The following is a 539,089-nucleotide window of genomic DNA, read 5'->3' as shown; positions in this document are numbered from 1 at the left end:
TTTAAAATTTTCTTTATATAAAGGTAGTCTCCTAATTACTAATTTACCGGCATTACTTGTGACCCTATTAGAAAACAACAGTGCTTTGTTTTACTTATTCAAGCACGTACCCCCTGTTGGGTTTTGTAGTCTTATGAGGTTAAACCCAATGGTAAGATAATGACTGGCTAAAAGTAATAATATAAAAAAAAAAAGATTCCAAGGCAATCAGCCCATTCTGCTGCCTATAATTTAGAACACATGAACCTTCTGTAAGGTTGAGGTATCGATGAGCATAGTAATTTATCTAATTCTTTTGCTGTGTGACTTCTCTAAGCATATCTTATTTGATACTACACAGGCAAGAAGGGAATTTATAGTGTAGTTAACCTATCCATATGCTTCCTGTGCAGTATCAAATTAACTCTCTATTAATATCTGCTTGACTCTACCCTGAAACACACACTCCATTATCTATTTTCAAATATTTCTGAATTAAGCTTGTATACAACCTTATCTGGTTAATTCCTTAAGCCACTTGACATTGGAAGGAAGAAAGGTAGTAGAGGGAATAAAAGTCAGATTGTGCACAATTCCTCTCTACAGCCCTTAATAGCTGTAGACTTCCTAGCTGTATCCTTGCGGAAGTTGCTTAGGCTCTTTGTTCCTCTCTAAAATGGGAATTAAAATAAGAGTTGCTGTTATTTCCCATTGAGTCAAGGTATAACAGAATGATACGTAAACATGAACGATTGAAGCAGTTCCGGGTTTTATGCCATCTTCTTGATCATTGATATATCTGAGCTCATTGATTAGCAATTGTGTCAATTCTTTCTGTGTTGGTTTCCCTTGTTTCAGTGACCCTCTGTTTACCACACATGACTTCCTTTGGCAGAAACTAGTCTTTTGATATTGTTATGTCGGCAGTGAGCTAGCTATGTGCTATGTGGCCATTAGTCATTAGAGAGCTGAGAATCAAAATAATGAGATCTATCTCCCACAAGCAATTATAGCAAAGTTCAAAACGAAAAGCAACAAGTACTGGTCAGAGTACGGGGAGATTGGAGCTCCTCACAGCCTGGTGGTGAGACTATACAATGGTGCGAGCACTGTGGAAAAGGTCTGAATTTTCCTTCAAAAGAAGTAGAAATATCAGATGATCTAGCAATCTTGCCACTAGATTTATATACCGGAGACATGAATTGATATATGCATGCTAATACTCACTGTGTTATTCACAGTAGCAAAGATGGAAACAACCTAAGTGCCCCTTAATGGATGAATGGATAAACAATTGTGATACGTACACACAACTCTAAGATTGATGAATCCATGAAACACCTCATAACACACATCAACCTGGAGGACATCATTCACCAAAGGACACATATTGTATAAGACCACTATTATAAAATTTCAGGAAAAAGTTTCTACACAGAAAGAAACGTTCTTTAATAATTACCAGGGATGGAAAAAGGAAGGAGGGAAATCACTAGAAAGTAGACATGTATTAACTTTGGTTAAGTAATAGGTGATAAATTTTGTATTGTTATACTTTGCAATTCTCAACAGAACTGGGTTTGTTTTCTATAATTAGAGTTATGAGAGTTAAACAAGTTAATATGAGTCAGTCACTCACTTAAAATACTGTCTAATGGAAAATAAGCACTCCATAATTATTATTGTGCCTTGTAGACTTATTCTTATGTCACATCAAAGTAGACGCTTCCCTGTTCATTTGTCACCCATTTCTCCATTGTGTCTCTCGTGGTAATTCAACTTTATTCATCATGGACAGTTTCAGGCTGTTGAAAGAGGTCTGTAATTCTACCCCTATTCTCCTACCCTCCGGACTCTCCAGGTTTATCCAGTCATACGACTTGTCATGTAAGTGTTTCACATTATAGATTGTTGGAAAGAACTCCTTAGAAATCAGAATCCATCAAGCTTTCAACTATGATTGTCACTTTTAGATCATTATGTGGTTTCAAAATTTGTATGGACTAACGGGATGTTGGGCATCTCCACAGCTTAAATCCTAATGGATCCTTACATGCGTACTTCACAGCCTACCTCTTCTGGTTGCTTTTGGCCTTGCCACCCCTGCCTTGGATGGTACTGTATTCACTTTTCACATACATGTTTTTGAGAGTAAGCTGATATCTGACATGACTTGACTTTTTTTGTAACATTTTTTTTCCCTTTTAGAGGGGCCAGAAATACATTTACCTCTCTACAGTCATGTTAATACTGCCAACTAAGCTGTATGGAGCATCCATTATATGCTATCACATGTATCGACTTAATCTTCATAACCACTCTACAACATACATATAATGTACATATATATAAAGATAATTTTAATATATATATACTATACATATACAACATAGCTACTAAATATGGGAACTAAGACATAGAGAGAGAAAGTAGCAGCAATAAGAGGTGGATTCAGTTTCCGTTCTGGGAGGCCTGACTCTAGGATCCAGAGATGCAGCTTTGTCTATTTACTTGGCACAGCTACTGGGTGCCGTTGTACCATTAGGAGGCGGTCTCATGCAGGGTTAAGTGTATCTCAGATTGTTGCTTCATGTTTGTAAGTGGGAGCAAGCAGGACATGTTACTGGCACTCCGATGTTATGCCTTCACGGTGTCTGTAAAGCACAGACGTGTACATATGACACAGATTTAATCAAGGAACTAATAGAAATTATTTAAACCAGTAAATTATATACACTTAGTGATTGTGAAGGGGTGAGGATATTCATGGCTGTTACTAATCTCTGAAATGAGAAAAATTCAAAATGAATAAAGAAGCATCAAAATGCTATGTTATTGTTAGATATTTATACTTTACGAGAGGGCTCTGAACTTAGTAAAAAAAAATAAATGATGGCCAAATTATATCTATTGAACAAGGGCTGTGTTATGCTGGGCTTCTTTCTCCTTGACTTTCGCGGCTATTTTGTTTAGTTTCTCAATTGGTACTGCTCCTTTCCCCAAATAACTGGCTTTACTTCTATGTAACTGAAGTTACGGCATGTCGTCATTTTGGTGGAAAGAGATAATTTGTTGTTTGGATGAAGGAGGAATAAAGCCGCTTGATAATAGCTTTTCAGATTACCTGGGAAAGGCAGTCCTCAGAATACGAACACCAACTTACTGTGCAACCTGCAGTCACTAACAGACAGACTATAAAGCCAGTGGATTTAAATTTTTGACTTACATACAATAGTTCTTGGTGACAAATGGCCACTGCTTTGTGATGCTCATCAGAGCATTCTTTGTTTTATTAATTTACTAATATGTTCAAGATGTTGTAGTGTATCTGGAAAGTTTCTTTTGTGTTTCTATATAAGAATACAATCATTTAAAGTACTAATGTTTGATGATAAATGAACATAACTTTTATATAACTTAGACTTAAAGAGATTTAGGAGCAGAACTTGGTTCAAACAGTACATTTTTGCTCGCCTCACCCCTACTCCCATAATGACTGATTTTCACTTTCCAGCAAAACCTCTTCTAATGAGTATCTCTGCATAAGACACTCCATCATTGCTGCACGCAAGGTGGTGACATCCAGCTGGACAGCTAGGATGGGGGAAATGGCAGAAGGTGTTGGAAAAGTTTGATGAAAAGTACAGCTTCCTGTTAATCCTCCTGGAGGAGAATGTCTTAAAACTCTTAAAGTGGTTTCCTGTTGCAGGTAAACTCGTAAAATGTAAGTAGCACTGGGTTTTGATTGAATGAAGACAGATGTTACAGATGCAGTCTCATTTCCAGACAACCCGCAGCTATTTCGTTCCTCTGGCTGTCAGTGGGGCAAACACAGGACATGAGTGTTAGTTAAACATCAGCCCTAACATGTAGGTATAAGCAAGATAGTAAAGCCAATGCGTGTGACCAATAGAAAGGAAAGTTATTTTCGAGGCAATGCTTGAAATTTAAAAAAAGAAGTGGGTTTGGATGAGAATCCTCCCCATGTCTTCTATTTCATTTGTGGTTTTTTTAATACACATGGGTTAAATATAGTGTTAGACATACCTAACACATTCTTGTAAATACTAATGATGTGATGGGGTGGCCCAAATAAAGCTTTAGGTCGTTTTACACTCGTGTCTTTTTACTCTTTGACATATGTGTAGGATAGCATTCCATCCCCACAAAGATCTTGTCATTTCTGAAGTGATTGTTGGTTGCCGTTCAGCCAGTTTGGGTTCAGGGGTCTTTACATGTGGGGTAGCCCTGCTCTACGGGGTTTACCGGCTTGTCTGTGGAGGGGCCTCTAACTGGGTTTAAAGCAGGGACTAAGACTAATTTCAAATGGCCTGTTCATGACCCATGAAAATAAGGACAGTATACAGATCGCAGAGCAACCAAATCTCTCAAGGTGTCAGATTTTGACCAGAGTGGAAATGGAACGCAATGGCCCACTCAGACCTCACAACTTTGAATGTCTGGGCTGGCTCCTGTCTGAGCTGGGCAAAGCCACCTTTCTTCAGTTCAGGTCAAAGCATTGGGCACAGAGGTATTTGGCTGTTAAACAGTATGTATGCAACCCTTGTGTCTGTGAGCCTTGACCAAACTTTTCAAACTGGTTCAAAATCCTGGTTTGAGCTGCCAACCTTTGGTTAGTAGTTGAGCGCTTAATGATCGCACCACTCAGGCATGTGTCCCAAGCACATTCATTTAGGAGACCTATGGAGGTACTTCTCATCCATAATGCCTTTTTTACTGTGATTGAAGTTCTATACTCAGGCTGAGGAAGATGACTCTATCTTTGAGCCATTTTGATAAAGATCGTCAGTGATATGTGCTAAAAGCATAAAGGCTATTTCTGCTCCATAAAAATAGGACAATTAGATTAGGGCAAATCTACCCCATCCACGTGGGTTTGCAGCCTCAGGAGGATGTGCTGCTTGTTCTTCTCTACTGCGTCATTCTTCAGGCTAGTGTTTGTCTGGCTCTCACCCCCAGTAGTCTATTCAAACTGCCTGGGAAAGGCAAAATGACCAAAGACAATAATTGCTTTCTCAGTCCTATCTAACTGCATCTCTGTGCTGCATTTGGATTATTGATCCTTTCTTTATTCTTGGGATTTTATTTCCTCTGACTGCACTATCTGTCGATTCTCCCTCTACCTTTTTGATGAATGCCTGTTGGCTGGCCACTCATGGATTGTGACTCATGTTTTTGCAACAGCAAACAAAACATTGCTTTCCGTTGTTTGCCTCTTCTTATTCATTCAGTATCAGTTGTTTGCGCGCCCACGTAAAAACTTGTCTGCGGACAATAAACACAGGAGGAGCCTTTTACATTCTTCCATGTTGCAGCTCTTCATAACGCTCCTTCAGGTTCACATATTTTAAAACACTTCTTCATCTAGTCACTGATTTTATTCCTCCTGCCACTTTCATCAGAGATTTGTTTCAAACCTCAAAGCTACAAAGCTGGTCATGTTGATCTTCTGCATCATTTCTTTGCTTCCCATTGCCCCTGAAATCAAATCCAAGCTCTTTCCGTGGAAGACACTGACCCCTGTGATGAACCATGGACATTCATTCCTTCAGCCTTGGACTCTCATGCTCCTGGCTTCCAAGTCCAGACTAAGATAGCAATCGATAGCTTGTTTCCCACAAAGACTGTGCCATTTCACCCACCGTGTCCTGGTTTGCCGCATTCCATCTGCTTAGCTTAACCCATTCCAACGTTCTCCAGTGGCTCTTACTCCTGCTTCATCTGTAGAGAAACTTCCTCAAGTGCTTCTGAAAAAATCCGCCATTGAAACCCATTAAACAAGGTTCTCCAACACATGGAGTTAGTTGTCTACTCAAGGCCTGATGCTAGCTTACTCAAGCATCATCTACTACAAGAAGCCTTTGTTCCACTCTCTTACGGGGCAGAGCTCAAACTTTATGTTTTCTTATCATGCTGGACATTTTTCACTTATGTACTTCAGCTATTTGATAATCATTTGAATAACAAGCAAGGGTTTGAATAGAATATTTGCTATTTCTTTATGTTGCTTAATTCTTCAATATTTATTTGCTTTTTAGGAAGCCTTTGCTCCCTCAAACCACCTGCCCCCAAGGTTAAAAATGCAATTTCAGTTCCATAGAAAATTATCCTAGTGAAAAATAGAAAATAATGAACAAGATGATGTGATATGGTAAGTGTGATGATAGAGCTATTAAGAGGGCAATATGGAGCTGTGAGATGCATCTGTTTCACCCTTTTTGATTTTGTCTTGGCAAATCATGCTTGGGGTTTCTGGGATGGTGCCATCCCAGCATACCACCCTACCCCAGCATAGGGGTGTGGGGGGGGGAACCACTCGGTGTTTCTTGTTCTCCTCTTGGAGCATAATCTTCTGATGGCGATGGCAAAGAGATATCAGGAAAGCCTGGATGCTCAATCATATTTTTTCTTGCCTTCGGAAATTCACTGGCCAAGGCAAGTTCCAAATGAAGAGACAGCCACATATGGAGACGTCTGGGAGGTTGCTAACAAGAACCTTCTACATCTCCACAAGGGGCAAGCTGCACTCTCATGCATATTAATGCCTTTCACAAACCAGAAAGCCCTGCATTTTATTTCTTCCCATATAACTAGATATGTAGCATGGTAGCTGGGTATGAACACAACAGTGGCTAATAACTGAACTATTAAAATAATATTTTTGAATTTGTGATAAAAAAATGAAGAATATGTGAAGTGAAACATTTTGCATTAAGCTCTGTGTATGAACATAAAATACTATTTTCCTCCTCTGTTTCTCTCCTCTCTTAGGTTCTATTTTTATCATGTACTATGTCAACATAGTCAGGATGAGACAATTGTTGTTTTTCTACTGCATATCCTTTCTGTAGTTTTAGATTTAAGATTAACCCATAGGTAAAGGAGTTTCTTTTTGTAGAATAATAAGGCTATAATTGACAGGCAATTAATTCTAAGTCACAATTAATTCTGTGACTTACTGTGGTTAGGATTTACATATCAAATTGCTCAAATATTCCACAGAAAAGAGAGAGTTTTAATTAAAGAGACCATAAAGCTTGTCTCCTTCAACATCCCATCAGACTGGTGATTTTGTTAAGCACAGGGCCTGAGAGATTTTAGGCCATGATTAAATGTTACTGTCTTTCTTCTTCTTGCTTATAAAGAAACATAAGAGTTGAGTGCATTTTCATCTAGAGCAGCCGTTCTCAACCTGTGGGTCATGGCCCTTATGGGGATCGAATGACCCTTTCACAGGGGTCTGCCCGAATCATAACAGTAGCAAAATTACACGTACGAAGTAGCAAGGAAAATAATTTTATGGTTGGGGGGGTCATCACCACACGAGGAACTGTGTGAAAGGGTCACAACATGAGGAAGTTTGAGAACCACTGACATAGAATAACTGAAAAAGTGAAGGCATTTTAATATAGAGTGTCTTTAATGTGTTGTATTGTGTATTGTGGCTTCTCACAGGCACAGGCAAACACAATGGACTTCGGATTTTCAGAACAATAATCTACACATCATGCACTCAATTTGGCCCTTAATAAAAAGACTCCCAAAGTGAATGCTTATCTTAGAATCCGTATTTTCCACAGTGGGAAGACTGCCCCGGGGGCACTGAAAGTGTCCAGAGGGCGGTGTGGGCTATAAAAGTAGATGGCTATACTTTGTTCTGGGTAAGGGCACTGATAGCTAGATCTGGATCTATACCTAAGATTTCATTTTCAGGGGAGGCGTTAAGGAAGGGTTTTTCCTGAGAGTGGGGCAGTAGGACAAATAAGTGTTGGAACCTGTGAGGTTGTAGGATCATTTACACTTGAAGCCGCTAATCATGGCAGCATCAAGTGAAACTCCCTTTATGTTTGTAGAACTGTCAAAGCCTATCTGTCTTCTCCTATTTACTATTCTATATGATGTGCGTCTTCCTTGCTAAAGGAAATAATGTCATCTAGTATATGTTTGCCTCATGCGTGTGTCTTGAATATTCAACTTGAAAAATAATGAAAACATATTGGTGTTAGAATCAACTATGAGATAATAGTAGTTCTTCAAATGTTGACCCCAAATCATCCTGCTAAACTTTAAGGTTTACTTCATTACTCCAATGGCAGACACTTGCCCGTTTTAAAGATATGTCTGTAGCGTGCAGACAAGGACCTATTGTCTTAATTGCTGGGCTAATTGGAGGGCTTTGGAAAGAGATGAGTTAATGCTTTCTGATTTAAGAGGATTAGAGCTAAACTGTCCTTGTATCGTGAACACCTTTTATGACAGACTAAGAAATGGGCTTGTGATCCGGGAGTGTCATTTGAGATTATGGAGTAAAGGGTTACTTCTTTAAAAAAAACAAAACAAAACATTTTTAGGGTCATTTCTTAAAGGAGATATAGTCACAAGCAGAGCCTACTGAGAGGTGACTGGAAAGTTTCCTGAGCCTTTTCTGTTTCATTCCATGTGTTTAGGAAACTTTGCTTGTTTACTCCTGTTCCAGGGAAGTAATAAGCAGTTCTCATCACTTTCCTGTTCGCCTTTCTCCTTCTCAGACACATCATTTGACTTTCATGGTTCTTTTCGGCGGCTTAGCTGCCTGCTGTGCACTTTCTAGTCCTAACTGACCTTGCTGAAAGATCCCTTCTTGTTATTTTCTAGATGGTTTACAAGTTTCTAAGGTATCTTTAAAAAGGGATGGCATGATGACGGCCCAAGATCCTCACAATATAGTGCTTTGAGCCTATTTGTATATCTCGATTGTAGTTTTTCCACCCCCTAAACTACTTTTTCTTAAAAGGAAATGATAAAATTCAATAATTTTATATAAAGATGGAGAGATACTATGGAACTGATATTACTTTGGAACTGATATACTTACTTAATAAGTGAGTATAAATTCTACATCCATAAGGCGGCTGTTCTTTCATTCCTAAAGGCTTGTGACTAAAATATTTTCCATGCCCATGGTTGTATTTATTAGTAAACATAATCAAATGCCTCAAACCTTCCCATTTGAGATGGATTGCTCTCACATCTCCTGTTCTCAAAGGCCCTCCCGAGGCATTGGGCAGCCTCTCTTGCTTCCTGCCTTAAAGCTGCATAAATTTTCTCCCATAACTTATATTTCAAAGCTGCCCTGTCTAACATTCATTTCTGCTGCTTTGCTGAGTTCTTGTCAGACAAACTATGCCCAATGGAAAATAATTATGTTACCAAAGATACCATTTATCTAAAGCTTTTAAAGAGAGTGTTCTAAAGGCATCTCCAACATTTTCCCCCAAACTAACTTAAGTTACGATCGACTTTTTTTAGGTTAGGGGTTACATTAAGGCGGTGGGCGAACTATGGCCCACGGGCATATTTTATTTAGCCTAGAAGACGTTATGAGACCTTTGAATTAATTGCCAATATTTTACAGTTGGGAAATTTCACATAAGCATCCAGATTCACATTTTTTGAGATATTGGAATACCTGGCAACACGAGGCTTGAATTTCTGCACGACACTGTTAGTGCTGAAGGGTTTCGAAGGTTAGCGCTCAAGTTACCGGCAGTTCCAGATCCTGTTCCATCCCATTCCTAGTCCTCTTGGCCAAAGTAGGGGTATAATTTACACCACGCTTTCTGAAATGTTAATTTCTCTACGAATCACCAGAGGGTTTTGTGAAAATTCAGATTCTGATCCAATTGTTCTGTGCTGTGGCTTGAGATTCTGCTGCGTTCCTTCAAAGCTCTGTGGGAGGTCAGTGTGGCTGTCCCCGACATTTGAGTAACTGGTTGCTCAAGAGTCGGGCTCAGACCAGCAGCCTCAGCATCTACAGACTCATGCATTTGGGAGGAGGCCCAGGAAGTACAGTTTTATTGTACCCTCCTAGTGTTTCTTATGATCAAGGATTGCAGCCTTTAGTATGGATGGCAAGTTGATGGAAAGAAGGTCAGAATCCTCCTCACAATTGGATCACTAGGTGGTGTCATGATACGTGGAGAAAAGTTTGAAGTTGCCAAAGATTTCTTCTTGCTCATAAGCACAGTCCATCAGTGCTCATGGAAGCAGCCATCAAGAGATAAAAAGACACATTTGTTTGGGTAAATCTGCTGGACAAGATCTTTTTAGAGAAATGAAAATCAAGAACATTACTCTGAGTACTGAGGTGCGCCAGACCCAAGCCATGGTATTTTCAGTGGCCTCATATGCATGTGAAAGTCGGACATTGAATAAGGGAGACTGAAAAAGAGTACATACATTTGAATTGTGATGCTAAAGAAGAATATTGAAAGTACCATGGACTGCCAAAAGGTCGACCAAGCCTGTTTGGGTCAGAGACCAGCTTGGCGAGACTTCCTTATGTGTGTTGTATATATTGTCGGAAGAGACCAGTCCCTGGAGAAGGATATCGGACTAGGTAAAGGAGAGGGCCTCAAAATAGAGGAGGGCCCTCAATGAGATGGAGTGACACGGTGGCTACAACAATGGGCTCAAGCATAGGAGCAATTGTGAGGCTGGTGCAGGACCAGGCAGGTAGTGTCCCTGTTGTGCATGGGGTCACTCTGGGACAGAACCAATTAGATGCCACGTAACAACAAGGCATTCTGATGACACTAAAATGTAAAGACCAATCTTCTGGGCTCTTTCAGGATAGAGTATTAAACCTAAAACCATCTATTGAAGAGTTTCTAATCTCTGAGTTGGTATCAGGAACCATTTGGGGAAGTTTCAAAACCACTGATGCTTAGATTCAGAGATTCTGATTAAACTGGCCTGGGGTAAGGCATCAATATATTTTTTAAATGCTGTAATTGATCCTACTACTCAGCAAAGCTAAGAACCATGGCTAAATAACAAGGCTGTCTTGACACATTACCTGACATTCAATAGCTCTCGTCAGAAATTTATATTTATAGCTTATGTCCATTTGTGTTTTGTTATATTTGTTCTCAAGTAAAATGTAACTAGTTTCCAATTATGTGCTTGATGATTATCATGTTGTTTGATCAAAATAGGATAGTTCCCAAGTTAACGTGTGTACGTATGTGTGTGTGCTTTATTGACTTGAAAACCTATCTCAAAACCTCTGGGTTGTCATTGTTGTTAAGTGCCAGCGAATTAGCTTCCACCCATAGCAAACTCACAAACAATGGAAGGAAATGCCGCCTAGTCCTGTGCCGTGGTCACATGTGTTCCTTTGCTTGGGCACACTGTTGGATCCATTGTGTCAATCCATCTTGTTGAGGGCCTTCCTCATTTTCATTGCCACCTAACTTCCCAAACATGATGGTCTCCTCCAGGGACTGATCTCTTCTGACAACATGTTCTAAGTATGTGAAGGCAATGTTTTGGCATCCTTGCCTCTGTGGAGCACTCTGGTCATACATTTTCCAAGGCAGATCAGTTTGTTCTTTAGACAGTTACTGATACTTTCAATATTCTTTTCACAATTCAGATGAATCAATTCATCTGTAGTCTTCCATATCTAATGTCCAACTTTCAAGTGCATGTCAGGGTATTGAAAATACCCTGACTTGAGTCAGGTCCACTTTATTGTTTACTCAGTTCTCTCTAAAGAGGTTTAGTACAGGTGCATCTTTGTTGCAGGTTCAGGTGCATCTTTGTTTCAGGTTCAGGTGCATCTTTGTTGCAGGTTCAGGTGAATCTTTGTTTATTCAGTTCTTTAAAGAGGTTGAGTACAGCAGATTTACCCAAGGCAACACATCATTTGAGCTCGATATTGGGGCTTCCATAAGCATTGATTGTGCTTCCAAGCAGGATGAAATGCTAGACAATTTTAAACTTTTCTCCACTTATCATGTTACCTGTTGGTCCAAACATGAGGATTTTCATCTTCTTTACTTTGAGTGATCTATACTAAAGGCTGCAGTCCTTAATCTTCATTAGCAAGTGCTTCATCCCAAGGGTTCATGGGGGAGGTGGGTGTGGGGAGGGAGGGGAAAATTGAGCAGCTGATACCAAGGGCTCAAGTAGAGAGCAAATGTTTTGAGCATGATGATGGCAACATATGTACAAATGTGCTTGACACAATGGATGGATGTATGGATTATGATAAGAGTTGTACGAGCCCCCCAATAAAATGATTTAAAAAACAGCAACCAAAAAACCAGGCTACTACTAAGCCATCCTCAAATTCTGCTTCTGCTGCTTTTTTTCCTACAATCCAGCTTCTTTGAGTGTTACCTCAACTATTTGTGGAGAGTGCATTAAACATTTGATCTGAATGGATTGGAAAATTTATCTTCTACAAAGTTTTGGCATAATCTAATAGGTTAAGTTATACATTGTGCAACACTAGAAATCATGTTCATAAGCATAGATTTTTTGTGTGTGTGTACTGATACTGGTTTCAGATAACAAGCAGAACAGTGCTCGGAGGGAGAGGTGATGTTTTCTAAATTGTACAATGATGCTATTTGGGCTAGCAATAGGGTATATATAATTGCACTGATAACACCATTATAAATTCACGATAAAAATATTTTCCTTACATGAAGATGCATGCTAAGAAATCAATTTCTTTGAAAATAAGAATTGGTTCAATAGAATTTTAAGGCTAAGAAGTTAAGTGTTTTCATTTTCTAATGGCCCATTAAATTTAGGGTAGTAGTATCCCAGTACAATTTATTTAAAGTTCAGGTAATGATTTCTAATTGGTTTAACTACTTTAGAATGTCTAAAAAAGCCTTTGTGTTGCGCATGGGCCAAATGTTTATAGAGTTAATCAATGTTCCATTTAATAATTTTATACACATTTTGTTTCATCCCATTGGTTGCGATCCCGACAGTGTAACATCACTCATCTCACTTTCTCCCTGTGCTCTCTGTTATCCTTCCTCCTCCTTTCTCAACGTGTGTGAGCTTTGTTTTTGGCTCAATGGTGCCCTTTGGACATCAACTGCTTGATTCCTCTAAGGAGTGTGTGCCTCCATGGCGTTCCTATTTTCCTTAGAGATCGATTTAGCTAAAAAATGGAGTCTGCGCTGAGTTCATTTCTAGACTTGAAGGGAACTGAAGACCATAGTCTGGAGGCAGGTGGGGGCAGTAGTTTCCACCAGTCTCTAGTCAGCTACTAAGCTTCTTTATGATTTTTAATTTTCCTCCCCATCTATGTGGAACCCACTAATGTGACCCTTTTAGCAGCAGGTGGCTGTGGAGGCAGAGCACAGTCTAGTTCTCCTTGTGTCATGATTGTAGAGATTGATGTTGTCATGACCTTTAGTCTAATGGAATAACTGATTTCAATTTCTTCAAGCTTTTTCCTCTGGGGAAACCAATATTTGCACCTTACATGGCTGCATACCAACTTTTTAAATCATTGTCAGCAATCGCCGAAGTATGCCACAAGGACTGTGTCATGCCAGTTGATCTTGATGCCCCTTGAGATGATGGGCCTAAGATACTAGACCTGTGACTCAAGGTGTTCGGTGTGTGATTATGTCTAAGACATTTCAGAACCCTGTCCACTTTACTGCATTTCTAAATATATTTACAGCAAAGATATATAATCAAACACGCAGCTTCCAAGTCCATGAGACTGATAGTAATTGAAGACTGTAAACCGTTGCCAGGGCAGGCAGCTTCCTCTATATCCTATGGAGCAGCTGGGAGGTTGAGCCTCCAACCTTGTGATGAGCGGTCCAACATTTAGCCAGAGGACTATTAGGTCTCCTTGTGAGAGACAGTATCCTGTGTCAAGCCCGTATAAAGTTGTGGCTATACTTCCACTTTCCCTCCCATATCCATCAGCCCATGTGCCCATCTATAGATCTCTTTAATATCATTATTGCAGGAAGTGGACATAATAGCACTACCTCTCCTTCCTTTAACTCTGAAGATTCCCCAATGTCTTCCCTGAACTCCAATAGTTTTGAAAACTCCCCTCTTAGTGTAAATTGCCTTTCTTTGCACCCAAGTGAATACCTGTATAACTTCCCACCAGTAATTTACCCTCCTTTTCCCTTCTATCCAGGGTAATCATCAAAGATTTTCAATTTGAGTGTGAAAAAATTTTCATGGCACTTAATAGTAGGGGTCTCAGAATATTTCACCTTTTATGATTGACTTATTTCACTCATCAGCATAGACTCCAGGTCTTTCTATGTTACGAAGACTTCTGCAGATTCATCCTTGTTCCTTCGTGTTGTCCAGTACTCATTGTGTATATGTTCCATAATTTGCTTATCCAGTTTTGATTGATGGCCATTTACATTGTTTCTATCTTTTTGCTATTATAACGTGAAAATGAGTGTACAAAAATCTGTTAATCTTACATATCTTGTTTTTTGATTTTAGGACATCCCAGCTGTAGAGATTGTTGGATCATATGGTATTTCTCTTCCTATCTTTCAAGGAAGCATACAATTTTCTACACCTTGCCTATTATAGATGATATTCTTAAATATGGGATTATAAGAAAACAATATCTATTCTCTTAAAAATATTTTAGAGAATGCAGTGTGCTATCATGGGTTAGTCCAATTATAAGAAAGCAGTTTTGGAAGAAAATTCAAAGAAAGATAAAGAAAAGAAAAACAATATGAGCATTGTTATATCTCATATGTGTTTGCCTTTGGAGATAAGCAAACTTTAAAATTTTTACTATTGTCTTTTAATATATGTAGACAAGTGTAACACAATGATTTAAGCTAACTCTAAAAGTAAAATGGATCCTTTGCCTTTGTGCTTGAAGTGTAAGTGACTGGCTTATAATGCCACTTTACCACCTGCTGTTATGCACAGAGTGGAAGCGTCACTTTGTTAGAGTGGAGCCACCAGAGCTGTGTCCTATGTATTTTCTTAATTTAAGAGTGCCAACAGAGCATGGTTTGCATCTAATCTCAAATTTTCCCTTTTACTTGAAGGTTTGAAATTTCCTACTTCTTAATATAGAGTATTTATGTATGAGAGAAGACTGAATACAAGCTCTCACTTAGTAAGGAGCAACGACATTTATAAAATAGTAATCTAGCTGAACATGTGCATGAACTCATTGGAACATGGGCAAATGAATTTATAGGAAGTCTACTGAGAGCCCTGGTACAATACAATTCTACAAGGACGGCTTGTGCAGAACTCATCGCCAGCATCCCATATAATAAACCTGGAGATTTTTGTTTGTTTATTTTTTTCTATATAGTAACAGAAGATGTCTATGTGATCAGCATTTTCAATTCTTTTGTCCATGTTACGAACTGCCTTTATTATTTTTCTTTTTTATCATTTTATTGGAGGCTCATACAACTCTTATCACAAGCCATACATCCATCCATTGTGTCAGGCACATTTGTACATTCATTGCCATTACCATTCTTAAAACATTTGCTCTCCATCTAAGCCCCTGGCATCTGATCATTTTTCCCTTCCCTTTCTGCTCCCCCTCCCTCATAAACCCTTGATAATTTATAAATTATTATTTTGTCATATTTTGCACTGTGCAATGTCTCCCATCACCCACTTTTCTGTTGTTCATCCCCCAGGGAGGAAGTCATATGTAGATCCCTGTAATCACTTCCCTCTTTTCACCCCACCCTCCCTCCACCTTCCTGGTATCGCCACTCTCACCCCTGGTCCTGAAGGGATCATCTGTCCTGGATTCCCTGTTCCTATATGTGCCAGTGTACATCCTCTGGTCCAGCCGAATTTGTAAAGTAGAATTGGGATCATGATAGTGGAGGGGGTAGGTAGATTTTTTTTTTGAAAAAGATTTTTTAAATAATAAGTTTCACTTCAGGCTATGTAGTATAGTAAAGAATAAAAAGATAGATTGAGGTTAACCACAGTTTTTTCACATTTAAATGCTAATCCCACCTATTTTTGACATATTTGACCTTTAAATGAATATCTTTTTCATAAACATTAGCTAAAGAACAGATGCATCGAGATTAATGACATAGCTTCTCAAGCAAAGTAGCCTAGATTTTAAGTACCTGAAAAAAAATTTAAGGTATATATGGTAATAGTCCCTCGGTGGTGCCAATGGTTAACACTCTTAGCTACTTATGGAAAGGTTGAAGGTTTGGTTCCATCCAGCAATGTCTCAGAATAAATGTTTGGTACCTCTCTTTCAAAAAAGTAAAAACCAGCTATCAGGCACCCTGTGATGCTCACCTTTCTGACATGATCGCCGAAGACAAGGCAGGTGATTAAGCAAATGTGGTGAAGAAAGCTGATGGTGTCTGGCTATCAAAAGATATAGCATCTGGGGTCTTAAAGGCTTGAAGATAAACAAGTGGCCATCTAGCCCAGAAGCAACAAAACCCACATGGAAGAAGCACACCAGCCTGTGAGCAGGAGGTGTCAATAGGATCAGGTATCAGGCATCTAAGACCCAGAATAAAACCATACCCAAGGTGAATGGGAGGGGTGCCATGGAGTGGAGGCCCAATGCCCATCTGTAGACAGTTGGACATCCCCTCACAAAGAGGTCTCAGGGAATAGCACTGATGAAACACACAACTTTCTTGTTCTTGATGCTTCCTTCACCCCACTTTCATGACCTCAATTCTACCTTACAAATTGGGTTAGACTAGAGCATGCACACTGCTACAGATAAGAGCCCCCAACACAGGGAATCCAGGAAAGATAACTCCCCCAGGGCAACAATGAGAGTTGAGATACCTGTAGGATTAGGGGGGAGAAAGGAAGACTCGATCATAGGCATCTATTGGAATCCCCTCCCAGGGGGATGAATAATGGAAAAGTGGGTGAGGGGCAACAGAGGATGGAGTAAGTTATGGGAATAATAATCTATAACTTATAAAGGGTTTGTGAGGGAGGGAAAGTGGGAGAGGAAGGGGAAGAAATGGGGAACTGATATCAGGTCTCAGGTTTCAAGAGCATACTTTGAAAATGATGATGGTACCCTCCAGATTCCTGTCCCTCTATGTATTGGTCTATGTATTAGTCTGAGTGGCGATAAAAGGAGGAAAAGTAAAGCTGAAGTGGACTTGGAGTCTTGAATGACCTGCAAGCTCATTTCAAACATAAAAAAAAAATGATGATGGAGGCATGTGTGCAAATATGGTTGACACACTGGATGAATGTATGGATTGTGATAAGAGACATAAGAGCACCCAGTAAAAGTATTAAAAAACAAAACAAAACCAAAAAGACCTATGGAGAACCATTCCATTTGGACAGTCATGGAGTTGCCATTCATCAGAATGTACTCCCCTCAACTGGTTTCGTTCATAATGTTTGTTGGAAGGAACTTCGGATGTCTCCCAGGATCAACATATTCAGTCTGCAGAGACAAGTGAATCAAGGTAAGCAGGCTTGGCAGGCAAGCAACACACCAAATGAAGACCAGACGAGTGGAAGTTGGAGGTGTTCAAATGCAGCCTCATCTTCTTACAACTGCTTGATACCTCATAGCGGATCTCATGGAGGGGCTTTGGCATCTTGGGATCCCATGCTACCTGCTGAAATGTTTGACAGTTGCCCGTTCTTTTTGCTATCCTGACTCTGCATAACTATCTTCTTTGGATACTTCCAGAGTCTTTGAATCTTTTCATATTGCAAAATAGGCTTGGGTTTCTTCTTTAGTTAATCAGATGATTCTTCATTAGTTTTAGAAATGATGGCTTTGTTCACCTCATTTAGTTTTAGGGTTTTGCACATTTCATTACAACGCTTTACTTTGTTTCTGAAAGCCACCCTTGGCATCTTCTGTTCAACTTTTTATTTAAGCACATCTTCTGCTTGCTTTCCCCACTTGTCAGTCAGCCTGTCTTACTGTGGCGGCTTGTGTCTTGCTATGATTTCAGAAGCTATGCCACTGTTTCAAACGTCAGCACAATGACCCAAAGGGAACAGGTTTCAGCAGAGCTTCCAGACTAAGAACAACGAAGAAAGAATTGGCTGCCCACTTCAGGGAAGTAGCTGCTGAAAACCTTATGCTTAGCTTCAAAACATTGCCAGCTTTTGATGGCTTGATGAATGGGAGGAAGGCTGCGTGGGAGATAGTGCTGGAGATGAGCCCTTCGGGTCAGGGGCACTCAACTGTGACTGAGGAGGAGCTACTTTCTTGGAGGAGAGTCAACCATGCTGGCATGAATGGTGTGTAGGCTTTGGAGTCTTCCTTTGTTGATGGGCTATGGGGGAAGAAAGAGCTGAAAAATCTGATACTGTTTGGAACTCGGAATGTGCAAAGTATGAATTTGGGAAAATTGGAACTAATCAAAAATAAAGGGGAATATATAAAGATTAATATCTTAGGCATTAGTAAGCAGAAATGAACTGTCATTAGCTTTTTTGAATCAGAAAAGCCTGTGATTTACTATGCCGGGAATGAAATAGTCAAGAGGAATGGCATGCCTTCATGGTCCAAAGGCACATTTCACGATCTACTCTGATGTATAGTGCTGTCTGTGATATGGTTATCTCTGTCCACCTTTGAGGAAATCCAACCAATACTATTATTCAAATGTATGCACCTGCCACAAAAACCAGTGCTGAAAAACTGGCTAGTTCTACGAATGTCTTCGGTCTGAATTTGATCAAACATTAAGTTGCATTTGTACTTATTGAAAGTTGAAATGTACAAGTAGGAAGCCAAGAGGGAACAGTAGCTGGGGAAAGGGGGACATGAGGCTAGAAACAAAGCTGAAAAGTCCATGATTGAATTTGAAAGACCAACGACTTAGTCATAGCAAATACAGTTTTTCAACAACACAAAAGTCTGCTATACACACTGACTTCGGATGGAATACATAGAAATCAAATCGACTACATCCCTGGGAAGAAACGATAGAGAAGCACTAAAACGAAGCCAGGAAACGACAGTGGGATGAACCACCAATTGTTCATATGTAAGTTAAGTTTGAAGTTGATGGAAAATAAAACAAGTCCCCCAGAGTGGAAATATGGCCATGCGTCTACCCCACCAGCATTTGAGCACATCTGGACTGATTTGATGAACACTTAAGTCACCGAAGTCCAGATGATCTGTTGGAGGACTCGAGAACATCATTCATGAAAAAGCAAAAGGTATTAAAAAAGACAGGAAAGAAGACAAGATTACAACCTACTCAATGGCCCCTAACAACAATTATCTCTTTGCTTTGTATACTCTATGGTCAGTGCAGTTTTGCAGTTATTTGTGACTCCATTTTGGTTTGTTCTTTATTTCCTGATTTTTATTTAATCTTCTTTGTTTTCTTCACGTGCGCTCCCTTAGCTATCTTTCCACAACTCCTGTTGTTTTATGTAATTAGTCCACAATGTGTCAAACCTGTTCTTGAAATGATCTCTGAATTCAGGTACACTATTCTCAAGGTCTATTGTGGCTTTTATGGACTTGTTTTAATTTATTAGCTTCATTTTGAACTTACATATGAGAACCTGTTGGTCTATTCTCTATTTGGCCCCTGGCTTTGTTCTGACTGATTATCCTGATGCAGATATGAAGTCTGTAGATAGTGATGCTTCAGAGATATAACATATTTGGGGATAGACTACCACAATAATAGATGAGGAGGTGCCCCCCCCCCTAAGAAAAACTGTAAAAAGCTCTGCTGATGTGAGGGAGATAGTGCATTTGGAGTCCATTCCACCAGGTCAGACTGTTAATCAAGCTTTCTATTTAGAGGTTCTAAAAAGATTGTGTAACATAGTATAACAAAAAAAAGACCTGATTTGTGGCAGACAGGGGGCTGGTTTTGTCACCATAAAAAAAATGTGCCTGCTTACAGTCATCTCAGTGTACCAGTTTGGGGCAAAAAAACCAGAATACTTTTCTTGCCCCATGCACCTTACTCACCTGACCTCGTTTTGTGGGGTTTTTTTTGTTTACACAAATGAAGAGGGACAGAAAGGCCAGCGTTTTGACAACATAGGACTGAAGAAAAAATGAAGGAGTTACTGTCAGATGTCCATACAGATGAGTTTGAGAAACGTTTTCAAGAATGAAATTGCATATTTATCAAAGGTATTAAAGTGTAATGAAGTATACCTTGAAGGTGATAAGGTTGTTTTGAAAAAAAATTTAAATACATAGCTTTGAAAACAAAACTTCTGGGTTGGGGGGGAGGATATGCCCTCATAGATATTGCCGTATAGTAAGCCATACTTTTTTTATTTCTTAGTCCATATAAAATTATGTTTACATTAAATACTATTGGAAGCTTGGTCATGTAGTGAGTTCTGTACTGGGCGGAAAACCACAAGGTCAGCAATTTGAAAAAAACCACCTGATCGCAGGGAGAAAGATGAGGATCCAGTGAAGATTTGTAGTCGCAAAACCCCACAAGGCTGTTCTACTGTGCCCTGTAGCTTTGCTATGAGTTGGAACTAGTGCATGGACAATGTGTCTGACTCTCCGTCTGGTAGTCTATCAATGCAGTAGCATTGTGAAGGAGTTTGAAATATTTTAAGGATTAGATGTTACATAGTCACAACATGTTCACATGCTCCTAGAAAAATGGCTTCCATGGATATTCCCCTGAGCTCATAAAGTGAAGTGCAGTAAAACAAGGCATGCCGGCATTCGCTCTGGAGGGATCCATGTGCACAGTTGCCCTTTATGCTATTTAAAATGGTATTTATGATTAAATTATTCTTCTTGTAAAAATCTATCATGCAATCTCTGCATTATTTCTATCACTAAAGCCATGTTTTACAACCATTAATTCTTCTTAGTTTCCAAATATTGCATTACAGTCACTTAGTTAATCAATTTTAGAAGGCAGAGTTGATGAAAGTCCTCAATTTCTTCATTTTTGGCATCGCGACTCCTATGTAAGTATGAGCGTAATCGTCATATCAACTGGCCTTCCTTTTGGGTGTCTGGGTGTTATTCTATCATTGACTGCATTATATTTCAGGTCATATCTGCACTGTTCTTTTTGATGTTGGCTGTGACTCCGTTCTTCTTCAATTTGTCATTCTTGGGATATTAGACCATATGATGGTCCGGTTCAAATGTCCAGGACCAGTTCGTGTCGGTTCACCAATGCCGTGGATTAGTAAACAATCCATCATGTTTTACAACTTCCAGTTTTCTTTTATCCATATTTTATATATTTCAGTTTCTGATTTTTAGTTAATGTCGCACTTGTTCCTATTTGAATCGTGTTACAGTAGTAAATGAAGGTCTTCAAAGCTTTGCTCCATTCATGTCATCAAAGCTGACAGTACCTTTAAGAAGCAGCTCTTCCCAGTTGTATTTTTATTGCTTCCCAGACCGAGGGGCTTATCTGCCGCCACTATCTCCTGCAATGTCAAGCCACAATCTATAAGGTTCCCCTGGCCTTTTTTCCACCCAGAAACAGCTAGTCGGGTCTTAACTTTCAAGTTTGCTTTAATCTGAAAGCTCCATTGAAAATTTTCCACTGTGGGTGACTGCTTATATTTGATACACTTGCGATATAGCTTCAGTTTTTATCGCAACATGCAAGCCAGTACACAACATAATCTGACAAAGGAGTGGCTGGTATAACATGCTAATTATCTAATTAGATAATATAACTCATAAACCCATTAATTGGGCATTCATATCCTCCACGTATCCTAACTCCTTCAGGGTGAACTAATGAGAAGGGCAGTGCTGCCAAGGTATGGCATCTTGGTAAGGATCTACTCTCCAGAGTATTGTTAATCCCCACCAAATGATTGGATAGGAGAATGCAAATAGGGTCTATAGGACTGTATGTTTAGAGAATTTTGCCATTCCAGTGGGAATCTGAGAAGCAGGAATGGCGAATTCCATGACCATTAAGAAAGAAGAGCCACAAACAAAGTGAACTTTGTTATCTGGACTAATATCTTGGCATTGAGAAGTGGTGGTGGTGGCAGCATGAGACAGCATGGTGGAATTCTTGACCCAGCAGACAAGTAAAGCTGAGTGACTCTGAGAAGAAGCCTGGCTGGTAGAGTACCGTGGTCTTTGGGAATTTATCAGCATCAAGGAAGCTATGAAACACTAACCCAACTGCTTCAGAGGACAATGAGCCAAAGGCTAAAGTCAAGAGGTAGAGAGCTTTCTACTACATGGCTAAAAAGAAATACTGGTCAATTGAACTGTATCCTTAGCATTTTTAATTCTGACTATTAGACTGTTAACTTTCCTGATAAGCCCCATAATTGTATTATTTACGAGTTTTGTGTGGGTAATAATTATTAAACCAAGCCAAGATGTAGAGTATGGTGGGATGGACAGTAGTGTAATGGTAGGATAAAGAAGATTGGAGGATGGCTATGAATCATACTTGGCCAGATGTGGAATGAGACCCTTCTCCCCTCAAGTAAAGTTGGAGGAGCCCCGAGGGAGGGGGCCCATGCCATTGCTGCAGTATGGAGTGCCTGTTCTCGCTTTGGGTTCTTTGATAAACAAACCAAGGAGGGACATCAGCTCATCTGTTGAATGATAGAAACGATTAGTCTATTTACGTTTACATTAAGCAGAAATAAATATAAATAGAACAACTTCTAATTTACTCTCACACCTTAGTGGATGGCCTTATGAAAGTTGTGAAAGACACCCCCACGTTGGGACGGTTTGCTTCTGAAGCTTAAATGTACATATGATTCTGCTGAGTATATTGTTAAAATGCAGATTCAAATTCTGTAGGTCTGAAGCTCCGTGGGAGATTCTACTTTTTAAAAAATTCCCAGGTGATGCTCATGACTCGAGAAAAGAGTTATCTCTTAAACACATACTTTTCTAGGTTCTCCCAAACTTGAATCAGGGCATATAAAGTTATACATATTCTTCCCATTTTATTTGTTTGCCTTCTAACTTTCCACTTGCCATTTCCATTCATACACTTGGTATTCTCAATGCTGAGCACTCTGACCCATCTAGTGGATACATTGTTTTTTCGCACGTCACTTTGAAGAGCTCTTTAAGAGAGTGTGGAGTTAAGAATAGGGAAAGGAGGCTACTTAATTAGGATCTGAAAGTTAATGGCTATCTCATATTTAGAAATTTAATGCCTTACACCATTCACAGAATTGGAAAATGCCAAAATTTTCTAATTAATCACTGTAATAGTTTCTTTTAACTACTCAGAGTTATTTTCCTTAATAGAGGCAATAAATAAATGATGTATCTTTGTGATATAATGATAACCACAACACATGTGGTATGACTCAAAATCTTGAGAATTTTCAAGTGTTTTATAATAACATTTAAAAACATTTTTATGAATAAAATATTTTGAAATATTGACAAATACTTTTGCAAAGGTCAATTTTCAGCTTTTGATTATTTAATATGATTTTTGTATTATCCTGTATAGATTCAAACACCTTTCTGAAATACTTCTATACTCTACTTCTGAATTGCATACCACATCATTAATTTTTTCATAGTTTATTTGTTTTGAGTAACACATGGCAGTGTTAGATCCAGCAATTACATTAATATATGAGGACACACTGAGTGCTCAGCAATTGATGGGAATTTAGGGGTGGTAGTGTTCAGGAGGGCAGGAACCAAACACGCTGAGTTTTTAGAAGTGTCAAAAGCAAAACTTCTAAGTATTTCTGTAGCCACCTCGGAGACCTTGGAAATTATTTTTGAAGAATATTAGTACCTGCTGTTATCTCTTGTCCTGAAAACCGGTCTTTAATGCTTAGATCTGTTGTAAGTTACACAGCGCTAGACTGATAGAAAAGAGCCCAGCGGCACAATGACAAAGCCCCGACCTGCTAACCAAATGGTTAGTGGTTTGAACTCACCCAGTGTCTCCACAGCAGTGACAGCTTGATGCTCTGACCCTGGAAGATCACAGTCTAAGAAAGCAAGCCCCAGAGGATCTCTGTGGGTTGGAATTGATTTGAGGGCATACAACACACACAACACAACACACACACACACACACACACACACACTCATACAGAGATACAGCTATGCCCAGTGTGAATTAGAATCATGGATTCATAGAATTTTATATGCTTAAATTCAGTTAACTTTAGTGTATATATGCCTCTATGTGTCTCTGTGTGTACATACTGGTTTTTGGTTTATTTATATGGAAGCCCATCTGGCATAGTGGTTTAAAGTTCAACTTTCAACAGAAAGGGTGGTATTTCAAACTTTCTAGCTCTACACTTACTAGCTGCTCTGGGAGAGAGGGATGTGTCAGTCAGCTTGCATAGATTTACAGCACTGAGAACCCTGTGGGGGCAGTTTTCCTGCATCCTTCAGGTCTCTCTGAGTTGGAATCAATTCAGAAACAATGGTTTACTCACACACACACACATCCATATGCAAACATACATTTGATCTGGAAATGATTTGTATGAGTGTTATATATATAACACATAAAATTTAAATATACACAATATGTAATAAGTAAAATTTATTATTTGTGTACTAATAGATACATATTGTGAAACTTAATGGGAAGTAATCTATTATTTACTGAAGAAACCTTGGTGGCACAGTGGTTGAAGTGTTAGGCTGTTAACTGAAAGGCTGGTGTGAATTGACCAGTTGCTCCGAGGGAAGAAAATACAGCAGTCAGCTTCTGTAAAGTTCTAGCTTGGGGTGGGTGGAGAGTGGGCATGTGGGCTACAGTCTTGGAACCTATGTTGGTATTGCTAGGAGCCCTCCAGTCACCTCTGACTCATAAGGACCCTGTGAACAACAGAAACACTGCATGGTCCAGAGCCATATTGGCAATTGTTCCTATTCCTGAGCCCCTTGAGGCAGTCACTATGTGAGTACCTCTCACTGAGGGCCTTCCCCCTTTTCTCCACCCATCCCCTTTACCAATCCTGATGTCCTTCTCCAGTGACTGGTCTCTACGATACGTCCAAAGTATGTAAGACGAAGTTTTAAGATGTTTGTCTCTAAGGAACACTTTGGCCTTACTATTTCTAATACAGATTGGTTAGTCCTTTTAACATTCCATGGTACTTTTAATATTCTTCTCCAGCACCACAATGCAGATTCATCAATTCTTCTATGGTTTTCCTTATTCATTGTCTAAATTTAGTTCAATTAACACCTTATGCATAAAACTCTGTGGAGCAGTTCTACGCAATCATATAGGATCATTATGAATCAGAATCTATTCAAGGCAAGTGGGTGGGTTATGTGTTGAGACCCAGAGATGTAGACACACAAAAATCTCTAGGAGGCAGTATAGCATTGATGAAACACGTAACTATCCAATATTTCCTCCCCTTACTCTTATGGTCTTAGTTTTACCTCATTAATCATGTTGCACCTGCATATGTTCATTTGCATAACTAAAATCATTTGATACATTAAATCCAAGATAGCTAAACACTTCAGAAATAGTAATTGGAGTAAGAATTCCCCGAGGGTACTAGAAGAGGGCGGGGGGAGGGGAGGGAGGCAGGGACAGGGGAACTGGTACAATGATGACCGGATAGCCCCACTTACGGGGAATGAATAGCAGAAGTGTAGGTGAAATGGCAACATTGGGTGGTGTAAGATATGGCAAGATAATCATCATCATCATAATAATAAAATAGTTAGGGTTCCTGGCTAGGGGAGGGCAGGGGGGATAAAGAAGAGTTGATATCAAAGAGTTCAAGAAGAAATAAAATGTTTTTAAAATGATGGTGGCAGCAGTTGTATAACTATGCTTAATCTAATTGGAGTATGGGTTGTTATACTATCTGATATAATGATCTAATTGAATGATGGGTTGTTTAATTGGAAGAGCTCCCAATAACAATAATAATTCTCCTTGAGGTAAAACGTGACAAATATTTTCAAATGCTTCCTTCCCAGGCCATAAGGATGGCTAAACTATATGGGTGCCATCCCCCATGTATGGCCTGGCTATACCAACTGCTATAGTCAAACATGAGCAGATGTTCTATTGTTCTTGGACCTAAGCATTTTAGTGCAGCAGTTCATGTTGTTTATATTAGAATACTGGTTCCCATTTTAATTACTATTCAAACAGACTTCAGGTATAACAGTAGAAAATTTGCGTAGTATATTAGGATGTGAAGGAAAAATAAACAAATAGTGATCTGTTAGTCTGGGTACATTAGAGAAACAAATCCACAGAAACTCATATGTATAAGACAGTTTCATGTAAAGGTTAAATTCACATCAAGAAAACATCCCAACCCACTGCTGCCCAAGCCCACAGTCCAACATTAGCCCATAGGTCCAAAACCAATCCACAAAGTCCTCCTCCATCTCACAAAACACACACTATGATGCCGACTGCAGGAGGAAAGCCAAATCAGTGAATGTGTAAGCATCTCAGCACTGGCAGGGGTCTCCACATGGGTGCTCCAGCACCCAGGGCTGCACCAGGGTAAGTCCATGTGGCTTTTCCTCATGGGACGTCTTGCAGGAAGTGAGCCTTGCAAGCTGAAGCAGGAAATTGGCTAAGGCAGCTGCACCCTGGTCTGACCATCACAAAGCAAGAGACTCCAGAACTAGAAAGGCAAGGCTCACTGAGCTATTTATCTCTCTGCCCTTCAATTAACCCCACCTGTGTTTATTGACCAGGTTGACACAATAAACTTTATCTCAAGTGAGCTGGCCAATACTATTTTGTTCTTCGTAGTCTCCCTGCCATAGGATCAGTTACCTGTGGCTTTGACCTATGGTGTGCTCATGCTCAATTAACCGCGGTGCTAGGAAAATGGCTGCTGGCAAATTTCCATCTTGTCAATTCCATTAGGAAGCTACATTTTTATGATAGGTACAAAAATTTTCTCTTCTTTGCATTTTCCCATTAGGCATATAAAATGTTGTCCTTTTTATATAATATACTTTAGAACTATAACTTAGTGATGCACATTAGATACTGGAGATTGGAGAGGTAAAAGGTTCAGTTCAGTCTCTGGCTCATTATTAGTTCTTTCTGTTTTTCATTTCTTGATCTAATGTAAATTGAACTGGGAAATATTTGGAACACTAGTAATGGGTTTTGAGGGGAGAAAATCATTGAATAAAAGCCTTTAGAAACTGTTCTGTGAAGAAAAGTGGAAAAGGTGGATTCTTTATATTCTCAAGAAGATATTTATAACAAAGCATCGGGTACCTTCAGTAATGAAAAACATCGTTCATATTTTGATCAATACCTCCCAACTGATACATAGTTCAGACTGAATGGGACATGACATTCATTTTTCTTCACTACATTGAGTGACTTGATACTACATCGAAATGGTAAATTTATCGGCTTGGATTATAGAAAGAAAAACGTTTTGCATGTCACGGACTAATTGAGAAGAGTTATTCTTTTCCTTTAAAGGAAAATTGGCTGTATGATAAGGTTAGAATATCTTAAAGTAACATAAAGTTACCACATTTTATTTTCTTATAATTGTACTTTAAAAATTTGATTTCCTTTATATTTCTTGTCTCTCTGCTTTCATTACCCCAAATACCCTCAGAGGTTTCCCTAGAAACCTCTAAATTCACAGTGAATTCCAGTATCCCTGTTTATACTACTAGCACTCTGATTGCCTAGATGCCAGTTAGAATTAGGTAATACTTTATACTGCAATGTGAAGTGATGAAAAAGCCACTGGCTGTTAGTAATTTTGTTATTTTGACATCAACAAATATTTTATTTTATTTGAAATTAATGCTACATAGTTTTAAGATAAGAACCTAACATTGGTTCCTTTATTTCCACTTGCTGCATTTATATAAATAATTCCTTTTTGAGATAACTTCTGTTTAAAGTGCATATGAATTTGGGAATCCATTTTGCTGAGAACTCTAATTTCAAAACTTAAGGGTGCTCATTTTTCATACTTTTATACGGCATGCAGATGTGTATCTGTCAATTTAATAGTGTATGAAGCTACCCCAAATCTCAAAAATGACTGCGGCTGTATCAGAATTTTAAAATAACCAACTCTTGAATTCTAGATTGTGGGGCAGCCCTAATCTGCTGTTATTGTCGGGTGAAATGAGTCAGTTCTGATGTACAGAAGAATGACAAATACCCGGTCCTGCACCTTCCTCACCATGGTTTTTATTTTTGAACCCATTATTGCAGCCACGGCGGCAATCCATCTAGTCAAAGGTCTTCCTCTTTTTCACTGCCACCGCCACTTTACCAAGTAAATGTCCATTTCCAGGGACTGTTCCTTCTTAAGAATGTGTCCAAAGTACGTGAGATGAAGTCTCACCATCCTGGCCTGTGAGATGCATTCTGGCCTCCTCACTTCTTCTAAGACAAATGTGTGTTATCTTGACAGTCCATGATACTTTCAATCATTTTCACAGCCCAATAGCTCAAGTGTATTCATTCTTCTTCGGCCTTCCTTATTCGATGTCTAACTTTCCCATGAATCTGAGGCGAATGAAAATACCATGGTTTGGGTTGGAGAAAACTGAGGGCTTAGAAGAGTGGATGTGGCCTTATTTCTACCCTCACAACCAGGGGCTGGGAAATCCAATTCTACTTAGATGAACAATCTCCACCGTGCAGAAAGTGTGCCCGTCTGCCCCTGGCACAGTGGGGTGAAACACATAGGGAGAGCAGCAGGGCAGCAAGGGGAACAAAATAACCCAGTCCCTGAGGTTTCCGGACTTCTGATGTGGGGGACAGTGTTAGAAACCTCATCAGACTTGGTCAGAAAACCTACATAGGGGTCAGCAGACAGACCTGCAACTACCTACTTATTTTTATTATTTTTGTTTCTTTTTCTTTCACCCTATGTCTATCTAGATAAGATTGGCAGGTCAGACAATCCTGAGGAGAGAAGAAAAGGACTGGCTGTTCCAGGGGAGACTGGGAGAGGAGGGGGTATGGAAAGCCTATACACTCAGGGATAAGATAACAACAGAGATCTAAAATTGATGGTGAGGGAGGGGTATAAAGCCTGGTGGGGTTTAATGTATCCTAAAGGAATTATGGAGAGCTGAATGGAGAGTGAACAAGATAGTGGGTTGGGAGGAAGGGGAAAGTAAATAGAGGAAAGAAATAGGAGGCAAAGCTATTTATAGAGGAAAGAGATAGAGGCCAATGTAAATATATTTATATTTTATGTTTTAAGATAGTAGATGGGCTTTGTACCTCTTCTCAAGGCCCCCTTAACACAAGGACACTTGTCTAATAACCTGACATTCTTTGATACTCACCTTTCCAACACCTTTCCAACATGGTTGCCGAAGAAAAAATGGCTGCATATGCAAATGTGGTGAAGACAGTGGGTGGTGCCTGGCTATCAAAAGATACAGCATCTGGGGTCCTAAAGGCTTGAAGTTAAACAAGCAGCCATCTAGCAGGCAAGCAAATAAGCCCACATGGACAAGCACACCAGCCTGTGTGATCACGAGGTGTCGACTGGACCAGGTATCAGGTATCAAAAGATCCAAAACAAACAGCTATATCGATGTGAACAAGGGGGTTGGAGTGGAGAAACAAAGCCCATCTGTAGACCATTGGATATCCCCCCCCACAGAAGGGTTATAAGGAAGGGATGATTAAGCCAAGGTTCAGTACAGCAGTGACGAAACACACATCATTCCTCTAGTTCCTGACTGCTTCCTCCCCAACACTACCATGACCCAGTTCAACCTTACAGATCTGTCTAGACCGGAGAACATACATAGGTACATATAAGAGCTCATGGTTTTCATGACAGATAAACGCCTCAGGAACAGTAGTAGGAATAGCGATATCATGGTAGGGGGATGGTTGGGGAAGGGGCATGGGGAGAAAGGGGGAACACATCACAAGGTTGGATATATAGGCCCTTCCAAAGGCAATGAATTACAGAGATGTAGGTCAAGGGAAACAATAGACAGCTTAAGATACAAAATAATAATAACAATATAAAATATATCAAGGATTCATGAAGGTGGGAGGGGAAAATAAGGATTTATACAAAGGGCTCCAGTAGAAAATGTTTTGGAAATGATGGCAATATATGTGTAAATATGCTTGATACAATCAATGTATAGAATTTTATAGGAGCTGTAAGAGCCCCCAAAAGCAAAGTCACTCCTAAGGACCCCAGTTGCTTCCTCTGTACCCCAACCTTGAGTCATGCACATCTTAATCATCCAAATAACATACTTGCTTTTCAATACTTTACATTGAGATTTACCCAATGTAACATGCCATTGGAGCTCTTCACTGCTGCTTCCATGAGCATTGGTTGTGGTTCCAAGCGTGGTGAAGCCCTGACAGCTTTCACTGCTTCTCTGTGTACCATGATGCTTTATTTTTGTGAGGATGTTTGCTTTCTTTGAATTAGGTTTAATCCTTAATCTTCGCAAGATTTTTGCTTCAAGCCCTCCTCACTTTCAGAAAGCAAGATTGTGTCCTCTGCCTCCAGAAGATTGTCAGTCAGCCTTCCTCCAATCCTGATCCTCCATCCTTCTTCATAAAGTCCATCTTCTTTGATTGTTTATTCAGCCTAAAGGTTAAATAAATATAATGCGACTATGTCACCATTTCTGGGTCTTGAACGATGCAATATTCCCTTCTGTTCTTACAACTGGCAACTCTATCAACCGTCATCCGTAATTATTGACTGCCCGTAACACAGTGTTGTTTTTCCTTTGACATGATGATACCAGTGTATATGATTAGACTTTGTGTTATGTGTTAAAATATTTTATAACTCATTTGAAATTCTGTTAGTAATGAAGTTGGAAGGATGATCATGGAAAATTAGTATTCTCTAAAAAGTATTAATAAAATTTAGCTGCTTAAGTTTATATTATATGTATTTTATAAATTTACTGAAGCTATTCACTGACACTGTCACCTCACCTCTCCTTCTTTCTGGATAGCTCACTATTCTTGACTAACGTGATGTCACGTGCTCTTAGTTTTCTTCCTGTCTTTATGACAGCACAATCTCAATATCCTTTTTGTACTTTGTACCTATTTTTCCACTTCTATGTCTCCTAAATCTTTATTCTCCTCAGATATATAAATGTCCTCCTATAAAGAGGAACAACAGTCTCAGAAACATACAGAACCAGTTCTGCCTTGTCCTGCAGGGTTGCTCTGAATCAGCATTCCCTCAATGGCAATGAGGTTGAGTCTTCTAGTAAGTGCTTTTCACAGTCTCCTACAACTTAATCTGTTAACCATATCTTCAATTACTTCCCCATCCCAAATTTCCTCAGTCTATTGGACTTCCGCAGTCAGTCTCTTAGTAGACTAAAGCCTATAGCTAATGAGTTGATACTGACTCAGCGTGACCTTATGGGACAGAGGAGAGCTGTCCCTTTGGTTTTCCAAGCTGGGAAATCACTATAGGAGAAGGTAGCTTCATCGTTCTCTTTTGGATCAGCTACTGGGTCTGAATGGCTAGCCTGGTAGCTAGCACCTCAGCTCTTAGCCCGCAGCACCACCAAGCTTCTTGCTTACTAGACTAGACAGCTCTAAGGTGATGTTGCAGATGCAGCTCAAACTCAGCATGTAAGAAACAGGGCTGCAGCTTCATGCTACAACCATGTTGAATGATCAATCGTTCCTAAAGATATCACGCACTCTTTGCATTCTTTTCTATTTCTAACATACATCTCTTTCAATTTATTTATTTTTCTTGTAATTTGGATACAAATTTACAGAGAAAACTAGTTTTCCATTCACCTCTGTTGTGGCATTGACTATAATTCCAACAATGTAACTCCTTTGCAATGTAAGGGTAAGTCAGAAAGGTTTGGCAACTGGGCTTCTTGTTCATACAAATGTGCATTTATTTCAAACAAAGTATGTTAATTAACTTTGTGGTGAAGTGAAGTTACTTGATATGGTTCTTCTATCCATGCCCTTGTAACTCTTACCCAATGATTGGTTGGAGCCATGCAAAAAGGGTGTCTAAAACACTAATAGAAGGGATTGATTGGCTTTAAAATTCCTTTGGATATGTAAATGAGCAGAAAGAGAGATAATCAAGACCCAATTTAGAAAGACAAGCCACGTAGGGAACTTGCGCAAGATCCCTACCTCTGAGGCGATGGAGGCAACAGAGGTCCTGCCACCCAGACCATGAGACAGAGAACAGGAGCAGCATTGAGACCACTATGTAGTGCAGAGGAGCAGCACTGAGCCTGTGAGGCAGGCCACTGGGTACACTGGTTCCCAGAGCACCGCAGAGGTCAATGGATCACATGTTGAGATAATGAGAACCAGTGAGAGGAAGGGCTGGGAGCTTGGCTAAGAAGAAGAATTGTAAAACAAAACAAAAACCCTTAGCATTTTATAACCTGTTGTTGTTAGGTGCTATCAGTTGGTTAGGACTCACAGTGACCTATGTACAACATCATAAAACCCAGCCCAGTCCTGCCCCATCCTGACAACTGCGCCCATGGATGAGACTAAGCATACTATTCTTTTCTAAGGACAGATCTCACCTGATAACACGCCCAAATGATGTGAGATGAAGTCATATTTCTAAGTAGCAGTCTAGCTGTACCTCTTCCATGACAGATTGGTTTGTGCTTTTAGAAGTCCTTGGTACTTTCAATATTCTTCTCCAACACTATAATTCAAACGTTTAATGCTTGAGGTATCAGTGGTAGATACAGATACAGTTGGGGTCTTTGACAGACGCAGACCCTTATTGGTGAGTAACAGAGAAAACCCCTACCCTGGAATATTCAAGGTAAGCTCTGCTATGCTCTGCAGAAAAACAGCCTTTAACCTACTGGGCTACTGGGCCTCAGTGGAGAGTGGAGAGTGAACACCTCAACATACACCAACAATCACCATGTAGCCTGAGAGTTTTTCAGCATGCCCTGAGCGCTGCCTGGTCCAGAATAACGAAGTTGGACATGCACGGCAGCACTCTGTCATTAAATGGAAGTGGTATATACAAGACCAGGCTAGAGCAGGATCTGACGGTACAAACAAACAGCATGAAGAAGTAGGCTAAAGTCCTATGGTCTCCACTCCTGCCAGCATACTATCTTTTTCCCCAATCTTAACTTATGATTTCATGTGGAGTGCCTTATGATCAGCTGACTGAGAAACAGGAAATGCAGGCTTGATTTACTGATGGTTCTGCATGGCGTGCATGCATCCTTCAAAAGTGCACAGCAGCAACACTGTGTAGCCCCTCTCTGGGACCTTGCTGAAGGAACTGGTGAAGGGAGTTCCTCCTAGTGGGCAGAATTTTGAGCAGTGCATCTTGGAGCTTGCTTAGAAGGAAACATGGGCAAATGCACAACTTTATATTGATTCATGACTATTGCTAATGGTTTAGCTGGAGAGTCAGGGACTTGAAAGGAGTATGATTGGAAAATTGATGACAAAGATGTTGTGGGGAAGGAGTATGTGAAAAGGCCTATCTGAATGTCTCATTTGAATGCTCAAAAGAGGGTTACCTTCCCATGCAGAGGAGGATGTTAAGAATCAAGTGGATAGGATGTCATGTTCTGTAGAAATCAGTCATTCTCTTTCCTCAACAATTCCTGTCATTGCCCAAAGTGACAAAATATCCATGGTGGCAAGGATGAAGGTTAAGTGTGTGCTCAGCAACACAGACTCCCACTCATCAAGGCTGATTTGGCTACTGCCACTGCCGAGTGTCTGATGTGCTGACAGCAGAGAACAACACTGAGCCCAAGATATGGGACCATTCCTTGGAGAGATCAACTTGAAACCTGGTGACAGGTTGATTACAGATCTTCCTTCATAGAAATGACAGTATTTTATTCCAACTGAAATAGATACTTACTCTGGATTTAGCTTTGCTTTCCCTGCACACAATCCTTCTGTCAATACTACCACTCATAAACTTACAGAATGTCTTATCCATGAGAAGCTTACACAGACCATTTCACAGCAAAGAACTGTGGCAATGGGCCCATGACGATAGATTCCACTGGTCTCCCCATGTTCCACTGTCCTGGAGCTGTTGAGTTGATGGGAGGATGGACTAGATTTCTAAAGACACAATTACGGTGCCAGCTAAGTGGTGAGTTGTTGCTTGGCTGGGGAATGTACTCCAGGAGGCTGTATATGTCCTAAATCAGCACCCAGTATGTGGTTCTTTTTCTCCAATAGCCAGGGTCCATGGAGTCCAGGAACCAAAAGTTTAAATGTGAGTGACATTACTCACTATTATTTCCAATGACCTATTCATAATACTTGTGCTTCCTTTTCCTGTAGCCATATGCTCTTATGGTCTGGAAATCTTAGGGAGGAATACTCCACTGGAGATAAAGCATTGATTCCATTGAACCGTGAGTTATGAATGCCTCCTGGCCATTTTGGATACCTCATGGATCAACAGCCAAAGGAGAGTGTTAATGTTCTGAGTGGGATGATTGATCCTGATTGCCAAGGGAGAATTGGGTTGGCATTGCATAATGGAGGTATAGCAGGGTATGTGTAGAACCAGGATATCCCTTAGACTGTCTCCTTAATATTACTCTGTCCTGTGATTTAAGTCAAGAGTAGACTGTAGTAACCTGATTCTGACATTAGGATTGGGTCACCCCATCAGGCGAACGAACAACATGATCAGCTGAGAGTAAAGGGAATTTACTAGCCAAGAGTAAAGGAAATAAAGAATGAGTAGTGGAAGATGGTAGTTCTTAATACCACCGACAGCCATGTGATCAGTTACAGAAATAGCGATTTGTTGGAAATGTTTTCTTTGTATATGTGTATTAAATAGTTTTATTTTGTTTAGTTATAAAATATAAAATTTAAATGGGGTGAGTGCATTTTTTGGTTCTGTGCATATTAGTTATATAATATTAGCTGCAAGTATGACTTTATTACTGTCTTTGTTTGTAGACTATATAGCAGTGGTTCTCAGCTTTCCTAATGCTGCGACCATTTGATACAGTTCCTCATGTTGTGGTGACCCTCCAACCACAAAATTATTTTCGTTGCTACTTCATAACTATAATTTTGCTACTGTTATGAATTGGGGGGCCCCTGTGAACAGGTCATTAGACCCCCCAAAAGCGGTTGCAACCCACAGGTTGAAAAATGCTGATGTATTATTTAAGGAGATACTAAGCTGACAAAGGGGTGAACTGTGATAGGTTTGTGTTAAGTTTGCCAGGACTCTCTTATGATACTATCTAACATAGTGTAATCAACTCTGTGAGAGGATCTTCTGTGAAGCATCAAACCAGTTTGTGGAGAAAAGACTCCTTAATTTGATCATAATCTTGATACAATTAAGGGAGTTTTCATTCAGAGTTTGGCCTGTCTTATAAATTGACAGTGTGTGGGAACTAGCTCACGTCTATTGCTGAATTTGGATCCTGCAACTGGTATGTCAGCCTCCTATTTTATTGTCTGTCCATTCCAGGAGTCATCAGCAGACTGACGACTTTGAATCCATTCAGCCTATCTCAGATTCATCAGCATGGCATGCATCAATCTTTGCTCTTCCTACTTCATTTCCTAGCTTCCTGTTAATCAACCTATCTAGTTAAAGAGTCAAGAGAAGTCTTCTGCTTGCATCTGATACACATACTTGAGCCAGAATTGACTTGCTCACTTTTACGATTATGTGAGCCATTTCTTGTTATAAATCTGTATCAATACACACTGAACTGCTAATGCCAAGGTCAGCAGTTTAAAACCACCAGCCAGAGGGAGAAAGATGAGGCTTTCTTTCCCCCATAAGGAGTTATAGTTTCAAAAACTCCAAAAGGCAGTTCTATGAAACACCGTGTGTTTGTTTGAAACACCTTGTTCTGTGGTGTTTCTGTGAGTTGGAATTGACTCAGTAGAATGACTTTTGACTTTATATATGTACACCTACAAGTGCCAATGATTTTGCGTCTCCAGAGCACCCTGTTGAACATATCCATCCACTCTACAGTCTATGCTCCTTTAGACTCCCGTTCCCTCTGTAGAATGTCCTAAAACTCCAAGAACATTTAAAAGGAACATGGTTTGAGTCCCCTGAGGATGCTAAAACTACAATTTTATACAAATTGTGTAAGTCAACGTGTGCAATCCTGTTTGATGGCATTGACCTATGGAATAATATATTTCTATTTTCCCCGAATAAACTGGCTTTGTAAAACAAATAAATAGCTTTGCAGTTGGTAAATTACAAATTTAATTTTAATACAATTTTATGGAATGTAAATTTGAAAAATATTAAAATGGTATCGAAATTGAAAACAAACAAAGAGCACCCAAGCCTATGGGAAGGTTTAGAAAGAGAAACATCATCGTCAGAAATGTATAGACCTAGATGGAAAATATGTGGAGAAACAACAGTTTCATATTTTTATCTTCTCGTTATCTGATGCTAAAACAGTGTTTTTAAAAATGTATCCTGGTTTATGGTATGTATTTAAATGATTTGCCTTGCACATGCGTAGGCACTGGAAAACCTCAAGTTTGTAGGATAAGTAAGCAGGCTATAATCTGAAGCAGAAATTGGTGCTGCAGTTTGGGGACTGAATTTTTTCTTTTGGGATCCTCAGCTTTACTCAAGGTGTTTTACTTTACTGAACAAGGCTCTCTACATTTTCAAGGCTAGTCTCCTTTTTTTAAAGCAGTGTTTCCAAAATCAGGCAACATCACTCCATGGGGGACACTGGAATGATCCAAGGAAGCTGCAAAAACAGATACCTACACTTTATCGTGGATTATGGGCTACAGTACAAAAGTTTTTAATAGTCAAGGGAGTGCTGAGTATTTTATTTTCTGAAACAAGGTGACAGGCCAGATAAGGTTGGGAATCTAAAATGATATAAAGTCAATGGATTATTGTATTAACCACAGCTACAAAATACTTTTGTACAAAATAAGATTATTGGTTGACTCAGGCGCTATAGACTAGTTAAACTGACATACAAAAATAACCATCACATTAGTCTAAAATAAACGTTCCCTATCAGCTTCTGATAATTAAGTTTTTGGTATTAGATTACTATGCAGACAATCCAGAATTTTCTTAGAATTCCCAAGTAAATTAGCTTCCAAAATATTTGAATATTTTTCTGTTTTCAAGGCATTGAAAAATTGTGCTTGCATATTTTAATTGATGCAGCCTCATTAAAATTCAATTGTTAAATTAAATTAATTTCAGATATTGTGAATTAATATTTTCTTCTTGAGAATGGAGCAAAGGAATATTTGTTACTGAAATATTTAAAATGTAGAATTTGATGTTTTAACATTGTATAAAGTCATGTGCATATCATAACTAAGAAAATGAATCGATTATCTTCAAAAAATTTCTATTGCTTCATTGTAATTTCCTCCCACCCTATTATTTTTAATTCTATTCATCGCTATATATTAGTTTTCATTATCTACACTTGTATATAAATGAAATCATGCAGCATACATTCTTTTATTTTAAGTACAACTGTCTAGATTTACATATACTTTTGTACATATTGATTGTTAATTCCATTTATTGTTGTATAGTATTTAGTTGTATGGAAGTATCATCCTGTTAATTCCATTTATTGTTATGTAGTATTTAGTTGGATGGAAATATCACCCTGTTATTATTTATTCATCTGTTAGTGAGTACTTGGGTTGTTTCCAGTACAAAGCAATATAAATAAAGTTCTTATGAGCATTGTTTTAAAAGTTTTTATATACTTATATTCTTTTATATAGGCAATTATATTGGTCATTAATACAGATATCATATCATTCCATAGTTCAGTTACATCAAGCAATATTGTACAAATGCTACCACAGTTTCAAAGCATCCTTTTTTTTCTTGAACTCCTTGTATCCTCCCACCCCCATTACCACTCTACCCCCATAAACCCTTATTATACTTTCTGTCCCTGTAAGTTCCGTGTCAGATATCCGTGCCTTTAAGCATATCTTTATTACAGTGGATTATGCTGTTCTCCTGGTCACCATCTCTGATAGCAGTGTACATCTCCCTATAATAATTGTTCAGCATCAGATATCATTTAGCATGTTTCCATGTTAGTTAAAAATAATTTGTCTTACAAAACCTATAATGACACACAACCAACAATGAACACTGGGGATTAAAAAGATACCTAAAAAATAATGAATTTGTAATTATCACTCATATTTAGCCAGGCAGCTATGTGATCTAAAAACCCTTACAACACAATGCCATGTCTAAACTAGTGAAACTGGGCTTGTTTTGCTTTTAATTTTCATAAGATTACTTTACCACTGCGCAGATGACACCAGAGAAAGGTCATCAGTCAAAATAAAGAAGAGCTCTACGTTAATATGTTATGCAGGGCTTTCTACAGAAACCAAACCAGGGCGCTTATGATTACAGATGATAGGTCGATACAGAGATAGTAATTTATAGAGTGAAACAAATTAGCAGCAAAGTAGTCTGCACAGCAACACAGAGATCTCAGGCCAACTCACTTTCATGGGACATTTAATACAAAAGATACTCCAATTTACATGGTCACTAGCCCAAGGCCAATGAAGCAGACAGTAGGATGAGGAAGTAGTGAGGTGGAGCAGAGGCAGGTAGCTCAGGGAAGCAAAGCAGGTCTCGGTGGAGCCTGGAGGTGTAGTGATACGATGTAGCTGGCAGTTGTTGCAGTGTATGCAGTGATGGCAAGACAAGCGGAGTCAGCCCGCAGGTTGCAGACAGAGCAAGGTGGAGCAGCACAGTGACAAGGTCCACCAGGTGGAGCAGAGCTTTGCACATCCCACAGCTAAGCTACCACAGCACACCTGTTGAGATGGGGCAGGCAGCTCAGGCAGCTCACTGGCTGGTTCAAGCACCTGGGAGAGAGGGAGAGAGGCCTGCCTCCAGAGAGCCATTGATCTTGGTCTCACCTCCTAAGGAGGTCATCAAGCTGAAACCTGATTGACAGGCTATCCTCCACCCACATCTTCCTACAGGTTCCTTTTTGGCACACAAAGAAACTATCACAAGATCTTTGTGAAGAGAAAGGGGGGAAAAAGAGATGTATTTGTCATCCATTAATAATGAAAGAATTTTACCATTAAAGAATAGGAAACATTTACTATATAACACAAAACACATGGCATGTATTCACTTATCCCAAAGAAAGATAATTTACTAAACCGATCCTTTGAGAGTACACGTCTTCTCTATTGTTGCTTTTCTCAAGAGTGTGAAGTGTATTATATGATTCCAAACCACCATGCTTTACACCCTTTAGGTATCTCTCTGCATCCATGAAGGATCCCTGGTGGCAGAGTTGGTTACACACTGGACTGCGCCTCAAAAGAAAGATGAGGCGCTCTGCTCCCATAAAGATTTCAATTCCTGGAAACACTAAAGGTCAGGTCGACATCCTAGGTCAGGTAGTCACTATAAGTCAGAATCAACTCGATGGGAGTGGGTTTGGGGTCTGCATCCATGAACCCTGAGGTAGTTAGTTTACTGTGCCAACCTGGCTGACAAACACATGTGGGCTCCATTAAAGGACAGAAAGATAAATGGCTCAGTGAGCCTCGCCTTTCTAATTCTCAGGTCTCTTGTTTTCTGATGGTCAGATCAGGGTGCAGTTACCTTAGCCAGTTCCCTACTTCAGCTGGCAAGGCTCACTTCCTGCAAGACATTCTTGAGGAGAAGCCACATGGGCCTACCCCGATGCAGCCCTGGGTGCTGGAGCAGCTGTGTGGAGACCCCTGCCAGCGCTGAGATGTTTACACGTTCACTGATTCGACTTTCCTCCTGCAGTCGGCATCATAGTGTGTGTTTTGTGAGATGGAGGACTTTGTGGATTGGTGTCAGACATATGGGCTAATGTTGGATTTGTGGGCTTGGGCAGCACTGGGTTGGGAGGTTTTCTTGATGTTCACTTCCCCTTTATATAAAACTCTCTTATACATGCATTTCTGTGCATTTGTTTCTCTAAAGTACCCAGACTAACACAAACCCCAAAAGGTGATTTATATTTTATCAATTTAGTTTCATTATTTTCTAAATAAATCAGCAAATGGAGTTAATATAATCTTAAAATCAATACAAGGAGTACAACCTGACACATGTTTACAATGAAGTTCGATGAATCTTTCGGCTACCCTACCATTTATAAAGGAGCCCCGATGACATCGTGGAAGTTGGACTTGCTACTCCAGTAAACAGTTACAGCCTCAGAAACGTGAAGGGGGAAGTTCCGAACCTACAGGATGAGTTAGCATTGACTGGCCTATGTTATGAATCAGCATCAACTCTCTGGCAAAGAATTTTCCATTTTGGTTTTTTTGGGAACTGACTCAATAGCATCCAACAATCACCAACACTGGCCCATAGATTCAAATTTTGGTTCTCTTTCACATACTAACAATGTAATCTTATTTATCCATCTCCAAAATGTTCTTTATATATTTAAAATCCCTGTACTGCTTCAGTCATATGGTAATTTTAAAGATAAACATTAAGAGTGTTTCCCTATCATTATTACCAATACCATTGTTACTGTGAGAAGCAGACGTACAGTTTTACTGCACATAGAGCCCAAGAATGTTTTGTGATGGAGAATTTTATGAATCATTTATTAAAATTTATGAGACGAGCAGAAAAAAGAGGATCTTCACATATATTTTGAATATGTCTCTTCTATTCCTGAATAATTCTGAAATGTTGATAATTTAATATTTCTATACAATACAAATGGATTGATAATTCAGAGTTTATATTCCATATAGGGAATTGTCCTCAACTAATTCAATAATCAGTTTATGGATATGATAGCTTGCTTTATAAATAAGGTAATATTTATTTGGTGGGGAAATAAAAATGAAAACTATTTCTGAATTGGGTAATTTTCTGGGCCTGAGATTCTCTGTTCTGTATGCTCCTCGGGGCTGGAGTAGTTGTTGTACATTACTAAACCTTCAAATCAGAAAAAGAAATAATTTTTAATTTCACTGAGATGATAAAGTCTTCTGTGATCTGATAGCATGTGATCAGGGCAGGTATTTGATGAACTGCCCAGTTATATCACTAAATATTGAAATTAAAGTGTAAAAATGAGAGTATTTCATGAAACTACTCATCAAGTCAATAAGAATTTGTTACAGAATTCAAGTTACTTGAATTGCTATTTATTTCATAAATTAAAATAATACAGAATAAATTAGCAATTTGGTTCATATTCTAAAAAAGTTAGTGTTGCCTCCCTCAATGCATGAATACCTTCTTTTATTAAATTGGAACTCTATGATGCTCACTCTCCCGACACAACGGCTGGAGCCAAAGTGGTGAACAAGTAAATGTGGTGAAGAAAGCTGATGGTGCCCGGCTATCAAAAGAGATAGTGACTGGGGTCTTAAAGGCTTGAAGATAAACAAGCAGCCATCTAGCTCAGAAGCAACAAAGTCTTCATGGAAGAACACACCAGCCTGTGTGATCGAGTGATCCCGAAGGGATCAGTTACCAGGTATCAAAGAACAAAAAATCATATCATTGACTGCACACCTCCATGATAGGATCGCTGAACACAAATGGGTGCATAAGCAAATGTGGTGAAGAAAGCTGATGGTGCCCGGTTATCAAAAGAGATAGTGTCTGGGGTCTTAAAGGCTTAAAGGTGAACAAGCGGCCAACTAGCTCAGAAGCAAAAAAGCCCACATGGAAGAAGCACACCGGCCAATGCGATCACGAGGTGCCAAGGAACCAGGTATAAGGCATCATGCAAAAAAAAAAAGATATGTGTGTGTATGTATGTGTATATGTGTGTATATGTATATATGTATATGTATATATGTATATATATACCATATTAAATGAAGGGGGAAGTGCAGAGTGGAGACCCAAGGCCCAAGTGTCAGCCAATGGAGATCCCCTCATAGAGGGGTTTAGGAGAGGAGATGGGTTAATTAGGGTGCAAGGTGGTACCGATGAAGAACACAGCTTTCCCCCAGATCCTGGATGCTTCCTCCCCCCAACTACCATGATCCGAATTCTACCTTGCAGGGCTGGATAGGGCAGAGGTTGTACACGGGTACATATGAGGGCTGGAGGCACAGGGAATCCAGGGTGGATGATACCTTCAGGACCAAGGGTGTGAGGGGCGATGCTGGGAGAGTGTAGGGTGAGTGGGTTGGAAAGGGGGAACTGATTACAAGGATCCACATGTGACCTCCTCCCTGGGAGAGGGACAGCAGAGAAGGGGGGGAAGGGAGACTCCGGATAGGGCAAGATATGACAAAATAACGATGTATAAATTACCAAGGGCACATGAGGGAGGGGGGAAAGGGGAGGGAGGGAAAAAAAAAAGAGGACCTGAAGCAAGGGGCTTAAGTGGAGAGCAAATTCATTGAGAATGATTGGGGCAGGGAATGTATGGATGTGCTTTATACAATTGATGTATATATATGTATGGATTGTGATAAGAGTTGTATGAGTCCCTAATAAAATGTAAAAAAAGAAAAAAAAAGTTAGTGTTGCTTAGCTTATCCTTGTAAATTTTCAGACTGAATGATTTTAAGATTGAAACAGTGTTGAAATATGTTTAAGAAAATTAGTAGGCATTAACCAATACTATGAATTTCATTTTACTAATCAATATTAGAGTACCTTGATTAGCTTAGTATGTGTGTCTGAAAAATGACACAGATTTCTTGTGATGATGTGAGGAATACATGTGCCAGGACTTAAAAGGATTGCCAAATTTTATTTGATTTTAATGTCTTATCGGCTGTCAGAAAATTGAGTATAGAGATAGAGTATAATATTCTCAGTGTCAAAGTAGAGATAGGATTATTGAAAGATGAGAATCTTGTCAGAGGTAATATCTCTCAGAAGCTTAAAAAATCTGGGCAGGATCCTGAAATGACACACTGAAATGAAGAGTCAGCAGGCTTGAGTCTGTGTGAAAAGATGGGGCATTGGTGTCTCAGTGGTAGAATCTTCAAACCAACAGACCCAGAGTTAGCTCCCAGCCCACCCACCGCAGTCCTGCCACCATCAGTCTGTCTGTGGAGGCTTACATGCTGCTATACTGCTTCTATAGAAATTGCAGATGAAGATGAACTAGGAAGAAAGACCTATAATACAACTTCAGGGGATCACAACAATACAGTCCAACATCCATCGAAAGACTGATGCCTTGACCGGGGCCTCCAAGACCTGTGAGCTGACTCATTAGCAGTTAATGATAACAAGTATTACAGGAGAGGAAAACAGACTCCCCTGGGAGATTACACCATATCAGGGACAGTCTTGTTTACCATCACGTCTCAACGTTTCACCCGAACTACAGCACATAGGAAGGGCTTCATCATAAAATCGGACAAAATAACAATAATTATGAAATGAAATAATCAGATAAATTATGAAAAACATTAGTTCCCGTGTCTATATCAGGACTGCATTTATTTGACTAAAAATAATATAGAGATTAAAAATACATGAAACAATATTGGACATGTATTTGGAGCAAAACAGAGGAAGAAGTTATAAAATCCTCAAAAAATAAGGGGAAATTAAATTACTTGTGTTAATTAAGAGGGTTGTAGGAAAACACTTAGCATATGGTGATTGTTCACAGTAATTTTTTGGGCCACTAGAATCAGAATGAGCTATGTAATTAGACAACCTGTTCATAATTATTACTATGATTGACAGTGTTTGGAGCATCTTCATGATTATTGTAAAAGACCTAAGATTATCGTAATTAATGAAAACTTGAGTGATGGATTGATGATAACATCTGCCATGCCAATTTTGCACTGTAGCTTTAAGAGGATTGAGTAAGTCTGTGGGAATTCCAGGATTTGATTGCTTATAATCCAATGCAGTGAATGTTCAACCTTAGCATTTTCTCTGAGGTGCTTCAGGTCTTGGCTATTAGGAAGTATGGCACAGGGATCTTGAAAATTACAAAGGATACACAACAGCTGCAGGATGTGGTTGCTGAAGGGACCCACCATGTGACCCACTTTCTCTTGTTTGAGAGCGTGCTGCTGTTCATTGCTGTCAAGCCAGCAGCTCCTAAAGTCGTGAGCCAGGAGTCACTTAAGTCGCTGATAAAGTTGCTCAGGACATTCTTATAGAAATAGAGTTGCTTTCTCAGTTCATACGTTGATTCAGACACATTAGCAAACTGATGGCTTTGCAGTAGATGAAAAGTGATCGACAGTTAAAAGAACCCCATACTTATTTCAGATAGTTACTATACAACAGAAAAACACAAACCCATTTCTTGTCCACAAGTCAAATTTGACTCCTGGTGCTCTTATAGGACGTAGATGAACTGCCCCATCCTATGTCCAAGGCCTTAAGTGACCCTGGGTGGCAGAGGGGATAATAGGTGATAGCATGGTTCCTTGAGTTCCGAAGGAGCTTATTACTGAGATCCTGGCATAGTGTAGTGTCATAAGAGAGCTTCCTGAAGTTTCTGTTCATGTACTATTTTCTCTGAAAACTTTTGTCTACAAATACAGAAGCAAACCTTGTGTTTATTGCATTGAACACATTAAAAATGATTGCTTCAAAATTTATTTTTAATGCCCAGTGTATATGTATTTGCTTATACAAGTTTGACTTCAATATAAATATTGTGTTTCTATAACCTATACATGAAAATAATGTATTTCATTTTCTCAGGTGTCTTATTTTAACTGAATTTTGAAATGTTAATTTTTATATACATTGTTATATAGAATCAGAAATTATTTTCAATAGCTATTTTTTAGTCTTACTTTATCTACAAGTATGTTTAAGTTATCTATAAAATATAAATTAGTTAGGTTCTTTTAATATCATAGCACACTTGGGATCCAAATAATTTCTAAATTTCAGAAATATGCATTTATATTATGTGTTTACTTATGGTAATTGAAAAGTTAACTAGATACCATGTCACTGTGAAGCATGAATGAAACCTAGTAGATTTTATTCTTCAATACATTTTCCTCTAGTTTGAATTCTTGATCATATTCTTCTACTTTCACCTTTGTCATGACATGAATAAATCATGAAGAATAAGAGTGGAAAGCTCAGCTGTGTGTGTGTACCTGTCTGTTTTATTTTAACCTTGTATAGTTCTGGGGTTCATGTTAGTAATGATACATGCGGCGAACTTTTGAACTGAGAAACCTTTTTAATCTTGTTCTTATGATAAGATAGATTTTCATAGAAATGAAACATAGATGGCATATTACATCTTATTTCTTTATGGTGTATTCACTTAGTGCCATCGAGTCATAGTGGGCCTATAGGACAGGGTGAAGCTGCTCCTGTGAGTTTCTGAGACTGAGTAGTCGGTACAGGAGTAGAAAGCCTCATCTTTTTTCCCAAATAGATGAATTAACTGATGTGAAATTAACAAGAGCATAAGTCCAGAAAAAACATTTTACCCTTAAATTTCTCTCTAATTGCTACATCATTATAGTTTCTTTATGCTAATAACCTTGCATGTGTCACATGATATTAACTGATTGTACACCGGTCCACTGTTCTTTACCTACAGGGAGTTTCTTAGAGGCAAGAAAAAGATTGTAGTTATATTTGTTTCTGTAGCCTTTTAGTACTAATACAGCCCCTCTTGTACAGTAAACAGTCAGTAAACAATTAGGTTTAGATTACATTGTTGAATAATTTAATCCAATGTTTTTATTGATCAGAAACCATGGATTAGAAAAGTACCTATATTACGTAAGAGAACATTATGGGCTTTAAAAACATTCAGTGTTTCATAGTGATTAGATTTAATTTACATTTAGAAAATATATTTTGGGATAAGGTATTATTTCAAATATCTAAGAAGGAGTACATTTCATTTATTTGGTTATTTTTATACATACATGAATATATATGTATATATATATGTCTATCTACGGGCAAGTCAAGAGAATCGATAGTAGGGTTTCAGTTTACATGAGTTTATTCCAAATAAAACACTTGTAAGCATGTCTCTGTGATGAGTGGGTGACTGCAGAAACATTATTGCAGTGATATACTCTTATTACTCATTAATCATCACTTATCTGTCAAATACTATTGATTGCCAAAGGACAAACAAATATTTCCTAGAAGAAGTATAGTGAGAATGCTTCTTAGAGGCAAGGGTGGTGAGACTTGATCTCAGATACTTTGGATGTGTTGTCAGGAGAGACCATTCTCTGGAAAAGGACATGAGAAAAGATGAAAGGCATCAACAAGACAGACTGACAGCGGATTCAAGCGCAAGAGCAGTGAGAAGGTGGCGCAGGAGCGGGCCATGCTGACTTCGCTTGTATGTAAGGTCCATAGGCGTTGGAACTGATTCGATGGCAGCCACAGTCTGTCGTTGGGGTACCGTCAAAAGGGAGGTCCAACCAAGCAGCGACTTCAGAGACGATCTGCTGGGCCCATTAAATTCAGTCACAAAGGTCAACTCAGAAGGTCATGGTGGTTGTTTGGGGAGATTCTAAAGGAATGATCCTGATTGGTTTCTCACAAAGGAAACAGGGCGATTACACGGATGCATTATGAAGACGTTTTTAAAATACTGAAAACTGCATTCACAATGCAAGACTGTGAATTCTGGTTCTTTAATTTTGGTTCTTCCAGACAACTCTTGCTTCCTCCAACGAAATGAAATTTATTTTCTCGATCAGTCTGGATAATAAGGTTGGGGGAAATACTGATTGGATTATGATTCAGCTGTAAGTAATTGCTAATAAAGTTAATCGTGATTACCATACCAATGGGTATAAAACAAGCCATCTCAGAAACCATTGGGGAGAATCACTACTAGGAAGAAAGAAAAGCCAGGAGAGGGGTGTGTCCTTTGGACCCTAAGGTCCCTGCACATGCACTTGATCCAAGAGACCGCCGTGACACCAGAGGAGTGGCAGAGGATCCGCAGCCAGACCAGGGGCTGGATGATGAGACAGACTAGTGGGCTTCCCATACTGCAGAGCAGGGAAGGTTGAATGTTTGGGGGCAGGACGCTGGCTTATGAAGTGGGGTTCTTCTGTGCACCTAATTTAGGGAGCTTGGCTTGTTGACCCGTGGCGCTAGAGCTGAGTCACTTCTGGGAGAGGCTTAGAGTGGGTGACAGATTCTTCGGGCATTTATTGGCAGCCTAAAAGAGCTTTGTATCATTGCCAGAGCAGGGCCGGGGTCCACCAAGAGGCTGAGGGCCAGAGAGGGGCTGAGTATGGGCACTGCAGAGAGGAAACGGTCCTGAATGAACCCAGTATCCTGAGCATTTCTCACATGAATTTAACTTCGTAAAGCCCCTAATAAACCTCATAATTGTGAATTTAGTTTTATGTGGCAATTTCAGTTAGCTTGAAAGTCAGCAGGAAAGCCGAGTCCTGTGGGAGAGAGAGCAATGAATGTAGAGAGTGCTGTGGGGACAGCCAGGACAGGGGTACTAGTTCTCCTGGGGTAGCAAAGTGTGCTCTATTTTATTGGGAATTTTGTTTGGCAACTTTCCCACATCCACCTTACCACCCTGATCTTGCCACTTCAGGCTTCTTTTTATTAAGGAGCCCCTTCAGAACAACAGAACTTCTGCTTTGAAGGTATAAATCGAAGAAGGATGAGTTATTTGGGTAAAGGTGAGATAGAAAGACTGCCACCAGCAGTGGATAGACTTAGGAGGTTTATTGAAAAGCAGTAGCTTCACATTTTAGTAATTTTGCTTATATGATTTTATAGTAATACTTTTTGACTTATCCTTACATCTCTATTTAATTCAGACATGAAGTATATTATTTTGTTTGATCTCCATTGGTTACCCCCAAATTGAATTAAATTTGAAAGAAACAATTGCTAACAATATTTTGTGATCACAAAGCTCCAGTCCATATTGTAAACCTTGTGTGGAGTTAAGAAATGTTGTTTGCCTCTTGTTTTCTTTTTATTCCTCACTCTTAATTCACAGTTAAGTCTCTACCCATGAATATGATAAAGTCACTCCTCTAGATTCCTAGACTTCCATGAGAAATGCTTGAAAACTTTTCTCTCTCTCTCTCTCTCTCTCTGTTCATCCCCAACCATTTATCCCATTTTGTTTCTGATTTTCATTACTCTGCCCACCCAGCCCTGTGTGCCGAAAATATCCCTTTCTTTCATTCTCTTAAAAAAGACAACTCAAACTATCACCCCAGGCACCTTCCTGGCCCTTCACCAGGCCAAAGAATATAAAACCACTGCTTTCTCTGTGTAGTCAAAATATATCTGGAACCCACTTTTATTTTGTATGTAGAAGAAATGGTTTTTCACTGTTTGTTTTCACCCCTTTTCCCTTCTATAACGATAGTCTTTGAAGGTAGGGCCCATGCTTTGCACCTCGATGCTCATGACCACCCACACCATCTGAAATGCAGCAGGAGTTCAATAAATAGTTGTAGAACAACACATGTTCTTCTTCTCTGTTCATAACCCCATATACTTACAGTTGAGAGACACTGAGGTCTGAAAAGGCTCAGCATCTTGCTCAAGACCATACAGTGAATGAGAGGTGTTTTTCTTTTAATCAGGGCTATTTTATCAAACTTTGAGCACTGTTAATGTATTTTATTTTAGGAATGCTAAAAGATCCTTTTATGGTTACATCCCTCCTTCTAGATAATTGAATCTTTTAAGCTACTCTGATGTAACCTACATCTGCTGTAGGCATTTCTTTCCTGATCTCTCCGTGCCTGTGCATACCGCACCGTGTCTTAAATTGGGTCACGTTTCACTCAGATCCTCCTAAACTTGGCTTCATGTATCTACCTTTTTTTGATAGTCGTTCAGATTTTTCTCTGCTCTTCCACTCTGACCCTACCCCTTGTCCCTCTCATGATACCCTTTACTTTCCCCCTACCCCCAAGACAGAGTCAAAACCACTGTCTGGTCTTACCCTTTATTAAAATGATTCCATCTCATAATCGATTTAAATGATACTGACCTCTTCCTATCAGTTCTCCTTATCTTCAACCTATCACTAGTGACAGATGCTGACTCGTAGTGACCCTATGAGTCAGAATCAGTAGAACTGTCCCATGGGGTTTCCAAGGCCGTAAACCTTGATGGGAGCAGAAAGCCTGTGGTTAATGGTCCAGTGGCTAATCTGCACTGCCTGGGCTCTTTGTGACGGTTGTTAGACGGGGCCTATGCGGTTTAGCTTATCACGCTTTGACATGTTCGGGTGGAGCTCATGTTGAGATATCAAAGAATAGAATAAATGACTCAGGCATATTTAAGAATGTGATAATAATTCTAATTCTTTCCACATATAATGGTAAATGCTAACGAATGAAATGCTAATGTAAGAAATAAAAAATAGATTCTGACATTACATTGATTTTTCTATACAAACTACAATTTATTGGCAACATTTTGACCATTTCCCTTTGCTCCGGGACTCTGGCTTTCCCTGTAGTTGCCTGTTGTGCATCTCCTTTTGAGTCATGGTCCCTTTCATCAGAGGATATTATAGCTGACCTTGTAGCTTGCCCTCCAAACCAAACTTTCTCTCTGATTCCTGTTAATGACTTCATGGTTTTTAATTTGTTTTTATTATTCTTTCATTTTGTAAGCCATGTGAATCTCTGAGAATTCCGTCCCCATCATTTACAAGTGGACTAAGACATCAATGTCAACTTAATTATCATTAAAGATTATCTCTGAGCTCCACCCATCTTTCATTAACACCTGTTCTAATACTCCACCAAAAGCTCTCTCAGGTACTGTGGCCACTTCCTGTCTCCTGTCTACATACCTCCAACCTCCATGAATACTGCAGTTAAGTTAATTTTACAAAGACATAACTTTTACTGTACATTATTTCTGCTACTGTCTAAAAACCAAACTCTTTAAGTTGGTATTTGAGGATTCAAACAGTGTGGAGTTTGGTGGGTTTTTTTTATTAAATACTTCTACTGGGGGCTCTTACATCTCTTATCATAATCCATTGTATCAAGCACATTTGCATATGTTGCCATCATCATTTTCAAAGCATTTTCTTTCTACTTGAGCGTTTGATATCAGCTTCTCATTTCTCCCTCCCTCCATCCCTCCTGAACCCTTAATACATTATAGATTATTATTTTCATATCTTACATCATCCTCTGTCTCCCATCATCCACTTTTCTGTTGTTTGTCCCTGTGGGAGGCGGTTGTATGTCAATCCTTGTGCTAGATTGTTTTCTCTGATTATAGTTTACCATTTTGAGCTGCTTCCCCTATCCATCTGAGCAACTCATCCTTCAACATGCATTTTCCTATAAAAGAATATGTATCAAAGAGATTACGGAAACTATTTAGATATGCAGATATTAAAAAACTTAATACAGTGCTTGTATTGTAATAATAGGAATCATTGCACCTATTAACATTAAGTCCCCTTTAAACATAACTCAGGTTCTTCAATTTGGCTTGTTTTGCTGATTCGGTGACCATGGTAGACTGGCCACCCCTTTGACATTAAACTATGAAATAAAATTAGCTTTTGACTAAACACCACAGATAGATTTTTTTCCCTACAAAACACAGACATCCATCCATCTTTTCTTGTACTAAAAAGTTACTTTCAGTGTGTCAGTGTGGGCTCCGGATGCCATGCCGGGTCATAGTATAGAAGCTCATTAAGTTTGACTTTGTTTTTAGTTCCCAACCCCTGGTAAACAACAGACAATGAATCAATACTTAGTGATTCCTTTGTTCTTGTTGTTGTTCTTCCTGTTGCTGCTGAGGAGGGTCACTGAAAATTAGGATGCTGTATATAATTTTAAATTTTGTAGTGACATAGGCATAAGTCTTTGTAGAATATTAGTATGTTTTCCCCTTGAGACTCTGAGGTTATCTGAAATTGGACTTGCCTCTGGCTAGGATCTTTCTCGCTTTCTCCTCAGTTGAGGGTACTCCTTCTTCAGGATTCTGTGAGGGTTTTCCTGCCAGGATTTTTCCCTTGCTTTTCATCTCTTTATGCACATAAGCCTTTTTTCTCAATTACACAGTATCCTTTTTTCCAACCATGTAGATGAATTGTTTTGCTAATAACCTGACTGTACTATATTTACACATGGCTTATGGACATTCTACTTACCGAAAAGAAAATGTTTGTTTTTTTATTGGTATAAAAATATTCACTGTACATATATAACATAACAAAATTGATATATGACAAAATTTCCTACAATTTGATTGTTTTTATTTTTAAGATTACCATTTTTAATATCATTTAAATATTACAAATTTTTAAAAGGGGGTTACTACTTTTAATATTGATAATAATTTTTAATATTGATAAATGTGTGTATTATGTATTGCTAAATATTAGGAACTTGAATTCAAATAAAGCATCATTTTACACTCGGTTTATATACTATAGTTTTAGATTATTTGTGTGAGGAATAGGTATTACAGGAGGTGACCACTATTTGAAGATGTATCTTTTTATCTTCAGAATGGAGATAGCTCACCTTCAGCTAGTACTTCTTAAAAATGTTCACTAGTCAAGTTGAAGTAAAATGATATATTTTATAATTTCCTCCATCAATTCTAAATCAAGTAACTTTTAACGCACATTTTGAAATTACATGAATGACAGGTATGAACATTTGCTTAGAAGTAAATCAATTGTAAAATTGTTTTGAATTGGTGCATGATTTTCCATTATTATATCAATCCAGGTCATTTGTCTAAAGCCTGAGTATGTCTTTTTTAGTAGACTCAAGATGAGATATGTATGTATTATTTTATTTATTATTAACCATTTAAACTATCATATCTATTTGCATTTTATTTAATTTGCCTTGAAGTAGGACGTTTATTTGAGAAGAAATATAGCCTATTTATGCCATATTCTCATATAATTCAGTCAAGTGTAAACTTCTTATATATGGCCTCCCGGGATCTGGAGCACTCCTCTGTAATTGAGAATGTGGTTTGGTTCAATTGTTTCAGCATTGCTCTCTTTGAGAGAATACAGCTGATTTCTGTAGAACTCTTAATGTAAAAGAGGAATATTTAAGCCCAATATATAGCCACTGAACTGTACAAAGTAAACAATGATGAACAAAATATTTTTTAAAGCATGAGAAAAAGGAATGTACACTTACATGTGCTAGTTAACTATTCTTTTCATGGTATATTTATTCTCCATTTCTATTTTATTTAACTCCAGGACTAGTCTTCTCTCAGCTTGAAATTACAACTTGCTCAGAAATAACATACTGTTTATCTGCTGGCTCAAACCTGGGACGCTCCAGGACTGAGCTCAGAATGATTTGAGCAATTTAACTCTGCAGCCTTTAATCTCCATAATGATACTCTTTAGCTCCTAACTGTCTGGGGGCTAGTTAGCCCTTGTTATCCCTTGCACCTTCTTTTTGATTTCACTCCTCCCCCCTTGGAGGCAGGAGGCCAGGAGGACTAAGAGCTGCCAGCATCCTTGGTGTGCTGGCGACAAAACCCAAGCCACTTCCTTAAAGGAGGATATATTAAAATCCAAAACAACAGAAAAGTACTTTTTACTTTGTTTTATTTCTACCATAATAAATTTACTTTTAATAGAGTAGAGACTGATATCTCAATGATACACAGAAGAGAAGTCTTGTAATTTTGACTTTTTATAATTTCATGGTAAATTATTATTCTTATGCATTGTTATCTGCTTTGTGTTTGTTATTTGGAATTCTCATATGCATCACATATGTTATATCTTTCATTACTTGTGTTCTCTTCACATTCTTAAGGGGGGAGAGAGAGAGAGAGAGAATGTGTGTGTGTGTGTGTGTGTGTGTGTGTGTGTGTGTGTGCGCGCTCACTCACAGGGGGCATGGAAAGGGGAGGGAGGATGACCTGTTCACATGGTATTAGAGATTAGTGATACTAAATAGTGAGACAGTACTGTAAGCCTGAAATCTAGTTAGTATTCTTATACTGAATGCACTTACAAAGGCACTGTGAAACCTGGATTGTCGTCTTTATGTTGTAGCACACCCCACGAAGCCTGTATCCTAGCCACTTTCATTATGTGTCCACTGTCCAAATTTTGCTTTCCCCACTGTTAAACAGAGTCAATTAAAAAAAAAAAATCTCTTTAGAGCCCAGAGTAGTTCATTGATTTTGTTTCATGCCGTGCTCAAAGCAGCCGCCTACATTTTCAAGTAACTTAGGAGGCATTTAATTTACTGGGTTTCACTTGAGTCTCACCATCTAAGACTAATGAGCTTCATCAATTAAGTGACACATATTCTGTAGCAGTTGTCACACACATTCTGTCATAACCCTGAATCACCTATGATATTGACTCATCTGTATTGCAGGAAAAGCAGAGGTTCCTGACAGATGTTCTGCATGAAGTGATGCTGCTTGATGGCTTGGCCAGTTCCCATCCGGTCTCACAGGAAGTGCTACAGGCAACTGATATTGACAGGGTGTTTGACTGGATCGCATACAAAAAGGTGGGAATAAATAAGACCCAAATGCCGCTTGGCTGTTTCACAATGCAGGGAAGTCAAATTGCCTCATGCTGCGTGGATTCTATGTATTGCCTCCTCCTAGCAGATAGAAATGGACTGTGAGCTGGAAAATATGAAGTTAGTAGGCTCATGCCACTTTAAGAGTTAGGGCTTTGTTTTATAAAGTAGAAGACCAGATATGATTATTTGCCAAACCATGCATAGAAATATTGGAAGTACTAATAAATAAATGTTTGGAGACACAATATGAGATTGCTGTACAAACGGTGTTATATAAACGTCAGATATTATTAACAATAAGAAAACAGACTAGTATAGTGACAATTATTTTTCAGTGGTAGCTCTTAAATATTTGTTTATTTTGGTTGGCTAATGTAGAAGGATATAGGCAATGACCTGCTATGTATATTTTATAAACAATATGGGAACATTTTGGGAATTAAGCATTTTATTGGAAATAAGAGTAATAAACAAAAACTAGAGATGAGACTTAAGATGATATAGTGTGGGGGTGATAGTTGAATGGTAGTTGTTCAATGGTTAAGTGCTCAGCCAGTAACCAAAAAGCCACTGGATGGATCTCACCAGCCCACTCCGAGGGAGACGGGCGTGGCTCCTTAAAGATACACAGCCTGAGGAAGAGAAGGGCAGTTCCCCTCTGTCCAAGGAGTCGGGATTGGTTCAATGGTAGTGGATAGATTTCTTTGTTTGGGACAATAATTAGACTTAGAGCTAGGATCTCTTGCATGAACTTTTTTTCTGTAGTTAGCTGGGCCAGGATAATGATGTTTCTTTGTACCTCTCTCCCCCGGTTCTGTTTTTAACACTAGCATGTGTCTCATTATTTCTTACTTATATGGCAATGAATTTTGTTTTACTGGAGCTGAAATAATTGTTAAAGTAGGTTTAATGTCTCCAGTCATCAATTTTAGGATGTTATGAATTGTACCCATTAGGATTGGTTTGTACTTTATAGGTTGAATATTGTTTCTGTTTTATTAAAATTATGAATACGGTTTTCTAGAAAACATATCCCTTTTTAATAAAAATGATTTTACTTTTGCATTCTAGTAGTGACTGTCTCATTGCCAATGAGTTTATGTTGACGTATAATATATAAAAATATGAACTGTTTTAATAGAAACCCCCATGTACAATTACCCATCAGTGCAATGATTAAAAAGTGTGTTTTGGTGTTTTATTAAAATAGGCGACATTAAGTTCTGTGTCATTAGAAGTCTTTGCGTGAAGACCTATCTGTGCACAACAGAACAGAGCACCAAAGTCGTTATGTTTGAGTCCACTGTTGCAGCCATTTTGTCAGTCCATCCTGTTAAGTGTCTTATTCATTTACAATGACCGTGTCTTTTACCTCCCATGATGTCTTCTTCTGAAGACTGGACGCTCCTGACTCAGTCTCACCAGGCGAGCTTCGAAGAAGCATTTTGGCTGTATCTTCTAAAAGACTTTTGCTTGTGATGGCATCATTCTTTCAGTATCCTTTTCCAACCCTCTAATTGTAAACGCATAAATCCTCTCTGATCTTCCTTTATTATGAACTAACTGAAGACACCATGGCATGGGTCTGCACGTCTGATTCCTCAAAGTGACGCATTTGCTCTTTCACTCTTTAAAGAAACTTATACAATAGATGTGCCCACTGCAGTATGTGACTGTCATTTGATTTCTTGGCTGCTGCCTTTATGAGCATTGAGTGTAGATCCAATTATATCTCTGATCAATGAAATCTTTCTACCGTTTATCCTGATTGGCTTAGTTGTGAGGATTCATGTTTTTTTAAATTGAGTTGTGGCTCATATTGAAGGCAGTAGTAGGTCTTCAACAGTAAGTGCTTCAAGCCCTCTTTTCTTTCAGCAAGCATATTTCTTAACTTGTATGTTGCCAGTTGTTAATGAGGCTTTTACAGATTCTGATGCCACATTATTTTCCATCTCATCCAGGCTGAGGATTATTTGTTTCACATACATGTTGAACGAGTATGGTGAGAAGGTCCAGCCCTGATGCTTACCTTTCCTGATTGCCTGCATACTGTTCCCTTGTGCTGTTTGAATGAGTTAAGTGTTCCTGAATTCCCATTATTTGCAGTGTAATACATAGTTTGTAATGGCCCACACTGTTCAACATCTTTTCATAGTTGTGATACACAAGTAAACATCTTTCTGGTATTCTTTGCTTTCAGCCAAGACTAATTAGACATCAGTAAAGATGTCCCACGTGCAGCTCCCTGACGATGTTGAATTATCTTCAGCAAAATTTTACTTGCCAGTAAGAATGGGCTCAAACACGGATATCTTTCAGTTGGTTGGGTAGGTTATGCCAGTTTCTTGAGGTACACTAGTGAGGGCTTCTACTGCTACATGAGAGTTTTAAAGTGTTTACTTTGATATTTTTCCAATTTCTGAAAACTTGTTTTTAACTTCCACCTTCAGTGAAACTTAGGCTTCTTTCAGTATCACCTGTTCTTGATACAATGCTACCTACTGAGTGATTAAATACAGACCAATCTTTGTGATATGGGTGCTTTGTGTATTCCTTCCATCTTCTTTTGATGTATATATAATTTAATATTTTGTCTGTAGAATCCTTCAATTTTAACTGGAGGCTTACTGTTTTTCTTCAGTTCGTTCAGCTTGACATCTGCTCATCCTCTTCTGCCCTTGGGGCTTTCCAACTGTAGGACTTTCCACATGTTGTTAAACTGTTTTCCGCTGTCTTCTCAAGCTGCCGTGTTTGGTTAAGATCTTTTATTATCTCTTCTTTTGAAATGCACTTGTTTGTCATGAAAGATGTCAGGTCCATTTCAATTTTACTTTTCTTAAGCCACTCACACCAATATGGAGAAATTTTTCTGGTGCTGTTTTGCTTTTAGAAGAAACATAATATATAAAAATTTCTCACACTTATTTTTTCATTTCTACCAGTTACTTTAGCTACTGTATGCTCAAAAGCAAGCTTCTGAGTCTTTTATGACATTGATTTTGCTATTCTCTATTTTCCTGTCTTTTTAATAGTCCTTTGATGTTATCCTATATTCATCTTTTCTTTGGTTCTTCGTGTTCAAGGCAGAACATCTAGAGATGATCTTTAAATTCAAGTACAATATACCAAAAAATTGAATTCTGATGCTAATGAACCTGTATTTAGTTTTCTCAGCTTCATCCTGAAATTGCCTATGAGGTTTTTGGTTTGTTTCACAGTCAGCCCCTGGTCTTGGTTTGACTGATGCTATTGCATTATTTCATTGTCATTTCACGCAGATGAGGTCATTTTCATTCTTCCATATTCTTCATGGTGAAGTCTATATGGACTGAGGCTTTTTATATTTTGAACAAGGATATTTGCAATAATGAAGTTATTGCTTTTAAACATATTTTATTATATGATTTCTAGCATTCTTTATCACTAAGGCCATATTTTCCAATTATTGATTTTTCCTTTTCATTTCCAACTTTGGAGTTTTAATCATGAATCACTATCAGTGCATCTTTATTTTATATTTGTTGAAGTTCAAGCTGAAGAGTTATGTGGTTGGTGTATGAATTTGAATAATAATTTTGCTGGCTTCATTGTCCTTGGTAGATATCATCCTATCACAGACAGCGTTATACTTCAAGATAGATCTTGAAATACTCCTTTTGATATTATCTACTAATCAATTCTCTTGAATTTGTCATACTAGAAATAATAATCCCTATGACTATCTGACAAAAAATATTGGTCAATATTAGCCTGTTTTGGCTGTTACATATCTAGGATATTGAACTTTATGTGTTTCATTTCTTTTGTTTACAACTTCTAATTTTTCAGAGTTTAATTCACATATGCCATGGTCTTTTGAAGCTGTTCCTTCTCATTGTGAGTTGAGCCCCACCAGTAAATGAAGGTGCAGAAAGATGTTCTCCATCCGTGTCATTAGGTTAACTCTAACTTGAGGAGGAAACTCATTAAGACTTAAAACATAACTTTTTTAATAGAAAAAAATCCAACCTCCTTGCTTTTGGGTTGATTTTCAATTCAATTGAGCTTCCTCATAGGGTCTTCCAGGCTGTGATGCTTATGGCAGCTGACTGACACATCTTTTGTCTGAGGAACAGCTTGGGGTTTTAAACCTCCAACATTTTGATCAGCAAGCAAGCACTTTAAACAACAATATGCGGGTTGGTAGTCAACGTCTATATAGAAGTCATCTTACGGTTCCATGTTGAGCTGGGATCTGCATGGTTTGCAGTTTGGAACCACCAGGAGCTCTAGGAGGTCAAGATGGCACTCGACCCCCCTAAGCAGTTCCCATCTTGGAAACCCACAGGGGTCGCTGTGAGTCATCATCACCTCCATAGCAGTGAGTTTTTGTTTTGTAATATTATGTACACATCAAAGGAGCTTAACAATAGTGTAATTCTCTTTCTTTCTTCTTGTCAGTTTTGTTATTTTTCATATATTTCCTTTATACAGATATATTTAAAAGCTAATAATATATTGTTATTATTCAATTATTTAAAATATATTTTAATAATAGGAAATATCCTATATGTCTATCTATATAGTTTCTATTTGTTATATTCTTCATGAATTTGTTTTTTATTTCTTCTGTATAGCTTCACAGCCTTGTAACTTTATGGAGTAGCTGTATTCTATCCTTTAGGGCCACTCTGAGTTAAAATTGATTTGATGGCAGTGGGTTTTTTGTTAAAGGATTTCTTTAACATTTCTTGTAGTGAGAATCTGATAATAATAAATTCTTTCAAATGCTATGTGCCTGAAGAAATATTTAATTTTTGTTTTGTTTTTGAAAAATCATGAGGAACCAATGGAGAGTTTAAAAAGGAGGACTAAGAATTACATTTGTATTTCAAGAAAAATATTTATAAAGGTGTTATAGATATTGGAATTAATAAAACAAGTATGGATATCATTAGAGTACCCAGCATTTATTTTATTTTATTGTAATGTATTATGTTGTTACATTCAATTAAATTTTACTTCTGTGCCTCTGCACTCGTCTTCCTTTGTGTCTCAGTTGCTAGTCAATTTTAACTTCTGCCAACGATCAAGCCTCTCATTACATAGATGTTATGCTAGATTATCATCTCTGTAGTTATTTACTTAATAATTAATCTAATTATTCCCACTTCTGTTTCATTGATCTTCCGGAATTGTAACGTCACCCTGATTTAAATATTTTCATAATCTTAGGATAGAAAGAGGAAGAATGAGAACTGTTCTGTGAAAACAGTTTAGTTAGCTCAGTAATCTTTCATAATAGCTTTAAAAAGAGAATAAATGATAAAAGTGCAATGAAAACAGGAAAGCACTGTCCATAAACCGGAAAGACTGGAAAGGATGGATTGAGACAGTCTCTTTGCTCTAAAAGCACAAAGAGAAATAAGAATCAATGACCCAATGACCTGGATGATGAGAGTGAGAAAATGCTCATTAAATTTACATAAGATGCTAAGTTGGAAAGGTTTAGTGTAAGCTTAGAAGTGAGAAACAGATTTCTAAATGACAAGCAAATTTAAAGACGATCCTTTAAATGTGAACGTATTTCATCACTTATATGAAGATTACAACATTTTAGAGACCAGCTACAATGACAAAAACCAGAGCTGAACAATATTCACAAGGAACAAATTTTAAAAAATAGACATTTTAACTTGCAATGTTCTGGTGGTATAACTAAAGTTTTTAAATATTCATGTACCTATTAGATTAAACATATCTAACTTATATGTCTTCTACACAAATGGACATGAAAAGCCAGCCTGTCCTTTAGAACTGCTGGTTCTATTGATACCAGGCTCCCCATCTATAGCATTACGTCATCCAGACCCTGGTTAATAATCGGGAAAGTGCACAGATTAATTCTATGCACAGAATGTATTGGTTCTATAGAACAGAAATGAAATTAGAGAGTGCTTTCTCAAGAATGTTGTAACCTAGTGAACAAAAACCCAAAACCAAACAGTGCTGTGAAATCAAGTCTGACTCAGAGCCACAGTACCTTCAACAATAAATTGTTTCTCAAGCCAGTGATTACTTAAATTATATCAGTTTATGGTAATTCCTGGATACTTCACAATACTCTTCAGCCCCCCTTTCTCTCATTCTGTTTGCCAGGACATTCTGTCAGCTCTCCCCTCAAAATAATTCCAGAGTTTGAACCCTTTTCCTCACCAACAATATTGCTATCTTGTTCGAATGACCAACCCCTTGCCTTAGTCGTAAGAAGCTCTGGTGGGGCTCGAGGTCAGCAGCAGTTCGAGCCCATTGCTTGCTCCATGGGAAAAAGACGAGGCTACCTGCTCTCAGAGGTTTTCAGTCTCAGAAACCTGTAAAGAGTCACTGCGAGTCAGGACAGACAGCATGTCAGTGGTCTTTGTTTTCTTTCTTCAGCATTTTCCCAAATAGTCTTTCTGGAACTAATCCTGCTCCTGTACAGTTGAATTTTAACCAGTCAGCTTGATATATTTTTTTACCCTTAAGTCAGATGCCATCTTTAACTGTTAAGGCATTATCTAATGTCAAAACTTTTACAATGACTCCCTACCAAAGTGGGGATAAAAGCCAATCTTTACAGTGAACTCATAAGACCCAACCTCTGATCTCCACTCATCCAAATCTCCCCAACTTGCCAGTGACCTTAACTTCCCTCTTCCCTCTGTGGTTTTGCCTCTTATGACTCCCTTCTCAGGTCTCCTTTCTCACCACGCCCTGATTTCTGATGACTACATCCAGTTCGCTCCCAGGGTCAGGCCTTTGTGACGGGCTGTCTTCTCTACGTAGAGTTCTATTTAAACCATTGTCCTGATTCTGTTAGCTGTACCGCATCTTCTGTGTAAAAGCCACCTTTTCAAAGACGACTTCCATGTAAAAAATGACAGCGAACACGTTCATTCTTCATTTCCCTTATTTTGATTCATACATCAATTTGTCCCTTAGCATTTGTCACTTTATAACATATATATATTTTATTCTATATTATATTTACTATGTCTACTGCTCTACCCCTGCTTACTAACATCCCACATCTCCACTGTAAATGTTCTAGAGAGATATTAGCCCGTACTATTCACTCATGTGTATCCAGTATTCATTAAATGGTATACAGTATATATTTAATAAATACTGATTGACTTTAATTAAAGTGGCTATCAGAAAAAGCAATATAAGCAAAATGCCATGATATTTATGAGAGAAATATCGCATCTTTTTATAAGAATTAGAAAAATGAGTTGGTATTTGAACTAGGATGAAGACGTTAAGGACATAATGTCATGTCAATTCAGGAGGGGAAATGAAGATTGTTTTGCCCAAGTATTTTGTTCTCTAATGGGGTCTCCTGGGTCCTGTCACATTTAAGCTGACCCCTCAGCTTTGACCCCTGGGGACCTCTTTTCGTTCACTTAGCTCTCCTCCTGTTCTTTGAACTCTCCGCCTCGGGCACAATCAACTTCCGAGTTCTGCAACTTCTTCCTATTCTGTTTTTTTAATCACTTTATTGGGGGCTCATACAACTCATCACAATCCATCCATCCATCCATTGTGTCAAGCACATTTGCACATGTGTTGCCATCATCATTCTCAAAACATTTGCTTTCCACTTGAGCCCTTGATATCAGCTCCTCATTCCCCTCGTCCCCCCACCACTTTTCTGTCCCTCATGAACCCCTGATAATTTATAAATTATTATAATTTTGTCATATCTTACATGTCTCCCTTCACCCACTTTTCTGTTGTCCACCCCCCAGAGAGGAAGTTATATGTAGATCCTTATAATTGGTTCCCCCTTTCTACCCCACTTTCCCTTCACCCTCCCAGTATTGCCATTCACACCACTGGTCCTGAAGGGATCATCTTCCTGGATTCCCTGTGTTTCCATTTCCTATCTGTACAAGTGTACATCCTCTGGTTCAGCTAGATTTGTAAGGTGGAATTGGGATCTTGATGAGGGGAGGGGAGCATTTAGGAAGTAGAGGAAAGTTGTGTTTCATTGTTGCTATTCTGAACCCTCATCTAAACAATCCTTCTTCGCCTTTGCTGTCTCTATCCATAGTCTCAACTACATTTATACTATCAAATGTAGTTAATGACTGTTTTGTTCTCTTCATGTTCCCATACATGGCGTATATATGAGGGGGTAGCCCCCCAAAGTGGAATTTTTTCAAAGCTATGTATTTATTAATTATTATTATGTTACAAAACAACCTTATGATCTTTAATGTACTCTCCATTAAACTTAATACATTTGTCAAATCTGTGATTCCATTATTGGAAACATTTTCCAAACTCATCTGTTTGGATGGCTGACTGCACCTCCCTCATGTTTTTCTTCACCTCTTCTGTGCCTTGAAGTTGCTGCCCTTTCATGTCCTTCTTCATTCATAGAAACAAAAAGAAGTCACATGGAGGTAGGTCAGGTGAGTAAGGTGCGAGCGACAAGAGAGGCATGCTGTTTTTTGCCAAAAACGGGTGCACTGAGATAGCTGCCTGAGCAGGTGCGTTGTTGTGGTGGAAATCCCAGTCCCTCGTCTGCCACAAATCAGGTCTTCTTTGTCATACACTGTTACATGATCTTGTCAGACCCTCTCAGTAGAAAGCTTGATTGACCTGGTGGGTAAACTCCAAATGCACTATGCCCCTCACCTAAAAAACAAACAAATGAGCATCATCTTGATCTTTTAGTTTCATTTGATAAGTGTTTTTTTGTTTGTTTTGGGGGTACAATTAAAGATGGCATCTTCATTGGCTTGATTGATGTTTGCTTTCAGGCTCCTAAGAATCGCACCATGTCTCCTCACTAGTAATTACCTTAGAAAAAAAGAAAAGTCTGGTCGTTTCCTACCTGTTCTTTTAAAGCCATGGCATGCTTCTACTGGCTGCTCCTTTTCCTGGCCAATGATTACCCGAGGCACCAATTTCCTAGCAACCTTTCCCATTCCCAAATCTTCAGTTAAAATTCACTGAACTGAGTTGCAATATAATCCAGCTAGTCCTCCATCTCATCCGTGGTCTCTTGCTGGTCCTCAAGCACAAGTGCATGAATTTTGTCAACATTTTCTTCTGTGCAGGAAGCTGATGGACTTTCCATAACAAGGGTTGTCATCAGTTGACATTGTACCTTTTCAGAAATGAGAAACACACCCATGCACCTGTTTTTTCCATACCACTGTCCTAAGCTGTGTTCAACATCTGCCAGGTTCTGCAGCGTTTTTCCCAAGCAGGAAACAAAATTTCTGACCTTCACACTGTTCTCTTAAATTGGCCATCACAAAAAAATGAGCTTTAAGCAAAACCGCCTTTATGAAGATATTCACTGTGGCCAGACAGAGCCCTATGTAACACCAGAGGTGCACTAATTTACAGCAAGTTGCTCTCTGTAGGGGGCAAATGCACACTACAAATGCTCTGCCTCAGGAGCTTTTTCCCTTTATTGGGCGGAGGAGTGCCCCTGATGTTGGTTAACATATTCTCTGTGGTCACTCTCAGAAACAAAGTTGGAGAACAGACTTTTGGTCAGATTTATGAAGGTATTAATATTAATATACATAATAGTAGCAATTTTTGTTAGCACCTTTTGTTTTAAAGAATTTACACTATTATCTTTACCACTCCTGTAAAATAGATATTATTATATTCAATTTATCAATCAGGAGAGATGCAAATAACTTAATGATTTAAATAATTAATGATTTAAAGCTGTGCTCATGCTTCTAGGCAGCAGAGATATCTATCCATATATTCTTTTACTTCTCTAGTATATCATTCTTTAAATAGAAATATGATTTGAGATGTAATCTTTTGCTATAGATGTAAGTAAAGCATATGTGCTTTTTATTAATATTCTGTATGAATAAGTAAATACAGTGTATTAATGTATAGTTTACATTAAATGAAGGCTTAAGAAATGGAGGTTATGTGATCTGGGAGGTCACTATCAATATTCAGAGAGTACATTGGAACTGACTCAATGATAATGGTTTGATTTTTTTATTTTCAATCATCTCAGTTCAAAAATGTGAATAATATTAAGAGACTGAAAAAATTAGGTGAAGAGGAGAAGGGGCAGAAAGAGGATCCGAGGTGGCGGGGGGAAGCGAGAGCAGTTACATATATTCCCTCTGCAGGCTAGAATTCTAAGAGTTAGTAATTGGCTCCAATGCATGAATGGTCACCATAGGAAAACCAGTCACCACAGTTCTGTCAACATCAGGGTCAGAATAAGATAAATGGCCCGAAATTCCAGTAGCAAATTTCAGATGATGTAAGAAAGAACTTTTTGGTATAAAAAGCAATTCAGTATTTGCATGTGAAATACTAAAGATAATAAGAATTGATTTTTAAATGTATTTAAAAATTAAATTACCAAAATAGATTAGAAGACCATTGGAAAAATATTTCTCAATGTTGGTTTCATAGTACATGGTAGTTGACACATGTAATGCACAGCCTTTAATTTATTAAAATTAGTTTTACTTGAATACATTTCTGCTTGCATCATCCCTTCTCTACTTTGGTTATAAATTTACATTTAATGGTAGGAGAAGCTAATTACTTGCTTCTAAGGTAAAAGAAATTAATATTGAAGTAATTTCTGTCTATCTGGCTTGTCTGCTGGTATCTCTAAAAAATCTTGAAAAGAATTTTCCAGATGAAATATACTTTTGACTCTTATTCTTTATTACTTGAGTGTCTTGGCTTAGCTTTTGGCCTTGAACGACCATTAGAATAGGCCAGAGGTGATTTTAAGACATAGTGTAAAGGAAAAGCTTCTTTGTTCTTGTAAAGAAAATGTACATAGTGAAAGGACATGATTTTATTGGCATCTCTATGATAAATGCCTTTACCACTTACTGGTAAATTATTAATTTGTGCTTTTTGCTGAACGAAGTAAGTTTTCTCTTGTCCATATTTAGTTCATCACTGTTTGAATGCTTTTTTTTTCTATTTTCTTGGGCAAAATTTAATACCAAGAACAGCTTCTTTTTTCTTCTTTTTATACTTGGTTGAGCTTGTAGTTCTCCTACCTAGATGTTCTGGACTTATTTAGCATTTATTTGATAAAACTGTCTTTTATTAAGTGAAAATAGGTAAAAGGCTCCTTACTTGTATTCATCTCATTACTAGATTAATACAGGCAGAGATTATAATGCTTTCTCTGCTCCTCTTGGGTCAAATTATTTTGTTGTTACCTAGTGTTTTAGCTATATTAATTTTAAAATTCCTTTGTTGCATCATGTTCAATCATTTTTATTTCACTAAAATGTTTAAATAAGTGCAATACTTGTTTTGAAATTATTTACCTAGTCTTTCGTATGATCCTTTCTGGTAGTTGGAATTGTGATAACATGATACACACACGCACACACCGCTATCCTAGTTTTATCTTATATAAATTGACTGTAGTAAAATTCTACTTTGCAGTGTTCTCAACTATTTCTTTGGCTACTCTTGTTATTCTTAGTATTTGCATATGTAATGAAAAGCCTAATTCTAATGACTTTTGCACTTATTTATGTATTTAATAGCTTTAATTAAGAATAAAATTTGCCTTGTAAATTAGTACACATGGCGATGTACAAAGATTATGCTATTCCCACAACTTACTATCCTGCTATCTATGGGACTTACTATCATCTATGGGACTCTAATTCACTTAGGCTAGGAGGTACCTTCACTGCATTTCCAGTGGAGCTTCAAGGTCAATCCAATCCTGAATCTGTCTGAATCTCAGATTGTTTTATAAATGATATACAGAGAAGAAATGGATATTGAAGACAAACAGTGAAAAGAAGTGGAAATAAACCAATGCATATTCCCACAGCACATACTTAGTAAAGGGTGTTTCGAGAATGGAGAGATTCTATAATATTTAGAAAAAGGACAAATAACAAAGTTAGAAATGAATTGAGGCTTAAAAGACAAACGAGCAAGTCAACTGGAATTAAACGTGGACATATTTCTACAAACAAGAAGTATAGAAAAAGCAAATGAACAGTGATATAACATCTTTTATAAAAATTAGTTTTGGGAGAAAACGCTAAATAAGTATATTCACAATATACATAATCTGATAGTAGTGGAATATGAGACATTTAACTTAATCAAATTATCCTGTAGAATAATAATGTGTTGTTTTAGCATCTTATAGGCTTTTTAGTCATCATAAACATTAGTCCATTTAAAATCAGCCTGATATACCAATGTATACTATAAAAATTTTGAAAGCTATATCTGATTACCAGATACATATAGAATTCAAAAGTTTCATCATCAGGCCCACTTTAATTATCTCTTTTTATGTAGATCCAAAGCTATGCAGTACTTATCAGGTATCAAACAGTTCACCTATGTTAATTGAACAAATTAAAATCTCAGTCAGAATTTCTGCTTCAATTAGGTCTAATACTGAGGTATCACACAAAAAAGACACAATTCTGTTCCGAGCTAACAAACAAGCAGCCATTATTGGCTCAGGTTACATTTTTGAAAGCAAATACACTATTTCTTTTGAAATAATGAAAAAAAATGGCCACAGTTTTACAGGTTTTGCCAGGATTTATTTTAGGAAGGCTGTTGGCTATTTGATAACCTACTGAGAACATTATCTGGAGACTACCTCTTCACTTCATCAGTCATTCTATTGCATATTGCCTGGTAACACTGATAGCAAGTTGCTGCTTTTTCTGTTTCTTAAAAATAGAATGTCTTTCTGGTTTCTTTAGTGAGTTTTTTTTATATAAGTATTAGAACACTTGGCCCTGGTTTCATACAGCATAATCTTAACTTTTAAAAAAAGAGAGAGAGAGAGGTTAAAAGAAATACTGAAGTGAGCTTTTGTCTTGAGGACATTTTTTCCAACGAAGAGAATTTGCACATATATTTTCAAGGTTTCATGTAGTGACAGAAAGGGAGCAAAGCCAATGGTGAGAAATTTAATGAGATAGTTTACAGAAAGAAAAATGAAAAAGTGCCCCTTTAGCGCAAAGGGACTACAAAGAATTTTTCTGTTCTAAATCTAGGTGGTGAGTGAAGAAGAAAAGAACCTTTCCCCTAAAATTTGGAATTGCATTACAAACCTTAAGTCTTTATTTTAAAATGCTTGGTTCACTAATCAAAATGCTCCAAGATTCCAGGCTTAATGTAAACAAAATACATTCTAGATCAACCCAAATGTATACTTCATTACAAATTATTTCTACAGATTATAAAGAGTACTTTATAGTAAAAAAATCACCATTTACACAAAGAAATATGGTTCCATGTGTGGGTATATGCTAATAGAGGAAGTAGACATAAAATAGTCATGTATACAATTAAGATAATGAATATGTCAAGTATGAGGTATAAATATTATATTAATAAATTGAGGAAATAAGATATTTGAACATATGACCAAAATGCAAGCAGTTTTGGAGAACAACTGAGGGGGAAATGAAAATGGAATTATGTTTTGAAACAGTAAATAAGTTTAATGTAGATTAGAGGAAACTGAAGAGAGACTTGTGAACTGAATCACAGGAGTATGGAAAATCCAGAGTAAAACATAAAGGGAAAGAGAGAAGAGATATCAAAGAGAGACAATGGGGGATAAAGAGAAAGTCTAAGGTATGGACCTTCCATTGGCCCAAAGCTTTGTTTCATTTACATTATGTTTCTACTCTTTGTTTTTTTTATTTGAATTATTGCTTTTTAACATCAAGACCTATAGTTTTTGCCTTAAAGACTGATCTCATTCTCAGAAACAGAACTTTGCTTAATCTATGTTTTTCTTACAGTGATGAATTCTACACATGAGAACCACTTAAAATAATTATCTTTATTGCTCTTTAATGGCATCTTTAGCAAGACAAAGGTACTGTGTTTGTTTTAAAAAATAAACACTACATATGTTTTTACATTGTTGCTGGTACATTGAGTCAGTTCTAACAACAGAATGAAACACCGCTCGGTCCTGTGCTATACTTGCAGTCACTGTCATGGCGAGCTCAGCATTGAAGCCACCATGGAAATCCATCTACTCCAGGGTCTTTCTTGCTGTTTTGTAAGTACTTACGTCACTTATTTGAGCTTTCAACGAGCTGAACCATGGGTTAGTACATTGTCTGCCTGGGGTCATACTGTCCATCAATAGCAGAGCAAAGATTTCAACCTGGTTTACCTGACTCCAAATTCTGCCTTCTCATATATATTGACCTTTTAGCAGAGCATTTGTTTGATCTCTGTTTTGGAGAGGCCTTTAGGTATAATTTCCTGCCTGTCCAAGGGAATTGCTCTCCTACATATATGGCTTCTAAAATCGCTTTTGATCAGAGGTTTTCTTTCTCCCACTCTTACATAATTTGCCCTAGTTAACTTTTCCTGGTGTGTACTCCCATTTTTGTTTAGACAAGGAGTCTAAGGGATGCAGACAACGGCTGTCTTGAAGTTGGAAGTCTCCGAATAGCTATCTGGAAGAGAGAGGATGGAACAGTGTAGGCTAGAGGATGCTACAGGCATGGTTAGGCTTTCTTAAAGGGCAGAGCAGACCCCAAACCAATAGACTGGTTTATCTCAGTAGCCTGATTGTAATACTTTTCTAATGAGAAGCAATTAATTTAGCAATATAAAAAGATCCAATTTACGGTAGAGAATTTTTGGTGTACATGCCCTTGGTAAGCACTTAAAGCTAGCGTGAAAAAAAAGATCTTCCAGTTGAATGTTTGGGCTTTGTCATATAGTCCCCAAGTTGATTTTCAGCTCCATCCTGATGAAGTGGAAACCTTTTGTTGCCACACCATTTTCCTTCCTGAAAGATATCAGCCATATCAGTAACTTCATGACTCAGTTGCTTCCTGCTCTTCCTGAAGCAATTAAAACAATTTCAGTGTTAATTAAAATGTCCAAGAAATTTTTTTTCAAATTTGAAATAAAGCATGGATGTAAGACTGGGGGAAAGTTACCATGTTCACAGATGCCTGAAATGGCAACGCTTGTCATTATTATAACAACCTGTAAACAATGTGTGCCAGTTGATTTTGTGTAATTTTCCTATATTCATTAAGTTATTTAATACTCATGACAACTAAATACTTTAGACACGGTTTCCATCCACATTGTATAGATGAAAAACTAAGACAATAATTTAAATAACATAACAAAATTAACAACTTCCGAACTCAGGATTAAAACACTGGCAGTTGTATCTGTACCTTTTAATAGATATGTGTGTGTGTGTGTGTGTGTGTGTGTGTGTGTGTGTGAAATGTTTTCAATTGTGAATTAGGTCAGGGAATTATATTTCATACCTTCAACCAGGGAATTATAATTCATACCATCAACTGCATTCAACAGTTCAAACTACTCCTTAGCACAGCCCCCCAATTTCTCTTTCCTTCTTATGGACGCCCATCCTCCCTTTCACAGAATCCATTACCTGTCATTATTGAAATTCCAAGCTTTCTCTTCCCACCCTCTCTCCCTAGGGAACCTCCAAGGTCTGATCCCTTTGATATACAAATCTTGCCCTTGACTTTTATCTTTATAGAAGTGGTCTGCTATGTTATTTGTCCTTATTTGATTGATGAACTTTGCTCAGCATAATGTTCTCCAGGTCCATCTGTCTTATGTTTCATGTTTTCATCATGGTTTTTAGTGATGAATAGTATTCCACTGCACAAATGTTTCTTTATCTGTTTCCTCTCATGGGAATTTGAGTAGTTTCCAACTTCTTGTTATTTTGAACAGTATTGAGATAACCACGAAAGTGCATATGTTTGTTTATATTATGGCTCTTATCTCCCCAGCAGACACTTTTCTGTATTATATGGAATTTATATTCCCAGTTCTTTGAGGTGGTGCCGTTTGCTTTCCATGGTGGTTATGAATAGACCGGCCGGCAGCGTGTGAGATTGCAGTCTCACTGCACCTTCTGCAGCATTTGCTGTTTTCTGTTTCGTTTTTAATTGCACTGTGTTGTCAATCTTTATTTTGACTTGCTTCTCTTGGATGGGTAATTATTGTTAACATTTGTCTCATGTTTTGTAGCCATTTGGATATCATTTTTGGTTAACTGTTTATTCATATCCTTAGCCTACTGTTAGCAGTTTCACTGATGTGTAAGTTATATATTATTCAATTCAAAGTTCAGTCATATTAAAAACAGCTGTGACATCATTGCCACAGTCCATTTTGAAACCTTTCCTTCTTCCTTGTGCTCATTGTTGTTAGCTCCTTGTTTCCCCTCCAAGTTTCCCAGCGTGTCCTTACGAAACTCCTGAGGCAGTTTGTGTCTGTATAGATTTGCTTACCCTGGATTTAATTTACAGAAAACAACAAAAAAGTAAACAAAAATAACAACAAAATAAACCAGAGAAAAACTTCAATTAGAAAATATTAAAATTTGGAACAACTTTAAATGGGTCTACAAAGAGATGACATGATAGCCATATCCGTCATAAGCTACAATGTACTCTGTCTTGAAGAGCAAGACTATTTCTCTCCCTAGTATGTGGTCAGAGAGGATTCTCCAGAGGTTTAATCCACATGCAAATGCATTTTAGGCTTTCACTGTCATCCGTAACCTCAGCAAAGTATGTAGATGCTCAAAGTGTACGCTCTCATACTGTTCCACCTCTGGATTTGGATTTGATTATTTACAAGCCTCTCTCAGATGGCTGCTTATTTTAAGATTAAAAGACCCCAGAAACAGTTCTTTTAGATAGCTGTGTACTATCTGAATTCTTCACCACACTTTGTAATGGATTGTCCCCATATTTTCAGTGAACTCTCCCTGAGGACAATAATCAAGTAGAACCATGATAGAAGAAAGAATTGTTCTCATGAGGGAGGGTGGGGAGAGGAGAGAGCTGATACCAAGGCCTCAAGTAGAAATTGTTTTGGAAATATTGATGTAAATATATGTACAAGTGTACTTAATATTAATGAATAATGGATTGTTAAAGATTTGGAAGAGCCCCCCCAATAAAATGATTAATTTAATTTAAAAATAAATACATAATTTTTAAAGAATTAATTATTCTTAGGGTAGGGCTATAATTAAGTGTAAACTCAGAACTCATTCATATATCTGTGGTTTATATATGTCTCTGGTTCACTTTAGAAACATCAGTATCATTTTATTGGAGAGCATTATAAATCATCCCCATGAGACATATGATCAATCTATTGATATTATCATTAATTTATCCAGTGGGATAACATTCAAACCCCTATTGAAAAAAGGAAATTATGCATGTGAAGGTTAGCTTTTTAGACCAAAATACATGAGTTATTCCCTGGACAGATTAAAAACGTCAATGACTGGACATTGTTTGCACAAACAGCGAGGATTGGAGATCATGGAAAACTGTAACCCTGATTGACAAAGGCAGAGTCATGCCTGCTAGATTTACACATGCCGTAAAAGAGCAAAGAGAGCATGAACATTATAAACACATGTAGTCTTGAGCCATCATCCATCGGGCACCCTTAAAGTAAGAGATCTGAACCGAAGTCCAATGGCCGTCACATCCCAAACCTGGACACGTAGCAATCATCTGCTTTTTCTCACGCTGAGTCTTTCCAGCCTAAGTCCATGGGAGTGTTTTAGTTCCTTTAATCTGCTACAGATGAGTGCAAGGTAACAGCAAGTTCCTTTAGTGTGTTTTCTAAATCAGATCCTTCTAGACTCTATAGAGTGATCTGTGAAGGATGTTGTGCACCTTTATTTACTTATTTTTTGATGTTTTCTTCCTTTTTAAAAATCATTTGTAAGGCAGAATTGGGATCATGATAGTCGGGGGAGGAGGGAGCATTTAAGAACTAGAGGAAAGTTGTATGGTTCAGCAGTGCTATACTGCACCCTGACTGGCTCGTCTCTTCCTGTGATCCTTCTGTAAGGGATGTTCAATTGTCTACAGATGGGTTTTGGGTCTCCACTTTGCATTCTCCCTCATTCACATTGATGAGATTTTTTGTTCTGAGTCTTTGATGTCCAATACCTAATTCCATCAACACCTCATGATCACACAGGCTGCAGGCTGGTGTGTGTCTTCTCTGTGGACTTTGTTGCTTCTCAGTTAGATGGTTGCTTGTTTGTCTTCAAGTTTTTAAGGCCCCAGGAGTTTTATCTTTTGATAGCTGGGCACCATCAGCTTGCTTTGCCTCATTTGCTACGCACCCATTTTGTCTTCAGAGATTGTGTCGGGAAAGTAAGCATCATGGAATGCCAGGTTATTAGAACAAAACATTCTTGCGTTGAGGGAGTACTTGAGTAGAGACCCAATGTCTGTCTGCTACCTTGATACTTAACATATAAATATATGTGCATAGATCTATTTCCCTATTGTTATATATAAATATATTTACATATGTACACGCCTGTATTTATACCTCTATTAATGCCCTTTGCCTCCTAGTTCTTTCATCTATATCCTTTTACTTTCCTCTTGTCCCACTATCATGTTCGGCCCTCATTCAGGTTTCAGTAATTCCCCTCAGTCACATTGTCCTTGATCAAGCCCTACAGGCATCCTACACCCTCCTTGTCATCGATTTTAGATCACTTGTTGTTCCCTTTTTCCTGGGTTTATTAACCCCCACTTCCTTCTTTCCTCGAGTCTGAAGGCACAGTTCTATGTAGAACAGTTGTCTGTGGCCTGAGTCACCAGGGGCTAGATAAAACACAGTTCCAAAGTATCCAGTTAGGAACATATTATTTTGCCACTTTTAATTGGATCATTTTTTTTCTTGTTGAAGTACTGCAGTTTTCTATAGATATTAGAGTTTAGTTCCTTGTTTATTGTCTTGTTTCCAAAGCTTTTTATCCCTGTTGATTGCTTCTCTTTTTAATCTTTTGATAAACCCCTTTGATGCACATAACTTACTTTTAGTTGGTCCCACTCATTTATTTTGTTTTTACCATGTGCTTCCCTTATTATATTTCATAGTAAGTCTGTACACTGAAAGAGGGCCCTTACATTTGTGCTTAAATTTTCATTTATGACTTTTATAATGATTGGATTTTATGTGGGTGTTTCATCCCTCTTATATTCAATTTTGTACATGAGGAGCAATATAGATCCTTTTTTCATTCTTCTACAAATATAGATCAATTTTGGCAGCACCTGTTGTTAAAGAGACGATCTCTTTCCCCTCTGAAGGTCTTTGGATCTTGTCAAAGATTGGTTATTTGTAGGTGGGTGAATATATTACGGGGTTTTATATTCTGTTCCATTGGTCTATGTATTTATCACTGTACCAGTGACAGGCTGTTTTGAATACTGTGTTAAATTTCCATGCATTTGACTTTTTGCCCATGTTCTTTCTATTGTTGATTTCTAGTTTTATAGTGTTGAGTTCTGAGAAAATGGAATGTATAATCTTAATATTTTTAAATGTATTAAGTCCTGATTTGTGGCCTATCATATGGTCTCTTCTAGTGAAAGTTCTTTGTGCACTTGAAAAGAATGTATAGATACTGTGATAATCCTTGTTGGAGTGCACTGTATATGTCTAGGAAGCCAAGTTGGTTAGTTGTTTTATTTATTTCTCTATTGCATTTCTTTACTGATGGTCTGTCTCTCTTTGATTGTGCTGCATTGAGATCTCCCATTATTATTGTTTTATTTTCTATTACTTTCTTTAACTCTGAAAGATTTTGGTAAATATATTTTAGGGGTCTTTTCCTGTGTGCATAATATGTTTATTAGAGTTATGTCTTCCTGTTCTACTGTTCCTATAATTACTAAATGTCATTTTTTGTCTTTAATAATTTTATTTTTTTAACATGAAGATTTGTTTTATCAAAAATTAATATTTCCACTCATTCTTTTGCCATAACCAGGTAAAATTTTCTCTGCATTATACTGTCTAGTCTATTTTATCTTTGTTTCTAAGATATGTTTCTTATAGGAAGCATATTGATGGAACAACTGCTACTTAATCCATTGACATTCAGTGGTATTGTGTGACTGTGTAGTTTACTGATTTCTTTGTTCTTCCTATACTTTTATGGTGTTTTGAAAAATTATTTTAGTTTGTTGGTCTTGAGGTTTTATTTTTATATTCTCTCAGTTTCATTGAATGTCGTTAATTCTCTCTCCATCATGTTTCCTTTAATGTTTTTTTTGTAATGCTGGTCTTATTTTAACATATTCCTTAAATATTTTCTTGTCTGAGAATACCCTTATTTCTCCCTCATATTTGAGGGTTAGTTTTACTCGATATAATAATCTTGCATGGCAGTTTTCTCCTTTCAGGATTTTCTAGTGGTAAATCCATAGACTTCTTGCCTCTATAGTTTTTGCTGAGACATCTTATCTTATAATTATAGGTCCTCTGCTCTTTTTGTTAATTGTTTCTCCTGTTAGTTGTACTTGGGAGAATATCTGCAAACATACTAATTTGGTTTCCATGTATTTGATTCTATTTCTCTGTCCTTTTGCAATTATGTCTAATTCTGTTATCTTATAACTTATCTTCTGGAATTATCTCTGGTGTAGAATTTCTAGTTCTGCTATTCATTGCAGTGTTCTCTTGAGCATTTTCCCATCCTTTGAAAGTACCTGATCATTCTTCAGAATTTTATTGCTGGTAGTTTCAGGGCTCTTTATTCCAAATATTCCTTTATCTCTGTGTGCTTTTCATTTGTTTCTTCCTGTTTTTCTTCTTCTTCTAATTGTTCAGTTTTGTGTGTGTGTGTGTGTGTCCCATGATTGATACTATTTTGACAGCACCATGGTGCAGCTGTAATTTTGCGTTGCCGCTGCGTCGTGTTAGAATATTTGGTTTGTCTTGCAGGCCATGGGGACAGTGGGGGCTTCTTTGACAGAGCTGCGATAAGCCAGGGCCTCTCTTACCTGGGTGTGGGGATGCACATAGCCTTCCTTGTCATGTCACAAGGACAATCAAGGCCATTCTTCCGAGGGACAAAGGATGTCCAGGCCTTTGTGGACAATGTTGGGAAGTCTAAGTCCTACCTTGCCTAGTGATAGGGCTGGGATTTATTGCCTGGCCACAGGAGTTACAGGGACATACTTTGCCAGCTCGTAAGGATGGCCAGTGACTTTCTTGCTGGGCAGCTGAGCCTGCAGGTGCTCTTTTGTGTGGGCATTGGGTTGGCCGGGTCTTACTTTCTGCAGTAGACTTCTTAACTTTTGTTTCTTTTCTCTATTTATAGACCATATTACAGATATCGTAAAGCAGATGCATTAATTTATTTTATAATAGAGCTTTTGTAATCATAAATACATGCATGGATCTGTTTACTTAGACTTTTTATAACAGACCATAGATCTTTAGCACTAAATTATCACTTGGGTCAGTCAGTTCCTTATAGAGGTAAGTGGAGCTTAGTTGAATTCTAATAATTGTACCCATGAAATCCCCAGAGGTATAAATGTTGTAATGCAAATTTAATTTCTGTTTCAGTTAGAGTTGCCCTCACAGCAGTGAATTGTGATATACATTTTTTAAAGGTGCCATATAAAAAAAATAAAATAAAAGGTGCCATATATACTTGAGTATTAGCCAACCCAAATATCAGCTGAGGCACCTGATTCTACCATAAAAACTGCATAAAAAATGTGCTGAAAAGCTCAGCTTATTAAAAAAAGTTTATACAGTATTTACCATGAAAAAGAAAGTCAGTATATCTCTATGATATTTCATATGAAGCAAATCATACTTTCTTCAATACCCATATTCATTTAAAAAATAGTTCTTTCTTTTTTCCCACAACCCTGAGACCAGAAATGGATGGTGTATAATTACCAATACCACTTATTCTGAAAGGATAGCTTTAGAAGATCTTAGCAAGGGGAACTAAAGCACTTTATTTTGACCTCTTCCCACTTTTCCTGAAATGTAATTAAGATTAAAATTTGCCTGGCTTATCTCTATTCCTTCCCTCAATTACACAGTGGCTCTCCCTATCTGATGATCTCTGACAACCACTATCAGCTTCTCATAACACGGTGGTGGCGGGAGTGTGAGGGCCGACTGGTATTTCAGAAACCAGAATGGGTGCTCAGGGTGAACAGATTTCAGAGGAGCTTCTCAACTCAGAGCCTACCATGACAAAGGAAGAGGAATTAGCCGCTGAAAACTTGATGAATAGCACCGCCTACTGACAGATACAGTGCCAGAGATGAGCTCCTCAGGTCAAAAGCACTCAACCTGTGACTGAGCAAGAGCTGCTTACTCACACTGGAATTCACCATAACGATGGGATTTGCTGATGTGCATAATTCAAAATGAGAATAAACATCTGTAAAACCTACTTTTATGGGAATATTAAACATACAAAGTATAACTCTTGGAAGTCATCAAAAATAAAATGAAAGAAATAAAGGTTGGTATCCTAGGCATTAGTGAGTGGCATTGGACTGGCGTTGGCCATTTTGAATCAGGAAATCGTACAGCTTACTATGCTAAAAATGACAGATTCAAGAGAAATTGTGCCACATTCATCATCAAAGACAACATTTCGAGATTTATCTTGAAAGTGAAACACCAACCACTAAAGCTCAGCTCAACCCAAATTACTGCCATTAGGTTGCATAGCATCGCCCCCTGTAGGTTGCTGAGACGATTGCTATCACTCTTTCCAGCAGTAGCACGCAAGGGCTTTCTCCCAGGTAGTGGCTGGTGCTTGTGAATGGCTGATCTCATGGTCCGCAGTCCGATGTGTAAACACTTTGTCACCAGGGTTCCTATCCACTAAAGCAAGTGATAAGGAAACTCAAGGATTCTCCCAACCGACCAGTCTCAGATTTATCAAACATGCAATCAAGATGCATTGATCATGATTGATTGTGAGATTTTGAAAGTTGGAAACAAAGAGGAGGAGGAAATACAGCACTTGTGGTAGAAACGAAGCTGGAGATGATATGATCAGATTATGGACGTTTAAGGATTTCTCTATGGAAAAGACCGCCTTTGCAGCAAAATAGACAAGTGTGAACAGGGTCCTCCACATGCACATGGAAGATACAGGAATCAAATTGCTTAAATCAATTGTAAGAGATAACGGAGAAGCCCAAGATTACCAGACAAAGTTAGGCCAAGAGCTGGGTGTGAAAGAGATCATCATTTATTCACAGATTAAATACAGCGTTAAATGGAGGAAATTTAAAATAATTCCACAAGAGTCAAAGTACAGTCTTCGGTAGGTCCCACCTGAAATTTGAGAAGGCCTCGAGAATAGACTTGACTCACTCGGATCCTTATCACTGAGGATTTGATGCGCTGTACAGAGGGGCCTCCAGAGCGTCACACACAAAGAAAGCACAAAGTCATAAAAAAAAAAACACAAGGAAGAAAAGTTCAAAGTGAATGTCAGAAGGGACTCTGACACTTTCTCTTTAGCATAGAAGAGTGAAAACAAAAGGGTTAAGTGATGAAAAGCTGAACAGAAAAGTCAAAGGGCAGCTCAAGAAGAAATAGTGAAGTTTTATAATGAAATGCGCACCTAAAGTAAGAGAGTCAAAAAAGAACACATTTAGTTTATCTAAATCTGAAATAACTAAGGGAAACCCCAAGCCTCTGGTTATTTTATTGAAGGATTTCATGGGCAAAGTATTGAAATATAAAAAGGATCAAAAGATGGTGAAAGAGATACAGGAGTCACGATACCAAAGATTATTGAATGATGTTCAATCATTTCCAGAGTTAGAATATGAGGAAAAACCAAAGGCACTTACAAAAAAGGTCCTGACTGTTATGAATGCATTAGTGAAAAATAAGGCTTAGGCATTAATGAAATGTCTGTTGAATTGTTCCGATAAGCAAATGAAGCACTTAAAGCAGCCCCTCTTGTATACCAAGAAATCTGGAACACAGTGTTTTAGCTAACTGACTAGAAGAAATCCATATCCAAAAAAAGTAATACTCAAAATATATGTGGTGATACCCCACAAAAAACAGAACTTTTTTCCAATATAAGTAATTAATTTTTTTAAAACCAGCTTAACACCTTCAAAATACACTCCATTCCACTTAATACATTTATCAAATCTTTAATTCTTTCTTTGGAAACATTTTTCACACTCATCTGTTTGGAGGGCTGATAGCACTTCCCTCATTTTTTTCTTCACCTTTTCTCAGTCATCAAATCGCTGCCTTTTCTTTTTGTTTGTTTGTTTATAGTATAATTTAAAATCATTTTACCGGGGACTCTTATAGCATCTTGATCCATCAAGTGTATCAAGCATATTTGTGCACATGTTTCCATCATCATTTTCTAACCATTTACTTCCTATTTGAGCCCTTGGTATCAGGGGTTCAGAGGAGAAGACTCAAACCCATATGTAGAGAAGAGGACAAACCCTCACACAAGCAGAACAAGGAAGGGACGAGCCAACCAGGGCAGGGCGCAGCATAGCATTGATGAAACACACAGCATTCCTCTGGTTCTTTGATGCTTCCTCACCTCCCACTAAATTATTACCCCAGTCCTACCTTTCAGCTCTGGCTGGACCGGAGCATGTACACCGGTACAGATAAGAGTTTTCAACACACAAAATCCAGGTCAGATAAACCCCTCAGGAACAGAATTGGAAGTACAGGAGGGTAAAGAGAAGGTGGGGGGTGCTTGCTGAAGACAAAGCAGGTGCATAAGCAAATGAGGTAAAGAAATCTGATGGTGCTCAGCTATCAAAAGATATAGCACCTGGGGTCTCAAAGGCTTGAAGATAAACAAGTGGCCATCTATCTGAGCAGCAACAAAGCCCATCTGGAAAAAACACACCAGACTGTGTGATCATGAGATGTTGATGGGATCAGGCATCAGGCATGAAAAAACCAGAACAAAAAAGTCATAAGATTGTGAATGTGAGGTAGTGCAGATTGGGGACTCAAGGCCCATCTGTAGGCAATCAGACATCCCCTTACAGAAGGGTTGTGGGGAGGATATGAGACTGTCAGGGTGCAGTATAGCACCAATGAAACACACAACTTTCCTCTAGTTTTGTAATGCTTCCTCCCCTCTCCCTACTATCATGACTCCAATTCTACCTTACAAATCCGGCTAGATGGGAGCATGTACATGCATACAGATAAGAGCTGGAAACACAGGGAATCCTGGACAGATAAACCTATCAGAACCAATATTGAGAGTAAGGGTAAGGTTCAGGTTGGGAGGAGGGGGAATGAGAAAGGAGGAACTGATCACAATGATCTACATAAAGACCCTCCCAGGGGGATGGACAACAGAAAAGTGGGTGAAGGCGGACATCGGTTAGTGTAAGACATGAAAACATAATAATAATTTATAAAACATAATAATTTATAAAATTATAAATTATAAATATAATAATTTATAAATTATCAATATTTCATAAGGGAGAGAATGTGGGGGACAGAGGAGAAAATAAGAAGCTGATACCAAAGACTCAAATAGAAAGAAAATGTTTTGAAAACGATGGCAACAATTGTACAAGTGTGCTTCATACAATGGATGGGTATATGGATTGTGATAACAGTTGTATGAGCCCCTAATAAAATGATTATAAATAAATAAGTAAAGAAATAAATAAAGTTAAAAAAAGAATGTCAGGGAGGAGGGAAGGAAGGGGGAACCAATCTCGCAGTGATTGACACATAACACCCCTATCCCCTAGGAGGATGAACAACAGAAACGAGGGTGAAGGAGATAGCAATGGGTGGAAGATATGAAGACAAGAATAATTTCTAATTTATGAAGGGTCATAGGGAGGGAGAGGCAGGGAAAAATACTGCAGTCCTTTCACATCCTTTTGCATTCACAGAAACAAAAAGTAATCGAAAAGAAGAGCAATCGGGTGAGTCAGGTGCATGGGGGGGGGGGGGGCAGCAAGAGATGCAGGCTGTTTTTGGCCAAAACCTGGCTCCCTGAGATGGCTGCGTGAGCAGATGCATTGTCATGGTGGCAAAATAGTCCCTCATTTGCTAAAAATCAGGCCATTTTTATCACACACTGTTATGAAATCTTTTCAGAACCTCTAAATAGGAAGCTTGATTAACAATTTTACCTGGTGGAGCAAACTCCTAAGTCACTAGGAGTCTACATTTTTGTCCATTCAGGAGGTTGACAGATGTCCGCAAAGAGGTTTGTCATCAGTCAATATGTCTCCTTTTCTGAAATGAGAAAACTGTCAGCACACTTGAGTTTTTCCCATAGTGCTGCCCTTATAAGCTGTGTTCAACATCATGACAGTTTCTGCAGCCTTTTTCCCAAGCAGGAAATAAAATTTCACAGCTGCATGCTGTTCTTTTAAATAGGCCATTACAAAAAATAAGGTTCAAGCAAAACTTTTTAAAGAAAAAATTCACTGTGACCAGAGAGACCTTACCAGGGGATGATGCTACTGGGTCCACTAACTCAGAGCGAGTTGCTGGATGCTCACCTAGCGGGAAGAATGCATGCTACCAGTTCCATTGTACTCAGCACAGTTCCCGGTTTCTATGGATACCCCCTCGTAGGATCGTATTATTGATATAACTTGGAAGTAAAATTTTGCTGAAGATGATTAACTAATAATTACAGCAATATATTGACAGATTGTTGTCAGAAATTGGAGCTAGATTCAGAAGATTATGTGGAATGGGGAATATTATTGCTCACGTGAGACGGATCTTGGCTAGAAGCCGGGAATACTAGAAGGACGATGCAAAGACGTCAGCAATGTGAATCATAACAGACTAAGGATAACTTTGAGAAGACTTGGAATTTCATTGTTCTCTGTACTACCTGAACATCGATCAAGAGGAAGCTGTTCTTATAGAACAAGGGTTTAAAGCATAATTTAAATCAGGAAAGATCTTGTTTTTTGATACATAAGACAAAGTCTTGCCAACCTCTCTTCTAAGAAGCATTCTAGGTATACTTCTAACATGACAGATTAGTTTGTTCTTCTGGTGGTCTGTGATGACTTCAATATTCTTCACTAATACTATAATCCAGTGCATTAGTTTTTCTTACATCTGTTTATTCCTTGTCCAACTTTCACCTGCATATGAAACTATCATGGCTTGTGTCAGTTCAACTTTAATCTTCCAAGTGGCATCTTTGCTCTGTAACACTATAAATAGGTCTGTGATGCAAATTTGCATAATGAAATGGATCATGTTATTTTTGACTGCTACTTCTATTAGCATTGACTTTGGATCCAAGCAAAAATGAAATCCCCGACACCTTAGATCTTTCTCTTACTGAGTTGTGCCTGACCTCAGCCATAGTATTTTCGATCATGTCATAAGCATGTGAAAGTTGGACAATGAATAAGGGAAACCAAAGAAGAATTGATGCATATCAATTGTGGTGTTAGCAAAAAATATGGAAAGTACCATGAACTGCCAAATTTGTTTTTGGAAAAGTACAGTCTACATGCTCCTTAGAAGTGATGCTTTGGATGTGCTCTTAGGAGAAACTCGTGTATGAAAAAGTACATTATAATTGGCCAAAAAAGAGGAAGCTCCTGGCTTTACCCAGCGACTGCAATAATGGACTCAAACATGAAATAAATTATGAGCATGGTGCAGGACTACACTGTGTTTCATTGTGCTCTACGTTAGGTCTCTGTGAGTCAGAGCTTACTCGATGGCACCTAAATACACCAATCCTTCGCCAAGCCAGACAGGCAGTTTAGAACTACAGAGAGCATTAACCCACATACCTGACATGACGGTCTTGGAAACAACAGCAAACTGCCACTAAATGTCCAGATATTATTATTACAGAGATCCAAAACGTTATCAAATATAAGGGTGGCAAAACCAGAAAGGCCCTCAATGAGCTGGATTCACCCAGTGGCTGAAACAAAGAGCTCAATTTTAAAAACAGTTTTGCGGATGGCACTGGAGCAGGCAATGTTGAGTCGCTTGTATATAGAGTCTTCATGAGTGGGAACCAACTTTACGGCACCTAGCAACAACATGCTGAATCTGATGGGCCCATATTTTTCTCCCTTATGACATTTTTATTCCTAATTCTAATCTTATTTACTTTAAGACATAAATCTTCCAAAGTTATCCACTTCTGCAAGGACAAATATTTTTTGTTGTCTCAGGACCAAATATATTCATTAAAAAATCATTTTATTGGGGTCTCTTATGGCTCTTATCTCCATCCATTGTATCCAGCATATTTGGACATATGTTGTCATCATCATTTTCAAAACTTTTTCTTTCTACTTCAGCCTTGGTATCAGCTTTTTCTCCTCCACCCAAAGCCCCATGAAGCCTTGATAATTTATAATGTTTTTTTTTTCAGTCTTACACTGACCACTTTCTCCCTTCACCCACTTTTAAGTTGTTTGTCCCCTTAGGAGGGGCTATATGTCCATTATTGTGATCAGTTTCCTTTTTCTCCCCCCATCTTCTCCTAACCCTCCTGATATTGCTACTCTCATTATTGATCCTGAGGGATTTATCTGTCCTGGATTCCCTGTATTGCAAGCTCTTATATGTACCAGTGTACATGTTCTGGTCTAGCTGGATTTGTAAGGTAGAATTGGGGTCATGATAGTGGGGAGGGGGAAAAAGCATTAAAGAACTAGAGGAAAGTTGTATGTTTCATCAGTGCTATTCTGAACCCTGACTGGCTCATCTCTTCCTTGTGACCCTTCTGTGAGGGTTGGCCAATTGTCTACAGATCGATTTTGGGTCTCTACTCTGCCCTCCCCTTCATTCACATTGATAAAATTTTTTGTTGATGCTTGATGCCTGATCCCATAAACACCTCATGATCACACAGGCTGATGTGATTCTTCAATATAGGCTTTGTTGCTTCTCAGCTAATTGTCATTTGTTTATCTTCAGTCCTTTAAGACCCCAGATGCTATATCTTTTGATAGCTGGGCACCATCAGCTTTCTTCACCACATTTGCTTATGTACCCATTTTGTCTTCAGCAATCCTGTCAGGAAAGGTGAGCATTACAGAATGCTGGGCTATTAGAACAAAGTGTTCTTGGGTTGAGGAAGTGGAGTACTTGAGTAGAGGTCCAATGTCTGTCTGCTCCCTTTATACTTAACATACGTGTATATGTACATAGGTCTATTTCCATGTCATTATATAAAATATATTTACATATGTAAATGCCTGTATTTAGACCTCTATAAATGCCCTTTGCCTCCTAGTTATTTCTTCTCTTTTCTTTTACTTTCCTCTTATCCCACTCTCATGTTTGGTCATCATTTGGTTTTCAGTAATTCCTCTTGATACGTTGCCTTGGATCAAGCCCCACCAGGCAACCTAGGCCCTACTCACCATAGGTTTTAGATCACTTGCTGTTCCCTTGTCCCTGGGTTTGTTGACACCCTCCTTCCTTTCCCTGGCCTCCCCTTCTCCCATATCCCCTGGGAGTGTTAGTTCCATTGTGTTCTCCTTCAGAGCATTTATCCCGCCTATCTTATTTAGCTAGACATGGAAAAACAGTGATAAGCGTAAAACCAAACCAAAAAGATAACAAAACTCAAAGCAACAACAACAAAAAAGAAAAGGCTATAAATAGTTCCAGGTCTGTTTGTTGACCTCAAGAGGATTTCGGTTGAGTCTGATGGGGTGCCACGCCCTGGCCCCAAAGTCTAGTTTTGGTATTCCTCACGGCCTTCATTGCTTTGCTCCCTTTGCTGCTCCATTGCTCACCCTTAGTGTTTTGACCATGTGGTGGCGTCAGATCGGGTACAGTTCCCACCTGTGTCTCCAGTGTTGTCCCCTGTAGCTCTATGGGTCAGTGAGAGACGCCATGTCTCATGGTGGGATGGCCCTGATATTTTCATCAAATATTTTCATCAGCTCATTTTAATGCCTCTCTTCATTGACATTGCTGATAGCTAAAGTCATGATGTTGCTGGTATATAAATAATTTTCTATGAGTAAAAAACATCATCTTATCCCCCCCCTCAAAAATAGAACCTAATAATAATTTAATTTTTCATGTTTGAATTTATATTGATCTATTTTAAAGCACACCAAAGTCAAATTGCCTCTAGTTTTCTAAAATAGAAAGTTTCTACTTCATGTCTAATGGTGGTTTATTTCTTCTAGACATAGAAATAAGTAATTTTTCTTGTTTTGGTTGATATAAGAAGAATCCAGGGAAATTAGGCAAATTTTGCTGTTGCAAACAAGCTAAAGTTAAAATGTAAAAACAGAACTAATTAAAAACCTAACCAACTGTCATCTAGTCCATTCCAGTGCATGGTGACAGTGACATGGTTTCTGAGGCGCTATGGTTGTAGGAGGGCAGAGAGCCTCGGCCGTTCCCTCGGGGCAGCCTATGGTTCATAGTCCACTGCTTACCCTGTAGAACCACCGGGGCTCCTCGGTGTTGCCTGTGGAGTGCCAAGTACTTACTCATCGCCACTGTGCATTTTTACTCATCAATCTTAGGTGTTGGCAGGGGAGATACTGTGATCAGGAAGGTGCTTTTCCAGGGGAAAGCTTATACATTGCATGCCGGATGCGCTGACCCCTGTGATTTCCCCAAATGTGGGAAACCTGACTGCATAATTTGTGGTGGTGGGGGACGCATCCGCGCTCTCCCGCTGTGAATATATATATAAATCTTAGGCATATCTTTTTCCTGTGAAGGTTGGCTTTCTTCACCTTTACCCATATATTGGAACTTCAGATTTAATCCAATTTAGCTTATTCTCCATATAGAAAAACTTACGGAATTTAAATAGTGAAAATCCCACATTGTCTTGCTGTGGTAGTTCTGCCAAGATTATGCCTGCTTGTTTTGATATAAAAGTGTCGACTGTTTCTTTCTGTTTATAACCTGCCATTGTTATGAGTTTGCGTCATGTTAAATGACTTGTTACTTGTTACTTTGTTTCCCTGGATGATACTTTTGAACTTGAAACTCTCCAGAGACAAACATTGAAAACACTGAGAAACCTGAGATGAAAGCTGTCTATATGTTTTCTGACAGGTGATTGTGAGGAATGTTTACTTTACTGACTGACTTCCAGATGTTGCCAAGCCCAGAGTTGTTACCGGCTCCCCATTACACTTTGGCAGATACAAGAGTCCAAGTTGAGGTTATGATTGCCATCTCTCTGGAGAAGCAAGTAAACAAGTCATCTATTTTTCAACGAAATTAGTGAAGAAGCTAATTTATTTCCTTGAGAAGAACTGAAGGTAGTTTCATGAAATTTTAATCTGAGTGTTTGATTCTTTGTGAACTCTGCGAAGTTAGAGTAAACGAAAGAAACTTAGAGAAAACCGTATCTGTGCAATCATTTCCAGTAACCTGCGAATACAAGGGGAAAGTAAAAGGCATTTCTACTTGAGTCCCGGTTCATATACACATGGATTTACTCTAAATAAAACATGTTTGAACATGTCTTTGTGATCAGTGAATGAACACAGACAAATCCTCTTAGTATATACTTGCCATAGTTTCATGAAGGTACTATTGAAAAAATAAAAATTTTAAAGGCCCAATCACAAGGTAACTTCTGAGGGGATCTGCTGGAGCAGGTAAGGGCAAGGCACAGAGCTCAGCTCAGATGATTCTGGTGCACGGTTGTTGGATTTAAAGAGATCTGCAATGGAGAGTTTCTCAGAAAGAACAGGATGATCACAGGAATGCAAGACGAAGACGTCTGAAGAAAACTCAAAACTACATTGAAGTGAAAACGACCCAAAAAGTTGCTCTGGGGAATTTCGGGAACAACTCTGCTCACCTACCCTCCGTGTTCTGGTCATTTCACTGGGAACCTTCCATGCCCGATCTGGCCTCTTCAGATTTCTTGGTATTACCCAAACTCAGCATGAAAAGGAAAACACAGTTGGAATCCCTTGGGGACACCAAAACTACATTTTTGATAGGGCGTGCATCGCAGTGTGCAGGAATCTTCAGAAGTGCTGAGCAGGAAGGAAACACGGCCTTAAGAAGCACATGGACCTAGAAAGTGGAAGGTTTGGTTGGTTTGTTTGTTTCATAAGGGTTTCTATGATTTTTGTAGACTTATTTGGCCCTCATGTAGTGAAATAATCCTCTTAGCTTCTAGAAAATCAGGTATGTCATGTGTGAAATCAGGTATGTCATGTGTGAGTGATTCCAACAATGACAGTTAAAAAGTTTATTCAATATCAAGTGCGTGCCCTGGGCAAGTTGTTTTACTTCTTCCTTGCCTGTTATGTACACGAGTAATAAAATGATGTGCGGTTCTCAGTTGGTCCATTTCTTTTGTGGCTTAATTGCAGTGATTGGGGCATTAGTTATGCTGGCGTTCCCTTTCATTACATATTGTACTTATCCGGGATATCCTAGGGTGGCAAATTTAGTTTGATAGCACAGTGAAGTTTGAGGTGCATGCCTGTGTTCAGTATTGTTCTTGAACTCTGCGATGTCCTATCGGTGTAAATAATCCCATCCACCTCCTGTGTGAGCCCATCCTTGAAGATCTCCTCATATGGATGCTTAATGAAAAATATACGACGCCTTTGTCCTTGTCAGCGGTGTCAGCACATGTGAGATATTCAGCACAAGTGCGAAATAAAGCTTCTGCTCTAAGAGGGGCCTGGGGACATTTTGTTTGGATGAGTAAACAATGTGTGCATCCTGGTGTCATGGAAAAAAGGACTCTCCTGAGTTCATAGGAAGGACATTGCTATTGATGGGTGACCCTGTGTAAGACAGCCGATCTTCAGAGAGTGTTCTGGGCTATTCTGTCTCCAGGCCTTTCTGATTTGGAATTATTTTTTCAGGTTCGAACTGCCGGCTAATCACAAACCACCTGTGTCATGCAGGCTCCTGTGCACGGGGAAAGAGTGCTTAAAAGACTGTTTAAATCTCCCTGCCTTGAATTTATTTGTTTTTCCGCAAATTTATCACCCACCTTCCAATAGATGTACTAAATTCAACCTATTTGTTACAATCAAGAGGTTTTTATCATTAGACCAGCAAGCCATCGACTTTTACAAATTACCTTATGAATCTGGTAGTACTATAATGTACTAATTTTAATGTTGGAATAGAAAAAATGTCACAGGAGCACATACTTGGTTTTGAAAAATATATTTTGATAATTTTGAATTTTCTTCAAAAATTGAGATAAAATATTTTTGGATACTTAATTCTGTACATATGAACTCTTTTGAATCTAAAGGCTGATATAATAGAGTAAAATAATTTAAAAGGTAATCAGATAATGAACTAAATAAGAAAATGATTCAGTTTAGTATACGTTGGGATAACTATTAAAATTTAGAGATGTATTTTTTTACCTTTATACAATGGAATCTTGACATGCCACACTAGTTTTTGTCTATTATCTAAGTATGTACGCATTTGTATAAGTAATTGGTGATTTTTAGGGAGTGAGTACCTTTGCACCAAGTTTTTGGATCATAGGCAACCAGAGATAGGATTGATAAGAATGAAGATTGCAGAATACTTCATTGTGCTCATGCGGAACCTAGTCATGGCTCAAAAGGAAGGGAGAGGGATGGTGCTGGGGTGAAAGGGGGATGATGTCAAGGAGTCTATGTAGGAGAAGAATGTTGAGAAACTGATCGTGGTAGCAAATGTACAATTCTACTTGAAGTGATTGAGCTGTAGAATAATATGCTGTATGTATTTAATCCCAAGTCATAAAAAAGGCAGCTGCTTGAATAGAACAATGGAATATTTCATGGTTCAAAGCCCCGAAAGGGCCACGTCCTTTCACAGTACTTATTTAATCTGTGTGCTGGGTAAGTGATCAGAGAAGAGAGACTACATGAAGAAGAATGTTGCATCAGGAATGGTGGAAGGTTTATTAACCATCTTTGATAAGTGAGTGATATAACCTTGCTTGCTGAAAGTGAGGAAGACTGAAGCGCTCACTGATGAAGATCAAGGATTACAGCCTTGTTCAGAAAAAGGAGTCTGACTTAATGTCAAGAAAACAAAAATCCTCACAACTGGGCCCATAGGTAACATCAGGATAAATAGAGAAAAGATGGAAGTTGTTAAGAATTTTATCTTGCTTAGATCTAAAATCAATGTTTATTGAAGCAGCAGTCAAGAAATCAAAGAACCGATTGCATCGGGAACATCTGTTACATGAGAGTTCTTAAAAGTGTTGTGCCTGACCTAAGCCATGATTTTTCAGTTGCTTCATATACCTGAGAAGGCTGGACTTTGAATAAGGAATGCACTTGAATTCTGGAGCTGGCGAAGAATATTGAAAGTACAATGGATTGCCAAGTGAGTAACGCATCTGTCTCATAAGAAGTACAGCCAGAATTCTCATAGAAGCAAGGATGGTGAGACCTCGTCTTCGGTGCTTTAGACATGTTATCAGGAAAGAAAAGTCCCTGGAAGAGGACAACATTCCTGATATGCTAGAGGGACAGCAAAAAAAAAAAAAGAAAGAAAGAAAGAAAAAGACTCGACGAGACTGGTTGACCCGGTGACTGTAACAATGGGTTGAAACCTAACAATCGTGATGATCATGCTGGTTGAGCGACGAGTCTTTCTGTTGTACCAATGTGCCCATTAGTCCGACCGGCTTGATGGGACCTCACAGCAACCTTTTGTTCCTAAAACAAATCTTTATCAGTTATGATGAAAAAGGATTTCAGGACAACAACTATATTGGTAGGAAATTGGGTGTTTGGTTGAATGAAGAATTGGGGGAAAATCTGTTAGTTTGGAAATGGGTACAGCAAGAATTTACATAAAGCAATTTGATGTTTGCAGGTTTAGTGGTGAACATACTCTTACATCCAGGCAGATTAAAGTTGAGATCTTGGATGCAAAAGGAGAATATAGTTTTATTCAATTTACCTTTTGAAGAACAGTATATATTTGGTGAAAATCTCCAACTCATAATGTTGTCATGGTGAAGGGATATTTTCTCATTTTCAAGAATCAGTGTTTTAGCCATGTTATTTTTTTGCCCATTCAAGGCAGTTTCTCTTTAATTCTCAATAGACTCTGAGTTCCACCAACCACATATTCATTATATCCCACTTTCCTTAAGTTTAAGACTATCACAGTTTTCTGGCTTCTTGTTATGTAAGGGAAAATGTTCACATAAAAACAAACAAACAAACTTACCTCCCTGTTTGGATTGTCTATGATGCTTCTTCAACATATTTATGTGTATAATTTTCCTTTCAATATTCAAAAACATAGTATTTCTAGTCATTTCAATGTGGCTTGCACACTTGAATCTCAGTATATTCTTGAGCAAAAATGTCATGCATATTATTACTTTTTAACTTCTGAATTTATTTATATATATTCAAATAAATTATTCTAAAATCCTATTGAATAATAATAACAATTGCTTACTGCTTTTCAAATGTTGGTAGAAGTTTAGAAATATGAGAGCAAGACTCTAGCTATTTTAAAACTATTTCAAGGCTTCTTTTGTCCTGGTTACTAAGCTTGAAACGGACATGTTTTTGGTTGGGATGACTGTACTTTCTACATTTCCTGTTGATAACAGTATAAACAGTTCAAACAGAAATTCAAGACTGGGGTTGGAAAACACAGGAGCCTGGCCTTACACAGAAATAGAACACACGACATTCAAACGATCAGATTCAACTTTGTCATAACTTTGAGAAACAAAGGTTTACAGCAATTAAGACAACACGGAATTAACAAAAAATAGCAACTTAAAAATGAAAGGGATGTTTTGTGACATTTTGTTTGACCTTGACACACCCTTCTCCAACACTCCCTGGTTCAACTATTGTTGAATTCAGTAGCTCACATTCCCTGCGTGGTACTCTGATCCCTCTTTTTGTAGAAATAGACCTTATTTTCATGGAATTCTAGTTTTCAATGAATAGTATTCAAAATGCCGTGCTTTAAGCAAGAATACTCTGAAGCATGCAAAAAGACAAGGAAATGTGAGTTATCTCTTAGTGTCATTGTGTGAATTCCAACTCATAGAGACCCTATCCTACAGAGTAGACTTGGCCCTTTGAGTTCTGAGGCTATAAGTTTTATTTTTTTAATTTTTTTTTATTTTAACAATTTATTGGGGCTCATACAATTCTTTTCACAGTTCATACATATACATACATCAATTGTATAAAGCACATCTGTACAGTCTTTGCCCTAATCATTTTTTTCTCTTTTCTTCTTTTACATATTATTAGGGACTCATACAACTCTTACCACAATCCATACATATACATACATCAATTGTATAAAGCACATCCATACATTCCCTGCCCCAATCATTCTCAAGGCATTTGCTCTCCACTTAAGCCCCTTGCATCAGGTCCTTTTTTTCCCCCCCTCCCTCCCTAGTCCCCCCTCCCTCATATGCCCTTGGTAATTTATACATCGTTATTTTGTCATATCTTGCCCTATCCGGAGTCTCCCTTCCCCCCTTCTCTGCTGTCCCTCTCCCAGGGAAGAGGTCACATGTGGATCCTTGTAATCAGTTCCCCCTTTCCAACCCACTCACCCTCCACTCTCCCAGCATCGTCCCTCACACCCTTGGTCCTGAAGGTATCATCCACCCTGGATTCCCTGTACCTTCAACCCTCATATGCACCAGTGTACAGCCTCTGTCCTATCCAGCCCTGCAAGGTAGAATTCGGATCATGGTAGTTGGGGGGAGGAAGCATCCAGGATCTGGGGGAAAGCTGTGTTCTTCATCGATACTACCTCACACCCTAATTAACCCATCTCCTCTCCTAAACCCCTCTATGAGGGGATCTCCATTGGTCGACACTTGGGCCTTGGGTCTCCACTCTGCACTTCCCCCTTCATTTAATATGATATATATATATATATACATATATACATATACACATACATACACACACTTATATCTTTTTTTTGGTTTGTTTTTGCATGATGCCTTATACCTGGTCCCTTTGGCACCTCGTGATCGCACTGGCCGGTGTGCTTCTTCCATGTGGGCTTATTTGCTTCTGAGCTAGATGGCCGCTTGTTCACCTTCAAGCCTTTAAGACCCCAGACTGGAGGCTATAAGTTTTTATAGAGGAGAAAACCTCATCGTGTGAAATGGCTGGTAGTTTCAGACTGCTGACCTGAGGTGAGCAGCCCAGTGCCACTGTAACTCATTACGTCACCAGGACTTCTTTTGTGGTAGTCATACATAGAATAAATTAATAGTATTTGTTCCTAAGGAGCTTATACATTAGAATTACCAAAGACTTTAATTCACTGTTATAAATCAAAAGCTAAAGGACCACATGAGCAAATGAAACCATTAGTTTGGTGTGTTAACAAATAAATAAAAATTCAATTAAAAGAAACTATAAATAGGAACAAAACAAATTTTGGAGCAGCAAAGCATAACAGAAATGAAAAATTCACAAGAGGATTTTAATAGCAAATTTAAGCAGGCAAATGGGGAAAACCCACCAGCTTAAAGATCAGTCCATTTGAAATATCTATTCTGAAGAGCAGGGAAAAAATGATGATATAAAATGAATGAACCTAAAAGACATATCGCAAATCATCAAGCATAGCGGTATATGCATATTGGGAAAGCTTAGGAGAAAACAGAGAGAAGGAGAAAGATTATTTGGAAAAATTTAATGAAAGAACTATTCCAAAATCAATAAAGACATGCTTTTCCCCTATAAGGAGTTCAAGGAACTTCAAGAAAGATAAATACATAAGGCTCCTCTCTGAGATACATTGATTGATACAGTTTAAAGAAAAATGAGGTAACACTGAGAGCAGTAACGAAGAAGTGACACTTTACATACAAGTGACCTTGAAACCACTGAGGACAGAAAGTAGTGAGATGACATTTTTAAATTGTTGTGAGTAAGTGAGAATTTTTCAGTCACGAATTCTGTATCTCAGAAATGAAAAGAGGAGAGAAAGAGAGAGAGAAAGAGAGAGAGAGAGAGAGAGAGAGAGATAGATTGATTCACAAAGAAAAATAGCCCGGTTGTTGTTGTTTGTTGTTACCATTAAACCTGCCCCCAAATGAAAGAAAAGGCATCACAACTGGGAAGGTTCACATAATCCCTGCCCATCACACTTGGATTTATGAATACATTTCCGAGAACAAGATTCAATAAAGTAATGTCTCTGCAAGAGGTCTTTCAGGCAAGGTAAGTTCAGGGCGGTGATGTCAGCTCCGAAGATGGTGGCAGCTACCTAGAATCCTTGGGTTCTCCAACGAGTGCTATTTACAGAGGATCCATTAGAACATGCAGTGATCACAGATGCTTCTTGGGAGAAGGTGTCAGAAAACAGAACACTACACGGATGGCGAACGGTCAGGGAGCTGCGCCGAGTATTTATTTCGTCATAGACAGCATACTTGTTCCTTCCTCAAGGGCATCGGCGTTGTCCGGAGAGAAAGTCATTGGTAAACCTTACCCCATCTACCCTGCCGCCCTGGTGTTTTCCTTTCAGAAGCCCAGAACCTTAACCCCCTGGAGCAGTTCCGTTCTGCACGTGTGGGTTGCCACAGTCAGAATTGACTCAACAGCCACTGGTTAGGGTTTTTTCATTTTTATTTCAGCTTACAAGGATTTTTATTTTCATCTTGGGTCCAAAAGCAGCAGTCCTAAGAAGCGGCAGTCAAGAAAGTAAGCAACATATTTTTCCGGGCAAATCGGGTGCGTGAAAGCTTTTCATATTGTTAAAGAGCAAAAATTGTCATCATGAGGATTAGGAGGCGTCTGACTCAAGACAGGACATGTTCAGTTGCCCCACATGCGTATGAAAATTGGAGCACGAATGAGAAAGATGACGGTGTAATTGCTGCATGTGGATTAAGGGGTGGAAAGAGTGTCTGAAGGACCTTGCATGAGGGCCCAAAGAACACACAGAAAGTTCTGGGAGAAGTCCAGCCGGCTTACTGGGTAGAAGAAGTTAGGGTGACAAAATGCTGTCTCATCTATTTTTGACTATTATCAGGAGGACAATCCCTAATAAAGGACATCTCACTTGGTAAGTTAGAGGGTCAGCAAAAAGAGTGGAAGGGCCTAAGTGAGATGGCTTGACAGGGGTCGCAGCACTGGGCTCAACATGATCATTGTGACGGTGACACAGGCCTGGGGAGTGTTTCCTTTGTGCGTAAGGTCGCTGTGGGTTGGAACTGACTCATAGGCACCTAACAACAACAACAACCATGATAGAGAAATGCTGGGTTTTCAGAACCTGATTCATATTCTAGTAGGGCACCCGATGTGGTTCTTTATAAATTCTTAAAATTAGACAGACTGTGCTATTTACTGAACCACATTTTAAAACAAGTGCTATTGGAGAAAGGAGAGAATAATTTAATTTGGACTTAACTCAGGAAAGATTTCTTAGAAATGTTATACAAGTGTCTTCCCCTATAACGTTAACACTTTGATGTGTGGAAATTGGACAATTTCAGGCACGGAGAAGTTGTCTCGCGATAAAGATAAGGGAAGAAGTAGAATCTGTTTCCGGAAGAGCTTTCAGAGGAAGAAGGACCTCTCAGCAGGCTGGGGATGGCTCTCTTAGATGCTCTCAGAAAATAATGAGAATGGAATCTCAGAGAAGAAGCAGATGCAATCATTCTTTTTCATGTCAAACAGCCATCATCTTTCTTCTTTCAATAAGTCAAATTTAACCAAAGAAGGAACTAATGTGTTACAGATGTCATTTATATACATCTTGATATACATGGTAAAATAAAATACAAGTTGTATTTTAAAAGAAAACAAATGACTATAAAGGAACCATGGCAGCATGAGTTTAACCGTGTAACTAAATCTTGAATTTTAAACTAGTTTATAAATAATTGTACAGATATTTGGTTAATTTGGATTTTGATAGCTAGGTGAAAAGGTAACTATTTCAATTATCAAAAGAAATTGCAACTCAATAAAATTGGTACTTTATTTAGGATTAGTTCTGTACTCTATATTTTAGGAAAAATATCCATCTGACACTAAAATTGCATGATATTCACAATATTCTGTTTTTTGAAAAATAAACCATATAAGTTATTACTTTTCAACTAAATCCAGTAATGAATCTTAAAAAAACACAAACCTTGCGCCAGCTTTGAGATAAGGGAGAAATTAGGGAATTGTTTTACATTCAAAATGTACTTAAAATCTAATTTGTAATGATTCTGTTCATTACAAATGTGTATAATTTGTAACGATCCTGTTAATTTGTGACATTTGCTAGCACAATATTGTGCAAGTGTCATTTAAAAGCCTTGTTTATATAGCATGTTCGACAGGCCTTGTTCACTAGCATTAATTCATGCCGCGCTTTTTCTTAATACGCTAAATTTCGTATGGAATTCCAGCTGTGAACATCTAGTCCTAGTGCTGACAAGGAGCAATCGTCCAACAGTGAGTGACCAGGATGCCGATGGTGGGCTGATCTTCCAAAACACAACTGGTGCCGGCATCTTTATGCGGTTATTTTATATCCTGTCTGACTTGAAATATAAAACGAATTTAGGATGAAATAATATATACTTTTTAAGAAAACTTGTGTATTGAATCTTTAAGACAAAGTAGTTTCACTTATTTAAAATTGTAATTGAGATTTCTCCATTTGGTTTAGAAATTTAGATATATGTATATATAGTATTCATTTTCATAAACATATATAATACTTTTTTGTGAATTAATGCTTTGCTAATATCCTTTATACCTTGGGGAATATGTCCCGGATGCTCATTAGACGCAAAGGCAGGAAAAGTATGTCCACAGGCTTCAGATATGTGGTCAGGAGGAACCAGGCCCTATGAAAGGACATCACGTTTGGCAAAGTGGGAGGTTAGCGGGAGAGGAAGATCCTCAAGGATCTTGCGGACACGGTGGCGGGCCCAGTGGAGCCTGCCTGGGAACTGTGAGGGCACTACAGACCCGGGAGTGTTTCACTTTGTTTTCTGTAGGTTGTTACGAGTCAGAGTCAACTCAGTGCCAACTAACAACATTTATTAATTTTAAAATAAAATTTTTAATTGTAAGATTTTAATGTTTTAAAGGATTACTGCAAATATCTGGCAAATGCAATTTAACCCATCTTTCTATTGATTCTCTACTATATCTACTAAATCCGTTTATTTTAAAGAATAAAAAAACTCAGAAAAATCCCATAACAAAAATAAAAACTCAGAAAGCTCTCCATGTATGTTATGAAACAGGGATATTCCACCGGAAAAAATTGAGATAAAACATAGAAGACTAAACTGAAATTAATCTCAGATGTTCTAGTTTAGCAGGACACATATTACTTTTAAAATAAAGCATTAATTAATAAATATTTTAATCCTAAAGGGAATATCAGGCATAATCTCAAGCTCTAGACTCAAAAAAATATCAGCCTTTTGTTAAAAATATAGTAAAACATGCAAACACTGGAACTTGTGCATAAAAGAAGTCTGTGAGGGAAGGAAACCTGTACTGTTCCCACGAACAGAGCAATCGGGTCGTAGGAAGACTGCTCTCTGTCAAAAGTGGAAAACATGCTGGGTTGTAAAACACAAAGCAGGTCTGTTGAGTTCCAGCTTTTAAAGATTCCACTATAGCTTCTTAGACTTTTATTGAAAGAAATAAAACAGAAACGAATATATATAGAACTGAGTAAATGAAAGAGAATTGAAGAAATGTAGAACTGAGTAAATAAAACAATTGAAGCACCTAATCCTCTCCCTGATCCCACCCCCATCCCTGAGATAACCCTTCTAATGTGGTTGTTTTGTGCTCTAGAGTAGAACCCCTCCCATAGCGACCCTGCAGGACCCTACACTCACCCAATTGGGTTTTCTTGGCTGTGATCTTAACAAAGCTGATTGCTAGATCTTTCACCCAAGAGACTGTGTGAGTTTGAATTTACGACCTTTGGTATAGCAGCCAAATGCTTAAACATCGCAATACTAGGGCTTCTTAAACATTAAGCCTACTGTCATCTAAGAGATTCCAATGCATAGTGATCCTATGGATGGTTTTGAAGGCTATAATTTTTTTTAAATATCATTTTATTGGGGTCTTGGACAACTCATCACAATCCATCGACCTATCCATCCATGTGTCAAGCACATTTGTACATTTGTTATCATCATCCTCCTCTAAACATGTGCTTTCTACTTGAACCCTTGTCCTTATTTTTTTTCTCTCCCTCTCCCGCCTTCCCTCCCTCAAGAACCTTTGCTAATTTATAAATTTTTTTCATGTCTTACACTGTCTGATGTCTTCCTTCACCCACTTTTCTGTTTTCCGTCCCCCAGGGAGGGGTTTTATTTAGATCCTGTTAACGGTTCCCCCTTTCTCCCCGACCTTCCCTCTTACCCCACTGGTATGGCTACTCTCATCATCTGTCCTGGGGGGTTTTACTGTCCTGGATTCCCTGTGCTTCCAGTCTTATCTGTACCAAGGGCTATAAATCTTTATGAGAGAGGATAGCCTCATCTTTGTTGAGTATAGTGACTGGTGGATTTGAATCACCACCTTTTAGTTAGCATCTCAATGCTTACCCAACGCTCCACCAGAGCTCCTTCCTTAACCAGTGAGGAGACTGCAAATTTATCTCATCCATATTTTCTGTCATTCATGTTTACTAGTTTATAATATTGGTCTAAATTTGTTTGAAACTTTCATCTTTTATGAGGTACTGAAATTAGAAACTGGAAATTAGAAACAGTATTGCAATTATATCTTTTTATATGTGTCCTTTTACTTGCATTTTTCTCATGATGGAATTGCTGGATTATAAGGTATATATACACATATTCCAAGTCAATTTACATTTTCTCAAGACCTATTTTTTCTGTTCTTTAAAGTATCGCATCTTACAAGTCTCTATGAATTATTGATATTCTTCTTATTTAACTAAATTATATAAACAACAAATATGTCGAAATTCTTTCATATCAAACCTATAATTCCACCTGCACATTCCATAAACTCTGCTTTCTTTTCTTTTTTTATGAAAATGAAGAATATCTTCTTCTATCTAGGCCAAACACTCCAGTGGATGCTGTAACTTTCTTTCTTGTACATTCAAGGATATTTCTCATGCAAAGCCATACTCTATTAAATCATCAGATTTCCTGCTTGACACATTAAGTCTTACAAACATGCATTAATATTTAAATATTAATATTCCCTTGACTCCTTTAATCTCAACTCTTTTATATCTTTGCATCATTATTAAAAATTCCAATTCTTTTACCATTCTCTTAACCAAAATACTAAATCAACTGCCATTGAGTTGCTTCAGACCAGCAACTGTATAGTACAAAGTAAATTTCCTCCCTAGGATTTCTGAGACTGTAAATCTTTCCTGGAGGTTACAGCCTCATCTTTATTCTGCAAAGCATATGGTAGATTTGAACTTGTGACCTTGAAGTTAGCAGCCAAATAGGTTAATGAGGGAAACCTCTGTATGTCTGAAAGCCCATCCCTTTAAGACTTCTTAATATTAAGGCTTTACTAATATGATCGAACTATTGAAATATAGAGTGTGTTAATTATAGCTAGATAAAAAATTTTTAAAAGAAAAAATTTGTAAGGGAAGCCAAAAACATTTTTTACTTGAAAATTATTTTTTAATGTATATAGATGTCAATTTTCCCCAAAAATCTATCTATGGAGCTAATATAATCCTAATAAAAAATTTAGAAGTTTTATGACAAAAATCAATACTCTGGTTCTGTCTTCAGTCTTACTGTTTTGTCATATCGCTCTTGTTATATCAAAATATAGCTTCAGTTCACCTTGGTTGACTTTCTTTCCCAGTACATTCTAGAGTCAGGATCCATCTCCTCTTGAAACAAACTTGATTTCAACTGTTGTTGTTAACAATTTCACTGTCCATTTCTCCTTCATTTCTTTTGGTGGCTTCTCCCAGGGAGCCCTGGTGGTGCAGTGGGCTACACACTAGTCCACAAACCACAAGGACAGCCATTGGAGACCAGCAGCTACTTCCTTTGAGAAAGCTGCAGTTTCTACTCTCACATACATTTAGAGATAGAAAACCACGGGGCAGTTATGCTCCATCCTACAGGGTCACTCTGAGTAAAAATCGACTTGATAACAAGTGTTTGTGTTTTAATTCCCTGACTTTACTCAGTAAATCTTGAAATGTCCCAGACTTGCTCTTCCTACTTTGTGTGTTTGTGTGAATCTTTTCCATTTATACTTGCTCCTTCTGGCTGTTAGCTCCTATCTCTCTTCTAAATTCTAACTTTCCAAATGCATCGATATTCTACTATTTGTCTGGAATGCTCTTTCCCTAAGTACAACAGAACAAAACACTATCCATTTCTGCACCCTCTTCACAATTGTTACTGTGTCGAGCCCATTGTTATAGCCACTGTATCAATCAAGCTGGTTGCAGGTCCCCCTCTTGTACACTGACTTTCTGCTTTACCAATCCTGATGTTCATTTCCAGGGACTCACATCTCCTGATAACACACCTAAAGTATATGAGCCAGTCTTTCCATCATCGCTTCTAAGTAGCATTCTGACCACGCTTTGTCCAAGACAGAGTTTTCTATTCTTTTGGCAATAAGTGGTATTTTCAGTACTGTTCACCAGCACTCTAATTCAAATACTGTATTTACTCAAGTATAAGCCAACCCAAATAATAGCCATGGCACCTGATTTTACCTAATTATATGGTGTATCAATTCTTCTTTTATCTTCCTTATACTTGGATTACTTTTAAATACATAATGCGGAGATTATATTGTATTGCATATTGTTTACATATTGTTTACATTGATGAGTTAGAAGATATATGGAGGAATATGTATGTATGTATATATATATATAGAGAGAGAGTTTATATTTATATATAAGGAAGATTCAACAATTCCATGGGCAACTATAGCTTTTAATTCTATTTTACCATGAATTTCTGATGCTCTCTTGGATAAGAGGGCAATATCCCAGATGTTTATATTAAAATTTTATAATGTAAATTATCAGTAACCCTGTGGGAATAGTGGTTATGAGTTGGGCTGTGATCTAAAAGGTCAGCAGTTCAAAACCACCAGCTTCTCTAATCTTAGAAAGAGTTAAGGTCTCAGAAGCTCACAGGCATTTCTAACCTGTCCTATAGGGTTGCTGAGTGGGAATCCACTCAATGGCAGTGAGTGAATGAATATACATGATAAAAGAGCTCTGCTGACATAGTAGTTACATGTTGAAGTGCATACCACAAGGTCAGCAGCTTGAAACTCCCAGCTGCTGCACGGGGGAAAGATGAGGCCTCTTATCCCATAAACAGTTACAGTATTGAACCCCACAGAAGCAGTTCTCCTCTGTCCTGGAGAGCCATTAAGAATCAGTGAGTGAGACTGGTACAAACCATTTGTAATCAGCTGCTAACTTAAAGGTTGGGGCTTTGATCCCACTCAATGAACACAGGAAGAAAGATCTGGCAATACAGCATTGTAAAGATTAACAGGGGAAAAAAAAAAACCTAAACGTGAAATTTCTATGAGCCAGGGGTCAACTAAATGGTATCTATCAATGACAAAATACATTATATACATTTTCTATATATTTATAAAGGTGACTGTAGTATGAAACTTCACATAATGATGTTAAGATAGATCCATGAAGGAGGAGAGCTTCTTGTGGGATTTTCACTGAGACACTTGGAATAAAAGCTGTGTGGAGATCGAGGCATGACTTCTGGAATTTATAATCCAGAGATCACCCCAAGGCTAAAGACTGGGACCCTGGGGCATGCATTCTGTTTTCTTATGCCAAATTAATTCCTTTCCATTTTTTCTTCTTCATCTACTTTGTCTCTCATCCTTCCTTTATGGTAACGAATTTGTGAGTGGGATATATTCAGGATTAGGTATTTCTTTCTATTATTCCTTTTTTTAACCTTAGAGAAATATAAAACCAAATAAATCTATTCTATTCTTTAAAAAGAAAACATGTCTAAAAGGGAGAATTATTTAAGATATGCTTTATTCCAGAACAAAAGTCATTCTTAAATAGAAAAACTACACTTGAACTTCAACTTATCTTCACACGTATCTAGGTTTAGTGCCATGACATCTTTCAGAAATTTGCATTTTAAAATCTACTTTGCTTTTAGAGTCAATAGCCTGATTGTTCAGCAACTTAAATGATAAGAAATCTCAACTCATAAGTCTCTGTGTCTAATTGAAGGACTCACCCAAGTGGAAGAAAGCTGGTCTGGAGGAGCGTTTAAGGAAGTACTGTGTTTATTAGACTATACTTCTGAAAATGTGAAGAAATTACCTGACACCTTTGCCTCAGTCTGTCCCACAGGCTAACTGAACTAATGATTCATGTTTTCCCCAACCTCATTAAAAGGAGGTTCAGGCCATAGGCAAACACCTTTGTAGGATGCAATGTTTACCCATTAACAGACTGGCTGAGAAGAGTAGAAGAATAAAGCTGGGCTTTGCATGTGGTTTCCCTGTTCTAGAACATATTCATTACTAACTTACTACAGTTACCTGCCATCCAACAGTCTACACTTGCTTAAACTCAGCATTTAAAATTGCTTTTCTAGGTTACTTCAGATCTACCAAGAAGTAGATCTATGATTGTAAAGAAGCAGGGAAAGGCAGGGAGAACTTTGTGTTCACATTATATGGTAGGTTGGTCGCCTGGGCAAGGAGATGGTTGGAAGGAGTATCAGTTCATAAGGCTTTCAGATTGTGCTCCAATTGCAAACACATTCGAAGAAGCCACTGAGGAGTCCTTAAGCGAGGGTTGGACGAGTCACTCGAACGAACCCCTGGAATTAACTTGCGTTAGTTGCATTATGGAGCCCTGGTTGTACAGTGGTTGCATGTGGGGCTGATCGTTGCCAAGTCAGTAGTTTGAAACCACCAGCTGCTCTAGGGAGAAAGACGAGCAGTTCTCCTCTGTCCTACAGGGCTACTGTTCGATGAGTCAGAATTGACTCAATGGCAGTGAGTTAGAAATGTGTTTAGTTCCCCGATTGTGCTCAGCCATTGACTGGTGGGACCTAGTGGAAAGTTTAGCTGGCTTAAATATGATAGGGATGGCAGTGGGACGTCAAAGAGGAATGATTTCATCAGCTCTACATGCACATATAGCATCTGATCAGTCAAAATTTTCACTTTTGTTAGCCCAATACTTTTCTTTTCATCTATTTTATTTTTTCATCTATTTTATTAATAGATTCCCTTCCATTACAGATCTTAGGCATCTTGTTCAATTACATCAATTCTGATCCCATTGAATTAGATTCCCCTTCACAATCCTCTATCAAAACCTTACTGATTCCAAACAGTGTTTCTGGAGAGAATCCTGTAGCTATTTTGATTTGTGAGGATAAATTGCTCTGAAGTGCTCAAGATTACCAATTTTGGAGATGCATATAACTGAGGCCTTCTAATCCTAGCTCCATTACTTACTGTGCATCAATTTGGGTAAGTAATACAACTTTCTAAACTTTAATGTTCTGATCCAGAAAATAAAGTTTATAGTACTTATAATATTATATCATAATATTGCACTGGTGATATAATAAGTGCTTAATAAATACTGAATATATTATTAATAATGTCAACTAGGATTTATGACTTTTTAACTTATATGACTTTTGTACTTCTTTTGAATCTCTATTAACTTCTCACTGGAGTTAGTTCAAACTTATTGTTACTCTTTAATTTTCTTAAACCTGTGTCCACATAGTCTACATTGTTAAGAAGTGAGAGACTTTCAATCAGTTAGCCAACTGGTAATTTATTGCGAATCTTTTGCATCTGGGACTGTTTATGACAGTGATTCCATGGTGGTGACCTGGGCAAATGAAGAGTCTATCTTGATTGAGCAAACAGTTTAGCCTGTGTAGTATATTATCATAAGTTATGAATTTACATATCAAAGTCCCCCATATATTTTACTTCCTTTTTATTATGCCTTTGTGCTATCTTTTCTAAGACTAACCTTGATCTTGTTCTTACTTGGCTTTTCTGGAGACTGGTTCCAACACTTGGCTTTTGCCATGCCGCATTTTCAGTCTTTATCACAATCAGTTCTTTTCACAAGATTTTCTCCCATAATTTTAAAAGAAAGAAATATAATTTACTTGAATGTATTTCTGGCTCTTTTTCCTTCCTTCTCTTTTCTCATTTTAGTTTCAATTTGTTTTTCATATTCATGAGCTTATACAAGGATCTCTCACAAAAGTGATCCGCTGTGATCATTGAAATTCCAAATATTTATTCTTATATGATATCTTTTATGATGCCACTTCTGTTTTTAACACAATATGCCATTCTTTGCACTTCATTCCATTTCTTTATTGATTCCCTTGAGTCATGAGTATAGTTCATTCATCTCTTGAGAGGCTATCATTGGTCCTCAAGTGCTAGTAATACAGAAGCTGTGGATTGGCTAAAAGACTCTCGTTTCTTTGTCTGTATTTGGACTCCAGCACTTTTTTTGTTGCTAGTCTTAGCCACTTCAAAACCCAATTTGTATCTTCAGTCAATCTCATTCTCATGTTCACATTTTCTTCTGTTTCGAAAGTTCCTTACCCGTTCTTCAAGCCGCATGTGTTTCAAACTGCGCTGTAGGCACCTGAATAGCACTGCTTTTTCCATTCTTTATATTTCCTAATGTCACCTTCCAATCACTCAGATTTTAAAATTCAAAAATATCTTGGTTTTTTTTTCCCTTAAACGTACCTCTTCTTTTTATTTTCATTGAAGCCATTTTGCTTGGGTTAGTTTACTTTCTGGAGTAGCCTCATCACACTAATCATGCTGAGTGCGTGTGCTTTATTCTTCCACATATGTATGATAATACAAAGGCCACTTCTGCCATCTTCATGCCATTGTGTGTTTATTTATACTTTATTTGTGTTCATAGAATTCCCCCCATCCTGAAACGTCCAATACAATTACTACTACTTAAAACCTTTTAATCCTTCATTAACCAGAAATAACAATCTTTCCCCATTGTGAATATTTTATTTTTTCATTCCTCTATGTAAAACGGTGGGGAGGTTACTGTGTCTGGCCTCCCTGGCTTCCCTTTGCCATGAGGCCTGGTTCAGACATGCTACTACCTCCTTCCCTCCCCATCCTTTACCTTATTCTGACACTACTGTACCTCTCAGGGTACTCCACTTCTAGGCGAGGTGTGAGGATTTATTGAAATGATTACACAGAACTCCAGACAGAACTATGGGAATTCATTAGGGAAGTCCCAGGAGCCATCCCAGATTACTAGAATCGTGTTTTTGCACTGGGCTACTCACTTCTGGGTCAGAAGTTTGGAATCACCAGCCACTCCTTGGGAGTAAGATAAGGCTTTGTCCTCCTTTAAAGCATTAGAGTTTCAGAAGTTCTGCCTTGTCCAGAAGATCACACTATGAGTCAGAATTGACTGGATGGCAATGAGGTGTGTTGTTGTTGTTGGTTGGGATTAGGGTAGTTTTTGTTGTCAGGGGCTGTTGAGTCAGTTCTGACCCATAGCACTCCTGTATAGAACAGAGCCAAACACTGCCCACCCTGAGCTCTCCTATGCTTTAGCCCATTGTATCCATGGTGTCAATAGGCTAATGGGAAGTTAATAGGTTAGCACAAATCAGGATATCTGTAAGGATACAGTCATCATCCAGAGCAACAGCTCTCAACAAACAACCAAGTCTCTCCCTGGTCTTTGGCTTCTGCTTCCATGGCCCAGAAGCACAGCTCTGCCTCACAGCTTCATAGTCCTGATGCCGCTCCTCTGTTCAGACTCGTGATCCCTTGCCTTGGCCTCAGATCATGGACTGGGTCTTTCTGTCTAGTCCATATTTCCATGCCATGCCCTCCGGTGCCTCTGGTTCAGGCCCCACCTGCTCAGGCAGAGATCTATGATGCTCTCATCCATTGGTCCTGGGATTCTCTCTGTACAGAGATGGCTCTTATGTCCAGAGGAACAGCCGTGATGGATAGGGTGGGCTTTTGTTTTTGTGTCTTTTAGCAGAGTGTAACCCCAGGAAACGAAGGGCTTGATTTGGTTCATACCCTCTACTAAATTTCGGACTTAACTCTAGCTCAATCCTGTCCATTAGATTAGCATAGAAGTCCTTCTAAAGTAGGGTTACAGTCACAGGAATAGAGTCTAGAATTCTAATACACCACATAAGAAATTGTGGCTAGGAGGGCTGTCTTAACTGACTGCATCTCATTATCTCATACTGTTTTGCAGCTTCTCTTTTTTTGACATAGGCTCCTGAGAACCATGAGGACAGAGACTTGTGACATCTTCATTTATATTCTACAGGATAATAGGCATACTACCTTGCTTAATAAGCATCACTAAAAGAATAAATGAGAAGCTCTCTCTTAACACCGAAGTATACCAGTGAAGAAATAAACTCTGTAGCCCAGCTGAGTATCCAGTTTGCAAGAGCTCAGAGTAGTGGCGATGTCCATAGGTACTGGTTCTTTCTCTCTCCCCTAATTAATACCCTAAGGGAGCGCAGCCTTACTGAGTAGGCGCTGGGGATGGGGGCAATGGGGGCACGAGGACACAGCGCCTTCCCTGGAATTATTGAATGCCTGCAAGACTGACATGCATGCAATTTTGTATAATGTGGAATAAAATTAATTTTATGAAGACATCTGAAAAGGAATACTCAAGGTATAAAAATTACTACATGATCAATATTTCATAAGCAAAGTGTTGTATATTATTCTTTTTGAAACCTGGAAAAAAAAGAACCCATAAAAGTAATTTCCCGCCCCCCACTATTTCCCTGAACCTGTGTTTAGCTAACACAGTGGTGAATGTGCACGAATTAATTGGAAGCTTTCAAGAATCTTACAGAAACAAGTACATTATCCCCCTGAGCTTCTTAGGCTTCCTAAAGGTTCACTTTCTAATGTTGGGGCAGGAACTTGGCTTCTGAATATAAAGTACAGTGTGTAAACACTACTTCCTTGGTGAACACACGCTTTATGGAATCGTGACAAAGACTGTGGTGGTTAATAAACGCTCCCAGTAGCTCCTCATAGCGGGTGCTGATCACGTGCTGGCCTCCTGAGACAGTTGGCGAGCTATCGGGGTATAAAACTCTATGAAATAGGGATGTTTACATTTTTGCGTTGGAAAGAAAAGGTTACATTAAATATAGAAGAGTGCATGCTACTCTGGAGACGTTAAAATGCCCAAGTGCGCAATGTAGACATGTGGTCTAGAAGTTAATTAAGCCACAATTAACGGAGTGGTGATAGTATGTAACTTTTAAAATATTGATATTTCTAGTCTCTATTTCCTGTTAGAACAGGGCTCCAACAACCCAGACAGAAAAGGAGCACATTCCTTATGATTAGAAAGGATTTTCTTCATCATTAGATGATGGGAAATTGATCGTTTTTATAGCCTGTCAAGAGACCAAGTCGTCATTACCTGGAGGGAAACACTTAAATCATCTGAAGACGGGGATTCTGCTCTGAAGGGAAGTTTGAGTTGACTGCTGGATATTTTAAGTCCCGCTCCCCAGATGGCCTGGTGAGATGTGCCGCAAAGCTGACAGTTTACAGCCTTGGGGTGGGCCGATTAGATTGGAAATGTATAGGAGGGAAGCTTGTCAAGGAAATTCAAGGAGCAGAAATGATAGGTCCTAAAGGGAATTCTAACCTGGTCCCAAGATTGAATCATAAATGCTTACATTTCATGAGCTTACACAAGTGTGCAGAAATAAGGAGGAGGGCACAAAAGAAAGGGAAAAAATGGTCAAACTTGTGGGAGGAAAAATATATCAGAAGACTCATAAAATTTCTGACTTGTCCGGCTCATCATTTATTGATTTGTGAATAAAATTTTGAAGAATTTTGGTGGTAAAAGAAACTTTTCCCAGACACATCTTCAGTGGATATCCTGGGAGCTGAGTGTGGCATGGCTTTAAAATTCTCGTTGTATGGGAAACAATCTGCATCACAAGGAATAGAAATACTTTCTTGCTTCTCGTGATCGGCTACAGCAGTCTGTCCCGGGCAGGCTGAGGATGTAGGCAGTTCTTACAGTTCTCTTGTCAAAATCGCAACTGGTAGGAGACGACTTATAGAGGGGATGCCTTCCTCGGAGGACCGGGCTACCATTGTATTTAAGCTTGTGTTGCGGTGAATAGACCGAGTCCAGGGCAATATGTGTGGCTGGGGGGTAACTGTTCACAATCCAGAGCGCCACAGGCCGAGAATTTTGCATGGATATAGATGCCTTCTTGAAGGCTTATTTATATTTGTTCAAGTCACTGGTTGTTGTTAGCTTCTATTGAGTCCCTTCCTAGTCACAGCAACTCCGGAACAACAGAATGAAAGACTCAGGAGCCCTGCGCCAGCCTCCCCGCTGTTCTGTTTGAGCTCCCTCTTGCAGCCACAGGTCAATCCATCCTTTACAACTGTCCCTCCCCTTTACCAGCATCGTGTCCTTTTCCAGACACTTCTGTCTCCTGACAACAGGTCCAAAGTGTAGCAGATTTCGCTTGCCGCTCTCAATTCTAAAGAGCATCTGGCTGTACTTGATCTAAGAGAGTCTTTTCTTCTGGAATTTCATGATACCGTCAACATTTTTCATCATCATAACCCCAATCCAGCCATTGTTCTTCTGCTTTCTCTATTCATTGTCCACCTTCCACAGGCACACGAGCCGACTGAAACACCGTGGCTTAAGGGAGGTTTGTCTCAGTCCTCTAACTGACATCTTGGCTCTTTCTCATTTTAATGCAAACTTTGAATCAGATTTGCCTCATTTGGTTTATTATTTAATTTCTTGGCTTCCCTTTCTATGAGCTTTGATTTGGTATCCCAGGAAAATAAGATCATTGATAACACTGATCGTCTTTTCATTTATTGTGATGTGGTTTATTGGTACTACTGTAAGGGTTCTTGTTTCTTTTGCATTCAGTTGCAGTCTGTACTACTGAAGGTCGCAGTGGTTAATATTCATTAGCAAGTGACTCAAGTCCCCATCACTTCCTGAAGCTAGACTGTGTGCATACCGTGGGTGGTTAATCTGCCTTTCTCTAATCCTGATGCTGAAATTTTCTTCCATCTAGTCCATCTTCTCAGATTATTTGCGCAACATACAGATTGAATAAATCCAGTAAAAGGTTGCGCACCCAACATATGCCGCTCCTGTTGAAATCAACCCATACTCCCTTGTTCTTTATGAATGCTGCCTTTTGGTCCTTGTACTGGTTCTGCATGAGCACCAATAAATGTTTTCAGGCTCCTTCTTCACAATGTCATCTGTAGTTTTCTATGATCCACCTAGCCATCTTTGCTACATGTAAACATCTTTCTGGTCTTCTGTTTCCAGCCCAAGATCCATATAATATCAGCAACAATAGGCCTGGTTCCCCATCGTCTTCTGAAGCTGGCTTGAATTTCTGCTAGCCCCCTGTCAATGTAAACCTCTATTTTCAAATGATCTTTGGCAACCATTTTCTTGAAAGTGATATTAATTATATTTTTTGTTAATTTCTACATTCTACATTCAATTTTACATTCTTTAGAATTGTTTACTCTTATGGCAGATACATATTTCTTCCTGTACTTTGGCTAGTTAGCTCACTACCAGATTCTTGGCACAGACTGGAACCGTATATACTCAAGTATAAGCTGACCTGAATATCCAGCAAGGTACCTAATTTTACCACAAAAACGGCATTAAAAATGTGCTGAGAAGCTCGGCTTCTACACGAGTATATGCAGTAAGGACTTCCAGAGTTAGGTGATTTGCAAACATATTTTGATCGGTGTCTTTTCAGCTCCCAGGAGCCTGGGTTTCACCCGTGTCTTCAGTGCTTCTGCCTTCAGTACAATCAGTTCTTGGTCATACTCTACCTCTAAATGATTGAAACCAAACCATTATTTCTCTTATGTTGAGTCTGTGTACCTTCTATCTTCTTTTTATGCTTCCTGTATCATTTGATATTCTGCCCAGAAAAAATAAATCCATGTTATTAAGTTAATTGCAACAGGGGCACCCTCTATTGAGTTTCCCAGGCTATGAATTTTTACAGGAGCAGGTAATCTCATCTGTCTCCTGGGGAATGGCTGCTGGGTTTGAACTGCCAACCTTGTACTCTGAAAGCCAATGATTGCAAATCAAGCCTTGAATTTATCTCACTTAGAAGATAATCTATTATACGTATACAATCAAATCTCTATATAGGCTCACTCCCATTGAGTTGGTTCAGACTCACAGCAACTGTGTAGGACAGGGTGGAACTGCTCATGTGGCTTCTGAAGCTGTAACACTTTATTGCAGCAGAAAGCCTCATTTTGACCCTGAGCAGTAATTAGTGGTTTTGAACTGTTAACTATGCAGTTAACAGCCAAACACAAAACCTCTATGCCACCAGGGTTTCATATATAACAGTAGATATTACATATTCAACTATAGGATATTAGTGGATATTTTACTTTCAAAACTATCTTTTTATCAGTGACTTTTAATGGGCAAAATATTTATAGAGGCACATATTTACATTTATTGGAGTTAGTTTACACAGACTAATTCAAGCAGATGAACCATCAAGCATTTGTAACAAAGTTAAAAAGACAAACAGGATAGTTCCTGGCAACTGACAACCTTCAATGATTTGAAGGGTGTTGATATTATTTTGGTGAAACCCAAGGCCTTGGATTAAAAAAAGGAAAATAACTCCTTTCTTCCCAGTCGTACCTATCTCTGTACAGTAGAACCCCGGACCTCGACGCTAATCAGTTATAGGAGGAGCATCAAGATGCGATGCAGTCGAGCTCTGATTCAGTTTTTCCCACAAGAGACAACTGAGCATGGATTAATGTGTTCTTGACCACCAAGTGTTTACCTTAACCTTACCTTTTTATATCAAACATTACACAGAAATTTCAAAGTGAATGCGTTCAGAGTTAAATTATATAATTTAAACAAGAAACACAACATTTAAAAGTTTCTAACAACTACAGTCTGACCCACACCTTGAGATTGATGAGGATCTGGATCTGTGGACACGGATGTGGAGAGAGAGTCACTGTTTGGGCAAATCAACTGGGAGCTGCTTTTGAGGTGTTTTCCCTTCTTTGCCTTTTTTTTTACTAGGACCTGGCTGGCTTTCTTAAAAAAAGAAAAACATATTCTGTTTAATATGGTCTGTGGTTGGCATTTCCTTATCTGTTTTCTACAAGGGTTTACTAAATTATCATCAACAATATCAATAACAAGGTTAACCAGTTCCTTATCATGATAATACTTTTCAAAATACTCTTTTTTTTGAACCCATGTTTTTTTATTATCTAAAAACAGTACAGAAAGCCACGAAAACTAAGAAAAGAATAGCAAAAACGCTTGGAACGCAGCCGCAAAAGGTTTAAACAAGGCCTAGACTGACAATGCCAGCTAACGCACGTGACCGAACCACGAACTGCTTCCTTTACAAAAATCACGTGCGTCGGGTCAGGTTCTGATGTTTTGTTTGAGCTCTGATGCAAAATGCTCTCTACATTTCGCATCAAAATCCAATTATGTCGCTCACTGATGCAGTCGAGTACCGGGTTCTACTGTAGATAGATTTTAACCTTTTCCCCGGTGAAGCATGTTGATGGCAGCAGTTTCTGTTTTGGGTGCTATTTGTAAAGCATCAGGTAGGCGGTTATTACTGTTATTGTCCGTGTTAGGCGCCATGGAATAGAGTCTATCGTACTTACCCCCAGCCTGGACGTCGCCCAGCCACCATTCGGAGGTTGGAGCCCATGGTTGCAGGCAGTCTGCATCCTGATTGGCAAGGGTCTTTCCGTCTGTTTGGTTTTGCCTTTCTACCATGCATACGGTGACCTCTTCCAGGACTTAGCTCTTGATAGCAAGATCAAAGTCCATTAGAAATGTCTTGCCAACCTCACTTCTTTGGAACATTTTCAATGCACTTCTTCTAAGCGATCCCTCCTCCTTTTTCTGGTACTGCGGGCTACCTTCCACAGCCTCTCTCAAGTGCCCCCGTGCTTTGGCTTTCCTTACTCAGCGCCGAACTTCCCCTGCCTATGAGGCCACTGGAAATACCAGGACTGGAGTCAGGTGCCCTTGATTTTCAAAGTGATGTTCTTACTCATCCCCATTTGAAGAGGTTTCTGCCGCAAGTTTGTCCTGTGCAGTATGTCTCTTCACTTCTTGACAGCAGTTCCATGAACATTGATCTAAGGAAGATGAAATCCTTGACCACTTCCATCTTTTCTTCATTTATCATGGTTTTATCTACTTGAAAGATCCAGGATTCAGTGTCCCGTGCACCTCAGGCCTTGGCCAGGGTCCCCAGATGCATTCAGAACCCTGGTCAATGTGGTCCATCCAGTGCATACTGGCAAAGGCACTTCCCCCCTCCCCCCCCCACCCTGCCGACTGTCCCCCAAAGCATTTCCACTCATTCTTTCCCACACCGGGAAGTCAGGCCTCTCGCTTTCCCTACCGACAGGTATGGCTTGTGTTCCCGGGTTATGTTTGCTCCCTTTCCCTTGCGTTGTTTGTTCCCTTACGTTGTTTTCCCATGTGTATGTCTGCTCTCTCTGATAGGGCTGTCTACCCGGCCCTGGGGGGGAGGGGGACCTCATCAAAGATGAACATGTCAGCCTCTTATTAGACACCTCTACCCTCTTGACCCGTTGATCCCAGCTGAGGTGAGGCACCCTCAAGCCTGGTGACCTTAGGAAATCTAGAACAGAGGGTGTACGGTTCGTTGGCACCGGTCAGCCTCTCTACCAGACTGTATGGCCCTCAGCCAATAGATGAGAGTCCCACAAGTGTGACCTTTGATGCTTTTTCCTCCAGCCGCGGTCTCATAAAGGGCTCGTCCATGCGTGCAGACTAATTTCACTCAGCAGACTGACTTCCAGCTCCTTCCACATCTGAAGGTGTGTCATGGATTCACAGCTGTTTTTTGGGATGTGTATGGTTCCATTGTTTGTATATACCCGTGTTTCTTTATCCAATCATCTACTGGTAGGAATTTAGCTGTTTCCAGATTCTTGCTATAGTGAACTATGCTGCCATGGAAACGGGGGCCCAAACGTCTGTTGTAATCTGCTTCTTGTTTGCGTTGGGTATATGCCCAGTAATGGTATTGCTGGATCATATCATTTTTCACTTGTTTGGTTTTTTCACAATTGGTTTTTATTCATTATGGTTTATCATATCACATAATTATGATGCAGAAGTAATAGCAGGTATGAATATGGTAAGTTACTTCAAAGAAACAATTCAGACACTTTTATGATGAGTTACATTGTCTACACCTTACCACAATGACATATTACTAGAATGTATTTGCTATTGCTATGTGTTGTCTGTTAATCATCTGTGTTAGGTGTCATCATATCACCTTGACAGTGGCTGTACTTATCTACAAGCCCACCAGCAGTGGATCAGAGTTCCAATCTCACCACACCCTCTCCAGCATTTGTTGTTCTCAGTCTTTTTGTTCTTTTTTTTTTTAATTGGTCAGTAGTTTTGGGTGTTAGGTGGTATCTTATGATTGTTTTGGCTTTGTTTTATTTGTTTGTTTGTTTTTACTTACTTTATTGGGCGATCTGATGGCTAGTGACCCGAGAGCATTCCTCAGGTGTTTATTAGCCTTTTGAATGTCATCCTTGGTTCTTGCTCACCTTCTCAGGGGATCATTAGTTGTTGTTTTTTTATTGTTGTAGATTTTTACATACTGTAGATTTTAGTAATTAGTCATTTGTTTGTTGCATCATTACTAAATATCTTTTCCCAGTATGTGGGCTCTCTCTTTACTCTTTTAAGGAAGTTTTTTTTTTACATTTTATTAGGGGCTCATAGAACTCTTATCACAATCCATACATATACATACATCAATTGTATAAAGCACATCCATACATTCCCTGCCCCAATCATTCTCAAAGCATTTGCTCTCCACTTAAGCCCTTTGCATCAGGTCCTCTTTTTTTCCCCCTCCCTCCCCGCTCTCCCCTCCCTCATGAGCCCTTGATAATTTATAGATTGTTATTTTGTCATATCTTGCCCTATCTGGAGTCTCCCTTCCCCCTTCTCTTAAGGAAGTCTTTTGATGTACATAAGTGTTTAATTGTTAATAGGTCCCACTCATCTATTTTGTCTTCCATGGATTGTGATTGGTTTGTTATCTCTGATAGCCCATATATTCCCTGCCCTAGGGCACTTTACAATTGCCCCCAATTGTCTCCTGAATGACCCTGATAGCTTTGGGATTTACATTCAGGTCTTTTATCAACCTTGAGCTTATCCTTGTGCATGTGGTGAGATATGGGCCTTGTTTCATTCTCTGCAGGTGCATAGCCAATGTTTCAGCACTGTTTATTCAAGAGGGTATCAGCTTCCCAATTAAAGCCTTTTGGACCATTGTCAAAAATCAGTTTCCTGTATGCAAATGTTTTTACTTCTGTGTTTTCTGTCCTGATCTTTGGTGGGTGTTTCTGTCATTATACCAGTACCAGACTGCTTTGACAGCTGGTACTGGTTTTGAGGTCAGGGAATTCAAGACCACCTAATTTCTTTTTTTTGGACTTCTTAGCTTATCCTGGGCTGTTTTCCTCTCCAAATGAAGTTGGTAATAATTTTTTCCATTTCTTTGAAGAATGATGCTGGGATTTGGATCGGGATTGCACTGAATCTGTAGATTGCTTTAGGTAATACTGATATTTTCACAATATTGAGTCTTCCAATCCATGAATATGGGTATCCTTCCATTTTTGTAGATCCCCTTTAGTCCTTTGGAGTAATCTGTAGTTTTCTTCATACAGATCTTTTATTTTTTTATTAGATTTATTGCTAGGTAACCAGCTTCTGTGCGGCTACTGTGAATGATATTGTTGCCCTGAAATCTTTCTTGGTGTTGCCCCCACTGGAATATAGGAATCCCATTGATTTCTGCTTGTTAATCTTGTATCCTGCTATACCACTGAACTGCTCTGTTGTTTTCAATATCCTCTTGTGGACTCTTGTGATTCTCAATATATAAAATCACATTATCTATAAATAGCGACAGTTTCACTTCTAGTTTAGCCACGTGCACTCCCTTATTTCTCGCTGTTGTCTTAGGGTATTAATAGGCTAGGATGTCTAGCACAGTGTTGAATAAAAGTGACGATAAAGGACATCCTTGTCAGGTTCCCATATTCAGAGGAAATATTTTCAGCTTTTCTCTATTGAGTGTAGTATTGGCTATAGGATTTTTGTATATGGCTTTTACTATATTGAGACTTTTCCCTTCTGTCTTCTTGAAAGTTTTTATTAGGAATGGGTGTTGGATATTATATTATCAAATGCTTTTTCTGAATCAGCTGATTTAATCACATGCTTCTTATCCTTTTTCTTGTTAACATGGTGCTTTACATGCATTATTTTTCAAATATTGAACCATCCCATCATCCCTGGTATGAATCCCACTTGGTCATGATGTAAAAATCCTCTTTTTACAATATACATGTCATTGCCTTTGAATTTGACATCTTAACGTGGTAAATTGTAGGATTGATTCAGAATGGTCAATGCTAAACCATTTCTGGTGACTAATGGCTAGGATATCCATCCTTTTGCTTTCCATTTGATTTCTGAGAACTCACAATTTTCCTAGATTCAAACAACATCACACATCTCATATTAGGGTTATTAATACATATTTGCAGCTTCTGCTCCTCATTGTGAGTCACGCTTCAGCAGCTACTAGTCTTGCAGGCTGCACTCCATCTCCATTATTATGCTCAGCTGTACTTTTGAGAAGGCAGCTCTTCAAGGCATATTTTGAGTGACTTCTAACTTGAGTGGCTCATCATCTTGTGCTATATCTGTGAATATCCCCCTACTAATCATAAGGTTTTCAGTGTATCTCACAATGCTCTGCTACTATTTATAAGGTATTCCACAGCGAATCCCTTAGAAGTTGAGAGCTGATTTCTTCTTTATAGCCTATTCCTAGTCTGGAAACTGTTGAAAACTTCTCACCTCAGGTGATCCTACTGGTATTTGACCCATCTTCTAGCAGTACAGCAACCTGCAATCTACCACAGTACAAGAAACTGACAGCTAGCAGTATTGACAAAGTGATTACTTAATTTTAAACCTAATGCTTGAATGAATGGTCTCTAAAAGAGGTAGACAAGCCTACAGTGATATCGCAGGTGTACCTTAATTTGAAGCCCTGTATGTGGGTGGTTCTTTTCATGTATTTTATCAATTTATCATTTTATCTACTAAAATAATATAATATGCCTCCCATTTCTTATCAAAGTGTAAAACATACGGTAAAGTAACGTAATATCAGGACTCGCATGGCTCTGTACCTCCCTGCTTCACAATCTTTCTCAAATGATGTGTGTTAAATCGCTGAATGTAACCATTCGTTGCTGGGGTAGAAAAATGTTCAGTATAAGATACATTTTGAGGAAACTAGGAGGTTTTCTATGAATTTATTTGCTGTTTCCAAAATCTACAGTAAGAATGTTGTCTTCAATTCTAGCCCTGTTAACCATTTGTACATTCTTTGTTACCTCTGTGTGAGCTGAAGGCCTATTCAGTACGAAATGACTCTTTAACAGAGGGAAGGAAAGGCCAGGGGGGGATAAAAGATATGTAAACTAATTTTCTTATATATTACCTGTGACCTGAGCAGCATTTTATATATATATATATATATATATATATATATATATATATATATATATATATATATATATATATATATATATATATATATATATTTCATTTCAAAATAACTGAAATAATTTGTTGTTTTATGAAATTATTGTAAACAATGATCTTGTGCTTTCTGATAGCAGAAAGCTTTACAAGTAACGCATGAATTAATATCCACTTATCTAGTCTCTGCTTTTTTGTGTGAAAGTTATGGTGAATAATTTTTTTGCTATTTACTAGATGACTCCATATAGGTAATGTTAGCTGTCAATAGCCGGGTCTTTAGTGTTTTCCTATGTAGATATTTAGACTAGATCAGACTTCCTGGGTCCCTAGCTCTATCACTTACTAGCTTTGAAAACTTGGATAGCTATACAGGCATGTATATATATAATTACATTTATATGCAATGACAGGGTACTAGAGCTCTACACGTATATTTATTTATAAAGTATTACAGTAGCAGATGAACATTGGGCCTCCACTCAAGTACTCCCTCACCCCAAGAACAATGTTTTACTAACATGGCACTCTGTGATGTTCACCTGCTCTGACATGATTGCTGAAGACAAAATGGGTGCATAAGCAAATGTGGTGAAGAAAGCTGATGGTGCTTGACTATCAACAGATATAATGTTATTGGATTGGGGAAAGGAACGCGAGCTCACCTTGGGCGCACGGAAGAATTACAGCCAGTTGAGATGCAAATGCGGCAAACGGAGTTTTATTTTTCTAGCTCGAGCTAGGGCTTTCTTCCCTACACTGCCCAGCGCAGCGGGACCCAGCGTCCAAAAGGGAATCAGCCCCGAGTTCTTTGTTCCCTGGGCTTTTATGGGGCTAGGGACCGGGGGCAGTCCAGTGTTGCTGTTCTTTAAACTTATTGGAGAAAACTTCTGGCATCAGCGTTGTCCAGTGGTGGTTGGTGAGTAGTTCTGCACGTATTTTCTTGACTGGTCAATTGGGGGTGGTGGTCGCTGCTCCCTACTGGTCCGTCTGGGACAGGTGATGCCGTCTCTGATAGAATTACCTCAGTGTCCAGGAATCTGAAATTAGAGCTTAAGCCTGCCCCAGACTTTGGTTTTATACGGCCTGTCATGGTGCTAGTGCTGGCAGTTGTAAACCAGGACCCCACAGTGTCAGGGGTCTTAAAGGCTTGAAGAAAAACAAGTGGCCATCTGGCTGAGAAACAACAAAGCCCACATGGAAGAAGCACATCAGCCTGCGTGATTGCGATGTGTTGATGGGATTAGGTATCAGGCATCAAAGACCTCAAATAAAACAAACAAATTAAAGCATATCAATGGGAATGAGGGGGAGGGCAGAGTGGAGACTCAAAATCCTTCAATAGTAAATTGGACAACACGTGTCAGAATGGTCACAAGGAAGAGAAGATCCAGTCAGGGTACAATATAGCACCGATTAAACCCACAACCTTCCTCTGGTTCTTTACTTCTTCCTCCTCCCCCACTATCATGACCCAATTCTATCTTAAAAATCTGGGTAGACCAGAATTTGCATACTGGTACAGTATACACATTGAATCCAGAACAGATAACCCCCTCAGGACCAATAAGGGGTGAAAGCGATACTAGGAGGGTAAAGTGGGGGGGTGAGTAAGGGAAATACCATCACAATGACAGACATCTGGTCCCCAATCCCAGGGGGATGGATAGCAGAAAAGTGGGTGAAATGAGACAGCAGAAATTTAGACATGAAAAAAAGAGAGACAATAATTTACAAACTATCAAAGGGGCATAGGGGAGCAAAAGTGGGGGATGGAGGAGGAAAAAAATGAGGAACTGATGCCACAGGCTCAAGTAGAAAGAAAATGTTTTGAAAAAGATGATGACAAGATATGTACAGATGTGTTTGACACAATGGACATTTGTATAGGTTATGATAAGAGCTGTATGAGCCCTCAATACAATAAAATTAAAATGAAAATATATATCTTATTTATTGGGTCCTTATAAATTAAAATGTATAAAACTTTTTGATAACTATTTAACACTGTATGTGTTCTGTCAGCATTATCATCATAGTTATCTTCATCATTACCACATCACAAACATCTTTCTAGTCTGCCTAGTGTTGGGAAGATAATGAATCCTGTCTAGCCTTAATGAAGCAAGATCATAATTTTAAATGACAGGTTGTCCTTATTCACATGAACTCATTCATGAAACAAATACTTAACTGAAAATTTGCTGGCCAAGTTTCTATGCCCGAGGGATAGTGCGAGCAACAAGATAGATACATTTCTGCTACCGTGGAGCACATGTTCTGTGACGAGACAACAGAAAACAGACAAATACGTAAAATAATAAATGGGTAATATAAACAATAAAATATGTGACACAATAAAATTGGGATATTTTAATTTTAAAGAATTCTGTTTTGATGAAATATATGCAATAACATGTATAATAAAACATTTCATTTTCCCTGTGTTATCAAATGACATTAATTACATTTAATTATTGTATAAAATGATCATTATCTATGTCCAATTGTTTTCATTCCCCTTAGCAAAATCTCTGTATCCCTCAAGAAATACCCATTTGCATTCCCCTTCAACACAATGAAAGTTGGTTTCCAAACATTTGCTTATTCTTGATATTTTTTTAAATGACCTTGTTCTTTATTTTTTTTTAATTTTAACAATTTATTGGGGCTCATACAATTCTTTTCACAGTTCATACATATACATACGTCAATTGTATAAAGCACATCTGTACAGTCTTTGCCCTGATCATTTTTTCTCTTTTCTTCTTTTAAATTTTATTAGGGACTCATACAACTCTTACCAGAATCCATACATATACATACATCAATTGTATAAAGCACATCCATACATTCCCTGCCCCAATCATTCTCAAGCCATTTGCTCTCCACTTAAGCCCCTTGCATCAGGTCCTCTTTTTTCCCCCCCCTCCCTCGCCATTCCCCCCTCCCTCATATGCCCTTGGTAATTTACACATCGTTATTTTTTCATATCTTGCCCTATCCGGAGTCTCCCTTCCCCCCTTCTCTGCTGTCCCTCTCCCAAGGAGAAGGTCACATGTGGATCCTTATAATCAGTTCCCCCTTTCCAACTCACTCACCCTCCACTCTCCCAGCATCGCCCCTCACACCCTTGGTCCTGAAGGTATCATTCACCCTGGATTCCCTGTACCTCCAACCCTCATATGCACCAGTGTACAGCCTCTGCCCTATCCAGCCCTGCAAGGTAGAATTCGGATCATGGTAGTTGGGGGGAGGAAGCATCCAGGATCTGGGGGAAAGCTGTGTTCTTCATCGATACTACCTCACACCCTAATTAACCCATCTCCTTGATATTTTATATAACTTGTTTATACATATTCTTTTTATTCATGTAATCCATATAGCAAGTCTTTTCATGTTTCATACATATCATAGCACACATCAGGACTTTTTCTTTATGAGTTACAACTCAATGAATGTCTGTATCACATGGTATTTGTCTATTTCTCTGTTGATGGACATATCCGTTTTCCTTGTTTCTATCTTTTGGTTATTGTGGATAACACTGCAATGGACATTGGTGGACAAGTATTTCTTTGATTTACAAAGATTGTTAGCTCAAAGCAATTTGAATGCTGTAGCTAATTTACTATTTTCCCTTTCTACTTTTGTTTCTGTTGTTGGTTTCTGTTCATCTGGCTTTAGCCATCCATCATTACTTGGAACATCACGTTGACTACGTGCCTACCTTTTTGTCCAGATTTTGTTCTGTTATAGTAACGATACTTAATGTGAGTAGGCAGACGCCCGTAGTATTTTCCCTGACTTGCTAAGTATTCATATTAACCACATTAGTTATACTTACATTGTTTTATCTGTATTTGAGTAAACATTGCTTCTCAAAGATCTAGCACAAAACTTATGTAGTGAGGTGATATAATATTAATAACTAACACCCATATCGTTGTTTATACGTGTCATGCAGTGGATTCTTACTCATAGCGACTCTGAGAACAACGCAGACTTGTCCCATTGGGTTTCTTAGGCTGCTTGAATGTTAACTGAAAAATCAGCAGTGTGAACTCACCAGCTGCTTAATGCAGCAAAGAGGCATCAATCTACTTCCGTGAAATTCTTACCATTGGAAACCCTGTGCGGCAGCTCTGCCCCAGCCTGCAGAGTTGCTCTGAATTGGTTTGAATTGACAGCCATGGGCAATACTGATGTGAGCAGAGCGCAGGGCTGTGCTCTATGGAGCAGCCAGTAGGTTTGAACTACTGACCTTTTGATCACTAGCTGAACTCTTAACCATGGAGTTATCGGGGTTCCTAACACATGGTGCTTAGTATTTTTAAGATTCTGTTCAAACAATTTGCATTTGTTAATTAATTTAATCTTGGGAGCAGCCATATGAAATATGCACACAAGGAATGTGAGATGAGAGGAGCACTGAGATCGTTGTCCCAGGGATACCTGGACAGTAATTGGCAGACACACTGTTTGAGGCCAGCAGTCTGGTGCAGAGTTTGAACTGTTAGCCAGTATTCCAAAGTCTCCAGTCCCACAACAATTCTATTCCGCATGGAGCCAGGGGTGCATTCAGTAGCTATGTCACTCTACATTTATACTTTATTATGCTTATTAATGTCATATCTTCCTTATTAGTTTATAAACTTATAGTGGAACTAATTTTTATTTACTTTGTAGATGGCTCAGTATGATTTTTATTTCACCCAAATTATAGCTTATTATTGTTCTGAGATATTCTTTCCAAGAATTTTCTATTCTGCAACGATCAGTATTGCATCCATAAAACTTTCAGATCTACAAAACAAATAAAGTTCTTCCAAGTGGTATACGTGTTCTTGCTTTTGTTTAAGGCATATTTTAAAATAAATTACAAGAATACACTGTGTTTTATTGGTGTCAGAAAATTTTGGAATCATATCACTAGGTTCAAATTCTTTTATTTTTTAAATATGTTTTCTACAGGGTGCTGCTTTAATTCGAATGCTGGCTAATGTTATGGGCCATTCAGTGTTTCAAAGGGGTTTGCAAGTAAGTAAATTGCTTTGTTTTCTCTTAAAATTTTTCTTATTTTATGCTATGCAGATGTTTTACAGTTTAAGAAATTACTGATATAAGATTACTAAATGGTATGGAAAAGTTTAAGATGTATAAGGTTAGCATCATCTTTCAATATGAGAAATGAAACTTATAAATACCATGTTCTCAATAGCACCAGAATAAGCTTGAAGTATTGTGTGATTGAGAATATGTTTAATTTTCATTTTAAATTAAAATTGTAAGAGCCCAAATAATTGATATAAAATATTTAGAATGCCTACTTCTCTCTTTTTTCTCCACTGATAAGTTTATGTAAGGTAAAAAGTGATAATAACCTTAGGAAAATTATATTGTGAAGAAAAATCTTAATAGTATTTTCAGCTACGTGTATTTTGTGTTTCTGTTGCTCCGCTGTTGATATATATATATATATATATATATATATATATATATATATATATATAGAGAGAGAGAGAGAGAGAGAGAGAGAGAGAGATTGTTATTTATCTGATGATCATTTAAATTTTTCTTTTTAATTAGAAAATACAGTGCTGTACAAATTAAAGGAAAATAAACAATTTTATCAAAATGTATTTGCAGTAGGAAGTATAAGATTTAGGAGTAAATTTCTTAGAAAAAGAGGCTTCTTAATGGCTTTTAAAGTAAATACAAATACAGAAAAATAAAACTTTTACTCCATTGAAATCTGCTAGAGCAAATCATGTTCCTAGCAGCTGTGATTGATGAATTATTTATGATGCATTCTGCTACTTAGAAGTGTCCTTTAAAGTAAATTGATGTTCACCTGAAATACAATTATGCTAAGACAGAGAGAGCTATCAATCTTATCTGTTCTTAGTAAGCTTTCATTTTAAAATTTTAATAAACTACATCTGAGATCAGGTCATATTTTAGTAGTATAATTCTATGTTTACCCCCCACAATTTTTAAAGGTAAAATACAAAGCAAGAGTTAACTATGTTTTGACAAGGCTAGTTATACGTAGCACAACAAAGCAAAACTATAAATTTCCTGAAGAATAATTTCCCTTAGAAAATATTTTCACAGATTTGTTCCAGCAGTGGTTGGAAGTTACTTTACTCAGCTCCTTCCATTAGGGAAACCTTCAGAATAGCTGAATCCATGGAACCTATTTTGTTGGGGAGAAAGGGTCTGTTCTGATCACATAGTTGGATTTCTCCCTCCTCTCGAGGAGCGCCCTCCAAGAATATCAGAGGAATGTCCTTCTCTACCGCCATTTCTTTGTTTTCCCCATTGATGTTGTAGCATGACAGTTCTTGAAAAAATCTAAACTTGTATAAGAGCAATACAAATTGAATTTGATTTCTTGGTAGCTAGTTGATGTGAAATCATTTTCTGAGTACAGTTTTTGTTCTTTTTCTCATCTGTCTGTATAGATTTGCTCAGCAGATTGAATAATCATAGTTATTTTATTTGGAAAGGATTATTATTTTGCAACCTTTTTTGCTTTATTTTGTCATATTTTCCTTAGTATGCAAAATGTGTACATTTTAAACATATCCTTTTATATTGAAGTATATTTAATAGACTTCAGATCAAGTATATCTGAAAAAACTATTCATCTGATTCTCATTACATTAAACTTGGATATAAAACTTGTTTTAATGTGTTACTTATCCTCTGAAACTTGATTTGGCTTTAATTTTCAAGTAAGGGGCTCTATGTTTGTCCACATTGCATTTTATTTGCATTGTGACATCTCATTGGTCAGATAGATCTGTATCCTTCAGTACTTCACTTTCAGCTTTATTTATACTCATCACTCAAACTGATTTAGTGTATCACCAGCAGTTTGGATTAGTGTACAGTAGATCTCTATGTCGGGGTGATAAATTATCATCTCCTGAGCATGAAGATGTATGGGATGCATTTTGAAGATGACCTCCTGAACAGACACTTCATGTCATGATGCTGACGGGTCAGAGTTGATATTAATATGCTTCCTTTCCAAAGGGGCTCAGGGGAGTATTGGTTTGCATGTTGTTGAGACAGCTAAGCCTGGCTGTCAGGGTTTACCTCGCTGGACAAACGATGAATTCTTTTCATAATAACTATGACTATTTTCTGTTGACAAATAGAATTTTTTCATTTGCAAATAGACACTAGATTATGTTAACAGTTATAGGCAATATAAAATTTAAAATTGTATGTTTTTTCCTTTTTTTATTTTCGTTCCACCTCCCTACTCTTCTGGTCTCACTCGAGCATGCTCAAGCTTGTTCTGCCATCTGTCTGCCTGCCGGTCTATCTGTCTATCTCTTCTATTTATTCTCTGTTGTTTTATTTTTTGTATTTGCAGCTTTGTCTTCATGGTCCACACATGAAAAACATTACAATGATATTTTCTGTTAATTTTCTATATACCTAAATTTTTCTTTTCTGGAAGTTTCGTGTAATATTTGACAGTAAAATTTTGAGAGAAGAAACATTGAATCCTTTTGTTGTTGAGTTAATATACCACTTATAAACAACATACATATATTTAAAGTAGGTTGCTTATATTTTTCCAAATGTGCACTCTCTATATTGTTCTTAAGATTGCATTTCCCAAAATAATAGCAAACATATTTCAGAAAGCATGACACAGTGAAATGAATACAGAGCAAAAATGATAGTCTTATTTATTTAAAAAATATTGGTGGGATTTCTGCAAAACACTAAATCTCCCTTATCCTCTGGTTCCAAAGTTTACAATTCAAAAGTTGAACTAGATAATCTCTAAGAGCCTTTCCATGTTTCATCATCTCTGAATCCAAATTTTATTTAATTTGATTTGCTAGTTAGACAACTTGACTTTCATGTGAAACTAGTGTTCATAATTTGATGTGGAGAAATGTGAATAGATGGGCAAAAATATGCCACTGCTCTTCTTGAAGCTTGATTTAGATTCTGAATATTAACTCCATTTGACTTCTAGGGCATATAATACCTTAATTTTAGTCCATCAGACCAGCATTTATTGTTATGGAGAGTTTTGATAGTGACTTATTTCTTTTTGTCAATATTTGACATACATATTTGTTTGATTTTAGTTACCTAAAATCATTTCATGATTTGCTATGGATAATTTACATTTTCATAGTTAAGACTTTATCTGTCTTAAATTATGTTTTCGAAAAACTAAACAGTGCTTGGTGAATTTTACTGGATATTCTATCTCAATGATATTCCTTTTTAACCTGACAGGACACCTTCTTAAGTACCCATCTTTGAAGGTTTGCTTCAGGAAACCATAGCTGGTATATAATGCAGTAGCAAAGCATAGCAATATCATTCTAATATTTCAAGCACAAAGGGATTTAGCATAGAGAATATGGGTTTTATAAAACAGTTGGGAGGGATAAAAGAGTAAAAATGGGGAAGACTTCATAAAATCAAAACATTCAGGAAACACTATAAAATGACACTCATTTGCTTAGTTGCCAGCCGTACACCTGGAAGCCACCAGCAGTACCTTCTTCTGCACTTGACTAAGGGAAGTGTTTCTTTCTTAGTGCCTTCCCGATAGCTTGTGCCTGCTTCTCACCTGACAGACATTTGCCTTGGAGCCAATTAGCAAGGGATTCTGAGAAATGTGGCACCCAGGCCTCCAGCCTGCACAGTGCTCAACGGGGTATAGAAGGTAGCAAGGGGACAGGTGAGCTGACAACAGACAATTGAACAAACGTAATCGATCCATTTTGTTGTTGTTTTACTTTAGTGATTTTATTATTATTTGTACTATATATGTAGCTTTTTGTATTACGATACAGAGCTTTTTTATTTTCTTTTGTTACTTTAGTGATAGCTCCATTATTTTTGTTCCTTCCCTAATCATTGTATTACTTACTGCAGAAACATGTTCCCGTTTCCACCGGGTTTGTAATCTCCAGGCCCCTCTGGGAGGGACTGGACTGGCTTGGTGGTGTCAGGGTGAATCAGTACTGGTATGATATGTCTGAAATTTCCAACTATCTAATTATGACACTTCTAAAATAAGCGCTGATGAAAAAAGACAGGGGAATTGACTATTATAAAAGTTTTCTGTTTTTAATTAACTTAATATTTTAAACTTCTGGTTTACGTGATCGAAACTGTTGGCTCTTCAGTCTACTCCCTTCACCCCCCTCCTACTAGGATATGATAAATATATGGAGAAGAAATTGAGCAGCAGTTTTTCTAAATTACATTTAATTTAAAATCAAATATGCACGGGACAAAAAGCCCATCTGGAAAGTGAGCCAGTATGGCGTCCCAACCTGTATGTCTTCCTCACTGTAAGTGTCTGTCCAGTGAGAACTGTTGTTAAAAAAAATTACTGCAGGCTGTGTTCCCAATGGAGACTTAAATAGAGTTAGTGAAAACGCAGTAAAGAATTAGCAATAACTAGAAAGTCTCCTTGCACGTCGGGAACAAGTTATGCATCATATAATGCTACCTTTGAGGCCTCATTTTTGACTGTGTTATGCATATATCAAACAGCTTCCTAGACCAGTCTGTGAAGAGAAACTCGAAGCATCACTTTGGGAGGTCTGTATTCGTTCTCTACCGATCACAACACCCCAAACTCGTGCCGTAACCTCATTACTACCCTTTCCGCGCGTGGACAAGTTTCCGTGCTCAGTGCTGTTTTCCTTTCTTTCCCCGGGGTAACTGGAACTATAAATGTAATGTAAGTGTGCTCCTCTTTCGCCTCTCTATAAATTCTTGGTGATTGGACATGTCCCTCTGCAATATCTCTTGCAACTCAAACCTTCAAATCCATTACAGATATTATCAAACAACATCCTTTGGTAATAGTTACATCTCTAATTTGCCAGAGTCTGTGCGGTTTCCATGCACACGCCTTCATCGTTACGCAGAGGAAGCAGTGTATGAGGTTAACGTGGGGGTGGGATGGGGGACGATCAACAAAGCAGGACAAACGAACTGGGATCTACTGCCTTTGTGCCATTCTTTCTTACTAATTTGAGTCCGTTTAGTTCAGATCCTAGTTCTAGAAGAACTCGCAGGATTACTTTTAAAGTAACCAATTCAGGTGCTGATTCTTTGGACTTTTAAAATTACACGAGTCCTTTTAACTTCATTTATATTTGTTTTAATCTCCCTAATTACATTTTCTCTTGTTTTTCGCCCAGTAATAAAATAGTAAAGCTATAATTATAGGATCCTTAGATAACATTGATTGGCCCAGTAGCTATTACAAAAATAATTAGTATGTAATACTATTGCTTTTTCCTTTCAAACAAAACAATAATGTTTTAATGATTTGGGCCTGGTTGTACCATTCTTCATGTTGTTATGAGTCCACATGAGGGAATTAAAATTGTGAAGAAAGATCATTGTTAAGCTTGATATAAACCCAAGCCCTAAAATCTATGTCAGAAAGTGGGTCACCTTCCTGCTGAACCAGAGAGAGTAATTTAATATCATCTAAAATATGGTTGAATAGAGAAAGATTTCTCTTGATTAGTATTTAACTGCTCTTTTCCATAAGGTAACCTACAACACAGTGTTTGGGTCCAATTATCAAGGTGAAAATTGCTTATGCAAATCAATGTAAGGCAATGAGGTGTGGATAAAAAGCAAAAAGGAAATATCATTATTATTGGTTTGTGCTCATAAAATTCTGATGGCTTGAAGTAATGACAGGCACGATGCTACAGGGAGTATTAGCAGCAAAGCATGCTCAGTAACTTGTGTTCCAGGGAGATGCTGCTGTCTGTTAGCATGTGTATGCAGGACTTTTGTTTGAGACCTGCAGGCTTACAGTTGTGAAAGACTGCTCCCTGCATGTGGGTTTTCACGAAAATGAAAACTCAGATAGTAATAGAAGAACAGACACAGTGTGTCAAAGTTAAGGTCCTTTCTGTGGAGATGGTTTGTGTTTCCGTCCAGATGGTGACTCAGTCACACTTAATCTAAAATGAATGGCCATGGACAGTTTCTGCTCAAATGTCTCTCTGTTTCATTTAAAATACGGCACAGTTTTATATATGTGATAGGGAAAAGAGTTACCGCTTGGTAATCATTGTTTGTGATGATACTTATGATAGTCTTACAAAACCGATTCATCACAACTGGTTCTAGCCATTTGGACTTTACCAAATTAGCATTTATTAACAAGTTAAATTACAAAGGCAAGATTAATGAACATGTAAAAGAGAAAAACATTTGATTTTTATTGAAAGATTGCTTGATGTGAAAATAGTTTCATGTGTAACAAATACTTTTAAAACTTAAATAGCCATGGCTATTTATATCTCTAAATAAAAAGGGATTACTTTTTGTCACTGAATTTGTTTATTGGAAGGCTTACACACGGAATCCTTACCATGTGCTTCTGAACTGCAAGCTTTCCTGTGACCTCTGCAGCTATATGGATGGAGCCATGCCTTAAGCATTTCGGTGCTAACTGAAGAGTCCAAAGTTCAAACCTCGTAGTTTCTTCTCAGGAGAAAGAAAGGCCGTCTGCCCCTGTAGGGAGTGCAGCCATGAGACTGACCGGGACAGGGCGTCAGTGCCCACCGACGGTCGCTAGGTATTGGAATCCATACAGTAGCAATGCGTTTCTGTGTAAGGATACAATTATTTGTAATCAACCAAAAAGCCTTTACTATTAAAGATGCACCCTTTTCTCTCCTTTTTTTAATTTGGACATTGCTTAAGTAAGACCAAAAAAGAATTGATGCATCTGAATTATGGTGAGAACATTTTTGAAAGTTCCACAGGCTCCCAAAAGGACTAAGAAGTCTGTTTTGCAAGAAGTACGCCCAAAGTACTCCTTAGAGATGAGGACTTCAAGCGTTCATCCTAGATCCTTACATACTTTTTACAAACAAACTGACATCATGTTTGGTAAAGTAGAGGGCCGGTGGAAAGAGGAAGGTCCTCAAGGAGATGCACTGACTCAGTGGCTGCAACATTGGGTACAAACCAAGGCGAAATGGTGAGCACGGTCCAGGACAGGGCAGTGTTTCATTGTATGTGAATCGGGTCGCTATTGGTTGGCACTGATTTGATGGCACCTAATAGAAACAACACATTCATTTTATTTATACTTTTATGAAGATTTTAGCCTTGTGTTTTATACACTTAAAATTGCAGCTTTTACTCTCCTTTTCAAAACTTTGTACAAATGCATATGCACTACAGATACTGAACATTAACATTTATATTGAAACTATCCTTCTCCCCTGGGATATCAAATATCTAAAATCATATGAAAGATGACATTTTGTAAGTTGGTGACTTAAAAGAAATCTGTAAATACTGCTCCTGGTCACGTGTTTGAAAACTTACAGTAAGATCGAATGTGTTGAAAGACCTCTTTTCGGTCAATGGTAATCGTGCTTTAGCTCTCCTCTACCTTCTAAGTCTGTCTTGAGAAAGACACAACTTCACCTTGGCTGAACAAAGAGAGTGTGAGTCCTGCAAGCTATGGCCTTCAGACATTCTTTTAACTCAGACCTGAAGCCAAGCCTGAGACCACCTTTCAGCTGGTGTGTGAACAATAACACATGGGTGAAACTAGCATGCCCCTCAGAAAAATCAAGTATATACACCTGAACAGATAGTATTTATCTAAAAGCAAAATCAAGCAGAATTGTTTCCAGTAAACTAACAGAAAGGGGGCAAACCATGGCTAATGAAAACAGGAAAACCAAGGCAGGAATGTGTGAAATGCTGACACCTTGTGAGAATTGTAACCCCGGGCCAGGGAACTCCCCATGCATGCATTGCTGGATTAGAAATGAATTTGCTCTGGAAACTTTCATGTAAATCATAATAAATATTTTAAAGACAAAAAATGGTGGCATCACTTGCTTTCCTCAATATGATTCCATTTGTAAGCAATCTCCAATAGCCACCATCTGTTTGTTGGCTCAAGGCCTCCACCTGTGATTTTTAAAAACATTTAAGAACACTAACCATTTAAATATAAAAATTGCCTGTTAATACTTTGTGCTAACAGAACAAAATTATAGTTGTTCTTCCTATACTAAAAGCTATACTTAGTTATTTCTACAGCCCATATTTATGACCCATTAAATATCATTTATTCTATACATTCTTGTTATGTACTTACGGTAAGTAGTGAGTATTTAGTGCATGCTGTATAGAGCAGGTATAGTATACATTTCCATGAATCATAAAATATGATAAAGGATTCAAAGACAAATATATGGTGCTAACTGTGTTAAATGCTACGAGGGAGTGAGAGGAGGTAACTTTATCGGGTATTTAGAAGATCTTTCTTCAGAAAATGGATGATACACAAAGTTCTGAGGGATATAAAAGGGCTGAGGGGAGATCATCAGGAAGAGGAAAGAGCTTGTGCAAAAGGTAAGAAAAATTGAGCATGTCAAAGGAAGCAAGCTAAGGTGCTTGAGAAAAGTTGGAAGGACAAAAGACAAGGTCGGAGAGGTACGGGTAGGAGCCCGTCATGGGGTATCCAAATAGACTTTGCGGAGAAAATTGGATTTTATCCTAAGTATAGTGGGGTGTTCTTAAAGGGTTTTAAACTGGGATGTTCTCTATCTTTCTGCAAATATTGCAGTGGCCTTGAAAGAATCAGCCTACCATTACGGTAACTGGCTAATAAAATTAGAAGGGAATTCAAGTATCTGGTAAAAGAGGATGAAAGGTTGGATATGGCATAATTAGGTATGCAGAGGCAGGGACATATTCAAAATGTATTTTGAAGGTACAATTAGCGGGGACTTGGCGTACATTGGACGAAGAGTGAGGTGTGGGAGCAGAGGGAGAGAACAGAGTCAAGGACGCCTCTGCGGTTTCTTGTCTGAGGGCCTGGGACCAACCGGGAAGGACTGTACCGGTTGGGGGTTCCGAGAAGAGGGAGGGCCAACTCAGATCCAAATGGAGCAGCTGCCAAGGCAGGCAGAGTACCAAGTGTGCAGTGTCGCCAGTGCCTGGAGAGAAACACGTTTCAACAACAAGAAAGCGAGCAGCAAGGTTAAATGTAAGATACATGTGGAGTAGGGGAAAAATGGAAACGTATTCTTTTGGAAGACTGCAATTTTATTAGGTTGAGTGGAATGGGTATAAGCGCATACTTTTTAAAAATTGCAAAAGAAGGATATTAGAAAAGTGAAGTAATTTGCTATAAAGGATATAAGGACTCACAGAAAGCTTTTGTTTTATTGACTACTTCAATATGGGAGCCCGTTGTACTAACAAGAAAAGGAATTTGGTAGTGCTCAAGAAGAGAAAACTGGCATCTCGGTCCTTGCGGTGGTGAAGGGACTAATTTTTATAGTAGAAAGATGCTTTCAATAAACTTGAAAATCTGGTAGTGGGGAGATGAGGGAGCTCCTTTCTAATTGTGCTTTTTTTCAGTGTTGTTTGAGCAAGGGTCTGTAGTGGAAAGCTGAGGATGAGAGGTGAAATGTGAGCATGTAGGTCTGAGAATAAAGAGGCACACCTACTAACTACTGATTGCCTCTTTGAGCTGGGTGATTATGAACGTATCATAGACTGAATCTGCTTAATTACAGGATTTTCTCCAGTGACGTTCAGCTGCACGAGTGCGGGTTTAGAGAAGAAAAATACTTGAATTCATCTGGAATTGTTTTTTTGCCAAGCTAGTATAATTGAAGAACAGAACTGAAAAGTTGAGGTGGCTATTTGCCAAGAATTGATTAAGATGAACTATGAAATCTAAGGAAAAAGAAGACAGAAAGTATCTCACACACATTAACAATACGAACACAAATAATAAACTAGTATAGTGTGTATGATTTTAGCACTGAAGAAAAGAAATTGCCTCTGAGAATATAATAAATTTAATGTCCTTATAGAAGTGTCCTTAAGCCCATAAATGTAAAAATGTTCAAGGAAACCTTACCAATCTAGAACATGTGGGGCGGAACCTTCTGGTCTCGATTACATTGCTAGGCAGTCGTAGGTCCTGATGTCATGGAATGTGTAGGTATTGGAGAGAAGTGGAGATAGTGCGTATTTTTAAGTGTTACCTGTACGTCTTTCCAAACCTCTCCTCTTGAGGTCAGTGTCTGTACATAGAGGTATGGCGAGAATGAATGTCGTATGCCCATTTTCTGGGCTAGCTGCTAGCAAACCTGGCATCTCAGTAAATGGCTGCATAACTACATGTGCTAGGCCTTACAACTTCAGGAAATCTCTTAAACTCAGAGGGGAATTAGTTTTTTTCAGGTATAAAGTTTCGACTTCAACTTTTTCCTCCGTGCTTTTTGTGTTTAATTTGTTGTTATTTTAATAGTTTTACTGGGGGCTCTTACAACTCTTATCACAATCCACACATGCATCCATTGTGTCAAGCACATTAGTACATAAGTTACCTTCATCATTTTCAAAACATGATCTTTCTACTTGAGCCCTTGGTAACAGCTCATTTTCCTCCCTCCCTCTCCCACGCGCCCTACCTCATGAACCTTTGATAATTTGTCATTTTTTTTCAGGTCTTACACCAATCTCCTTTCACCTGCTTTTCTGTTTGTTGTCTGTCCCCCTGGGAGAGGGTTATAAGTTGACCATTGTGATCGGTTCCCCCTTTCTTCCCCACCTTCCCCTTGCCTTCCTGGTATCACTACTCTCATTATTGGTCCTGAGGGGGTTAGCTGTCCTGATTTCCCTGTGTTGCAAGCTCCTATCTGTACCAGTGTACATGCTCTGGTCTAGCCAGATTTGTAAGGTAGAATTGGGGTCATAATAGTGGGGAGTGGGGGTCACGGAGGAAGCATTTAAGAACTAGAGAAAAAGTATGTGCACACTGACTGGCTCATCTCTTCCTCGTGACCCTTCTGTGAGGGGAAGTCCAATTGTCTACAGACGGGCTTTGGGTCTCAACTCTGCCCTTCCCCTCATTGACATTGATGTGATTTTTTTTTATCCAAGCATTTTTCTCCTTTAGGTTAATTCGTATAATTTCCTTTCATTGGCCCTCTGGAACATTTTGACTTCTCTTGGAAGTAAAGTTGAACAGAGAGAGGTTCAACCCAGATAGTATTTTTTTGAGCTTGCTCATAAAGTTTCTAATGTATCCTGATCTTTTTTGCATCATGTATATTTTTCTAAAGATTTATACTGTTTTCTGAGCACATGCTTGTAAGGTATACATTAATATTATCAGATGACTGGTAAGAGCCAAATTCCTTACCCAGTTCTTCTGAGTGTGTTGTCATTGAGTTGAATTTGACTCGTAGTGAGTCTTTGTGAAACTGACAAACAAACAAACACCACACTGCTTAGTCCTGAGATAAACTCACAATTGTTATATTTGTGCCACCATATATATTTATCTTACCAAGGATTTCCTTGCTGTGCACATCCAATATCTCTCAATTAAAATGCATTTTCGTTTCCTGTAGTCTCCTGCACTGGGTGCTGAGCAAGAGTAGGGTGGGGGCGGTGATGGTCATAGACGTGACTTAACGTCAGTGCCCTCTTGTTTCCTAGGAAATAGTGCATTTTGCCAGCCAAGACCAAATATGTCTGTTTGGTAAGCTTGTAGTGGTCTAAGTCCTTTACCAGGGCATTCAGCAAAGGCAGTTCCCAAACTTCAGTTTTACTAATAGATACATTTTATGTCTGAGTAATATTTCACTCTCGCAGTGAAAGTGAGAAGTAGGGCTATTTTAGTACTCCAGAGCACCCCAACAGACTATTACTTTCACACTATTTCACTTACAGGTGTAGGACCCTGTCAGGTTGTTCTGGAACACAGTACACATCCCAAAATAGAAATAACTGCCTTTCTGCTGGTGTGCCTGCATGTTGGAGTGTGATCTATAATTAATACATAAAATACATATAAAAACAAACCTGGTATAAGAATGTTTCGCTGTCTTTAATTAAAAATCAAATGAATAGACAACTAAAAATCTTCATGGACTTACAGTTTATTTTGAGTGAAAATCGTCTGCCATACTGAGTAGCTTATCATGAAAGTATGAGTTTTAAAATACTCATTAAGTAGAATGATGAAATTTTTTTTTGTTTGTTTTTAACAATTTATTGGGGTTGATACAATTCTTTTCACAGTTCATACATATACATACATCAATTGTATAAAGCACATCTGTACAGTCTTTGCCCTAATCATTTTTTTTCTCTTTTCTTCTTTTACATTTTATTAGGGACTCCAACACCTCTTACCACAATCCATACATATACATACATCAATTGTATAAAGCACACCCATACATTCCCTGTCCCAATCATTCTCAAGGCATTTGGAGGGGGGAAAAGGGAGGGAGGGGGGGAAAAAAAAGAGGACCTGATGCAAATGCCTTGATGAAATTTTTAAACGTGCAAAATTGCATTTTGCTCCTGGAGAAATATCTGGATCCTCCTATAGCCAATCAAACTACTTAGGGAGATAACTTTTGGCATAAACACACATTAAAAAAAACCCACAGAATCAGAATGACATATCAACAATAAAGTACTTTTCAGCGATTGTTCTGCATATTTAAATAGCTTTGTTCTTAAGTGGCACTTTGCTGTTTTATGGTGGCTGGAAACCTCCAGATCTTGACAAGTGAGTAAGGGTTCCAAGAGATCAAATGTTCTTCTGGGAAGCTTGACCACAGTTGAATGGTAAATAGGGACAATTAATACCTGTGCCTCTGTTTCCTCCTCTGTTCTTCTCTCTGATAATGAAAATGTGAACTTTACTGCTTTTATTTTGTTTTATGCTTTGTCACTGCTTTGATGCTCATTTTACATAATCTCATAATCTCTAACTAGTCTTCTCATATTACCTAAAATAGCATCTGGTCTATACTCCAGCTTTGTGGTATTTTACTTTGTCATCTGTCACTGTGTGAGTCTCCTTGCTGCTTTCGTTCAAGGTCAGGGATTGTAGAGACATCCTCTGAATGCTGGCACAGGCCAGCATTCCAATAGATTTTATCCCACTCTCGGTGACATTGCTGTGACCTGGCAGTTTGTAATCTGTGGTGGTGGTGTTCATGGACCCCTTCAGGTTACCACACTCTCACAGTGCACACACTGGCACAGATTGGAGTCCGGAGCTCGTGGTCCTTCCTCTGCTTATGGACCCCGGCTGTGGAAGCTTTTGTAAAGACAAGAAAATAGCTTATTATAATTATGCACTGTCGTCGCTGTCGCTTTATGTGCACCTCTGTCTAAGAGCTTCTGCACAGGCTGCATCCCTTTCAGTTTCTGTGTGTGTACAGGTTTGTGTGTGTGGACTTTAACCTTCTGGTCTGCCTCTTTTGAAAACTTTCCCCGATACTTATTATGCGGAGCCCTGGTGGTGGAGGGGTTCTGTGTTGGCTGTGACTCACAGAGTTACAGTCTCAGAGACTCACAGGGGCAGGTCCCCCGTGCTACTGGGTTACTGTGAGGAGTCATCCACTCGTTGACAGTGAGTCCATTTTATAACACACACAAAAGCTGGTGGGTTATTAGGGAAATTTAGCCATATCTTTGTTTTGTTTGTTCAGCTTACGGCACCTTTTAGTATTCTATCAGTTAGGGTTTGGAGTTGCAAGCCACAGAAGCAAATTCCAGCTGTATTATCCAGAACAAATTTAGTGCAGGGTTCAAAGGTAGCGCATTGGGTCAAAAGAAAGTCTAAATAGCTGGGCTTTGGAAATAGAGTAGTAACTAAAGGGTTCTGTGAAATACAGAGAGGCAGCCAGAGTCGAGCTACAGAACTCTCAGATCCAGTTGCTGACATGGCCCCCACCCAGCTCCTGTCACCAAGACAGGACATACATTTCAATGATCTTCCTTCCCTTCTTTGCTCTACTCCACGGGCATCCACAGACCTCGAAGGGAGCATGGGGTTGTCTGAGGACAGGGGGCACGCCCATCCTCTCTTACCAGAGAGAGTGGCAAGTGTGCCTGTAGTATTGTGTCCCTCTCCTTGCTCTCTTATAAAAGTCCGTATTGAATTATTGCCCCCATCGAAAAGTGCTGTTTAAATGTTGGAAAGCCAAACACTGACATATTTTGGTATCAATTGTTCAAGGCACATTTTATCGTGATAGAAAGAAATAATGTTTTAAACCTGTTTCAACCTTCCTGCCATACAGTCAGGAAAAAAAAAATCAATGCCTGAATTTATTTATCATTTCTCAAACTAGTCGTGCAAGTAGATGACATCCTCATAGCAGAGTTACTGCGTGCAACATGGGGCCTGGTCTCACTGTAGAAAGCATTGTTCGTGGTGTGCTCATGAGCGAGTCTTCCCTTTTACTCATGAACTGAATTCTGACTTTGTTCAACGTCTCACCTTCACCTACTCTAGGCAGCCATATCCTGCTAAGGACTGGATTCTGCCTTTTGCAAGATCCAAATGGTACTGCTTAGTGCCTCAGAAGCATGTTTTAGCTAGGTTGGTTAAATTATATACTAAATAATCCTAATATGTATAATTCATGACATCATAAAATTCTGATAAAGGAGAAATTTGAGGTATTGGCTGCAGGATCTGAAGCAAAGGTCTCTTGAGTCTTTAACATCTGATGGAAGGAACAATTCTGTCTCTGCCGACTGTGATATCTGAATCTTGTGCTTGGGCCTCAGCTGCTAAGAGCCCAAACTGGAGGAAAGATTCCACTAAGGGGGCTCAGTGAAGTGCTCCGGAGGGAGGGGCTGCACCTCTACTGTAATCTTCCTTTTCTTAGAGGACGGGACACGTTTTTATCACTTTGAAAGTCATCCTGGGGAAAAAAATAAAGAAAAGTCATCATAGGGTAAATTTTCGTTTTACTTTCAGCTAAACACATCTAAAGTACGTCATGCATCTTTGGTTTTTATTGAATGGTCCCTCTGTAACCTGAGGGATAGACTACTCATGCAGCTAATCTGCTGCCCTAACACACGGAAAGACTCATTAATAAGAAAGTAAGCATTCCATAACTATTTGCATGTAAACCTTGAAAGATAATAGGCCTTTACTTCCTCAGCTCAACATTTTACTTTCCCTCTGGCCTTTCTTAGTCCCACTGGCTTTTATATATGAAACGTTATGAACTGTACTACTTGTTAGCCAAAAGTGGAAAACCAAAAATGGTATTATATTCAATCATTCAAAATCTTTTGATATGGAACTGCATATGTATTAATGTAAATTATATATAACAAATAAACACTGAGAAAAATGAGTTTGAGTATTTGAGCGAATCTGGTGTGAATAGTAAGGAGCACTGTTGGTGTGTGAGCTGCTAATCTCAAGGTCAGTTGTTCAAACCCAACAGCCACAGAAGAAAGATGAGCCTGTGCATGCCTGTCCAGATGTGGTTGGGAAAGCCTATACAGAGTTGCTATGAGTCAGAATGAACTCAGTGGCACTGGGTTTGGTTTTCTTGCTTTTATCAGTGTAATAAATCTTTTACTTCATTGCAAATTAGTAATAGAAAAGCATATTGACTAAGGAACCTCAGAAAACACACGCAGATTGAGCATTTATTGCGTACTATATTGGGAACACAGTTTGGTTAAACAGTGATAAGCCAAAACAACCAGGTCCTTACCTTACACAATAGAGCCCTGGTGGTATATTAGATCACTTATTGAACTGCTAAGTGCAAGGTCAATAGTTCAAAAGTACCAGCTGCTCTATATGATTTCTGCTCCTGTAAAGATTTATAACTTTAGACACCCAAAGGGGGCAATTCTACTTTGTGGTATACATCATAATCAATTGGATACCAGTACCATTTTGTTTTTGACCTTATGGCGAGAGGCGCTAGTCCTGCAGTGGGGAAGTGTTCTGTGCTAACCAAAAGCAAAGTAGTTTTAACCAAACATGGCAGATCTCTGTAAAACAAAAGAAGCAAAATTCTAGGAAATGCTACCGGAAGTGTGACTCCCTCCTACAGGACGACCATGCAGTGGAAACAGCTGGATGCCAATGGTTTGGGTGGGATTTACTTAGGGAGTTTTTAGATTATGTGGGCAGTTAAATTAATGAGCAGGCAATTGAAACACAGAGTAATATGTCTTCTGATAGGGTACAAGGTACTTGGCTCAGAATTAGAAAGGAGGCAGAAGTGGGCAAAGATTCTCAGGGAAAATGCATTAAAATTGAGACTTGACTATTAAAGTGAATTTGCACAGTAAAGGAGAAAGGTAAAGTTTGAGTGGAGAACTAGGAAATAGAGAAAATATTGTATTAGGCATCTTCAAATAAAGTAGCTAATCTGAGACTGGGCAACAAGTGCTAAGAGGCTTGAGGAAGTACAGCGGGGCTAGTCCATGAGGGAGCTCAAGGTGTAGTGTTTTCTGAGCACACCGTATTGGCTGGCTAGCACAGTGGTGTGTGGTAGGGTTGAAAGAGAGAAGAAGCAGTGGCAGGCGCTGTGTCCAGGTGAGAAGCTGTAATGTGTAGCGTGGCACCTTAGAGGAAGATTCAGGATATCAGAGCAGTAATGTGACGGGAAGGACAGGAAGGCGTGAAAGATGACTCTTTGGTTCACATTCATCCTTGGGGAAAAGCCCTCAAGAAGAGACAGTTTGGGGGAGGAGAGTGAGTTTAGCTTTCTTTGAATATGACCCTTAATTATCTTTGGGGAATCTAGTGGATATTGGGCTGTAGACATATGTATGGGGTTTGGATATGGACCAGGGTCTGTGATTTCAAATTTCCTGATATCTTAAATGATTATATTACCTATCCCAATGTTATGTGAATTAAGTGAAGGAATATAAAGCAATTCAGTGTTAAGAGAGGCAAATGACATTATAGTTTTTTATGTGAAACATTCCTTAATTATTAGTGATGCTACCCTTTGGTTGGTTACGTAATTCAGTTTCCTATTCAGTAGCCTGAGCTTATTAAGAAGATTATTGTAGCTAATATCACCTCAATCACTATTGGTGGTGTAGTAGTTACGTGTGGGACTGTGATCCACATGGCTGGCAGTTCAAACCCACCAGCAGGTACATGGGAGGAAGACAGGGCTATCTACTCCCGCAAACAGTTACAGTTCAGAAACCCTCGGAGGGTCACTATGAGTCAGCATTGACTTGATGGCAGAGAGGTTTGGGTTATATAATATTGAACCTTCCTTTCAACTACATTTTAAAGTAGTTCACTTCACTTTTAACTACTATGCATGTTGGCTTTCCCATAGGTAGATATATCAGAATATGCTTTCGGTTAATCCCTTTTTAACTTGTAATCAGTTAATATTGCTAGATAGGTCTCATAAGTATATCCAACTAATCATCTTCATTATTTTCAACTTCTTTCATTTCTGAAATATCTAGTATAGACAGCCCATCACTGTTCTTACAGTGGATGTCAAAGCATTATACTTTATACATTTATATTGTAATGTCATATCTAATGTTGGATTTTCATATATGTGTCTATATTTATTAATAAATTTCTTATCCAATCATTGTCATATTCATTTACTGGTAGGTTAGAATAGAACTTAAAGTCGTTCGATGTAAACATGCCCCAACCATTGGAATTGCTTTGGCTCTGTAATTTTTGGTCCAAGACTTTCACAGCTTCAGTCACAGGGACCTACTCAAATTGCATCTTGTTATTTACATTTTTTTCTCAACGACCTTTTGCCCATCACTGTTCCTCCATTCCCACGAAACCTTCCTGGTCTATACTAAGTGCATTATACAATTCATGGAAATAAAAGAATAAATAGATGATATGGTTTTTAATAGGCATGATCCTCACATTTTCTTTGTAATTCTCCAAAGACTAAGAATATATTTCCATATGTATATCGTTGTTGTATAAGAGAAAGGCTGGGATAACTAAAGAATATGTGTTTGGGGAGGAAAGACAGTTGAAATCTGAAGAATTCCAATGCCATGAATATTGAAGCTGATGGGATTCCAACAAAAACATACCATTTCTATCCTGAATATCCAGCCTGGCATATGAAGACCCCCTTCTTAATCCTGACTGATTGCCATTTCAGCTTGTTAGAAACAAATTGGAGCCTTATACAGAATTGGGAGAGTAAAAAAGACATTGAGCTAATGATCAAAATCAAGCTAAGATCCAACCGATCTCATGGTAGACTGACTGTAGATATTCTGATCCACCCCAAGGGGAAACCTGTATTCCTGCATCGGTCCTTTCCAGATCCGTCGGTGTCCCTTTGCTGCCTCTCTTTTATTATCCCAATACCTCTGCATAAACAGAACTCAACAATAATAGTTCTCATTTAAATAGATGTTTCACATACATTTATAAGTTTCAATGTCCATTGTTTTTCAGTGTATTCAAGAGATTCCCCCAAGATACACACACAAACAAATTAAAAGCAAAATTTCTAATAATTTTAACACCTAATCAGAAAATGATTTAAATCCTAGTCCCAGGGTTCAAATAGAGAGTGCTTCATATAGCTCTCCTACCCAAAGCTAAACTCCAGGTTCAGATTAGTTCTTTGGAGATCTAAATTCGCAGTAAAGTTGTCCAGAGCATCTTGATGAGAAATCTGTCATTGCTAAGTCAGTGTGGATGTTGCTTCTCCAGGCGTCTGATTAAGTGGGAGGTGCCATCTGAACATGTGAGTTGCCCACAAAAGCTCAATCTGTCACAGGTGCTACAATTTGTATTTCAGAAAATCTGCTTCTACAACTTTAATTATCTCCAAAGCATCCCACTTTACATAAAGTTCTCAATGGAGTCAGCATTTTTCTCCCAGTTTCAGAACTGGCATGTAAATTAAGCATTTGCCTGTTACCTCCAAGTTCTAGGGCTGAAAGGATCTCAAATGAGACACTTTGCTTAACATCATCTATGTTCTTCTCCTTCTCCCACTTCGACATCGGAAAACTAAGTGCCCAGTCGTCATAACTGAGGACGCATTCACCGCGATACATCCATGCCTCCCAGAGAGGAGGAAGGCTTAAATTAGAAAGAGAGTGTGTAGGTTTAACTAATAGTTGGGAATTCCTAAATTAAAAAAATATTAGACCAGGATAAAATTTCTTTTTAATAATACTTTTTCATCAAGTCAATGAAAAGCAATGTTTATCTCTGTGATAATAGGCACCTTCGCACTAGAAAGCCTGTGACAACAGTCCTCTTTGGGCAAAGTGATACCTCTTACCTGTTTGACTAACAGAAGGCCATTGGGACTCATTTACACTGGCTACGTAGACAAAAATCAGCCAGTCCCACTTGACCAAATCTTTCTTAGTTAGGCCTTCTGATAAGGGTCACACAAAACCACACATTGCTTTCATTTTATACTCTTCCATGGAATCTGAACTCGAAAGACATCCACCGCAGTAAAGATTTGTTATTGTCAGAGTTGTTCTTATCCCATGAAATATTTTTTTAGATTCCAGTCTAAAATCCTGATGGGCAAGGTTTCCCAAAATATTACACTGGGGAGGTAATTTAATTCAAAAAGCCAAGGTTGACATGATAAATGAAGGGATGTTTTTTGACCCCCCCAAATCTATAAATGATTCAACTCTCAAAAATAATTTTTAAAGATTAAAGTTATTTGATACTTAATTAGAAAATATGCTATGCTTAAGTTTTTTTTGAATAGTTTAAAATTTAATTCTTATAAACCTTTATGAGTATTTCTCTTTGTATCAATATAAGCACAGCAAATAGAATTGTTTATTTGATTTGAGAAATGATTATATTAACTGGTAATTGCTTAGCAGTTAAATTGTAATTCAAATCTTATTTTCTTTGTAGGATTATTTAACCATTCATAAGTATGGCAACGCAGCCAGAAATGATCTCTGGAATGCCTTCTCAGAGGTAAAGTATAGGAAGAAAAAGAACCCAAACCATTGGTAACTTTTATTGACGCTGACAGTATGTTTTCATTTTGAGCTTTTATTTCCTTTGTCGCATATTATTTATAAATGTATAGTAATGAGCTATATAAAATGTAATAAAAATACAATGGGATTTAAATGTACTTAATGTTATTGATGCCTTTCATACTTTAAAAAGATAATAATTATGGAATACAATTTTAATATATTTGGGAAGTGAGTCATGCTAAAGTGAGAAATACTGCAAGTTTTTAAGGAAATATGTTTTCTTGTGTGCATGACAAATATTTAAATATACCAACTAGACACACTGGGGATATTTAATGATGCTGCATGTATTTACTTTACCAGTAAAATGTATTTTATTCTCCATTATGTAAAAAAAATTAATGCTAATGAAACTTCCATATATATATGCATGAAACCTAACTTAAGGTGAGAAAATTAATTTTAGTAACACATTATATTAGCTTCACTGATCTTGAAATGTTTCATATTTAGGTAAATATTAAAGGTAAAAGTGAAAATGATTTAATATAATTATATGTATAATTCATGCTTATAAAGCTCATTTATCCAATTTGGGTTCTAAAGGCTTTGAAGAGGAATGGAAAATATGTAAATATACAAGAAGTCATGGATCAGTGGACGCTCCAGAAGGGCTATCCTGTTATCACCATCTTGGGAAATGCAACAGCCGAAAAGAGGGTAACCATTACCCAGCAACGCTTCATTTATGATATAAGTGCTAAGACCAAAACCTTTGAACATCGAAACAGCAGGTACCACTGACTCTCTTTTAATTTAACATGAATATAGGAACTTTTCTTTTTGCCATTCACCTTTTAATTTTAATATTTTAAGATAATTTTGACAACATAATTCTGAAATATAAGTTAAGACTCTTTTTATTTCTTTATTTCCATATGGTATTTTTGATTCCTTTTACTGCCGATACCTTACATATTTTAACCCCTGATTGATGAGCACACTTATGGTATTTCATTGAAGACTATTTTAAATTATTCTAATCATTTTAAATGTGAGATATGATATTTTACTTTTTGTTATAATATTTTTTAATCATCTTTAAGAAAGTTAAGGTGTGTTGTGAATTGAATGGGATCAATCTAGAAAACCAAATCAAAAGTATTTAGATAATAAATATTATCCTAGTTAACAAAACTCAAAAACTAAATAAATACCTTAAGGTGATCTTAAGTAGAAGTGGCAATATGAAAATATATTCTCTTTCCCTCAAATGTGGTGTTTAAAACTATAGAAAACACACCTGAATTTTGATTTGCTATAAATTTAACATTGGGGAACCCATTTAATTACTTAAAATTCAGAATATAAACATTCTATCCAATTTTTCTAGTTTATTTTTACTACTTTGTTTCAGTAAAGACTGAGTCAATGTAAGAAAGTACACTTCAAATCAGGCAGTTTTTAAATTTATATATAGAATGCCCTGGTAAGGGATTGGAGGGGTGAAGGGAGGGCAAGTATAGAGATCAAAAGTAATAAGTAAATAGAAGTGCTCATATTAGTTTACTCATGCTGTGTCCTATCACCTTGGGAAATTAGGATGCTGGACTTCATCATCCATTATTATGTAGGATTGGTGGGGAATATTTTAAACTTACATGAATGGATAGCATCTCCAAGTTAGCTTGATGTGAATAAAAGTGTTAGGGAGATTCATGAACATTTTCTGGTGGCTGATATTGGAACTCCATTTAAGAAAACATGAAGTCTTCACTGTTGTATTGAGATAAATACTGGTACAGCAGCTATACTATACAATACGATACGATACTATAGTATACGATACGATACTATAGGTGTAGGAAGGAGCTGGGCTCCACAGCAGTTAGAATGGAAAGATTGGCCCTGGGTTCTCACCCAGCCATGCTGCCGGGGACAGACTTGCAGGTCTGCTGCCATACAGATGAAAACCCAATTCTGCGCCATCAGGTTGATGGCGACTCCTAGCCCCCCTAAACACAGGGTTGAACTAGCCTGGGAGTTTCTGAGACTGTGGCTGGGGCTGGGAGTAGGACCCCCTTCTTTCTCCAGCGGAAGAGCTGGAGGCTTCAAACTGCTGACTTTGCAGTTTGTTCTACTCTCGTCAAGATGGGGGCACATGGAGGTTAAAGGCTCAAGTAGAGAGAGGCCTTCACCAGGTATGAGGAGTTGCCTTTTGCAATTAAACTGCTCGAACACGCAGAATAACACTCCTCCCTTCACCCTGTCGGGATCTGCCTGTCACTGCTTCGTCCCCTTCTCTGGGTCCCCACAGCTGTCAAAGGCTGCCCTGATCACCCACCGTCTGGCCCCAGGCGAAACACGCTTCGGCATGGACCACGAAGTACACAAAAACGACTTGACTGTGGCGAAGCCAGATTGGGGCCATGCCTTTGAGAATGAACAGTCTGACACAGGCCTCCCCGATGCAGAAAAACAGAAAGGACACCCAGATGACAGAACAAATATTGAACAAAAATACTCTGCCAGCCCATAACCTGCATCAGAGGTGTCAGCCAGGAGCCTGGCTCTTCACGGGGGAAAGTCTCTCAGCATGAGTAAGCAGTTTTAGCACAGAGCGCTTAGCTTCTGCTGGCATTATAAAACCACCTGGATGGTTCTGAATCTGAGAAATTGGTATATAAAAATGTTGAGGAAAATTAAAATCCCCTTGGTGGCGTAGTGTTAAAGTGCTCAGCCGCCAGCAAAGATGGCATGTCGAAGCTGCCAGCCACTCCCTGGCAGAAAGGGGGAGCAGTGTGCTCCCATTAAGACAGCAGACCGGGACAACCCTAAGGCAGTTGTACCCCGACCTGTTGGAGGACCATGCGTCAGAATCCATTTAATGGCAAACAGAGCAAAAAAAATATATACATGACATTCTATTATTTAAAATAATTTTCCTAGTAGGACAGAATCCATCTCTAGATGAGAATTTACTATTCCCCACTTAGATTATTGCTTAATTTATATTAATGTTCAGTTAAAGCTTGAAAATCAAGTCTGTGTGCTCCTTGTACAAGCCTTCCGAGGTCTCTAGAAGAGACATTGCTGACGTGCTAAAATAAACGTTTCCCACGGCTCTCGATTTTCAGCTACTGACTTGGATCGTTCATTGGAGGGGCAACTGGGAACTCACAGACAATATTTGAGATTAAAGGGTTTTATTTAAGGAAGTTTACAGGTTACATACAATCAAGGTGAAAAATACATAGGACATGGTTGTCCTGTCAGGAGAAGTCACCAAGTTCTCTTCCAGGTGATAACAAAGACCCAGCAAGCATGGCACTCCTGTGTAAGGTTCAGCCCAAAGCACTTAGCTCCAGCTCTGTGCATCAGCAAACCCAGTTAAGTGGCCAAAGGCCCCCCACTCTACAGGCCAGCTGTAGGTCCCAAAGCACCCAGCTTTACTGATCATGACTTTCGCTTTGCCATGACTGTTCTGTGGGACAATTATCATTACCTCTTACCTGGAACATTTTAAATGTGTAATGTAATTATTTTTCCATATGTAATAAATGTACATCCTAGCTGTTAAGTAGAGGAAGAATGAATCTTTGCTATTTCTAACAATTGCGTATATTTAGTAATGTGTTTAAGTGCATAAAATCCTTGGTAGGACTTTGGTACACAGGAAGTTGTGAATTTTCGTAGTTTGTTTTTCCTTCATTTCATTATAAATTTAATACATTTCACTGTTAACTAATACCACCTGAAGCATGGGGCACCTCCTGGGAGTCTTGGGCGACAGGGCATTCTGTGTGTCCGCACACTCACCCTTTCCTTATGGGCCCCGCCTGCAGCAGTCTCCGGAGGGTTTCCCTGTGTGCATCAATGCTTCGTGAATGTTAGTAGCAACTCCTGGGTGTGATTTTTCTCATTCCACTTTTTAAAACGTACCAATTCTTTTCCATGTTAGTACAATCAGAATTCTTAAGAACTACTGAAGAAAGGGATATATTTTTTGAAAATTTTCTATTGTTACTTAAAATATGATATCCATATGATCAGTTAAACAGAAACAACAAGAACATAATCTAACTACACACATTAATTTTTTCTAATCACTTTTTAAAATATTACATACTACTAGAGTCTTAGACTTATTTAGAGGGTCTTTAGATGTTTTTAGTCATATATATTGTTTGCTTTTTAATTAATATCTGTTTGGCTTCACAATTTAGATCGTCAATTCAATGTGGAAGATATACACCTATAAAGTCTTGTTCATAAAGTTAGTCTATGTCTTACAGAGAAATTGATTTGGTCTTTCATTTTACTTATACTCCACCCAGTTCCTTTCGGTCTAATTACAGAGAGTAATTAATTGAATGTCTCCAATATCTATTGTTTGCAAGTACACACAAAAAATAAACTTGTGTTTTAAATTGAAAATTAGATCCAGCATTTAGATTAGATCCAGGTACTATTGCCTCTTAACTTATTTTTCCAATTAACCAAAATAGATTAATTATCTTTGGTGAGGGATGCTGTTTAAAAAATAATAAAATAATCTGGCTGTGATGTTCCCACGGTGTGTCCATTGTCATATATTTATCACATGTTTTTCATTGCATGCGTCGAGGCCTCTCTTAAGGAACATAAATTGTTTTGTTCACTAACTTCTATCCAAAGAACCAGGTTAGGCAACAATAAATTGGTTCTTTCATGATGGATTATGTGGAGTCAATTACAGTGTAACAGGGTACCTTCACATGGTTGGCACTCAGAAATGTTTCTCTGATTAAGTTCAGCTTATCATTTAAAATTCAGAATGCCAAGGATGGCCTTTTGACTTTGGGGATAGCAGTTGTTATGACATAATGAATTTTCCTCTTTTCCATCTGACATATTACTCTTGATGAATTCCCATGTATTAATTGTGAGTGTGAGAAATGAACTCTGTGACACGTAAAACAATTATGTGTCGAGGGACCGATTCAGCACTGCTCTTCCCAAATCTCCAGAAAGACGCCCATTTTATGATCAGTCACTCGGCGTCTCCCCTGGTTCTCAGTTCTTCAGTCGCTCTCCAGTTATGAAGCTGACACAGTATAGCTTCTTATATCACAAACAAAATATATGACTTTAATACTCATTGCTCGCTTGTTGTGAAGTCTTGCCAATGACACAATGATAAAAGCAAACTAAAACAACAAGACAGGCCCACGTCAGCAAGTCCATTCTGACTCGTCATGACCCTGCATAGGGTTACTGACCCTGTAAACGTGTACAGTTGCTGATTGCCCCACTTTCCTCCCGTGGACAGTTCTTAGCTTTGAACTTCCAGCTGTTTAGCAATAGCACAATGATTAGTTGAAGGAATCAGGTTATATTTCAAGAAAATAAAATATAATGCTTGAACGCAATGTAAAATCATCTATCATTAACTGGTTAGCCTTTCAGATTAAATAGATACTTTATGTAAACATATAGGCCTTGATTTTTATTACTATAAAAGGCAAACCTTATCAAATGTTTCTCTTTTATAACTCTGACCCACATTTGAACATTAAGTATCGGTGGTGCTTGGCCAATCCATTTGGAAATTTCATTTAAATCAGCAGGACATTAGGTGTGCCCTGTCGGGTGCATTGTGTTTATATGGATTTTAGGGGGATCTTGTCAGTCTTGTTTTATTCTCTTTGCCTGAATCACCTTATGTGTGCCATATTAACCTTATGGAAATATAATAAAATATCTCTCTGAACAGTTATAAAATAAATAAGGAGAAATTGGTGAAATGTGAATACATAAAATCACTAGTGTTTAATATTAAAACAATAGAAATGAATTATTTTAAGATTCAAATCAATATATACTGTAGTATTTAGCCACTTTTAACTCCTAATGCAAACATTTTGGGTTTTTTTGGCAAAGTATATTATTAGGAGATCTCTTCTACATTGACAGAAAACTTCTGAGTGCACAGTCTTCTTGGTGAGATAGAAACAATGAATTAGAATCTACTTTGATGTCTGAGTGCTTTTTTTATTGTTGTTTTTGGTAGCTTCCCTAAAAAGCATTAATAAAAATCCCTCTGAAGATGCATGTTTTTCAAATGAACACCAATTTGTATTTTTAAAGCTACTCTTCTATTTTGCAGCTACCTGTGGCAGATTCCATTAACCATTGTGGTAGGAAATAGAAGCCATGTGTCTTCAGAAGCAATTATTTGGGTGTCTAACAAATCAGGTAAGATATATATTCTCCCCTGTGGACAATTGGTTTCAGATAATTGTTCAGCAACTTAACCTCTGGTTTCTGGGGTTATAAAAATGTGCATAAAGACAAACTAGAAAGAGAAGATGGAAGAATGATAATCACCTCTACAAGATAAGAAAGCATAAGAGGATCTCTTCGGTATAATTTCTGACTCATCCAATTTCACCCTGCCTATATAATTCTTGTTTATTCGTTCCTTTCATGGTGAAGAGAAAACATTTAAATGCTTTTGTAGATCTCATCGTAGCTGTTTTAAACTGTATAATTTCATAATCACACATTTAATTAAAATGTAAGCAGAACTCCCATTAGAGCAGTGTCTCACAAACTGAAACTGAGGCAACAGTTTTAATCCCATTCCACTGTCTTTGCATTTTCAGACTATCTCTTTTAGAGACCAGAGAAGCAATATCCTTCATGGGATTAGATAATTATAATTATTGGATTTGAAGGGAGAGGATTAGAGTTGTCCTCAAAGTGCACCCTTTGGGGGTCAAACCTCAAGGTGCAGGGAGAAGAGCCAGTTCATTGTCTTTCTACCCACAGACCCAGTGCTATCAAATAGATTCCAACTCCCAGCAGTCCTCGGACACGGGAGCACTGCCCCTTAGGGTGTCCCAGGCTGTACCTGCACGCACAGGACACCGGTGTCCTCTTTCACCCCCAGAGGAGCTGTGAGACTGAACCAGGGACCCTTAGTTAGCAGCTGTTGCTCTTTGACCCCAGCACCACCAGGGCTCCTTATTGTCTGTGTAAATGGCGCCAAACAGGAGAGGGGCCTATTTGCAATCACTCACAGAAGAGTACTTGAGTCCCTTCTAAGTCCTTCATGGACAGCAGGGTCCACATGAGGGTTCCTTTTGCTCCGCTTCCCAGCGAGTTGGAGAAAAGGCGATGATCATCTTCTATTAACACTTCAGTGGCACTAAGAAGGTCACATTTTTCTACCTTTTTCCCCTTGCTGCTTTCACCAATGCTGTTAGTGTATTTTAATTCTTTATGCTATAAACATCATTTTGAGCATATATCTTTTGTTTTAAGTAAATAAACAAATGTTTGTTTCATTTCATACATGGCACAGTTAAGTACTCAAAATAGATGCATGGCTACATATAGGCAAAATGTACTGAATCCAGAATGTAATCTGACTATCAGAAACATAAACACTTGTAATTCCCAGGGGTGAAGGTTACTCATAATTTCGTGTTAATGTAATTTTAATATGAAACTGCATATTATAAAGAGTTACAATTCCATTCACGTTTATTGTATATAAGACATTCACATGTAATGTGGTGGTACATTGAAATGCTGACTGTAACATTTATTGGTTTCTTCTCCTTTAAAATAACTCATTACAATTTGTTCTTTTAATTGCTTTGAGTTAGCGTTTATTTCGTGATTCTGAATTCACACTTACTATCTTATTTTCCTTTATAATTCTCTTTTATCCCCATGAAGCACCTTTACTTGAATACATAATATGTTATTACATGGTGAATGAAACTAGGGAGTTGTAATTGTCCAACGATTTGAATTATGCCATCCCTCCATACATTTCTTAGAAACATGAGACATAATAATCTTCAGAAATAAACTACGACATATCCCTTTGAAATGTAGAGTGGAAATGAGAAAGTTAAAGAAATGTAGAAGTACTTACTGATTATATATTTGAATCAGCCTAAACACTCAGCTTAGAAGGTGAGGGCTATAGGGAGTCTGTTCTTACTGGAAACCTGCTGGAGAAGGTATTTCCTCTTTATCCTTTACTTTCTCCTTTTTGGGAAGACCATAAGCCTTCCCTTGACCAATACAGGTTGTACTTGAGAGATTGCTTCATCTTGAGTTATTAATCAGGATAATGACAGTCCATTCTTTCAACATGTTTGCCTTAAATATCACCAATGTTAATATGAAGAACTGCTATGAACAACTGCACAGGTATACGCTTTAAAACTCTAGGGGATGCTATTTATGAAGGGGGTATTGTGAGTGGCACATCCCTACCCCACAGTCAGGCACTGCACACATATCAGAGTGTAAGGTGTCCTTTTGTTTCAATCCCAGCAGTGTTCTCTATTTGACACGAACATGGTAACACTTAATACTTAAGGTTGCTCAATACCGTCAAGTGTTTACTCAATAGCAAGTTAAGTTTTCCACATGTCACTTGAAGGCCTTATAAATGCTTTATAAATGCACAAATTGGGGTGACCGATTCCCAGTGAAGCTAAAAATAAAAGTCATCTTTCTAGTTTGCCTTTTTCAGTGTCATTTTACCTATGCACCATCTTCTCTTGAAGTCCTGAACTTCGATGAGGCCTAGTAAAAACCTGACACCACACTATAATTAGGTAAAAAGAAAAGATTGGTTAACCTCAACTTCTTTTATATGTTATCTCCTATTTTATTCAAAACAAACAACTAATGTACATGAAAAGTATCTGCATTAAGCCAGGGAGAAAAACGCATTGGTCAATTGTTATAAACACATGTAAAAAAATGCCAAATTTTAATGACAACAACCAGATCAATGTTTTGTAATTTTTCATGGTCAGTAAAGATTTTATTTCACATATATTCACACAAGGCCATAGTTAATTATAAAGTTTAAATTTGATTATCATCATCATATTTTCTTGAGAGTTAAATTTTTGAAGCCCTTTGGATAAATATATAATTATTTCTAAAGATGACATAAAACGCTACCTAAAGTATTAAGTCAATTTTTAAGTTATTAGAAACAGCCAAAATTTTTTCTCTCTTTCATTTTCACTGAGAAAATACCAACAATCTAGGCATTATAAATGTAATAGCTTGCATATTTACTGGATATTTGCTTACCCAAGAGTGGAAGGCAATACATTCAGTTACATTTTAGGAAAGAACACAGTCAGAATAGAGTAGACACTGGCTCTGAAAGGTCAGTAAACACTAAACTAGTGCTGAAGTGCTCTCACCTTTGCCTTCAGCATTGGCTTACTTGAGACTCAGAAGCCCTTAGAAGCAATATGATTTTAATCCCCATCTTCTAAATGAGTTTATTACAATTTGATGGTAACTTGGATCAAGTCCGTTGGCAAATTAGGTAAAGAGCTAGGTCTAGGGCTGTGATTTTCTTCTGTTATTTTTAATACTTCTCTCATGAGCACACCCTTATTTACCGTGGATAAAATTGTAAAGTTTTGTTAGGCTGTCTGGGCGATCTCTTAGTTATGTAACACTTTGTCATTGGGTGTATGCCAGTGACTCTTAAAGAGCTACAGAACATTATCTCATTTAATTCTCTTACAAGTTTAGGGAGGAAGTCCACCTAAGTTATCACAGAGTTTATTGTGTATTTCCAGTTTTGTTATCCTGGTTGACATTTCTTCTCATCTGCAGCCAGCCAAGTTTGTAAAGAATATATCACCTTCTTCTTTTGGTCCTGGGGTGTGTGTGTTGGGTGTGTGTGTTGGGTGTGTGTGTTGGGTGTGTGTTGGGTGTGTGGTGGTGGTAAATGAATGATAAGAACTAAAATATTTTAAAGTATTAACTGCTCTGTGTTTTGATATGGCCTAAGACTTGTGTCATTTTGGGAACATTCCAAATAGAAATTTTAATTATTATTACCGACCCTCAAAATATAGCTTCCATAATTTTTTATGGTTCTCATCATGCACTGTACATCACGAGGCCATGGAAAAAGAACACTTTAAAATTCATTGCTTGCCATTAGTTAATTTGAAGAATATTTTAGGGATATAATTAACTAGAACTGAAAAGGTATTTAAGAATGTATTACTATATCTTGCCAGGGATTATTTCTCTACAGATTTCACTTATACCAGAGACATAAAAATATTCACGAACAGTAATAACCTTCAGGTTTTAGTTATCAGTTTAATAATGGCAAACATAAAAGCAGGAGATGGCTGCCTTTTATTTCCTTTCCTTCTTTTTTACTGACCAGACTACATAAAAGGGGTAAGAATTGCTTTTATCATTTATACATACATATTATTTTAATTTGAGTATAGATTTAAATTTTTTAATAAAATTGATTTAAAAACAGGAGCCAATTATATCACATGAGATTTATATAAAAGATGAGCATGAAATAACTTTTAAATTATATTTAATAATTATAAATCATGACAATTTGAAACCTGTAAAACCCTAAATTATATGATCAGATATGAGGCTTGAATTTTAAATATTATCACCTATAAAGTGACTACTTAAGGAGTGGGGAGATCCAATTTATTCTGTGAATTCAGACATTATTTTAATATTTTATAAGGAATAGATCATTGTGAACTTACAGATGCATGAAAATAAAGTCAAAGTTGATCAACAGAAACAGTATCCTTAATGTTTCAATTTTATTTTTTATACTTGCCACATTTTCTTGTTAACTCTATCTCTTGTCATCATTGCATCCATAAAATGGGGATGATATTCTAAAGCTTCTTTATAGCAATTGTGTGGATAAACATTGAAGTTTTGAAGAAAAGGAGATTATAAAGTCTCATAGGTAGAGAAAATCATTCATACTCTAAAATAGAACTTGATAGACTTTTCCTTCTGCATACCACTATTAAACTAGAGATCAATTGTCAGCCTAAGAGAATGTGTACCATTTCTTTTCCATTGAATTGTAGCATTGAAAGGGACCTTATAGGCCATTGTTTGTCCATCAGGTTATAGGTAAAGTGGTTTTAAAAAAGGAATATGCTATCGAAGTTTAAACATTTATGTATATAGATGTATAGTCGGGCATGACTTTCTTGCCCCTATTCTAGTTTATTTTAACTGTCATATTTCTCCTTTCAAATTAAAAAGAGAGAAGGAATGTGAAAATGTGCATTTTATGATAGTAAAAGCACTATACCACGTTGTGTCAGGAGCATAGACCAGACTAGAAAGAAGCCTAGATGGTGGAAGACCTGAGATGGACTATTTTCAGCTGTGTTGGACAATTGAATTACAACTGTCTGAACCTCGTTTGCACGGGTACTACATCTAAATGTGGCCAAAGTACAGTGCTTTGAAACATTAAATATTAGATTTTTTTCAATAGTTTGGGATTATATTTTAGTGGACTGTAATAGGTGCCTCTTCATCTTGCTGGCATGTTTGGACTAAATCTTCCACTTCATTCCAGTTTTGAGCAATTAATGACCACTTTTGTCCACGATATCTTTTGTGGTAGTAGAATTATTTTCTGATGGACTCTATGTAAAGAGATTCCATTCAAAAACTATATGTTTGAATGCGTCCTTGGGGAAATAATAGGAAAACCTGATTTGGAGTCTGAGATGTAAAAACATTGACAATGGACTGAAGCTGACTCCAATGGGCTGCACATGGTCTCTGTGATACATTTTCTGGTGTGAGCTATCATGGAAATGATTTATTTTTCCCTTGGGCATGAGACACTGTTTTAGCATAAGCTCTGCTGAATCCTGGAGGCTTTGTAGATAGAGAACATGAACACATGCTATAGTAAACGGTGGCATAGCAAGCTAAGCATTTGGACTGCAAGTTGGTTCAAACTAGCCAGCTGTTCCTTCAGAGAAAGATGAGGCTAGCTGACCTCATAACCAGGAGCAGCAGTTCCGTTCTTCCCGATAGGGTCACTGTGAGTTAGAACTGACTCCATGGCAGTGGTTTTATACATGTATACGTGTACACTTACATATATTTCCTTACATTTATGCACAAAGATTAAAAATATTTTATTTAAAGAGTATGCAGGTTCTAGGACACACAAGGTCTGAAAGCATCCACAATGAAGTACAAAATCATTGGAATTGTGACCTATGGTTTGTAAATAAATAAGGAAACAATTGAAAATGAATAGCATTCTCCATATGTACCATATTTGTAGGAGTTAAATGTGTAAGAAGTTATAAGATTGTTTTTACCAGCTCGCTTTCTTTAATTGAATTACCTGGCTAATATAATCAAGTTACTATTTTCCAAGGTGATTCCAATAAGCAGAATTTATTATCTTTGTTTTTAATTATGTGTAGAAATATTAGAGTCTTAAGTAAATGCAGTTTCTTTTTCCGGCGTTATTGATGATGCTGCATCATCTGTTATTTATAGTATTTCCAAGAAAGCACAAGGAAGAGGCAAGGAACACCCATGACTCTGAAATAAATGAGCTCGATTGTTTTAATAACTTTCTTACTGAACGCGTTAAGAGAATGTAGTTCTCAAAACTTTTCCCTTCATTCTAATCATACTATATGCATATATAGTCTATGTCACACAGACACAAGTACATGTTAGGTCACATGTATGTTGAAAAAACAATTATGTGTAGGGGATAGGGATTTTATCAGGAATAGAGGCTAGTTATAACCTACTAAACATTTACTAGTATATCCTAGATGCAAATGATTACGTGAAAGATTAGCTTTTAATTGAGCAATAATAATTATTAGTAACTTTACACTTGGTATTAAGAAAATATACTTTATATATCATTAACATCTAAATCTATTTCATCCTGAAAAACATGCTGTTTGTAGAGCACCACAGGATCACTTCTCTGGGCAAAGGAAGCTGGTTGTTGGGGAACATCAATCAAACCAGATACTTTAGGGTCAACTATGACCTAAGGAATTGGAGATTATTAATCGAACAGTTAATAAGGAACCATGAGGTAAATTCTGGATTTTCTCTTTAAGATCCGTTTTCAGATGTGAACCCTGGATTTTAATTCTAAATTTCTAACCAGGACAATATTTTTCTGGTTGGCCTCATAGGTTCTCTCAGTCAGTAACCGAGCAGGTTTGATCGACGATGCCTTCAGCCTAGCCAGGTAGGTGTGTTTTCCTATGCAACTACCCAATCAAGACTCACACTAGTGAGACTTTCTCTATTAAACTCAATCGCGTGTATGTTTTGAGTAATCTTTTGAAATAATTTGTTTCATGTGCTCTGGGGGTGGGATATGAATTAGAATCATATAATCTTGATCAATAGTTAGCCATAGGGTGTTTCTGAGTCAGAAGAAGCTTGATCAATTTCTACTGAAAATTCGATTGACCACTCTGGAGATTAATAATTGCTTCACCATTTCACTAATTAACTCTACAAAATGGCCATTGCACCATATTTAATGTTTGATAGACTACACTTTTCAGTGTTAGCAGTTTTTTTCTCTTACATAGATTAGTATATCTTTTTAAAATGTGGTGCATTATGAAAAGCTATTGCTTTCAGAAACAGGTAGTTCCAAATTTTGATTAAAAATGCAGATTAAACATCTCAAGAAAAGAGTCATAACAATCTTATAGTAGCATTTTCATTGATATTTTTCATAATTTGTTATACTATTAAAGTAAATTATGCTTTGCATAATTAAATAAAATTATTTAAATTAAATAATTTGAAAATAAACCCAAGTGATTTATTCAGTTTGGAGACGAACTAGTAAAACAGCTCAGTTCTGAATTGTTTGTACTGCTGCACATGCAAATTTTAATTTACTAATTTGATTTTACAAGCTACAGATTAGGACACAGTGATTCTCTTAACTTAAGTGTTTGTCATTATTCGTTATGTTAATTCTCCTATGATACTGTGAAAACCACCTAGAGATGTCTCGTGCATTAGGCACTGTCTCATAACGGGGCATTAAACTGCTTTCACAGTGTGCACATCCCATCACATAGCAACTTTCTTCTGCATGTTAAAAAGCATATAGTTCCCTAGAGCTTTGTATTTAATCAAAACTAATGAGTCTAAATATCGATCCCAGATAATTACTTTGATAGAGGCAAAATCAAAGCTTGGAATCAGGTTTCAGAAAACAGCACTCATTAAATAAATAATAATATATATAAGGAAAACCTCATTTAAAAAAAGGTAAAGGACTTTCAGTGGTTCTTTTAAAAGAAATTTATATCTGGCCTTTGCTGTTTCCTTGTTAAAGAAGCCAAGAACCAGTATCAATATTTTCTGTTACTTGATGTCAGTGCCTCATTTTGGGTGGAACTTCAGGTTCAAAAATAGCTGCTCACAGAATGCTAAGACTAAGGATCATTTAGCAGCAATAAAATGTCTAATACAGTTGTATTTATTCAAAACAGTTGTTTAATTAGAAGCATTTTTTGCTTACAACCAGGTAATTAAGAATTATTCCATATTACAACATCAACTTATTGGGCAAACATTTAGAAATAATAGAGATTGAGAGGATCTCCTTAGATACCGATGTGTGAAAATAATGATTAAGAGGTATTTTTTGCTTGAAAGTATGATGTAAAGACTTTAAAGTATGTTTTAGATACAGTGGAAAGATTAAGTCGACATAGAAGTTCCAAAAAATCCAGAAAGTCAATGAGCATACACTTACTCCAATATTTCACCCAGAGAAAATCAAGACAAGCAAGTAGTGCAATAGATTACCACAGAAAGTTAAAGTAGCTAGAAGAAAACTTATATCATGAACTAACAATTACCTGAAACTTAAAAGGCACCAGGCACAAATCTGTGTACAGTTATTCATTTAATGAATAATTGATAAAGCCTTATGAAATATGTAGGATTGGTTGTTGCTGCTGTCGGTGCCCTTATGTCTGTTCTGACGTACAGTTACCCCATGTAAAACAGGACACAACATGCCAGTCCCGTGCCGCGCTCCCCCTCTGTTCTTATGTCCAATCCTATTGTTGCACCACAGCGTCAAGACGTCTTTGTCTCTGCTCCTCTGCTTTACCAAGTGTGCTATTCCTTTCTAGGGGTGGGTCTCCATCATGCCCATAGTAAATGAGATGAAGTTCAAGCAGCATTATGGCTGCCCATCTTCTGAGACAGATTGGTTTATTCACTTCACATGCATTGTATTCTCAATATTTTCTTGCCAGCACCATGATTCAAATGTGTTGACTCTTCTTCAGTCTTCCTTATTCAGTGTCCAACTTATCATGGTCACATGCGTGTGAGGTAATTGAAAAGACCATGGCACCTTAGTCCTCAAAGTAACATCCTTGCCTTTCAAAAGTTTGTTTTTTATATGTCGAATGATCCTGTTACTGTTTTATAAATAAGGAAGCTGAGGATCAGAGAAGTCGTTGAACCTGACCACGTAACGCTGCTAGTAATTAACAGGGCACGTGTGTGCATCCAACTTGTAGGACGGTCGAACCCATACTGTTAAAAAGGACAAGAGTCTACACTTCAACAGCAATGCCATTTATTTTAATAAAAGGGAAGTTTACTTTAGAAAACTGAAGGACTTTAAAAAGACATTTCTATAAAGAGGGGGAACCCCCGCCCCCCAAATGGAGAAAAAAGCCCCACTGGGCATAACTTTCACACTATGCATTTTTCTTGATAGGTGAGTAACTTGCTCTTAGCGCACCCAGTGGCGTCACCTGGGAAAGTTCTTTCTGGTCTCAGTGAATTTTTTTTTTTTTTTGTAGAAGTAATATCACTGGAAATCAGTTTTTCTTTTGGCCAATTTAAGAGAACAGGATGCAGTTGTGAAATTTTATTTCCTGCCTGGAAAATATGCTTCAGAAACTCAAGTGTATGAATGCTTTTCTTATTTCAAGAAAGGTAAAATGCCGATTGATGATAAAACTCATTCTAGACATCCGTCGACATCTCAAAAAGACAAAAATGTTGACTCATAATCCACTTGGAGTTCCTTCCACCAGGTCAGATTATTAATCAAGCTTTCTATTTAGAGGTTCTGAAATGATAGAGTAACTGTGCCACAAAAAAGACCTTATTTGTGGCAGATGGGACTCTGGTTCTGCCACCACAACAATGCACCTGCTCATGTAGCCATCTCAGTGTGCCAATTTGGGGTGAAAAAACAGCATGCCCCTCTGGCCCCATGCATCTTAACTCACCTGACCTCACTCTGTGCACCTTCTTTTTATGTCCGTGAATCCAGAGGGACATGAAAGGACAGCAATTTGACGACACAGAAGGTGAAGAAAATAATGAGGGAGGTACTGTCAGCCATCCGAACAGATGACTTTTAATGTTTCCAAGAATGGAATCACAAATATGACAAATGTGTTAAGGGTAATGGAGAGTACTTTGAAGGTGATAAAGGTTGTTTTATTTAAAAATTTTAAATTTATAGTTTTGAAAAAATAATTCCATTTATTTTTTCCCTTTAGTGGGTACCTTCTCGTATTCTGAAAGTTTTAGAATGCTTATGAGAAAACAAGTAGTGATATTTTAAAGACAGAGAGCAAAAGAAAATGGAAAATATGTGAATATTTTTCACTCATTCACATTAACATGTTAATTTTAAATGTAATATTTAAAATATTTATAACCTTTGTCTGTCTGTTAGAATATTATTAGAAATATATCCCCTAATTTATATTCCTTGTTGACTGAGTCAGAACATTGCTTTCCATTTTAATTTTGGAAGTCTTAAACACTTGAAACAAACCATTTTATTCTCATTTATTAAAATTCACCAGGGAATATGCAAATGTTATTAGAGCAATAATTATGAATTTTTAAAATGATCATGAGATACCTTCATTTTAACATATGTAGTTGTAAACAAAGCCACATGGATGTAACACCCAAGAATCAAATCTCCTCAATGTGTGGAAAGGCAGATAGGGAAGCTCCGTATCCTTATCCAGAATTAGAACAAGGCAAACTATGGAACAGACCATCAATTGCTATTGTGCAAGTTCAAATTGAAACTGAAAAAGATGAGAACAAGTCTAGTAGGATAAAAATATAAGAGTATTCAGGTGAGTATATCCCACCTGAATTTAGAGAATATCTCAATAATAGCCTTGCAGCATTGCCTGATCATTAATGATAAAAGACTAGATGATTCTGGGATGACATCATGAGCATCATAGATGAAGGGAGCAAAAGGTCATTAAAAAGACAGGAAAGATAGAAGACATCAAAGTAGATGTCAGAAGGGACTCTGAACCTTGCTATTTATTGATCATAGAGCAACTAAAGCAAATGGAAAAATTAAAGACAAAGTAAAAGCTGACTTGAAAGTTTTATAGGCTCGCTCAAGAAGACAAGTGAAGCATTATGATGAATATGCATGAACATTCAGTTAGAAATCCTACACAGAACAACATGCAGCATTTTTCAAAATGAAATAAATAAGGAAAAAACTCAAGCCTTGAGCGAAAATACCAAAGGATTCTATGGAAAATATGCTTAATAATGCAGGAAGTATTAAAATAAGAATGAAAGAATCATAGTTACTGTACCCAAAAATTTGGTCACATTCAACCATTTTAGAGGTAGCATCTTAATCAAGAACCTATAGTATAACAGGAAGAAGCCCAAGCTTCACTGAAAATATTGAAGAAAAAAAAGATTCAGGAACGGACAGAATAGCAATTGAGATATTTCAATAACTAGCCATAAGCTGGAAACACTCCCTCATCCATGTCAAGTATTATAGGAAACAGCTACCCCATCAACCAACTGGAAGAAATTCATGTATTTGCTCATTCCAAAGAAAAGTGGCCTAATATGTTGTGTAAATTATTAAAACAAAATCATAATATCACATGAAAGTAAATTTTGCTGATAATAAGTTTAAAATAGTTATAACAATACATAGAGAAAAGACAGAAATTCAAGCTGGATTGAGAAGAGGATGTGAGATGAACTATATGATTGTAGATATCAGATGGATGTGGTTTGTTGACAATGCACAGGCATTTGATTGTGTATCCCAAAACAACCTATGGATTACTCTACGAAGAATACTTAATAGCGCTCATGCAGAGCCTATAGAAAGACCCAGAAGCAGTCACTGGGCAATCAAGGGGATGCTGAGAAAAATGATCCCAGGTGCCAGACTGCAAGAAGAACGCACCATCATGATTGTAAAAAGGCTCATAAACAACTTTCCATATGCAGATGGCACACCTTGCTTGCCAGCAGTCAAGAGGACCTGAAGCATTTACTGATAAAGATAAAAGGCTACAGCATTCAGCATGGATTGTACTTCTCCCTAAGGAAAAAATAAATCCTCACAATTCTGCCTAATGAAAAATAAATACAACTGAACTAATAGGGACATCATGATAAATGGAAGGCGGTGGTGGGGAGAATTGAAATTGTGAAGCATTTTGTTTTATTTGATACCACAATTACACTCATGCAAAGAAGCAATCGAGACATCAATTAAATCTGTAAAAGGATTATTTAATATGTTAAAGAGCAAAGATGTCACTTGCAGGATTAAAGTGTGCCTTATCAAAGTCATGATATTTTCAATCTCTTCATGTGCATGAGAAAGATGGACACAGACTGGAGAATAATGAGTCATTTGAATATGGTATTGACAAAGAATATTGTATTTACCTGGGTTGCCAGAAAAAGTGACCAGACTGTCTTTGAAACAGTACAGACCAAATGCTTCTTCAAGGTAAGGCTGGTGAGACTTACGTCAAGTACTTTGAACGTGTCATCAGGAGGGGCTAGTCCACAGTTGAGAGTGAGTGAAAAAGAAAAAGGTACTCATGTGCAGAGTGAAATTACTCCATCAATATTTCAAGGCTGGTACCATTGGAAAGCAGATAGCCAGGCCTTCTTCTCAGAAAGTTCCGGATAAATTTGATCCACCAACCTTTGGGTTAGTAGCTGAACGCTTCCTATTTGCACCACTTGGGTACTTACTCTTCTACAGGTGGGAACTCCAACTGTGAAAATGAACCCAAGTTCCTGTCTGGCATCAGAGGAGCTGCTAGAACATTTCACAGTTGCCCACCGCTGAGATTATCTGGGAGAATTACTGACCTTCAATCCAAAGTAGCTAGTGCTTTGGCAGGAACAAAATGTCTCCTCCGAGGAGCCCTGGTGGCATAGTAATCACTCATCAGCCTGCTAATGGTAAAGCCAGCAGCCAGAAATCACCATCTGCTCCTGGAGTGAAAGCTGGGACTTAATACTCCCAAGAAGAATTAAAGCAGTGGTTCTCAACCTGTGGGTCGCAACTCCTGTGGGGGTGGAACGGCCCTTTCACAGAGGTCTCCTGATTCAAAACAGTAGCAAAATGACAGTGATGAAGTGGCAATGAAAATAATTCTATGAGAGGACCTGATGCAAAGGGCTTAAGTGGAGAGCAAATGCTTTGAGAATGATTGGGGCAGGGAATGTATGAATGTGCTTTATACAATTGATGTATGTATACGTATGGATTGTGATAAGAGTTGTATGAGTCCCTAATAAAATGTAAAAAAAGAAAAAAAGAAAGATCAATAAATAAAACTGAGAAAAATTTTAAAAAGAGTTGTATGAGCCCCTAATAAAATGTTGGTTTTTTTTTTAAAAGAAAAGAAAAGAATTCTGTGGTTGGGGGGTCACTCCCCCATGAGGAACTGTGTGACAGGATCACAGCATTAGGAAGGTGGAGCACCACTGTGTTCGAGTCTCAGAAACCTCCAGGCACGGTTCCATCTTGTCCTATAGGGTTGCTCTGAGTCGCCATCAACTCGATGGCAGTGAGTTTGGTGTGGGGTTTCATTGCCCAAATGGTTGCAATGATCCCACACAGGAAAGGTTGTAAGAGTGCGCAGTGTTTCTTTCTGTTGTGCTTGTCACTACGAGTTGGAATTAACTCTGAGGCACTAACCACAAGAAATCCAAACTCAGATTTAATTGGGGAAATGTTTTGCATTTACTTGGACTTGCAGGACATACATATTTTAGTATATGCTAGTAAATTCTCTAATTATGTTATTTAATCTATTGTCAACCTTTGGAGTCTGACTACATCCTGCTCCATTAAGCATGTTCAAAGAGACTGAGTAGAAGATAGCAAATATTCATGAAATTCTCGAAGGATCTCATTCATACTTCTCAGTAAAAGCACTTCATGAACTGGTCACTATCAAAATTGTATAGCTGAGAAATCAAGGTTAAAAGTCACTCAGCTCAGCAAAAATTGGGCAGCTCTTAAGTTAGGGATGGGGGATAACCTCAAACAATTGAGCAGCAGTTGTTCTGACCCCAAATCATAGGAATTTTGCCCAGTATTTGAAAATTCTTAAATCCCCGTTTGCTTAGTCAATTGAAGATAGAAGTATTCATTTAAAAAATGGTTCTACTTAAAAAAAAAGCCTTGTCTACCCTCCCCAGCAAGAATAGGTATTTTTTTTTAGCAAGTCCAGTGTGTGTTTGTGTGTGTGTGTGTGTGTATGTGAGAGAGAGAGAGAGAGAGAGAGAGAGAGAGAGAGACAGATTTGCCAATTGGAAATCCTAGGGGGTAATTCTGTATTGTTCTATATACTTCGTGTGAACTGGCAACATGCTTGGTAGAGGAGCACTGATGACATAGTGCTTACCTGTTGGTCTGAAATCTGAAAGGTCAGCAGTTTGAAATCACCAACTTCTACACAGGATTGAAAGATGAGGCTTTCAATTCCTGTCAAGAGTTACAGTCTCAGTGCTGTCCTCTGAAGTGCATTCTTCTAGCGAAGGGGTGGGGGTGTCCACATAGTTGGGTTTGGGGCTGGCCCCGCACACCTGTCTATCGGTTCCCTGGTACATGCCGGTATGTTGTAGTCACATCTTGGCACATGGGGTTGAAGACTGGTCTCTCTCCTACAGCCTGGGGAGAGGGGCACATCTGATTAGAGCACACAGGACAAAGGAAAAGGGATGGAGAGGGAGGGGAACTCATCCTGGCCCAGCAAGCCCCAAGGACGATATTTCTGCACAGATCAGACAATGCACAGAGAGGACCATAGGGCTGGCCCCACTATGAGGCACAACGTCCCTCACTGAGCCATAGCGCTAAGGGGGACAACACTGCAGACACAGTGCATGTGCCAGTCTGACCCCATCACCCTGGAGGGAAACACCGAAGGCATGCAACAGAGTAGCAAGGGGAACAAAGTGGTGAAATCTCCAGTGAATACAAAAAATAGACTTTGGAGACAGAATGTGAGACCCCATCAGACTTGACTAGAAAGCACTCTTAAAGGCTAGCAAAGAGACCTTGAACTATTTAGAGGCTTTTCCACTTTTATCAGTGGCTTTCTTTTTGGTTTTGGTTATTTTATTGTTTTGTTGATTTTGACTTCCTTTGTTGTCTCTTTTGGCTTTGCCTGGTTTTTGTGCTTATTAATGTCTCTGCATGTCTTCTATCTAAATAAGATAGGTGGGATAAACAATTCGGAGAAGATAAGAATGGACTGATGATTCTGGAGGGATACTGGAGAAAGGGAGGTGGGAGAAAGGAAGGGGATGAGATACCAACCCAGGGATAAGAGAACAAGAAGTGAACTAAAATCAATGGAGAGAAAGACTTCAGATGCCTAGTGGGCCCTAACCAAGGGCAATGTAGCAGCAAGGATTACTAAACCCAAATGAAGGCCTAACATGAACATGATGGTGGGACAAGAGGAACGTAAAAGGAAATAGAGGAAAGAACCAGGAGGCGCAAAGAACATTTATAGATGTCTAAATACAGGCATGTACATATGTAAATATATAATGAGAGGGGAATAGATCTATGTACATATATCTATATGTTAAGAATTAAGGTTGTAGATGGACATCGGGCCTCGACTCAAGTACTCCCTCAATACAGGAACATTTTTTTTCTAATAATCTGGCATTCTGTGATGCTCACCTTCCCAACAAAATCACTGAAGACAAAATGAGTGCATAAGCAAATGTGGTGAAGAAAGCTGATGGTGCCCGGGTATCAAATGATATACCATCTGGGGTCTTAAAAGCTTGAAGATAAACAAGTGGTCATATAGTTGAGAAGCCACAAAGCCCACATGGAAGAAACACACCAGCCTGTGCGATCATGATGTGTCAAAAGGATCAGGTATTAGGCATCTAAGACCCAGAACAAAATTATACTCAATGTGAATGGGAGTGGGGGGTTGGGGGGAGAAGTAGAGACCCAAAGCCCGTAGGTAGACAATTGGACATCCCCTCACAGAAGGGTCACAAGGAAGAGATGAGCCAGTGCAGTAGAGCACCATTGAAACACACAACTTTCCTCTAATTCTTTAATGCTTCCTTCCCCCACACTATCATGACCTCAATTCTACCTTACAAATCGGATTAGACCAAAACATGCACAGTGCTACATATAAGAGCCTGCAACACAGGGAATCCATAAACCCCTCTGGGCCAACAATGAGAATAGAGATACCAGGAGGATAAGGGGAAGGTGAGGGGAGAAAGGAGAAATCGATCACAAGGATCAACATAAACCCCCTCCCATGGGGACGAACAACAGAAAACTGGGTGAGGGGCAACAGAGGAAGATTTAAGATATGAAAATAATAATCTATAACTCATCAAGAGTTCAGGAGGGTGGTGGGTAGGGGGGGAGGGAGAAAAATGAGGAGCTGATATGAAGGGCTCAAGTAGAAAGAAAATGCTTTGAAAATGAGGATGGCAGCATCCGTGCAAATGGGCTCGACACAATAGATGATTGTATGGATTGTGATCAGAGATGTAAGAGCCCCCAATAAAAGTAATTAAAAAAAAGTTACAGTCTTTGAAACTCAAAGGGACCGTTCTACGCTGCCCTATAGACTCGCTGTGGGTCTGCATTGACTGGGTTGCAGTGGGTTAGAGTGAGTTAGATGAGTGTAGCCTTATCCTGAGGATAGTGCATTATCTCATCCTTATACTACTGCTTGCTACTCCAATCCATAGTGCAATGTTGTATTTGTGTGTGTTGTTGAATTAATCAGTCATTGATTGTTGAAAGGATCGACTTCTATGCAACTCTTTTCAGTAAACTGCTCTAGGTATTCTTATTTATGGCTATATTAAAATATATAAGTAACCACTGAACGCTTTCTAATTGTCAAGACTAAAACAAAACATAAATATAGTATGAAAACCTTCTTTTGCTCTTGCTCCATACTCATTTAACCCTCCTCAGATGTGAAAGTACTAATACTATATGCTCATTCATTCTTTGTATTTTCACAGGGTTTAATATTTACATATGAAAGCATTCGTTCTCTACTCTCATTTGTAAAAATATGTCTGGAGAGTTTGATTCTAATTTTTCAGTACTATAATCATGACTGCAGTGAATATTTTGAACAATCTTTTATTATAAAAATGACTTATTAATTTGTTATTGTAAGTGGAATATTTGATACAAAATGTATAAACACTTTGATACATTCCAAGAGATTCTACCAGTGTAAAGGTTCATCAACCACGCACCTAAAAATTCCAATTCCCTCACAACTCAAAGCGAATACAATAGGTAGTATAAATACTTTTAAGTTTTTAACGTTTAGCAAATGTGATTATGCATCCTTCCAAATGTATTTGTGAATTTTGATTTTTATTCTGTGAAGTGTTTTCTGATTAATGAAGGATTAAAGCATAATAGAAAATCAACAAAGGGTTTTTTCTTTTATCCTACTTTATTTTCATTGTTGTGGGTATCTGGGATGTTAATCCTTTTTCTAGGCTACATTTTATTGGATGTTTTCACAGTACTATGTTGATTTCTTTATTTTAACTTTGTTGGGTAGTTTACATTCAAAGAATGTTCAAAATTGTCAAACTATTCCTTTTGTGGCTCTCTAGGTCTACTGTCCATAGAAGGCTCCCCTAAGAATTTAGAATATCTTTGTACTTCAGTTGTTACTTTAGTTTGCAATACAATTCGTCAACTCTTTCTTCTCTTTTATTATACGGGATAAAATGTAGATCTAATTTCCTTTAGCATTAACACACTCATAACCAGTTATTTTAATTAATTTTAAGCACTTTTATTTGGTAATTTTATATAATATCTTACTATTTACAGGGGATTGTCATTGGTCTGTTGGTATTCTTTTGGGCTTTGTTTTTGTTGTTGTTTGGCTCCCATACTGTGTGGTTCTCTTTACATTACTGTATAGGATGGCATCATTGGTAAGCATTTCCTGTTGCTCTTCTTTGAAACCTGACAGTTTTTCTCTTATTAGCAATTTTGTAATCAGTTTGGCATATTACATTAAAACTCTATTTTGACTTTGACTGAATATGCATGGGATGTATGAAATACTGTATGGAGAGTAACGTTCTTATTTCGATATGTTACAGAGGGAATTGTTCTCTTTACACACTTATCACAGCCCAGTTGTGCTTGCTTGTGTATAGGTAAACAATTACTCAGTTACTTCCAAATCAGATTATATTATGTCTCGATCTTTGAAATCAGTGATAAAATACCTAAATATTTTGATCATTGTTTTATTTGGTTTAGTTTCTTTTATTTTTGGAGGCAATATTTTAGATTGGGAAGGTATGCCAACGAGTAAGACAGATTCACTCTTCTCAAGACGCTCAACTCACAGTCTACTAGGGAAGATATTCAGTAGCTAAGTAGAATATTCAATATAGAAATGCTTTGGATAAGTATTACAAAATCATTGAGTAAATGTCACTTATTTCTGCACAGACAGTGATAACTTATGGCACTCTTAATGCGACGTTCTTTTAAAATACATAATATATAGTTTGGTCTGCAAAGTTTAAGGAAGATAGCATATTAAGAGAATAAAAGTTTACCATGGGGATCCATTAAAAGATTAAACACAGGTAAGTGGGAGCAAACACATTTATAAAGTAGATGGCTTGTGGCAGGAGAGTGATTCATGCTATCCCTTGTGTAAAGTGGAGATTTAAAATTTCTTAGAAATGGAAGTGGTGTCTAGATAGCTGATCTAAATATAACCCCCTCCCTAGGGCATGGACAACTGAAAAAGTGAGTGAAGGGAGACATGGGACAGTGTAAGACATGAAAAAATATATATTATGAAGGGTATGGAAGGGAGAGTGGGGGGAGGGAGGCGAAAAAAACAAGAAGCTGATACCAAGGGCTCAAGTAGAAAGAAAATGTTTTGAGAATGATGATAGCAACACATGTACAAATGTGCTTGACACAATGGATGGATGGATGGATGGATGGATTCGGATAAGAGTTGTATGAGCATCCAATAAAGTGATTTATTAAAAAATATTTTTGAGCTTAGTGTTTGATAAAAACTGAAAATTAGAAGAAAATGAAATAGGAATCAGTAATAACAAAAGGGCTGGCTATTTAAACTTATTCACATGCTCTGAGCACAGTTTTCAAAAATATGTGTATATTAATGCTTCATTGACCTATGGTATTTAATAACATATTTTAAAATACATGAAAATTATTTGGAAAATTTGTTCATAGTCTAAAGCCATCCAGAGATCGCTTTTAGTTGTTGCTCGGTACAATCGAATTGCTTCCTGCTCACAGCGACACTGTGCACCAGACTCACAGTGCTTGTTAGGTTGGGACCCTTTGTTGCTGCCACTTTGTCACTCCATCGGGCTTCTCATCTTTGTCAGTGCCCTCAGACTTCACCAAATAGATGTCCTTCTCCACAAATTGGTTTATCCTGATCACGTGTTCAAAGTATGTACAATGAAGTCTGATCATGCTTGCATCTAGAGGGCATACTTTTAAGATTGATGTGTTGGTTCTCTTGGCAGTCCATCGCACTTTTCAATAGTCCTCACCAGCACTGTATTCAAATGTATCTATTCTTCTGTATTATTTATTACTGGGTAGATAACTCTCACCTGCATAAGAATCTGTTGAAATTGCCACAGCTTCAGTTAGGAACACCTTAGCCCTGAACGCGATGGCCTTGCATGTCCACCATTTTAAGGGGACTAGGGACAGGAGATTCGCCCAGTGCAGTACAATGTTTTACTTGTTTTGACTGCTGCTTCCATAAAAATTGCTGTGGATCCAAGCAAGATGAAATTCTTAACAAAATCACCATCTCTACATTTATCAGGATAATGTCTATTGGTCCAATTGTGATGGTTTGTTTTTTCTTTACATTAATTTGTCATCCACACTAAAGACTGCAGTCCTTAATCTTCATCAGCAAGTGCTCCCATCCTCCTCACTTGCAGCAAGCAAGGTTGTGTCAACCGCCGATCATAGGTTGCTAGCAAGCTTTCCTCCAATCCAAATACTTCATTCCTCTGTATGCAATCCACTTTCTCCTGTTATCTCTCAGCACGCAGATTCAACAAGGATGCTGAAAGATTACAGCCCTTGTGCTCACCTGCCCTGATTCTAAATGATTCCGTCTTCTCTCGTTCTGTTCAGATGATGGCCATTGGTCCGCGTGCGGCTTTCCCAAGAGCACAGCGACGTGCCCCGTAGTCCTCACTCGTGTTTACCTCCCCCTCCTCATGTGCAGCTCTAAGTTGAGGTGGCAGCTCTCCATCAGCTGTGTACGGATTGCCTTCTGACTTGAGGGGCTTGCCTTCCTGCACTATAGCTCACCATGATCTCTTGCTGTTCATCGTTTTTCCGCATAGTTGCCAGTGTTCCGTGACTGTTCATGACATTTTATGTTCCTAATAACTCTGAAGTGAATAGCCTTCACTTTGTTCTTAGTTGGTCTTAGTCTGGAAGCTCCACTGAAAACTGTTCACCTTGAATGATGCTGCTGGTATGTGAACTACCCTGCCATAACTGTCAGCAGCTTTTCTTTCCTGGCTTCTTACTCACCTCCTGCTTTCTTCATGTATATTGCTTTGGGTGTCATGTATGTTGAGACGCTGGAAGATCCCGAGGAAAATCTCCCTAATTGTCTTCATTGTAATCCTCACTGTTGTTGCCATCATCATCTTCACCATGAGCAGTTAGTTTATTGATATACAGGAAGACCCTCGATTATGATCATCCAGCCTGTAAAACAACTCCTTGCCCTTTAACTACGTAAATGCCCTCATTTTGAAACGAGTAAACCAGCCCCAATTGCACTGAAATGCTTTATCTCATCGCCTTCACTTGTTGCACTGGCAGCTCTTTAATCATGAAGGAAGCTTATAGCTTTCCCTTGGACAGCTAAATACGGACCGGTGCGCCTGCTCCGACTGACCTGGGAATTTTAAAGACACCATTAAGAGATGGACTCCTTCATAACCCATGGGCTGCCAGCATTTAGTCACTGCCTAGATACATATTTCGATTATGCAGAATACATAATTTATAGCAACTTTTAATATTATAACACTTTTAGAGAGTAACAGTGATACTTTTATTGGATATTAGAAACTCTCATTACATACATTAGTTTTCCAAGGGATAGCTGTTTTTAATTTTTTAAAATCATTTTATTAGGGGCTCATACAACTCTTTTCACAATCCGTACATACATCATTTGTGTCCAACACATTCGTACATATGTTGCCATCATCATTCTCAAAACATCTGCTTTCTAGTTGAGCCCTTGGTATCAGCTCCTCATTTTTCCCTGTCCTCCCTGCTTCCCCTCCCCCTGAACCCTTGATAATTTATAAATAATTAATAGTTTATCTTATCTTACACCATCCCACATCTCCCTCACCTAGTTCTCCGCTGTCCGTCCTCCAGGGAGGAGGTTATAGGTAGACCTTGTCATCTCTTCCCCACTTCTCCCTCATCTTCCCTTTATCCTGCCAATATTGCCACTCTTACCACTGATCCTAAGGGGGTCATCTGTCCTGGATTCCCTGTATTTTCAGTTCCTATCTGTGACAGTATACATTCTCCGATCCAGGTAAGGTAAAATTGGGATCATGATAGTGGGGGGAGGGGAAGCATTTAAGAATTAAAGGAAAATTGTATGTTTCACCTTTGCTATACTACACTCTGACTGGCTCGTCACGTCCCCACAGCCCTTCTGCTAGGAGACATCCAATCTCCCCCAGATGGGCCCTGGGTCCCCACTCTGCACTCCCCCTCATTCACAATGCTATGATTTTTTTTTCAGCACAACGTGCTTTCTCAACTTTTGTTAGGCCATGATTAATCTTTAATCTGCAAACTTAATTAAAGATGAAGAGAGCCCTCTGGTATAGTGGCTACATGTTTGGCTGCTAACCACAAAGCTATCAGTTTGAAACTCCTAGCTGCTCTTCTGGAGAAAGACGAGGGCAACAGCCTGGGAAACCCAAGGAGGCAATTCTACCCCATTGTATAAGGTCATTATAAATTAAAAATGGCTCTGTGACATTGACTTTGGTTTTGAGAGTAGTTGTTTCAGTAATAACACACAAGGACATGTGTCTAGAGATTATTCCTGCCACTCTTAGTAGTGCCCTAAATATTAGCTAGCAGTCATCAGTAGTGTTTAATACATGTTTGATGAATGTATAATTTAAAAATTAATAACTATAGTTTTATTGTCTTGTTTCATCGCTTGTAAATTTGTGTCATATTAGAGAAACTGGAAATTCAGTGAATTAGACACTGACAATAAAATGGCTCATAAAGAAGCACATTTTGAGAACATTCAAAATCTGCCTTTCAGTTTTATTTTATTTTTTATCTAAATCCTGGTTTCAGGAATTGTAACAGCATTGCAAATATAGCCTTAATATTTTTGCAAACTGGATTATAATAATCTCACTGAATCTGCTTTAAATCTCCTTATTGGGTTTTTACCAACATGTATTTTATTAAAGGGTCTTCTTTGTTTTCTGATGGGTCTCCAGTCTTTGGTTTAAAGTTTGCCAGATGAAACATGTGGTGATCATCTCTTTACGTATTGCAAAAGTGAAAAGTCAGAGGATGTGCTTGAAAACACAAAACTCTGAGCCAGATCAGAGGAACAGCCACTGGTTTTAGGTTGATAGGTGACTGCTTAACTTTGTAGAAATGCTGCCCTTTCAGGAATGAAATTGAGAATAGATGGCTTAGACACATTTTGTACAAAACACTGCCAGGTCGAAATCTTTCCCAGTTTCCTCAGTTTGCAATCATTGCAGCAGACACTTCACCGCAGTTAAGTAGGATTGTCCAAAGACAACTCTGGGATTACTGCATCCTTCTGACACTTCTTAGTGCTTTGCAAATGCAAATTTTATGGAAAACATTTAATTCTGGAGTTCTCTCTTCAATCCCTACCCTTTCCTAGAGGGCCAAAGCCCAAACATTATTCTTTCTTAGTTGTGTTTTCTTCTAGAATCATGAGTAGTATTAATAATAATAGAGCACTAATTCAAATGTGTTTTTTTTACCCAGTAGGCAGGAAGTGAAAGATAATTCTCTAGCTACTTGTATTGTACTCATTTGGGAGAAATATTCCTATATGATTATGCTCTTAGCTATCTTCTGTTAAGACAACAGAATGTGTGTGAAAAAGAATTAGCATTATATATTAATGAAATCCCAAAAGTGATAAAATTGTTTATTGCAAAGTAAGATTCATTGTTGGCTATATGCTTCCAGTCTTCTGCCATGGACCAAAAGTGATTAAAATTAATTTGTATCGTAGCTATCTGCTCAGCCCTGTGGCCAGTGCAGGTTGTTGGGTGCTATCAGTGGTGATTCATAGGGAGGGAGCACACACAGGAACTTCATGGCCACCCTCAAAGGCTCACAACATTTCTCACATCGTTGAGCCTGGTGATTCTAATGATCTATTTGTCAAAACTGTAAATGCCTATCTTCGGATATTCAAAAGAGCCACCATGAAATCCTTTCCTTTTAAATCATTTTTCTGTATGCAATTGCTTAAGAATTCATATTCCGAAGGCTTCTAAATTAGCCTGGGTGTGTGCAACACGTTATGACAGAGAAATGTTAAAAATAGCCTGAGACACATTTTCAGGATGTTCTACTGTAAAGAGCTGTGAGCCGTTAGCTGCCTTTCTATGATAACCCAGAAAGAGCCTCGAGACTAGAATTTTCACACTGACCTGTCCCTGCAGGCATAAGCTGGCTGGTTCAAGTGCAGACAGTTAACAAGTGCCTTTCAGCTTTATTTAGAAATTTGTTGAGTGTGTTCTCCTTGAAATGAGGCTATCGCTATCGAGGGGACCACCCGACCTTCTGGCCTCCACTTTGACCTTTGTTTCTTGCCTGTCTTTTAAAAAGACTTTCTGCTTTCCTCTTGAGTGATGGTCTTGAGGTTCAACCACAGCTCACCAGGTCTGCTGTCAGTACTTGCCTTTTGTGTTGTGGAAAAAAGTACCTGCTGTGAACAAGTTGTTAGTTTTGTAAAATCCTATCATGAAATCTCCAGCTCATTTACCAACTACTGTTCTTCCACCAGTCTCCAACATTTGCATTCCAATCAACACTAATTATCAATGCATCCTGATCGCATGCGATCAATTTCCAAATGAAGTTTGTGGTAGAATTCTTCAATTTCTTCATCACTAGCTTTTGTGGTTGGTCCATACATTTGAATAATTGCTTATTGATTGGATTTCCTTGAAGCTGGATAGATATAATCCTGTAATTAACAGCATTGTACTTCATGATGGATGTAGTGAGATCCTTTCTGACAATGAATACCACACCATTCCTCTTGATTGTGTTTTTCCTGGTGTAGAAAATGAAATGACCTTCTGATTTTAAATTGCCAATACCAGTCCATTTCCATTTACTAATGCTTAGAGCATTGTTGTACATGCATTCCAGTTCATTTTTGAGCACTTCCACTTTTCTTACATTTATGCTTCACATATTCCAAGTTCCAATCATAGAAGACTGTTGCAGCTGTTTCGCTTTACCTTGAGTCCTGCGCCATGAGCAAATGAAGACAGCAAATGCTCCGCTCTTGCCGGCTTTCCTCAATTCACTTCCACGTAGTGGACTCCCCTCCAAGAAAGCAGCTCCTCTGCAGTCACATTTTGAGGGCCCTCCCACCTGAGGGGTCCATCCACATGCAGTTTATCTGACAGTGTTCTGCTTCCTTTGTTCAGGCTTTCAACATGTGAGCCTGCTTTGAAGCTCTGTCCAAGGTTTTAAGCAGCTTCTTCCTCAAGAGTGGGAGTCTAGTCCCTCCTTAGTTGTGCTTGGGGTGGCCCTGCTGGCATTTGAAACACCAAAGACATAGCTTCCAGCATCACAACAACACAGAAGAGCCCACAGCATGACAAACTGGCAGACAAGTGGTGCATTTGAATTGAATTTGCATTTGAACTGGGGTGCTGGAGAAGGACAAACTGCTCTGTATTGAAATCAGTAAGACCAGAGTGCTCCTTAGAGGCAAGGATGACAAGACTTCCTCTTACATGCTTTGGACATGTAGTCACAAGACTAAAGTGGAAGGGTGGCAAAAAAGAGGAAGGGGTTCAGCCAAGTGGATTGGTTGACACCATGGCTTCATCAATGGGCTCAGGCGCAGGAACCATCGGGAGGGTGGTGCTGAACCATGCAGTGTTTTGTTCCACTGTGCACAGGCTCACTATGTGTCACAGTGGACTGATGGCACAGAACAATACCGTCGACAACGACAGACAACAACCCCACCTTGCTTGCTGAAAGCGAGGAGAACTTGAAGCACCTGCTGATGAAGATCAAGGATGGCAGACTTCAGTATGGATTTCAATTCATTAAAAAAAACAAAAACCCAAAGTCTTAAAACTGCACTAATACATAATATCATGATAAATGGAGAAAAGATTGAAGTTATGAAGGATTTCATATTGCCCTTTTCCTTGCTTTGATCATGGAAGCCACAATCAAGATCTAAGGATATGTATTATATTAGGTCAATCTGCTGCACAAGACCTCTTTAGAGTGTTGCAAAGCAAGGGTATTATTTAGAGGCCCAAAGCATTGTCTCTTCAATCACCTCCTATGCAGTGACGTTCGACATTGAATAAGGAAGACCAAAGAAAAGTGATGCACTTGAGCCATGGTGTGGGAGAGTATTGACAGTACCAGGGACTGAAAGGACAAACACATCTGTCTTGAAGTGAGTACAGTCAGAGGTCTCCTTACAGAAGATGACGAGGCCTTGCCTCACATCCTTTGCACAGACCATCTGAGAGACCAGTCCCTGGAGAAGCACGTCATGCCAGGGACAGTGATGGGCAGTAAAAGAGGAAGGCCTCAAGGGCAGGCTGCCACAGTGCGTGCCTCAGGGAGCTCATAGGCACTCTGGTACGCACGGTGCAGGCTGGGCAATGTTACATTCTTTTGTACCCAGGGTCACAGGGCCAGAGCTGCCCCAAGGCAACTAGCCAATGCCACCCTACTAAGTAGTTCTAAAAAGTCCAACTATTTCAAGTACTCTGTGGCTTTTGAGGATGGTAAGCTCTTTTGGAGACCCATACGTCATTGCTTCTCATTCTTCCTAATGCGGGGACCCTTTAATACACTTCCTCATGTTGTGGTGACCCCCTAACCTTAAAATTATTTTTGTTGTGACTTCATAACTATAATTTCGCTACTGTTTTATTTAAATCAGGCGACCCCTGTGAAAGGGTCATTTGACCTCCAAAGGGGTTGCATCTCAGGTTGAGAACTGCTCTTGTAGGTAGTGTGGCTTCAAAGCCAGCAGATTTGTAGACTCTGCTGCCAAATGTTGACATCAGCAGTTATAAGGGTGAAATATCTTAATGTTACGTCTAAATGTGTGAGAATGGTGACATCATTTAACATCATTCTGTGAGACTGATCCACTTTCTTTGAAAAGTACCCACTTGTGTTTGTCTCCTTGGGTTTCCTAGAGACTCAGAGTGTAGTCGTTCATGATATCTAATCCATATACTCTAGCGTTCTCCTTAATGTTTTAATTCAGTGTGAACTCACAGCATATAGGTTGACCATTTTCTTAACATATCCTTGAAAGAAATGCAGACTAATCCTGTCTTCCAGTTTGACCGCAGAAATGGCAAGTACATGGTGATCAGAGCAGGAATTAATCCACTTGTAGTCTATGCTTACTTCGCATTCTCTGTGGAAAATCCATCTCTCTGATCTCTTTTTGTTCTATACCATTATATTGCATCTTTATTTAAAAGCACTGTTATGAGAATTTTCAATGTTATTATTCCTTAGTTTGGGAATTCCATAATCTTATCAATGGTCAATAGATATTTGGCAGATTGGAAAATAAATATAACTAATCATTTACTTGTGCAAGAGTATTCAAGAACTCTGCTGTTTGCCAGCCACAGTACTGAATATTAAAAAAACAATATGGTCTGTAATCCCCTAGTTATTTATTCAGCCAAAGTAGAATGAGGTAGTTGTAAAAATGTGGCTCTTAGATAAAATCTGTTTTCACTACTTCCTGGGAGAAGTTCTGCCTCTTTGTAATTCCTAGCATTCACCTGAACACCACTGCGGTCATGTCTGAACACGACTGGTTATTGCCCCAAAGAGAATGGTCATTGCAATTGGGTGCAAATTGTTTGGAATTATATAGGTTGTTTGTGATTATAAATTCTCAAATCCACTTTTGTTTCTTCATTTTACTTTAATTTTGACAGTCACTCTGTTGATCCTCACTATTTTCTAGAAGTTCACTGCTGTCTAGCTTTCCTTTTCTTTGTACAAGGAGCACTTACCTCAGTCTACTGAATGCCTTTTACTTTCCTGATTGATAAGAGCCTTGGCTATAAAGCGAGGAAGAATTGGAATTATCACTCCATGAATTGGTTTTAGGGATAAAAACAAGCCACAGCATATTGGTCTAGTCAACACCCTTCATCGGCCTCAGCACATGTTCCATGGCTGTGGTTGTTAGTATGCACGCCTGCCCAGCCTGTACTGACAGCCACTTCACAATCACTAGACATCATATTTATTTCCTGTCTATCATCTCACAATTCACCACATTCATCGATTTCTTTCACACAAGCATCCAGACACTGCGTGAAAAGTGTTGTGTTGCTAATTTGAAGGTCAGTGGATAACACCCACCAGCCCTCCTCTGGATCCCTATAGAGCAAGGGTTCTCAAACTGGGCCGTGACCTACTTTGGGTTTGGACGATCCTTTCACAGGGGCACCCAATTCATAACAGTAGCAAAATGACAGTGATGAAGTAGCAATGAAAATGTTATGGTTGGGGGCCACCACCACACGGGGACCTGTGTGACAGGGTCTCGGCGTCAGGAAGGTGGAGAAGCGCTGCTCTTGGACCTCTTTTTCGTGATGGTTGATTTAAGAGAACAGCAGGCGGGTGTGAAATTCTGTTTCCTGCTTTGTAAAAATGCCACAGAAACTGTTGTGACGTTGAACACAGCTTCCAACGGCAGCGCTATGGGAAAAACTCAAGTGTCTGAGTGGGTTTCTCATTTCAAAGAAGGTGGAGTATTGAATGATGACAAACCCCATTCTGGATGTCTTTTAACATCCCAAACGGATGCAAATGTCGACTCCTAGTGCCTTTGGAGTTCCTCCCACCAGGTCAGACTGCTAATCAAACTTTCTACTTAGAGATTCTAAAAAGGTGGCATAAAACGTAACCATAAAAGGTGACCAAAAACGGCTTTATTTGTGGCAGACGGGGGACTGGTTTTTCCACCACAACAATGCACCTGCTCATACAGTCATCTCAGTGTGCTGGTTTTGGGCAAAAACAACATGCCTCTCTTGCCCCATGCACCTAACTCACCTGACCTCACTCCCTGTGACTACTTTTTGTTTCTGAGAATTTAGAGGGACATGAAAGGACAGTGATTTGATGACATAGAAGAGGTGAGGGAACAAAAATGAGGGAAGTGCTATCAACTATCCAAACAGATGAGTTGGAAAATGTTTCCAAGAATGGAATCACAAATTTGAAAAATGTATTACGTATAATGTAGAACACTTTGAAGGTGATAAGTTTGTGTTGTAAAAAAAAAATTAAATACATAGCTTTGAAAAAAAATCACTTTGAAGGATACACAAAAAATCTCCTTTCAATTCTATTGCAATGAATTAGAAAGGCATATTTAAAATAAGGAATATATGGATATAGAAATCAATACAGGAGTTATTAAAAGTAATTATGCATTACTTTATATTGTCTTGTAATATATCTCTAGCTCAAAATGGAGATTCATAGAGCCCCTTATGATAATCATTTTCCTTAACAAACAAATATCCAATAACAACAACAAAAGGATCTACTCATAATTTTCTTCCAGAATTTATCAAATCTACTTTTGGTCTCTTATTTATCCAAGGTAGCAGTGCTATCTTGTTTAAGACGTTCAAAGATAATTGGAACATGATCGATAATTAACAGCTTATGATAGTTTTTGCTTGCAGTGAAACTATAGAAGGTTACGTTTTTCAGTTTGAAGAGGTGATGTTTTGAAGTGAGAGGAAAGGAAAACAAGGGGAGGGATCAATTCAAACTAAGCCAAACTTTGGCTTGGGTGGTAAATCTTCACATCTTGGGAGATGATTTTAAATACATCATGTACGCTGTTAATTGCATTCGATTTGGACTACCCTGTGTGGAATGCTTGAAATATTCTCATAGGGAATGGAGTGTCAGTGAAAAGGCTCTCACTGTTCTGGTGGTAAGAAAACATCAGATTAGGAAAATCGGACTGAGTGGAATTTTGCCAAAGCCTATTGGATATTGTTTAAAGATAAAAGTGCAGGCCGACTCAGGAGTTACGAAATAGCACCGTGCCCTCCAGAATCAAACCACATTTGATTAGCAGATTGGATTCTTCCTTTCTAGACTGAGACTGATCTGGAATGGAGTTGATTCAGGCATCTGAGTGAAGGGAGGCAGCGAGCCGTGGCTGCTCAGGTGCTTCACCCCATTAGAGTTTAGGATTAACGGAAGTTCGGCATCAAATTTCCATGTCACTTAGGTTGGAGTCTGGGCTGCCCAAAAGGGGGAAAATAGATTTCAGTAAGGTAGAACATATGTTAGGACTGCAGTCTTGATCGGGCAACTGCAGGCCAGGCTAATGGTCCCCGAGGAGAACCACGCTTGAGCGTCAGAAGGTGTTCCGTTTGCTCGCTGAACACACTCGCCATTAGCGAGACGTTCTTGGAAAGACTGTCAGAAATGCCAAGCAGAAAGAAAGAACAGGCGAAGATTAGTTGACTCTGCATTCCAAGTCACCAATGTATTGGAAGTTAATTGCAGACGCCTAGGGCAGATCATGAATTTTATCCATGGTCTATGGAAGAAGCTGCTCCTTCTCCTCTTTCAGTGGGTAGTGAATGCTATTACAGGCATGTGGTCACTGAGCAGAGCAACTCGCGAGCTGCATTCCCAGCCCACTCTGCTTTTACTTTCTTAAGGTGCCTGATTCCATTTTTTAAATGTTCCTGGCTTCTGTTGGATCTTGATATTAATAGATTATTATTTCTTATAAGGGTGACGAGCGGAGAAATACACATAAAAATTTGAGCTTCATTAGACCCAGGCACCTGTGGTTTTCAATAAATTATATATGTAGTGTAAATATTAGGGAGTTGGTAGGTAGGTAAGTGTGTACATATGTGGGTAGGTTTGGTAGGGAAGTAGCTGGATAGATAGATAGATGGATGATAGGTGGAATGTAGAATGATAAAAGTAGATATATAACAGAGTCATGGTATTTGAATGTAGAATGATAAAAGTAGATATATAACAGAGTCATGGTACTTAGTTCATGCCATGATGAAATTACCATATTTAGTCTCAGGAAGATTAGTTTTGACATACTGTTGTCATATGAGCACAGATAGAGAAATTTAAAATTTGAGCACAAAAGCTGATGTTTAGTACATAAATTTAAGTTGTTTTCCTAATGGAGGAAAATGTCACTGAAGATAAGTATTGAAAACATGTGAATTCTATAAATTCTGTATTAAATAATTATCACATCCAACAATATGAAGTTACAAATGTTTGAAGCAGAAATATTAAGAAATTTTCCAACTTCAACTATATGCCAAAGGTAAAGTAAAAATGTGTCCTTTATTAATCATTATGAAACTATAAAAAGCATATAAGCTAATAAAGTATTTTATATTCATGTAATTAGTCTGTATTTACTATTACCTTGTGATATATATGTATTATTCAGTTTACCAATGTAAATAGTGAGTTTGAAATAAATTGTGTATTCTCACAAATAAGTAATATGAGAGCTTCTTTACAAACAGGCAAAATGAAAATAGTGGGAAGCATTAGAAGTTCTCCAAATGGTTTTAGTGTGTTGACCTTTTTAATTTTAGTGTTTGATGCTTGTTACTAAGAATAATTTACAAATACTGAATTCTGTAATACAAAGTTCGTTAGCAGTATATTGCAACTATATGGTAGTTTTAGCCTATACAACTGGAAATACATGCGGGTTGAAAATACATATAGGATAGGATGAAATTTTGCTTCAAAATGTTCTTTCAACAGTGTTACATTTCATATGTTCACCAAATATTTAATAAACACTATGTGCCAGAAATTAGTATAGACACAAGAGTAAATAGCAAAGAATAAAACAGCCAGTAAAACAACCAAAGTTCCTGCCCTCATAACTGCTCTTGTGTTTTAATTTTTAGTTTTGAGAAATTATATTCGTGAAGAGCACAAGCTCCATAATTAAATAGGAGTATTAATTCTCAGCTCCAGTAACATGTGACTGTGAGCAAGTTATTGAATTCTTTGATCCTAAATTCCTCTGTCTATAATATATCGCTAATACAGTATCTATGCCATAAGTTTGTTTAATTCAAAACATTCACTACATCCCAGCCACTATAAGTGCTCAATCTATTTTTTTGCTAGTAAAGCATATTAAGGAATATATGTATGACCAAACTACATCCTCAGTCAAGCATGGCATGCTGGGGAGGTACACCATAACACTGAGCTCAGGTTTGGAGGCCAGGTAAATAGTTAGTTCATATTATACCATTATACTTTAGTTTACTTCAGTGTAAATTTCTTAGGGTGTATTTCTTTTTAATGTACACCCATGTTTTATCATTTGAGTCCATTTTTTGCTATTTTATTGGGTTCTTGAAGAAATTTACAAAAGAAGCCTGGTTACATTCTGAGACTTTCCACACAAATTGAGCAATGGCATTGTTTGGTCACATTCTATTTAATATGGTACCCATGTTGTCGTTAGTTGTCCTCTGGTTCTCCAATCTAGTTTCCATGTTGCATGAAGTTTTCACCCGTGCTTTGGGTGGGGTGTTTCTCTTCTGCACTCACACAAGTTATTCTTCCCCCACGAACTGGAGTCCACTTGCCCTAAGATTCCTATCTAATTTTCCATGCTGCACTTGTCAGTTTGATCTCATATATGTCTCAAAAGAACACATTATTGAAAGCATAAATTATTTACTAGTCAAGGTAAACTATTGTTTAGATTTTTGTTTATTTTTCCCCAAACCATTTTATTAGTAACTAATCCAGACATTATACCATTCCATAGTTTAGTCACATCAAGCAGTATTATGCAATTGCTACCACCATCAGTTTCAAAACACTTTTGTCCTTCATGAACCTCTTGATATTTGCTTCCCCTTTACCCCAACTTCCCCACTGTTTACCCCAGGGACCCTTATTCTAATTTTGTTTCTACAGGTTCATCAATCCTGGTTTCATATACTGAAAAACATATTACAAAGGTTCCTTAAGGCTACCCATGATAACAGAATACTTCAGAGATAAACTTCAATATGCAAACAAATAAACAGAAAATATTGAAACCAGATCAAGTGATAAGGTTTTAATCATTCAAGTGAGGTTTGTCAGTTTAATCTGCTATGTCACCTCTCCAGTACTCTCTCTTTGTATCCAGTTTATTATGGTTAGAGGGAATTCACTGGAGGCTTAGTTATAGATCTCAAAAATATGTTGTCATCTGTCGCCTTCTGCAAACCTGAATCTCACAATGTAAGTTCTGATATCATTCCCTCCTTTTGCTTTGGATTATATAATTTACAGTCCTTAGGGCACGGGTGTTGGTGTGCTTCGTCCTTGTGGACTTAGTTGACATCTCACTTAGATGGCTGCTTGTTTGGAAACAAGCCTTTAAGACCCCAGATGCCATTCTAGCTGATAGCCAGGCACTATCAAATTTCTTCACCACACTGGTATAGCACCATATCTTCTTTGCTTTCTTCTTTAGGACAAGTATCTTACAGGGTCATGTCATGAGAACTAATTGATCTTAGATTAGAGCTAGGATTAAGGGGGAGCTCCATATCCATTCTTGGATCTATTTATGGATCATGTAGACTTTCTTCCAGGAATGACTGCTAACAAGTCACTCCAAAAGTTCGTTGGGATGTATTGTCTCCGTTCCAACCAGCTAGAAGGATATCAGACACAAAGAAACATCTGGTAGTTGTTAATACAGCAGCTTAAAAGAGACTCACATGAGAACAAGCATGTGGGGTTTTTATGCTGTTGTTGTTTTAAGATCATTTTATTGGAAGCTCTCACAGCTCTTATAACAATCCGTACATGAATTGTATCAAGCATATTTGTACGTATGTTGCCATCATCATTTTCTAAACATTTAGTTTCTATTACAACCCTTGGTATCAGCTCCTCTTTTTTCCCTCCTTCCCCCTCTTCCCCTCTCATGACCCTTGATAAATTATAAATAATTATTATTTTTATATCTTACACCAATGGTTTCTGCTGTTTATTCCCCTGGGGGTGAGGGTTTATGTATCAATCATTGTGACTGGTCCCCCCTACCTCCCACCTCTCCTCATGTTCTCCCTACCACCCTGGTATCGCTACTCTCATTTCTGTCTCTGATGGTTTCATCTGACCTGGATCCAGTGTGTCATGAGGTCTTATCTGTACCTGTGTTCATGCTGTGATCTGGCCCACAGTGAAAGGCAGGACTGGGGTCATGATAGTTGGGGATAAGTAAGCCTCAAGGAACCAGAGGAATATTGTGTGTTTCACCAGTGCTCTCCTACCCCCTTGTTGACTCCTCCCTTTCTTGGGACCCTATTGTGAGGATCTGTCCTATTGTCTACAGATAGGTTTTGGGTCTCTGCACTGACCCCCTTTGTTCTCAACACATTTTTTGTTGCTTATTTTGGGTCTTTTGATACTTGTTACCTGATCCTATTGACACCTCGTGATCACACAGGCTGGTGTGCTTTTTCCATGTGGATTGGTTACTTCTCTGCTAGATGGCTGCTTGTTTAACTTCAAGCCTTTAAGACCACAAATGCTGTATCTTTTGATAGCTGATCACCGTCAGCTTTTTTTCACCATATTTGCTTATGCACCCATTTTGACTTCAGCATTACACCAGGAGGGTGAGCCTCACAGAATTCCAGGTTGTTAGAACAAAGTGTTCTTGTGTTGAGGCAGGGCTTGAGCAGAGACCCAAAGTCTCACATGAGAACAGTCATGTAGTTAAAACAAAAGAAAAAAACAATACACAGAAATCACATGGTAAAGACTCATGTAGGCAATAATCACATGGTATCATTTATTTTAAAGGAAGTTTTAAAACTGAAGTTTCATTATTTCCTCCCGATGAAAAGAGAAATGATTTTTGGTAAAGAGTCAGCTGATTCATACCAACTGAATGTGCTACCAGAATATATGAGTGTGCTAATTTTGGTACAAATTTCATAGAATTATTATTAGCTTCACTTTTAAAATATATGTAGTGGTTTGATTATTTGCCTTTTAAGGACTTCAGTTATGGGAAGTGAAATGCTACATGATTTTGTTCTCTTCTACTTACCCCATGACTCACCGTTAGTGACAAAATAAATGGAAAAGATAAAACAAATATTTTTGCTACGCTCATACACAGGCACCAAAAACTATAAGCTATCAAAACAGACCAAAAAAAAGAGAACGACTGAAAATACAGTGAATTCTAGTCAAAATGTCAAAAGGATTCTGAGAATAGATACAAGAATCTATGGGTCTCCTCTCTATAGTTTACTGAGCACCGAGGTCTCCAGGAGTAGAAGGCCTTGTGTGGAAGAATGAAATCTTGATGGACTACATGGTGAAATCTTTCTACACATGGAAGAGCAGGAAGCAGTCAAGCCTGTAAGAGATTTACAAACCCCATATTTTTACAAGAAAAAGGGTGCAAAAATGGTGGAATGTGGAAGAAGTGTGTATATGGCAATTGACTTGGCAACCATTAATTGAGACAGCTGGAGAGAAACAATTACATGCTAAATCACCACCGTGATAACCTGCAATACACAGGGTTGAACTGTGAATCACACAGCTTTCCAGCATATTCTGAAATGGGACTATGGAGCAGAAATATGCCTCTAAACAGATGGAACCGTTGATTTGATTAGAACTAGGTCTGAAATAACACCCTTGATGTAAACTGCATTGGCTTCAAACTATTCTACATGATTGCTCTTTAGCCATAATTGTTCAGCAACCACTTCTATTGAATAAGACTTTCCCCGTCAAATACAAAGGATATTTAAGCATAAACTAGCATAAAAACCTAGCAACTATGGGGAAAATTATTAACAAGGAGAGCTAAAATCATGATTCAGCACAACTACAAATGTCATGCAGAACATGTTAAAAGTATCCCTCTCTTAATTCTAAGAGATTAAAATGAGAGTTTGTGGTGCCCAGCTATCAAAAGATATAGCGTCTGGGGTCTTAAAAGCTTGAAGGTAAACATGGGGCCATCTAGCTCAAAAGCAAAAAAAACCCACATGGAAAAGCACACCAGCCTGTGTGATCACGAGGTGCTGAAGGGATCAGGTATCAGGCATCAAAGAACAAACAATCATATCATTGTGTGCTCACCTCCATGGTACCATCGCTGAAGAAAAATGGGTGCATAAGCAAATGTGGCAAGAAAGATGATGGTGCCCAGCTATCAAAAGATATAGCATCTGGTGTCTTAAAGGCTTGAAGGTAAACAAGTGGCCATCTAGCTCAGAAGCAACAAAGCCCACATGGAAGAAGCACACCAGCCTGTGCAATCACGAGGTGTTGAAGGGATCAGGCATCATCAGAACAAAAATTTTACTATAGTGAATGAGGTGGGGAGCACGGAGTGGAGACCCAAAGCCCATTTGTCGGCCACTGGACATCCACTTGCAGAGGAGTCTGGGGGGAGGGGGGAAGACGAGCCAGTCAAGGTGTAATGTAGAACTGATGAAAAATACAACTTTCCTCTAGTTCCTAAATACTTCCTCCCTCCCTGCCCCCCCCCCCCCCGCCAACTATCATGATCCAAATTCTCCCTTGCAAGTCTGTCTGGCTAGACCAGAGGTTGTACACTGGCACAGATAGGAACTGGAAGCACAGGGAATTCAGGGCAAATGATCCCTGCAGGACCAGTGGTATGAGTGGTAATACTGGGACCGTAGAGGGAGGGTGGGTTGTAAAGGGGGAACCGATTTCAAGGATCTACATGTGACCTCCTCCCTGGGGGATAGGCAACAGAAAAGTGGGTGAAGGGAAACGTCAGACAGGGCAAGATATGAGAAAATAATAATTTATAAATTATCAAGTGTTCATGAGGGAGGGGGTAGTGGGGAGGGTGGGAAAAGATGACCTGATGCCAGGGGCTTAAGTGGAGAGCAAATGTTTTGAGAATGATGAGGGCAATGAATGTACAAATGTGCTTTACACAATTGATGTATGTATGGATTGAGATAAGAGTTGTATGAGCCCCTAATAAAACTATTTAAAAAAGCAAAAATGAGAGTTTGAAGCAAGGATAGAAAAATTAAATACTCTGATAAGGAGAATAAAATTGATCTAGCATTAGAAGAGAATCATATAAAATCTAAGAATACTATAAGCACAAGGAACACCAAAAGGATATATAGAGTATGTCTCCGATAGTTGAGATAAATTAAATAGGAAATAGGTAATCATCATTATGCAATGACTATGTAAACAGGCATCATTTGTGTGTGTGCAACACACTTGATAATTCTGGAAATGTCAGATGAAGAGGAGATACAAATGGTAAAGACATTTAATACCTGGAAGCTCAGTGTTCTTACAATAAGTATGTACATATGTATATTGAAAGGGTACCAGGTGTTTTAGAAAACAAAACAAGAGGATTAAAATTAAGATATTTTCTGTTGAACACACTGGATTTTAGGATGAAGAAAAAGGAACATTCAGGCTTACTCAGATGTTTATTAGCAAAAAAATTCCAGTAGATACATGATCATACGTGTAATCACATTATCACATATCAGAAAAACTGATGGCATCCTTGAGTCATTGAATTATGAAACTCCAATTTAAAGCTTACAATGAAAATAAATTTTTAAAATTTATTTCTTTAAGTCTTTATTTATTTTTACATTTTATTAGGGGCTCATACAATTCTTATCACAATCCATACATATACATACAATTGTATAAAGCACATCCATACATTCCCTGCCCCAATCATTCTCAAAGCATTTGCTCTCCACTTAAGCCCTTTGCATCAAGTCCTTTTTTTTTTTTCCCCTCCCTCCCCGCTCCCCCTTCCCTAATGTGCCCTTGGTAATTTATACATTGTTATTTTGTCATATATTGCCCTGTCCGGAGTCTCCCTTACCCCCCTTCTCTGCCGTCCCTCTCCCAGGGAGGAGGTCACATGTGGATCCTTGTAATAAGTTCCCCCTTTCCAACCCACTCACCCTCCACTCTCCCAGCATTGCCCCTCACACCCTTGGTCCTGAAGGTATCATCCACCCTGGATTCCCTGTGCCTCCAGCCCTCATATGTACCTGTGTACAACCTCTGCCCTATCCAGCCCTGCAAGGTAAAATTCAGATCATGGTAGTTGGGGGGAAGAAGCACCCAGGATCTGGGGGAAAGCTGTGTTCTTCATCGGTACTACCTCGCATCCTGATTGACCCATCTACTCTCCTAAACCCCTCTATAAGGGGATCTCCATTGGCCGACACTTGGGCCTTGGGTCTCCACTTCCCCCTTCATTCAATATGGTATGTATATACATACATACATACACACACATATATATACATATACACACACATCATTTTTTTTTTGCATGATGCCTTAGACCTCGTCCCTTTGGCACCTCGTGATTGCACTGGCTGGTGTGCTTCTTCTATGTGGGCTTTTTTGCTTCTGAGCTAGATGGCCGCTTGTTCACCTTCAAGCCTTTAAGACCCCAGACACTATCTCTTTTGATAGCTGGGCACCATCCGCTTTCTTCACCACATTTGCTTATGCACCCATTTGTCTTCAGCGATCCTATCATGGAGGTGTGCAGCCAATTATATGATTTTTTGTTCTTTGATGCCTGTTAACTGATCCCTTGGGACCACTTGATCACACAGGCTGGTGTGTTCTTCCATGTGGACTTTGTTACTTCTGAGCTAGATGGCCGCTTGTTTATCTTCAAGCCTTTAAGACCCCAGCCACTATCTCTTTTGATAGCCGGGTACCATCAGCTTTCTTCACCACATTTACTTGTTCACCGACTTTGGCTCCAGCAGTTGTGTCGGGAGAGTGAGCATCATAGAGTTCCAATTTAATAAAAGAAAATATTCATGCATTGAGGGAGTGTTTGAGTAGAGGCCCAAGGTCCTTCCGCCACTTTAATACTTAACCTATAAATATAGACACATAGATCTATTTCCCTATCCTCCTATATATATTTGCATGTACATGTCTTTGTCTAGACCTCCATAAATGCCCTTTGACTCCTAGCTCTTTCCTCCATCTCCCTTGACTTTCCTCCTGCCCTACTACCATGCTTCGTCACCACCTGGGTTAGAGTATACCTCTTCTCTACGCAACCTTACCCTTGATCATTACCCACCAGGCCTGCCACTCCCCCCCCCCCCCCCGCTACCATTTTGGGTCCCATGTTGTTCCCTTGTCCCTGTGTTTGTGAACACCACTTCCTTACCCCCCTACCCCCCCACCCCAAGTCCCCCCGGAACTGTTGGTCCCGTTGTTTTTCCTCCAGATAGTTCATCCTGCCTGTCCTATTCAGACAGACCTGTGGAGACTCTAATGTGCACGAAAACAAGAAAGAGGAAAACAGAGCAACAGTATACAACCAGACAAAACAACAAAACAAAACAAAAAAAAACACTGACAAAGAACAGAACAAAACAGTTCTCAAGAGAAAAGGTTGTAGTTAGTTCAGGGATCGTTTGCTGGCCCTTAGGAGCATTTTCCAGTCCAGTCTGTTGGGGCACCACGCCCTGGCCCCAAAGTACACTTTCAGCATTCCCTGGGGACCTTGCCTCTCCATTCTCTTGCTGTTCTGCTGCACTCCCCCAGTGCTTTGCCTCAGTGTGGTGGGATCAGGTCAGGTGCAATTCACACACTGTGTCTCCGGTGCTGTCCCCTGTATCACCCTTGGTCACTGAGGGGCATTATGTCTCGTAGTGGGGCTAGCCATGTTGTCCTCTCTGTGGATTGGCTGCTCTACTCAGGAATATCATCCTCACGGCCTGGTGGGCCAGGCTGTGTTCCACTCTCTCCTCCTGCCCCTTCATCTGCTCCTGTGTGCTCTGATCAGATATGTGCATCTCCCGGAGCTGCAGAATCAATGCTGTCCTTTGGAACAATGAAAATAAAATTTTATACCAAGAAAGAAATTTAAAAGTCAATAAATAAAGCTCCATAAAGACAAGAGATATTATAGAAAGTGTAAATACCTGGCTTATTCATAATGCTTGTAGGATACAGTGGATACTGGTTAAACTACTGACAAATCAGGTAAGAAAGAATAAATTGATTCTTTTATATTTTAATTGAGATATTTTCTTTTAGAACAAAATAACAGTGAGTCTACGTGTTATGGTGATTTTTAGCCACTTAGGTTCTATGAATTTTGCATTTTTTTCTTAAAACTATAATTTTTAATGAACTATTTTATCAGTCATCTTTTTTCTTATTACTATATGAGTCTTATAAAAATTATTGTTTTTCCAGTGTTGTGTGTTAAATAATAATGATATTGTTTTGTTTTAAATTTATATTTTAGACCTTTTATAAATATGATTCAGTTAACTTGACGGTATTTTCTCACCTTTTCAATTTCTTTTTTTTATTAATCGTTTTATTAGGGACTCATAAAATTCTTATCAAAATCCATGCATACATCAATTGATAAAGCACATTTGTACATTCATTGCCCTCATCATTCTTAAAATATTTGCTCTCCACTTAAGCCCCTGGCATCATGTCCTCGTTTTTCCCCTCCCTCCCTACACCCCCTCATCTTTTCAATTTCATGTGACTTGCAACTTCATTAATAATCTTGAATTATATACCATTATTTCAGGAAAATATAAGATATTTTGATAATTTAAAAAAGATATATACTTATTTGGATTTTCATATTTAGAATATGAGCACATATCACTGTTGTTAGATTGTATTTTTGTCATTCTTTGTTATTTTATTGATGCTTCTACTTTAGAAAATTACCTCTTACAAATGGTAATGAGGGATAATTTTCAGATAGTAACGAAGGATGATTATTTTAATTAATGAGTGTCACTGATAGAAAATAGTAAATCCATACCATTAATGTCCTTGAATTGTTATTCATCATTGAGTTAGAACATCATAATCATTACTCTTTCCTAAACTTTATTTGAATATCATCAGCATTAAAGAAAAATCAAAGAAAGCTTATGGTTTATATTCCTAACCTAAAGATCCCCAGTTTAATAAAATTTCTATATAAATAGTGTATTTTCAGAAACAAAATTGTATGTTAAATTGAGATACAGTAGAGATGTTGCCATTCCGCTGGTCAGAGAGCAATTTTCTCACCTCCATCGATGGTACCAAAACAGGTCGCCGTAGTTTTCTTCATGGCTGTGCTGAGTGGGTTGAAATATCAACCGTTAGTTTTGTAGTCTAGTGCAAACTCTTGCTAGAGAAAGCAATTTCCCTTCATCCCTCTTTGCCTGGAGAGATTTATAAATTGTCTCTTAGTTACTGTTACCTAGAAAAAAAATCTCCAGGTGATAGAGAAACTTCATGTATTTTTTGCTTAATTTGATTTGATTTAAACACTATTCCAGTGTATAATAATTCTAAGAATATAAAATGGTGAGGTATAAATACAAAGTCCTTTGCAGGTGTAAGTTCTCAAGTAACTTCATAGCATTGTTTCAGTGCAGCGTCTACTGTGTACATGTCACAGCTCAGCCATGGGTGTACCTTTACCCTTTCTCTGTACTTGAACCCCTGAAGAAAGAGAGCAAAGTGTCAAAACAAACAAAAACTAACCAGCATACCTTCCTTCTCACCGCTGAATTCAGGGTAGCCCAGCTAGCTTTTCAACAGAACCCGCCTTTTAGTTGATGTCCCTCCTCGCTCTCCCATAGAAAAAATCTTTTTTACTGCCCACATTTCATCTGCAATGGGATTGGGTGGCTTTTAACTCTAATTTGAAATAGAGTATAACATTCTGAGAGGCAGGAAAATACCTCTGTACATCATGAGGAATTATAGTCGATGTTTCATCTCTCTGTTAAGTCAAGATGAACATTCCCCCAAGACTAGAGAAGAAAATAAGGACTCGCACGAAGATGTGTCCTTCTCTGGTCCTTGTCATGTCCCTCACTGTGATTGCTTGAGAGAAGTTTATTTCTTCGACAGGCTTTTATACCTCTAGTAACAGAAATGATTCAAGTTAAAAGAAAGAGACCCGAGTGCCTATTAAGCTTCTTAATTGTAATACGCCCTCTCCCCTCCCCCTTCAATGCAGTAGAAAAATATGCAGAAGCAAACAAACAGCTTCCTGCAGCCACGTGTACAGTCGACAAGAGGCAGATGAAGGGGCTTTCTCTTGCTGACGGCTGTCTATCACCTCATTTGCATTGTTTCCACAGTGGTGCCCAACATGCTGCCAGCCTGGCTTTCCGCATCTGACGTGAACGCCTGCTTCAGGATGACGTTGGAGGGCGGTGGTACTCACGGATTTATGGGCACTTGTATGTGGGACTCTTGTCACTATAGAGCAGGCCTGTCGCTCTGGTGACAGAGCTTGTTTGACTGGTTTTGGATTTATGATGGAGATAATTCAGAACAGAGTCATAATTTTCCCATGGCAATTACACTACCATTTGGTAATTTGTCCCTAAGCAGGGAATGGATGTGCTGGGATCTACCCACGAGTTTAGTAGCTCAGTGCAGGGAACAAATCAAGGTCAGAATGCAGATGGAGAGCACATGGTCACAGAAGTTCTAGTTCTGCTCCTTCAGCCTTAAGGCGCTGTACAGTTTATATAAGAAATACTCCTCTGTTTGTGATTTTTTTAACCCTTAGAATGACCATGAGAGCTAAATATCATTTGCCCATTTTGTCAAGGAGGAAAGCAAGATTGAAATGATTGACTTTCTTGAAGATAATATTCATCAAATACTTTTAAACATATGCCTTAGGATGACATCATGATGCCTACTCCCGGCATACACAGAAAGCTTAGAACTACTTCCCACTTGACAGTCTAACATTTTATTATGAAGAATTTCAAATATATGAAAAAGCTGACAGAAGATGTAGTGAACTCTTTTGCATCCATCCCTCTGCATCAGTAATAGTTAACTCAGGTGTGCCTCCTTTAATCCACCACCCTCTGTACCCATTCCTTCTGTGTGGAAGCCCATTTGAGGCATCATTCATTCCATCAGAGCAATTTTCACTATATATATATTTCTAAAATAAATATGTACTTCATGACACCCCCACCCCATGTTTTCAGTTTGTGAGTTATGCTAAGACCCAAAATATGATCTCTGTTCATTGAACTCTTCCCCTGTTTCTCATTCCTATTTGAGTCTCACCGATTGCTAAATCTGCCCATAGAAAATTGAGAATTGGATGGCTTAAAACTGACTGCTTTGCAAATAAAACAATATGCAAAGCCATGGAGAATACAGTAGCCATGCCTTATCATTTTTACCATTTGCTTTGTCTCTAAAAATAGATCCTGACTAGTGAAACTTGTTTGTTTATTATCCAGAAGTTTCGGACACATTTTCAATGGCTCACTGTGATACTGCCATAAGTTGGCCCTTGATCAGTCAAATAGTTTGCATCATTAGAAGGAAAATGATTCCACAAGTAGGAGCCGTGTTTCTGTTCTAATGGAATCTGCGGAGGTGGCTATTTCAGATACTGAAATAGTTGCACTTTCTTCAACATTATTACTATTATTTTACTACAGCCAGGACTGTATGTAGCATTTGGAACAGATTATGATGTATTTCTATTAATAACTTTAGCACTAGCTATACTAGTCCAATGATTTGAACCCATTAAGCCTGAGTGTATAATGAAATAAATCTCTTCATTTAATTTGAAGAAGGAACTTAATTTTGGAATTGTTTTTTATATGGGTTCACAAATCCTTTTTGTTTTATATTCTGTGAACTTTTATCTTTGTACTCCACTTAGTTGTTTTCATTTCATTTACCAAGATGCTAAATTATGTTGCTTTTAAAATTTGGTTTTATCATAGCAAGTGCATTTGAATAATTGAAAATAAAGGCAATTTATTAAAATGCAATTTACATTTGAATTTAGGCATTAGCACAAACATTTTATTTGGAAATTGGTAGCTAAAAAAATTAAGGCCTGAGGTAGTCAAAAGAAATAGTACTTTTAAGTCACTTGGAAAGATTTCACTATTTTTGTTTTGTAATGTTTGGTGGTGAGCCCTTCCCAGATATCCATGATCCTTGTTTCTTAAAATCATACTTTAAAATGTCCATATTCACTTTCTGTCCTGTGATCCTGCATCTTCTTAGTTCATTGAACCACTGCTGTTGGTTCCCAGCTGGAGCGAGGGCTGTTCTAAATACCATAGTACAATTTCAAGGGTATGCTCAACATGACGCTAAGTGTAAGTTAACTTTGTACAGGATCGGATAATGTCATGAGCCACCTGATTATAGTGCAGATGACTACCATTCTCATGTGGTCAATAAGAGCTGATTGTGAAGTTATAACTGATGGGTCCAAAATGAACCAGAAAATATAACTGTTATTGCATTCAACATTTTTTTAAATGTTAGTTTCATTTAGTCGCTCCCAGTTCCCTTCCACTCTGATGTTCTCTTTTCCCTATATCTTATCTGCTTGGATTGCACATGTTATATGCTTTGGACATCTGCTACCCGTTTTGTTGATTCCATGAGCCTGTGCTTACACCTTTACTTATCATGTTATTTATTTCTGATCAAATCCAGTAGAGAAGTAAAGATTTCCATTAAGGAATGACTGCTGTCAGAGAAACCATGGAAGAGGGTCAACTAATAACCTGTGTATGGGAAACACATTTATGCTGATCCTAATTCTTAACGCTTACAAGTTCAGATTTCAAGGACTTCATTCCAACTCGACACACACCGAGGGTTGAATTCCTGTGGGCCATCACTGTGACTATCCCCACCGCATGATGGTGGACAAAGACTGAAAACACAAACTTAGAGATTTTTTCAGGGATCACAGAAGCCAAATGCCAATTTTCAAAACTCAACTTGGAGATTTCATGCATAGAAATTTATTTAGAACATGTTGAAGAGTAATAAAGATGCCAATAGCCCTGTTACTTTTTTTCATGGAAACTTATGTAGCCAAGATTCAATCCATGAGGGAATTTTGAACAGCTCATAGTAATGTAAAAAAATTAGGATGTTAATATGATATATAATTTTTATATATAGTATAACAAAATCTCTATAAAAATGCAACACTCAAATGTTATACAAGGAGAAATATTCCTAGTTATTTTTAACTGATTTGGTTTGAGTAATATCTTTCCCTCCTTTAGTTTCTTGTTTTCCACACATTTCTCTATAAAGCAGTTTTTAAAAGGAAATTAAAGTCTCCTATGACTTATGGATCTTTAGGTTAATGATTTGAATCTGGATGGCATTAAACTCAACCTCCGCAAAATCCTGCTGGAATTTTTTGTCCATTTTTTATCCAGGTAGCTTTGTAGAACATCAGTAAATTCACCAATAAGCAGAATTCCATCACCTTTTGCCTGGGAATAGTACACTGCATGGATAATTTCCCCAGTTTCTTTTAAATATTTTCCCATATTTAAACCATCGGATAGCTCTGCTGATTAACTAAAGGTAGAATATATAATTTTCTAAGGGTATGCTTTTAAAATATCTTCACTATTAAACAACTTCTAAGTAACCTTCTCAGTATCTTGTTAGATTACACAGTTGAACAACAATAAATAATGTGTAGATAAGCTTTTGGAAAATGTTTAATGTCTGCACCTTTAAAAAAAGATTTCAAAAAGATATATCATGCAATGTCTATCTTAAAATATCGTGTTCTGTGTTTTCATGACATCCACTTCATTCACTAGTTATCTATTTTTCTCATGAGCATAGTCCATATAGTGAGAGAGGAGATCAAGTTGGAATCATATTTCATTTTGCTCTCATCTTGAAAAACTGTGTGACAGACTTGAGTGTGTTTTCTGCAGCAGCCAGAGTCACCCTTCCCAGTAATAAATCTGACCATGCCCTTCTCCAACAAGACTTGCAGTGGCCTTTTGTCCCACGTAGAAAGCAAACTCGAGCCTTATTACTTAAGGTTCTTTGTTCTGTAGCCATCACCCTCTGTCCTACCTCATTCCCATTCCACCCAGGAAGGTCTTCTTGCTACTTTTCCAACTCCCGCATGTGTTCCTGCTCAGGACTTCTGAGGTTGCTGCTCTTCTCAGCCATATTCTGAGATGTGTTCTGCTATGGTTGTTCAACCTGTTCCTTAACTTAATACAGTTTTGTTTAGTGAGGATTCAAGCTATTCTCTCATAATTCTCCTTCCCTAAACTTACTTGCTTTAATTTCACAGCATCTGGAATTATGCTCTATGTTTAGTTGCGTGTGGAATAGAGTGTCGTAAGTTCTAAGACAGTGACATGTGGACAGGTGTTAGGGAATGGTACGAGTGATACTAGAGGAGGCCAGTGTGTGGGAGCTTTCTTGGCAATATTATAAGGGCTTTCTCGCCTATCCTGGCTTTCATTCTTTGACTTTTTAACAAGGCGAGTTTGGCAATTTGTTTAATTGTAATAAACCTATGTCTATTTCTAAAATTGACGTACTAGTATTAACCTTGAAGTTTCTTAAAGATAGTAGTCTGAAATGCATTAACACATCTCTAGGTAACACAATAACTATAAAATGTCGCTGTGAGGACTAAGGTGTGCTCGACCCAAGCCGTGGTGTTTTCTTTTTTGTTGTTGTTGTTTTGTTTGTTTGTTTTTGTTTTGTTTTAAACGTTTTATTAGGGGCTCATACAACTCTTATCACAGTCCATACATATACATACATCAATTGTATAAAGCACATCCATACATTCCCCGCACCAATCATTCTCAAAGCATTTGCTCTCCACTTAAGCCCTTTGCATCAGGTCCTCTTTTTTTTCCCCCTCCCTCCCCACTCCCCCCTCCCTCATGTGCCCTTGGTAATTTATACATCGTTATTTTGTCATATCTTGCTCTATCCGGAGTCTCCCTTCCCCCCCTTCTCTGCCGTCCCTCTCCCAGGGAGGAGGTCACATGTAGATCCTTGTAATTAGTTCCCCCTTTCCAACCCACTCACCCTCCACTCTCCCAGCCTCGCTCCTCACACCCCTGGTCCTAAAGGTATCATCCACCCTGGGTTCCCTGTGCCTCCAGCCCTTATATGTACCAGTGTACAACCTCTGCCCTATCCAGCCCTGCAAGGTAGAATTCGGATCATGGTAGTTGGGGGGAGGAAGCATCCAGGATCTGGGGGAAAGCTGTGCTCTTCGTCGGTACTACCTTGCACCCTGACTGACCCATCTCCTCTCCTAAGCCCCACTATGAGGGGATCTCCAGTTAAGCCATGGTGTTTTCAATTGCCTCCTATGCGTGTAAAGTTGGACAATGAGTAAGGGGGGGAATCCATGTATTCTGACTGTGGTGTTGGTGAAGAATATTGGACGTGACATACCCTTCTCAAAAAGCAACCAGACTGATCTGTCCTGGAAGAAGTGCCGCTAGAGAGCACCTTAGAGGCAAGGCTGGCAAGACTTCATCTCATGTACCTTGGGCATGTTGTCAGGAGAGACCAGACCCTGGAGAAGGGCAGAATGCTTGGTAAAGTAGGGGGGCGGTGAAAAAGAGGAAGGCCCTTGATGAGATGTATTGACACAGTGAAGTGACTGCGGCAAAGGGCTCAAACAGAAGACCAAGTGTGAGGATGGAGCAGGATGGGAGGTGCTTTACTCTGTTATGCATAGGGATGGTGGAACCAGTGTGAGGGTACCTAACAACATAGCGGCCATACAGGGAGTAGTCAGTGGGTAGGTGCTGTTGCATCGCTTCCAGCTCCTCGTGTCATCAGGTAGAACTGAATGAAATGCTGCCCAGCAGGGCGCTCCTTTACAATCACTGCAGTGGCTCAGCCAAGTTTTGCAGCGACTGGTTCACTCCATCACCCTGAGGGTGTGTTTCCTCTACGCTGACTGTTTTATCAAGTCTGAAGTCCTTTAAGGACTAGGCCCTGCTGCTAACAATTCTTTATACAATTGTAATTCTTTTAACTTCAGCCTTTTACTTTGCCATTGTTTATGGAGCAAATCAGTTTTTCATTAAAGAGTTCGTACACATTTTATGTCATTCATTGCGTTTCCCACGATCTAAGATTACTTCCTCCCTCTGTTGCCTGTTCCCATTCCTACCTCATTCCTAATCCCACTGGCTGTTGTCCTTGGGAAGATGCTGCTCTTTTAGAGTCTCAAGGTGGACGTATATCTCTAGGATTATTGTACTCCTTAAAAAAAACAGTCTCTTGCCTGGCTGAAACTTGAGCGCCATGGGAGTGAGTTCATTTCCGGATCTAACAGGTGACCGAGGGCCATGATCAGAATCACCTGTGTCTGATTAGGAAGCCTGGTGGTTTCTGTTATTTTGAGTGTTCCTCATACGTCTGCTCTATTGGGAATATTCTGATGCGACCCCTTTCAGAGCAGCCGATAGTGGTAGTAGAGCCGGCCTAGTTCTTCTGGTCTCAGCGTGACAGAGACAGGTGTTTGCGTGACCCCTAGTTCATTGATCCAATTATTCCCATATGGCTTCAAATTTCTTCCTCACTCTTCCAGAGGGGGAAAGCCAGTAGTTCACTTGGATGACCCCTCAAAAGCGTTTAAGAACAAGACACTACTCCTTTAGGTGGGATGTACAGCATTGCCTTCGTGGACTCTGGTGTGACAGTTGACCATGACCCTGAGCCCGCAGCTCTAACAACGTCTTCCCTCAAGGTTTTTGGTTATATCTAAGAAGGTTTCAGAACTTGGCCCCTATATGCTTGACTACATTCGTGGATGTATTTTTGGCAATAGTAAACATGCCTGTACAAGTAATCAGTTTTCAAACAAGTATACTTAACGGGTATACTCCCAGTCTCCCTTCCACACCTTACAGCCGTCATGCTTATCCTGAATCTACTTGGAAATCATCCTAATTGCAAGGTTGGGTATTAACAGTATTTACACCTGCTCACTTTGGCTGTGGGACTCCGGCTAGCGTTCGTCATTTTTGCTCTCCCTGCTCTTATGCATTGCCTTCCTCTCTACTGTAGTTAATATGCCTGCCTCTGGTCCGTAATCTACCTTCCCTTGCCCTCAACCTCTGATCATTATCAAAGAATATTTCTTTCAATGTGGATTTTTTTTACTTTTTAGAGTAGTGGTTTCATACTTTACCTGCCCTGTTACAACTGATTAATTTTACTCAGCAAAATATCCTCTAGGTTTATTCATGCTCCAGGTGTTTTACAAGTTCACGGTTTAGTTTGTGTAGCATTCAACTGTGCGCATGTACCTTAGAGAAGCCTTTCTCCCGTTGCTGACCATTAGATTGTCTCCATCGCTTTTGCTATTTTGAAGAGGGCTACAGGAACACGAGTGTGCATGTATCTGTGTGTGTCACAGCTCTTATTGTGTGACAGCTTTTATTTTCCAAGGAGATGGCTTGCTGGGTCGCATGGTATTTCTATTTCCACATTTAAGGAAGTGCTACGCCATTTTTCACAGTGACAGCATCACTTTACCGTGCCACCAGATTTATATGGAGTCTTGCTAGCCTTTTTTGTATGCTGTTTTACATTTTTTTTCTATAAACTTTGCTATTAATGCTGAAGTATAGTCATCCCTTTGTTGTGTTGATTTAATTTCTTAAATATCTTATAATCATAAGAATTACTTCATATGGTTGTTGGCCTCCTGGTTGACATTATGAAATTCCGTTTATGGTTTCTCAATTTTTATTGGATTATTTATCTTTTTCTTGTGTTCAAGTTCTCTATAAATTCTATAGATCAGTTCCCTTGCTGCGTTGGTACTGGCAAACACATTTCCCCGGGCTGTGGCTTCCCTTTCCATGTTTTGGTGGCACCTTGGGTGCACAGCAGTGCCTGCTCTTAGGAAGACCCCAGTGATCCAGCGTGTCTCCTGCTCTTGAAGTGTTCTCACTTACATTTGATCGTGTATTTAGCTCTGTGTTACGGCTCTCATGTGTGTCCCTGTGGTATCAGTGATAACCTCTCTAGCTCTAGGTTTCACATCTGTAATTCATCTTGAATTTCTTTTATGTATGATATGAGATATATACCCAGTTTAATTTTTCTATAAATGAGTATCCAGCATGGTCAGTACCACTTTAATATTATTTTTTCCTAGATAATGCATTTTGACCCTTTACAAGGACCAGCTATCCATAGTCGGATGGATTTACCTCTGGATTTTTTTATTCCATTCCATTGATTATGAGTCTATTGAAACACTAAAAGGCTTTTTCTTTTCTTCTTCCCCTTCTGTTTTTTTTCCACTCCAGTGGCTGTTCAGTAGGTTTTGAGATTGAGAAGTATAATGTATCCTACCTTGTTTTTCCTTAGTATTGTTCTTACTCTAGAGTGTCTCTTTTCTTTCCATATAAAGCTGGTAATTGGTTTTTACCTCTCTTTAAAGAGTTATATTGGAAACTAGGTCAGGTTTGCATTATATCTATTGATCTTTTGGGGTGTTATTGATATTTCCACAATGCTGTGTCTTTCTGTATAATGAACATGGTGCACTCTATCATTTATTTATTTTTCTTTGGGTTGATTTTATTTGTGTTCTTAGTTTTCTTTGTATAGGCCTTTTGTTTCTCTGGTTAGATTTACTCTTAAGTATTTCCTTTGAGTAGTTCTTGTAAATGGTTGTAGCCTCTCACTGTACTGGTGCAGTCCGTATGCTAAGGAAAGAATCAGAGAGGCTGGCTTTTATGAAGGAGAATGTAGCATCAGGTTTGGAGGTAGGCTTATTAACAACCTAGTGTATGAAGATGACACAACCTTGCTTGGTGAAGATGAGGAGGTCTCGATGCACTTGAAGAACAAGGATTGCGGTCTTCATTCTGGATTATGAGTCAATTCAAGACAACGAAAATCTTCACAACTGGACCATCGTGGTAAAGGGAGAAAAGATTGAATTTGTCAAAAATCTGTCTTGCTTTGATCCACAATTAATGCTCATGGAAGCTGCTGTCAAGAGATCAGAAGGCATAATACTTTGGGTAAATTTGTTGCACGAGGCTTCTGGAGTTTTGAAAGGCTTTGATGTTACAAGCCATAGTATTTTCAGTTGCCTTACAAACATATGACTGTTGGACACTGAATAAGGATGAACGAAGAAGAATTAATCCAAATGAGTTGTGGTACTAAAGAAAAATATTGAAAGTACTGATGACTGGTACAATGAAAAACTGGTACAATGATGACTGCAGCTGATGACTGACTGGTACAATGAAAGAAGTTTAGCCAGAGCGCTTCTTCTAGACAAGGATGGCAAGACTTTGTCTCTCATACTTTGGACGTATTATCAGGAGAGACCAGTCCTTGAAGAAGGACATCATTCTTGGTAAAATGGAAGACCAGCAAACAAGAAGGCACATCAACGAGGCATTGGCACGTGTCTACAAGAATGGGCTCAGGCATGGGGACACTTGTAAGGACGGCGCAGGACTCTCAGGGTTTCGTTCTGTTGTGCGTCGGCTCCCTATGTGTCAGAATGGTCTCAGAGCAACGAAGAACAGCATTGTAAATGATCAGTGTTTTCCTGAGTTTCTTTTCAGATTTCTGCTTATTGGTGGAAACGAATCTTGACTTATTGTTGCAAATTGATAATAACATCTGAAAATAGAGTTTATTTATACTTTTTCAATTTGGATGATTTAAATTTTCCCTTTTTTGCACCGGAGCTCTAACTAAGACTCCCAGCACAACAGTGAATAGAAGTAACCCTTCAGGGCATTCTTGTGCAGTACCTGTGCACAGTGTGATACTTACAGTGATTCTTCATTGTGACTAATGTTGGCCATTGATTTGTATATGTGTCCTAGATTTTGATGGGAATTACCCATCTATTACTATTTTATCAAGAGTGTGTGTTATATTTAGGAAAATTAATTTTCTGGAAATTAAAATTTTTAATGTAGTTATTGAACTGATTTCCCCCCCTAATATTGAACCATTCTTAAATAAACATTATGGATCCCACTTGGTCTTGATGTATTTTTAAATATGTTCTTGTGTACTGTTGAATAAACTTTGTTGAGAATGTTAATATCTATGCTTATCAAGGATATGTGTCTATGATTTTCCCTCTTTAGTGATGCTTTTGCCTGGTTTTAATATCATGGGTATGTTTGCTTCATTAAGTGTGTTTGCAAGTATTTCATCTTTTTCTGTACTCTGGAATAGCCCAAGTAGGATTAGAGTCAGCTCTTCTTTGAAGAGTTGGTAAGATTCTACAATGAAACTTTGTGTGCACAGACTTTTGTTCTGCTGCTGTTGTGAGTTTAATAATAGGATTCATTTCTGCTTAATGATGGCTCTGTTCAAAATATCTTCTTCATTCTTTATTACTTTAGGTAAGTTGTGTGTTTCTATAAATATGTACATTTTATAGTTTAAAACATTTTTGGAGCACAGTTGTGCATATTTTGGTTATCCCTTTTATTTTACCTGACTCTTGTGGTGTTATCCATTTCACTAGTCTTTTTCCTTCTTTTTCTTTGTTACATTTCCAATGATTTGTGTATCTTTTCAAAGAAACAAGGTCTACATTGTTGAGTCTGTCTATTATTTTAATGTTTCATTAGTATCTGATCTGTTGCTTCTGTTCTTCTGTTGATTGTAGGCCTTCTATAGAGCTCCTTTTCTAATTATTAGAGATGTTGGGTTAAAGTGGTGATTGGGTTCTTTGTTATTTGTGTGTGTGTGTGTGTGTGTGTGTGTTTATTGCTAGATTGTTTTTCTGAGCAGTACTTTTTCTGTGAGTATTGAGGTTTTATTCTTGTTTGCTTTAAGGAGTTTTAAAAAATATCTATTATTTGATAGTTTTTTATTTAAAGCTATTATTTAACTTTGGTGTAGTTGATTGTTTATTGATCTTTCTATTGCTGATTTCTAATTTTAGAGCACTTTGCTCTTAAAAGATGCATTATAGTATTTGATGTTTTTCTTAAATTATTGTGATTTAGCTTTGTGGCCTAGCATGTGATCTATTCTGTAGAATGATCCATATGTGTTGGAAAAGAATGTATAGTATGTTGTTGAGTGAAGTGATCTGTATGTGTGTATGAAATCATGTTGATTGATGCATTCAGTTTTGTTGCGTCTTTGTTGAGTTCCTATGTAGCTGTTCTAGTCTTCATTAAAAGTGGTGTATTAAAGTCTCTTGCTACTACTTGCAAGTTTTCTGTTTATCTCTTCAATTCTGTTAGAGTTTGATTTATGTCTCTTGAGGCTTTTTCATTGACTTTTTTATGACCTAGACAATTATTATGACAATATCTTCTTGTTCAATTGATTCTTTCATCATCATACAATCAATGACTTGCCTCTTATGCTGCTTTGTCCCTTGTATGTTTTATCAGAAATTAATATTGCCCATCCCCTGTTCTTTTTTATTCTTATTAGCTTGAAATTTTTTATCTCTTGATTTTTAATCTATTTTTGTCTTTGTATCCAACGTGTGTTCCTTGAAGACAGTATCTGATAGGCCCCGTTTTCTTATCTATTTAGTTACTCTTTATCCCTTACATATTGCATTTAATCTATTTCTGTAGAGTGTAATTAACAATGGGTATTAATTTATTGCTGTTATTGTGTGTATGTGATGCTACTAGTTTCTTGCATATAATTTTCTGGACTTTGTTAATTTTTAAATTGTTGATCTTTCTTCACTTCTATTGTTATGGTTTTCCTTTTGCCATTGTTTTGAGGAAGTTTATTAATTTTTATTAATTTTCTTTATGTTATCTTGTTATTAATTAATTTTTCCAAGTTTAGAGCAATATAATTTAAAATAGACAAGCCATCTCCAGTTGGACTTTCTATAAGTACAAAATATATTCCTTCTCTTTTACTTTATAATTCTCTCATTTAAATTGATACCCAGGGCTCCCTAATTTTAGTCTTGGCTGTTTGCCTTACCCAGGACACTCCTGTATTGCCCTGCGGGTATGCTGACTTGTGTGCTGACATCCGGTCGTTGCCTGGCATGGTTAGCTCTTTCCAAAGAAGTCCCTTTAGTATTTCCTGTAAAATGGGTTTTGCACATTCTTTTCATTTCTGTTTTTCTGTAAGTGTCCCAGTTTTGCTGTTGTATTTGAAATTATTGGTTGGCAATTTGATTTTTTTTCTTTTAAAGTTTTATATACATTATAGCAATGCCTTCATGCTTGTGCAGTATCTACGAAGAAATCAGAGCTTAATTTCATGATTTTTCTTTTAGTTAAGTTTTCAGTTCCCCTGAGTTTCTTTCCAGATTCTTTCCTTATCTTTGGTTTAACCAAGTTTGATTATAATATATTTGGTAATTTTATTTAGCAGTAGGTTTGGCATTCAGACAGCATTATCTACGTTTATATCTGGGTTCTAATATTTGTTGCAGTGGCTACACAGGACTCACAAAACTTTTTCATGATTAAAGGGTATATAATGCAAGTTAACAGGTTGCAATACAAGAAATGTTCAGGAGAGAGTTGTTCATCAGGACACATTACACAGTTCTTTCAGGTCTTCTAATAAATACCCCAAAGGCACGCTACTCTCCTGTAAGCCTCAACTCACAGGCCTTCAGCTCAATTCCCTGGTTCAGCAAATCCACCTTCCCACATTAAGGACCCAGAGGGAACCCACTTCACAACCAGGCTCCAGCCTCAAAGCCTTCCGTGTTAGTTTCTCCGGGGCCTGGGAAATCTGCCACGCTGCTCTATGCTCTAGCTTCTGGTGGTGCTGCTTCTCCTCGATGGGACAACCTCCTTCTGAAACAAGGAGCTTCACTATGCAGAGATCCCGGCGTCCAGAGGGCACTCCACTCCCGGCTCTTATAGCTAATGAGTTCCCCTTTCCTGCTTGACCTAAGGGGTCATATCTTATACCCAACAGGATGGTTAGCGAAAGTATCCTTTCAGCAGTTTCTCAAAGATGCATCCACTCAGTGCATCCCCCTTTTCTGACCCAGTCCAAGGCAGGGAAAGGTTTTAGGGGAGGTACAATAGCTTTCATTAGAAAAGTCATGTTAAGAAATTCACTGGCCCTGCAGCAATCTATCTGATTGGAGTTCAGTCAGCTTCTTGAAGGCATACCTTTTTGTTCTCTCAGCTACTGGGAACATTTTCTTCCCATAACTCTTTAACACTTTTCTCTGTGCTTTTTGTTGTATCTGCTTGCTCTGAAATTCTGATCTTACAAAGTTATTCCTTTTGATGGTATCCTGCATAATTCTTTGGCTTTCTTTAGTTTTTTTCTTTCTACTTTCTTTTTCTTCTCTGACTATTTTTCTAACATATTAGTATGGAGAAATGTTTATTTATGCTTACAAATACAGCCTTCTATTGCTGCATCTTACTTATCCTTTCAGTCTACTTTTTCAGAAATCATAATGCAATTCTCAATTTCCATTTACTATTTTCGTATGTTTGCTCACTTTTTATATTTTTCAAGTTTGATTTTGTGTTTTCCTGCATTCTTCTAATATTTTATGTTTTATTTGATTTCTTCTTCAGCTTTATTGATTTTTTTCCCCTCAAGCCTTTGTAAATACCTAAATGTCATGTTATTTGAATTCCTTCTTAGTTAGCTTCATTGACAGTTCTTCTTAGAAATGTTCCTTAGTTCTATATTTTGGGCACATATTTAAGCTATTTTTGTTTTGTTTTGTTTGCTTAAGCTATTTAATATTGTGAATTGAAAGAATGTGTTTGTCTTGTTGTTGTTTGCTTTTGAGAAATTGTGATGCTGGTGTCCGCCTATTTAACTGGTGATTGTGTGCTAGTGTGCTCTTAAGCACTCAGCACCAGTATCTCTGTGGGAATAACAGATAATAGGAATGTGTCCAGGCCCCTCTGTTTTCTGCTTGTATATCACAGCTGATGGTGGATTTGGCTGGTGTGGGTCATTGTTAAACTAGGGAAGGTAGGAAAAAGAAAATAGAATAGTAAAGAAAAGTAAGGGGAAAAGAAAATAGAAGTAGAAAAGAAGAAAAAAATAAAATGAAAGCATAAAGAAGAAAAGCACAAAGAAGAAACACTACCATGAGGCAAAGGTCAAACAAGCATCCACTCTCCATCTTTACAATTCGTTTCTCTAGTACCCCACTCCTGGTACCATAATGTGTTAGTCTGGGTTGACTAGAGAAACAAATCCATGGACACTCATATAGAGGTAAGAAAGAGCTTTATATAATAGAGTAATTATATATTAAGAAAACATCCCATCCCAGTCCAGATCAAGTCCATACATCCAATATTAGCCTATATTTCCAATACCAGTCTATAAATTCCTCTTCTGACTCATGCGACACATGCACTGACACCAAATGAAGGAAGGTCACAGGTCAGTAAGTGGGAAGTCTTGTGGATCCAGTGGCAGTGGAAGCATCTCAATGCTGGTGTGGGCCTCCACATGGTTACTGCAGCTCCAGGGCTATGGCTGCATCAGTGTAGCTCCATCTGGCTTGCCAACAGGCATGTCTCGCCAGGAGTGTGGGTCCTCCTCCATGGAGCTATTTATCTCCATAGCGCCTTCAAATGAGGTCATCAAGATGTGACCTGTTTGACAGGCTAAACTCCACCCCTTCACTCTTAAGAGTCTAAAGTTGACACTAAATTATGTAACCACCAAATGAAGAAAGTAAAAAATTTGATGAAACGTGAGGGAAAAAAGGAGAAAATTAGATGGGCAAAAACTCCAAGGAGAAGACTGTTGGAGGTAGAGCAACTGACACTATTCTTGCCTTCTAGTATCAAAGGAAACCACAGTATTACTTTTAGGTAGGTCTTTTACCAGTCAGAGAATAAAGAACAGAGATGTTTGCATAATGTCCCTACTATCTTACTCACTTTACAACTATTTCTTTTTGGCAGCCACCTGGCTATTCAAAACTATTGATTACGCAGCATTAACCTTTTCTTTTACACTCTGATGAATAAATGAAATTAGAAAAAATGTTATGAATATAGCTCTAATAATTTTTTTCAATCCTGCTGTTGTCTTTTAACCTTACAAAATGCTCAACATTTTAAAAAGTCATTATTTCTATGTTTAATATACCTAGCAAATGTACTTTGTTTTAAAATAACTTTGAGATTATATCCACAGTTTAATTTAGATTGAAACCCATGCATGAGGTGCCTATTTTGTGCTAGATTCTGCTTTAAACTTTGAGGATAAAGAGATAAAGTTTGCATCATTCTCTTCAAGACCCTGCATCCAATGAGGTGGAAAGTTAATATTATGATAGAATTATGATTGTTAAACATCATGAGTAAATGTGTTATAAAGTTATTATCTGAGTCCATAAAAGAAGCACCAAGTCTGTTTCTCCATAAAATGTTTGGAGGAGAAACAAACGAAAAGAAATGGGGAGGCCCAATAGTGGAGGAGAAAGAGGAGAAGCTGCGTGGCCTCTGCAGCGTGCACGCGGCCAGCTTCAGGGGACAGGAGCCTTTGACAGCTCAGCACTGCCGGTCAGATTCTTCTTTATCTAGAAAATTGCCGTGTGGATGGCTGGCAACAATACATCCTTGCTGTATTTTCTTTTTTGTTCTATGGTTTTCAGAGAACTATTTGGGTTTCCATCCTATAGCGTAGTATTTTTCCATAAAGAACCTATAAATAGCTTTTAATAATGAATAATAACGATTTACAGATAAAAGTTGGTAAGCCTTTAATTAAACATTTAGCAAATGCTTAAAAAAAAAGCTGTACCCTAAGGGACAATGATAATGTTTTCTGCATATATTGTACAATATTTAATAGGATGTTCATTAGTTTTTAAATGTACAATCAATTAATGAAAACTGGAAAGAGTCTGGTCAGAAAAGTATAAGGATTATTATTTTTCTCCCCAAGTTTCATGCACTCAGAAATCAATTGTTTAAAAAATAGTACAGAAAATATACTTATTTGTTTATAAGCCGTGGATCTCAGGAGATTCAAGTGTTCACATTTGCAGAATTTCATAATGGTTTTAAAACAGTGGTTTGGGATCTGAGATGAAAACAAAGCTCATAAGATTAATGTATTTCAATATCAGCATATATCATCTAATTTAAATCATCTTTTGAAATATATATATTTTAACCATTAAATATATATTTCTTTGCAAGTTCTGGTGAATTAGGGAAGAAAGAAGGTAAGTGATGGAACATTGGCTTGGGAAGAGATACAGTTGTATTTGACAGTTTTTCTCTGTTTCTTTAACAGTCTACATTTGCTTCCCTTCATTATTGTATTTTCTTTAATTCCTAAATAATTCTTCTGCTCATCCCACCTGAACAGTATAGAAAATAGGAGATATCATCTACAACCTTTTCATAATATATTAATAACACATTTAATAGTACATGAAATATTCTTTAAGTTTGTTGTTTGTTTGTTTTTCATTTTGTTAGCAACGTTTTCCTGTAATGATGAAAATTTAGGAAAACTGCATTTCCACATCCGGACCTTAAGTGTACTCCCTACCGTGCTAATGACTTGAGCTAATGGAGTGCTCCATTCAGTGGAACCCACAGTTTGCTTATATTGATTACATTATCAGTAGTAGTAATCACAGATACCATTACCAACCAATTACACATACACATATCTAAGCTAGGTGACTTATTCACTAACATAATCTCTTACGATTCTTAATTTTGTAATGAAGCTGATCATCTCCTTGTCCAATTAAGTGTAACTACATAGTTTCATCGAGTAGGCTTAAATGCAAGTATATTGAATTATGTAGTGGGTAATTACTTGCATATGTTTGTAACAAGGCCAAAAGGTCAGGGCGGGAAGGCAAGTCCCAAAAAGCCTGCACATAGGGGACTTCAGAATCCTTACCAGTCCTCCTGCAGAAATTGTCCAGGTCCTGTAGAACGTTGAAATAAAAAATGCCCGTCGGAAGCCAATGTGCGTGGTTGTTAAGCTGGGACTAGGGCCAGGCAACTTGGGAGAGAAAAACAAGTCTTTTCTTTCACAAGGTCTGAGTGAGAGGGAGAGACTCATCAGGGCAGCCATAGACTGATTTTGAACGTAGGCAAGCGCCGCGCCTAAAGGTCCTGGAGATTTGGGGAAGATGGGTGGCTCTTAGGGGACCCCAAAAGAAGGGGGGAGCCACACACCTATCCCGGGTTTTTGGCACCAAAACACAAGGTCTATTTGGATGTGAAAACAGAATGAAAGACCCAATTAACGAAGTTTTAGAAGCAGGCTTTATTGAGAAGCTTGCGGGCGGGTTCAGCAACTCAGGATATTGAGCTATTGAAGCTGCGCCGGGGGAAAAAATCCTGGCGGCGTTTTTATGCCCACTGTTGGCAGGCACAGCTGGGGAGGATCATAGCTGGGGAGGTTCTGCACGCACAGGTGCTTCAGAAGGGAGAAGGTCGTTAATCTTATCTATATGTCAAGGAAGGATGGAGTGACCATATCTTCAGAAAACATTCTGGCTTTGGGACGAGCTGGTTCCAGGAATTTGGGGTTGAGCAGGGGAGGGGAGGTCGGTTAGGGTTCAGCCTTGAGAGCTAAGATGGAGGTGCAGGACTCAAAATGGAGTCTGTTGTGCCAAGACTGGGACACAGCGTTGTGCCGCGGCTCCGGCAAGCAGCAGGCCTGGGGGCGCCTGCGTCCACCCTGTTGGTTTGGGCAGGACTCTGGCTGGGTGGCCGGCTCCAGGCTGGCTTTCGGCTAGGCCGCAACCTGCGGCCTCCATTTTCCCAGCCCCGTGACTCCACTCTCAGGCAGAATGGCACCACCTGTGTCTGTTGTAGCTACACTCCATTCCCAGACAGCAAACCGCCCAGACTGCCGGAAAGTTCAGCAGAACAAGTTTCATTTCCTGCGCAGGGACCAGACCATCTGCTCTCTTGACGGGAGACTGAGCGGCCCCCCCAGTCTAATTTTCCAAAGGTTTTTATACTTTTGCAATGTGCAGGTGTGCAAGCAGGCAGAGCTCAGAGGCGAGGTATTGTGGTTAGCCATTCTTAGTTGAACCAAAACTGCTCTGGTCCTTCTCGCAAGCCTTCTGAACATCCATTTCCTTCTGTACGTTCCCTTGGGCTACGTCTGCACAGCCTAACTCCCCAGTATCAGCTAGTTCATTGGCAGTTCATAGCTAGTTTATTTACCATTCATAATGGCTTCTGAAAGCTCAAAATGACTTCTCTTGTCAAGGCTATTTAAGCTTTGCCCAGAGCTGCTATATTCTCTCCTGTTCTTTGCCAAGTTCAAATCATTGAATCTTCGGTAGCCAGCCCAGTGTATGGTGGGCTCAGCACTAAGAGTTTTGTGGCTTGTACTTTCTGTGTAAGGAATGCCACTAGCTTATTGGTTATTACTGGGCCAAATGTGAGGCTTAGCAGGAGGAGGATTAGGGGCCGGCTAGGGCCGTTCATAGGGTGTTAGCCAGGCTGACCAATTAAGTAGCTTTTCAAACCAATTGGTTCCTCCATTTCTTTTCTTGACTCTTTGTTCTAATCCTTTCCTAACCAGGGCTCATCTATCTTTATTGATTCCCGAATGCTTTGCATAGAATTAGTTTCTCCCAATGCTGTGCACAGCATTCCTTGTTTCCAAAAGAGCAAGTCAAGCCCTCGGCGGGTTTGCAACACAACTGCTACAAGGGAGTGTAGGGATCTTTCTAAATGGGAGACAGGTTTTTTTTTTAATCCCTGTAGATCTAAAGCAATTTGCTGACTAAGAGTCTGATAGTTTAAGTTTCCTTGTATTAAAGCAACTGACCCGACTGCAGCTAATCCCATAATCCCAAGCCCTGTTACCAGTGGGACCAATACTGGGGCTCTTTGAACTCATCCGGAAATTCCAAAGTTATCCCTACACCTCCTTCACCAGAACACAGGTACACTTGAGGACTAACATGCACTAGCACACAAATACCCGGGTCCGCTATGAATACTGGGGAAAAGAGACAGGGTGTTCGTCCTGTGGAACCAGTAAAGAAAGTACTCATTGGAGCAGATAACAAATTAGGATCAACATTTGGTTCAATGGGAACAGCTTGAAGGCAAAAATCTCGATATCTTGATATATTAAAGGGATACTTAGATGAATAAAAACACAGTCCTTGCCCTTGCAAATCTTTTAAAGTGAGCTTAGACTTGAGTCCATACTAACATCACCTATAGACTGCTGCTTCGTGTAGTCCTTTTCACTAACATTTCTAATTGGATTACACTCTGTACCAATAGTGCTATTTGTACCTGTGCCTACATAGTAAGGGGAAGCTGGGTTCAGACAAAGCCAACAATCAGCTGTGAGGTGAGGATTTGAGTTCATAAATTGGAATATAGCATCCCGAGAATCAAACACAGAACCTTGAGGTGGCTCCTGAATGAGAAGGGCCCTGTGAGTTGGGCTGTCAGTAAACGGGAAAGTTACTGGAGAGTCTGGAGGGTGCGGCAAAGGAATCTTAATGACACCAGCTGTGGCTCTTCAGGATTTATCCCGAGGTTTGGGCCTTTGTACGGATGGCAGGTTGCCATATTTTACTTTGCTGGATAGAAAAGGTTGTCCCGGGATCTCTATCATTTACATAATGTTGAATTCCCCATGTTTTCCCAGTGAACCCAATAACACTTGAATCCAATTCTTATTGGGCTACATTTGGAAACCATACACGTAGTGGGATCAAACCCTTCCGACTTGAGTCTCATTCTTGTAAAAATAATAGGGTCATCTTTAACAAGTTTCCACCCTGAAAATGATAGTTTCACAACCCCAAGCTGCACAATGGTAATGTCCCTCCCCTTGGCAGTTAGGGAGTCCATGAGCCGGGCATATATAGACATGGTTTGTTTGGAGCCTTCTTTCTATAGAGGGTATTCCGCACCCATAGGACGGGATTCCAGTATAGGTCCCATTGTGCCCTTTACCTTTAAAGGATCCAGAATGCCAATTCTTTCCTAGCAAATCAAACAAATCAAAATGAAAACAGGGGGTCATACCCAGTATAAGAGGTTACATATTCACTGCTGGAGGTTAGAATAGCAGTCCACAGATGTGTTTGTACTTGGGGGAAACACTGGGTGCTGTCAGCAATACTCGGAGAAAAACAATTAAGTTCTGTAAAGCCTTAATTTTGAGGGATTTTCCGTCTTTCTGGGTGTCCATCTTTTCAGGATATGCTCAGGGAGGGCTTTTTTTTTAACTTATGACTGATGAATCCACGGCCCCCTCCCCACTATTTTAACAGCAGTTGGTGTTGTAAGTATCACTTGGTATGGGTCAGTCCACCTAGGTTCTAAGGTGTCAGGTTGTTGCTTCTTTACCCATGTCCAGTTTCCTGGTTGCACGTTGTTGGCTGCCTGTTCCCTTTCCCTTGGTTAGGCCCAAAATGAAGGTGTCAGAGCAGATGATTTGTCTCTCACCTATTGCACAGCCTGCAGGCACTCGATGAGGGAACGATTAGTGACTTCCATTATTTCTACTTCCTTCAATCATGGGAGGATTTGGGGAAGGTCTGCCAAACATAAATTCAAATGGGGTCATGCTTTTCACATAGGGAGTGCATCAGACTTGAAGTAGGGCAAAAGGTAAAGTAAGGATCAACCCAGTTCTCGCCAGGTCCTAAATGCAACTTAACGAACAATTCCTTTAGGGTTCTGTTTATTTTTTTCTACTTGCCCTGAAGAGCATTGCTAAGACTTTAGTAATTTGAGCAATAAATGTTGGGCCATTGTTGGACCCCAAGGTGGTGGGAAGGCCAAATCTAGGGACGATTTTAGTTACTAATAATTTACACACAGTGGCTGCAGTTTCCTTCTTGGTTGGGAAGGCTTCCACCCATCCAGAATAGGTGTCTACGAACACCAGCAAATATCGGTAGCCATACTTTCTAAGTTTGATATCCATAAAGTCCACCTCCCAGAATTCTCCAGGACTACTACCTCGAGCTCGTGGTTGGGGTTGCTCCTTTTCTTTCTGGGATTGTTTACCCGAGCACAGTGCAATCAACGGTGGGTGACATCTGCCACCCAGTGTCCAAGCCTGGGTATGTAAAAGGGCCTGAGAAGCAACTGAGACAGTTTAGAGAGGATCCCAAATGCATACCTTCATGTAGTCCTTGAATCAGATCTCTCCCAGAGCTTCTGGCATGAATCTTCTTCCATCAGGATGGAGCAGCCACCCTGGATGCTCCCAGTCTTTTTGGCAGGCCAGCTCTTGCCTTATCTTTAGATCATTTTCTGAGTATGTAGGTTGTGGCTGTAACACTGGGGATGGCATGGTCACAGCCACTACCTTGGGGATTTGTGGTATAGTCCTGGCATTCGAGATCCACCGGTCCGGCGGACTGGTTAGGAGTGGTTCAACCATAGGTCCCCCTACCACAGCAATATCCTGTCCCAGTGTAAGCTTCCTAGCTTCTATGACTAGGATGGCCGTGGCAGCCTCAGCTCGCATGCAGCTCAGCCATCCTGCAGCTACAGAGTCCATTTTCTTTGAAAGATAGGCCACAGGTCTCTTCCATGGCCGCAAGTTCTCAGTTAGCACTTCTTTTGCTGTGCCTCTGGCCTCACATAGACAATTGGAAGGGCTTTACTATGTCTAGTAGGGCAAGAGAGGTTGCCCATATGAGCGACTTTTTAAAGGATTCAAACGCTTGTTGTTCTACTTCAGTCCATTTAAGTTCTTTTTCCTTTCCCCAGTACTTGCATATAGGGGTTTCGTTGTTTTTGCAAATCCCAAATTCCACAATGGACAGTACCCCACAGCTCCTAGAAACTCTTGCAACTGCCTCTTAGTCTCAGGGACTGGGATTTTGAGGATTGCCTCAGTGCGGCTGGGGGACAAGGTCCGCTTTCCCTCCTCCAGTTGGTAGCCTAGGTATACAGCTTTATGGACACACAGTTGAGCCTTTCTTGCAGATACCCTGTACCCCAATGGGCCAAGGATTATTATCAGGTCCTTGGTAGCCCGTTGGCATTCCTCCAGGGTTTCGGAGGCCAGGAGGAGGTCATCTGCATACTGGAGCAAGGTGGTTTGGGGGTGTATCTCCTTGTGTCCCTGTAAGTCTTCACTGGGTTTATGTGCAGGGGACACGGGTATGGAGAACAAAGCATCTTTTAAGTCCAAAACAGTATAACAAATTCAGTTTGATGGAATAGTACTCAGGAGGGTCTCGGGGTTTGGCACGTGGGGTGGCCAGTTTCTATCCTCTCATTTGCCTCTCTGAGAACCTGCACTGGTTGGAAGTCCTCAGTTCCCGGCTTCTGCATGGGTAGCAGGGGAGCATTCCATGTGGACTTGCAGAGGACCCAAATGCCTGTCCTCTTTAGTCTGCAAATGGGAACAGAAATACCCACCTTTGCTATACAGGGAGTAGGGTTAGCTTGACACACCAGTGTAGCTGAGCTCAGAAGTTGTACGACCCCAGGCACCTGAAGTTCAGAAAGGTCTCGCACGTTGTTCTCTGCCCAAATAAAAGGAATATCTTTTAGCGATTTATCAAGAAGTTCCTTTGATGAGGTCTCTTCTGCTCCTTGATAAAACACATATCACTCTGACATTGGAGCGGTGAGCAAAACTTTTGGCTTTTCAAGTTCAAGTGTTAAGGTGGTTGTAGCAGATGAGAAAGTAATTATGCCTGCCATTTTTCATAATAAGTAACGATCAATTAGGGGAAAGGGGCATTGAGGCATTACCAGGAAGGAGAGTGTGTGTAACTGTCTCTTGTGTTAAATCTGTTATTCTGGCCCTTGTCCATGGGTGTGCTTGGGTCTGCCCTGGGGCCCCTGTAATGGCCTTTCCTTTTGACAAGGCACCTGTAGTCTTTTCTGAAACCAAGAAGGTGACCCCTTTGTCCACCTAGAAATTTACTGGCTGGCTCCGTACATGGAGAGTGAACATGGGCTCTTTGGGGTCAAGTGAAACAGAGCCTGGACACCTTTATTCAGCTTCGAGGATTATTGTCTGTAGCTTCGATTTTTCTAGGCAAGGACTAGGCCCGTTCTCTCTAGTGGTGGCTCGTCTGCCTCTCCTGGGCTTCTCAAGGCACTGATTTTTCCAATGTCACTGTTTTGTGCAGTAGGTACCTGGATACTTCCTCAGGACTAGGCGAGTGAGAAGCAGGATATTAGGGTTAGCCATTCTTAGTTGAACCAAAACTGCTCTGGTCGTTCTCGCAAGCCTTCTGAACACCCATTTCCTTCATGATATTCCCTTGGGCGACGTCTGCACAGCCTACGTCCCCAATATCAGCTAGTTCATTTACACCTCCTAGCTACTTTATTTTCTTTTCATGGTGGCTTCTGTCAGCCCCAAATGGCTTCACTCTTGTCAAAGCTGTTTCAGCTTTTCCCAGAGATCCTACACAGTCGCCATTGTAGCCGAGAGGTAACAGGATCTGTGACCATGGCCAAGATGGCACCCACCAGTCCAAACATGTGGAAGGGCGCTGCCTAGGGAGCTGGGTGAAGAGGCCTCGGAGTTAGCCCTGCCTGGTCCCGGGAGCCAAAAGTTTCCCTTTTCCCCTCCATTCCCTTTGCCTTTCTCCTGGTTTTTCAAACAAGCTGCTCTAGCCCTATAACGCCAAGCACAAAATTGTCATAATTCTTAATGAAAACGTATCTGGTACCCAAATTATAAATGTGACAATTTGGTCACATTTCAAAAACACTGAAAATTTTATGCTTTTAAAATATATTTTGAATGCCATATATATTGATAACTATGAAAGTAAAGAATAAAAACCAAAAAAAAAATACTTCCTAAATTTAAAACTTGAGGCGTTATAGGGCTAGTGTTCTTCCAGATTTGGTTTGTTCCTTCTTACAGGCTGGTTTTCCGTGGCCCAGGCTTAGGCCAATGGCGTTCGGCAGCCTAGGCGGCGTCACTGTTACCTTTAGGCTTTCAGCTATGCTGCTTCAGGCACTTTTGGGGACAGCTCTTACTTAAAACACAGCTCCTCTGCCATGATGTTCCAGCCAGAAATTCCAATTTCCCTTAAGGTTCCCTGAGCTGCCACGTGTCCCTTCCCTTCAGAGATTTGAGCATCAGCCCTGCCAGCAGGTGTCTTGGAGGGCCTTGGGGCCATCCCAAGCCGTGGTCCTCCTAGCCTGTTGTCCAGAAAAATGGTTGGACCTAAAGGTCGCCCTCGGCGACTAGTCCTTGACGCCTTCCCTCGGGCTGAGGCATGAGATTCAGGGCAACCCAGGGGTGTGCTCTCAAGTGGGGGTTATTGACCTGGAGGCAGCAAGCTGTCAATCGCCTCCTTGTTTTGTGCTTTCTAGATGGGATTTAGCAGCTTGATGCTCAGGAATTGCCCCCTTGCATGAATCGTGTGCAATTGGGATAGAGTTGATACAGAGAGGCTGGGCAAACAAAAGCTGATAGATTCACTTTGCAACTCTATTTGGCCACAGTATCATTTTGAGAAAGGAGAATGGTGGGCAGAGAATGGTACGCTTTCCCTTCCAACCGTGATTCACCGGGAACAGTTCAGTAGAGTGCCGGGAAAGTGGGCGGAGATGCCAGGACTTAGAGCATTTCTCCTCTCGAGGAGCAGTAGGTGACCTTCATCCCCAGTGCACCCAGGAACCCCTAAGGCAGGCGTCCTCAAACTGTGGTCCATGGGGCACATGTGGCGCGATGCCATTTATCCCACCCTCGGGGTGTTTTTGCTGCCACTGCCTGTCCTGCTTAGCAGCCGACTCGTGCAGTGTGCATAGGAATTTGACCATAGGTTTTTTGAAAACCATAGTCTGGCCCTCCAACGGTCGGAGAGACAATGAACTGGCCCCCTGTGTAAACAATTTGAGGACCCCTGCCCTAAGGGATCCTGGACTTCAGGTCACTATTGTCCCAGCCCTGAACCCTCCCTGAACATTCTACCCCTAGTAGAGGCACCAGGGGCATTTGGTCCGCGGGTAACTTACAAGCCTTTTACTCAAATGGAACCCGAGAAAATTAAAAACGACACAGGCAGTTACTCTACTTTTGATCCCTGTTGAATCCGCCTGTAGCATACCATAAACTGGTACTGGCAGTTAGTAAATCGTCTGGATTTGTCAGAAATTTCTGCTACAAGTAAGACCACTAGACTTACACTGAATATGTAAGCAACGTGCTCAGTGTGAGGCCAGGTTGGAATTCAGTGGAATGCCTCTGAGGTAGTGGTTCTCAGCCTTCCTCATGCCGCGACCCTTTAATACAGGTCCTCATGTTTTGGTGATCTCCAACCACAACATTATTTTCGTTGCTACTTCATCACTTATTTTTCTTCTGTTATGAATCATAATGTAAATATCTGATATGCAGGATGTATTTTCATGGGTAAAAATTGAATATAATTAAAGCATAGTGATAATCACAAAACAATATGTAATTATAGATTGTGAAATATTTATTTCTAATAACAATTAAATGAAACTTTGTCGTGAAGCATGGTGTAGCATGGGTAACAGTCTATGCGGGCGGACCTGCCTGGAGACAGAGCTGTGTCTCAGTTCCTATAACCATGTGTTTTCTGATGGTCTTGAGCGACCTCTGTGAAAGGGTTGTTTGACCCCCAAAGGGGTCACGACCCACAGGTTGAGAACTGCTGCTCCAAGTAACTTCCCCTGGATTAAAAGCTCAAGATTTGAATCAACCAAACGATAGTGAAACTGTCTTTCCTCTGGTTTGTCTTCGCTGGTGACTTCTATTTCAGTTCCAGCTCTTTAGAAGCCTGGTAAAGCTTGACAAGCCATCACCCCTGTCTCTCCTGCTCATTATTCCTCATGGCTGTCTCCTCCTGTATGTTTTCCAGGAGCTTCTAAGCTTGGTCCCTCAACCCAGAAATGTTTTAAGCTTTATGGTTGTGCCTTCCCAGGGACAGCTACTCCGTGTCACCACTGCAGGGCACCCACCATTTATTCCATCCCCTCACCTTTCACCTGCTATTCGTACATATGAGCAGCCTTCCAAGGGTTGGTGGACAATTTCTTTGGTCTTTCAATTTCGTGTGTCTGTGAACATCCTGAAGCACCCTCATCTACGGAATGAATGCAGCTCCCAGAGATGTGCACGTGTGAGGGACAGGGACGGTGACAGGGACGGGGACAGGGACAGAGAGTGGGTGCATGCGGGGAGAGCAGAACACCCAACCTCACTGCCATCAAGTCCATGCTAGCTCCGGGGAGCAGGAGAAGGAAGCACTGCCTTTCTGCCCTGGGGCCATTGGTGGTTTTGAACTATCGACCATACTGCTAGCAGCCCAGGGTGTAACCAGTATGCGGCCGGGGCTCCTGAACGAGTGCAGGTGGGGAGAACTACATTGCTCCCTGGAAAGTACTAGCAGTCTCCAAAAGTGAAATACCTTCGCTAGAGTATGGAGACAGTCAGAACCCTAGTGACAAGACCCCAGCTTATATTTTTTCATGTATTTCCATGACTAATTCAATCAAAAAGGATGGAGGGGAAGATGGGAAATAAATCCAACGCCCAGCAAAGACAGAGTAGATGACCCAGTTTTTGAGCAGCGGCTCTCAACCTGTGGGTTGTGATGAAGTAGCAATGAAAATAATTGTATGGTTGCGGGGTCACCACAACAGGAGGAACTAGGAAAGGGCCGCAGCATTAGGAAGGTCGAGAATCACTCTTTTAGATGGCGGAGGTTGGGTCAGTGGCCTTACACCTTGTGCTAATAGCCCCTGAGAAATCCTTGCTGATGTGATATGATAGCTATCCTTATTGTCTCCATTGAGTTGAGCCGAGTTTTCTGTTCACTGTCTTCAGTGACAGTTTAGCAGAAGAAAGATAATTATAACAGTTGCAAAATTAAAATTGGAGCTGTGAAGGAGGGAGCTAGCACAACGCATAATCGAAAAAACCGAGACGTTCTTGAAACGTGTCAAGGAGAAGACAGCCATGAGGGATGTTGAGAGACAGTGCCCTGGGTGTGCCAAGGTGCACAGGAGCCCCTGAAGCTCGAGCTGAAATAGAAGCGGTCATCAAAGACATGCCGGAGGAAAGCCTTTCTGAGTTGCGCCTGGAATTAGGGGCACACATAGAACAGCTGCATTGTGCTTCCAAGCAGGTCTGTGAAAACAGCACCTCACCTCTGGGGAAAAGTTTTTAATGAGCAAGACAAAGAAAAATGTATTCATTCTGGTTTAAAATCTGCCCTCCACCTAAGCCCCTGGCATCAGCTCCTCATTTTTTCCCCTCTCTCCTTCATGAACCCTTGATAATTTAGAAATTATTATTTTGTCATATCTTGCCCTGTCCAACACCTCCCTTCACCTAATTTCCAGTTGTCCATCCCCCAGGGAGGAGGTTATATGTAGATGCTTGTAATCGGTTCCTCCTTTCCACCCCACCCTCCCTCCACTCTCCCAGTATCGCCACTCACACCACTGGTCCTGAAGGGATCATCTGCCCTGGATTCCCTGTGTTTCCAGTTCCTATCTGTGCCAGTGTACATCCTCTGGTCTAGCCAGATTTGTAAGGCAGAATTGGGATCATGATAGTGGGAGGAAGAGGGAGGAAGCATTTAGGAACTAGAGGAAAGTTGTATGTTCCATCATTGCTACACGACACCCTGACTGGCTCATCTCCTCCCCAAGATCCTTCTGTAAGGGGATGTCCAGTGACCTACAAATGGGCTTTCTTCTTGAGGAGTTCTTGACCTCCTTGCTCTCCTGCTACCGCTTTCCACCCACATTCAAATTCAACTCTGAAAGTGCATGAGGACAGGGCCTGTCCAATGTTACCTAATATTTATCGAGCTTTCAATTATATGCGAGGTACTGTGCTGAGTGTTGTTTAGGTATTATTTTCATTCCCATGTAAACCTGAGGTAGGCGCTGTTGCCTCTACCCTCATTTGGTATGTGAGGAAACAGAAGCACAGAGAGGCTGAGAAACTAGAACCAGATAAAGGATGCATGGTTGAGACCAAGTAGGACTCTAGAAACCACCATGCCATGTTGCTCTTTCTTTCTGCATTCCAAGGAAGGCCGTTCATAGCTCAATAGCCTCTGGGGCTGGTCAGTGGGAGGGACTTAGCCATGTAGATTGAAAACACTTACTTCAGCCCAGGAGGGGACAGACTAAAGGTAATGGAAGGAAGGATGTGAATGGAAGGCCAATTCCTAGTTTCAGAGTTAGGCCACCTAGGGAAGTCCACTCAGAGATGCTGTCATATGACAAAGGAAAAGTCAAGGAAAAGGCCATATGTGAAAATCCACATGGACCACCAACAGAGAGGTCTGGAAAGACCTATGAGCAAAGCAAAAGCCCTTAGAAGAACTAGACTGACAGGCAGATTATTGACACTAAATTTCAGTTGTTATGGATGTGAAGCCCCAAACTAATTCCTTATTTCCCACCTGAGCTTGAATTTCCTTGTGAGACAGATAGAAATCAGGCAGATAGTTTAAAATATAGTTTAATAGAGATAGAAGAATAAGCCTTCACTCTGCAGATGAAGCTTTCTAATAGTGAAACCTAGAATAAGGCAGGTGTACCCCGTAGTCATAGCAGTCCTGGGCCACCATCGGCCTCTTCCAGGGGGAGAGGGACAGTTTGGTGTAAGTAAGAAAGTGGAGCAGAAATCCTATTGTCTTCAGGCAGGGGGCTCCCAAGAACTGACAGAGAGCTGAGGTAGGTAGGTTCAGAGGTATATTATCCCCAAAGAAGTTACCCACGTCCCTAAAGTGGAGCTTGTCCACATACGACGAGCAGCAGAAATGAGGCGGAAACTTTCCTTCTTCCTGCTCCTGATAACACAGGACACTGGGGCACAAGGTGGAGAGAAAATTGCTGAGACCAAGAAGAACAGTTAGGGGTAAGCAAGGAGACAAGCAGGAGGTCCAGTTACGGGAACTGGAACAAAAGACAGGAAGTTAATGACAGTGGTGCAAGGTAAGTTTCTCCTAGTAGGCTAAATTCCCAATCAGGAAAAACCACCGATTGCAACAGTCTCTTACTTGATTGTTCTTTTTCCACTCTTGCCCCATGACAGTGCGTTTGCCACACGGCTGCTGGAAGACCTTTCAAAGTTCAGATAATATCCACTATCGATTTAGAAGGTTTCACTGGCCATTCTCTGCATGGGCCCCCCAGCACCACACAACAGACCCTTACTCAACTCTCTTCGTTCATCTCCTCTCTTCTCTGCTCATTTATCAAAGCACCAGCTTTTAATGATGACCCAATTTTGGTCTCTTGAACACTCTACACTCATTTCCTATCTCATTTTGCACCGATCCTTTTCTTGGACTGTTTTCTAGTATTCCATGGTTGCACATCATTCAATGCCTTAACATTGAATGGCTTCAAACAGCAACCCTTTTACCATCCGTCAGTGTTGTAGGTCAGTGTGATGGATTGCTTGTGTTCTCCCTAAAGATATGTTGAGGTCGAAGTCCCTGAGCCCGTGAGTGTGATCCTGTTTTGAAAGTGGGGGTTTCTTTGGCTAAACAGCTAAGTCAAATGAGATCCTATCAAAGTTGGGTGGGATTTGCTTCATGATGAGCATCTTATAAAAAGAAGAGGACGAACAGAAAGTCACACTCCGCGTGAGGACAGCATGGCACATCCTTCTAAAGCCAAGGGATGCCGATGGTTGCTCAGAGTCACCAGGAACTAAGGGAGACAAAGGAAACAACTCTTCTCTCAAACGTCTCAGGAGACAGCATGGCAGACACTCTGAATTGTACTTTTAGCCTCCAGAACTGTGAGGAATACATTTCTGTGCTATCTTGTTATCATAGCCCTGGAAGACTAAGTCAGGCAGAACTCAACTATACATCTTTTGTTCCAAATGGCATTGACTAGGGTCACATGCTGGTATGCACTTGACAGCTAGTCTGGAGGGTCTACGACGGTTTTGCTAAATGTTCCTCATTGCCAAAGATGATGAGAAGGTTGGGCTCAGCTGGGCGCCTCTCCCTGTCTGTGTGTTCTCAAGGCTTCTCCACATGGGCTCTGCAGCAGGGCACACAGGCTTCTTACCTGGCAGCTAAAAGTTCTGAGTGAGGACTCTTCAGAGTCAGGAAGTGGAAGCAGCCAGTTTCTTACAGACTGGATACGGGCACTGTGTCAACTCTGCTGTATTCTATTGATCAAGGCCCTCAGGGAGGCCAGCTACTTCAAAGTGCTTAGACTCCTTCCAGCTCTCACTGGGAAGGAAGGCAACTAATTTCCGAGCCTCTTTTAGGTTGCTGCATCCTGAAATGTCCTTCCCCGAGATCTTGCCTCCAACATTCAGGCCTCAGCTCAGATGATTTTCACATGGTCCGCCATCAATCCTCTTAGGCTGTCTTCTTCAGAATTCTCATCAACATTTGAAATTAGTCTACTTGTCTTTTCCCACTGAAATCGAAGCTCTTTGTTCGGTCTACTGTTTCATCCAAGGACCTAGAACAGTGTCTGTCATGTTGTTGTTGTTAATTGCCCCTCGTCATCACCAACTTATGGTGCCTGAGATAGTTAACATTTATTGTGCCGACCTGGCTGATTAACACATGTGCGGTTAATTGAAGAGCAGAGGGATAAATAGTTCCGTGAGCCTGGCGTTTCTAGTTCTCGGGTCTCTTGCTTTCTGATGGTTGGAGCAGGGTGCAGCTGCCTTAACTAGCTCCCTGTTCACCTAGCCGGGCTCACTTCCTTCAAGACATTGCTGAGGAGAAGCCGTATGGACCTACCCCGATGCAGCCCTGGGTGCTGGAGCAGCTGCGTGGTGACCCCTGCCAGCGCTGAGATGCTTACACACTCACTGATTCAACTTTCCTCCTGCAGTCGGCCACATAGGTGTGTTTTGTGAAATCGAGGAGGACTTTGTGGATTGTTGTTGGACATATGGGTTAATGTTGAACTTACAGGCTTGGGCAGCACTGAGTTGGGATTGTTTTCTTGATGTGCACTTACCCTTTATATAAAACTCTCTCTTATATCCTTTATATAAAACTCCCCCTCTCTCTGGATTTGTTTCTCTAATGTGCCCAGATTAACACATAATGGTACCTTGGGAGTGGGGTACTGGAGAAACAAATCCTAAGATAGAGAGTAGATGTTTGACCTCTCCCTCATGGTAGTTCTTCTTCCTTGTCTAGCCAGAGGCCAGACAAAGCCACCCTTTACTCGGTTGTTTTCTGGGGAAAATATGGGAAGTATGAAAATAGAAAGTTTGTAAGTCCACTTGATTTGAGCCATTAAAATTTGATCTTTAGGTAGATTTAGCCCATGCCTGTAAAGAAAACTTTGAAAATATATGCCCCACCCAGTGCTTTGGAGGATCCAGGAACCAATGGTTTTTGTTAGAAGCTGGATAAAATCTGGAGCCATGAAGAAAACTCCTCTCTGGGACAGAATGTTAAAGGGAGCCTGAGAGAAGGCTGAAAGGCTTGCTAGGGGACCAGCTGAATCTACTAGTTGAGTGGAAGTGGGAGAAAGGCAGCAATAAAGAGACGGGTTGAGTTTGACCACTGACACCTGTGGACTCGGTTTACAGGAAAAAGGGGAGAAGAGAACGGGTTGACTGGTCTAAAGTTCATGACCTAGCACGAGGGGGCTAGGCTGCTGAGTATTGGTGAGAGCCTATGGTCTTAAAGACAGAATGACCATATGGGCCCCCTGTGGAGGCGGAGTGAGGCAGCCACACGGAGTTGACCTTGTGGTTAGCAGCCCAGTGCTTGCTTGACAGCACCAGCTCCGGGGACAGTTTTCTGTGCTTCCCATCGGTTCTCAAGCCTATCAAGAGACCACCTACACTATAACAATTTAGTGTGCTTCATAAGAATGCAGATTGTTAACTCAATCCTGAGCAGTGAATCTGAATCATTTGGGTCAGAGGTCAGTTAACTAGGACTTGTGGTTGTCCTGTGAACTGAGAACTCCTGCCTCAGGTGCACTGAGAACATTAATAGTCTATATTAAACTATGTCAGTGGATAGATTATATCACCATATTAAAGCTCCCTAAAGTAAGGGGTTATGTCTAGATGATTTTGATTCTCTGATTTATACTGAAAATCATTTCCTTCAGTCAGTAACTCATAGGTTTTACTTATAATTTGCATACTTGTCTAAAAATAGGGATTATAAAACTCAGTTATGTAATTCCCTGACAAAGTATATGATTGTTATCTGAAAATATATTCGTATCCCAAAAAGTTACCAGAATATTTTTATCCAAATGATTTTGTATTCTCAAGAAATTTTTGAGGGGAACTGATAGCAACGATGGATGTTTCCACCCCACCTCGGATGGGGGCAAATAATGGAAATGCGGGTGAAGGGGATACAGTGGATGGTGTAAGATATGGAAACAAAAAAGGGAGAAATTCACCTTTTCTGTTTGTAGTGGAGCTGTTATTCTTGTGGGATGGCAAACGGTGTCTACTACCTGTGTTAAATGTCATGCCACTCTGCTTCTGCACCTCCGCGGTCGGCAGCTTATTCCCCACCAGGTGCCACTCCTTTACCAAAGCACCAGGCTGTCTCTCCCCACTCCTCAGGCCCCACACCTCAAATCGGGAAACAGTACACAGGGGCCTATCAATTGCATTGGTTTATTGTTCTGAAATTGGTTCTTATTGTGTGTCCATGTATTAATGTGGAAATAATCTGAACCTCTCAGATTTCTTTGAAATTTGTTTAGTGAAATAATACTTTATTGGGTTTATGTGAAAGTTTACAAAGTAAATTAGGTTCCCAGTTAATATTTTTAATGCAAATTGTTCCATAACATTGGTTATATTTTTCACAAAATATCAACATTTTTGTTATTTCTATTCTGTTTGTTCTTTTTCAATTAATTGAACTTCCTTGCGTCTTCCTACCATCTGATTTTTGCTTTAGGGTAAATGTTTATCATTTGGTTGATTACGTACGGGAGCTCAGCACTCAGGGGTGAGATTGTTTGTTATTAGAGAATGTATTGATTGATGAAACGTGGCCTCCAGGAGTGACTTCTGCTTCAAGGTCAAATGGAGTTCCTTTAGGCGATCAGTCCAATAAAGGAACTTGAATTTTGTTCTTCCTTTTTCTCCCGTTTTATATGACATCTACTTGGATGGAACGGTAGGTCAGTATAAGGCATCATTTAGTTCTGAGCTCAGGATAAATGAAGTGATGGTTCCTGTGGACAATTAGACTGTGGACTAGTTTCTTCTTTGAGTCTTTGGTTTCTTTAATTCTCTGGTGTCTGAGTTGGATTCTTGGAAGCTTTTAAAGGACAGGTGCTACTCACCAAACTAGGAGGGAGACAATTAACTTCAAGAACTATGTATGTCAATTGACTAAGTTGTCCCACAGAACTATGGTCCCATAGTTTTTTAAATCGCTTTATTAGGGGCTCATACAACTCTTATCATAATCCACACATACATCAGTTTTGTAAAACACATCTGTATATTCATTGCCCTCATCATTCTCAAAACATGTGATCTCTACTTAACTCCTGGCATCAGGTCCTCATTTTCCCCCTCCCTCCCTGCTTCCCCTCCCCCTCCCTCATGAACCCTTGATAATTTATAAATTATTATTTTGTTATATCTTGCCCTGTCCGACGTCTCCCAAGTTCACCCACTTTTCTGTTGTCCATCCCCCAGGGAGGAGGTCACATGTAGATCCTTGTAATCGGTCCCGTAGTTTTTAACTGAACAATTTAACCAAGGATTTGTTCAATTCTGAAAGGTGTGTGGAGATGCCTAGACAATGTCTGTAACAGTGCCTGCACTTTTTCCTTCTAAATTGTGTTTATGGTTTTGTGGTTCTTGAGAAGACACACAGCAAACCATATACTGTTGGGTTTCTACATGTATGACAGTTTCTACATGTATGAGAGCCTCTACATGTAGAGAAACTGATGACATGCTTCCAGCTGTGGGAGCATTAGCACCCTTCTTTTCTGAGTTGTTCCTTCCTTAGTAATACACACCCACTCCCCTCGAACTTTTCTACTTAATCTTTGTAGTTACTGTTCGCAATGTGATTCCATATAGGTCGTTCTCAAAAGAGCATCATGCTCAAGTTCATGAAGCTCACTACAAGGAGATTTTAAGATGGTGCTCGGGGATACTTTGGTTTCAGTCTTTAAAATTATCTCAGGGCAATGGTTCCAGAGCTTTATCCCTCTTCTTGGCTCCAGAAAGACTAGACTCTAGGAGAGTTTGAAATTCTGCTTGGTTTTTGTTTTGTTTTATTGAGTTGTAGGACAGGATTCTTCTATAAAATCCATGACCAAATTGTGCAGTAATGAGAGGGGGGCACCAGCCCAGTTTCTGGCCTCAAAGGGAGGCAGTTGTTTAGAGAGGTAATTAGCCAGACCCTTCATATCCGCCTACGTCCAGTTCTTTCTCTCCCTCTGTTTCTCTGGGTCAATAGAGCTACATTATCGTGCCTTGGATGACTGCTTGCAAGCTTTAAAGAGTCCAGAGGGTATTCAGTGAAGCAGGAAGTAAATCAGTAGCTCTGCACACTTTACCAGGCAAAACGAACAACAACAACTACTGGGATGTTCCATGAAACCATGTCCCTAAACCTCCAAACTAAGGAACCAAATATCAGTTTTGATTGAATATAAGCAGGGTCAGCAGCTACTCTTATTTAACTTGTTATTGTAAACATACTTCTTGTACAACGTTTGCCAATTCTACTTTTACAGCTATATAAATCATTGACAGCAATTACAATAATTGGGTGTGCAACGTACCCGTAATCAATTATATTGTTTTATTCAATCCTTCCCCCCTCCTTCCTGCCTCTGGTAGCCACTAGTAAACTTTGGTGTTTATATATTTGCCTTTTCTTTCTTGTAAGTGAAGTCATACAGTATTTATCCTGTAATTGGCTTATTTTGCTCAGCTTAGTTCCTCAAGTTCCACGCATACGTAGCATGTATTAAGACTTCTCCTAAAGGCTGAGTAGTATTCCTGTATGAGGGGGTACAAAAAGTACATCACAGGAAAAAGCTCCTCTGGGCAGACCTTTCGTAGTAGGCTTTTCCCCCTGCTAGGACAGCATCTACTTGTTCTGAGTTAGTGCACCCAGTAGCATCTCTTGGGAAGCTTCTCTCTGATCACAGTGAATTTTTTTCATAAAGCTGTTTTGCTCTAATCTCGTTTTCTTTCCTTTTTTTGTGTGATGGCTGGTTTAAGAGAACAGTGTGTGGCTGTGAAATTTGTTTCCTCCTTGGGGAAAAATGCGGCAGACACTGTTGTGATGTTGCACACAGCTTATACCGAGAGCACTATGGGAAAAACTCGTGTACAAGTGGTTTGCTCGTTTCAAAAAAGGTGAAATGTTGACTGATGACAAACCTTGTTCTGCATGTCCATCAACTTCTGAAAGAGACAAAAATGCCAAATTGTGGGGCATTTGGTGTTCGTTTCACCAGCTCACACTGTTGACTAAGCTTTCTATTTAGAGGTTCTGAAAAGATTGCATAACAGTGTGCAACAAAAAAGGCCTGATTTGTGGCAGATGGGGGATGGGTTTTGCCACCACGATAATGTACCTGCTCATGCAGCCATCTCAGTGCACCAGTTTTTAGCTAAAAGAGCATGCCTCTCTCGCCCCATGCACCTGGCTCACCTGACCTCACTCTGAGCGACTTCTTTTCATTTCCACGAATGAAAAGGGGCATGAAAGGCCAGCAATTTGATGATGTAGAAGAAATGAAGAAAAAACTAAGGAAGTGCTGTCAGCCACCCAAATAGGAGTTTGAAAAGGGTTTCCAAGGAAGGAATGGCAGATTTGTCAAATGTATTAAGTATAATGGAAAGTACTTTGAAAGTGATAGGTGTCTTGTCAAAAAATTAAGTACACAGCTTTGGAAAATTTTTGTTTCTTTATGGGGGTTCTATATATATATGCATGCATTTATATGTGTATATATACATACACAGCACGTTCTTGATATAAATCTATGTGTGTGTGTGTGTGTGTACATACATAACAGAGCTCATACAGCTGTAGAAGTAGGTAAGGACAGTGTGGCTTTAAGTCAGCCAGTCAGATTTTAAACTGGAAGCTTTTCCTGACTTGAGTAGCTTCAGCTTCTATACCACAGGCTGTAGAAGTAGATGAATCTCGGGTCAGCAAATCAGGCTGTGACAGGAGAGAGAAACGAAGTCAAGGTTGGCAGGTCAGATAGCAGGTTGCTGATTGCTCTATGGATCGGCAGCCATTATGGCAGGCCGCTGGTTCAAGTACAAAGAATAAGAGACAGACAAGTCAGATACAGGACTCAGACGCAAAAAAGCCAGCAAGTGTCTCCTCAACCTCCGCTTAAATATGAATTAGGCCCCACTCTGAGTAAACTTCCTCTCAGGTGTATTGGTGCTGTTACCTGAGTAAGAGGATTGTACTCCACCTTAATCTGATTAGCTGATCACAGCAGATCCCATTATGGGATACATTGTGTTATACAACATCATAGGGATTACTAGGCCTCAGTTACCAACCCCCTGAGAATTCTGATCTGGTCAAGGTGATACAAAACCTAACTATGACAGTTAGTTCTCTATTTTTGGTTGTTTTCTTTGTCACTAGCTAGAGTTTTGTTATTCTTAATGATTGTTTCAAAGAAACAACTTCTGATTTTATTGGTTCTATTATCTTTCTGTTTTTAATTTTATTTCTGGGTGATCTTTACTATTTCCCTTTTTCTGGTACATTAAGCCTTCTTTTTGGTCTCCTCTTTCTAGTTTCTAGAATTATCAAGTTAGGCTGTTAATTGGAGATCCCTTCACCCTCTCCTTCCTGTTTATTGCTGTAAGTTTCCCTCTGCACACTGTCTTCTCTGAATATTGTATGTTGTGCTTTCATTTTCATCAGATTTTTAAAATGTGGGATTTCTCTTTTGATATTTACCGTGACCCACTATTAGTTTCATAGTATGTTAATTAATTTCCATATTTTCAGGGTTTTTTTCTGTTACTGATTTCTGGTTTCACTCACTTGTGATCAGAGAAAATACTTCATATGATTTCAATTTTTAAAAATTTATCAAGACTTGCTTGGATTTAACTCAATGGCAATGGGGTAGAACAAGATCTCTCAATTTTATCTTAGTCAGTAAAATTGCTGGCATTACCCTTAATGAAGACTCTCTTTAGGATACCTGGTCATTCATTCTCCAGGAGACCTTGTGTTTCTCATCAACCTTTCCTCTTCCACTTCCAGAATTATATTTTTCCTTTCTCCTGAGGCCTGTTTTTGAGCCCATCATTTGCATATTTACTCAGTTTATGAGTGGTGTCATTGACTACTTCATTTCCGTGCAGTTTGTTATTTCTAGCTTCCAGCTACTGGATCTAATAGTTTACACACCCAGATCTGTGCCTAAATTGTGAGTAATATCCACAACAGTATCCCCAACATTCCACTCATGAGGAGGAGTCCAGGGTCCCAGCACGAGCTCCCAGATACAGTCTACCTGGTTCCCAGGGTTGGACCAATCCTCACCACTGGGATCCTGTTTGGCCTCACTTTTCATCATTTTTCCACCTGCTATTTGCCAAGGGTTCTGCCTCCCTCCCTCGTTCTTGCTGCGTCCTCTTCTGTGGTGGGAAAGCAATAAAAGGCTGGATCATCTTCACGTGCTGGTGATCTGGTGCTTCACAGCAGATCTCCCAGAATGACCACAGTGTTCTCCTTGCATCTCCATTATTGCCCAACACGTTCACTTCCATGTGTTGCTACATAATACCCAGGCTTTCTTAATCATGCCGTGTTTTTATTTTTAAACTTCCTTGCCCCTTTATCTGACCGTTCTCTGTTGCTGTTGATGCTTATTTAGTTCAGTTTACATAAAAGCTCCAGCGGGTCAGTTTTGCTTTGTGTTATGTATGTGTTTTGGTGGTTCCTAAGGCTTAATAAACCAATACTAGGGAGTATCTTACAACATATAAAGAAAGATTAGCATTGAGGGTCTCAGAAACAGACCAAAACTCAACTTCAGAAAAGCTCCCTGCTTGAGCAAATCTCCCAGAATTTGGTGAATTCTTCTGTACTTGCTGAGGATTATTTGAAAACCAGCACATTGTTAGGCTCTCTCTTTTCTGGTGCTTTTGCGTAGTCAATAAAACACAAATAAGCATCTCTCTGCCATTTTATAGTTTCATCCACCATCTATCTCATGTCAGCAAGAATTCTCTTTGTATCATATCTGCTTCTGAATCCAGCTTGAATTTCTGGCAGCTCACCGTTGATGTCCTGTTGTAACCATTTTTGAAATATTTTCATCAAAATTTTACCGGCATGTGTTATCAGTGAAAATTTTATCATTTCCATTCTGTTGCATCACTTCATTTTTCTTTGGAATGGCCAGAAGTATGGATTTCTTCCAGTGGGTTGACCGGGCAGCTGTCTTCCAGATTTCTTGGTGAGTGAGTGTTTCCTGTATTTTGTCAGTTCCCAGAGCCTGGTGTTTCTCTAGTGCCTTTAATGCAGCTTGGGCTTCTTCCTTCAGTACTATTGGTTCTTGGTCCGATGCCACCTCTGGAAATGGTTGAATGTCAACCTATTCTTTTGATACCATAACTCTGTGTATTCTTTCCATCTTTATTTAAATGATTTTATTGGGGGCTCATACAACTCTTATCACAATCCATACATAAATCTATTGTTTCAAGCACATTTTTATGTTTGTTTCCTTCATCAATCTCAAAACATGTTCTTTCTACTTGAGCCTATGGTATCTGCTCCACATGTTTTCCCTCCCTCCCGCCACACCCTCCCTCATGAACACTTGATAATTTAGCACTGTCCAACATCTATCTGCCTTCACTGACTTTTCTCTTGTCCATCCTGCAGGGAGGGGTGTTATATGTAGATTCTTGTTACTGGTTCCCCCTTTTTACCCCATCTTCCTTCTACCCTCCTGGTTTTGCCACTCTCATCACTGGTCCTGAAGGGATTCCCTGTGTTTCCAGTTCCTGTCTGTATCAGTGTATATCCTGTGGGTCTAGCTGGATTTGTAAGGTAGAATTGGAATCATGATAGTGGGGGTGGGGGTCGGGGAGAGGAAGCATTTAAGAACTAGAGGAAAGTTGTATGTTTCATCGTTGACTGGCTCTTCTCCTCCCTGTGACCCTTCTGTAAGGCGTTCCCAATCTGTACTCCGCCTCATTCACAATGATTTGATTTTTTTGTTCTTTGATACCTTAAACCTGATCACACAGGCTGCTGTGCTTTTTCCATGTGGGCTTTGTTGTTTCTGAGCTAGAGGGCCACTTGTATACCTTCAAGACTTTATGACTTCAGATGCTATATCTTTTGATAGTCGAGCACTATCAGCTTTCTTCACCACATTTGCTTATGCACACATTTTTCTTCAGTGATCATGTCAGGAAGGTGAGCATCATGGAATGCCAATTTAACAGAACAAAATGTTCTTGCATTGAGGGAGTACTTGAGTGGAAGCCCAATGTCCATTTGCTAACTTAATACTAAACCTATAATATGTGCACATAGATCTATTTTCCCATTGTCATATATAAATATATTTACATATGTCCATGCCTGTATTTAGACCTCTGTAAGTGCCCTTTGCCTCCTGGACACCCCCTTACTGAAGGGTTGTGGAAAGTAGATGAGCCAGTCTGGGTTCAGGGTAGCAACGATGAAACATATAACTTTCCTCTAGTTCTTAATGCTTCCTTCCCACAATATCATAATCCCAATCCCACCTTACAAAGCTGCCTAGACCAGAGGATGTACATTGGTACAGATAGAAACTGGAAACACAGGGAATCCAGGGTAGATGACCCCTTCAGGACCAATGGTGAGAGTGGCGATGCCTGGAGGGTAGAAGGAATGTGGGGTGGAAAGGGGGAACCGACTACAAGAATCTACGAATAGCCTCCTCCCTTGGGGATGGACAGCAGAGAAGTGGGCAGGGGGAGATGTCAGACAGTGTAACATATGACATAATAATTTATGAATTATGAAGGATTCATGAGGGAGGGGAAGGAGGCAGGAGGGGCACAAAAGGAGGAGCCAATATTAAGGACTGAAGTAGAAGGCAAATTTTTTGAGAATGATGATGGCAACAAATGTACATATGTGCTTGACACAATGGATGGATGTATAGATTGTGATAAGAATTGTATGAGCTCCCAGTAAAATGATTAAAAAAAAGATTAAGTGACTGGTCACTACACATACACTGGGAATAGGATAAAATTTTCAATAACATTCATTCACAAAGCCAGGACTATACCTTCCAGATTAACATATGTGACAAAAAAGCAAAGAGAGAATACAAACAGTAACTATATGATAGTCCTGGGACACCATTCACAGGGTATTCCCAAAGCAAGAGATCCAGACTGAAATCCAACAAACTCAAATTCCAGAGTATTAAGATAGCAGTCATCTGCATCTTTGGACACTAGAGCACTTTGCCCTAAGTCCAAGGGAGTATGTTTTAAAGCACTTTCTTAAACCTGTTTCAGGCGAATCTAAGGTAAATCCCACTGATTTGGAAAGCCACTAAGGAGCTAATAAGGTCTAGTGGGCTTTATCTTATCAGCTCCTTAGTGACTTTCCAAATCGGATCCTTTTGGTGTGGCCCATGGAGGATGTTGTGAGCCTGGAAAGAACAGTCTAAAATCCTAGATGACTACAGCATCCAGTCTGGATCACCAAGGACTGGATAGAAACCAGGTCAAAAGTGTCCAGTTAGGAATGTAATACCAGGCGTATTCTCTCCTTGGGTTCTATAAGTACCGTTAAGCATGTTTCCCCCCAGATGGCATCTTGCTCTACCCAGTTTACCCATCAACGAAAGTGTAATTGCCTTTTCCAAGACAGACCCGTCTCCCCCTCATGTCTTGACTTGAGTTTCCAGGATGGTTTGCTAATCACTCTCGTAGGAGTATCTGTTGAATTTGGGTGACCGTAGGACAATGTTGTATGGCAGCAACTGATTGGTCGTCTCCCTCCTTCCTCCCGTCCCATCTTGAGAAATTGATCCCAGTGGAGGGGACGTGTCTTCCGTTGAAGTGGTTTGTAAGATGCAGTTGTAAAGAGGGCAATATATAGTGCACGGGTACTATACTGGCTCACTACCTTGTTTGGGAGGCCAGATTTCATGACAAAAAGATGATTACATGACCCAAGAGCAGAATTCTGCCTTTATCTTGGTGTTTATCCTTATAGTAGTGTGCCAGTCCTTTTGTGATTGACTAACTTTACGAAGCATAATCATTTCCAGGCCCATCTATGTAATGGGGTGTTTCATGGTTTCATCACTGTTTTTCAGGGGCACATAATTTCCATGTGTACCAGAGTTTCTTCCTCCATTCTTTTACTGATGGGCATTTGGGCTCTTTCCAGCCTCTTGCTATTGTGAACAGTGCTACGGTGAATGTAGGAGAACACATGTCTGGGGTCTGTCTCTTACTTCTTTGGGGTATATGACAAGCAGAGGTGTTGCTGGGTCTAATGCTACTTGCTTCAGGTAGTCTCATAGCGTTCCCCACTGGTTGTAAATGTTTACAAGACTACCAGCCATGTATAAGAGTTTCAAATGCTCCATGCCCTCTCTAGCATTTGTCATTCTCTGTTGTGTGTTTCAATTGCTATTGTGAGGAGTGTACGGTAATAACTCATTGTTGTTTTGATTTGCATTTCCTGGGTGGCTAGGAAATGGTGAGCATATCTTCATGTATGTGTTAGTCATTCACAAGCCAGCTTTGGTGAATGTCTATTTTATGTCCTTTGCCCACCTTTCAATTGGACTAATTTTTTTCTTAGAAAAATTCCATAGATTTTGGTAACAAGTCTCTCGTTAGTTGTGTCATTGTTACCCCACCACCCCAATCTGTGAGTTCTCATTTTACTATTTTGATGAAATTTTTTGAGGTGCATAAGTGTTTTATTTTAGTAGGTCCCAGGCATCTGTGTTGTCTTTTGCTCTGTGTGCTTCCTTTATTAGATTTGCTAGTCCATGTATGCCCTGCAATAGACCCCTTAAGTTTCTAATTGATGATCCTGATAGCTCTGGGGTTTACATTTAGGTCTGTAATCCAGTTTAAGTTTGTTTTTGTACATGGAGTGAGGTATGGGTCCTGTTTCATTCTTCTGCAGATAGAGATCCAAGTTTTCACCCACTTTCCTGTTGCCCATCCTCCAGGGAGGAGGTTATATGTAGATCACTGAGGGGTCTACGGGGCCATCCCCAATCAAAGCCAAACTGACAACCCCGCCTCCATTTCCCCTAGAAGTATGCGCTACAGAGGACAACACTTAGCCTACAGGTTGGGGAGAGGGGCTGGCCCGCCATGCCCATATGGAAGTGTAAACCCAAAGGAAAAAGGGAGTGAGGGTTTAGACTGGATACTGGCACACCAAGTCCTGAGGAGGACGGCCCTGCATGCTGCTGCTAAGGCACAGAGAGGACTGTAGGGCTGACAACAGCTTGAGACATGGTGTCCCCTCACTGGAACATATTGTGAATGAGGACAATACTCGGGACACCCAGCAGGGAGTGAGTCGGGCCTGACCATCCCCACAATGGGATGAACCAGGAAGGAAACAGAACAGATCAGCAATGGGAGCATTGCCAAGCCACGAAGCCCTTGAAGTGTCCCCACAATAGATTTCATGCTAGGAGGGGCAGTTCTCAGAACCCCTCTAGACTGGTGGGGAGATAATCATAAAGGTCAGCAGACAGATTTGGAATTTTGTATGTGTTTTCAGGGGGGTTTTCTAGCTTTCCCCCCTTTTTTTGTTTTCCCTTTTTATTCAGTCTTTTGTTTTCTTTTTGCTTTGTCTCTTTTATTGCTTTGCCTACCAATATAAGATAGGTTTGGGAAGAAAGCCCAAGGAGAAAGTAAAGGGACCGGCATTTCTGGAGGCACTTGGGAGAGGAGACAGTGGGAGGAAAGGAGTGGTGAGCAAACGATGCCATAGACAGGAAACAACTAGGGAATTAAAAGGAACAACAAGGAGGACATAGAGATCCTGGAGGTGGTGGTAGAGCAACGGCAATCTAGCTGAGAGAAGAAGGGCACGCATGATGTTGGGAAAGGAGGAAGGTAAAAAGAAAACAGGAACGATCTAGGAAGCAAATCTAAGGATACAGGAATAAACATAGGTGTGCACTTATGAAAATATATTAATAAAAATCGAGGTATTGGCCTATGTACATATATTTACATAGCGATAAATTAAGGAAGTGGATGGACTTTGGGCCTCTGCTTAAGCCCTCCCTCAACACAAGAACACTTTGTTCTAACAACCCAGCATTCAGTGATGCTCACCCTCCCAGCATAATAGCTGAAGGCAAAATGAATGCATAAGCAAATGAGGTAAAGAAAGCTGATGATGCCCAGCTATAAAAAGATAAAACATCTGGGTTCTTAAAAAACTGATGGTAAACTTGCAGCCATCTAGCAAAGAAGCAACAAATCCCATATGAAAGGGCCCTAGCCTGTAAGATCATGAGGTGTTGACAGAATCAGGTAGGCACCAGAAGACTGCAAACAAACAAAAAAACCCATATTGTTTAGGATAAAGGGGTTGGAGCAGAGCCCCAAAACCCATCTGTAGACGGGAGGACATACCCTCACAGAAGGGTCACAACAAAAGGATGAGGCAACCAGAGCACAGTATAACACTAATGAAATGTACAACATACCTCTGTATCTTTAAGGCTTCCTCACCCCCCTCTATCATGATCCCAGTTCTGCCAATCAGTTGTGCGTAGGCAAGAGCATGTATACAGGTACAGATAAAGGATCATGACACACAGAATCAAGGTCAGACCAACCCCTCAGGAACAGAAACTGAAGGGTACCAGGAGGGTAGATGGAAGGTAGGGGTAGAAAGGGGAAACCGATCACAATGATTGCTGTATAATACTGCTCCCCAGGGGGGTAAACAACATAAATGTGGTGAAGGGACACAGCACTCAGTATAAGATAGGAAATCAAGGGGTCACGAGAGTGGGAGTGTAGGAAAAGAGAAGAATTGAACCAAGAGTTCAAAAAGAAAGTAACTGTTTAGAAAATGATGGCAACAAATGATAGTGGTATAAATGAGCTTGATACAATTGATGTCATGGACTGTTAGAAGAGCTGTGAGGTAGTTAGTTTGCTGTGACAAGCTGGCCGATAAACACATGTGGGGCGAATTGAAAGGGAGAGGGATAAGTGGTTCAGGGATCCACGCCTTTCTAATGCTGGGGTGTCTTGCTTTATGATGGTCAGATCCGGATGCAGCTCCCTTAGCCAGTTCCCTGCTTTAGCTCCCAAGAATAATTTCCTGAAAGACATCCCTGAGGAGAAGCCACATGGACCTAGTAGACACGATGCCGGTGCAGAGATGCTTACACATTCACTGAATCGGCTTTCCTCCTCCAGTCAACATCATGGTGTCTGGTTTGTGAGATGGAGGAGGACTTTGTGGTTTGATACTGGATAAAGGGGTTGAGGGATTAATTTTGGACTTGTGGGTTTTGGCAGGACAGGTTTGGGATTTTTGCTTGATGCACACTATATATAAACTATATAAAGCACTTTATATAAACTATATAAAACTCTCCCTTAGACATGAGTTTCACTGTAGTTCTTTCCCTAAAGTACCCTGACTAACACATTGTGGTACCTTAGCAGTGGTGTACTGGAGAAACTAGCCATAAGATGGAGAGTAGATGTTTGTCTGACCTCTCCCTCATGGTAGATTTCCTTCTCTGTCTAGCCAGTGGTCAGACAAAGCCACCCTTTATTCAATAGATTACTGGGGAAACTATGGGAAGTATGAGAGCAGAAAGTTTGTAAGCCCACTTGCTTTGAGCCAACAAAATTTGATCTTTACATGGGCTTAGGAAACACCTTAGAAGACAGCTATGCAGAGAATTGATTTATATGCGAAACAGTGCTTTCCTGTACTCAGGAACCACAAGTCTTTGCCAACACTAAAAAAATCTGGGAGTACAAAGAAAATACCTCCCAGGGAATGGGTGTAAAAGGGAGCTTATGAGCAGGCTGACGGTTTGCAAGGTGACCACGTGAATCTACTTGCTCAGTAGAAGTTGGAGAAATGTAGTAATAAAAACACTAATTGAGTTTGGCCTCTGACACTTGTGTATTTGGTTTACAGGAGAAATGGAGAATATGAGAGTGAATCAACAAAAATTCATGATCTAGCATGAGTAACCCAAGCTTCTTGAATATTGGAGAGAGCTCATGGTCTACAAGCAAGGTGATCGGTGGACACCGTAGAGCTGAGGAAGGCATGGGTTGACCAGAACCCCAACAGATGGAGGATTTTCGAGGCTGTGAACTGGTGTGGATCATGGCTGACTTTATGAATGGCTTGTTCGGTTTTGACTTTGTTGATGGACGCAAAATTCAATAGGTTCCTATTGGAATGAAGATTTATTCAGGTCGAAAATGATTTTTTCCTCTGAGAAAAGGTTTGATCTAAGAGGGCCGTAGATTAAGCAAACAGCGAAAATATGAGGTACAAGTGCACGGAGTAGATGGCTTAAAAACATTCCAGAGGGAGGAACATAATCAGAGGCTTATAGAATTAAGTTATTGGTGTCACGTAATTTCAATTCTGAATGGGTGCCAGGATGGCAAGTTTGGATATAGTTCGTGGATTGTGCCAACCTGGGCGATACACACGTGCGGTTAAATGAAGGGCGGAGGGATCAATGGCTCCTTGAGCATTGTCATTCTAGTTGGGTCTCTTCATTTCTGAATGTGGGAGCAGGGTGCAGCTGCCTCAGCTTCTTACCTGCTTTAGCTGTCAAGGCTCCTTTCCGGCAAGACGTCCCTGAGCCGAAGACACATGGACCTACCCAGAGGAAGCCCGGGCTGTTGGAGTAGCCGTGCAGAGATATGCTGACATATCCAATGCCCACGCTGCTCTGCTTACACATTCAATGCCTCAGCTCTCCTCCCTCAGCCAGCAACATGTCGTCTGTTTTGAAAGATGGAGGAGGACATTGCAATTGGTGTTGGACATGTGGGTTAATGGGTTATTGTCGGACTTGTGGGTTTGGACCACACTGCTTTCGGATGTCTGCTTGATGAACACTTAACCTTGATATATGAGTCTCACTTAGACATGAGTTTCTGTGCCCCTGTTTCTCTATGAGAGCCAGAGTCACAAATAGGATACCTAGCAGTGGGGCAATGGAAAAACTCATCTTAAGATGGAGAGTAGCTATTTGTTTGACCTTGCCCTCATGGTAATTCTTCTTCCTTGTCTATGTAGAGGTCAGACAAAGCTACCCTTTACTCAGTTGTTTTCTGGGGAAAATATGGGAAGTGGGAAAAATGAAAGTTTGTAAGCCCACATGCTTAGAGCCACCAAAATTGGGTGATCTTTAGCTGGGTTAAGCTACCTCTGGGAAGACTGCTGTGCAGTGAATTAGATGCCCACCAGTGCTTTCTTGTACTCAGGAACCATAAGCCTTTGCCAGAAGTTAAAATAAAATCTGAGAGTAGGGAGAAAACATCTCCCTGGACTGTGTGTTAAAGAGAGCCTGTGAGCAGGCTGAATTGCTTGCTCGGTGACCACGTGGATCTACATATGGAGTGGAGGTCGGAGAAGTGCAGCAATAAAAGGACTGCTTGTGTATGGGCCCAGATACCTGTGGATTTGGTTTACCTGAAAAGGAGAAAAAGAGGGTGATTCGACTAAAGTTCACCACGTTGCATCAGGAGCCCAGGCTTGTTGAACATTAGCGAGAGCCCATGGTCTACAAGCAAGGAGACCGGTGGACACCCCGTGGAGGCTGAGTGAGGTAGCTGGCACAGATCGACCAGAAGGCCACCATAGGGCGATATTGGAGACTGTGAACTGGTGCCTAAGAGTGCTGACTTTATGCACGGCCTGTCCGGCTTTGATTTCTCCGATGGACACAGACTTTGAAAGGTTCCTATTGGAATGAAGATTTCATCATAGCGAGCAATGATTGTTTCCTCTGAGCACTGGTTTTATATTAGTGGGCCATAGATAAAGTGGATAGCTAAAATTTGGCGTATAAAGGCACAGAGTAGTTGGCTTACAAACTTTCCGAGTGGGGGAACATTCCATAAGTTTTAGAATTAAGGTCTGATGTAACTTAATTCCATGTTGGGTTTAAAGAATTTTGAACGGGTGCCTGGTTCGCAAATGTGAATTTAGTTCGTGGATTGTGCCAACCTGGGCGATACACACGTGCGGTTAAATGAAGGGCGGAGGGATCAATGGCTCCTTGATCATTGCCATTCTAGTTGGGTCTCTTCATTTCTGAATGTGGGAGCAGGGTGCAGCTGCCTCAGCTTGTTCCCTGCTTTAGCTGTCAAGGCTCCTTTCTGGCAAGACGTCCCAGAGCCAAAGACACATGGACCTACAAAGAGGAAACCCGGGCTGCTGGAGTAGCCATGCAGAGATATGCTGACATATCCACTGCCCAGGTTGCTCTGCTTACACATTCACTGCCTGGGCTCTCCTCCTTCAGCCAGCAACATGTCGAATGTTTTGAAAGATGGAGGAGGACATTGCAATTGGTGTTGGACATGTGGGTTAATGGGTTATTGTCGGACTTGTGGGTTTGGACCACAATGCTTTCGGATGTCTGCTTGATGAACACTTAACCTTGATATATGAGTCTCACTTAGACATAAGTTTCTGTGCCCCTGTTTCTCTACGAGAGCCAGAGTCACAAATAGGATACCTAGCAGTGGGGCAATGGAAAAACTCATCTTAAGATGGAGAGTAGCTATTTGTTTGACCTTGCCTCATGGTAATTCTTCTTCCTTGTCTATCCAGAAGTCAGACAAAGCTACCCTGTACTCGGTTGTTTTCTGGGGAAACTATGGAAAGGTGGAAAAATGAAAGTTTGTAAGCCCACTTGCTTTGAACCACTAAAATGGGGTTATCTTTAGCTGGGTTTAGAACACCTCTGGGTAGACAGCTATGCAGTGAAATAGATGCCCACCAGTGCTTTCGTGTACTCAGGAACCATAAGTCTTTGCCAGAAGTTAAAAAAAATCTGGGAGGAGGGAGAAAACATCTTCCTAGGACTGTGTGTTAAAGAGAGCCTGTGAGCAGGCTGAATTGCTTTCTGGGTGACCACGGGGATCTACATATGGAGTGGAGGTCGGAAAAATGCAGCAATAAAAGGACTGCTTGTGTATGGGCCCGGATACATGTGGATTTGGTTTACCTAACAAGGAGGAGAACACGAGGGTAACTTGATTAAAGTTCACCAGGCCGCATAAGGAGCCCAGTCTTGTTCAACATTGGCGAGGGCCCATGGTCTACAAGCAAGGTGACTGGTGGACACCCCGAGAAGGCTGAGTGAGGTAGCTGGCACGGGTCGACCTGAAGCCCACCAAAGGACGATATTGGAGACTGTGAACTGGTGCCTAAGAGTGCTGACTTTATGCACGGCCTGTACGGGTTTGATTTTGGCGATGGACACAGACATTGAAAGGTTCCTATTGGAATGAAGATTTCTTCATGGCGAGCAATGATTGTTTCCTCTGAGCACTGGGTTTATATTAGTGGGCCATAGATAAAGTGAATAGCTAAAATTAAGGGTATAAAGGCACAGAGCAGTTGGCTTACAAACTTTCTGAGTGGGGGAACATTCCATAAGGTTTAGAATTAAGGTCCTGATGTTACTTAATTCCATGTTGGGGTTAAAGAATTATGAACGAGTACTAGGTTCACAAATGTGGATTTAGTTCGTGGATTGTGCCAACCTGGGTGATACACACGTGCAATTAAATGAAGGGCGGAGGGATCAATGGCTCCTTGAGCATTGTCATTCTAGTTGGGTATCTTCATTTCTGAACGTGGTAGCAGGGTGCAGCTGCCTCAGCTTGTTCCCTGCTTTACCTGTCAAGGCTCCTTTCCGGCAAGACATCCCTGACCCGAAGACACGTGGACCTACCCTGAGGAATCCCGTGTTGTTGGAGTAGCCGGGAAGAGATATGCTGACATATGCACTGCCCACGTTGCTCTGCTTACACATCCTCTGTCTTGGATTTCCTCCTTCACCAGCAACATGTCGTCTGTTTTGAAAGATGGAAGAGGATAATGCAATTGGTTTTGGACATGTGGGTTAATGGGTTATTGTCGGACTTGTGGGTTTGGACCACACTGCTTTCGGATGTCTGCTTGATGAACACTTAACCTTTATATATGAGTCTCATGAAGACATGAGTTTCTGTGCCCCTGTTTCTCTATGAGAGCCAGAGTCACAAATAGGATACCTAGCAGTGGGGCAATGGAAAAACTCATTTTAAGATGGAGAGTAGCTATTTGTTTGACCTTGCCCTTGTGGTAATTCTTCTTCCTTGTCTATCCAGAGGTCAGACAAAGCCACCCTTTACTCGGTTGTTTTCTGGGGAAACTATGGGTAGTGGGAAAACTGAAAGATTGTGAGCCCACTTGCTTTGAGTCACCAAAATGGGGTTATCTTTCGCTGGGATTAGAATACCTCTTGGAAGACAGCTGTGCTGTGAAATAGATGCGCATCAGTGCTTTCGTGAACTCAGGAACCATAAGTCTTTGCCAGAAGTTAAAAAAAAATCTGGGAGTAGGGAGAACACATCTCCCAGGGACTGTGTGTTAAAGAGAGAATGTGAGCAGGCTGAATTGCTTTCTGGGTGACCTCGGGGATCTACATATGGAGTGGAGGTCGGAGAAATGCAGCAATAAAAGGACTGCTTGCGTATGGGCACGGATACCTGTGGATTTGGTGTACCTGAAAAGGAGAACACGAGGGTGACTCGAGTAAAGTTCACCATGTGCATCAGGACCCCAGGCTTGTTGAATAGTGGCGAGAGCCCATGGTCTACAAGCAAGGTGATCGGTGGATACCCCATGAAGGCTGAGTTCTGTCCCCGGTACGGGTCGACAAGAAGCACACCAGAGGATGATATTGGAGACTGTGATCTGGTGCCTAAGAGTGCTGACTTTATGCACGGCCTGTCCGGCTTTGATTTTGCCGATTGACACAGACTTTGAATGGTTCCTATTGGAATGAAGATTTCTTCATGGCGAGCAATGATATTTCCTCTGAGCACTTGTTTTATATTTTGGGCCATAGATAAAGTGAATAGCTAAAATTTGGCGTATGATGGCACAGAGTAGTTGGCTTACAATCTTTCTGAGTGGGGGTACATTCCATAAGTTTTAGAATTAAGGTCCTGGTGTTACTTAATTCCATGTTGTGGTTAAAGAATTTTGAACGGGTGCCAAGTTCGCAAATGTGGATTTAGTTCGTGGATTGTGCCAACCTGGGCGATACACACGTTCGGTTAAATCAAGGGCGGAGAGATCAATGGCTCCTTGAGCATTGCCATTCTTGTTGGGTCTCTTCATTTCTGAATATGGGAGCAGGGTGCAGCTGCCTCATCTTGTTCCCTGCTTTAGCTGACAAGGCTCCTTTCCGGCAAGACGTCCCTGAGCCGAAGATACATGGACCTACCCAGAGGAAGCCCAGGCTGTTGGAGTAGCCGTGTAGAGATATGCTGACATATCCACTGCCCACGCTGCTCTGCTTACACATTCACTGCCTCGTCTCTCCTCCTTCAGCCAGCAACATGTCATCTGTTTTGAAAGATGGAGGAGGACACTGCAATTGTTTTTAGACATGTGGGTTAATGGGTTAATGTCGGACTTGTGGGTTTGGACCACACTGCTTTTGGATGTCTGCTTGATGAACACTTAACCTTTATATATGAGTCTCACTTAGACATGAGTTTCTGTGCCCCTGTTTCTCTACGAGAGCGAGAGTCACAAATAGGATACCTAGCAGTGGGGCAATGGAAAAACTCATCTTAAGATGGAGAGTAACTATATGTTTGACCTTGCCCTCATGGTAATTCTTCTTCCTTGTCGATCCAGAGGTCAGAAAAAGCCACCCTTTACTCGGTTGTTTTCTGGGGAAACTAGGGTAAGGGGGAAAAATGAAAGTTTGTAAGCCCATTTGCTTGAGCCACTAAAATGGGGTGATCTTTAACTGGGTTTTGACCACCTCTGGGAAGACAGGTATGCAGTGAAATAGATGCCCACCAGTTCTTTGGTGTACTCAGGAACCATAAGACTTGGCCAGAAGTAAAAAAAAAAATCTGGGATTAGGGAATAAACATCTCCCTGGAGTGTGTGTTAAAGAGAGCCTGTGAGGAGGCTGAATTGCTTGCTGTGTGTCCACGTGGATCTACATATAGTGTGGAGGTCGGAGAAATGCAGCAATAACAGGATTGCTTGCGTATGGGCACGGATACCTGTGCATTTGGTTTACCTGTAAAGGGGAACACAAGGGTGACTTGAGGAATGTTCACCACGTCGCATCAGGAGCCCAACTTGTTGAATAGTGGCGAGAGCCCATGGTCTACAAGCAGGTGACCAGTGGACACCCCGTGAAGGCTGAGTGATGTAGCCGGCACGGGTCGACCAGAAGCCCACCAGAGGGCGATATTGGGGACTGTGAACTGGTGCCTAAGCGTGCTGACTTTATGCACGGCCTGTCCGGCTTTGATTTTGCTGATGGACACAGACTGTGAAAGGTTCCTATTAGAATGAAGATTTCTTCATGGCGAGCAATGATTGTTTCCTCTGAGCACTGGTTTTATATTAGTGGGCCATACATAAAGTGAATAGCTAAAATTAGGGGTATAAAGACACAGAGCAGTTGGCTTACAAACTTTCTGAGTGGGGGAACATTCCATAAGGCTTTCAATTAAGGTCCTGATGTTACTTAATTCCATGTTGGGGTTAAAGAATTTTGAACGGGTTCCAGGTTCACAAATGTGGATTTAGTTCGTGGATTGTGCCAACCTGGGTGATACACACGTGCAGTTAAATGAAGGGCGGAGGGATCAATGGCTCCTTGAGCATTGCCATTCTAGTTGGGTCTCTTCTTTTCTGAACGTGGTAGCAGGGTGCAGCTGCCTCAGCTTGTTCCCTGCTTTAGCTGTCAAGGCTCCTTTCCGGCAAGACGTCCCTGAGCCGAAGACACATGTACTTACCCAAAGGAAGCCCGGGTTGTTGGAGTAGCCGTGCAGAGATATGCTGATATATCCACAGACCATGCGGCTCTGCTAACACATTCACTCTCGGCCCCGCTCCTTCAGCCTGCAACATGTCGTCTGTTTTGAAAGATGGAGGAGGACATTGCAATTGGTTTGGACATGTGGGTTAATGGGTTAATGTCGGACTTGTGGGTTTGGACCACACTGCTTTCAGATGTGTGCTTGATGAACACTTAACCTTTATATATGAGTCTCACTTAGACATGAGTTTCTGTGCCCCTGTTTCTCTACGAGAGCCAGAGTCACAAATAGGATACCTAGCAGTGGGGCAATGGAAAAACTCCTCTAAAGATGGTTGAGTAGCTATTTGTTTGACTGTGCCCTCATGGTAATTCTTCTTCCTTGTCTATCGAGAGGTCAGACAAAGCCACCCTTTACTCGGTTGTTTTCTGGGGAAAATATGGGAAGAGGGAAAAATGAAAGTTTGTAAGCCCACATGCTTAGAGCCACCAAAATTGGGTGATCTTTAGCTGGGTTAAGCTACCTCTGGGAAGACTGCTGTGCAGTGAATTAGATGCCCACCAGTGCTTTCGTGTACTCAGGAACCAAAAGCCTTTGCCAGAAGTTAAAATAAAATCTGAGAGTAGGGAGAAAACATCTCTCTGGACTCTGTGTTAAAGAGAGCCTGTGGCAGGCTGAATTGCTTGCTGGGTGACCACATGGAACTTCATATGGAGTGGAGGTCGGAGAACTGCAGCAATAAAAGTACTGCTTGTGTATGGGCCCAGATACCTGTGGATTTGGTTTACCTGAAAAGGAGAAAAAGAGGGTGATTCGACTAAAGTTCACCACGTCGCATCAGGAGCCCAGGCGTGTTAAACATTGGCGAGAGCCCATGGTCTACAAGCAAGGAGACCGGTGGACACCCAGTGGAGGCTGAGTGAGGTAGCTGGCACGGGTCGACCAGAAGCCTGCCATAGGGCGATATTGGAGACTGTGAACTGGTGCCTAAGAGTGCTGAGTGTATGCACGGCCTGTCCGTCTTTGATTTTGCCGATTTGCACAGACTTTGAAAGGTTCCTATTGGAATGAAGATTTCTTCATAGCGAGCAATGATTGTTTCCTCTGAGCACTGGTTTTATATTAGTGGGCCATAGATAAAGTGGATAGCTAAAATTTGGCGTTTAAAGGCACAGAGTAGTTGGTTTACAAACTCTCCGAGTGGGGAACATTCCATAAGTTTTAGAATTAAGGTCTGATGTAACTTAATTCCATGTTGGGGTTAAAGAATTTTGGACGGGTGCCTGGTTCACAAATGTGGATTTAGTTCGTGGACTGTGCCAACCTGGGCGATACACACGTGCGGTTAAATGAAGGGCGGAGGGACCAATGGCTCCTTGATCATTGCCATTCTAGTTGGGTCTCTTCATTTCTGAATGTGGGAAGAGGGTGCACTGACTCAGCTTGTTCCCTGCTTTAGATGTCAAGGCTCCTTTCTGGCAAGACGTCCCTGAGCCGAAGACACATGGGCCTACCAAGAGGAAACCCGGGCTGCTGGAGTAGCCATGCAGAGATTTGCTGACATATCCACTGCCCAGGTTGCTCTGCTTACACATTCACTGCCTGGGCTCTCCTCCTTCAGCCAGCAACATGTCGAATGTTTTGAAAGATGGAGGAGGACATTGCATTTGGTGTTGGACATGTGGGTTAATGGGTTGTTGTCGGAATTGTGGGTTTGGACCACACTGCTTTCGGATGTCTGCTTGATGAACACTTAACATTATATATGAGTCTCACTTAGACATGAGTTTGTGTCCCTGTTTCTCTACGAGAGCCAGAGTCACAAATAGGATACCTAGCAGTTGGGCAATGGAAAAACTCATCTTAAGATGGAGAGCAGCTATTTGTTTGACCTTGCCTCATGGTAATTCTACTTCCTTGTCTATCCAGAAGTCAGACAAAGCCACCCTGTACTCGGTTGTTTTCTGGAGAAACTATGGAAAGGTGGAAAAATGAAAGTATGTAAGCCCACTTGCTTTGAACCACTAAAATGGGGTTATCTTTAGCTGGGTTTAGACCACCTCTCGGTAGACAGCTATGCATTGAAATAGATGCCCACCAGTGCTTTCCTGTACTCTGGAACCATATGTCTTTGCCAGAAGTTAAAAAAAATCTGGGAGTATGGAAAAAACATCTCCCTGGGACTGTGTGTTAAAGAGAGCCTGTGAGCAGGCTGAATTGCTTCCTGTGTGTCCACGTGGATCTACATGTGGTGTGGAGGTCGGAGAAATGCAGCAATAAAAGGACTGCTTGCATATGGGCACGGATACCTGTGGATTTGGTTTACCTGAAAAGGAGAACACGAGGGTGACTCGAGTAAAGTTCACCACGTCGCATCAGGAGCCCAACTTGTTGAATAGTGGCGAGAGCCCATGGTCTACAAGCAAGGTGACCGCTGGATACCCCGTGAAGGCTGAGCGAGGTAACTGGCACGGGTCGACCCGAAGCCCACCAGAGGACGATATTGGAGACTGTGAACTGGTGCCTATGAGTGCTGAGTTTATGCACGGCCTGACCGGCTTTGATTTTCCGATGGAGACAGACTTTGAATGGTTCCTATTGGAATGAAGATTTCTTCATAGCGAGCAATGATTGTTTCCTCTGAGCACTTGTTTTATATTTTGGGCCATAGATAAAGTGAATAGCTAAATTTTGGCGTATAATGGCACAGAGTAGTTGGCTTACAAACTTTCTGAGTGGGGGAACATTCCATAAGTTTTAGAATTAAGGTCCTGATGTTACTTAATTCCATCTTGGTGTTAAAGAATTTTAATCGGGTGCCAGGTCGCAAATTTGGATTTAGATCATGGATTGTGCCAACCTGGGCGATACACACGTGCGGTTAAATGAAGGGCGGAGTGATCAATGGCTCCTTGAGCATTGCCATTCTATTTGGGTCTCTTCATTTCTGAATGTGGGAGCAGGGTGCAGCTGCCTCACCTTGTTCCCTGCTTTAGCTGTCAAGGCTCCTTCCCGGCAAGACGTCCCTGAGCCGAAAACACATGGACCTACACAGAGGAAGCCCAGGCTGTTGGAGTAGCCGTGTAGAGATATGCTGATATATCCACTGCCCACGCTGCTCTGCTTACACATTCACTGCCTCGTCTCTCCTCTTTCAGACAGCAACATGTCATCTGTATTGAAAGATGGAGGAGGACACTGCAATTGGTGTTAGACATGTGGGTTAATGGGTTAATGTCGGACATCTTGTGGGTTTGGACCACACTGCTTTCGGATGTCTGCTTGATGAACACTTAACCTTTATATATGAGTCTCATTTAGACATGATTTTCTGTGCCCCTTTTTCTCTACGAGAGCCAGAGTCACAAATAGGATACCTAGCAGTGGGGCAATGGAAAAACTCATCTTAAGATGGAGAGTAACTATATGTTTGACCTTGCCCTCATGGTAATTCTTCCTTGTCTATGTAGAGGTCAGACAAAGCCACCCTTTACTCGGTTGTTTTCTGGTGAAACTATAGGAAGTGGGAAAAATGAAAGTTTGTAAGCCGACTTGCTTTGAGCCACTAAAATGGGGTGATCTTTAGCTGGGTTTACACCACCTCTGGGAAGAGAGCTATGCAGTGAAATAGATGCCCACCAGTGCTTTCGTGTACTCAGGAACCATAAGACCTGGCCAGAAGTTAAAAAAATAAATCTGGGATTATGGAGAAAACATCTCCCTGGGACTGTGTGTTAAAGAGAGCCTGTGAGCAGCCTGAATTGCTTGCTGGGTGTCCACGTGGATCTACATATGGTGTGGAGGTCGGAGAAATGCAGCAATAAAAGGACTGCTTGCATATGGGCACGGATACCTGTGGATTTGGTTTCCCTGAAAAGGAGAACAAAAGGGTGACTCGAGTAAAGTTCACCACGTCGCATAAGGAGCCCAACTTGTTGAATAGTGGCGAGAGCCCATGGTGTACAAGCAAGGTGACCAGTGGACACCCAGTGAAGGCTGAGCGAGGTAGCCGGCACGGGTCGACCAGAAGCCCACCAGAGGGTGATATAGGGGACTGTGAACTGGTGCCTAAGAGTGCTTACTTTATCCACGGCCTGTCCGTCTTTGATTTTGCCGATGGACACAGACTTTGAAAGGTTCCAATTGGAATGAAGATTTCTTCATAGCGAGCAATGATTGTTTCCTCTGAGCACTGGTTTTATATTAGTGGGCCATACATAAAGTGAATAGCTAAAATTTGGCGTATATAGGCACAGAGTAGTTGGCTTACAAACTTTCCGTTTGGGGGAACATTCCATAAGTTTTAGAATTAAGGTCCTGATGTTACTTAATTCCATGTTGGGGTTAAAAAATTTTGAACGGGTGCCAGGTTCACAAATGTGGATTTAGTTCGTGGATTGTGCCAACCTGGGCGATACACACGTGCGGTTAAATGAAGGGCGGAGTGACAATGGCTCCATGAGCATTGCCTTTCTAGTTGGGTCTCTTCATTTCTGAACGTGGGAGCAGGGTGCAGCTGCCTCAGCTTGTTCCCTGCTTTAGTTGTAAAGGCTCCTTTCCGGCAAGACGTCACTGATCCGAAGACACATGTACTTACCCAAAGGAAGCCCGGGTTGTTGGAGTAGCCGTGCAGAGATATGCTGATATATCCACAGACCACGCGGCTCTGCTTACACATTCACTGTCTCGGCCCCCCTCCTTCAGCCTGCAACATGTCGTCTGTTTTGAAAGATGGAGGAGGACATTGCAATTGGTCTTGGACATGTGGGTTAATGGGTTAATGTCGGACTTGTGGGTTTGGACCACACTGCTTTCAGATGTCTGCTTGATGAACACTTAACCTTTATATATGAGTCTCACTTAGACATGAGTTTCTGTGCCCCTGTTTCTCTACGAGAGCGAGAGTCACAAATAGGATACCTAGCAGTGGGGCAATGGAAAAACTCATCTTAAGATGGAGAGTAGCTATTTGTTTGACATTGCCATTGTGGTAATTCTTCTTCCTTGTCTATCCAGAGGTCAGACAAAGCCACCCTTTACGCGGTTGTTTTCTAGGGAAAATATGGGAAGTGGGAAAAATGAAAGTTTGTAAGCCCACTTGCCTTGAGCCACCAAAATGGGGTGATCTTTAGCCGGGTTTTGACCACCTCTGGGAAGACAGCTATGCAGTGAAATAGATGCCCACCAGTGCTTTTTTGTACTCAGGAACCGTAAGTCTTTGCCAGAAGGTAAAAAAATATCTGGGATTAGGGAGAAAACATCTCCCTGGGAGTGTGTGTTAAAGAGAGCCTGTGAGCAGCCTGAATTGCTTGCTGGGTGTCCACGTGTATCTACATATGGTGTGGAGTTCGGAGAAATGCAGCAATAAAAGGACTGCTTGCGTATGGGCACGGATACCTGTGGATTTGTTTACCTGAAAAGGAGAACACGAGGGTGACTCGAGTAAAGTTCACCACGTCACATCAGGAGCCCAACTTGTTGAATAGTGGAGAGAGCCCATGGTCTAAAAGCAAGGTGACCAATGGACACCCCGTGAAGGCTGAGTGAGGTACCGGCACGGGACGACCAGAAGCCCACCAGAGGGCGATATTGGGGACTGTGAAGTGGTGCCTAAGAGTGCTGACTTTATGCACAGCCTGTCCGGCTTTGATTTTGCCGATTAACACAGACTTTGAAAGGTTCCTATTAGAATGAAGATTTCTTCATGGCGAGCAATGATTGTTTCCTCTGAGCACTGGTTTTATATTAGTGGGCCAAAAATAAAGTGAATAGCTAAAATTTAGCGTATAAAGGCACAGAGTAGTTGGCTTACAAACATTCTGAGTTGGGGAACATTCCATAAGTTTTAGAATTAAGGTCCTGATGTTACTTAATTCCATGTTGGGGTTAAAGAATTTTGATCGGGTGCCAGGTTTGCAAATTTGGATATAGATCATGGATTGTGCCAACCTGGGCAATACACACGTGCGGTTAAATCAAGGGCGGAGGGATCAATGGCTCCTTGAGCATTGCCATTCTAGTTGGGTCTTTTCATTTCTGAACGTGGGAGCAGGGTGCAGCTGCCTCAGCTTCTTACCTGCTTTAGTTGTCAAGGCTCCTTTCCGGCAAGACGTCCTGAACCGAAGACACATGGACCTACCCAGAGGAAGCCCGGGCTGTTGGAGTAGCCGTGCAGAGATATGCTGACATATTCACTGCCCACGCGGCTCTGCTTACACATTCACTGCCTCGGCTCTCCTCCTTCAGCCGGTAACATGTCGTCTGTTTTGAAAGATAGAGGAGGACATTGCAATTGGTGTTAGACATGCGGGTTAATGGGTAAATGTCGGACTTGTGGGTTTGGACCACACTGCTTTCGGATGTCTGCTTGATGAACACTTAACCGTTATATAGGAGTGTCACTTAGACATGAGTTTCTGTGCCCCTGTTTCTCTATGAGAGCCAGAGTCACAAATAGGATACCTAGCAGTGGGGCAATGGAAAAACTCACCTTAAGATGAAGAGTAGCTATTTGTTTGACCTTGCCCTCATGGTAATTCTTCTTTCTTGTCTATCGAGAGGTCAGACAAAGCCACCCTTTACTCGGTTGTTATCTGGGGAAACTATGGGAAGTGGTGAAAATAAAAGTTTGTAAGCCCACTTGCTTTGAGCCACCAAAATGGGGTGATTTTTAGCTGGGTTTAGACCACCTCTGGGAAGACAGCTATGCAGTGAAATTGATGCCCACCAGTGCTTTCCTGTACTCTGGAACCATATGTCTTTGCCTGAAGTTAAAAAAAATCTGGGAGTATGGAGAAAACATCTCCCTGGGACTGTGTGTTAAAGAGAGCTTGTGAGCAGGCTGAATTGCTTCCTGAGTGTCCACGTGGATCTACATGTGGTGTGGAGGACGGAGAAATGCAGCAATAAAAGGACTGCTTGCATATGGGCACGGATACCTGTGGATTTGGTTTACCTGAAAAGGAGAACACGAGGGTGACTCGAGTAAAGTTCACCACGTCGCATCAGGAGCCCAACTTGTTGAATAGTGGCGAGAGCCCATGGTCTACAAGCAAGGTGACCCGTGGATACCCCGTGAAGGCTGAGCGAGGTAACTGGCACGGGTCGACCCGAAGCCCACCAGAGGACGATACTGGAGACTGTGAACTGGTGCCTAAGAGTGCTGAGTTTATGCACGGCCTGTCCAGCTTTGATTTTGCCGATGGAGACAGACTTTGAATGGTTCCTATTGGAATGAAGATTTCTTCATAGCGAGCAATAATTGTTTCCTCTGAGCACTTGTTTTATATTTTGGGCCATAGATAAAGTGAATAGCTAAATTTTGGCGTATAATGGCACAGAGTAGTTGGCTTATAAACTTTCTGAGTGGGGGAACATTCCATAAGTTTTAGAATTAAGGTCCTGATGTTACTTAATTCCATGTTGGTGTTAAAGAATTTTGATCGGGTGCCAGGTTTGCAAATTTGGATTTAGATCATGGATTGTGCCAACCTGGGCGATACACACGTGCGGTTAAATGAAGGGCAGAGTGATCAATGGCTCCTTGAGCATTGCCATTCTAGTTGGGTCTCTTCATTTCTGAACGTGGGAGCAGGGTGCAGCTGCCTCACCTTGTTCCCTGCTTTAGCTGTCAAGGCTCCTTCCCGGCAAGACGTCCCTGAGCCGAAGACACATGGACCTACCCAGAGGAAGCCCAGGCTGTTGGAGTAGCCGTGTAGAGATATGCTGATATATCCACTGCCCACGCTGCTCTGCTTACACATTCACTGCCTCGTCTCTCCTCCTTCAGACAGCAACATGTCATCTGTATTGAAAGATGGAGGAGGACACTGCAATTGGTGTTAGACATGAGGGTTAATGGGTTAATGTCGGACTTGTGGGTTTGGACCACACTGCTTTCGGATGTCTGCTTGATGAACACTTAACCGTTATATATGAGTCTCACTTAGACATGATTTTCTGTGCCCCTTTTCTCTAGGAGAGCCAGAGTCACAAATAGGATACCTAGCAGTGGGGCAATGGAAAAACCCATTTTAAGATGGAGAGTAGCTATTTGTTTGACCTTGCCCTTGTGGTAATTCTTCTTCCTTGTCTATCCAGAAGTCAGACAAAGCCACCCTTTACTCGCTTGTTTTCTAGGGAAAATATGGGAAGTGGGAAAAATGAAAGTTTGTAAGCCGACTTGCTTTGAGCCACCAAAATGGGGTGATCTTTAGCTGGGTTTACACCACCTCTGGGAAGACAGCTATGCAGTGAAATAGATGCCCACCAGTGCTTTCCTGTACTCAGGAACCATAAGACTTGGCCAGAAGTTAAAAAAAAATATCTGGGATTATGGAGAAAACATCTCCCGGGGACTGTGTGTTAAAGAGAGCCTGTGAGCAGCCTGAATTGCTTGCTGGGTGTCCACGTGGATCTACATATGGTGTGGAGGTCGGAGAAATGCAGCAATAAAAGGACTGCTTGCGTATGGGCACGGATACCTGTGGATTTGGTTTACCTGAAAAGGAGAACACAAGGGTGACTCGAGTAAAGTTCACCACGTCGCATAAGGAGCCTAACTTGTTGAATAGTGGCGAGAGCCCATGGTCTAAAAGCAAGGTGACCAGTGGACACCCCGTGAAAGCTGAGCGAGGTAGCCGGCATGGGTCGACCAGAAGCCCACCAGAGGGCGATATAGGGGACTGTGAACTGGTGCCTAAGAGTGCTTACTTTATCCACGGCCTGTCCGTCTTTGATTTTGCCAATGGACACAGACTTTGAAAGGTTCCAATTGGAATGAAGATTTTTTCATAGCGAGCAATGATTGTTTCCTCTGAGCACTGGTTTTATATTAGTGGGCCATACATAAAGTGAATAGCTAAAATTTGGCGTATATAGGCACAGAGTAGTTGGCTTACAAACTTTCCGTTTGGGGGAACATTCCATAAGTTTTAGAATTAAGGTCCTGATGTTACTTAATTCCATGTTGGGGTTAAAGAATTTTGAACGGGTGCCAGGTTCGCCAATGTGGATTTAGTTCGTGGATTGTGTCAACCTGGGCGATACGCACGTGCGGTTAAATGAAGGGCGGAGTGACAATGGCTCCTTGAGCATTGCCATTCTAGTTGGGTCTCTTCTTTTCTGAACGTGGGAGCAGGTTGCACCTGCCTCAGCTTGTTCCCTGCTTTAGCTGTCAAGGCTCCTTTCCGGCAAGACGTCTCTGAGCCGAAGACACATGTACTTACCCAAAGGAAGCCCGGGTTGTTGGAGTAGCCGTGCAGAGATATGCTGATATATCCACAGACCACGCGGCTCTGCTTACACATTCACTGTCTCGGCCCCCCTCCTTCAGCCTACAACATGTCGTCTGTTTTGAAAGATGGAGGAGGATATTGCAATTGGTTTTGGACATGTGGGTTAATGGGTTAATGTCGGACTTGTGGGTTTGGACCACACTGCTCTCAGATGTCTGCTTCTTGAACACTTAACCTTTATATATGAGTGTCACTTAGACATGAGTTTCTGTGCCCCTGTTTCTCTACGAGAGCCAGAGTCACAAATAGGATACCTAGCAGTGGGGCAATGGAAAAACTCATCTTAAGATGGAGAGTAGCTATTTGTTTGACCTTGCCATTGTGGTAATTCTTCTTCCTAGTCTATCCAGAGGTCAGACAAAGCCACCCTTTACGCGGTTGTTTTCTAGGGAAAATATGGGAAGTGGGAAAAATGAAACTTTGTAAGCCCACTTGCCTTGAGCCACCAAAATGGGGTGATCTTTAGCCGGGTTTTGACCACCTCTGGGAAGACAGCTATGCAGTGAAATAGATGCCCACCAGTGTTTGCTTTTACTCAGGAACCATAAGTTTTTGCCTGAAGTTAAAAAAATATCTGGGATTAGGGAGAAAACATCTCCCTGGGAGTGTGTGTTAAAGAGAGCCTGTGAGCAGGCTGAATTGCTTGCTGGGTGTCCACGTGTATCTACATATGGTGTGGAGGTCGGAGAAATGCAGCAATAAAAGGACTGCTTGCGTATGGCCACGGGTACCTGTGGATTTGTTTACCTGAAAAGGAGAACACAAGGGTGACTCGAGTAAAGTTCACCACGTCGCATCAGGAGCCCAACTTGTTGAATAGTGGCGAGAGCCCATGGTCTACAAGCAAGGTGACCAGTGGACACCCCGTGAAGGCTGAGTGAGGTACCTGCACGGGTCGACCAGAAGCCCACCAGAGTGCGATATTGGAGACTGTGAACTGGTGCGTAAGAGTGCTGAGTTTATGCACGGCCTGTCCTGCTTTGATTTTGCCGATGGAAACAGACTTTGAATGGTTCCTATTGGAATGAAGATTTCTTCATAGCGAGCAATGATTGTTTCCTCTGAGCACTTGTTTTATATTTTGGGCCACAGATAAAGTGAATAGCTAAATTTTGGCGTATAATGGCACAGAGTAGTTGGATTACAAACTTTCTGAGTGGGGGAACATTCCATAAGTTTTAGAATTAAGGTCCTGATGTTACTTAATTCCATGTTGGTGTTAAAGAATTTTGATCGGGTGCCAGGTTTGCAAATTTGGATTTAGATCATGCATTGTGCCAACCTGGGCGATACACACATGCGGTTAAATGAAGGGCGGAGTGATCAATGGCTCCTTGAGCATTGCCATTTTAGTTGGGTCTCTTCATTTCTGAACGTGGGAGCAGGGTGCAGCTGCCTCACCTTGTTCCCTGCTTTAGCTGTCAAGGCTCCTTTCCGGCAAGACGTCCCTGAGCCGAAGACACATGGACCTACCCAGAGGAAGCCCAGGTTGTTGGAGTAGCCGTGTAGAGATATGCTGACATATCCACTGCCCACGCTGCTCTGCTTACACATTCACTGCCTCGTCTCTCCTCCTTCAGACAGCAACATGTCATCTGTATTGAAAGATGGAGGAGGACACTGCAATTGGTGTTAGACATGAGGGTTAATGGGTTAATGTCGGACTTGTGGGTTTGGACCACACTGCTTTCGGATGTCTGCTTGATGAACACTTAACCTTTATATATGAGTCTCACGTAGACATGATTTTCTGTGCCCCTTTTTCTCTACGAGAGCCAGAGTCACAAATAGGATACCTAGCAGTGGGGCAATGGAAAAACTCATCTTAAGATGCAGAGTAACTATATGTTTGACCTTGCCCTCATGGTAATTCTTCTTCCTTGTCTATCCAGAGGCCAGACAAAGCCACCCTTTACTCGGTTGTTTTCTGGGAAACTATGGGAAGGGGGAAAAATGAAAGTTTGTAAGCCCATTTGCTTGAGCCACCAAAATGGGTTGATCTTTAGCTGGGTTTTGACCACTTCTGGGAAGACAGCTATGCAGTGAAATACATGCCCACCAATGCTTTGGTGTACTCAGGAACCATAAGACTTGGCCAGAAGTAAAAAAAAAAATCTGGGATTAGGGAGAAAACATCTCCCTGGGAGTGTGTGTTAAAGAGAGCCAGTGAGCAGGCTGAATTGCTTGCTGAGTGTCCACGTGGATCTACATATGGTGTGGAGGTCGGAGTAATGCAGCAATAAAAGGACTGCTTGCGTATGGGCACGGATACCTGTGGATTTGTTTACCTGAAAAGGAGAACACGAAGGTGACTCGAGTAAAGTTCACCACGTCGCATCAGAAGCCCAACTTGTTGAATAGTGGCGAGAGCCCATGGTCTACAAGCTAGGTGACCGGTGGATACCCCGTGAAGGCTGAGCGAGGTCCCCGGTACAGGTCGACAAGAAGCACAGCAGAGGACGATATTGGAGACTTTGAACTGGTGCCTAAGAGTGCTGACTTTATGCACGGCCTGTCCGTCTTTTATTTTGCCGATTGACACAGACTTTGAAAGGTTCTTATTGGAATGAAGATTTCTTCATGGCGAGCAATGATATTTCCTCAGAGCACTTGTTTTATATTTTGGGCCATAGATAAAGTGAATAGCTAAAATTTGGTGTATAAAGGCACAGAGCAGTTGTCTTACAAACTTTTCGAGTGGGGGAACATTCCATAAGTTTTAGAATTCAGGTCTGATGTAACTTAATTCCATGTTGTGATTAAAGAATTCTAAACGGGTGCCAGGTTCACAAATGTGGATTTAGTTCGTGGATTGTGCCAACCTGGGTGATACACACGTGCGGTAAAATGAAGGGCGGAGGGATCAATGGCTTCTTGAGCATTGCCATTCTAGATGAGTCTCTTCATTTCTGAACTTGGGAGCAGAGTGCAGCTGCCTCAGCTTGTTCCCTGCATTAGCTGTCAAGGCTCCTTTCCTGCAATACGTCCCTATGCCGAGACACATGGACCTACCCAGAGGAAGCCGGGGCTGTTGATTAGCCGTGCAGAGTTATGCTGACATATCCATGGCCCACGCTGCTCTGCTTACACATTCACTGCCTTGTCTCTCCTCCTTCAGCCAGCAACATGTCGTCTGTTTTGAAAGATGGAGGAGGACGTTGCAATTGGTGTTAGACATGTGGGTTAATGCGTTAATGTCGGACTTGTGGGTTTGGACCACACTGCTTTCGGATGTCTGCTTAATGAACACTTAACCGTTATATATGAGTCTCACTTAGACATGAGTTTCTGTGCCCCTGTTTCTCTACGAGAGCCAGAGTCACAAATAGGATACCTAGCAGTGGGGCAATGGAAAAACTCATCTTAAGATGGAGAGTAGCTATTTGTTTGACCTTGCCCTCATGGTAATTCTTCTTTCTTGTCTATGTAGAGGTCAGACCAAGCCACCCTTTACTCGGTTGTTTTCTGGTGAAATTATGGGAAGTGGGAAAAATGAAAGTTTGTAAGCCCACTTGCTTTGAGCCACCAAAATGGGGTGATCTTTAGCTGGGTTTACACCACCTTTGGGAAGACAGCTATGCAGTGAAATAGATCCCCACCAGTGCTTTCGTGTACTCAGGAACCATAAGACTTGGCCAGAAGTTAAAAAAAAATATGGGATTATGGAGAAAACATCTCCCTGGGACTGTGTGTTAAAGAGAGCCTGTGAGCAGGCTGAATTGCTTGCTGGGTGTCCACGTGGATCTACATATGGTGTGGAGGTCGGAGAAATGCAGCAATAACAGGACTGCTTGCGTATGGGCACGGATACCTGTGGATTTGGTTTACCTGAAAAGGAGAACACAAGGGTGACTCGAGTAAAGTTCACCCCGTCGCATCAGGAGCCCTACATGTTGAATAGTGGCGAGAGCCCATGGTCTACAAGCAAGGGACCAGTGGACACCCTGTGAAGACTGAGTGAGGTAACCTGTATGGGTCGACCAGAAGCCCACCAGAGGGCGATATTGGGGACTGTGAACTGGTGCCTAAGAGTGCTGACTTTATGCACGGCCTGTCCGGCTTTGATTTTGCCGATGGACACAGACTTTGAAAGGTTCCTATTGGAATGAAGATTTCTTCATAGCGAGCAATGATTGTTTCCTCTGAGCACTGGTTTTATATTAGTGGGCCATACATAAAGTGAATAGCTAAAATTTGGCATATAAAGGCACAGAGTAGTTGGCTTACAAACATTCTGAGTCGGGGAACATTCCATAAGTTTTAGAATTAAGGTCCTGATGTTACTTAATTCCATGTTGGGGTTAAAGAATTTTGATCTGGTGCCTGGTTTGCAAATTTGGATTTAGTTCATGGATTGTATCAACCTGGGCGATACACACGTGCGGTTAAATCAAGGGCGGAGGAATCAATGGCTCCTTGAGCATTGCCATTCTAGTTGGGTCTCTTCTTTTCTGGACTTGGTAGCAGGGTGCAGCTGCCTCACCTTGTTCCCTGCTTTAGCTGTCAAGGTTCCTTTTTGGCAAGACGTCCCTGAGGCGAAGACACATGTACTTACCCAAAGGAAGCCCGGGTTGTTGGAGTAGCCGTGCAGAAATATGCTGACATATCCACTGCCGATGCTTCTCTGCTTACACATTCACTGCCTCGGCTCTCCTCCTACAGTCGGCAACATGTCTTCTGTTTTGAAAGAAGGAGGAGGACATTGAAATTGGTGTTGGACATGTGGGTTAATGTCGGACTTGTGGGTTTGGACCACACTGCTTTCAGTTGTCTGCTTGATGAAGACTTAACCTTTATATATGAGTCTCACTTACCATGAGTTTCTGTGCCCCTGTTTCTCTATGAGACCCAGAGTCACAAATTGGATACCTAGCAGTGGGGCAAGGGTAAAACTCATCATAAAATGGAGAGTAGCTATTTGTTTGACCTTGCCCTCTTGGTAATTCTTCTTCCTTGTCTATCCAGAGGTCAGACCAAGCCACCCTTTACTCGGTTGTTTTCTGGGGAAACTATGGGAAGTGGGAATAATGAAAGTTTGTAAGCCCACTTGCTTTGAGCCACCATAATGGGGTGATCTTTAGCTGATTTTAGACCACCTCTGGGAAGACAGCTATACAGTGAAATAGATGCCCACCAGAGCTTTCGTGTACTCAGGAACCATAAGCCTTTGCCAGAAGTTAAAAAAAAAAAAATTGGAGTAGAGAGAAAACATCTCCCTGGGACTGTGTGTTAAAGAGAGCCTGTGAGCAGGCTGAATTGCTTGCTGGGTGTCCACGTGGATCTACATATGGTGTGGAGGTCGGAGAAATGCAGCAATAAAAGCACTGCTTGCATATGGGCACGGATACCTGTGGATTTCGTTTACGTGAAAAGGAACATGAGAGTGACTCGAGTAACGTTCAACACGTCGCATCAGGAGCCCATCTTGTTGAATAGTGGCGAGAGCCCATGGTCTACAAGCAAGGCGACCGGTGGACACCCCGTGAAGGCTGAGCGGGGTAGCTGGCACGGGTCGACCAGAAGCCCACCAGAGGGCGATATTGGAGAATGTGAACTGGTGCCTAAGAGTGCTGACTTTATACAGGGCCTGTCCGACTTTGATTTTGCCTATTGACACAGACTTTGAAAAGTTCCTAATAGAATGAAGATTTCTTCATAGCGAGCAATGATATTTCCTCTGAGCACTTGTTTTATATTTTGGGCCATAGATAAAGTGAATAGCTTAAATTTGGCGTATAAAGACACAGAGCAGTTGGCTTACAAACTTTCCGAGTGGGGGAACATTCCATAAGTTTTAGAATTAAGTCTGATGTAACTTAATCCCATGTTGTGATCAAAGAATTCTAAACGGGTGCCCCGTTCGCAAATGTGGATTTAGTTCGTGGATTGTGCCAACCTGGGTGATACACACGTGCGGTAAAATGAAGGGCTGAGGGATCAATGGCTTCTTGAGCATTGCTATTCTAGTTGGGTCTCTTCATTTCTGAACTTGGGAGCAGGGTCCAGATGCCTCAGCTTGTTCCCTGCGTTAGCTGTCAAGGCTCTTTCCTGCAATACGTCCCTAAGCCGAAGACACGTGGACCTACCCAGAGAAAGCCCGGGCTGTTGGAGTAGCCATGCAGAGATATGCTGACATATTCACTGCCCACGCTGCTCTGCTTACACATTCAATGCCTCGTCTCTACTCCTTCAGCCGGCAACATGTCATCTGTTTTGAAAGATGGAAGAGGACATTGCAATTGCTGTTAGACATGCGGGTTAATGGGTTAATGTCGGACTTGTGGGTTTGGACCACACTGCTTTCAGATGTCTGCTTGATGAACACTTAACCTTTATATATGAGTCTCACTTAGACATGAGTTTCTGTGCCCCTGTTTCTCTACGAGAGCCAGAGTCACAAATAGGATACCTAGCAGTGGGGCAATGGAAAAACTCATCTTAAGATGGTGAGTAGCTATTTGTTAGACCTTGCCCTCATGGTAATTCTTCTTTCTTGTCTATCCAGAGGTCAGACCAAGCCACCCTTTACTCGGTTGTTTTCGGGGGAAACTATGGGAAGTGGGAATAATGAAAGTTTGTAAGCCCACTTTCTTTGAGACACCAAAATGTGGTGATCTTTAGCTGGCTTTAGACCACCTCTGGGAAGACAGCTATGCAGTGAAATTGATGCCCACCAGTGAGTTCCTGTACTTGGAACCATATGTCTTTGCCAGAAGTTAAAAAATATCTGGGAGTAGGGAGAAAACATCTCCCTGGGGCTGTGTGTTAAAGAGAGCCTGTGAGCAGGCTGAATTGCTTCCTGGGTGTCCACGTGGATCTACATGTGGTGTGGAGGTCGGAGAAATGCAGCAATAACAGGACTGCTTGTGTATGGGCACGGATACCTGTGGATTTGGTTTACCTGAAAAGGAGAACACGAGGGTGACTCGAGTAAAGTTCACCAGGTCGCATCAGGAGCCCAACTTGTTGAATAGTGGCGAGAGCCCATGGTCTACAAGCAAGGTGACCGGTGGATACCCCGTGAAGGCTGAGCGAGGTAGCTGGCACGGGTCGACGCGAAGCCCACCAGGGCACGATATTGGAGACTGTGAACTGGTGCCTAAGAGTGCTGAGTTTAAGCACGGCCTGTCCGGCTTTGATTTTGCCGATGGAGACAGACTTTGAATGGTTCCTATTGGAATGAAGATTTCTTCATGGCGAGCAATGATTCTTTCCTCTGAGCACTTGTTTTATATTCTGGGCCATGGATAAAGTGAATAGCTAAATTTTGGCGTATAATGGCACAGAGTAGTTGGCTTACAAACTTTCTGAGTGGGGGAACATTCCATAAGTTTTAGAATTAAGGTCCTGATGTTACTTAATTCCATGTTGGGGTTAGAGAATTTTGAACGGGTGCCAGGTTCGCAAATGTGGATTTAGTTCATAGATTGTGCGAACCTGTGCAATACACACGTGCGGTTAAATGAAGGGCGGAGGGATCAATGGCTTCTTGAGCATTGCCATTCTAGTTGGGTCTCTTCATTTCTGAACGTGGTAGCAGGGTGCAGCTGCCTTACCTTGTTCCCTGCGTTAGCTGTCAAGGCTCTTTCCTGCAATACGTCCCTAAGCCGAAGACACATGGACCTACCCAGAGAAAGCCCGGGCTGTTGGAGTAGCCGTGCAGAGATATACTGACATATTCACTGCCCACGCTGCTCTGCTTACACATTCACTGCCTCGGCTCTCCTCCTTCAGCCGGCAACATGTCGTCTGATTTGAAAGATGGAGGAGGACATTGCAATTGGTGTTAGACATGTGGGTTAATGGGCTAATGTCGGACTTAGTGGGTTTGGACCACACTGCTTTCAGATGTCTGCTTGATGAACACTTAACCTTTATATGTGAGTCTCACTTAGACATGAGTTTCTGTGCCCCTGTTTGTCTACGAGAGCCAGAGTCACAAATAGGATACCTAGCAGTGGGGCAATGGAAAAACTCATCTTAAGATGGAGAGTAGCTATTTGTTTGACCTTGCCCTCATGGTAATTCTTTTTTGTCTATGTAGAGGTCAGACAAAGCCACCCTTTACTCGGTTGTTTTCTGGTGAAACTATGGGAAGTGGGAAAAATGAAAGTTTGTAAGCCGACTTGCTTTGAGCCACCAAGATGGGGTGATCTTTAGCTGGGTTTACACCACCTCTGGGAAGAGAGGTACGCAGTGAAATAGATGCCCACCAGTGTTTCGTGTACTCAGGAACCATAAGACTTGGCCAGAAGTTAAGAAAAAAAAAATCTGGGATTAGGGAGAAAACATCTCCCTGGGACTGTGTGTTAAAGAGAGCCTGTGAGCAGGCTGAATTGCTTGCTGGGTGTACACGTGGATCTACATATGGTGTGGAGTTCGGAGAAATGCAGCAATAACAGGACTGCTTGCGTATGGGCACGGATACCTGTGGATTTGGTTTACCTGAAAAGGAGAACACAAGGGTGACTCGAGTAAAGTTCACCACGTCGCATCAGGAGCCCAACTTGTTGAATAGTGGCGAGAGCCCATGGTCTACAAGCAAGGTGACCAGTGGACACCCTGTGAAGGCTGAGTAACGTAGCTGGCACGGGTCGACCAGAAGCCCACCAGAGGGCGATATTGGGGGCTGTGAACTGCTGCCTAAGAGTGCTGACTTTATGCAGGGCCTGTCCGGCTTTGATTTTGCCGATGGACACAGACTTTGCAAGGTTCCTATTGGAATGAAGATTTCTTCATAGCGAGCAATGATTGTTTCCTCTGGGCACTAGTTTTATATTAGTGGGCCATACATAAAGTGAATAGCTAAAATTTGGCGTATAAAGGCACAGAGTAATTGGCTTACAAACTTTCTGAGTGGGGGAACATTCCATAAGTTTTAGAATTAAGGTCCTGATGTTACTTAATTCCATGTTGGGGTTAAAGAATTTTGAACGGGTGCCAGGTTCGCAAATGTGGATTTAGTTCGTGGATTTGCCAACCTGGGCGATACACACGTGCGGTTAAATGAAGGGTGGAGGGATCAATGGTTCCTTGAGCATTGCCATTCTAGTTGGGTCTCTTCTTTTCTGGACTTGGTAGCAGGGTGCAGCTGCCTCACCTTGTTCCCTGCTTTAGCTGTCAAGGTTCCTTTTTGGCAAGACGTCCCTGAGGCGAAAACACATGTACTTACCCAAAGGAAGCCCGGGTTGTTGGGGTAGCCGTGCAGAGATATGCTGACATATCCACTGCCGATGCTGCTCTGCTTACACATTCACTGCCTCGGCTCTCCTCCTTCAGCCGGCAACATGTCGTCTGATTTGAAAGATGGAGCAGGACATTGCAATTGGTGTTAGACATGTGGGTTAATGGGTTAATGTCGGACTTGTGGGTTTGGACCACACTGCTTTCAGATGTCTGCTTGATGAACACTTAACCTTTATATATGAGTCTCACTTAGACATGAGTTTATGTGCCCCTGTCTCTCTACGTGAGCTAGAGTCACAAATAGAATACCTAGCAGTCGGGCAATGGAAAAACTCATCTTAAGATGGAGAGTAGCTATTTGTTTTACCTTGCCCTCATGGTAATTCTTCTTTCTTGTCTATCGAGAGGTCAGACAAAGCCACCCTTTACTCGGTTGTTTTCTGGGGAAACTATGGGAAGTGGTGAAAATGAAAGTTTGTAAGCCCACTTGCTTTGAGCCACCAAAATGGGGTGATCTTTAGCTGGGTTTAGACCACATCTGGGAAGACAGCTATGCAGTGAAATTGATGCCCACCAGTGCTTCCCTGTACTCTGGAACCATATGTCTTTGCCAGAAGTTAAAAAAAATCTGGGAGTAGAGAGAAAACATCTCCCTGGGACTGTGTGTCAAAGAGAGCGTGTGAGCAGGCTGAATTGCTTCCTGAGTGTCCACGTGGATCTACATGTGGTGTGGAGGTCGGAGAAATGCAGCAATAAAAGGACTGCTTGCATATGGGCATGGATACCTGTGGATTTGGTTTACCTGAAAAGGAGAACACGAGGGTGACTCGAGTAAAGTTCACCACGTCGCATCAGGAGCCCAACTTGTTGAATAGTGGCGAGAGCCCATGGTCTACAAGCAAGGGACCAGTGGATACCCCGTGAAGGCTGAGCGAGGTAACTGGCACGTGTCGTCCCGAAGCCCACCAGAGGACGATATTGGAGACTGTGAACTGGTGCCTAAGAGTGCTGACTTTATGCACGGCCTGTCCGGCTTTGATTTTGCCGATGGAGACAGACTTTGAATGGTTCCAAGTGGAATGAAGATTTCTTCATGGCGAGCAATGATTGTTTCCTCTGAGCACTTGTTTTATATTTTGGGCCATAGATAAAGTGAATAGCTAAAATTTGGCGTATAATGGCACAGAGTAGTTGGCTTACAAACTTTCTGAGTGGGGGAACTTTCCATAAGTTTTAGAATTAAGGTCCTGATGTTACTTAATTCCATGTTGGGGTTAAAGAATTTTGAACGGGTGCCAGGTTCGCAAATGTGGATTTAGTTCGTAGATTGTGCGAACCTGGGCGATACACACGTGCGGTTAAATGAAGGGCGGAGTGATCAATGGCTCCTTGAGCATTGCCATTCTAGTTGTGTCTCTTCATTTCTGAACGTGGGAGCAGGGTGCAGCTGCCTCACCTTGTTCCCTGCTTTAGCTGTCAAGGCTCCTTACTGGCAAGACGTCCCTGAGCCGAATACACATGGACCTACCCAGAGGAAAACCGGGCTGTAGGAGTAGCCGTGTAGAGATATGCTGACATATCCACTGCCAACGCTGCTCTGCTTACGCATTCATTGCCTTGTCTCTCCTCCTTCAGCCAGCAACATGTCATCTGTTTTGAAAGATGGAGGAGGACGCTGCAATTGTTGTTAGACATGTGGGTTAATGCGTTAATGTCGGACTTGTGGGTTTGGACCACACTGCTTTCGGATGTCTGCTTGATGAACACTTAACCTTTATATATGAGTCTCACTTAGACATGAGTTTCTGTGCCCCTTTTTCTCTACGAGAGCCAGAGTCACAAATAGGATACCTAGCAGTGGGGCAATGGAAAAACTCATTTTAAGATGGAGAGTAGCTATTTGTTTGACCTTGCCCTTGTGGTAATTCTTCTTCCTTGTCTATCCAGAGGTCAGACAAAGCCACCCTTTACTCGGTTGTTTTCTGGGGAAACTATGGGTAGTGGGAAAACTGAAAGATTGTGAGCCCACTTGCTTTGAGTCACCAAAATGGGGTTATCTTTCGCTGGGATTAGAATACCTCTTGGAAGACAGCTGTGCTGTGAAATAGATGCGCATCAGTGCTTTCGTGAACTCAGGAACCATAAGTCTTTGCCAGAAGTTAAAAAAAAATCTGGGAGTAGGGAGAACACATCTCCCAGGGACTGTGTGTTAAAGAGAGAATGTGAGCAGGCTGAATTGCTTTCTGGGTGACCTCGGGGATCTACATATGGAGTGGAGGTCGGAGAAATGCAGCAATAAAAGGACTGCTTGCGTATGGGCACGGATACCTGTGGATTTGGTGTACCTGAAAAGGAGAACACGAGGGTGACTCGAGTAAAGTTCACCATGTGCATCAGGACCCCAGGCTTGTTGAATAGTGGCGAGAGCCCATGGTCTACAAGCAAGGTGATCGGTGGATACCCCATGAAGGCTGAGTTCTGTCCCCGGTACGGGTCGACAAGAAGCACACCAGAGGATGATATTGGAGACTGTGATCTGGTGCCTAAGAGTGCTGACTTTATGCACGGCCTGTCCGGCTTTGATTTTGCCGATTGACACAGACTTTGAATGGTTCCTATTGGAATGAAGATTTCTTCATGGCGAGCAATGATATTTCCTCTGAGCACTTGTTTTATATTTTGGGCCATAGATAAAGTGAATAGCTAAAATTTGGCGTATGATGGCACAGAGTAGTTGGCTTACAATCTTTCTGAGTGGGGGTACATTCCATAAGTTTTAGAATTAAGGTCCTGGTGTTACTTAATTCCATGTTGTGGTTAAAGAATTTTGAACGGGTGCCAAGTTCGCAAATGTGGATTTAGTTCGTGGATTGTGCCAACCTGGGCGATACACACGTTCGGTTAAATCAAGGGCGGAGAGATCAATGGCTCCTTGAGCATTGCCATTCTTGTTGGGTCTCTTCATTTCTGAATATGGGAGCAGGGTGCAGCTGCCTCATCTTGTTCCCTGCTTTAGCTGACAAGGCTCCTTTCCGGCAAGACGTCCCTGAGCCGAAGATACATGGACCTACCCAGAGGAAGCCCAGGCTGTTGGAGTAGCCGTGTAGAGATATGCTGACATATCCACTGCCCACGCTGCTCTGCTTACACATTCACTGCCTCGTCTCTCCTCCTTCAGCCAGCAACATGTCATCTGTTTTGAAAGATGGAGGAGGACACTGCAATTGTTTTTAGACATGTGGGTTAATGGGTTAATGTCGGACTTGTGGGTTTGGACCACACTGCTTTTGGATGTCTGCTTGATGAACACTTAACCTTTATATATGAGTCTCACTTAGACATGAGTTTCTGTGCCCCTGTTTCTCTACGAGAGCGAGAGTCACAAATAGGATACCTAGCAGTGGGGCAATGGAAAAACTCATCTTAAGATGGAGAGTAACTATATGTTTGACCTTGCCCTCATGGTAATTCTTCTTCCTTGTCGATCCAGAGGTCAGAAAAAGCCACCCTTTACTCGGTTGTTTTCTGGGGAAACTAGGGTAAGGGGGAAAAATGAAAGTTTGTAAGCCCATTTGCTTGAGCCACTAAAATGGGGTGATCTTTAACTGGGTTTTGACCACCTCTGGGAAGACAGGTATGCAGTGAAATAGATGCCCACCAGTTCTTTGGTGTACTCAGGAACCATAAGACTTGGCCAGAAGTAAAAAAAAAAATCTGGGATTAGGGAATAAACATCTCCCTGGAGTGTGTGTTAAAGAGAGCCTGTGAGGAGGCTGAATTGCTTGCTGTGTGTCCACGTGGATCTACATATAGTGTGGAGGTCGGAGAAATGCAGCAATAACAGGATTGCTTGCGTATGGGCACGGATACCTGTGCATTTGGTTTACCTGTAAAGGGGAACACAAGGGTGACTCGAGGAATGTTCACCACGTCGCATCAGGAGCCCAACTTGTTGAATAGTGGCGAGAGCCCATGGTCTACAAGCAGGTGACCAGTGGACACCCCGTGAAGGCTGAGTGATGTAGCCGGCACGGGTCGACCAGAAGCCCACCAGAGGGCGATATTGGGGACTGTGAACTGGTGCCTAAGCGTGCTGACTTTATGCACGGCCTGTCCGGCTTTGATTTTGCTGATGGACACAGACTGTGAAAGGTTCCTATTAGAATGAAGATTTCTTCATGGCGAGCAATGATTGTTTCCTCTGAGCACTGGTTTTATATTAGTGGGCCATACATAAAGTGAATAGCTAAAATTAGGGGTATAAAGACACAGAGCAGTTGGCTTACAAACTTTCTGAGTGGGGGAACATTCCATAAGGCTTTCAATTAAGGTCCTGATGTTACTTAATTCCATGTTGGGGTTAAAGAATTTTGAACGGGTTCCAGGTTCACAAATGTGGATTTAGTTCGTGGATTGTGCCAACCTGGGTGATACACACGTGCAGTTAAATGAAGGGCGGAGGGATCAATGGCTCCTTGAGCATTGCCATTCTAGTTGGGTCTCTTCTTTTCTGAACGTGGTAGCAGGGTGCAGCTGCCTCAGCTTGTTCCCTGCTTTAGCTGTCAAGGCTCCTTTCCGGCAAGACGTCCCTGAGCCGAAGACACATGTACTTACCCAAAGGAAGCCCGGGTTGTTGGAGTAGCCGTGCAGAGATATGCTGATATATCCACAGACCATGCGGCTCTGCTAACACATTCACTCTCGGCCCCGCTCCTTCAGCCTGCAACATGTCGTCTGTTTTGAAAGATGGAGGAGGACATTGCAATTGGTTTGGACATGTGGGTTAATGGGTTAATGTCGGACTTGTGGGTTTGGACCACACTGCTTTCAGATGTGTGCTTGATGAACACTTAACCTTTATATATGAGTCTCACTTAGACATGAGTTTCTGTGCCCCTGTTTCTCTACGAGAGCCAGAGTCACAAATAGGATACCTAGCAGTGGGGCAATGGAAAAACTCCTCTAAAGATGGTTGAGTAGCTATTTGTTTGACTGTGCCCTCATGGTAATTCTTCTTCCTTGTCTATCGAGAGGTCAGACAAAGCCACCCTTTACTCGGTTGTTTTCTGGGGAAAATATGGGAAGAGGGAAAAATGAAAGTTTGTAAGCCCACATGCTTAGAGCCACCAAAATTGGGTGATCTTTAGCTGGGTTAAGCTACCTCTGGGAAGACTGCTGTGCAGTGAATTAGATGCCCACCAGTGCTTTCGTGTACTCAGGAACCAAAAGCCTTTGCCAGAAGTTAAAATAAAATCTGAGAGTAGGGAGAAAACATCTCTCTGGACTCTGTGTTAAAGAGAGCCTGTGGCAGGCTGAATTGCTTGCTGGGTGACCACATGGAACTTCATATGGAGTGGAGGTCGGAGAACTGCAGCAATAAAAGTACTGCTTGTGTATGGGCCCAGATACCTGTGGATTTGGTTTACCTGAAAAGGAGAAAAAGAGGGTGATTCGACTAAAGTTCACCACGTCGCATCAGGAGCCCAGGCGTGTTAAACATTGGCGAGAGCCCATGGTCTACAAGCAAGGAGACCGGTGGACACCCAGTGGAGGCTGAGTGAGGTAGCTGGCACGGGTCGACCAGAAGCCTGCCATAGGGCGATATTGGAGACTGTGAACTGGTGCCTAAGAGTGCTGAGTGTATGCACGGCCTGTCCGTCTTTGATTTTGCCGATTTGCACAGACTTTGAAAGGTTCCTATTGGAATGAAGATTTCTTCATAGCGAGCAATGATTGTTTCCTCTGAGCACTGGTTTTATATTAGTGGGCCATAGATAAAGTGGATAGCTAAAATTTGGCGTTTAAAGGCACAGAGTAGTTGGTTTACAAACTCTCCGAGTGGGGAACATTCCATAAGTTTTAGAATTAAGGTCTGATGTAACTTAATTCCATGTTGGGGTTAAAGAATTTTGGACGGGTGCCTGGTTCACAAATGTGGATTTAGTTCGTGGACTGTGCCAACCTGGGCGATACACACGTGCGGTTAAATGAAGGGCGGAGGGACCAATGGCTCCTTGATCATTGCCATTCTAGTTGGGTCTCTTCATTTCTGAATGTGGGAAGAGGGTGCACTGACTCAGCTTGTTCCCTGCTTTAGATGTCAAGGCTCCTTTCTGGCAAGACGTCCCTGAGCCGAAGACACATGGGCCTACCAAGAGGAAACCCGGGCTGCTGGAGTAGCCATGCAGAGATTTGCTGACATATCCACTGCCCAGGTTGCTCTGCTTACACATTCACTGCCTGGGCTCTCCTCCTTCAGCCAGCAACATGTCGAATGTTTTGAAAGATGGAGGAGGACATTGCATTTGGTGTTGGACATGTGGGTTAATGGGTTGTTGTCGGAATTGTGGGTTTGGACCACACTGCTTTCGGATGTCTGCTTGATGAACACTTAACATTATATATGAGTCTCACTTAGACATGAGTTTGTGTCCCTGTTTCTCTACGAGAGCCAGAGTCACAAATAGGATACCTAGCAGTTGGGCAATGGAAAAACTCATCTTAAGATGGAGAGCAGCTATTTGTTTGACCTTGCCTCATGGTAATTCTACTTCCTTGTCTATCCAGAAGTCAGACAAAGCCACCCTGTACTCGGTTGTTTTCTGGAGAAACTATGGAAAGGTGGAAAAATGAAAGTATGTAAGCCCACTTGCTTTGAACCACTAAAATGGGGTTATCTTTAGCTGGGTTTAGACCACCTCTCGGTAGACAGCTATGCATTGAAATAGATGCCCACCAGTGCTTTCCTGTACTCTGGAACCATATGTCTTTGCCAGAAGTTAAAAAAAATCTGGGAGTATGGAAAAAAACATCTCCCTGGGACTGTGTGTTAAAGAGAGCCTGTGAGCAGGCTGAATTGCTTCCTGTGTGTCCACGTGGATCTACATGTGGTGTGGAGGTCGGAGAAATGCAGCAATAAAAGGACTGCTTGCATATGGGCACGGATACCTGTGGATTTGGTTTACCTGAAAAGGAGAACACGAGGGTGACTCGAGTAAAGTTCACCACGTCGCATCAGGAGCCCAACTTGTTGAATAGTGGCGAGAGCCCATGGTCTACAAGCAAGGTGACCGCTGGATACCCCGTGAAGGCTGAGCGAGGTAACTGGCACGGGTCGACCCGAAGCCCACCAGAGGACGATATTGGAGACTATGAACTGGTGCCTATGAGTGCTGAGTTTATGCACGGCCTGACCGGCTTTGATTTTCCGATGGAGACAGACTTTGAATGGTTCCTATTGGAATGAAGATTTCTTCATAGCGAGCAATGATTGTTTCCTCTGAGCACTTGTTTTATATTTTGGGCCATAGATAAAGTGAATAGCTAAATTTTGGCGTATAATGGCACAGAGTAGTTGGCTTACAAACTTTCTGAGTGGGGGAACATTCCATAAGTTTTAGAATTAAGGTCCTGATGTTACTTAATTCCATCTTGGTGTTAAAGAATTTTAATCGGGTGCCAGGTCGCAAATTTGGATTTAGATCATGGATTGTGCCAACCTGGGCGATACACACGTGCGGTTAAATGAAGGGCGGAGTGATCAATGGCTCCTTGAGCATTGCCATTCTATTTGGGTCTCTTCATTTCTGAATGTGGGAGCAGGGTGCAGCTGCCTCACCTTGTTCCCTGCTTTAGCTGTCAAGGCTCCTTCCCGGCAAGACGTCCCTGAGCCGAAAACACATGGACCTACACAGAGGAAGCCCAGGCTGTTGGAGTAGCCGTGTAGAGATATGCTGATATATCCACTGCCCACGCTGCTCTGCTTACACATTCACTGCCTCGTCTCTCCTCTTTCAGACAGCAACATGTCATCTGTATTGAAAGATGGAGGAGGACACTGCAATTGGTGTTAGACATGTGGGTTAATGGGTTAATGTCGGACATCTTGTGGGTTTGGACCACACTGCTTTCGGATGTCTGCTTGATGAACACTTAACCTTTATATATGAGTCTCATTTAGACATGATTTTCTGTGCCCCTTTTTCTCTACGAGAGCCAGAGTCACAAATAGGATACCTAGCAGTGGGGCAATGGAAAAACTCATCTTAAGATGGAGAGTAACTATATGTTTGACCTTGCCCTCATGGTAATTCTTCCTTGTCTATGTAGAGGTCAGACAAAGCCACCCTTTACTCGGTTGTTTTCTGGTGAAACTATAGGAAGTGGGAAAAATGAAAGTTTGTAAGCCGACTTGCTTTGAGCCACTAAAATGGGGTGATCTTTAGCTGGGTTTACACCACCTCTGGGAAGAGAGCTATGCAGTGAAATAGATGCCCACCAGTGCTTTCCTGTACTCAGGAACCATAAGACCTGGCCAGAAGTTAAAAAAATAAATCTGGGATTATGGAGAAAACATCTCCCTGGGACTGTGTGTTAAAGAGAGCCTGTGAGCAGCCTGAATTGCTTGCTGGGTGTCCACGTGGATCTACATATGGTGTGGAGGTCGGAGAAATGCAGCAATAAAAGGACTGCTTGCATATGGGCACGGATACCTGTGGATTTGGTTTCCCTGAAAAGGAGAACAAAAGGGTGACTCGAGTAAAGTTCACCACGTCGCATAAGGAGCCCAACTTGTTGAATAGTGGCGAGAGCCCATGGTGTACAAGCAAGGTGACCAGTGGACACCCAGTGAAGGCTGAGCGAGGTAGCCGGCACGGGTCGACCAGAAGCCCACCAGAGGGTGATATAGGGGACTGTGAACTGGTGCCTAAGAGTGCTTACTTTATCCACGGCCTGTCCGTCTTTGATTTTGCCGATGGACACAGACTTTGAAAGGTTCCAATTGGAATGAAGATTTCTTCATAGCGAGCAATGATTGTTTCCTCTGAGCACTGGTTTTATATTAGTGGGCCATACATAAAGTGAATAGCTAAAATTTGGCGTATATAGGCACAGAGTAGTTGGCTTACAAACTTTCCGTTTGGGGGAACATTCCATAAGTTTTAGAATTAAGGTCCTGATGTTACTTAATTCCATGTTGGGGTTAAAAAATTTTGAACGGGTGCCAGGTTCACAAATGTGGATTTAGTTCGTGGATTGTGCCAACCTGGGCGATACACACGTGCGGTTAAATGAAGGGCGGAGTGACAATGGCTCCATGAGCATTGCCTTTCTAGTTGGGTCTCTTCATTTCTGAACGTGGGAGCAGGGTGCAGCTGCCTCAGCTTGTTCCCTGCTTTAGTTGTAAAGGCTCCTTTCCGGCAAGACGTCACTGATCCGAAGACACATGTACTTACCCAAAGGAAGCCCGGGTTGTTGGAGTAGCCGTGCAGAGATATGCTGATATATCCACAGACCACGCGGCTCTGCTTACACATTCACTGTCTCGGCCCCCCTCCTTCAGCCTGCAACATGTCGTCTGTTTTGAAAGATGGAGGAGGACATTGCAATTGGTCTTGGACATGTGGGTTAATGGGTTAATGTCGGACTTGTGGGTTTGGACCACACTGCTTTCAGATGTCTGCTTGATGAACACTTAACCTTTATATATGAGTCTCACTTAGACATGAGTTTCTGTGCCCCTGTTTCTCTACGAGAGCGAGAGTCACAAATAGGATACCTAGCAGTGGGGCAATGGAAAAACTCATCTTAAGATGGAGAGTAGCTATTTGTTTGACATTGCCATTGTGGTAATTCTTCTTCCTTGTCTATCCAGAGGTCAGACAAAGCCACCCTTTACGCGGTTGTTTTCTAGGGAAAATATGGGAAGTGGGAAAAATGAAAGTTTGTAAGCCCACTTGCCTTGAGCCACCAAAATGGGGTGATCTTTAGCCGGGTTTTGACCACCTCTGGGAAGACAGCTATGCAGTGAAATAGATGCCCACCAGTGCTTTTTTGTACTCAGGAACCGTAAGTCTTTGCCAGAAGGTAAAAAAATATCTGGGATTAGGGAGAAAACATCTCCCTGGGAGTGTGTGTTAAAGAGAGCCTGTGAGCAGCCTGAATTGCTTGCTGGGTGTCCACGTGTATCTACATATGGTGTGGAGTTCGGAGAAATGCAGCAATAAAAGGACTGCTTGCGTATGGGCACGGATACCTGTGGATTTGTTTACCTGAAAAGGAGAACACGAGGGTGACTCGAGTAAAGTTCACCACGTCACATCAGGAGCCCAACTTGTTGAATAGTGGAGAGAGCCCATGGTCTAAAAGCAAGGTGACCAATGGACACCCCGTGAAGGCTGAGTGAGGTACCGGCACGGGACGACCAGAAGCCCACCAGAGGGCGATATTGGGGACTGTGAAGTGGTGCCTAAGAGTGCTGACTTTATGCACAGCCTGTCCGGCTTTGATTTTGCCGATTAACACAGACTTTGAAAGGTTCCTATTAGAATGAAGATTTCTTCATGGCGAGCAATGATTGTTTCCTCTGAGCACTGGTTTTATATTAGTGGGCCAAAAATAAAGTGAATAGCTAAAATTTAGCGTATAAAGGCACAGAGTAGTTGGCTTACAAACATTCTGAGTTGGGGAACATTCCATAAGTTTTAGAATTAAGGTCCTGATGTTACTTAATTCCATGTTGGGGTTAAAGAATTTTGATCGGGTGCCAGGTTTGCAAATTTGGATATAGATCATGGATTGTGCCAACCTGGGCAATACACACGTGCGGTTAAATCAAGGGCGGAGGGATCAATGGCTCCTTGAGCATTGCCATTCTAGTTGGGTCTTTTCATTTCTGAACGTGGGAGCAGGGTGCAGCTGCCTCAGCTTCTTACCTGCTTTAGTTGTCAAGGCTCCTTTCCGGCAAGACGTCCTGAACCGAAGACACATGGACCTACCCAGAGGAAGCCCGGGCTGTTGGAGTAGCCGTGCAGAGATATGCTGACATATTCACTGCCCACGCGGCTCTGCTTACACATTCACTGCCTCGGCTCTCCTCCTTCAGCCGGTAACATGTCGTCTGTTTTGAAAGATAGAGGAGGACATTGCAATTGGTGTTAGACATGCGGGTTAATGGGTAAATGTCGGACTTGTGGGTTTGGACCACACTGCTTTCGGATGTCTGCTTGATGAACACTTAACCGTTATATAGGAGTGTCACTTAGACATGAGTTTCTGTGCCCCTGTTTCTCTATGAGAGCCAGAGTCACAAATAGGATACCTAGCAGTGGGGCAATGGAAAAACTCACCTTAAGATGAAGAGTAGCTATTTGTTTGACCTTGCCCTCATGGTAATTCTTCTTTCTTGTCTATCGAGAGGTCAGACAAAGCCACCCTTTACTCGGTTGTTATCTGGGGAAACTATGGGAAGTGGTGAAAATAAAAGTTTGTAAGCCCACTTGCTTTGAGCCACCAAAATGGGGTGATTTTTAGCTGGGTTTAGACCACCTCTGGGAAGACAGCTATGCAGTGAAATTGATGCCCACCAGTGCTTTCCTGTACTCTGGAACCATATGTCTTTGCCTGAAGTTAAAAAAAATCTGGGAGTATGGAGAAAACATCTCCCTGGGACTGTGTGTTAAAGAGAGCTTGTGAGCAGGCTGAATTGCTTCCTGAGTGTCCACGTGGATCTACATGTGGTGTGGAGGACGGAGAAATGCAGCAATAAAAGGACTGCTTGCATATGGGCACGGATACCTGTGGATTTGGTTTACCTGAAAAGGAGAACACGAGGGTGACTCGAGTAAAGTTCACCACGTCGCATCAGGAGCCCAACTTGTTGAATAGTGGCGAGAGCCCATGGTCTACAAGCAAGGTGACCCGTGGATACCCCGTGAAGGCTGAGCGAGGTAACTGGCACGGGTCGACCCGAAGCCCACCAGAGGACGATACTGGAGACTGTGAACTGGTGCCTAAGAGTGCTGAGTTTATGCACGGCCTGTCCAGCTTTGATTTTGCCGATGGAGACAGACTTTGAATGGTTCCTATTGGAATGAAGATTTCTTCATAGCGAGCAATAATTGTTTCCTCTGAGCACTTGTTTTATATTTTGGGCCATAGATAAAGTGAATAGCTAAATTTTGGCGTATAATGGCACAGAGTAGTTGGCTTATAAACTTTCTGAGTGGGGGAACATTCCATAAGTTTTAGAATTAAGGTCCTGATGTTACTTAATTCCATGTTGGTGTTAAAGAATTTTGATCGGGTGCCAGGTTTGCAAATTTGGATTTAGATCATGGATTGTGCCAACCTGGGCGATACACACGTGCGGTTAAATGAAGGGCAGAGTGATCAATGGCTCCTTGAGCATTGCCATTCTAGTTGGGTCTCTTCATTTCTGAACGTGGGAGCAGGGTGCAGCTGCCTCACCTTGTTCCCTGCTTTAGCTGTCAAGGCTCCTTCCCGGCAAGACGTCCCTGAGCCGAAGACACATGGACCTACCCAGAGGAAGCCCAGGCTGTTGGAGTAGCCGTGTAGAGATATGCTGATATATCCACTGCCCACGCTGCTCTGCTTACACATTCACTGCCTCGTCTCTCCTCCTTCAGACAGCAACATGTCATCTGTATTGAAAGATGGAGGAGGACACTGCAATTGGTGTTAGACATGAGGGTTAATGGGTTAATGTCGGACTTGTGGGTTTGGACCACACTGCTTTCGGATGTCTGCTTGATGAACACTTAACCGTTATATATGAGTCTCACTTAGACATGATTTTCTGTGCCCCTTTTCTCTAGGAGAGCCAGAGTCACAAATAGGATACCTAGCAGTGGGGCAATGGAAAAACCCATTTTAAGATGGAGAGTAGCTATTTGTTTGACCTTGCCCTTGTGGTAATTCTTCTTCCTTGTCTATCCAGAAGTCAGACAAAGCCACCCTTTACTCGCTTGTTTTCTAGGGAAAATATGGGAAGTGGGAAAAATGAAAGTTTGTAAGCCGACTTGCTTTGAGCCACCAAAATGGGGTGATCTTTAGCTGGGTTTACACCACCTCTGGGAAGACAGCTATGCAGTGAAATAGATGCCCACCAGTGCTTTCCTGTACTCAGGAACCATAAGACTTGGCCAGAAGTTAAAAAAAAATATCTGGGATTATGGAGAAAACATCTCCCGGGGACTGTGTGTTAAAGAGAGCCTGTGAGCAGCCTGAATTGCTTGCTGGGTGTCCACGTGGATCTACATATGGTGTGGAGGTCGGAGAAATGCAGCAATAAAAGGACTGCTTGCGTATGGGCACGGATACCTGTGGATTTGGTTTACCTGAAAAGGAGAACACAAGGGTGACTCGAGTAAAGTTCACCACGTCGCATAAGGAGCCTAACTTGTTGAATAGTGGCGAGAGCCCATGGTCTAAAAGCAAGGTGACCAGTGGACACCCCGTGAAAGCTGAGCGAGGTAGCCGGCATGGGTCGACCAGAAGCCCACCAGAGGGCGATATAGGGGACTGTGAACTGGTGCCTAAGAGTGCTTACTTTATCCACGGCCTGTCCGTCTTTGATTTTGCCAATGGACACAGACTTTGAAAGGTTCCAATTGGAATGAAGATTTTTTCATAGCGAGCAATGATTGTTTCCTCTGAGCACTGGTTTTATATTAGTGGGCCATACATAAAGTGAATAGCTAAAATTTGGCGTATATAGGCACAGAGTAGTTGGCTTACAAACTTTCCGTTTGGGGGAACATTCCATAAGTTTTAGAATTAAGGTCCTGATGTTACTTAATTCCATGTTGGGGTTAAAGAATTTTGAACGGGTGCCAGGTTCGCCAATGTGGATTTAGTTCGTGGATTGTGTCAACCTGGGCGATACGCACGTGCGGTTAAATGAAGGGCGGAGTGACAATGGCTCCTTGAGCATTGCCATTCTAGTTGGGTCTCTTCTTTTCTGAACGTGGGAGCAGGTTGCACCTGCCTCAGCTTGTTCCCTGCTTTAGCTGTCAAGGCTCCTTTCCGGCAAGACGTCTCTGAGCCGAAGACACATGTACTTACCCAAAGGAAGCCCGGGTTGTTGGAGTAGCCGTGCAGAGATATGCTGATATATCCACAGACCACGCGGCTCTGCTTACACATTCACTGTCTCGGCCCCCCTCCTTCAGCCTACAACATGTCGTCTGTTTTGAAAGATGGAGGAGGATATTGCAATTGGTTTTGGACATGTGGGTTAATGGGTTAATGTCGGACTTGTGGGTTTGGACCACACTGCTTTCAGATGTCTGCTTCTTGAACACTTAACCTTTATATATGAGTGTCACTTAGACATGAGTTTCTGTGCCCCTGTTTCTCTACGAGAGCCAGAGTCACAAATAGGATACCTAGCAGTGGGGCAATGGAAAAACTCATCTTAAGATGGAGAGTAGCTATTTGTTTGACCTTGCCATTGTGGTAATTCTTCTTCCTAGTCTATCCAGAGGTCAGACAAAGCCACCCTTTACGCGGTTGTTTTCTAGGGAAAATATGGGAAGTGGGAAAAATGAAACTTTGTAAGCCCACTTGCCTTGAGCCACCAAAATGGGGTGATCTTTAGCCGGGTTTTGACCACCTCTGGGAAGACAGCTATGCAGTGAAATAGATGCCCACCAGTGTTTGCTTTTACTCAGGAACCATAAGTTTTTGCCTGAAGTTAAAAAAATATCTGGGATTAGGGAGAAAACATCTCCCTGGGAGTGTGTGTTAAAGAGAGCCTGTGAGCAGGCTGAATTGCTTGCTGGGTGTCCACGTGTATCTACATATGGTGTGGAGGTCGGAGAAATGCAGCAATAAAAGGACTGCTTGCGTATGGCCACGGGTACCTGTGGATTTGTTTACCTGAAAAGGAGAACACAAGGGTGACTCGAGTAAAGTTCACCACGTCGCATCAGGAGCCCAACTTGTTGAATAGTGGCGAGAGCCCATGGTCTACAAGCAAGGTGACCAGTGGACACCCCGTGAAGGCTGAGTGAGGTACCTGCACGGGTCGACCAGAAGCCCACCAGAGTGCGATATTGGAGACTGTGAACTGGTGTGTAAGAGTGCTGAGTTTATGCACGGCCTGTCCTGCTTTGATTTTGCCGATGGAAACAGACTTTGAATGGTTCCTATTGGAATGAATATTTCTTCATAGCGAGCAATGATTGTTTCCTCTGAGCACTTGTTTTATATTTTGGGCCACAGATAAAGTGAATAGCTAAATTTTGGCGTATAATGGCACAGAGTAGTTGGATTACAAACTTTCTGAGTGGGGGAACATTCCATAAGTTTTAGAATTAAGGTCCTGATGTTACTTAATTCCATGTTGGTGTTAAAGAATTTTGATCGGGTGCCAGGTTTGCAAATTTGGATTTAGATCATGCATTGTGCCAACCTGGGCGATACACACATGCGGTTAAATGAAGGGCGGAGTGATCAATGGCTCCTTGAGCATTGCCATTTTAGTTGGGTCTCTTCATTTCTGAACGTGGGAGCAGGGTGCAGCTGCCTCACCTTGTTCCCTGCTTTAGCTGTCAAGGCTCCTTTCCGGCAAGACGTCCCTGAGCCGAAGACACATGGACCTACCCAGAGGAAGCCCAGGTTGTTGGAGTAGCCGTGTAGAGATATGCTGACATATCCACTGCCCACGCTGCTCTGCTTACACATTCACTGCCTCGTCTCTCCTCCTTCAGACAGCAACATGTCATCTGTATTGAAAGATGGAGGAGGACACTGCAATTGGTGTTAGACATGAGGGTTAATGGGTTAATGTCGGACTTGTGGGTTTGGACCACACTGCTTTCGGATGTCTGCTTGATGAACACTTAACCTTTATATATGAGTCTCACGTAGACATGATTTTCTGTGCCCCTTTTTCTCTACGAGAGCCAGAGTCACAAATAGGATACCTAGCAGTGGGGCAATGGAAAAACTCATCTTAAGATGCAGAGTAACTATATGTTTGACCTTGCCCTCATGGTAATTCTTCTTCCTTGTCTATCCAGAGGCCAGACAAAGCCACCCTTTACTCGGTTGTTTTCTGGGAAACTATGGGAAGGGGGGAAAATGAAAGTTTGTAAGCCCATTTGCTTGAGCCACCAAAATGGGTTGATCTTTAGCTGGGTTTTGACCACTTCTGGGAAGACAGCTATGCAGTGAAATACATGCCCACCAATGCTTTGGTGTACTCAGGAACCATAAGACTTGGCCAGAAGTAAAAAAAAAAATCTGGGATTAGGGAGAAAACATCTCCCTGGGAGTGTGTGTTAAAGAGAGCCAGTGAGCAGGCTGAATTGCTTGCTGAGTGTCCACGTGGATCTACATATGGTGTGGAGGTCGGAGTAATGCAGCAATAAAAGGACTGCTTGCGTATGGGCACGGATACCTGTGGATTTGTTTACCTGAAAAGGAGAACACGAAGGTGACTCGAGTAAAGTTCACCACGTCGCATCAGAAGCCCAACTTGTTGAATAGTGGCGAGAGCCCATGGTCTACAAGCTAGGTGACCGGTGGATACCCCGTGAAGGCTGAGCGAGGTCCCCGGTACAGGTCGACAAGAAGCACAGCAGAGGACGATATTGGAGACTTTGAACTGGTGCCTAAGAGTGCTGACTTTATGCACGGCCTGTCCGTCTTTTATTTTGCCGATTGACACAGACTTTGAAAGGTTCTTATTGGAATGAAGATTTCTTCATGGCGAGCAATGATATTTCCTCAGAGCACTTGTTTTATATTTTGGGCCATAGATAAAGTGAATAGCTAAAATTTGGTGTATAAAGGCACAGAGCAGTTGTCTTACAAACTTTTCGAGTGGGGGAACATTCCATAAGTTTTAGAATTCAGGTCTGATGTAACTTAATTCCATGTTGTGATTAAAGAATTCTAAACGGGTGCCAGGTTCACAAATGTGGATTTAGTTCGTGGATTGTGCCAACCTGGGTGATACACACGTGCGGTAAAATGAAGGGCGGAGGGATCAATGGCTTCTTGAGCATTGCCATTCTAGATGAGTCTCTTCATTTCTGAACTTGGGAGCAGAGTGCAGCTGCCTCAGCTTGTTCCCTGCATTAGCTGTCAAGGCTCCTTTCCTGCAATACGTCCCTATGCCGAGACACATGGACCTACCCAGAGGAAGCCGGGGCTGTTGATTAGCCGTGCAGAGTTATGCTGACATATCCATGGCCCACGCTGCTCTGCTTACACATTCACTGCCTTGTCTCTCCTCCTTCAGCCAGCAACATGTCGTCTGTTTTGAAAGATGGAGGAGGACGTTGCAATTGGTGTTAGACATGTGGGTTAATGCGTTAATGTCGGACTTGTGGGTTTGGACCACACTGCTTTCGGATGTCTGCTTAATGAACACTTAACCGTTATATATGAGTCTCACTTAGACATGAGTTTCTGTGCCCCTGTTTCTCTACGAGAGCCAGAGTCACAAATAGGATACCTAGCAGTGGGGCAATGGAAAAACTCATCTTAAGATGGAGAGTAGCTATTTGTTTGACCTTGCCCTCATGGTAATTCTTCTTTCTTGTCTATGTAGAGGTCAGACCAAGCCACCCTTTACTCGGTTGTTTTCTGGTGAAATTATGGGAAGTGGGAAAAATGAAAGTTTGTAAGCCCACTTGCTTTGAGCCACCAAAATGGGGTGATCTTTAGCTGGGTTTACACCACCTTTGGGAAGACAGCTATGCAGTGAAATAGATCCCCACCAGTGCTTTCGTGTACTCAGGAACCATAAGACTTGGCCAGAAGTTAAAAAAAAATATGGGATTATGGAGAAAACATCTCCCTGGGACTGTGTGTTAAAGAGAGCCTGTGAGCAGGCTGAATTGCTTGCTGGGTGTCCACGTGGATCTACATATGGTGTGGAGGTCGGAGAAATGCAGCAATAACAGGACTGCTTGCGTATGGGCACGGATACCTGTGGATTTGGTTTACCTGAAAAGGAGAACACAAGGGTGACTCGAGTAAAGTTCACCCCGTCGCATCAGGAGCCCTACATGTTGAATAGTGGCGAGAGCCCATGGTCTACAAGCAAGGGACCAGTGGACACCCTGTGAAGACTGAGTGAGGTAACCTGTATGGGTCGACCAGAAGCCCACCAGAGGGCGATATTGGGGACTGTGAACTGGTGCCTAAGAGTGCTGACTTTATGCACGGCCTGTCCGGCTTTGATTTTGCCGATGGACACAGACTTTGAAAGGTTCCTATTGGAATGAAGATTTCTTCATAGCGAGCAATGATTGTTTCCTCTGAGCACTGGTTTTATATTAGTGGGCCATACATAAAGTGAATAGCTAAAATTTGGCATATAAAGGCACAGAGTAGTTGGCTTACAAACATTCTGAGTCGGGGAACATTCCATAAGTTTTAGAATTAAGGTCCTGATGTTACTTAATTCCATGTTGGGGTTAAAGAATTTTGATCTGGTGCCTGGTTTGCAAATTTGGATTTAGTTCATGGATTGTATCAACCTGGGCGATACACACGTGCGGTTAAATCAAGGGCGGAGGAATCAATGGTTCCTTGAGCATTGCCATTCTAGTTGGGTCTCTTCTTTTCTGGACTTGGTAGCAGGGTGCAGCTGCCTCACCTTGTTCCCTGCTTTAGCTGTCAAGGTTCCTTTTTGGCAAGACGTCCCTGAGGCGAAGACACATGTACTTACCCAAAGGAAGCCCGGGTTGTTGGAGTAGCCGTGCAGAAATATGCTGACATATCCACTGCCGATGCTTCTCTGCTTACACATTCACTGCCTCGGCTCTCCTCCTACAGTCGGCAACATGTCTTCTGTTTTGAAAGAAGGAGGAGGACATTGAAATTGGTGTTGGACATGTGGGTTAATGTCGGACTTGTGGGTTTGGACCACACTGCTTTCAGTTGTCTGCTTGATGAAGACTTAACCTTTATATATGAGTCTCACTTACCATGAGTTTCTGTGCCCCTGTTTCTCTATGAGACCCAGAGTCACAAATTGGATACCTAGCAGTGGGGCAAGGGTAAAACTCATCATAAAATGGAGAGTAGCTATTTGTTTGACCTTGCCCTCTTGGTAATTCTTCTTCCTTGTCTATCCAGAGGTCAGACCAAGCCACCCTTTACTCGGTTGTTTTCTGGGGAAACTATGGGAAGTGGGAATAATGAAAGTTTGTAAGCCCACTTGCTTTGAGCCACCATAATGGGGTGATCTTTAGCTGATTTTAGACCACCTCTGGGAAGACAGCTATACAGTGAAATAGATGCCCACCAGAGCTTTCGTGTACTCAGGAACCATAAGCCTTTGCCAGAAGTTAAAAAAAAAAAAATTGGAGTAGAGAGAAAACATCTCCCTGGGACTGTGTGTTAAAGAGAGCCTGTGAGCAGGCTGAATTGCTTGCTGGGTGTCCACGTGGATCTACATATGGTGTGGAGGTCGGAGAAATGCAGCAATAAAAGCACTGCTTGCATATGGGCACGGATACCTGTGGATTTCGTTTACGTGAAAAGGAACATGAGAGTGACTCGAGTAACGTTCAACACGTCGCATCAGGAGCCCATCTTGTTGAATAGTGGCGAGAGCCCATGGTCTACAAGCAAGGCGACCGGTGGACACCCCGTGAAGGCTGAGCGGGGTAGCTGGCACGGGTCGACCAGAAGCCCACCAGAGGGCGATATTGGAGAATGTGAACTGGTGCCTAAGAGTGCTGACTTTATACAGGGCCTGTCCGACTTTGATTTTGCCTATTGACACAGACTTTGAAAAGTTCCTAATAGAATGAAGATTTCTTCATAGCGAGCAATGATATTTCCTCTGAGCACTTGTTTTATATTTTGGGCCATAGATAAAGTGAATAGCTTAAATTTGGCGTATAAAGACACAGAGCAGTTGGCTTACAAACTTTCCGAGTGGGGGAACATTCCATAAGTTTTAGAATTAAGTCTGATGTAACTTAATCCCATGTTGTGATCAAAGAATTCTAAACGGGTGCCCCGTTCGCAAATGTGGATTTAGTTCGTGGATTGTGCCAACCTGGGTGATACACACGTGCGGTAAAATGAAGGGCTGAGGGATCAATGGCTTCTTGAGCATTGCTATTCTAGTTGGGTCTCTTCATTTCTGAACTTGGGAGCAGGGTCCAGATGCCTCAGCTTGTTCCCTGCGTTAGCTGTCAAGGCTCTTTCCTGCAATACGTCCCTAAGCCGAAGACACGTGGACCTACCCAGAGAAAGCCCGGGCTGTTGGAGTAGCCATGCAGAGATATGCTGACATATTCACTGCCCACGCTGCTCTGCTTACACATTCAATGCCTCGTCTCTACTCCTTCAGCCGGCAACATGTCATCTGTTTTGAAAGATGGAAGAGGACATTGCAATTGCTGTTAGACATGCGGGTTAATGGGTTAATGTCGGACTTGTGGGTTTGGACCACACTGCTTTCAGATGTCTGCTTGATGAACACTTAACCTTTATATATGAGTCTCACTTAGACATGAGTTTCTGTGCCCCTGTTTCTCTACGAGAGCCAGAGTCACAAATAGGATACCTAGCAGTGGGGCAATGGAAAAACTCATCTTAAGATGGTGAGTAGCTATTTGTTAGACCTTGCCCTCATGGTAATTCTTCTTTCTTGTCTATCCAGAGGTCAGACCAAGCCACCCTTTACTCGGTTGTTTTCGGGGGAAACTATGGGAAGTGGGAATAATGAAAGTTTGTAAGCCCACTTTCTTTGAGACACCAAAATGTGGTGATCTTTAGCTGGCTTTAGACCACCTCTGGGAAGACAGCTATGCAGTGAAATTGATGCCCACCAGTGAGTTCCTGTACTTGGAACCATATGTCTTTGCCAGAAGTTAAAAAATATCTGGGAGTAGGGAGAAAACATCTCCCTGGGGCTGTGTGTTAAAGAGAGCCTGTGAGCAGGCTGAATTGCTTCCTGGGTGTCCACGTGGATCTACATGTGGTGTGGAGGTCGGAGAAATGCAGCAATAACAGGACTGCTTGTGTATGGGCACGGATACCTGTGGATTTGGTTTACCTGAAAAGGAGAACACGAGGGTGACTCGAGTAAAGTTCACCAGGTCGCATCAGGAGCCCAACTTGTTGAATAGTGGCGAGAGCCCATGGTCTACAAGCAAGGTGACCGGTGGATACCCCGTGAAGGCTGAGCGAGGTAGCTGGCACGGGTCGACGCGAAGCCCACCAGGGCACGATATTGGAGACTGTGAACTGGTGCCTAAGAGTGCTGAGTTTAAGCACGGCCTGTCCGGCTTTGATTTTGCCGATGGAGACAGACTTTGAATGGTTCCTATTGGAATGAAGATTTCTTCATGGCGAGCAATGATTCTTTCCTCTGAGCACTTGTTTTATATTCTGGGCCATGGATAAAGTGAATAGCTAAATTTTGGCGTATAATGGCACAGAGTAGTTGGCTTACAAACTTTCTGAGTGGGGGAACATTCCATAAGTTTTAGAATTAAGGTCCTGATGTTACTTAATTCCATGTTGGGGTTAGAGAATTTTGAACGGGTGCCAGGTTCGCAAATGTGGATTTAGTTCATAGATTGTGCGAACCTGTGCAATACACACGTGCGGTTAAATGAAGGGCGGAGGGATCAATGGCTTCTTGAGCATTGCCATTCTAGTTGGGTCTCTTCATTTCTGAACGTGGTAGCAGGGTGCAGCTGCCTTACCTTGTTCCCTGCGTTAGCTGTCAAGGCTCTTTCCTGCAATACGTCCCTAAGCCGAAGACACATGGACCTACCCAGAGAAAGCCCGGGCTGTTGGAGTAGCCGTGCAGAGATATACTGACATATTCACTGCCCACGCTGCTCTGCTTACACATTCACTGCCTCGGCTCTCCTCCTTCAGCCGGCAACATGTCGTCTGATTTGAAAGATGGAGGAGGACATTGCAATTGGTGTTAGACATGTGGGTTAATGGGCTAATGTCGGACTTAGTGGGTTTGGACCACACTGCTTTCAGATGTCTGCTTGATGAACACTTAACCTTTATATGTGAGTCTCACTTAGACATGAGTTTCTGTGCCCCTGTTTGTCTACGAGAGCCAGAGTCACAAATAGGATACCTAGCAGTGGGGCAATGGAAAAACTCATCTTAAGATGGAGAGTAGCTATTTGTTTGACCTTGCCCTCATGGTAATTCTTTTTTGTCTATGTAGAGGTCAGACAAAGCCACCCTTTACTCGGTTGTTTTCTGGTGAAACTATGGGAAGTGGGAAAAATGAAAGTTTGTAAGCCGACTTGCTTTGAGCCACCAAGATGGGGTGATCTTTAGCTGGGTTTACACCACCTCTGGGAAGAGAGGTACGCAGTGAAATAGATGCCCACCAGTGTTTCGTGTACTCAGGAACCATAAGACTTGGCCAGAAGTTAAGAAAAAAAAAATCTGGGATTAGGGAGAAAACATCTCCCTGGGACTGTGTGTTAAAGAGAGCCTGTGAGCAGGCTGAATTGCTTGCTGGGTGTACACGTGGATCTACATATGGTGTGGAGTTCGGAGAAATGCAGCAATAACAGGACTGCTTGCGTATGGGCACGGATACCTGTGGATTTGGTTTACCTGAAAAGGAGAACACAAGGGTGACTCGAGTAAAGTTCACCACGTCGCATCAGGAGCCCAACTTGTTGAATAGTGGCGAGAGCCCATGGTCTACAAGCAAGGTGACCAGTGGACACCCTGTGAAGGCTGAGTAACGTAGCTGGCACGGGTCGACCAGAAGCCCACCAGAGGGCGATATTGGGGGCTGTGAACTGCTGCCTAAGAGTGCTGACTTTATGCAGGGCCTGTCCGGCTTTGATTTTGCCGATGGACACAGACTTTGCAAGGTTCCTATTGGAATGAAGATTTCTTCATAGCGAGCAATGATTGTTTCCTCTGGGCACTAGTTTTATATTAGTGGGCCATACATAAAGTGAATAGCTAAAATTTGGCGTATAAAGGCACAGAGTAATTGGCTTACAAACTTTCTGAGTGGGGGAACATTCCATAAGTTTTAGAATTAAGGTCCTGATGTTACTTAATTCCATGTTGGGGTTAAAGAATTTTGAACGGGTGCCAGGTTCGCAAATGTGGATTTAGTTCGTGGATTTGCCAACCTGGGCGATACACACGTGCGGTTAAATGAAGGGTGGAGGGATCAATGGTTCCTTGAGCATTGCCATTCTAGTTGGGTCTCTTCTTTTCTGGACTTGGTAGCAGGGTGCAGCTGCCTCACCTTGTTCCCTGCTTTAGCTGTCAAGGTTCCTTTTTGGCAAGACGTCCCTGAGGCGAAAACACATGTACTTACCCAAAGGAAGCCCGGGTTGTTGGGGTAGCCGTGCAGAGATATGCTGACATATCCACTGCCGATGCTGCTCTGCTTACACATTCACTGCCTCGGCTCTCCTCCTTCAGCCGGCAACATGTCGTCTGATTTGAAAGATGGAGCAGGACATTGCAATTGGTGTTAGACATGTGGGTTAATGGGTTAATGTCGGACTTGTGGGTTTGGACCACACTGCTTTCAGATGTCTGCTTGATGAACACTTAACCTTTATATATGAGTCTCACTTAGACATGAGTTTATGTGCCCCTGTCTCTCTACGTGAGCTAGAGTCACAAATAGAATACCTAGCAGTCGGGCAATGGAAAAACTCATCTTAAGATGGAGAGTAGCTATTTGTTTTACCTTGCCCTCATGGTAATTCTTCTTTCTTGTCTATCGAGAGGTCAGACAAAGCCACCCTTTACTCGGTTGTTTTCTGGGGAAACTATGGGAAGTGGTGAAAATGAAAGTTTGTAAGCCCACTTGCTTTGAGCCACCAAAATGGGGTGATCTTTAGCTGGGTTTAGACCACATCTGGGAAGACAGCTATGCAGTGAAATTGATGCCCACCAGTGCTTCCCTGTACCCTGGAACCATATGTCTTTGCCAGAAGTTAAAAAAAATCTGGGAGTAGAGAGAAAACATCTCCCTGGGACTGTGTGTCAAAGAGAGCGTGTGAGCAGGCTGAATTGCTTCCTGAGTGTCCACGTGGATCTACATGTGGTGTGGAGGTCGGAGAAATGCAGCAATAAAAGGACTGCTTGCATATGGGCATGGATACCTGTGGATTTGGTTTACCTGAAAAGGAGAACACGAGGGTGACTCGAGTAAAGTTCACCACGTCGCATCAGGAGCCCAACTTGTTGAATAGTGGCGAGAGCCCATGGTCTACAAGCAAGGGACCAGTGGATACCCCGTGAAGGCTGAGCGAGGTAACTGGCACGTGTCGTCCCGAAGCCCACCAGAGGACGATATTGGAGACTGTGAACTGGTGCCTAAGAGTGCTGACTTTATGCACGGCCTGTCCGGCTTTGATTTTGCCGATGGAGACAGACTTTGAATGGTTCCAAGTGGAATGAAGATTTCTTCATGGCGAGCAATGATTGTTTCCTGTGAGCACTTGTTTTATATTTTGGGCCATAGATAAAGTGAATAGCTAAAATTTGGCGTATAATGGCACAGAGTAGTTGGCTTACAAACTTTCTGAGTGGGGGAACTTTCCATAAGTTTTAGAATTAAGGTCCTGATGTTACTTAATTCCATGTTGGGGTTAAAGAATTTTGAACGGGTGCCAGGTTCGCAAATGTGGATTTAGTTCGTAGATTGTGCGAACCTGGGCGATACACACGTGCGGTTAAATGAAGGGCGGAGTGATCAATGGCTCCTTGAGCATTGCCATTCTAGTTGTGTCTCTTCATTTCTGAACGTGGGAGCAGGGTGCAGCTGCCTCACCTTGTTCCCTGCTTTAGCTGTCAAGGCTCCTTACTGGCAAGACGTCCCTGAGCCGAATACACATGGACCTACCCAGAGGAAAACCGGGCTGTAGGAGTAGCCGTGTAGAGATATGCTGACATATCCACTGCCAACGCTGCTCTGCTTACGCATTCATTGCCTTGTCTCTCCTCCTTCAGCCAGCAACATGTCATCTGTTTTGAAAGATGGAGGAGGACGCTGCAATTGTTGTTAGACATGTGGGTTAATGCGTTAATGTCGGACTTGTGGGTTTGGACCACACTGCTTTCGGATGTCTGCTTGATGAACACTTAACCTTTATATATGAGTCTCACTTAGACATGAGTTTCTGTGCCCCTTTTTCTCTACGAGAGCCAGAGTCACAAATAGGATACCTAGCAGTGGGGCAATGGAAAAACTCATCTTCAGATGGAGAGTAACTATATGTTTGACCTTGCCCTCATGGTAATTCTTCTTCCTTGTCTATCCAGAGGTCAGACAAAGCCACCCTTTACTCGGTTGTTTTCTGGGGAAACTATGTGAAGGGGGAAAAATGAAAGTTTGAAAGCCCATTTGCTTGAGCCACCAAAATGGGGTGATCTTTAGCTGGGTTTAGACCACATCTGGGAAGACAGCTATGCAGTGAAATTGATGCCCACCAGAGCTTTGGTGTACTCAGGAACCATAAGACTTGGCCAGAAGTTAAAAAAATATCTGGGATTAGGGAGAAAACATCTCCCTGGGAGTGTGTGTTAAAGAGAGCCTGTGAGCAGGCTGAATTGCTTGCTGGTGTCCACGTGTATCTACATATAGTGTGGAGGTTGGAGAAATGCAGCAATAAAAGGACTGCTTGCGTATGGGCATGGATACCTGTGGATTTGGTTTACCTGAAAAGGAGAACACGAGGGTGACTCGAATAAAGTTCACCACGTCGCATCAGGAGCCCAACTTGTTGAATAGTGGCGAGAGCCCATGGTCTACAAGCAAGGTGACCAGTGGATACCCCGTGAAGGCTGAGCGAGGTCACTGGCACGTGTCGTCCCGATGCCCACCACAGGACGATATTGGAGACTGTGAACTGGTGCCTAAGAGTGCTGACTTTATGCACGGCCAGTCCTCCTTTGATTTTGCCGATGGAGACAGACTTTGAATGGTTCCAAGTGGAATGAAGATTTCTTCATGGCGAGCAATGATTGTTTCCTCTGAGCACTTGTTTTATATTTTGGGCCATAGATAAAGTGAATAGCTAAAATTTGGCGTATAATGGCACAGAGTAGTTGGCTTATAAACTTTCTGAGTGGGGGAACTTTCCATAAGTTTTAGAATTAAGGTCCTGATGTTACTTAATTCCATGTTGGGGTTAAAGAATTTTGAACGGGTGCCAGGTTCGCAAATGTGGATTTAGTTCGTAGATTGTGCGAACCTGGGCGATACACACATTCGGTTAAATGAAGGGCGGAGTGATCAATGGCTCCTTGAGCATTGCCATTCTAGTTGTGTCTCTTCATTTCTGAACGTGGGAGCAGGGTGCAGCTGCCTCACCTTGTTCCCTGCTTTAGCTGTCAAGGCTCCTTACTGGCAAGACGTCCCTGAGCCGAATACACATGGACCTACCCAGAGGAAAACCGGGCTGTAGGAGTAGCCGTGTAGAGATATGCTGACATATCCACTGCCCACGCTGCTCTGCTTACACATTCACTGCTTCGTCTCTCCTCCTTCAGCCAGCAACATGTCATCTGTTTTGAAAGATGGAGGAGGACGCTGCAATTGTTGTTAGACATGTGGCTTAATGCGTTAATGTCGGACTTGTGGGTTTGGACCACACTGCTTTCGGATGTCTGCTTGATGAACACTTAACCTTTATATATGAGTCTCACTTAGACATGATTTTCTGTGCCCCTTTTTCTCTACGAGAGCCAGAGTCACAAATAGGATACCTAGCAGTGGGGCAATGGAAAAACTCATCTTCAGATGGAGAGTAACTATATGTTTGACCTTGCCCTCATGGTAATTCTTCTTCCTTGTCTATCCAGAGGTCAGACAAAGCCACCCTTTACTCGGTTGTTTTCTGGGGAAACTATGTGAAGGGGGAAAAATGAAAGTTTGTAAGCCCATTTGCTTGAGCCACCAAAATGGGGTGATCTTTAGCTGGGTTTTGACCACATCTGGGAAGACAGGTATGCAGTGAAATAGATGCCCACCAGTGCTTGGTGTACTCAGGAACCATAAGACTTGGCCAGAAGTTTAAAAAATATCTGGGATTAGGGAGAAAACATCTCCCTGGGAGTGTGTGTTAAAGAGAGCCTGTGAGCAGGCTGAATTGCTTGCTGGTGTCCACGTGTATCTACATATGGTGTGGAGGTTGGAGAAATGCAGCAATAAAAGGACTGCTTGCGTATGGGCACGGATACCTGTGGATTTGGTTTACCTGAAAAGGAGAACACGAGGGTGACTCGAATAAAGTTCACCACGTCGCATCAGGAGCCCAACTTGTTGAATAGTGGCGAGAGCCCATGGTCTACAAGCAAGGTGACCCGTGGATACCCCGTGAAGGCTGAGCGAGGTCCCCGGTACGGGTCGACAAGAAGCCCACCACAGGACGATATTGGAGACTGTGAACTGGTGCCTAAGTGTGCTGACTTTATGCACGGCCTGTCCGGCTTTGATTTTGCCGATTAACACAGACTTTGAAAGGTTCCTATTAGAATGAAGATTTCTTCATGGCGAGCAATGATTGTTTCCTCTGAGCACTGGTTTTATATTAGTGGGCCAAAAATAAAGTGAATAGCTAAAATTTGGCGTATAAAGGCACAGAGTAGTTGGCTTCCAAACATTCTTAGTCGGGGAACATTCCATAAGTTTTAGAATTAAGGTCCTGATGTTACTTAATTCTATGTTGGGGTTAAAGAATTTTGATCGGGTGCCTGGTTTGCAAATTTGGATTTAGTTCATGGATTGTATCAACCTGGGCGATACACACGTGCGGTTAAATCAAGGGCGGAGGAATCAGTGGCTCCTTGAGCATTGCCATTCTAGTTGGGTCTTTTCATTTCTGAACATGGGAGCAGGGTGCAGCTGCCTCAGCTTCTTACCTGCTTTAGTTGTCAAGGCTCCTTTCCGGCAAGACGTCCTGAACCGAAGACACATGGACCTAACCAGAGGAAGCCCGGGCTGTTGGAGTAGACATGCAGAGATATGCTGACATATTCACTGCCCACGCGGCTCTGCTTACACATTCACTGCCTCGGCTCTCCTCCTTCAGCCGGCAACATGTCGTCTGTTTTGAAAGATGGAGGAGGACATTGCAATTGGTGTTAGACATGCGGGTTAATGGGTAAATGTCGGACTTGTGGGTTTGGACCACACTGCTTTCAGATGTCTGCTTGATGAACACTTAACCTTCATATATGAGTGACACTTAGACATGAGTTTCTGTGCCCTTGTTTCTCTACGAGAGCCAGAGTCACAAATAGGATACCTAGCAGTGGGGTAATGGAAAAACTCATCTTAAGATGGAGAGTAGCTATTTGTTTGACCTTGCACTCATGATAATTCTTTCTTGTCTATCGAGAGGTCAGACAAAGCCACCCTTTACTCGGTTGTTTTCTGGGGAAACTATGGGAAGTGGTGAAAATGAAAGTTTGTTAGCCCACTTGCTTTGAGCCACCAAAATGGGGTGATCTTTAGCTGGGTTTAGACCACCTCTGGGAAGACAGCTATGCAGTGAAATTGATGCCCACCAGTGCTTTCCTGTACTCTGGAACCATATGTCTTTGCCAGAAGTTAAAAAAAATCTGGGAGTAGGGAGAAAACATCTCCCTGGGACTGTGTGTTAAAGAGAGCCTGTGTGCAGCCTGAATTGCTTCTTGCGTGTCCACGTGGATCTACATGTGGTGTGGAGGTCGGAGAAATGCAGCAATAAAAGGACTGCTTGCATATGGGCATGGATACCTGTGGATTTGGTTTACCTGAAAAGGAGAACACGAGGGTGACTCGAATAAAGTTCACCAGGTCGCATCAGGAGCCCAACTTGTTGAATAGTGGCGAGAGCCCATGGTCTACAAGCAAGGTGACCAGTGGATACCCCGTGAAGGCTGAGCGAGGTAGCTGGCACGGGTCGACCCGAAGCCCACCAGAGGACGATATTGGAGACTGTGAACTGGTGCCTAAGAGTGTTGACTTTATGCACGGCCTGTCCTGCTTTGATTTTGCCGAGGAAGACACACTTTGAATGGTTCCAATTGGAATGAAGCTTTCTTCATGGCGAGCAATGATTGTTTCTTCTGAGCACTTGTTTTATATTTTGGGCCATAGATAAAGTGAATAGCTAAATTTTGGCGTATAATGGCACAGAGTAGTTGGCTTACAAACTTTCTGAGTGGGGGAACATTCTATAAGGCTTTGAATTCAGGTCCTGATGTTACTTAATTCCATGTTGGGGTTAAAGAATTTTGAACGGGTGCGAGGTTCGCAAATGTGGATTTAGTTAGTAGATTGTGCGAACCTGGGCGATACACACGTGCGGTTAAATGAAGGGCGGAGTGATCAATGGCTCCTTGAGCATTGCCATTCTAGTTGGGTCTCTTCATTTCTGAAAGTGGGAGCATGGTGCAGCTGCCTCACCTTGTTTCCTGCTTTAGCTGTCAAAGTCCTTTCCGGCAAGACGTCCCTGAGCCGAAGACACATGGATCTACCCAGAGGAAAACCGGGCTGTTGGAGTAGCCGTGTAGAGATATGCTGACATATCCACTGCCCACGCTGCTCTGCTTACACATTCACTGCCTCATCTCTCCTCCTTCAGCCAGCAACATGTCATCTGTTTTGAAAGATGGAGGAGGACGCTGCAATTGTTGTTAGACATGTGGGTTAATGCGTTAATGTCGGACTTGTGGGTTTGGACCACACTGCTTTCGGGTGTCTGCTTGATGAACACTTAACTTTTATATATGAGTCTCACTTAGACATGAGTTTCTGTGCCCCCGTTTCTCTACCAGAGCCAGAGTCACAAATAGGATACCTAGCAGTGGGGCAATGGAAAATCTCATCTTAAGATGGAGAGTAACTATATGTTTGACCTTGCCCTCATGGTAATTCTTCTTCCTTGTCTATCCAGAGTTCAGACAAAGCCACCCTTTACTCGGTTGTTTTCTGGGGAAACTATGGGAAGTGGTGAAAATGAAAGTTTGTAAGCCCATTTGCTTGAGCCACCAAAAAGAGTTGATCTTTAGCTGGGTTTTGACCACTTCTGGGAAGACAGCTATGCAGTGGAATAGATGCCCACCAGTGCTTTGGTGTACTCAGGAACCATAAGACTTGGCCAGAAGCAAAAAAAAAAAAAATCTGGGATTAGGGAGAAAACATCTCCCTGGGAGTGTGTATTAAAGAGAGCCAGTGAGCAGGCTGAATTGCTTGCTGAGTGTCCATGTGGATCTACATATGGTGTGGAGGTCGGAGAAATGCAGCAATAAAAGGACTGCTTGCGTATGGGCACGGATACCTGTGGATTTGTTTACCTGAAAAGGAGAACACGAAGGTGACTCGAGTAAAGTTCACCACGTCGCATCAGGAGCCCAACTTGTTGAATAGTGGCGAGAGCCCATGGTCTACAAGCAAAGTGACCCGTGGACACCCCGTGAACGCTGAGCGGGGTAGCTGGCACGGGTCGACCAGAAGCCCACCAGAGGGCGATATTGGAGACTTTGAACTGGAGCCTAAGAGTTCTGACTTTATACACGGCCTGTCCGGCTTTGATTTTGCCGATGGACACAGAGTTTGAAATTTCCTATTAGAATGAAGATTTCTTCATGGCGAATAATGATTGTTTCCTCTGAGCACTGGTTTTATATTAGTGGGCTATAAATAAAGTGAATAGCTAAAATTTGGCGTATAAAGGCACAGAGTAGTTGGCTTACAAACATTCTGAGTCGGGAACATTCCATAAGTTTTAGAATTAAGGTCCTGATGTTACTTATTTCTATGTTGGGGTTAAAGAATTTTGATCGGGTGCCAGGTTTGCAAATGTGGATTTAGTTCGTGGATTGCCAACCTGGGGGATACACACGTGCGGTTAAATGAAGGGGGAGGGATCAATGGCTCCTTGAGCATTGCCTTTCTAGTTGGGTCTCTTCATTTCTGAACGTGGGAGCAGGGTGCAGCTGCCTCAGCTTCTTACCTGCTTAAGCTGTCAAGGCTCCTTTCCGGCAAGACGTCCCTGAGCCGAAGACACATGGACCTACCCAGAGGAAGACCAGGCTGTTGGAGTAGCCATGCAGAGATTTGCTGATATATCCACAGCCCACGCGGCTCTGCTTACACATTCACTGTCTCGGCCCTCCTCCTTCAGCCTGCAACATGTCCTCTGTTTTGAAAGATGGAGGAGGACATTGCAATTGGTGTTAGACATGCGGGTTAATGGGTTAATGTCGGACTTGTGGGTTTGGACCACACTGCTTTCAGATGTCTGCTTGATGAACACTTAACCTTTATATGTGAGTCTCACTTACCATGAGTTTCTGTGCCCCTGTTTCTCTACGAGAGCCAGAGTCACAAATTGGATACCTAGCAGTGAGGCAATGGTAAAACTCATCTTAAGATGGAGAGTATCTATTTGTTTGACCTTGCCCTCATGGTAATTCTTCTTCCTTGTCTATCCAGAGGTCAGACCAAGTCACCCTTTACTCGGTTGTTTTCTGGGGAAAATATGGGAAGTGGGAATAATGAAAGTTTGTAAGCCCACTTGCTATGAGCCACCAAAATGGGGTGATCTTTAGCTGAGTTTAGACCACCTCTGGGAAGACAGCTATACAGTGAAATAGATGCCCACCAGAGCTTTTGTGTACTCAGGAACCATAAGCCTTTGCCAGAAGTTAAAAAAAAAAATCGGAGTAGAGAGAAAACATCTCCCTGGGACTGTGTGTTAAAGAGAGCCTGTGAGCAGGCTGAATTGCTTGCTGGGTGTCCACGTGGATCTACATATGGTGTGGAGGTCGGAGAAATGCAGCAGTAAAAGGACTGCTTGCATATGGGCACGGATACCTGTGGATTTGGTTTACGTGAAAAGGAACACGAGGGTGACTCGAGTAACGTTCACCACGTCGCATCAGGAGCCCATCTTGTTGAATAGTGGCGAGAGGCCATGGTCTACAAGCAAGGTGACTGGTGGACACCCCGTGAAGGCTGAGCGGGGTTGCTGGCACGGGTCGACCAGAAGCCCACCAGAGGGCGATATTGGAGACTGTGAACTGGTGCCTAAGAGTGCTGACTTTATACACGGCCTGTCCGGCTTTGATTTTGCCGATGGACACAGACTTTGAAAAGTTCCTATTAGAATGAAGATTTCTTCATGGCGAGCAATGATATTTCCTCTGAGCACTTGTTTTATATTTTGGGCCATAGATAAAGTGAATAGCTTAAATTTGGCGTATAAAGACACAGAGCAGTTGGCTTACAAACTTTCCGAGTGGGGGAACTTTCCATAAGTTTTAGAATTAAGGTCTGATGTAACTTAATCCCATGTTGTGATCAAAGAATTTTAAACGGGTGCCCCGTTCGCAAATGTGGATTTAGTTCGTGGATTGTGCCAACCTGGGTGATACACACGTGCGGTAAAATGAAGGGCTGAGGGATCAATGACTTCTTGAGCATTGCCATTCTAGTTGGGTCTCTTCATTTCTGAACTTGGGAGCAGGGTCCAGATGCCTCAGCTTGTTCCCTGCGTTAGCTGTCAAGGCTCTTTCCTGCAATACGTCCTTAAGCCGAAGACACATGGACCTACACAGAGAAAGCCCAGGCTGTTGGAGTAGCCGTGCAGAGATATGCTGACATATTCACTGCCCACGCTGCTCTGCTTACACATTCAATGCCTCGGCTCTCCTCCTTCAGCCGGCAACATGTCATCTGTTTTGAAAGATGGAAGAGGACATTGCAATTGGTGTTAGTCATGCGGGTTAATGGGTTAATGTCGGACTTGTGGGTTTGGACCACACTGCTTTCAGATGTCTGCTTGATGAACACTTAACCTTTATATATGAGTCTCACTTAGACATGAGTTTCTGTGCCCCTGTTTCTCTACGAGAGCCAGTGTCACAAATAGGATACCTAGCAGTGGGGCAATGGAAAAACTCATCTTAAGATGGAGAGTAGCTATTTGTTAGACCTTGCCCTCATGGTAATTCTTCTTTCTTGTCTATCCAGAGGTCAGACCAAGCCACCCTTTACTCGGTTGTTTTCTGGGGATACTATGGGAAGTGGGAATAATGAAAGTTTGTAAGCCCACTTTCTTTGAGCCACCAAAATGGGGTGATCTGTAGCTGGCTTTAGACCACCTCTGGGAAGACAGCTATGCAGTGAAATTGATGCCCACCAGTGAGTTCCTGTACTTGGAACCATATTTCTTTGCCAGAAGTTAAAAAAAATCTGGGAGTAGCGAGAAAACATCTCCCTGGGACTGTGTGTTCATGAGAGCCTGTGAGCAGGCTGAATTGCTTCCTGGGTGTCCACGTGGATCTACATGTGGTGTGGAGGTCGGAGAAATGCAGCAATAAAAGGACTGCTTGTGTATGGGCACGGATACGTGTGGATTTGTTTACCTGAAAAGGAGAACACGAGGGTGACTCGAGTAAAGTTCACCAGGTCGCATCAGGAGCCCAACTTGTTGAATAGTGGCGAGAGCCAATGGTCTACAAGCAAGGTGACCGGTGGATACCCCGTGAAGGCTGAGCGAGGTAGCTGGCACGGGTCGACCCGAAGCCCACCAGAGGACGATATTGGAGACTGTGAACTGGTGCCTAAGAGTGCTGAGTTTATGCACGGCCTGTCAGGCTTTGATTTTGCCGATGGACACAGACTTTGAATGGTTCCTATTGGAATGAAGATTTCTTCATGGCGAGCAATGATTGTTTCCTCTGAGCACTTGTTTTATATTTTGATCCATAGATAAAGTGAATAGCTAAAATTTGGCGTATAATGGCACAGAGTTGTTGGCTTACAAACTTTCTGAGTGGGGGAACATTCCATAAGTTTTAGAATTAAGGTCCTGATGTTACTTAATTCCATGTTGGGGTTAGAGAATTTTGAACCGGTGCCAGGTTCGCAAATGTGGATTTAGTTCGTAGATTGTGCGAACCTGGGCAATACACACGTGCGGTTAAATGAAGGGCGGAGGGATCAATGGCTTCTTGAGCATTGCCTTTCTAGTTGGGTCTCTTCATTTCTGAACGTGGGAGCAGGGTGCAGCTGCCTCAGCTTCTTACCTGCTTAAGTTGTCAAGGCTCCTTTCCGGCAAGACGTCCCTGAGCCGAAGACACATGGACCTACCCAGAGGAAGACCAGGCTGTTGGAGTAGCCATGCAGAGATTTGCTGATATATCCACAGCCCACGCGGCTCTGCTTACACATTCACTGTCTCGGCCCTCCTCCTTCAGCCTGCAACATGTCCTCTGTTTTGAAAGATGGAGGAGGACATTGCAATTGGTGTTAGACATGCGGGTTAATGGGTTAATGTCGGACTTGTGTTTTGGACCACACTGCTTTCAGATGTCTGCTTGATGAACACTTAACCTTTATATGTGAGTCTCACTTACCATGAGTTTCTGTGCCCCTGTTTCTCTACGAGAGCCAGAGTCACAAATTGGATACCTAGCAGTGAGGCAATGGTAAAACTCATCTTAAGATGGAGAGTATCTATTTGTTTGACCTTGCCCTCATGGTAATTCTTCTTCCTTGTCTATCCAGAGGTCAGACCAAGTCACCCTTTACTCGGTTGTTTTCTGGGGAAAATATGGGAAGTGGGAATAATGAAAGTTTGTAAGCCCACTTGCTATGAGCCACCAAAATGGGGTGATCTTTAGCTGAGTTTAGACCACCTCTGGGAAGACAGCTATACAGTGAAATAGATGCCCACCAGAGCTTTCGTGTACTCAGGAACAATAAGACATGGCCAGAAGTTAAAAAAAAAATCTGGGATTATGGAGAAAACATCTCCCTGGGACTGTGTGTTAAAGAGAGCCTGTGAGCAGGCTGAATTGCTTGCTGGGTGTCCACGTGGATCTACATATGGTGTGGAGGTCGGAGAAATGCAGCAAAAACAGGACTGCTTGCGTATGGGCACGGATACCTGTGGATTTGGTTTACCTGAAAAGGAGAACACAAGGGTGACTCGAGTAAAGTTCACCCCGTCGCATCAGGAGTCCAACATGTTGAATAGTGACGAGAGCCCATGGTCTACATGCAAGGGACCAGTGGACACCCCTTGAAGGCTGAGTGAGGTACCCTGTATGGGTCGACCAGAAGCCTACCAAAGTGCGATATTGGGGACTGTGAACTGGTGCCTAATAGTGCTGACTTTATGCACGGCCTGTCCGGCTTTGATTTTGCCGATGGACACAGACTTTGAAAGGTTCCTATTGGAATGAAGATTTCTTCATAGCGAGCAATGATTGTTTCCTCTGAGCACTGGTTTTATATTAGTGGGCCATACATAAAGTGAATAGCTAAAATTTGGTGTATTAAGGCACAGAGTAGTTGGCTTACTAACTCTCCGAGTGGGGGAACATTCCATAAGTTTTAGAATTAAGGTCCTGATGTTACTTAATTCCATGTTGGGGTTAAAGAATTTTGAACGGGTGCCAGTTTCGCAAATGTGGATTTAGTTCGTGGATTTGCCAACCTGGGCGATACACACGTGCGGTTAAATGAGGGGCGGAGGGATCAATGGTTCCTTGAGCATTGCCATTCTAGTTGGGTCTCTTCATTTCTGAACATGGGTGTAGGGTGCAGCTGCCTCACCTTGTTCCCTGCTTTAGCTGTCTAGGTTCCTTTTTGGCAAGCCTTCCCTGAGCCGAAGACACATGTACTTACCCAAAGGAAGCCGGGGTTGTTGGAGTAGGTGTGCAGAGATATGCTGACATATCCACTGCCGATGCTGCTCTGCTTACACATTCACTGCCTCAGCTCTCCTCCTTCACCTGGCCACATGTCGTCTATTTTGATAGATGGAGGAGGACATTGCAATTGGTGTTAGACATGCGGGTTAATGGGTTAATGTCGGACTTGTGGGTTTGGACCACACTGCTTTCAGATGTCTGCTTGATGAACAGTTAACCTTTATATATGAGTCTCACTTAGACATGAGTTTCTGTGCCCCTGTTTATGTACAAGAGCCAGAGTCACAAATAGGATACCTAGCAGTGGAGCAATGGAAAAACTCATCTTAAGATGGAGAGTAGCTATATGTTTGACATTGCCCTCATGGTAATTCTTCTTCATTGTCTATCCAGAGGTCAGTCCAAGCCACCCTTTACTCGGTTGTTTACTGGGGAAACTATGGGAAGTGGGAATAATGAGTTTGTAAGCCCACTTGCTTTGAGCCACCAAAATGGGGTGATCTTTAGCTGAGTTTAGACCACCTCTGGGAAGACAGCTATGCAGTGAAATTGATGCCCACCAGAGGTTTCATGTACTCAGGAACCATAAGCCTTTGCCAGAAGTTTTAAAAAAAAATCGGAGTAGGGAGAAAACATCTCCCTGGGACTGTGTGTTAAAGAGAGCCTGTGAGCAGGCTGAATTGCTTGCTGTGTGTCCACGTGGATCTACATATGGTGTGGAGGTCGGAGAAATGCAGCAATAAAAGGACTGCTTGCATATGGGCACGGATACCTGTGGATTTGGTTTACGTGAAAAGGAACACGAGAGTGACTCGAGTAAAGTTCACCACGTCGCATCAGGAGCCCATCTTGTTGAATAGTGGCGAGAGCCCATGGTCTACAAGCAAGGTGACCGGTGGACACCCCGGGAACGCTGAACGGGGTAGCTGGCACGGGTCGACCAGAAGCCCACCAGAGGGCGATATTGGAGACTTTGAACTGGAGCCTAAGAGTGCTGACTTTATACACGGCCTGTCCGGCTTTGATTTTGCCGATGGACACAGAGTTTGAAAAGTTCCTATTAGAATGAAGATTTCTTCATGGCGAGTAATGATTGTTTCCTCTGAGCACTGGTTTTATATTAGTGGGCTATAAATAAAGTGAATAGCTAAAATTTGGCGTATAAAGGCACAGAGTAGTTGGCTTACAAACATTCTGAGTCGGGAACATTCCATAAGTTTTAGAATTAAGGTCCTGATGTTACTTATTTCTATGTTGGGGTTAAAGAATTTTGAACGGGTGCCAGTTTCGCAAATGTGGATTTAGTTCGTGGATTTGCCAACCTGGGCGATACACACGTGCGGTTAAATGAGGGGCGGAGGGATCAATGGTTCCTTGAGCATTGCCATTCTAGTTGGGTCTCTTCATTTCTGAACATGGGTGTAGGGTGCAGCTGCCTCACCTTGTTCCCTGCTTTAGCTGTCTAGGTTCCTTTTTGGCAAGCCTTCCCTGAGCCGAAGACACATGTACTTACCCAAAGGAAGCCGGGGTTGTTGGAGTAGGTGTGCAGAGATATGCTGACATATCCACTGCCGATGCTGCTCTGCTTACACATTCACTGCCTCAGCTCTCCTCCTTCACCTGGCCACATGTCGTCTATTTTGATAGATGGAGGAGGACATTGCAATTGGTGTTAGACATGCGGGTTAATGGGTTAATGTCGGACTTGTGGGTTTGGACCACACTGCTTTCAGATGTCTGCTTGATGAACAGTTAACCTTTATATATGAGTCTCACTTAGACATGAGTTTCTGTGCCCCTGTTTATGTACAAGAGCCAGAGTCACAAATAGGATACCTAGCAGTGGAGCAATGGAAAAACTCATCTTAAGATGGAGAGTAGCTATATGTTTGACATTGCCCTCATGGTAATTCTTCTTCATTGTCTATCCAGAGGTCAGTCCAAGCCACCCTTTACTCGGTTGTTTACTGGGGAAACTATGGGAAGTGGGAATAATGAGTTTGTAAGCCCACTTGCTTTGAGCCACCAAAATGGGGTGATCTTTAGCTGAGTTTAGACCACCTCTGGGAAGACAGCTATGCAGTGAAATTGATGCCCACCAGAGGTTTCGTGTACTCAGGAACCATAAGCCTTTGCCAGAAGTTTTAAAAAAAAATCGGAGTAGGGAGAAAACATCTCCCTGGGACTGTGTGTTAAAGAGAGCCTGTGAGCAGGCTGAATTGCTTGCTGTGTGTCCAGGTGGATCTACATATGGTGTGGAGGTCGGAGAAATGCAGCAATAAAAGGACTGCTTGCATATGGGCACGGATACCTGTGGATTTGGTTTACGTGAAAAGGAACACGAGAGTGACTCGAGTAAAGTTCACCACGTCGCATCAGGAGCCCATCTTGTTGAATAGTGGCGAGAGCCCATGGTCTACAAGCAAGGTGACCGGTGGACACCCCGGGAACGCTGAACGGGGTAGCTGGCACGGGTCGACCAGAAGCCCACCAGAGGGCGATATTGGAGACTTTGAACTGGAGCCTAAGAGTGCTGACTTTATACACGGCCTGTCCGGCTTTGATTTTGCCGATGGACACAGAGTTTGAAAAGTTCCTATTAGAATGAAGATTTCTTCATGGCGAGTAATGATTGTTTCCTCTGAGCACTGGTTTTATATTAGTGGGCTATAAATAAAGTGAATAGCTAAAATTTGGCGTATAAAGGCACAGAGTAGTTGGCTTACAAACATTCTGAGTCGGGAACATTCCATAAGTTTTAGAATTAAGGTCCTGATGTTACTTATTTCTATGTTGGGGTTAAAGAATTTTGATCGGGTGCCAGGTTTGCAAATGTGGATTTAGTTCGTGGATTGCCAACCTGGGGGATACACACGTGCGGTTAAATGAAGGGGGAGGGATCAATGGCTCCTTGAGCATTGCCTTTCTAGTTGGGTCTCTTCATTTCTGAACGTGGGAGCAGGGTGCAGCTGCCTCAGCTTCTTACCTGCTTAAGCTGTCAAGGCTCCTTTCCGGCAAGACGTCCCTGAGCCGAAGACACATGGACCTACCCAGAGGAAGCCCAGGCTGTTGGAGTAGCTGTGCAGAGATTTGCTGATATATCCACAGCCCACGCGGCTCTGCTTACACATTCACTGTCTCGGCCCTCCTCCTTCAGCCTGCAACATGTCCTCTGTTTTGAAAGATGGAGGAGGACATTGCAATTGGTGTTAGACATGCGGGTTAATGGGTTAATGTCGGACTTGTGGGTTTGGACCACACTGCTTTCAGATTTCTGCTTGATGAACACTTAACCTTTATATGTGAGTCTCACTTACTATGAGTTTCTGTGCCCCTGTTTCTCTACGAGAGCCAGAGTCACAAATTGGATACCTAGCAGTGGGGCAATGGTAAATCTCATCTTAAGATGGAGAGTAGCTATTTGTTTGACCTTGCCCTCATGGTAATTCTTCTTCCTTGTCTATCCAGAGGTCAGACCAAGTCACCCTTTACTCGGTTGTTTTCTGGGGAAAATATGGGAAGTGGGAATAATGAAAGTTTGTAAGCCCACTTGCTTTGAGCCACCATAATGGGGTGATCTTTAGCTGATTTTAGACCACCTCTGGGAAGACAGCTATACAGTGAAATAGATGCCCACCAGAGCTTTCGTGTACTCAGGAACCATAAGCCTTTGCCAGAAGTTAAAAAAAAAAAATCGGAGTAGAGAGAAAACATCTCCCTGGGACTGTGTGTTAAAGAGAGCCTGTGAGCAGGCTGAATTGCTTGCTGGGTGTCCACGTGGATCTACATATGGTGTGGAGGTCGGAGAAATGCAGCAGTAAAAGGACTGCTTGCATATGGGCACGGATACCTGTGGATTTGGTTTACGTGAAAAGGAACACGAGAGTGACTCGAGTAACGTTCACCACGTCGCATCAGGAGCCCATCTTGTTGAATAGTGGCGAGAGGCCATGGTCTACAAGCAAGGTGACCGGTGGACACCCCGTGAAGGCTGAGCGGGGTTGCTGGCACGGGTCGACCAGAAGCCCACCAGAGGGCGATATTGGAGACTGTGAACTGGTGCCTAAGAGTGCTGACTTTATACACGGCCTGTCCGGCTTTGATTTTTGCCGATGGACACAGACTTTGAAAAGTTCCTATTAGAATGAAGATTTCTTCATGGCGAGCAATGATATTTCCTCTGAGCACTTGTTTTATATTTTGGGCCATAGATAAAGTGAATAGCTTAAATTTGGCGTATAAAGACACAGAGCAGTTGGCTTACAAACTTTCCGAGTGGGAGAACATTCCATAAGTTTTAGAATTAACGTCTGATGTAACTTAATCCCATGTTGTGCTCAAAGAATTTTAAACGGGTGCCCCATTCGCAAATGTGGATTTAGTTCGTGGATTGTGCCAACCTGGGTGATACACACGTGCGGTAAAATGAAGGGCTGAGGGATCAATGACTTCTTGAGCATTGCCATTCTAGTTGGGTCTCTTCATTTCTGAACTTGGGAGCAGGGTCCAGATGCCTCAGCTTGTTCCCTGCGTTAGCTGTCAAGGCTCTTTCCTGCAATATGTCACTAAGCCGAAGACACATGGACCTACCCAGAGAAAGCCCGGGCTGTTGGAATAGCCGTGCAGAGATATGCTGACATATTCACTGCCCACGCTGCTCTGCTTACACATTCAATGCCTCGGCTCTCCTCCTTCAGCCGGCAACATGTCATCTGTTTTGAAAGATGGAAGAGGACATTGCAATTGGTGTTAGTCATGCGGGTTAATGGCTTAATGTCGGACTTGGGTTTGGACCACACTGCTTTCAGATGTCTGCTTGATGAACACTTAACCTTTATATATGAGTCTCACTTAGACATGAGTTTCTGTGCCCCTGTTTCTCTACGAGAGCCAGTGTCACAAATAGGATACCTAGCAGTGGGGCAATGGAAAAACTCATCTTAAGATGGAGAGTAGCTATTTGTTAGACCTTGCCTTCATGGTAATTCTTCTTTCTTGTCTATCCAGAGGTCAGACCAAGCCACCCTTTACTCGGTTGTTTTCTGGGGAAACTATGGGAAGTGGGAATAATGAAAGTTTGTAAGCCCACTTTCTTTGAGCCACCAAAATGGGGTGATCTGTAGCTGGCTTTAGACCACCTCTGGGAAGACAGCTATGCAGTGAAATTGATGCCCACCAGTGACTTCCTGTACTTGGAACCATATTTCTTTGCCAGAAGTTAAAAAAAATCTGGGAGTAGCGAGAAAACATCTCCCTGGGACGGTGTGTTCAAGAGAGCCTGTGAGCAGGCTGAATTGCTTCCTGGGTGTCCACGTGGATCTACATGTGGTGTGGAGGTCGTAGAAATGCAGCAATAAAAGGACTGCTTGTGTATGGGCATGGATACCTGTGGATTTGGTTTACCTGAAAAGGAGAACACGAGGGTGACTCGAGTAAAGTTCACCAGGTCGCATCAGGAGCCCAACTTGTTGAATAGTGGCGAGAGCCCATGGTCTACAAGCAAGGTGACCGGTGGATACCCCGTGAAGGCTGAGCGAGGTAGCTGGCACGGGTCGACCCGAAGCCCACCAGAGGACGATATTGGAGACTGTGAACTGGTGCCTAAGAGTGCTGAGTTTATGCACGGCCTGTCAGGCTTTGATTTTGCCGATGGACACAGACTTTGAATGGTTCCTATTGGAATGAAGATTTCTTCATGGCGAGCAATGATTGTTTCCTCTGAGCACTTGTTTTATATTTTGATCCATAGATAAAGTGAATAGCTAAAATTTGGCGTATAATGGCACAGAGTTGTTGGCTTACAAACTTTCTGAGTGGGGGAACATTCCATAAGTTTTAGAATTAAGGTCCTGATGTTACTTAATTCCATGTTGGGGTTAGAGAATTTTGAACGGGTGCCAGGTTCGCAAATGTGGATTTAGTTCGTAGATTGTGCGAACCTGGCAATACACACGTGCGGTTAAATGAAGGGCGGAGGGATCAATGGCTTCTTGAGCATTGCCATTCTAGTTGGGTCTCTTCATTTCTGAACGTGGGAGCAGGGTGCAGCTGCCTCACCTTGTTCCCTGCGTTAGCTGTCAAGGCTCTTTCCTGCAATACGTCGCTAAGCCGAAGACACATGGACCTACCCAGAGAAAGCCCGGGCTGTTGGAGTAGCTGTGCAGAGATATACTGACATATTCACTGCCCACGCTGCTCTGCTTAAACATTCACTGCCTCGGCTCTCCTCCTTCAGCCGGCAACATGTCGTCTGATTTGAAAGATGGAGGAGGACATTGCAATTGGTGTTAGACATGTGGGTTAATGGGTTAATGTCGGACTTGTGGGTTTGGACCACACTGCTTTCAGATGTCTGCTTGATGAACACTTAACCTTTATATGTGAGTCTCACTTAGACATGAGTTTCTGTGCCCCTGTTTGTCTACGAGAGCCAGAGTCACAAATAGGATACCTAGCAGTGGGACAATGGAAAAACTCATCTTAAGATGGAGAGTACCTATTTGTTTGACCTTGCCCTCATGGTAATTCTTCTTTCTTGTCTATCCAGATGTCAGACCACGCCACCCTTTACTCGGTTGTTTTCTGGGGAAACTATGGGAAGTGGGAATAATGAAAGTTTGTAAGCCCACTTGCTTTGAGCCACCAAAATGGGGTGATCTTTAGCTGGGTTTACACCACCTCTGGGAAGACAGGTATGCAGTGAAATAGATGCCCACCAGTGCTTTCGTGTACTCAGGAACCATAAGACTTGGCCAGAAGTTAAAAAAAAAAATCTGGGATTAGGGAGAAAACATCTCCCTGGGACTGTGTGTTAAAGAGAGCCGGTGAGCAGGCTGAATTGCTTGCTGGGTGTCTACGTGGATCTACATATGGTGTGGAGTTCGGAGAAATGCAGCAATAAAAGGACTGCTTGCATATGGGCACGGATACCTGTGGATTTGGTTTACCTGAAAAGGAGAACACAAGGGTGACTCGAGTAAAGTTCACCACGTCGCATCAGGAGCCCAACTTGTTGAATAGTGGCGAGAGCCCATGGTCTACAAGCAAAGTGACCCGTGGACACCCCGTGAACGCTGAGCGGGGTAGCTGGCACGGGTCGACCAGAAGCCCACCAGAGGGCGATATTGGAGACTTTGAACTGGAGCCTAAGAGTTCTGACTTTATACACGGCCTGTCCGGCTTTGTTTTTGCCGATGGACACAGAGTTTGAAATTTCCTATTAGAATGAAGATTTCTTCATGGCGAATAATGATTGTTTCCTCTGAGCACTGGTTTTATATTAGTGGGCTATAAATAAAGTGAATAGCTAAAATTTGTCGTATAAAGGCACAGAGTAGTTGGCTTACAAACATTCTGAGTCGGGAACATTCCATAAGTTTTAGAATTAAGGTCCTGATGTTACTTATTTCTATGTTGGGGTTAAAGAATTTTGATCGGGTGCCAGGTTTGCAAATGTGGATTTAGTTCGTGGATTGCCAACCTGGGGGATACACACGTGCGGTTAAATGAAGGGGGAGGGATCAATGGCTCCTTGAGCATTGCCTTTCTAGTTGGGTCTCTTCACTTCTGAACGTGGGAGCAGGGTGCAGCTGCCTCAGCTTCTTACCTGCTTAAGCTGTCAAGGCTCCTTTCCGGCAAGACGTCCCTGAGCCGAAGACACATGGACCTACCCAGAGGAAGACCAGGCTGTTGGAGTAGCCATGCAGAGATTTGCTGATATATCCACAGCCCACGCGGCTCTGCTTACACATTCACTGTCTCGGCCCTCCTCCTTCAGCCTGCAACATGTCCTCTGTTTTGAAAGATGGAAGAGGACATTGCAATTGGTGTTAGACATGCGGGTTAATGGGTTAATGTCGGACTTGTGGGTTTGGACCACACTGCTTTCAGATGTCTGCTTGATGAACACTTAACCTTTATATGTGAGTCTCACTTACCATGAGTTTCTGTGCCCCTGTTTTTCTACGAGAGCCAGAGTCACAAATTGGATACCTAGCAGTGAGGCAATGGTAAAACTCATCTTAAGATGGAGAGTATCTATTTGTTTGACCTTGCCCTCATGGTAATTCTTCTTCCTTGTCTATCCAGAGGTCAGACCAAGTCACCCTTTACTCGGTTGTTTTCTGGGGAAAATATGGGAAGTGGGAATAATGAAAGTTTGTAAGCCCACTTGCTATGAGCCACCAAAATGGGGTGATCTTTAGCTGAGTTTAGACCACCTCTGGGAAGACAGCTATACAGTGAAATAGATGCCCACCAGAGCTTTTGTGTACTCAGGAACCATAAGCCTTTGCCAGAAGTTAAAAAAAAAAATCGGAGTAGAGGGAAAACATCTCCCTGGGACTGTGTGTTAAAGAGAGCCTGTGAGCAGGCTGAATTGCTTGCTGGGTGTCCACGTGGATCTACATATGGTGTGGAGGTCGGAGAAATGCAGCAGTAAAAGGACTGCTTGCATATGGGCACGGATACCTGTGGATTTGGTTTACGTGAAAAGGAACACGAGGGTGACTCGAGTAACGTTCACCACGTCGCATCAGGAGCCCATCTTGTTGAATAGTGGCGAGAGGCCATGGTCTACAAGCAAGGTGACTGGTGGACACCCCGTGAAGGCTGAGCGGGGTTGCTGGCACGGGTCGACCAGAAGCCCACCAGAGGGCGATATTGGAGACTGTGAACTGGTGCCTAAGAGTGCTGACTTTATACACGGCCTGTCCGGCTTTGATTTTGCCGATGGACACAGACTTTGAAAAGTTCCTATTAGAATGAAGATTTCTTCATGGCGAGCAATGATATTTCCTCTGAGCACTTGTTTTATATTTTGGGCCATAGATAAAGTGAATAGCTTAAATTTGGCGTATAAAGACACAGAGCAGTTGGCTTACAAACTTTCCGAGTGGGGGAACTTTCCATAAGTTTTAGAATTAACGTCTGATGTAACTTAATCCCATGTTGTGATCAAAGAATTTTAAACGGGTGCCCCGTTCGCAAATGTGGATTTAGTTCGTGGATTGTGCCAACCTGGGTGATACACACGTGCGGTAAAATGAAGGGCTGAGGGATCAATGACTTCTTGAGCATTGCCATTCTAGTTGGGTCTCTTCATTTCTGAACTTGGGAGCAGGGTCCAGATGCCTCAGCTTGTTCCCTGCGTTAGCTGTCAAGGCTCTTTCCTGCAATACGTCCTTAAGCCGAAGACACATGGACCTACACAGAGAAAGCCCAGGCTGTTGGAGTAGCCGTGCAGAGATATGCTGACATATTCACTGCCCACGCTGCTCTGCTTACACATTCAATGCCTCGGCTCTCCTCCTTCAGCCGGCAACATGTCATCTGTTTTGAAAGATGGAAGAGGACATTGCAATTGGTGTTAGTCATGCGGGTTAATGGGTTAATGTCGGACTTGTGGGTTTGGACCACACTGCTTTCAGATGTCTGCTTGATGAACACTTAACCTTTATATATGAGTCTCACTTAGACATGAGTTTCTGTGCCCCTGTTTCTCTACGAGAGCCAGTGTCACAAATAGGATACCTAGCAGTGGGGCAATGGAAAAACTCATCTTAAGATGGAGAGTAGCTATTTGTTAGACCTTGCCCTCATGGTAATTCTTCTTTCTTGTCTATCCAGAGGTCAGACCAAGCCACCCTTTACTCGGTTGTTTTCTGGGGATACTATGGGAAGTGGGAATAATGAAAGTTTGTAAGCCCACTTTCTTTGAGCCACCAAAATGGGGTGATCTGTAGCTGGCTTTAGACCACCTCTGGGAAGACAGCTATGCAGTGAAATTGATGCCCACCAGTGAGTTCCTGTACTTGGAACCATATTTCTTTTCCAGAAGTTAAAAAAAATCTGGGAGTAGCGAGAAAACATCTCCCTGGGACTGTGTGTTCATGAGAGCCTGTGAGCAGGCTGAATTGCTTCCTAGGTGTCCACGTGGATCTACATGTGGTGTGGAGGTCGGAGAAATGCAGCAATAAAAGGACTGCTTGTGTATGGGCACGGATACGTGTGGATTTGGTTTACCTGAAAAGGAGAACACGAGGGTGACTCGAGTAAAGTTCACCAGGTCGCATCAGGAGCCCAACTTGTTGAATAGTGGCGAGAGCCAATGGTCTACAAGCAAGGTGACCGGTGGATACCCCGTGAAGGCTGAGCGAGGTAGCTGGCACGGGTCGACCCGAAGCCCACCAGAGGACGATATTGGAGACTGTGAACTGGTGCCTAAGAGTGCTGAGTTTATGCACGGCCTGTCAGGCTTTGATTTTGCCGATGGACACAGACTTTGAATGGTTCCTATTGGAATGAAGATTTCTTCATGGCGAGCAATGATTGTTTCCTCTGAGCACTTGTTTTATATTTTGATCCATAGATAAAGTGAATAGCTAAAATTTGGCGTATAATGGCACAGAGTTGTTGGCTTACAAACTTTCTGAGTGGGGGAACATTCCATAAGTTTTAGAATTAAGGTCCTGATGTTACTTAATTCCATGTTGGGGTTAGAGAATTTTGAACGGGTGCCAGGTTCGCAAATGTGGATTTAGTTCGTAGATTGTGCGAACCTGGGCAATACACACGTGCGGTTAAATGAAGGGCGGAGGGATCAATGGCTTCTTGAGCATTGCCATTCTAGTTGGGTCTCTTCATTTCTGAACGTGGGAGCAGGGTGCAGCTGCCTCACCTTGTTCCCTGCGTTAGCTGTCAAGGCTCTTTCCTGCAATACGTCGCTAAGCCGAAGACACATGGACCTACCCAGAGAAAGCCCGGGCTGTTGGAGTAGCCGTGCAGAGATATACTGACATATTCACTTCCCACGCTGCTCTGCTTACACATTCACTGCCTCGGCTCTCCTCCTTCAGCCGGCAACATGTCGTCTGATTTGAAAGATGGAGGAGGACATTGCAATTGGTGTTAGACATGTGGGTTAATGGGTTAATGTCGGACTTGTGGGTTTGGACCACACTGCTTTCAGATGTCTGCTTGATGAACACTTAACCTTTATATGTGAGTCTCACTTAGACATGAGTTTCTGTGCCCCTGTTTGTCTACGAGAGCCAGAGTCACAAATAGGATACCTAGCAGTGGGACAATGGAAAAACTCATCTTAAGATGGAGAGTACCTATTTGTTTGACCTTGCCCTCATGGTAATTCTTCTTTCTTGTCTATCCAGATGTCAGACCACGCCACCCTTTACTCGGTTGTTTTCTGGGGAAACTATGGGAAGTGGGAATAATGAAAGTTTGTAAGCCCACTTGCTTTGAGCCACCAAAATGGGGTGATCTTTAGCTGGGTTTACACCACCTCTGGGAAGACAGGTATGCAGTGAAATAGATGCCCACCAGTGCTTTCGTGTACTCAGGAACCATAAGACTTGGCCAGAAGTTAAAAAAAAAAATCTGGGATTAGGGAGAAAACATCTCCCTGGGACTGTGTGTTAAAGAGAGCCGGTGAGCAGGCTGAATTGCTTGCTGGGTGTCTACGTGGATCTACATATGGTGTGGAGTTCGGAGAAATGCAGCAATAAAAGGACTGCTTGCATATGGGCACGGATACCTGTGGATTTGGTTTACCTGAAAAGGAGAACACAAGGGTGACTCGAGTAAAGTTCACCACGTCGCATCAGGAGCCCAACTTGTTGAATAGTGGCGAGAGCCCATGGTCTACAAGCAAAGTGACCCGTGGACACCCCGTGAACGCTGAGCGGGGTAGCTGGCACGGGTCGACCAGAAGCCCACCAGAGGGCGATATTGGAGACTTTGAACTGGAGCCTAAGAGTTCTGACTTTATACACGGCCTGTCCGGCTTTGTTTTTGCCGATGGACACAGAGTTTGAAATTTCCTATTAGAATGAAGATTTCTTCATGGCGAATAATGATTGTTTCCTCTGAGCACTGGTTTTATATTAGTGGGCTATAAATAAAGTGAATAGCTAAAATTTGGCGTATAAAGGCACAGAGTAGTTGGCTTACAAACATTCTGAGTCGGGAACATTCCATAAGTTTTAGAATTAAGGTCCTGATGTTACTTATTTCTATGTTGGGGTTAAAGAATTTTGATCGGGTGCCAGGTTTGCAAATGTGGATTTAGTTCGTGGATTGCCAACCTGGGGGATACACACGTGCGGTTAAATGAAGGGGGAGGGATCAATGGCTCCTTGAGCATTGCCTTTCTAGTTGGGTCTCTTCATTTCTGAACGTGGGAGCAGGGTGCAGCTGCCTCAGCTTCTTACCTGCTTAAGCTGTCAAGGCTCCTTTCCGGCAAGACGTCCCTGAGCCGAAGACACATGGACCTACCCAGAGGAAGACCAGGCTGTTGGAGTAGCCATGCAGAGATTTGCTGATATATCCACAGCCCACGCGGCTCTGCTTACACATTCACTGTCTCGGCCCTCCTCCTTCAGCCTGCAACATGTCCTCTGTTTTGAAAGATGGAGGAGGACATTGCAATTGGTGTTAGACATGCGGGTTAATGGGTTAATGTCGGACTTGTGGGTTTGGACCACACTGCTTTCAGATGTCTGCTTGATGAACACTTAACCTTTATATGTGAGTCTCACTTACCATGAGTTTCTGTGCCCCTGTTTCTCTACGAGAGCCAGAGTCACAAATTGGATACCTAGCAGTGGGGCAATGGTAAATCTCATCTTAAGATGGAGAGTAGCTATTTGTTTGACCTTGCCCTCATGGTAATTCTTCTTCCTTGTCTATCCAGAGGTCAGACCAAGTCACCCTTTACTCGGTTGTTTTCTGGGGAAAATATGGGAAGTGGGAATAATGAAAGTTTGTAAGCCCACTTGCTTTGAGCCACCATAATGGGGTGATCTTTAGCTGATTTTAGACCACCTCTGGGAAGACAGCTATACAGTGAAATAGATGCCCACCAGAGCTTTCGTGTACTCAGGAACCATAAGCCTTTGCCAGAAGTTAAAAAAAAAAATCGGAGTAGAGAGAAAACATCTCCCTGGGACTGTGTGTTAAAGAGAGCCTGTGAGCAGGCTGAATTGCTTGCTGGGTGTCCACGTGGATCTACATATGGTGTGGAGGTCGGAGAAATGCAGCAGTAAAAGGACTGCTTGCATATGGGCACGGATACCTGTGGATTTGGTTTACGTGAAAAGGAACACGAGAGTGACTCGAGTAACGTTCACCACGTCGCATCAGGAGCCCAACTTGTTGAATAGTGGCGAGAGGCCATGGTCTACAAGCAAGGTGACCGGTGGACACCCCGTGAAGGCTGAGCGGGGTTGCTGGCACGGGTCGACCAGAAGCCCACCAGAGGGCGATATTGGAGACTGTGAACTGGTGCCTAAGAGTGCTGACTTTATACACGGCCTGTCCGGCTTTGATTTTTGCCGATGGACACAGACTTTGAAAAGTTCCTATTAGAATGAAGATTTCTTCATGGCGAGCAATGATATTTCCTCTGAGCACTTGTTTTATATTTTGGGCCATAGATAAAGTGAATAGCTTAAATTTGGCGTATAAAGACACAGAGCAGTTGGCTTACAAACTTTCCGAGTGGGAGAACATTCCATAAGTTTTAGAATTAACGTCTGATGTAACTTAATCCCATGTTGTGCTCAAAGAATTTTAAACGGGTGCCCCATTCGCAAATGTGGATTTAGTTCGTGGATTGTGCCAACCTGGGTGATACACACGTGCGGTAAAATGAAGGGCTGAGGGATCAATGACTTCTTGAGCATTGCCATTCTAGTTGGGTCTCTTCATTTCTGAACTTGGGAGCAGGGTCCAGATGCCTCAGCTTGTTCCCTGCGTTAGCTGTCAAGGCTCTTTCCTGCAATACGTCACTAAGCCGAAGACACATGGACCTACCCAGAGAAAGCCCGGGCTGTTGGAATAGCCGTGCAGAGATATGCTGACATATTCACTGCCCACGCTGCTCTGCTTACACATTCAATGCCTCGGCTCTCCTCCTTCAGCCGGCAACATGTCATCTGTTTTGAAAGATGGAAGAGGACATTGCAATTGGTGTTAGTCATGCGGGTTAATGGCTTAATGTCGGACTTGGGTTTGGACCACACTGCTTTCAGATGTCTGCTTGATGAACACTTAACCTTTATATATGAGTCTCACTTAGACATGAGTTTCTGTGCCCCTGTTTCTCTACGAGAGCCAGTGTCACAAATAGGATACCTAGCAGTGGGGCAATGGAAAAACTCATCTTAAGATGGAGAGTAGCTATTTGTTAGACCTTGCCTTCATGGTAATTCTTCTTTCTTGTCTATCCAGAGGTCAGACCAAGCCACCCTTTACTCGGTTGTTTTCTGGGGAAACTATGGGAAGTGGGAATAATGAAAGTTTGTAAGCCCACTTTCTTTGAGCCACCAAAATGGGGTGATCTGTAGCTGGCTTTAGACCACCTCTGGGAAGACAGCTATGCAGTGAAATTGATGCCCACCAGTGACTTCCTGTACTTGGAACCATATTTCTTTGCCAGAAGTTAAAAAAAATCTGGGAGTAGCGAGAAAACATCTCCCTGGGACGGTGTGTTCAAGAGAGCCTGTGAGCAGGCTGAATTGCTTCCTGGGTGTCCACGTGGATCTACATGTGGTGTGGAGGTCGTAGAAATGCAGCAATAAAAGGACTGCTTGTGTATGGGCACGGATACGTGTGGATTTGGTTTACCTGAAAAGGAGAACACGAGGGTGACTCGAGTAAAGTTCACCAGGTCGCATCAGGAGCCCAACTTGTTGAATAGTGGCGAGAGCCAATGGTCTACAAGCAAGGTGACCGGTGGATACCCCGTGAAGGCTGAGCGAGGTAGCTGGCACGGGTCGACCCGAAGCCCACCAGAGGACGATATTGGAGACTGTGAACTGGTGCCTAAGAGTGCTGAGTTTATGCACGGCCTGTCAGGCTTTGATTTTGCCGATGGACACAGACTTTGAATGGTTCCTATTGGAATGAAGATTTCTTCATGGCGAGCAATGATTGTTTCCTCTGAGCACTTGTTTTATATTTTGATCCATAGATAAAGTGAATAGCTAAAATTTGGCGTATAATGGCACAGAGTTGTTGGCTTACAAACTTTCTGAGTGGGGGAACATTCCATAAGTTTTAGAATTAAGGTCCTGATGTTACTTAATTCCATGTTGGGGTTAGAGAATTTTGAACGGGTGCCAGGTTCGCAAATGTGGATTTAGTTCGTAGATTGTGCGAACCTGGCAATACACACGTGCGGTTAAATGAAGGGCGGAGGGATCAATGGCTTCTTGAGCATTGCCATTCTAGTTGGGTCTCTTCATTTCTGAACGTGGGAGCAGGGTGCAGCTGCCTCACCTTGTTCCCTGCGTTAGCTGTCAAGGCTCTTTCCTGCAATACGTCGCTAAGCCGAAGACACATGGACCTACCCAGAGAAAGCCCGGGCTGTTGGAGTAGCTGTGCAGAGATATACTGACATATTCACTGCCCACGCTGCTCTGCTTACACATTCACTGCCTCGGCTCTCCTCCTTCAGCCGGCAACATGTCGTCTGATTTGAAAGATGGAGGAGGACATTGCAATTGGTGTTAGACATGTGGGTTAATGGGTTAATGTCGGACTTGTGGGTTTGGACCACACTGCTTTCAGATGTCTGCTTGATGAACACTTAACCTTTATATGTGAGTCTCACTTAGACATGAGTTTCTGTGCCCCTGTTTGTCTACGAGAGCCAGAGTCACAAATAGGATACCTAGCAGTGGGACAATGGAAAAACTCATCTTAAGATGGAGAGTACCTATTTGTTTGACCTTGCCCTCATGGTAATTCTTCTTTCTTGTCTATCCAGATGTCAGACCACGCCACCCTTTACTCGGTTGTTTTCTGGGGAAACTATGGGAAGTGGGAATAATGAAAGTTTGTAAGCCCACTTGCTTTGAGCCACCAAAATGGGGTGATCTTTAGCTGGGTTTACACCACCTCTGGGAAGACAGGTATGCAGTGAAATAGATGCCCACCAGTGCTTTCGTGTACTCAGGAACCATAAGACTTGGCCAGAAGTTAAAAAAAAAAATCTGGGATTAGGGAGAAAACATCTCCCTGGGACTGTGTGTTAAAGAGAGCCGGTGAGCAGGCTGAATTGCTTGCTGGGTGTCTACGTGGATCTACATATGGTGTGGAGTTCGGAGAAATGCAGCAATAAAAGGACTGCTTGCATATGGGCACGGATACCTGTGGATTTGGTTTACCTGAAAAGGAGAACACAAGGGTGACTCGAGTAAAGTTCACCACGTCGCATCAGGAGCCCAACTTGTTGAATAGTGGCGAGAGCCCATGGTCTACAAGCAAAGTGACCCGTGGACACCCCGTGAACGCTGAGCGGGGTAGCTGGCACGGGTCGACCAGAAGCCCACCAGAGGGCGATATTGGAGACTTTGAACTGGAGCCTAAGAGTTCTGACTTTATACACGGCCTGTCCGGCTTTGTTTTTGCCGATGGACACAGAGTTTGAAATTTCCTATTAGAATGAAGATTTCTTCATGGCGAATAATGATTGTTTCCTCTGAGCACTGGTTTTATATTAGTGGGCTATAAATAAAGTGAATAGCTAAAATTTGTCGTATAAAGGCACAGAGTAGTTGGCTTACAAACATTCTGAGTCGGGAACATTCCATAAGTTTTAGAATTAAGGTCCTGATGTTACTTATTTCTATGTTGGGGTTAAAGAATTTTGATCGGGTGCCAGGTTTGCAAATGTGGATTTAGTTCGTGGATTGCCAACCTGGGGGATACACACGTGCGGTTAAATGAAGGGGGAGGGATCAATGGCTCCTTGAGCATTGCCTTTCTAGTTGGGTCTCTTCACTTCTGAACGTGGGAGCAGGGTGCAGCTGCCTCAGCTTCTTACCTGCTTAAGCTGTCAAGGCTCCTTTCCGGCAAGACGTCCCTGAGCCGAAGACACATGGACCTACCCAGAGGAAGACCAGGCTGTTGGAGTAGCCATGCAGAGATTTGCTGATATATCCACAGCCCACGCGGCTCTGCTTACACATTCACTGTCTCGGCCCTCCTCCTTCAGCCTGCAACATGTCCTCTGTTTTGAAAGATGGAAGAGGACATTGCAATTGGTGTTAGACATGCGGGTTAATGGGTTAATGTCGGACTTGTGGGTTTGGACCACACTGCTTTCAGATGTCTGCTTGATGAACACTTAACCTTTATATGTGAGTCTCACTTACCATGAGTTTCTGTGCCCCTGTTTTTCTACGAGAGCCAGAGTCACAAATTGGATACCTAGCAGTGAGGCAATGGTAAAACTCATCTTAAGATGGAGAGTATCTATTTGTTTGACCTTGCCCTCATGGTAATTCTTCTTCCTTGTCTATCCAGAGGTCAGACCAAGTCACCCTTTACTCGGTTGTTTTCTGGGGAAAATATGGGAAGTGGGAATAATGAAAGTTTGTAAGCCCACTTGCTATGAGCCACCAAAATGGGGTGATCTTTAGCTGAGTTTAGACCACCTCTGGGAAGACAGCTATACAGTGAAATAGATGCCCACCAGAGCTTTTGTGTACTCAGGAACCATAAGCCTTTGCCAGAAGGTAAAAAAAAAAAAAATCGGAGTAGAGAGAAAACATCTCCCTGGGACTGTGTGTTAAAGAGAGCCTGTGAGCAGGCTGAATTGCTTGCTGGGTGTCCACGTGGATCTACATATGGTGTGGAGGTCGGAGAAATGCAGCAGTAAAAGGACTGCTTGCATATGGGCACGGATACCTGTGGATTTGGTTTACGTGAAAAGGAACACGAGGGTGACTCGAGTAACGTTCACCACGTCGCATCAGGAGCCCATCTTGTTGAATAGTGGCGAGAGGCCATGGTCTACAAGCAAGGTGACTGGTGGACACCCCGTGAAGGCTGAGCGGGGTAGCTGGCACGGGTCGACCAGAAGCCCACCAGAGGGCGATATTGGAGACTGTGAACTGGTGCCTAAGAGTGCTGACTTTATACACGGCCTGTCCGGCTTTGATTTTGCCGATGGACACAGACTTTGAAAAGTTCCTATTAGAATGAAGATTTCTTCATGGCGAGCAATGATATTTCCTCTGAGCACTTGTTTTATATTTTGGGCCATAGATAAAGTGAATAGCTTAAATTTGGCGTATAAAGACACAGAGCAGTTGGCTTACAAACTTTCCGAGTGGGGGAACTTTCCATAAGTTTTAGAATTAAGGTCTGATGTAACTTAATCCCATGTTGTGATCAAAGAATTTTAAACGGGTGCCCCGTTCGCAAATGTGGATTTAGTTCGTGGATTGTGCCAACCTGGGTGATACACACGTGCGGTAAAATGAAGGGCTGAGGGATCAATGACTTCTTGAGCATTGCCATTCTAGTTGGGTCTCTTCATTTCTGAACTTGGGAGCAGGGTCCAGATGCCTCAGCTTGTTCCCTGCGTTAGCTGTCAAGGCTCTTTCCTGCAATACGTCCTTAAGCCGAAGACACATGGACCTACACAGAGAAAGCCCAGGCTGTTGGAGTAGCCGTGCAGAGATATGCTGACATATTCACTGCCCACGCTGCTCTGCTTACACATTCAATGCCTCGGCTCTCCTCCTTCAGCCGGCAACATGTCATCTGTTTTGAAAGATGGAAGAGGACATTGCAATTGGTGTTAGTCATGCGGGTTAATGGGTTAATGTCGGACTTGTGGGTTTGGACCACACTGCTTTCAGATGTCTGCTTGATGAACACTTAACCTTTATATATGAGTCTCACTTAGACATGAGTTTCTGTGCCCCTGTTTCTCTACGAGAGCCAGTGTCACAAATAGGATACCTAGCAGTGGGGCAATGGAAAAACTCATCTTAAGATGGAGAGTAGCTATTTGTTAGACCTTGCCCTCATGGTAATTCTTCTTTCTTGTCTATCCAGAGGTCAGACCAAGCCACCCTTTACTCGGTTGTTTTCTGGGGATACTATGGGAAGTGGGAATAATGAAAGTTTGTAAGCCCACTTTCTTTGAGCCACCAAAATGGGGTGATCTGGAGCTGGCTTTAGACCACCTCTGGGAAGACAGCTATGCAGTGAAATTGATGCCAACCAGTGAGTTCCTGTACTTGGAACCATATTTCTTTGCCAGAAGTTAAAAAAAATCTGGGAGTAGCGAGAAAACATCTCCCTGGGACTGTGTGTTCATGAGAGCCTGTGAGCAGGCTGAATTGCTTCCTGGGTGTCCACGTGGATCTACATGTGGTGTGGAGGTCGGAGAAATGCAGCAATAAAAGGACTGCTTGTGTATGGGCACGGATACGTGTGGATTTGGTTTACCTGAAAAGGAGAACACGAGGGTGACTCGAGTAAAGTTCACCAGGTCGCATCAGGAGCCCAACTTGTTGAATAGTGGCGAGAGCCAATGGTCTACAAGCAAGGTGACCGGTGGATACCCCGTGAAGGCTGAGCGAGGTTGCTGGCACGGGTCGACCCGAAGCCCACCAGAGGACGATATTGGAGACTGTGAACTGGTGCCTAAGAGTGCTGAGTTTATGCACGGCCTGTCAGGCTTTGATTTTGCCGATGGACACAGACTTTGAATGGTTCCTATTGGAATGAAGATTTCTTCATGGCGAGCAATGATTGTTTCCTCTGAGCACTTGTTTTATATTTTGATCCATAGATAAAGTGAATAGCTAAAATTTGGCGTATAATGGCACAGAGTTGTTGGCTTACAAACTTTCTGAGTGGGGGAACATTCCATAAGTTTTAGAATTAAGGTCCTGATGTTACTTAATTCCATGTTGGGGTTAGAGAATTTTGAACGGGTGCCAGGTTCGCAAATGTGGATTTAGTTCGTAGATTGTGCGAACCTGGGCAATACACACGTGCGGTTAAATGAAGGGCGGAGGGATCAATGGCTTCTTGAGCATTGCCATTCTAGTTGGGTCTCTTCATTTCTGAACGTGGGAGCAGGGTGCAGCTGCCTCACCTTGTTCCCTGCGTTAGCTGTCAAGGCTCTTTCCTGCAATACGTCGCTAAGCCGAAGACACATGGACCTACCCAGAGAAAGCCCGGGCTGTTGGAGTAGCCGTGCAGAGATATACTGACATATTCACTTCCCACGCTGCTCTGCTTACACATTCACTGCCTCGGCTCTCCTCCTTCAGCCGGCAACATGTCGTCTGATTTGAAAGATGGAGGAGGACATTGCAATTGGTGTTAGACATGTGGGTTAATGGGTTAATGTCGGACTTGTGGGTTTGGACCACACTGCTTTCAGATGTCTGCTTGATGAACACTTAACCTTTATATGTCTCACTTAGACATGAGTTTCTGTGCCCCTGTTTGTCTACGAGAGCCAGAGTCACAAATAGGATACCTAGCAGTGGGACAATGGAAAAACTCATCTTAAGATGGAGAGTACCTATTTGTTTGACCTTGCCCTCATGGTAATTCTTCTTTCTTGTCTATCCAGATGTCAGACCACGCCACCCTTTACTCGGTTGTTTTCTGGGGAAACTATGGGAAGTGGGAATAATGAAAGTTTGTAAGCCCACTTGCTTTGAGCCACCAAAATGGGGTGATCTTTAGCTGGGTTTACACCACCTCTGGGAAGACAGGTATGCAGTGAAATAGATGCCCACCAGTGCTTTCGTGTACTCAGGAACCATAAGACTTGGCCAGAAGTTAAAAAAAAAAATCTGGGATTAGGGAGAAAACATCTCCCTGGGACTGTGTGTTAAAGAGAGCCGGTGAGCAGGCTGAATTGCTTGCTGGGTGTCTACGTGGATCTACATATGGTGTGGAGTTCGGAGAAATGCAGCAATAAAAGGACTGCTTGCATATGGGCACGGATACCTGTGGATTTGGTTTACCTGAAAAGGAGAACACAAGGGTGACTCGAGTAAAGTTCACCACGTCGCATCAGGAGCCCAACTTGTTGAATAGTGGCGAGAGCCCATGGTCTACAAGCAAGGTGACCAGTGGACACCCCATGAAGGCTGAGTAAGGTAGCCGGCACGGGTCGACCAGAAGCCCACCAGAGGGCGATATTGGGGGCTGTGAACTGGTGCCTAAGAGTGCTGACTTTATGCATGGCCTGTCCGGCTTTGATTTTGCCGATGGACACAGACTTTGAAAGGTTCCTATTGGAATGAAGATTTCTTCATAGCGAGCAATGATTGTTTCCTCTGAGCACTGGTTTTATATTAGTGGGCCATAGATAAATTGAATAGCTAAAATTTGGCGTATAAAGGCACAGAGTAATTGGCTTACAAACTTTCCGAGTGGGGGAACATTCCATAAGTTTTAGAATTAAGGTCCTGATGTTACTTAATTTCATGTTGGGGTTAGAGAATTTTGAACGGGTGCCAGGTTCGCAAATGTGGATTTAGTTCGTAGATTGTGCGAACCTGGGCAATACACACGTGCGGTTAAATGAAACACGGAGGGATCAATGGCTCCTTGAGCATTGCCATTCTAGTTGGGTCTCTTCTTTTCTGGACTTGGTAGCAGGGTGCAGCTGCCTCACCTTGTTCCCTGCTTTAGCTGTCAAGGTTCCTTTTTGGCAAGACGTCCCTGAGGCGAAGACACATGTACTTACCCAAAGGAAGCCCGGGTTGTTGGGGTAGCCGTGCAGAGATATGCTGACATATCCACTGCCGATGATGCTCTGCTTACACATTCACTGCCTCGGCTCTCCTCCTTCAGTCGGCAACATGTCGTCTGTTTTGAAAGAAGGAGGAGGACATTGCAATTGGTGTTGGACATGTGGGTTAATGTCGGACTTGTGGTTTTGGACCACACTGCTTTCAGATGTCTGCTTGATGAACACTTAACCTTTATATATGAGTCTCACTTAGACATGAGTTTCTGTGCCCCTGTTTGTCTACGAGAGCCAGAGTCACAAATAGGATACCTAGCAGTGGGGCAATGGAAAAACTCATCTTAAGATGGAGAGTATCTATTAGTTTGACCTTGCCCTCATGGTAATTCTTCTTCCTTGTCTATCCAGAGTTCAGACCTAGCCACCCTTTACTCGGTTGTTTTCTGGGGAAACTAAGGGAAGTGGGAATAATGAAAGTTTATAAGCCCACTTGCTTTGAGCCACCAAAATGGGGTGATCTTTAGCTGAGTTTTGACCACCTCTGGGAAGACAGCTATGCAGTGAAATAGATGCCCACCAGAGCTTTCGTGTACTCAGGAACCATAAGTCTTTGCCAGAAGTTAAAAAAAAATCTGGGAATGGGGAGAAAACATCTCCCTGGGACTATGTGTTAAAGAGAGCCTGTGAGCAGGCTGAATTGCTTGCTGGGTGTCCACGTGGATCTACATATGGTGTGGAGGTCGGAGAAATGCAGCAATAAAAGGACTGCTTGTGTATGGGTATGGATACCTGTGGATTTGGTTTACCTGAAAAGGAGAAACGAGGGTGATTCGACTAAAGTTCACCACGTCGCATCAGGAGCCCAGGCTTGTTGAATAGTGGCGAGAGCCCATGGTTTACAGCCTTGTGACCGGTGGATACCCCGTGAAGGATGAGCGATGTCCTCGGCACGGGTCTACAGGAAGCACACAAGAGGACGATATTGGAGACTGTGAACTGGTGCCTAAGAGTGCAGACTTTATGCACAGCCTGTCCGGCTTTGATTTTGCCGATTGACACAGACTTTGAAAGATTCCTATTGGAATGAAGATTTCTTCATGGTGAGCAATGATATTTCCTCAGAGCACTTGTTTTATATTTTGGGCCATAGATAAAGTGAATTGCTAAAATTTGGCGTATAAAGACACTGAGTAGTTGGCTTACAAACTTTCCGAGTGGGGGAACATTCCATTAGTTTTAGAATTAAGGTCTGATGTAACTTAATTCCATGTTGGGTTTAAAGAATTCTAAACGGGTGCCAGGTTCACAAATGTGGATTTTGTTCGTGGATGTGCCAACCTGGGTGATACACACGTGCGGTAAAATGAAGGGCGGAGGGATTTACGGTCTTGAGCATTGCCATTCTAGTTGGGTCTCTTCATTTCTATACTTGGGAGCAGGTTGCAGCTGCCTCAGCTTAATCCCTACGTTAGCTGTCAAGGCTCCTTTCCTGCAATACGTCCCTAAGCCGAGACACATTGACCTACCCAGAGGAATTCGGGGCTGTTGAGTAGCCGTGCAGAGTTATGCTGACATATCCACTGCCTACGCTGCTCAGCTTAAACATTCACTGCCCCGGCTCTCCTCCTTCAGCCAGCAACATGTCGTCTCTTTTGAAAGATGGAGGAGGACATTGCAATTTGTGTTAGACATGTGGGTTAATGCGTTAATGTCGGACTTGTGGGTTTGAACCACACTGCTTTTGGATGTCTGCTTAATGAACACTTAACCGTTATATATGAGTCTCACTTAGACATGAGTTTCTGTGCCCCTGTTTGTCTATGAGAGCCAGAGTCACAAATAGGATACCTAGCAGTGGGGTAATGGTAAAACTCATCTTAAGATGGAGGGTAGCTATATGTTTGACCTTGACCTCATGTAATTCTTCTTCCTTGTCTATCCAGAGGTCAGACCAAGCCACTCTTTACTCGGTTTTTTTCTGGGGAAACTATGGGAAGTGGGAATAATTAAAATTTGTAAGCCGACTTGCTTTGAGCCACCAAAATGGGGTGATCTTTAGCTGGATTTAGACTACCTCTGGGAAGACAGCTATGCAGAGAAATTGATGCCCACCAGTGCTTTCCTGTACTCTGGAACCATAAGTCTTTGCCAGAAGTTAAAAAAAATCTGGGAGAAGGGAGAAAACATCTCCCTGGGACTGTGTGTTAAAGAGAGCCGGTGAGCAGGCTGAATTGCTTGCTGGGTGTCCACGTGGATCTACATATGGTGTGGAGGTCGGAGAAATGCAGCAATAAAAGGCCTGCTTGCGTATGGGCAAGGATACCTGTGGATTTGGTTTACCTGAGAAGGAGAACACGAGGGTGAGTCGACTAAAGTTCACCACGTCGCATCAGGAGCTCAACTTGTTGAATAGTGGCGAGAGCCCATGGTCTAAAAGCAAGGTAACCAGTGGACACCCCGTGAAGGCTGAGTGAGGTACCGGCACGGGTCGACCAGAAGCCCACCTGAGGGCGATATTGGGGACTGTGAAATGGTGCCTAAGAGTTCTGACTTTATGCACAGCCAGTCCGGCTTTGATTTTACCGATTAACACAGACTTTGAATGGTTCCTATTGGAATGAAGATTTCTTCATGGCGAGCAATGATTGTTTCCTCTGAGCACTTGATTTATATTTTGGGCCATAGATAAAGTGAATAACTAAAATTTGGCGTATAATGGCACAGAGTAGTTGGCTTACAAACTTTCTGAGTGGGGGAACATTCCATAAGTTTTAGAATTAAGGTCCTGATGTTACGTAATTCCATGTTGGGGTTAAAGAATTTTGAACGGGTGCCAGGTTCGCAAATGTGGATTTAGTTCGTGGATTGTGCCAACCTGAGCATACACACGTGCGGTTAAATGAAGTGCGGAGTGATCAATGGCTCCTAGAGCATTGCCATTCTACTTGGGTCTCTTCATTTCTGAACTTGGGAGCAGGGTGCAACTCCCTCAGCTTGATCCCTGCTTTAGCTGTCAAGGATCCTTTCCGGCAAGACGTCCCTGAGCCGAAGACAAATGGACCTACCCAGAGGAAGCCCGGGCTGTTGGAGTAGCCGTGTAGAGATATGATGACATATCCACTGCCCACGCTGCTCTGCTTACACATTCACTGCCTCGGCTCTCCTCCTTCAGCCAGCAACATGTCATCTGTTTTGAAAGATGGAGGAGGACACTGCAATTGGTGTTAGACATGTGGGTTAATTGGTTAATGTCGGACTTGTGGGTATGGACCACACTGCTTTCGGATGTCTGCTTGATGAACACTTAACCTTTATATATGAGTGTCACTTAGACATGAGTTTCTGTGCCCCTGTTTGTCTACGAGAGCCAGAGTCACAAATAGGATACCTAGCAGTGGGGCAATGGGAAATCTCATCTTAAGATGGAGAGTAGCTATATGTTTGATCTTGCCCTCATGGTAATTCTTCTTCCTTGTCTATCCAGAGGTCAGACCAAGCCTCCCTTTACTCGGTTGTTTTCTGGTGAAACTAAGGGAAGGGGGAAAAATGAAAGTTTGTATGCCCACTTGCTTTGAGCCACCAAAATGGGGTGATCTTTAGCTGGGTTTAGACCACCTCTGGGAAAAAAGCTATGCAGTGAAATAGATGCCCAACACTGCTTTCGTGTACTCAGGAACCATACGTCTTTCCCAGAAGTTAAAAAAAAAAAAATCTGGGAATAGGGACAAAACATCTCCCAGGGACTGTGTGTTAAAGAGAGCCTGTGAGCAGGATGAATTGCTTGCTGGGTGTCCACGTGGATCTACATATGGTGTGGAGGTCGGAGAAATGCAGCAATAAAAGGACTGCTTGCGTATGGGCATGGATACCTGTGGATTTGGTTTACCTGAAAAGGATAAACGGGGGTGATTCCACTAAAGTTCATCTCGTCGCATCAGTACCCCAGGCTTATTGAACAGTGACGAGAGCCCATGGTCTACAGCAAGGTGACCGGTGGATACCCCGTGAAGGATGAGCGAGTTCCCCGGCACGGGTCGACCCGAAGAACCCCAGGGTACGATATAGGAGACTATGAACTGTTGCCTAAGAGTGCTGACTTTATGCACGGCATGTCCGGCTTTGATTTTGCCGATTGACACAGACATTGAAAGGTTCCTCTTAGAATGAAGATTTCTTCATGGCGAGCAATAATTGTTTCCTCTGAGCACTTGTTTTATATTTTGGGCCATAGATAAATTGAATAGCTAAAATTTGGCGTGTACAGACACAGAGTAGTTGGCTTACAAACTTTCTGAGTAGGGGAACATTCCGTAAGTTTTAGAATTAAGGTCTGATGTAACTTAATTCCATGTTGGGTTTAAAGAATTCTAAACGGGGGGCCCGTTCGCAAATGTGGATTTAGTTCGTGGATTGTGCCAACCTGGGTGATACACACGTGCAGTAAAATGAAGGGCGGAGGGATCAATGGCTTCTTGAGCATTGCCATTCTAGTTGGGTCTCTTCATTTCTGAACTTGGGAGCAGGGTGCAGCTGCCTCAGCTTGTTACCTGCGTTAGCTGTCAAGGCTCCTTTCCTGCAATAAGTCCCTAAGCCGAAGACACACGGACCTACCCAGAGGAAGCCTGGGCTTTGGAGTAGCCGTGCAGAGATATGCTGACATATCAACTGCCCACACTGCTCTGCTTACACATTCACTGCCTCGGCTCTCCTCCTTCAGCCAGCAACATGTGGTCTATTTTGAAAGATGGAGGAGGATATTGGAATTGGTGTTAGACATGTGGGTTAATGGGTTAATATCGGACTTGTGGGTTTGGACCACACTGCTCTCGGATGTCTGCTTGATGAACACTTAACCTATATTTATGAGTCTCACTTAGACATGAGTTTCTGTGCCCCTGTTTGTCTACGAGAGAAAGAGTCACAAATAGGATACCTAGCAGTGGGGTAATGGAAAAACTCATCTTAAGATGGAGAGTAGCTGTTTGTTTGACTTGCCCTCATGGTAATTCTTCTTCCTTGTCTGTCAAGAGGTCAGACAAAGCCACCCTTTACTCGGTTGTTTTCTGGGGAAACTATGGGAAGTGGGAAAAATGAAAGTTTGTAAGCCCACTTGCTTTGAGCCACCAAAATGGGGTGATCTTATCTGGGATTAGACCACCTCTGGGAAGACAGCTGGGCTGTGAAATAGATGCGCTTCAGTGCTTTCGTGTGTTCAGGAACCATAAGTCTTTGCCAGAGGTTTAAAAAAAATGGGATCTTAATAGTGAGGGGAGAGGAAGCATTGAGGAGCTAGAGGAAAGTTGTGTTTCACCGTTGCTCTCTAGTACCCTGTGCAGGCGTGTCTCTTCCCCAAGACCTTACTTACGGGATTGTCCAGTGTACTGCAAATGGGCTTTGGCTCTCTACCCAGCATTCCCTGTTCATTCACAATGAGATTTTTTTTTTGTGCTGGTGTTGCCTGATCCCTTTGATACTTCGTGATCGCACAGGCTGGTATGCTTATTCCATGTGGGCTCTGTTGTTTCTGAGCTACATGGCCGCTTGCTTACCCTTCAGGCCTTTAAGACCTCAGACGCCATATCTTTTGATAGCAGGGCACCATCATCTTTCTTGACCACATTTGCTTATGCAACCGCTTAGACTTCAGGGAACGTGTCGGGAAGGTGAGCATCATAGAATGCCAATGTAATAGAACAAGGTATTCTTGCAATGAGAGAGTCCTTGAGTGGAGGCCCAAAGGCCATCTGCTACCTTAATAGGACACCTATAAAGATATGGACATAGGTGTATTTCCCCATGCTCACAGATAAATATATTTACATCTGTGCGTGCCTTTCTTTAGACCTGTATAACTGGCCCGTGCTTCCTAGGTCGCTCTGCTATTCCCTTTCATTTCCCTCTTGTGCCCACTGCCATGCTCAGTCTTCATTTGGGTTTCAGTAAATCCTCTTGGTTCCTTCACCCTTGATCACGCCCTACCAGGATTCCTACATCGCCCTCACCACGGATTTGCATCCACTTGTTCCCTTGTCTCTGGGTTTCTTGACATCACTCCCTTTCCCCCCAACCCCCTCTTTCCCGTGGCCCTCCCCCGAAGCGTTGGTCCCCTTTTTCTCTCCAGCAGATTGTGCTTCCAGCATCTCTTTTTAGACATACAGTAGAGGTAATAACATGCACAAACACAAGACAGAGCGAAAGCAAGCACCAAAAGAAAGAAAACAGCCAAAATCCGATGACCATCAAAGAGAACACAACTCCTCAAGAAAGGAAAGCTCGTAGTTAGTTCACGGACTGTTTCTTGGCCCTTAGCAATGTTTTCCAGTCCAGTCTGTGCGGGCACCAAGTCCTGCCCCCAAACTCCTCCTTTGGCAATCCCTGGGGACCTTATTGCTCCACTTCCTTGCTCTTCTGCTGCACCCCCTTAGTGCTATGCCTCGGTGTGGCGGGATCCGTTCCCGCACTGTGTCTCCAGTGTTGTCCCTCCTAGGGCTATGGGTCTTTGAGGGACGTCGTGTCTCATCTTGGGCTGGCCATGTGGTCTTCTGTGTGGACTGTCTTCTCTGAGTGGGAACATCATCCTCAAGGCAGGATCCCGGAGCAAACTGAGTGACTTTCTCTCCAGCAGCTTCTAGGTAGGCTGTGCCCCATGAGGGGCCCTGAGGGGCCTGTGTAAACCTGAGACTGCTGGAGGTTAGAAGAGCAGTCCACAGATGTGTTTCTGCTTGGGGGAAACAGTGGGTGCTGTCAGCAATACTCGGAGAAAAACAATTAAGTTCTGTAGAGCCTAAATTTTGAGGGATTTTCCGTCTTTCTGGGTGTCCATCTTTTCAGGATATGCTCAGGGAGGGCTTTTCCTTTTTTTTTACTTATGACTGATGAATCCACGGCCCCCTCCCCACTATTTTAACAGCAGTTGGTATTGTAAGTATCACTTGGTATGGGCCAGTCCACCTAGGTTCTAAGGTGTCAGGTTGGTGCTTCTGTACCCATGTCCAGTTTCCTGGTTGCACGTTGTTGGCTGCCTGTTCCCTTTCCCTTGGTTAGGCCCAAAATGAAGGTGTCAGAGCAGATGATTTGTCTCTCACCTGTTGCACAGGCTGCAGGCACTCGATGAGGGAACGATTAGTGACTTCCATTATTTCTATTTCCTTCAATCTTGGGAGGATTTGGGGAAGGTCTGCCAAACATAAATTCAAATGGGGTCATGCTTTTCACATAGGGAGTGCATCGGACTTGAAGTAGGGCAAAAGGTAAAGTAAGGATCAACCCAGTTCTCGCCAGGTCCTAAATGCAACTTAACGAACAATTCCTTTAGGGTTCTGTTTATTTTTTCTACTTGCAACTGAAGAGTTTCCAGTTAATATTTAGAAGCATTGCTAAGACTTTAGTAATTTGAGCAATAAATGTTGGACCCCAAGGTGGTGGGAAGGCCAAATCTAGGGACAATTTTAGTTACTAATAATTTACACACAGTGGCAGCAGTTTCCTTCTTTGTTGGGAAGGCTTCCACCCATCCAGAACAGGTGTCTACGAACACCAGCATATATCGGTAGCCATACTTTCTAAGTTTGATATCCATAAAGTCCACCTCCCAGAATTCTCCAGGACTACTACCTCGAGCTCATGGTTGGGGTTGCTCCTTTTCTTTCTGGGGTTGTTTACGCGAGCACAGTGCAATCAACGGTGGGTGACATCTGCCACCCAGTGTCCAAGCCTGGGTATGTAAAAGTGCCTGAGAAACAACTGAGAAAGTTTAGAGAGGATCCCAAATGCATACCTTCATGTAGTCTTTGAATCAGATCTATCCCTGAGCTTCTGGCATGAATCTTCTTCCATCAGGATGGAGCAGCCACCCTGGATGCTCCTAGTCTTTTTGGCTGGCCAGCTCTTGGCTTATCTTTAGATCATTTTCTGAGTATGTAGGTTGTGGCTGTAACACTGGGAATGGCATGGTCACAGCCACTACCTTGGGGATTTGTGGTATAGTCCTGGCATTCGAGATCCACCGGTCTGGGGGACTGGTTAGGAGTGGTTCAACCATAGGTCCCCCTACCACAGCAATATCCTGTCCCAGTGTAAGCTTTCTAGCTTCTATGACTAGGATGGCCGTGGCAGCCTCAGCTCGCATGCAGCTCAGCCATCCTGCAGCTACAGAGTCCAGTTTCTTTGAAAGATAGGCCACAGGTCTCTTCCATGGCCGCAAGTTCTCAGTTAGCACTTCTTTTGCTGTGCCTCTGGCCTCACATAGACAATTGGAAGGGCTTTACTATGTCTAGTAGGGCAAGAGAGGTTGCCCATATGAGCGACTTTTTAAAGGATTCAAACGCTTGTTGTTCTACTTCAGACCATTTAAGTTCTTTTTCCTTTCCCCAGTACTTGCATATAGGGGTTTCATTGTTTTTGCAAATCCCAAATTCCACAATGGACAGTACCCCACAGCTCCTAGAAACTCTTGCAACTGCCTCTTAGTCTCAGGGACTGGGATTTTGAGGATCGCCTCAGTGCGGCTGGGGGACAAGGTCCGTTTTCCCTCCTCCAGTTGGTAGCCTAGGTATACATCTTTATGGACACACAGTTGAGCCTTTCTTGCAGATACCCTGTACCCCAATGGGCCAAGGACTATTATCAGGTCCTTGGAAGCCCGTTGGCATTCCTCCAGGGTTTCGGAGGCCAGGAGGAGTTCATCTGCATACTGGAGCAAGGTGGTTTGGGGGTGTTCCTCCTTGTATCCCTCTAAGTCTTCACTGGGTTGATGTGCAGGGGACACGGGTATGGAGAACAAAGCATCCTTTAAGTCCAAAACAGTATAACAAATCCAGTTTGACGGGATAGTACTCAGGAAGGTCTCGGGTTTTGGCACGTGGGGTGGCCAGTTTCTATCCTCTCATTTGCCTCTCTGAGATCCTGCACCGGTTGGAAGTCCTCAGTTCCTGGCTTCTGCATGGGCAGCAGGGGAGCATTCCATGTGGACTTGCAGAGGACCCAAATGCCTGTCCTCTTTAGTCTGCAAATGGGAACAGAAATACCCACCTTTGCTATACAGGGAGTAGGGTTAACTTGACACACCGGTGTAGCTGAGCTCAGAAGTTGTACGACCCCAGGCACCTGAAGTTCAGAAAGGTCTGGCAGGTTGTTCTCTGCCCAAACAAAAGGAATATCTTTTAGCGATTTATCAAGAAGTTCCTTTGAGGCGGTCTCTTCTCCTTTATAAAACACATATCACTCTGACATTGGAGCGGTGAGCAAAACTTTTGGCTTTTCAAGTTCAAGGGTTAAGGTGGTTGTAGCAGATGAGAAAGTAATTATGGCTGCCATTTTTCATAATAAGTCACGATCAATTAGGGGAAAGGGGCATTGAGGCATTACCAGGAAGGAGCGTGTAACTGTCTCTTGTGCTAAATCTGTTTTCTGGCCGTTGTCCATGTGTGTGCTTGGGTCTGCCCTGGGGCCCCTGTAATGAAAGCCTTTCCTTTTGACAAGGCACCTGTAGTCTTTTCTGAAACCAAGAAGGTGACCCCTTTGTCCACCTAGAAATTTACTGGCTGGCTCCCTACATGGAGAGTGAACATGGGCTCTTTGGGGTCAAGTGAAACAGAGCCTGGACACCTTTATTTAGCTTCGAGCATTATTGTCTGTAGCTTCGATTTTTCTAGGCGAGGACTAGGCCTGTTCTCTCTAGTGGTGGCTAGTCCGCCTCTCCTGGGCTTTTCAAGGCACTGATTTTTCCAATGTCACTGTTTTGTATAGTAGGTACCTGGATACTTCCTCAGGACTAGGCGAGTGAGAAGCGGGGTATTAGGGTTAGCCATTCTTAGTTGAACCAAAACTGCTCTGGTCGTTCTCGCAAGCCTTCTGAACACTCATTTCCTTCATGACATTCCCTTGGGCGACGTCTGCACAGCCTACCTCCCCAATATCAGCTAGTTCATTTACACTTCCTAGCTACTTTATTTTCTTTTCATGGTGGCTTCTGTCAGCCCCAAATGGCTTCACTCTTGTCAAAGCTGTTTCAGCTTTTCCCAGAGATCCTACACAGTCGCCATTGTAGCCGAGAGGTAACAGGATCTCTGACCATGACCAAGATGACACCCACCAATCCAAACATGTGGAAGGGCGCTGCCTAGGGAGCTGGGTGAAGAGGCCTGGGAGTTAGCCCTGCCTGGTCCCGCGAGCCAAAAGTTTCCCTTTTCCCCTCCATTCCCTTTGCCTTTCTCCTGGTTTTTCAAACAAGCTGCTCTAGCCCTATAACGCCAAGCACAAAATTGTCATAATTCTTAATGAAAACGTATCTGGTACCCAAATTATAAATGTGACAATTTGGTCACTTTTCAAAAACACTGAAAATTTTATGCTTTTAAAATATATTTTGAAAGTCATATATATTGATAACTATGAAAGTAAAGAATAAAAACCAAAAAAAAAATTATTTCCTAAATTTAAAACTTGAGGCGTTATAGGGCTAGTGTTCTTCCAGATTTGGTTTGTTCCTTCTTACAGGCTGGTTTTCCGTGGCCCAGGCTTAGGCCAATGGCGTTCGGAAGCCTAGGCGGGGTCACTGTTACCTAAGGCTTTCAACGATGCTGCTTCAGGCACTTTTGGGGACAGCTCTTACTTAATAAACAGCTCCTCTGCCATGATGTTCCAGCCAGAAATTCCAATTTCCCTAAAGGTTCCCTTCAGATTTGAGCATCAGCCCCGCCAGCAGGCGTCTTGGAGGGCCTTGGTGCCATCCCAAGCAGTGGTCCTCCTAGCCTGTTGTCCAGAAAAATGGTTGGACCTAAAGGTCGCCCTCGGCGACTAGTCATTGACTCCTTCTCTTGGGCTGAGGCATGAGATTCAGGGCAACCCAGGGGTGCGCTCTCAAAGTGGGGGTTATTGACCTGGAGGCAGCAAGCTGTCAATCGCCTCCTTGTTTTGTGCTTTCTAGATGGGACTTAGCAGCTTGATGCTCAGGAATTGCCCCGTTGCATGAATCGTGTGCAATTGGGATAGAATTGATACAGAGAGGCTGGGCAAACAAAAGCTGATAGATTCACTTTGCTACTCTATTTGGCCACAGTATCGTTTTGAGAAAGGAGAATGATGGGCAGAGAATGGTACGCTTTCCCATCCAACCGTGATTCACCGGGAACAGTTCGGTAGAGTGCCGGGAAAGTGGGCGGAGATGCCAGAACTTAGAGCACTTCTCCTCTCGAGGAGCAGTAGGAGACCATCATCCCCAGTGCACCCAGGAACCCCTAAGGCAGGCGTCCTCAAACTGTGGTCCATGGGGCACATGTGGCGCAATGCCATTTATCCCACCCTCGGGGTGTTTTTGCTGCCACTGCCTGTCCTGCTTAGCAGCCGACTCGTGCAGTGTGCATAGGAATTTGCCCGTAGGTTTTTTGAAAACCATAGTCTGGCCCTCCAACGGTCAGAGAGACAATGAACTGGCCCCCTGTGTAAACAATTTGAGGACCCCTGCCCTAAGGGATCCTGGACTTCAGGTCACTATTGTCCCAGCCCTGAACCCTCCCTGAACCATCTAATCCTAGTAGAGGCACCAGGGGCATTTGGTCCGCGGGTAACTTACAAGCCTTTTACTCAAATGGAACCCGAGAAAATTAAAAATGACACAGGCAGTTACTCTACATTTGATCCCTGTTGAATCCGCCTGTAGCATCCCAATATTACAATTTAACCCTATAACGCCAAGCATGACCTTTCCCTAACACTTAATGAAATGTATATAAATGTATATATATTGATAACTATGAAAGTAATGAATCAAAACGAAATTTTTTTTGCCCCAAAATTTAAAAGTGAGGCGTTATAGGGTTAAAAAGAAGGATGGTTCTTATCAGAGGGGCCAATGCCTTAGGATCATAAGTGAAGCGGTGATCCCACTGCACCCAGTAGTGCCCAAACCCTGGACCCCCCTAGGGGAAATTGTGAATGCTTTTACCCCCCTGCCGGTACTTAGAATGAACAAACACACACGCCTGATAATCCTAAGATTTTTACTTACTTCCTGTGATACTCACCTACTTTCAAGGGCACTCCCACCTCACAATTCTAGCCTTGTCTCAGTTAAACTGTTCACCCTTTTGTGCGTTTGTTGGTTTTTCCAGAAGTTCTCAAGTTACCAAAGCCCCTAATCCAAGTGTGCCAGCTCCAGGACCACCATCTCCTGGACCACTTCAACCTTATCCATCCTAGCGCTGAATGGACAACCCCTCCCAGCAGAGCAGGAAGGGTGTGGACCCAAAGCCCCACTTCGCCCCTTTTTCCAGCAGGAAGTTGCTAGAGATGTCATCGCCCATTACCCCAAAGATTTGGGTCCACATCTCTTCAGGGTGGAAATGTTAGGTAGCTAGCATAGGGCCTGGGGTGTCCATTACACATGCTCAGAGGGCCCAGTTAACGGCCCAGGAAGGAGTGGCACACTGTGCGTGCTCAGAGGTCCAGGTTTCCGGCCAGGAAGGGCAGGTCCACCTGGGTGGGCGCTGCACCTGCATCGACCAACCTAGGCCAAGTATATTCAATTCAGCCACTAGGATCGACCAGGGTTGCCCACCACACCTCCCTAACTCTCCTAAACCTCACTTGTATCACAAACCAGGCTTTGGCGTGAATTCTTTCTCACGCAGAACCAAGGACCGAGGGATATCTGTCCCCAGAGAGATCTGACCAACCCAGGAAAGCTCTTTGGAGGCAGCAGGAGTGGATGTGAGTGGCTGGTGGATACTGTTCAGATGCATGGCTTTCTGCTTGGAAGGGTTTTTAGTCTCGGCTGACAGGATCAGAGGAGGTAGTATGTCTGGATCACATAGTATCCATGTCCACAAATGAGCTGCCCATTCTAAAGTCCTGACAGTGCTTTTGGAAAACACTGTGCTTTGGAATGTCACCCCTTGCAGAGGGCAGTGGGAGGGGCTGGGACCCAGGTATGCTGCCCCTTGCTCCCAGTTGCCGGTTTCTGGATCCTGATTATATCTCTCACAGGATCAGTTAGTGGGCTTGTTGTCTGCCTCAGGCTTTGTTCACCGAGGTCCTCCAGCTAGGTGGTGGTGTGTGTGCATGAGCAGAGGCTTCCTGCCAATCCCCCATGAGTTGAAGAGCTCCCCTGGTGTGGGCTCCGTGAAAGAGGTGCCCCAGACAGCAGGACTACCCAGGAGGGTGGGCCCTGCAGGAACCGGAGGGCCATTCCCCCTGTGGAATGACCTCAGAGCCCCGCCTCTCTCACTGTCCAGCTGCCGGGGCTGTGGACCCTAAGCTTCATGCCTCACATAGGAATAGACACAGTGTGAGGCGACTGCAGCACCTGCTTTTGCTGGTCTAATCCAGCCTGAGATCATCCTAGCATCAGCTCTCTGCCAGGGTCTTTTTTTTCTCTCCTTTTATAGTGGCTCGTACAACAATAACCACAATACGTGCAAACATCACTGATATAAGGCATATTTGTACATTTATTGCCCTCATTATTCTCAAAATATCTTCTCTCCACCCAAGCCCCTGGCCTCAGCTCCTCATTCCCCCTCCCCCATTCTCACTACCCCTCCTCATAAATCCTTCATCATTTACTAATTATTATTTTGTCATAACTTGCACTGTCTGATGTCCCCCTTCACCCTCTTTTCTTTTGAGGTTTTATGTAGATCCTTGTCATCCGTTCCCTGGTGCCAGCCTACCCTCCCTCCACCCTCCCAGCATCCCCATTCATAACACTGGTCCTAAAGGGCTCATCCACCTTGAATTCCCTGTGTTTCTAGTTCCTACCTGTCCCAGTGTACATTCTCTGGTCTAGTCAGAATTGTAAGTTATAATTGGGATCTTGAAAATGAGGGGAGAGGAAGCATTGAGGAGCTAGAGGAAGCATTGAGGAGCTAGTTGTGTTTCACCGTTGCTGTCTAGTACCCTGTGTAGGCTTGTCTCTTCCCCAAGACCTTACTTAAGGGAATGTCCAGTGTACAGCAAATGGGCTTTGGCTCTCTACCCAGCATTCCCTGCTCATTCGCAATGAGATTTTTTTGTGCTGATGATGCCTGATCCCTTTGATACCTCGTGATCGCACAGGCTGGTATGCTTATTCCATGTGGGCTCTGTTGTTTCTGAGCTACATGGCCGCTTGCTTACCCTTCAGGCCTTTAAGACCTCAGACACCATATCTTTTGATAGCAGGGCACCATCATCTTTCTTGACCACATTTGCTTATGCAACCGCTTAGACTTCAGGGAATGTGTCGGGAAGGTGAGCATCATAGAATGCCAATGTAATAGAACAAGGTATTCTTGCAATGAGAGAGTCCTTGAGTGGAGGCCCAAAGGCCATCTGCTACCTTAATAGGACACCTATAAAGATATGGACATAGGTGTATTTCCCCATGCTCACAGATAAATATATTTACATCTGTGCGTGCCTTTCTTTAGACCTGTATAACTGGCCCGTGCTTCCTAGGTCGCTCTGCTATTCCCTTTCATTTCCCTCTTGTGCCCACTGCCATGCTCAGTCTTCATTTGGGTTTCAGTAAATCCTCTTGGTTCCTTCACCCTTGATCACGCCCTACCAGGATTCCTACATCGCCCTCACCACGGATTTGCATCCACTTGTTGTTCCCTTGTCTCTGGGTTTCTTGACATCACTCCCTTTCCCCCCAAACCCCTCTTTCCCGTGGCCCTCCCCCGAAGCGTTGGTCCCCTTTTTCTCTCCAGCAGATTGTGCTTCCAGCATCTCTTTTTAGACATACAGTAGAGGTAATAACATGCACAAACACAAGACAGAGCGAAAGCAAGCACCAAAAGAAAGAAAACAGCCAAAATCCGATGACCATCAAAGAGAACACAACTCCTCAAGAAAGGAAAGCTCGTAGTTAGTTCACGGACTGTTTCTTGGCCCTTAGCAATGTTTTCCAGTCCAGTCTGTGCGGGCACCAAGTCCTGCCCCCAAACTCCTCCTTTGGCAATCCCTGGGGACCTTATTGCTCCACTTCCTTGCTCTTCTGCTGCACCCCCTTAGTGCTATGCCTCGGTGTGGCGGGATCCGTTCCCGCACTGTGTCTCCAGTGTTGTCCCTTCTAGGGCTATGGGTCTTTGAGGGACGTCGTGTCTCATCTTGGGCTGGCCATGTGGTCTTCTGTGTGGACTGTCTTCTCTGAGTGGGAACATCATCCTCAAGCCTGGTGGGCCAGGATGTGCTCCACTCTCCCTTCCTCCCCCTTTGTCTGCTCCGTATTCTCCATCAGATATGTCCCTCTCCCAGAGCTGCAGATTCAGTGCCATCCTATGAAAAAACATATTTGGGCGTGGGAGGGGGGCCTGGTGGCGGAGGATCTGCTCAGATCTTTCGAGGGTCCAGGAGAGGGTGACTGCTCAGCTGGGCACAGGCATATGGGGCTCTGAGCTCTGGCTCCAGACACTGGTTGGGAATGTGGCTTTGTTGTTAACCAGTTGTGTTCCTGTTGGTCAGTACCTGTGTCTTTTTGAGTGAGTTTTCTCATCTGGAAAGTAAAGGTATTCCAGGGTCTAGTGTCCCATGTCACTAAGTGATCGAGAGGGGTTAACCCGAACCTGATTCAAACCATGTGGACATGTCAGGCGCATTCTAGTTCTGGGGTGGCGATTCAGAGTCCAGGACAATGATAATGTCCAAGAGGTGATATAGGTGGCTTTGTATTGAAACGGGAAGCCCACTGTGGAGGTTTTGTCCTTCCGCTGATGGCCACATCAACTCCTGCTAAAAGAGTTTCACTGGCTCAACAGCCGAGCCGGGAGTCAGTGCCATGAAAACCATGTGGCTAACTGGGACATAGGGCAGAAAGACATTTTTTACCTTGATGGCTTGGGAAGCCCCCCAATCTCCATGCAAACCTTCTGGTGTGAGTACTTTGGAAGCAATCATAGGCTGACAGTAATTCCAATCTTTCCTTTGACCATGTGTCCGTTCTCTTTTTTGAACCTGAGAAGATGGCCCCTGTGTCCTCCAAGATATTTCCTGGCTGGCCCCCAACTTGGACAGTTAGCACGGGAACCTGGGGGCCAGTGAAACAGAGCCCTGAGACATTCCTTCAGCTTCCTCAAGCGTTATTGTCTCTCACTTGGGTTTTTCTAGGCGAGGACGAGGCCCGTCCTCTCTAGTGGAGGTTTGTCCGTCTCTCCTGGAGTTTTCAATGCAATGTTTTTTCCAATGTCTGTCTCTTCTGTAGTAGGCACCTGGATCCTTCCTTCCTCAGGGCTTGGCGGTGCCACAGGTCAGTCTCTCCGTGAGTGGGCCATGATCTCTTTTTCTGAGTCTCTGTTGTGTCTCATGGCAATTCCTAGTATTTTAGCTATTTCTTTTTCTCTGTCGTGGTAGGGTCATCTGTGTTGTGATACACCCAATAAGACACTTCTACCAAATCACGAAGATTGTTCCCTTCAAATGCTTCCCATTTCTTTTTCATGACTGAGGCGGGCTGAGTAATAAAGGCAATACTTATTTCCTTCTTGTTTTCGGGGGCCTCTGGGTCATTGGGGGTACAAAGAACGCAGGCTTCCATCAGCCACTCTAAAAAGGCAGGCAGGCAGGCCGACAGACATTCGCTTGTAGGCGCCTGAAAATTCTCACTGACCTTAGATAAATGCATAGGTTTCCTAGTTGTCCCGCGGAGGCCCTGCAAGAGAGACTGGTGATACCTGGCTAAGCCCTCGGGGCCTTACTGGGAGTTTGGGTCCCACATTATTCGTGGAGTGGTAAAAAGAGTTTCTCTCCACTGGGGAGTGCCCGCTGGCTGACCATCAGTTCTATTGACTGCTTTCTGGGCCTCTCTCTGGAAGGGCTCCCCTTCCTCTGCTGTGAACAGCACCTGCAGAAGTGGCTGGCACTTGTCTGAGGTGGGCTGCTGCATGTGGAAAAGCTAGTCTAGCAAAGAAATCAGACCTTGTGGTTTCTCAGACAGGGGGTTTTGTTTATACCAATTATGCAATCCTGGGGGAAAAAATGGGACATAGACCCAAAGAGGGACTCTTGGGGTTTCCCCAGGTGTTTGGGCTGCTTGCCTTAAGCAGAGAATGCTGCTGACCAGTGATCCTTCTTGGGGGGTGGAGAGGACATGCCAGCCCTAGTGCACGTGTTGGGGGGTGACTTTAAAAGAAGTGGTATTTCTCTTCCTTTTGCCCCCATGAACTGATAGGCAGGCAGCGGTCACAATGGGTCTTAAGCCAGCTCTCCCGCTCCTGAGTCGTCCTGCAAAGTGGGATAAAGAGGATGGGGATGGGGAGGGGAGGAGAGGGACGGCCTCCACTTTGGTGGCTTTAGGAATTTGGACCGGTTGTCTTTCCTGGTCATGCCATGTTTCGTGAAATCTTGGAGAAAAGAACCCATTCTGTTGGGGGAGGGAGTAAGTCATTTATATATGCTGGCTTACTAGTGGCCCTATCAAGTCACACATCAATTTTATCTAACCCTAACCCTAACCCTAACCCTAACCCTAACCCTAACCCTAACCCTTACCCTTACCCTTACCCTTACCCTTACCCTTACCCTTACCCTTACCCTTACCCTTACCCTTCAGAAGACTCCACCAGAAAGCCAGCCTTTGGTGGTGGTGGTGGTGGTGAGCCCTTTTCAGTATATAATGTCTGGCTCTACATTTTGCCAGACCTGTTAGATTGACTAAGTGCCCTTTTGGCATAGTGGTTACAAGTTGAGCTGACATCACAAAGGCCAGTAATTTGATACCACCATCAGCCCTGTGGCAGAAACCTGGTGCTTTCTGCTTCCATGGAGTTAGTCTTGGAGAGTCACAGGGACAGAGCTACCCTGTACCATAGGATCCTGTTCAACAGGTTCCCTCAGTATGAGCTAGTATTGACTTGATGGCCATGAGTTTAGAGGGCAATTTTGGCTTCCTTTTAAAAGGAACCTCATTCAGTGAACTGACTCTTTCTGGTCAATCCTTTCCTCTGACTCTGGTCTGAATGTAGCACCTCACCTGGGGAGTGAAGAGGTCTGAAGCTTGGAGCTGCCTCCCAATGAAAGAAAGTAAACCATGATAGTTCATAAAGGCACTTGTGTAAATTGTAAACCACCAACCTTGGCTTAATTCATTTTTTAATTGGATAGAAATACTCTAATTATGTTGATGACAAATAAACCAAACATATATATGTGGATACACACATACACACACACACAAATACACACACACAAGACGGATGTTTAGGGGCATCTACCCAGCTCTGTCCTAGAGATTTGTCCCAGGTCTGGGCATAGGAGTCAGTCTTCTTGCATTTCAGTGTCTGGCTCTGTACCTGACCTTAAGCCTCATGACCTTGATCAGATTGCTTAACATCTCTGAGCCCTTTTGGCAACACCGTGTATCAGGGCTGAGAAGGGGCACTGAGTAAGCCCTGACACATGGTGGTGGAGGGACTCAGCCAAAATAAAGCATACAAGGGTAATGACAATGGCATTCTCTCCAGTGTGGGCCTCAGAGCAGCTCTGGTTCTAGAAAATCCCACAGAAATAATTTTACCAACCTGGGCCTTCAGCCCTCACGCCAAACTTAACACGTTTCTAATCCACACAATGTTTACAGCTTTGGGTTCTCATCCCTCTCCTTCTTCCAAGAGACCAAGGAGAATGGAGTGTTTGAGCAATATCCAGGCCACATGACCATCTTTCTCAGTTCTTAACTCACCTTTTCCTCTCTCAAGCACAACTTTAATGTTTCCATGAGTGTCCGTGGCTATGATAAAGAATACGTGTTATGGGAGGTAATCAAGGCCTGCGTCTTCCATAAACCATTGCCAAAGACTCTTTACAGATAGGTAATGGTAGGCCCATTTGTTTTACTTACGTATTGCTGCATAGTGACTTTCAATCCCACTCAGTGTATTATTTGCTCATAATTTTGTAATTTGAGGAAGGTTTGGCTGGGGCAGCACATCTCCACTCCACGTGGCATTGGCCAAACCAGCTCAAGCAGCGAGACCCGGCAAGATGGGTTTGCTTTGGTTCATAGGTCTAGGGCCTGGGTTCTTGCTGTTGCATTGGCTCCCCAATTTCCCTCCATGTGATCATATCATGTGCTTGCCTTTAGCTTCCTCACAGCAGGGTGATTTTCAAGATAGATTTTTTTGTCAGGATAGTTGGGCTGTAGGCCCAGTGCCAAATTCCCTTAAAGGGATTAAATTGAATGCATAATTTAATACGTGACTGCCAAATATCCCCCAGGGCACACAAGTTGAAACCACAAGACTTCTCCCTAAGAGAGGTTCCTTGTAGCTTTTGATTGTCTTCTAAGTCCCTTTTCCTTTTCCACAATAATGTCTGGGTTGCTTTATCAATCATCTTCTTTCTTTTTATGTAGCACTATCTCTGGCTGTTTAGTCCAAGCCAATGCAGTTCCTTCCCAAAGTTACTGGGTTTCCCTTGCACTGGATTACATGATGCATTCAATTTTATGAAAGCCATGTCCCCACATCTCTTTGAAATGGGTCCCTCTCTGTTTTAGGTTGCAATTCAGCCTATTTAGGCTGTAGCACAGCCTTCTGGAGACTCTTAGAAAACCTTTTGTGTACACGAGACTGTCTACAAGGCACTGGATTACATTCTTTTGTGATCTCAGTACAGGGCATGAAAGCTATCTTCTTGATCTGATCCAACGCAGAAGCCCTGCTCATGCCATTCCTATTATGGGACATTATTTTTTGGCAAGAAAGACTTGGGGTTGAAAAATAGGTTTTGTTAGGCAGATAGGCAGGAATGAGATGTCCATTGACGCATGCCCAGGAGAACCAAGCATAGAACAAAAGCCTAGGTTTTCCCGCTGGTAGGTACGGATGGGCGTTAAACCTGGATCAGCCCACCTGGGCCAGGTGATTGCAATTCAGCCAATGGGATCGACCTGGGGTCATTCACCATGCCTCCCCCCGGGAATCCTTGAAAAGGCAGGAGCGAGGGGGAGAAAGGAAAAACTGGGGACAGGAACTGGGGAGGGAACTTGAGAAAGAACATGAGACAGGTGTTTTTTTGGAGGAAAACTTAGGAGAGAGATCTTTGCGTGACCTCGAGCAGTCTCTGCCAGGCTGCATGGTGGGGAGCAATCCTAGGGGTGGCGCGTAAAACCTGAAACTTCTTTTAACTTTCATTAAACTCACTTGGATCACGAGCCAGGCTTTGGCGTGAATTCTTTCTCATGCAGAGCCAAGAACTGAGATGTAACTCTAGCCCGGAGAGGGATCTTACAGTTCATATTTAAGTCCAGCAAGTCCCTGCTCCTTCATAGTTCATATTTTCTGCTAAAAAAAGCACACAACTAAACCCCAAACAGAAGTAACTTCTTTAGCTTTTCTTTACCCTTCTGTAGTTTATAATTATTTGTCTGTTGCCTCCATTGTTAATGACGCTGAGAGTTCAGATTCTAGATAAAGCAGAAGAATGTCACTGCCACCCAAAATAGTTGCTCTTAGTGTTAGTTGGTGCCCAATCAATCCCTGCCCATCCACTCACTTGCTGCCATTGAGTCAATTCTGACTCATGGCAGCAGAGTATACTTGCCCTGGTAGGTTTCTGAGACTATACATCTGTACAGTAGAAAGCTTCAGCTTTCTCTCTCAGAGCAGCTGGTAGTATTGAACTGCTGACCTTATGGCTAGCAGGACAATATGTTACCAGGGATCCTTTTCAAGACTGTGCCCTTTCAGAAACAGATCACCAGGCCTGCTTTCCTAGGAATCTGTGGGTGGGTTTGAAGCATCAACCTTTTGGTTAATATGCAAGTGCTTAACAAATGGGCTTTATCGTGGTTTGGAAAACCTAAGTCACTGGTCTTTTGCCTAGAGTCACTTTCAATGGCCCTGGCTTGTTTCATGGGAAGGGCCAGTTCAGGGGCTCCCGGACAGATGGTGGGGTAGGATCCTTATTTAGTAGGGCCATATTGGGTGGGGCGGCAGGGAAGTGTGTGTGTGCTGTATGCGTGTGTAATCTGCATCTTTAACAAATGCCCCCCCCACTCAAATGAGAAACACTGGCGCCAATTGTCCCCTGCCTCTCTTGCTGCTGCCTTTTTTGGGATTTTTCTGGCTTTTAGCAGCCCTGGAGGCCCCTCCTATCTAGGCAGGAAAATGAGCCAATAAATAAGTTCACACTAAGGTGCTAGAGAGTGATAACAGCTAATCCCTTCCAAGGGCAATTGCTCTCAGAAAGAAAGAAAAAGAAGAGAGAGAGAGAGAGAGAGAGCTCAGGGGGTTGGGGGGAGCAATTTAACTCCAATGAAGAGTGTCTCCTGGAAGAGTCCTACACTTTGTCGCTGCAATGGGAGTCATATATGAACATGTGTGTGTGTGAAACCCCTCGCATCAGTCTCTTCTTCTGCTTTTGTGTAAATTGGACTTTAAACACATTCTCTAGGAAGTGTTTGAATGCCTCTGTTTATGGAAGCTTCTTGACAGAAGGGGGATTTTTGTCTCTTTTGTTCAGTGAGAGAGCCCCAAGGTCTGGCATTTAATAAGTAAGTAGCAAGCTGGTTGAATGAATGAGTGAATGAGTGAGTGAGGTAAAGAAGCCTTCAGCAGCCTTCCAGGTCGAGACTGGCCCCCTCAGAAGCCTGGCTCTTGTCTAAAGTGAGGTACACCTCTCCCCCTTCCCATTTCATGCTTCCCTGTGGTCTGCCTGGGATTGAGCTGAAAAATGATTTTTCATGCATGTCATCCTAATTATATCATTATCCCTCACAGCAAAGCTCTCTGACCACCCTGAAGACCTGTATTTAATGTGAGGAAAGGTGATTTAATGGAGTGGAGAGCGCAGCATAAAACAGACAACCCTTTCAGAATAGCAGAGCAGGCTGTCCCTCCAAGGGGAAAGGGACAAAAAGGGAAAAGAAAAATGGCGAGCGAGGGGGGGCAACTCTCACTCTCCTAATAGGCTGAAATAAGAAGTCATTTTGGTCAACTTCATCAGAAGACAAACCTGAAAGGGGCGCCTTGCCCTCCCCGCCAGCGCATAACTGACTTACCATGCATTTTACCGTGGAGCTGATTATGCGCTGAGTTGTGGCAGACGGGGAGAGTTTATTGACATATGGTCTCCCTTCACACCTTTTGTTACAGCCAGACATCAGGGACTGAGCTGCAGGATATTAAAGGATTTGGAAGCGTTATCAAGGAATGGTACATATTTATCAAAACCAGGGTGATATTACAAAGCTGGGTTGCTGCTACACCTGGGTGTGTTATGTGATTAAAAATAATGACAATGCATCCTCTTGATGGATTTTGCACCTGGGCGAATACTGAGCAGGTCTGCTGGACCACCCTTGGTCGAGAATTCACAGCTAACAACCCCTTTGGTCTCAGAAGAAAATTGTGGCTGCTAGCTCACACTTGGAATCCAGGTAGGGCAATGTTTAAGCACTTCACTGTTAACCGAAAGAGCAACACTTGGAATTCACCAGCTATCCCGAGTGAGAAAGATGTGACCTTGTGCTGCCACAAAGATTACAGCCTTGGAAACCTTCCGGGAGGTTCTTTCCTGGCCTACAGGGTTGCTCGAGTCAGAATTGACTTGACTTCCATGGCATTGAGCTGTTTTGAGTTTTGAATGGCTGAATTGGAGACTTCAGGATTGCAGGAAGATTTGAGAACAGCCTGAAATATGCAGGCGACCAGCCTTGCTTGCTGCAAGGGAAGAGGAGTTGAAGCACTTACTGATGAACTTCAAAGATGATAGTCTTCAGTATGGATTACAACTCGAGGTTAAAAGAACAAGAATCCTCACCACTGAACCAATAAGCAACATGATAAACAGAGAAAAGATTTAAATGATGAAGCATTTCATCTTACTTGGACCCATCCACAACCAACGCTCATAGAAATATCTGTAAAGAAATCACTGGATAAATTGCTTTCAGTGAATTTGCTGCAAAAGGCCTTTTAAACATTTTTTTTGAACCAAGGTGACTTTGTCACCTTAAAAACTCAGGAGTATCCTATCCCAAGGCATGATTATTTTCATGTGGAAGCTGGAAAATGCATAAGGAAGTCCCATGAGAAGAATTGATGCATTTGAAATATGGTCCTGGTGAGGAATATTGAATACACCAAGGAACTTCTAGGAGAACAAACAAATCCATGTTGAAAGAACTACAGCCAGATTGATTCTTAGAAGCGAGGATGGTGACATTTGGCTTCATGTACTTTGGGTGTTATCAGGAGGGACCAGTCCCTGGAGTTGGACAGCATGCTTGGTCAAGACAAAAGGAGGACAAACCTCCACAAGATGAGTTGACACAGTGGCTCAAATGTAGGAATGGCTGTGAGAAATGCGCAGGGCAGCGTGTTGTTTTGTTCTGCTGTACATAGAGTGGCCATGAATTGGAACCAAATTGACAGCACCTGGTTACGCAATAGACTAATGGCAAGATCAACCATTCAAAACCACCAGCCACTCCTCAAGAGAAAGATGAGGCTTTTTTACTCCTGTAAAGAGTCACAGTGTCAGAAAGTCACAGGGGGAATTCTATCCTGTCATATAGGGTCACTGTGAATCGGCATCGACTCTACGGACGTGAACGGCAACAACAACAACAACAACAAACGCACTAATGGTGGCTGGGTACATGTGCAGACACCCATCCACTCGCACTGGAGCTAAGTTAGTGGTTTCAGCAGAAAGCTTACCTCGGTGGTTTCCAGAACTCCCCTGGGCTGAACCAATTTACACCAGGTCTTTCAAATATTCCTGGTACCCCGGGCATCTCTCATTTCCCAGAGTTGGTTGCATGACTTAAGGCCTGATGATCATGGGGCCACATGAAGGACGCCTATGTGCTCCAACCACTGCCTTCCTAGAGAGTGCTGTGGACAATTGCCTTCAAGTCAGCCAGCTGACTCATGCGGACTCCATGCGCTACAGAACTCAATGCCCACTGGTCCTACCCCATTCCTTCAATGGGTTGTAGATTTGACCCCTTGTCAGCTGGGGGGTTTTCAGTGGCTGATGGCTTGAAGGATTTCACCAGGCCTTTCCTCCTAGTCTGTCTGTAGGCAGAAAACATCGCTAAAATCTGTTCAGCATCATAGCAATATGCCAGCCTCCACTAGCAGTTAGGTGGTAGCTGTAACAGGAGGCGCACTGGCCAAGAATCAAACCCAAATTTCCTGCATGGCTAGTGAGAATTCTGCCATGGAACCACCATTTCCTCTCTCCTGGTTTCTAGTGTTTATGTATATAAGATTTCAGTACCTTCTAACAAGCAGTAAGTAAGACTGCACCACGGGTCACCTCTATTTAGCTCTCCCCCAAATTTTTCCACATGAATTATAAAGTGTGTGACAGTTGTAATATGTTTCTCTTTTTAAAAATTGCTGGGTGAACTTAAAACAGCACAAGGAAGTGCCAGCAGAGCAAAATGATACCCACCTGCTTATTTATCTTAAGAGAAGAAAAGTCGTGAATGCATTCACTCAGGTGAAAATATCATTCATGGAAAGAAGTGCCTAATGGTCACCAGGACCCATGGTTAATCCAGGCGTGGTCATCTGATTCCAATCGATCAGACCTAGCTATAAATCACTTATATGTCTGGGTAATTAAAAGCAAATATAAATTTTCAAAAAAAATAACGTTGCATGGGATAGAAAGAGAATACATAACAACATCAGACATAAATATGCCTCAAGACAAACTCATTGTGCACATCCAGAATACATAATGGCTCTTGCTAAGATGCGTTTCCCACTAGACCCTACCCCAAGCCAGTAAAAGCCAGAAACTCTACAGGAAACTGTGGATTGTACTACTCTGAAATGGGAGCTGTGTCTCTAGACCGAATTTGGGGCTGTTCGTGCTGAGGACTCACCAATACCTGCTGCAGTGACAACAGTCCAGGTGAGAATAAGGAAATCTGGATGACAGCCAGGATATAGGAGCACTGAGACCTCAAATTGCTTCTAGGCGAGCATGGCCTAATGGGCTTCCATTTCTGCACCTCTGGCAGGAGGAGTTTGTTCTGGAAAGTAATGGTTTCTAAGGAAGTATTTCTTAAACTTTCACATGCATGCACTTACCCAGGTTCCTGGAAATCGGGCTGGGGGGCAGATTCTGATTTTGTGGGTTCAGGGTGGGGTCTAGGATCCAGCAGTTCTAGAGGCCCTGGTACTCTTGGGCTGTTAACCACAAGGAGAGTAGTCCTAAACCACCAGCCACTCCTTGGGAGAAATATGAGGCTGTAGACTCCGGGCAAGAGTGACAGTCTGGGAAACCCACAAGGGCAGTTCTGCCCTGTCCTGTAGGGTCTATATGAGTCAGCATCAACTCGATGGCATTAGCATGGGAGAAGCTAATGCTGATGTTGCTGTTTCCTTGACCTATCATACTTTGAGTGGCAAAGTCCCAAGGGCCTTCCCGGATGTGATGGCCAAAAACAGTAGTGTTCACCCTTGGTCATACTTTGGAATCCCTTAGGAGCTTTCAAACCTCCCATTGGCCTGGCCCCATCCCAGACCAATGAAGCAAGGCTTAGTGGAAGCAGGATTCAGGTCACGGTCAGTGAGAAAGCCCCCTTTGCAATGCCAACGTACAGCCAGTGCAGAGTCGAACTGGTCGACGACTCCACATGGTTCCATATACTTTGGTGAAGCCAGCTGTTTGGGCAAGGTTTTCAGAGTTACCACCCATGTAGACTTGTTGGTGATAGTGCATTAAATAGAGCACATGCAGTGCTTTGCATGAGTGGCCTATGTCATGCAACCACATCAGGGGAATGTTGAGCCAATTTCTCTGGGAAACCAAGGGTGTTGGCTCCATCCTGAACATTGGCAGGGTAATGGACTGACACAGAGGAAACTCATTCTCTTTGTGGCGGTGCACTAATGGGTTCTTCACAGAAGGCCAAGTCCATGGCTTCGGATGCAGATGCTCACAGGGCTGAGGGAGCAGGTCAAATACTAAGTCCGAGGTGGGTGTTTGCATATTTACATGCCCTCACTGCCATCAAGTCCATTCCAACTCACAGGCCCATGGGACTGAGTAAAATGGCCCCCGTGGGTTTCTGAGACTGTGATTCTTTAGAGGAGTAGAAAATCTCCTCTTACTCCAGAGGAGCGGTTGGTCATTCAAACTGCTGACCTTGAGATTAACAGTCCAACTCCTGACCACTCTTGCCGCCGTCAGAATTCTATTTATATACACAAGTATATATATATATATATATCCTTTCCCAAAAGAACTCCACATTTTCAAATCATTCTTGACACTCATGGCCTTTTTTCCTTTATAGCCATGCCTTTGGTTGAAACACAGATATAAGAGAAATATTTATCTACTTATAGGAGTACAAAAGGAGCTTTGGTGGCATAGTGTTTGCATGTTGGGCTGCTAACACCAAAGTCAGCACTTTGAAACCACCAGCCACTCCGTGGGAAGAAGAGTCTGTCTACTCCTATAAAGAGTTACAGTCTCAGAAACTCACAGGGACAGATCTACTCTGCCTCACAGGGTCACTATGAGTCAGCATCACCTCCCTGGCAGTGAGGTAGATTTTGGTTTCATAGAGATACAAGTCAGTCCTGAGCTGCTAAAGACAAGGTTGGCAGTTTGAACCCACCAGCTGCAGAGAAAGAGGAGGCTTTCTATTCTCATAAGGAGCTACAGTTTCTGAAATACCCACAGGGGAAATTTTAACCTCTCCTGTAGGATCAATATGAGTCAGAATCGACTTATCGGTGGTGAGCAAGTGGAGGAGACCCTAAACAGGTTCCGGTGGACCTTAAGAGTTCTACTCATTGTGCATGCTCTGTAAAATGTAAACCAAGATTTTACTTTTGCAAACATTATATTTTCTAAACACGTCTAACTGTGAAACTATACTCGCATGCGGGTCTTTGAACCTGGTCAGTGGTCTGGGGAAGTGAAGGGCCCTGACATCCTTTGTTGTTGTTAGTGCTGTTCAATCATTCTGACGTCACAGGGACCTTCTTTGCAACACAAGGCAGCACTGCCCGGTCCTTTGCCAGCCTCAGAGGTAGTATGTTGGAGCCCATGGTTTCAGCTACCGTGTCCTCCAGTTCACCAAGGAGTTTCCTCTTTGTGCTGCTTACTAAACCCCTTTCTGAGGAGTCCATTCCAACTCACGGTGACGCCGTGTGGGTCAGCACCACGGGACCCCACAGAGCTTTCAAAGGCTGGTCGTTCAGAAGTCAATCAGCAGGCCTTTCTTCTGAGGGGCCTTGGATTTGAACCGCAAACCTTTTAATCAGCAGTGGTTGAGCGTGCTACCTGTTCACATTACCCGGGGACACCCAACCCTTCTTACCCTCATCGATTCATAGGAGATCAATCTCCAATCCAAGAGGGCAGAGAAGATAGATAATACAGCCTGAGCTGCGTATGTCAGGTCTAAACTTTTCAGTGTCATGGAACAAATAGCCAAAAACCTTGATGAAATGGCTGGGAAACCTCAGTCCAAATCATTCCAAAGAAATGAGTAGCGGTGCACTCTTGGGAACTTGCGCTGTGACAGCAGCCACCAGGAAGACCCCGGGAGTCCAGAGCCTTGCCACCCCAAATATGTTCACAGACTAGCAACATCAGGAGCTTGTTAGAAGTGCAAATTCTCAAGCCCTACACAAGGTCCACTGAACCAGCTTGTGCAATTTACCAAGACCACCAACGGATCGGGGTACCTGTGAAAACCAAACCAAACCCATACTCACTGCTGTCCAGTCGAGTCAGACTCAGAGCAGCCCTATGGGCCAGGGTAGAGCTACCACTGTGCATTCCCAAGACTGTAATTCTTTAAAGGAGCAGACAGCTTGTTGTTCTCCTTCAGAATGCCTGCTAATTTAGAACTGCTAGTTTGGTGGTTAGCAGCCCACTGCCTAACCGCTAGGCCACCAGGTCTCCTTTTGTGCTTGTGAGAGGTCGAGCAAATACCATTAGCAACTAGAGAAGAACCTGGAAGAAGAAGAGCAGGATGGGAACTGTGAGTCAATTTGATCATTAGCACATTTCTGTGTTCACTTATTCTGTTCCTTCCCTTGTGTATTCAGTCAACAATTCTTCTTTGAACATCACCTCTGAGCCAGGATCTGTGATATGCTAATTAAGCTGGTTTAGGAAAGGGGTCTGCCTAAGTGACTCCTGCTTCCTGGCTTTTCCTGCTTCCAGATCCCCTCTCTTTACTTCCTTCCACATTAGAAGCACATCCTTACATGTGCAGCTGATCCCTAGTTCAGGACCGGAAGTTACGTGTTGGCATGCATGCTCATAGCTCGCTCAGTGGGAGTGCAAAAAGTCAATTCCTTCAAGAGCCTAGCACAGTCTGTAAGGTTGGGATGGTGTTAAAAGTGGCGGGGTTGGTGTTAGTTCCCGTTGAGCCCATTCTGCACAGGATGCCTTCATGTGACAGAGTAGAAATGTCCCCATTAGGTTTCCTAGTCTGTCATCGTTACCAAAGGAGCCCCGGGGGTACTTTAAGGGAAGTGTTAGACTGTCAACTGCAAAGTCAGGGGTTCACACCTACCAGCTGCTCCGCAGGAGACAGATGAGGCCCTCTGCTCCCATGAAGATTTACAGCCTCAGAATCCCATGATTTTGTCGCTATGAGCCAGGGTTGGTTCCATGACAGACCCAAAGCCCACTTTCTGTCGAGGTGATTCCAACTCATGGTCATCTTATATACTTGTTGTTGTTGCTGTCGGGTGCCATTGAGTGGTTTCTGACCCAAAGTGACCCTATGCACAACAGAACCAAACACTTCCAGGTCCTGCACCATCATCACATTTGTTCTCTGCCTGAGTTCATTGATGCAGCCAGGGTGTCAATCCAGCTCGTTGAGGGCCTTCCTCTTTTGTGCTGCCCCTCCACTTTACCAAGCAGGATGTCCTTCTCCAGGTAATATGTCCAACATATTTGGGAGGCAAAATCTTGCCATATATGCTGTCAAGGCGCCTCTGGCCTGACTTCTTCCAAGACAGATTAGGTTGTTCGTTTAGTAGTCCATGGCAGGGTAGAATTTTCCCTATAGGTTTCTGAGATATTATGTCTCTATAGGAATAGATAGCTTCATCTTTCTCCCACAGTGAAGCTGGTGGGTTAGAACTGTTGACTTTGCATTTAGTAGCTCTGTGAGTAGCCCGCCATGTCACCAGAGGTCCGTTGCGTTTGATGGCAGTGGGGTGGAATGTTTACAATGGCAAGACCTTTTTCTCATGCATTGCTACTGACCGCGGTCTAAAGCCCAAGTGCTTAGCCATTGGGCCACCAGGATTCTTCGTGGTAAGGATGTGTTCCTGCCAAAGTTCATGAACACTACACAGCAGTGGGGTTTTGGAACTGCTAGGTAGTTTAGCTTAGGGACTGAGGCATCCATTACGCATGGTGAGCAGTCTGAGCCTTTGTCCCATGAACGAGTGGTACACTGCGCATGCTCAGAGGCTCAGGTTCCCAGCCAGGAAGGGGAGGTACACCTGGGTGTGTTCTGCACCTGAATTGGCCCAACAAGGCCAGGTGAATTCAGTTCAGCCAATGAGTTCAACCAGGGTCACCAGCACGCCCCACCTCTGGGAGTAATTTAAAAGGCAGGAGCACAGAGCAGACCTCGTGACTTTCAGGGAAGCTTCTAAGGAGATGCACATTTCTGAAGAGCCCTGCAGGTGCCTTTATAAACCTGAAACTTCTTCTAATTCTCATAAAACTCACTTGGATCACAAACTAGGCTTGGAGGTGACTGAGAGATCTCACAGAACCATTGATTGCCCTGGCATGTTTTGGAGTCCTGATGGTGTCATGGTTATGCTTTGTGCAACAGTTTAAAACCACTAGCCACTCCACAAGGGAAAGATGGGGCTTTCTATTCCTATAAAGAGATACATCCTCAGTAACACACAGGGGAATTCTACCCTGTCCTATAGGGTTGTTATGAGTCAGCATTGACTCAATGGCAGTGAGTGAGTGCCCTGGCAAGAAAGCCTTGGGTATCTACATTGACTCTCAGTTTCTGGTTAGCTTTTCACCACTTCACCCCATGAACTTGAACTGCAGTGGATGAGGGTTGGGAGCTCTGGCTCTGGGGCTACTTGCTTGAATTTTCATATCATGGCCCTGCCCGTGATGGGACCTTTGACAGTTGGGCAAATGAGCTCAAGCCCGAGTTTCCTTTTCTGCAGCATAGACTGAGGAAGGAGATGTCTTCCTTCTTGTGTGCTAACTGACTTTTACCAGTTAGTATGAATTAGATCTTTCCACGAGGAAGATCAGGGAGAAGGGGGAAGGATGAAGCAACTTGGATAGAGGTGAAGGCAGCGTGAGGGGTCAGAGAGAGATGAAAGGACCACCATGTCACCTTTGACTACTCTTAGTGAGGCTGGCTTGGAGTGCAGGAGACGGGGAGAGTGAGGACACGGGCTAAAGGCAGTGCTCATTCATTACTTCCGGGCAGAGTTCAGACTTTGGCATGCTTGTTGGATGCTGGCGCTGTGTTCATCCAATGAAACTTCAAAATTCTGTCCTGTCACTAACCCTTTGTCTCTCCTTTGTTCACGATTTAGAACTTCTATTCTCGGGTTCTCTTTAGAGCCCCAGGAAATCAGAAGTCACAAGTCACTTCTGTTTACAGAGAGGCCCCCAGCATGCAAAGGCAGGAGGGTGTGTTAACAGCACACCAGTCCAGTGGCTGGTCACGCCCATGCAGTACATTCTCCATCCCTTAGCTCAATAAAAGGAAAATCACCAATGAAAAAAATTTTTCTTTTTCATGGATATGTACTTTTTCAGTTCCCTCCCCCACCCATAATCTGTGTGAATTACAGTAGAACACGCACACACACACATACACACAATTTTCTGCCAGAATGTGTTACTCCAGTACATTCTACCCTCCTCCCTCACTGCCTCCTACCCTTTTTTCTCCTATCTACTTTCTTCCCATGACACCCAATGGACAGGTAGGGGAATTCAAAATAGACCCCAGTCTCAAATGTAGTTTAAAGCTCACTCACGCACTGCTATTGTGCCAGTTCTGACCCATAGTTACAGGATACAACTGTCCTTGTGGATTTCTGAAACAACAATTCTTTGTGTGAGTTGAAACTGCCCTTTCTACAGGAATGCAGCAGGTGCGTTTGAACTGCCAACCCTGCAGTTAACAGGTCACTGTGAAGGGATTTTGCCACTTTGCCACCAAGGATCCTAAACGTAGCATGAGGAGAACATTTATTAAATCTTCCATGGTACACAGGCAAGGGGGAGACCTGAACTACAGTTCTCGGGATTCTTGGTGCCTCGCAGTGGACAGTTCCAGCCGCATCGGATCCAGGCTTCCCAAGATTTCCAGAGCCACCAGCATAGTCTTTGCTCCTCTCCAGGATTCACAATTGCTTCCTGGTTGCTCAGGTATATAGGAGTTTAGTGGTTCTCTAATGCAATCATCCCATTTTGCAAAGAAGGTGCTGATGCCCAGACCGGGGAGAAGATTATCTGAGGCCACTGAGAAGGACACCATCACCTCAAGTCCTTCTGACCCCCTACAAGTTTCTGCCAACAGCAATGAGCTCTGAGTTACCTACTCAGTCTTTTGAAGCCTTAGCCAGCTGATGCAGCTGCCAGTTGGATTGATCAGGGTATGTGACCCAGAGCTCCTTAGAACGCGCCCCCCCCCAAATGCAAATTTACTGCCATAGAGTTGATACTGATTCATAATGACACTATAAGGCAGGGCAGAACTTCCACTGTAGGTTTCTGAGACTAACTTTCAGCCTTTCTCCTGAGAAGTGGCTGGTTGTGTGGTGGTTTAGATCTTGCAGTTAGCAGCCTTTTAGCATGAGAGGTAGGGTCACATTTCTGTTCTGATTATGCTCCATTTTCTGAGATGCCAGTGCCGAGGCTCCCCCCCTGCAGGTAGCAGTGAGATTTTTCTCACTAAAATGCGCTGGATGGGAAACTTGGGGCAAGTAGTGCATCGCAGCCAAGGAAGATCTCATTGACAGTGCAGTACTTGAATAAGGCAGGAAGACACAGGAGTGGCCATCTGGCGGTAGGGAAAGTGTTCCAGGTAGGAGACAGTCAGTGCAAAAGGCCTTGTGATTGGGTTCTCCAAGCTTCTTCCTGGTACAGCAAGGAGACCAATGTGAGTGGGGCATGACACTCTGTGTAATGAGGAAAGATGATCACTGTGTGGGCCTCCTGTATGATTGAGAAGCCAAGGGGAATTTTTAAACCCTAAGCCAGATCAATGCTCAAGGAAGCATCAGTCAAGACATCAAACGACACGTTGCATTGGCTAAATGTGCTACAACAGATCTCTTAAAAAGACTGAAGATCAAGGATGTTACTTTGAGGACACTGCCTGATCTTGTGCCAAATCTCGCCATGGTTGTTAGGTTGGAGTCCATTGTTGCAGCCATGGTGTCAGCCCATCTCCTTGATGATCAGTCTCTTTTCTTGTGGACCTTCAGTTTTACCGAGCATGATGTCCCTTTCCATGGACTGGTCTTTCCTGATAAAATGTAGTAGCTACCAGATTGGATGTCATGCCTTTAGAACAGTGGTTCTCAACCTTCCTAATGTTGTGACACTTTCATATAGTTCCTCATGTGTGGTGCTCCCCCCAACTATAAAATTATTTTTGTTGCTACTTCATAACTATAATATTGCTACTGTGATGAATCGGATGACCCCTGTGAAAGCATTGTTCGACCCCCCCCCAAGGGGGTCGCGACCCACAGGTTGAGAATCACTGCTCTGGAACTTTTTCATCATAGAAGAGAGTTCGGTTGCACAGCTCTGAGTTAGAGGGTGAGACGGGTTATTTGACATTCATTTGCTGATGTGTTTGCGAACCCAGTGGAAACACTCGGGAATGAGCATCTTCTTTAGCCATTTTCCTGGATCATTCAAATGCCATCTCCCCTGTGAATGCCTCACTCCATCTTGGCTTTCCATACTTGCCATATGAAAATGGGATAATATTCAATACTTAGCATTATATATAACCCAGTATTTGGTAGTCTGCCTCAAACAGATGCGAGTCTCTCTCTTTTTCTACTAGTATTTAATTTTGTTATGTGAAAACATACAAAGCAAAATCTGTTCCATTTCAACCCTTTCTGGACACAATGTTCAGTGACATTGGTCACACTCTTCATATTGAATTAACAATCTTGTTCTTTCTATTCTACGTGTTTCCTTTCTTTTTACTTAATCTCTCTGCCACAACCCTCTCACATATATTTTGACTTATCTGTAGCCCATTTAGTTTTGTGCTGATTTTTTAAAGACTGCAATACTCAAGGATGCAATCCTTTAAGAGCTAAATTGTTATTTAGTTTAAAGATGACTTCAGGGGACAGTTTCAATTCAAGGTTTGAAAAGTAACTCAGGGTCATAGTCTCTGGGACTCTTCCACTTAAGTAAGTCCAGATAATTAAAGAATTTTAAATTATGTTCCACAAGGTTCTCCCTTTCTACCAGCATCCTTAGGAATCATGGTGCTATGGTGCCTGCTAACCTCAAAGTCAATAGTTGAAACCACCAGCCACTCTGCAGGGGAAAGAAAAGGCTTTCTGTTTCCCTAAAGAATAGCAAGCGAGGAAACCACAGGGGGTGTTCTATACTGAGTCAAAATTGACTCCATGGCAGTGAGTTTATGTTGTTATCGAAAAAAGAACAGATTTTAATGGGGGCTCTGACAGATAATATAACAATCCATAAATCAATTAGATCAAGCGAGTTTGTACATATGCTGCCACCATCATTTTCTAAACACTATCATTCTACTTGACCCCTTTGATATCAGCTCCTGTTTTTTCCCTCTTTCCTCAACACTCACACCCTTACTAAATTATATATAAATTAATATCTTTATACACACCGTCTTCTGTGTCCCTTTACCCATATTTCTGTTATTTGGCCCCTAAGTTGTGTGTGTGTGTGTGTGTTCCATTGTTATCAGTTCCCTTTTCCTCCCCTTCCCTACACAGCCACCCTGTGCCCTCATGGTATCTGAGTCAGTTCGAGTTGACTAGAGAAGCACATTCATAAACACTCATGTGTCTTAAAAAAGCTTTATATAGAAGAATAATTGTATATTAAGAAAACATCCCAGCCCAGTCCAGACCACGTCCATAAGTACGAAATTAACCCATATATCCAACAACAGTGTGTAAATTTTTTTTCAGACTTATGCAACACATGCAATGACACCAAGTGCTGGAAGATCACAGGGCAGTCGGTGGAATGTCGTATGGACCCAGTGGAGGTGGAAAGTGGCATGGGTCTCCACATGACTCCTCCCCGTTCAAGGCTCTGGCTGCCGTCAATGTAGATCCATGTATCTTGTCAGCAGGAATATCAAGTCAAGGGTGTCTCTCACCCCCAGGAAAGAATACAGGAGTTGCCAGAATCCTCAAGAGAAGGCCATGCCCACATTGAGACCTCACTGGCTATGGCCTGAGTGACAGTCTGGACTCCACCCCTATGTAAGATGATGGGAGATTAAAAAGCTACCACAGTATCGCTACTCCCATTGCTGTTCCTGAGGACTTTATCTGTCCTGGATTCCGTGCGTGGTTTCTATTTTTTTTTATGATTTTTCTTTCAGCATCTATCTGTGGTGTCCCTGATCTGAATGCCCTGATGCAGTATCTGTGAGTCTCCTGTGAGCAGGGACTGTGTTCTCTACATCTGTGTCTTCTTAAAGCTTTGCAAAATGTTGTCATTTAAATAACACTCAATAAATATTTATTGAAGGAATGGCATTGCAGGTGACAGTCAGTACCTATTCTCCCATCAGTTATATGGTTGGCGGTCTTTTTACCTCTCAGACATATAGCTGAATCATTACAATGTGAGGGTCTGAGCCTGGTTATATTATTGGGACATGTAGTCAAAAGACAAAATATGTTTGCCTAAAGCACCTTTTGAGTATGATGTTTCAATAAAATAAATTGGACAGATCCTGGCAGCAGACATGTTTCAGCCGCTCACGAGGTATGTGGCTTTGAGTAGTGTACCCTAAGCTCTGAATTCAAGGTAAGTAGTTTCAATGGTCAATTGCATGTGAGAGCTGGACAGTGAGTAAGGAAAACTGAAGAAGAATCAATGCATGTGAATGATGTGCAAACAATACCGAAAGTCGTCTGGGCTGTCAGAAGAACAAGCAAATCCCTCTTGGAGAAAGCACGGCCAGAATGCCCCTTAGAAGTGAGGATGGCAAGTCTTCATCTCACATCCATTGGACATGCTATCAGGAGAGACTGGTTCTTAAGAAAGGACATAATGCTTGTTAAAGTACAGGGGCAGCAAGAGGGAAGAAGACCCTTGATAAGATGGATGTCCACAGTGGCTACAGCAATGGGCTCAACATGGACCAACGACTGTGGTGATGACACAAAAGAAGGCAGGGTGTCATTCCGTTGTACAGTTCCGGTCTCTGGTACAAAGGAAAATAAGTTGCCCTATCCTGTGGGGTCGAGGCTATTGTGCCTGCTGTGTATTTTGTCCTAAGGACTTGCAGTGTTGTTCTTTATACAGTGTTGTTGATATTAGCTGCTTTTCGGTCCATTTTGACTCATAGCGACCCTATGCATTTCAGAGTAGAACTGTTCCATAGGGTTTTAAAGGCTATGACCTTTTGGAAGCAGATATTCAGGCCTACCTTCCTTAGGCACCTCTTGGATTCTGGGTGGGATTTAACTGCCGACCTCCTGGGTGCTAGTCAAACACTACCCAGGGAGTCCTCCCACTGAATGTGTGAGTGTATTCCCACCTAGGGTGCTCCTCTTCCAGTACTTGTTTGGACGGTATTCTCTTTTGATCCATCGGGTTCCATGGACTCATTTTCAGTAGTACATCATCAGGTCTTTCTTCCCAGTGTGTCCTAGCTTGGATGCTCTGGTGAAGCGTGTCCAGAGTGGCTTGCTCTGGTTATAATCGTAGCTGGTGACACTGCTTACAGCAATCACAGCTATAGACAAATGACAACATGATGACAAACTGACAGATGGGTGGCAACCTAGGGAAGGAATGATCAGCACAACACAACCTGAGTGGAAATCGAGCTATGGAGTCTCTGAGAGTCCAGGCTCTTCGTCCTGGCACAGCCTGGGGCAGGGCCTGGAGCCAGGAACTGTGGCTGCTGGGGTGAGGACCCCCAGCTTCCCCACTTGGCATTCCCTCCCCAAACACAGCTGGCAGCCTGTGGGAATTGTCTTTCCCCTTGCACATGACGGCACTGACGAGCATAACGCAACCCTGCTGGTGGTTAATGACTGGTGACATTATGAGGCCACTGCCCACCTTTGGTTGAGGGAATTTGCCAATGCTCGGAAGTTGTTGGGCTCTAACGAAATGCAACCCCTGCAAGCAAGCACTGAGTCAAGTGCACGAGGTGTGGGGCACTCTGACATCCCCGCGTGACCGTGAAAAGGAGGATGCGGAGCTGTGGTGGCTGCTGAGGCTCCTTTCTCCTGGCAATACTGGCGTGCTGAAATGGCGGGCTGATTTGCCATGGAAAGCAGGGTTTCATGGGAACTTGAGGATTAAGAATCCACATGCCTGCAATCAATATTGTATGTTCATTGTATAATTTACTTTGAAAGGGAGACGACACAGTTCTCCGAATTTTGGGGTGAAGTAAACCACTTTTTCAAAGGAGTAAATGGATTTCTGTGTTTATAAATCATGCCCACCACTTGGGAGTGCAGAGGAGGATATGGGAGGATGGTAAAGAAGAGCAGCAGGAGAGGACCTGAAGACCTCATGCTTCCTCAGGGTCAGGGGCCAGGCAAAACCAATGTCCCTGGAACACCACTGTCTCTCTGGAATGGTATTAGCACAGCTTGTTACTTGCATACTGTACTGAGTTCATTCTGACTGGCAGCGCCCCTATAGGGAAGAATAAACATGCCCCAATGAGTCTCTGAGACTATAATTCTTTACTCAAAAGAAAGCCTCATCTTTTTTCCATGGAGGAACTGGTGGATTCAGAACTGCTGACCTTGTGGTTAGCAGGCCAACACCGAACCTACTATACCACCAGGACATTTCTGTTTAGCCTAGAGACTTTCAAATGGATAGAACAAGACCCATCCCAACCCTGTTCACGGCTATCAAACCCCATTTCTGTGAAGTCCCCACTACGTTCTGTGAAGTTCACCACTTTCTCCGTGTGTGTGTGTGTGTGTGTGTGTGTGTGAGAGAGAGAGAGAGAGAGAGAGTTATAAAAACAGGAACTTTGACCTCTTTTTAGAACTCTTGCATTTCCAGGGCTTGCTCAACAAAGCACGAATCCCCAGTGTCTTCAACCTGACTTGTCCCATGTGGAAATACACATTGGGGTTCCAGACACATTGAGCTAATGAGTGAGTGGACACTACTGTGCTATTTAAACAAACCCTGTGTGACAGGGCTGCACCTGCCTTACTTAATTGAATAACCAGAACCATTTTCTAAAATAGGTAATATCAACTTAATCTCCCTGCCATCGAGTCACTGATGATGCATAGCGACCTTGTAGGACATGAGAGAATTGCCCCCATGAGTTTCTGAGCCTGTAACTCTTGACAGGAGTAGAAAGCCACATCTTTCCCTCACTGAGTGCTGCTGTTTTCGAACTGCTGAGTTTAAGGTTAGGGACACAATGTGTAGACCACTACACCACCTGGAGATGCTTGTGTCAACTTTCTATATACGAAAATGAAATGTCGCCAGGTCCGATGCCATCTTCATGGTCACTGCTGTATGTGAGTCCAAAGTAGTGGGCCAATACATCTCAAGGAGAATCGCCTGCATATCCAATGACACATCCCTGCACCAAACCCGATTTCCTTTTCTACTGATCAGCCTTGCTTAATGACTTGGCCAAAGTGAGCAAGCATAAATCCTCCCAGCCTCCCTTGCCAGGCACAGTGTGGTTTCTGAGAGCAGTGTTTCTTCTACAATGGGAGTGCTCATGCTTTTGCCACACTCGGCAGATTCTATGAATATTTTGACTTTTTTTAAAACTTATTTGATCATAGAGCATGTTTCCCTTTTCCCTTTGTATGAGATGACAAAATTTCACTCACTTCCTAGTCATCCAAGGAAAGAGTAAACTTCCCTGCCCTGCCAGCGAAGGGCTTGGCCAATAGAATAAAAGTGGAAGGAGTTGTGTGCCACTCTAGATCAGAGGTTTTAAGAGAAATGGTCCTTTTGTTGCTTACCTATCCTTCAAGAGGAACGAACCCTGGTAATATAGTGGTTATGCGTTGGGCTTTTAACCTCATGAGTCACATGCAAGTCTTTCAATTTCAAAGCCTGATTGTTCCCCTGCACAAAGCTAACAGAGATAAGCAACAACTGCTTGTAGGCTGGAAAGATTGCCCGAACTCAGTGTACTTTGTGGATTTCTTACTGCCAGGAGAAATACAGGCGATGTGGCAGGTGACGGTCCTAGTATCTCTCAGCTGCCAATCAGAGGCAGGTTCTGAGCCTTCAGTCAGGGCCACTGGAGGAAGTGGCTCATGGTGCTGCTGCCATAGTCCATCCCAGGTCAAGCCCTCTGAGGTGCTGGGTTACAGAGTTTTGGATTGGCACTCAGTGAGGGCTGCTTCAAAGCTCCTTCCTTTCTTAAACTTGCTCCTGCAACCACATTCTTTCTGAAGGTCCTTGGCAGTAAGCCGAAATCCCAACCAATTTGCTAAGTCAGGACAAAATGCAAAATTGATGGTATCGAGAGACATTAAACCACCTACAACCTTTTAGACCATGTCATCAGAGCATCTGTAGCCTCAACTGCAGAAACAATTCACTAAATCCTCTCTGTTTCTCCACAAAGATTAGGAATGCCCTTTATCTTTTCAAAACAGATATTGGTCTGGCACCACTTCGGTTCCAGCTGAGGTAGTGGATTCACCTGAGCTAAGCTCTAGAGAGGATCACTTAATCTTCATTCAAGATATATGTCATGAGGACTGTAGATCATGCAGGGACTGCACAATCCCTCTGTGTCGGCAGCGGCTGCATCACAGCCTGGCCCATTGGGAAGAGAGACGGACCCATGGCAATTATAAGGCAAGATGCTGAGGGTGCTGGGGTGGTCTAGGGATACAGGAAAGGAACTATTGGGCATGGAGGCAATTATGAAGGGTTCTTTTTTCCCATGGACCAAACCCATGCCAGTTGCCATGAAGTTAACTCTGATTCATAGGGACTCCTTTGGGCCAGAGTAGAACGACATTCTGTTTTTTTTTTTTTTTTCTATAACTGATTTTGTTGTTGTTGTTTGAAATGCAGCACCAGGCCTTTCTTCAGAGACACTTCTGGCTGGGCTTGAAGCTCCAACCTATGAGTTAGTAGCCCAGTATGTTAACCAACTGCACCACCCAGGGACTCCTCCATGTGACTAAAGAATGACTTAAGGACTTCCCCCACAGACCCAAACCAAAACCAAATCCACTGCCATGGGGTTGACCTCATATATGGCACAATAGACTGGCTCTGCTGATTTTCAGAACTGCACATCTTTACGGGAGCAGAAAACCCTCATCTTTCTCCCAAGGAGTAGCTGGTGGGTTTGAACCATTAACTTTGCCATTAGCAGCAGCCCAACTCTTAACCCATTATACCACCAATAGTGGTTCAATTTGGGAAAATAGTATGTGATCACCTATCTATGAAGGGAAACCCCTCTCATAGAGTGCACTTACACAAATGAGAAAGAAATGAGTTCCCAAATGCCCGTCTTAATCAACAATCTGGGGAAGGGTGTTCTGGGAAGCAGCTTTCAAATGTGCCTGGAGATTATACAATTAATCAACCTAATCCCTGTTTTAAAGAGCCCTGGTGGTACAATGGCTAAGGACTGGGTGGCTAAACAAAAGGCTGGTAGTTTGAACCTACCCATGGGCTCTAAAGGGGAAAAGACCTGACGAGCTGGTCCCATAATGATCTCAGCCTAGGACACCTTTGGGGGCAGTTCTACTCTGTCCTGTATGGTCACTATGAGCTGACATCAACTTAAAGACACAGAGCACGTTTGACTCTACGTCATTTGTTGATAGAGTTTGTGGAGAGCATTCTGAGTAGAAAACAGACTCAGGGGCATCTGACATCAACCAGCAACAGTCTCTTTCCTTGAGAAAGACTGTGGAAAGGGATGAAGAGGGAGCTTCCAAAAGCGTGTGGAAAAATGATACGAAAAAATAATGGAATTTTGCCATGAGCTTTTTGAAGCTCTCTTCATGAGAGCTAGTCCTCCATGGAGGTTTCTAGAAAAGTGAAACATGAAGGAAGATGCTGGTAAGTCCCACTGAACAATTCCAGGGGAGATTGGGTCTTGACTCAGAGTACTTGAGCATTCTGGCTTATTCCTCCAAATAGCAAATCAGACTAGACCAGGTTCTGAGACTCAAGGAAGGCAAATAAGACACACCAGGCCCATGATTCAGACTTATGGGGAAAGTCACACTGGAGAGGGAAGGCCTCTTTACCTTGTGTGCCTGACAAGTGTCTCATTTGCATAATCTAAAACCCAGCCCTGGAAAAAAGGCTAACAGTACCAGCTTCAAACTTGTGTTTGAATCTTGTCTCTGTCACTTATTAACTTAGCCACCTTAAATCCCTTCCTCTAGTTTTCCATCTGTAAATGAGGCACAGTTCCAATCATAGGGCCTTCAGTAAATGGATATTATTAGCTAGGCATGCACTCCTGTGTTCTAGGCGAGAGTTCTCAGCCAGGTTTTTGTGGGAGCTTGTTCTTCAGGATATTGTCATAGATGAGTGTGTCACCCAGATTCCTCTCAGGGCCAAGAGAATGATTTCCCCAGCTGCTGAGAGAGCCACTGATAGAAAAGGTCCCAGCTGTCTGGCCCCTATCAGGATTGCCTCAGCTGATGAGAGCTCTTCCAAGGTCTGCTCCTTCCCCAAACTAACCTTCATCCAACGACTTGTCAATGTAGGGGTATAAATGGCATAGTGGAGGCATTTGACCCCCCTGTAACTTCACAAAAGGCAATGGAGGAAAATCAAGATAAACAGCCCAAGGCTGATTCCAATGAGACAGAGATCAAAATGCCTCCACCCTCGTTTCTGTTCACAGTTTCTGACACCAACCATCCCTACCATGACACTCTCTTCTTCTCTGCTGGGTTTGATAATCCTTAAGTGGCAATGGCCACACAGAACTCGCAAACAATACTTATGTTTCTGGGGTTAATTGGGGACCTAGCAGGTGACAATTCAGGATCAGAAATGACTGGGGATATAGTTCTTCAGTCAGGACAGTCTCTTCCCAGTGGTGTCCAGAGGCAGAACTTTTTCTGGTCCTTGGCCTCTGCCCTGCAGCTCCTTGACCTCTGCTCTGCTTGGGACCGTGTGCAAAGTTCTTTCAGCTCTGCTGATAAGTGCGTTGAGGCAGCACGCTTTGTCTGGAAGCTTTGGCCCAAAGACACTCAGCTTTCTCATTCTGTGTGCTGGCGAGCTCCCTGTTCTGGGGTCTTGGTGCTGCTGCCTCTGCTTCCATGAGCTATTTATCTGCCACTGTTTTTCAGTGTCTCCTGATGCATCCAGTGTCAGGGATCTCTGTCTCCTGGACAGAGGTGGTGCTCAGAGTAATGATCCTGGGTCCAAAGAGCACACTCCACTGCTGGCTCGTCTTTCTCGGTGCTCTTGAAACTCCACTTTCTGTTTCTGAGTTAACTCACCCAGGATGACCATACCGACCAATCCCCACATTAGTGGTCTACAGGTCTTATTTGAATGGTCTCACCTCTTCGAGGATGCCATGCACTTTACTGATATTATTAGCATGCTATCTACTTCCCTAGGTGGCATAGTTCCACCCTGTCATTGGTAGGAGATACAAAGACTATAGCTAGAGGAGAACTAGTAAGCAATTCGCTGCAACGTATTAGGCTACAAAGTCCCAGGCTACTGGTCACCACTTGGCCAGGTCCCAGTTACAGAGCTCCCTGTGATGGCTCCTTTTGCATATCAATGTGGCGAGGCTATGGTGCCCAGTTTTTGGGTCAAACAAGCATTCATCTATTTGCTCTTGTTTTTTAAACATTTTATTAGGGGCTCATACAACTCTTATCACAATCCATACATATACATACATCAATTTTATAAAGCACATCTGTACATTCTTTGCCCTAATCACTCTCAAAGCATTTGATCTCCACTTAAGCCCTCCGCATCAGGTCCTCTTTTTTTGTCCCTTCCCTCCCTGCTCCCCCTCCCTCATGAGCTCTTGATAATCCACAGATTGTTATTTTGTCATCTCTTGCCCTTTCCGGAGTCTCCCTTCCCCCATTCTCTGACGTCCATCTCCCAGGGAGGAGGTCACATGTGGATCCTTGTAATCAGTTCCCCCTTTCCAACCCACTCACCCTCTACTCTCCCAGTATCACCCCTCACACCCCTGGTCCTGAAGGTATCATCCACCCTGGATTCCCTGTGCCTCCAGCTCCCATATTCACCAGTGTACAGCCTCTGCCCTATCCAGTCCTGCAAGGTAGAATTTGGATCCTGGTAGTTGGGGAGAGGAAGCATCCAGGATCTGGGGGAAAGCTGTGTTCTTCATTGGTACTACATCGCACCCTGACTGACCCATCTCCTCTCCTAAAGCCCTCCATGAGGGGATCTCCAGTGGTCGACATTTGGGCCTCTGGTCCCCACTCTGCACTTCCCCCTTCATTCTCTATGGTATATATATCCATATACACACACAGAGATATATATATTCCTTTTTTTTTTTGCATGATGCCTTATACCTGGTCCCTTTGGCATCTCATGATCGCACTGGCTGGTGTGCTTCTTCTAGGTGGGCTTTATTGCTTCTGAGCTAGATGGCCGCTTGTTCACCTCATCTATTTGGTCTTATGAAGGAGTTGGTCTCAAGCAAAATAGAATAACTTCCATAATGTGGGAAGGGGTAAACCTATCAGCCAAAGGCCTTCAGCGCACCCTAGGGTGTGTTCTGACCATTCTTATTCTTGTCTTTTCCCATCACCTAACCTATGGATTTTAGGATGAACATCTACAGAGCTCTTTAGGCTGTTGCCTGACCTATGAATTTGGAACTTGCCATTCCCCTATGTGAGCCAATTCCTAGAAATAAGCCTCACTCTCTGGGGCTCTGGTGTCGTAGTGGGTGGCCCATTGGGCATCCAACAGCAAGGACATCAGTTTGAAAACACCAAGGGCTCCTTGAGGGAAAGATGAAGCTTCGTAATCTCCTGAAGAGTTACAGTCTCCAACGCCCAAAATGTCAGTTCTATACTGTTTTACACAGTCACTTTGAGTCCACCTTGATGGCAATGAGTGGCCGGTGCAGTGGTTAACCATAGGAGCCCTGGTGGATATATCGATATCTCCAGTTACAGCTATATAACTGGTTTGGTTTCTCTGGGGAACACTGACTATGACACTCTCCATAGGCAGGGCTGAGACCTCTGTTGAGATTTCCCTCTTGTGCCCTTCCTTGATTCCCCCCACAGGTGCTTATTCCCTGAGCATTCCTCAATAAATGTCAGGAATCCAGAGCTAATTCCATCACAGTGTCTCCTTCTTCCAGGGAGTCTGAATGGCTTCCGGGGAGTATGAACTGCAGTCTCCATCCAACTTCCTCCTTCTATTTCTATGATCTGGATCTTATTTGGGGCTCATTTGGTTGTAAACAGGCAAAGAGACCAATACTTGGAAGAGAGAATCCTAGGAAAATGGAAAGGTGGGGGAACAAGAGGACAGCTGGCTCTGTTGACGGTTCCTGACCACCACTGGCATGTTCCTGTGTTCTTTGTGTCTGTCTCTCAGGGCACATGCTGTAATCTCGCAACATAGACCGCCTAATCCACATGGCGGGACATGTGCTTCTGAATTATGCTTCTTAGATGCCAGGCCACTTGCAAAAGCGGGACTTTCTTTTTCATTTTTTGGTTGGAAATGCTCCAGAAAAAGCGTCTAGTTGACACATCTTATGTAAGTGTCTCCACTGGGCCAATGAAAACAGCCTTGTGACCGTATTGAAATGTGGTGTCTTCCCCAGAGAACTGATGTTTCAGCCAGTGTGGTAGTTCACAGGGCCAGATAAGAAAGGGGGTTGGGACAGATTAAAATAATAATAATGTCTACTTTCAAAGAATAGGGCCTTATTATTTTTCGGATGCCCCCATCCGAACACCCTACTACTAAATATAGGCAGGAGGTAGGGCCCACCTGTCACTCAAGCAGCTAAAAATGTACAACACTTGCTGTAGCAGCTGCTAATGTGCCCATGTATTAGCACTTGGCACCCACCACTCCCATAAATGCCAATGGTCTCACAGGAAGCACATGTAACTCCCCACACAGGGAACAGTCATTGAGCAGACAGGGGAGGTGATATCCTCCAGGACCTAATGCCACTTTAACCAATGACACATGAGGATAGGTGGAGCCACACTCCAGTTCCCTCAGCCTTTGGGTGGGACAACGACAAGAGGATTTATACTGTCTCTGGGAACCTACTCAATGACATTTCTTTATCGGCCTCTTCCCTTTGCTCTATCAGTATTACCCTTCTCCACTGGTCCTTCCTGGAGGCACCTCCCAAGGAAACAATAGTCTAGCTGCTATTCCAATTCTAGTGGATTCCAATTCTTGGAGACCGCATTCATGTGAGTCAATCAGAACTGTGCTTTCTGCAGATTCTTTCTCTCCCCTTTTTAAGAGTAGTTTTAAGGACACTGTGAAAGCTTTCCACCATCCAGTTCCAGAACATTTTCATCGACCCTGCAGCCATTAAGCAGTCATTCCCCATTGCCCCTCCCACCCCACCCTGGGAAACCACCAATCTACTCTATGGCTCTACAGGATTTACCTGTCCAGCATTTTTGCTCTAAATGGACTCACAATACATGGCATTTGGTGTTTGGCGTCTTTCACTACATGTCTTGCGTTCACCTGTGTTACAGAGTCTGTCTGAATCAAAGGCCTTAGTTTTCTTGTGGCAGACTATATGTATATCCCATTCTGTGTAGATCATATTTTCTCTATTCTTCTACTGATGGGTATTGTTGGCTTATTGTTTACCTTTTGCCCATAGTGATTAGTGCAGCATCCATCTGGGTACTCGTCTTTCATTCTTTTAGATATGCACTTGGGAATGGACTCCCTGAATCAGCTGGCAAGGGTTCATGACCAAGTGGGTTATGTTGGGCTGCTAACCATAAGGTCAGCATTTTGGACCCTTTAGCTACTGCGAGATAGAAATGCTCTCATAATGATCCACAGCTCCCCAGACCCACCAGCCGCAGTTCTACTCTGTCCTTTCGGGTTGCTGTGAGTCAGAATCGACTCGATGGCAGTGGTAGTGATGAAGCCAGCGACTTGAGAGTGAAACCAGGGACCGTGGAGAATTCTGGCAGTAGCCATGGTGTCCTCACTACCCAGATGCCAGCAGCCACTAGTGAACAAAGGAGGCACAAGCAACATTCTCGCTGACTTCATGCTGGCGACCCGGCTGCCCCTGCTTCCTCAAATGCCATTTCATCAGCTTTACTGGCAAGGGGGTGTACTCCTTATTATCATGTCACCAACTCTTTCAATGGTCCACCTAGCCAGGTGTAATTCCAGACACTGTGCAGCCACCATCAGCGAAGGTGGCTGCCCACCTCATTTGTACACATGCAAAGAATGTGATCATTCTTGGCACTGGTGTCCTTAGTCATCCTGGTTGGTATATTTACATCCTTGGGGAGCTGGGTCAGTGAGCAAGCGCTTCTCAAGGTGCCCATATGATCTGTTTACTGAGAGTGCCAGCCCAAGGATCTGACTTGCCACCCACAGTGAACGCACCTCTGAGGCAAAGGGGAAGGCTTCTTTCTAACTGGGAGACCAGCAGGTCTTCTGCAGACATCACTCCCCTGCAGCACTCTGATCCGAGGCCTTTCATATTCCAAAGAGCAGCATTAAGATTCCCATCTGTCACCCAGTCAGACTCACATGTGCGAATTCTCTTTTCAGAGCAAGACAGCCAATGCAGTGAGCTGGGTAAAGGGGCAGTCTCACTCTGAGGAGACTCAGCCAGGAGTGTAGGGACAGGGAGTGAAATGTGCAGCTTCCACCCAAGCCTCCTTAGTGCAGTGGCATGAGAGCAAAGAGATAGTCCTTTGTGACTCTTTGACCTCCTTCCTGGCCTTGGTGGAATTAACACTGCTCAGTGCTAGTCTCTTCTGAATATATGGAAAAGATAGCTCAGAAAAGAATAGAGTTAAATAAGAGCAGGACAGAGTAAGGTGGCTTCATGGTGTTGCATTTGTGTGTCTCAGAGCCCATCCTGGCTCACAGTGACCCTCTGTGACAGAGAACAACAGTTCCACAGATTTTTCTAGGCAGAATTTTAAGGAAATGTACCTAGCAGCACAGTGGTTGCATGTGCGGCTGTAACAGAGAGACTGGCAGTTTGAACTCACTGATCCCCATTGAGAGAGTGAAGACATGACTGCCTGCTCCCATGAAGACTCCTATCCTGTTGTTGTCTGTCCATTTGTGGTGCTGTGGTGAGTTATGTGTTACTGTGATGCTGGAAGCCACGTGACTGGTATTTCAAATGCCAGCAGGGTTACCTCAAGTGAAGAGGTGTCAGGGAAACTTCCAGGCTATGAACAGAATACAAAGAAGGGTTCCACTGCCCACTTCAGAGGAAGTAGCCGCTGAAAACCCTTACACTATAGCACAGTGTGCCTTTCCTTCCCGTCACAGGGAGTCAGAATCGCCTCAATTGCACATAACAACCAACAACACCTTTGAGGAGGGAAATTTCCTTCAGTAGGGCTGGGTGAGTTTAAACTGGGTGGCTTCTTGGTTAGCACTTGAGCTCTGAATCATCTCACCACCAGGGCTACCATCTTCATGATGCAGGCAAATAAAACCATCTTGGTCCTGCTCGGTATTGCCAGCGTCAGCATGCCTTTCTCCCATAAGCACATGTCTGGTGGTTGGACCACAGCAAACCCGGTTGACGCTATTTCCTCATCACCCCGTGTGTGTCAGAATAGAAGTGAACCATGAAGTTTTCTTTGATTAAAAACATTTTTATTGTGATTTGGGTGAAGGTTAAAGAGCAGCTCAGCTGTCCATTGAGCAACGCATACACATTTTGTTTCATGTCATTGATAGCAATTCCCACAATGTACCATCACTTCCCCCACATATTCTTGTTTCTTGTCTCCAAGCTTCCTTCATTCTCAACTTTTTTGAACTTCGTTCTTGGGGGAATGCTGTCTTTTGATCTCATGTGATCTATTATTCTACGGTATTTGTATGTCTCTAATGTCATTGTTCCCATTATAGACCTGTCTATTGTTTGGTTGAACATTGAGCCATGATGAGTTCAGTTCCAGACCTGCAGGGTAACTAAGCACCATAGTCTTGCAATTTCACCAGCCTTTATCCAAACAGTAAGCTTGGTGTTTTATCATGTGTGGGAAGCCGTAGCTCTCGCGAGATGTGGGAAGCCACAGCTCTCGTGATGTGGGTAGCCGCAGCTCTCGCCGCCATTACTAGATGGCGCCGGGCATTCAGGGCGGTGGTCCAACTAAGTGATAAACAACCACTTAGCGCATGCGCGATGCTGAGATGACGTAGTCATAACTCTACCCTGGAGTATGCAAACGAAGGTTCTGGCGAACTCACCAATCAATGCATGAGGTTTTGGCAAATGCACCAATCAGGGCACAGCACATCCCCATAGAGAGCATATATAAGCAGCAGTAGTTTGGGGTTTCGGGGTCTTTTACCGCATTATGAAAAATTAAATGCTTGTGGAAGAATCCTGTTGTGGTGTGTCTTTTCTTGCTGGCGAAATCTGGCGCGCGACAATCATGATTTTGAGTTTTGCCCCACATTTCCCTTCTACTCTAATCAAGCCCTTCTAATGTGATCTCTTTCATAGCAGTCGATAGTGAGAGCTAGGCACCATCTAGTCCTTCTGGTCTCCAGTGGTGGAGGGTGATCGTTGCTTGAGTCACTAGTCATTGATTCATTGTGCCCAATCAGTTCTCCTCTTCTGCTGTCCTCTGGATGGGGAGAGACCAACTGTTGCCCCTTTCCTGATTGCTCAGGAACTTTGAAAATCCCAGAGATGATGGTCCTGATCCCCCAGCCTCAACAACTCATTCCCTCACAGTTTTTGCATCTGTCTCAGAGATTTTTTTCACCCCCACCCCGTTTTATGACATTGGTCCCTGTATGCTCCACCATATACCTGGATCTATTTAACAACCAAGGTCAATACATTCTATAAACTTTTCAATGGCCGAGGATTCTGAAGAAGATTGCCAGGCTTCTCTTTCACAGCTCCTCTAAGTGGGTTGGGAATGACAACTTTTCCCTTAATAGCAGAGCTCATTAACTGTTTACACCCCTAGATACTTCTTACTCTTAGAAAACTCACTGCCATCAAATCCATGCTGACTCACAGTCAACTTGTAGGGCAGCGTAGAACTGCCCCTGTGAGTGTCTGAGACTCGAACTCTTTATGGGAGCAGAATGCCTTATCTTTCTCCCACAAAGCAGCTGGTAGTTTCAAACTGCTGATATAGCAATTAGCAGCCCAACTTGTAGCCACTAGGCCACAAAGGCTCTTTTTCTTCTTAGCAAAGAGAGGGAAAATAAGCAAACGGAACATTCCCCTGGTGCTTCCCGTGGATGCTGCTATGGGAGCTGGATCCTGAAGGCCAGGATTGGCTGAAGCTCCATTTACACAGGAACACATGCCTCCCTTGTTAGTATTTGCATTGGGCAAGCCATTTCCTGCGCTGACATTTTGCATCTAGTTAAATGCCAGCAACTCCAGAGAGATATAGCTTTTACCTGTGGCTTTGCCCTTCAGGACAAGCCTTTGGTGCTCGATGGGGCTACTTTCAGTCTATGATCTTACATGTCCTTTTGGATCCCTTCGTCTCTTGTTTTTGTTTTGATTAACACAAAGTGGATGAACAGCTTCAGGCTTAATATAATCGCTGCTGAATATTTCATTGGGAAATGTTGTTAAGAAGGCAGTTGGCATCCATGATCTAAGTGTATGCATAGAGATTTCTTTTCAGATGGTAAAGTGGCTTTGAATAATTATTGTTATTATTAGTGAATTAAAGACAAATGTGCCTCAAAATGTGAACATTAGGTGTGTGTGTGTGTGTGTGTGTGTGTGTGTGTGTGTGTGTGCATGTTTTAAAGAGCACATGGCTTGGTGATAGAGAGGGCGAAGCACTGGTGAGGAGCACATGACAGTGTTCAGAGAGATGACAAAGGGTAGTGATGAAACAAAACAGATTCCAACCTCACATCCTCTGCTCCCTGCCTCAGGGAGGTCGCAACAAGGAGCAGAAAAGCCAACGGCATTTCCTGCCCTCTCACAGCTGGCAAGCGCCACAGAAGGCACAGGGTTTTAATGCCGAGACTTTGCTGCTGTGAGGCAGGGAAGGGGGCTTGCCATAGTTTCCACACGCTGACATCACAACCATACCGCAAGTGGGTGCCGTTAACACACCAAAGTCAATGTTCTCACAGCACCGGAGGCTGACAGCATCATGCCAGTGCACCAGCTTGATGGGCAGGCTCTCTTTGTCCATCCCTGGGGGCTGAGGGCTGGTGGGCGGTATTCTTGTTTTGGCTTCAATAACCTCCATGGTTGGTGGTCCTTGGAGCTCTCTGCATGGCAGCTGCCTTCTTCCCTTGGAGTTGGTTTGCTTCAGTGTTGAATTGAATCCTTTTGTATCAGCCAAGTGATTGGTGTAAGGTACAGCATCTTTAATGTCACAAAGAAAATCTCTGCCCAGGTGGGATTACATCCACAGTAAAAAATCCCACTCCTGTAGAGCTCACTCCAGCTCATCATGGCCCTCTCCAGGGGGGTTCCATGGCTGGGCATCTTTATGGAAGCACACAGCCACAGTTTTTCTCCAGAGAAACAGCTAGTGGGTTCTGACCTACTGACCTTGTTGTGAATAGCCCCCTTCTTAACGTGTGCGCCAGAAGCCCTGCTCTGCGGTTTGATGAGCAGCCCTTCTGACCATTGCTAAGGGCTACATGGCAAAGCCATTTGGTAAAAGCAACGTTGTCATCAGCAAAGAATGCGTTTAGCTGGCCTCAGTAGGATGCTCAGCAGGGAAGTGATAAACTGCTTGGCTTGGGTTTTATGCAGGAGAACCATGGGAGTTGAGATGTGCAGTCTCTTGATTTGAACCCAGACACTCTATCTCCCAGCCTGAACTCTCACCATCATACTCAACTTTTGGGGGTCAAATGTTTGACTCACCTGAGAGATGTGCAGGTGAAAGCGTGCCCCAAGAACATCTCCCTCCCATCCCTGTCATCTCGGAGAGTTCTCCAGATAAGGATTGATGGTTCATGTGAAGGGACATATTGTAGCATTTCCCTTGCACTCCTCAAAGGCAAGAAAATGACCCACAGCACCTCGAGTTGCCAGCAGTGCCAAAGGGGATGTGCTCCTTGAGACTCAAGCTGAGTCCCCAGGAGACGAGCTCTCAACTGTGGAATTAGCGCTTTTGAAAAGGGGCAAATCTTCCAGCAGTTCTCTCTTCAGAGGCCCGGCCGTACGCTCTGCAGATTTGTGGGCACGCTCACTCTGGTGAACCCAAATTCTTGGGAGAGGCTGATCTGTCCCTAGAAAACTGGCCACATGCAAAAGCAAAGAGACCAATCTGCCTCCTGCTGGAAGGATCTGGAAGGAGAAGGGTGGCTGGAGTCCTCTAGGAGGGAAGTTGAGAGCCAGGAGAGGCAGCAAAGCCACAGTTCCAGCAGGTGGTGTCCTAAGGCTAAGGGAGCTTGCCAAGGATCAAGTGAGTCCTGGAGGTGTCTGCAGCCCATCTTGCTGAGGGCCTCCATTTATTTCATATATCTATGGATAATGGGAAGGGCCCCCAAGGCCCGCTGGCTGACCTCATATGATACGCCGTGAACTATCCACCTTGGCATCCTCCAAAGTCTCTGAAAGCTGCAGCCCCTCCCACCCACTGGCAGCCTTCTTGGACAGGATCTCTTCAACACTGCTGCAACCATGGGCTCACACACAAGGACCATTGTGAGGACGGTGCTGGACCAGGTGGTGCTTCAATCTCTTGTGTGTACTTTTGCTATGAGTCAGGAGCTCACTCAATGGTATCTAACAAGTTATTGTGAGATGACATAAGAGGACTTCGTGGAGGCCCTTCCAAGAGAGGGTTGGAAGATAGCATAGTAAGAGGCCTGGTCAGGAATGTGCTCATTGTGCTCATTGTTTCCATCCCCTTCTCCCAGAAGCCAATGCTCTAGGGAGGAAAGGCAGGCCCAGAGACAGGGAAGGGCTACGGAAGAGGGAGCGATAGGAGAGCAATAGAAAAGACAGGTTACTCTCCCTCATTCCCAGTATAGCTCCTCAAAACTCAGGTAAAGCCTCTGATTCTGAGGCTGAGGCTTATAATAGGATCAGACTGAACATTTAATCCCTCAAGCTGCCTGGAAAGTGTGGGAGCTGATTAAGATGGCAAGAGATGAAGAAGGAAGGAATCTACTGGTTACAGATGTGAAAGCACCTGTTAGTGAAGCCTTCTCAGTTTCTTATTGCCTTATCAATGTCATCAGTCCACTAAATGTACTCACTTTCCAAACGCCTATTAACCAATTGTACATACCTTGAGTTCTTTCTAGGAGGCAATGTTAATATTCTCATTTCCGAGTTGAGGCCACAGAAGTTTAGACAACTTCTGGTTGTTGTTGTTGCTGGCAGGTGCTCATCAAATTGGTTCCAACTCATAGCAACACCCCTGCATACCGGAAGGGAGCATGGCCCCGTCCTGTGTCCCTCTCTCTGGAGGGCACTTGCCTCAAATCTTTAAATTAAAAGCTTCATGTTTTGTCAAATGAAATCATTTCTTCAGTCAATCTCAGAAATCTTTATGTAAAAACGTTGGAAATGCCTTTCACTCAAGGTCTAGGGAGGCTGAGTAAGGTGGGAGGGGCTCCAGGACAGATGGTGGGAATCACTCCTGCAGGTGGGTGGTAGGTTGGCGAGGCCAGTCTGACTTGCCTCCCTGGTGACTGACCTCAACCAGCAATGGGCAGCTGGACACATGGCATGAAGTGATCTCTGGTCTTCGTGGCGGTGGATGCCAGTAGACCGTCAGGTATGGGAGACCCATGAGAAAGTAGGTTACTTTTCTCTTTCTCTCCGAGTTTCTCTGCGATCTCTTTATGCTGCCTGAGCCCGCATGCATACTGACAAAGGCAGACATGTGCACACACATGGCAAAGTAAATAGAGACGCCCACATTCACAGACGTATCCATCCACGTGCAAATAGGCACATATGTGCACATGCATGGCAAAGCAGACACAGACATCCATGAATGCACATGTATTCGTGAAAGCCGATTTTCATGGGGAAAAAGATCAGCTCTATCACTGTCAAGTCCACTCCAACTCAAAGCAACTGTAGAACACAGAGGAGAACTGCCCCATTGGGTTTCCAAAGCTGTCATCTTGTCAGATACAGTCAGCCACCACTTTCTCCTGCAGAGCAGCTGGGGTTTTCCAACTGCCGGCCTTTCAATTAGCAGCCGAGCACTTGCTGATTTTCATAGGAGTCTGGAAATCAGTTTCATTGCCTGCTAGTCACACCTCCTCTGTGAGTTAGCACAGCCTTGTAAGCTTGGCAGGAGAAAAATCTTCCTTCCTGAGGTAGTTGAGTGGTTTTCCCCTGAGGAAATGGTTCAGAAAAAGATTTCCTTCAAGAAATCAGAACACTCTTGAAGAGAAATTTCCTGCCAAACATTTGTTTGCTTGACACTGAGATAAGTGAAGCAGCCCCCGTACTTCTCTTTGGGTCCTCTTTCTCATCATGACTGCTCTGCTCAGCTACAAGGCTCCAGGTCCTGGGAGCAAGGGTGCCCTTCTAGTTGGAACCTCACAGGGCTCCACTGTGAGTCAGGGAAGACCTGGAAACTTGAGCATCCTGAAACGGGGCCTGCATAGCAATATCATCTGTCATCAGGCTCATCGTTTCTCTCATTTTTTGTAAGATCATTGAGCCATTGGAGCCATGAGAAGTTCTCTCAGAGGAAGCCATCCTCCTCCCATGAATCCAAGAGGGACTGCTTAAAAATTGTTGTCTTCTACTTACAGGAATACCAGCAACCAATTGCCATTGAGTCAACTCGGATTCATGGACAGCCCAACTGTGTTAGAGAAGTCCGGTCCCTAGAATTTTCCATGGCTGGGGTGGGTTTTTTTCCAGAGGCATATCACCAGGCCCTTTTTGTAGGCACCTCTGGGTTAACTCAAACCTTTAACCCGTAGTTTGCAGCCTAGCTCATGAATAATACCATCCAAGGACAGTACAGTTACTTGCTAATAGTACCCTGCAGTAGATGAACCAAGGTCAAGTAACTGCCTTAGAAACATCAACCAGAGGAAAGCAGAGTGAACCCCAGGGTTCTTGGGAAGAGGGCCAGAGAGAGAAAAAGGAGAAAACAGCTTCTCGGGACATCAGAAAGGAAAGGACTCCACTTTGTGGATGCCATAGAACAATCCCAAGCCAAGCATGGCTGAGAAACACACCCCACCCAAACCCAGCGGGCTGGATTCTGTCGCCAAGTGTTGAACACCAGACATGGATATGACAGAACCGCTAGTCGTCCTTGGAAAGAAACTGTTTGCCCATTGTCTGGTAGTTTTGCAGCATTTGAACAACCAGGCCTCTGCTGCCTCTTCTGGCCTGAATTATAATTGCAGCCATAACCGCCCAGCGTTTCAATGGGTAGAACTCCCTGGGGAGGACTAACTACCCAAATCATTTGGGAGATCATTTTAGGATTGTCCAGGAGATCTTGGCTGTGTCTATAACATGAACGATGGTGTCTTTGTTTTTAAAAAAGAAACTTTTTATTGTAAAGTGGGTTAAGATTTACAGAGAAAATCAGCTTTGCACGTAACAATTTATACACGTTTTGTTATGTGACATTGATGACAATCTCCTGCAATGTAATATCACTCATGCCATTGAAACTCTGCTTCCTGTTTTCATTCACCCTTCTCCCCTAACCTTGCCTGCCTTTTGAATTTGGCCTTGGGCAAATACTGCCTATTTGCTTTTGAATGGTTGATGGTTCTGAGGAATGTGTGCTCCTCAGTGCTATGATTCATTTTGGTGTAGTTGTTCTTATCAGGTGCCATTGAGCCAGTTGCAACCCACATTGACCCTATGCCAAACAGAAAGAAACACTACCTAGCCCTGAATTATTCTCCTAATTGTTCCCAAGCTTGAGCCCCTTGTTTCAGTCACTGTCAATCCATCTCCTTAAGGGGCTTCCTCTCTTTCACTGTCCCTCTACTTCACCTGGCATGATGTCCTTCTCCAGGGACTAGTCTCTCTTAATAACATGACCAAAGTATGTGAGAGGAAGTCTCACCATCCTTGCCTTTAAGGAGCCCTCTGACCATACTTCTTCTAAGACAGATCTGTTTGTTCCCTTGGCAGTCCATGTTACTTTCAATATTCTTCACCAGCACCACAATTCAGACATATCAATTCTTCTTCAGCCTTCCTTATTCAATGTCTGACTTTCACATACTTATGAGGCAATTTAAATTACTATGGCTTGGGTAAGGTGCCCCTTAGTCCTCAAAGTAACATCCTTGCTTTTTACCACTCTACAGACGTATTGTGCACCAAATGTATCCATATGGAATGCGTCTTTTGATCTCATGATTGCAGCTTCCAAGAGCATTGATTATAGACCTCATCAAGACAAAAATCCGTGACAACTTCAACAAATAACAACAAGTAAAAAAAACAACAACCTTCTCCATTTATCATGGTACCTATTGATCAAGTTGTGAGGATGTGTGTCTTCTTGACATTGAGCTGTAATCCATACTGAGGGCTGCAATCTTTTCTCATAAGGTTCACTTTATAAACCTGTCTATTTTTCAGGGGGTTGAATTCAGTTCCAGACCTGAAGGGTGATGAAGGACCATAGTAGTGGGGATCTCACTAGTCTATCTAACCAATAAACCTCATCTTTTATCATTATTATTATTACTATTGGTAGTAGTAGTATGACTTTCAGTTTTCTTACACATTACTCCCCACTCTATCTAGGATCATGTACCATGATCCCTTTCAGAGCAGCTGTTTGTGATAGGCAGGCACCATTTAGTTCTTCTGACCTTAGCATCATAGAGGCTGAGGTATACGCATAGTCCATTACTGATTTGGACTAATTGTTGCCAGGCATCTTGAGCTTCTTCAATGTTATTTGCTCCAGACAGGGTGCAATAGTTTATTGTGCCAGCCTGGCCGATAAACACAAGTAGGATTAATCGAAGGGCAGAGGGATAAATGGCTTCTTGAGCCTCGCCTTGCTTGTTCTGTTCCTCAATTTAAAGGGGTACACTACCTGTGGGATGCCTAGCTTGTGGACTGTGTCGTTGTAAGTTGAGGTCCATTTAATCCCACAGGATTGGAATGTTCATCTCTGGAGCTGGGGACCGACAGTTGGTGACAGTTGGTGACTTGCCTTGCTGTTTGCTGCCTGGGTATATATAGCCCAGCTCTCTCTACAGAAAGGGAATGGCAACTGGCTGCTCTCAAGCCTTAAAGGACTGCTAGTGTCTCACTGTTTTATAATTTAACGGTTAGTTTCTTGTGTTATCTATCCGTATATATTTTAGTGGTTCACTTCTTGTATTACATATCTAGCTTTATAAATATATGTATATATAATTACTAGCAATATGGTTTTGTTTCTCTAGAGAACCCTGTCCAACACATAGGGTGAGACCAAGAACCGACTTTTAGTTTGCTACTCACTAGCTTTTGAAGACCCCAGTCACTTCCCTGATGGATACAGAACATTGTCTTTGTGAGCTAGTTCGTACCAAATTGATCTTGAGGTCTCTCAGAGCTATGTTCCTGATCCCCCATATTTAGGACACGCTCCCTCAAGGGGTTTTGTTCTAGCTAAGACATTTTCATAACTATGCCTCCTGGATGCACTATTATATTCATGGACATATTTGTAGTATATGCTAATATGTATATAGAACTATTCTCTGGCAAACCTATATTTATTCATGGGGCTAGTCCCATTCTCCTTCCCACAACTGCTCAGATTTTGTGGTTTTTCTATCTATCTATTTATCTCTCTAGCTATCCTTGTATGTTATTGTTATTATTGGAGTATTTATCTCTGTTGCCTTTAATGCTTGAAGTCTACTGAGAAAGGTTAGTGTTTTGATATTCCAAATGTTTCCCCATTTTCTGGGTTACATGACACAAACCAATAGAAGAAGAGAAAAGAAAAAAATTTAACCCAAGTAATAACACCAACAATAAAACCAATTTAGTCTTTTGGTTAAGAATTAGTCAGACTTTCCCACTCCTAGGCTAACCCTTGAAAGAAAACGAAGGAGATAAAAGACCATAGGGAGGAAGAAAGGAGAGTGGGAGGCAAGGGAATAAAGAAAGAAGGTGGCAGGGTTGTGTGAACGATTAATGTGGACCTTCTTTGATGTGTATTAAAAATAATATTGACTGGTTTTTTCAATACTCACCAAAAATTATTTATATCAATCAAGAAAACCTCACTACCCTGGAATCAATTCTGACATATAGCAACCCTTTGGACAGAGTATAGAACTGCCCCTGTGGGTTTCCAAGGCTGTAAATCTTTACAGGAGTAGAAAATCTCATCTTTCTCTTGTGGAGTGGGGGTGGGAACGAGTTTCGAACTTCTGATCTTGCAGTTAGAAGTCCAACTCATAATCTACCTCACCAACAGGGCTCCTCCTTTCATCATTATCTAGACTGTTTGACCTTCTTGGCTTACTGGGTTTGGTTTTCTCGCTTTGGAAGACATGGTACCAAAATACACACCATTTCCTAGCCCCCCAAAAAATCAAAAGTAAGCAAAACAAAACAGGAAAAACTAGCAACCCAATCCAAACCAACTAACCTATTTAGCCATATAGATAAAGGATACTTGTAGTCAACCTCTGTGTTGGGGGCAAGAGGGATGGATGGGGACTGTGGTTAACAGGCACGTGTCAGCTCATCCACAGGGGACATTCAAATTCTAGCTCCAGACTGTTGTTGCCTTGGGGAAATGCAAGGATTTTAAGGCCTGATTTTCTGTTTGTAACTGAGATGCTGAGAATATAAAATTCGATGTGAAATCGTCAACTTTTCAAATATTGGATCACATTAGTTAAAACCACTTTTCAGGCTGCTCATCATCATACTAGCACATCATTAGGCTAAAATCATATCAAAGACGTCTGGTTTGTCCCCTGTGCCCTTTAAGGACAACTGAAACATAAGGACGGGAATGTGACATTCATTCTTCCTCTAGATCCTCACCCTTTGCCTCCATCGGCTGGCGTTCATAGAAGAGGCAGACGGTTTTATTCAACTTCAGCATAATCAGAGTCCTGAGAGATAAACACAATATATATATATAATTTCATACTAGTCGTTTTAATATTAGCCCAAACAAAACCAACAAAAACCCAACCCGTTGCTGTTATGTTGGTTCTGGCTCCCGAGGACCCCCTGGGTGCCAGGGAGAAACTACACATCACAGGATTCTCAAGCCTGTGGGCTTCTAGAAGCAGGCCATTAGTAATTTCTTCTGAGGGGTGCAACTGCCCACCTCTTGATACGTTGAGTCCTTAACCATTTGTGCTACCCAGGGTCTCCCAGTCTTCGTATGTGACCCCCAAATTCCTTGAAAGGCTACCTATAGGAAGGTAGAGTCTATTCCCTTTGCCCTTCAATTGGGATGTTTCATGACCTCTGTGACCAATAGATTATGGAGAAGATGACACTGTGACTTCTAGTTTGGGCAATCCCCTTCCCTCCCGCAAAGTGCTTCACAGCTTCTGAAAAATCCCTTCAAAGACTTCTTCTTAAGTGCTCACCCTTAGAATTTCCAGCCTCCACGTGCTACCTCTCAGGACACTTCTCAGCACCCGGACACTATGCTGAAAGAAGCCTGAGCCACCTGGAAAGGCCACGTGGAGACACTCCAACCAACAACCCAGCTAAGCACCCAGCTAACGGCCAGCTTCAGCTGCCAGCCCTCTGAGTGCCCCAGCTCCCATGTGACTGCCAACTCATGGGAGACTCCAAGCACGACCCAGTGGCCTCCCAGCAACCACACGATGATGGTCCTTGTTTGAAGCCACTGCGTTTGGGGAGGGGGTGTTACTTGCCCAGCCACAGGGATGAGAACCTGCATCTCCACAACATGCAGGTGGGTGAGGGGGCCGTCAATCGAGCAAGGCAGCTTCCCTTCTTGTCAACTCCTGGGGATTTTTGTTGTTCTTGCCACTGCTGCCCCAATTCCCCAGGAGCTAGAGGAAGGCAGGCAGCAGGCCTCAGGTGGCCAGGAGGCAGGAACCTTTGTGGGATGCAGTTACAATGGGAGACATAACCTTAAAGGCAGGAGCCTGACTTTACCTTTGCCTCCTGGAGATTTGGGATGCAGAACACCTGTCAAATCCCATCTTCTGTCCAACCCTGATCATATGTCTGTCTTATGTTTGCACACAGGACACAGACTTGTGAACACCCAAAGAACAGGGTCTGGCGCCAAGAAACCAGCGCCACAAGGAACTGATGTTTCTCCAGCAATGGGGATGGGTGGGATGAGAGGAAGAAAGGAGTACAAATCACTGGATCAAAACAAGGTGGGGAAAGGAAGGAGCAAAGGGAGAGAGTGAAGAGAGCAGCTTTAACACGGAGACAGCGATTACCCCACGTGGCTGTTGCGCTCTGATGATACCAAGGCAACGGGAATGGGGGCTCATTATTTCACCAGGTGACAAAAATTTTATTTTGACGTTTCACCCAAAATGTGGGGAAGGGTGGCGTGGGGGAGGAAGCAGGGGCCCTTTGTGGAGTCTCCTCTTGCTATTGTGATGCCCCTTGGCCTGCCAACAACCTGAGGTCCTGCACGCTGCCTGTGAGGGGCTTGGCTGCAGGCCCTAGCCCAGCATTTCTTATCAGATTTACTGTGACAAGTGATGGGAGAAAAGCAAGATGCTGTTAACAGCGCATCCGTTCAGACCCTGCTATTTAGAAATTTGGATTTATATTTTGTCAAAGAGAAGTAGCACTGATGTTAATCTTTGCACTACCCTTGGAAAAAATCATTCATAATCTTATAAAAATAATCCATAACATTTGTGGGGCTCTGAGAACCAAAGGATGGTCAGAAGCATTTTTAGACAGATGTCTCATTTCATCTTCAAAGCAACCCAGTGAGGAATAAGAAAAGTTGGCTTATGACTTCCCTTTTGGAAAGTGAGTCTTTGGAAGCACAGAGAGGTCCAGGTTTGCCCAAGGTCACATAGTCAATAAGTTAGAGAGCCTGGATTTGAACCTGAGCGGTCTGTTGCCAGAGGTACTTTTTTTGCACGTGTTTATTAAGGCAACTTGCAGCCCTGGCAAGGATTCAGAAAAATTGAGGATCATTTTTTTAAACAATTTATTAGGGGCTCATACAACTCTTATCACAGTTAATACATATACATACATCAATTGTATAAAGCACATCTGTACAGTCTTTGCCCTAATCATTTTTTCTCATCTTTTCCTTTTTTACATTTTATTAGGGACTCATACAACTCTTATCACAATCCATACATATTCATACATCAATTGTATAAAGCACATCATACATTCCCTACCCCAATCATTCTCAAAGCATTTGCTCTCCACTTAAGCCCTTTGCATCAGGTCCTCTTTTTTTCCCCTCCCTCTCCTTCCCCCCCTCCCTCATGTGCCCTTGGTAATTTATACATCGTTATTTTGTCATATCTTGCCATATCCGGAGTCTCCCTTCCCCGGTTCTCTGCTGTCCCTCTCCCAGAGAAGAGGTCACATGTGGATCCTGTAATCAGTTCCCCATATCCAACCCACTCACCCTCCCCTCTCCCAGCATCGCCCCTCACACCCTTGGTCCTGAAGGTATCATCCACCAAGGATTCCCTGTACCTCCATCCCTCATATGTACCAGTGTACAGCCTCTGCCCTATCCAGCCCTAACAGTGCTTCTCTCTATCCTTGTGGAGCCCTGGTGTTGGGCTGGGCTGCTAAGTAGTAGGTTAAAGGGGCTTTCTCCTCCTGTGAAAAGTTACACTCTCGGGAAACTCACGGGGTGCCAGTTCTACGCTGTCCTCCAGGGTTGCTCTGAATCAAGGTCAACTCAATGGCAGTGAGTTTGGCTTTTTAATGTCTCTCCCTGTTGTTGTTGTTGTTGTTAGTTTGCCATCCAGTTGGTTCTGGTCCATGGCAAACCTATTCACAGCAGAATGTAACAATAACAGCTCCTCCTCCATCCACCCAAGTGTTCCTATGCTCAGTCCTCTTGTTGTGGTCACTGTGTCAATCCAGCTCTTCAAGGGCCTTCAACCTTTTTTCACAGCCCTTCCATTTTTCTAAGCATGATGCCTCTCCAGGGACTGGTCTCCACTGACAACATGTCCAAAGTCTCACCATCCTTACTTCTAATGGGAATTCTGGCCGTACTTCCAAGACAGATTTTGTTTGTTCATTTGGCAGTCCATGGTACTGTCAATATTCTTTGCCAGTACCATGGTTCAAATTCATACAGTTTACTTGGGTCTTCTTCACTCAATGGCAAGCTTTTCACATGCAGATGAAGCAAATGAAAATACCATGGTTTGGATCAGGTGTACTTCCTGCTTAAAGTAACATCCTAACTTTTCAACATTCTAAAGAGGTCTTATGCAGCAGATCTACCCAGTGCAATGTATCTTTTCATCTCTTGACTGCTGCTTCCAGGAGCATTGCTTGTGGATCCAGACAAGACAAAATCCTTGACAACTTCAAATTTTTCTTGATTTATCATCATGTTATCTATTGGTTCAGTTGTGAGGATTTTGGTTTTCTTTGTGTTGAGTTGTATCCCACATTGAAGGCCGCAATCCTTGATCTTCACCAGCAAGTGCTTCAAGTCCCCCATCCTTGTCAGCAAGCCAAACTGTGTCGTCTGCATATAGCAGGTTGTTAATAATATTTCCTCCATATCTGATTCTTTGTTCTTCTTCATATAATTTGGCTTCTCTGATTATTTGCTCACCATACAGATTGAAAAAGTATAATAAGTGGGTGCAACCTGGATGCACACCTTTCTTGATTCTTAAACCATGCAATCTACCCTTGTTCTATTTGTGCTACTGCTTCTTAATCCATGTACAAGTTTCACATGAGCAAGACAAAGTGTTCTGGAATTCTCTTCTCAAAACTATCCATGTTTTCTTATGATCCACACACTCAGATAGCTTGGGTGTTAATAAAACATAAGTAAACATCTTTAGGGTATTCACTGCTTTCAGGCAAGATCCATCTGATATCTGATATCCTTTGTTCCACATCCTCTTCTGAATCTGGCTTAAATCTCTGGGAAACCAAACACACTGCCTTGTAGTTGATGACAACTCATCCTGACCCTATAGTATAGGGTAGAACTAACTGCCCCTGTGAGTTTCTGAGACTATAACTCATTACGGGAGTAGAAAACCTTGCCTTTCTCCCACGGAGTGACTGGTGGTTTTGAACTGCTGACCTTGGGGCTTGCAATCCAACCTGTAACCAGTGTGCCACGATGGCTCTTGAATGCTGAATATGGTAACTTTCTGTCAATGAATTAATGCAACTGTTGTTGTATTAGCTTCAGTACAATTTGACTCACATGTGATGCCAATGATAGTGTTACATAATTTGACCATTCTGTTGGTCTCCCTTCTTTGGTATGTATACATATATGGATTTCTTCCAGTCCGTTAGCCAAGTAGCTGCATTCCAAATTTCCTGACATAGATGAGTGAGTGCTGCCTGTGCTTTATCAGCTTGTGGAAACATTTCACTAGATATTCCAGCAATTCCTGGCATCTTGTTTTGGGCTAGTGCTTTCCATGCATCTTGAATTTCTTCTTTCCTGACCATTGGTTCTTGCTCATATGTTACCTCCTGAAATGGTTGAATGTTGGTCTATTCTTTTTGATACAGTGACTCCATATTGTTTCCATCTTCCTCAGATGTTTCCTTCATCATTCAATATTTTGCCCATAGAATTTTTTAATATTGCATCTCAAGACTTGACATTTTTCTTCAGTTCTTTCAGTTTAAGATATGCTGAATATGTTCTGTTTTGGTTTTCTAACTCTAGGCCTTTGCACATTTTGTGATAATATTTTACTTTGTATTATCGAGTTTTCCTTTGAAATTTTATATTTAGCTCTTTACTTCATCATTTCTTCCATTTGCCTTAGCTACTCTCTGATTAAGAGTAAGTTTCAGAGTCTCTTCTGACAAGCACTTGTATCTTTTCTTTATTTCCTTTTTTTTATAATTACACTGTGCTTTATTCAGAGATGTTCTCAAAATTTGGTTGGTTATTATCAAGGTTGTATATTGACTCTCGTGTACTTGTTTGCATTTTCTTGAACTTCAACTTGAGCTCACATATGAACAATTGCTGATCTGTTCCACAATCAGCCCCTGGACTGGTTTCAGTTGCTGATATTGAGCTTCTTTTATTGTCTCTTCCCACAGGTGTAGTCAATTTGATTTCCGTGTATTCCATCTGGAGAAGTCCCCATTTATGGTCACCTTTTTTGTTCTTGATCAAATGTTTGAAGAAATCATTAATCATGCAAAATTCTAACATACAATCAAGATAAATTGGTAATTATTGGTGATTGGAGTGCAAATGTTGGAACCAAAGAGGAAAGAACAGAAGTTGGAAAACATAGTATATGCTATCAGCAATTTATTGGTCTTGCAAACTCTGTCATGCGATCTCCAGCTTGGTTTCTATCACCAAGACCATATTTTTCAACTACTGATCCTTCCTCTTTATTTTCAACTTTTGCATTCCAATAGCAATTTGATAGCAAGTCTGACAAATTTGGGACTGAATATGGTGGTAGAATTATTCAATTTCTGCATCACCAGCTTTGGGTGGTTGGTTCATAAATTTGAACAATAGTTGTATTGATTGGTTCTCCTTGAAGGGGCATAGATAGCATCCTATCAAAGATAGCATTGTACATTAAAATAGATCTTAAAATGTCTTTTTGATGATGAATGCAATGTTGTTTCTCTTGATTGTGTCATTTCCAGCAGAGTAAACCATAAGACTTTCTGTTTCAAAATGGTCAATATCAGTCCATTTCAGCTAACTAATGCTTACAATATCAATCTTTATGTATTCCATTTCATTTTTAATGACTTCCAATGTCCCTAGATTCATATTTCATACATCCCAAGTTTCAATTATTAATGACGATTTGAACTGTTTCTCCTCATTTTGAGTTGTGCCCCATCAGCAAATGAAGGTCCTGATGGCTATACTCGATTTGCATCATTATGGTCAACTTGTCTATGAAAAGTCAGCTCTTCCTCTTCCTCAGCCGTATTTTGAGTACTTTCCAAGTTGAAGAGCTCATCTTCTGGCACACGTTCTGACAATGTTCTTCTGTTGTTCATGGAGGGTGTAGTAACTGACAGTGTTGCTGCTATCCATAGGGTTTTCAATGGCTCATTCTTCCCATGCAGGCAGCCAATTCCTTCTTCATTGTCTGTTCTTTGTCTGGAAGCTCTTTGGGTGACCCTGCTGGTATATGAAATGCCAATCACATAGTTCCCAGTATCTCACAAAACAAAAGTCACCACAGTACCACAAAATGCCAGACAAGTGATGGACCTCTATTCTTAGTGAGGCGTGGCCTGGTGGGAGGAGTGGGCCCTTAGGTGGTTCTTATCCACTTACTGGAACAAATACTGTTAGTTCTTATTTCATAAATGTGAAATGCATAAAAGAGGCCCCCCCAAATATCCTCCAATTCAGACTTTCTGCCTTTTAAAAGAGGATAACCCACTCTGATTCAAAGTCATTGAGGTGTTTTGTTTTCCCCTCCCTCTGAGGCTACAGAGACTAGACTAATCACAGCTGAGGTGGAGCGACTGAAATGACTTAAAGCACCAGCTAGACTGGCTGTCAGAAGCAGCTACAGTCAACAGCTACAGACTGACAGAGCTGCTCAGCCAAGAGCTGAGGGTTCTCAACTCCCACTTCTACTGATGGGCACAGCCAGTGGCCTCTGGGAGTTGACTGGAACCCAGCAGCCAGCTGTGAGGAGCAAGCTAATTCATCTCAGCCTGGCCCAGGTCATCAAGTCACTGAAGGAGTATCGGGAAAGAGGGAAGAAATTTGGGGTCCCACATTTGGCCACAGACAAAAGTTGTTCTGTGTTTAGACAGTAGTTCTGGGCCTGAGTTTGGGGCAGGTGTGATGAAGGAAAGTGGGCTCCCTCCCTGCATCTGGGAACAGATGGTGGGGCTGCCCTGGAAACAGCAGGCCAGTCAGCTGGAGCAAAAAAGGCTTGGACTCTAAAGCCCTGGCAGGGCAGACTGAAGCTACCTCAACTGTTTTTTCTTAACCCAATGGCTCCCGCTACCCTCACCACCCCCAACTAGGTAAAAGGGAAGAAAGATGCATTTTCTTTACAGAGGCAACTTTCTAGAAAGGAGACCAGCCCACCAGCTGTGAAAGGTCCCCTTAAACCATTTTATTTTGAGCAGGGGAAGAAATGTTGAGATTCCCAGAGCCACGTGGAATTGTGGATCCTCTAGTTTAGGTTCCAGTGATGCCAGATCGATTTTTCTAGAGAAAGACAAAATTCCTGTTTTCTGAAAAACCTCCTGATTTTTTCAAAGACGATTCAATAACATTGGATAGAAGAAAAGTAGGCCAAAGAGCCCTGATGGCACAGTGGGTTATGTGTTGGGCAGCTAACTAGAAGGTCAGTAGTTTGAAACCACCAGTCACACTGGGGGAGCTGGGGTGGGGGGCTATGCAGAGATGAGACCTTCTAGTCCATATAGAATTTCAGCCTCGGAAACCCACAGGGGCAGTTCTGCTCGGTCTTACAAGGTCACTGTGAGTTGGAATCTTCTAAATGGCAGTGAATAAGCAGGCCAACCAGAGTCCACACAGGTCCTCATTTGGCCATGTGAGTCCCCAGTCTGTGACCCTCACATAATCGACCTTTGTGTATCAATGTTAAAAGTGAGATCCAGAGAGGGGAGCACCTGTCCCCTTGAGGAACACCGAGTTGACCTTCCAGTCTCCAATCTGTAGCAGACACTCCTGGTGCTCCTTCTCTTCACTCCCAAATTCCTGATTCCGTGTACTCGCCTCAGTCACCAAGGGCCAGCTCTGAAGGTCCCTTTGCTGGTGCTGGCTGAATGTGCTGAGGAACATATGCCCCTGGGAACAACCCTGACCAGGCCCCTCACTCCTTGGATGGCAAAACTCTGAGAGGCGTGTGCTACACCTACCCCTGGAGACTTCCTAAGTGATTAAGCAGCAGGTTCCCAGGTTTGTAATTGGATTCACAATCTATTTGTTATCGGTGGCCTTCCCTCCACTGGCTCACAAAGCCACGTCATTACCTGCATGCTCAGAGTTTCCTAAATAAGCTCATTGCCTTTAAGTCTTTGGCCAGGGTCTGCTTCAGTGAGAACCCAAACTAAGCCCAGGTCTGAATCGTTATGTGTCCTTCCTGCCATCCAGTTGATGCCGACGCCGACTCATGGCGACACTATAGGATAGGGTAGAACTGCACCTGTGAGTTTCTGAGACTGGAACTCTTTTTTTTAACATTTTATTAGGGGCTCATACAACTCTTATTACAATCCATACATATACATACATCAATTGTATAAAGCATATCCGTACATTCTTTGCCCTAATCACTCTCAAAGCATTTGCTCTCCACGTAAGCCCTTTGCATCAGGTCCTCTTTTTTTTGCCCTCCCTTCCGCTCCCCACTCTCTCATGAGCCCTTGATATTCCACAGTTGTTATTTTGTCATATCTTGCCCTATCCGGAGTCTCCCTCCCCCCCTTCTCTGACGTCTGTCTCCCAGGGAGGAGGTTACATGTGGATCCTTGTAATCTATTCCCCGTTTCCAACCCACTCACACTCTACTCTCCCAGTATTGCCCCTCACACTCCTGGTCCTGAAGGTATCATCCACCCTGGATTCCCTATGCCTCCAGCTCCTATATGTACCAGTGTACAACCTCTGCCCTATCCAGTCCTGCAAGGTAGAATACGGATCATGGTAGTTGTGGGGAGGAAGCATCCAGGATCTAGGGAAAAGCTGTGTTTTTCATCGGTACTACATCTCACCCTGACTGACACATCTCCTTTCCTAAACCCCTCTGTGAGGGGATCTCCAGTGGCCAGCAAATGGGCTTTGGGTCTCCACTCTGCACTTCCCCCTTCATTCAATATTATGTGTATATATATCATATATATACCATATATAAGTATATATATATTTGCATAATGCCTTATACCCGGTCCCTTTGGCACCTTGTGATCGCACAGGCTGGTGTGCTTCTTCCATGTGGGCATTTTTGCTTCTGAGATAGATGGCCGCTTGATCACCTTCAAGCCTTTAAGACCCCAGACACTATCTCTTTTGATAGCCGGGCACCATCAGCTTTCTTCGCCACATTTGCTTATGCACAAGTTTGTCTTCAGCAATCGTATCATGGAGGTGTGCAGCCAATGCTGTGATTTTTTTGTTCTTTGATGCCTGATAACTGATCCCTCGGGACCTCGTGATCACACAGGCTTGTGTGCTCTTCCATGTGGGCTTTGTTGCTTCTGAGCTACATGGCCGCTTGTTTATCTTAAGTCTTTAAGATCCCAGACACTATCTCTTTTGATAGCCGGGCACCATCAGCTTTCTTCACCACATTTACTTGTTCACCAGCTTTGGCTTCAACAGTTGTGACTGGAGGATGAGCATTGTAGAGTGCCAATTTAATAAAAGAAAGTATTCATGCATTGAGGGAGTGCTTGAGTTAAGGCCCAAGGTCCTGCCGCCACCTTAATACTAAACCTATAAATATAGACACATAGATCTATTTCCCCATCCACATATATATATATATATATATATATATATTTGCATGTACATGTCTTTGTCTAGACCTCTATAAATGCACTTTGACTCCTAGCTCTTTCCTCCATCTCCCTTGACTTTCCTCCTGTCCCACTACCATGCTCCGTCCCCACCCGGGTTACAGCTATACCTCTTCTTTACGTAACCTTACCCTTGATCATTCCCTACCAGGCCTGCCACTTCCCCCTCACTACCATTTTGAGTCCCATGTTGTTCCCTTGTCCCTGTGTTTGTTAACACCACTTCCTTACCCACCCGCACCTCCCCCTATCCCAAGTGCCCCCGGAACTGTCGGTCCTGTTGTTTTTCCTGCAGATAGTTCATCCAGCCTCTCTTATTTAGACAGACCTGGGGAGACACTAACATGCATGAAAACAAGACAGAGGAAAACAAAGCAACAATATACAACCAGACAACAAAAACAAACCACTGACAAAGAACAAAACAAAACACATCAAGAAAGAAGAGCTTATAGTTAGTTCAAGGATCATTTGTTGGACCTCAGGAGTGTTTTCCAATCCAGTCTGTTGAGGCACCACAACCTGGCCCCAAAGTCCACTTTCAGCATTCCCTGGGGTCCTTGCCACTCCATTCCCTTGATGTTCCACTGCACTCCACCACACTTTGCCTCGGTGTGGTGGAATGAGGTTAGGTGCAATTCGCACACTGTGTCTCCAGTGCTGTCCCCTGTATCACCCTTGGTCATTGAGGGGCATCATGTCTAATAGTGGGGCCAGCCATGTTGTTCTCTTTGTGGACTGGCTGCTCTGAGACTGGAACTCTTTAGGGGAGTAGAAAGCCTCATCTTTCTCCCTTGGAGTGGCTGGGGATTTCAAATTTGCCATTTCAGACATTGCGTTTAGCAGCCCAACACATAACCCCTATACCCCTCCATAGCTACAGAAAACAATAAAGAAACAAAATCCAACAACACTCATTGCCATTGGGTGCATAACAATCCTATCGAGAGAAAATACTGCGGCCTCCTGGGTTTCCAAGGCTATAACTCTTTGTAAAAATAAAATTGTGTTATGTTTTCAGTGAAAGTTTACATAACCGATTAGATTGTCATTTAACAAATTCTCTACTTGTTTAGTGACATTAGTTACTTTTTTCAATAAAAAGGAAAGCAGAAAATTTAAAAAAGAACAAATGAAAAACATGTTAAGGGTAAAGACAAATGATAAGATGTTAATTTTTAACCTAATCATATCTGCAACAATACACTTTCTGATGTACTGACGGTGAGCAGGGTTTAATCCCATCCCTGATGAATGGTCCCAGGGGATTTAATGGAGGCTTATTCTCTGTGGAATCTCTGCCAATGCATTTTGAGTTTTTATACTCATCTAAGGCTATAACTCTTTATGGGAGAAGAAAGCCTCATCTTTCTCCAAAGGAGCGACTGGTGAATTCCAACTGCTGACCTTGCAGTTAATAGCCCAACACATAACCCATTATGCCACCAGAAGAGAGATTTGTTTCTGGGTGCCTTCCAATGCAAGCACTACAATTATTCAAGGAGGATATTTTTTTCTGTACTGGAGCCAGGTCAAGTCAGAACCAGTGTGTCCATGGTTTGCAGCGAAGTCAGAGGAAGAAGAGGGTAGACTGTCTATAACTTCTCATAGCCCAGGGAAAATGCTAGGCCTGGGAGGGGGCATGTGGCTCAACCATATTCAGAAAATCTGCACACTAACCTCCCCGGCTCAAATAATGACCAGCACCATGTCTCTGAATATCACCTAAAAGCAAAATAGTGAAAGCACCATTTCCATTTCATAATACTTTTATTAAAGGTAAAGTTCAATTCAGTGATGTGAAGAAGCTGGAAAAATTATCTTTTCATTTCTTTCTTTTTCTTTCCCTCCCTTTCCACTTCTTCTCCACAGAACTGAGAGGAAGAAGGAATAAAGGCATCATGGCACCAGCTGGAGGACACCGTGGGGTCAGGTCACCATTTAACTCATGCTTCTCCAGTTTGGAGGGGCAACTGGATGTCCTCATTTGTGAATTTGCTTATTAATCTTTTTGAGTTAACAAGGTCATGGTAAAAAAGGATTGTTGGCGTTTTTGTTAGGAACCTTCTAGTCCAGTCCAACTCATAGGGACTCAATGTATCAGTACCGAGCTCTCTAGACCAATGGTTCTCAACCTGTGGGACCCTTGCACAGGGTGACTGTAACAAAATTACAGTTATGAAGCAGCAATGAGAATATTTTTATGGTTGTGGAGGTCACCACCACATGAGGAACTGTATGAAAGGGTTGTGGCATTAGGAAGTTTGAGAACCACTGCTCTAGGCTTTTCTATGCTGTAATCTTTACAAGAATGAGTTGCCTGGTTTTTCTTCCAAGAACAGAGCCACTGGTGGGTTCAAACCTTCAACCTTTTGGATAGCAGCTGAGCACTTAACCATTGTGCCTCCAGGGCTCTTTGATAAACTCTATTAGAGGGTCTTAACCATTGCAACCCCATGGATCCTTTTGGCATTTAGGAAAGGCTATGGAACACCTGCCCACTCCCCAGAATAATATTTCCAAATACCTCCAATGAAATACAGAATCACAAAGGCACAAATTGTATTGAAATGCAGTCATAAAAATAAAAGACATTGGATTTGTGGCAAATATACATGTTAATAAATAAATTAAATATGATCTGATGGTGGGTCTACTAAACCAAACCCACACCATTGAGTTGATCCTGACTCACTGTGACCCTATATAAAATTCCTCAGGCTAAATCTTGACAGGAGCAGATCATCTCACCGTCCTCTCAGAGAACAACTGGTGCCTTTGAACTGCCAACCTTGAGGTTACCTGCCCAATGGCTCACCCACAGCGTCACCGTGTGTTCTAGATAGTGATGAGCATGAACTGTACTCAACGATGGCTGCAAAGAGTAGCATGGGGTGTGAAAGCATGTAGAATTTCTCTCGGTGGTAATCGCATGGCTATTCTGAACACAGCTGTGGACATGCTAAACTGCCCTATGAGCTTAGGGGAACTAACTCAACCAGGATTGTCCCTCATCCAATTTGACATTGCTCCCCAGCCTGCTGGGGCTCAGTGGTTCGGTGTTAGGGTCCTTTGTCTAGATACCAGGGCTGCCATGGAGAAAGTCATTCCTCTGCAGCCTTCTAGTGTGTGGGGGAAGATATTAGTGTTAAGCCTTGGCAGGAAATTGCTGGATTTTCCTGGCAGCCACATTCTTAATAACCATTTACTGGATACTTATTATATTCTGAGGGTAAATTGGTGGTTCCGTTGTAGAATTCTCCTTTTACATGTGGGAGATCTGGGGTTGAGTCCAAGACAATGCAACTCATGTGCATCCAACACTCATTTGTCAGGGGGATGCTTGGTTATTGCTGTGGTACTGAACTGATTTCTGTGTTGCTATGATACTGAAATGGGGAAGCTTGGTTGGGTGCGGCTATGAGACTGAACCTGTTTCTGTGATGTGTCCAGACTAAGATGAGCGATGAAGAAGAGCCTGGTATTCTACTTCTGAAAACCTGTTAATGAAAACCCCTGTGAATCACAATCTGATGCACAACCAAAGAGATGGTGCAGGACCAGGGAGAATATTGCCCATGGAGTCACTGGGAGCTGGTTGTCACAGTGAGTTGGACTGGAGGCTGACTCAACAGCAGCTAACAACCATTGTGTTCCAGGCACTCGATTTGCTTTAAAAATCTAGCTCAGCCTTCTGGTACAGGGAAGTGATTAATCATGCCTACTTTATAGCACACCGTGAACCCTAATCAATGTCAGGCCCTGCTTGTGTTTTGTCCCTCCTTTTTCACATTCACATCACTTCCATTCCCCTCTTCAGACTAATACCCCATGCTGGGTGCTTGGTGTGCGTGTGTCCTTATAGGCATACAGCCATGTGCACAAACCATGCTGCTTAGTGAATGGGCTTTCAGCTTCCATGAATGGTACTGCAATATAAATCTCATTCAGTTTCTGACCTTTTCAACTCCTTGCAATGTCATTAAGAGTTATTGCCATGCTGCATATCAATTGCATGTGCTGCTGCGTGCCACTTGGTCATGAGCAATCATCATCTTTCTTTTGTTTCCTTCTTCAGTTGTCTGTTGATTGGCATCCAATTCGGCTCCAACTCTTCTCTACTGCAGGCATCAGCGTGGTGACCATTCTTGTAAAAATGTCCCAAGGGCCCTTTGAATTGGATAAATAGCTTGGCCTATATACCCAGGAATTATGCGTTGGGCTGCTAACCCCAAGGTGAGCAGTTCCAACTCACCAGCTCTTCCATGGAGCAAAGAGAGGCTGTCTGCTGTCATAAGAATTTAGTTTTGTAAACCTAAAGCAGCAATTCTACTGTGCCTTGTAGGGTTGCTAATGAGGAAGAATCAACTGGGGTTTTGTTTGTTTTTATACATCCAGGAGAGAGCTTTGATGGGGGAGATATTAAGTGCTTGGCTGCTAACCCAAAGGTCAGTAGTTTGAAGCCGTCTTCCACACACTGTGGGATAAAGGCATGGCTGTCTACTTCCCAATAGAAGCCTTGAAAACATCATGGGACCATTCAGCTTTGTTTGATAGGGTCACGAGGAATGAAAGTCAACTCAGTGACTGCGCTTCTTTGGTTGTACGCCCAGGAGGGGCTCACTAGGTCCTAGGGTACATTCAATGGGCTTTCACTAAGCTCTGCCAGATTGATGTGCAGCAAACCTGCATCATTAGCAGTGTTTCTCTGCTTTCCCCGGATCTCCAATGACACTTGGTATGTTTGTCTTTCTAACTGTTGCCCGTTTGATGGTTTTAAAAGGTCAAGCACAATAAACTCATCTATCCCAGGCACTTTATGGTTCTGTAGCAGATTCTTAGGATTGCCATGCCACATTCCTTTGACCCAGCTCTGACACCATCTCACTGCCTTCCAGTCAATACCGACTCATAGCGATCCTGTGTGGCAGTGTACAATTGCACCCTGCGAGTTTCAAACACTATAACTCTTTATTGGAGTAGAAAACCCCATCATTCTTCCTTGGAGCTAGTAGTTTTGAACTGCTGACCTTGAAGTTAGCAAACCAACTTGTAACCACTGCACTTCCAGGGCTCCTCCTGATATCCATCATAGCAGTGGCGAACGGCTCTATGTAAGTGCAGGCTCCTGCTGAAATGGTGTCTTATCACAACTGTGCAGCACGCAGCTCTCCATGTCCTTCTGCCTCGAAGCCTTTTCAAAGGCATGGAAAGCCAAACCCAGGAAGGTAGGAGAGGTCACCTTACTAGGAGGAATGCTCAACACCACTACAGGCGAAGAAGAGCCCAGCCTCCTGTTTCTGGTAGACAATTCTAGGACAGAACCCATGTTGCTCAGAAGTCCTGGGGGAATCAAGCCCCTGTATCCTACATTAAAAGCCTCAACACTCCGTTCCCATTGTGATTGCTTCTCCCCCTAACTCAGTCTTGCGTCTGCTGTCCTATTCCCACTCCCTGCCATCAGATCTCAAATAGACTCCTTGCACCCAGGCCTGAGGAATAAGCTCGGCATGCAAGGACACTCAATCCAAGACACACACATTACTCTGAATCTCCAAAACAACCCTGTGGGCTACGTGTGTAATCCCCAGTTCACAGATGAGAAATGGATTGAAAAACAGTGACACACCCAAGATCACACAGGCCAGGGTTCAAGTATGTGTCTATCAGTTATTCTTTTATTCAAGTATGCCAGAGAAGACTGGGTCTTAACACTTGAGGAATCTTCTTGGAAGAATAAGGCAAACTACAGAAAACACAAAATGAATATCGCTTTTGTTCGTTTACCCATTTGCAAAAGACATAATACCTATAGTGCTAAGAATAGTATTCAAAGTATCTATTACTACCCCCTCAAAGCTTACATACTAGTCACCAAACTCAAACAAATACAATGCTATCAAGTTGATTACAAGTTATAGCAACCCCATATAGGGCTTCCAAGACTGTAAATCTTTACAGAAGCAGAGAGCTTCACTTTTCTCCCCCTGAGTGACTGGTGCATTTGAACTACTGACCTTGTGGTTAGCAGCCCATTGCTAAATGATTAGTTCCATAATCATTACGCTTACTTAACTCTACATTCTTTTAATTATTTCTCTATCAGTCCAAATTGCATCTGGCTACATGGGAAAAAACAAACCAACTCTAGTGGTCTAATCACAAAAGCTTAATTTTTCTTATATTAACACCAAAAATACCAAACCAGTTGCCACTGAATTGATTCTGATTTACAGTTACCCCATATGATTCAGGGTAGAACTGTGCTGCATGAGGTTTTCAAGGGCTGAATTTTTAAATGTAGATTGCCAGGTTTTTCTTCCAAGGCATCTTTGTCGTAGCAGTGAATTGTGTTAACCCTTTACACCACACAGGGGTTTGTCTTATACAATAGTAAGTCTTGAAATAGGTAGCCTAGGTCTGGCGTATTTGCTCAGGGAATCATCTTGGATATAGGAGAATGCATACTTTTTGGTCTGCCAAACTCATGTAACCTATGTGACTCTCCCATCTTTCAATATTCTGACTAGGGAGCATGACAGCAGAAGAGCCAAGGACAAAAATGAAATGGGTTATGCCAGACAAGTGTTTTGCCTTAAACAACAACAAAAACTTTCTTTGGAGTCCTACTCAGTATCTTTCACCTACACATATTTGGCCCAAACTGGGTCAAATGCTCATGCATAGCTGCAAGGGAGCCTAGGAGTGAGCGATTTAAGTAGGTACATTATCACCCTAAACAAAATTGAGCTTCTATTAGTAGTAAGAATGAGAAAAATGGATACTGTTTAGGCATATAGCAGGGTTGGGTAGAATTCTATTTTGTGTCTTAATTTACATTTTGAATGAACTCAGAAAAAGTCATAGAGAGTAGAACAAAGGGATGGATGTGCATCCAGCCACCTCAACTACTCATTTCTTTTCATGCTCTCCATCTAGCTTCCCTGAATAGTTCTTGGTTACACATTGGGCTGCTAATTGCACGGTCGGTATTTTGAAATCACCGGCTGCTCTTTGGGAGAAAGATGGGACTCTACTCTGTAAAGGGGTACAGTCTCAGAACCTCACAGGTACAATTTTACCCATGTGCTGTAGGGTCGATATGAGTTAGCATTGATTCAATGGCAGTGAGCTTGGTTTGGATAGATCTGTGGAACCTTAGGATGGAATAGTTTGAATACACAGAAAAAAATTCAGTGTTATCATAACCCTCTAAATAATTACCCTCTAAAGCCACAAAGATCAACTGTGTCCAGCATGGTGACAGTTTAGCATATGCCATGGGCACATTGCTCATATCCCAGTGTTGTTAATCAACAAAACCTCACGCACTGCCACTTATAGTGACCCTATGCACAATAGAATAAAAGCCTTTCTAGTCCTGTGACATCCTCACAATGGTCATATTTTAGCCTATTGTTACAGCCACTGTGTTGATCCATCTCATTCAGGGTTTACCTGTTTTTTGATGATGCTCTACCAAGTATTTTGTCCTTTTCTAGGGACTAATTTCTCCTGATACCATGTTCAAAGTATATGAAATGGAGTTTTACCATCCTCACTTCTAAAATACATTCTGGCTGTACTTCTTCCGGGACAGACCTCTTTGTTCTGCTGGGCATTCATGGTATATTCAATATTATTTGCAACATCATATTTTAAAGGCATCATATTTTCTTCAGTCTTCCTTATTTATGGTCCATCTTTCACATGCATATGTCACACATTACCATCAAGTCTATTCTTATTCATAGTGACCATATAGGGTTTTCAAGGCTGTAAATCTTTACAGGGTCAAATAGCTTCCTCTTTCTTCTGTGGAGCAGCATGGGGGTTGAACCACCAACCTTGCTGTTAGTCATTCAACCCATACCAGACACTGAAATTAAGACTCCTTTCACATGCATCTAAGGTGATTAAAAATATCAAGGCTAAAAGCAGGCATAACTTGCTAATCCCCAGAGTAAACATTTCCTCTTTCACATTTTAAAGAGGTCTTTTACAACAGATATTTCCAATGAAATACGTTGATTTATTGACTGCTGCTTCTGTGAGTATTGATTGTGGGTCCAAGTAAAATAGAGTTTAGCTACATTTCTCTATTTGTAATGATGTTGTGGGTTTATATTTGTCAAGTTGAGAAGATATTTGTATTCTTAGTGTTGAAGACTAATTTATATGAGCTTTATCATTAAGTACTTCAAGGCCTATTGACTTTCAGCCAGCAAGATTGGGTCATCTGCATAACACAGGTTGTTAATGATTCTTCCTCCAATCCAGATGCCTCAACTTCTTCATACAGAGCAGCTTCTCAGATTATTTGAATAAGTACAGTGTGATAGATAGGTAGGTTTATAGTGCCAACCTGGCCAATAAGAACATGTGGGATTAATAAGTTCACAGTTTGATTCGTGGGCAAAGAGATAAATGGCTCAGCAAGCCACACCTATCTCTCAGTTGCTCTCTGGTGATCAGACCAGTGTGTGGCTGCCTTACCTAGTTCTGCAGTTTGCTGCCTGGCTGTACTGCCATATTTACTGTTGCATGGAAGTGAGTTAAACTGAGTCCTCTGTACTGCTATGTGGACTAATTAGCTGTTATATTCCTTCGTGTTCTATCTATCTATCAAATCATAAATGTCCTGGTTTTGTTTCTCTAGAGAACCCTGTCTAACACATATGGTGAAAGGATATAACCACAACACACACTCTCCTGATTTTAAACCACGCACTATCCCCTTGTTCTATTCGAACCACTTCCTGTTGGTTTATGTACAGGTACCACAGGAGCACAATTAAATGTACGGGAATTCCAATTGTTCTCATATGTATTCATATGCTACCCAAAGTTTGTTATGATACACAGTAAAATCCTCTGCATAGTCAATAGTACATAAGTAAGCATTTTCCTTGTATCCTCTGTTTTCAACCAAGGTCCATCTGAAACCAGCATTGATATACCTTGCCTCATGCCCTCTTTTAATACAGCCTGGATTTCTGGCAGCTTCCTGTTGACATATTGCTATAACTACTTTTAAAGGTATCGTCAATAAAATTGTACTTGCATGTCATATTAATGTTATTTTAAATTAATTTGCAGATTTTGTTGCGTCATATTTCTTTAGAATGGACAGAAATATTAATCACTTCCAGTTGGTTGGCCAGATAGCTATCTTCCAAATTTCTTGACATGGACTATCACTGCATGAGCGTGTTGAAATATTTCCATTCCTATCCCTTCCTTGCTTTTCACTAATGCTTACATGGCAGCTTCAACTTCCTCTTGGCCTTTTGAACTAGTAGAACCTCAACTAATTCTTGGGTACAGAGACTCTGTATACTCCTTCCATAGTCTTTGGATTCTCCCTGCATCATTCAATAGTTTGATAAATAATCCTTCAACATTTTAATCCAAGGCTTGGATTTTTTCTTCTGTTCTTTCAATTTATGATATGCTGACTGTACTCATTCCTTTTGCTTTCCTAATTCCAGGTCTTTACACGTTACAATATAATTCTTTACTTTATCTTCTCAAGCTGGCCTTTCAAATTTTTCTGTTCAACTCTTTTATTTCATCATTTCTTCCATTTGCTTTAGCTGCTTTAGGTTCAAGAGCAAGTTTCACAGTCTCCTCTGATATGCACTGTAGTATTTTCTTTCTTTCCTGTATTATTAATGATCTTTTTGAGGAGCCACCAATAAAATGATTTATGATAAATAAATAAATAGCCACAGGTGACATGACAAAAAAAAAGATTGATGACCTTGATGCTATTTCACAAGTCTTCTGGTAGCTGATCATTAATGTTCAATATGTCCGAAACATTCTTAAGATAGGCTCTAAATTCAGGTGAGATATTGTGATAGTAAGGTTTGGTGTCAATTTAGCTTGACCAGGATCTTCAGAAGATGCAGGTCACAGTCTCCTTGGGGGTGTGACCTATTTCATAGCTATAAGTAGACTGTGGAGAATGGGCTCACTCTTTTTCTTCCTGATGAAAAGACCCTGGACCCGACGTCTGGCTTCTTGGGATGGCAATCACCATGAGACCTGCTGACCCTAAGAGCTGTCTGTGGCCTGCCAACTGCCTGTTGACTTTGGATTCTCCCAACTCTGCCTCCACCAACCTGTGGTTTTCCTGTTTCTTGGGCTATTCCTCCAACAGCTTCATGAGTCTGGAAGGGCCTCTAGTTTGCATCTGATTTATGGGCTGGAGTTGGACTGGGGTTTCTTGTTGTGTGGACTTCTTAATGTAAAATTCTTTATTGATATAAATTTCCTTCTTCTACATGTATCAGTATCACTGGTTTGTTTCTCTAGAAACCCCAGCCGACCACAGATATAATATAGGCTGTATTTGGGCCCTTTTGCGTTCTTACTTTAATTTTCTTCAGGTTTGACTTGAACTTGCATATTAGTAATTGATAGTCTGTTACATAGTTGGCCCCCGGTCTTGTTTTGTCTCAATGATATTGAGCTTCTCTATCATGTCTTCCCACAGATTTAATCAATTCCATTCCTGTGTATTCCACATGTATATATGCCGCTCCTGTTGTTGAATAAAGGTGTTTGCAATGATGAAGTTATTGCTCTTGCAGAATTCTTTCATGCAGTCTTCAGCTTCTTTTCGATCCCCCAAGCCATAGTTTCTAATTACTCTTCCTTCCTTTTTGTTTCCATGTGTGCATTCCAATTGTCAGCAATTATTAATGCATTTTCAGTACATGTGTGATCAATTTCAGACCAAAGAAGTTGGTACAATTCTTCATTGGCTTTAGTGGATTGTGAGAAAATTTGAATAATGGTTCTATTAACCGGCCTTCCTTGTGTATGAAGATAGATATTATTCTGTCACAGGCAGCATTGCACTTCAAGATAGATCTAGAAATGCTCTTTTTGAGGATGAAAGAGACATTCTTTTGAATTTGTCATTGTCAGCGTAGTCATTCTTATCATTTTAAGATTCAAAGGGACTATTTCAACTCACCAATGCCTAGGATATTGATCTTTATAGGTCAGATTCCGTTTTTTATGATTTCCAATTTTCCTAGATTCTTATTTTGCACGTTTCATGTTCGGATTATTAATGAATGGTTGCAACGATTTTTCTCATTTTGAATTATAATCTATTAGCAAATGAAGGTGCCAGAAGAAGCTTTAGTACACTTTGTTGCTAGATGCCTTCAAGTCAGTTCTGTCTCATAATAATGCCTACACAACAGAATGAAACATTGCCTGGTCCTGCCCCATACTCAAAAATTTTGTTATGTTTGAGTCCATTGTTGTAGGAATTGTCTCGATCCATTTGATCGGGTGTCTTCCTCTTTTTGCAACCCCTCCACTGTAATGTGTATGATGTCCTCCAGGGACTGGTCTGTCCTAATAACATCTGCAAAGTACATGAGATGAAGTCTCGCCATCCTATCTGCTAAGGAACATTTAGCTGCACTTCTTCTAAGACAGATTTGTTTGTTCTTCTCTCCACCCGTGGTACTTTCAGTATTTTTTTTTGTCAGTACCTTAATTCAAATGCACCAGTTCTCCTTCAGTCGTTCTCATTCAATGTTCAAATTTCACATGCATAAGGTGTGGCGGAAAATGCCATGCCTTGGGCCAGGCGCAACTTAATCCTAAGTGAAATTCTTGATCTTCAGTACTTTAAAGTGGTTATGTGCAGTAGATTTGCCTAATGCAATATGGTATTTGGTTTCTTGATTGTTGTTTCCATGAGCATTAGTTGTGAATCTAAGCAACACGAAATCCTTGATAACTTCAATATTTTCTCCATTTATTATGATGTTATCTCCAGCTCCTGTTGTGAGGTTTTGAGTTATCATTAAGGTGGACTCTACTTTGAGGAAGCTCTCTTTCTCGGTGATATTTTGATTGTTTTGCAATCTGAGGGGCTCATTTTCTGGCATTATATCAGACAATATTTTACTGCTATGCATAAAGTTTTCAATGGTGAATCCCTCAGAAGTGGACTGATTGTTTTGTCTTCCTGTCAGTTCTTAGTCTGGAAGCTGTGTTGAAATCTGTTCACCGTGGGTGATCCTGCCTGGTATTTGAAGCACTAGTGGACTAACTCCCAGCATCACAGCAAAGCACAAGCTACCACAGTGCAGCAAATTGACAGATGGGGCGCGGGAGGGGAGTTGTCATTGTTAGACACTGTTAATTTGGCTCTAACTCATAGCACCCACAGCCTGTTTCCTCACAGTTAATGTTGGAGACCGTTTTTGCAGCCAGTATGTCAATTCATCCCATTGAGGACCTTCTTCTTTTTTTCACCACTCCACTTTACCAAGTATGATACCCTTCTCTAGGGACTATGCTCAGCTGTTAACATGTCCAAAGTATGTGGTATGAAGTCTTGCCATTCTCACGTCTAGGAAGCATTCTGGCTCTACTTCCGCCAAGAAAGATTTGTTCCTTCTTCTGAAAGTCCATGGAATATTCAATATTCTTCACCAGCATCATAATTCAAAGGCATCAACTTTTATTTTATCTTTCATAATTATTGTCCATTTTCAAGTACATATGAGGTGATTGAAAATGCCATAGTATGATAGTTATATAATTTTATGTCAGTTTGAAGATATGTAAAAGTGTAAGGTTGGTATCCAATCTGTCAATCACACCATAGCCTGATGGTGCCTCTTTGTGGCCATGGCCTTCTCATAAGGAGGGCCCTGGGAACCTCCCCTTCTTTTTGCATTCACCTGACTGCTTCCTGCCCACGTTGAGAGCTGCCAGAGTCTTGCCATGCTTCCATCGACCTTGGGTCCACACGACATTGCAATCATTGGCCTTTGACATCCCTGCATTCTGCATCATTGCATGTAACTGTGTAAGTTGGAAAGGAACTTATGGGCTAGTGTTGGACTTATGGACTTGAGTTGGACTGGCCTGGGATATTTCCTTGAAATAGAAATACTATAATGACTTCTTGATTGAAAACTATTTATTGCACATATATGAGTGTCACTTGATTTGTGTCTCTAGTCAGCCCGGCTTACATCCAGTTCACCGCCATCAAGTTGATTCCAACCCTTAGCAACTCTATAGGACAGGGGAGAGATATCCCTGTGGGTTTCCAATTACGGAACTTTTTATGGGAGCAAAACTGCTGATCTTGTGTTGAGCAACCCAACTGGGTTGGTTCTGACGCATTATGTTTGTAACCACTATACCACTAGGGCTCAGCTGTGCCTTATTCCTCAAAGTGACATCTTTTAACACTGGAAATTGGTCTTCAGCAAGATCTACCAGTGTACTCGGTCATATGACTTATTTTCTTTTTACACTGTTTTGATTGTGATGTGAGGGAAAATCTACAGAGTATATTGATTTTCCTTACAATTCATGCAATGGTTTATGATATTGATTGCAATACCTACAATGCAATACTACTTTTTCTATTCCCTCCCTTTTTTTGCCGTTTCCATTGGTCTTTCGTTCCCATTCCTTCCTGCCTTCTGAGTAACTCCCTGACAAATGCTGGGCTCTGAATTGTACATCGTTGACAGTATAGGTCTCCTATTTGGGGGCTGAAAGTTGAGCCATGGAGGTGAGGTCATATCCTAATGTTAGTCTTCTTATTTTGAGTTCTACATTTTCCCCAGTTGATCCAGGGCCTACTACTGTGAGCACTTTCAGAGCAATCTGCAGTGAGAACCCTATGCTATCTTGGTCTTCTGGACTCAGCGCTGTGGAGCCTGGGCTTCATGTGGTCAGTGAATCCCTTTCATCTTCTTTTGATGCTATCTGTGTAATTCTGTATTTTGAATCTCTTCAATTTTTTCAGCTAGTGAAATGCACATGCTTTTCATTTTTGCTGTCCTAATTCCAGGTCTTTGCACCTTTTAATATAATTCTTTATTCCATCTTTTTGAATTCCCCTTTGAAATTTTATGTTCATCTTCTTTATTCAGCGTCTTTACTTCATCAACTATTTCTATATTTCTCTCTCTCTTTTTCGTACTTCATCATTTCTTTCATTGGCTTCAGCTACTCCACATTCAAGGTGACATCCGTTTTGTCTTTTCTTTAGTTTCTATCTTTTTAATTATCTTTGAATTTCTTTATTTATGATGTTCTTGATATTATTGCAGAACTCGTATCATCTCAGGTGATTTGTGTTCAATGTGTCAACTTTCTTCTTGAAGTATCCTCTAATTTAGATGAGATATACTCAAATTCATACTTTGACGCTTGGGGACTTGTTTTAATTTTATTTGAATTCGAGTTGAATTTGCCATTGATGGGTTTTTCCACAGTTGGTCTCCAGTCTCGTGACTCATGATATTAAACTTCTTTATACCGTAAATACTTGAGTATAAGCCTAGTTTTTTTCAGCACATTTTTTATGCTGAAAAAGCACCCCAGCTTTGGGGGGTAAAATTAGTTGCCTTGGGTTATACTCGAGTATGTATAGTAGTTTATTTCAACAGATATAGTTGATTTAATTCCTGTGTATTTCTATCCAATATACATGATCCATGTCTATGGTTACTGTTTACATCTCTGAAAAATAAATCTTCAATCAATAAGCCACCCTTATTGGAAAATTCTATCATGAGATCTCCCATGTGGCTTCCATCCCCATGGCCATATTTTCTAACTAGTGATCCTCCTCCTTAGTTCCCAAATTTTGCATTCAAGTCATCAGTCATCTTGATTGCATGTTTCATCAATTTCAGACTGAAAAGGTTGGTAAAAATCCTCAATGGCTTTATTGTTAGCATTAGTGGTTGGTGTGTCAATTTGAATAATAACTTTATTAATTATTCATCCTTGTAGGTGTAATATATCCTACACCTAACAATGGTGAACATTGGAATCGATGTTGAAACATTCTCTTTTTTAACATGAAAGTCATCCATTCCTTTCAAATTTGTTACTCTGGTATGTAAACCATATTATTGTGACATTCAAAATGGCCAATACCAGTCTATTTCAGTTCAATAACACCTAGAGTGTTTGATCTTTATGTGTTCCATTTTTTCATGGCTTCCAATTTTTCTAGATCCATATTTCATGCATCCCATCTTCTTGTTAGTGGTTATTGCAGTACTGCTGTTTCTTCTCATTTTGAGTCATTGCCACATCAACAAATATAGGTCCTGAAAACTTTATATCACTAAGGTCAACTCTACTTTGAAGAGACAGCTCTTCCCCAATTATATTTTGAGTGTCTTCCAACTTGAGGGGTTCATCATCCTGCACTATATGAAACAATATTCCACTGCTATCAATGCGCTCCACAAACACCACTATTTTTTTCAGATGTAGATTGGTAGGTTATTCTTTCTAGTCTATTTAGCTTGTAAGCTTTTCTGAAAATTTTCCACCACGGGTAACTATGCTTGTGTTTGAAATACCAGTGGTATATCTCACAGGATCATGATAACTTTCAAGTTATGATAGTTCAAGAACCTGACATGTCTGACAACTTGGCATGCTAGCCTAATTCCGAATGGGCAGCACATCTCTCTTCTTGCTTTCTCTAGTTTCTGTAGACCACTGTACCTGAGCATGCATGGCTTAGGAGGTTGTGGAGTTAATTCTTGCTTCCTGGAGTAACCCTTAACCAATGACCCATAGGAGTTGTTGGACAAATAGCCACACTCCCTCACATTCTGGGCAGAATAACTAGTGGATTTTCTACAGTGTCTCCAGTAAGATTAACCTCCAGTTGCTCACAATTTTAAATTGTTTGATAATGTACTTTTCATTGGCTGCCTTCTTTCCCTTTTCTATTTCCCATTTCCTTATTGATATCTCCCCCCAAAATGGCTTAATTAAAACCTTTGTCTCAGGATCTAATCCTATGGGGAACCCAAACTCAATCACACAAGACATTTCTCAAATCATGGACTTAGTGGTTATATCTATTATATGTGTAGGTCATGGAAGAGGAGAATTCATACCATCACTTTGAATAGTCATTCGGAGTGCCAACTGGGTCCCCAGCATAGATCCTGGGCATCAAAACTCACTGTTTCCTGTATCATAACACTTCCTTTTAGACTTCTGTCATTCAAAAAACTCAACAAATAGCTTGCTGTCTCACTTCAAATTTTGTAGTGTGCAAATATGGCTATGTTTTCATTTTGTGTTAGCCCTGGACAAATCAGCTTTGACCAGGAAGGTGAAGTCATGTGGAAAAACAAACCAAAAACACTAGCAGCTGTGTGTTGTGGAAGAAAACCCTGTGGATGAAGTGCAATTTTTAGGGAACAGAGACCAGTAAGATAAACCAATAAATGTCCACTGTTCTGATGTTAAGGAGAACCCTGGTTAGGCAGAAATTAAGCACTTAAGGGCTAATCAATCAGCAGTTCAAACCCACCATCTTCCCCAAGGAAGAGTTACGATGTGGCAGTCTGACCCCCTTAAGATTTACATTAATTACCACTACCAACTGATCTGAGAGGGATAGCATTAGGGGATCCTGGATCGCATTCTTAACGAGCTCTAATGGCAGAGTGGACTCCTCATTGATCTCCTAACCACAAAGAAAGTGGTTCTAACCTATCAGTTGGTCCATGTGAGAAATATGAGTTTGTCTGCTCTGGTAAAGATTTAAGCCTTGGAAAATGAAAGGGTGAAATTCTATTCTATCTTGTAGGGTCTCTATGAGTCAGCTTCAACACAATGATAATGAGTTTGCTTTGGAAGTTTGGGATAGAATAGGAGAAATATGTGCAACAAAGTTTAAACTTATTTTAAAAGTTCAGGGGTATTGCTCAGAGAGAGATTCTTGGAACCCACAAGACTGTTGTCCTTAGGCACCTTCAGATCTGGAACTGAACTCACTCCCTTGGCTCAATCTTCAGCCAAACAATAGGTAGATCTATAAGGTAAAAAGTAACACTAATCACCCATTTGAATCAAAAGGATATAATTTATTCAAAGATAAAGTTCAGAAGGGTCAGGAAAGAAGGTGGAATGGAAACAGGAAATACAAGGAGGAAGTGCGATAAGTGACATTACGTTGAGCAGATTGCAGTCAATATCATGAAGCAAAATATGTGTGAACTGTCGAATGGAAAACGGATGTATTCTGTAAACCTTCACCCAACTCATAATAAAGAGATTTTTTTTTCAGCCTTGGAAACCTATGAGGCAATACTATTCTGTCCTATAGGGTACCCATGAGTTGAAATCAACTCAGTGGCAATGGGATATTGATGCTGATGCTTTCTGCCAATTCTAAAAAATAGGGTTATTAGCATATTGTGGAAATAGCATGAATGAGACTATGTAAATGGGGTTGGTTACAGATAAATTCTTGTAAATGTTAAAGGATAAGTGATTGAGGATGGACTTACCCAAAAAGAGAAAATTATTGCAAGATTTTGTTCCAGGGATAAAATAAAAATAGGTTTCCTGTGGGTAATTCTTAAGCCTATAGATATGGAATTTAAGGAACTGGTATTCCATGATGGTCACCTTCCCGACACAATCACTCAAGACAAAAAGTGGGTGTATAAACAAATGAGGTGAAGAAAGCTTATGGAGCCTCGCTATCAAAAGATAAAGAGTCTAGGGTTTTAAAGACTAGAACGTTCACAAGTGGCCATCTAACTCAGAACCAATAAAGTGCACATGAAAGAAGCACACCAGCCTGTGTGATCACAAGATGTAGAAGGGATCAGGGATCAGGCATCAAAGAACAAAAAAATCATATCATTGTGAATGAGGGGGCATACAGTTAGGGGATCCAAGATCTATCTGTAGGCAACTGGACAACCCCTTACAGAAGGGTCGCTGGGAGGAGATGAGCCAGTCAGGATGCAGTGTAGCAACGATGAAACATATAACTTTCCTCTCATTCCTAAATGCTACCGCGCCCACTATCATGATCCCAATTCTACCTTACAAACCTGGCTCGAGCAGAGAATATACACTGGTCCATATAGGAACTGGAAACACAGGGAAACCAGGACAGATGACCCCTTCAGGACCAGTGCTGAGAGTAGCAATAACAGGAGGATGGAGAAAAGGTGGGGTAGAAAGAGGGATCTGATTACAAGGATCTACATATAACCTCCTCCATGAGGGAGGGACAACAAAAAAGTGGGTGAAGGTAGATGTCAGACAGTGTAAGATAGGACAGAATAATAATTTATAAATTATCAAGGGTCCATGAGTGGGAGGGGGGAAGGAGGGGAAATGAGGAGCTAATACCAAGGGCTCAAGTAGAAAGCAAATGTTTTGAGAATGATGATGGCAACAAATGTACACAGTGGATGTATGTATAGATTGTGATAAGAGTTGTAGGAGCCCCCAATAAAATGATTCTTTTTAAAAACCTCAAAGAGCAAAACACAATATGGTTTATTGTACATCAATGATACTTCAATAAAATTACATAAAAGAGGGGAAAAAGAAAGGGAATTTAAGGTAAAGAAAGTATTCCCTTTGAGGACCATATTGCAAATATATATTTAGACAGGCAATTAGATAAAGACATTTTAAGTCTGAGCTTCTAAACCTGCCATCTGTCTGTTATGAAAAGTATAATTAGCAACTAGAATCTCTCATACAAAATCAACTCAATATGGTCTTTCTGGTCTGACCTCCGTGGTGTTCTACTCTGCTTTGATGGAGCTCATCATATCATGACTCTATAACAAGATTGAGGAGTTATTTGCATTCTTATGTGGAAGGTAAATCTGTTTGGCCATTCTGTTAGACTAGTTCATTTTCTTTCCTACCATCCCATCTGCCATTTTAATTCAAAACAAGGAGAAAGGCATGTATGTGCCTTTTGAGGAAGGACAAGATTTTGGTGTGGAAGAAATTCTCTTCTAGACTGCAAGGTAAGTATTTACCCCCTCTAGCCCTGTTGGAGGACGGGAAAAGGAAGAGAGAGACAAGGCAAAGAGAACATCATAGTTAGTTTCATGCCTCCTTACTTGACCTGGGGATTGAGGGGAATATCAGTGACTATGGACCTGTTGTGCTCCCCATTTGGAAGCATGAAGAATAGAGGCTGCCAGGCAGAGCAGCCCTATGGGAAGTCACTGAAGACAAACATATAGAGAGTGCCATCAAGTCTACTGTGATCCATGGAGACCTTATATGAAATGGAATGGAGTGCTGTCTGATCTTGCACCATTGTCACACATTCCTGAATGTTGAAGTCCATTGTTGCAGCGATTAGGTCAATCTGCCTCAATAAGGATCTTCCATGTCCCTCTATTTCATCAAATATGATGTCGTCCTCTAGCAATTGTCCACTGATAGTGTGTCCAAAACACATTAGTCAGTCAGTGTTCTCTTGTGCTCCATAAGGTTTTCTTTCAGTAATTTTTGGAAGAGGACGGGCAGGCCCCTCTTCCTTGTCTGTCTTAGTCTAGAAGCTTCACTGAAACCTGTCCACCATGGGCAATCCTGCTGGTATTTGAAATTCTGGTAACAGAGCTTCCAGCATCATAACAATACACAAACCATTATAGGACAACCAACTGACAGAAGAGTGGAGGAGATATATAATATACATATACATATACATATATATATATGTCTGTATATAGATATATATATATGTATGTATGTATGTGTGTATATATATATATATGTATGTATGTGTGTGTGTGTATATATATATATATATATATATATATATATATATATATATATATATATATGGAGAGAGAGAGTAAAACTGGCAATGCAGTCTGATTAGGCAGTATTCTGATGATCTGCTGCTAACAGAAATTATCCCCACAAATAACATCTTAAAGTAATGATAATATCAATTTTGCTCACAAATCTGCAATCTGGGCAGAGCACAGTGAGAACACTAGTTTTGGCTTCATCAAGCATTAGCTGGGGTAGCTCAAAGGACAGAGGCTGCAGCTCTCTTAAGACTCACTCCCTCACACGACTGATACTTCTATTGGTTGGAGCTCAAGAAGAACCCTATATGTGACATTTTCATTTGGCCTGGTCTTCCTTGCAACATCCTGACAGGGTCCCAATGGTGAACAACCCAATACGACCAGGTGGAAGTCACAGAGCAACACTTCTGCCATAGTCAAAGGCCTGCCAAGATGCAAGGAAGAGGGAAAGCGGGCCCTGTTTCTGGAAAAGTGAACACAAACTCGTAACAAGAGAATGTGCGATGTGAAACATTATGACAGTCATCTTTGAAGGACACAACCTGCCACCAGCCAAGATACAGAGACAGATTTCTACGAAAGCGAAAGGGCAGGACTTAGACTTAAAGATAAAGCCACAGACTTCATAGGACAAGAGCAATGGGGAGACAAGCAAAGGAAAGCTGTAGGACTCAAGCCTAACATGGCTAAAGATAGGGACAATGTCAGGACTGAACTGGAAGCAAGCAGACACCTGTGCAAGGCAGAACCCGTGAAGTTGTGAGTGCCTTCAAAGCTAAGTCAAAGTACCTTGGGGCATGAGAAGGGAAGGAACAGGAGAAGGAATTAATGGGTAGGTTTATGGAATTTGTAGGTCTGGGGACAGAGCATCAAGAATAGCTGGGTTCTGGCACTCAGTTGATACCATCAGAGTTTGAACCTTTTCCTTTCAGTGCTGTTTCCTTTTGAGTTTCACGCAGGCTTCCTGATGACAGCTGTAGTTTTACCTAGAAGCTCAGGAATTCTATTAGAGAGAGGCTCTTTTCCTTTCTAATCATTGGTGGTACTATCAGGTAAGCATTGGATTGCTAACTGCAAGGTTGGCAGTGCTACCCTACCAGCTACCTCATAGGGAAAAAGATGGAACTTTCTGCTCACATAAATATTTACAGTCTGAGAAACCCCACAGGGACCTTCTATGATTCAAAATGGACTCATTGGCAATGGGGCAATTGTTTCTGGGGCATTTTTTAGGGTTAGATATCATTAACCTAGCATGAGTCACATACTGAGTCTGACCCAGTCCCTTTGGACAGAGGAAAGTCATGCCCTGACTACCCAGGCCTGGAGCTGGCAGATTGGGTCAATGCCAGCAGAAGCATGGAGATGGAGCATGGTGGAAAAGTGATCCAAAAGATACAAGCCATGTGCTGTATGTGGAAGAAGGGCAAATGAATGCTGCATTAATTAACCAGTCATTGACAAAATGAGGTTGCATAACAAATGGCTCCAAAACCCAGCAGTTCAACAAACAGCCCAACCCCTTCCCTCCCACACACACAGTTCTTAAAATTCAGGATCAGGGAGATTAACTGGAACTTTGAACTTGGCACTTCAGGGCTTGGAAGAGATGACAGTGCATGTAAAGTCCTTGGGGCAGGAGAGACCTTGGTGTGACTAAAAGCCCAGAAGAAGACTAATTTGGGGGAGGTGAGATAATAGGAATGGAGTTTTCGGTGAGCATTTCCTTGAGAGCCTTCAAGCAAAAGCGATTTTTCTATATTCATGTTTTAGAAGTAGATCTCCACCCTTTGGGTAAAGCTTTGGGTATTGGATTGGCGTCGGTATGCAGGGAAAAAATAAATGGGCTTGTTATGGATTAGGAGCCTGTGGTAGTCACCTAATCTTGTTTCACTTTAAGGATTAGGAGTGTAGGCGTGGAGTCTAGGCTGCCAATCTGGAGATAGTCAGTGAGATTTTTATGTGGGCATAGCCTTCTCCTGAGAACTCTGAGAAATCTGGTACTTCCTCCTTGGAGGTGGAAGACACCTCTCTCTCTCTCTCTCTCTGCTACTCCTTGGGAGACATTGCACAAGGCAAGCCAAATGGATGCGACCAGACCTCTGAAGCCAAAGAAGCCTCAGAGAGATCGCTGCCAGCACTGAGATGCTTACAATGCCACTGGATCCACAAGACTTTCCACCCATTGGCCTGTGATTATCCTGCATTCAGCATCACTGCACATGTTTTATGGGTCTGAAAAGGAATGTATAGATTGGTATCAGAATATGGGCTAATATCAGGCTTATGGATTTGATCTGCACTGGGCTGGGCCGTTTGCTTAATGTACAATTACTGTTTGATAGAAAACTCTCTCTCTTGATTTATAAGGTAGAATTAGACCAGAACATGTACTCTGGTACAGACAGGAGCTGGAAACACAGGGAATCCACGAGAGATGATCCCTTCAGGACCAGTGGTGAGTATGGCAATACCAGGAGGGTGGAGGGAAGGTGGGGTAGAAAGGGTGAACCGATTACAAGAATCTACATAAAACCTCTGCCCTGGGGGACAGACAACAGAAAAGTGGGGGAAGTGAGATGTTTGATGTGTAAGAGATGACAAAATAATTTATATATTATCAAGAATTTATGAGGGGGGGGAGGATGGAAGTGGGGAAATGAGGAGGTGATACCAAGGGCTCAAGTAGAAAGCAAATGTTTTGAGAATGATGAGGGCAACACATGTACAAATGTACTTGACACACAATGGGTGGATGGATGGATGGATGGATGGAATGACTGTGATAAGAGTTGTATGAGCCCCCAATAAAATTATCAAGGGTTCATAAGGAGGGGGGAGTGGGGAGGGAGGAGAAAAACGAGGAGCAGGTGCCAGGGGCTTATGTGGAGAGCAAATGTTTTGACAATGATGAGGGCAATGAATGTATAAATGTGCTTTATAATGGATGGATGGATGGATTGTGATAAGAGTTGTATGAATCCCTAATAAAATGATTAAATAATAGGGAAATGATTTTTAAAAACCACCAACTCTCTGTCATACACATGAGTCTCCCTCGAGTTTTCTCTAGCATACCCAGACTAATACACAGTTCGCCCCTGGCCTATAGGGCCGCTATGAGTTGGCATGGACTTGAGGGCAGTGGGTTTGTTAGGGCTTTGGAGTTCAGCAGGCCTTTGTTGGTGTGTTTGAGTCTATTTTTGTAGCTGTTGTGTGCAGGTCAGTGGCTCATCTTCCAGCACTCTATAGGACCATATTTTGTTGTGACCCATAAGGCTTTCATTTGTTAATATTTGGAAGTAGATCACCAGGTCTTTCTTCCTAGTCTGCCTTAGGCTAGAGCAGTGGTTCTCAATCTGTGGGTTGTGACCCCTTTTGGGGTCCAGCGACCTTTTAACAGGAGTCACCCGATTCATGGCAGTAGCAAAATTACAGTTATGAAGTAGCAAGGAAAATGATTTTATGGTTGGGGGTCACCACAACATGAGGAATTGTATTAAAGGAAGGTTGAGCACCACAGGGCTTGAGGTTCAACTGAAGCCTGCCCATCGTTGCTGACCCTTCTGGGGTTTGTCATATGGGTGGCACGGCTTCCAATTTCACAGCAACACTCTAGCTACCACTGCACCACGAACTGATAGACAGGTGGTGGACTGTTCCTAAAAGCCATCTGATTTACTATGCTTTGTTTTGACAGCCCTGGAAAATGGATACAGAATCTAGTTTCATAGTCAATGCAAGACACACCTTGGGGCAGTAGGGATGGCATGAAGTGAATAGATTCAAAGTATATTTTAGGGAGAGGAAGGATGACAGTTAATGCCTGGGGGATGTGCAAGAAGGAAGGAAGCCGAGACACCAATGATATCAAGTGCCTGAGTTAAGACAGGAATTTCCAGGGAAGCTGGTGGGTCATGATGGGAGAATTTCACACTCCCCGGGGACAGGGGGAGCATTGATTAGTTCACATGTCTGCGCATCTTCTCAGAAAATAGAGGCTTTGTCATCCTCAAATGAAGCATGCATTTGGAGCTCAGAGAGGGCATGGAGTGCAAATGAAGACTGGGTTGGTTGAGATGGGTGGACCAGGGCCACTAGTCAATTCTGAGGAGCTTCAGCAAACCTGCCCAGTGTCTCTTGGAGAGTGGGCATGTCTCATGGCCACAGAGGGCCTTTTAATGTTTCACCTCCCACTGCAGCAGCGAGAGGATCTATCAGCTCATCCTGGAAAGGAAACATACTACCTGCCATCAGGTTCATTTCTTCAAAAAGGATGGAAGAATACAAATGAAAGACTACAGTTTGAAGGGGTCTTAGGCAGACTATCAGGCTCATTAAAGCTTCATTTATTAAAACTTCATTATTCAGAGACATTCTCCCAGTAGGATGTATGCTGGGGTGGGGGTGGGCATGAGGAGGAAGGCTTGGAGCAAGGTAGGGGAACAACCCAACACCACCAAAAAATACCTTCCCACGAAGCAATTCCAGTGGGCACAGATTAGATAGAAGTTTCATCCTCTGGTCACTTGATGTTTGTCCCTCTCTTTTATCTGAATGCTCTTTCCACATTGCTCAGATGAAGCATCAAATTTGTATTAAAATGCAAGTTAGGAAGCATCATCCCCAACCAACCCTGTTCATCGAAATGGTAGTGCTCTCTCCGGGTAGTGCTTGTTTGTCAACAAGCTGAAGCAGTTGAGCTGGGGCTCTATGAGGCCCAGGAGCATGAGTTCATTAATATCCGACCCATAATGCCTTGCTGGGTTTATGCCAACAAAGCCCTGTCACTCCTTACCTTTGGATTTACTCACTCCTTGAAACAGGCATTTATTTACACACAGTTTGACCTCATGATGGTGTTCAGCAGATGTGGATCTTACTTATTTGCATTGTTCTGTGACAGTTGCAAAATTCGTTAGTGGCTCAGGGATCAATCCTCTGTGGACTGCCCCCAAAGCTAGATGAAGCAAGCGGGTTCTCACTGATTCATCCTCCCTCCTTAGCAATGCTTGCTAATCAGGGTAACATAGTGCTCATTAAAGAAACTGCCTGTATCAGTTTAAATTTGTGACCTGGGCGGGAGGGAGGGTCATGATCACAAGTGACAGAAACTGATGCTTGACTAACTTAGGGGAAAAGGCCTTATGGTGGATAAATGGTGGGAAGACAAGAAAATGTGGCAAATGCCTGGGCAATCTCAGGGCTGTGAAGCCGGTACTGGCGAAACACTCCTCATGAGGCCAAAGCGTGCCCTCTGTAGTACATTAAATCACATTCACAAACACATATTCATGTTCACATGGAACCTGAGGCTATGGCCTTACTTGGAGAGGAGGTCTTGGCAGATGTGCTTAGTTAAGGATTTCAAGAGCTCCATCTATCTGGGTTTAGATTTCAGATGGATGCTACATGCACTGATTGGTGTGTTCTTATAAGAAGAGGAGTGGGCACACAGAGACCCCGTGTGAAGACACTGGCAGAGATTGGATCAGTGCATCTATAAGCCAAGAAATATCAAGGATTAGCAGCAGTGACCAGAAGCAGAGAGAGGCTACTTTGATTCTGCTTCAGAGCTCTCAGAAGGAATGAATCTTGCCCACACCTTAATTTTAACCCTTTGCCCTTCAGAAAAGTGAGAGAACAGATGCCTGCTGTTTAAGTCACTCGATTGGTAGCCATTTGTTACAGCTACCCAAAAGAACCATTATGGATTGATCTGTAGCCCCCTCAAAATATGTCAGAAATTTGAGCCTTGGTGGACATGATCCTGTTTGAAAAGAAGGGAGTTCTTTTGTAATATAAATGAGGCCATATGGCCACTGGAGATCCCCTCATAGAGGGGTTTAGAAGAGGAGATGGGTCAGTCAGAGGGGCGATGCTGGAGAGTGGAGGGTGAGTGGGTTGGAAAGGGGCAACTGATTACGAGGATCCACATGTGACCTCCTCCCTGGGAGATGGACAGCAGAGAAGGGGGGGGGAGGGAGACTCGGGATAGGGCAAGATATGACAAAATAACAATGTATAAATTACCAAGGGAACATGAGCAAGGGGGGAGCGGGGAGGGAGAGGGAAAAAAAAGAGGACCTGATGCAAAGGGCTTAAGTGGAGAGCAAATGCTTTGAGAATGATTGGGGCAGGGAATGTGTGGATGTGCTTTATACATTTGATGTATGAATATGTATGGATTGTGATAAAAGTTGTATGAGCCCCTAATAAAATGTAAAAAAAGAAAATGATTAGGGCAAAGAATGTACAGATGTGCTTTATACAATTGATGTATGTATATGTATGGATTGTGACAAGAGTTGTATGAGTCCCTAATAAAATGTTAAAAAAAATGTGGCCATATGAGAATAGGCTTAATCCTAAACCTAAACACTTCTGAGTTAAAGGCCAGGATAGACCCAGTAACACACAGTACGGGGAGAAAGATAGCGAGGAATGCCAAGGAACTTTCTGGTATCCACAAAGAAAGACCCTGACCTTGAGTCGCACCCCAAATTTGAACCTGTAAGCTCCAAAGCAGTGGGAAAAGTGTTTTAAGGCTACTGACTTGTTGGATAATTTTTGGTTAAGGAGATTAAGACAGGAACTTAAGACATCCTCCAATCCTTCCGCTGGCTTCGTTCCATTTTTCTCACATTCAAGAGTCCTCCCAGAGGATTCAGTCAGGTTGTTGTTGTTGTTGTTCAGTGTCATAGGGAGGGTTTGGATTCATTGTGACAATACATACAACATAATCATACACTGCCCGGTACTGTACCATTCTCACAGTTGTTCTTAAGTTTGAGCCCATTGTTGCAGCCACTGTGTCAATCCCATTTGTTGAAGGCCTTCCTCTTTTTCATTGCCCCTCTACTTTCCAGAACACGATGTCCTGCTCCAGGGACTGATCTCTCCGGACAACATGTCAAAGTTAAAGCGAAGTCACATTATCCTTGCCCTGAGGAACATTCTGGCTGTCCTTCATCCAAGTTAGATGGGTTTGTTCTTTTGGCAGTCCATGGTACATTCATTACTCTTTTACATCATTATTAATCAAATATATCTATTCTTCTTTGGTCTTCCTTATTCAGTGTTCAACTTTCACATAAATATGAGACAGTTGAAAATACCATGGCCTGGGTCAACCCGCCCCAGTCCTCAAAGTAATCTCTTGCTTTTCAACACTTTAAAGAGGTCTCGTGTAGCAGATTTGACTAGTGAAATGTGTCATTTGTTCTCTTCTCTGCTGCTTCCATGAGAATTGATTGTGGATTCAAGCAAGACAAAATCCTTGACAATTTCGATCTTTCCTCCATTTATCATGATGTTATCAATAGGTCCAGTTGTGAGGGTCTGGGCTTTCTCCACCTTGAGTCATAATCCAAACTGAAGGCTTTAATCCTTCATCTTCATCAGCAAGTGAATCAAGTCCTTCTCATTTTCAGCAAAATTGTGTCATCTGTATAATGCAGGTTGTTAATAAGCCTTCCTCCAACCTGATGCTCCATCAGGCACTGCCCCTTAATGAGTTTAGGTCATGAAGGATAGTCCTCCATAGGCACATTAATTATTACCCTTCCCCCCTCACATAATAAATTCAGAAAGAGAAAATTTTCCCCAAAGCAATGGAAAGCTTACTAGAGAAGTGGAGGGTGCTCAAAGCCAAAGGTGACACAAACTGGAAATCAGTACTAGTTTTCAATACCTGCAGTCATCTAATAGTTCACTGCACTATCTAAGGAAAGGTGAGGAGAACTGGGGCAATTCCATTAAAAAAAGACAATGCAGGGTATGTAAGTCCGTCATTCCTCTGGAGAAGAAAAACACATAGTTGGGTTGTAGAGCTTTGTTTGCTAATCAACTGAATGTAGTTGTAAGGCAAGGGTGTGTGTGCGCGCGCGTGTGTGTGTGTGTGTGTGTGTGTGTGTGTGTGTGTTGAAGGGAGGGGCTTGCCATTCTATTTCACAGCCAGGAGAAAGATGAGCCTCTTCCCATATCTTTTGCTCTGTGGCAAATTACTGATCTACAAGGAACTTTTATTTGACAAGGACATTGCCGAGAAAAAAACGGGAAGCTTTTCTTCATCTCTGCTGAGAGGTGGAGTCAAAGAGATCGGCTTTATGACAGACACCCTGATCGTGCAGCCAAACTATGAAATGGCCTCATACATTCAACACACATTTGCTGCACCTCCCCAGTGTGCTGCCCAGATATTACCAGGCAGAGTGTTTTATGGGCAGCATTTTAGAGTTAGGCAGGCAGAGGGAGTGTCTTTGTGGGTGTTGCCTTTACCAGTCCTTGGATTGTTCTGGGACAGGCATGTCTTTTTCCTCTAAAGTAACTGATCGTGTGTAAAGAAGGAGTCTCCTCAGTAAGACGGGTTAAACCAAACCCAACCTATGACAATCATCTCAATTGGAACACATAGCGACCCTATACAAATATCCGTAGGGTTTCCAAGTTTGTAACTCTTTTGGGGGGTCAACTACCATACCCTTCTCTTTCAGAACCACTAGAGAGTTGACCGTTGTGTTAGCAGCTGAATGCTTAATCACTGTGCCCATTTTGTTTGCTGAGCCGCCCTCAAAACACTGAGCAGGTTTTCTGGGTACCAAGTATGTCCACTTCTATATCTGGCATAGGGTCTTTTCCCCAAGTTGATAGGAGGTGCAAATCAGTTACTAGGGGTTTGGCAGAGTAAGTATGGAAACTGGGAGGGTGTGTGAAATTTGAACCAGAGTAGAACAATTCCAAGACACTTCCAAGGATTCCTGGCATATAATATGCAAATGATAATCAAGATATATAAATGTGTCTCTGTTCTTGGTTCTGTCAGTACCTGGTGTGGCCACAAAGGAGAAACCTGGTCTCCTGCTATTTTGACAGGTGATAAGTCACATGCTAATGAACCCTGGTGGTGTAGTAGTTAAGCACCATGGTTCCCGGCTATCAAAGGATATAGCGTCTGGGGTCTTAAAGGCTGGAAGATAAACAGGGGGCCATCTAGCTAAGAAACAACAAAGCCCACATGGAAAAAGCACACCAGCCTACCCCGACATGATCGCTGAAGACAAAGCGGGTGCATAAGCACATACGAGCATGTTTTCTTGATGTGCACTCACCCTTTACACACAACTCTCTTATACATAAGTTTTTCTGTGGATTTGTTTCTCGAATGCACCCAGACTAAAATAAGCTGCGTGGAAAGCATTTAAGAAGCCTAGACAAGGGCAGGGCAGGATATTCGGAGGGACTGGATCCAGAATTAGAGAGGAAGGAGCCCTGGTGGCAAAACGGGCTGCTAGCTCCCTGTCCCAAGGGGGACAATGAGACTGCTGGCTCCCATGAAGATTTACAGTCTTGAAAACTCCATATAGGGTCACTGTGGTTGGAATCCACTGGACGGCAGTGACCTTTTGGGATTGAAGGTGGAAGCCACCAATGACTTCCTGCCATTGAGCCAAGGAGCCTCCGGAGAGTGTGTGACCTTCTGGAATGCAGTGAACAACCTCTGCACATCTGCTTTTCGTGCTGCCCAAGTCATGCCCTTGGCCTTTGCTTAAACATATTCATCCAGAAGTGAACCATCACAGCTGCTCCCTCGGGAAGCTGGGGGCTGAGCTCTCTGGTTCCACTCTGTCAGCATTTCTGGTCCGGGTACCGCCCCTCTGCCCCGGCACAGGCAATGTGCTTTTGGAAGCAGTGCTCCCTGGGTAGTGGGTGTGATTTGCCTCCTCTGGCCTAACATGATGATTGCTGAGAGTGGGTGGATGCTAGGGTGTAAAACTCCCTGAACTTTACCTATCCCAGGGGAAAACTTATTATTTAAAGTAAGTTTTAGACAGAATCTTTAGAAAGATAAATTGTTAACTTTATGTACACAAGTACTCCCCAACACATAGGCTCAACCTCATAGGCTGTGGATGACCTTGAGCAGGTGCTCAGTCACAATGGGTTTCTATCAGGATTGAGAGTTCAGCTCTCTCAACTCTCCAACTGGTTATTAGCACCATAGTCTCGTTTCTATTTATGTATTTACTTTGTTTTTAGGGGGAAATGACTCCCAATTCAACTATATTTTATTAGGAACTCCTTTGCTAAGTTTTACACAAGAAAAAGGCACAAACTGCTGTTCTGGATGAAGGACAGCATCCGCATGAGGCCACAATGGTGTCGGAAGGACCCACAGCCACAGTGACTTAAATAAAATGACACCCATTCTGTCCTGCTGACTCTGACTCATAACGACTCTGTGTAGGGATCCTGAAGTTGCTACCTTTACAGGAAGCAATAACCTCATCTTTCTCCTGTGGAATGACTAGTGGCTTTGAACCAGCGACCTTGCTCTTAATAGTCCAACACTATCCAGCATTACCACCTGGGCTCCTGAAAACTTAAATAAGACATAGAAAACAAACAACTTTGTCACAAAATTGTGACTGAAGACAGATCAATTCATGGAGTTTCAGGAGGGCCTGTGAGAGCATGAGCGGGACCTTCATTGGGATGTGCACACTACCATATATCGTTGAGTCTGGCCCGGGGAGTGGACGCAAGCACACTGCCTGAGGGACAAACTTTCCACTGCCAGTCAGCAGTAGGAAAGAACTCAATGGTGGCTGAATCTGTGGCCCCTCAAAATGGATGTAGGGTCTCCACATAGACTCTAACTGTGAGCCACAGCCTATTGCTCAAAATTTAAGCTCAAATACGACTTAAACGCCAAACATTCTGTTTCCTTAAAATAGGGTACTGCCAGGATCAGCTAGAAGTTTGCATGACCTATCAGATCTCAACGCCGATCTCAAATCACTTCACATGATCCATTCTACCAGTCATGTCAAGGACAACTAGAGGTCTGCATGAGCGAGCCCAAATCAACTCCTCACTTACCCATTCCAGAGGCTGTGCCTGTATAACCTATCGACTAACACATTCCCATATGCCGTGGTTATGAAACCAACCATCATGCTGGAATAAGGACCAATCACGATGCAAGGGTCAGGGTCAATGGGAAAGCAAAATAGGGGCTGAGGGGAGCCAAGAGGGGTCCCTTCACTCAATCCCTAAACCTGATCTAATGTCACTAGACTGGGGTCTTCCTCACATCTCAAGGGCACCCGATTCATGATTGAAGTGAATTGTGCTTATTCAATCATTGTTCTGCTTGCTGTCCTGCTGTGCTGCATCCTCTTCTTGCTTTTTTGTGCAAGGCTCCCTCTGTTGTGGTGACAAATGGCTCGAGAGGGATTTGACATAGGGAGAAAGCCCACCTGCATCAACTGCCACCAGAAGCAGACACTAAGTCCATTTCTCTCACCTCACAGAACTATGCACACCAGACACTGGTAGGGCTGCCTGGGAGGGGAACCCTTAGTTCAGTGGTTCTCAACCTGTGGGTTGCGACCCCTTTGGGAGTCATATGACCCTTTCACAGGGCTCACCCAATTCATAACTGTAGCAAAATTACAGTGATGAAGTAGCAAGAAAATCATTTAATGGTTGGGGGAGGGGGGCATCACCACAACAAGAGGACCTGTATTAGGAAGGTTGAGAACCACTGCCTGAGTGTGTTTAGGACTTTGCTGCCCTCAAGGTCATCAGACATTCCTGAAGGCAGAGCCACTGCAGGAAGCCCTTCTGGGAAATGCCCTGAAGACAGGTCTCAACCAACTCCACCCTCACCCTCTGAGATCTTCATCATAGGACGCATGGAAATGCTCCCTGCCAGTTCGAAGGCTGTAAGTCCATGGGAGCAGAAAGCCTCCTCTTTCTCCCTTGGAGTGGTGGCTGGTGAGTTCAAACTGCTCACTTTCTGGCTAACATAACCCACAGACCAGCTCCCCCTGAGCTCAGTTTGGTTTGCCGCACAGCACACATTGTTTGGAACCTTCTGAAATAGCTATGCACATGTGCAGGTTGGGGGGATTTCGCACAAGATGCAGTTTTCCACCCTCTCTTGGCAAAAATATTTTTTGCAAAAGGCTTGTATTCTCTTCTGGATCTGAGTAGCAGCTACTCTCATGAAGTCATAGCACATACATTCATGCTACATTCCTCCCAACTCTCTAATGTCTTACGCCGAGTCTGCTCCATGCTTTTCTGTGTCCTACATGGCAGCTGTAGGCACCCAAGGCATGGGCTCTGCAGCCTGGGTCCAAATCTCTCCTTCCCACTTCCTCACTGTGTGGTCCTAGGCTCATGACTTTATCATACTGTGCCACTGATTTTTCATCTGTAAAAGGAGGCCAAATAGAGTCCACACATAGGCTTGTTTAGTGGAATAATTGAATTATTATACACAAAAAGCTTAGAACGGTGCTTGGCATCTTGCAAATACTATTAGGTGGTTTAGCATAGGGACTGGGTCATCCATTACATATGCTCAGGTTCAAACTTCCGGCCAGGAAGGGGTGGTACACCTAGGTGGGCATTACACCTGGATTGGCCCATCTGGGCCAGGTGAATTCAATCCAGCCATTGGGGTTGACCATGACCGTCAACCATGCCTCCCTATGGAGGAATTGAAAAGGCAGGTTCTTGACCGCTCCGATGTCTCCCTTCACCCACTTTTCTGTTGTCCGTCCCCCAGGGAGGAGGTCACATGTAGATACTTGTAATCAGTTCCCTCTTTCCAATCCACCCTCCCACAACCCTCTCAGTATCACCACTCACAAATGTGATGTTTCCAGACTGAAATAGAATAAGGACGAAAGACCTGATCATCTCCATCCACACATCGACCTCTGGCCCGCCACGGTTGGCTTCCCCTCCCAGACCTGGTGATAGCACAGACTGGCATAGTTTGCTCCGCTTCCCATGAGGTGCCCATGAGAGGCTGACTCGACAACCACGGTCAAGATCAACAGCTTGAACTCCTTTATGGGTCTACAGAAACAAGAACAACCTTCTGAAAGGAGGTCACATTGCTATTTGGGACTGGGAGAATGCCTTTGTGACAAGGATTGTGCTCTGGATCCCAAAGGCGACTTTTAAACACAGCCACATAGCAACTCCGGAAATTGTCATAGTAGAAGCCAGGTTTAAAAAAAAAAAAAGTTCTACTGGATTGCTCAAAGGAGGCCAGAGTTGGATGGGGGTGGGGTGGGGTGGGAGACTCCTCTAAAAATGAACAAATTTGTTTCCTTACATATTTGTCATGTCTTTTGGTCCTGAAAGAAAGGGGGGAAAAAGCAGACGAGAGGAGGAAATGGCGACTGACAGTCATCTTGTTGGTATTCCCACAGCATCCCCTCCTTAGGCACTTGCTGCCATCTCATCCAACTCCACTCAGTATATTTTCACCCAGCAATGATGCAGAAATGTCTGTGTACTCCAGTGTTATTGTAGTCGGGCAGCGTTTACGGGTTTGACTTTCAACTCAGCATGGCAGGACGTCTAGACAATTATAACCAGCACCTGCTCTGTCTGTGCGGTGGGAAGGCAGTGACGGATCCCCAGCTTCCAGAACAATAGTGCCCCCTCCCAGCTCAGGATAATGCCGGTGACACTCGGCCTCCTTGTTGTCTGGGGGAGCTCTAGGAGCTCTCCTCTGAAACCTCATATTATTGGCATTTCTTTGAGTGAACACATCAAATTAGTGACTGCAAAGGAAGGTGTAGGAGATGATTATTGGTGACAAGACAAGCCTCAACCACCTCCAGAGAGCATGTCTCCTAAGTGCAAAGTATGGAGAGGGAGGAAACAATTGACCACAAATGGAATAGGCTCTGAGTCTCACCACACAATGTATGTGCGTGGTCACTGAGGCGCCAACATTATGGCTGGAGGACGGATATGGTTTGTGCAGCCGTGATTGCCATCCAGAACGTGCCGTGCTATTGTGAAAAACGATTTTTTTATTCTGAGCAAATCTCTGCTTCCACTTGCTTTAATGCTTCGCCAGAGAGCCAGGGACTCTGGGAGGGGTGGGGACGCACAGGGCTGGGCTGACCTCAGGAACTCATGTGTAAAGGGCTTTTTCTCACTTGGAAGCAGGCTGGGTTCACAGCTGTTCTTTCTGGTAAAGCTTGTTTCTGAACCTTGCCACGTCTGAGTCCGAAGAGGGAAATGAAGGTGACAAATGCTGCGAGGAGCCCTGGGCACATCTTGGCTATGGTCCTGCTTAAGTCTGTTTCATTTGAATCCCAGTTTTACCTTTCCTCCTTTCTGGGTTCCGAAGCATCAGATGGGTGCCAAACGCTTCCACGGACAACTAAAGCTGAACAAGGTGCAGGCAGATGAAGAGCAACGGGAGGTTGGTGTTTGGGAGACTGAATACTTGGGCTTCCTAGGCCAGTCCAGCTGGTGGTTAGAGCCCTGTTTCAGATTCCACTGAAATCTCCTAGTGTCCAAGGACCAAGTGGCTCCTAAGTCCAGAATTTCTGTTACATGTCTCACCAAGGAGAAGCTGGGCCAAAATGCATTGAAGGATAAAGCAGGAGCTTGGCTTGTGAATCCACTCTCTGATTCTGAAATTTCAAAGGCTCCGTGCACAGACATTTCAACACTGAAAGCACAGCAGGGAAAATCAAAGACTTGGGCTTCCTCCTTGCCCCTCTTTTAGGGCTTTTATGGTTTTCCAAGGCGCCTCCCAGAGCCGAGTGTTGTATAGGTCATGTTTAAAAATGTCGTAGTTCTGAGGGACTTGCTGTTCTGCTTTCTTTTGCAAGGAGACCCGGTTTCTTGTCATGTGACCAAACACAGAGCACAGATGTCTGTGGGCCCCCTACCTTTCCCCTGACTTTTGCTCTCTTCTCTGGATACACTACTGACCTGTTCTCCCTTACAAGATCTGAACTGCTCACACACAATTCGTTAAATTCTCATCCTAGCGAGAAGCATCTGAGCATCTTATTAGAGCCTGTATGAGTTCTGTTCTGGATGCCTATTTGTGTAACTTCAGGTCTCTGGCATGGAAACGTCCCATGCCCACAGACCCACACAGGTAATATAAACTCCAACAGTAGTTTAAGGTTTAAGGTGGTCACAGGGAACACTGGGGCCCGTGTCTCCTGGTGAACCCCTCAGGCTGTCTAAAGGGGCTAGTTCCATCTCAATGTAGCCATGCAGGAATGTAGACCGGTTAGGTAGCAAGACAAGGGGTTGTTCCTCTCCATGCTTAGGGGGCCCCCTACAGGAGGTTGGAAGCCAATGCGGGCTAAGCCCAAGCCAGGAGAGCTTACTTGACGCCTCCCAGCTGAAAGCCCTTAAAAGGCTGGAATCTGGAGACCACTGCCCCTTCCCTTCAGCTGCTTCTCTGCCTTCCACTCAGCAGGGCTGAGTGTGCAGTGTCATGAGGGTGCCCGTGTTCAGTTTAGTGTAACGCCGGAACCTTCTTCTCTCATGTACATAAACCCACTCGGATTACCAACCAGACTTTGGTGTGAATTTCTTTCCAGTGTGTAGCCAAGGACCTAGACATTTCCCACCCGAGAAACCTAACAGACCCAGACTTACAATAAACCTATATTTTTATTTATAAGGCAAGAGGTGACCAGGTCTAGACAATAATGGTGAAGAGGGCCCTGGGTTTGAGAAAGATTCTGAAGTAGAATCCATAACCCTTAGAAATGTATTGGCCTTGGGGAGGGTCAAAGAGGGCTGGATTGAGAAAGTCTCTGGCATCCAGTTCTGACTTGACTTCTGGATCCTGAATCCTTCAGGGCCATGACCTTGCCCTCCAGCCAGACCTTCCAATAGCTGTCTTCTCAGAGCCTTGTTAAGTTCTCATAATACATTACACCTGCCATCCTGTGAGCGGCTACCAAACCCAGGCACTTTTTTCAAAGACAAGCTCGCTCTCTCTACCCCTAAGAGCAGGTAGTTTGGGGATGATGGATATGAGATACCACAGAAGACAAATCTGTTATCTTCCATGGTGCACAAAACATGCTGTCACAACCAGGACTCGTGACAATCCCTCAGTTTCCTAAATTGCTTCACTGCTACTTTTTAATTAAGCCTCATTAGATTGTCATATATTGATAAGAGGGATGACCCTGAACTAGATGCATAAATTAAAGCTTTCCTCATCCTGTGCTTTTATATGAATGTGTTAATTATTTTTGTCATTAGGGAGAATAATGGAGGGATGGAGCAATACCAAACGGAGTTTGACAAAGTTTTGGTGTTTGCTGCGGCAAACGTGGTGCGTGTCAGATACAATCCGTCACCCAGTGAGTCTGCAATTAACACCAAGGGACAAAGGTAGGATTCCCTGTAATAAATAACCTTCCTCCCAGATGCTAATGGAGACCCAGCAGGACCCACTGTTGTGTTGTCGCAGTTGTACACGGGCCCTTAGAGGAGACAGAGCTGGTGTTTGAAACGAGTCTTGTTTACCCCCAGTTGGCTCACACATTTGTTTTTTAAATGGCATAATCACTAACATTTAAACACAGGGTGATGTCACATAACAATCTGCAGCTTCTGAGAAATGGAGAGGCCCGACTTTGCTGTTTGACAGTGCAGAGGGACTGGGGGAGCAGTCAGATATGGTTATCAGAGTTTGGAATCCTTGCTTTCCAAGTACATGTGTCAAGGAGTTCAAGGGTTCAGAAATTTAGGAGGGAAGTTCCAGAAGACAAGTTTGTGTGGTTGATAATAAACCAATATAGGGGTTGAGATTTCAATCTGTTGGCTATTTATTTTGTGCTTGGTAGCCAACCAGCCCAGAATTCCTGACCTCGCCGACCTGTGAAACAAGGACCATTCCAGAATGACATAGAAGCAAGCACGGAAGCGAGGGCATCCATTACCCCGAATGCGTAGGGGTCAGGAACTAAGTGCTTTCTGTAGAACAGCTCCAGAAGGCAGACCTTTGGCTGGAAAACCTGTTAGGGAGCTAGCATAGGGACTGGCAGGCCTATTACACATGCTCAGAGGTCCAAGCTACCGGCTCATGAAGCAGTGGCTCACTGCATGCTCAGCAGTTCAGGTTTCCAGCCAGGAGGGGGAGCTATACCTGGGTGGGGCTGTACCTGCATTGGCTCACCTAGGCCAGGTGAATTCAATTCAACAATTCAGCCAATGGGGTCCACCCACGTCATCGACCACGCCTCCCTAACCGCTCATAAAACTCACGGGGATCCCAAACCAGGCCTCAGCGTGAGCTGTTTCTCGCGTGGAGCCGAGGACCGAGGCACACCTGTCCCCGGAGAGGTCGAAAAGAAGCGGTGCTGTGTGATTCGGAGCTATGAGGTAAGCCGGCCCCAGGAGTGGGCCCTCCCATGTTGGTCTCACGGATTGGGGGCCCCTCTGGGCTCCTTTTACCTCACCACCCTCGGGAGAATTGTTGGGTTGAATTCACGGTGTCCGTCTTTGCGCCGTTTCTTGCTGGTGTCCGTCTTTGCGCCGTTTCTTGCTGGTGTCCGTCTTTGCGCCGTTTCTTGCTGGTGTCCGTCTTTGCGCCGTTTCTTGCTGGTGTGCGGGACATGACGTGCCTGCTTTCCCGGGAACTCGCCTGCCTTCCCGGGCTGCATTTGTGAGGGGGCTGGGACGCTGCTCCCTGGAGGCTGGGAGGATTTTGACTCCCAAAGCCTTCTCGAGGCTCAGTGTATAAGGTTTATTTGGACGTGAAAACAGAATCAAAGATGCAATTAACGAAGTTTTAGAAGCAGGCTTTATTGAGAAGCTTGCGGGCGGGTTCAGCAACTCAGGGTATTGAGCTATTGAAGCCGCGCAGGGGGAAAAAAATCCTGGCAGCGTTTTTATGCCCACTGCTGGCAGGCACAGCTGGGGAGGATCAAAGCTGGGGAGGATCTGTGCACACAGGTGCTTCAGAAGGGAGAAGGTCATTAATCTTACCTATATGTCAGGGACGCGTGGAGTGACCATATCTTCAGAAAACATTCTGGCTTTGGGACGAGCTGGTTCCAGGAATTTGGGGTTGAGCAGGGGAGGGGAGGTCGGTTAGCGGTCACTAAGATGGAGGTGCAGGACTCAAAATGGAGTCTGTTGTGCCAAGACCGGACATTTTAGACTGTGCCCTATAGGGAAAAGGGATGAAGTTAGTCCGTTTCTGTAACTGCTTCCTGTGGGTAGTGGGTAAAAAGCAAGGGGAGGGGCTTTTCAGGCAGAGTACTGACAGTTGCGGCCTAGCACAGGGTGGAGAGGTTGGTATTGCTGGTGAACTGCTATACGGGCAATTTCGCGGAGTCGACTTTGCCGGAGCTGGATGAGACAAGGAGCAATTAAAAGCAAAATTATAACTAAAATTATGGGTCCTAGTATGGGGGCTAGGAAGGAGTACAGAGAAGAGTTCCACCAGGAGGAAGATCCATCTGTTCTGAATCTGTTGTTTTGCAGCGCTCGGTTTAGCTTGTTGAGGGTCTGGACTCTAGTATCCACAATCCCCAGTTTATTAATATAATAACAGCCTTCCTCCTGGAGGAAGAGGCAGGTTCCTCCTTTTTCAGCCGTGATGAGGTGTAAAGCGCGGTGGTTCTGCAAGGCAACTTGGGCAAGAGAGGTTATTTGTCTTTGCAGGGAGGCTAGAGACTTGGCAGAGGCATCGACTGCCAGCTGGAAGCATGCGGTTAACTTGTCTGCTGTGATGATAGTGTTCAAGGGCTCCGCCGCTGAGTCCTACTGCAATTGCTGCTGAGGCGAAGGAGATTCTCACTGCTATCAGGAGAAAAACTGCTCTTTTAGTTTGACGACTGTATACTTGGATGTATTTGTTCTGGAACTCAGCCGGAGTGTATATAGGGAGCTGTGGAACCAGAGTGACGGGTAGAGGTAGAACTGATGTTTATATGCATAGTGAGTGTATGGTTGCACCAAAAGAAAATTTTTTCTGGCCCTGTTAGTGGTTTGGAGGGGATTTGGGTGACATTACATGTCTGTGTCGATGGATTGGAGTAGCAAAAGGGCACTTGAGTGTTTTCTGGTTGGATGTACAGAGGGACGTTGGGGATGGTTATGGCTTTTGTGGTCTTTACGTTGGATGAAAATGACAGGGCAGGACCTGGTACTGCTACCAGAGGAGGGCGTTCTAGGGCCGCACACATGAAGCAGGTGGAGAGGTTGCCTAGTCCAGCAAAGTGGCGATGGCCAGTCCCTGCTGTAGCAGGGTGAGCCAGGAGAAGGGAGACTCAGAAGGTTTAGAAATTTAGTTAGTGAGTTGAAGGTCTTGGATCTGAATATTACGGTGGATGGTGGATTGGACCTGGAGTAGCGACCTCCATACATACAGTTTGGCGTCCAGAAATTTCTCTCGGCGAGTGGTGCACTAGGCTCCTGGAACCGGAGACGTCCACCGGCTATCCCAGGGGTCTGGGATTGTGAGAGTGTATTTAGATTGATGGTAGTAGAATCATCCCTGGGGACGAAGGGAAAGGTAATGTATCTGGCAGGAAGACCAAGGACACCCTACATTTTTCTGCATTCACTTTTTTGCACATTGGGTAGTTGCCTTCTGGTCATACAGGAAGCGTTTTAAAATCAGTGAAATTTAAGTATATGTGTGCTCTGCCCCCTGTGGGTGGGCAGTTAGCGGTGGCCAGCAAATAATCATAACACTTAGTGCAGGCGTAATTGGTATAGTTTTCAGTCAAGTAAAATCGCCAGGCAAAAGGGGAAATTATACTAGGTTTAGCTGACTGGCTTGGTGAGGTGAGTGAAGCAGAGAGACATAGGACTAGTAGACTGAGCAGACCACTGGGAGCCATGGTCAGGGTTTACTGCCATCTGGACTCGGGACAAATGTACCCAGGAATCTAGTCTAAGAACCTTGATTGCTGAGGGAGTGGTAAGGGACAGTGTAAGGGCCTTTCCACCGGGGTGCTAAGGGTTTGGGTGCAGGGATTTAATTAACACAGCATCTCCAGGATGCACTGGTTTTTGGTGATCAGCAGAGGTCAGAGAGGGTTCAGGGATGGCAGAGTTGGCGTGTTGTCTAAGAAGGTTGTGGAGCAAGCACAAGTATGGAAGGTAAAAAGCTAGCAGAGGGCAATCGGTTGCAGGAAGAGGCGAGAAAAGGAAAGGTTGTCTGTAGAGCATTTTGAAAGGACTGAGGCCGGACGGCTCCTGAGGGGCTGCGCCAAGGCGAGTATAAGAGCAAAGGGTAATAGTTGAGACCAAGAAAGTTGCAGTTCTAGGGAGAGTTTGGTGAGCTGTTGTTTTATGAGACCGTTAGCTCGTTCAACCTTACCAGAAGACTGGGGGTGGTAGGCTGCGTGGAGTTTCCAGCAGATGCCCAGTGAGGCACAAACTGCCTGCTGCACCATAGATATGAAGTCTGGACCATTGTCCAACTGAATTGAAGCAGGCTGGCCAAAACGAGTAATGATGTCTTGAAGAAGGTGAGTGGCGACTATACTTGCACTCTCAGAGGAGGTGGGAAAGGCTTTGATCCATCCTGAAAATGTGTTCACCATAGTGAGGAGATATTTAAACCGCTTATGCTTTGGCATGTGGGTAACGTTTATCTGCCAGTCCTGTCCCAGTAGGTGCCCTTACATCTGGTGGAGCTGTTTATGAGGGTGTTGAGCTTTCTGGCTATTGGAGAGGGCACCGATGTTGCATTTTGCATGTACTGTGTTGATAGTACTCCATAGTCCAGTGGGGTGAAATATGGGGTTAGAAACGTGTAGAGAGCTTTTGGCCCGATGTGTGGAGAATTGTGAATATTGGTGATGATTGTTTCCTCTTGTAACTTTGGGAGAATGAGTAAGTTCTATTTGTGTACCCACCATTTTTGTTGAGGAAGAGAGCAATACTGGGTGTTTTCCTGATCAGTGTAAGTTGGAGTGTAAGTGGGAGGTAAAAAGCATACTGAGCTAGGAGCGGGAAAGTTGTTGGGCTAAGTCAGTAACAGGATCTGCAGAGTGGGAGGGGGGCCTGTCTATTCCCATAACCGAGACCAGGGAAGGGGAAGTAGGGCCTGAGTGAGAGGGCGAAATGGAGAAGGTAGTCCGCTACCTGGAGCACAACCCTGGGCTCGGCGAGGGTTACCAGAGTCGAGGAGCCAGGGCCTCTTCAGTCCATGAACCCCAGCAGCTCCATACCTTGCAGCTATGTGTCTGGAGTTTCCAGGATCTCGGCACCTCGGCTTTGCAGAGCCGGTGGCAGAGCCAGGGTCGGGCAGTTCGACTTCCAGTGGCCTGGCTGTTTGCACTGCGGGCAGGGCTTGGTAGGAGGCTTGGGATTGGGGCAAACTTTTGCCCAGTGGCCGACCCAGCCACATTTGAAGCAGGCTCCTGGCGGTAGGTGCCGGCTCCCCTGGGGAGCGTGGCGATGGACGGGATTGCCTGCCGGCCTTAGGGCTGCTACCAGGGCTTGGGAATGGAGGCTAACCATCTGTTGGACCCTCACCTGGCATGTGGCCTCAGCTGGCTCCTCCCAAGCGTTGAAAACTTTAAATGCCATTTTTACCAGATCCTGTATAGGGGTTTCAGGGCCCTCCTCAGCCTTCTTTAGCTTTTCTTTCTGATGTCAGGGACTGACTGGAAGGTGAAGTGAGAGGCCAAAATAGAGGCCCCACTTTTTAGACCCTGGGTCTAAACGAGTGTACTTTGTGAGTGCCTCCTGGAGGCGGTTAAGAAAAAGAGCAGTAACTTCTCTCAGTCTGTCATAGTTGACAACCTTGTTGGAGACTGTTTCCAGACCTCTAATGAGGTACCTGAGCATGAGGTTTCTATAAGGAAGATCAGACGCCCGGCCGGGCTGGTAACTCCAACTGGGGTCCTCTATTGGGATGGCATGCGCCCCCAAGGGGACTATTGGGTCGATAGCGTGGTTTTTGTCTGTGTACGTTCCTCGGCAGTAAGGGTAGAAGCAAGGATCATTTGGATGCCATGCCAGGTTAAATCATACGTTTGGGAAATGTAGGTAAATTCTTTAATAAACTTAGAGGGGTCTGCTGAGAAAGAGCCCAGGCGGGTCTCTATCTGCGACAGGTCCTTTAAGGAAAAAGGGACGTGGACTTGAATGAGTCCCTATACACCTGCAACCTCTCTTAATGGACAAAGGGCAGCTGGAGGGTTGTGGGAGCGGGTATGAAAGGCAAGCGGTGAGGACAGGAGAGAGCGATGGGGTGGCGCAGCGGGCGGGGGAGACTGATAGGGCAGCGGAAGAGGCGCGCTGAGGAGCTTGGCTGGCTCTTCTGGGGTTTGAATGGCAGGTTCTTTCTGCTGAGGAGATAGAACTAACCATATTTGGCGGGCGGAACAATGGCTACAGAGGTCAGGGCAGGAACGCAAGTCCCAAAAAGCCTGCACATAGGGTACTTCAGAATCCTTACCAGTCCTCCTGCAGAAATTGTCCAGGTCCTGTAGAACGTTGAAATCAAAAATGCCCGTCGGAAGCCAATGTGCGTGGTTGTTAAGCTGGGACTGGGGCCAGGCAACTTGGGAGAGAAAAACAAGTCTTTTCTTTCACAAGGTCTGAGTGAGAGGGAGAGACTCATCAGGGCAGCCATAGACTGATTTTGAACGTAGGCAAGCGCCGCGCCTAAAGGTTCTGGAGATTTGGGGAAGATGGGTGGCTCTTAGGGGACCCCAAAAGAAGTGGGGAGCCACACACCTATCCCGGGTTTTTGGCACCAAAACACAAGGTCTATTTGGATGTGAAAACAGAATGAAAGACCCAATTAACGAAGTTTTAGAAGCAGGCTTTATTGAGAAGCTTGCGGGCGGGTTCAGCAACTCAGGATATTGAGCTATTGAAGCTGCGCCGGGGGAAAGAATCCTGGCGGCGTTTTTATGCCCACTGTTGGCAGGCAAGCTGGGGAGGATCAAAGCTGGGGAGGATCTGCACACACAGGTGCTTCAGAAGGGAGAAGGTCGTTAATCTTATCTATATGTCAAGGAAGGATGGAGTGACCATATCTTCAGAAAACATTCTGGCTTTGGGACGAGCTGGTTCCAGGAATTTGGGGTTGAGCAGGGGAGGGGAGGTCAGGTCGGTTAGGGTTCAGCCTTGAGAGCTAAGATGGAGGTGCAGGACTCAAAATGGAGTCTGTTGTGCCAAGACTGGGACACAGTGTTGTGCCTCGGCTCTGGCAAGCAGCAGGCCTGGGGGCGCCTGCATCCACCCTGTTGGTTTGGGCAGGACACTGGCTGGGTGGCCGGCTCCAGGCTGGCTTTTGGCTAGGCTGCAACCTGTGGCCTCCATTTTCCCAGCCACGTGACTCCACTCTCAGGCAGAATGGCACCACCTGTGTCTGTTGTAGCTACACTCCATTCCCAGACAGCAAACTGCCCAGACTGCCGGAAAGTTCAGCAGAACAAGTTTCATTTCCTGCGCAGGGACCAGACCATCAGCTCTCTTGAGGGGAGACTGAGCGGCCCCCCAGTCTAATTTTCCAAAGGTTTTTATACTTTTGCAATGTGCAGGTGTGCAAGCAGGCAGAGCTTAGAAGCGGGGTATTGTGGTTAGCCATTCTTAATTGAACCAAAACTGCTCTGGTCCTTCTCGCAAGCCTTCTGAACATCCATTTCCTTCTTTACGTTCCCTTGGGCTACGTCTGCACAGCCTAACTCCCCAGTATCAGCCAGTTCATTGGCAGTTCATAGCTAGTTTATTTACCATTCATAATGGCTTCTGAAAGCTCAAAATGACTTCTCTTGTCAAGGCTATTTAAGCTTTGCCCAGAGCTGCTACATTCTCTCCTGTTCTTAGCCAAGTTCAAATCATTGAATCTTCGGTAGCCAGCCCAGTGTATGGTGAGCTCAGCACTAAGAGTTTTGTGGCTTGTACTTTCTGTGTAAGGAATGCCACTAGCTTATTGGTAATTACTGGGCCAAATGTGAGGCTTAGCTGGAAGAGGATTAGGGGCCGTATAGGGCCATTCATAGGGTAGTTAGACAGGCTGACCAATTAAGTAGCTTTTCAAACCAATTGGTTCCTCCATTTCTTTTCTTGACTCTTTGTTCTAATCCTTTCCTAACCAGGGCTCATCTATCTTTATTGATTCCCGAATGCTTTGCATAGAATTAGTTTCTCCCAATGCTGTGCACAGCATTCCTTGTTTCCAAAAGAGCAAGTCAAGCCCTCGGCGGGTTTGCAACACAACTGCTACAAGGGAGTCTAGGGATCTTTCTAAATGGGAGACAGGTTTTTTTTTTATCCCTGTAGATCTAAAACAATTTGCTGACTAAGAGTCTGATAGTTTAAGTTTCCTTGTATTAAAGCAACTGACCCGACTGCAGCTAATCCCATAATCCCAAGCCCTGTTACCAGTGGGACCAATACTGGGGCTCTTTGAACTCATCCGGAAATTCCAAAGTTATCCCTACACCTCCTTCACCAGAACACATGTACACTTGAGGACTAACATGCACTAGCACACAAATACCCGGGTCCGCTACTAATACTGGGGAAAAGAGACAGGGTGTTCGTCCTGTGGAACAAGTAAAGAAAGTACTCATTGGAGCAGATAACAAATTAGGATCACCATTTGGTTCAATGGGAACAGCTTGAAGGCAAAAATCTCGATATCTTGATATATTAAAGGGATACTTAAATGAATAAAAACACAGTCCTTGCCCTTGCAAATCTTTTAAAGTGAGCTTAGACTTGAGTCCATACTAACATCACCTATAGACTGCTGCTTCGTGTAATCCTTTTCACTAACATTTCTAATTGGATTACACTCTGTACCAATAGTGCTATTTGTACCTGTGCCTACATAGTAAGGGGAAGCAGGGTTCAGACAAAGCCAACAATCAGCTGTGAGGTGAGGATTTGAGTTCATACATTGGAATACAGCATCCCGAGAATCAAACACAGAACCTTGAGGTGGCTCCTGAATGAGAAGGGCCCTGTGAGTTGGGCTGGCAGTGAACGGGAAAGTTACTGGAGAGTCTGGAGGGTGCGGCAAAGGAATCTTAATGACACCAGCTGTGGCTCTTCAGGATTTATCCCGAGGTTTGGGCCTTTGTACGGATGGCAGGTTGCCATATTTTACTTTGCGGGATAGAAAAGGTTGTCCCGGGATCTCTATCATTTAAATAATGTTGAATTCCCCATGTTTTCCCAGTGAACCCAATAACGCTTGAATCCAATTCTTATTGGGTTACATTTGGAAACCATACACGTAGTGGGATCAAACCCTTCCGACTTGAGTCTCATTCTTGTAAAAATAATAGGGTCATCTTTAACAAGCTTCCACCCTGAAAATGATAGTTTCACAACCCCAAGCTGCACAATGATAATGTCCCTCCCCTTGGCAGTTAGGGAGTCCATGAGCCGGGCATATATAGACATGGTTTGTGTGGAGCCTTCTTTCTATAGAGGGTATTCCGCACCCATAGGACGGGATTCCAGTATAGGTCCCATTGTGCCCTTTACCTTTAAAGGATCCAGCATGCCAATTTTTCCTAGCAAATCAAACAAATCAAAATGAAAACAGGGGGTCATACCCAGTATAAGAGGTTACATATTCACTGCTGGAGGTTAGAATAGCAGTCCACAGATGTGTTTGTGCTTGGGGGAAACACTGGGTGCTGTCAGCAATACTCGGAGAAAAACAATTAAGTTCTGTAAAGCCTTAATTTTGAGGGATTTTCCATCTTTCTGGGTGTCCATCTTTTCAGGATATGCTCAGGGAGGGCTTTTTTTTTTTTTTTTTACTTATGACTGATGAATCCACGGCCCCCTCCCCACTATTTTAACAGCAGTTGGTGTTGTAAGTATCACTTGGTATGGGCCAGTCCACCTAGGTTCTAAGGTGTCAGGTTGGTGCTTCTTTACCCATGTCCAGTTTCCTGGTTGCACGTTGTTGGTTGCCTGTTCCCTTTCGCTTGGTTAGGCCCAAAATGAAGGTGTCAGAGCAGATGATTTGTCTCTCACCTGTTGCATAGCCTGCAGGCACTCGATGAGGGAACGATTAGTGACTTCCATTATTTCTACTACCTTCAAACTTGGGAGGATTTGGGGAAGGTCTGCCAAACATAAATTCAAATGGGGTCATGCTTTTCACATAGGGAGTGCATCGGACTTGAAGTAGGGCAAAAGGTAAAGTAAGGATTAACCCAGTTCTCGCCAGGTCCTAAATGCAACTTAACGAACAATTCCTTTAGGGTTCTGTTTTTTTTTTTTTACTTGCCCTGAAGAGCTTCCAGTTAATATTTAGAAGCATTGCTAAGACTTTAGTAATTTGAGCAATAAATGTTGGGCCATTGTTGGACCCCAAGGTGGTGGGAAGGCCAAATCTAGGGACAATTTTAGTTACTAATAATTTACACACAGTGGCAGCAGTTTCCTTCTTTGTTGGGAAGGCTTCCACCCATCCAGAATAGGTGTCTACGAACACCAGCAAATATCGGTAGCCATACTTTCTAAGTTTGATATCCATAAAGTCCACCTCCCAGAATTCTCCAGGACTACTACCTCGAGCTCGTGGTTGGGGTTGCTCCTTTTCTTTCTGGGGTTGTTTACCCGAGCACAGTGCAATCAACGGTGGGTGACATCTGCCACCCAGTGTCCAAGCCTGGGTATGTAAAAGTGCCTGAGAAGCAACTGAGACAGTTTAGAGAGGATCCCAAATGCATACCTTCATGTAGTCTTTGAATCAGATCTCTCCCACAGCTTCTGGCATGAATCTTCTTCCATCAGGATGGAGCAGCCACCCTGGATGCTCCCAGTCTTTTTGGCTGGCCAGTTCTTCGCTTATCTTTAGATCATTTTCTGAGTATGTAGGTTGTGGCTGTAGCACTGGGGATGGCATGGTCACAGCCACTACCTTGGGGATTTGTGGTATAGTCCTGGCATTCGAGATCCACCGGTCCGGCGGACTGGTTAGGAGTGGTTCAACCATAGGTCCCCCTACCACAGCAATATCCTGTCCCAGTGTAAGCTTCCTAGCTTCTATGACTAGGATGGCCGTGGCAGCCTCAGCTCGCATGCAGCTCAGCCATCCTGCAGCTACAGAGTCCAGTTTCTTTGAAAGATAGGCCACAGGTCTCTTCCATGGCCGCAAGTTCTCAGCACTTCTTTTGCTGTGCCTCTGGCCTCACATAGACAATTGGAAGGGCTTTACTATGTCTAGTAGGGCAAGAGAGGTTGCCCATAGGAGCGACTTTTTAAAGGATTCAAACGCTTGTTGTTCTACTCCAGTCCATTTAAGTTCTTTTTCCTTTCCCCAGTACTTGCATATAGGGGTTTCATTGTTTTGCAAATCCCAAATTCCACAATGGACAGTACCCCACAGCTCCTAGAAACTCTTGCAACTGCCTCTTAGTCTCAGGGACTGGGATTTTGAGGATCGCCTCAGTGCGGCTGGGGGACAAGGTCCGTTTTCCCTCCTCCACTTGGTAGCCTAGATATACAGCTTTATGGACACACAGTTGAGGCTTTCTTGCAGATACCCTGTACCCCAATAGGCCAAGGACTATTATCAGGTCCTTGTTAGCCCGTTGGCATTCCTCCAGGGTTTCAGAGACCAGGAAGAGGTCATCTGCATACTGGAGCAAGGTGGTTTGGGGGTGTTCCTCCTTGTGCCCCTGTAAGTCTTCACTGGGTTGATGTGCAGGGGACACGGGTATGGAGAACAAAGCATCATTTAAGTCCAAAACAGTTTAACAAATTCAGTTTGACTGGATAGTACTCAGGATGGTCTTGGGGTTTGGCACGTGGGGTGGCCAGTTTCTATCCTCTCATTTGCCTCTCTGAGATCCTGCACCGGTTGGAAGTCCTCAGTTCCCGGCTTCTGCATGGGCAGGAGGGGAGCATTCCATGTGGACTTGCAGAGGACCCAAATGCCTGTCCTCTTTAGTCTGCAAATGGGAACAGAAATACCCACTTTTGCTATCCAGGGAGTACGGTTAGCTTGACACACCAGTGTAGCTGAGCTCAGAAGTTGTACAACCCCAGGCACCTGAAGTTCAGAAAGGTCTGGCAGGTTGTTCTCTGCCCAAACAAAAGGAATATCTTTTAGCGATTTATCAAGAAGTTCCTTTGAGGAGGTCTCTTCTGCTCCTTGATAAAACACATATCACTCTGACATTGGAGCGGTGAGCAAAACTTTTGGCTTTTCAAGTTCAAGGGTTAAGGTGGTTGTAGCAGATGAGAAAGTAATTATGGCTGCTATTTTTCATAATATGTCATGATCAATTAGGGGAAAGGGGCATTGAGACATTACCAGGAAGGAGCGTGTAACTGTCTCTTGTGCTAAATCTGTTATTCTGGCCGTTGTCCATGGGTGTGCTTGGGTCTGCCCGGGGGCCCCTGTAATGAAAGCCTTTCCTTTTAACAAGGCACCTGTAGTCTTTTCTGAAACCAAGAAGGTGACCCTTTTGTCCACCTAGAAATTTACTGGCTGGCTCCCTACATGGAGAGTGAGCATGGGCACTTTGGGGTCATGTGAAACAGAGCCTGGACACCTTTATTCAGCTTCGAGCATTATTGTCTGTAGCTTCGATTTTTCTAGGCGAGGACTAGGCCCGTTCCCTCTAGTGGTGGCTTATCCGCCTCTCCTGGGCTTTTCAAGGCACTGATTTTTCCAATGTCACTGTTTTGTATAGTAGGTACATGGATACTTCCTCAGGACTTGGCGAGTGAGAAGCAGGGTATTAGGGTTAGCCATTCTTAGTTGAACCAAAACTGCTCTGGTCGTTTTCGCAAGCCTTCTGAACACTCATTTCCTTCATGACATTCCCTTGGGCGACATCTGCACAGCCGACCTCCCCAATATCAGCTAGTTCATTTACACTTCCTAGCTACTTTATTTTCTTTTCATGATGGCTTCTGTCAGCCCCAAATGGCTTCACTCTTGTCAAAGCTTTTTCAGCTTTTCCCAGAGATCCTACACAGTCGCCATTGTAGCCGAGAGGTAACAGGGTCTGTGACCATGGCCAAGATGGCACCCACCAGTCCAAACATGTGGAAGGGCGCTGCCTAGGGAGCTGGGTGAAGAGGCCTGGGAGTTAGCCCTGCCTGGTCCCGGGAGCCAAAAGTTTCCCTTTTGCCCTCCATTCCCTTTGCCTTTCTCCTGGTTTTTCAAACAAGCTGCTCTAGCCCTATAACGCCAAGCACAAAATTGTCATAATTCTTAATGAAAACGTATCTGGTACCCAAATTATAGATGTGACAATTTGGTCACATTTCAAAAACACTGAAAATTTTATGCTTTTAAAATATATTTTGAATGCCATATATATTGATAACTATGAAATTAAAGAATAAAAACCAAAAAAAAAGCATATTTCCTAAATTTAAAACTTGAGGCATTATAGGGCTAGTGTTCTTCCAGATTTGGTTTGTTCCTTCTTACAGGCTGGTTTTCCGTGGCCCAGGCTTAGGCCAATGGCGTTCGGAAGCCTAGGCGGAGTCACTGTTACCTTTAGGCTTTCAGCGATGCTGCTTCAGGCACTTTTGGGGACAGCTCTTACTTAATACACAGCTCCTCTGCCATGATGTTCCAGCCAGAAATTCCAATTTCCCTTAAGGTTCCCTCAGCTGCCACGTGTCCCTTCCCTTCAGAGATTTGAGCGTCAGCCCCTCCAGCAGGCATCTTGGAGGGCCTTGGGGCCATCCCAAGCAATGGTCCTCCTAGCCTGTTGTCCAGAAAAATGGTTGGACCTAAAGGTCGCCCTCGGCGATTAGTCCTTGACCCCTTCCCTCGGGCTGAGGCATGAGATTCAGGGCAACCCAGGGGTGCGCTCTCAAAGTGGGGGTTATTGACCTGGAGGAAGCAAGCTGTCATTCGCCTCCTTGTTTTGCACTTTCTAGATGGGACTTAGCAGCTTGATGCTCAGGAATTGCCCCCTTGCATGAATCGTGTCCAATTTGGATAGAGTTGATACAGAGAGGCTGGGCAAACAAAAGCTGATAGATTCACTTTGCAACTCTATTTGGCCACAGTATCGTTTTGAGAAAGGAGAATGGTGGGCAGAGAATGGTACGCTTTCCCTTCCAACCGTGATTCACCGGGAACAGTTCGGTAGAGTGCCGGGAAAGTGGGCGGAGATGCCAGAACTTAGAGCATTTCTCCTCTCGAGGAGCAGTAGGAGTGCACCCAGGAACCCCTAAGGCAGGCGTCCTCAACTGTGGTCCATGGGGCACATGTGGCGCGATGCCATTTATCCCACCCTCGGGGTGTTTTTGCTGCCACTGCCTGTCCTGCTTAGCAGCCGACTCGTGCAGTGTGCATAGGAATTTGTCCATAGGTTTTTTGAAAACCATAGTATGGCCCTCCAACGGTCGGAGAGACAATGAACTGGCCCCCTGTGTAAACAGTTTGAGGACCCCTGCCCTAAGGGATCCTGGACTTCAGGTCACTATTGTCCCAGCCCTGAAACCCTCTCTGAAAATTCTACCCCTAGTAGAGGCACCAGGGGCATTTGGTCCGCGGGTAACTTACAAGCCTTTTACTCAAATGGAACCCGAGAAAATTAAAAATGACACAGGCAGTTACTCTACTTTTGATCCCTGTTGAATCCGCCTGTAGCATCCCAAAATTACAATTTAACCCTATAACGCCGAGCATGACCTTTCCCTAACATTTAATAAAATGAAAATAAATGTATATATATTGATAACTATGAAAGTAATGAATCAAAACGAAAATCTTTTTGCCCCAAAATTTAAAAGTGAGGCGTTATAGGGTTAAAAAGAAGGATGGTTCTTATTAGAGGGGCCAATGCCTTAGGATCATAAGTGAAGCGGTGATCCCACTGCACCCAGTAGTGCCCAAACCCTGGAAACCCCTAGGGGAAATCGTGAATGCTTTTACCCCCGTGCCGGTACTTAGAATGAACAAACACACACGCCTGATAATCCTAAGATTTTTACTTACTTCCTGTGATACTCACCTACTTTCAAGGGCACTCCCCCCTCACAATCCTAGCCTTGTCTCAGTTAAACTGTTCACCCTTTTGTGCGTTTGTTGGTTTTTCCAGAAGTTCTCAAGTTACCAAAGCCCCTAATCCAAGTGTGCCAGCTCCAGGACCACCATCTCCTGGACCACTTCAACCTTATCCATCCTAGCGCTGAATGGACAACCCCTCCCAGCAGAGCAGGAAGGGTGTGGACCCAAAGCCCCACTTCGCCCCTTTTGCCAGCAGGAAGTAGCTAGAGATGTCGTCGCCCAGTACCCCAAAGATTTGGGTCCACATCTCTTCAGGGTGGAAATGTTAGGTAGCTAGCATAGGGACTGGGGTGTCCATTACACATACTCAGAGGGCCCAGTTAGCGGCCCAGGAAGGAGTGGCACACTGTGCGTGCTCAGAGGTCCAGGTTTCCGGCCAGGAAGGCTAGGTCCACCTGGGTGGGCGCTGCACCTGCATCGACCCACCTAGGCCAAGTATATTCAATTCAGCCACTAGGATCGACCAGGGTTGCCCACCACACCTCCCTAACTCTCCTAAACCTCACTTGTATCACAAACCAGGCTTTCGCGTGAATTCTTTCTCACGCAGAACCAAGGACCGAGGGATATCTGTCCCCAGAGAAATCTGACCAACCCAGGAAAGCTCTTTGGAGGCAGCAGGAGTGGACGTGAGTGGCTGGTGGATACTGCTCAGATGCATGGCTTTCTTCTTGGAAGGGTTTTTAGTCTCGGCTGACAGGATCAGAGGAGGTAGTATGTCTGGATCACATAGTATCCATGTCCACAAATGAGCTGCCCATTCCAAAGTCCTGACAGTGCTTTTGGAAAACACTGTGCTTTGGAATGTCACCCCTTGCAGAGGGCAGTGGGAGGGGCTGGGACCCAGGTATGCTGCCCCTTGCTCCCAGTTGCCGGTTTCTGGATCCTGATTATATCTCTCACAGGATCAGTTAGTGGGCTTGTTGTCTGCCTCAGGCTTTGTTCACCGAGGTCCTCCAGCTAGGTGGTGGTGTGTGTGCATGAGCAGAGGCTTCCTGCCAATCCCCCATGAGTTGAAGAGCTCCCCTGGTGTGGGCTCCGTGAAAGAGGTGCCCCAGACAGCAGGACTACCCAGGAGGGTGGACCCTGCAGGAACCGGAGGGCCATTCCCCCTGTGGAATGACCTCAGAGCCCCGCCTCTCTCACTGTCCAGCTGCCGGGGCTGTGGACCCTAAGCTTCCTGCCTCACATAGGAATAGACACAGTGTGAGGCGACTGCAGCACCTGCTTTTGTTGGCCTAATCCAGCCTGAGATATTCCTAGAATCAGCCCTCTGCCAGGGTCTTTTTTTTTTCTCTCCTTTTATAGGGGCTCATACAATAATAACCACAATACGTGCAAACATCACTGATATAAGGCACATTTGTACAATCATTGCTCTCATTATTCTCAAAATATCTTCTCCCACCCAAGCCCCTGGCCTCAGCTCCTCATTCCCCCCGCCCCCATTCTCACTACCCCTCCTCATAAATCCTTCATCATTTACTAATTATTATTTTGTCATATCTTGCACTGTCTGATGTCCCCCTTCACCCCCTTTTCTTTTGAGATTTTATGTAGATCCTTGTCATCGGTTCCCTGGTGCCAGCCTACCCTCCCTCCACCCTCCCAGCATCCCCAGTCATAACACTGGTCCTAAAGGGCTCATCCACCTTGAATTCCCTGTGTTTCTAGTTCCTATCTGTCCAAGTGTACATTCTCTGATCTAGTCAGATTTGAAAGTTATAATTGGGATCTTGATAGTGAGGGGAGAGTAAGCATTGAGGAGCTAGAGGAAAGTTGTGTTTCACCATTGCTGTCTAGTACCCTGTGTAGACTTGTCTCTTCCCCAAGACCTTACTTAAGGGAATGTCCAGTGTACTGCAAATGGGCTTTGGCTCTCTACCCAGCATTCCCTGCTCATTCGCAATGAGATTTTTTTGTGCTGATGATGCCTGATCCCTTTGATACCTCGTGATCGCACAGGCTGGTATGCTTATTCCATGTGGGCTCTGTTGTTTCTGAGCTTCATGGCCGCTTTCTTACCCTTCAGGCCTTTAAGACCTCAGACGCCATATCTTTTGATAGCAGGCCACCATCATCTTTCTTGACCACATTTGCTTATGCAACCGCTTAGACTTCAGGGAACGTGTCGGGAAGGTGAGCATCATAGAATGCCAATGTAATAGAACAAGGTATTCTTGCAATGAGAGAGTCCTTGAGTGGAGGCCCAAAGGCCATCTGCTACCTTAATAGGACACCTATAAAGATATGGACATAGGTGTATTTCCCCATGCTCACAGATAAATATATTTACATCTGTGCGTGACTTCCTTTAGACCTGTATAACTGGCCCGTGCTTCCTAGGTCGCTCTGCTATTCCCTTTCATTTCCCTCTTGTGCCCACTGCCATGCTCAGTCTTCATTTGGGTTTCAGTAAATCCTCTTGGTTCCTTCACCCTTGATCACGCCCTACCAGGATTCCTACATCGCCCTCACCACGGATTTGCATCCACTTGTTGTTCCCTTGTCTCTGGGTTTCTTGACATCACTCCCTTTCCCCGCAACTCCCTCTTTCCCGTGGCCCTCCCGCGAAGCATTGGTCCCCTTTTTCTCTCCTGCAGATTGTGCACCCAGCATCTCTTTTTAGACATACAGTAGAGGTAATAACATGCACAAACACAAGACAGAGCAAAAGCAAGCACCAAAAGAAAGGAAACAGCCAAAATCCAATGACCATCAAAGAAAACACAACTCCTCAAGAAAGGAAAGCTCATATTTAGTTCACGGACTGTTTGTTGACCCTTAGCAGTGTTTTCCAGTCCAGTCTGTGCCAGCACCAAGTCCTGCCCCCAAAGTCCTCCTTTGGCATTCCCTGGGGACCTTGTTGCTCCACTTCCTTGCTCTTCTGCTGCACCCCCTTAGTGCTATGCCTCGGTATGACAGGATCCGTTCCCGCACTGTGTCTCCAGTGTTGTCCCTTCTAGGGCTATGGGTCTTTGAGGGACGTCGTGTCTCATCTTGGGCTGGCCATGTGGTCTTCTGTGTGGACTGTCTTCTCTGAGTGGGAACATCATCCTCAAGGCAGGATCCCGGAGCAAACTGAGTGACTTTCTCTCCAGCAGCTTCTAGGTAGGCTGTGCCCCAAGAGGGGCCCTGAGGGGCCTTTGTAAACCTGAGACTGCTGGATGTTAGAATAACAGTCCACAGGTTTATTTGTGCTTGGGGGAAACAGTGGGTGCTGTCAGCAATACTCGGAGAAAAACAATTAAGTTCTGTAAAGCCTTAATTTTGAGGGATTTTCCGTCTTTCTGGGTGTCCATCTTTTCAGGATATGCTCAGGGAGGGCTTTTTTTTTTTTTTACTTATGACTGATGAATCCACGGCCCCCTCCCCACTATTTTAACAGCAGTTGGTGTTGTAAGTATAACTTGGTATGGGCCAGTCCACCTAGGTTCTATGGTGTCAGGTTGGTGCTTGTTTACCCATGTCCAGTTTCCTGGTTGCACGTTGTTGGCTGCCTGTTCCCTTTCGCTTGGTTAGGCCCAAAATGAAGGTGTCAGAGCAGATGATTTGTCTCTCACCTGTTGCACAGGCTGCAGGCACTCGATGAGGGAACGATTAGTGACTTCCATTATTTCTACTTCCTTCAATCTTGGGAGGATTTGGGGAAGGTCTGCCAAACATAAATTCAAATGGGGTCATGCTTTTCACATAGGGAGTGCATCGGACTTGAAGTAGGGCAAAAGGTAAAGTAAGGATCAACCCAGTTCTCGCCAGGTCCTGAATGCAACTTAACGAACAATTCCTTAAGGGTTCTGTTTATTTTTTCTACTTGCCCTGAAGAGCTTCCAGTTAATATTTAGAAGCATTTCTAAGACTTTAGTAATTTGAGCAATAAATGTTGGGCCATTGTTGGACCCCAAGGTGGTGGGAAGGCCAAATCTAGGGACAATTTTAGTTACTAATAATTTACACACAGTGGCAGCAGTTTCCTTCTTTGTTGGGAAGGCTTCCACCCATCCAGAACAGGTGTCTACGAACACCAGCAAATATCGGTAGCCATACTTTCTAAGTTTGATATCCATAAAGTCCACCTCCCAGAATTCTCCAGGACTACTACCTCGAGCTCGTGGTTGGGGTTGCTCCTTTTCTATCTGGGGTTGTTTACCAGAGCACAGTGCAATCAACGGTGGGTGGCATCTGCCACCCAGTGTCCAAGCCTGGGTATGTAAAAGTGCCTGAGAAGCAACTGAGACAGTTTAGAGAGGATCACAAATGCATACCTTCATGTAGTCCTTGAATCAGATCTCTCCCAGAGCTTCTGGCATGAATCTTCTTCCATCATGATGGAGCAGCCACCCTGGATGCTCCCAGTCTTTTTGGCAGGCCAGCTCGTGGCTTATCTTTAGTTCATTTTCTGAGTATGAAGGTTGTGGCTGTAACACTGGGGATGGCATGGTCACAGCCACTACCTTGGGGATTTGTGGTATAGTCCTGGCATTCGAGATCCACCGGTCCGGGGGACTGGTTAGGAGTGGTTCAACCATAGGTCCCCCTACCACAGCAATATCCTGTCCCAAGGTACGCTTCCTAGCTTCTATGACTAGGATGGCCGTGGCAGCCTCAGCTCGCATGCAGCTCAGCCATCCTGCAGCTACAGAGTCCAGTTTCTTTGAAAGATAGGCCACAGATCTCTTCCATGGCCGCAAGTTCTCAGTTAGCACTTCTTTTGCTGTGCCTCTGGCCTCACATAGACAATTGGAAGGGCTTTACTATGTCTAGTAGGGCAAGAGAGGTTGCCCATATGAGCGACTTTTTAAAGGATTCAAACGCTTGTTGTTCTACTTCAGACCATTTAAGTTCTTTTTTCTTTCCCCAGTACTTGCATATTGGCGTTTCGTTGTTTTTGCAAATCCCAAATTCCACAATGGACAGTACCCCACAGCTCCTAGAAACTCTTGCAACTGCCTCTTAGTCTCAGGGACTGGGATTTTGAGGATCGCCTCAGTGCGGCTGGGGGACAAGGTCCGTTTTCCCTCCTCCAGTTGGTAGCCTAGATATACAGCTTTATGGACACACAGTTGAGCCCTTCTTGCAGATACCCTGTACCCCAATGGTCCAAGGACTATTATCAGGTCCTTGGTAGTCCTTTGGCATTCCTCCAGGATTTCGGAGGCCAGGAGGGGGTCATCTGCATATTGGAGCAAGGTGGTTTGGGGGTGTTCCTCCTTGTGCCCCTGTAAGTCTTCACTGGGTTGATGTTCAGGGGACACGGGTATGGAGAACATAGCATCATTTAAGTCCAAAACAGTATAACAAATTCAGTTTGACGGGATTGTACTCCGGAGGGTCTCAGGGTTTGGCACGTGGGGTGGCCAGTTTCTATCCTCTCATTTGCCTCTCTGAGATTCTGCACCGGTTGGAAGTCCTCAGTTCCCGGCTTCTGCATGGGCAGCAGGGGAGCATTCCATGTGGACTTGCAGAGGACCCAAATGCTTGTCCTCTTTAGTCTGCAAGTGGGAACAGAAATACCCACTTTTGCTATCCAGGGAGTAGGGTTAGCTTGACACACCAGTGTAGCTGAGCTCAGAAGTTGTACGACCCCAGGCACCTGAAGTTCAGAAAGGTCTGGCAGGTTGTTCTCTGCCCAAACAAAAGGAATATCTTTTAGCGATTTATCAAGAAGTTCCTTTGAGGAGGTCTCTTCTGCTCCTTGATAAAACACATATCACTCTGACATTGGAGCGGTGAGCAAAACTTTTGGCTTTTCAAGTTCAAGGGTTAAGGTGGTTGTAGCAGATGAGAAAGTAATTATGGCTGCCATTTTTCATAATAAGTCACGATCAATTATGGGAAGGGGACATTGAGGCATTACCAGGAAGGAGCGTGTAACTGTCTCTTGTGCTAAATCTGTTATTCTGGCCGTTGTCAATGGGTGTGCTTGGGTCTGCCCTGGGGCCCCTGTAATGAAAGCCTTTCCTTTTGACAAGGCACCTGTAGTCTTTTCTGAAACCAAGAAGGTGACCCCTTTGTCTACCTAGAAATTTACTGGCTGGCTCCCTACATGGAGAGTGAGCATGGGCTCTTTGGGGTCAAGTGAAACAGAGCCTGGACACCTTTATTCAGCTTCGAGCATTATTGTCTGTAGCCTCGATTTTTCTCGGCGAGGACTAGGCCCGTTCTGTCTAGTGGTGGCTCGTCGGCCTCTCCTGGGCTTTTCAAGGCACTGATTTTTCCAATGTCACACTTTTGTATAGTAGGTACCTGGATACTTCCTCAGGACTAGGCGAGTGAGAAGCGGGGTATTAGGGTTAGCCATTCTTAGTTGAACCAAAACTGCTCTGGTCGTTCTCGCAAGCCTTCTGAACACCCATTTCCTTCATGACATTCCCTTGGGCGACGTCTGCACAGCCTACCTCCCCAATATCAGCTAGTTCATTTACACTTCCTAGCTACTTTATTTTCTTTTCATGGTGGCTTCTGTCAGCCCCAAATGGCTTCACTCTTGTCAAAGCTGTTTCAGCTTTTCCCAGAGATCCTACACAGTCGCCATTGTAGCCGAGAGGTAACAGGATCTGTGACCATGGCCAAGATGGCACCCACCAGTCCAAACATGTGGAAGGGCGCTGCCTAGGGAGCTGGGTGAAGAGGCCTGGGAGTTAGCCCTGCCTGGTCCCGGGAGCCAAAAGTTTCCCTTTTCCCCTCTATTCCCTTTGCCTTTCTCCTGGTTTTTCAAACAAGCTGCTCTAGCCCTATAACGCCAAGCACAAAATTGTCATAATTCTTAATGAAAACGTATCTGGTACCCAAATTATAACTGTGACAATTTGGTCACATTTCAAAAACACTGAAAATTTTATGCTTTAAAAATATATTTTGAATGTCATATATATTGATAACTATGAAAGTAAAGAATAAAACCCCCCAAAAAATATTTCCTAAATTTAAAACTTGAGGCAATATAGGGCTAGTGTTCTTCCAGATTTGGTTTGTTCCTTCTTACAGGCTGGTTTTCCGTGGCCCAGGCTTAGGCCAATGGCGTTCGGAAGCCTAGGCGGGGTCACTGTTACCTTTAGGCTTTCAGCGATGCTGCTTCAGGCACTTTTGGGAACAGCTCTTACTTAATACACAGCTCCTCTGCCATGATGTTCCAGCCAGAAATTCCAATTTCCCTTAAGGTTCCCTTCAGAGATTTGAGCATCAGCCCCGCCAGCAGGCACCTTGGAGGGCCTTGGGGCCATCCCAAGAAGTGGTCCTCCTAGCCTGTTGTCCAGAAAAATGGTAGGACATAATGGTCGCCCTCGGCTACTAGTCCTTGACCTCTTCCCTTGGGCTGAGGCATGAGATTCAGGGCAACCCAGGGGTGCGCTCTCAAGTGGGGGTTATTGACCTGGAGGCAGCAAGCTGTCAATCACCTGCTTGTTTTGCGCTCTCTAGATGGGACTTAGCAGCTTGATGCTCAGGAATTGCCCCCTTGCATGAATCGTGTGCAATTGGGATAGAGTTGATACAGAGAGGCTGGGCAAACAAAAGCTGATAGATTCACTTTGCAACTCTATTTGGCCACAGTATCGTTTTGAGAAAGGAGAATGATGGGCAGAGAATGGTACGCTTTCCCTTCCAACCGTGATTCACCGGGAACAGTTCGGTAGAGAGCCGGGAAAGTGGGCGGAGATGCCAGAACTTAGAGCATTTCTCCTCTCGAGGAGCAGTAGGAGACCTTCATCCCCAGTGCACCCAGGAACCCCTAAGGCAGGCGTCCTCAAACTGTGGTCCATGGGGCACATGTGGTGCAATGCCATTTATCCCACCCTCGGGGTGTTTTTGCTGCCACTGCCTGTCCTGCTTAGCAGCCGACTCGTGCAGTGTGCATAGGAATTTGTCCGTAGGTTTTTTGAAATCCATAGTCTGGCCCTTCAACGGTCGGAGAGACAATGAACTGGCCCCCTGTGTAAACAAATTGAGGACCCCTGCCCTAAGGGATCCTGGACTTCAGGTCACTATTGTCCCAGCCCTGAACCCTCCCTGAACATTCTACCCCTAGTAGAGGCACCAGGGGCATTTGGTCCGCGGGTAACTTACAAGCCTTTTACTCAAATGGAACCCGAGAAAATTAAAAATGACACAGACAGTTACTCTACTTTTGATCCCTGTTGAATCCGCCTGTAGCATCCCAATATTACAATTTAACCCTATAACGCCGAGCATGACCTTTCCCTAACATTTAATGAAATGTATATAAATGTATATATATTGATAACTATGAAAGTAATGAATCAAAACGAAATTTTTTTTGCCCCAAAATTTAAAAGTGAGGCGTTATAGGGTTAAAAAGAAGGATGGTTCTTATCAGAGGGGCCAATGCCTTAGGATCATAAGTGAAGCGGTGATCCCACTGCACCCAGTAGTGCCCAAACCCTGGACCCCCCTAGGGGAAATTGTGAATGCTTTTACCCCCCTGCCGGTACTTAGAATGAACAAACACACACGCCTGATAATCCTAAGATTTTTACTTACTTCCTGTGATACTCACCTTCTTTCAAGGGCACTCCCACCTCACAATCCTACCCTTGTCTCACTTAAACTGTTCACCCTTTTGTGCGTTTGTTGGTTTTTCCAGAAGTTCTCAAGCTACCAAAGCCCCTAATCCAAGTGTGCCAGCTCCAGGACCACCATCTCCTGGACCACTTCAACCTTATCCATCCTAGCGCTGAATGGACAACCCCTCCCAGCAGAGCAGGAAGGGTGTGGACCCAAAGCCCCACTTCGCCCCTTTTGCCAGCAGGAAGTAGCTAGAGATGTCATCGCCCATTACCCCAAAGATTTGGGTCCACATCTCTTCAGGGTGGAAATGTTAGGTAGCTAGCATAGGGCTTGGGGTGTCCATTACACATGCTCAGAGGGCCCAGTTAACGGCCCAGGAAGGAGTGGCACACTGTGCGTGCTCAGAGGTCCAGGTTTCCGGCCAGGAAGGGCAGGTCCACCTGGGTGGGCGCTGCACCTGCATCGACCAACCTAGGCCAAGTATATTCAATTCAGCCACTAGGATCGACCAGGGTTGCCCACCACACCTCCCTAACTCTCCTAAACCTCACTTGTATCACAAACCAGGCTTTCGCGTGAATTCTTTCTCACGCAGAACCAAGGACCGAGGGATATCTGTCCCCAGAGAGATCTGACCAACCCAGGAAAGCTCTTTGGAGGCAGCAGGAGTGGATGTGAGTGGCTGGTGGATACTGTTCAGATGCATGGCTTTCTTCTTGGAAGGGTTTTTAGTCTCGGCTGACAGGATCAGAGGAGGTAGTATGTCTGGATCACATAGTATCCATGTCCACAAATGAGCTGCCCATTCTAAAGTCCTGACAGTGCTTTTGGAAAACACTGTGCTTTGGAATGTCACCCCTTGCAGAGGGCAGTGGGAGGGGCTGGGACCCAGGTATGCTGCCCCTTGCTCCCAGTTGCCGGTTTCTGGATCCTGATTATATCTCTCACAGGATCAGTTAGTGGGCTTGTTGTCTGCCTCAGGCTTTGTTCACCGAGGTCCTCCAGCTAGGTGGTGGTGTGTGTGCATGAGCAGAGGCTTCCTGCCAATCCCCCATGAGTTGAAGAGCTCCCCTGGTGTGGGCTCCGTGAAAGAGGTGCCCCAGACAGCAGGACTACCCAGGAGGGTGGACCCTGCAGGAACCGGAGGGCCATTCCCCCTGTGGAATGACCTCAGAGCCCCGCCTCTCTCACTGTCCAGCTGCCGGGGCTGTGGACCCTAAGCTTCATGCCTCACATAGGAATAGACACAGGGTGAGGCGACTGCAGCACCTGCTTTTGCTGGTCTAATCCAGCCTGAGATCATCCTAGCATCAGCTCTCTGCCAGGGACTTTTTTTTCTCTCCTTTTATAGTGGCTCGTACAACAATAACCACAATACGTGCAAACATCACTGATATAAGGCATATTTGTAAATTCATTGCCCTCATTATTCTCAAAATATTTTCTCTCCACCCAAGCCCTTGGCCTCAGCTCCTCATTCCCCCTCCCCCATTCTCACAAGCCCTCCTCATAAATCCTTCATCATTTACTAATTATTATTTTGTCATAACTTGCACTGTCTGATGTCCCCCTTCACCCCCTTTTCTTTTGAGGTTATGTAGATCCTTGTCATCGGTTCCCTGGTGCCAGCCTACACTCCCTCCATCCTCCCAGCATCCCCATTCATAACACTGGTCCTAAAGGGCTCATCCACCTTGAATTCCCTGTGTTTCTAGTTCCTACCTGTCCCAGTGTACATTCTCTGGTCTAGTCAGAACTGTAAGTTATAATTGGGATATTGAAAATGAGGGGAGAAGAAGCATTGAGGAGCTAGAGGAAGCATTGAGGAGCTAGTTGTGTTTCACCATTGCTGTCTAGTACCCTGTGTAGGCTTGTATCTTCCCCAAGACCTTACTTAAGGGAATGTCCAGTGTACTGCAAATGCTCTTTGGCTCTCTACCCAGCATTCCCTGCTCATTCGCAATGAGATTTTTTTGTGCTGATGATGCCTGATCCCTTTGATACCTCGTGATCGCACAGGCTGGTATGCTTATTCCATGTGGGCTCTGTTGTTTCTGAGCTACATGTCCGCTTGCTTTCCCTTCAGGCCTATAAGACCTCAGACGCCATATCTTTTGATAGTAGGGCACCATCATCTTTCTTGACCACATTTGCTTATGCAACCGCTTAGACTTCAGGGAACGTGTCGGGAAGGTGAGCATCATAGAATGTCAATGTAATAGAACAAGGTATTCTTGCAATGAGAGAGTCCTTGAGTGGAGGCCCAAAGGCCATCTGCTACCTTAATAGGACACCTATAAAGATATGGACATAGGTGTATTTCCCCATGCTCACAGATAAATATATTTACATCTGTGCGTGCCTTTCTTTAGACCTCTATAACTGGCCCGTGCTTCCTAGGTCGCTCTGCTATTCCCTTTCATTTCCCTCTTGTGCCCACTGCCATGCTCAGTCTTCATTTGGGTTTCAGTAAATCCTCTTGGTTCCTTCACCCTTGATCACGCCCTACCAGGATTCCTACATCGCCCTCACCACGGATTTGCATCCACTTGTTGTTCCCTTGTCTCTGGGTTTCTTGACATCACTCCCTTTCCCCCCAACTCCCTCTTTTCCGTGGCCCTCCCGCGAAGCATTGGTCCCCTTTTTCTCTCCTGCAGATTGTGCATCCAGCATCTCTTTTTAGACATACAGTAGAGGTAATAACACGCACAAACACAAGACAGAGCGAAAGCAAGCACCAAAAGAAAGAAAACAGCCAAAATCCAATGACCATCAAAGAAAACACAACTTCTCAAGAAAGGAAAGCTCGTAGTTAGTTCACGGACTGTTTGTTGACCCTTAGCAGTGTGTTCCAGTCCAGTCTGTGTGGGCACCAAGTCCTGCCCCCAAAGTCCTCCTTTGGTATTCCCTGGGCACCATGTTGCTCCACCTCCTTGCTCTTCTGCTGCACCCCCTTAGTGCTATGCCTCGGTGTGGCGGGATCCAATCCTGCATTGTCTCTCCAGTGTTGTCCCTTCTAGGGCTATGGGTCTTTGAGGGACGTCGTGTCTCATCTTGGGCTGGCCATGTGATCTTCTGTGTGGACTGTCTTCTCTGAGTGGGAACATCATCCTCAAGGCCTGGTGGGCCAGGATGTGCTCCACTCTCCCGTCCTCCCCCTTTGTCTGCTCCGTATTCTCCATCAGATATGTCCCTCTCCCAGAGCTGCAGATTCAGTGCCATCCTATGAAAAAACATATTTGGGCGTGGGAGGGGGGCCTGGTGGCGGAGGATCTGCTCAGATCTTTCGAGGGTCCAGGAGAGGGTGACTGCTCAGCTGGGCACAGGCATATGGGGCTCTGAGCTCTGGCTCCAGACACTGGTTGGGAATGTGGCTTTGTTGTTAACCAGTTGTGTTCCTGTTGGTCAGTACCTGTGTCTTTTTGAGTGAGTTTTCTCATCTGGAAAGTAAAGGTATTCCAGGGTCTAGTGTCCCATGTCACTAAGTGATCGAGAGGGGTTAACCCGAACCTGATTCAAACCATGTGGACATGTCAGGCGCATTCTAGATCTGGGGTGGCGATTCAGAGTCCAGGACAATGATAATGTCCAAGAGGTGATATAGGTGGCTTTTTATTGAAACGGGAAGCCCACTGTGGAGGTTTTGTCCTTCCGCTGATGGCCACTTCAACTCCTGCTAAAAGAGTTTCACTGGCTCAACAGCCGAGCCGGGAGCCAGTGCCATGAAAACCATGTGGCTAACTGGGACATAGGGCAGAGAGACATTTTTTACCTTGATGGCTTGGGAAGCCCCCCAATCTCCATGCAAACCTTCTGGTGTGAATACTTTGGAAGCAATCATAGGCTGACAGTAATTCCAATCTTTCCTTTGACCATGTGTCCGTTCTCTTTTTTGAACCTGAGAAGATGGCCCCTGTGTCCTCCAAGATATTTCCTGGCTGGCCCCCAACTTGGACAGTTAGCACGAGAACCTGGGAGCCAGTGAAACAGAGCCCTGAGACATTCCTTCAGCTTCCTCAAGCGTTATTGTCTCTCACTTGGGTTTTTCTAGGCGAGGACGAGGCCCGTCCTCTCTAGTGGAGGTTTGTCCGTCTCTCCTGGAGTTTTCAATGCAATGTTTTTTCCAAAGTCTGTCTCTTCTGTAGTAGGCACCTGGATCCTTCCTTCCTCAGGGCTTGGCGGTGCCACAGGTCAGTCTCTCCATGAGTGGGCCATGATCTCTTTTTCTGAGTCTCTGTTGTGTCTCATGGCAATTCCTAGTATTTTAGCTATTTCTTTGTCTCTGTCGTGGTAGGGTCATCTGTGTTGTGATACACCCAATAAGACACTTCTACCAAATCACGAAGATTGTTCCCTTCAAATGCTTCCCATTTCTTTTTCATGACTGAGGCGGGCTGAGTAATAAAGGCAATACTTATTTCCCTCTTGTTTTCGGGGGCCTCTGGGTCATTGGGGGTACAAAGAACGCAGGCTTCCATCAGCCACTCTAAAAAGGCAGGCAGGCAGGCCGACAGACATTCGCTTGTAGGCGCCTGAAAATTCTCACTGACCTTAGATAAATGCATAGGTTTCCTAGTTGTCCCGCGGAGGCCCTGCAAGAGAGACTGGTGATACCTGGCTAAGCCCTCGGGGCCTTACTGGGAGTTTGGGTCCCACATTATTCGTGGAGTGGTAAAAAGAGTTTCTCTCCACTGGGGAGTGCCCGCTGGCTGACCATCAGTTCTATTGACTGCTTTCTGGGCCTCTCTCTGGAAGGGCTCCCCTTCCTCTGCTGTGAACAGCACCTGCAGAAGTGGCTGGCACTTGTCTGAGGTGGGCTGCTGCATGTGGAAAAGCTAGTCTAGCAAAGAAATCAGACCTTGTGGTTTCTCAGACAGGGGGTTTTGTTTATACCAATTATGCAATCCTGGGGGAAAAAATGGGACATAGACCCAAAGAGGGACTCTTGGGGTTTCCCCAGGTGTTTGGGCTGCTTGCCTTAAGCAGAGAATGCTGCTGACCAGTGATCCTTCTTGGGGGGTGGAGAGGACATGCCAGCCCTAGTGCACGTGTTGGGGGGTGACTTTAAAAGAAGTGGTATTTCTCTTCCTTTTGCCCCCATGAACTGATAGGCAGGCAGCGGTCACAATGGGTCTTAAGCCAGCTCTCCCGCTCCTGAGTCGTCCTGCAAAGTGGGATAAAGAGGACGGGGATGGGGAGGGGAGGAGAGGGACGGCCTCCACTTTGGTGGCTTTAGGAATTTGGACCGGTTGTCTTTCCTGGTCATGCCATGTTTCGTGAAATCTTGGAGAAAAGAACCCATTCTGTTGGGGGAGGGAGTAAGTCATTTATATATGCTGGCTTACTAGTGGCCCTATCAAGTCACACATCAATTTTATCTAACCCTAACCCTAACCCTAACCCTAACCCTAACCCTTACCCTTACCCTTACCCTTACCCTTACCCTTACCCTTACCCTTACCCTTACCCTTACCCTTACCCTTCAGAAGACTCCACCAGAAAGCCAGCCTTTGGTGGTGGTGGTGGTGGTGAGCCCTTTTCAGTATATAATGTCTGGCTCTACATTTTGCCAGACCTGTTAGATTGACTAAGTGCCCTTTTGGCATAGTGGTTACAAGTTGAGCTGACATCACAAAGGCCAGTAATTTGATACCACCATCAGCCCTGTGGCAGAAACCTGGTGCTTTCTGCTTCCATGGAGTTAGTCTTGGAGAGTCACAGGGACAGAGCTACCCTGTACCATAGGATCCTGTTCAACAGGGTCCCTCAGTATGAGCTAGTATTGACTTGATGGCCATGAGTTTAGAGGGCAATTTTGGCTTCCTTTTAAAAGGAACCTCATTCAGTGAACTGACTCTTTCTGGTCAATCCTTTCCTCTGACTCTGGTCTGAATGTAGCACCTCACCTGGGGAGTGAAGAGGTCTGAAGCTTGGAGCTGCCTCCCAATGAAAGAAAGTAAACCATGATAGTTCATAAAGGCACTTGTGTAAATTGTAAACCACCAACCTTGGCTTAATTCATTTTTTAATTGGATAGAAATACTCTAATTATGTTGATGACAAATAAACCAAACATATATATGTGGATACACACATACACACACACACAAATACACACACACAAGACGGATGTTTAGGGGCATCTACCCAGCTCTGTCCTAGAGATTTGTCCCAGGTCTGGGCATAGGAGTCAGTCTTCTTGCATTTCAGTGTCTGGCTCTGTACCTGACCTTAAGCCTCATGACCTTGATCAGATTGCTTAACATCTCTGAGCCCTTTTGGCAACACCGTGTATCAGGGCTGAGAAGGGGCACTGAGTAAGCCCTGACACATGGTGGTGGAGGGACTCAGCCAAAATAAAGCATACAAGGGTAATGACAATTGCATTCTCTCCAGTGTGGGCCTCAGAGAAGCTCTGGTTCTAGAAATTCCCACAGAAATAATTTTACCAACCTGGGCCTTCAGCCCTCACGCCAAACTTAACACGTTTCTAATCCACACAATGTTTACAGCTTTGGGTTCTCATCCCTCTCCTTCTTCCAAGAGACCAAGGAGAATGGAGTGTTTGAGCAATATCCAGGCCACATGACCATCTTTCTCAGTTCTTAACTCACCTTTTCCTCTCTCAAGCACAACTTTAATGTTTCCATGAGTGTCCGTGGCTATGATAAAGAATACATGTTATGGGAAGTAATCAGGGCCTGCGTCTTCCATAAACCATTGCCAAAGACTCTTTACAGATAGGTAATGGTAGGCCCATATGTTTTACTTACCTATTGCTGCATAGTGACTTTCAATCCCACTCAGTGTATTATTTGCTCATAATTTTGTAATTTGAGGAAGGTTTGGCCGGGGCAGCACATCTCCACTCCACGTGGCATTGGCCAAACCAGCTCAAGCAGCGAGACCCGGCAAGATGGGTTTGCTTTGGTTCATAGGTCTAGGGCCTGGGTTCTTGCTGTTGCATTGGCTCCCCAATTTCCCTCCATGTGATCATATCATGTGCTTGCCTTTAGCTTCCTCACAGCAGGGTGATTTTCAAGATAGATTTTTTTGTCAGGATAGTTGGGCTGTAGGCCCAGTGCCAAATTCCCTTAAAGGGATTAAATTGAATGCATAATTTAATACGTGACTGCCAAATATCCCCCAGGGCACACAAGTTGAAACCACAAGACTTCTCCCTAAGAGAGGTTCCTTGTAGCTTTTGATTGTCTTCTAAGTCCCTTTTCCTTTTCCACAATAATGTCTGGGTTGCTTTATCAATCATCTTCTTTCTTTTTATGTAGCACTATCTCTGGCTGTTTAGTCCAAGCCAATGCAGTTCCTTCCCAAAGTTACTGGGTTTCCCTTGCACTGGATTACATGATGCATTCAATTTTATGAAAGCCATGTCCCCACATCTCTTTGAAATGGGTCCCTCTCTGTTTTAGGTTGCAATTCAGCCTATTTAGGCTGTAGCACAGCCTTCTGGAGACTCTTAGAAAACCTTTTGTGTACACGAGACTGTCTACAAGGCACTGGATTACATTCTTTTGTGATCTCAGTACAGGGCATGAAAGCTATCTTCTTGATCTGATCCAACGCAGAAGCCCTGCTCATGCCATTCCTATTATGGGACATTATTTTTTGGCAAGAAAGACTTGGGGTTGAAAAATAGGTTTTGTTAGGCAGATAGGCAGGAATGAGATGTCCATTGACGCATGCCCAGGAGAACCAAGCATAGAACAAAAGCCTAGGTTTTCCCGCTGGTAGGTACGGATGGGCGTTAAACCTGGATCAGCCCACCTGGGCCAGGTGATTGCAATTCAGCCAATGGGATCGACCTGGGGTCATTCACCATGCCTCCCCCCGGGAATCCTTGAAAAGGCAGGAGCGAGGGGGAGAAAGGAAAAACTGGGGACAGGAACTGGGGAGAGAACTTGAGAAAGAACATGAGACAGGTGTTTTTTTGGAGGAAAACTTAGGAGAGAGATCTTTGCGTGACCTCGAGCAGTCTCTGCCAGGCTGCATGGTGGGGAGCAATCCTAGGGGTGGCGTGTAAAACCTGAAACTTCTTTTAACTTTCATTAAACTCACTTGGATCACGAGCCAGGCTTTGGCGTGAATTCTTTCTCATGCAGAGCCAAGAACTGAGATGTAACTCTAGCCCGGAGAGGGATCTTACAGTTCATATTTAAGTCCAGCAAGTCCCTGCTCCTTCATAGTTCATATTTTCTGCTAAAAAAAGCACACAACTAAACCCCAAACAGAAGTAACTTCTTTAGCTTTTCTTTACCCTTCTGTAGTTTATAATTATTTGTCTGTTGCCTCCATTGTTAATGACGCTGAGAGTTCAGATTCTAGATAAAGCAGAAGAATGTCACTGCCACCCAAAATAGTTGCTCTTAGTGTTAGTTGGTGCCCAATCAATCCCTGCCCATCCACTCACTTGCTGCCATTAAGTCAATTCTGACTCATGGCAGCAGAGTATACTTGCCCTGGTAGGTTTCTGAGACTATACATCTGTACAGTAGAAAGCTTCAGCTTTCTCTCTCAGAGCAGCTGGTAGTATTGAACTGCTGACCTTATGGCTAGCAGGACAATATGTTACCAGGGATCCTTTTCAAGACTGTGCCCTTTCAGAAACAGATCACCAGGCCTGCTTTCCTAGGAACCTGTGGGTGGGTTTGAAGCATCAACCTTTTGGTTAATATGCAAGTGCTTAACAAATGGACTTTATCGTGGTTTGGAAAACCTAAGTCACTGGTCTTTTGCATAAAGAGTCACTTTCAATGGCCCTGGCTTGTTTCATGGGAAGGACCAGTTCAGGGGCTCCCGGACAGATGGTGGGGTAGGATCCTTATTTAGTAGGGCCATATTGGGTGGGGCGGCAGGGAAGTGTGTGTGTGCTGTATGCGTGTGTAATCTGCATCTTTAAGAAATGCCCCCCCCCTCAAATGAGAAACACTGGTGCCAATTGTCCCCTGCCTCTCTTGCTGCTGCCTTTTTTGGGATTTTTCTGGCTTTTAGCAGCCCTGGAGGCCCCTCCTATCTAGGCAGGAAAAGGAGCCAATAAATAAGTTCACACTAAGGTGCTAGAGAGTGATAACAGCTAATCCCTTCCAAGGGCAATTGCTCTCAGAAAGAAAGAAAAAGAAGAGAGAGAGAGAGAGAGAGCTCAGGGGGTTGGGGGGAGCAATTTAACTCCAATGAAGAGTGTCTCCTGGAAGAGTCCTACACTTTGTCGCTGCAATGGGAGTCATATATGAACATGTGTGTGTGTGAAACCCCTCGCATCAGTCTCTTCTTCTGCTTTTGTGTAAATTGGACTTTAAACACATTCTCTAGGAAGTGTTTGAATGCCTCTGTTTATGGAAGCTTCTTGACAGAAGAGGGATTTTTGTCTCTTTTGTTCAGTGAGAGAGCCCCAAGGTCTGGCATTTAATAAGTAAGTAGCAAGCTGGTTGAATGAATGAGTGAATGAGTGAATGAGTGAGTGAGGTAAAGAAGCCTTCAGCAGCCTTCCAGGTCGAGACTGGCCCCCTCAGAAGCCTGGCTCTTGTCTAAAGTGAGGTACACCTCTCCCCCTTCCCATTTCATGCTTCCCCGTGGTCTGCCTGGGATTGAGCTGAAAAATGATTTTTCATGCATGTCATCCTAATTATATCATTATCCCTCACAGCAAAGCTCTCTGACCACCCTGAAGACCTGTATTTAATGTGAGGAAAGGTGATTTAATGGAGTGGAGAGCGCAGCATAAAACAGACAACCCTTTCAGAATAGCAGAGCAGGCTGTCCCTCCAAGGGGAAAGGGACAAAAAGGGAAAAGAAAAATGGCGAGCGAGGGGGGGCAACTCTCACTCTCCTAATAGGCTGAAATAAGAAGTCATTTTGGTCAACTTCATCAGAAGACAAACCTGAAAGGGGCCCCTTGCCCTTCCCGCCAGCGCATAACTGACTTACCATGCATTTTACCGTGGAGCTGATTATGCGCTGAGTTGTGGCAGACGGGGAGAGTTTATTGACATATGGTCTCCCTTCACACCTTTTGTTACAGCCAGACATCAGGGACTGAGCTGCAGGATATTAAAGGATTTGGAAGCGTTATCAAGGAATGGTACATATTTATCAAAACCAGGGTGATATTACAAAGCTGGGTTGCTGCTACACCTGGGTGTGTTATGTGATTAAAAATAATGACAATGCATCCTCTTGATGGATTTTGCACCTGGGCGAATACTGAGCAGGTCTGCTGGACCACCCTTGGTCGAGAATTCACAGCTAACAACCCCTTTGGTCTCAGAAGAAAATTGTGGCTGCTAGCTCACACTTGGAATCCAGGTAGGGCAATGTTTAAGCACTTCACTGTTAACCGAAAGAGCAACACTTGGAATTCACCAGCTATCCCGAGTGAGAAAGATGTGACCTTGTGCTGCCACAAAGATTACAGCCTTGGAAACCTTCCGGGAGGTTCTTTCCTGGCCTACAGGGTTGCTCGAGTCAGAATTGACTTGACTTCCATGGCATTGAGCTGTTTTGAGTTTTGAATGGCTGAATTGGAGACTTCAGGATTGCAGGAAGATTTGAGAACAGCCTGAAATATGCAGGCGACCAGCCTTGCTTGCTGCAAGGGAAGAGGAGTTGAAGCACTTACTGATGAACTTCAAAGATGATAGTCTTCAGTATGGATTACAACTCGAGGTTAAAAGAACAAGAATCCTCACCACTGAACCAATAAGCAACATGATAAACAGAGAAAAGATTTAAATGATGAAGCATTTCATCTTACTTGGACCCATCCACAACCAACGCTCATAGAAATATCTGTAAAGAAATCACTGGATAAATTGCTTTCAGTGAATTTGCTGCAAAAGGCCTTTTAAACATTTTTTTTGAACCAAGGTGACTTTGTCACCTTAAAAACTCAGGAGTATCCTATCCCAAGGCATGATTATTTTCATGTGGAAGCTGGAAAATGCATAAGGAAGTCCCATGGGCTAGTGTTGGACTTATGGACTTGAGTTGGACTGGCCTGGGATATTTCCTTGAAATAGAAATACTACAGTGACTTCTTGATAGAAAACTATTTATTGCACATATATGAGTGGCACTTGATTTGTGTCTCTAGTCAGCCTGGCTTACATCCAGTTCACTGCCATCAAGCTGATTCCAACCCTTAGCAACTCTATAGGACAGGGGAGAGATATCCCTATGGGTTTCCAGTACTGGAATTTTGTATGGGAGCAGAACTGTTGATCTTGTGTTGAGCAACCCAACTGGGTTGGTTCTGACGCATTATGTTTGTAACCACTATACCACTAGGGCTCAGCTGTGCCTTATTCCTCAAAGTGACATCTTTTAACACTGGAAACTGGTCTTCAGCAAGATCTACCAGTGTACTCGGTCATATGACTTATTTTCTTTTTACACTGTTTTGATTGTGATGTGAGGGAAAATCTACAGAGTATATTGATTTTCCTTACAATTCATGCAATGGTTTATGATATTGATTGCAATACCTACAATGCAATACTACTTTTTCTATTCCCTCCCTTTTTTTGCCGTTTCCATTGGTCTTTCGTTCCCATTCCTTCCTGCCTTCTGAGTAACTCCCTGACAAATGCTGGGCTCTGAATTGTACATCGTTGACAGTATAGGTCTCCTATTTGGGGGCTGAAAGTTGAGCCATGGAGGTGAGGTCATATCCTAATGTTAGTCTTCTTATTTTGAGTTCTACATTTTCCCCAGTTGATCCAGGGCCTACTACTGTGCGCACTTTCAGAGCAATCTGCAGTGAGAACCCTATGCTATCTTGGTCTTCTGGACTCAGCGCTGTGGAGCCTGGGCTTCATGTGGTCAGTGAATCCCTTTCATCTTCTTTTGATGCTATCTGTGTAATTCTGTATTTTGAATCTCTTCAATTTTTTCAGCTAGTGAAATGCACATGCTTTTCATTTTTGCTGTCCTAATTCCAGGTCTTTGCACCTTTTAATATAATTCTTTATTCCATCTTTTTGAATTCCCCTTTGAAATTTTATGTTCAGCTTCTTTATTCAGCGTCTTTACTTCATCAACTATTTCTATATTTCTCTCTCTCTTTTTCGTACTTCATCATTTCTTTCATTGGCTTCAGCTACTCCACATTCAAGGTGACATCCGTTTTGTCTTTTCTTTAGTTTCTATCTTTTTAATTATCTTTGAATTTCTTTATTTATGATGTTCTTGATATTATTGCAGAACTCGTATCATCTCAGGTGATTTGTGTTCAATGTGTCAACTTTCTTCTTGAAGTATCCTCTAATTTAGATGAGATATACTCAAATTCATACTTTGACTCTTGGGGACTTGTTTTAATTTTATTTGAATTCGAGTTGAATTTGCCATTGATGGTTTTTTCCACAGTTGGTCTCCAGTCTCGTGACTGATGATATTAAACTTCTTTATACCGTAAATACTTGAGTATGAGCCTAGTTTTTTTCAGCACATTTTTTATGCTGAAAAAGCACCCCAGCTTTGGGGGGTAAAATTAGTTGCCTTGGGTTATACTCGAGTATGTATAGTAGTTTATTTCAACAGATATAGTTGATTTAATTCCTTTGTATTTCTATCCAATATACATGATCCATGTCTATGGTTACTGTTTACATCCCTGAAAAATAAATCTTCAATCAATAAGCCACCCTTATTGGAAAATTCTATCATGAGATCTCCCATGTGGCTTCCATCCCCATGGCCATATTTTCTAACTAGTGATCCTCCTCCTTAGTTCCCAAATTTTGCATTCAAGTCATCAGTCATCTTGATTGCATGTTTCATCAATTTCAGACTGAAAAGGTTGGTAAAAATCCTCAATGGCTTTATTGTTAGCATTAGTGGTTGGTGTGTCAATTTGAATAATAACTTTATTAATTATTCATCCTTGTAGGTGTAATATATCCTACACCTAACAATGGTGAACATTGGAATCGATGTTGAAACATTCTCTTTTTTAACATGAAAGTCATCCATTCCTTTCAAATTTGTTACTCTGGTATGTAAACCATATTATTGTGACATTCAAAATGGCCAATACCAGTCTATTTCAGTTCAATAACACCTAGAGTGTTTGATCTTTATGTGTTCCATTTTTTCATGGCTTCCAATTTTTCTAGATCCATATTTCATGCATCCCATCTTCTTGTTAGTGGTTATTGCAGTACTGCTGTTTCTTCTCATTTTGAGTCATTGCCACATCAACAAATATAGGTCCTGAAAACTTTATATCACTAAGGTCAACTCTACTTTGAGGAGACAGCTCTTCCCCAATTATATTTTGAGTGTCTTCCAACTTGAGGGGTTCATCATCCTGCACTATATGAAACAATATTCCACTGCTATCAATGCGCTCCACAAACACCACTATTTTTTTCAGATGTGGATTGGCAGGTTATTCTTTCTAGTCTATTTAGCTTGTAAGCTTTTCTGAAAATTTTCCACCACAGGTAACTATGCTTGTGTTTGAAATACCAGTGGTATATCTCACAGGATCATGGTGACTTTCATGTTATGATAGTTCAAGAACCTGACATGTCTGACAACTTGGCATGCTAGCCTAATTCCGAATGGCCAGCACAACTCTCTTCTTGCTTTCTCTAGTTTCTGTAGACCACTGTACCTAAGCATGCATGGCTTAGGAGGTTGTGGAGTTAATTCTTGCTTCCTGGAGTAACCCTTAACCAATAACCCATAGGAGTTGTTGGACAAATAGCCACACTCCCTCACATTCTGGGCAGAATAACTAGTAGATTTTCTACAGTGTCTCCAGTAAGATTAACCTCCAGTTGCTCACAATTTTAAATTGTTTCATAATGTACTTTTCATTGGCTGCCTTCTTTCCCTTTTCTATTTCCCATTTCCTTATTGATATCTCCCCCCAAAATGGCTTAATTAAAACCTTTGTCTCAGGATCTAATCCTATGGGGAACCAAAACTCAATCACACAAGACATTTGTCAAATCATGGACTTAGTGGTTATATCTATTATATGTGTAGGTCATGGAAGAGGAGGATTCATACCATCACTTTGAATAGTCATTCGGAGTGCCAACTGGGTCCCCAGTATAAATCCTGGACATCAAAACTCACTGTTTCCTGTATCACAACACTTCCTTTTAGACTTCTGTCATTCAAAAAACTCAACCAATAGCTTGCTGTCTCACTTCAAATTTTGTAGTGTGCAAATATGGCTATGTTTTCATTGTGTGTTTAGCCCTGGACAAATCAGCTTTGACCAGGAAGGTGAAGTCATGTGGAAAAACAAACCAAAAACACTAGCAGCTGTGTGTTGTGGAAGAAAACGCTGTGGATGAAGTGCAATTTTTAGGGAACAGAGACCAGTAAGATAAACCAATAAGTGCCCACTGTTCTGATGTTAAGGAGAACGCTGGTGAGGCAGTAATTAAGCACTTAAGGGCTAATCAATCAGCAGTTCAAACCCACCATCTTCCCCAAGGAAGAGTTACGATGTGGCAGTCTGACCCCCTTAAGATTTACATTTATTACCACTACCAACTGATGAGAGGGATAGCATTAGGGAATGCTGGATAGCATTCCAAACGAGCTCTAATGGCAGAGTGGACTCCTCATTGAGCTCCTAACCACAAAGTAAGTGGTACTACCCTATCAGTTGCTCCATGTGAGAAATATGAGTTTGTCTGCTCTGGTAAAGATTTAAGCCTTGGAAAATCAAAGGGTGAAGTTCTATTCTATCTTGTAGGGTCTCTATGTGTCAGCTTCAACACAATGATAATGAGTTTGCTTTGGAATTTTGGGATAGAATAGGAGAAATATGTGCAGCAAAGTTTAAACTTATTTTAAAAGTTCAGGGGTATTGCTCAGAGAGAGGTTCTTGGAACCCACAAGACTGTTGTCCTTAGGCACCTTCAGATCTGGAACTGAACTCACTCCCTTGGCTCAATCTCCAGCCAAACAATAGGTAGATCTATAAGGTAAAAAGTAACACTAATCAACTATTTGAATCAAAAGGATATAATTTATTCAAAGATAAAGTTCAGAAGGGTCAGGAAAGAAGGTGGAATGGAAACAGGAAATACAAGGAGGAAGTGCGATAAGTGATAGTACGTTGAGCAGATTGCAGTCAATATCATGAAGCAAAATATGTGTGAACTGTCAAATGGAAAACGGATGTATTCTGTAAACCTTCACCCAACTCACAATAAAGAGATTTTTTTCAGCCTTGGAAACCCATGAGGCAATACTATTCTGTCCTGTAGAGTACTCATGAGTTTAAATCAACTCAGTGGCAATGGGATATTGAAGCTGATGCTTTCTGCCGATTCTAAAAAATAGGGTTATTAGCAATTATTGTGGAAAAAGCATGAATGAGACTATGTAAATGTGGTTGGTTACAGATAAATTCTTGTAAATGTTAAAGGATAAGTGATTGAGGATGGACTTACCCAAAAAGAGAAAATTATTGCAAGATTTTGTTCAAGGGATAAAATAAAAATAGGCTTCCTGTGGATAAGACTTAAGCCTATAGATATGGAATTTAAGGAACTGGTATTCCATGATGGTCACCTTCCCGACACAATCACTCAAGACAAAAGGTGGGTGTATAAACAAATGAGGTGAAGAAAGCTTATGGAGCCTAGCTATCAAAAGATAAAGAGTCTAGGGTTTTAAAGACTAGAAGGTTAACAAGTGGCCATCTAACTCAGAACCAATAAAGTGCACATGAAAGAAGCACACCAGCCTGTGTGATCACAAGATGTAGAAGGGATCAGGGATCAGGCATCAAAGAACAAAAAAATCATATCATTGTGAATGAGGGTGGGGGTACAGTTAGGGGATCCAAGATCTATCTGTAGGCAACTGGACAACCCCTTACAGAAGGGTCACTGGGAGGAGATGAGCCAGTCAGGATGCAGTGTAGCAACGATGAAACATATAACTTTCCTCTCGTTCCTAAATTCTACCGCGCCCACTATCATGATCCCAATTCTACCTTACAAACCTGGCTAGACCAGAGAATATACACTGGTCCATATAGGAACTGGAAACACAGGGAAACCAGGACAGATGACCCCTTCAGGACCAGTGCTGAGAGTAGCAAAAGCAGGAGGATGGAGGAAAGGTGGGGTAGAAAGAGGGATCTGATTACAAGGATCTACATATAACCTCCTCCATGAGGGAGGGACAACAAAAAAGTGGGTGAAGGTAGATGTCAGACAGTGTAAGATAGGACAGAATAATAATTTATAAATTATCAAGGGTCCATGAGGGGGAAGGGGGAAGGAGGGGAAATGAGGAGCTAATACCAAGGGCTCAAGTAGAAAGCAAATGTTTTGAGAATGATGATGGCAACAAATGTACACAGTGGATGTATGTATAGATTGTGATAAGAATTGTAGGAGCCCCCAATAAAATGATTCTTTTTAAAAACCTCAAAGAGCAAAACACACTATGGTTTATTGTACATCAATGATACTTCAATAAAATTACATAAAAGAGGGGGAAAAGAAATGGTATTTAAGGTAAAGAAAGTATTCCCTTTGAAGACCATATTGCAAATATATATTTAGGCAGGCAATTAGTTAAAGATATTTTAAGTCTGGGCTTCTATACCTGCCATCTGTCTGTTATGAAAAGTATAATTAACAACTAGAATATCTCATACAAAATCAACTCAATATGGTCTTTCTGGTCTGACCTCCGTGGTGTTCTACTCTGCTTTGATGGAGCTCATCATATCATGACTCTATAACAAGATTGAGCAGTTATTTGCATTCTTATGTGGAAGGTAAATCTGTTTGGCCATTCTGTTAGACTAGTTCATTTTCTTTCCTACCATCCCATCTGCCATTTTAATTCAAAACAAGGAGAAAAGCATGTATGTGCCTTTTGAGGAAGGACAAGATTTTGGTGTGGAAGAAATTCTCTTCTAGACTGCAAGGTAAGTATTTACCCCTCTAGCCCTGTTGGAGGAGGGTAAAACGAAGAGAGACAAGGCAAAGAGAACAACATAGTTAGTTTCATGCCTCCTTACTTGACCTGGGGATTGAGGGGAATATCAGTGACTATGGACCTGTTGTGCTCCCCATTTGGAAGCATGAAGAATAGAGGCTGCCAGGCAGAGCAGCCCTATGGGAAGTCACTGAAGACAAACATATAGAGAGTGCCATCAAGTCTACTATGATCCATGGAGACCTTATATGAAATGGAATGGAGTGCTGTCTGATCGGGCACCATTGTCACACATTCCTGAATGTTGAAGTCCATTGTTGCAGCGATTAGGTCAATCTGCCTCAATAAGGATCTTCCATGTCCCTCTATTTCATCAAATATGATGTCTTCCTCTAGCAATTGTCCACTGATAGTGTGTCCAAAACACATTAGTCAGTCAGTGTTCTCTTGTGATCCATAAGGTTTTCTTTCAGTAATTTTTGGAAGTGGACTGTCAGGCCCCTCTTCTTTGTCTGTCTTAGTCTAGAAGCTTCACTGAAACCTGTCCACCATGGGCAATCCTACTGGTATTTGAAATCCTGGGAACAGAGCTTCCAACATCATAACAATACACAAACCATTATAGTACAACCAACTGACAGATGAGTGGAGGATATCTATCTATCTATCTATCTATCTATCTATCTATCTATCTATCTATCTATCTATCTTTCTATCTATCTATATATGGAGAGAGAGAGAGAAAAACTGGCAATGCAGTCTGATTAGGCAATATTCTGATGATCTGCTGCTAACAGAAAGTATCCCCACAAATAACATCTTAAAGTAATGATAATATCAATTTTGCTCACAAATCTGCAATCTGGGCAGAGCTCAGTGAGGACACTAGTTTTGACTTCATCAAGCATTAGCTGGGGTAGCTCAAAGGACAGAGGCTGCAGCTCTCTTAAGACTCACTCCCTCACACGACTGATACTTCTATTGGTTGGAGCTCAAGAAGAACCCTATATGTGACATTTTCATTTGGCCTGGTCTTCCTTGCAACATCCTGACAGGGTCCCAATGGTGAACAACCCAATACGACCAGGTGGAAGTCACAGAGCAACACTTCTGCCATAGTCAAAGGCCTGCCAAGATGCAAGGAAGAGGGAAAGCAGGCCCTGTTTCTGGAAAAGGGAACACAAACTCATCTTGCAACAAGAGAATGTGCGATGTGAAACATTAGGACAGTCATCTTTGAAGGACACAACCTGCCACCAGCCAAGATACAGAGACAGATTTCTACGAAAGCGAAAGGGCAGGACTTAGACTTAAAGATAAAGCCACAGACTTCTTAGGACAAGAGCAATGGGGAGACAAGCAAAGGAAACCTCTAGAACGCAAGCCTAACATTGCTAAAGATAGGGACAAGGTCAGGACTGAACTGGAAGCAAGCAGACACCTGTGCAAGGCAGAACCCGTGAAGTTGTGAGTGCCTTCAAAGCTAAGTCAAAGTACCTTGGGGCGTGAGAAGGGAAGGAGCAGGAGAAGAAATTAATGGGTAGGTTCATGGAATTTGTAAGTCTGGGGACAGAGCATCAGGAATAGCTGGGTTCTGGCACTCAGTTGATACCATCAGAGTTTGAACCTTTTCCTTTCAGTGCTGTTTCCTTTTGAGTTTCACGCAGGACTTCCTGATGACAGCTGTAGTTTTATCTAGAAGCTCAGGAATTCTATTAGAGAGAGGCTCATTCCCTTTCTAATCATTGGTGGTACTATCAGGTAAGCATTGGATTGCTAACTGCAAGGTTGGCAGTGCTACCCTACCAGCTACCTCATAGGGAAAAAAGATGGAACTTTCTGCTCACATAAATATTTACAGTCTGAGAAACCCCACAGGGACCTTTTATGATTCAAAATGGACTCATTGGCAATGGGGCAATTGTTTCTGGGGCATTTTTTAGGGTTAGATATCATTAACCTAGCATGAGTCTCATACTGAGTCTGACCCAGTCCCTTTGGACATAGGAAAGTCATGCCCTGACTACCCAGGCCTGGAGCTGACAGATTGGGTCAATGCCAGCAGAAGCATGGAGATGGAGCATGGTGGAAGAGTGATCCCAAAGATACAAGCCATGTGCTGTGCGTGGAAGAAGGGCAAATGAATGCTGCATTAATTAACCAGTCATTGACAAAATGAAGTTGCATAACAAATGGCTCCAAAACCCAGCAGTTCAACAAACAGCCCAACCCCTTCCCTCCCACACACACAGTTCTTAAAATTCAGGATCAGGGAGATTAACTGGAACTTTGAACTTGGCACTTTGGGGCAGTAGAGATCTTGGTGTGACTGAAAGCCCAGAAGAAGCCTAATTTGGGGGAGGTGAGATAATAGGAATGGAGTTTTCAGTGAGCATTTCCTTGAGAGCCTTCAAGCAAAAGCGATTTTTCTATATTCATGTTTTAGAAGTAGATCTCTACCCATTGGGTAAAGCTTTGGGTATTGGATGGGTGTCGGTATGCAGGGAAAAAATAAATGGGCTTGTTATGGATTAGGAGCCTGTGGTAGTCACCTAATCTTGTGTCAAGTTAAGGATTAGGAGTGTAGGCGTGGAGTGTAGGCTGCCAATCTGGAGATAGTCAGTGAGATTTTTATGTGGGCATAGCCTTCTCCTGAGAACTCTGAGATATCTGGTACTTCCTCCTTGGAGGTGGAAGACACCTCTCTCTCTCTCTCTCTCTCTCTCTGCTACTCCTTGGGAGACATTGCAGAAGGCAAGCCAAATGGATGCGACCAGACCTCTTAATCCAAAGAAGCCTCAGAGAGATCGCTGCCAGCACTGAGATGCTTTCAATGCCACTGGATCCACAAGACTTTCCAGCCATTGGCCTGTGATTATCCTGCATTCAGCATCACTGCACATGTTTTATGGGTCTGAAAAGGAATTTATAGATTGGTATCAGACATATGGGCTAATATCAGACTTACGGATTTGATCTGCACTGGGCTGGGATGTTTGCTTAATGTACAATTACTGTTTGATATAAAACTATCTCTCTGGATTTATAAGGTAGAATTAGACCAGAACATGTACTCTGGTACAGACAGGAGCTGGAAACACAGGGAATCCACGACAGATGATCCCTTCAGGACCAGTGGTGAGAGTGGCAATACCAGGAGGGTGGAGGGAAGGTGGGGTAGAAAGGGTGAACCGATTACAAGAATCTACATAAATCCTCTGCCCTGGGGGATGGACAACAGAAAAGTGGGGGAAGTGAGATGTTTGACATGTAAGAGATGACAAAATAATTTGTATATTATCAAGGATTTATGAGGGAGGGAGGGGGAGGATGGAAGTGGGGAAATGAGGAGGTGATACCAAGGGCTCAAGTAGAAAGCAAATGTTTTGAGAATGATGAGGGCAACACATGTACAAATGTACTTGACACACAATGGGTGGATGGATGGATGGATGGATGGATGGATGGATGGATGGATGGATGGATGGATGGAATGACTGTGATAAGAGTTGTATGAGACCCCAATAAAATTATCAAGGGTTCATAAGGAGGGGGGTGTGGGGAGGGAGGAGAAAAATGAGGAGCAGGTGCCAGGGGCTTATGTGGAGATCAAATGTTTGACAATGATGAGGGCAATGAATGTATAAATGTGCTTTATAATGGATGAATGGATGGATTGTGATAAGAGTTGTATGAATCCCTAATATAATGATTAAATAATAGGGAAATGATTTTTAAAAACCACCAACTCTCTGTCATACACATGAGTCTCCCTCGAGTTTTCTCTAGCATACCCAGACTAATACACAGATCGCCCCTGTCCTATAGGGCCGCTATGAGTTGGCATGGACTTGAGGGCAGTGGGTTTGTTAGGACTTTGGAGTTCAGCAGGCCTTTGTTGGTGTGTTTGAGTCCATTTTTGTAGCTGTTGTGTGCAGGTCAGTGGCTCATCTTCCAGCACTCTATAGGACCATATTTTGTTGTGACCCATAAGGCTTTCATTTGTTAATATTTGGAAGTAGATCACCAGGTCTTTCTTCCTAGTCTGCCTTAGGCTAGAGCAGTGGTTCTCAATCTGTGGGTTGTGACCCCTTTTGGGGTCCAGTGACCTTTTAACACGAGTCTCCCGATTCATGGCAGTAGCAAAATTACAGTTATGAAGTAGCAAGGAAAATGATTTTATGGTTGGGGGTCACCACAACATGAGGAATTATATTAAAGGAAGGTTGAGCACCACAGGGTTCGAGGTTCCACTGAAGCCTGCCCATCATTGCTGACCCTTCTGGGGATTGTCATATTGGTGGCACGGCTTCCAATTTCACAGCAACACTCTTGCTACCACTGCACCACGAACTGATAGACAGGTGGTGGACTGTTCTTAAAAGCCACCTGATTTACGATGCTTTGTTTTGACAGCCCTGGAAAATGGATACAGAATCTAGTTTCATAGTCAATGCAAGACACACCTTGGGGCAGTAGGGATGGCATGAAGTGAATAGATTCAAAGTATATTTTAGGGAGAGGAAGGATGACAGTTAATGCCTGGGGGATGTGCAAGAAGGAAGGAAGCAGAGACGCCAATGATATTAAGTGCCTGAGTTAAGACAGGAATTTCCAGGGAAGCTGGTGGGTCATGATGGGAGAATTTCACACTCCCCGGGGACAGGGGGAGCATTGATTAGTTCATATGTCTGCGCATCTTCTCAGACAATAGAGGCTTTGTGATCCTCAAATGAAGCATGCAGTTGGAGCTCAGAGAGGGCATGCAGTGCAAATGATGACTGGGTTGGTTGAGATGGGTGGACCAGGGCCACTAGTCTATTCTGAGGAGCTTCAGCAAACCTGCCCAGTGTCTCTTGGAGAGTGGGCATGTCTCATGGCCACAGAGGGCCTTTTAATGTTTCACCTCCCACTGCAGCAGCGAGAGGCTCTATCAGCTCATCCTGGAAAGGAAACATACTACTTGACATCAGGTTCATTTCTTCCAAAAGGATGGAAGAATACAAATGAAAGACTACAGTTTGAAGGGGTCTAAGGCAGACTATCAGGCTCATTAAAGCTTCATTTATTAAAACTTCATTATTCAGAGACATTCTCCCAGTAGGATGTATGCTGGGGTGGGGGTGGGCTAAGGAGGAAGGCTTGGAGCAGGGTAGGGGATCAACCCCACACCACCAAAAAATACCTTCCCACGAAGCAATTCCAGTGGGCACAGATTAGATAGAAGTTTCATCCTCTGGTCACTTGATGTTTGTCCCTCTCTTTTATCTGAATGCACTTTCCACATTGCTCAGATGAAGCATCAAATTTGTATTAAAATGCAAGTTAGGAAGCATCATCCCCAACCAACCCTGTTCATCAAAATGGTAGTGCTCTCTCCGGGTGGTGCTTGTTTGTCAACAAGCTGAAGCAGTTGAGCTGGGGCTCTGTGAGGCCCAGGAGCATGAGTTAATTAATATCCGACCCATAATGCCTTGCTGGGTTTATGCCAACAAAGCCCTGTCACTCCTTACCTTTGGATTTACTCACTCCTTGAAACAGGCATTTATTTACACACAGTTTGACCTCATGATGGTGTTCAGCAGATGTGGATCTTACTTATTTGCATTGTTCTGTGACAGTTGCAAAATTCTTTAGTGGCTCAGGGATCAATCCTCTGTGGACTTCCCCGAAGCTAGATGAAGCAAGCGGGTTCTCGCTGATTCATCCTCCCTCCTTAGCAATGCTTGCTAGTCAGGATAACATAGTGCTCATTAAAGAAACTGCCTGTATCAGTTTAAATTTGTGACCTGAGCGGGAGGGAGGGTCATGATCACAAGTGACAGAAACTGACACTTGACTAACTTAGGGAAAAAGGCCTAATGGTGGATAAATGGTGGGAAGACAAGAAAATGTGGCAAATGCCTGGGCAATCTCAGGGCCGTGAAGCAGGTACTGGCGAAACACTCCTCCTGAGACCAAAGCGTGCCCTCTGTAGTACATTAAATCACATTCACACACACCCATTCATGTTCACATGGAACCTGTGGCTATGGCCTTACTAGGAGAGGAGGTCTTGGCAGATGTGCTTAGTTAAGGATTTCAAGAGCTCCATCTTTCTGGGTTTAGATTTCAGATGGATGCTACATGCACTGATTGGTGTGTTCTTATAAGAAGAGGACTGGGCACAAAGAGACCCCGTGTGAAGACACTGGCAGAGATTGGATCAGTGCATCTATAAGCCAAGAAATATCAAGGATTAGCAGCAGTGACGAGAAGCAGAGAGAGGCTACTTTGATTCTGCTTCAGAGCTCTCAGAAGGAATGAATCTTGCCCACACCTTAATTTTAACCCTTTGCCCTTCAGAAAAGTGAGAGAACAAATGCCTGCTGTTTAAGTCACTCGATTGGTAGCCATTTGTTACAGCTACCCAAAAGAACCATTATGGATTGATCTGTAGCCCCCTCAAAATATGTGAGACATTTGAACCTTGGTGGACATGATCCTGTTTGAAAAGAAGGGAGTTCTTTTGTAATATAAATGAAGCCATATGGCCACTGGAGATCCCCTCATAGAGGGGTTTAAGAAGAGATGGGTGAGTCAGAGGGGCGATGCTGGGAGAGTGGAGGGTGAGTGGGTTGGAAAGGGGGAACTGATTATGAGGATCCACATGTGACCTCCTCCCTGGGAGATGGACAGCAGAGAAGGCGGGGAAGGGAGACTCGGTATAGGGCAAGATATGACAAAATAACAATGTATAAATTACCAAGGGTACATGAGGGAGGGGGGGAGCGGGGAGGGAGAGGGAAAAAAAAGAGGACCTGATGCAAAGGGCTTAAGTGGAGAGCAAATGCTTTGAAAATGACTGGGGCAGGGAATGTGCGGATGTGCTTTATACAATTGATGTATGTATATGTATGGATTGTGATAAGAGTTGTATGAGCCCCTAATAAAATGTTAAAAAAAAATGAGGCCATATGAGAATAGGCTTGAGCCTAAACCCAAACACTTCTGAGTTAAAGGCCAGGATAGACCCAGTAACACACCCTACGGGGAGAAAGATAGCGAGGAATGCCAAGGAACTTTCTGGTATCCACAAAGAAGGACCCTGACCTGGAGTCGCACCCCAATTTGAACCTGTAAGCTCCAAAGCAGGGGGAAAAGTGTTTTAAGGTTACTGACTTGTTGGATAATTTTTGGTTAAGGAGATTAAGACAGGAACTTAAGACATCCTCCAATCCTTCCGCTGGCTTCGTTCCATTTTTCTCACATTCAAGAGTCCTCCCAGAGGATTCAGTCAGGTTGTTGTTGTTGTTGTTCAGTGTCATAGGGAGGGTTTGGATTCATTGTGACCATACATACAACATAATCGTACACTGCCCGATATTGTACCATTCTCACAGTTGTTCTTAAGTTTGAGCTCATTGTTGCAGCCACTGTGTCAATCCCATTTGTTGAGGGCCTTCCTCTTTTCCATTGTCCCTCTACTTTCCAGAACACGATGTCCTGCTCCAGGGACTGATCACTCCGTACAACATGTCAAAGTTAAGGCGAAGTCTCCTTATCCTTGCCCTGAGGAACATGCTGGCTGTACTTCATCCAAGTTAGATGGGTTTGTTCTTTTGGCAGTCCATGGTACATTCATTACTCTTTTACATCACTATTAATCAAATATATCTATTCTTCTTTGGTCTTCCTTATTCAGTGTTCAACTTTCACATGAATATGAGACAGTTGAAAATACCATGGCCTGGGTCAACCCGCCCCAGTCCTCAAAGTAATCTCTTGCTTTTCAACACTTTAAAGAGGTCTCGTGTAGCAGATTTGACTAGTGAAATGTATCATTTGTTCTCTTCTCTGCTGCTTCCATGAGAATTGATTGTGGATTCAAGCAAGACAAAATCCTTTTCAATTTCGATCTTTCCTCCATTTATCATGATGTTATCAATAGGTCCAGTTGTGAGGGTCTGGGCTTTCTTTACATTGAGTCATAATCCAAACTGAAGGCTTTAATCCTTCATCTTCATCAGCAAGTGAATCAAGTCCTTCTCATTTTCAGCAAAATTGTGTCATCTGTATAATGCAGGTTGTTAATAAGCCTTCCTCCAACCTGATGCTCCATCAGGCACTGCCCCTTAATGAGTTTAGGTCATGAAGGGTAGTCCTCCATAGGCACATTGATTATTACCCTACCCCTCTCACATAATAAATTCAGAGAGAGAACATTTCCCCAAAGCAATGGAAAACTTACTAGAGAAGTGGAGGGTGCTCAAAGCCAAAGGTGACACAAACTGGAAATCAGTACTAGTTTTCAATACCTGCAGTCATCTAATAGTTCACTGCACTATCTAAGGAAAGGTGAGGAGAACTGGGGCAATTCCATTAAAAAAAGACAATGCAGGGTATGTTAGTCCGTCATTCCTCTGGAGAAGAAAAACACATAGTTGGGTTGTAGAGCTTTGTTTGCTAATCAACCAAATGTAGTTGTAAGGCAGGGGTGTGTGTGCACGCGTGTGTGTGCGTGCATGCGTGTGTGTGTGTGTGTGTGTGTGTGTGTTGAAAGGAGGGGCTTGCCATTCTATTTCATAGCCAGGAGAAAGATGAGCCTCTTCCCATATCTTTTGCTCTGTGGCAAGTTACTGATCTACAAGGAACTTTTATTTGACGAGGACATTGCCGAGAAAAAAATGGGAAGCTTATGTTAATCTCTGCTGAGAGGTGGAGTCAAAGAGATGGGCTTTATGACAGACACCCTGATCGTGCAACCAAACTATGAAATGGCCTCATACATTCAACACACATTTGCTGCGCCTCCCCAGTGTGCTGCCCACATATTACCAGGCAGAGTGTTTTATGGGCAGCATTTTAGAGTTAGGCAGGCAGAGGGAGTGTCTTTGTGGGTGTTGCCTTTACCAGTCCTTGGATTGTTCTGGGACAGGCATGTCTTTTTCCTCTAAAGTAACTGATCGCGTGTAAAGAAGGAATCTCCTCAGTAAGACGGGTTAAACCAAACCCAACCTATGACAATCATCTCAATTGGAACACATAGCGACCTTATACAAATACCCATAGGGTTTCCAAGTTTGTAACTCTTTTGGGGGGCCAACTACCATGTCCTTCTCTTTCAGAACCACTACAGAGTTGACCGTTGTGTTAGCAGCTGAATACTTAATCACTGTGCCCATTTTGTTTGCTGAGCCGCCCTCAAAACACTGAACAGGTTTTCTGGGTACCAAGTGTGTCCACTTCTATGTCTGACAAAGGGTGTTTGCTGAGCCGCCCTCAAAACACAGAACAGGTTTTCTGGGTACCAAGTATGTCCACTTCTATATCTGGCATAGGGTCTTTTCCCCAAGTTGATAGGAGGTGCAAATCAGTTACTAGGGGTTTGGCAGAGTCAGTATGGAAACTGGGAGGGTGTGTGAAATTTGAACCAGAGTAGAACAATTCCAAGACACTTCCTAGGGATTCCTGGCATATAATATGCAAATGATAGTCAAGATATATAACTGTGTCTCTGTTCTTGGTTCTGTCAGTACCTGGTGTGGCCACAAGGAGAAACCTGTTCTGCTATTTTGAGCATCTAGTGTGAATGACAGGAGATAAGTCACATGCTAATGAACCCTGGTGGTGTAGTAGTTAAGCACCATGGTGCCCGGCTATCAAATGATATAGCGTCTGGGGTCTTAAAGGCTGGAAGATAAACAGGGGGCCATCTAGCTAAGAAACAACAAAGCCCACATGGAAAAAGCACATCAGCCTACCCCGACAAAGCGGGTGCATAAGCACATACGAGCATGTTTTCTTGATGTGCACTTACCCTTTACATACAACTCTCTTATACATATGTGTTTCTGTGGATTTGTTTCTTGAATGCACCCAGACTAACATAAGCTGTGTGGAACGCATTTAAGAAGCCTAGACAAGGGCAGGGCAGGATATTCGGAGGGACTGGATCCAGAATTAGAGAGGAAGGAGCCCTGGTGGCAAAACGGGCTGCTAGCTCCCTGTCCCAAGGGGGACAATGAGACTGCTGGCTCCCATGAAGATATACAGTCTTGAAAACTCCATATAGGGTCACTGTGGTTGGAATCCACTGGACGGCAGTGACCTTTTGGGATTGAAGGTGGAAGCCACCAATGACTTCCTGCCATTCAGCCAAGGAGCCTCCGGAGAGTGTGTGAACTTCTGGAATGCAGTAAACAACCTCTGCACATCTGCTTTTTGTGCTGCCCAAGTCATGCCCTTGGCCTTTGCTTAAACATATTCATCCAGAAGTGAACCATCACATCTGCTACCTCGGGAAGCTGGGGGCTGAGCTCTCTGGTTCCACTCTGTCAGCATTTCTGGTCCGGGTACCTCCCCTCTGCCCCGGCACAGGCAATGTGCTTTTGGAAGCAGTGCTCCCTGGGTAGTGGGTGTGATTTGCCTCCTCTGGCCTAACATGATGAATGCTGAGAGGGGGTGGATACTAGGGGGTTAAACTCCCTGAACTTTACATAGCCCAGGGGAAAACTTATTATTTAAAGTAAGTTTTAGACAAAATCTTTAGAAAGATAAATTGTTAACTTTATGTACACAAGTACTCCCCAACACATAGGCTCAACCTCATAGGCTGTGGATGACCTTGAGCAGGTGCTCAGTCACAATGGGTTTCTATCAGGATTGAGAGTTCAGCTCTCTCAACTCTCCAACTGGTTATTAGCACCATAGTCTCGTTTCTATTTATGTATTTACTTTGTTTTTAGAGGGAAAAGACTCCCAATTCAACTATATTTTATTAGGAACTCCTTTGCTAAGTTTTACACAAGAAAAAGGCCCAAACCACTGTTCTGGATGAAAGAGAGCATCCGCATGAGGCCACAATGGTGTCAGAAGGACCCACAGCCACAGTTACTTAAATAAAATGACACCCATTCTGTCCTGCTGACTCTGACTCATAGTGACTCTGTGTAGGGATCCTGAAGTTGCTACCTTTACAGGGAGCAATAACCTCATCTTTTTCCTGTGGAATGACTAGTGGCTTTAAACCAGCGACCTTGCTCTTAATAGTCCAACACTATCCAGCATTACCACCTGGGCTCCTGAAAATTTAAATAAGACATAGAAAACAAACAACTTTGTCACAAAATTGTGACTGAAGACAGATCAATTCATGGAGTTTCAGGAGGGCCTGTGAGAGCATGAGCGGGACCTTCATTACGATGTGCACACTACCGTATATCGTTGAGTCTGGCCCGGGGAGTGGACGCAAGCACACTGCCTGAGGGACAAACTTTCCACTGCCAGTCAGCAGTGGCCCCTCAAAATGGATGTAGGGTCTCCACATAGACTCTAACTGTGAGCCACAGCCTATTGCTCAAAATTTAAGCTCAAATACGACTTAAACGCCAAACATTCTGTTTCCTTAAAATAGGGTACTGCCAGGATCAGCTAGAAGTCTGCATGACCTATCAGATCTCACCGCCAATCTCAAATCACTTCACATGGTCCATTCTACCAGTCATGTCAAGGACAACTAGAGGTCTATATGAGCGAGCCCATATCGCCTCCTCACTTACCCATTCCAGAGGCTGTGCCTGTATAACCTATCGACTAACACATTCCCATATGCCGTGGTTATGAAACCAACCATCATGCTGAAATAAGGACCAATCACGATGCAAGGGTCAGGGTCAATGGGAAAGCAAAATAGGGGCTGAGGGGAGCCAAGAGGGGTCCCTTCACTCAATCCCTAAACCTGATCTAATGTCACTAGACTGGGGTCTTCCTCACATCTCAAGGGCACCCGATTCATGATTGAAGTGAATTGTGCTTATTCAATCATTGTTCCGCTTGCTGTCCTGCTGTGCTGCATCCTCTTCTTGCTTTTTTGTGCATGGCTCCCTCTGTTGTGGTGACAAATGGCTCGAGAGGGATTTGACATAGGGAGAAAGCCCACCCACATCAACTGTCACCAGAAGCAGACACTAAGTCCATTTCTCTCACCTCACAGAACTATGCACACCAGACACTGGTAGGGCTGCCTGGGAAGGGAACACTTAGTGCAGTGGTTCTCAACCTGTGGGTTGCGACCCCTTTGGGAGTCATATGACCCTTTCACAGGGCTCACCCAATTCATAACTGTAGCAAAATTACAGTAATGAAGTAGCAAGAAAATCATTTAATGGTTGGGGGAGGGGGGCATCACCACAACAAGAGGACCTGTATTGGGAAGGTTGAGAACCACTGCCCGAGTGTGTTTAGGACTTTGCTGCCCTCAAGGTCATCAGACATTCTTGAAGGCAGAGCCACTGCAGGAAGCCCTTCTGGGAAATGCCCTGAAGACAGTTCTCAACCAAATCCACCCTCACCCTCCGAGATCCTAATCATAGGACGCATGGAAATGCTCCCTGCCAGTTCGAAGGCTGTAAGTCCATGGGAGCAGAAAGCCTCCTCTTTCTCCCTTGGAGTGGTGGCTGGTGAGTTCAAACTGCTCACTTTCTGGCAAACATAACCGACAGACCAGCTCCCCCTGAGCTCAGTTTGGTTTGCCGCACAGCACACATTGTTTGGAACCTTCTGAAATAGCTATGCATATGTGCAGGTTGGGGGGATTTCGCACAAGATGCAGTTTTCCACCCTCTCTTGGCAAAAATAATTTTTGCAAAAGGCTTGTATTCTCTTCTGGATCTGAGTAGCAGCTACTCTCATGAAGTCATAGCACATACATTCATGCTACAGTCCTCCCAACTCCCTAATGTCTTACGCCGAGTCTGCTCCATGCTTTTCTGTGTCCTACATGGCAGCTGTAGGCACCCAAGGCATGGGCTCTGCAGCCTGGGTCCAAATATCTCCTTCCCACTTCCTCACTGTGTGGTCCTAGGCTCATGACTTTATCATCCTGTGCCACTGATTTTTCATCTGTAAAATGAGGCCAGAATAGAGTCCACACATAGGCTTGTTAAGTGGAGTAATTGAATTATTATACACAAAAAGCTTAGAATGGTGCTTGGCATCTTGCAAATACTATTAGGTGGTTTAGCATAGGGACTGGGTCATCCATTACATATGCTCAGGTTCAAACTTCCGGCCAGGAAGGGGTGGTACACCTAGGTGGGCATTACACCTGGATTGGCCCATCTGGGCCAGGTGAATTCAATCCAGCCATTGGGGTTGACCATGACCGTCAACCATGCCTCCCTATGGAGGAATTGAAAAGGCAGGATCTTGACCGCTCCGATGTCTCCCTTCACCCACTTTTCTGTTGTCCGTCCCCCAGGGAGGAGGTCACATGTAGATACTTGTAATCAGTTCCCTCTTTCCAATCCACCCTCCCACAACCCTCTCAGTATCACCACTCACAAATTATCAAGGTTTCTTGATGGATGGGGTAGCGGGGAGGGAGGGGAAAAATGAGGACTTGATGCCAGGGGCTTAAGTGGAGAGCAAATGTTTTGAGAATAACGAGGGCAATGAATGTACAAATGTGCTTTACATAATTGATGTATATATGGATTGTGATAAGAGTTGTATGAGCCCCTAATAAAACGATTTTTTAAAAAAGAAAAAAGGCAGGATCCCGCAGCCCACTGAGTGACTTTCTCTCCAGCAGCTTCTAGGTAGGCTGTGCCCCGTGAGGGGCACTGAGGTGCCTGTGTAAACCTGAAACTTCTTCTCTCAAAAAACTCACTTGGATCACAATCCAGGCTTCGAAGTGAATTCTTTCTCGCGCGAAGCCAAGGCCTGAGTATATCTCTCCCAGGAGAGATCTAACAATAGTATCTCTTATTATAGCATTAGGAACCCAGGTGGTGTTGTGGACTGTGCATTAAGCTGCTAATCGCAAGGTCGGGGGTTTGAACTGACTAGCCCGTCCGTGGGAGAAATATGAGGTTGTCTATTTCTGTAAGGCAGTGGTTCTCAACCTTCATAATGCCCCCACCCTTTAATACATTTCATGTTGTGGACACCTGCAACCATAAAATTATTTTCATTGCTACTTCATAACTGTAATTTTGGTATTATTATGAATTGGTTGACCCCTGTGAAAGGGTTATTTGATCCCCAGAGGGGTCGCGACCCACAGGTTGAGAACCGCTACTGTAAGGATTTAAAGTCTCAAAACCCCAAAGGGGCAGTTCTTTGTCCTATTGGGCCGGTATGAGTGGGAGTCAATAAAATGGTAGTTAGGTTTTTTTCTGCATCAGTATCAGATTCTGGTGGCAATCTCAGTCATCCTGCATTGTGGTCTGGTTTGAACTCTGGTAGATCTGTGGGAAATGACTGCCCTGGTTTGAGGTGAGGGCCATGGTGCTTCAGTGGTAGATCTCTCATCGTCTTTCACCGGGAAGACCCGGGTTCGATTTGCAGCCAATGTGCCCCAGACTGTCAGTGAAAGTTTGTGTGTTGCTATGACACTGAGCAGGCTTCAGTGATGTTTCCAGACTGAAATAGAATAAGGACGAAAGACCTGATTATCTCCATCCACACATCGACCTATGGCCCGCCACGGTTGGCTTCCCCTCCCAGCCCTGGTGATAGCACAGACTGGCAGAGTTTGCTCCGCTTCCCATGAGGTGCCCATGAGAGGCTGACTCGACAACCACGGTCAAGATCAACAGCTTGAACTCCTTTCTGGGTCTACAGAAACAAGAACAACCTTCTGAAAGGAGGTCGCATTGCTATTTGGGACTGGGAGAATGCCTTTGTGACAAGGATTGTGCTCTGGATCCCAAAGGCGACTTTTAAACACAGCCACATAGCAACTCCGGAAAGTGCCATAGTAGAAGCCAGGTTTAAAAAAAAAAAAAAGTTCTACTGACTTGCTCAAAGGAGGCCAGAAGGGATGGGGGCGGGGTGGGGTGGGGTGGGAGACTCCTCTAAAAATGAACAAATTTGTTTCCTTACATATTTGTCATGTCTTTTGGTCCTGAAATATAGGGGGGGGGGGGAAGCAGACGAGAAGAGAAAACGGCGACTCATCTTGTTGGTGTTCCCACAGCATCCCCTCCTTAGGCACTTGCTGCCATCTCATCCAACTCCACTCAGTATATTTTCACCCAGCAATGATGCAGAAATGTCTGTGTACTCCAGTTTTATTGTAGTCGGGCAGCGTTTAGGGGTTTGACTTTCAACTCAGCATGGCAGGACGTCTAGAAGCAATTATAACCAGCACCTGCTCTGTCTGTGCGGTGGGCAGGCAGTGACGGATCCCCAGCTTCCGGAACACTTGTGCCCCCTCCCAGCTCAGGATAATGACGGTGACGCTCGGCCTCCTTGTTGTCTGGGGGAGCTCTAGGAGCTCTCCTCTGAAACCTCATATTATTGGCATTTCTTTGAGTGAACACATCAAATTAGTGACTGTAAAGGAAGGTGTAGGAGATGATTATTGGTGACAAGACAAGCCTCAACCACCTCCAGAGAGCATGTCTCCTAAGTGCAAAGTAAGGAGAGGGAGGAAACAATTGACCACAAATGGAATAGGCTCTGAGTCTCGCCACACAATGTATGTGCGTGGTCACTTAGGCGCCAACATTATGACTGGAGGACGGATATGGTTTGTGCAGCCGTGATTGCCATCCAGAACGTGCCGTGCTATTGTGAAAAACGATTTTTTTATTCTGAGCAAATCTCTGCTTCCACTTGCTTTAATGCTTCGCCAGAGAGCCAGGGACTCTGGGAGGGGTGGGGACGCACAGGGCTGGGCTGACCTCAGGAACTCATGTGTAAAGGGCTTTTTCTCACTTGGAAGCAGGCTGGGTTCACAGCTGTTCTTTCTGGTAAAGCTTGTTTCTGAACCTTGCCACGTCTGAGTCCGAAGAGGGAAATGAAGGTGACAAATGCTGCGAGGAGCCCTGGACACATCTTGGCTATGGTCCTGCTTAAGTCTGTTTCATTTGAATCCCAGTTTTACCTTTCCTCCTTTCTGGGTTCCGAAGCATCAGATGGGTGCCAAACACTTCCACGGACAACTAAAGCTGAACAAGGTGCAGGCAGATGAAGAGCAACGGGAGGTTGGTGTTTGGGAGACTGAATACTTGGGCTTCCTAGGCCAGTCCAGCTGGTGGTTAGAGCCCTGTTTCAGATTCCACTGAAATCTCCTAGTGTCCAAGGACCAAGTGGCTCCTAAGTCCAGAATTTCTGTTACATGTCTCACCAAGGAGAAGCTGGACCAAAATGCATTGAAGAATAAAGCAGGAGCTTGGCTTGTGAATCCACTCTCTGATTCTGAAATTTCAAAGGCTCCGTGCACAGACATTTCAACACTGAAAGCACAGCAGGGAAAATCAAAGACTTGGGCTTCCTCCTTGCCCCTCTTTTAGGGCTTTTATGGTTTTCCAAGGCGCCTCCCAGAGCCGAGTGTTGTATAGGTCATGTTTAAAAATGTCGTAGTTCTGAGGGACTTGCTGTTCTGCTTTCTTTTGCAAGGAGACCCGGTTTCTTGTCATGTGACCAAACACAGAGCACAGATGTCTGTGGGCCCCCTACCTTTCCCCTGACTTTTGCTCTCTTCTCTGGATACACTACTGACCTGTTCTCCCTTACAAGATCTGAACTGCTCACACACAATTCGTTAAATTCTCATCCTAGCGAGAAGCATCTGAGCATCTTATTAGAGCCTGTATGAGTTCTGTTCTGGATGCCTATTTGTGTAACTTCAGGTCTCTGGCATGGAAACGTCCCATGCCCACAGACCCACACAGGTAATATAAACTCCAACAGTAGTTTAAGGTTTAAGGTGGTCACAGGGAACACTGGGGCCCGTGTCTCCTGGTGAACCCCTCAGGCTGTCTAAAGGGGCTAGTTCCATCTCAATGTAGCCATGCAGGAATGTAGACCGGTTAGGTAGCAAGACAAGAGGTTGTTCCTCTCCATGCTTAGGGGGCCCCCTACGGGAGGTTGGAAGCCAATGCAGGCTAAGCCCAAGCCAGGAGAGCTTAATTGACGCCTCCCAGCTGAAAGCCCTTAAAAGGCTGGAATCTGGAGACCACCGCCCCTTCCCTTCAGCTGCATCTCTGCATTCCACTCAGCAGGGCTGGGTGTGCAGTGTGATGAGGGTGCCCGTGTTCAGTTTAGTGTAACGCCGGAACCTTCTTCTCTCATGTACATAAACCCACTCGGATTACCAACCAGACTTTGGTGTGAATTTCTTTCCAGTGTGTAGCCAAGGACCTAGACATTTCCCACCCGAGAAACCTAACAGACCCAGACTTACAATAAACCCATATTTTTATTTATAAGGCAAGAGGTGACCAGGTCTAGACAATAATGGTGAAGAGGGCCCTGGGTTTGAGAAAGATTCTGAAGTAGAATCCATAACCCTTAGAAATGTATTGGCCTTAGGGGAGGGTCAAAGAGGGCTGGATTGAGAAAGTCTCTGGCATCCAGTTCTGACTTGACTTCTGGATCCTGAATCCTTCAGGGCCATGACCTTGCCCTCCAGCCAGACCTTCCAATAGCCATCTTCTCAGAGCCTTGTTAAGTTCTCATAATACATTACACCTGCCATCCTGTGAGCAGCTACCAAACCCAGGCATTTTTTTCAAAGACAAGCTCGCTCTCTCTACCCCTAAGAGCAGGTAGTTTGGGGATGATGGATATGAGATACCACAGAAGACAAATCTGTTATCTTCCATGGTGCACAAAACATGCTGTCACAACCAGGACTCGTGACAATCCCTCAGTTTCCTAAATTGCTTCACTGCTACTTTTTAATTAAGCCTCATTAGATTGTCATATATTGATAAGAGGGATGACCCTGAACTAGATGCATAAATTAAAGCTTTCCTCATCCTGTGCTTTTATATGAATGTGTTAATTATTTTTGTCATTAGGGAGAATAATGGAGGGATGGAGCAATACCAAACGGAGTTTGACAAAGTGTTGGTGTTTGCTGCGGCAAATGTGGTGCGTGTCAGTGTCAGATACAATCCGTCACCCAGTGAGTCTGCAATTAACACCAAGGGACAAAGGTAGGATTCCCTGTAATAAATAGCCTTCCTCCCAGATGCTAATGGGGACCCAGCAGGACCCACTGTTGTGTTGTCGCAGTTGTACACGGGCCCTTAGAGGAGACAGAGCTGGTGTTTGAAACGAGTCTTGTTTGCCCCCAGTTGGAGCTCATCCACCCCAGGATGGTCCTATCCACTGCCAGGGACTCGCAGCTCCCCCTCCACAGTATGCAGCCAGCTCTCCAGCTCCCAGATGCTCCCCCGTATGCAGGGCCTGGGGCAGGACGTGGGGTGAGCAGTGGGCACTGGGCAACCTGGGGTCCCATCCAACCTGGCCCAGGGCGTGCACAGTCCCACCTTGCAGGCCTCCTGGAGCGTGGTCTTTTTCCTCATACAGTTGGCCCTCAGCTCGCCCCAGAGCTGCTGCAGTTCCTGTAGCCTCGCCTAGAAGGTCTCTGAGGCCCAGTGGCCCCCCTGTAGGCCCCTCTGTCCCTCCTCCAGCCACAGTGGGCACACAGACCTCCTCCAGCCACCAGCCTTGTGGGTGTTGGTTTTGGCACTAGCTTGTAAGCTTCGTTCCCCCTCTATGTAATGGGCACAACAATGGATTTTTTTATTTCAAGGAGAGAAACCATATACAGTCCTGAGTGGGGTCCATCTTTTGTAGATGGGAATAGAGACACTTAAAAAAGAAGGGAAAAAAAAGGATTGACCTCCAGTCCCTTCACCGGCAGGGACAAATGCTCTGGTCTCATTGTGTCCCCTAAAAACATCATGTCAAAACGTTTTCTTTTAAATTATGGACATCACTGCATTATTGTTACGACAGCCAAAGTTGGAAGCCGCCTTTGAGTCCGTGGACAGATGGATGGACCAAGTCAGTGAGTTTGAGTTCTAGAACGGAGTGGTGTCCTTTCATTAAAATAGGGGGATAAATGTCAGGTCACAAATGAACCTTGAAAAGACATGCTGGGAATGAAATAAATAAAATTCCCAACTCACTGCCATCCAGTCAACTCTGACTCATGGTAACCCTAATGGGCAGAGTGGAACTGCCCCCACGGGTTCCGGGGATGGTAACTCTTTTACAGACATAGAAAGCTTCATCTTTCTCGCAAGGCGCAGCTGGTGGACTTGCACTGCCGGTCTTGCAGATCACAGTCCAATTCGTAACCACTACGCCAGCAGGGCTGCTGGTAATGACATAAGCCAGACACAAAAGAACAGGTGTAGGACCGAGCCAAGTAGAGAAAGGGTGAGCACAGGCAAAGGCACAGAGGCAGGCAGATCGGAGATATATGGGTTCACGGTGGCACCCTTGGGCGGGTTAGTGCCCTGTGACCCCGCTACCCATTTATTTATTATTATTATTACTTTTCCTTTCCCCGCCTCTTTTTTATCTGTCTACCATGTGTATCCCTGAATTTGGTCTGGTCCCTGCCATATTACCTGGTCCTCACCCCAGGAATGTTCATACAGTAGCTTTTCCCCTATGTCCCTTTTGCATTTTTTTAAAGCTTACCTCCGTGGGCTCAATGTGTACTTGTCCTTTTGTGCTTGGTTTACTTCGCTTAGCATGCTTTCCTCCAGTTCTTCCCATGCAGTGATGTGCTTCAAACTTTCATCACTACTTTTTAGCGATGCGTAGTACTCCATTGTATGTATGTACCACAGTTTTTTTCCCCCCACTGAAAAAGAAGTCATTATTCTGATCCCACCAGCTGTACCATCTGTTATGCGCCTTCCTCCTTGGCAATCCGGTCTTTCTTGAGTGGTCCCATGAAAGCTTTTTTCTCTTCCACGGTCTGGAAACGGCCATGGCCCAACTTGGAGGTGGTGTCGATGAACTTGAGGTCGATCTTCTCCAGGGCACGGCGCTTGGTCTGCAACAGCAGGGACTTGTGCAGAGTCAGCACTCGCTTCTTGGTGCCCACCATGCCGCCCTTCAGCATGACAAAATCATTGATCACTTCCCCATAGTGGACAAAGTCGCCCAGGGGGTTGATGCTCTTGTCAGAGAGATCGTAGTCGGTGGAGGCGTTGTTCTTGATAAGCTTGCCGTCCTTGACGAGGTAGCCCTGGCCAATCTTATAGATCTTCTTGTTGATCTCTGTGCAGTGGTGGTAGCCTTTCTGCCCAGCGCGGGCCATCGAGAAGGCCACACGGGCGGGATGCCAGGCCCCGATACAAGCCACCTTGCGCAACCCTCGGTGGATCTTTCGGGGCAGCTTCTTGGTGTACCAACGACTGGTGACCCCTTTGTAGCCTTTGCCCTTGGTCACCCCCGTGATGTCGATCATTTCATCCTGGCCGAACACCTGGTTCACTGGCACCAGCTTCTCTTGGGCCCAGTCCAGCTTCTCAGCCACGGAGCCCCCGTTCACCTGCATCTCCGTCAGGTGCGCCTTCTCCTGGCGCAGGGGGAGCAGGCGCGTCTGGGTGTGGGTGATGGCGCGCATGACCGGGCAGGACTTCTTCATGCTGCTAAAGTCTTTCTCGAGCTGCTTCTTACCCTTGTCATCCTGCCACTTCTTGCAGTACTTGGTGAAAGCCTTCTTCTTCGACTAGTGCCAGTTCTTGTAGAACCGCCGCTTGCACTCGTCGTCACTGATGTGTTCCGCAAAGACCGTCTTGAAGGTCCGGAGGCCGCGAGGTGTCTCCACATAGCCCACGATGCCCACCACCACCATGGGAGGGGTCTCCATGATGGTCACGGCCTCCACCACTTCCTTCTTGTTCACCTTGGAGCCTGGCCTGTCGACCTCGCGCACAATGTGGGTCATGCCGGCCTTGTAGCCCAGGAAGGCCGTCAGGTGGACCGGCTTGGAGGCGTCATCCTTGGGGAAGCTCTTCACCTTCCCGCCGTGCCAGCTGCGGCGCTTCCGAGGCAGGAAGCCCAGAGACCCATGCTGGGGCGCCGAGAACTTCCAGTGTGACATTACATCGTTGATCCCCGCTGGTAGAGGTACTCCAGCTTTTTAATCCAATTGTCAGGTGATGGAAATTTGGGTTGTTTCCAATTCCTTGCAATTGTGAACTGTGCCAATGAACTTTGGAGCACAGATGTCTGACCTTGGTTTGTTTCTTGCCCAGTAAGGTGGGGGGGGGGGTTGCTGGGTCATATGGTAACTCTATTTCCATCTGTTTTAGATATCGCCAGTAGACCTCTTTCTTACACACATATGAGTCTCCCTGGATTTGTTTCATGTATGATGTGTCTGTGTCATTGTGTGGTCGTGGTCTCTTTTAAGACTTGATCGATGTTTTCTTTACATTGTTTGTCCTGAAGGTCTCTTTTGTACCCTAAAACAAGGAGTCAAGGAGATGCATGGGACTTGATTGCTGAAGGGGGGCAGGAGTGAAGAAATGGACCCAAAGGGTGTCCATACCACTTCTGGGCTCTGCTCTGGAGCTGTTGCCAGCTGTCCATAAACTGTTGGCACCTGTGGCCGAGGCTGCGGGCTGACCCCAGGCTTCTCTGGCAGAGGAGGGCTGCCTTCTGCTCCGGGATATGGGGGATGTCCGGAGGCTGAGGAAGGGGATCAGGTTGTGCTCAAGCGGCCCCTGGCATGGGAGTATACTGGCTCAGCTCTTCCTCTGCAGGGTCCCACAGAAGAGGTCCCCTGGCCTGGCCCCGATGCTAGACCCAGTGGCATACCTGCCCCTGAACTTGGAGGAGGCCCATCTCCTGCTCCAAGGCCTCGTGTCTGTGCAGCAGCCTCTCCATGCTCTCCAGATCCTTCCCAAGGTCCAGGACTCTAGCAAAGGCACCCTGTGGAGGACGGGCACATTACAGGCTTGGCCTCTGCCCTTCTGCCCAGGGTTCTCTTCGATCCTTTCTTCCTGGCTGGTCTTGGCCTTGGCCTCGGGCAGGTGACAGAGTCTGATTAGTGTCTGCACAGTGACACTGCAGGTGTTGGGGACAAGGCTGCTGGATGGAAAACCAGTACCTAGCAGGGGTCCCAGGTCTTCCTGTCAATTCCCTTCCTGCCTCCCTTCCATGGGGTCTCTGTCTCATAAGCCAGGTGTTTCTGAAACCGCATCAGCTTCTCTTTGTGGTCCCCAAGAGGGACAGGCTATTCCAGCTGCTGGCCCCACCCCTGGATCCAGTCGCCGTCCTGTGTGATGGTGGGGACATGAGTGCCCTGATGTTCATACTGCCTTGGCCCCAAGCGGTGACCCCGTCTACCCCTCGGGCTGTGCCAAGGAGTGAAATGCTGACCAGGCTCAGGGACAGCACAATAATTTTTCTTTCACCCAAGATGACAGGGCCCAGGCCCATTAGTATTCAGATCTAGGAAGTGGCTGGGCAGGGGCCATGGGTGGGTTCTCATGTGGAGGGTGCCCCTCACCCACCCCTGGGGCCCTGTCTACTCTGCCCATCAGGATGACAGGTGTCCACACGGGTCTGAGAATCAAGGGCCCTGGGCTCCAGTCCTAGCTTTGCCCCTGGAAAAGCCATTAAACTCTCCACATCCCGTTCCATCGCAGGCCGCCCCTTGGCCCCTAGTGGGGCTGAAGGTCACTTGTAAAGGTAAAATGGGGTTCAGGTGGGGTGCCCTCTGACATGACTAGCAGCCATGAGAAAGCCGGCAGTAATCAGAGAGGTGTGAAGCTTGTGTCGCTGACCTTCTCCCAGGGCTTCCACTCAAGCCGGTCGCTCTCGTATCGTGTCCAGCAGGCCCTGAACCCAGGGGCCTGGCAGCACCCTGGCCTGCTCTCTCAGCGCAGCCTCCTGCGTAGTGGGAGGTGGGAGGTGGACCCAGCCCTGAGTACCGAGTGTACCCCTGCTGGGGCTGGCTCACAGCCCATAGCCCTCACTATAAGTCTCTAACTCTCACTAACAGCTCTGCAGTTGAGGGTTGGCCAGGCTCCTGGGCAGAAGGAAGCAGGGGCCATGTGATATGGGCAGATCCAAATGCCCTCTGTGGTCCCCAGAGTGTGGCCTAACCCATCCCCATGCACTTCTGGGTGCATGGGAACCTCGGCTTGGTCACCAGCCCTGGATTGGAGCCCCTGGCTCCTTGGTAATCCCTCACCCACCAGCACAGGTTCGGTGTGCATACACACCTCACCCGTGTGCCCCCAACAGTCTGGATACCCCGGCCTTATCAGGGTCACGCCCATGACTGTGCCGGCCATCACCTCCCTGTCCTGTGTGCTCAGCACCTCTGGAAGGTGCCATGCTTCTGGATCAGCCGCTCCACCTCTTCCACAGAGCCCTCCAGGGCACTGGCTTCCTGGGAGACCTGGGGCAGCCATGGAGGTGACACAGAGGTGTGGGGGGGGGATCGGGGGCACAGATGGTGGTTCAAAGGGAACCCTAGACAGCAACATCTGCCAGAACCTTGGTTTACAGCCTGGGCTCTCTGGGGGTGCATCAAGGGGCCTGCGGCTGGGGGTGGGGAGGTGGGTGCTGAGCAGGAGGGGAAGGAACCTGAGGAAGAAGAGCACTCCAACCTGGGGGCCATTAGGAACATGCCAACTTCTGACGAGGTGGGGAGGAGCCCCATCAATTTCCAACCAAACCGTGTAGGGATTGGCTGGCCGGGGCCAGGTGTGGGGAGGAGATGGCCCTGAGTGACCTGAGGCTCAGGTGTCCCCTTGGCCACTTGGGAAGACACACTATCTAGCTCCGTATCAGAATAGCAGTCAGTGATCCAGGAAGCAAGGGGGATTGGGGTGGTACTACAGGAGGACTGGAGGTCCTGGGGTCAGTGTGTCTGTGTGTGGTGAGGGGAGCTGTCTCCTGGGCCTGCAGGATCTTGTCCAGATGCCACAATGTCTGAGGAAGAGCTGCTTGCGGTGCATGGCCTGCCGTCTCCCTTGCTTCCGTTCCCAGGCCTGAAAGACCTGCTCCCAAGCATCCTGCATGGCGCATAGCCTTTCCTGGACCTGGGCATGGGCATGGACACAACCGAAGGTGGTGCTGAGGGAAGCTCCAGAGAAAAGGTGCCTGACTGTTCCACCCAAGGGGAGGGTATTGTTTGTGTTTCCACAGGGAAAGAGGGACCAGATATAAAGCCAGTGCCAGATGAATGCAGTGTGCCCGCACGGAGTGGGGAGCGAGTGGAGGGGCCTGAGGGCTGGACTCCCATACCAGCTATGTGGACAACTGCCCCTGCCCCAAGAAGAATTTACTTCAGAGGACAGCACTGAAGCTGCATCTAGGAGAGAGGGGCATGTTTGATCAGAGCAAATGGGAGCAAAGAAGGGGGAGGAAGACAGAGTGGAGCACATCCTGGCCCATCAAGCCTGGAGGACGATATCCCGGCTCTGAACAGCCAATGGACAGAGTGGACAATGTGGCTGATCCCACTATGAGACACACCGTCCATTGATGGCCCAGGGCCCTAAGTGGGACAACACTGGAGACTCAGGGTTAGAACTGGCCCAGACTGATCCTATGACACTGAGGCAAACCTCTAAAAGTGTGTGGCAGAGCAACCGTGGGAGCAGAGCAGGGAGCCCCTGAGGTAGTACAAAGGACAGACTCTGGGGCCAAAGCATGGTACCCCATTGGACCTGACTGAAGGACACACCTAGAGATTAAAAATCAGACCTTCATCTATGAATAGGTTTTTCTTTCTTTAAAATTTTTTTCTTTTATTTTATTCTTAAAAAAGCATTTTATTAGGGACTCATACAACTCTTATCACAATCCATACTTACATCAGTTGTATAAAGAACATCTGTACATTCTTTGCCCTCATCATTTTCAAAGCATTTGCCTTCCAAAATTAATTTATTCTTCTATGGGTAATTGGTTTCCTTTTTGTTGTCATTGCTGTGTTCTCACTCATTGCCTATCTTGCAATGACTTGATTTTTGGTGCATATTATTATCTCTACAGACCTATCTAGATACGATAGACTGCATGAATAGTTTGGAGGAGAAAACAAGGGGACCAATAGTTCCGGGGGAATAGGGGAGTGGGAGAGAAGGGGGCAAAGGGGTAGTGCTGACCAACCCAGGGACAGGGGAGCAATAAGTTATCCAAAATCAGTAGCAAGGAGGGTGTGAGTGGTCTGGTAGGGATTCAGCAAGGGCAAGGTAACCGAGAGAAATTACTGAAACCCAAATGAAGGCTGAGCATGATAGTGGGACAAGAGGAAAGTAAAAGGAAATAGAGGAGAGAACTAGGTGACAAAGGGTATTTATAGAGGTCCAAAGACTGTAATGTACATATGTAAATATATTTATATGAGTGTAGGAAAACAGATCTATGCGCATATATTTATAGGTTTAGTACTAAGGCAGCAGATGGACATTGGGCCTCCACTCAAGCACTTACTCAATGCAAGAGCACGTTGTTCTATTAAATTGGCATTCCAGGATTCACACCTTCCCGACACGATTGCTGAAGAAAAATGTGTGCAAAAGCAAATGTGGTGAAGGAAGTTGACGGTGCCCGGCTATCAAAAGATATAGCGTCTGGGGTGTTAAAGGCTTGAAGATAAATAAGCGGCCATCTAGCTGAGAAGTATCAAAGCCCACATGGAAGAAGACCACCAGCCTGGCTGACCACGAGGTGTAGAAGGGACCAGTTATCAGACATCAAAGAACTAAAAATCGTATCAGTGGGTGCCCACCTTCCTGATACGATCAGTGAAGACAAACGTGTGCATAAGCAAATGTGGTGAAGAAAGCTGATGGTGCCTGGCTGTCAAAAGATATAGCATCTGGGATCTTTAAGGCTCAAAGATAAACAAGTGGCCACCTAGTTCAGAAGCAACAAAGCCCACATGGAAGAAACACACCAGCTTGTGTGACCACGAGCTGTCGAAGGGATCATGAGGTATCAAGAATCTAAGAACAAAAAATCATATCATTGAAAATGTGGGTGAGTGCAGAGTGGAGACTCAAAGCCCATTGGTAGCCAACCGGACACCCTTTACTGAAGGGTTTTAGGGAGGAGATGAGCCAGTCAGGGTGCAGAGTAGCAACGATGAAACATATAACTTTCCTCTAGTTCTAAAATGCTTCCTCCCCCCACTCTCATGATCCCAATTCTACCTTACAAATCTGGCTAGATAAGAGGGTGTACATAGGTACAGATAGGAACTGGAAACACAGGGAACGCAGGACAGATGACTCCTTCAGGACCAGTGGTGAGAGTGGCGATGCCTGGAGGGTGGAGAGAATGTGGGGTGGAAAGGGGAAATTGATTACAAGAATCTACAAATAGCCTCCTCCCTGGGGGAGGGACAGCAGAAAATAAGGAAGGGGGAGACTTTGGACAGTGCAACATATGATAAAATAATATTAATTTATGAATGATGAAGGTTTCGTGAGGTAGGGGGGAATGGGGAGGGAGGGGGAAAATGAACAGCAGATATTAAGGGCTCAAGTAGAAGGCAAATGTTTTGAGAATGATGGTGGCAACAAATGTACATATGTTCTTTAAAAAGAAAAAAACCCTTTTATTATTTAAGCTTAATTTATTCCCAAGCCATGAGTTTTTGCTTCTTCAGTTTCTTCTGGGAAATCTTTTTCTTCAGTGCAACCTCCTCTTCTGGCTTGGGAACGATTTGTTCCTTCTCAGTCAGGATCATTTCAATGTGGCAGGGGGAGCTCCTGTGTGGATTAATCTAGCCAAGAGCTCTGTAAGTCCGGTGGTGCATCTTGGGGGCTTTGTTCACCTGGATGTGCTCGATGACCTGAGAATCCACATCTAAACCCTTAAGTTCAGCATGACTTTCTGCATTTTTAAGCATGTGAACCAAAAATTCAGCACTCTTTTTGGGCTACCAACTCTGGGTCCCACCCTACTGTTTGGCCTGGGCACATCTACCAACACCATCATTGTCCCGTCGGAAAGGCACACACTGCTTATGCAGAGTGACGTCTTTCAAGTATTTGGTGGCTTTCCAGATGTGCATGCCTTTGATGGCCCGGGCAGTTTCACGGGTGTTTTTGAAGTGGACCCGGAGATTCGACCCTCTGTATTTTCAGGATTGTGTAGGGTTTTCTGGATCAAATGAGTAGCGAACGATTTTAGCAGGTCACCTCAGGCCGCTACAGTTAGAGGAAGAGCCTGTACATATGTTCTTGACACAATGCATGTATGTATGAATTGTGATAAGAATTGCACGAGCCCCCAATAAAATGATTTAAAAAATAGAAAAGAAAGGTGCTTGGCCCTGTGGGGCCAGGGTGCGGAGGTCCAGTGGGCTGGGGGAGGGCCAGAAAGGGGAGCCGACCTCCACGGAGGACGGCCCTGTAGCCTGGAGCACCTGCTGTCCCCGCTGGGTGGCGCACTGGTGCAGCTCCTTCTGGGCCTCCAGCTTGGCCCGCAGCTCTTGGTGGACACTGAAGCTTTGGGCTCCACTGCCGGGGTCTTGGGGCTCCTCCACCACCTGCAAATCTCACTGCACACTGGCTGCCCAGGAGGCATAGTCTTGCACCTGGAGCCTGGGAGAGCACGGGAGAGCACGGGGTGAGGGGACCTGGTACCGAGGCAGCGTCACAGCCGGCCTGAGTCCACCACCACTCATGTCCAAACCTCCATGTCTCTGCCGCTCAATCCCACAGCCTTACCAAGTGTCTACTCGGCCTCAGCTCTGCCCGCCACCCCTCCTTCCCACCCAGTTCTCCAGGGCCAATGAAGTCCCTCATGGGCCGCTTGATAGCTTTGCCCACCCATCCACAACTTTTCCAGACCCCCACTTAGAGGTAGCCTTTGGTGGCCTTGTGTGAGAGCCGAGGGACTCAGGACTCTTGTCCCTTCACTGCCTCACTGTGCAGATGGAGGTTTTTGGTGTGTTTTTTTTAATTTAAATTTAAATTTATTTATTTTATTGGGGGCTCTTACAACTCTTGTTACAATCCATACACCAATTGTATCTGACATAGTCATACGTACATTGCCATCATTCTTTTCTAGACATTTACTTTCTATTGAGCCCTTGGGATCAGCTCCTCTTTTTTTCCTCCTCCCCCAATCATGGTTCCTTGGTAGATTATAGATTGTTATTATTTTCATATCTCACATCGACCATTGTCTCTTTTATCCTCAGGTTTCTGTTGCTCCTCTCCCTGTGAGGGGTGTGTGGTTATATGTCATTCATTGCTATCGGTTCCCGTTCCTCCCATCCTCTACCTCCCTTCCCCCTACCCTTTTGGTATCTCTATTCCCATTCCTGTTCCTGGGTTCCATGTGTCGTGAGTTTTATCTCTTGCTAATACCTATTCACTCTAGTCCAGAGTGGGAAGCGGCACTGGGGTGATGATAGTGGGGGGTGAGGAGGCCTCAAGTTGTCAGAGGCAGATTGTGTGATTCATTGGTGCGATCCATGTCTCCTCAGGGGGGCCTCCACCCAGTGGGACACAGCATCTGGGAGGCTTGTGGCTTTCTCCTGAGACAGCATGGTGGCCAAGGGCCCGAGCATTGAGTGTGGGACTCTGGGCCTGGGGTGGCAGCACTTGCAGAAGCCAGCCCCTCCCCCAGGCACCCACCTGGATACGGATGAGCACGTGAGACAGTTGGCTGTGAACTTTGAGGGTGGCCTCAGCGTCTCAGAGCAGGTGGGGTCTGGCCTGAGTCAGCTCCCACAGCTCCAACCAGGCAGCCCTGCCCCCAGGCGGGGGTCAGCAGTTATCCCAGCATGTTCATTCCTCCCCCTCAGCTTCTGTCTGGTCAACCCTTCAGCTTCCTGGCTGGGTTTAGAATTTGTCCTAAACTCCCAACGGGCCACCGTCCTAAGATCTTGCTCGGCGCTTTAGGCCTTTCTGCAAACTCTCCTCCCAGGAGCCCATTATCACTAGCAGTTTACCCCTTGCTCTAACGATGCTCTAGGAGGCCTGCTTGGGAAGTGTTGGGCTGTTGCCTGGTTCAGTCCCACTAACTGCTCCTCAGGATAAATAAGAGGTTCCCTGCTCCTGGAAAGATTTACTGACTTGCAAACCCTCTGGAGGATCCCCATGAGTCAGCAGGTGGGGTCATTCTAAAGCCCAGCACACGGCAGGTAGCCACGTTGTGTGCCACCCAGGCATGCTGTGTGTTTGGAGGAGACTGCACACCCTTCAAAGGTAGAAGCTGCACCCCTCCATGGTTCTTGCATGCAGCAAATGCCGGGCCCCTGAACTCCGGGCCAGCCTCTGGGCTAGGATCATGGGCAAATCGGGATCTCGCCTAAGCTCCATCTGGGCTGGAAACGCAGTAGCTTGTACTGTGACCTGGGTCAGCCTGGGGCTGTGCAGGGCATCCTCAGCCCAGCTCAACTCTTCCCAGAACGCCCCTGCAGGTGCAGTGAGCCCGTGGCTTGGGAAAGTGACCCTGCTAAGTGGGCTTTGTGACCAGGCTCCCTGATCCACCGACCCAGCTTTGCCTACTCCACAGGCCGCAGACAGCAAGGGCTGCCCTGGGTTCCCTGAACTCGGGTCCTCTCCAGAGACAGTGGTTTGGCAGAGCCGCAGCACAGCAAGGGTCTCCCTGGAAGCCTCTTCATCCCATGCCCAGCACCTCCTCCCAAACTCACCCCTGCTCCAGGTTGCTGGTACTCACTGTAGGTCCTGTCACCACTGCTGGGCCCTGGGGGCAGTGCTGGGCCGCCACTCCAGCAGGCTCTCCGCTAGTGGGGCAGGCTGCCCCCTGGTGGCCACCCATCTTCACTTGGTGCCGAAACATTGCAAACTTGGTTAAGAGGAGCTGAGAAGAGAGGAGAGGGGTCACAGGGGGCCCTGGCTGGTGGGCTGTGAGACACCTCAGTGAGTGACTGGGCAGGGCAGGACTGAACAGCCACAGAACTTGCCCCTCTACGCAGAGAGGGAAATAGGAAGCCACAGCTGTCCTCAGTCCAGACTGATGTTCCCCATCAGCCCCTTGTGCATGCAGCCCCCCTCCACTACCCGTCTTCATTCGGCTCCAGGGCACCTTCCTTGCCCCTAGCCCCTTCCTCACTAGGGTGTGCTCATAGTCCTCTCTCCTCTGGCCACCTGCTACTGGCTGCTCAGCCAGCTCTGCAAGTCCTCGGCTTCCCTCAGGAAGCCCTGCAGTGCCAGAATCCTCTTCAGATCCTGGCCCCTGTGGTGAGAGCCTGAGTCCCCCAACAGTTAGTGTACATGTGTCCACACTCTGGAGGTCAAGGGACCCAATCAAAGGGGCTGCCTGAAGGACAAGGTTCTTCATGGTCTTTGCCCAGGCTGCTCCTCTGGATTCAAGAAGCAAACCCAGGGCATGGGGAGTTGGGGCTGGCGAGGGTGTGGCTGTGGGGAAGGGCATTTGACTGGAGCCAGGGAGCTGAGCCCCTGCCCTGCAGGCTCTCCTCAAAAGTTTGTGGGAAGAGGAAACAGTGAAGGACTCATCTTTTCCTGACAATGTCAACATGGCCTCTGTCACGGTTCTCTTCAAGGCAGGGGTAGCATCTAGGGGAATAAGCAACCCCAGCCAGGTTTCTGGTACCCACGGATGCAGTGACCCTCACTGTTGGGCTGCCAACTCCCGCAGTGTCTGCAGCTGCTTCCAGAGCTTCCCCTGCATCACACCCAGCTGCTCTGAGACCTCAGTTACAAGGATCTACATATAACTTCCTCCCTGGGGGATGGACAACACAAAAGTGGGTGAAGGGAGACAAAATATGTAAGATCTGACAAATTATCAAGGGTTCATGAGTGAGGGGGGAACAGGGAGGGCAGAGAAAAATGAGGACATGATGCCAGGGCCTTAAGTGGAGAGCAAATGTTTTGAGAATGATGAGGGCAATGAATGTACGGATGTGCTTTACACAACTGATGTATGTATGGATTGTGATAAGAGTTGTATGTGCCCCTAATAAAATGATTTTTAAAAATTAAATCATTATAATTTCTAAGGACAATGCCATTTGTATTTCAAAGCAACTTTCACGAAAGCTATTTTTTCACCTTCACTATCTTCTATTTAGTTTTAGATAGTGAAAAAACAATTCTTATGCCTTTTTATGAGATGTAATGCAAGTAGATATAAATTTATGCATAATTAAAAATTTCAATGAACCAAATATTTTGTTAAAGAATTTGACCTTTTGTGAAAATCATAGAAAGCATATAGCATTTTATTGAAGGGTTGGGAATTTTTTTCCTCTATTTTATTCTAGTATTTGGTCTGAGGTTCTTACGGCATATTCTGATTGTTGTCATGTAAGAGAATGTACATTCCATATAAGAGAAAACTTTCCTTATAATATTTTCCTATCCATTGCTTCCTGCTGAATCTCTCATTTGTTCTTTTATCATTATTTTTTCCTATAAAAAACCCAGGCTGCTTAATTTTATTCTTATTAATCATTTATATAAGTTAGGAAAATATTTATTATATATACATTTTTATTAAAAATCTTTTATTGGAGACTCTTACAACTTTTGTTGCAATCCATATTGATTGCATCAGGCATTTTGTACATATGTTGCCTTCATTCATTTATAGACATTTCTTTCTTTTTCTTTTTTAAAACCATTTTATTGGGGCTCATACAACTCATCACAATCCATACATACACCAATTGTGTAAAGCACACTTATACATTCGTTGCCTTCATCATTCTCAAAATTTGCTTTCCTCTTGGGTTCCTGGAATCAGCTCATTTCCCCTTTCCCCTCTCCCCCTCTCACCCTGCTCCTCTTCCTTCATGAACCCTTAATAATTTATAAATTATTATTTCCTCTTATCTTACACTGCGTGGCGTCTCCCTTCACCCAATTTTCTGTTGCCCATCTCCCAGGGGGGAAGTTATATGTAGATCTTTGTGATCGGTTTCCCATTTCTACACCCACTTCCCTCCCAGTATCGCCACTCTCACCGCTGGTCCTGGGGGGTTTATCTGTCCTGGATTCCCTGTGTTTCCAGTTCCCATCTGTACCGCTGTGTATCTTCTGGTCTAACCAGGTTTGCAAGGTAGAATTGGGATCATGAGAGGTGGGGGGAGGAAGTGTTTAATAACTAGAGGAAGGTTGTGGGTTTCATTATTGCTACACTGAACCCTGAGTGACTCATCTCCTTCCCACTACCCCTCCGCAAGGGATGTCCAGTTGTCTACAGGTGGGCATTGGTCCCCCGTCATGCACGATGATATAATCCCCACTCCCGCCTTTGTTGCTTGAAAACTGGTCCCCTCAGCACTTCATGATCACACATGTTGGTGTGATGCTTCCATGTGGGCTTTGTTGCTTCTGGGCCTGCTTGTTTACTTTCAAGCCTTTAAGACCCGGGACGCTATATCGCTTGATAGCCGGGCACCATCAGCCTTCTTCACCACACTTACTTATGCACACATTCATCTTCAGCGTTTATGTGGGGAAGGTGATCACACAATAATGGTTTTTGTTCTTTGGTGTCTGCTACCTGATCCCTTCAACACCTCGTGTTCACTTAGGCTTGTGTGCTTCTTCTCTGTGGGCTTTGTTGCTTCTGAGCTAGATTTCAGCCTGTTTGCCTTCAAGCCTTTAAGACCCCCAGAGTTTCATTATAATGTGCAGAGAGTGGCTATGAGCCAAACCCACTCGACTGCACCCAACAACAATAACAACAGGACTTGTGCTTCTAACAATATGCTGAAGAAGACCTTAAGAGAATCTCCCCTTCGTTTAGAGCAGCGGCTCTCGACCTGTGGGTCGTGTCTACTTAGGGGGTCAAACAGCCCTTTCATGGGGTGGCCTTAATTATAGCAGTAGCAAAATTACAGCTATGATGTAGCAACAAAAATAATTTTATGGTTGGTTGGTCATGACTACATGAGGAACTGGATGAAAGGGTCGTGAGTAAGAATGTTGAAAACCACTGTCCAAGAGGAAGACTCAATTCTTGATACAGTTGAAGGGCAACAAAATAGAGTCAGCCCCAATATAGATGGGATAGCACAGTGGCTGCAACAATAAACACAAGCCAAAGAAACACTGCAAGGATGGCACAAGACGGGACAGTGTTTCATTATATTGACATAGAGTTGCTATGTGTCAAAATCCACAAGAAAAAAAATAGGACTTGTTTTTCTAACAATGTACCTAAGTAGACCTTAAGAGAATCTCCTATTAGTTTAGCGCAGCGGTCCTCAAACTGAGGGTTGTGACCCCTTTTGGGGAACGAATGACCCTTTCATGGCAGTGGGCCGTTCATTAAAGTGGAAAAATTAGAGTTATGATGTAGCAATGAAAATAATTTCATGATTTGGCAGTCACCACTACATGAGGAATGGTATGAAAGAGTCGTGGCATTAGGAAGGTTGAGAACCACTTCCCTAGAGGAAGACAGAATTCTTGGTAGAGTAGAAGGGCAGCAAAGGAGAGGCAGCCCCTACAAGATTGATTAACCCAGTGGCTGCAACAATGAGCACAAGCAAATAAACAACTCTGAGCATGGCATTGGACTGGGCAGCATTTCATTATATTGTGCATAGAGTTCTTGTGACCAGAAACCCACTCAACAGCACTCAACAAAAATAACTATAGGACTTGTGCTTCTAACAATATGGTGAAGTAGGACTTAAGAGAAAGTCCTTTAACTTTAGAGCAGCAGTTCTCAACCTGTGGGTCGCGCCCCTTGGGAGGGGAGAATGACCCTTTCACAGGGGTGGCCCAATTCATAACTGTAGTACAATTACAGTGACAAAGTACCAATGAAAATAATTTTATGGTTGCTGGTCCCCACTAAATGAGAATCGATATGAAAGGGTAGTGGCATTAGGAAGGTTAAGAACCACTTCTCTAGGGCAAGACACAAATTTGGTACAGATGGGAAGGAAGAGAGCGGCAGTCTCCAACAAGTTGGATTAGCACAGTGGCTGCAACACTGAGGCCAAGCACACAAGCACGGTGAGGGTGGCACAGGACAGGGCAGCGTTTCATTATATTGTGCATAGAGTTGATAAGATTCAAAACCCACTCGACGGAACTTAACGACAATAACTACAGGACGTGTACTTCTAACAATATGCTGAACTAGATCTTAAGAGAAACTCCTCTAAATTTAGAGTAGTGGTTCTTAACTTGTGGGTCGCGACCCCTATGGGGTTTCAGACGAGCCTCTCACAGGTGTTGCCCAATTCATAACAGTAGAAAAATCACAGTAATGGAGTAACAATGAAAAAAAATTACTGTTGGAGGATCACCAAAACATTAAGAATTGTATAAAGGAGCCATGCCATTAAGAAGGTTCAGAAACACTGCCCAAGAGGAATACACAAAACGTGGTACTGCAGAAGGGCAGCAAGTGAGAGGCAGACCCTACAAGATGGAATAGCTCAGTGGCTGCAACAATGAGTGCCATCAACAAACCACTGTGAGGACGGCACAGGACGGGGCAGCGTTTCATTATCTTGTGCATAGAGTTGCTGAGAGTCAAAACCCACTCGATGGCAACTAACAGCAACACAAAAAGGACTTGAGCTTCTAACAATATGCTGATGTAGATCTTAAGAGAAATCCTCTTAGTTTAGAGCAGGGTTCTCAACCTATGAATCACGAACCCTTTTGGGGAGTGAGTGGGTTGAATGACCCTTTCACAAGGGTTGCCTGATTCGTAAGATTAGCAAAATTACAGTAATGAAATATCAGCAAAAATTTTGTATGACTGGGGGTCCACCACTATATTGGGAACTGCATGAAAGGGTCGTGGAATTAGGAAGATTGAGAACCACTGTCCGAGGGGAAGACACAAATGTTGGTAGAGTAGAAGGGCAGCAAAGGAGAGGCAGCCCCTCCAAGTTGGAATAGCTCAGTGGCTGAAACAACCAGCGCAAGCAAAGAACCACTGAGAGGAATGCACAGGATGGGGGAGCGTTTCGTTATATTTTGCAGAGAGTTGCTATGAGCCAAAACCCACTTGAAGGCACCTAAATACAATAACCACAGGACTTTTGCTTCTAACAATGTGCTGAAATATATCTTTTTTTTTCATTTTTCTTTTCTTCTTTTACATTTTATTAGGGACTCATACAACTCTTACCACAATCCATACGTATACATACATCAATTGTATAAAGCACATCCATACATTCCCTGCCCCAATCATTCTCAAGGCATTTGCTCTCCACTTAAGCCCCTTGCATCAGGTCCTCTATTTTTTTCCCCTCTTCCCTCCCCATTCCCCCCTCCCTCATATGCCCTTGGTAATTTATACATCGTTGTTTTGTCATATCTTGCCCTATCCGGAGTCTCCCTTCCCCCCTTCTCTGCTGTCCCTCTCCCAGGGAAGAGGTCACATGTGGATCCTTGTAATCAGTTCCCCCTTTCCAACCCACTCACCCTCCACTCTCCCAGCATCGTCCCTCACACCCTCGGTCCTGAAGGTATCATCCACCCTGGATTCCCTGTACCTCCAACCCTCATATGCACCAGTGTACAGCCTCTGTCCTATCCAGCCCTGCAAGGTAGAATTCGGATCATGGTAGTTGGGGGGAGGAAGCATCCAGGATCCGGGGGAAAGCTGTGTTCTTCATCGATACTACCTCGCACCCTAATTAACCCATCTCCTCTCCTAAACCCCTCTATGAGGGGATCTCCATTGGTCGACACTTGGGCCTTGGGTCTCCACTCTGCACTTCCCCCTTCATTTAATATGATATATATATATATACATATATATACATACATATATACATATACACATATATACACATACATACACACACTTACATCTTTTTTTTTTTTGCATGATGCCTTATACCTGGTCCCTTGGGCACCTCGTGATCGCACTGGCCGGTGTGCTTCTTCCATGTGGGCTTATTTGCTTCTTAGCTAGATGGCCGCTTGTTCACCTTCAAGCCTTTAAGACCCCAGACACTATCTCTTTTGATAGCCGGGCACCATCAGCTTTCTTCACCACATTTGCTTATGCACCCATTTGTCTTCAGCGATCCTATCATGGAGGTGTGCAGTCAATGATATGATTTTTTGTTCTTTGATGCCTGGTAACTGATCCCTTTGGGACCACTCGCTCACTCAGGCTGGTGTGTTCTTCCATGTGGACTTTGTTGCTTCTGAGCTAGATGGCCGCTTGTTTATCTTCAAGCCTTTAAGACCCCAGTCACTATCTCTTTTGATAGCCGGGCACCATCAGCTTTCTTCACCACATTTACTTGTTCACGTGCTGAAATATATCTTAAGAGACATTCTTCATAGTTTGGAGCAGAAATTCTCAACCTGTGGGTCACGACTCCATTAGGGTGATGAACTACCCTTGCACAGGGGTCGCCCAATTCATAGCAGTAGCTTCATTACAGTTATGAAGTAGCAATGAAGATAACTTTATGACTGGGATTGTACCCACTACATGAGGAGTGGTATAAAAGGCCTGTGGCATTATAGGAAGGTTGAGAGCCACTGTCCTCGAGCAAGACAGAAATCTTGGCAGAGCAGAAAGGCAGAAAATGAGAGGCAGACCCCCAGATGATAGATTAGCGCAGTGGCTGCAACAATGAGTGCAGACAAGAAACCACTGTGAGGATGGCACAGGACGGGGCAGCGTTTCATTATCTTGTGAGTAGAGTTGCTGAGAGTTGAAACCCACTGGGCAACACCTAACAACAATCACTGTAGGACTCATGCTTTTCACAATATGGTGCTGTAGATCCTAAGAGAAACTCCTCTTAGTATAGAGCAGTGGTTCTCAACCTGTGGGTCGCTAGCCCTTTGGGGGGGTCAAATGACCCTTTCACAATGGAGGCCTGATTCATAACTGTAGCAAAATTAAAGTTACGAAGTAGCAATGAAAATAATTTTATGATTGGGGGTTCATCACTACCTGAGAAAATGAATGAAAGGGCAGTAGAGGGGCAGCAAAAGAGAGGGAGCCCCCCAAAAGTTGGATTAGCCCATGGCTGCAACAATGACAACAAGCAAAATAACCACTGTGAGGGTGGCACGAGACGGGGTCACGTTTCATTATCTTGTGTATAGAGTTGCTATGAGCCAGCACACACTCAAAGGCACCAAACAAAAACAACAGGACTGTGCTTCTATGAATATGCTGAAGTAGACCTTAAGAAAAACTCCCCTTAGTTTAGACCAGTGGTTCTCAAACTGTGTCACAGTGCCTTTAGAAGATTAATGAACCTTTCACATGGGTGGCCTGATCCATAACAGAAGCGAAATTACAGTTATGATGTAGCAATGAAAATATTTTATGGTTGGGGTGTCACCACTACATGATGACTGGTATGAAATAGTAGTGGCATTCAGAAAGTTGAGAACCACTATTCTTGAGGAAGACACAAATCTTGGTACGGAAGGGCAGGAAAAGAGAGGTAGTCCCTAACAAGATGGATTACCACAGTGGCCGCAACAATGAGCGCAAACAGAAGAACCACTGTGAGGATCCACAGGGCAGGACAACGTTTCATTCCATTGTGCATAGAGTTGGTATGAGCCAAAACCCACTCGAAGGCAGCCAAAAACAAGAACAGGATTTGTGCTTCTAACAATATGCTGAAACATACCTTAAAAAGAAACTCCTCTTAGTGTTGAATAGCAGTTCTCAAACTGTGGGTCGTGATGCCTTTTGGGGGGTGGGGGAGAGAATGACTATATCACATGGTGGCCTGATTCATAACAGTAGCATAATTTTAGTTATAAAGTAACAAGGAAAGTAATTTTATGATTGGGGGGGGTCACCAATACATGAGGAATGGTGTGAGAGAGTCGTGCATTAGGAAGTTTGAGAACCACTGCCCTAGAGGAAGACACAAATCTGGGTAGAGTAGAAGGTCAGCAAATGAGAGGCAGTCCCCCAAAAGATGGATTAGCACAGAGACTGCAACAATGAGCGAAAGCAAAAGAAAAGTGTGAGGGTATTAGAGGATGGAACAGTGTTTCATGATACTGTGCATAGAGTTGTTATGAGCCAACTATGAGCCAAACCCACTCGACAGCCCCTAACAACAATAAGAACAGGACTCGTGCGTGTAATAATATACTGAGCTAGACCACAGGAGAAACTGCTCTTAATTTAGAACAGCGGTTCTCAACCTGTGATTTGTGACCACTTTGGTTGGTTAACAACCCTTTCACAGGGTGACTAGATTCATAAGACTTGCAAAATTACAGTTATGGAAAAACAGTAGAAAAAAACCTTAATGCTTTGGGGACCACCACTACACATTGGGAAGTGTATGGAAAGGTCATAGAAATAGGAAAGGTGAGAAACACTGTCCTAGAGGAAGACGCAAATACAGTAGAAGGGCAGCAGAAGAGAGGAAGTCCCTACAAGACGGATTTGCACGGTGGCTGCAACAATGAGCGCAAGCAAAGAACCACTGTGAGGATGATGCAAGTCTGGGCAGGCCTGTATTATATTGTGCACAGGGTTGCTATGAGCCGAAACCCTCTCCACGGCCCGAACATCAATAACAGGAGGAATCATACATCTAACAGTATGCTCAACTAAACCTTGAGAGAAACTGCTCTTAGTTTAGAGCAGCCGTTCTCAACTTGTGAGTGGTAAATCCTTTGGGGGTGTTCAAATGACCCTCCCATAGGCGTGGGCCGATACGTAACAGTAGCAAAATTACAGTTATGAAGTAGCAACAGTATAATTTTTTTGGTTGGGGGGTCATTACTACACGAGGCACTGTATGAAAGGGTCGTGGCATTAGGATTGCTGAAAACCACAGTCCTACAGGAAGACACAAGTCTTGATACAGTTGAAGGGCCACAATATAGAGTCAGCCCCCAAATAGATGGAATAGCATAGTGGCTGCAGCAATGAGCTCAAGCTAAGGGAACACTGTGAGGATGGCATAAGATGGGACAGCGTTACATTATATGGAGCATAGAGTTGCTATGAGTCAGAACCCACTCGACTGCACCTGACAACAAAACAACAGGACTTGTGTTTCTTATAATGTGCTGAAGTAGACCTTAAGAGAAACTTCTATTAGTTTAGTGCAGCGGTTCTCAACTTTTGGGTCACGAGCCCTGTTGGGGGATGAATGAACCTTTCATAGTGGTCGCCCAGTCATAACAGTAGAAAAATTAGAGTTACAAAGTTGCAATGAAAATAATTTTATGATTTGGCAGTCAGCACTATATGAGGAACGGTATGAAAATGTTGTGGCATTAGGAAGGTTGAGAACCACTGCCCTAAAGGAAGACATAAATCTTGGTAGAGCAGAAGGGCAACAAAAAATAGACAGCCCCCCCCCCCCCCAATATGGCTCCAACAATGAGCACTAGCAAACAACCACTGTCAGGATGGCACAGGTCTGGGAAGCATTTCATGATATTGTGCAGAGATGCGATGAGCCAAAACCCCCTCCGCGGAACTTAACAACAATAACAACAGGGCTTGTGTGTTTAACAATATGCTGAAGTAAATCTTAAGAGCAACTCTTTTTAGTTTACAGCAGGGTTCTCAACATTGGGTCGTGAACACTTTCAGGTGGGGGGTGTTTCGAAACACCCCTTCACAGTGATGGCCTGATTCATAACAGTAGCAAAAGTACAGTTATGAAATATCAATGAATATAATTTTATAATTTTATGTTTGGGGTCCACCACTACATTGGGAACTGTACGAAAGGGCCGCAGAATTAGGATGTATGAGAAACATTGTCCTAGAGGAAGACACAAATGTTGGTACAGCAGAAGGGCTGCAAAAGTCAGGCAGCCCCTACAAGATGGAATAGATGCAGCAGTGAGCGCAAGCAAAGGACCACAGTGAGATGGCACGAGATGGGGCCGAGTTTCATTATATTGTGCATACAGTTGCTATGAGCCAACACACACTCAAAGGCACCAAACAATAATAAAAAGAACTTGGGGTTCTAAGAATATTCTGAAGTAGACCTTACGAGAAACTCCTATTCGTTTAGACCATTGGTTCTCCAACTGTGTGTCGAGACGCCTTTGAGGAGACTAACGAACCTTTCACATGGGTGGCCTGATCCATAACAGAAGCAAAATTACAATGATGATGTAGCAATGCAAATATTTTATGGTTGGATGTCACCACTACATGAGGAATGGTGTGAAGTGGTTGTGGCATTTGGAAAGTTGAGAACCACTGCTCTAGAGGAAGACACATATCTCGGTACAGAAGGGCAGGAAAAGAGAGGCAGTGCCCAACAAGATGGATTAGCACAGTGGCTGCAAAAATGAGTGTGAGCAAAGGAACCACTGTATGGAAGGCACAGGACGGGAAAGCATTTCATTACATGGTGCATAGAGTTGGCATGAGCCTAAACCCATTCGAAGGCACCAAACAACAGGATTTGTGCCTCTAACAATATGCTGAAGAAGACTTTAAAAGAAACTCTTAGTGTAGAGTAACAGTTCTCTAACTGTGGGTCACGACGTCTTAGGAGGGAACAATGAGCATTTCACATGGGTGACCTGATTCATAACAATAGCAAATTTATAGTTATGGTGTAACAAGGAAAATAATTTTATGATTGGGGGGGGGGTCACTAGTACACGAGAAATGGTGTGAAAGAGTCATGACATTAGGAAGGTTGAGAACCACTGCCCTAGAGGGAGACATAGATCTGGGTACAGTAGAAGGGCAGCAAAAAGAGGCAGCCCACAGCACGGTGGAATACAACAGTGGCTGCAACAATCCACACAAGCAAAAGAACCACTGGGAGGATGGCGCAGGAGAGGACACCTTTCCATCATATTGTGCTTAGAGTTGCTAGGCGTCGAAAGCTACACAACAGAATCTAACAATAACTATAGGATTTGTGCTTCTGACAATAGGGTGAAGTAGATATTAAGAGAAACTCCTCTTAGTTTAGACCAGCGGTTTTTATCCTGTGGTTTGCGACCACTTTTGGCGATCGAATGACCCTTTCACAGGTGTGAAATGATTCATAACTGTAGGAAAATTACAGTTACGAAGTAACAATAATGTTATGATGGGGGTCACCACTACATGAGGAACTGTGTGAAAGGGTCATGGCATTAGGAAATTTGACAACCACTGCCCTAGAGGAAGACACAAGTCTTGGTACAGTTGAAAGGCCACAAAAAAGAGGCAGCTACCCAAAAGTTGGATTAGCACAGTGGCTGCAACAATGAGCACAAGCAAAAGAACCACTGTGAGGATGGCATAGGATGGGAAAGCATTTCATTATATTGTGCATAGAGTTACTATGAGCCAAAACCCACTCGATGGTACCTAACACCAATAACAACAGAACTTGTGCATCTACCAGTATGCTGAATTCTATCTTAAGAGAATCTCCTCTTAGTTTAGAGCAGGGGATCTTCACCTGTGTGTCGCGACCCCTTTGTGGGTATGGAATGAAAATTTCACAGGGGTGTCGTGACTCATAACAGTAACAAAATTACAGTTATGAAGCTGCAATGAAATCATTTTTATGGTTGGGGGGGTCACCACTAAATGAGAATCGATATGAAAATATCATGGCATAAGGAAAGTTGAGAACCACTGCTCTAGAGGAAGTCCCAAATCTTGGTATGAAAGGGCAGGAAAAGGGAGGCGGTCCCCAACAAGATGCATTAGAACAGTGGCTGCAACAATGAGCGCAAGCATAGAACCACTGTGAGGATGTCACAGGACAGGGCGGCGTTTCATTATATTGTGCGTAGAGTTGCTATGAGACATACCCACTCGACCGCCCCTAACAACAACAACAAATGCACTTGAGCTTCTAACAGTATGGTGAAATAGACCTTATGAGAAACTCCTCTAAATTTAGAGCAGCGGTTCTCACCATGTGGGTCGTGACCCCTTTGGGGCTTAGAAGAACCCTTTACAGGGTGGCACTATCCATAACTTGTAACAAAATGAGAGTTACGAAGTAGCAAAGAATATACTTTTATGATTGGGGGTCTACCACTACAAAGGAAACTGTATTATATTTATATTTGCATGGACATGTCTTTGTCTAGACCTCTATAAATGCACTTTGACTCCTAGCTCTTTCCTCCATCTCCCTTGACTTTCCTCCTCTCCCACTACTATGCTCCGTCCCCACCTGGGTTACAGCTATACCTCTTCTTTACGTAACCTTACCCTTGATCATTCCCTACCAGGCCTGCCACTTCCCCTCACTACCATTTTGAGTCCCATGTTGTTCCCTTGTCCCTGTGTTTGTTAACACCACTTCCTTACCCCCCCGCACCTCCCCCTATCCCAAGTGCCCCCGGAACTGTCGGTCCTGTTGTTTTTCTTCCAGATAGTTCATCCAGCCTGTCTTATTTAGAGAGACCTGTGGAGCCACTACCATGCACAAAAACAAGACAGAGGAAAACAAAGCAACAGTATACAACCAGACAACAAAACAACAAAAACAAACCACTGACAAAGAACAAAACAAAACACATCAAGAAAGAAGAGCTTGTAGTTAGTTCAAGGATCATTTGTTTGACCTTAGGAGTGTTTTCCAATCCAGTCAGTTGAGGCACCACAACCTGGCCCCAAAGTCCACTTTCAGCATTTCCTGGGGACCTTGCCACTCCATTCCCTTGATGTTCCACTGCACTCCACCACACTTTGCCTCGGTGTGGTGGAATCAGGTTAGGTGCAATTCGCACACTGTGTCTCCAGTGCTGTCCCCTGTATCACCCTTGGTCACTGAGGGGCATCATGTCTCATAGTGGGGCCAGCCATGTTGTTCTTTTTGTGGACTGGCTGCTCTGAGACTGGAACTCTTTAGGGGAGTAGAAAGCCTCATCTTTCTCCCTTGGAGTGGCTGGGGATTTCAAATTTGCCATTTCAGACATTGCGTTCAGCAGCCCAACACATAAACCCTATACCCCACCATAGCTACAGAAAACAATAAAGAAACAAAATCCAACAACACTCATTGCCATTGGGTGCATAACAATCCTATCGAGAGAAAATACTCCGGCTTCCTGGGTTTCCAAGGCTATAACTCTTTGTAAAAATAAAAGTGTGTTATGTTTTCAGTGAAAGTTTACATAACCGATTAGATTTTCATTTAACAAATTCTCTACTTGTTTAGTGATATTAGTTACTTTTTTCAATAAAAAGGAAAGCAGAAAATTAAAAAAAGAACAAATGAAAAACGTTTTAAGAGTAAAGACAAATGATAAGATGTTAATTTTTAACCTAATCATATCTGCAACAATACACTTTCTGATGTACTGACGGTGAGCAGGGTTTAATCCCATCCTTGGTGAATGGTCCCAGGGGATTTAATGGAGGCTTATTCTCTGTGGAATCTCTGCCAATGCATTTTGAGTTTTTATACTCATCTAAGGCTATAACTCTTTATGGGAGAGGAAAGCCTCCTCTCTCTCCAAAGGAGCGACTGGTGAATTCCAACTGCTGACCTTGCAGTTAATAGCCCAACACATAACCCATTATGCCACTAGAAGAGAGATTTGTCTCTGGGTGCCTTCCAATGCAAGCACTACAATTATGCAAGGAGGATATTTTTTTCTGTACTGGAGCCAGGTCAAGTCAGAACCAATGTGTCCATGGTTTGCAGCGAAGTCAGAGGAAGAAGAGGGTAGACTGTCTATAACTTCTCATAGCCCAGGGAAATGCTAGGCCTGGAATGGGGCATGCTGGCTCAACCATATTCAGAAAATCTGCACACTAACCTCCCCGGCTCAAATAATGACCAGCACCATGTCTCTGAATATCACCTAAAAGCAAAATAGTGAAAGCACCATTTCCATTTCATAATAATTTTACTAAAAGTAAAGTTCAATTCAGTGATGTGAAGAAGCTGGGAAAATTATCTTTTCATTTCTTTCTTTTTCTTTCCCTCCCTTTCCCCTTCTCCACAGAACTGAGAGGCAGAAGGAATAAAGGCATCATGGCACCAGCTGGAGGACACCGTGCGGTCAGGGTCACCATTTAACTTATGCTTCTCCAGTTTGGAGGGGCAACTGGATGTCCTCATTTGTGAATTTGCTTATTAATCTTTTTGAGTTAACAAGGTCATGGTAAAAAAGGATTGTTGGTGTTTTTGTTAGGAACCTTCTAGTCCAGTCCAACTCATAGTGACTCAATGCATCAGTGCAGAGCTCTCTAGACCAATGGTTCTCAACCTGTGGGACCCTTGCACAGGGTGACTGTAACAAAATTACAGTTAAGAAGCAGCAATGAGAATATTTTTATGGTTGTGGAGGTCACCACAACATGAGGAACTGTATGAAAGGGTTGTGGCATTAGGAAGTTTGAGAACCACTGCTCTAGGCTTCTCTATGCTGTAATCTTTACAAGAATGAGTTGCCTGGTTTTTCTTCCAAGAACAGAGCCACTGGTGGGTTCAAACCTTCAACCTTTTGGATAGCAGCTGAGCACTTAACCATTGTGCATCCAGGGCTCTTTGATAAACTCTATTAAAGGGTCTTAACCATTGCAACCCCATGGATCCTTTTGGCATTTAGGAAAGGCTATGGATCACCTGCCCACTCCCCAGAATAATATTTCCAAATACCTCCAATGAAATACAGAATCACAAAGGCACAAATTGTATTGAAATGCAGTGATAAAAATAAAAGACATTGGATTTGTGGCAAATATACATGTTAATAAATACATTAAATATGATCTGATGGCGGGTCTACTAAACCAAACCCACACCATTGAGTTGATCCTGACTCACTGTGACCCTATATAAAATTCCTCAGGCTAAATCTTGACAGGAGCAGATCGTCTCACCTTCCTCTCAGAGAACAACTGGTGTCTTTGAACTGCCAACCTTGAGGTTACCTGCCCAATGGCTCACCCACAGCGTCACCTGAGTTCTAGATAGTGATGAGCATGAACTGTACTCAATGATGGCTGCAACGACTAGCATGGGGTGTGAAAGCATGTAGAATTTCTCTCGGTGGTAATCGCATGGCTATTCAGAATACAGCTGTGGACATGCTAAACTGCCCTGCGAGCTTAGGGAAACTAACTCAACCAGGATTGACCTCATCCATTTTGACATTGCTCCCCAGCCTGCTGGGGCTCAGTGGCTCAGTGTTAGGGTCCCTTGTCTAGATACCAGGGATGGCATGAAGAAAGTCATTCCTCTGCAGCCTTCTAGTGTGTGGGGGAAGATATTAGTGTTAAGCATTGGCAGGAAATTGCTGGATTTTCCTGGCAGCCACATTCTTAACAACCATTTACTGGATACATATTATATTCTGAGGGTAAATTGGTGGTTCAGTTGTAGAATTCTCCTTTTCCATCTGGGAGATCTGGGTTTGAGTCCAAGACAATGAAACTCATGTGCATCCAACACTCATTTGTCAGGTGGATGCTTGGTTATTGCTGAGGTACTGAACTGATTCTGTGTTGCTATGATAATGAAATGGGTAAGCTTGGTTGGGTGCGGCTATGAGACTGAACCTGTTTCTGTGATGTGTCCAGACTAAGATGAGCGATGAAGAAGAGCCTGGAATTCTACTTCTGAAAACCAGTTAACGAAAACCCCTGTGAATCACAATCTGATGCACAACCAAAGAGATGGTGCAGGACCATGGAGTCACTGGGAGCTGGTTGTCACAGTGAGTTGGACTGGAGGCTGACTCAACAGCAGCTAACAACCATTGTGTTCCAGGCACTCGATTTGCTTTAAAAATCTAGCTCAGCCTTCTGGTACAGGGAAGTGATTAATCATGCCTACTTCATAGCACACCGTGAACCCTGATCAATGTCAGGCCCTGCTTGTGTTTTGTCCCTCCTTTTCCACATTCACATCACTTCCATTCCCCTCTTCAGACTAATACCCCCTGCTGGGTGCTTGGTGTGTGTGTGTCCTTATAGGCATACAGCCATGTGCACTAGACCATGCTGCTTGGTGAACGGGCTTTCAGCTTCCATGAATGGTACTGCAATATAAATCTCATTCAGTTTCTGACCTTTTCAACTCCTTGCAATGTCATTAAGAGTTATTGCCATGCTGCATATCAATTGCATGTGCTGCTGCGTGCCACTTGGTCATGAGCAATCATCATCTTTCTTTTGTTTCCTTCTTCAGTTGTCTGTTGATTGGCATCCAATTCGGCTCCAACTCTTCTCTACTGCAGGTATCAGTGTGGTGACCATTCTTGTAAAAATGCCCCAAGGGCCCTGTGAATTGGATAAAAAGCTTGGCCTATATACCCAGGAATTATGCGTTGGGCTGCTAACCCCAAGGTGAGCAGTTCCAACCCACCAGCTATTCCATGGAGCAAAGAGAGGCTGTCTGCTGTCGTAAGAATTTAGTTTTGTAAACCTAAAGCAGCAATTCTACTGTACCTTGTAGGGTTGCTAATGAGGAAGAATCAACTGGGGTTTTGTTTGTTTTTCTACATCCAGGAGAGAGCTTTGATGGGGGAGATATTAAGTGCTTGGCTGCTAACCCAAAGGCCAGTAGTTTGAAGCCATCTTCCACACACTGTGGGATAAAGGCACGGCTGTCTTCTTCCCAATAGAAGCCTTGAAAACATCATGGGACCATTCAGCTTTGTTTGATATGGTCACGAGGAATGAAAGTCAACTCAGTGACTGAGCTTCTTTGGTTGTACACCCAGGAGGGGCTCACTAGGTCCTAGGGTCCATTCAATGGACTTTCGCTAAGCTCTGCCAGAATGCTGTGCAGCAAACCTGCATCATTAGCAGTGTTTCTCTGCTTTCCCCGGATCTCAAATGACACTTGGTATGTTTGTCTTTCTAACTGTTGCGCATTTGATGGTTTTAAAAGGCCAAGCACAATAAACTCATCTATCCCAGGCATTTTATGGTTCTGTAGCAGACTTTTAGGGTTGCCATGCCACATTCCTTTGACCCATCTCTGACACCATTCTCACTGCATTCCAGTCAATACCGACTCATAGCGATCCTGTGGTGGGGCGCCCAGCTCTTCGGCTTAGGGAGCCCCAGGCCTCGGGCGTCCCAGCCCTTAGGATTAGGGAGCCCCAGGCCTGGGGGCAACCAGCCATTCGGCTTAGGGAGCCCCAGGCCTGGGGCGCCCCAGCCGTTAGGCTTAGGGCGAGCCAGGCCTAGGGCGCCCCAGCCCTTAGGCTTTGGGAGTCCCAGGCCTGGGGCGCCCCAGCTCTTAGGCTTTGGGAGCCCCAGGCCTGGTACGCCCCAGCCCTTAGCCTTAGGGAGCCCTTGGCCTGGGGCGCCCCAGGCTTTAGGGTTTGGGAGCCCCAGGCCTGGGGCGCCCCAGCCCTTAGGCTTTGGGAGCCCCAGGCCTGGGGCTTCCCCGCCCTTAGGCTTTGGGAGACCCAGGCCTGGGGCGCCCCCGCCCTAAGGCTTGGGAGCCCCAGGCCTGGGGTGCCCCAGCCCTTAGGCTTTGGGAGGCCCAGGCCTGGGGCGCCCCAGCCCTTAGGCTTTGGGAGTCCCAGGCCTGGGGCGCCCCATCTCTTAGGCTTTGGGAGCCCCAGGCCTGGTACGCCCCAGCCCTTAGGCTAAGGGAGCCCCAGGCCTGGGGTGCCCCCGCCCTTATGCTTTGGAAGCCCCAGGCCTGGGGGGCCCCAGCCCTTAGGCTTTGGGAGCCCCTGGCCTGGGGCGCCCCAGCCCTTAGACTTTGGGAGGCCCAGGCCAGGGGCACCCCAGCCCTTAGGATTTGGGAGCCCCAGGCCTGGGGCGCCCCCGCCCTTAGGCTTTGGGAGCCCCAGGCCAGGGGCACACCAGCCCTTATGCTTTGGAAGCCCCAGGCCTGGGGCGCCCCAGACCTTAGGCTTAGGGAGCCCCAGGCCTACGGCGCCGCAGCCCTTAGTCTTAGGGAGCCCCAGGCCTTGGGCACCCCAGCCCTTAGGCTTTTGGAGCCCCAGGCTGGGACGCCCCAGCCCATAGGATTTGGGAGCCCCAGGCCTGGGGCACCCAGCCCTTAGGCTTTGGGAGCCCCAGGCTTGGGGCGCCCCAACTCTTAGGCTTTTGGAGCCACAGGCCTGGGGCGCCCCAGCCCTTAGGCTTATGGAGCCCCAGGCCAGGGAGGACCCAGCTCTTCGGCTTAGGGAGCCCCAGGCCTGGGGCGTCCCTGCCCTTAGGCTTAGAGAGCCCCAGGCTCGGGGCGCCACAGCCCTTAGGCTTTGGAAGTGCCAGACCTAGGCGCCCCAGACCTTAGGCTTTGGGAGTCCCAGGCCTGGTACGCCCCAGCCCTTAGGCTTAGGGAGCACCTGGCCTGGGGCCCCCCAGCCCTTAGGCTTCGGAGCCCCAGGCCTGGGGCGTCCCAGCCCTTAAGTTTTGGGAGGCCTAGGCCTGGGGCGCCTCTTCCCTTAGGCTTAGGGAGGTTTGGCCTGGGGCGCCACAGCCCTTTGTCTTAGGAAGCCCAAGGCCTGGGGCACCCCAACCCTTAGGCTTTGGGAGCTCCAGGCCTGTGGCACCCCAGCCCTTATGCTTTGGGAGCCCCAGGCCTAGGAGCACCCAGCCCTTCGGCTTAGGGAGCCCCAGGCCTGGGGCGTCCCAGCCCTTAGGCTTAGGGAGCCTCAGGCCTGGGGCGCCCCAGCTCTTAGGCTTAGGGAGCCTATAGCCTGGGATGCCCCAGCCCTTCGGCTTAGGGTGCAACAGACCTAGAGCGCCCCAGCCGTTTGGCTTAGGGAGCCCCAGGCCTGGGGCGACCCAGCTCTTAGGCTTTGGGAGCCCAAGGCCTGGGGCGCCCCAGCCCTTAGGCTTTGGGAGCCCCAGGCCTGGGGAGCCCAGCTCTTCGGCTTAGGGAGCCCCAGGCCTGGGGCGTCCCAGCCCTTAGGATTAGGGAGCCCCAGGCCTGGGGGCACCCAGCCATTCGGCTTAGGGAGCCCCAGGCCTGGGGCGCCCCAGCCGTTTGGCTTAGGGATTGCCAGGCCTGGGGCGCCGAGCCCTTAGGCTTAGGGAGCCCAAGCCTGGGACGCCCAAGCCCTTACGCTTAGGGAGCCCCAGGGCTGGGGTCTCCCAGCCCTTCGGCTTAGGGAGCCCCAGGCCTGGGGCGACCCAGCTCTTAGGCTTTGGGAGCCCAAGGCCTGGGGCGCCCCAGCACTTAGGCTTTGGGAGCCCCAGGCCTGGGGAGCCCAGCTCTTCGGCTTAGGGAGCCCCAGGCCTCGGGCGTCCCAGCCCTTAGGATTAGGGAGCCCCAGGCCTGGGGGCAACCAGCCATTCGGCTTAGGGAGCCCCAGGCCTGGGGCGCCCCAGCCGTTAGGCTTAGGGCGAGCCAGGCCTAGGGCGCCCCAGCCCTTAGGCTTTGGGAGTCCCAGGCCTGGGGCGCCCCAGCTCTTAGGCTTTGGGAGCCCCAGGCCTGGTACGCCCCAGCCCTTAGCCTTAGGGAGCCCTTGGCCTGGGGCGCCCCAGGCTTTAGGGTTTGGGAGCCCCAGGCCTGGGGCGCCCCAGCCCTTAGGCTTTGGGAGCCCCAGGCCTGGGGCTTCCCCGCCCTTAGGCTTTGGGAGACCCAGGCCTGGGGCGCCCCCGCCCTAAGGCTTGGGAGCCCCAGGCCTGGGGTGCCCCAGCCCTTAGGCTTTGGGAGGCCCAGGCCTGGGGCGCCCCAGCCCTTAGGCTTTGGGAGTCCCAGGCCTGGGGCGCCCCATCTCTTAGGCTTTGGGAGCCCCAGGCCTGGTACGCCCCAGCCCTTAGGCTAAGGGAGCCCCAGGCCTGGGGTGCCCCCGCCCTTATGCTTTGGAAGCCCCAGGCCTGGGGGGCCCCAGCCCTTAGGCTTTGGGAGCCCCAGGCCTGGTAGGGCCCAGCCCATAGGCTTAGGGAGCCCCTGGCCTGGGGCGCCCCAGCCCTTAGACTTTGGGAGGCCCAGGCCAGGGGCACCCCAGCCCTTAGGATTTGGGAGCCCCAGGCCTGGGGCGCCCCCGCCCTTAGGCTTTGGGAGCCCCAGGCCAGGGGCGCACCAGCCCTTATGCTTTGGAAGCCCCAGGCCTGGGGCGCCCCAGACCTTAGGCTTAGGGAGCCCCAGACCTGGGGGGACCCAGCTCTTCGGCTTAGGGAGCCCCAGGCCTGGGGCATCCCTGCCCTAAGGCTTAGGGAGTCCCAGGACTGGGGCACCCCAGCCCTTAGGTTTGGGAGTCCCATTCCTGGGCGCCCCAGCCCTTAGGCTTTGGAAGCCACAGGCCTGGTACGCCCCAGCCCTTTGGCTTAGGGAGCCCCTGACCTGGGGCGCCCCAGCACTTAGGCTTTGGGAGCCCCAGGCCTGGGGCGCCCCTGCCCTTGGCTTAGGGAGCCCCAGGCCTGGGGTGCCCCAGCCCATAGGCTTAGGGAGCCCCAGGCCTGGGTCGCCCCAGCCGTTAGGCTAAGGGAGCCTCTGGCCTGGGGAGCCACAGCCCTTTTTCTTAGGGAGCCCCAGGCCTGGGGCGCCCCAGCCCTTAGGCTTTGGGAGCTCCAGGCCTGGGGCGCCCCAGCCCTTAGGCTTTGGGAGCCCCAGGCCTGGGGGCACCCAGCACTTCGGCTTTACGAGCCCCAGGCCTGGGCGTCCCAGCCCTTCGGCTTAGGGAGGCCCAGGCCTGGGGCGCCCATGCCCTTAGGTTAGGGAGCCCCTGGCCTGGGGCGCCCCAGACCTTAGGCTTTAGGAGCCCCAGGCCGGGGCGCCCCAGCCCTTAGGCTTTTTGAGACCCAGGCCTGGGGCGCCCCAGCGCTTATGCTTTGGGAGCCCCAGGCCTGGGGTCGCCCCATCCAATAGGCTTAGGGAGCCCTAGGCCTGGGGACACCCAGCCCTTCGGCTTAGGGAGCCCCAGGCCTAGGGCGCCGCAGCCCTTAGGCTTAGGGAGCCCCAGGCCTGGTACGTCCCAGCCCTTAGTCTTAGGGAGCCCCAGGCCTTGGGCGCCCCAGCCCTTAGGTTTTTGGAGCCCCAGGCTGGGACGCCCCAGCCCATAGGATTTGGGACCCCCAGGCCTGGGGCGCCCAGCCCTTAGGCTTTGGGAGCCCCAGGCTTGGGGCGCCACAACTCTTAGGCTTTTGGAACCACAGGCCCAGGGCGCCCCAGCTCGTAGGCTCTGGGAGCCACAGGCCTGGGGCGCCCCAGCTCGTAGGCTCTGGGAGCCACAGGCCTGGGGCGCCCCAGACCTTAGGCTTAGGGAGCCCCAGACCTTGGGGGACCCAGCTCTTCGGCTTAGGGAGCCCCAGACCTGGGGCGTCCCTGCCCTTAGGCTTAGGGAGTCCCAGGCCTGGGGCACCCCAGCCCTTAGGCTTTGGGAGTCCCATTCCTGGGCGCCCCAGCCCTTAGGCATTGGAAGCCACAGGCCTGGTACGCCCCAGCCCTTTGGCTTAGGGAGCCCCTGACCTGGGGCGCCCCAACACTTAGGCTTTGGGAGCCCCAAGCCTGGGGCGCCCCTGCCCTTGGCTTAGGGAGCCCCAGGCCTGGGTCGCCCCAGTCGTTTGGCTTAGGGAGCCCCAGGCCTGGGGCGACCCAGCTCTTAGGCTTTGGGAGCCCAAGGCCTGGGGCGCCCCAGCCCTTAGGCTTTGGGAGCCCCAGGCCTGGGGAGCCCAGCTCTTCGGCTTAGGGAGCCCCAGGCCTGGGGCGTCCCAGCCCTTAGGATTAGGGAGCCCCAGGCCTGGGGGCACCCAGCCATTCGGCTTAGGGAGCCCCAGGCCTGGGGCGCCCCAGCCGTTTGGCTTAGGGATCGCCAGGCCTGGGGCGCCGAGCCCTTAGGCTTAGGGAGCCCAAGCCTGGGACGCCCAAGCCCTTACGCTTAGGGAGCCCCAGGGCTGGGGTCTCCCAGCCCTTCGGCTTAGGGAGCCCCAGGCCTGGGGCGACCCAGCTCTTAGGCTTTGGGAGCCCAAGGCCTGGGGCGCCCCAGCACTTAGGCTTTGGGAGCCCCAGGCCTGGGGAGCCCAGCTCTTCGGCTTAGGGAGCCCCAGGCCTCGGGCGTCCCAGCCCTTAGGATTAGGGAGCCCCAGGCCTGGGGGCAACCAGCCGTTCGGCTTAGGGAGCCCCAGGCCTGGGGCGCCCCAGCCGTTAGGCTTAGGGCGAGCCAGGCCTAGGGCGCCCCAGCCCTTAGGCTTTGGGAGTCCCAGGCCTGGGGCGCCCCAGCTCTTAGGCTTTGGGAGCCCCAGGCCTGGTACGCCCCAGCCCTTAGCCTTAGGGAGCCCTTGGCCTGGGGCGCCCCAGGCTTTAGGGTTTGGGAGCCCCAGGCCTGGGGCGCCCCCGCCCTTAGGCTTTGGGAGCCCCAGGCCTGGGGCTTCCCCGCCCTTAGGCTTTGGGAGACCCAGGCCTGGGGCGCCCCCGCCCTAAGGCTTGGGAGCCCCAGGCCTGGGGTGCCCCAGCCCTTAGGCTTTGGGAGGCCCAGGCCTGGGGCGCCCCAGCCCTTAGGCTTTGGGAGTCCCAGGCCTGGGGCGCCCCATCTCTTAGGCTTTGGGAGCCCCAGGCCTGGTACGCCCCAGCCCTTAGGCTAAGGGAGCCCCAGGCCTGGGGTGCCCCCGCCCTTATGCTTTGGAAGCCCCAGGCCTGGGGGGCCCCAGCCCTTAGGCTTTGGGAGCCCCAGGCCTGGTAGGGCCCAGCCCATAGGCTTAGGGAGCCCCTGGCCTGGGGCGCCCCAGCCCTTAGACTTTGGGAGGCCCAGGCCAGGGGCACCCCAGCCCTTAGGATTTGGGAGCCCCAGGCCTGGGGCGCCCCCGCCCTTAGGCTTTGGGAGCCGCAGGCCTGGGGCGCTCCAGCCATTAGGCTTAGGGAGCCCCTGGCCTGGGGCGCTCCAGGACTTAGTCTTAGGGAGCCCTAGGTCTGGGGAGCCCCAGCCCTTAGGCTTAGGGAGCCCAGGCCTGGGGCGACCCAGCCTTTAGAGTTAGGGAGCCCCAGGCCTAGGGCGCCCCAGCCTTAGGATTAGGGAGAACCTGGCCAGGTGCGCCCCTGCACTTAGGCTTTGGGAGCCCCAGGCCTGGGGCTTCCCAGCCCTTAGTCTTAGGGAGCTCCACACATGGGGCCTCCCAGCCCTCAGGCTTTGGGAGCACCTGGCCTGGGGCACCCCAGAACTGAGGCTTAGGGAGCCCAGGCCTGGGGCGCCCCAGCCCTTAGGCTTTGGAAGCCACGGCCTGGGACGCCCCAGCCCTTAGGCTTACGGAGTTCCAGACCTGGGGCGCCCCAGCACTTAGGATTAGGGAGCCCTAGGCGTTGGGCGCCCCAGCACTTAGAGTTATGGAGCCCCAGGCCTAGGGCGCCCCAGCCCTTAGTCTTTGGGAGCCGCAGGCCTGGGGCGCTCCAACCCTTACACTTAGGGAGCCCCAGGCCTGGGGCGCCCAAGCCCTTAGGCTTACGGAGTCCCAGACCTGGGGCGCCCCAGCACTTAGGCTTAGGGAGCCCTAGGTGTTGGGCGCCCCAGAACTTAGAGTTGGGGAGCCCCAGGCCTAGGGCGCACCAGCCCTTGGGCTTAGGGAGCCTCATGCCTGGGGCGCCCTGCCCTTAGGCTTAGGGAGAAACTGGACAGGGGCGCCCCAGCACATAGGCTTAGGGAGCCCCAGGCCTGGGGTGCCCCAGCCATTAGGATTAGGGACCACCAGGTCTGCGGCGCCCCTGCCCTTAGGCTTAGGTAGCCCCAGGCCTGGGGCGTCCCAGCCCTTAGACTTAGGGAGCCCCAGGCCTGCCGCGACCCAGCCCTTAGGCTTTTGGAGCTGCACCCTTGGGCGCTCCAGCCATTAGACTTAGGGAGCCCCAGGCCTGGGGCGCCCCAGGCCTTAGGCTTAGGAAGCCCTAGGCCTGGTGCGCCCCAGCCCTTAGGCTTAGGGAGCACCTGGACTGGGGCGCCCCAGAACTTAGCCTTAGGGAGCCCCAGGCCTAGGGCCCCCCAGCCCTTAGGCTTAGGGAGCCTCATACCTGGGGCTCCCCAGCCCTTATGAATTAGGAACCCCAGGCCTGGGACGCCCCAGCCCTTAGGCTTAGGGAGCCTCATGCCTGGGGCGCCCCAGCCCTTAGGCTTAAGGAACCCGAGGCCTGGAGCGCCCCAGCCCTTAGGCTTAGGGAGAACCTGGCCAGGGGCGCCCCAGCACTTAGGCTTTGGGACCCCCAGGCCTGGGGCTTCCCAGCCCTTAGGCTTAAGGAAACCGTGGCCTGGGGCGCCCCAGCCCTTAGGCTTAGGGAGAAACTGGCCAGGGGTGCCCCAGCACTTAGGCTTTGGGACCCCCAGTCCTGGGGCTTCCCAGCCCTTAGGCTTAGGGAGCCCCACGCCTAGGGCCCCCCAGCCCTTAGGCTTAGGGAGCCTCATACCTGGGGCTCCCCAGCCCTTATGAATTAGGAACCCCAGGCCTGGGACGCCCCAGCCCTTAGGCTTAGGGAGCCTCATGCCTGGGGCGCCCCAGCCCTTAGGCTTAAGGAACCCGAGGCCTGGAGCGCCCCAGCCCTTAGGCTTAGGGAGAACCTGGCCAGGGGCGCCCCAGCACTTAGGCTTTGGGACCCCCAGGCCTGGGGCTTCCCAGCCCTTAGGCTTAAGGAAACCGTGGCCTGGGGCGCCCCAGCCCTTAGGCTTAGGGAGAAACTGGCCAGGGGCGCCCCAGCACTTAGGCTTTGGGACCCCCAGTCCTGGGGCTTCCCAGCCCTTAGGCTTAGGGAGCCCCACGCCTAGGGCCCCCCAACCCTTAGGCTTAGGGAGCCCTAGGCCTGGGACGCCCCAGCCCTTAGTATTTGGGACCCCAGTCTTGGGGCGCCCCAGCCCTTAGGCTTAGGGAGCCCCAGGCCTGTGGCGCCCCAAACCCTTAGGTTTTGGGAACCCCAGGCCTGGGGTGCCCCAGTCCTTAGGAAAAGGGAGCCCCAGGCCTGGGGCGCCCCAGCCCTTAGGCTTAGGGAACACCTGGCCTGGGGAGACCCACCCCATAGGCTTAGGGAGCCCCAGGCTGGGGCACCCCAGCATTTAGACTTAGGGAGCCCCAGGCCTTGGGCGCCCCAGCCCTTAGAGTGAGGGAGCCCCAGGCCTAGGGCGCCCCAGCACTTAGGCTTAGGGTGCCTCATGCCTGGGGCTCCCCAGCCCTTAGGCTTAGGGAGCCCTAGGCCTGGGACGCCCCAGCCCTTAGGCTTAGGGCGCACCTGGTCTGGGGCGCCCCAGCACTTAGGCTTACGGAGCCCCAGGCCTGGGGCGCCCCAGCCATTAGGCTTAGGGACCCCCAGGCCTGGGGCGCCCCAGCCCTTAGTCTTTGGGAGCCGCAGGCCTGGGGCGCTCCAGCCCTTAGGCTTAGGGAGCCCTAGGCCTGGGGCGCCCCAGCCCTTAGGCTTAGGGAGCACCTGGCCTGGGCACCCCAGAACTGAAGCTTAGGGAGCCCCAGGCCTGGGGCGCCCCAGCCCTTAGGCTTTGGAAGCCACGGCCTGGGACGCCCCAGCCCTTAGGCTTACGGAGTCCCAGACCTGGGGCGCCCCAGCACTTAGGCTTAGGGAGCCCTAGGTGTTGGGCGCCCCAGAACTTAGAGTTGGGGATCCCCAGGCCTAGGGCACACCAGCCCTTGGGCTTAGGGAGCCTCATGCCTGGGGCGCCCCAGCCCTTAGGCTTAGGGAGAAACTGGACAGGGGCGCCCCAGCACTAAGGCTTACGGAAGCCCAGGCCTGTGGTGCCCCAGCCATTAGGATTAGGGCCCCCCAGGCCTGGGGCGCCCCTGCGCTTAGGCTTAGGTAGCCCGAGGCCTGGGACGCCCCAGCCCTTAGGCTTAGGGAGCCCCAGGCCTGGGGCGCCCCAGCCCTTAGGCTGTGGGAGCCCAAGGCCTGGGGCACCCCAGCCCTTAGGCTTTGGGAGCCGCAGGCCTGGGGCGCTCCAGCCATTAGGCTTAGGGAGCCCCTGGCCTGGGGCGCTCCAGGACTTAGTCTTAGGGAGCCCTAGGCCTGGGGAGCCCCAGCCCTTAGGCTTAGGGAGCCCAGGCCTGGGGCGACCCAGCCTTTAGAGTTAGGGAGCCCCAGGCCTAGGGCGCCCCAGCCTTAGGATTAGGGAGAACCTGGCCAGGTGCGCCCCTGCACTTAGGCTTTGGGAGCCCCAGGCCTGGGGCTTCCCAGCCCTTAGTCTTAGGGAGCTCCACACATGGGGCCTCCCAGCCCTCAGGCTTTGGGAGCACCTGGCCTGGGGCACCCCAGAACTGAGGCTTAGTGAGCCCAGGCCTGGGGCGCCCCAGCCCTTAGGCTTTGGAAGCCACGGCCTGGGACGCCCCAGCCCTTAGGCTTACGGAGTTCCAGACCTGGGGCGCCCCAGCACTTAGGATTAGGGAGCCCTAGGCGTTGGGCGCCCCAGCACTTAGAGTTATGGAGCCCCAGGCCTAGGGCGCCCCAGCCCTTAGTATTTGGGAGCCGCAGGCCTGGGGCGCTCCAACCCTTACACTTAGGGAGCCCCAGGCCTGGGGCGCCCAAGCCCTTAGGCTTACGGAGTCCCAGACCTGGGGCGCCCCAGCACTTAGGCTTAGGGAGCCCTAGGTGTTGGGCGCCCCAGAACTTAGAGTTGGGGAGCCCCAGGCCTAGGGCGCACCAGCCCTTGGGCTTAGGGAGCCTCATGCCTGGGGCGCCCTGCCCTTAGGCTTAGGGAGAAACTGGACAGGGGCGCCCCAGCACATAGGCTTAGGGAGCCCCAGGCCTGGGGTGCCCCAGCCATTAGGATTAGGGACCACCAGGTCTGCGGCGCCCCTGCCCTTAGGCTTAGGTAGCCCCAGGCCTGGGGCGTCCCAGCCCTTAGACTTAGGGAGCCCCAGGCCTGCCGCGCCCCAGCCCTTAGGCTTTTGGAGCTGCACCCTTGGGCGCTCCAGCCATTAGACTTAGGGAGCCCCAGGCCTTAGGCTTAGGAAGCCCTAGGCCTGGTGCGCCCCAGCCCTTAGGCTTAGGGAGCACCTGGACTGGGGCGCCCCAGAACTTAGGCTTAGGGAGCCCCAGGCCTGGGGCGACCCATCCCATAGGCTTAGGGAGCCCCAAGCCTGGGGCGCCCCAGCCCTTAGGCTTTGGGGACCCTGACGGGGACGCCCAAACCCTTAGGCTTAGGGTGCCCCAGGCCTGGGGCGCCCCAGCACTTAGGCTTAGGGAGCCCCAGGTCTTGGGCGCCCCAGCCCTTAGAGTTAGGGAGCCCCAGGCCTAGGGCGCCCAGCCCTTAGGCTTAGGGAGCCTCATGCCTGGGGCGCCCCAGCCCTTAGGCATAGGGAGAAACTGGCCAGGGTTGCCCCTGCACTTAGGCTTACGGAAGCCCAGGCCTGTGGTGCCCCAGCCATTAGGATTAGAGACCCGCAGGCCTGGGGGGCCCATGCGCTTAGGCTTAGGTAGCCCCAGGCCTGGGATGCCCCAGCCCTTAGGCTTAGGGAGCCCCAGGCCTGGGGCGCCCCATCCCTTAGGCTGTGGGAGCCCAAGGCCTGGGGCGCCCCAGCCCTAAGGCTTTGGGAGCCGCAGGCCTGGGGCGCTCCAGCCATTAGGCTTAGGGAGCCCCTGGCCTGGGGCGCTCCAGGACTTAGGCTTAGGGAGCCCTAGGCCTGGGGAGCCCCAGCCCTTAGGCTTAGGGAGCCCCAGGCCTGGGGCGACCCAGCCCTTAGAGTTAAGGAGCCCCAGGCCTAGGGCGCCCAAGCCCTTAGGATTAGGGAGAAACTGGCCAGGGGCACCCCTGCACTTAGGCTTTGGGAGCCCCAGGCCTGGGGCTTCCCAGCCCTTAGGCTTAGGGAGCTCCACGCATGGGGCCTCCCATCCCTCAGGCTTTGGGAGCCCAAGGCCTGGGGCGCTCCAGCCCTTAGGATTAGGGATCCGCAGGCCTGGGGCGCCCCTGCACTTAGGCTTAGGGAGCTCCAGGCCTGGGGTGCCCCAGCCATTAGGATTAGAGCCCCCCAGGCCTGGTGCGCCACTGCCCTTAGGCTTAGGTAGCCCCAGGCCTGGGGCGCCCCTGCCCTTAGGCTTAGGTAGCCCCAGGACTGGGACGCCCCAGCCCTAATGCTTAGGGAACCCCAGGTCTGGGGTGCCCCAGCCCTTAGGCTTTGGGAGCCGCAGGCCTGGGGCGCTCCAGCCATTAGGCTTATGGAGCCCTGGGCCTGGGGCGCCCCAGGCCATAGGCTTAGGGAGCCCTGGGCCTGGGGCGCCCCAGGCCATAGGCTTAGGGAGCCCTAGGCCTGTGGCGCCCCAGCCCTTAGGCTTAGGGAGCCCCAGGCCTGGGGCGACCCAGCCCTTAGGCTTTAGGAGCCGTAGGCCTGGGGCGCTCCAGCCCTTAGGGTTAGGGAGCACCGGGCCTGGGGCGCCCGAGGCCTTAGGCTTAGGGAGCCCTAAGCCTGGGACGCCCCAGCCCTTAGGCTTAGGGAGCACCTTGCCTGGGGCACCCCAGAACTGAGGCTTAGGGAGCCCCAGGCCTGGGGCGCCCCAGCCCTTAGGCTTTGGAAGCCACGGCCTGGGACGCCCCAGCCCTTAGGCTTACGGAGTCCCAGACCTGGGGCGCGCCAGCACTTAGGCTTAGGGAGCCCTAGGTGTTGGGCGCCCCAGAACTTAGAGTTGGGGAGCCCCAGGCCTAGGGCGCACCAGCCCGTAGGCTTAGGAAGCCTCATGCTTGGGGCGCCCCAGCCCTTAGGATTAAGGAACCCCAGGCCTGGGACGCCCCAGCCCTTGGGCTTAGGGAGCCTCATGCCTGGGGCGCCCCAGCCCTTAGGCTTAGGGAGAAACTGGACAGGGGCGCCCCAGCACTTAGGCTTAGGGAGCCCCAGGCCTGGCGTGCCCCAGCCATTAGGATTAGGGACCACCAGGTCTGCGGCGCCCCTGCCCTTAGGCTTAGGTAGCCCCAGGACTGGGGCGCCCCAGCCCTTAGACTTAGGGAGCCCCAGGCCTGCCGCGCCCCAGCCCTTAGGCTTTTGGAGCTACACCCTGGGGCGCTCCAGCCATTAGACTTAGGGAGCCCCGGGCCTGGGGCGCCCCAGGCCTTAGGCTTAGGGAGCCCTAGGCCTGGTGCGCCCCAGCCCTTAGGCTAAGGGAGCACCTTGACTGGGGCGCCCCAGAACTTAGGCTTAGGGAGCCCCAGGCCTGGGGCGACCCATTCCATAGGCTTAGGGAGCCCCAAGCCTGGGGCGCCCCAGCCCTTAGGCTTTGGGAACCCTGACGGGGACGCCCAAACCCTTAGGCTTAGGGTGCCCCAGGCCTGGGGCGCCCCAGCACTTAGGCTTAGGGAGCCCCAGGTCTTGGGCGCCCCAGCCCTTAGAGTTAGGGAGCCCCAGGCCTAGGGCGCCCAGCCCTTAGGCTTAGGGAGCCTCATGCCTGGGGCGCCCCAGCCCTTAGGCATAGGGAGAAACTGGCCAGGGTTGCCCCTGCACTTAGGCTTACGGAAGCCCAGGCCTGTGGTGCCCCAGCCATTAGGATTAGGGACCCCCAGGCCTGGGGGGCCCCTGCGCTTAGGCTTAGGTAGCCCCAGGCCTGGGACGCCCCAGCCCTTAGGCTTAGGGAGCCCCAGGCCTGGGGCGCCCCATCCCTTAGGCTGTGGGAGCCCAAGGCCTGGGGCGCCCCAGCCCTAAGGCTTTGGGAGCCGCAGGCCTGGGGCGCTCCAGCCATTAGGCTTAGGGAGCCCCTGGCCTGGGGTGCTCCAGGACTTAGGCTTAGGGAGCCCTAGGCCTGGGGAGCCCCAGCTCTTAGGCTTAGGGAGCCCCAGGCCTGGGGCGACCCAGCCCTTAGAGTTAGGGAGCCCCAGGCCTAGGGCGCCCAAGCCCTTAGGATTAGGGAGAAACTGGCCAGGGGCACCCCTGCACTTAGGCTTTGGGAGCCCCAGGCCTGGGGCTTCCCAGCCCTTAGGCTTAGGGAGCTCCACGCATGGGGCCTCCCGTCCCTCAGGCTTTGGGAGCCCAAGGCCTGGGGCGCTCCAGCCCTTAGGATTAGGGATCCGCAGGCCTGGGGCGCCCCTGCACTTAGGCTTAGGGAGCTCCAGGCCTGGGGTGCCCCAGCCATTAGGATTAGAGCCCCCCAGACCTGGTGCGCCACTGCCCTTAGGCTTAGGTAGCCCCAGGCCTGGGGCGTCCCTGCCCTTAGGCTTAGGTAGCCCCAGGTCTGGGACGCCCCAGCCCTAATGCTTAGGGAACCCCAGGTCTGGGGTGCCCCAGCCCTTAGGCTTTGGGAGCCGCAGGCCTGGGGCGCTCCAGCCATTAGGCTTATGGAGCCCTGGGCCTGGGGCGCCCCAGGCCATAGGCTTAGGGAGCCCTGGGCCTGGGGCGCCCCAGGCCATAGGCTTAGGGAGCCCTAGGCCTGGGGCGCCCCAGCCCTTAGGCTTAGGGAGCCCCAGGCCTGGGGCGCCCCAGCCCTTAGGCTTTAGGAGCCGTAGGCCTGGGTCGCTCCAGCCCTTAGGGTTAGGGAGCACCGGGCCTGGGGCGCCCCAGGCCTTAGGCTTAGGGAGCACCTGGTCTGGAGCGCCACAGCATTTAGGCTTAGGGAGCGCCAGGCCTGGGGCGACCCACCCTTAGGCTTATGGAGCCCCAGGCCTGGGGCGCCCCAGCCCTTAGGCTTTGGGAGCCCCGGCCTGGGACTCCCCAGCTCTTAGGCTTAGGGAGCCCCAGGTCTTGGGCGCCCCAGCCCTTAGAGTTAAGGAGCCCCAGGCCTAGGGCGCCCCATCCCTTAGGATTAGGGAGCCTCATACCTGGGGCTCCCCAGACCTTAGGATTAAGGAACCCCAGGCCTGGGACGCCCCAGCCCTTAGACTTAGGGAGCCTCATGCCTGGGGCGCCCCAGCCCTTAGGCTTAAGGAACCCCAGGCCTGGGGCGCCCCAGCCTTTAGGCTTAGGGAGAACCTGGCCAGGGGCGCCCCAGCACTTAGGCTTTGGGACCCCCAGTCCTGGGGCTTCCCAGCCCTTAGGCTTAGGGAGCACCTGGCCTGGGGCACCCCAGAACTGAGGCTTAGGGAGCCCCAGGCCTGGGGCACCCCAGCCCTTAGGCTTTGGAAGCCACGGCCTGGGACGCCCCAGCCCTTAGGCTTACGGAGTCCCAGACCTGGGGCGCCCCAGCCCTTAAACTTAGGGAGCCCCAGGCCTGCCGCACCCCAGCCCTTAGGCTTTTGGAGCTGCACCCTGGGGCGCTCCAGCCATTAGACTTAGGGATCCCCGGGCCTGGGGCGCCCCAGGCCTTAGGCTTAGGGAGCCCTAGGCCTTGTGCGCCCCAGCCCTTAGGCTTAGGGAGCACCTGGACTGGGGCGCCCCAGAACTTAGGCTTAGGGAGCCCCAGGCCTGGGGCAACCCATCCCTTAGGCTTAGGGAGTCCCAAGCCTGGGGCGCCCCAGCCCTTAGGCTTTGGGAACTCCGACGGGGACGCCCAAACCCTTAGGCTTAGGGTGCCTCAGGCCTGGGGCGCCCCAGCACTTAGGCTTAGGGAGCCCCAGGTCTTGGGTGCCCCAGCCCTTGGAGTTAGGGAGTCCCAGGCCTTGGGTGCCCCAGCACTTAGGCTTAGGGAGCCTCATGCCTGGGGCTCCCCAGCCCTTAGGATTTGGAAACCCCAGGCCTGGGACGCCCCAGCCCTTAGGCTTAGGGAGCCTCGTGCCTGGGGCGCCCCAGCCCTTAGGCTTAAGGAACCCCAGGCCTGGGTTGCCCCAGCCCTTAGGCTTAGGGAGAACCTGGCCAGGGGCGCCCCAGCACTTAGGCTTTGGGAGCCCCAAGCCTGGGGTGCCCCAGCATTTGGCTTAGGGACCCCCAGGCCTGGGGCCCCCAAGCCCTTAGGCTTAGGGAGCCCCAGGCCTGGGACTCCACAGCCCTTAGTTTTGGAAGCCCCAGGACTGGGGCTTCCCAGCCCATAGTATTTGTGACCCCAGTCCTGGGGCGCCCCAGACCTTAGGCTTCGGGAGCCCCAGGCGGGTGGCGCCCCAGCACTTTGGCTTTGGGAGCCCTAGCCCTGGGGCTTCCCTTCCCTTAGGCTTAGGGAGCCACACGCCTTGGGCCCCCCAGTCCTTTGGCTTTGGGAGCCCAAGGCCTGGGGCGCCCCAGTCCTTAGGCTTAGGGAGCCTCAGGCCTGTGGTGCCCCAGCACTTAGGCTTTGGAGGCCCAAGGCCTGGAGCGCCCCAACCCTTAGGCTTAGGGAGTCCCAGGCTGGGGGCGCCCCAGCTCTTAGGCTCGGGTAGCCCCAGGACTGGGGCGAGCACAGCCCTTAGGCTTAGGTAGCGCCCCAGCCCTTAGGCTTAGGTAGCCCCAGGCCTGGGGCGCCCCAGCACTTAGGCTTAAGGAGCCCCAGGTGGGGCGCCAAAGCCTTTAGGCTTAGGGAGCCCCAAGCCTTGGGCGCCCCAGCCCTTAAGCGTAGGGAGAACCAGGCCTGCGTTGCCCCAGCCTTTAGGCTTTGGGAGCCCCAGGACTGGGGCACCCCAGCCATTAGGCCTTGGGAGCCTCAGACCTGGGGTGCCCCAGCCCTTATACTAAGGAGCCCCAGGATTGGGGCGCCCCAGCATTTAGGTTTCAGGAGCCCCAGGCATGGGGTGCCCCAGCCCTTAGGATTAGGGAGCCCCAGGCTTGGGGTGCCCCAGCCTTTAGGTTTAGGAAGCCGCAGGTTGGGGAGCCCCTGCCCTTAGGCTAAGGGAGCCCCACGCCTGTGGCGCACCATCCCTTAGGCATAGGAAGCCCCAGGCCCGGGGCTCCCCAGCCCTTAGGCTTTGGGAGCCCCAGGTCTGGGGCGGTCCAGCCCTTAGGCTTAGGGAGCACCAGGCCTGAGGCGCCCCAGCAATTAGGCTTTGGGAGCCCAAGGCCTGGGGCGCCCCAGGCCTTAGGCTTAGGGAGTCCAAGGCTTGGGGACCCCCAGCCCTTAGGCTTTGGGAACCCCAGGCCTGAGGCGCCCCAACCCTTAGGCTTCGGGAGCCCAAGGCCTGGGGCGCCCCAGCCCTTATGATTTGGGACCACAGTCCTGGGGCGCCCCAGCCCTTAGTCTTAGGGAGCCCCAGGCCTGTGGCGCCCCAGCCCTTAGGATTTGGGAGCCCCAGGCCTGGGGCGGCACAGCCCTTAGGATTTGGGAGCCCCAGGCCTAGGACTCCCCAGCCCTTACCTTTGCAAGCACCAGGCCTGGGGCGCCCCAGCCCTTAGGCTTTGGGAGCCACGGCCTGGGACGCCCCAGCCCTTTGTCTTACGGAGCCCCAGACCTGTGGCGCCCCAGCACTTAGGCTTAGGGAGCCCCAGGCCTTGGGCGCCCAAGCCCTTACCTTTGCAAGCACCAGGCCTGGGGCGCCCCAGCCCTTAGACTTAGGGAGCCCAAGGCCTGGGGCACCCCAGCCCTTAGGCTTTGGGAGCCCCAGGCTTGTGGCGCCCCAGCCCTTAGGCTTAGGGAGCCTCTATCCTGGGGCACCACAGCCCTTAGTTTTAGGGAGACCCAGGCCTGGGGCGCCCCAGCCCTTAGACTTTGGGAGCCCCTGGTCTGGGGAGCCCCAGCCTTTAGGCTTAGGGAGCCCAAGGCCTGTGGCGCCCCTGCCTTTAGGCTTTGGGAGCGCCATGCCTGGGGCGCCCCTGCCCTTAGGCTTTGGGAGCCCCAGGCCTGGGACGCCCCAGGCCTTAGGCTTAGGGAGCCCTAGGCCTGGTGCGCCCCAGCCCGTAGGCTAAAGAGCCCCAGGACTGGGGCGGCACAGCCCTTAGGCTTTGGGAGCCCCAGGCCTGGGGCGCCCCAGCCATTAGGCCTTGGGAGTCCCAGGCCTAGGCGCCCCAGCCCTTAGGCTAAGGAGCCTCATGACTGGGGCGGCACAGCCCTTAGGATTTGGGAGCCCCAGGCATGGGACTCCCCAGGCCTTAGCTTTGCAAACAACAGTCCTGGGGCGCCCCAGCCCTTAAGCTGGGGGAGGCACGGCCTTGGACGCCCCAGCCCTTAGTCTTACGGAGCCCCAGACCTGGGGCGCCCCAGCACTTAGGCTTAGGGAGCTCCACGCATGGGGCCTCCCGTCCCTCAGGCTTTGGGAGCCCAAGGCCTGGGGCGCTCCAGCCCTTAGGATTAGGGATCCGCAGGCCTGGGGCGCCCCTGCACTTAGGCTTAGGGAGCTCCAGGCCTGGGGTGCCCCAGCCATTAGGATTAGAGCCCCCCAGACCTGGTGCGCCACTGCCCTTAGGCTTAGGTAGCCCCAGGCCTGGGGCGTCCCTGCCCTTAGGCTTAGGTAGCCCCAGGTCTGGGACGCCCCAGCCCTAATGCTTAGGGAACCCCAGGTCTGGGGTGCCCCAGCCCTTAGGCTTTGGGAGCCGCAGGCCTGGGGCGCTCCAGCCATTAGGCTTATGGAGCCCTGGGCCTGGGGCGCCCCAGGCCATAGGCTTAGGGAGCCCTGGGCCTGGGGCGCCCCAGGCCATAGGCTTAGGGAGCCCTAGGCCTGGGGCGCCCCAGCCCTTAGGCTTAGGGAGCCCCAGGCCTGGGGCGCCCCAGCCCTTAGGCTTTAGGAGCCGTAGGCCTGGGTCGCTCCAGCCCTTAGGGTTAGGGAGCACCGGGCCTGGGGCGCCCCAGGCCTTAGGCTTAGGGAGCACCTGGTCTGGAGCGCCACAGCATTTAGGCTTAGGGAGCGCCAGGCCTGGGGCGACCCACCCTTAGGCTTATGGAGCCCCAGGCCTGGGGCGCCCCAGCCCTTAGGCTTTGGGAGCCCCGGCCTGGGACTCCCCAGCTCTTAGGCTTAGGGAGCCCCAGGTCTTGGGCGCCCCAGCCCTTAGAGTTAAGGAGCCCCAGGCCTAGGGCGCCCCATCCCTTAGGATTAGGGAGCCTCATACCTGGGGCTCCCCAGACCTTAGGATTAAGGAACCCCAGGCCTGGGACGCCCCAGCCCTTAGACTTAGGGAGCCTCATGCCTGGGGCGCCCCAGCCCTTAGGCTTAAGGAACCCCAGGCCTGGGGCGCCCCAGCCTTTAGGCTTAGGGAGAACCTGGCCAGGGGCGCCCCAGCACTTAGGCTTTGGGACCCCCAGTCCTGGGGCTTCCCAGCCCTTAGGCTTAGGGAGCACCTGGCCTGGGGCACCCCAGAACTGAGGCTTAGGGAGCCCCAGGCCTGGGGCACCCCAGCCCTTAGGCTTTGGAAGCCACGGCCTGGGACGCCCCAGCCCTTAGGCTTACGGAGTCCCAGACCTGGGGCGCCCCAGCCCTTAAACTTAGGGAGCCCCAGGCCTGCCGCACCCCAGCCCTTAGGCTTTTGGAGCTGCACCCTGGGGCGCTCCAGCCATTAGACTTAGGGATCCCCGGGCCTGGGGCGCCCCAGGCCTTAGGCTTAGGGAGCCCTAGGCCTTGTGCGCCCCAGCCCTTAGGCTTAGGGAGCACCTGGACTGGGGCGCCCCAGAACTTAGGCTTAGGGAGCCCCAGGCCTGGGGCAACCCATCCCTTAGGCTTAGGGAGTCCCAAGCCTGGGGCGCCCCAGCCCTTAGGCTTTGGGAACTCCGACGGGGACGCCCAAACCCTTAGGCTTAGGGTGCCTCAGGCCTGGGGCGCCCCAGCACTTAGGCTTAGGGAGCCCCAGGTCTTGGGTGCCCCAGCCCTTGGAGTTAGGGAGTCCCAGGCCTTGGGTGCCCCAGCACTTAGGCTTAGGGAGCCTCATGCCTGGGGCTCCCCAGCCCTTAGGATTTGGAAACCCCAGGCCTGGGACGCCCCAGCCCTTAGGCTTAGGGAGCCTCGTGCCTGGGGCGCCCCAGCCCTTAGGCTTAAGGAACCCCAGGCCTGGGTTGCCCCAGCCCTTAGGCTTAGGGAGAACCTGGCCAGGGGCGCCCCAGCACTTAGGCTTTGGGAGCCCCAAGCCTGGGGTGCCCCAGCATTTGGCTTAGGGACCCCCAGGCCTGGGGCCCCCAAGCCCTTAGGCTTAGGGAGCCCCAGGCCTGGGACTCCACAGCCCTTAGTTTTGGAAGCCCCAGGACTGGGGCTTCCCAGCCCATAGTATTTGTGACCCCAGTCCTGGGGCGCCCCAGACCTTAGGCTTCGGGAGCCCCAGGCGGGTGGCGCCCCAGCACTTTGGCTTTGGGAGCCCTAGCCCTGGGGCTTCCCTTCCCTTAGGCTTAGGGAGCCACACGCCTTGGGCCCCCCAGTCCTTTGGCTTTGGGAGCCCAAGGCCTGGGGCGCCCCAGTCCTTAGGCTTAGGGAGCCTCAGGCCTGTGGTGCCCCAGCACTTAGGCTTTGGAGGCCCAAGGCCTGGAGCGCCCCAACCCTTAGGCTTAGGGAGTCCCAGGCTGGGGGCGCCCCAGCTCTTAGGCTCGGGTAGCCCCAGGACTGGGGCGAGCACAGCCCTTAGGCTTAGGTAGCGCCCCAGCCCTTAGGCTTAGGTAGCCCCAGGCCTGGGGCGCCCCAGCACTTAGGCTTAAGGAGCCCCAGGTGGGGCGCCAAAGCCTTTAGGCTTAGGGAGCCCCAAGCCTTGGGCGCCCCAGCCCTTAAGCGTAGGGAGAACCAGGCCTGCGTTGCCCCAGCCTTTAGGCTTTGGGAGCCCCAGGACTGGGGCACCCCAGCCATTAGGCCTTGGGAGCCTCAGACCTGGGGTGCCCCAGCCCTTATACTAAGGAGCCCCAGGATTGGGGCGCCCCAGCATTTAGGTTTCAGGAGCCCCAGGCATGGGGTGCCCCAGCCCTTAGGATTAGGGAGCCCCAGGCTTGGGGTGCCCCAGCCTTTAGGTTTAGGAAGCCGCAGGTTGGGGAGCCCCTGCCCTTAGGCTAAGGGAGCCCCACGCCTGTGGCGCACCATCCCTTAGGCATAGGAAGCCCCAGGCCCGGGGCTCCCCAGCCCTTAGGCTTTGGGAGCCCCAGGTCTGGGGCGGTCCAGCCCTTAGGCTTAGGGAGCACCAGGCCTGAGGCGCCCCAGCAATTAGGCTTTGGGAGCCCAAGGCCTGGGGCGCCCCAGGCCTTAGGCTTAGGGAGTCCAAGGCTTGGGGACCCCCAGCCCTTAGGCTTTGGGAACCCCAGGCCTGAGGCGCCCCAACCCTTAGGCTTCGGGAGCCCAAGGCCTGGGGCGCCCCAGCCCTTATGATTTGGGACCACAGTCCTGGGGCGCCCCAGCCCTTAGTCTTAGGGAGCCCCAGGCCTGTGGCGCCCCAGCCCTTAGGATTTGGGAGCCCCAGGCCTGGGGCGGCACAGCCCTTAGGATTTGGGAGCCCCAGGCCTAGGACTCCCCAGCCCTTACCTTTGCAAGCACCAGGCCTGGGGCGCCCCAGCCCTTAGGCTTTGGGAGCCACGGCCTGGGACGCCCCAGCCCTTTGTCTTACGGAGCCCCAGACCTGTGGCGCCCCAGCACTTAGGCTTAGGGAGCCCCAGGCCTTGGGCGCCCAAGCCCTTACCTTTGCAAGCACCAGGCCTGGGGCGCCCCAGCCCTTAGACTTAGGGAGCCCAAGGCCTGGGGCACCCCAGCCCTTAGGCTTTGGGAGCCCCAGGCTTGTGGCGCCCCAGCCCTTAGGCTTAGGGAGCCTCTATCCTGGGGCACCACAGCCCTTAGTTTTAGGGAGACCCAGGCCTGGGGCGCCCCAGCCCTTAGACTTTGGGAGCCCCTGGTCTGGGGAGCCCCAGCCTTTAGGCTTAGGGAGCCCAAGGCCTGTGGCGCCCCTGCCTTTAGGCTTTGGGAGCGCCATGCCTGGGGCGCCCCTGCCCTTAGGCTTTGGGAGCCCCAGGCCTGGGACGCCCCAGGCCTTAGGCTTAGGGAGCCCTAGGCCTGGTGCGCCCCAGCCCGTAGGCTAAAGAGCCCCAGGACTGGGGCGGCACAGCCCTTAGGCTTTGGGAGCCCCAGGCCTGGGGCGCCCCAGCCATTAGGCCTTGGGAGTCCCAGGCCTAGGCGCCCCAGCCCTTAGGCTAAGGAGCCTCATGACTGGGGCGGCACAGCCCTTAGGATTTGGGAGCCCCAGGCATGGGACTCCCCAGGCCTTAGCTTTGCAAACAACAGTCCTGGGGCGCCCCAGCCCTTAAGCTGGGGGAGGCACGGCCTTGGACGCCCCAGCCCTTAGTCTTACGGAGCCCCAGACCTGGGGCGCCCCAGCACTTAGGCTTAGGGAGCTCCACGCATGGGGCCTCCCGTCCCTCAGGCTTTGGGAGCCCAAGGCCTGGGGCGCTCCAGCCCTTAGGATTAGGGATCCGCAGGCCTGGGGCGCCCCTGCACTTAGGCTTAGGGAGCTCCAGGCCTGGGGTGCCCCAGCCATTAGGATTAGAGCCCCCCAGACCTGGTGCGCCACTGCCCTTAGGCTTAGGTAGCCCCAGGCCTGGGGCGTCCCTGCCCTTAGGCTTAGGTAGCCCCAGGTCTGGGACGCCCCAGCCCTAATGCTTAGGGAACCCCAGGTCTGGGGTGCCCCAGCCCTTAGGCTTTGGGAGCCGCAGGCCTGGGGCGCTCCAGCCATTAGGCTTATGGAGCCCTGGGCCTGGGGCGCCCCAGGCCATAGGCTTAGGGAGCCCTGGGCCTGGGGCGCCCCAGGCCATAGGCTTAGGGAGCCCTAGGCCTGGGGCGCCCCAGCCCTTAGGCTTAGGGAGCCCCAGGCCTGGGGCGCCCCAGCCCTTAGGCTTTAGGAGCCGTAGGCCTGGGTCGCTCCAGCCCTTAGGGTTAGGGAGCACCGGGCCTGGGGCGCCCCAGGCCTTAGGCTTAGGGAGCACCTGGTCTGGAGCGCCACAGCATTTAGGCTTAGGGAGCGCCAGGCCTGGGGCGACCCACCCTTAGGCTTATGGAGCCCCAGGCCTGGGGCGCCCCAGCCCTTAGGCTTTGGGAGCCCCGGCCTGGGACTCCCCAGCTCTTAGGCTTAGGGAGCCCCAGGTCTTGGGCGCCCCAGCCCTTAGAGTTAAGGAGCCCCAGGCCTAGGGCGCCCCATCCCTTAGGATTAGGGAGCCTCATACCTGGGGCTCCCCAGACCTTAGGATTAAGGAACCCCAGGCCTGGGACGCCCCAGCCCTTAGACTTAGGGAGCCTCATGCCTGGGGCGCCCCAGCCCTTAGGCTTAAGGAACCCCAGGCCTGGGGCGCCCCAGCCTTTAGGCTTAGGGAGAACCTGGCCAGGGGCGCCCCAGCACTTAGGCTTTGGGACCCCCAGTCCTGGGGCTTCCCAGCCCTTAGGCTTAGGGAGCACCTGGCCTGGGGCACCCCAGAACTGAGGCTTAGGGAGCCCCAGGCCTGGGGCACCCCAGCCCTTAGGCTTTGGAAGCCACGGCCTGGGACGCCCCAGCCCTTAGGCTTTGGGAGCCCCAGGCCTGGGACGCCCCAGGCCTTAGGCTTAGGGAGCCCTAGGCCTGGTGCGCCCCAGTCCGTAGGCTAAAGAGCCCCAGGACTGGGGCGGCACAGCCCTTAGGATTTGGGAGCCCCAGGCCTAGGACTCCCCAGCCCTTACCTTTGCAAGCACTAGGCCTGGGGCGCCCCAGCCCTTAGGCTTTGGGAGCCACGGCCTGGGACGCCCCAGCCCTTTGTCTTACGGAGCCCCAGACCTGTGGCGCCCCAGCACTTAGGCTTAGGGAGCCCCAGGCCTTGGGCGCCCAAGCCCTTACCTTTGCAAGCACCAGGCCTGGGGCGCCCCAGCCCTTAGACTTAGGGAGCCCAAGGCCTGGGGCACCCCAGCCCTTAGGCTTTGGGAGCCCCAGGCTTGTGGCGCCCCAGCCCTTAGGCTTAGGGAGCCTCTATCCTGGGGCACCACAGCCCTTAGTTTTAGGGAGACCCAGGCCTGGGGCGCCCCAGCCCTTAGACTTTGGGAGCCCCTGGTCTGGGGAGCCCCAGCCTTTAGGCTTAGGGAGCCCAAGGCCTGTGGCGCCCCTGCCTTTAGGCTTTGGGAGCGCCATGCCTGGGGCGCCCCTGCCCTTAGGCTTTGGGAGCCCCAGGCCTGGGACGCCCCAGGCCTTAGGCTTAGGGAGCCCTAGGCCTGGTGCGCCCCAGCCCGTAGGCTAAAGAGCCCCAGGACTGGGGCGGCACAGCCCTTAGGCTTTGGGAGCCCCAGGCCTGGGGCGCCCCAGCCATTAGGCCTTGGGAGTCCCAGGCCTAGGCGCCCCAGCCCTTAGGCTAAGGAGCCTCATGACTGGGGCGGCACAGCCCTTAGGATTTGGGAGCCCCAGGCATGGGACTCCCCAGGCCTTAGCTTTGCAAACAACAGACCTGGGGCGCCCCAGCCCTTCAGCTGGGGGAGGCACGGCCTTGGACGCCCCAGCCCTTAGTCTTACCGAGCCCCAGACCTGGGGCGCCCCAGCACTTAGGCTTAGGGAGCCCCAGGCCTGGGGCGCCCCTGACTTAGGCTTTGGGAGCCCCGGCCTGGGGCGCCCCAGCCTTAGGCTTTGGGAGCCCAAGACCTGGGGCGCCACAGCCCATAGGCTTTGGGACCCCAGTCCTGGGGCACCCGAATTCTTAGGCTTAGGGAGCCCCAGGCCTGGGGCACCCCAGCCCTTAGGCTTTGGGACCCCAGTCCTGGGGCACCCCAATTCTTAGGCTTAGGGAGCCCAAGGCCTGGGGCAGCCCAGCCCTTAGGCTTTGGGAGCCCCAGGCTTGTGGCGCCCCAGCCCTTAGGCTTAGGGAGACCCAGGCCTGGGGCGCCCCAGCCCGTAGACCTTGGGAGGCCCTGGTCTGGGGAGCCCCAGCCTTTAGGCTTAGGGAGCCCCAGGCCTGTGGTGCCCTTGCCTTTAGGCTTTGGGAGTGCCAGGCCTGGGGCGCCCCTGCCCTTAGGCTTTGGGAGCCCCAGGCCTGGGGCGCCCCAGCCATTAGGCTTTGGGACCCCAGTCCTGGGGCACCCCAATTCTTAGGCTTAGGGAGCCCCAGGCCTGGGCTCCCAAAGCCTAAGGTCTGGGGTGCCTCAGTCATTAGGAAAAGGAGCCCCAGGTCTGGGGAGCCCGAGCCCTTAGGGTTTGTGAGCCCCAGGCCTGGGGTGCCCCAGTCCTTAGGAAAAGGGAGCCCCAGGCCTGGGGTGCCCCAGCCCTTCGGCTAAGGGAGCCCCAGGCCTAGGTCGCCCCAGCACTTAGGCTTACGGAGCCCCAGGCCTGCGGCGCCCCAGCCATTAAGCTTAGGGAACCCAAGGCCTGGGGCGCCCCTGCCTTTAGGCTTTGGGAGCGCCATGCCTGGGGCGCCCCTGCCCTTAGGCTTTGGGAGCCCCAGGCCTGGGACGCCCCAGGCCTTAGGCTTAGGGAGCCCTAGGCCTGGTGCGCCCCAGTCCGTAGGCTAAAGAGCCCCAGGACTGGGGCGGCACAGCCCTTAGGATTTGGGAGCCCCAGGCCTAGGACTCCCCAGCCCTTACCTTTGCAAGCACTAGGCCTGGGGCGCCCCAGCCCTTAGGCTTTGGGAGCCACGGCCTGGGACGCCCCAGCCCTTTGTCTTACGGAGCCCCAGACCTGTGGCGCCCCAGCACTTAGGCTTAGGGAGCCCCAGGCCTTGGGCGCCCAAGCCCTTACCTTTGCAAGCACCAGGCCTGGGGCGCCCCAGCCCTTAGACTTAGGGAGCCCAAGGCCTGGGGCACCCCAGCCCTTAGGCTTTGGGAGCCCCAGGCTTGTGGCGCCCCAGCCCTTAGGCTTAGGGAGCCTCTATCCTGGGGCACCACAGCCCTTAGTTTTAGGGAGACCCAGGCCTGGGGCGCCCCAGCCCTTAGACTTTGGGAGCCCCTGGTCTGGGGAGCCCCAGCCTTTAGGCTTAGGGAGCCCAAGGCCTGTGGCGCCCCTGCCTTTAGGCTTTGGGAGCGCCATGCCTGGGGCGCCCCTGCCCTTAGGCTTTGGGAGCCCCAGGCCTGGGACGCCCCAGGCCTTAGGCTTAGGGAGCCCTAGGCCTGGTGCGCCCCAGCCCGTAGGCTAAAGAGCCCCAGGACTGGGGCGGCACAGCCCTTAGGCTTTGGGAGCCCCAGGCCTGGGGCGCCCCAGCCATTAGGCCTTGGGAGTCCCAGGCCTAGGCGCCCCAGCCCTTAGGCTAAGGAGCCTCATGACTGGGGCGGCACAGCCCTTAGGATTTGGGAGCCCCAGGCATGGGACTCCCCAGGCCTTAGCTTTGCAAACAACAGACCTGGGGCGCCCCAGCCCTTAAGCTGGGGGAGGCACGGCCTTGGACGCCCCAGCCCTTAGTCTTACCGAGCCCCAGACCTGGGGCGCCCCAGCACTTAGGCTTAGGGAGCCCCAGGCCTGGGGCGCCCCTGACTTAGGCTTTGGGAGCCCCGGCCTGGGGCGCCCCAGCCTTAGGCTTTGGGAGCCCAAGACCTGGGGCGCCACAGCCCATAGGCTTTGGGACCCCAGTCCTGGGGCACCCGAATTCTTAGGCTTAGGGAGCCCCAGGCCTGGGGCACCCCAGCCCTTAGGCTTTGGGACCCCAGTCCTGGGGCACCCCAATTCTTAGGCTTAGGGAGCCCAAGGCCTGGGGCAGCCCAGCCCTTAGGCTTTGGGAGCCCCAGGCTTGTGGCGCCCCAGCCCTTAGGCTTAGGGAGACCCAGGCCTGGGGCGCCCCAGCCCGTAGACCTTGGGAGGCCCTGGTCTGGGGAGCCCCAGCCTTTAGGCTTAGGGAGCCCCAGGCCTGTGGTGCCCTTGCCTTTAGGCTTTGGGAGTGCCAGGCCTGGGGCGCCCCTGCCCTTAGGCTTTGGGAGCCCCAGGCCTGGGGCGCCCCAGCCATTAGGCTTTGGGACCCCAGTCCTGGGGCACCCCAATTCTTAGGCTTAGGGAGCCCCAGGCCTGGGCTCCCAAAGCCTAAGGTCTGGGGTGCCTCAGTCATTAGGAAAAGGAGCCCCAGGTCTGGGGAGCCCGAGCCCTTAGGGTTTGGGAGCCCCAGGCCTGGGGTGCCCCAGTCCTTAGGAAAAGGGAGCCCCAGGCCTGGGGTGCCCCAGCCCTTCGGCTAAGGGAGCCCCAGGCCTAGGGCGCCCCAGCACTTAGGCTTACGGAGCCCCAGGCCTGCGGCGCCCCAGCCATTAAGCTTAGGGAACCCCAGGCCTGGGGCGCCCCAGCCCTTAGGCTTTGGGAGCCGCAGGCCTGGGGCGCTCCAGCCCTTAGGCTTAGGGAGCCCTAGGCCTGGGGCGCTCCAGCCCTTAGGCTTAGGGAACACCTTGCCTGGGGCACCCCAGAACTGAGGCTTAGGGAGCCCCAGGCCTGGGGCGCCCCAGCCCTTAGGCTTTGGGAGCCACGACCTGGGACGCCCCAGCCCTTAGTCTTACGGAGCCCCAGACCTGGGGCGCCCCAGCACGTAGGCTTAGGGAGTCCCAGGCCTTGGGCGCCCCAGCCCTTAGAGTTAGCGAGCCCCAGACCTAGGGCGCCCCAGCCCTTAGGATTAAGGAACCCCAGGCCTGGGATGGCCCAGCCCTTGGGCTTAGGGAGCCTCATGCCTGGGGCGCCCCAGCCCTTAGGATTAGGGAGAAACTGGACAAGGGCGCCCCAGCACTTAGGCTTAGGGAGCCCCAGGCCTGGGGTGCCCCAGTCATTAGGCTTTTGGAGCTGCACACTGGGGCGCTCCAGCCATTAGGCTTAGTTAGCCCCGGGCCTGGGACGCCCCAGGCCTTAGGCTTAGGGAGCCCTAGGCCTGGTGCGCCCCAGCCCGTAGGCTAAAGAGCCCCAGGACTGGGGCGGCACAGCCCTTAGGCTTTGGGAGCCCCAGGCCTGGGGCGCCCCAGTCATTAGGCCTTGGGAGCCCCAGGCTTGGGACGCCCCAGCCCTTAGTCTTACGGAGCCCCAGACCTGGGGCGCCCCAGCACTTAGGCTTAGGGAGCCCCAGGCCTGTGGTGCCCCTGCCTTTAGGCTTTGGGAGCGCCAGGCCTGGGGCGCCCCTGCCCTTAGGCTTTGGGAGCCCCAGGCCTGGGGCGCCCCAGCCTTAGGCTTTGGGAGCCCAAGGCCTGGGGCACCCCAATTCTTAGGCTTAGGGAGCCCCAGGCCTGGGGCACCCCAGCCCTTAGGCTTTGGGAGACCCAGGCCTGTGGCGCCCCAGCCCTTAGGCTTAGGGAGCCCCTATCCTGGGGCACCCCAGCCCTTAGGATTAGGGAGACCCAGGCCTGGGGCGCCCCAGCCCTTAGACTTTGGGAGCCCCTGGTCTTGGGCGCCCCAGCCTTTAGGTTTATGGAGCCCCAGGCTTGTGGCGCCCCTGCCTTTACGCTTTGGGAGCGCCAGGGATGGGGCGCCCCTGCCCTTAGGCTTAGGGAGCCCCAGGCCTGTGGTGCCCCTGCCTTTAGGCTTTGGGAGCGCCAGGCCTGGGGCGCCCCAGCCTTAGGCTTTTGGAGCCCAAGGCCTGGGGCACCCCAATTCTTAGGCTTAGGGAGCCCCAGGCCTGGGGCACCCCAGCCCTTAGGCTTTGGGAGACCCAGGCCTGTGGCGCCCCAGCCCTTAGGCTTAGGGAGCCCCTATCCTGGGGCACCCCAGCCCTTAGGATTAGGGAGACCCAGGCCTGGGGCGCCCCAGCCCTTAGACTTTGGGAGCCCCTGGTCTTGGGCGCCCCAGCCTTTAGGTTTATGGAGCCCCAGGCTTGTGGCGCCCCTGCCTTTACGCTTTGGGAGCGCCAGGCCTGGGGCGCCCCTGCCCTTAGGCTTTGGGAGCCCCAGGCCTGGGGCGCCCCAGCCATTAGGCTTTGGGAGCCCAAGGCCTGGGGCGCCCCAGCCCTTAGGATTTAGGACCCCAGTCCTGGGACACCCCATTTCTTAGGCTTAGGGAGCCCCTGGCCTGGGGCACCCCAGCCCTTAGGCTTTGGGAGCCCAGGCCTGGGTTGCCCCAGCCCTTACGCTTAGGGAGCCCCAAGCCTGGTGAGCCCTAGCCCTAAGCCTAGGGGGCCCCAGGCCTGGGGAGCTCTAGGCTTAGGGAGCCCCAGGCATAGGGAGCCCTAGGTTTAAGGAGGCCCAGGCCTCGGGAGTCCTAGCCCTAAGGCTTAGGGAGCCCCAGGCTTGGTGCTCTCCAGCACTTAGTCTTAGGGAGCCCCAGGCCTTGGGCGCCCCAGCCTTAGAGTTAGGGTGCCACAGGCCTAGGGCGCCCCAGCCCTTAGGCTTAGGGAGCCTCATGCCTGGGGCGCCGCAGTCCTTAGGCTTAGGGAGCCCCAAGCCTGGTGAGCCCTAGCCCTAAGGCTAGGGGGCCCCAGGCCTGGGGAGCTCTAGGCTTAGGGAGCCCCAGGCATGGGGAGCCCTAGGCTTAAGGAGGCCCAGGCCTCGGGATTCCTAGCCCTAAGGAATTGGGAGCCCCAGGCCTGTGGAGCCTTAGGCTTAGGGAGCCCCAGGCCTGGGGAGCCCTAGGCTTAGGGAGTCCAGCATGGGGAGCCCTAGGTTTAGGGAGCCCCAGCCCTGGGGAGCCCTAGGCTTAGGGAGCCCCAGGACTGGGGATCTCTAGGCTTTGGGAGCCCCAGGCCTTGGGAGCCCTAGGCTTAGGGAGCCCCAGGCCTGGGGAGCCCTAGCCCTAAGGCTTAATGAGCCCCAGGCCTCGGGACCCTTAGGCTTAGGGAGCCCCAGGCCTGGGGAGCCCTAGCTTAAGGCTTAGGGAACCCCAGGCCTGGGGAACCCTAGCCCTAAAGCTTAGGGAGCCCCAGGCCTGGGGAGACCTAGACTTAGGGAGCCCCAGGCCTGGGGAGACCTAGGCTCAGGGAGCCCCAGGCCTGGGGAGACCTAGGCTCAGGGAGCCCCAGGCTGGGGAGCTTAAGATCAGGGAGCCCCAGGCCTGGGGAGCCCTAGCCCTAAGTCTTAGGGAGCCACAGGCCTGGGGAGCCCTAGGCTCAGGTAGCCCCAAGCCTGGGGAGCCCTAGCCCTAAGGCTTAGGGAGCCACAGGCCTGGGGAGCCCTAGGATCAAGTAGCCCCAGGCCAGGGGAGCCCTAACCCTATGGCTTAGTGAGCCCCAGGCCTGGGGAGCCCTACTCTTAGGGAGCCCCAGCATGGGGAGCCCTACTCTTATGGAGCCCCAGGCCTGGGGAGCCCTAGGTTTATGGAGCCCCAGGCCTGGGGAGACCTAGGCTTAGGGAGCCCAGGCCTGCGGAGCCCTAGGCTTATGGAGCCCCAGGCCTGGGGAGCCCTAGGCTCAGGGAGCCCCAGGCTTGGGGAGACCTAGGCTTAGGGAGCTCCAGGCCTGGTGAGCCCTAGGCTTAGGGAGCCCCAGGCCAGGGGAGTCCTAGCCCTAAGGCTTTGAGAACTCCAGGCCTGGGGAGCCCTAGACTCAGGGAGCTCCAGGCCAGGGGAGTCCTAGCCCTAAGGCTTTGAGAACTCCAGGCCTGGGGAGCCCTAGACTCAGGGAGCTCCAGGCCTGGGTTGCCCTAGCCCTAAGGCTTAGCGAGCCCCAGGTCTTGGGATCACTAGGCTCAGGGAACCCAAGCCTGGGGAGCCCTAGCCCTAACGGTTAGGGAGCCACAGGACTGGGGAGCCCTAGGCACAGGTAGCCCCAGGCCAGGGGAACACTAGCCCTAAGGCCCAGGGAGCCCCAGGCTTGGAGCGCCCTAGGCTCAGGGAGCCCTAGGCTTGGGGAGCCCTAGCCTTAAGGCTTAGGGAGCCCCAGGCTGGGTAGCCTTAGGCTCAGGTAGCCCCAGGACAGGGGAGCCCTAGCCATAAGGTTTAGGGAGCCCCAGGCCTGGGGAGCCCTAAGTTCAGGGAGCCCCAGGCCAGGGGAGCCCTAGCCTTAAGGCTTAGGGAGCCCCAGGCCTGCGGAGCCCTAAACTCAGGGAGCCCCAGGCCTGGGGAGTCCTAGGCTTAGCCGGCCCCAGGCCTTGGGGAGCGCTATGTTTGGGGAATCCCAGGCCTGGGAAGCCCTAGTCTAAGGGAGCCCCAGGCCTTGGGACCCCTAGCCCTAAGGCTTAGGGAGCGCAAGGCATAGGGAGCCATAGGCTAAGGAGCCCCAGGCCTGGGGAGCCCTAACACTAAGGATTAGGGAGCCCCAGGCCTGTGGAGCTCTAGGCTCAGGTAGCCCCAGGCGTGGGGAGCCCTAGCCCTAAGGCTTAAGGAGCCCCAGGACTGGGGAGCCCTAGGCTCAGGGAACCCCAGGCCTGGTGAACCCTAGGCTTAGGGGGCCCCGGGCAAAGGGTAGCCCTAGGTTTAGGGAGCCCCTGGCCTGGGGAGACCTAATCCTAAGGCTTAGTGAGCCCCAGTTTGGGGAGCCTTAGGCTTAGAGAGCCCCCAGTCTGGGGCGCCCTAGCCCTAAGGATTAGGGTGGCCCAGGCCTGGGGAGCCCTAGCCCTAAGACATAGGGAGCCCGAATCCTGGGAGCCCAAGGCTAGGGAGCCCCACCTGGGGAGCCCTAGGCTTAGAGAGCCCCAGGCCAGGGTAGCCCTAGTCCTATGGCTTAGGGAGCCCCAGGCCTGGGGAGCCCTAGGCTTAGGGAGACCCAGGACAGGGGAGCCCTAGCCATAAGGTTTAGGGAGCCCCAGGCCTGGGGAGCCCTAGGCTTAGAGAGCCCCAGGCCAGGGTAGCCCTAGTACTAAGGCTTAGGGAGCCCCAGGCCTGGGGAGCCCTAGGCTTAGGGAGACCCAGTACAGGGGAGCCCTAGCCATAAGGTTTAGGGAGCCCCAGGCCTGGGGAGCCCTAAGTTCAGGGAGCCCCAGGCCAGGGGAGCCCTAGCCTTAAGGCTTAGGGAGCCCCAGGCTTGCGGAGCCCTAAACTCAGGGAGCCCCAGGCCTGGGGAGCCCTAGGCCTAGCCGGCCCCAGGCCTTGGGGAGCCCTATGCTTGGGGAATCCCAGGCCTGGGAAGCCCTAGTCTAAGGGAGCCCCAGGCCTTGGGACCCCTAGCCCTAAGGCTTAGGGAGCGCAAGGCATAGGGAGCCAAAGGTAAGGAGCGCCAGGCCTGGGGAGCCCTAACCCTAAGGATTAGGGAGCCCCAGGCCTGACGAGCTCTAGGCTCAGGTAGCCCCAGGCCTGGGGAGCCCTAGGCTTAGAGTGCCCCAGGCCAGGGTAGCCCTAGTCCTAAGGTTTAGGGAGCCCCATGCCTGGGGAGCCCTAGGCTTCGGAAGCCTAAGGCCTGGGGAGCCCTAAGGCTTAGGGAGCCCCAGGCCTGGGGAGCCGCAGGCTTAGGGAGACCCAGCCTGGGGAGCCCTAGGCTTAGGGAGCCCCAGGCCTGTGGAGCCTTAGGCTTAGGGAGGCCCAGGCCTGGGGAGCCGTAGGCTTAGGGAACCCCAGGCCTGGGGAGCCCTAGGCATAGGGAGCCCCAGGCCTGGGGAGCCCAAGGCTTACTAAGCCCCAGGCCTGGGGAGCCCTAGCCCTAAGGCTTAGTGAGCCCCAGGCCTGGGGAGCCCTAGCGTTAAGGCTTAGGGAGCACCAGACCTGGGGAGCCCTAGGCTTGCTAAGCCTCAGTCCTGGGGAGACCTAGCCCTAAAGCTTAGGGAGCCCCAAGCCTGGTGAGCATTAGCCGTATGGCTTAGGGGGCCCCAGGCCTGGGGAGCCCTAGGCTCAGGGAGCCCCAGGCCTGGGGAGCCCTAGGCTTAAGGAGCACCAGGCTTGGGGAGCCTAGGCTTAGGGAGCCCCAAGCCTGGGGAGCCCCAGGCTTAGGGAGGCCCAGGCCTGGGGAGCCCCAGGCTTAGGGAGACATAGGCTTAGGGAGCCCCAGGCCTGGGAAGCCCTAGCCCTAAGGCTTAGGGAGCCCCTGGCCAGGGAGCCCCAGGCCTGTGGAGCCGTAGTCTTAGGGAGCCCCAGGCCTGGGGAGTCCTAGCCCTAAGGCTCAGGGATCCCCAGGCCTGGGGAGCCCTAGGCTTAAGGAGACCCAGGCCTCGGGAGTCCTAGCCCTAAGGCTTAGGAGCCCCAGGCTGGGCAGCCCTAGCCCTAAGGTTTAGGGAGCCCCAAGCCTAGGGAGCCCCAGGCTTAGGGAGACATAGGCTTAGGGAGCCCCAGGCCTGGGGAGCCCTAGCCTTAAGGCTCAGGGATCCCCAGGCCTGGGGAGCCCTAGGCTTAAGAAGCTCCAGGCCTCGGGAGTCCTAGCCCTAAGGCTTAAGGATCCCCAGGCCTGGGCAGTCCTAACCCTAAGGTTTAGGGAGCCCCAAGCCTAGGGAGCCCCAGGCTTAGGGAGCCCCAGGCCTGGGGAGCCCTAGCCCTAAGGCTTAAGGAGGCCCAGGCTTCGGGAGTCCTAGCCCTAAGGCTTAAGGAGCCCCAGGCCTGGGGAGCCCTAGTCCTAAGGCTTAGGGAGCCCCAAGCCTAGGGAGCCATAGGCTAGGTAGCCCCAGGCTTGGGGAGCCCTAGCCCTAAGGCTTAGGTAGCACCAGGCCTGGGGAGCCCTAGCCCTAAGGCGTAGGGAGCCCCAGGACTGGGGAGCCCTAGGCTCAGGGAAGCCCAGGCCTGAGGAACTCTAGGCTTAGGGGGCCCCATGCCACGGGGAGCCATATGTATAGGGAGCCCCAAGCCTGGGGCGCCCTAGCCCTAAGGCTTAGGGTGGCCCAGGCCAGGGGAGCCCTAGCCCTAAGACTTAGGGAGCCCCAATCCTGGGAGTCCTAGGCTAGGGAGCCCCAAGCCTGGGGAGCCCTAGTCATAGAGAGCCCCAGGCCAGGGTAGCCCTAGCCCTAAGGTTAAGGGAGCCCCAGGCCTGGGAAGCCCTAGGCTTAGGGATTAGGGAGCCTAAGGCCTGGGGAGCCCTAAGGCTTAGGGAGCCCCAGCCTGGGGAGGCGTAGGCTTATGGAGCCCCAGGCCTGTGGAGCCTTAGGCTAAGGGAGCCCCAGGCTTGGGGAGCCCTAGGCTTATGGAGTCCCAGGCCTGGGGAGCCCTAGGCTTAGGGAGCCCCAGGCCTAGGCAGTCCTAGGCTTAGGGAGCCCCAGGCCGGGGGAGACCTAAGCTTAGGGAGCCCCAGGCCTGGGGAGACCTAGGCTTAAGGAGCCCCAGGCCTGGGGAGCACTAGCCCTAAGGCTTAGGGGGTCCCAGGCCTGGGAAGACCTAGGCTCAGGGAGCCCCAGGCCTGGGGAGCCCTAGGCTTAGGTAACCCCAGGCCTGGGGAGCTTAGGCTTAGGGAACCCCAAGCTGGGGAGCGCTAGGCTGAGGGAGCCCCAGCCTGTGGAGCCCTAGGCTTAGGGAGCCCCACGCCTGGGGAGCCCTTGGCTTAGGGAGACCCAGCCTGGGGAGTGCTAGGTTTAGGGAGCCCCAGGCCTGTGGAGCCTTAGGCTTAGGGAGCCCTAGGCCTGGGGAGCACTAGCGTTAAGGCTTAGGGAACACCAGGCCTGGGGATCCCTAGCCCTAAAGCTTAGGGAGCTCCAAGCCTGGTGAGCCCTAGCCCTAAGGCTTAGGGGGCCCCAGGCCTGGGAAGCCCTAGGCTCAGGGAGCCCCAGGCCTGGGGAGCCCTCGGCTTAAGTAGTCCCAGGCCTGGGGAACTTAGGCTTAGGGAACCACAAGCCTGGGGAGCCAAAGGCTTAGGGAGCCCCAGGCCTGGGGAGCCCTAGGCTTAGAGAGCCCCAGGCCAGGGTAGCCCTAGCCCTAAGGTTTAGGGAGCCCCAGGCCCTGGGAGCCCTAGGCTTAGGGAGCCCCATGCCCGGGGAGCCCTTGACTTAGGGAGACCCAGCCTGGGGACCCTAGGCGTAGGGAGCCCCAGCCCTGTGGAGACTTAGGCTTAGGGAGCCCCAGGCCAGGTTAGCCCTAGCCCTAAGGTTTAGGGAACTCCAGGCCTGGGGAGCCATAGGCTTAGGGAGCCTAAGACCTGGGGAGCCCTAAGGCTTAGGGAGCCCCAGGCTGGGGAGCCCAAGGCTTAGGGAGCCCCAGCCTGTGGAGCCCTAGGCTTAGGGAGACCCAGCTTGGGGAGCCCTAGGCCTAAGGAGCCCCAGGCCTGAGGAGCCTTAGGCTTAGGGAGCCCCAGGCCGGGGGAACCCTAGGCTTAGGGAGCCCCAGGCCTGGGGAGCCCTAGCCCTAAGGCTTAGTGAACCCCAGGCCTGGGGAGCGCTAGCGTTAAGGCTTAGGGAGCACCAGGCCTAGGGAGCCCTAGGCTTAGGGAGCCCCAGGCCTGGGGAGCCCTAGCCCTAAAGCTTAGGGAGCCCCAAACCTGGTGAGCCCTAGCCCTAAGGCTTAGGGGGCCCCAGGTCTGGGGAGCCCTAGTCTCTGGGAACCCCAGGCCTGGGGAACTCTAGGCTTAGGGGGCCCCAGGCCAAGGGGAGCCCTAGGTTTAGGGATCCCCAGGCCTGGGGAGCCCTAGCCCTAAGGCTTAGTGAGCCTAGGGCTCCCCAGGCCTGGGGCTCCCTAAGACTTAGGGCTAGGGCTCCCCAGGCCTGGGGCTCCCTAGGTCTTGGGCTCCCCAGGCCTGGGGCTCCCTAAGCCTAGAGACCCCGAGACCTGGGGCTCCCTAAGCCTAGGGCTCCCCAGGCCTGTGACTAGCAAAGGTTAGGGCTCTCCAGGCCTGGGGCTCCCTAAGCCTAGGGCTCCCCAGGCCTGGGGCTCCCTAAGCCTAGGGCTCCCCAGGCTTCGGCTCCCTAAGCCAAGGGCTCCCTAGGCCTGGGGCTCCCTAAGCCTAGGTCTACCTAAGCCTGGGGCTCCCCAGGCTTGGGGCTACCTAAGCCTAGGCTCCCCAGGCCTGGGGCTCCCTGAGCCTAGGGCTCCCCAGGCCTGTGGCGCCCTAAGCCTTAGGGCTATGGCTCACCAGGCTTGGGGCTCCCTAAGCTTTAGGGCTAGGGCTCCCGAGGTCTGGGGCTCCCTAAGCCTAGGGATCCCCAGGCCTGGGGCTCCCTAAGACTACGGATCCCCAGGCCTGGGGCTCCCTAAGCCTAGGGCTCCCCAGGCCTGGGGCTCCCTAAGCCTGGGGCTCCCTAGCCTAGGGCTCCCAGGATTGGGGCTCACTAAGCCTTAGGGCTAGGGCTCCCCAGGCCTGGGTCTCCCTAAACCTAGGGCTCCCCTTGGCCTGGGGCCCCCTAAGCCTAGAGTTCCCCAGGCTGGGGTTCATAGAGCCTAGGGCTCCCCAGGCCTGGGGCCACCTAAGCCTTAGGGCTAGGGCTCACCAGGTTTGGGACTCCCTAAGCTTTAGGGCTAGGGCTCCCCAGGCCTGGGGCTCCCTAAGCCTAGGGCTCCCCAGGCCTGGGGCTCCCTGAGCCTAGGGCTTCCCAGGCCTGGGGCCCTCTAAGCCTTAGGGCTAGGGCTCACCAGGCTTGGGGCTCCCTAAGCTTTAGGGCTAGGGCTCCCCAGGCCTTGTGTTCCCTAAGCCTTAACGCTAGTGCTCCCCAGGCCTGGGGCTCACTAAACCTTAGGGCTAGGGCTCCGCAGGCCTGGGGCTCCCTAAGCCTAGTGCTCCCCTGGCCTGGGGCTCCCTAAGCCTAGTGCTCCCCTGGCCTGGGGCTCCCTAAGCCTAGGGATCCCCAGGCTGGGTCTCCCTAAGCCAAGGGCTCCCCAGGCGTGGGGCTCCCTAAGCCTAGGGCTCCACAGGCTGGGGCTCCCTAAGCCTAGGGCTCCCCAGCCTGGGGTTCCCTAAGCCTAAGCTCCCCAGGCCTGTGGCTACCTAAGCCTAGGACTCCCCAGGCCTGGGGCTCCCTGAGCCTTGGGATTCCCAGGCCTGGGGCCCCCTAAGCCTTAGGGCTAGGGCTCACCAGGCTTGGGCCTCCCAAAGCTTTAGGGCTAGGGCTCCCTAGGCCTGGGGCTCCCTAAGCCTAGGACTACCTAGGCCTGGGGCTCCCTAAGCCTAGGGCTCCCCAGGCCTGGGACTCCCTAAGCGTAGGGCTCCCCAGGCCTGGGGCTCCCTAAGCCTAGTGCTCCCCTGGCCTGGGGCTCCCTAAGCCTAGGGATCCCCAGGCTGGGTCTCCCTAAGCCAAGGGCTCCCCAGGCGTGGGGCTCCCTAAGCCTAGGGCTCCACAGGCTGGGGCTCCCTAAGCCTAGGGCTCCCCAGCCTGGGGTTCCCTAAGCCTAAGCTCCCCAGGCCTGTGGCTACCTAAGCCTAGGACTCCCCAGGCCTGGGGCTCCCTGAGCCTTGGGATTCCCAGGCCTGGGGCCCCCTAAGCCTTAGGGCTAGGGCTCACCAGGCTTGGGCCTCCCAAAGCTTTAGGGCTAGGGCTCCCTAGGCCTGGGGCTCCCTAAGCCTAGGACTACCTAGGCCTGGGGCTCCCTAAGCCTAGGGCTCCCCAGGCCTGGGACTCCCTAAGCGTAGGGCTCCCCAGCCTGGGGCTCCCTAAGCCTAGGGCTCCCCAGACCTGGGGCTCCCTAAGCCTAACGCTCCACAGGCCTGGGGCTCCATAAGCCTAGGCCTCCCCAGGCTGGGGCTCCCTAAACCTTAGGGCTCCCCAGGCCTTAGGCTCCCTAAGCCTAGGGCTTCCCAGGCCTGGGGCTCCCTAAACCTTAGGGCTAGGGCTACCCTGGCCTGGGGCTCTCTATGACTAGTGCTCCCCAGGCCTGGGGCTCCCTACCCTAGGGCTCCCA

At 44.5% G+C, this 539,089-nt stretch overlaps 1 protein-coding gene and 1 non-coding gene across 4 annotated transcripts; both read left to right on the top strand.

Annotated features, from left to right (window-relative positions):
- The first annotated feature begins 53,038 nt into the window (after window positions 1–53,038).
- On the top strand, window positions 53,039–347,680 carry LOC142461501 (thyrotropin-releasing hormone-degrading ectoenzyme-like). Of its 3 annotated transcripts, none has more exons than XM_075563514.1 (8): window positions 53,039–53,171; window positions 118,731–118,796; window positions 138,502–138,567; window positions 139,182–139,369; window positions 144,724–144,812; window positions 151,367–151,500; window positions 151,604–151,659; window positions 347,634–347,680. In XM_075563514.1, exons 1-8 carry the CDS (start codon window positions 53,073–53,075, stop codon window positions 347,653–347,655), a joined length of 720 nt encoding a protein of 239 aa, XP_075419629.1. In that variant the 5' UTR covers window positions 53,039–53,072; the 3' UTR covers window positions 347,656–347,680. The 3 variants fall into 3 exon arrangements, with proteins under 3 accessions (XP_075419629.1, XP_075419627.1, XP_075419628.1); XM_075563512.1 differs by lacking the exon at window positions 347,634–347,680 and adding an exon at window positions 231,113–231,652; XM_075563513.1 differs by lacking the exon at window positions 347,634–347,680 and adding an exon at window positions 186,351–187,823.
- Window positions 83,553–83,717, top strand: LOC142461838 (U1 spliceosomal RNA). The gene has a single exon (XR_012787022.1). It is a non-coding gene; the product is annotated as a U1 spliceosomal RNA (small nuclear RNA).
- Window positions 347,681–539,089: the final 191,409 nt, after the last annotated feature.

The sequence above is a fragment of the Tenrec ecaudatus genome, chromosome 11, assembly GCF_050624435.1.
Source record: "Tenrec ecaudatus isolate mTenEca1 chromosome 11, mTenEca1.hap1, whole genome shotgun sequence".
Taxonomy (NCBI): Eukaryota; Metazoa; Chordata; class Mammalia; order Afrosoricida; family Tenrecidae; genus Tenrec; species Tenrec ecaudatus.
The sequence above is the reverse complement of the archived record's forward strand: the minus strand, read 5'-3'. Positions and strand labels throughout refer to the sequence as shown.

Bases quoted from the DNA above. Each gene is read 5' to 3' on its own strand.
- LOC142461501 (XM_075563512.1), top strand. From the start codon at position 53,073: ATGCTGCTTGATGGCTTGGCCAGTTCCCATCCGGTCTCACAGGAAGTG. The intron at 53,172-118,730 runs GTGGGAATAAAT...TGTTTTCTACAG, and splicing joins ACTGGATCGCATACAAAAAG to GGTGCTGCTTTAATTCGAAT. The intron at 151,660-231,112 runs GTAGGTGTGTTT...TTTGGTTTACAG, and splicing joins GATGCCTTCAGCCTAGCCAG to GAGAAATGGAGAATATGAGA.